Source organism: Triplophysa dalaica, chromosome 1 (genome assembly GCF_015846415.1).
Source record: "Triplophysa dalaica isolate WHDGS20190420 chromosome 1, ASM1584641v1, whole genome shotgun sequence".
In the NCBI taxonomy this organism is placed as follows: domain Eukaryota; kingdom Metazoa; phylum Chordata; class Actinopteri; order Cypriniformes; family Nemacheilidae; genus Triplophysa; species Triplophysa dalaica.
Genome location: NC_079542.1, coordinates 5,102,679 through 5,679,394, shown reverse-complemented (window position 1 = coordinate 5,679,394; position 576,716 = coordinate 5,102,679). Strand labels below are relative to the sequence as shown.

Here is a 576,716-nt window from a genome sequence, read left to right as displayed (position 1 = left end):
CACACCTGATTACATACAGAGCAACCCCAGAGGAAGAAATGTGCACCAGCAAAGAGGCCACAGGCGAGAAGAGTACTTTTCCACTCAGGCAGTTTCAGCTAGGTTGTTAAAGACCAAATTGCTACTAAGAATTAACATGAACATAGTTAATACATAAAGCCTTTCTTGTTCAGAATACATAACGTTTTTCATGCAATGTACATAAATATATATATTTTTTTTTCATGCCAACACTATTTCAAAACTATTATGTGAGGTGGCTTTATACCTGGATTTATATGATCTAATGCATAACTTTTGATACTGTCAACTTGCCTTTCACCCAAGTGATGTTAGGTTTAGGTAAGTTTTTATTTTACTTTTTATTCACTGCACAGTTTCAGACAAAATCATCAACTCAGAAAATAGTTATTGTTTCCTGTAAGATCAACCAACAGATTTACATTTATTCCTCACACCCTCAATTTCATCCCCACAGCATATATACAACATAAATCTACTCGACACTCCTAGCTGTGAAAATGTCTGAATCAAATATCAAATCCAAAGTCATCACCGAGAGACTTTTACCAATACGTCGCCTTGTAATTACAAGCTTCTATCTGAGTAGTTTTGAGATATGGATGTCTTTCAAATAGTAGAAATGATATGAGGAACAAATCTCTTTTATACGTGAAAAAGACAGACACTCTAAATCTATTCAAGCAACACAAACAATTTTCTTATAACATTTGTTGAAACATCAAATTAGTTTATAATAATGTGTAAAAAAGGTACATTTACATGGTTATCATGACACTTATTTCATATTTTAGGATGCTTTTTTCTTGTAAAAATTAAACTTAAAAGGCCGTGCTAACTGTTATATCGTTTTGTTTACTGAAGGATGGACGGATCATATTATCATTTTAAATGGATGAGTATGGCTGAAAAAACATAATAATGTTTATTTTTGTCATCAAGACTCTTGACGTGGTTGACTATTTGGTAATAACTGCATTCTGAGAGTCTATGTAAATACAGTCATTAAGAAGCAAGCGCTGCTGGCTAGTGTTGTGTCTATAAATATATACAAAATATCTCCTCAACAAAACCTAAAACAAAACAAAAACACCATTGTTTGAACTGCTCTCTTTAACAAGAGTAAAAAGTCAACCTTGAGGTTTCTTTAAACTTTGTTTTGTTTTGTTTTCCTCAGATATTCCACTGTCACTGAGGAGTCCGGTCACATGACCAAGAAAGCTGATCCTGATTGGTCCTCAGCATCAAATAATAATTTGATTTTGTACATAGAAGCTTCTTGTTTTCTTAAGAAAAGTCCCAAAATGCACTTCATTTAAAAAAACAAACATGGTATAATCTAAAAAGACTAGAAATATGTGAATAACTCAATTTTGACCAAAATGTCAGATAAAACCTTATAATGCCAAGGTGATAGGAAAACAAACGGGAAGAATTATTACTGCGTTTGGCAGACCACCAAATCATCTTAAATTCAAGCATCCCATAACAACTAAACGTGGAAATGTGTCGTAAAAATTCCTCACATATCTGTTATTTTTGTTTCTCTTCCAAAATGAATACAACAACTCTAAATCTCGGTCCTATTTGAAGCAGTAAAAGATGAATGTCGGCACACTCTCTCCTAGAGCCAGGAAAGAGGTTTTACTGCAAGCATCCTCATCTCTCTCCAGAGAACTGATAACCGGGACTTACTGTTGTGGAAAAATAAAGCCTTCTGCGGAACACGAGTAAATCAAAACTACTTCACGAAAACAAAATTCAAAGGGGGCAAGGATGGGGAAAGCATCTCAGATTCGCTTCACAGCGTATGTTAGATATGGATGTTTAGTGCGAACTGCCGTCTGTCCCTTGTTTCTTCTCTCAAGCTGAACATGTTGGTTAATCCAAGAAGGCAAAATTTGGCTGAAGCGCAGCTGTTGGCTCTTCCTTTGTGCATGTACGTCAGCGGCCCGTTCTGTGACTCTTTGCCCGTGTGGGATGGGTGGGTTTTAATCCCCAGGGAATTAGAAATATGAATCAACAAAGTTGTGGCATTGAGCCCCTTAAAGAACCAATGTCTGCAATGACCAAAACATCTCCACAGACGTCAAAACACACCATACATAAAGATAATTTATGGTTCGGTGAGACGACTCCAGTTTCACCTCTTGAAGTCATATGCTTTATCTAACTATATGCTGTTGAACAAATAAAACAATCCACCGCCAACACGGTTAAAATTAGTAAATTACAGCTTGAGGGAATGGAAAACCATGTTCTGTGTGTTTGAAGCCACTGGAATAGGGAGGGAGCGATCCTACTCTGAATCAAACCACACCCCGTAATACAAATTTGGTATGGAGTTAAACTTGTTAAATACATTAGTGATGTTTCGGGTTATGAGTTTTTAAAAGGAACCCAACCTTAAAGATGACAGTGCAGAAGGTCCATGGAGAGGAAGTCAACTCTGTTCCCTACAAGCTGGGAGAGAATCCTTTCCCAGAACCTTTCCGATCAAACGCAGAGGACATTGTATTACGCATGTGCCGTGGTTTCGCAAACATTTTTAGCTTATCAAAAATATAACAGAGCACATTAGCTCAACTGAGTGGCATTTGTGTTGGCAGGAGGGGCTACGTACGCTACACAGACCAGGTCACAAGAGCACAATCGGTGAAATGAGAACATTTGATGATAATTCTTGGAATATTATGTAGTCAAGATAAAGAGGTTATTTCTCATGAATCATTGAACAGTGATGCTATACACTAGGCATGAGAAATTAAAAATCTCAACACACAAATAATACTGCCTTACATACTATGTTTAGGATACGTAATATGATGTGCATTCTTTGAAGTTTGTAATATTCAGAGGATCATATTGTGGGAATAAAAGGCCTGACATCTTTCAAACAGCACCTAAGAACAAGCCACCAGACCATCACTGGTACAAAAACATCTCTTGTTGGATTAACCCTTTAAAAGCAGTGTGGGCTGTTTACGCTAAACCTGTGGTTAAATGATAAATGCAAATCTTGGGAAAATATGTCTTTCCAAAAGTAACCACAAACATTATAAGTAATTCACAGCTGAGACTGACCCAAAGTGATTCAAATCGCAGTCTGCATTTGGTCTTTAATAAACAATTCTGTCACCGTTGTCATTTCATAATACCACTTTTCCAGAACCTTCACTCTATGCTCCTTTCTGGAAGCTTCCAACTTCACCCGATCTCTTGAGAGCATCACAAAATTAAAGAAACAGTTGAATCTCTTTTCCGAGAATTTAACTAACAATGCTCTGAATATTGTGCCGATGTATCTCATCCCACATGACCTGGTTTTTACCAGAAAGAATGATTCACAAAGTTAATTTCCAGTAGCACGTTCTCAACCAGTACCTGACCTTTCCATCCATCCTCTCATTCGCCAGATCTCATCTATCCTCTTTAATCTTAATCGAGTGGTTTTTCCTAATGTTAGATCTGGTCTTTCTCACTTTCTCAATGCCAAATCATCAATCTTGTTTTTATATAAAGCCGCGGGAAAATAAGAGACCAAGTCAGAGACTCTTTTTCAGATTTTAGAATGGACTATGTGTGTTTAGGTAAAATGGTCATTTTCTTTCATCGTGTGAACGACTAATATTTCTCCCAAATTTCAAATGAAAATATTGTTTATATTTGCATTTATTTGCTGAAAAACGAAAACTGGAAAGACTGGTCAAATAACGGAAAAGATGCTCTGTGTTTCTTTAAACCTCAAATACTTCAAAGAAACATGTTCATATTCACTTTTTAGCAATGAAACAGTAATATTTGTACCTGTATTTTGGAAAAGATGACCTGAATTTTTATCTTTTACATTGCTGTTGGATGACTTTCACTGAGGTTTGATTTTATTGAAATTCAACAGACACTGGACTGGAATGACCACAATACATCTAAACGCTGATCTGGAATAAAAAATAATATATTCATATTTTCTGCGGGTGTATATTAAAAAACAAGACCTTTCAAGTTTGCACCTATTAAGCAGTTGGGTTTTTGTTTTAATCAAAAAAAACGTTGTATTTCGTTTTAATGGGTTATATCATTTTTACATTTTATGGTTTGTTTTCAACTCATGGTTTGGTAAAATATGCACAGAAACAAACATTGGGTCATAAATTAACCTACTCGTTTTTAGACTGTTTAGATTTTTGAAAATAAGCACAGGCTTGGCCATCAGATGCTCCTTATCTAAGAAGCTTCATGTAAACAGATGCAAGTCCTGCTATAACTCAACTCTTTCTCTCTCACACACATACAGTAAAGTCCAGCGGCTCTTGCTCTGGAGGATTTCTTAACAGTCCATAAATTAGGATTTCTAACTGTGACTGCGTTCTGTGATCTTATAGTGACTAAAGCTACAAACAGACTTGTTCTGCTTACATACACAGACATTCTAGCTGAGCACTGAGTTTGGCTAGATAGTTTCCATCGTGCAAAGCGGCGAGCTGATTAACAAAACACGTGAAACAAATGAAGCCCGTGAGTCATCCTAGACATTTTCCAAGTGTCAAGACAAAAAATTATACAATAATTGCATGTGTCTTTGGAAGTATCTGCATTCTTGTTTCTGCCCGTCATAGATAAAAGTAGAGCACTGCAGTTATAGTGAAAGAAAAGGGATCCGACACATATAATTCTATAAGGAATATGGGGATCTGCATTTACATTTATTCATCAAACAGACACTTCTATTCAAATGAGAGAGCATTTAACATTTTGTCAGTGAGCTCAATTTAAGCACAGTCTACACAGCAATGTTTACAAGTAGGACCAAAGTTAAAGCTGGGGAAAGATAAAAGGGTTCGGGAAGGGACCACGAGACGGCAATCGAACTCGGGTCGCCCGATGCGAATTTTCATTTCTTTATCACTTCATCTCTTTGAACAGAAATGGAAACACTTTTATCCAAAGCGACTTTTTTGCCAAGCGAGAGATGTTCTGATTCTGATTCTGGATTCCTGTAAAAAAACAGCCCCTTACCAAACCAAACCTATCCCTAAAATGAGAGAGAAATGATAGATGGATAGCAATGGTGTAGAAATGCCTAACCGTGCTTCTAAGTGTAAACACCACATTGGCTGTCAACTTCTAGGTACTGAATCTCTTAGTTAATTGAAATATTGTTGACACTACATGTCATCTTTCCCTTGGCAAAGTCCTTAAAGCCTTGATGCTGATTTCTATGGTGAAGTCATACTGGTATAAACTCAACCATCAAAGGATGTCAATGAACTTACGTCCTGCATATTAGCTGAACGGAACAGTCACAATCACATACGAAGCCTGGACTAGTCAGATTTGGTCCTGGAAGGTCAGATTTCACCAGATCTGATCTACACTAAAACAAGAACATGTAATCTCTCATGAGCGCGTGTCTTTTACAGGAAATCTTAAACCATTTCAGAACAGCTGTTCAGTAAACACAGGTCTGTGTGCGTAAGCAGTAAGTTGTAAAAATAAAAGAGCTTCTGGTCAGTGTTTAGTTACTGTTACATTACGGCTCTCATGTTTTTGCCAAGTGGTTGATATCCTTAGGACCACATCATGTTGACCCTGGGACAACATTTAAATCAACCGATCAGATTTCAGAAATAAGTTTACAGTTTATTTTAAGTTTAATTTTCCAACCAGGATTAGGTGCTTCTAGACAATTGTTTTTCACTTATCATTTCACTGTGATTTTAGGGGTAAGTCATGGTTGGGGTTTGGTGTGGGTTTAGGTTCTATTTATAAAAATGTTGTCCTTAGGTCTAGAAAATATGTTGACCTGAGGACATCCACCACTTGGCAAAGTCAGGTCGAGTGTGCAGTACACCTAAAGCGATCCTTCCGGTCCTGATCAGGAAAAATGATTAATGGACAGATTTGATATGCAAAGACATCAGTAGACATCAGTATTGGACACACGTTGAGCAAACATTGTGGGTTTGAGCATGAATATACATCTCAGTATGATCCATACTCAAAGACTGAGGATATGGTCTGGCAAGGAAACAAACATTCATTCCTTCTAAGAACAGTTTGGTTTGGATTTGGACAAGGTTCTTTAAAGTGTATCTTTCTTCCAACAAATGTCTTGATTTCAGGTGTTTGTATCTGTGCCAAGAATCCATTTCATAACATATTACATCATACCCCAGCGATCCTGACCTGCTGTCAACCTGAGATCTGTATAATACTATGTACATGTATAATATATAATATAATGTTTCTGTGGTGCATGAAGAGTTGACATGAGTGTTTGGGTGGTCTATGAGAGTTTTGATATTTTTGTTGATAAATTTCCCACTTCACGTGGTCATTTGGATTAATTGAAGAACGACATTGAAGATTTTCTTTTTATTAGGCAGTATAAAACTCATTGGCCCAAATAAATATATTTTTACATGAAGCGAAAGTCAGAAATCATTTTAAAATTATACATTTTTATATTCTTGTGCAAAAACAATTTTCTAGTTTAAAAAAGCAAGTACCGTTCACATTCATCCTTTAAAAACACTGACTTGAAACAAAAAGCAAAACAGAATATTTACAAATTCCATTTTCAAAAGGAGCACAAACATTTCCCTAAACACAATATTACTCAAATGTAATGCTGCAAAAGGACTGAGGTAACCAATTTAATGGATTATAAAAACAGGTCAAAAGGCAAAATGAAGAATAAAAGCAGCAAGATGGAGGCCTTCAAAAGGGTCACACAAAAACTACATTGTGCTAAATCCTAGTCTAAAAAAGTTTTTTTCTTTCTAGCAGGCCCTTATCTCGCCAATGAGTTTCTGTTCCTGCTTTTAGCTTAAGTACCTTTCTATTACTTTCCAGAATAAAAGTGGTTAAAACAAGAAAGGAAATGATACATAAATGGGGTTTCTATACAGCATTTAACCAAACAGGAACATGTTACACATTAAAAGACGGTTCATTTCAATTGGGCACATTTCGTGTCACATTCATAAATATTTGATTCTGTTCCACAGAATTTGTAGTTGCAAAAAAGGGGTTAAAAGGCATAAAATAAATAACTAAAAAATGTAGGTGTCGTAATGACAGATGAGTCTAAACTTGAACCCAGTCCCTCCAGAATCTGCCGGGACTGAACATTGTTGCAATGTTTTTGCACCTTAACTATAATGTCTGAGCATTGTTGAATTTGGACGGCTCACGTGCATTATAAAGGAAAGATCTCTTTACTTTGGAGGTCTGCCTCCTTCCCTTTTCCATTACTCTGCATAGAATCTGTCTGCCTGCTGCAGATTCAACATATCCCACCTACTTGCCACATCACATTCAACTACCACCTTTACGAAAAAAAGAACCAAAACATTAACATGAAAGCAAAGAGACATTAAACAAATCTATTTACAGATTAAACAGTGTTATCATTATCAATTCTTTGAATAGACATGAGAAATTTGCATTCATTTTATTATCAAATCTGAATAAGATATTATTTAAAATATAAACGGACTGAAACGATGATTAAACCAGCACCGCTGTTACATCATCTCTACCCCACTGCATCAAAAAATATTACACACAAACAGATCAAACTTTTGGAAACGCTCTGAATAGACCAATAGGAAGAAAGGAAATTTTAACTGGTCATTTGGTCATATGTACAGTAAGTGTCTCTTTATGAGAGGTTGCGTTCCGCATTGACACATTCTGCTTTTTGAGAGCCATCAGGAGTGCTTTTGCTTTTCCAGAAATGGATGAGAGACTCACTCTCTAACAGCGAAGACACGGAACGAACCACCTTCTGTATTGGTTTTACTAAAAAGACAGAGACAAAATAGATTATAATAATAATAAAATCAAAATTTAACAAAAAAAACATCAAAGAAAGAAACAATAGGAATTTGCAATGTGTCAGTGCAGCTAAAAGGCCTCTCTAACAGAAATACTTCTGCTGCTAAGTAAGCTTACAAGCCTTTGAATTATAATGATAAATACTACTTATTTATTAACTTATTTTATAATTGGGACCGTGGACCACAAAACGAGTCAACTTTTGAAATTGAGATTAATACATTATCTGAAAGCTGAATAGGTAAGCTTTCCATTGATGTATGGTTTGTTGGTATAGAACCAAGTTGGCCGAGATACAACTAATTAAAAATATGGAATCTGAGGATAAAAAAATATATATATATTAAAAAAATCGCCTTTAATGTTGTCCATCATAGGCGCCTTTCGGAGACTACTTTTTTTGCAATAACTTATTAAACTCCAAGTAAAGACTGTTAATTGTAAAATTTTAATGCTGTTGTGACTGGTTTAGAAAGGTAAAGTGTCGAATTATCTTGATAAATCAAAAAATGTGTAGAAACGCTCCAAACAACCTAAAACATTATTTTATTCAGAGCAGTTCTGGAAACAGACATTAAAACCAACTCATTATTTCATGTTTTCATTCCATTCGACTTATTCCTTCCACGATGTTTGACCACTTTTTTTGGCCTGGACGTTTTCTCTATTTATTCTGAATCAGACCGGCCTTCAGGTGGTGGTGTATGGGGACATATTGGAATAAAACTGCTTCCGTTGGCTTCAGTTGTGCCATAATTACCCTTGCATTGAACCGCTAAGTCAGTTACTCACAACTTTTCCATCCATTGGTAAAATAAAGCAAATCCTGTTAATACAGAAAAGTTAACACAACTAAACACCCCCATTCCCCCATTGTGTGACTAGCATGAGAAAATCTCTTTAAGCCCTTTGTTAATGACTTTTCTAAGATTCGCCCATTGAGCAGTCAAGGCCGGCAACTTGATAAAAGCCAGTGATCAATTTAGTTGAGGATGGTTTTTAATTCAAGCGTAAGATTTCATTACACTGGAGCGAATTTCGTCTATATAAGCAGTTTGCACGCAGCATTGAAGTGCTGGTCTAGAGTAAGCAAAGAGTCCCTGTGTGGTCCACCCTCAATGAGAAACCACACCATCACTCATCAACCGCTGACGTGCCACGGACAGATTTGGCTGTCGTAGAGTTCAATCATGGTCATTTTCGAATCTGGGTTATTGAAGGAAAGCTAAGGAAGGAAGAGCAAAGGTGAATCATAGAGATTGAGGACGTGTACCTCTCAGATTGTATGCCGTTCTTCATAGTCCCAGTGTAACTTTTCCTCTTATCCAGAGCCAGGACATCTACATAGCCCCCACTAGCTTTGATCACTCCGGCGTGGATAGCTGTTCGACAGATACTGGAACCCTGGACACCAGGAATCAAAAAGGTATTCTTTAGTCGACATTCTTCCCTTTAAGTTCTTAGAAAGAGGCATTCATGTGCACTTCTATTACATTGGCCTACATTCGACTGATCTTCATGCTAGAGGTTTTATTCGGTCATGTACCACCAAATGACACAGATATATAGATTGTGCATTTGGATGCAAAGCAAAACAAAACCCACCACAGATTTACAAAAACTGATGAATGTTCCTTTGAACAGAAGTATTGAGTGGTTACTAAGTAAAAAGTAGAGATACATAAAAGTAGAGATGCATCATAAGATCGACAAATAACCGGTATTTGTCGATAAAAGCACATCATCAGTTATAGGCCGATAGTTTAAATACAGCCCATTATCAGGGTCGATTTATCCTGTCAATCAAAAGAGGACAGGAAAATAAAATGACTTTGTGCTCTTTATATAAAAAATGTTAAAAAACATCACCAGTCTGATGTTCAATATTAATTCATTACATGAATTAATAACATTCAGAAAGTTACAAAATATGAATTTAATCTTTGGAATCGGTATCAGCAGATATCCCTCTGAATAACATAATGTAACAAATTATATGTAATGTTACAAAATCCCATCATGGCTTCATACCAACATCTTTTGCAACAGAAAGTTCTAGAATTTTCTGACAGTGACAATTGGAAATATTTTTTTAAATATGTGAAAAATGTTACAGTTTTTGTTTATCCGCCGTATGCCGATATATCGTAATCAATTATATAAGTTTAAAATTGACTTGAGCTAAATATACACTAAAACATTGATGCTACATGAAAATAAATATGACCACAATAATTAGCACCACAGAATTGTACAATCACTTTAAAAAGGTCGGGCGAAAGTAAAGCTTGTTACACTGTGTGATCGGTATCGGTGGAGAAATTTTGTATCGGTGCATCTCTATTTAAAAGTCAAGGTTTGTTTAAATCCCGAACTTAGAAACAACGTCTTAGCAAGCACCACTGATATATAAACAGTCTAAAGCAGCCCAGACAAATGACATCACTTCTTAGTCTGCAGTACACACAAGAGAAGGCCAAAGCTCAAGAGCTCCAGAAAAGGCACGTTGGCCTGAATTCTTTCTTCAGACGACCTTAGCGTTCATGACCATGTCATGGGCACACACGCACTTTCTATGCTTTTATTGCTGACAAGGGCTACATTTTTTGCTTCTCTTAGTACATAACACAATCCAAGTCTCCCTCCATCTCTAACTGGAGTCTTAACCCGGGTCCCCCCTGCGGTCCCTCACCTGGACCGACAGTAATGAAACCCCACAGCTCATAGCACACGCCTGGGTGCCGCTCATCCAGTTCCGTTATTATAAGCAAACCTTTAAACAAAGGCTACCTTTATAAATACTAAATATAAACCCCAGAATATTGAGAGTTAATAAGCGCTCTGATCTGAAGCCAGCTGTGCAGGTACTCAGTCGAAACAAGACAAGAGGACCAAAAGGCTACAAATTCAGACAACTGAATAATCGGCCCGTTCTGCACACACCTTTAGACATAAGATTCTCAGGTATTATTGCTGACAATAATCAACTGACTGTACATGAATCGTATGTGAACCAATTAGAATCAAGGCTATCTGAATTAAACTTCATCTCTCTTAACTGTTCCCTAAACAGTTAAGTAGTCTCTGAGGCCAACCCCTGACCTCAAGTATGCATGAGGCAATGCAATTGAACTCGACGTACACATCTGCTGTTCTGCGGTCAGTTTACACACTAGCAGAGAAATTAGTGTAGACAATGTCCATCTCCTCTACAACTTGCACAGACAAATCTCGCGGTTGACCCTTACCGCAAGAGCAACATGCTCACTTTAGCACTCGCAAGTGCTTGACTGCAATGGTCTGTTCTCCCTCATTTCCTGTCTCTCAGCTCTTGAAGTTGCTCACAGAGACTTAAATTCTGCAGTTCTTTCTCACAGTCCCATTGAAGCTAAGCAGGGTTGAGCTTGGACATTATCTGGATGGGAGAACTTTTCTTGCCCAGGGGTGTTCAACACTGTGTCTGGAAGTCCATCATCCCCAAACTTAATAAAACACACATTGATCAGCTAATTAGAGTATATGGCTTATACTCACATCAGCGTAGATGTTTGTGCCGACCACTGGAGCCCAGTATGAAGGTTCATTTATGCAGTTCGCAGGGCAGGAAACTCTGAAGAGAGGCAGAACTTTGTTAGTATGAAGACTTGGTTGAAGAAACTAAGTATTTAAAGGGATTGATTTGTACCTTGGACAATAGAAGGAGGACGTCTTGAAGGAACAAATCTCAGCCACTGTCGTGTAGCAGTCTATGGATTGCTCTAAGGAGGGCAAATAAACCATTGGTCAGCTTCTAAAGTGCTTGGTTGAATGACTCGTGTCCAGTGTATGAGTGGTGAAACATTTTCAAAATGATGCTGAATCATTATTTATCTAGACATTATTTTTTGAAAACTTTCATCAGGACAAGGGGTAGACTTCAAGAGTTTATGTGCAAAAACAAATAACTCCATATTTTTAGATTTTCAAAAATGATGTTTTTTATTAAGTTATCGTGTTTTTATTGTTATAGTCAGCTGTGTTTTTTGAGTTTTTATTGCTTAATCAAAACAACCGAACTGCAGTTTGATTGATATGACCTGGAATGCACAACAAGAATTTTTTACTTTTTCACAATCCGCAGTTATTTGTTTTTGCAAAGAAATTCTTAATTTGCATGTGATAAAGATCAACATAATCAAGACCAATATGTTTTATGATTTCGCTTACCTTCCACTTTGGACACCATGAATCCATTTCCAGGTTTATATTTACTAAACAAGCACACAGATAAGGGTGAACAACTGAAATGATAGACAGTCAGAACTACAATGATAATGGAATCACAATATTCAGCTGACCTCAGGGACTCAATGCCATTTTTGGTTGCTTTTACGAAGAATGGCATGTTATCTTTTCTTGTGGTGTCCACGAGGCCTCCATTATTGTCAATTACACCATGATGAATAGCAGCACGACAAATACTTGATTGCTACAAAAAAACGTCAGCGATTAACATACATTTATATAAGGAGGTTATGAAAGATTAGAATAGGTCTAAGGTGTATACGTACTACATCATAGTAAAGTGTGCCCCACACTTTTCCTCTGCTGTCCATGCAGTTGGCCGGGCAGTTGTACCTATAAAAGAAAAAATGATATGATGTAAATGTCTTTAAGTTATGTCTTCAAATCTTTAATGAAAACAACAAATTCCTTTTTTACTGACCTGTTACAGGTTGCTCCTTTACATTTGTCCCTCATTTTTGTCTCACACTTTATATTTTTCGCTGCAAGGACAGTAACAAGAAGTATTAATCTTTGAAATTTGATTGTTCTTTATTGGTAAGAAAATAATAAGAAATAATAATAACAAAATAAAAAACATTAAATTGAAAAATAAATGACAAAAAATATGTAGAATCGCCTAAAAGTGTTCTTGTAGCTCAATTGCCATTGCAAGGCTGTCGATTAATCATATCCAGAATAAAAGTTGTGTTTACATAATATATGTGTGTGTACCGTGCATAATCATTTTATATTTATGAACACCACAACATACATGTATATACATGTAGGAAATGTTAAAATGTATTTATTTATATTTACCAATAATTACAATTATATATTAACTTTTATTATTTTTATATTTGATATTTTTCTTAAGCATAATATGCATGTATCTGCATGTGTTTATGAATACAAAACTAATATGCACAGTATACACACCAATATTATGCAAACACAAACTTTTAATCTGGATGCGATTAATCGCGATTAATCGGTTGACAGCCCTAAAACACACATACTGTAATGAAATAATGTATATTTGATTGCTTTGTTACCAATTCAGTCATCTTTCTGCGTTCATCTAACGGACAATTATTTTCAATATAGTAGTGAAAATTATACATCCTATGAACATTGTGATCTGAATTGAAAGGTTGTCACTCACCTAGATAGGTGGTGCTTGTAGACTTGGGTGGGGAGAGTTTGGAGTTTACAGGTCTCTTAGGTTTGGATTGTTGTTCAATTTGAGGCTGTAGTGGCTCCTGGGGCTTCTCCACCTCATTCATATCTCGAGTCTCCTGACGTTCAGAGTCTCCTAAACATAAAACAAAACTTATGAATTAAACAAAGAATTTAATTAATTGTGTTGTTAAATTACCTTTATCAATCCTCACCCTTATAACAGAGATTGTTCCTGCAGACTCCTCCATAACTTGGTGGGCATTGAGAGCAAGGACGGCCATGTTGGTATGGGGCTTCCCCGATCCAATTTCCCCTAGAAGAGGGAACGGGTTCAACGTGACTTTGGAAATTACTGCAATGCTTCAAAATACTCTACTCTCCCATCACTCAAATGCTCTTCACACACTTTCAAGACTGATTTAAGTAAACAAGCCATGATTGCCAAATTAAATCATTCATCATCATCACAGCAAATTGTGTCCGTGCTTTCTTTTTCTAAATTGTTCGTTTAATTGTTCTAGTAAAACAAAACTTCAGAGCCTCAGTGTTTTGGGATACCGGCTTCAATTTCAAAATATTAAGTTCCACAGCAACTGGTTAAAATGGGATATTTCACCCGGAAAAAAAAAATCTTAAAGTTTCAGCATTTATTTACCCTCATCAAACCTGTATGGATTTCTTCTGAAGAAAAAAAAAATATTATGAATAATGTTGGTAACCAAATAACACGGGACACCCCTAGTGAAAAATAAATATACTAAAATGTATTTTAAATACAGTTATTTCATGGCTAAGTAAACTGCACATACATCTTATGTACTTAATGAAAATACACTGCGATTGTATTTGTGGTATACTAAATTGGTATACTTATAGTCTGCTACATTGGAACAACTAATTTTGTACTTAATATACTTTAATTGTCCAGAAACAGTGCTGAAGTTCAACTTAAGATAAATTTAAGTGTAATTGATTGTGCTTAAGTTGAACTATTGCAAGTATGCTTCAGGTACACTTCAAATATCTTGCAATGAAAGATTGATTTTTATAAAAAAATCATAAAAACTGAAGTTTTAATTTAAATAGAGGCTTAATATGAAGGAAAGTTTATTGTGTATAAATATTGCCCCAAATAAAGTTTTATTATAATTTTTTATCAGTAAGTCATGTCATTAAATCTGTTAACACATTTTAACATACTTAGTATGAAATAAATGCATTTGAAATGAATTGTTTTTTACTAGGGACCATTGATTTCCATTGTATAGACACAAAACATATCTAAAAAGATCTTATTTTGTTTTCCACATAATAAAGAGTCATAAACACGTATTGAACGACATGAGGCTGAATAAATGATTACAAATTTTTTTTTGTGAACTATACAGAATAGTCAACACAAAGAGTTAATTGTCTTACTTGGGTGAGTAGTTGCAAACAAGATAGATGGCATTTTCCCAGGTCTCCCCCCATACGTTCATACGTGGGCACATGTGTACAGCGCAGCCCACTCGATTGGTTGTGGCCCAGACCAGCTGGAAAAAAAATACATTCATTATTATTAATGAGGTGCATCACTAATATCATTGCACACACCCAACAAAACAAACTTCTATTTCTTTCGTATACATAAACACTTCAATCTCATTGCTGTAGGTGAAAGTCTAAGAGACTTTAATGCCCACTGACTGCCCTCTGAGGAGGAAGTGTTGCCCAACAGGAAGTGATCTTCACGCTGGGGCAGCGGCGGTAGATTTATGGGACCACGGGGGCAGTAAATAAAGACTGTTCTCTTTCATTCTGCCCCGTAGGGCGGAGGGAGAAGCACCTCAAGTGTGACCGGGGTAGTTTCCTGAAAAACGTGTGCGTTTCATCCACTCATATCCACACAAACAAAGTAATTCCTGCACGCAGTCGTTGCGAAACCTTCCCCCACAATTGGGTTCACCGGGTGCGACCGTCTGCGCGGGCCAAACCGTTTGACTGCGAAATGAAATGGAAGTGCTTATTCAGGCTTTTTTTTATACATACGGTGGGTTTGCATCCAGTCCTGTAGAGCGCAGGGCAGAGCCTCTATTTCCCTTCTGCGCTCAAATACTCTCTCAGGAATGTGCTTCCTGTGCCGAGGCAAAATGCCACAGGCAGTGTCGTCCACAGGACAGTGATTCAGCAAAGTAATCCGCTTCGATATATCTTACTCTCCCGGCAAACTGGACGCAACACTAGGGTTAAAATTCAAGTAGATCACCTGAGGGATCTTCGCAATGCACTTGAGTGAATCACCCTGGTGAAATAACCAGGGAATATTGGTGGCCCTGCACCTCTGAGTTCTGCGTGTTCAAAGGAATTTGGGTCAAACAGGAAAATGATCCAGGACTCTGGGAAGGGTTCCCGAAGACTGCGACCTGCATTCAAAAGGCCAGTGAGCAGGCCCAACGTGTGTTTTTACAAACTCATCTGAGCGATAAAACATAGGGAGGACGAGAGACCAGTGCTCAGCCTTTCTCTATATCTGTTAAGATTTTTCTCTCATACTTGTTTGTCTTCTGTTATTGTTTCTCTTTGACCGGTTGGTGTCCCTTTCTTACGCTTTTCTTTATCCATCTGTTTGATATGGCAACTATGATTGTTTTCATAGTTTCCACATTACTAGAAAAATGGGCAGAAGATGCCACTAAAACAGTGTCGGATAAAATCGTGGCCCGAAAAAGTATTTGGCCTCCTTAAGTATCTGAATAATTAATTTATAAATGTATTTCATTGCATTAGATAACAAAATACCAAATCAAAAGGTTATTTTAAAGGTACAGTGTATGACATTCAGCAGCATCTAGTGGTGAGTTGCAAATTTCAACCAACTGCTCTCTCCACCCCTCACTTTCGAAGCACTACGGAGGCTGAAACAGGACTAAGATCTTGTCACGTTTTCGATTACTTCGCTGAAGGAGATCACGTATTTACGAAACGCGCTCTCTAGAGCAGTTTGTCCGTAGACAGAAATAGCCCATTCTTCGGTAATAAAAACATTCATCATGAAAGGTCTTTATGCATCTCCAAAGACAAATTTATGTTTATTATATTGCATTTCTGTCAATAGATCTTCCAAAAAATTACACAATTGACCTCTTAACAAATGATGCTATGGAAATGTTCCACTAAATGTGTCATGATTCTGCCTCTCTTGGTCATGATTTCCTTAGTCTTGTGGCAGGATCAAGACAGACCCACGTGTTAAGTGTAGAGAGAGACATGGCATCCAAACCGAGTCCGAATTTTTTTATGATGGGCGAAAATATCGGAGGCAGTGTGTAGATGTGATTGACAAAATGTAAGGTCATATTTATTTTTTAACATGCAGAAATTTCGAATTCAATAGGCAATAGGCTATAATCCTAGTCCGGTCACAGTTTTGTGTCAAATTTTGTCTAGTTAAGTCTGTTTATTCGAGTTATACGAGTCAAGTTTATATTGTTCTACCCCCTCATAGGTTTTTGTTTCCCCCTGTGTTTTGTTTTATGTGAATAAAGTTTAAGTCTTGGGTTCCCCTTCCACGATCGTGACGAAACGAGAAAGTAATTAAGGACAGTAAATTCACAGTTGTTTCTACTGTTTTCGAAAGATGTACTTTTTAAGAGCTCCAAAAGTGGAAAATACATTTTAGGGCCCTGTGTATAAAACACGCATACATGCTCTGGTTGAGCCCGCATGCAATGCTAATGAACACCAGTGGTCAGGTCTGCATTCCACATGCTACATTTTAAGGGTGCTTTTTAAGGTGTACCCGCAGGTCACACGTGCTACTTGTTAAACACGGCTGGTACAGTAAGCTGACATGTGAACACCTTTGCACGCAATGTTTTTTCATGACAAAGTCAAGAATGGTGTACAATAAAGCATGATTTACTCCAACAGGGATAATCGTTCATAAATTGTCTGTACAACTGGAGTCTCTCACCCACCTGGGTGTAATGTGTGCACATGGGTCCAGTGCAGCGCTCGGGGCACCGGGGGTCGCACTCATGCTGGTAAGGGTATGTGTAGTCCTTCACTTCATCATACCAGGCCTGCACGTGGTAAGCAGGTGAGCGGTACCTATTAGAAACAGAATCATAAGATTTTGAGTATTAGTTCAAAAATTGTTTTCCTCAGTGTTTAGCAGATTATTTATGCACATACATTTTGGCAGATGTTTTCACACATTACAGTGTTTTTAAGATACATCTTTTAGCAAAATGTCTTAGTTAAGCGTTAAGGGTCCTCACAAAAATGTACATTCTCAATACATTCAAATATTGCATTAAAGCTGCAATACACAACATTTGCCTCTCTGTTTAAAACATAAAAGTTACTTTACATGTGCTGAAGTTCAAATGAACATTTTCCATTTTTGTTATTATAGATTCAGCATCGTGAATTGGGGTATGGTACCATTTTACTTGCAAACAAATGAGATATAGCATTTTTTGTTATGTTTCAAAACTGTAAATGTATTTTTTTTTTGGTTTTCCATAGGTATCAATGACTTTGGGAAACCTCTGTCTTTGTGTGGAAAATGTGTGTGTGGATTCAAAGTGTACCTGCCCCAGTGTACTGCCAGATTCTGCCCAATGGACATAAGAAGATCTTGGGGCCCATGTTCCCATTGGCACTGTTCCGCCCAATAAGTTGCTGACTTCTCCAATTCATCATCCCATACCTGGTCATACAAGCAAAAACATCAATATCACGCTCAGACCAACATCGCACTCCAGGTTTAACATTTTCAAACATTTGCGTTGATACTTTTACAAAATCTGGAAATGCTGATTGTAAATTCCAGAGTCATTCCTTAAGCCTTCCCCTTGCTCTCGGGTACTGGGAATGAGGCCCAATACAACTAAAACATTGGCTTCAGGCACGCACCTCAGAGCTTGGCTGGCATCCATTGTAAATCCCCGGCAATCAGGGTTAAATGAAACAAATTTCCCCAGCCTATTTCCCCACCTAACGGGAGGGAGAAGTCCATTCACACACTCATTCACTCCACAGAACACTAGTTTTCACCTCCATGGAGCTCTCAGTAAATTTCCAACTGCATGATGGGTACAAGCGCTTACACATACTACAACCTTGATTAATTTCTCAAACCTTTACTTGTTCATTGATGCCTGGCAAAGACTTCAGAAATTCTCAAAGGCACCAACTCAACAACATTAACCAGACTGCTCTATGTATCTTTCCAATATGTATCTTTCCTTTTCTCTGTGCATCTTTGAAAATGCAACGTGAAAAATCACGGTCTAAGCTGGAGACTCTTTAAGTCTTAATGGTCCAGCGTATGAAATTTACCAGCATCTAGCGGTGAGATTGTGAATTGCAACTAACGGCTCACTCCACCACTCCCTTTCAAAAGCACTACGGTGGCTGACACAGGACTAAGATGTCGTCACGTTTTCACTTTTTTGCGGAAAGAGATAAGGTATTTATGAAACGCGCTCTGCGCAGAAGTTTGTCCGTTTAAGGCTACTGTAGAAACAACATGGTGATCTCCATGTAAGGGGTCCCGCGGTGTATGTAAATAGAAATGACTCATTCTAAGGTAATAAAAACATAACGATACACAGCATCTTTAAAAGCAGCTTGACTATCAAGGACATTTATGCTCAAATATGTCTATACAAACAGTAAAACACTAATCTCTGACGCTGTTCTCTACCTGTATCAGCAGGCATCTAAGTGTCAGTAAAATTGTCTCCACATTAAACAGGCATCTCACTACGCTAGGTGCACGTCACGACTCTCCTCCCTCCCCCTCTCACACCCAATGAGTTCATCATTTCCAAACAGGACTACACTTGTAAAATAAACACATTTCTTTCCATAAAAGCAGTAAGAGATGGCAATTAAACAACATTAAGATATTTACTGCGGCAGAAAAACGATGATCGCAGCTAACACAAAATGCAATTTGTATAAATTAGTGTCATTAAGTTTGCAGATTAAAGCTCAGGTTTTGTGTGAGGTCGATGTAAAAGCATTGCTTGTTCGGAAGGCTAGACCCATAAATAAACACCTCTGTTCAACCAGATTTAAGACTTTTATGTACATTAGCAACTAGATTCAAGGGATATTTCACCCAAAGACTGAAATTCATCCATCGTTTAATCAACCTCACATTATTCAAAACTTTTATGACTATATCTTTCTGCTGCAGACAGATACCCCCCATTGACGTCCATTGTATGGATACCAAAACCACAGAGACATTTCTCAAAATATCTTCTATTGTGATCCACACAATACGGAGTCATATACAGGTTTTGAATGACATGAAGGTGAATCTTTGTATTGGGTACATATTTGTTCAACAAGTAGTAAGGTTTTTATAGGGGCAAAGAGAGTCAAAACGTGTTCTTACCATGTACTCCATGTTTGATGCAGTGGGGTACACTTCACCCCTCAGCTTATTGTGTAGCTGCAAAATCTCCTCGCGATCGGACCACGGGATGGCTCTGCGGATGCGTGAATGTGCATCTGCATTTGTGCCGTTGGACTCATCCTGGTAACGTTGCATTAATCGCCTCAGCTCCGGGGACTCGGGCAGGAAGAGAGAAGTTGCCAACCTGGCACTCAGGAATAGCAATGCAAGTGGAACGAATTTATGCATGGCAACAGCGATGAGGACAGGTTCAGAGACGGACTACAGTGGACAGCCTTGTGAGAGTGTGTCTTCAGGCCTCTGTTCTGAAAAATCTGGAAGGAAATATGGTTTCCATGAGCATAAGTGTTGGAAGAGTTGTATTAGCATATGCCGGATAGTAAACACATGTGTTTGTTGTCACAGAAATAAATACTTTGATTGCTTTGAAAAGACATTTAATTTGTAAGTATCAATGTTGACTTTACATACACCAAAAATAGCTCAACACAAACAGAAGGCAAGAAACAAAAATAGGAAAAGTCTTATGGAGACTAGTTTGGATGTTTTTAGTGTTCCTGAAGTCTAATGTCAGGGGTTCGAACTCATAAAGTATAGACTTAATAAACTGTAAGTCACTTTGGATGAAAGCATATAGAAAACGCAAAAATGTAATACAGTAGCTTCTTTATTAAAGGCACAGTTCACTCAAAAATGAAAGTTCTATCTTTGTTTGGCTGAACACAGAGAAAGATATTTGGATGAATGTTTGTAAATAAACAGTTCTTGTCCATCATTGACTACCATAGTAGGAAAATTGACAATGGTTGTCAAAAGTGCCCCAGAACGGGTTCCTTTCCTACATTCTTCAAAATATCTTCTTTTGTGTTCAACAGAACAAAGATATCATAAATTAATCTTTCAAATCTTTCTCTGTGTTCATCAGAACAAAGACATTTATACAGATTTGGAACAACTGGAAGGTAAGTAAACGAAGACAAAATTTACATTTTGGGGTAAACTGTTCCTTTAAATTGATTCATTTTTGGCATATCAAACCCATGTCTCTTCTCAACCCCAAGAGGAAAATAAAATATTTTGCATTCGCTTGCATGCATACATTTTTAAATTAAAGTATTGAGGTAAATATACCAAAAAATTATACATTGGTTTAATATCTCATTTCTTACAGTGCTCTACATCAAATATTTCATGTTTGTCACCAAAGACTCCATCATTACTGAGAAAATGAAAATATGTAGTTTATCAAAGCCTTTCCCGAAAAATCCCATCGAAATCTTCATATAAAACTCAACAAAAGGAGCATTAAGCCTGATCTGATCTTTTAGATGTCATAGTTGGATATCCAGCAGGCTTTTGTTCGATCCACACAGTGAATTTTGTTTATCAAACGTTTAATCGACTTATTATAGGATAAAAAAATAATTTATTGGTTACATGGAGAGAGGGGGCTGGAGATGCAGACTCTAAAGGAATAGTTCACCCTAAAATGAAAATTCTGTCATCATTTTCATTTCAAACCTGTATGACTTTCTTCCGCAGAACACAGAAAAAGAGAAGAAAGTTGGTAACCAAACATTGTTGCCAGACATTCACTTCTATTGTATCGACACAAAACCAATGCAAGTAAATGAGTGCAAGATAACATCATTCTTCAAAATATCTTCTTTTGTGTTCCGCAGAAAAAAGAAAGTCATACAGGTATGAAATAACAAGGTGAGTAAAGGAGGAAATTATTTTCATTTTGGGGTGAACTTTTAACAATTGAGTCCCAACTCAACTGAGACCATCTGAGAATTAAATACAAGAGCAAAATAATTTACTGTTGCTGTCATTTTATGATGCTGTCCAAGTATTTGTTTAGAGCCTACTACAGATTATATGGCAATGTCTCAAAGATGTGGAATGATATGGCTCAGAATAATCCTGCTATAAGGACATATAAGGACCTACAACACATGAAGTCTCTCTCTCTCTCTCTCTCTCTCTCTCTCTCTCTCTGTGGAGCTTTGACACCCAGTCTGAGTAAACACATGCATTGCTTTAGTTCTAGCTGCATCTCTCCTCATTCTTTCTTTCTGCTTCACATCTCATCCCTCTCCCGAATTCAATACTGTCATTCCAGGTAAAACAGCCAGGAAAATGCCAGCCGGGCACCTGGTCTACATAAGCATGAGCCAAAATGTTACCAGTAGATTAGTTAAATGGCAATGTTGCACACCGTATCTTTACCAGTGCAACACGCTGCAAGCAAAGCTGCGAATACTGTGTTTGTATGGCAGCTTGGCAGGTGAACGCATGTTGCATTGTAAAAAAATGCTAAATATTCCTCAGAAACTTCTGTCCAAAACCATCTCACAATGTGCATGCATTCCCACTTCATACGTCTTGCCAACATCACATGAAGCCCTCATCTAATAAAGACAGAACATCATATTGCACATTTACATTCATGCATTCGGCGCATGCTCTTATCCGAAGTGACTTGAAGTGCATATAATGTATACATTTTTTCTGTATGCCGCTCACTGCTGTAAATGGACTATAGCCCAAATAAAAAAACAGATGCATCCAACTTTAATTCATCTAAATGCAATGCATTCAAATAATATATTTGTAGATTAGGAAACTTTTTAATAAAGAGACTGGAACACAGTATAACCTTACCAAGATAGAGACGTCTTCTTTCAGAGGTGGCTAACTCCAGAGATTACAGGAGCTGCTGGATCTTCTCAGCTGGAATAGTTTCCTTCAAAGTCAAACAAGTGCGAATATTTGTGTCTGTTTGGCAGGGCTCCCGGACGAGCAGTGGAGACTCGGTTCGGACTGAGTGTGTGGAGTCAGCTCAGCTCATTTATAGAGGAGGAGATCTAGGTGAAGAGGAGGAGGACGGATGGATGTTACGTTGTTGAAACAGCTCGAGGCGCGCGCGCTGACGAATGATGTCAAAATGAAAACGCAAAGCACGTAAATCATCGCAATCCTCCGGTTACACAACGATGTGAGTGATGTTTGTGGATGAGTTATATAGTTGTGCAACGTATTTTAAGCCGTCAACGAATGAATTCAAATTAGTTTTAGTTTAATGTAGTTTTATAGGAGATTTTAATCTTTTACCACGTTGTCTATTTTAGAAGCGACGATTACAATGCGAATACTATAGTTTATAAGCACAAAGTTTATTCGCTTTTATATTGTTGAATCATATTTCATTTAAAAACATTTTTATATGTCATAAAACGATTCCAAGAGGCCAAACATACATATGTGACCGTCTTACATACATTAGTAGTACTACGCACTCAGCAAACACTTAATTGTGCGTTATGCAATTGTTTGTCGGAAGAATAATGTTTTATCAATATAACATTTTTTGTTGTTGCTGTGTTTTATGAAACTTAAGTAGTTATGTGAAACAACAGTTTCCTTAAAGCAATGTCCTGTAAAGCCAGGATTTTATTCAAGTCAAAGTTTATTAACAATATTTTTCGGGAGATGCCATGGTTAAACTTTGATAATGGTTACTAATGTATTCACATCAACCCTGTGAGATCATGATGATTTCAATCCTGTCACAAAACAATCTATTGAAACGCCTTGACTTAAAGCAATACAATGTGGGCACTTTCTGCAGGTGGAAAGATAAACAATCTTCCATTTTCTAAATGATTTTAACATAAAAGATGTACACATTGAATTCAGTCTTCAAGTTTCACCATTCGAGCCCATTTACATTCATTCTGATCATTCTTAATTTGCAGTAAACCAACCGTTGGTCCCAAATTAGTTGTCCCCTAAAAGTGATAGTTTAACCCAATCTGCAACACTCTTAACCGTTCAGTCATTACATTAAGACCACATTCAACTCAAGATTCTTGACTCTATTTGTACCCATTGGTTTACCTCAACCAATTCCCAAAAGTGTCGATAAAGGACACAAGTAGCTTAATTTTAGAATGACGGCACTTTGAAATGGCCTTGTTGTAGAGTTCAACAAGTAGATGTGACCATCAGCAAAGAAGTCTGGTGTGTTTGAAAAGGCTGAGCAAGACGGATTTCTTGATGTGCGCCAACCACTAAATATTTCACATCTTCAGTGCAGACAATATAGGGTTTAGATACTTTACACAAGGGTGTGCAATTTTGGTTCATAGGAACCAGAATAGGATTAGTAACTGTCTGGCGACTCTAAATCCAAAGCATAAAGTGCTGACAGGACAGTTAAGGAAGTCTTTTATTTAGCTGTTATCATTTTAATCTCAGATTTTATCCTAGCAAACCATGTTTTCTACACATTAAAAACTAATTTTGATATGATGTGCTGCATGAAAGATGTATAACACTAACAAGCATGGGATTGTGTAACATGCATAATCTGCTGATCCAACAGCTTCTAGCTGGTCTTCTAGCTTTCTAAACCAAACTTACGTACTTGAATCCCTCTTTTACATGAAAACCGAGCTGTGACACCCTGAAGTCCAAACACAACAGCAATGCAAAGCGATGACAAAGGAAGGTCCTATTCTAGAGATTTATAGCTTAGTTTGTGGCTCAGCCATTAGCTTATTAAACATCATGTTATTTTTTTATGAGAGAGGAGATATGGGGACCAGCGCATCCCTCCTTGCATCACCAGAGAAACCTTCAGTAAACTCAACAGTTTAAACACAGCGAGTGTTCTTTGGCTGGCTGTACTTCTTTTAAGAGTCAACAGAACACCCGAAGCGGTGTCCTTGGTGCTTGTTCATGGTGTTTGTACTGGCTTCTCGGGACCTTTGACTACATCACGATTTCGCTCCATTGGCTTTCAGAAATGGTACAAAAAATAATCACATGTAAACCATTGGTTTTCGATTACAATAAAACTTAATTCTGTAAATTATACGGGCAGAATTTTATAAAGTCAGATTGGTGAATGTGGTCAATGAGAGAAGAATTTGAACTGGGATCATGAGTGTGTTTCAGAATAGCACACTACCACACTATTTTATACCTCACTATTGCGTGTCTTTTTTAAATACTGTATCTGTATTTTTTCTTTATTTGTGGTATTACAAAATACTGTGGTGAACTCTGTATCCCAAAATGCAATGTGCTTACGTTTTGCCCGTGTGATGAATTAACAAGAAATAATTAAGACTCATTTTTACACAAACTTGGACTAATGCATCAACATAATTGTATTCCTGAGACAAAAACTAAACTCAAATAGTAACATCATGTGACAACATGTGAGACTACTGTTATTTATGTCTTGTAAATGCTGTACAGTATGTTGTGCTTACAATGCCATGGTCTTGGGTCAGATCCCAGGGGATTGCATATACTTAGAAACAAATGTATAGGATAATGCAATGTCAGTCGCTTTGATAAAAGCGTCTGGCAAAATGCATAAATGTAAATGAATGTAACATTTTTACCCAATATTTATACCTCTTGTATCCACTGGAGGGCACTAGCCCTGATTTCCACATAAGATTTTCAGCTTTGCATGAGGTCATGGTCCCAGAAACCTCTTTGTATGTCCCATATTGACTCGCACCAATAATCCATGATCTTTCTTTGAAAGCAAATAAAATGCCAAACAGAAAACCTGCATGACACAAATACCCTAAACCAACACTGATTCTGTCATGTAAGAAAGCAATTTCCAGTGTTTATTCCAGCACAGATCACAAAGCGTGACCTTGACTAAGTGATGCTTCAATCCAGATGGTGAGTGTGGGATAAAAGTGTACAGCGGTCACACACCGTCCTCATGAATAAAGTTAGTTGTTTATCATACTGACAGGGGTGACTATAGGACGGTTACAATGTGTATATGTTTTACTATAGTCACTCAAAGGTGCTGTGTAGAGACCCTCACACTGAGATGTGATCAATCATAGAAACATATTTTTTCCTTAAAAATTTTGACACAACATAATTTTCTATAATCATATTCGAACCCTGAAATATAATTTATATACTATACCACCTTTTTATACTGGATTCATGGTCCCTCAGAGATTACGTTTTTTGTAGCCCAACCCGGAAGTTAGCCTATACGAATTTCTCCCAGACTTATGGAAGAACGCAAATATTAAGATCTGTGATGAACAAATGTCCATGACGTTTGCACGTTTTGTCTATCAAAATAATCTTTACAAATTAATACATAACGCATTAACGCATAAACATAGCTGCTGAGTTAAGGCTGTGTCTTAAAAGCTATTCTCAAAGACTAGCAATTAGTTAGAACTAATAAATCTTCATATTTCAGTAAAACCAATAAATTTGGTGACTTAACGTTACTTGTAAGACTAGTCAGTTTATTCAACCGGCCCCTGAAGTAAAATGCTAACATAAACAGACTACACCACGGTCCATCGATATCAACGCCACCACCACCAACTTTTATAAACTTTTCTTAAAAAAGTATTCCCTGGTAAGTAATTACTCCCTAAATTAATCCACATCAAAGTTTTTAGAGATTTGTGTCCATGTTGCATCACTTGTGAGATCTTTAAACGTCCCCGCCAAAGTCGATTTAAGCAAGTTGTTCGCCATCGCCATTTTAGAGACACAGTAAAGGTTTAAAAAAATCACGGGTTACAGCTGGTGCGTTTTATTTCATAAATTAAAATGTTAAAATATTCAACGATTTTGTTAACAGTAGACCTTTTTTCAGGCGATTTACCAAATAACCATTGACTTTGGGGCAAAGGAACCGGAAGTGCCTAACCCTAACTCTGTTCCATCTTGAGTTGGCAAAAAGAAATACGTCATCTTTGAGGTACTCTATAAAGAACACCTAAAACAATTTTATTTAATTTTAAGTTAGCCATAACTAACAAAAGAAGAAACCATTAAAAGACTGAGTAACTAATGAACTACATTAAATACATAATGTTCAAGTCAACATCTTGGATGTTACAAAAGAGCTGTGCCAGGATCCACACTGTAACATGATCATTAGAAACAATCTGTCTGTTTTGAATATGTAGTTCCTATTGAGCTGACGCACATGTTTGACATTCTTGTGCAATCCAGACTTGCTTCATGCAGTTTGTTTGAATGAACCAGATTCAGTGCCAACCCTGAATGTGGGGAACTGCTCCATGTCAGGCAAATGCAAATTGTGGGATGGTCAGAGGCACCAAGACAATTTATTGTTGCAAGAAAATGTAAAAGGATCTCTCTGCTGTACTAAATGGCATTCTTTTGTTTAAAGGTTGTTCAAGATGCCAAGATAACCATGGAGTTATACTACATCATTATAAGATCATCAGAACCCAATGCATCACTGTGATGGTGAGGATTCAGGTTGCAATTCAGCAACATTTTTCAAAAAGTCCCTCATCATTTGAGATAAAACACTGGAAGACATTATATATGGACCATATAAATAAAGTCAATAGCCTATACTCAAGGTTCAATAGTGTAACTTGGCCCACAATATAAAATACAGCTATAGGAACCCTGATACACCAAAATACTCTCCATTCAAAATGCAATGTAATAGTTTAAATAAAACATATAAAAATGATTATTTTATAAACAATGGTTTCATAAAGGGCAGCTCTTGCTGATGAAGTGTTTATAAATGAGCAAAACTAGAAAAAGTGCTTTATAAATGTTTTCATGACTTTTAAGGCCTGCAGAAGACTTTAAAAATGTATATTCCCAGATTTTATGTTTTGAGAACCTTGGTGGTTTGGTAAACGATCTGTTCAGAACAAAAAACACGTTGAAATCAGTACACTATGACCTTAAAGGCACTTTGTTTGAAATATATTCTGGCTACAAAATACAAGCGTCTAACAATGGAAACCATTCACTCATTTTCTTTAAAACAAAAGAAGTTTGTTTAAACGTTTAGGTGATCTTAAAGTGATAGTTCACCCAAAAACGAAAATTTCCTCAACGTTTACTCACCCACTTGTCATTTCAAACCTTTACGAATTGCTTTCAATGTTGTTTTAGTTAACCTAAAATAAAACGTTCTGGTTCATTGACGTCAAATAAAATATTGAACTAAAAATTGTTGGAAAAACTTAAATGCTGCCTGAAAAATAAACTGTAGTTTAAAGCAGAAAAATCATAATAAACAAAAATAAAAAAATAATTAATCTTTTAGAGCAACATTAAAAATAAACCAATAACTAAAATTAACCCAAAATAAGTCTAAAAATAAAATCTAATTTAAAACTAATATCAAAACTATAATAACTGTTGCTTTCTTCTGCAGAACACAAAATAAGACATTTTGAAGAAAGTTAGTAACCGAACAGCATTGGACCCATTTACTTCTGTTGTCTGGACAATTTCTCAAAAAATCTTTTGTGTTTTGTCTTTCTTTTGCGCTTTGAACAAGCATGGGGGTTAATAAATGATTAAATATTTTTTCTATGGAAGTCTCTTTTCACAATGTAATTTCAGCACCCAAGGTTGCAGCCTTTACATCGGCTACTAAAATGTAAAATTCCACATATAAATCGAGTGACGCTTCACCCAAAATTCTGTCATCAGTTACTCAAGCTCTTGTTATTTTAAACCTGTATGACTTTCTTTTCTGTGCAGAACACAAAGGAAGATATTTTGAAGATCGTCCCTTCACTTCCATTGGTTTGGAGTTCATACAAGTGAATGGTCAGCACTGTTCGGTTACCAACTTTCTTCTCTGCACAAGAGAGTCATACAGGTTTGAAATTACAAGAGGGTAAGTAAATGATTCTGGTTGAACAATCCCTTTAAGTGGAACACAAAACCTGCGTTTCAATAAGCATGAGTGAGGGGGTTCCACTTTCTTAAATAATGACATAGCGCTCCTTTACAAAACAAACAAAAGGGCATGTAATCCAACAACTGAACACTGGACTAGCAGGCAGCCAACTCAAACCACAAGTCCATGCAGAATGGCCAAACTTCAGAATAAGAACTGTTTAAAAAATGTTTAATACAACACACAGCGCCTGTTAAACAAGAAAGCTGAAATTCTAACTCTTCTGGTTAAAATGCATGTTAATGGGATGCTGAGGATGTTTTTTTTTTGGCCGTGGTTACACTGCACATTCCTTAAGCGACGTGCCGTAGAAAGACTAAATTGTTTGACCGGCCTCAACTGAAACCCTTTAGACTTACCTGCTATACAAATAACTCCTTGCCACAATTTGTTTATTTTTTATTTGAACATTTGACAAAAAGTAGAAGGCTGAAAGCCGAGGATGAGACACAGCATATAGTTTGTATTTAGCTCAAATTCCCAATGCATCAATATATCGGCAGACATGAGGGTAAGAAAAGCACAAAATGAAAAGAGACAGACATAATTGTTAAGCTATACACCACGACTTTCCTTGACCGACATCAGTGAAGAGAGAAAAAAACTAAAGTCTTAAGGGTTGAATCAACACAAACACCTTCAGATCTCCACTTTGAAGACTGAACAGGATATGAAGAGTGCATCAAATGAACCCGAATACATCAAATCAATACATTTGAACCAACACTGAGGAATAGCGGAGATTTTCTAGCACTCCTCAATGAAAAGAGCATCTGAAACTGAAAATCAAGTCAAGTTCTTGGTGCATACTGTATGAAGCCATCGAGAGCTTGGGGGCTTAAAAACTAAAACAAATCTTGCATTTCGTCTTGTAGCAATGATGATGCAACATTGACTGTTGATGAGTTCTGTATCCTTTGCTTTCAATTGGGGGATGCGCTTTTAATGTCTCTCTGCAGATTAATAACCAAATCAAAGTTCATAAGGATATTGGGTCAAACACGACATGGCAATTGGCATTACACAACTGAAAAGAAAACTAAATCGACCTCTTGTACACATTTAATCTCACATTTAAATTTCTGCAAGAAACATGGAAAGCAAGACTTGATGGAGCTTGCTAGGAAAAAACAGGCTCATTGAAACAATTGTGGTCAGAGAAAGGACCATGTAAAGAGCTCAGCACAAAAAAATAGGGTTCCTGGAAGCTACATCACCTTCTATAACTTTATAACCTTCTATAACTTCTATAACTAAGTGTGTAATGTGAGTGTGTGTTATCCAATTAATTGTTTGTCACTTTTCGACGACACCCAAGTGATATACACTGTCAAAAAATCTTTGCTTACTTAAAACTCGAAGTCAATCAATTGCCATTTCAACTTTTTTTTCCATTACGTCAACTGATCAAAATAAGTTTGACAGTTTTTGTAAATGGTAAAACCTCAGTTTAAAGCTATATCGACTTTGAGATGACTGGTAGCTTTTAAGGCAGCAAAGATTTTTTTTTATAGTGTGGAAGGCATTGACTGAACAATTTCTCCAATGTAAAAATGGATTTATACATAAAATGTGTTAAGAGTAGCACACTCTTCTTAATGAAACATCAAGAGGATTTCTTTCAAAACATACTCCATGCAAAATGCTGTGTGGGCCTGGCCATGAACAAGAAGAGCAATCTGCTGCATTAGTTACAAAATAGATATAAATACTCTTCAGGTCAAATGGTACTTTATTGTGTGGAAATCCGAATTTAAATTACAAAAAAAGAACAAAAGGCTAAAAGAAATAAATATGGTCAAACGTAGCACTTCTATAACTTTATTCATTATTGTGCTTTAACCTTGGGTCACTTTACTTTCAAAAAATAACTTCAGATAGAACAAAAAATTAGGGGAATGAGAAATGAAAAAAAAATCAACTCCAAAAATCAACAAAATACAATCAGGTATAATATTGACGATGAGGATGATGCTTCTGAAACAGACGCATTCATGATTGGTTGTTTCTGCACATCTGTGATAGCATTTCAGGCTCTCCTAAGCAGAGGTGATTTCACCTCACGGTAACGCAGTTTTAACTGGAGTATAAGACATTCTCTGCCACTCATTCTGAGATGTCATCCTCAGAGCTGCACACAGAGCCTCAACAAGTACACTACAGGCTGACTGCTCAGAGCGGGCTAACACACAGAATGAGATGCAGATCGCATCGTGCACCTGTATCAAGACAGCTCCTTGGCAGGAGTGGCTTGTTTCTTGCTCCTCTACTGACATCAAAAAGCAGACGGCTGGTGAGTGTTATTCCTTTGATACAGAAGCGATCTAACAGAAAGCGTGACAGATGGCCAGAGGAGACATCAAGTAAACAGGGGTTAATGTTCATGGTGATATTCTAAACGACATTGATATCCTCACCAGCATAAAAGTGGATGCGTGTGTCAGAGAGTCCGATAAAAGCCTACATAACAAACGAAACGCCCCAACCGGGGAGCCGAACGAGTTGACCGCCGCCACGATTCGGATTGTTGCCTTTCCGTTAATACTTTTAAAACTTAAATATCTGCAAGGAACGTGCAGACGCACATCCGCGTTTTTATTAACCAGTTTAATTCGTTTGCGTGCACAAAGCTTTTAATCGTTTATATTCTAAAGCGCGTTAAAATTGTAAGATAGTCATTCTAATTCTACACCCAAAAATCACACAGGTTCTCTCAAACGAAGGCGATTTTTTTTGTTGTTTTTCCCATTTTGCTTTCGCCACTTTAGCACACCGCACATAGCGCCTTTTCTCTCGCCCGAAGGTCATGTTTCCTCGATCTTAAGGGATCTGATGGGATTGCGAAACACGGGGGAGAGAAGAGGAGGTAGAGGTGATCGAGTAGTGTCTTGCGTTAGGAGAAACATTGAGACATCTGTAGCTTGCTGGTGTGCTGGGCCTCTTATGCTGTCGTCAAGAATTAAACGGGCTCCACTTAACTGTCGCAAATTAGGCCGACGACTCCCCTCGCTAAAAGGCAAAACACTTCATTTTTTTCTATGCCATTTAAAAAAAAAGTAGATCAAAAGAAACAAAGAATGATGTTCTCCAGCAGTCCGTCCGTTTTCGACCTCAACCGGTCCCAGTTCTTTCGCTTAGCCAGTCAAACATGAGGCTGTGGACATTAGCAGTGATTCAGGTGCGTCTAAACTGGTTCCCTCCAATGCTAAATTGCGCCCCCCCAACCTCTTCGCACCCGTGCGGGGCCGCGCGTGCAAGGAAAACAAGTCTTTAGATACGTCTCTTGTGTTTACCTCTTCCCCAAACAAACAAACAAAAAGAATAAACAAAGAAGTCGGAAAAGCTGGCTCTCTGGAATAGCAGGATCGATGGAGGAAGGACAGTGGTGAAGTCGGGCAGTGTTCTTGGGGAGACACGTGGGTGTGAGTGTGTGTGTGTGTGTGTGTGATTGTATGTGTGTGTCTGCATGTAAAGTGTGTTTGAATGCACGTGTGTGTGCGCACATGTGTGCGTGTCGTGGGGGTGTGGTTTCTACAGCAGGTCCACGCGACGGTAGTACAGCAGGTAGGCAGTGCGCTCTGCAGTCTGCTTGACCACCTGGTGCTGATTGATGATCTTCACCGCCTGGTCATCAATGCGCAGCCAGCCGTTCAGACCGATGTGGAAGACATCTGTAGTGTAGTGGCCACCTGTAGCACTGTTGCCATGGTGATAGACGACTGCAGGAAGACACGAGAAGGAGCGTTCAAAGAGCGACAAACATATTTTAATACAGATTCATGACCATACATAACTCTTAATAGCAATTTCTTGGCTCGTTTCAGTAAAAACTACTGAACTACTGTCGTTTGCCACATTCTTTCCTCGTATCCTCTTGTTCATCAGAACAAAGAAATGTATACAGGTTTGTAACAACTTGAGGGCACATGATGACAATTTATATTTTTGGGTGGACTATCCCTTTAAACTACTAAAAGCCACACAAGGTATCAGAATCCTTTTTAATGAATTGTGAAAGCAGCAGGATACGAGACTGTATTGCACACATGCACAGCTCTGGAAGCTTACGTGTTTTTATTGTGTAAAATTGGGCATTTTCACTTCAGTCAGCACTTGGCTTCGACTTCTGCTCAATTCAGACCATCAGGGATGATGAAATATCTCGTGTGCCATATAACGGGCGATTAAATACAAAAATTTAGACCTTCACAGCAGCACTTCTATTTTCCTCTAATACCAGATGGTAAAACACGAGAGACTGCTCGGAAAAGGGACTTCTGGGAAATTCACTGGTGTAGCAACTGTTGCTAGGGGCTGCTGGATGGGCTACTTTTTGATGAGCAGGGAGACGTTTTCCCCAAGAAAGAAAAACAAACAAATGAAAGGCAGTCCTGAGGTGGGACAAAGGTGAATAGCAGGCGATCGCCCGTAAGGAAGACCATGTGTGTTTGAACAGGTCAGTGAGCCATGTGCATGTGTGTGTTGGGGGGTGAAGAGTCCTTGGGCCTTCCAAGGAGTAAAGCAGAAAGAATGTGCTGGAAAAATGAAGGTAAAGCTCCTGATGACAGCTTGCTGGAAGTCATCATAAAAGTATTTACACATCATCCTATCATATAAGTTCATATAAACATAATTACTACCGAACTGTGGATGAGGTCCAAATAACAATTTTCTGGGCAGGAAAGTGTTGCGCCATGCTTTGTAGCCCGCGGCTCCTCTTCAGAATCCTCAAGGCACATGTAGCAACAACCACACCCTTTAGCATCTCTCCCATAGAACATTTGTTAAAACTATGACTCAGTTACGCTGTGTTTTTCCTGCTTGTCTGAAAGCCAAGAAAACTTCAGATATTTGAATCCACGAGTATCGTGTTTTTAAAATACCTCTAAGCTCTACAGCATGTTTGCGTTGAATGAATACACAAATACATGCAAGTTTTGGATAACAAGCATCTGATAAATGCATCCATGGAAGTTAGCCAACAAACATTGATCAAAACACCTTTGCGTTTAGGAGGATCTTTGTATTTCTTTAAAAGAAAGTAACTTACCTGCAAAGAGCCTGTACGTTCTTTGGCCTTTCAAAGTTTTGCCCCGCACCACCGGCGACAAGAGGTCTGCAGAGAAACACCAAATCATAATGAACCGTGTACCAGATTTACAGGTGGCCAACAAAAACTATTAACATGATCTATTTGTTAATTTTGAGAACAGAGAACCAGCATTTAAAGACAAAAGAAACAATCTAAATTTAAGGAACATGTGGGTTCTTTGTTATTTACAGTTCCTAACCAGAGTATTTACACATCCTACTTTCATCCGCAGGAAACCATTTATACTTGAAAAGCCTTTGTGTTATTCCCTCATTACTGCTACTGTTTAATTTGGTCAGGAACATATTCTAGCCAGGAGGATCGAGTCTCTTCAAGGAGTTGATTTTAGAGCGATCGCAGGTTCTTGCTCACGGAATGATTTCTCATCCCATTTCAAGAGCAATGACTCGAATAATCCATTAAAACAAAGAGGTTTCAGAGGGAGAACAAGGTGAGAGATCACAACTTCTCAAACAGTCTGGGTCTGCAGTGCATGTGCGCTTGTGTGAGGCTGATAAAGATGTCAGCACGGACTCCAAAAGATTTGATGATGTATAAGGTGTTTTTGAAGAAAACCAGGGATCTTTTGAAAGCAACGGATATGAGCAGAATACACTCAGTGAAGTGTAGCAATACCTTTACTGATCTCCAAATCGACAGGGTAATCGATATTCTTGATCAGTTTCTGACATCCACCGGTCTTCTCAAAAACAAATCTCTTGAGGTGAAGAACCAGCACTGGAGGAAGCTCTTCAAGAGTCACTCTCCGGCTGATCTCGATCTGAAAACAGAAGACCAACAGACAAAAAATGTTAGCCTCTACACCAAATCAAAGTTATAATGATCAACTGAACAGTGGAACAGTTCACCAAAGCAAAATAAAAATTCGGCCTTTATTTACTTTATTTACTAAATATTATTTACAAAAATATTTGGAAGAACGCTTATAACCAAACTGTTCTTGCCCACCATTGACTGCCATACTAAGGGTATATACAGGAATCATGGAGCTAAATTGAATACTTTTTAAGAGTATTTTCATACATGTTTAGACCTCGTCGCCACTTCAAGTTTTATCCGGTTAAGTTAGCAACACTTAACTTGCATTTACTATATAGCGATTGTAAGATAGCACAACTAAACAAAGTCATAGTTTGTGATAACACCTTATTAATGCAACAATTCAGAAGGGTGGGAACGAAACAAGATAATTAATTGTGTGACTAACCATTTGGGGCTAGCACTTAGCATGTGGGACCAAACAGTGTTGATCCACATTGAGGCTACGCTAATCGACTACCGACACACAGAGCAGTGCGCCTTACGGTTGTTCATGGAAAGATGATACACAATTCCCCACAAAATGGAAAATGGCATTTAAGCCTTTTTAAAGGCCTTAATTTTCTGTAAATTGATTTATTTAACTTTTAATTGTTTTTCATCTTGTTGCGGCACTCGGAGTAAAGCTGTGGAATGGGCGTGGAGGATAAATATTTTTGGCTGGGTATTTCGTAACGTGGATCTACGACTTTGAGCAGTTTTTTAAAGCCCTCATTTTCCACAGTCTTTATGGGAATCATGTCTTTGGCCAGGTAAAATGCGACTGCGTCAGTGACATCTTTCCAGCGCTTGCTCGTTCTGTCATACGGATACAGAGTTCCTTTCTCAAATGGTTCTTTCGCTAAAGTCTGTGTTTAAGCCCTTTAGTTTCCGTATGCTTGGTTGTACCTGATTTACTCGCGTGGGATCCCTTTATAATTTGACTGTCGGCATACTCTTTCAGTCCCTTTTATTTTGAGGTGGTTAAAAAGGTTCGTTGTGTTGCCTTACGACGCTCGAATCTTATCATTGCCACATTTGCAAATAACTGTTGTTTGGGCCGTGTCAGTTGGGGAAAACCCAAACCATTTCATTATTACTGATGTAGAATTTTACTTTGTAATACTATTCACCCTGTAGTAGGAAAAATTACAACGATAGTCAAAATTGCCCCAGAACGGTTTGCTTTCCAACATTCTTCAAAATATCTTATTTTGTTTTCGACATTACAAAGACATGCATAAAGCAAAATTTCCTACCATTGAAATCCTTTCACAAAGAAATTTAGAACATCTTAAGGGAAAGTAAATTAAGACAACATTGACAACATTTTTGGATGAACTATTCCTTTGGGCAGATAATGCACCATGTTAAAGATTCAAACCTCCTGTTTGCTCTTAGTGGTGTAGCCCTGAACGGACTCTCGTGCCACCAGTATCTCCAGGGCTTCCTGGACTGTGCGGATCTTCTCTGATTGGATGTCCAGTTGCAGTGTGAAGAAGGGCTGCAGAGTTGCCGACTCTTTTGAGCTTTGCTGGTATACCACAGATCTAAACATAAAAATAAAAAACAAGAATCTGCTTTAAAACTGCCGACTGTTTTTAAGAGTGAATGTCATGTTACAGCAAGTTGCTGATGACCATTACAAACAAGGTGAGATGAGAGTTGTGAACATCAATGTGTTCTTTCTCAATAACAATTTTGGTTTATTTTTTATTTTAAAAAATGTGTCTAAAGAGCAAATTAAGGCTTTCTTAACCCCAGGGCTATGCTTTAGTTAAATTAGGATATTAACGTTGCTTTTATTAAAATGGCGTAGATAAAAACTGGTGTGCATCTTCAGACAAAACAGTGGCACTCATATATTTTAAGATATGTCGGGGTAATTTATTTCAAGTAAAGACAGCTCAAACTTTCATTTCAGTGTGGGACTAGCCTCGTCTGTGAAACCAAGCAAAAAAGTTTAAACCGAACCATAACCGTCCCAAACTGTAAATGCAAAACAAGTGCTTTGCTATTCAAATTAACCTCCATGTGACTTTGCCTCTTAAGCATTTTTCGCCCAAAACTTGGTTAAAAAGTGTGCCAAACCGTAGCCTCAAACACACAGAGTGAGAAAAGGCTTCATTTAAGTTTTGACGCGCCCACACTCTCGGGCGTCTGCTTTTCAGCAGCTACCTTATTTAGCTGGTTGGGTGATGACGGTGGTGGTGAGGAGCCACAGGGCTTGTTATTGTGCAGTGGAGAGTTTAAGTGAGACAGAGGGATTGTTTGTAATGGCTGTGGCCACACAGCTTGGAGGAGCATCAGGACAACATGACGGGTTGGAGATGGCACCACGCTCACCAAGTCCTTATGTCGCAGGGTGAGCCAATAAACAGGAGGCCAAACCCAATTCTGGTGCCACACTTTTCTTTCCCACAAGTATATTTTTCTTGCAAACGTGCTGAATATCTGTTCATCTCAGTGGTTGTGTGTGCCAAAGAGGTCAGGCCTACTCTCTATGACGGTACAGTAGTGGCTTTTAAAACTGTGCTAACTACGACATTTGGATTAATATCAAATGCTTTTTAAGCTATGGTGTCACCCAACCCACATCAGTCCCTCGACTAGCCTTTTTAAATAAGGTTCACAGACAGGTTCACAGACACCATGACCTAACATAACCATTTGAAATTGAATATTTTACACTAAGCTAATATTTTAGATAGCTACATTATATTTTACAAAATAAAAATACCAATTTAAATGTTTATATTACACTTTAAGAAGCACTGCTGCATCTGGAAGGACCTGACAACAAAATCCTGACGTAGGTCCATCAAGCCTACCTGATGAGGCCGCCGAATATGTCGGTGATGGGAGTGCGGATGAAGTCGGCCTGGCGGGTGATGGAGGTTTTGTTTTTGGGTCCCACCTGCTCCCACTCATCCTCGCTGCCATCTTCCTGCTTCTCAGCAGCGTCTTCCTCCACACCAGGCAGAGACTCGGGTCCGTTTGGCGTGGGAGCTTCTGCTCAGGTACATAGAGAATTTAAACCAAATGCATTGCAAACTCAGTCATCATAAATCCGCCTGAAATTGTGAATCTAAATGTCCATTCAGATTCCGGGAGAAGCAAATAAAGCTAAACGAATTCCCTACGAACCGTGTTTTCAAATCAACGACGAAACGAATGTTCGCTTTATTCTATTTGACGCCCGCACGGTAGATGGCGCTGATGGAGAATACATTTCACGCCTAAACATTAGGTAGCGTAGCAATAAAGGCTACTAGTACCGTTTGCTTTAGGTACTTGCTGAATGAGCAAGGGAAGAGAAAAAGAGGATATTGGAGAGTTTAATAGATTAATCCAAGAGTTAAAGCTGTACCACGATCGTTTTCGTCGTTACTAATTTGAAGCAACTGATTGTATTTGATGACTCTTACTGGTACGGCCAACATATTTGTAGTCTCCCATACTACAACATAGCATGTGAATTGTATTCATATGAAAGATTATATCCTATATAGTTAGTTCAGTGGCGATCCGTGACTCCTCTTCAGGAGAAGCAGTAATGCGAAGCTCGGCAAAACATGTATTTAGCCCATCATGTGCATCATGTTACAAAGCGTGCCTTCTGCAGACGCATCAAAAGGGTTTTTAATAAAAGAGACTCTTGCGTTTGCTAAATACTCGCTTAGTCTCATGTGTAATCCGAGTTAAGTGTTAACAGGGTGTCTTCTGAACACGAGCGTCTCATTTATCATAAACACTTAACGCTTCTACAACAGGCACGTATTTTGATATGATGCGTGATGCACATAGGTTGACGTGAAGCACTTAATACGTATTTTGAATTTCTGCTTCCCCTGAAGAGGCCACTGGTTTATATATATTGTTTATACTTATATATGTGAATGCCACCTCAAATTATGCCACAGAACTTATCTTTCCTGTTGTTTGTAGTCGCTGTGATGTCTGTCCTGACACCAACGATAGTAACAACTCGATATCCATTCTGTCAAAACTGCTTCTTGAGCCTTTAGCGCCCCAGCATGGCGGACAGTCCGTTTCTTTGCTTTGCGAATGGGGAAAGAATTGTCGCGCTAGACGGAAAAAACCTTGGCTTTTCAGCTGCGTAGATATTCGCAGTCTATATGAAAGGTTTCATAAGAATCTATTGTTTCCGACGAACAATCGCACCGAATATTCTCGGGCAATCTGAACGCGCCTTAAAGAGATGGATTTATGTTGCAAGAAGTGCAGAAATCAAAAAAGAACATACTCTCTTCCTCTGGAGAGATGAGCTTCTTCAGTGCCACCATTTCCTCATGCAGTCCGTTCAGAATGAAACCCAGGTACTCCTCTGCGTCCTCTTGCCGACCCTGAGAAACAAACCCTGAGTTAACCTCATATACTAACACTGCCGATGGCCTTCACAGAGCTAATATCTACAATTATAATTATCTAAAATAATGTTCAGGGTGATCCTAAACAGACCAGAAAAAGGCATCTTGGTAGATATGATATTACACACACATTCAATTAAACAACATTTTTAAGGTTGCGGACACTTCCGTGTCTGGAAGACCACCATGCATCCAGACTCGCCTCATTAGGAGCTCAAGAACGCTATAACTGAAGGCTTTATCTTTGTGTTTTGATCTCGTTCATCACAGGATTCGGACTCAGTGAGACGTTCAGTACCCAACATTAGTAAAAGTGCAGACAGATACAAACAGAGACAGAACAGGAAGTTCATGTCTTCAAGGTGTGCCAAGCATCAGACAGTCGATCATTGTGACTTCAATGCGACAGCCAAACATACCACTTTTCCACGAAAAACTGAAGTGGTGAATACTCAGGCAAAACATGCTGCCACAATCCAGAGTGGAGATCCACTTATAATTCCTTTATCGAAAACAGCTCAACCTTCATCCCGCTTACCTTCTCCGAAAGGCTTGATTTGATGAGGGTGAGGAGTTTGTAGATATATGTGGGTTCAAACGGAGTGCCCGGTCTAACGTCTTTCATTATCTTATCTCCAACAGCTATTGAAAAGAAGCACAGAAGAATACATTTATCTCTGTGGAATACATGATTTTGATTGGTCAATAACATATTAGCCTGCATCATCCCTTGTCCCTGGACCACAAAACCAGTCAAAGGGGTCAATTTTAAGAAACTGTGATGTATACATCATCTGAAAGCTGAATTAGCTTGGTATGGTTTGTTCAGATAGGACAACATTGGTTGGAGATAATATTCAAAAATCTGATATCTGACGGTTTAAAAAATGTTAATATTTAGAAAATCGCCTTTAAAGTTTTCCATCAGCAGGCCGTTGTTAAGAAGAACCAGGTTTGTTTTCACTCTCGATTGGTTTACCCAGGGCTTAATTTGTGCCTGCCCAAGCCGGATCCGGTTCCTCATTTGGCAGATCCCGCTTCTCAAGCCCTAATGGAAAATGTTCGTGCTGACCCGTTGCGTACATGTATTTAACTAAAAACTAACAGATAATAATTATGATGGCAATAACTATTTTATTTTGATAATGAGGGTCTTCAAGTTGCTGTGATGTTGGAATGCGAGTAGGTCATTCGATACTGCACACTTACACTAAAAACAGAACATTGTGCTTTTACAAAATAAAGAAAACTTACAGGATGCGCTCTGTCATGTCCTTTCCTATAATTTTTTATGTCAAACGCTGCGCCTCACAAACTAAATCAATTCTGCAGCATATTGTCCCCGTTTTTCCCTTTCATTTGTTAATCTGTTATGCTAATTGTCAAATATTCTGCGCGTTCCATGAGTACATAGCCGATTTAGGAAACATAAGGAACCCAGGATATAGAGAGATGTATGGCTTAAAACGTTGAAATAACCTTACACTACTAACATTTGTCGATAGAAACAAAATATTATAATTTCTTAAAAAAAACATGTTAAATGTAATGATTGGTGCTAAATAAAGAGACCGTAATCTCAATTAATTTGAAACCCAAGAAATTGTGCTTCTCCAAAAGCATGTAATTTAATTGTTTACAGTGTTATACATTAAAGCAAAATCGAAGGCTTCGTGTTATGTTCTCAGTGATTTTATTGTATATTCTCCAGTCTTTCGTTCTCGCTGTGAACGGATTTGAAATGATTCAGGGATGTCAAAAGTAATCCACAGATAAATGACGTTTCCTGAACTCCTTCGCGGTGAGTTTTGTTTTAAAGTGTCCTATATCAAATCGTTCGTCCGTGGGCTCAAGAAGTCAGTAAAAGCAACTCGTAGAAATGCTTTCACGTTGTGCGTAAACTTGTCAATGAAGATCTGGAATAAGCGCGTCCGTGGCAGCAGGAAAAATCAGTAACATTTGACCCACGCACTGACACGCAGTTATCTATCACACACACCCTGCAGGGGTTGTAGGCTGGCGTTTCTTCTCCTCTTTCCTCATGAAATAAAAGCTCAAAGAAACTCCAAATTTGCATGTCTCACCGCTCTCGCAAAAAAATATGCTTTTTTGTTCCAATAACATCAACAATTGCTATATTAACAAGAAAAGTTTTTTTTTTATCTGTGAATCGCCAAGAATCGCTAGAGGACTGAATCTCGATTCATATGTGAATCTATTTTTTCACCCAGCCCTAATCTATACCCAAGGTTCCTATACGCATACACGTCGCATGTTTTGCATTACATATTGAAGGGAATTTATTGTGATGGACACTTCAGATAGAGATATGAGTCTTGTTGGAAAAAGTTTTATTAAATGCTTAAGAACTGATGAAATAGGGTTAACGGATGATTATGCTTGCCTTATACGTTATACACGACATCTCCCACTTGCAAGTCCAACATGCCGGACTAATTTAAGTTTAACGTTGATCTTATGAATTCTACACAAATATTGAGGGCTGTGTTGTTGTTGTTTTTCATGAAAAAATATTCTCAACATATTCATTATGACATCAACTGTTTCCATCACCTTAACGCGTATTTGAACTACGGCAAACTCTAGATAGAATCTGCGTTTAGCAAGTTACATTTCTTTGAAAATACTAAGATTATTTTTGCATGTCCGTTAAACTTTACATGGATACAAAACTTCGGTGGATAATTCCCAGAGAGTGGGCAGCAGCGAGTGAAGCTTTTAAGGGATTTTTTTGGGCAATTTTGTTCTCGATTTTGCTGCATCCACTCACAAAATGATGTTTTGATGTAATTACGGTAGGAAATTGACAAAATATCTTCATGGAACATAATATCATAATACCCTGATTTTTAGCATGCAATAAAAATGGATCGTTTTAATATCCGTATTTTTGGCTATTGTAACAAATATACCCATCCCATGCTACTTATGAATGGTTTTGTGGTCCATGATCACGTTGTTACTGGAGACTTTACCTTGCTGTTTGTTCTTGGAAGGAACCGGCATATTGCTGAACTCATTTACAAGTCGAATACTACAAGAAAGAAAATAAAATGAGAACATTAGGGCACATCTTTCATTACATGCAGTAAACAATACACCACAGTAAACAAGAGTTTTAAATCCATTTTGACAGCATGCGTTTCATTGACTTGCACACGTCTTACAGAACAGGAACACACACAAACAATACAATTTTGATCAACAGAAATGTAAAACTTACAAGTTATCCATCATGGGTGTGGATGTACAGGGTCTCTGCACCTCACTGAAAAGTGGAATATACTTCATCAGATGATACATGGGTGGACATGCAATGAGGGCCTGCAGGGTCTGAAGCTCAGAGTTAAAGGACAAAAAAATAACAGACAAGAGGTGCTTGATCAACTCCGTAACGTTAAGCCAACTCAAATTATTGAAGAACTGAGGCCAGAAAAAAGGATACAGCATTGATATAGCACCAGTTTCCCTTGTTTATCAGTCCTCGTGGTTGCAAAGACACTGGCTTGTGTATCAACTTCACATTCTCGATTATTTCTGATGGAAGGGGAGAAAATACATCATGCTTGGGAAAGAATAAACATGATGTCTGAAACAAGTGAATACGGCTGACGTGTTGTCCATCACTTGCATTGTGCGTCATGTGACTGATGCACATGAAGCTTTTGGGGGCAAAACTAGGAGTTTCTGTGCCACGCCTAGGAAGGGAGACTGAAATAATGTCACAGCTCCCATGGTAACGTGGATTTCTCGGCGAGAAAATATTTTCTTCAAATTAAAAAAGGTTGGCTACTATATCTAAGAAGACTCTACGAGGTCAGAGAGAAGACTGAAAACATTCACCGTGCAAAAAACTAACAAGACTAACACGTGTACATTTAAACCAGGTCACGTCAAATTTATCATGTCACGCCTCCAAACAGCAGCAAAGAAAGGAATCCAACGCAAGGCCTCAACAAAATGCATAATAGCTCTCTGTAGAAAAATGCATCAGACTCAAACAAGGGCAGCCAACGGTCATGACAAGAGCAGAGATTCATCAACGTTTACAGTCTGTCCAACTCTCTTACATCACTGGAGATTAATAAATGACAAAGGAATGCTGATGGAAAGACACACACTTCCTCACAATCACAGTTTTACGGACACGTAATAAGAAACAGATTCACAAGATTACAAATCTTCTTCCCTTTAGCAGTCTTGAAGAGAACCACATATGAAGTGCACTCATATAAATGCCATCAATCAAGCCAACACTCTTCCGATTATGCAACAAAAAAAGACACATTTACTCAGGCGTAACATCTAGAAAGGATACCTTTGAGATAAATGTAATGTGCGGCATATCTGTTCAAAACCTCGGGAAAACATCTTTATGACAAGAGATTTGGAAATACCTGTCATCACCAATTACCCTTAAAAAAACCGTCTTGGACTACATAGTTCATATTTTAGGAAGAGAATTGAGAATCCTAGATCTAGATTTATTGTGGTGGGAGTCGCTGTGTTTCCATGGTCGGTGTACACCGGCTATCACAAGTGTAAAAACACAGTAATAAACAAGCATTCTCGGGCCCTTCTGGAATGGTACTAAAACACTTATGATGTGTTGTAAATAACGACAATATTAAAGTATTGATTCTTATGGGCAGTAATGCTAACATTTCATGTGTAAGCAAAAATACATGTCATCGTCATCATAAACTGTAGATACAGGATTAGGAAGTGTGGCCGTTACAATGATTGTGAGTAAAGTCCCAAAACACCAGGTATAAGTGTCCGTAATCTGCACACACATTAGGGCTGCTGACCAATGCCTGAAAATCACCACAATACGGTGGTACTGCTGCCATCTTGTGGACAGAAATGCAAACAACAGATTTAAAGCACACTTTAAAAGGTTAGTTCACCCAAAAGTGAAAATTCGGTCATCCTTCATTCACCTTCGAGTTGTTCCACATGTTTATAAATTGTTTTGTTCTCATGAACACAAAATAAGACATTTTGAAGAATGTAGCAAAGCAAACAGTTCTGGGGCACTTTTGACTACCATCGAAATTTTTTCTACTATGGTATGGCATTTTTTCAAATATCTTTCTCTGTGTTCGTCAGAACAAAGACATTTATGAACAACTCTATGGTTAGTAAATGGTGACCATTTTTATTCAGGGGTGAACGGTCCTTTTTACAAAATTGAGAATTATATTTCTAAGATTCAGACTAGTCCTAATTTTCTGTTCCATGCTCCCTTTGCCACAAAATGTATGTTTTATTGTTCTTATCACTCAACATCCCGCCCTAAGTTCCTGTTTTTGCATCGAGGCTGTTGTATAACACCCTTACTCAATTGTGGGAACACTCAAGTGGAAAAAAACGTTCGAAACAATAGGTATGTGCAATACATTCAATTTAATACACTACCTGCCAATTTTGGGGCCATAGGATCTTCAGACACAGGAACAGGACCCTCATGCACCTCCGTTGCCTTCTCAGGCAACTCGGAGGCAACGGGAGTGACTGTGACCACAGCGGGCACGCTCTTTACCTCAACGTAAGCCTGAGGACCTCCAGGAAGAGGCTTGGCATTGTGGAAGAGGCTGGCCCAGGATTTTGGAGGGTTGGGCACAGGCGCTGCGGGGGGAGCGGGCAAGACTACCTGCTGGACCTCAGAGTCTACGGGGAGAGGGGTGGCAGAAGAAGCCGACCGCACATCGCCCGTTTCAGACGAGTCTTGGAGTCTGTCTGCAGTTTCAGCAGGCGGGGTGGTCTCCGGCAGTCCGTTAGCTTCCCCCGAGCCCTCGGCCTCTCTTTCATCAGTAGTAGCAGAAATTGTGTTGACAGTGGATGTGGCCACAGCAGCAGAAGGGGGAACGGGAGAAGATGACGAGGGGCTGTGCCCTCCATTACCCAACAGTTCAGGACTCTCTAAAGCAGGGGGTTCTGCGTGTTGCTCTGCAGTCCTGGCAAAATGCGCCACCCCGCTGCTCTGAGAGGACGAAGATGAAGTAGACAAAGAAGCTCTGTCTGTCAAGTCCAATGTTGAATTCTCAGGGCTATCACAAGTCCTCTGATGGGTAAGTGGGGCGGTTTGGGGCGTTGATGGGGTGGATTTTACAGAAGCAGGGGGGAGGAGCTCAGCCTCAGCTAGCATCTCCCCAACCATGTCGTCCGGAGTGTTCGAAGTGTGTCCATTTACCAGACCCGAACCCCCAACTCCACCTGTGACCACTCCGGTGCTGTTGCTGCCGGACCCCTCCAAATAGTTGTAGTATCCCGGTGGCCGTTTTTTCTTTTTCTTTCGTTGGCCCAAGCCGCCCGAAACCCCGTCCATGTCTGAACAGGCTTGGTGACCGCCCAGCACTGAGATTTCGGAGTTGTCGCAGCAGAGGGAGTTCAATTCTTCACCATCTGGGTTGTCAGTGACCGGCGTGGCTGTGGGAAGGGCCTTCTGAGACGGTTGGCAGCCTAAGATGAACTCAGGTGCCTGAGGATTTAGAGTGCTGGACACGTTGTACAGTTGATCTTTCAAAGCCACTGGCTCCGCACTCATAACCTCGTCCACGCCAAACTCGATATGCTGGTAGTCCTCTCCTGCAGGCCAAAACATTACAGTTAGATTGACGTAAACAGTGGGCTTGGGTTCTTATAGAGTATATAGCAATTAAACAAACAGGTTCTCTTAAAGCGACAGTACACCAACAAATGAAATGTACTTTAATTTTTGCCTTGTTCATGTTTACAAGCCATAAGGTCTTAAAATTAAATATGCTATACTAAAATCAAGTCTTTAACTCTTTCCCCGAGTTATCTCGTCATCTAAAAATCAACGGTTCCCTTCCAAAGACGAGTTACGGCAATTGTTTATTTTTACTGTTGTACAGAAGGTGGCGCTGTTACACACCTTTAAAAAAAGTACAGAATCTCTGAATCTAGAACATATATTTTATGTTTTTTGGGTAAAAATTGTATCCGTTTTAATCATCGTTCCGAGTCTAATATGGGCGGAGTCTTTGACAATACATTTTTAATCATATCAGCTTTTTAATCAAAATGATGCATTTTTGAAGAAACTCCACATTTAAGAGGCGAAAAAGAAGATGTTTCAAACACACGAAGATACGGTTAAAAGCAGAGACTCTGTTCTGTCATTTGATATATTGATTATCCATATATTCATTACAGAAAATGTACTGTGAGCCATCAAATTTTTGTGAAAATGTTCAAAAACGCTGGCCGGCAATTTTCTTTTAAAGGCTGGCGGGGAAAGAGTTAAACATGCATTGGACACATTGGGCCTCATTCATGAAACGTTCTTAAATTCAGAGTAATTTGTGCGTGAAATAAACCTAGCCGAAAACTTTCCTCCGAATAAACAATGTTATGTTGTAATGTAATGTTAATGAATTCCCATCATTCGTAAGCGCATACACGCTCTTTCATGGAATTACAGCTACGCAAATTATGCATCTCGGAATGCTGGAATCCTCTGGACATCATTCTCTGCTTTGGCTACATTATATTGCATAAATGCATAAGATACTAATAGGCTATATGCTTACCAATAAATTTATCAGTTAAACTGTGTCCACCAACGCTTTTAGCCAGCTGAAATAATACCTGCTGCCCTTCTGAAAACGATCATCTGGTGGCGCTTGAGAGCGCTTTGGAGGCACCTCAAGTTATTCTGGAGATGTTTTAGTTGCTCCGATTTGAAATATCCGCAACAGTTATCCTACTTGTTACTAGTATCTTATTTTGAAGAATATTTCTTAATATGAGAAAATACAGTAATAATATTAACTTCTCCATTGTTGTGTATGATGGTTGGTCAACTGAGTGTTTGTCCCGCCTATTCTCCACTGTGATTGGATGGCTGTGTAAAAAAGGTGTACATTTCTTTCATACCAACTAAAATTGTGAAAACGTAAACATTTTAATGAATCCGAAAGTTTACGTTAGATTAACTTTACGAACGATGTACACAAAAAATTTGATCTGTTAATGTTTTATGAATGAGACCCATATAATCTGACTCGACAAACCGTGTCAGTATTTGTGGTATTGAACTATACAGACTTTAAGCAGTGAAGGACAGTTTAAAGTGAATGAAAACAGCGTTAGTGAATGTAAGTCACAATTACTCGAAATAAGACATTCATCCGAGTTTAAAAAGTGTCCAGAAATCAGCAAAAATCAAAGCAATCAGAAGTCATCACGGTAACACAAGCTCCCAAGCAATGGATAAATGAAGAGGTAAGACCACCTCCTCTGTTAGTATTCATTTTAAAGGACTTATTTAAGGAAAGCATGGAGGACAAACTCAGGTTGTGGACTATCAAGAGACCCTGCTTTTCAGCAAGGTTTTGTTTAGACGTCTCAAAAGACACTTCCTGGATTCACTCCACTCTGATGAGTTTTGTAAGAGAAGAATCGTAGAAAAAAGCCTCCTGCCAACTCTGTCAAGCACTGCAGGTAGATGCACATATGCGCCAGAGAGAAACCTGGCACCTAAACATGCAAAGCGCCACAGATTAAATGGGCAGGCAGGAATGAGAAGTAAGGGTTTAAGGTTGATAAAGGAGGTTTAAGGTTTAGAAAGTTGTCAGTGTTTAAGATCTATGTGTTGAGTTCTGCAACCAAAACAGAAGAATAAGGCGCAGTGTAGTGGACCGGACACTCACCGCAAACCTGCCGTCTCAATGATTCCGTTATGCAAGGCATAGCAGGAGTGTAGTAACCTCCTAAATAATTGATACAGATGAGGGTGAAGGTCACAAGTACCCGAGAGGACAATATGATACTGTCTCGGACCACATTATTAAGACTACAGAGATGGGTATGTAGTCTAAGGAAGTCTACAATCAACGCACTGGCAAATGAAGCCATTCTTTTACATTAAGCATTGTGATATAAATAGGACTTTTTGGAGTTTTCTGTTCCAGCTGTGATATGAAAGCATACATATATATACATTTATACAAAACCACTGTTTGAGTGAATGTTTGAGAGCTATTTTTATCTGTATTTCTGATTCGGTGTTTTTACCTTGCGATGTTGCTTTTATCTTACCTGAGGGATGACTGACGCAGGAGACTTTTTCATTGAAGGGGGGAAGCTGATAAGAAATGTGCACGAGAAAACTCAATCACATGAAGCCAAAAGAAATACAGATGAACGAGCAAAACCTTTTTTCCTTAATCTATTAATGTAAATCTGTTATCTATCCTAGGGACAGTTTTTGTAACATGTGCAGAGTTGAATTCCTACAGACAAAAAAACGATGTGTCCTTCATATTAAACACTGCTTGCTTAATAACTAAAGCATCGCAATTAAAAACAAACACATCGGCTTAGTTTTGTTTATGCAAAACATAATTTGCTTTTTTGATAAGAAACATGTCAGGAACCGTTTTTTTAAGATTCTCCCAGTAGCCCATGGCATGAGTGCAATCACGTCTACCAAAATATATATATATAATATTCAAATGTCAGACAGTGTAAAATTTAATAGGGTGTGACAGAGTTGTATGTAACGTTTTTTACCTCAACATAACAGCGGGGAGTCACAAAGAACTGATTGAACTCATCTGGGCTGAACTCCCCAAAGATGTACTGTGGAAAGAAAAAAGAATAAGAGAGAGATGCATTTCATTAGACTTGGTTTTTCGAAGCATTAGACTGACCGTGTCGGATACAAATGATAAATAGATGCCATGAGACACAGAACTGGGTTAACCTGTTTGGCATTCGATTGAGCCCCCCCCCCTGTAATTAATAAAACACAATGCAAGCTCTGTCCACGAGTGTAAATGAGGACGTGGCAGCCATCATGATTGCAACATCAGGACGGGTGAATGCAAAACGTTGGAAACTGAATAGTCATGCAGCATGGCAATATGGCTCCCTCATGCCCCACCTTACGCGGCAAAGCATGACCAAAGACAGACCCATCATGCACTCACTTTAGCCAATGTGTAACACACTGCCTGAGGGCAGTTACAGAGTGTACCGTGAAGGTTTTTATACTGAACATTGAAGATTGCTACAATAACTTACCCGTCAAGAGTTCATTTGATATATTTACATGTGATTTGTCACAAAACAGTTCAGAAAGTCTTTATGAGATCTATGGATCTTCAAGTGGAACAATGATCAAAGATCCTTTCCCACCCTAAAAACATTAAGCTGTATGCTCCTGCTGTAAAATTTGGTGAAATGTCAGAATTCTGTGGAAGTGAATAGGTCTGACAAACATGTCACATACTTGGTTCAATCTTTAGCAAGTCATTTAATCTTTTAATGTAAAGCCGTCACGCTTTCAGTTTGCTGTGTTTAACCGGCGAACGTGAAGGAAACTAAGACGCTTTGTAACACCAGCGCTTTTTGTAAACCACGTGGAGACACCCGATTGTATCTTGTACTTCTCTTTCCCCCAGAGACTTTTCTCTACCGCATATGTGAGATAACACGTGAGTAGGAAATATAGTACTACGAAGTATCGTTGCACCCCCAAATATACAAAGCATAAATCATGCTCTAGAATTTCAAAAACACATTTTTAAATCTTTTTAACCTTTATTGCAGTACAATGTACAAAACACATTGAAAAACCCAGTCTTTTTTTCTACTTTAATTAGTGATAAATAGTGATTTTATTGTAATCAAGGATTAAAATGTGAAAACAACAACATTTATTTATTAAATGTAGTGGAGTAAAAAAGTATGATACGCTTTATAATGTAAGAAAATACTAGCATTTATTATTTATTGGAAAGGATGCCAGAGGATTTAAAGGTAAAAAGTCTAATAGATGAATCGAAAAATGATTGTTAGATTAGTCGACAATAAAAATAATCGTTAGTTGCAGCCCTAGGTTCATGCGTAGCTTGTCCATGAAGCACGGCTCTGCGATCAGTAAGAAATGCTGCTCGATCTTAAAGCAGTATGTGTTTGTGTCACTTATAACATCACCCGTCAAACATCATCATTATAAATATACTTTATTATTATGAAAATACCCGAGAAGGCTTGAAAAACAGTGATAGAAAGATATCTATAGGGATTTCCTGAAACTACGTGTGCTATGGTACTTCTTCTGTGGGGCATAATTGAAGTTTCTGCATGATAGTACCGTCTGGGTTTCAGATGCAACTGCATTTAACTTTACTGACAAACTGCACATGATAATTCGCACTAATCATCATTATTTTCTATTTCTCGAGCAGCCCTAATATTCAAAATTAAGGAAATTTGGGGAGTGGGTATAAGGGGGATGTATTGTTATTTTCTTCAGGCTTTTGGCATGACACCAATGGAGCAGCAGCTAATCACATGTCACATGTTAATCACATGTTAACGGTGTTTGCAGATTTATACCGTTTTCCCGGTACATTAGGGCTTTGCAAATATATTGACACTTGTAGCTATCGCAATATTATTTTTTTCGATAGCGTATTGACAGTGAAACCTCTACTATCGATAATTTTTTTTAATCATTTACATATGGCCATAAGTAAGTGGAAGTGAGCATGCCGAAAAATATAAGAACGCTTCGAGCTTCCAAAGCTCATGTGTGAGTGTGCTTTGGCCTCAAAAAATAGTCAAGGAGTAACGAGTTATATAAAATAATGTTGTTTGTAAGCATAAGAATTTAAGTCACTTGGCTACTGCAGTGCATTAGATGACAAGTTTATTCGAAAAAGTCACAATGACATTTGTTGTGCTTTGTCAGATATGACACCGGCGCATTTACAGCACAGATGAACCAGGGGTTTAAACTACCGATGTTCATTGTTTTAACTGTAATGCACCACAAAAGCCATGTGACTTACGAGACCCACCTTATTCCCCTGTGCTACCCACTTGAGGAGGTTTGGGAAACCTTTAAGGTCCATACATAGCACATAATAGCCACTCTGCATAGGTAAGGGATGTTTTTAGACTTATCCTTACAGAAAACCCCAGGTGGTGCACTGCATGTTGTATTTCTAGCTCTACTTTTTACATTTTCTATTTAAAGTATTGCAATATATCGCAAATGTGTATCGTATCGAAGTACATAGCAATATATTGTATTATGACCCATTATCGTGATATGTATTGTATCGGGAGGCATTTGCCAATACATAGCCCTATGGTACATGGCGGTATTGTTTTTAACCACATTTTCTACTGATTGAGAGATGAAATAGTGTTGTTGATTGACTTAAAATGCCTTTTTATAGTGTCATGGTGACAGTATCCCCTATAATAACTGAAAAGTTTTGTCTTCTTTAACAACTGAATTGCATGCAAAGGTAAATTGCATATAGGGCTGCAACAACGAATCGATAAAATCGATAAAAATCGATTAGTAAAAAAGTTGTCAACGAATTTCATTATCGATTCGTTGTGTCGCGCGATGCGGAGACGTTTGGTTATTAAAAAAAAAGCTTTATTTGAGCGCGGAGCGAAGTAAACACACTCGGTCTCTCTCGCGCACTGATGCTAGCAGAGTTCGGCGCCTCATATACAGGGCGGAGCAAAAATAAAAAAACGAGCGGAGGAAAGATACATGACGGAGGCAGAGAAATCAGCGCGACCCAAGTCATCATAGGTGCGGGAGCATTTCACACTAAATAAACAGAAAAACTTTGTTAACTACAAAATATGCAAACGCGACATGGCGGGAGCAACGCGGCAATGATCCAGCACCTGAAACGCAAACATGTTTGAGTCTGTGATGAGGAGGAAGGGAGTTCAAAAGCAGGTTAAGTCATTACAGAATCCTACTTTTGTTCCGTTTCGAAGTGAAGAACGTAATGTCCCTGGTGCTGGTGTTTACTCGTTATCCAGCTTGACAAGCATCACAAGTTAGCATTAGCTGGTTAATAACAGTATAATCAGGGGTGGTGTAGTTACTTTGCACTTTGCATTGTTAGACTAAAGACACGTTTTTATTCACTCGCCTTTTTTGGACCATTCATTTATCAATCTGTTGTCATGTATTGCTACACTGCAAAACTTCCTTAGTAATTTTGTCTAATTTCCAGTCCAAATATCTAAAAAATCTTAAATCAAGATTACTAGACAAGAAAATTAATTGATGCTTAAAACTTCTGTTTGAAATTATATCTCATTAAGATTATTTTTGTACCCCATCGGCGGATAATTTTTCTTGCTTTAAGCAAACAATCACTTAATTTGAGGTGTTTTTTCAGAAAACAAGACACAATTTCTTATGCTTTTTCATGTGTCTAGTACATGTTTCTTGATATAAGATTTTTTTTTTAATTTGGACTGACAACAGGACAAAACTACTAAGTTAGAAAAGCAATTTTTGCAGTGTATATTCTGTGCTTTCTCCCATATAGGTTATTATTGACAAATATATTTGTGTGTGTTGTACTTTTTAATTTAATTTTAAAGTTATTTTATAGCTCTTGGTCATCTTAAGCTTTGTTAAAATGTGGTGTATAAATGAAGCTTGCACTTACTACAATGATGGTAGTAATTGAATGAATAAGCTTCAAGTGAATTTGAGAGAGAGAGTGTGTGTGTGTGTCAGTGTTTGTCAGTGTGTGCGTCTGCGAGTGTGTGCATCTGCGAGTGTCTGTCTGCAGTGTAGTGTAGTGTAGTGTAGAGAACAAGTTCTTACATTCAAACAAATCCTGTTAAGTTTTCTGATTTGTATTGTTCTTTAGTTTTTATAAATTATTTATTGTTCTGGCAGCTCAGGTGGCACTTTTATTTAAAAAAAGTCTATATATTTGGCAGATGTAAAGCATACATGTGTATGTTTTTTGTGTTAGTCCATTTTTATTTGATTTTATTATTTTTATAACAGCTCAGGGATGTTCAAGGAGCAACATGCTTGTGCACTTTCTAAAGATTTTAGTTCTGTTTTTGAATAAAGGGTTGGAAATGAATGCTTTTCTTGGTTTTTGTTTTTATCCGATTCATCGATTAATCGAAAAAATTATTTACAGATTAATCGATTATTAAAATAATCGTTAGTTGCAGCCCTAATTGCATACATAATATTTAAGCAGTTTAGTAGAGACCAGGGCTCAATACAAATACAAATTTGCAATACAAAAGTAATCCCCGCGGCTCCTGATGACATATTAACGTATTATGAGGGGAATTGATTGGTCTAGGGCTGGGCCGATAACAATATCATATCGAATCCCAATAGAATTTATTTCGATGATAAGCTATTAGCATTTTGACTCGATATGGATTAATCTTACAGTCAAACAGACAGCAGAAATAAATGCAACAACAGTCAGTCAGCGTACAGCTTTTAGCATGCTTGTCAAAGTAACAAAGTCCATTTCATACTGCACGTGCCAAAGATAACTCTACATGAAGAAGCAAAACACGATAAAGCAGAAACGAAAGTGAAACTAACCTCGAGTTGTTATCACGCGGTCTATCAAGCGTCTAATTTTAGCAACTGCCGGTTAAACATAACAAACTTGAGGCGCAATTGCAAGCGAATTACTTCAAAAATCAAGCACAACTATTTATATTCAACGTTAACATATCTGCTAACATGAGCTTGTGCATATGAAACAAACCAGCGCTGCCCTGTACAGTTTATTGATGTAATGAAATAAGTTTGTTTGCACATTAAAAGATTGAACCTTGTATGTAAGATGCTACTAGAGCAAGACATTATTGCAGCGTTATGTATATGCGCAGGTGCTGAGCCAGTAGCGTTCGAATGTACGCAGTAACGGAGCCCTTTCATTGGTTAAATGTATTAAATGAACACTCCCTTAAATTAACGAGTCAACGTCAACCGAGTCAAAATGAGACTGAATGAACTGGTACATCTGGTTTGTGGCCTAATATCCTCTTTGAGGCAACAGTACATGACTAATAAGGTTTAATTTAATTTTAACTGGTTTAAAATTTTTCATAGATTATTATAGATTAAAAATGCATTTTTTTAATGAATCAAAATAAAAATTGTTATCGATCAATACAGAAAAAAATTAGAGTTAAAATTTTAGCCATATCGCCCAGCCATAGATCGGTCTCTAAAATAATTATTAAATATCATCTGTAAACTACAGCTTCTGCGACCGAAACTTCGGACGAATGTCAATTGGACCCAAGTGTCTTACTCACTCACAAGCCTATACGTGACATTCAGAACACGATTCTGGTTGGCCCAATGACCAAAAAAGACGATGCGGTTTGCTGTTATCTTGATTCTGGTTGGCATAAGTGCCTTATTCTTGATTCAAAACAGCAAATTTTGCAGAGAAGCGACTAGTTTGCAGTCATGAATATATTGTGCCTTATCAATGTTTAGTTTTGCCAGCGCATCTCACTTTCTCTTCATTTAGCGGTTATATGTTTTCAGGTTCTACATAAATCGTTTTATGGCTAATCGTAAACAATGACTCCCTGCGTGAGTTTTTAATAAGACCGTATCATTAAGTACATTTCAGTGTGATTGTGAGTGTGCGTGATCGCTCTTCAGTGTTTCTAATGTTGGTGATCAGGGATCACATGCAAAATGACTCGGGCATGCAGCGGCGTAACTTTCATTTGGGGAAGGTCACTTGATTGTTGCGGTGCATTACAGTTTATTCATATGACATAAAAATGTCACTTGTTCGTTGGTGTATACGTTTTTGTGCTTTGACACTGGATGTGCAAGCAAGCCCCGCGAGCGTGGATGAACGCATTTCATTCTGTCCGCGTATCTGGAATCACGGCTCTCTGTCTTCAGCGAATATAACTAACGATTGTCAGCAAGAGGAGATGGTGCATCCAGCGTTTTCCAGGAGTTTTAGTTTTTTCCAAAAAGTTTCCAATTAAGCTTTTACGCGAATGTATTTTAATGCGCGAATGCGACACCTGGCTTCTTCAATGGGATTGTTCTGCCACATCGCGACACTTTCGGTGTGGACATATTTTCTAATTAAAATGGGTTCTAATTCTTTCTATTGTCTCTTCGCGCACCGCATTTGGTGTAGACACTATATCAGTTGTAATTGTGAATGATCCGTGGGGCTGTCAGTGATGGTAAACTGTATAGTTTACAGTACAACCTCATGCAGTAGATGACGTCCCTGGTCGCCCCTGCTACAGACGCCCCTGCTACTGTAAACCATCCTATTTATGTTTTCAATTAGCCTAATATCATACCCCATTCCATACTACATTGTCAGACCTTTAGCTATTTTGTGTAACCGATCATTATAACAGAGACATTATTAGACGGGAAAAAGTAAATAGATAAATGATTTAAAATGCATGATTGACGTTGTTGTGATTATAAGGGCCTATTTATAACATTACCATCTATCTACTGTATTTACTTAAAAGCAAACCAAATAAATGCATCATAAATAACAAATCTTTATACAGCAAATACCTAAACAATTGGGATCTTGTTAAACTAATTCTTAACCTGGTTTTAATGTCAAGCTGTCATGTTTGAATTAAAGTCCATAAACTGGTGTTTGAATTGGTGTTTTCACCTCATTTTGGCACAAGAAGTGGCAACTCTACGTGTTACAGAATTTGCTCAGTTGGATCTGAAAAGTGGAACAAAGAATTTCAGGTAATTCAAATAGAACCACAATTATAGGCTTAAATATAACTGCAAGCAGTAATCATCGGGTTCGAGCAGTCTAAGGGGACTAAGGTCGACTGCCTTCGCTGACTACGGTCAGGAATCGCACCATAACACATCCGCAACGGATGACACTTACCCATATCCAGAAAAATGAAAGAAATGGTCAGCAACGGTTAATACAGACCACGCATGCTTACACTCATATGCAGGTTTAAACAGATAAGGGACGAGTGAAATTAACCAATTCTCATGTCTCTACGATGTTCTGTTCCAGAGATATAGGTCTAGCTTAATGGTTGCTAAGTTAACCTGTTTAGTTGCTATGGATGTGGCATGGCACCTGCCATACATTATGATAGACGTGTATACATTTTTTTTAAGGCTTAAGGCCAGGAGCATCTTAAATAGATACATTGATTCACATTCATAATATTCTAGAATGCCATGGCATTTAAATTATGCTTAATTTTATACAAACACCTCACATAATACAATATACCCCATTTTGATGTTTGCTTTGAACTTCAGGAAGTCATGTTTACCATGTCTAAATGCCTAAATTTATTGAGCTGCTGCCATGTGACTGGCTGAGTAGCAATTTGGGTTTACATGCAATTAAACTGGTTTTATCTAATAAAGCTGTGTTATATATATATATCAACACTCATCTTAAAAGCAAGCAGACATGTGCTATATTTATAGATGTGTAAATATGGAGCAACGTTTAATGTGTAATACATTATATTTCTAACACTGTCTTCCTGTGAGACACATTTCATTACACACACATGCACACTCTCGATCACACAAGACACACAGAACTATACAGTGCATTCAAACTCATATGATACAGAGGGAAATGATATCCATAAACACACACGCACACTACACACCTTTATCCTGCACATATTTATCGTTCCTTTAGCAAAGCTACATGCATTGTGATCTGGTGACTCTATAAGAAAGCCATCGAAATGAATGTCTCTTCCTATGAGCATCACATTTTGCATGCTTGTTAAGTGTCATAATATGTATAATAGTACTAAATGGCAAGTAAGTTGGATTATTTATTAAGGAGTATCGACATATAACATACTCGTTTCACGCTAATATAATAAAGGACCCTGTTATGGTCACAAAACAAAAAAAAACTCAACATGATTTTGATGATTATTGACCTAGAGAGTCCAAAGAAATGAACTGAGGTGGAAATTTTGAAATTGCTTGAAAATCCTTGAACAAGTTTGAAAAAGTAGTTTTTTAAATCATCACCAATAACTCACAAACCATTTGATAGACATCAATGGTTCAAGAGGCAAAGTTGTTATGAATAAGGAGATCTATCGTTTGATATCAATAGTTTGTGTATTACTCAAATGTCACGTGACGAACAGTTGTCTAGGCCACCAAAAGACATGTGCATTTTGCCATTTTTATTATTATAGCGCCACCTAGTGTCCAAACGCCACGTTCTTTTTTATGTGACATCCTAGTGATGGTCTCCAGATATTTCCTGAGCCCCTTGCTGAAATGTTAAACCGTTGTTGATTTGAGGCCATTTAAATGTGATAGGCTCCGCCCATTTTTTTATTTTGGGGCCCCTAAGCGATCGTGAAAGGAAATTTCAACTTTTTTTGATAATTATTTACCTTCACACTCCACACAAGTCATCTACATTGGTTTGGGTCTGATCGGTCAAAAACTCAGGGACAAGTTTGCGAAGAAAGGTTTCTATCAATATCTGCGATAACTCACAAACCATTTGATCGACAGAAGTTGTTCTAGAGGCAAAGTTGTTTAGAATAAGGAGATCTATCATATAATACAAATAGTTTGGTTATATGTCAAGTGTCACATGATACACAAATGTTTAAGCACTACTAAAGCGTTACTTCGCCCCCCGGTGGCCAAATGAGTTCACATTTCTTACAGACCTTAAGGACCTTGAGATGAATAAGCCCAGCGAGTGTCGTTTTGATCGGCCTCCGTTTACCCGGTGTAATGAGTGCTCAAAATTCATTGGCCAATGGCGGCCATGTTTTTTGACATACGTCAATGTCCTTTTAGATATTCATGAAGCATGAGACAAAGACCCACCATACCAATTATCAAGTCATTCGGGCAAAGGGTTGCGTAGTTATAGCCATTTTCTAGCTCATTCAAATTATAGCGCCACCTAGTGGCCAAACGCCACATTTTTTTTATTATAACTCCGGACTGAGGGTCTACACATATGTTCCAAGCCCCATGAAGATATCTCAAACAGTTCACGAGTTATGGCCATTTTAGCTAAATATGCCACTTCCGGTTTGGACGTTTTAGCGCCACCTAGCGGCCGTGAGCAGAAAATTCAACTTTTTTTCGATAACTATTTACATTCACACTCCACAGAATTCATCAACGTTGGTTTGGTTTCGATAGGGCAAAAATCCAGGGACTAGTTCATTTTTTTTTTTTTTCATAAAATGCAAATTAGCGAAAAAATTTGCATACCGGAAATGAAATCGGAGATATACGTTTTTTAAGTTTTGAGCCAGTGATTACACTGATATAAGACACTTGGGTGTGCGACCAATGGTTTAGGAGTATAAGGCGCAAACGCGCTTTTCATCGTTGTAGCGCCACCTATGGGCCGATTTGGCTGGCTCCGTGTATCTGAGTAGCGACAAGGACTACTACCATCTGACCAAGTCTCAGCTCTGTCGGTCTTACGGTTTGGGCTGCAGCATCAGTTTTAGGGCAGAATAATAATAAGAATAAAACTAACAAATACAATAGGTTTCTAGCCCTTCGGGCTCGAACCCTAATAAAAGGCCTCAAGCTAGAGGTTCAATCTGGGCTGGTTTTATTTTCAACTTTTTGAGTGGTAGATCTGGCCTTTCAACAATTCTGAGGTCTGGGAACATGGGTTCAAAAATGTTGGTGACAACTGCTTTAGATGAAAACATACGCCCAAGGCATACAAACTACTTAAAACTAAAGCATGCAACATTGTGTGCCATTAGAGGCACCAAACTCCAAACCAATTGTTTTCAAACAGGTTTTTCTTGGTTAAGCCCAAATTGCTTGGTTGGCCAATTCAAGATGCTCAGAGCAATGTTTTGATAGTAACAGTTTACTTGTCATGAAAACAAATGGCTCAATCTCTTAAACCAGGATGTTTTTACAAAAAACTATTTACCTTCTTAACTTAGATGTTGCAACTTGCTGTAGGCTGAACCCTTAACTGTCCTTCGCTTAGTTAATACAGGTCATCTGGTCCTTTAATGGTCAGACTGTCCTGTAGATAACATGCTTCCCCTGCAGGCTATAATTATCTTAATCCTACAAGCACTAACTGTGTAACTCAAAGACTCTTGCACTAACTACTCACAACGACGTGTTACTTAGTAAAGCCCAAAGCATGCTTTGCTTTTGACATCCACGCGTTCGCAAGTAATTAAATGGCCATGCAAATCTTTATGGCAGCCTGAAAGTGACCGAGGTGAAACTCAAACGATGCTCTCTACACATGCACGTAATCCTCCCTTCATGTTCGACACTAGCAGGATGAAAAGGGAGACCATGAAAAAAAGAAACTGCAGTTCAAGCACATGTAACTGTTTGAAAACCACATTGCTGAAATGGCACCACAAACAGCAAGCAGTAATCCGATGGCCTCTGGATGGCTACTACAATCACAACAGAAAGCATTTTTCTTTGCCCCTTTTTCGACAGGCAGCACGCACGTACCACACTAAACTCTCCCTTACAGCTGATTTTGAATGGGGATTATCACAAATTAACTATTTGCATTACTTCAACATGTTCTGATAATAAAACATGCAAGTTTTACTGAAAAAGATCAAAGAGGAACTGCCTAACTGATGCGTATGAAGCAACCGATGGAAAATGTCATTGTCACCCATTCTATTGAAGTACAACATTTAGGTTCAAGAATAACAAATGAACCGAACCTAACCTATCTGGTAAACGCATAACCAGTGACCTTCTCAACATAAATGACACTTCTACTCTCAGCCAAATGCCTGTAGTTATGTGCGCTCCAAGCATCCAGACTTTTAAACCCTTTAGCAAATGTACAGTTATACAGTCACCGAGAAAGTCAATTTGTAAAGCAACAGGCCATGCATGAATCAATCATATATTACTTTTGTATACAAAGATGGAGCAAAATAAATCAATTCACAAAATAAAGGTCAATGCTTAAAGTTTTAATTCAGCGCTAAGAGAACCATTCAAAAGAGTTGCCATGGCCCCCCATGCCAAAGCACAGGCTACCAAGTATAAAACAGATGTCATCATACTTGGAGAGTGCCCATCAGCTGCCCGAGTCCCCTCCATTTATCTATATTAGGATACAACTGAGGGATATCCTCATAAGTCATCATAAACTGACACACGGAATTGCAATATTTTGAACCTTACTTTGACAGCTTCATTCATTCAGTATTCATCTCCTTCAATCCCATGTAAAGTATTCACTCCAACATTTTCATAGCACTGGTAACCATATGACCAAAAACTTAGAGATACAAGCATGATGCCAAAAGATTGATTAAATCAGAAGCTATTGTTCTTAAGTTGTGAGATTCCAACAGCATTGTGCATTTTTTCTCAACCATTTAACTTATTGTCATCAGTACTAGAAGTACTGTTAGCTGGCGGCATAATAAAATGGTGGCCTGTTGGAGAATCCCGCTGCTCTCAGGGGAAACAATAGTAATTCATGTTCACAATTTTGTGAACTTTGCCGTTTTCTGGTTTGGTTAACTGCTTCAGTTGCGGCACAACAGCCATAACTGTGTATAAAGAATAACCATAACATGTGAACAACAGTAACCATTTATTACAATTACACACAGCTGTTTAGAAAAAAAACCTCTGCGCTTACATAAGACTTAAAAAAGGACAAAGTTTAAAGAAAACTAAGCATATTCTTAGAGTTGTGTGACATACCCCGAACTATTTTGACAGGTAGCCTAAACAAAGCGAAAAATTATTACAACGTTTAAGCTTTGTAAATCTAGGCATCTTATTTTAACACAACAGTCGACCCTGTCAAAACATTTCATAATACTCGCCATTAGAAACCACACATTTGTACCACATGGCATTAAAGTGAAAGTAAACAGGTTTTGAAGACATCACTTAAAAAAGACCAGTTTGTTTCTGTAAATGCATTAGTATTGATGTTAATATGGCTACATTTTGCTACATTCAGCTCTTGGGGGTTAAATGTATCATTTATTTTATTCGGCTTAAAGTATCAGTCAAATAAATAAACATACTAGCAGCCTATACATTTTTCCCAATTTGTACTTAATCTTAGGGTTTTTTCTTCATGTATGTACATACTGCATGTCCAATGCCAATGAAGTGCTTGAAACTGACATTGCCATCCAGTATGTGGCTAACAGTGTGAGCTACAATGATGTAGCATCTTCACGAGAAGAGTTCACATGCTAGCACGTTTAAAGTTATAGCTAACTTTAAGCCTAAAAAACAGTCTGCGGCGAATGAAAACACGCGAGGGTAACGAAGTGTCGTTTTAAACGAACTAGCGTTATATGCTGAAAAACTTTAACGAAAGAGTTTGAATGAGAATCGCGACGGGAAGCGATACCGCCCCCCAAATCAACAGGCCTATTTCACTAACGTTGCATTAAGCAAACGCCACGATTCCGTTCAACTTATTTTAACTGCAGACACTTCACATACATACTTCAAACTCTATTACTACATTCGGTCGCGCGTGTCAGAAGTGTAAAATCCGATATAAATGTCATCAAAAGCGTCGCATGTTCTCACTGAGGTAAACATTAGCCTGCTAATATAACCGTTATTAAATGAGCACGCGCGTGGCCAGGCCGCTGCAGCAGCGCGAGCGGGTCACATACAAACTCTTGGCGGATAAATGCACACTCGCCCGCAAACCTTCACGCGCGGCCTGGTGACAGCTGAACGTGACTGTTGCAATGTGCTCGCGAGGCCTGCTCGAGCTAGCTGCGCGAACGTGAGAGGCTCGAATACGCGCGTGAGTGAGGCTGTGGGCCTGCAAGCATGCTGAGGATGATTCAATGAGCTTCACAATGACATATCGCGCATACCTTAGAGTCCCACGGAAAGCATCGCGTGGGGCGAACAGCCACTTTGTAATATGTTATTATCCTAAAGTGTATGATCTGTATTTGACACGAGCATGTGCAAAAGATCCAAAAAGTGTCCCCTACCTGATTACTCCGCGAAGCCATGCTCCCGGTGAGGCTTCTCCGCGATTACAAGATGAATGTTTTCACAGGGGGAAGGGGGGTGAGGTGAGTTTGTGGTACTTGGTTTTACCAGTAAACACCTAATGTGACATGTTTACCATGTTGCGATGGTTTGTCACACAGCTGTATTTCTCGAGTTCAGCGCCACTACTCCAGCATATCACGCTGTTTCACCCACCGTCGCCGCCATCTTTATCTCGCGCCTGTGTGTGGCGCTGCCTGCGACTGCGAGTGGCTCGAGAGCGCGCGGTGACGTCTGGCCAGGAGGGTGGGCGCGCGAAAATGACGCGCACGTTCAAATACATGAAGCAAAAAATGTGAATAATATTATTCTTAGTTTACACACTATGAAGGAGTTGTTTTGTATCAATCTTATTTTGGTAAACATTTTCCCTGAAGATTTAATTTCTGATGCTTTTTTAAAAGGAGGCCTGCTGTCGTTATCATTGTTTCTGAAAATATTGCACGACTAAGCGCTTTCACTTGTTCCTGATATATGTACTTCATTTATGTTATGTCTTACTATTAAGAATCTTGGAAAAATGTTAGCAAATGAGATTTCTGGGACATACAAAAAATTTGTATTGTTTCTATTTTGGTAATGGTGCCCAAAAAATCTCATGTTTTTCTAAAAATCTTTCTTTGTGATTAACAGAAAAAAGAAATATATGCTTGTTTTGGAACAACTAGAGGTCGACCGAATTTTCATTTTAGGGTGAAATATCCCTTTATATACCTTGGTCATATTTTATAAATACATTGATTTAGACGTTTTAATATTTACATTTAAATTGTAGATGGCTCCTGTTCTTAGACCTTTTTACAATGAAACGCTTTTAACTTCCATTTTTATGTAAATTTTAGGCGTGTTGCGGGGCTGCGCAGACTGATCGATACGTGACATCAAAGTACCGCGATACCCAGCGGTACTATGCCGTCATCAACCGATCAGTCTGCTCAGCGCCGCTTGAGATCGAGCACACCTCTTATGACGCTTTTGTAGGGCGGGGTCAAAGCCAGAAAGGTATTACAGGTGTACAACTCACAACAACTGACCGAAACTCTGATAAATCACCAATTCAGAGGCTGATTTCGTTCATTCTGAGTTGAAGGTAAGATACGGGCTAATGAATTGCTTTATTAATGAGTTGCAATTCGGATTTACATACCTTATCATTGTGTCATTTTTACTTTGATGAGATTCAGGAAATGTGACCGAGAGAAAGCTCCCGAATAAATGCACATAATATTGATTTGACCTGAACAGCATTACGTTTATCAAATACGCAAAACCACAAGAAGTTTTTAACTTGTTAAAGCTCAATCACATCAGTTTGGCTAACTGTAACGACCTGTGAACGGTCTCTTTAAATCACAGTTTCTCGTTCTTTATCAAAATGTTTGCATGCAGGACACAAAACTCGTCTCAAACTTACAATCTCAAACCAGAACCTTTTCAATAATTCAATTCGTGTAACCTTGTTTATTATGGCAAATTCTATATTTTATAAAGTGATATAAAACTGTCCCTTCGGGCACCTTCTAGTCCTAGGGGTCCCCAAGTTTGGGAACCACTGCTTTAGATGCATCAAGGCAATGAGATCTAAAGGTGATTGTTTAACTTAGACTGTTGAGAAACAATTGCTTTTTTAAACACAAAATAATATCCATGCACTATCTATATTGTCACACAATTAACCAAAAATACGTAAATTATCATTTTTCTTAGGCAATGCCGGAGTCAAAGCAGCATTACAACGAAAGGAACAGAGACTACTTGAGTCAAGAACGGAGAGCTGGAGAGAGGGGACGGGATCACAGACCGGATGCAAGATACAAAGAGGAAAGAACACCACATGATAGGGAGGGTAAATCACAGAGCCATAGAAGTAAACATGTAGATGCTTACACACACAGGGAGGACCCCCGTATACACAAGGACGACAGACATTATAATCAGGCAGCGTAAGTAATGGCACCTTCTAAAATGCTCAGTGAATTATAAGACATTCTTTGATATCCTGCTGTGTTTAAATGTTGATTTGTAGGCCCAGTACAACAACATCATACTATGATGACAGTGAACCACAACATAGAGATGCACTTTACAACTTAAGATACATCACCACAAGCAGAGGTAAATCTATTTAAGGATCCAACTAACCAAACCTTTGTCTAGTATTGTATCAAAGTTATATTTGACACTCTCTATGTTGATCTTCTGTAGGCATTTGTCAGGTGATGGAATTCTTCCTAAACTTGTTGATCGTCATCTGCTCTGGAGTTTCTCACAGCAATTCGGGTCAATACAAGGACATCGCCAGCTTGGGCGGTTTGTACCAGTATTACTACGGAGGAGCCAATGCGTTCACTGGTGACGACGCTAAGAAGGTACAGGATCTCGATAAACGGTTTTACCAGCTCAAGCTGCCGCCTTACGTCTTCAGCATGGCATGCGGCGGGGCATTAATGGTTTACGCCTGTGCCATGTTGGCTCTGGGAGTGTTTCGCATGCCGTACCGTTTCCCTCCTCTGTTGCTTGCCGAAGCACTGGTTGATGCGCTCATAGGTCTTGGTTTTATTCCCGCCGTGGCTTTCTACTTCATAAAGCTGCAGGAGATCTACAGCAACACCATCTGTAAAGAAAGGGAAGCGATGTATAACAGCAAAGGTCACAGGGGATTCGAGTGCAATCTGCATGGGGCAGACATAGCAGGGGGCTTGTTCGGTGTGCTAGGAATTATTATTTATCCCTTGAGTGCAGTGCTGGCCATCAGAGCATTCAGAAGAGTGTGGAAGATGAAGCAGAGACCGACAGAAGACGGAAACCTCTGAGAAGTTCAAATGTTGAGAGGAGAGATTTGATAAAACATGTTAATGTTTTAGTTACTGGTGTTACAATGTTAGAAATAGATTTGATTTACTGATGTATATTTTATAAACAATGACCAGAAGTTGGCACTCATTTTTAACATAACTGTCTTTTGCACATGTTTTTAATGCTTTTTTGTACAAATGTCTCACATACAGTATGAAGTTCTATTAATTGTTTCTATATGTATACTTCACAGTCATTTATCAATAAATAAAAACACAATTGTATTAAATACCACTATTATATGTTTAAGATTTAATGTATCAAGCAACGTTTTTTGTATTCTTAAATGTGGATCAATTGTTGTTTTTGATATCCTTTATTATACAGTATCTTGACATTGGAAAAAATAAGGACACACAAGCCTCGTAAAAATGGAAAAAAATGTAAGACATATCACAGTAAAAAATTTATTGCTACTTGGCTGAAAAGTTAATTAAAAATACAGCTTTCTGCTCGAAACTAAGCATACTGTAGCAGCATCTCAAATGAAAGAATGATTTACCACTCGCTCTAAAAATCCAAATAAGTACAGTCCTAGCTGGCAAACAGCAAGAGGCCTCACATGTTGTTTAACTAAATCAATGAACAATTCACCGCAATGAAAATAAACAGCAGTTTACTGCATGCTTAAATATAAACTTAAAAATAGAATATACAGTGCTTTAGATATGAAAACAATCTCATATAAACGAAAATGTACATTTTGTACAAATAATCACATTATATATTCTTTATATAATATATGTATTTATATGTATATATAGTCATTTATAGAGGGCATGCTTCTCACATTAAATACATATCTTTAAAGATAGTACTTAGATGGGTGACAGTTTACTATAGACCTTTAATCCTAGAGGACCTATGAATTTGCATGAAACAATGAAGTACAAAAATAAACCTCAGCTTCTTGGCATCGCGAGGACATATTAAAGCATCTCTTGAAAAAAAAAAGACAAATAATGACAAGATCAAGCTTTGGTCACATGTCAAACAACAGGAACATCATCTGAATCCATGTCTTTTCAAAACGAACCGTGAATATGTGCAAATGTCCATTAATACACCAGATTAAACAAAGTGTTTCTTCATTCTAACTAGTATTATCTTCTACAACACACAGGTCATGCACCACCAACCATTCTCTCACACACTGCACACATTTTCAGACTTAATGGTAAATGCTTTCAGTGTCACATACAGTAAAAGAAATCAAGATTGACACGGTGTGGAAAAAAAATACACATTTCTGCATACATTGTATACACCGTGAGACAAACAGTGGTTCGAAGGTGAGAGTGTGATGAAATCAGAAGTATGTAGTTTCCCAAACTCACAGGTTGAGACATTGCTATTAAGCTCAAACACAGCAATGTTTTTTTGTGGAATTAATAAATTAAAAAATTAAATAATAACACATATCACCATTAACTAACAACACTGAAAAATATGTATGATTATAAATTGTATTAAATTTCCGAGCAGGGTCATTTTAAAGGCAAAATATAACCTGCTAAACTGATTCTCTGTGGTGTTGCGCAACCACTTCTCCATCTAACAATCTATATATCCTCTATAATATAATAAATAATGAAATATTCCGTCAAAAATAACATCTAATGAGAGTGTGTCCATATAACTGTGCTTTTATTCCCCCTTAAGCATATTATTAAGTCCCATCATAGCAGGTGCTTTTGACAGATGAACGTAAACTCAATGGATTAATATCTCCAATATATTAATATATCCTGAATATATTGAAATGCACAGAAAATGTGTATTTCCAAGAACTTTTAGTTTAACCAAGTTTCGGTCAATTGATTAAGCAATACAACATAACGGTGGTCCAAATATGGCAATTAAACATTTCAACATGATGATAGTATAGACAGAATACCACACAATGACACTGTTCAACAACATAGTTTTGTTGTCCTCACACGCCAACACATATTTATGCCAATAGTTTTCCCATTATTTTCTCATATTTGATCTAGGATTTATTTTCAATAGATAATACCGATTAATCAAATTAAGTGATGCGACCATTTTACAACATCAAGTAATGCAGATGATGTCATAGGAATAAACAGGTCTAAGGTCCCTTTGGATTGTTAGTAAGGTGGCTTGATGACGGCTGTATAATCTAATTGTGCAAACATGTCAATTTATTTCTAATCAGAAAGCTAAAATTGTATTCAATAAAATGCTTTCGATAGGCTTCACTTAAAGTGAATAATGAAGAAAGTAGCCAATAAGTGTTCAGAATAAATCAAAACTCCTTCAATGCTGTTTAAAAGCATCTCAGGGCGAGACATCTACAAACTGGCTGATGAAATATGTTTATAGATTCTTTGAGCTTTCTATAAAATGATTAGACGGTTTAGAACCCTTTAAATTATTGCGCAATACTGTACTTAAGCATACATCTTTAAATGATTTCTTGGGATCTTTGCGATTTCCAGCAAAATATATTACACATATTTAAGAGCAAAATTGGAACTGCAACTCAATTAAAGTCAAAAGTGAATTATGCAGACCAGTTTTAAGGCAAATGCAGAAAAACCTACATGTCATACCAGATTCGTCTAACATAAAATAAAATGTACCTCATTTGAAATGCCACTTTTACATGTCGTTTGGCACAAGCACTACAGCTTCTGGTCAGCAGCTAATTGTAATATAACAGACAAACGTGTCTTTCCAAAGATTTCAAAATGCACAAGATGTTATATCGGTAAACTATTAATTCAAGAGTCTTCCAAGATAAAGATATTACTGTAAAAGCAGGGCTTCAAATTTTTATCATGCTGCTACTTTTCTCCTACACAAACACAGATCTGTTTGCACATTTGGCACAAATAGCATGCACATGACAGTGAAGAAAACAGTTGAATGCAAAAATAAATCTTTACCTATAATTTATAAGTAGATTTGATTAGAATTTCGAAATTTAAGTGTCAAAAACATTATTAATGTGGATGCTAATTCATTGTTTGTTTTGCGTACATCAACGTTTTAACGTCCATTGGAACTGTTTCTGGCTTCTTTATGCATGTAAAAATATGATATAAACATAATGAGTGTATGGATTAATCATGATGTGAAATATGTGCTGATGGCCTGAACATCATACATTGGCAAATGGAATAGTGGACTTTGTGTGGCAGCATTTTAAATCTAACAGAAAAAATCCTTCCTGTTTTTAATTCCAGTTTTAAATGAAAAGGTTAAATGTATTATTGAAAGGTCATTATTCACAATCTGCTAGCCTGCTTTATACACAGGGAGACCATTACAAAATGACTGTTGTTTCAAATAATCACCACTAGGTGTCCCCTCACGAGCATGGTGCTTTCCTGCACATATTCCCTTATGATTTGATTGTGGCAATGGCTGACTCCAATGACCCATTCATTCTTTAGATCCTCTTATTAAAATAAAACTTTATAAATACTTTTTCTTAAGCATACCACTTGCATTGCAAAATAAAGAACACTCTTCCACACTCGCAGCACAATACAACATAATATACCCTGTACATCTTCATACACTTTTTTTTCTCCATGAGATGAAAATAAACTCAAGCTCAATCACCTACAGCAAAACTAATATTGAGACATGTTCACGCCGTGATGCAATGGAGTTCTGTCATATTCATGGCACACTCAAAAGTACTTGAAACAACCCGAGACAGTTCAAATTAAGGTTTTGTGAGGTCTTTCTAGTCTTCTCACTATGAGTTTCTCTCTCTGACCTCCATCTTTTCTCTCGCAGGTTTTGAATGTTGGGTTCCTGTTGTCTCACGTCCCCATGGCTTTGTCGGGAGGCAAGTGAGAAGTTCAGAAGAGCAAACTCACAACTTCAAAAAAATTCCTGCATAACAGCGATCTGTTTGTCCTTCGGAGAACACTGCGCCCTCTCTAAAACCCATCTTTTAATCTTCAAGAGGCACTTTTCTCATCTTTTGGTCTCAGTTTAGCTGATAGCATTTAGCGCCAGAAGGCAAATGTGATGACCGAAACCGACCGAAGTCGACCTAAGCCTGTGACCGTCGCAATAAAGGGCAAATGTGTTAATGAGCTCATGTATGGTGACGTATAAGGTCCTCCGTGCAGAGGTTTTTGGTCAGAAACAGCCTGTGTATTTCAAGACTTCAATCTTCACGATTTCATCAGTCTTGAAACGTGTGCACTTTCTTCCTTTCTATGATCCGGACATGGCTTGCGCCACCACGGATCGGCCCAGGAATGCACATGCAGGGACCCACACGCGATGACGGCGCTAAATAAGAACTACAATATCTCCTTGGCAGGAAGAGCAAGAGCTTGCCTTTCGATGTGGCACTATGACACAGAGGTGCCGTCCTGCTACAGAGCTGTGTCATAGACATCCTGTTGCAGGACGGTGGTAGGGTGGTCCCAGCTAGGGTCTCTTGCCGACGGCGGTGACGAAGGAGGAGGTGGTCCTGGAACTACCGGACTATGGCCCTCTCAGCTGTTCTCGTACATCTTGTTCCAGACTGGGCGGTACGATCAACTGATCTTCTGGGTCTTGTTGAGCTGGGGCGGCAAAATACCCTGATTTCTTTTTGGGAGCCTCGAGTGCTACTTCAATGATATTGTGACTGTCCTCCAGAGCCACTACGGAGCCATTGGATAGCTTTTTTCCAAAAAGGCTGGAGGTGGAGGGAGACTTCTTCAGGTCTGTAATCTCCCTCCCACACACAGCCAGCAGGCATCCGTTGGTCGCGGAAACCACCACGCTATTTTGGCGGCGCACTCTGCTTTTGGGAAAGTCCGAGCCCCGCAGGTCATGGCGGCCATCGAGGTCCTTGGATCTTTCCGACGGTCCGGAGCGCAGCTGAAAAGCACAACAGTGAATATCAACCTCGACTTCTAGCTTGCTCCCGTTCGAGATAACGCCCTCCAAGGGAGCTTCGTCGTCGCTGTCGAGTCCGTTGTCGGAGTGATTGCTGGAGAAAGTGGCGCTGGATGGTTGGCGCTGAAAGAGAGCCGGATGAGCCCCAGGCCCCAAGCTCGTCACTGGAACTACGTTACACGACGTAGCAGCGGGGTGCAAACTGCAGCGGCGTTCTGGGCGAGCAGTCGGACCTGAAGATGGGTGCTCATCTGATGCCGTGGACCCAGCCTCGCTGCCTACTTCCGAGGCGGACATTTCGCTGTTGAACTCTGACACAATGCCGCTGCTCGACGACGGGGTGGCGGGGTCTCCGGGGGATACTGTGATCGGTAAAGGCGTAGGAGCCGGTGGTCCTCGAGCTTCCGCAGTCAAGAGGGGAGGCTCGCACGTACAGCTGTCTTCCCCGATGTGCAATGCCACCACGACAGCTCCGACATTGTCCCGGCAGCCGTAGCTCTGTGCCAGCGTGCAGAGCTTTTTGGCAGCGGCGCGTGGGTCTCTGACGGCTAACACGGTGCTTACCGCCTCCTGGTAGGAAACCTTCTGGAAGAGAGCTTTGTTTCCTAGGATGAGGAACTCGTCTTGGGAACACAGAGGCTCCGTGTGCACACAGGGTTTGGGAAGCACCCAAGGAAAAAGGTAGGAACAGCCAAGTAACCGTGAGCAGCACGTCACGCCGCTCACCTTGTTATCCTACAGATAAGAACATAAAGCTCATGAGCAAAGCTAACCAGTTTAAGGTGGGTTTTCCAGCAAAGCCAGAAATCAGATAAAGCATCAGATATTCAACATAATCGATACCTCGGTAATGATAGCTTTAGCCAGTTTGACACGCTCCATCTCCTCAGAACACTGTTCTAGGCTGAAAACCTTGGAGAGGGCGAGAGGTTGCCCATCTCTACAAAGCACAGCCTGGCACGTGCCCACGTTGGCCACGGTGAGGCTGAAGTAGCTCCCGGGTTCAGATGACTCATGATGGATGTAGCAGAGCAAAGCAGAGGCACCTAGTTTTTGACCTGCCATGCCAAGTTTTCTGCAGAAATAAGAAAAATGAACTTTTTATTTGTTTAGCTATCCGGGCACATGTGGAATTAGTTGCTCATAACACTACTGATATTTTAAATAATTTTGCATAAAGATCATTTTGCAACACTGCAACGTGTCCTTTTTTTCGATGTTCTACGTTGCAGATTCATATCATTTATGGTTTTAAAATATTAAATGTGCAGTGGTGGCCCCAGATGAAAAATCAATGTACTCCTGTTTTTTATATTGTCAGTTTAACAATTTAAAGGTGCAATGTGGAGACTTCAGAGGTTGCAAATTGCAAGTAACAGTTCACTCCATGGCTCACCCATCCCTTTTGAAGCAGGGGATAACGTATTTACGAAACGCTCTCTGTAGAACGATAGTCCCTTTAGAGCTACTCTGGAAACAACATGGCAAAATTAATCTAGGGGACCCGCGGCGTATGTAGATAAAAATAGCTCAACCTAAGGTAATTAAAACATAACGCTTCATTATGTGAGGTCTTTATACACCTCTGAAGACATAGTTATGTATTTTATATTGCATTTCTGTCATTATCCTCCTTAATATCACACACAGCACCTTTAAAGCATATTATGTTTTTGATCTTTTCCCATTAATCAACACTTAGTCTGATTTTGATTAAATCCAAAACACACCTATGAGACGTAAGAAAAGTGCTGCACATGTATACACTGTCCACGCTGGAGTGCTGTATCTCTTCTGATAACACATCTCCCATGGTGCACTGCAGTAGCCTGGAAACTTCCTCATTACGGTCACCATCAAAAATCCCATAAGCTGCCTCTGTACTATCCCCAAAGCGATCCACGGCCAGCACAGACACACATAACCTAATAAGCACATAAAGAAAGCAAATACCCGATCGCAATAGATGAATTACTGTAAAATGTTTGTTTTCTAGATTACATTACAAGCACATTCAAATGGTAATGGATACGCAAATACAAACTCTCTCTGACAAACACACAAAAAGTGATCCCCGCAGCGAAGGAAGGGCAATAAGAAAGGATTGGACATTTGAACCCAGCTGCTTTGAAACCGTGGAGGTAATGACCTTCACAGGGGGTGCCGGGCACACGAAGGTCACATTAAACATGTAGAAACGTGTTTAAGCCTATGGGAAGCATTCGGCATTTAAAAACAAGATCCTTGTTTATTCTTACCTCTAGCTAACTGCAGCATCTATATGAAAATTGTCATTTTAAACCTGTATGACCTTCTATCTTCTTAAGAACACAAAAGAAGATATGTTGAAGAAAGTTGATAACAAGCAACTGTGTGCACACAAAACTACGGAGACATTTCTTAAAATATCTTCTTTAGTGTTCCACAGAAGAAAGAATCGTATACAGGTTTACAATGTCATGACGGTGAAAAATTATAATATTATATCTAGCACACACTTATTCTTTCTGAATCCGTCACGTCTGCAGACATTACTCACTTGTTCCTTTGACCGCACATCTCAGCGTAGCCATGATCCCACAGGGTGGACGTGCCCTGCACGTCTCCCGCAGTCACAGCTGGTTTCTGGTCCAGCTTCAAAGTACTTATGTGACTGGAATAGAGAGGACAGACAGGTGGACAGAGAGAGAAAACCGACACAAAAAGCAGTTAACCATCTGGGTCTGTCTGTACACGAACAGCTTATTAATATTTATCAGTTGGATAATGAGAGGAGACAGGTCTGGGGTGTGGAGCGCTGTTTGTCGTGTCTCACCTGAAGAGGTTAAGTGTTCTGTGCTCAAGTATTAGACTGCTGTTGCCCGTGAGGTCCAGCTCCTGTAGTGTGGAGGGCAGAGAGTCCGGCAACAGGATTTCCGTCTGGTCATTACAGCTCACGTCTACTAGCTACACACACAGAAAAACCAATATTGCGGGTAAACATCCAATACTTTTAGACGATATACACTTACAGTTTAAAAAAGATAAAAATTTAAGGGGTGTCCTGAGATCTTACATCATTTAGATGTTTGTAACTCGCATTTTGTAGTGCAACACAATTTTCTTAATTACAAATTATAGCACAACAATTTGATTAAAAACATTTTGATTGAATAATGAGTATTGTGCGATGCGCATTGGACACGAGGAAACACTTCAGTGTCACATTGATTCACTTATTTCTAGTGATTTAGATACAAGTCAATTTTTTAGATGTATATTCTTTATATCACTTATGACCTAAGTTTCATTGTTGTCCTTCTGAAACTTAGGATGAACAAATTCGTTTTTCAAAACAAGGGGAAAAACACTTAAGTTTTTGATATGATTAAATACTGTGTGGTCAAAGTTGACAAGCACTCTTTAATACTTTTTATTGGTTAAATATTTCCAAAACCCGGTGACAAACATAAAGTGTGAATACTAAGAATGATTTAAATATTCAAGCATAAAAATATCCATAAAAGTATCAAACATAAAATACAAATATTCAGGGTCACTTGACTGAAATGAGTACGTAACGTAACATTCTTTTCATCTAAAGACGTATGCTGAAATGTTTGAAAATGCAGACAAAAACGTAATTAATTTCTTTCATTAGACAACGGTTTTTACATGCATGACCTGGACTGAATAATGAAAAGCACAAAACAGCCAATTAGAGCCGAGAATAGATGCTTTACAATCTCTTTAAAAATAATATTGTGGTGAGATACTAAAAAGCTGCTTGATAAAACACTATTTTAAATATTTTACATTACAAATTCATCTAAACTTTCCGTAAGCCATAAAATAATAGTTATATATTGATATTACTGCATACATCTGACAACTGTCGATTGTTTTTGCTCCCAGAAACTACGGTGCCTGACTCTAAACAACCCTGCAATGTTTGTGCTCACATGTGGTCATCCTACGACACACTAACCTTGATCTCGGGCAGGTTAAGGACCTCAGGGAACACACTGATATGGTTGGAGTGGGCGATGAGGGTGTGTAGTCTCTTGCAGCTGGACACAGTGGAGGGAATCGCTTTCAACTTATTCCCACTCAGATTCAATTCCTCCAGCGCCTCCAGTTTACTGAGTTTACTACAAACATTCACAAACATAACACGTCGACTTCTAATCCGAAATCTCCGAAATTGATCTAGTTCACATTTTTACAAAGGCGCTGTTGGTTACCTGGCAGGGAAGGACAACAGCTGGTTATAGGCCATATGCAGGACCCGCAGGTTCTGGTGGCCCACCAGTAGAGCGGCACAGTTTTCATTCAGGTTGTTTCTTGTGAGATAGAGCTCCTGCAGTGTGCTTAGGCTCTCTTCTGATTGGCTGCTTGGTGGGATTGTCTCCAGTTCATTGGCAGACACATTCAGATACTTTAAACTATTAGAGAAGAAAAGATAAAGGCAAGTTCATTTGAAGGCATTCAATTAAAAATCTATTCTGAACTCGCAGCCATGATGCTTGGATGTTGTGGCTGGGGCCAGGGAATTGCCATGTGGTTGCAATCCCCAAGTCATCCCGAAGCTCCATCCCCAAGTCAAAAGATTCAGGCTTCCTTCTGCAGTTAAAAATGTTTGCCAGTTTAATCATGTAAAATTGTGAATCTAATTGCTCAGTAAAAGCAACCTCGACCCAGCAAGCCGATTGATGCGAGGCATCATTCATGTCTGTTGCAAAACCGGTGCAGGATAAACTACATTCCAAAGTTCGATACTAAACACATTTGCTTGAATCACAAGCTCTCAGAATTGGCAACAGAAGTAAAGTTTATATAAACACACCGACGTCAGTGCAGCTATATATGTCAAGCAATCCTCTATAAATACAGCAGATCTTTAATAGAGTAATTGATCATTTTCAATACAGTTACTTATTTTCAATGAGTAAACAAAAAATCTGTTATATGAACAAACATCTTGAAAAAACATCTTTGAAAAACCAAAGTCTCAGAGCGGCTGTGCATCGTTTAGCATTAGAGATGCTTAATGGCTGACGAGTAAATGAAGCCACAGGAAATGAAAGTGCACCGGGCTGTTTCGTCTCACTGAGTCCTCATCCTACAATGTCCAGAACATGTATAACCATATCAGTCATGTAAAATCCACCAACAAGCACATGCTTTTATCATTTGTATCACCATAGACGTTGTTTATGTGTCAGAATTGGCTGTGCATTTTTAGTAGGCAAATATATTGTCATGTTAAAAAAGTGTTATGTGTAAGTTAAGCAAAAACCCATACAGACTAATGATCACTAAAGAGATTCCAGAGTGTTCCAGAAAGAGAGAGAGAGAGACAGAGGAGAGAGAGACAGAGAGAGAGAGAGAGAGAGAGAGAGTGAGAGAGAGACAGAGAGAGAGAGAGAGAGAGAGAGACAGAGAGAGAGAGACAGCTGCACCTGTCACAAGCAGAAAGTGCAAGAAAATGAGAAAAACAGAGAAAGGAAGAGAGAAAAAGAGAGAGAGAGAGAGAGAGAGAGAGAGAGAGAGAGAGAGAGGAAAAGTACAGCATAGCTCGGAGAGTAAGAGGAGCGGAGAGAGTACAGAAGGAGGCAGTGACCTACTTTAAGGCCTTGTAGAAGAAGCTCTCTGGCAGCTCTTTCAACTTGTTGTGTTGCAGGTCGAGTGTTTCCAGCGGGATGTGGTCGAGCAGGTCAGACAGTCTCTCCAACCTATTGTTGCCGGCCAGCAGTTTACGCAGACTAAGGCTGCTCAGGAGTCTGAGAGAATGGTAGGAACGTGAAAGAATGAGCTGCTGTCCACATAGTGAGCAAAACACATCAGCAAATAAACCATCAATGCCCAGCCGACCTTAAATGAACAGCCAATAAAATAAAATAAATCATAATTTATTCACCCTCATGTCATTCAAAACGTATATGTGACTCTTTTTTCTGTGGAACACAAAAGAAGATATTTTGAGGAATGTCTCAGCGGTTTGTGTCTATATAGTGGAAGGCAATGGGGGCTAGTGTAGTTTGGTTACCAAAATTCTTCAAAAGGTGTTCTTTTGCATTGTGCATAGGAATGCAAGTTATCCACAGATAAAATAATAGAATACAGGTTTGGAACAACATAAGGTTGAGAACATAAAACAGAACTTCTACTTTCGTGTAAACCGTTCCTCTAAAATACCAACACATCATTTTCATGCAAAGCAAAGAGTGCAACACTCGCAGTCCCGACTGTGGCACAAACTTCACGTCCCACATTATCTCATTTGCGCACGGCTTTTAGCTCTTTCAAATGCAAATGACTGAATGTAAATGTGGAATTAGCCCAAAATGTCGCCGCTTTCATCCGCGCGACTTTAACATCACTTTGCTTTGAGATGCCAGAGCGTCTCATCAAGCTTGTGCTGATGAATGCTGTTGTGCATCTATTCACGTCGCGCCGACCGACCAGACAGACGGTTCAACTGACATCATTCATATCAAATGGGCAATTTGTTGAATAAATAAGTAGAAAATGCTGACATTAAGATTTTCAAATAAAAAGCAGGAGTACAGGCTCTTTTCTCAGTCTCGGCGGGAGACGAAGGTGCAGTTTACACACACACACGCAGACTCTCGCACCTGGCTGGCAGCTCAGACAGAAGATTATGGGAGACATCCAACACCTCGATCTTCCTGCTGTCACACACCCAGTCTGGCAGGTATTCCAGGACATTCCTGCAGGATCATCCAGGAGAAATCGGAATTAACTCAAGCCCATTTACATGAGAGTATAAGCATTGAACATTGAGCGTGTGCAGGGTAGAGGACACGCTGAGCCTCTTACTGTATAAATGAGCTAACGAACATGTGGACGTATTTTTATTTACACTGTTACGGTCAGTGTTGGAAAATATGTAAAAGTCATAAAAAATATATTAAAAATACAAAAAAATGACAAAATTTCAACATTAATAAAATAATTATAACAAATTATAGGTTCGAGTAAGGCATGAAAATAAGAGGGGTATGGTACGAAATGGAGAAAACACTAAACTTGGTTAGCGTGTTTATTTAACAAAATGTTGGGGCCAAAAAAGGAAAACTGCAACATATCAGGGAATATGGGCTATAGAAAAATGCTTAGAAAAACAAAAATAATAGAAATAAAGCATAGACTGACTTCAATTTTATCAGTTATATCAGTTAATATTTTGTTGATCCTCTCTCCTATGTACCTACGCAAAATATACAAAATGTTTAATATATCTGTATAATGTATATATACGGTATCATCGGACACATGCACATGGCCCAAAGGTCTGTTTATTGATCGCTCTGTCTAGTGGCTGATAATACAACAATTTATATAATTTTTTATTTTATTCAGGCATGCGTTTGTAACGTTTGTTTATGTCGTTGCTTTGAAAACGTCTATTTGATTAAAGGCCAAAGGCTTCATTTTTTCTAAAGATGGACATTACTTTCGGCCATGGCTGTAGATTTTTAACATGTGAATTTTAAAAGGGGTCTAATACGAATATTATCGTTTGTTTTAGATGTAATGGAATGTGTTTACACAATTTAAGGAAAAAACTGTGCATGTTTGTATCTCCCTTTTTTCTCCGCCTCTCTGAAACGCACAGATTTTTTAAAAAGCTCATCGCTCTGAAAAGCGAGGTGTGCTATGATTGGCTAGTTAACCAGTGCGTAGTGATTGGTCAAATATTGCAAGCGTTTGATGGAAATGTTACGCCTCTTACCATATTTGGTACATCTGGTTCATAAGCAATTGTACTGACAGGTACGCCCACCTTTCTTGCGTATACATTTGGGCGGTCTTAGTCAAATCAAACCACGAACTGACTTAGATTTGTGGGGGTGTGGTTACACAAGGCGTTTCAGGCAGGTCTGGCTGAGCATTCGCCTTTTAGAAAGAATGCATATTTTTTCCGTCTCTAATACATGTCTGGGTAAATTATAACACTACAAAGACACAGAAACACACGTATTCGCACAATTTGACCCCTTTAAACACGTTTCTAACTTAATTTTAAAATAGACAAAATTTAGATTCAATCCAGTTTTTACACCATTTTCGAAAATACAGTATGTTGTGACCATAAGTAACTTTAATAATGTAATAAAATGTTGTTCCCTTGAAGATAGCACTGTAATAGTTAAAATAGGTCATAACTAAGTAGTATTTCATATTACATTGCTTTCTTCAAGGGAACAAAATTTTATTACATTATTAAAGTTACTTAGTAATCTACCAAACCCAACACTGGTTACAGTGGACTAGTACCAATGCCATTAACATTATCATCTTAAAATTGCCATTGCATTCACATTAAATATGTTATGATTGGGTATTATTTGGATGGTTTGCACAACATTATCACTGGAAATATGGTTATGAAACGGTTTTGTGCTCAGTGGGAGTAAACACGTTAATATTTCACTTACCTTGATAGGTCCATGTGTGTTAGCTGGTTGGGAACAGGGTAGATGTTCACTGTGCTCAGACCTGTGGAAGATAACACTGTGACTTCTGTTCATGAGTACTGATTCATTATCTGTGTACAGACACTCGTTTCACATTCCCTACACTAAATTGCAGAGAAAATATTTTTAGCGGTCTTAGTAGCGGAAGAATAATCAAATTTGCCAAAATATTTAATAAACACTTTAACGGCGGGGGAAGCGTCTTCTGCTGGCATGGATTTAGGTCTTCTAAAAACCAGATTTTTTTCCAATTCACAACTGACTCTTTGTGTCCTGTTTACAGTGTTTTCACTTACGGTTGTTACTGGCGTGGAGTGTGCGGAGCATGAAGCCGCTGAGCGTGAGGGATCCCAGCTGGTTTCGCTGACAGTACAGGGTCTCCAGACTACAGGTCGGGCTCAGGTCTAAAGAGGTCAGCTGGTTATCTCTCAGGTCTAACTGGGTGAGATGTTTCACAGGCTCCAGGGTTTCGCTTTTAACACAGCGGAGGCCATTTAACCTACAAGATAAAACAATTTTCATGTCAGCCATAACAAATACTAAAGAGCATCCAAAGTAAAAAAAAATGTCTATATTTAGTTGTCCTTATGTCGTTGAAAGCCCTGGTCTTCATTGTTCTTCCAAAATAGGGATTTAAAAAAAAGTGTTGTTTTGTGTTTTTCATTTACAATGGAATACGACAGCCACTTCAAAAAGATGCATGTCGTGCAATAGATATTATTTATCCCGAAAGCATACAAATGGTTTAAGGGGCTGTCAAACGATTAATCGGGATCAATCCCATTCCAGAATAAAAGTTTGTGTTCACATAATAAGTACTGTGCATATTTTATTTTGTGTTTATAAAACGTACACATTCATGGATATATTTAAGAAAAATATAAACATTCATACTATATATAATTTAAATTGTTGGTAAATAAAAATAAATACATGTAAATATTTCCTTAATATGTATCCCGTGTATGTGTTTATAAATACAAAATTAACATGCGCAGTACACAGACATATATTATGTTAACACAAACTTTTATTCTGGATGCGATTAATCGATCGACGGCACTAGTGTTTACGTTGATTTGTCTTCCTAAACAACCATTGGAAAAGTGCTCTCTGATATAATGACACTTATTGATAGGGATGCATGCAGTTTGTATTTATTAACATGATCAGAAGACTTGATGTGACTGTACATTATTTTCAACACCTGTCAAATTAGTTTGATTGATTTAGATCTAGGAATTACTTGTCCTCCTTTAAAAATGCTAACGACCCACAACTGGGAGCGAGATCAGATAATAGTCTATGAGTTCTGTATCGTGTATTGCATCCAGAGAGGGAAAGAGCAGTGACCTTCACAACAGTTCATCTATGTTCCACTACATCTCCATCTGTTCAACAAAGACTATTAAACTAACAGTTTCCTGTTATGAAAGATGACAGAGTTCACTAATGACCATCACTGCTAAATGACAAGGACAAGGGTTCTGTTGCTCTAAGCCCCCCGTGAACTTATATTCCCCTTCACATATGCCGCTTGCACTCGGTGTGCCGATGACATCTGCGAATATGAGGAATATAGTGTGTCAAGGGTGGAATTATCGAGCAAAAAACTCAGTGTTAGACCACCCCCATCCATCGGTATCTCCTTCACCCCGCCGACACTGCCAAGAAGCATTTCAGCCCCTGTGTAAGTTCCCACGACGGCTCAGCTCTGCCTTATAAACCCGGCTGGATTTCTAATCCTCGGCAGGTGCAGCCAGTAACCAGAAAATCCGAAAAAACCTCACAGTCACGGACTGTGAACGATCGTAAAAACCTTCTTTGCTGTGTTAGCCACACAATCATACCAAATGCGTTTAAAACGTCATTCAAAGTCTGTAGATGACTGTGGAACACAAAAGAAGATATTTTGAGAAATGTCTCTGTGGTTTTGTGTCCATAGAACAGAAGTCAGTGGGGGCCAATGTTGTTTGGTTACCCATGTATCTATGTAAAAAATATCTTCTTTTACAAGGTTTGGAATGACATGAGGATGAGTTCACAATGAAAGAATTTTCATTTTGGCTATCCAGTGCTGTAGTCAATGATGTGATTTGCTGATAGGTGATCTTATTACGTTACCATTGAATACTCATCTTGCATTATGCATAAAGTCGGAGCAGTTATAACGTAAAGGTGACAGATAGAAAGATAGAATTAGGACAAAAATGAGGTGGACGGGGTGATAGAGATGTTTCTACCAGCTCACCGTAAGTCAATACTCTTAATGTGAGTCATTCGTAGCAGGCCGGACAGGTCCAGAGTCTCCACCCTGTTCCCAGCCATGGATAGCTTGTCCAGCACAGAGAGCCGCTCCAGCACTGCGGGTATTTGAGGGAAATCATTGAAGGAAAGTCCCAAGCTGCTGAGCTGCACGAGACTGCCCAACTCCTCTGGTAGAGAATCCAAGCGATTTCCATCCAGTGACAGAGTCTGTAAGCTGAATAGACAACAGTCCTTCATTCACCGACATAAATGTGTGCAGGTCCGTCGTAAACATAATAATAATGACTTTGTTGCTAATGCTTTAAACTGTGTACGGTGTAAACGCAAATGAAATAAAACAAATGTGCAATATGACAATAACAAAATAACTTCCGCACAGTTTATATCTGTAATCTTATCTTGTTGGCATTAGCATTTCTACGAATGACTGAGTTTTGCTTGTTGGTGATATTTCACTCGATGAGCTCCGATGAGAATTCAATTTCACCACACAAATGACTTTACTGTTGTTATATATACCCGTCTGCGTCCATTTATATATGATGATCCATCAAGTACTGATAAATGAGTGTTCCCCTTAGGACGGAGAGAGAGAGAGACTGTTCCACACGACTCTAGACGGTTTCATCGGACGCATACACCTAGTCCAAAGTTAACTTACGGTTTGTGTTTGGTTATAATTAGGGCTGTCAAACGATTAATCACGATTAATCGCATCCAGAATAAAAGTTTGTGTTAACATAATATATCTATGTACTGTGCATATTCATTTTGTATTTATAAATACAAACACATGTATTTATTTATATTTACCAGTAAAAGAAAAAAACTTAAATATGTGCATGGACGTGTGTGTTAGTAAATACAAAATTATTATGCACAGTACATAGATATATATTATGTAAACACAAACTTTTATTCTGGATGCGATTAATCGCAATTAATCATTTGACAGCCCTAGTTATAATATAACAATTTATATTAATATTTGATTGCATATCAACTGTATTGAATTAAAACTATTCAACTTGATTCGTAGCGGAGGTCTACCGGAAGTTAAGTTCTGGCCACATGACGTTAAAGTTGTTGGTTTAATACAGTGGTTCTCAACCAGGGGGGCACAGAGGTACTGCAGATGGGGCGCGACGGTTCCCCGAAACACCAACCTTTGGAACTCGATCACGAATACACGGAGCAACGCAATTGCAAATTGACGGAGTTGTGTCTGAAGCGGCCGCGCAGACTCATTGTAGGTCCTTCACAGTGCAATTTTTAGGCAAACGTCCACTCAGGAAGCAGCAACATTACCTCTACATTACCTTAAGAATAGGGATAGATCATAGAAGTATTTTTGTCTTTCAGAATAACTGCAAGTCTCTTTCTCTCTCTTCTCTCTCTCTCTCTTGATGAGTTCAGAGTGAGCATGAAGGGAGTGGCGTGTAAATAAAGTACCTTTTCATATATTTCTTAACTTGGACGGCTGTTTGCATTAGTGCAATGGCCACATTTGTATTATAAGCTGCGAATAACATAACTAACATATTTTACACATTATCTCATCTATCTTCAATGTACAGTATGGGGGGACGCCAATTCTTTAATAAATAAATGCAAATAGAAGCAATATTTTTATCTGAAATTTGGTAGAAATATTGTTCACAGAATGAAACAAAAAACAATAATTTTACCTAAACACTCACCAATAAATAGTAAATTCAGAAGAAAAAAAGGTATTTGAAATGGTCTCTTTAATTTTTTCCGTGGCTGTATAATCCCCAATTTACCCTGTCCATCCCACTGCAGGTGCTCCCTGTGTGCTCGGACCTCACCAAATATAAACTGGGCTGAGAACACAAAAACTAGGTTGATTTCTATGCTTGATTTAATCTAGTGGCATAATATGCATGGCTGAACCTCATACATTTTTCTGGCTTCATTTTACTTCGCTTGACAGGCTATTTGTTGTCGCACTTAAAAGTAGCTGACTGTAATCACTACAAACCAGAGAATATATAACAATCGTTCAAACCTGAGGATTATTGCGATTATCACTCGGGATCACATTCATTATCAGGCACATTTCCCCAAATGACTTTCAAGGCACGTATCTGCTTAATAAGCTCATCAAAAAAGGTTGTCAGCGATGATCCATCAAAGCAAGGAATGCAGATATGTGACCCTGGACAACAAAACCAGTCTTATGGGTCAATTGTGCGAAATTGAGATGTTTAATCTGAAAGTTAAATAAATAAGATTTCTCTTGATGTATGAGTTGTTAGAATAGGACTATATCTGGCTGAGATACAACTGTTTAAAACTCAGGAATCTGAGAGTGAAAAAATCTAAAATCGCCTCTGAAGTTGTTTATCAGGGCCACCATAGCAGGCCATACACTCACAAAAATAAAGTTTTTATATATTTAAGGTAGGAAATTTACAAAATATCTTCATGGAACATGATCTTTACTTAATAGCCTAATGATTTTTGGCATAAACAAAAAATAGATAATTTTGAACCATACAATGTATGTTTGTCTATTACTAAAAACGTTCCTGTGCTACTTAAGACTGGTTTTGTTATCCAGGGTCACATATGAGATAAATGATCAAGATTATGTTCAGGAATATACAGACATAACGAAAATAACAAACAACAGTGTATTCATTAAGGTCTGTTCAAAACATCAGCTGTAGAAGTGTATGTATGTTTTGTGACAGTAGTGTTATGTAAGCTGACCTCTGGAGGTTGCCGATGCGGTCTGGTAGACAACTTATGCCGTTGCAGGATAGATAGAGTTCAGTCAGCGTCTGGATCTCACACACCGAATCCGGGAATGTGCCCAACCCATTGTGAGAAAGATTTAAGCTCCTCAATTGTGCAAATCTGCGGAAATATCAGCGCTCTTAATGGACAAGAAGATGTGACTCCATCTTGAGACATAAGAAACACTAATGCATAATGGATTTCTAGAGATGCACTGAGAGAATAAGCAAGTGTTTAGATGAAGACAGAAGGAAAGAAAGAAGAAGAAAGAAAGGAAGAAGAAGGAAGGAAGAAGGAAGAAAGAAGGATGGAGGGAAGGATAGCAAGACAGCAAGATGGAAAGAAACAAAGAAAGAAAGGAAGGAAGGAAGGAAGGATGGAAGAAAGGATGGAAAGAAATGAAGGAAAGAAATAAGAAAAAAGGAAGGAAGAAAGAAGAAGAAAGAAAGAAAGAAAGAAAGAAAGAAAGATAGAAAGAAAGAAAAGAAAAAAGATAGAAAGAAAAAAGATAGAAAGAAAGAAAGAAAGAAAGACGAAAGAAAGAAAATAAGAAAAAAAGGAAGAAAAAAGAAAGAAAGAAAGAAAGAAAGAAAGAAAGGGAAACAAGTAAAGAAGGAAGGAAGGAAAGCAAGATAGAAAGAAAGAAGGAAAGAAGTAAAGAAGGAAGGAAGGAAAGCATGATAGAAAGAAAGAAAGAAAGAAAGAAGGAAAGAGAAAAAGAAAGATAGCAAGATAGAAAGAAAGAAAGAAAGAAAGAAAGAAAGAAAGAAGGAAAGAAAGAAAGATAGATAGATGGATAGACAGATAGATAGATAGATAGGATATTGCTAATTTGGTTATCACAGACTGAAAATGACAAAACAATAATATTAAATATTTTTATGTATGTAAATTCATACGTTCATGTTTTAGGCAATTCAATTTTGCCGGAATTTTATACAAAACGACCGTAAAAATCGCATCAATGATTGTAACTGTCCCATGCTGTACCAACTTCTAAGTTTCTTTCACAAACTTGAATCAGACCGAGTCACACCGGACGACTGTGCTGATCTCTCACGCCTAATTTCCCACACTCCTGTTTCCGGTCACTGGCTCAATGGCTTTTGTATTCTCTGTACCACGGGTAAATAATGCTGTCAGACGAGGCTCTTTCTGCGTTACTGCCAAAGACCTCTCATCCAGCCCAGAGCAACATCCTGACACCAGAGCAAGACAAAACCCTCTGCAAACCACAACGCCGGTTTTGGTTTGCCAGTGAAGGATGTCGAGAGGAGAGAAAGTAATGACAGACTCATAGAGGTGGCTAACTGACTCATGACATATGTGAGATCTTGGTGAAGCCAGCTCATCTTGTGCACATATACACACACACTTGTGCATGCATCATACCACCACAATCAGCCCACACATCCTGCAGCGCCAATCACACGCACAGATACTAAATATATATCACATTAGAGGTAAGGTGGGAGGGGAAAGGGAAGGGCAGAATGAGAAAAGAGCAAACATAGGTGAAATGCCTTGGCAAAACTACAAACCATGTAGATATCTGTCAGAAAAGGATGTCTGATATGTTTCCCCCAAAATAGAAAATAAACAGATTTTATCTGCATGAGGTGCTTGGGTGATGTTGATGCACTATGGAAAGATACTGTGACTCATGACATCACAACAGTAAATGCAAGTAACACATATCTTTAATGCTTGTTAACAGATCATAGTGTCCAATAAATATGCTTAGTTCTAATAAAATAACGTAAAATGCTTCACTTTAATAATGCAAAATATAGGCCCGGTTTCATAGACAAGGCTTAGCCTAAACCAGGACTATGCCTTAGCTAATTTAGGCTATAAATTGCTTTGATTAAAATGCCTTAGAAGAAACCATTACCGATGTGCATCTTGTGACAAAAAAATGGCACTGACATATTTTAAGATATGTCAGGGCAAGTTATTTTCAGTTAAGCCAGCTCAAAATACATTTTAGTCTGGGACTAGTCTTAAGCCTTGTCTGTGAAACCGGGGCATAATGTCTCTAAAGCAAGAATCCTGCACGTGGGGTGAACCGCTAATATTTGATGTCACCGGTGGAATAATTATTCACGTGATGGTCAGGAAGAAAACAGGCGCGGGCGGAATGTCACATCCCGCATTTAATCGCACCATTGTGCTTCCAGTCTCTTACCTGCATTACAGTACATTCGGCTTTGATGGCAGCTTAGCTATTAGCGTCTTGCAGAGTTTCAGGAGAGACAAACAACAGTGATCCAATATTGTTAGCTAGTAGCTATTAGCTTTGTTTGTTAGATAGGCATGTGGTGTTTAATGCAATTAATTGCAGAAAAAATAATACAAAGTAGTAATTGGCGCACACAAAACTGTTAAAATATCCCGTGCAGGACTCCCGTGTTCTAAAGTTCCTCGAAAGGTGCAGTTTGTTTGTTGTATTGGCGTGATCTAAACGAAAAGAGGAAGTCAGGATGTGGTATATTAAGTGGCTCCTTCCCCTTTTAAAATAGCCTATTGTGTTTAGTTCACCTCAGCCTAAAACTTGACAAGAAGCGAAGTACAGAATCATATCATAAAAATCGTTGAACTGTATTGGCTGTATCGTTGAACATTTTGTAAAGCTTATTTCTTCCAAATGTGAATTCTGATGTTTTATAGATAACTTTAAAGGTGCTCTGTGTCATTTTGTGGATGATAAACGGACAGAAATGCAATATAATATACACAAGTACGTCTTCAGAGGTGCCCTACTGCCCTACTGAGTGTATTTCAAAATTACGTCATCTCCTTCAGCAAACAAGTGAAAATGTGATGACATTTTTGTCCTGCTAGAGCTGGTGTAGTGCTTTGGAAGGTAGGGGTGGAGTGAGCCATTGGTTGCAATTTACAATCTCACCACTAGGTGCCACTAAAATACCCACATTGCTCCATTAAGGCATTACACTTAAAGCGAAAAAATGTCTCTGTCTAAAATGTGTGGATGCGTAGCTTCCTAGGTTTTTTCATTTCTTCTCAGTATTATGAAACAAGAGCTGCAAAGTTTGTGGTGATAGATGTGTATAAGATGTGAAATCATGGTGTTCACCTGTTGAAGTTGACTAGTCCTCCAGGACCCTCCAGTCTCATGAAGTTGTGCCGTAGGTTGAGATGCGTGATGTCCTGGCAGTAGAAAAGATACTCGGGCACTTCCTCCAGACTATAGCAGGATAAATCTACCAGGCTTATTGTCTGAGACACCACCTGCACACAACGCAAACATGAACCTCAATAGCATCTTCACCTAAAGGATAATGTACATCTACCCGGAATAATAAAGAAAACAAGGATGAACCATGGGAGTCTGTGCATTTCAGTGATTTTAAACAATGTTTTGAATTGTGAAACATTATTAGATCCATGAATCTACACATTTGCCGAACAGGGTATATAATGTATACAGTACATGCTTCCAAAACATAAAGAAAGTAAATGAAGATACAGAACAGAAATTCAGTTTATGGAAACTTGGCACGTATATTTTACATGTATTTACAAGTGCTTTTCACAATTTTGCAATGTTGCAAAGCAGTTTACAGAACAAAAAACTGTAGAACAATGGTAAAGACATACGAAAAAAGAAAAGAAGTCAAAAATTTAAAATTATGATTACAGAATACATGGTATTATTTACATTTTCCATAAGATGCACATTAGCAATACTATATGTATAAATATTTATTATCTCTTACGATATTCTCTCTTTTCCCCAAGATGCACATCAGTGTTGCACATATTATTATTGTTTGTTCAATTGTAATAATTGTATAATTTAATAAATGTCTGTGGGATTGTCGAAATTAACCGAACGCTGAACCCCACCAAATGCACACAAACTATCTCTTTCTCATTTATCATGCCACCCCACACAGCCCGCTACCCCAGGATGACCCTCTCACACAATTGTTCGTAAGAGGTTTTGCATTATTCAGCAAGTTTCTGATGGTCAGACCTCATTAGTCTCCAGAGACGTGGTCAGTGTTTGGAGTAAGACGATTAAGACAAATGAGGACTAACAGAGCACATAGAGCAGGCATGAGAAAAACAAAACTATGAAAGCAAACATAAAACCTTAAGATGAAGGCAAATGTGCAGCTGTAAAAGCTGCACGCTACAGGTGGCGGATACCATGTGTCCCACCGTACCAAACATATTAACATTTCTTATCTCATCAAAAGAAAGTGAAAAGAATTGAAACCTGCTGATCTAATGATTGTGGGTTTCCTTATGAAATCTTAATGCAAGTCTAGATTAGATAAAGGACATTCACTCACTTTAGAAGCTTGCCGGTGCCAGCGCTGGTAGTCTGCCAGCGTGTCAAAGTTAACGTAGTAGGTCTGAGCCTGAGGTCCGGCCGAGCTGAACATCAGACAGTGTTGTCTCCTCTTTACCTCCTCCACCTGAGCACACAACGGAGGATATCAGCTATCAACTTTTGTCTTTCGTGTCACTAAATCCACTGTGATGGTACATCTGATATGTGCGACTGTCTGGATTATCTGAAAGTTTGCTGTCGATTACCACACGCAACCCTTTCAACAAGTCTGTAAGATTGTAAGAATCCTGAATCTTCTACTGCAGTATATCAAATGAAACACTTAAAATCTTTAAAAGATTTACTGTCACGTTGTGTTCAATATACAAAGATGGTCAAGATAGTCTTCCTCCCTATTCCCGTTCATTCACAGCTGTGTTGTTGCATCTGCTCTGTGTTATCCGTTCTCCTGCAGTGTGTGAGTCAGTGTCGGTGAACCCTCACCTTTCCTCCGACCAGGGGTAGGATGTGCATCTTGCCGGTCAGACTGTCCTTGACCGAGGCCACGATAAGGGAGGTGCCGCACAAGATGACCTGTCGCTCCGCCCACTTATGAAGCTGCGTCTTTCCCTTCCTCACGCTGAACACACCCTTCAGTAAAGTCCGTTCCTGCTGGTCTGCGTTCACCGGTTTCTCTGTGCAAACCACAAATATAAAAAAAGTGTGAACATTTGGGCATTGAGAAAATGTATTTCAGCACGTATGTTTAAACTTGATGCAGCCATTTACACGAACAGTTGACTGGACATTCAATTTATATGTTGCATTAGATCTTAGGCCCGATTCATTCATTATTTTGAATATATGCGCGCGGAAATAGTGGGTGACGTGGTCACATCACAGATGCAGTGTGACACGCGCTTTTTTTTTCCAGGCGCCTCGGCGCAATTTTTCAAGAGCGCACCACAGGTCATGTGGCAAAAACCAACCAGCCTATACAGGCTCAATGAAGAAGTAGACACAGATGATCACAGCATACCAAAATCTAGTAGCAGAGGTATTGCAAGGTGTTTTCATTGCATATAATCCATTTATCCTATGTTTATTCCTCCTCGTCTCAACGGCTATCGTGGCCCATGGTTGCTTAGCGACGACAGACGCCAGGACACGGCAAAATCCAGGCGCTTTGGGAAAAAAGGAGAACGCAGTGTAGCGCGCAGTTTTAGCCACGAAATGTGAAACAAGCCTTAAAGGAACAGTTCACCCAGAAATGAAATTCTCTCATCATTTACTAGAGTTATTCCAAATCTGTTTAAATATCTTTGTTCTGTTGAACACAAAAGAAGATATTTTGAAGAATGTAGGAAGATTGCAAACAATACTGGGGCACTTTTGGCAGTCAATTGTGGACAAAAACTGTTTGGTTATAAGCATTCTTCCAAATATCTTTCTCTGTGCTACTTTGAAAAAAAAGCTACATTATACAGATTTGTAACAACTCGAGGGTGAGTAAATGATTACAGAATGGTTATTTTGGGTTAACTGTCCCTTTAAAGGGATTATAATGAAACAATTATTATAAATGAAACAATTATAAAAATTCAGTGCATATTTAATTCATACAGTGATTTTTACCAAATACATTATGAATGGACCTTCAATGCCTGTAAATTTTGTTTCATTTGTTTATATTGTATTTGTTTTTATTTAAAAAAAAGAACAAAGTTCATAAAGGTTCATCAAGACCTTTATTGTCATGTGTACATTGAATTTTTATTTTTTACTCCTCTCAAGAAAGATGGGGTAGAAGCCAATGTAAAACATAAAATAATATATAATATATAAAAATATAAATGAACATACAATAAAGATAAAATCTGGAAAATTAACTAATTTAGTGAATGAGAAAACGTGTAAGCAACAAGTGAGAATAAGGAACAAAATAAATAAATAAGTCCAATAAGTTCTTGGCCATATCACCCAACACTACTTATTCCTAAATTGTCTTTCAATCTTCCTTCTTTTTTTGTTAGCATGTAGGACTAATATTTTATTTGTTAGTTTAGCTGTTCTGCTCAATATCTTGCAAAATATTCACACAAAAAAAAAACATATGGAAAAAATGTGATAAGATAGAGGTATCAGTCACATCTGTAGCATAAATGCAACCTCATCTTTAATATTTGGGTTAGGTGTTTGTTCAAATGCATAACCCCCAGCATGAGTGAAATTAACAGAGATATTTGAGGAATGAGATCTGTTAGATTACTGACAGACATTCTTCCAAATATCTTCCTTTAACACACACAAAACACAGCCTCATATGGGGGACGGTCTGTATACTGTATTACACACACATGTGCATCCACATCCATGAGCTAATGTAGTCCATATGTCGTGTGAATCACAGACCCTCAGTGGGATCTGGGAATCAGGTGAAGAGGTCTGCCAGTAAATGATGTCACATGTATTAGTCAGCGCGTAGTGACAAATACACATATACTCACCAAACCTAGGGCCCAGGTCAGGAAGGAGACAGAATGGCTTAACCAACTGTCTGCTTGCCGTCTCGCGTTACAGAATACACAAAATATACAACATGTAATAATCCCTTCTTACAAACAACATAAAATAGAGACTGTGTCTGTCCCCCGGATTAGCAAACATAAGATATTGCGTAAACCTCTTGAAAGTAATTTAATAAACGTTAAACAAATCAAACATGAACAAAATACAGATAATCAGCTGTTACGACTCGGATTGCTTAATATTAGATCTCTCTCAAATAAAGCACTTTTTGTTAACGATTTGATAACCGATCATAAAATAGACATGCTTTGTTTGACAGAAACATGGCTAAAGCCAGATGATTTTATTACTCTAAATGAATCCGTTCCCCATGATTATTACTATAAACACGAGCCTCGTCTAAAAGGTAGAGGGGGAGGTGTCGCTGCACTTTACAAGAATTCTTTTATTACCTCTCAGAAGTCTAATTTTAAGTACAGTTCTTTCGAAGTCATGGTACTTCACGTATCGACACCTAATACTAAGGACAAAACATTTTTAAAATTTATTCTAGCTATTGTATATAGGCCTCCAGGGCACCACACAGATTTTATTAAAGATTTTGGTGGGTTCTTATCAGAACTAGTACTGGCCGCAGATAGAGTCCTTGTCGTCGGTGACTTTAATATCCATGTAGACAATGATACAGATGCCTTGGGACTGGCTTTCAAAGACACTCTTAACTCCATGGGCGTTAGTCAACATGTGTCAGGACCCACTCACCTTCGTAATCATACTTTAGATTTAATACTTTCTTATGGTATAAATGTGGACGATGTTAAAATCGTTCAGCAGAGTGAAGATATTTCGGATCATTATCTGATATTATGTTTGCTTCAATGGCCTACGGCTGCAAATCAAACTCCTTGTTACAAATATGGTAGAACGATTACTTCAACTACCAAAGATGCGTTTCTCGATAATCTGCCTGAATTGTCTAAAATATCCAGCATGAGTAATAACGTTGACGATTTTGACACTACTATTGAAAATTTTAACTCTACTTTCTCGGAAATATTAGACACAGTTGCTCCTCTGCGTTTAAAGAAAATTAAAAATAGCAGCCCAACACCGTGGTATAATGAACACACTCAGACTCTAAAAAAAGCATCCCGTAAAATGGAGCGCAACTTTAAGAAAACGAATTTAGAGGTATTTCGTATAGCATGGAAGGATAGTACTCGAAATTACAGGAATGCAATAAAAACGTCTAGATCCGCCTACTTTTCAACACTAATAGAGGAAAACCATCACAACCCTAGGTTCTTATTTAACACCGTGGCTAAATTAACAAAAAATAAGTCGTCATCGACGTCAGATTCTGATTATCAGCATAACAGTGATGAATTTATGAACTACTTCACAAGTAAAATCCAAGATATAAGAGAAAAAATTATAACAATGCAACCTGTAGTGAAATCCGCTGAACAAACTAACTACAGCAACCCTAAGGAGAAATTGCAATTATTTTCTACAGTAGATCACGATGAACTGTCTAAAATCATTAAATCATCTAAATCATCAACATGCATGCTAGACCCTATACCTACAAAACTACTGAAAGAAATGCTCCCCGAAATTATAGATCCTCTTCTTAGTATTATTAACTCATCTCTGACATTAGGACATGTGCCTAAAGCATTTAAGGTGGCTGTTATAAGGCCTCTTTTAAAAAAACCCAAACTCGACCCTAAAGAACTAGGGAATTACAGGCCTATATCGAATTTACCTTTTATATCTAAAGTTCTGGAAAAAGTAGTTTCAACTCAATTATGCTCCTTCCTCCAAAGGAATGACATTAATGATGAATTCCAGTCTGGATTTCGAGCATGTCACAGTACAGAGACTGCTTTGATCAGAGTTACAAATGATCTGCTTTTAGCGTCTGACCGTGGCTGTATTTCGTTATTGGTGCTGCTAGACCTCAGTGCTGCATTTGACACCATTGACCACAGCATACTTCTACATAGACTCGAAAATTACGTCGGCATTAACGGAATAGCATTGAAATGGTTTAAGTCTTATTTATCCGACCGTTTTCAATTTGTAGCAATAAACAATGAGGTGTCCCGCAAATCACAAGTCCAGTACGGTGTACCACAGGGCTCAGTCTTGGGACCCCTGCTCTTCGCATTATACATGCTACCTCTAGGAGATATAATAAAGCGACACGGAATTAGCTTTCACTGTTATGCTGATGATACTCAACTTTATATTTCCTCGATGCCTCATGAAACCCAGCAGTTTCATCGAATAAAGGATTGCATAGTTGACTTAAAAATGTGGATGAGTAACAATTTTTTACTACTAAACTCGGACAAAACAGAAGTGTTACTTACTGGACCGAAAACTGCTATGCGTAACAACCAAGAATACTGCTTAACGATTGACGGATGCTCCATAAAATCCTCGTCATCAGCTAAGAATCTTGGCGTTGTATTTGACAGTACTCTCTCATTTGAAAGCCATGTCGCAAACACCTGTAAAATTGCATTTTTCCATCTTAAGAATATATCTAAATTACGTCATATGCTGTCACTGTCAGATGCAGAGAAATTAATTCATGCATTCATGACATCAAGACTAGATTACTGTAATGCACTTCTAGGTGGTTGCCCTGCGGGCCTATTACAAAAACTGCAACTGGTTCAAAACGCGGCAGCTCGAGTTCTTACACGTACAAAAAAGTATGAGCATATAACCCCGGTTCTGTCAACCTTGCACTGGTTACCTATAAAGCATCGCATTAACTTTAAGATCTTGCTTATTACCTATAAAGCCCTACATGGTCTAGCGCCGCAGTATTTGAATGAACTTCTATTGTATTACAGACCACCACGTACATTACGCTCTAAGGGGTCCTGTCAGTTGGTAATACCTAGAATTTCAAAATCAAGTGCAGGTGGTAGATCCTTTTCTTATCTAGCGCCTAAACTTTGGAATATTCTTCCCTGCACGGTCCGGGAGGCAGACACACTCTGTCAGTTTAAATCTAGACTAAAGACTCATCTTTTTAATCTTGCATACACTACACCTCCATAATATTAATCCTCAGAGGATTTAGGCTGCATTATTTAGATCAACCGGAACCAGGAACACATCCAACAACAAATGATGTACTTGTTGCATCAAAGAGTGCAGAACAGTACTCTACTCTCAGCCAGTCTTGTCTCTTTGTTCCAAGGTTACCGCAGGATGCAGTTCATGCCCAGACCTGATGGCAGAGCTGAGAATGGGAAGCGGTGACCTGACAAGTGCTAAGAGGATAGAGCTGGATAAAGGACGCGACAACTTTGTTTTTTTCTACAACATTTCAAATGCTATTAGATTGTTAATGATAATCTTTAATTTTTATATTTTTATTAAGCCTTGTTGTGCAAGCACTGATGAGCTTGTGCAGAGGCAGCAGCTTTTGCCAGAGGGGAACTGGAATCCCCTGGTTGGGCCTGGGTTCCCCTGAGGTTTTTTTTCTCGATGGGAGTTTTGGGTTCCTCACCACCGTTTGCATATTGTTTTGCACTATCTGCCTGGCCGGGGGGGCTGCTTTAGAATTCATACTTGTATTAAATGTGTCTCATGTACAGCTGCTTTGTAACAATGAAAATTGTAAAAAGCGCTATATAAATAAAGTTGAGTTGAGTTGAGTTGAGAGTTCAAACCTTTAAGCATGGAGTAGAAACAGAAAGCCAGGTCACACATACTGTACTGTACACAAACAGGTAGAAATATCAATAACCAAAAAAGCGCGCATTCACTAACTAACAGCACTAACGCTACCCTTTTACTTTGAATGGGTGACGTCAAACGTTGCAGAACTTAATTGTGGGTCCTTCCGCGTCACGTTAATGCCATAACTCATGGCAGAAGATGAACATTTCTCAACGTTTTATGGGCCAACACATTATTTGCCTTATGCAAATAACCTAGTGCAGGCTCTAGCCAATCGGGTTCACGCAATGACGATCGTGTCAGCCACACTTTATAAAATCCCTCCATCAAGATTCCATCCACCATTGACTACCACATTCGGATACATTTCTTTTTAAATTTCCTTTATTTGAACACAAAAGAAGATATTTTGAAGAATGTAGGAACGCAAACAGTTCTGGGGCACTTTTGACTTCCATTATAACTTTTCCTCCTATGGTAGTCAATGATGCCACAAGAACAGATGCTTGCAAGCACTCATCCAAATATCTTCATCAGAACAAAGACATTTGTACAGATTTGGAACAACTCGAGGGTTATAAAATGAAGACAGGATTTTATTTTTGGGTGAACTGTCCCTTTAAGTAGTTTGTTTCTCATATAGTCCTGAAACATCTGTTTTATAGGAACTTCTGCACTTTGGTAATGTGATAGGTCATCCAGGTATTTTAACGCATGTTGAAATATTCCCAACTACTGCAAACTGTTATAATAGTATTAGTGATAATGTGTGCATCGAGCAAATTTTAAGTATAAAACAGATTAATTTTTTAAACCCGATATGGTACAGACCTACTTTTACAAACAATGAAACAGCACAGAAAGGCACAGGTTCACAGCGAAGCAACACTCCCACAAGCACACATCTCTGAGGACTCTGCTAAAGTGCTCTCCTCCAGATGCAGCAGTCAGCCTGATGAATGAGTCAGGCTTTTGTCACATTAAACTTGCTTCGCTCAATCTAATTATGTAGCAAGTGCCGGGCGACTCTCCTCTTCGACACCTCTGAAGGGCACATCAAACAACCATACCCGCCTCTCGGCCATGGGCCACATGCTCTCAGGTTAGTTGCTGGTCCAAACTTTTCTTTCCCAACACCCTTCTGTGCCCTTAACTTTACAAGGAGCGGTTTTGAGGATGCGGAGAGACTGTCTCAGGAGAGGATGTGCTCGCTCAAGGCACTTTGTTGGAGAAATTCTGAGGCAAGCGGCCAGTACAACTGGATAGAATCTAGAAAGCTGCTTTGGAATATAAGACAGAGCTGACAGTCTGAGTGAGGAAGGATCAGTAGTCTGACCACTGAATACGTCCCAAGAGATGTGGAAGAGAATTTCATTGAAGTGTAAGTGTAGGCTTGTAGGGTGTGAGGTGAGGGATACCAAGACCTCCTCTCATCGAATCCAGAGCTAAAGCATCTGTGCAATGTATGGGGATTGGAAAAATAGAAAAAATCCAAACGCAATTTGATGACATCAACGGTGAGGACGTACATGATGTGTGGGGACGTAAATGATTTGGCGCCGCAGTCATGTCAGCACTGGTTTGGAATTACAAATGGAATATATGGGCAAATAACACATTTTTCACAGAAATCTCACGTGGAGGAGGAGTGTCCAGGGCTTGGTTTCCCGAAACCTAAGAAGATATCGCTACCACTCTTAAGGTATAGCTTAAGAACAATGTAGTGATACGGAGGTTTCGGGATAACCCAGCCCAAAGCATTCAATACGACGAACCCGATTCGGCACAAATAACAAAAATATAACAGAGGAAACATCTATGGTATCACTTTATCTGAAAAAAGGTTAATGTGATCATAGAGCTCATATTTCAGTTCTGTAAAGCTTGAAGTAGAGGTCTGCATTCCCGCGGCTATCCCGCGGGACCCGACCAGAGTTCTTGCAACGCGGGATACATTTCCAAATTAAATGCGGTAGCGGTCGGGAACTTGTGTTATTTGAACAGGAACGGGCGGTCTAAAAACATCCCGTTCCCGTCGTCCTTTCAGAACTACATGTCTTCACTCATTCTTATCAACCACAATTAGGGCCTACAGTCTGCACTTAGGACTATTGTGCACGCGCTGCAAACATGGACCGGTGCTTTCTGCGTTATGCATTTTTCGCAAGGTCCGTGCACGCAGCATTTATGCGCAGCGGATGCGCTGTCCTTGAAGGATGTTCAACATGGACTGGAAAACAGTCAGTTTACTGCTAAGAAACCCACGTCAGGCAAGTCTGATGTATGGGAGTCTTTTTCGTTGTTTATAGACGCAGATGGAAAAAAAATACCCTTTTTGCTTTGAATAAAAAGAACAAATTATTAACAAACATTTTTTTCTGCAACACGTGTTCCTTTTGTGTTGACGGCTAAGTGTTAAAAGCATCTTGACAAGACGAATACAAATAAATATGTTTCGTACAACCAACAGTTTTATTTGTTATTTCTCTCTTTCAGTGGTGGAAATTTAAATGTGATATTGTGGAAAAGATATTTAAATTTAGCGGGAACGGTCAGGTCGGGAAGAATTTTTTTCTAAGCGGATAGCGGGTAAACAAAGAGTAAATACATGGCGGGAGCGGGCGGGTGCGGAATATAACCTTGCGGGAGCGGGCGGGAACGGGACGAAAAAAACTGTCCCGCGCAGACCTCTAGCTTGAAGCCTCAGAAATTCAGAATATAAAAATACAAATAAGTTAATTTAGAAAATATTAACCTACTTTCTGCATCTTACTTCTTGCCTTAACCTAGGGCTGTGCAAATAATCGAAAATTAATCGTAATCATCAATTTTGGCCTTCAACAATTACAAAAACAAAATAATCGAGGTAAAACGATTACTGCGCCGCATTACATTTGGCGAGGATCCTCTCTATTCTTGTGGTATAAATCCACAGTGCACCCCTTTCCTCAACAGTGGTCAAGCCGTGCTGTTTCTTTACATTTATTATTCAGTTAAATTCACAGTTTAAAAGCCAAGTTAAACATTTTCTATGTTGTTTTAAAAGTTAGTGAGTAATCGTGTTGAATAATCGTGATCTCAATATTGGCCAAAATAATCGTGATAATAATTTATGTCATAATCGAGCATTTAGAGTTTGCTATAAAATGCAAGCAGCCCTTCTTTAAACATAAATTTGCATTCTACTTGCCTAAAATAAACGTACAATTATGATGGCGAGCCGTAAGTCATTTTATAGCAAACTCATGGAGATAAATATTAAATATCACATACAGGCTGAAAGTCACTAAAAATAAACCACCACAAAACATAGCACACATTATAACCAGTGCGAGCAAAGCCTGAGACGGAGTTCCAGGGTGACCACCCCAAAATAAGAGCCCCTCCCCTGCCCCCCCAAAAACAGTGCACAAATTAAACTTTACATTTGAATAGCATGTAATGAGAAAAGACAATGTTGCAGATTATGACTGGAATAAATACATACAGATTTTAAAATCTGTGTAGATTATGACTAAAGTAGTGGTGGGCCACACTCTTATCGAGCGAAAAAAAAAATGTCGCCGTTAATCTATTCTCAAAGTTGGGTTGGAAGCTGGGTCTATTCTACGCAAGCTATGATGACTTTCACCTTGATATTTTAGCGCAGATGTATACCAGCTTAACTGCACTGTACGGGGCGAGAACGAGATTTTTCAACTCGTGTGATTCGTGGAAGCAGAAGCCGCCTCATCATCTCATAACCAGGGCTTATTTCGCGCGATTCGCGCAGCAAGTAGGTCTATTGGCTCTTTGCATTAACATATAAATCACTCGCGCTTGACACGCCATTCGCGTTTGGTCTGAACACAACATAACGTTACTGTGAAATTACCGCATCAAACGTGACGTGCTAACATGGATGCAGCTATGAAGCCGCCGGGTTTGCTTCAGGGAATATTAATTTTTAAGAAGCTTCCCAATAGAAACATCGACAAGACTAAGGTTGTTTGCACCTTGTGCAATGCGGAATCGGTTTAAAAAAACACTTTCTCTCAACAGGTAGTGGTCTAGCTTTAGTTGAAACCAGTAACTTTGTATTGAGATCTAATGTATTATGGCTCCTGTATGACATATCGCTTGTTGCTCCCTCACTCTTTGTAAATCGCTTTGGATAAAAGCGTCTGCTAAATGACTAAATGTAAATGTACTGTAGGAGCTCTTCCAGTCTCAAGTACCACCTAAACGCAAATCATCCCTTAGCTAATGCGGAAGTAAACACAAGGTCATCTTATTGAACATAATTACATTTTCATCACCAATTATCATAGTAGAACAGCTTTCTCAAGCAGTTTGTGATGCATTTTGGAAAAAGGAGATGAGCCCCTGGTCTAATGCGCCACCTGGCTTGACAAACCCGTTCTCAAAGACTTACTTTTAGTCATTATTTGGGTAGCACACATATTCTGAATGCCTTTGACAGAATTCAAATGAGCCATTTTAATCTAGATTAAAAAAAATAATCTATGCCATCCACTAGACTAAAGTCAAACACCAACACATGTCTGGGTCAAACAAGGTTTTTTGCTTCATTCAGCCTGATGTCACATATTCGCACGACCGGTGAAATAATGTCTAAAAAGCACTTTGTAACAACAAACCAAGAATCCTGAATCTGTGCTAAAGGAACACAACAGATGTTGGGTGATAATGCACAGAGATGCATTAGGAGTCAACAAGGGGACGGAGATATGCTTTCAATGCAGTAAACAAGTCCAGACCTCAATTACACAGAGAAATCCTGCGTGATTGCTGAAGACCCATTTCTCTAAGAGCAGATGACAGCCGGCGTTTGTCTAAACGTCCTTCAATCAGGCTCTGGATAAGTGTTTGCCACTGCGCAGCGGCTGCCAAAACAAAGATGTGGAGCGTCCATCTTGAAAAAGCCTTCTGTAGATTCTCTTCATCTGGCCTCTATAATTTTCACAAAATAATATCTCATAATATACCGTCCAGCAGATCCCTGTGAAGTGGATTTCACGAGTTTGGACAAAATACATACATTTGCATATTGTCATCATACTGCAAACACCTCAAATGCAAAACTCAAGTGTCGTCTGTCTTTAAAACAGTTATTACAGTTTGGTTTCTTAGTTTTATTCTAGGTTTCATTCATATTTTAAATTAGCATTATTCTTTTTGATTTTTAGATTTTATCCTTATTAAGGTACATTTTTAGCAATGCTGTTATATGTTTTTCTCCTTATATTATTTATTTGTTAATTTTTTATGTTGCTATATAAGATCCATTGATTTTTATTTGTTTTACGGCCTTAAACATGTCCCTTTTTTGCATAGTTAAAGGAACAGTTGACATCACAATTCTGTCTTCATTTACTCACTCTCAAGTTGTAAAATTTTTTCAAATGTATTTGTTCTGATAAACACAGAATGATATTGGGAAGAATGCTTGTAACCAAACACTTCTTGGCCACCAATGACTACCATAGCAGGAAAAATTGCTTTATAAATTTCTTCAACACGATTCAGTCCTACTATGGTAGTCAATGGAGGCCAATAACAGTTTGGTTCCCGTTTGATTAAACTCGAGAGTGAGTAAATGATGAAAAGATTTTTAATTTTTGGTGAAATGTCCCTTCAGGTTTTTCCAATAATTTTTAGGCAAATGTGTTATTTGATTTCATTAAGCCGCAATGTTTACAAAGTTTAAATTTTAGTCAACTATAATAACCTTGCTTCAAAGACGATGCATGACAAATAATAATTTGTATTATAGTACACGAGCTAAGGCGAAAAGATTCAATGGGAAAAGAGTTTAACCAAAGAAAATTGGCAAATAAACCTCTCGTTCACATTCTGTTTACAAGATCGTGAACAAAAGCATTCTACTTGTTGTGGGATCAGCATGTACCGATTTCAAAGAGCTTTGCCTCCGTCAAAGAACAAAATCATGAAATGATTTGACTCCCGCAGAGTTTAGAAATAACATCACCCGTATGGAGCAAAGATGAATAAGTGCTTTTTCTTTTTAAACCATATGACATTGCACAGATTAAGTCGGCTTGCGGGAGAGGACCTGTAGGGGAAGAAACAAAAGTTCATTCAAAGCTCAGCAAAAAACAGCATGACATCCTGCTAATACTAAACATATTAAACATGGGCCGATATCAGTGACTGGAGTTTACCTTTGAGAAATTCTGCTGGTGGCATTTTTATTTTAGGGCAGTCTTTATGAAAGAGGAAAACAGACACTAAATCTGTTTGAGATGATAAGCACAGTTGGCCTGAATGTACTGTAGTAGACAAGCTCATAAAAATGGATAAAATGAAACATAAGGGCAAGAGCTTCATCTGTACAACTGAGAGAACTCCATATGTCCACTTTGGTTCTCATCACAGGGAAACATCTGTTTGTATCTTTTAAAGACATGACATCATTGTACGCCGTTACATCACACGAGCAGCTCAAAGGGTACATTATTTACACAATAAAGTCCGTTATTAAATAACTTCTACACAAATGTAACTAGATATGTTACTTTACACTGCTGCTTTAAATTTGCACAGATTTGGAAAGACATGAAGGTGAATAAAAGTTTTTTCTTGGCGTGTCCTATAGCTTTAAGAGTATAAATCCGTTTGAATTGACTGAAGACAGGTCTCTGCTCACAAGTTCTCATTCTACTTCCTAAGCATTAGCCCTGAAACGTTAAGGCTCCCAGCGAATCAATACCTCATTAGTGGTTAAATCCAGCACCATAGATGATTTATTTTTGTAAAGCCGCGGCGATGGCCTGCAATTCCTCCATCCAGAGGGATTTCGGTGCAAAAAGGACAGTTCCAAAGAAACACCCAACCACACCGCACGAAACCAGTCCAGAACTCACCCCAGGGCCAGCTTTTGCCTCATCGCGACTCTTAAAGGGAAAGTTCCCCCAAAAATTACAATTATGTCATCATATGGTCACCCTCATGCTGTTTTAACCCAGAATTACTTTCTAATCCACAACAACAACAACAAAAAATGGAGAAGTTAGGCAGAATGTTCCTGACTGACATTCACTGGAAGGGTAAGTTCATCTTTACCCTTCCAATGCAGGACGAATAAAGGAAATGGGTTGTACACGATATAAAGGTGAAGAAATGACAACAGAAAATTTTTGGGTGTGCTATCCCTTCAAGCATTTAGTAATGTTCACTCCCTAAGAGCGTTCTGTGGCCACAGCAGGATTTTTAGGGGGGAGGTTTGAGAAAATTAACTTGCGTGTTTTCATTGAAAATAAAATACTGTAATCTAATACCCTGCAAGTAAGCCCTTGTTTAGGTAAAGCAAACCCTATATGTAGAAGAACATGTTTTACTTTTAAAATGAGTAAGTCCAGTACAGCGCACAGTGTGAATGTTGACATCTAACACAAACCAGACAACTGATTTACTAACCCTTACAAGAAAAAAAATATCGGTGGTACCTGGGCTAAATTTGTGCTAGAACAAGTCAGTTCCATCACTGGACTGGAATTTTAGTAGATCAATAGAAAGTGGAAAGCGATACTTCACCCAAAAAAATAAAAATTCTGTCATTATGCATTTACACTCATGTCGATCACAACCTGTATATTGCTCTTTCCTATGAAGAACACAAAAGAAGCTATTTTGAGTTTCAGTCTCATTTGTATGCAAGTCAATAGGGGCCAGTGTTGTTTGGTTATCAGGTTTGAAATGACATTGAGATTTTTGGGTGAACTGTTCCTTTATTTTCCTCATATACAAACGCAATACGCCAAATTCAAATCAACCTTGTATTTCCACACTACTCCACGAAATGTCTCCGAAAAAACCATGTCGAGGAAACGGGGTATACCATGGTCCATCGTCAGTTTTGTCAATTACACTTCGCCACTAAGGTGTGAAAAACATGATCCAGAGCTGTGCAAAAAAAGGTTCATTCATCAAACACACCAGGCCTGTGTCCAGTTTAAAAGCACCGGAGCTGAACCTGAGCCTTGTGTTTGTCCTATAAATGAAGAAAAAGAGTGACTCAAAGTCCTAGAGCCTGACCAGCATCTAAACCATCACTCTGATGAGAACACTTACAAACTCTTTCCTACAAACAGCCAATGAGCCAACCAAACACCACTCCTGAACCCAAATATATTACAGAATGTGTGATATTTGTGACATTTGTCATTATTGGACAACAGGTTAACAGCACATCTGGCATTTTAGTACATGAATGTTAAAGTGATAGTTCACCCAAAAATAAAGCTTCTGTCGTCGTTTACTCACCATCTCTTATTTCAAGTACTTTTGCCTGTAGAAAACATAAGATATTTCGAAGAATGGTGGTTCCCTTTGTGACGATACAATAGATGTGAATGTTACCGCTATTGTTCAGTTACCAACATTCTTTGCAATATCTTCTTTTGTGGTCTGCAGGACAAAGAAAGTCATACAGGTTTGAAATGACAAAAGGGGAGAAAGGTGACAGAATTTTTATTTGTGGGTGAACTATCCCTTTAAAGTATATAAATAGGTGAAAATTCCCTAATATTCCCTGTTTTTTTCCATGAATGTGGGATAATTTCTTTCTTAATCATTGCTCACCATGCACTGTCACATTGCAGATGCATTAGTATAGCAGTGACTCAGGGTTACGGACGTCCTTATCACTTTATCATCTTCTTTATCAATACACACATCACACAAAACATTCAACTCCCATTGCCATTCACATCAGCATTTTCACTTCAGAAGATCAATAAATCGGATTTGTGTATGTATTAGTGATAATCACCCTGTATCCCATAATACAACATTATCTCAATAAAACACAATCTGCTTTATTGACAACCGAAACGATTACATAATGATTTGCTTTCCTGTGATACGGCATAATGGAGGGAGATGAACTTAACGGTGGCGGACGAACAGAACAGGTACATTAATGAGCCATTAAAACCAATTACAAAGCCCATTAAAAGGCATAGCTTAACCAAAAAATATTTACATGAATATTTACATTGTCACATACAATATTTTTTTTTAAGAGAAGCAACATAAGAGTAATAAAAAGAGTTCGCTCCAACCTATTTTCAATGACTTTTCTTGCACCACATACGCAGCCTGGCAATGTAAAACAATAACAATTGAAAAATCAATAGCTGGCATCAGTCGATCAATGCAACAATGTGACAAAGCATCGTTGCAAAACTACCACATCGATCGTCGTCCTCACCTCGGAGATGCAGGGACGGCTGTGCGAAGGTTTCAGGGCGCCTCACTTTATTCTACAACATCTCACCTGTCCCCTGAGTCACCGAGTACAAATGAGGAGGATACAGGTCGTTCGTTCAGTCTCGCCGGTTATATATCAGGCGGACGTGAGGGACTCTGTGTCACAGTTACGGCCCTGACAGGACCTGAGGATGAGAAATGGCGTGTCCCAGTTCCCCTGTGACCCTGACAGATGGGCGTTTACTCAATGCCCCGGACCAAGGGGAGCTGACTTCTACAATATTCTCCAGACTTCATATGACTACACTCTTTAAAAAAAAGTTCTTAACCATTTTGGTTCCACAAAGAACCATTCAAAATCAAAGGTTCTCTCAAACAATCTCTCGCCATTTTACGCACATGAATGTGTGGGAACACAAGATGCATTCTATCTAAAAGCGAATGCTCTCCCAGACCTGCCCGAAACGCCTCGTGTAACCACACCCCCACACATCTACGTCAGTTCATGGTATGATTTGACTAAGACCGCCCAAATGTATACGCAAGTAAGGCGGGCGTAACCGTCAGTAAAATTGCTTTGGAACCTGATGTACCAAATATGGTAAGAGGCGTAACATTTCCGTCACATGCTTGCAGCATTCCACCAATCACTACGCACTGGTTAACTGGCCAATCATAGCACACCTCGGAGCGATGAGATTTGTAAAAATCGGTGCGTTTCAGAGAGACTGGGCAAAGAGGAGATACAAACATGCACTGTCTGTGGAAAATACACAGTTTTTTAACCTTGAATCATGTATACACATTACATTACATTTAAAACAAACCATAACATTTGGTTTAGCCGTGTTAAATCACCCCTTTAACGATTAATTGTCTATCAAATAAGTGCGATTTTCTTACAACTATAATGATTTATTACAATTAATTTATTCAATTATTAAAAAGATACATTAAGAAATGCAAACATTCTGTAAATAACTTTTTACAATCCCCATAGAATGACCTAACAGAAATAACTGAGATATGAGGATGATGTTATCTTGCTGTGTTGATCCAGCAAATCATGTATAATTTTAATAAAACTCATAAACACAAAAAGTACAAATCTGATACAACTCAAATGATGAAGAAATGTAATTTTAACGTAACTGAGTGCAGACAGGGGGCAGTGGATGTAAAATGCTGTAGATTACCCTTGTTTTAAGGATTTACAATCATTGCGGTTATCTGAAATAAATGTGTGTGTGTAACTCCCACATCTCAAACAACCAAACACACCATCAAGAGAAGTTTGTACATGAAGGCCTGCTGGAACAAAAGCATAATTGGCATCCTCTGTGAGACTCGAGAGAAAAAGCTAGAATCAGATGCAATCCCCTCAACGCTGATGTTGACACACTGTTGCCTGACACTAGATAAAGCCATTATTTAGCCCCGTCTGTGAATAAAGAAAAGGGATGTATACGAAAAAGCACTAGCACTGAGTGGGCGGCAGCTTTGTGCCCTTACAGTAACAGCAGACTACACCCAGACGCTGTGAATAGCAGACAAAAATAGTCCACTAGCAACAGTCTCAAACAGATACGGAACAACACCGGCGATCCATGTGGACCTGCAGAATTCTGGAATTTGAACCAGGTCAGTAGAGTCAACAATGAGAACGAAGCCTGCAGAGAGAACACACTACAGCACACAGACGCCTGGACCGCTCCACAAACTCACCGCTGTAGAAGCGAATCATGCAGCTGAGGTCCGAGTTGGCCGCTTCTTGTTGGACCCGGAGCGGGTCATCGTAACCCATAGCAGTCAGGTAGTCATAGACCATCTGAAGAGGACGTTCAGAAGGGTCCAACCTCCTATAGAGAGAAAGAGAGGGAGATGTGATTTTTTTTTAAAAAACGATATACTAAACATAATAGTCATCTTTTATTTTAAGCAAAAATAAGCTGCATGTGCGCAGGTGAGCATCTCTGTCTGATTTATTCATTGACTAATATCGCAGGAAAGCTCATGTTTACGGTATATAATCTCGCATGGCATTATCACAGTTCATCGGTAGCCGTTACAATATCATATAGAACCACTTGAAAACACCAAATCAATTGAAACTTTACAAGGTCATTCGGTGTATTATTATAATTCAATACTGTATATCTAAGATATTTAACAGAATTACTAAACACTAGGGACGTTACAATATTATGGAGATCATGTTATCGCAATAGCAAAATTGTATCAATATTATCATGGTCACATGACTATATGAAACGATACAGTCAACACTGACATAGATACGACACTTATATTAATGCATTGAATCTTTAGAACCAAAGAGAAAAACCTTCATTGAACAACAATCTAAAGAGATTTATACATTTTCTCAATTCATCCGTCAACTTGTATCTTATTTTCATACCACTTTGTTTGTTGTACAGTACTGTATGTTGTTATTGTGATATTGTACATCTTTTTTCATCACTTTTTTGTGTGTAAAATGCTTCAGCAGTACAGTAAACTATCTTCAAATCGAAATCTGAAAAGTGGAAGAGAGAGATATATACCCATAAATAAGTTGTATACGTTGTTTATTTTATATGCTTTGTAGTTTCCACTGTACTGTTGTCTCCCTGGTGAATGAGACATGAGGGGATTGACATGAGGAGGTGTACGTTTTCAAAGCCAATCTGCTATTCCTAACCTCAAAGAAAATGCCAACTCTGGCTTTAAAAGATAAAAAAAATATTTTCATTTGTGAAGGTGTTCCACTAGGTTTGCTCCCATTCAGACAAAAGAGCAACAGTGAGATTAAGAGTTATAATTCATGCAAAAGGGCTTCTATAGGATTTAGGTTTAGTTCCACTATTGACTTTTTGGGTCATTTCCACAATGATAAATGGACGGCACCCACATCCCGTGTGCCAAGTGATGACACTACTTAAAACAATTTAACATTCAATTTATAATTGATAAAAAATGATCAGGCATAATATACAGTATATTCATATCAAGACACAATTCAAATCCTCATACACATGACCCTGTGCAAGTATCACACAGGTGTTTCGATTTAAGATCACACTCCTGACGTTCTCCAGCAGCAGTTCCTCCCCCAGCACTTGGTCTTCTTCCAAAAAGGCAGACAGATAATACATGGCCATCCGCTGGGATCACATCTACTCCAACTCAGGATCTCCACTGTCATTAACCATTATAAAAGAATGTAGGATCATAACGTCAGTCTCATAACGGCGGACAAAATTCCACTTAAACCAAGCAAATAATCAGTCTGCTGGACTGACATGACGGCATTCCCCGTTTTATTAAAACATCCCGACCTCATAATCATCCATCTCGCTCTCCACCGGCACATGTCTCCACCCGATTAAATGGTCATCTCATTCTAGTGTCCTAATCCTGTTAGCGGCTCCTCGTGGCTTTCTGGAGCAGGCCAGAGGCACGCTGTCAGCACAAGACCCCCCGACCGAAACACATACTACCACGCGGACCTGTCAGGTGACCTCATGTTTAACCCGGGCAAGGGTTTGAGGCCCTGCTTCTTGAAGGGAAATTCATCGAACCGAGCTCTGCTTTGCTCGTGCAGAGCTGACAAATGCTCTTCGGGGATATTAAGGTTTCTTGCTGTTTGGCCGAATTGAAATATACAGAAGGCAGTGGTCGACGGCACAGCCAATTCGCCAAAGCCAATTCAGCGTAGATCCCTGGCGTTGCCCCGGCTCAGGGCTGGACAACTTCCTGCAAAATAATGTGATTTCAGCCCAGTCATTCCCAGAAGGGCAGAGAGAGGGGAAACCATGACTTGCTTCTCTTTTATTGGAAGGCACACCTTCACAAACCACAGACACTGCAGGATGTGCACTAGAAAAAAAAACTTGTGCACAAACATACAGGAAAAAAAACACAAATTGAAGAGATTATTAAATAAAAAAATAACTCCGTCATAATTTATTCACCCTTATGTCATTCAAAACCTGTGACTCCTACCTCTGTGGAACATAAAGGAGATATTTTGAGAAATTACTTTTGTGTCCATACAACGGAGCAATGAGGGTTGTTTGTTTACCAACATTCTTTAACCTCTATCATGTTCTGCAGATGAGGATGAATAAATGATGAATATTTACCTTTTTGGGTGAACTATCCCTTTAAGGGCAGAAATCACCAGTATACTGTATTATCTGGTTTTATTAATTCTTGTGTCATTTGTAAACTTCGGACATGCATCATGCTTGTTTAGTAAACTATTTTTTACAAACATTTAGACATAAAAATTGGAAAAATCCTGTAGAGAAATCTAAGCTGTATCCAGAGACCAAAAGATTTTAGACCGACTGGGAAGAGGCAGTACATAACCACAGAACAACCACTCTGAATATACTAGAAACCTCCCAGGACACGAGAACAACTGCACAGCAACAAACCAACAATCACATAGAATACATTTGCAACACACTTAGAAATGCGCACACTACTATTGCAAGCAGATTGTAGCATTCTGGCAACCATCCACAACACTCTAGCACAGTGCAGAGCCATTGAGAGAGAGTTGAATCAACTCCATTGACTCCAATGGAACAGTTCTTTCACAACAATGGCAGTTCATGGAGGCTCTCAATAGTTCCCAGAAGTTACTAGTAACGCATAGTGATGGACAGATTAAGATGAACTTTTAACCCATTTAAAGACGCAAGTCATTTAATAATTAAAAAAATGAAAGAAATAAAGCATTTAAAGAAAAAACATAACTTCCTGGAACTATTTGAAGACTTCATGAATTGTCATGTGACGTGACATGCGGAAATGTTGAACTTCCGTTGTCGCGATTCTCTCTCTCAGCGGCTCTGGCAGTGTTTCTCCTCAAAAAGGGAGCGTCAACACACTTCCAAGAGGTCTCAAGATGACTTCAAATTATTTAAAATTTTATTAAAACCCTAAAGAATTAAAAAATTAAGAGGTTTCTTTATTATACCCTAAAAATTAAGGTCAAAAAGGTTGAGATTCACTGCTCAAGCATCATGGCTGTGATTTTAAAAGGGAAAAAAATCACTTGCATATTCTTCAGAAATGTCAAAATTCCTGTACACCACCAACACACACAAGAACTTTCAGCTTTACATCAAATCAAAGTCGGGAGTGGGTTCAATATCTCACATCCTCCAGAGATTTACTTTAACACACATGTTTTCATCCATATCTGCAGAGAGAAAAGCAACTAGTGATCAAAGGTTAGTGATGTGTTCTCACATCATACAAACCCTGAGAAATGAACTTCTCTTTGAAAAAACTTCTTTGCCAAAGGAGATAACGTATTTACGAAATGCGCTCTGTAGAAACAACATGGGGAATTCCCGCTGTTTATGTACATAGTAATAGCTAAGGTTATAAAAACATAAAGCTTCATTATGCAAGCCAGGTCTTTATACACTTCTGAATACATAGTTATGTACATTATATTGCATTTCTGTCTATAGATCCTCCAAAAATCACACACTGGACCTTTAACCAATTGAATAAGAATGTTGTGTCTAAATTTAACTAACTATTAGGGGTGTAACAAAACCCTCAGCTCCGATTAAACACCCGGTTCACAATACAAGAGAATTAACAATATTCTAAATCAAGTTTTAGAATTGACAACATGTAAAGTCCCCGTGACCCGGAAGTTGCGATCGTTTTTACTTCCGCAGTTTGACGCAGTTCCGAGTTAAATGGAAATTTGAATGTAAAAAAAGTCGCCGTGGCTTTCTCTGCGATCTCATTGAATGTATACGAACAGCCGTTGATTTTTTTAAAGGCATTGGCAGCAGACTGACTGTTAAAGGGGCGGGGTTGATGGATGCTCCACCCAAGCCGTCTAACGCACATCATCTAATATGGAAAGTCATTAGAGGACAGAAGTGCATTTTCAGATTTAAACTAACGATTACGAGGGCACAGATTTTTTAAATGAGAATGACCCACATTTGAGAAAGTATTTACAATAAACGCTGCAATATTTCATGAAAAAATAGGCTGTGTCATTTTTATTTTACTGGGACTTTAATTTTGATTTGAACATTGTAGTAAATTAAGAAAAACTGAATAGACCTTTTTACTAAATTTTAATGCAAATAAAATTAAGAAAGTTAAACCCTTAGCGAGAGCTCCTAAAATGGTGAAAACACGAAAAAAAAAAGTGTATATCCCAATGCTGGTCACATGTTTGATCAATCAATATGACAAAAAAAGGACATACCGTAAAAAAAAGCAATCGGAATTGTATATTGCTAAATCCCTTCTGATAATAAAGTAATGCAAGGCTAAATGTTATGCCCAAGCTAATGTTTATGTTATTCTGAGGTTTTGTGAACATTAACAATATCAAGAGTTGCAAATCAATTACAAAAACAAAACGCTCTCCTTTAACCTACAAGCATTTCAGCAGTAACCTTTAAACACTATAAAATACACATTCTCCTTCTGATAAACTTCTATGCATCTAGATTGTTCCCAAGTCTGACCCTTATAAAGCAAATTATCGACTCCCTGTCCAGCCAGAAAAATGACAGTTAGGTGAACACATCTACGTGTGCGTGTTACCTGATTAGATCACCGTGCAGCTGCAGATAGAGACCCTGTACATCTCTCTGAGCACAAAGCTCCTCTACAGTGGTGTTGGTGGAGCACAGCACCAGCTTCAGGTCCGGCAGGGCTGTGGAGGAGGTCTGGGGTCCCGACGGTGGGGGCTGGGGCTCCGAGGCCCCGTAGAGACACACGCAGCCTCGCTGAGCATCACCCTTCAGCCAGTCCCGCTCGCGAGAGCCAAACCTCGTCTTCCGGTTCACGCAGCCTCGACTGCCGTTCCGCTTCATGTTACGCTGAGGACGAGAATCTAGATTAGATGCTGCTTCATCACATGAAATAAATATACATCAGTCGTGTGCTGTAGCCAGATAAGAAATTATGACCTTCTAGAAGAAGGAAAAAAAAATGCATAATTGGCCGTAGGAAGTCATGCCTTGGTAACCACAAGTTGGTGACTGTCGGCCGCTCCACCCAGTAACACCAGGCGTTGTTTTGGGTTACAGTGAACTGCAGCAGCACAAATACTTGGATATATACGCCCTGGAAAGTAGTGTGAATCGGGCACACTTCTGTTCTAAGATGACACAAGGTCATGAGTCCTTAAGATTCCCTGCCCATCTACTGTAGGGCAACAATACACACAACTGTCCAGCTGGTTATATTGACTGTAACGTTATATACATTTTATCTATTTTTTACGTAACAATAAATAACACTTCTATGTTTTTACACTTTATTATTCTAGTTACATTACTCTTATAATGTTAAAGTCGACTTATACATATAAAAAATTTAAGCACATTTAACTAAGATGTGTTACATAAAACAAAACTACTAAATGCAGTAAAAAATATGTAGTTCATGCTAGCCATTGCATTAACTACCGTATACCATGGTCTGCTGTAATACTCGATTCTAATTGGCTGGAAGGTGTGCATTAAAACAGTTTAATTCACGGGTAGTTCCAGTCAGTTTGTCATTTCACCTGTCCGATCAAAAATTACTAGCTAGCCGTGCATTTAAGGATTTTAATGCACTTTCTTTGCGTCCACGTCGTGCATTAAAATCATTTTCACGCAAGGCTAGTCGTGGATTATCCCTTACTTAAAAAATCACTCAGCCAAAAATTCAAATAAAAAATATATATATATTTCGGAGAACATTGGTAACCAAACAACATCGGCCACAATTGACTACCACTGTATGACCACAAAACACTGAGACTCAAAATATCTTTTGTGATTTGCATAATACACTCGTACAGGTTTGAAATGACATGATTTTATATAAATTATAAAAAAACTTAACGCTTTAATGAATGAGACCTTGTTGAAAGCATTACCCAATAAATTGTGACTTCTAGTAAAAGAATAACGACGCTGTGATCGATTCCATCCGAAAAGTTAATCGTAACATCATCGCCGACTCATACATTACTAATCTCTGTCATCACATACTTCAAAGTTGAGAAATGTGATAACAAATCAAAAAATCGTTACTCCTCTATAACTTTCTATGTAACATGGCAATAACAATGATTATAAACATTAATCAGATCTAAAGATCATAGCTGACTCGCCATTAATTTAACTTTCCACATGCTCCACCAAACAGAGAGATGATAAGACATTTTTCCCAGATGTAGATTTACCTTAATAGTATTGACATTTTAACACTAATGAGTTTATCACACTGGATCTGAATGCTGAGAATACGCAAGTCTCAGATGTGGGTACGGATGAAATATCATAACAGTAAGATAATCTAATTTTAGGACGGAAACCCTTTGTAACCTCAGCAAGGTAACTCATCTAATGGGATGGGGGATCAATTGACATCTTATTTATTTCTCATTCTCAAGTGCAAGGCCTGAAGACACTGACAGGCAAATTTCCCGTAGGCGTATTATGTGAGGGTTTATTGTGAAGATAATATCCTGGGTTTCATCATCGCACACCGGTTACTGTAACCATTGTGATACAACTATCAGAGAAAGACATAAAAACACACCCTGAATATATTGAGAGGCAATATACTGATGACATACAACAGCAGAAATGGTTCCAAATACCATTTTGAACAAGCTTTACGATTAAAACCCATTACACACATTTATTTTTTTGCAGTGTATTTTGGATCTTATTCGAGTAAGATTTAACGGGTTCTCATCCATCAGATAACATCCCACCAACAGAACCCAATTACAGTCCCAATTAAAACCAATACAATTCCCATTACAACCACCCATTAGAACGTCTGCGATGGTTTCAATTGGTTTTCTTTCAGCAAGAACCACATTTCGGAGCATCATTCGGAGTCACTTCACTTCACACAAACACTCGTAAGAAGCCTCAAAATGTTGTCTACGAGGGGGTCTCGAGACACAAGCAGTGCATAAGAAACAGTGTTTTTACAAATAAGCGCTGATGCGGATTCACGCGTACTTTGGCCCTGATCCCCATCAGCAACGTTTCAAAAGCGGACACGCACCGTACCTTCAAAACGCGTATTCCCGTCCCCGGTGCGGGGGCTCGGACACATCCCGCTTCACGGAGCGCCGGGTTCCGCGTCGCTCCGCCGCCCGCCCGGCCGTCCTCCGCATCAGCCCCGTTTTGACGATCCGCGTCGGCACTCCGGAGCGACCGCGCCGTGTTTATCTCGTCCTTCATCGCGCCTACATCTGATGTCTTTCAGCAGAGAATTCTAGCAGCGCGATGGCAACGGGCGACCGTTAAATTCCAGTACAGGAGGCGGTGGAAAGAGCCCATCCTGATTTGATGAGACGCCATAATGTGAGCGCACGGCTGTCAAATAAACTCAATCAATAAACATTAGGGGAGGCGGGGCTAGTTATTATTCATCAAACGCCGCCCATTTATGCACTTCCGGTTCGTCATTTTTAACGAGCAGGTGCTTCAGTTATAGATGAGCACCAGCTGATCTTTTTTTTATTTAGAAAAAAACAACTTAAAAATGAAATTCGGTTTTATTACGTCATGTTTTTTTTACATTAGTTGTTTTACTTTAATTTCTCCTTTAATTGACCACTTTCTACGGTTCGACTTCGTATGAAGTTGTTAACTTTTTAAATATAAGATAACTAACAGCCTTTAGCTTTAAATGTATTCCTACTTGTTAACATATCGTTGTATACTTTGTTTATTGTTTTCCAACTTTGGCTAAAAACGTTGTCATTAAATAAATGTTGAATATAATGACTGCAATAAAGTGTAGGAGAAAACATGAATCAATAGTCATAGATCCTTCTAAGACAGTAACAAATAAATGAAATTTCCTTCATAGTGAAATAACAATGCATTTTAGATAAAGGCGTCTGCCTAAATGGAGGAATGTAAATGTCATCAGATTGGTATTTTGAAAAAAGGAAAACATGTTAGAGATTTAAAGCTGCACAATCTTATCAGAAATGGTTGATCTCTGTCACCCTCACTGGAGCGATTGTGAAAAATGTTTTTGTTAAACTTTAAACACACCATAAATGTTGTGGCACACTATAAATCAGTCATCACGTGTTGTTGTAGTCATCAAAACGTGACTATTTTATAAATGGCACGATGGCATAGTCTATTTAAAATGCTACTGATATTTCCTGATTGTAAAATGACTTTAAAAAGCCCTCACATTAATGAAGGCCTATTGTGTAGGGTATTGGGGCACAAACATTAACATGGTAACCAATATTTGTAAGGGATGGGCAATCTCACCGCAAATGTTAAATTGTATAGAGATGTGATAAAACATATTTGTACTATCAACATTTGTGCAATAACTGATGAAGATGAAAACAATGAATCACATACAGCAAAAATATATAAACACCCACATAGAAAAAAATGCTTTCTCTAATTGTTTACCAGCCTAAAAGAATATGAATATATTTCAGCCTACAATGGTCTAGCCATCAGGGAATAGTGTGTTCTTACATAATAAACCTAAACTGTGTTTCTGTTTGAGTGGGTTGTGTTTTGTGTGCTCTCTCTTTGGTTCCCATTACAAACACCTCTGCAGTTTCAAAGTCTCAACACGAGAGGGTGGTATAACATCACTGTATCCTCTGGATTGAAGGGATAGTCCACCAAAAAATGTCATCATTCACCTTCACGTATATGACTCTATTTTTGTGTAACCCATATGAAGGCATTTTGAAAAATAATTTTGTGTTAATACAATACAAGTCAATGGTGGACAGTGTTTGCCCAGATGGCAGAATCCGTCTGGTTTACGTCTATGTCACGTCTGCATTTACATCTGCAAGACATAGTTTACGTCTGGGAGACGTCTGTAATACGATCTGGAGATCTGCTGCGTAAAAACATCTTCGAAAGAGCAGCCTTACATCCATTCTAAATCATAAACATCTTACAGACATCTTCTAGATGTTAATATGACGTCTGACAGCAGACATCTCCGAGACGTATTGCAGATGCATGTGTGCTATCAGGGTGGTTTCCAACATTCTTCAAAATCTCTTTCGTCTTCTGCAGAAAGCCAGACAGGTTTCAAATGACACGAAGGTGAAATCAAAGTCGATATCTTTTTTGGGTGACTACGCCTTTAAACTGGATCGTAATGTGATCCCGAGATATTTGTATTACAAATTAAACACCGGTTAAGATAACATAGCAGAACAAACATCAAGTTTAACTTTTATTATTTGATCATTTCTCCAACCCAAAGACAATAGTACACAGCATAAATCTAAAATATCCCATGTTGACAAGGTATTTCTCATCCATCACGAATTCTACTCAGTCCAGCTCTCGCTCCTTGAGGACATGGTACTGTGATTAAGTTCAACATGTCAAACTCATCTGGGAAAAATCAGCAGTCCTCCCCAACTGCACAAGTTCAGATGGGGTCGAACAGCAAGTGTAAAATATCTGAAGGGAAGAACATGTATAGATACACTTCAAAAAACAACCGATACCTTGTACAGATTACAGATCATGATCCAAGCATTCGATACAGTATGGTCAAATAATTACATCCAAACTTGCTTAAACCCCCCGGACTGCCCTCCTGCACAGAAAAAAATCTGATTTTAAATTAATAATATTTGAAGAATCGACAGCATATTTCCAAATGTACAAAGGTTTGTGCATGTATCGCAAGGTGTACAGTGGAATATTAAGAATTTGAGCTTTGCTTGCATTACCTCAGGATGTTCACACAAAGAGTAGAAATGACAATATTTACATCGTTTGTTTAACATGCAGCTGAAAAAAAATATTGTTTGGTGTTCGGAATTTGAGGCGGCAACCCCACAACACCTTCAGCGCTTTTGCTCTCTTCGAGGTGCAAACATCATTGCCTGACAAAGAAGTTTACAAAGCAGCAGATTCAAAAAGATGTCTCTTAACTTTTCACCATTAACATTGTTGTTACCTCCAAAACATAGGATGCCATTTTAGGTACCACTTCCACATTCATCGGAGACTTTCAGTGACAAAATCTTGTTGCACAACCCAGAATAACACAATTCACCATAGCACATATCTTTACAGCATTATTGATCGTAAAGAGAAATGAGAAAATTGGATCTATGTTGAAGTTGTGTCAACCCCTTTGTGTATATCAATAGAAGTGAAAAATGGGAAAACTCAGAATACTTTAAAGTGTGTTTTGATTTGCAATTTAAGCTTTCCTGTATGAAAATGATGCATGAAAGTCAGTACATAGATTTCAGTTATGCTTGCAGAAAATGAGAAAAGCTGCAGGCCACCATATTAGAAGACATTACAAAGCTCTTTTGAAAGACTGACAGCTGTGTAAATCACATCTGCAATCCACCATCCATCAGCGCACAGCAAACATCATCTTCCATTCGAGATTCAATTATAGCCCCTAACTGAATGTCATAGGTCTTCAAATGGGACTTATTTTATTTGATCCTTTTGATGCGTTTTACAGTTATATACAATATACAGGCAGCACATAGTACATTTTCTTTCCAACAAACAATCAGACAGGTAAGTTGTTAAATTAGACTATGTTCTGAGGGAGATCTTTAAACCATACACTGTGCAGAAGTTTCGGATAATGGCATCTTAAAACGGGATGAAAAGAAGCAGGTGACGCATCTTAAAAGCCTTCAGTATGTACAGAAAAAGCTAAGGAAGCATCATCATTGCAACATGACGACAAAGCTAATAGAAAGAAATCAGTTTTCTCCATATACATAACATTGCTAAAAAATATTTCCCACGTCCAAAGAAAATCTCTTGATTTGGTCACCAGACTTCAGTGTGGCATAGCGAATGATTTCACACAAAGTGTTAAAATGAAGAGCAGCGAGAGAGCGATGGTGCGAGCCTACAGAAGCTAAGGTTTCCACTGAGGTGACACGAGAGCCTGTCAATGATTCGATGAAACGGTCATACAGAGGAAAAAATTGTGAGGTATATTCGGGTTAATGTTACTAACTGCCTTTGGAAGCTTCAAGAAGAGAGCCTGGGACCCACACTTACACAAAAACAAACACACATCAACAGTACGCACTTTTAAGACGCCCTTAAGTGAAATGACAGCAACGCAAAAAAGGTCCTCTACTCTTCAGAAGTCACGTTCTTCCTGTAAAACTGTTCGTCTCGCAGACATCTGAGGGTTTTCTCGAAACCGACTGACAAAAGGCACATTGCTTTAAATCAGGCAATAATTCTGTACTTCAAATCACTGCAGAAAAAAAACGAAGTCAAACAAAAGAAATCAATTCAGTGCATACAACTACATTCACGAAGGCCTTATTTTCATAGTCTATACAGCATCTACGCTGATGTAACCTCATTCCTGGCCTCTATTATTGCTAATTTAGTGAGAAATTCATTTTTATTTTAAATTACATTATTCGACTACAATTTTTAACAGGTTGCCATTCTTAAGGTTTAGTGTATGTTATTTTAATCTATATATTGTTAGATCTCCGTATTTAACAAACAAAAACAAAAAACACAGTTCTGTGGGTAGAGGCTAACAAAATAATGCCAAATTACGTTTTTGGGGGGAAAAAGTGTCCAGCTTAGATGATCCAAAACTGTAGATTTTTATACAGCTGAAAAGTGATCTAAACTAAACAAACAGTAACAAGCAACATCCTCTCTCAAGATTTCTCAGAGACTTCATATACTTCACCTCAAATGGAGGTGCTTCAAAAGAACATCGTCAATGACATTTTAAGCAGTCCTGCTTAAAAACAATCATTCCAAAAAAAAGCTAAGAGCTGCATTAACTTGCCTAATCGTGATGATTCATGTGATGAAGGTCAAGCACTTCCGGACAGATCTGGCAGGAATTGAACCGAATAATATATGAAATATGGTATAGCCACAACATGCCTTGCATCTGGAGCATTCATCTGATATACTTTATTACAGGACATTAGATCATTAAAGAGACAACCTTTTAGGAAAATTAAGAAATGCCATGTACAATGACAATTTAAGGCGCCGTCACAACCCATTTCACTCTTCATTCCGAAATGTTTAAGGTGCAAATGTTCAGACTTTGCCATTCATTCAGATTCAATAATTTTTTTTCTCTTAAAATACACCAAACCCATTAACAAGATTAAAAACATGAAAAAAAAAATCAAACAAAGGACAAATCAAACCACTGTTCATACCAAACAGCTTCTTTCTATAGTGGCCATGAGTGACGGTTTCCATGTGCGGACCCTCGGGTGGCAGGATGAGGTGACTGATCTGTGTGAGTGCACTATATTAAAAGTATGTGTGAGAGTGCACGATGCTTAAGTGCAAGTGTGAATATGGACATGTTGCACTAACCCCAGAGCAGAGAAAAAAACTAAATAAGTGTAAAGATATGTTTTCAAAGATTTGTGATTTTGCTTCATCATTGTCGCTGTAATCATCATCATCATCATCATCATAGTCTTCATACCAACACTTCTCGACCGTGTCAGGAAGGTTCCACTGCTTCCCATGCAACCCCAGGGCAGCAATCTGTGGTGATGTCACGGGGATCATTTGGGAATGGGGAGGGGCCATCTTTCCCATAGTTCCCTTGCTGGGGGTCTTTAAGATTGAAAAGGGAAGCAAATCACTGCCAGGACTGAGGGGGGAAATTGTTGACCTCTGACAGGTCTTGAACAGGAGAGCCTTTGTGGGTATAAGTCAGCTTGACCCGCATTCGCAACTGTTGCTGAAATAAAAGGAGGAAGTCAAGCGTGTGCAAAATTCACATATGCAATTCTATTAAACGGAAACGGTCACCAAAACTACTGAGAGGTGACCTTTATTCTCTTAATATTTATAAATAGCTAAAACTGATCATCTGTAGAAATTGCTTCTCAGCAGTCAACAACTTCAGAGCACAAGCAAAAATAATCAGCTTTCATTATATTTCCCTTAAAAGCTGTTTTTCCAAAATATAGTCTGCTTGAGATCTTAGAACAAAAGTTCTACTAAAAAAAGAAGAGGAGCATGGCCTGTGCCCATAGTAATGTCTTACCTTCTGTGGGTTGAGAATCCTGATGACCTGTGTGACACTTCCCTGGTTGAGTGCTGGAACTACATTACTGCTGGGGGAAAGAAGTTGCAGCTGGAATGTCTGAAAAATACAAAAATATTCTTATATTAGTTGGGTTTTAGTTGTATGGACAAGTGAAAGCATTACACGGTGTCCTCCCTTCCTAGAGAATACTCAAATCTTGCAAAACATTATCAAAATTATTACTTTTGCCCAAACCAGCTGTGCCGACAATATGTGTTAAGAGACAGAGGTTTCTATATAAGAACCTTTTTTTTTTAATGACATCACATCTGGTTAAGACACAGAGTTTAACTGATTGAGCCAAATATCTGCAAAAAAAATACAGATACTGGATCCATCTAGAATGTGAATAAATAACAAATAAAATGTCAGTTAAATTAAAAAACTAAAAAGTTACTGAAGGCACTGTTTTCCATTTTACAATATAAAAAAACAAGCACAACACAACACAAAAAAAATAAAACATCGATTTTTATTAAAGGGATAGTTCACCCCAAAATGAAAATTATGTCATCATTCACTTTCACTTATGTCATTTCACTCCTGTATAAATTACTTCGTTCTGATGAACACAGAGAAAGATATTTGGAAGAATGTCAGTAATTTTCAGTTCCAGGACATCATTGACTACCATAGTAGGAAGAATTAAATGTTAGTCAAAGGTTTACGAAAACTCATTTTTTCAAAATATCTCATTAGGTGTTAAATGGAAGAAAACAAAAAAAATCTATATTTCTTTTCCTACTATGGTAGTTGATGATGTCCCAGAACTAAAAATGTCTAACATTCTTCTAAATATCTTTCTCTGTGTTCATTGGAACAAAGAAATGTATACAGGTTTGAAACAACCTGAGGGTTAGTAGATGGATTAAAGTGAAAATAATACTTCTGATTGAAATTGCTTTACAGGCTTAGTCATATTCCTTTAACTATTTTTATTTAAATACTCGAGACCAATAGCGTATTAAGAGGTTTGTTTTGAAGTGCTTTAAAATTGCCAGACTGCGTATTTTTAATCTATGAAAAAATGATACTTACTTTGACAAATAATCAACCATCTACATAACTTCTGAGTGCATGTTTTTATTTACCTTAGAAAACCAAAACAATGTTTCCTGAAAGTCTACGGAGTCATTTGTTCTGCCTTTTTGGCTGTGAAACCATATTCCTGAAGCTTGGCTACACCTGACAAGGTAGCCTATCACTTTAACATTTCCATGGCGACACGGCACTGGTTATCATGTGACACATCACACAGCCACAGCAGCTGTATGACTGATGTTTTGCTTTACATAATTTTTCTACTTTTTTTAGTCAAAATATTCACAAACTTGTTAACGATGTCATGAAATATCTAATATTCGATGGTGAAATATGTGCATGTGAATCAGTTTTGTGTTTAAACACTTTTATAATGATCGCGCTAGTTGAGCTTTAAGCCGCCGTTGCCATGTTTGTTTCTGTCTGAGATCTGTCGGATCTACATCATGCGAATTCATTCACTTTTCTCATAATACATAACTGAAAGTGCCCGGTGAACTGTTAGAAGAATCACACTGGTGCGTCAAAGGGTTAAAATGATGAAAAGTGAATTTAAGACATTAAGGATAGGCAGGAACCCTGAAGTTGAAGGAAATCCGTCTTATCGATGGAGAACCTTAAACCATGTAACCAGTAAATGATGGCAGATTTTTTATTTGTACCTTTGGTACTGCAGCTTGGAACACAAAGTCTGTCATGTCAGCCTCAGTGGAGTTTGTGGCATGGATGGTGATAACTGCAACATTGGGATTGGGGTTTGACCTCTCAAACGTGAACTCTATTTTCAGGCCATTTTTGTTGTATGCCGTCATTGGTGGAATACCTGTGAAGGACAAACAAATATATCATCGGAACTGTCCCATTTAACGAAGCTCCTGAGGCAGCAACCATTAGAATGAAACGTATGAGCTCACCAGCTTCAATGTCATTAAAGAGGGGTTGCGAGTTAAGACCATCCAAAAGGAAAGGGGGCTGGGACACGGGCAAAGAGGGAGCAGGGGTGGGGATTGGAGCACCTACAGAATGAGAGGAAAATGAGGAAATTAATTAATTAATTTAGTTCACATAAATATGAGAAGACCCTCCATTACTCACAGTCATGTCATGACAGAGCAATGACTTTCTCTTTCCCAGCCAATACATAATTAAATGTTTACACTTCTTTATCCATACAATAAAGACGGGTTGCATAGATATAAGAAAACTGTTAGATCTGAAAAGTCCAATTACCTTTCAAATATGATCTAAAACATTTCCCACAAACCTCGTGTTCTGTTCAGCAGTATTAATTCTGTCCTGAATACTCCCCAATCTACTTGCCTACAGTCCTCAGCCAAGATGTGTGAAAACTTTAAAAAAAATTATTAATAAGATCGTGGACATTAGAGCAAATATCGCTCTTCTCTCTAACCATCCATTTGTCACTATGGTGTGTCCTGCTGTCTTTGATCAGTTTGAGCTTGTATCTATTGAATCCTTGCGAGAAATTGTTGATAGGATGAAACCATCTTTTTGTAGCCTGGATATCATTCCCCCTCAAATTTTAAAAAAGTCCTTTGGAACTATTGGGTCTAAAATTCAACCTATAGTAAATAGCAGTCTTGCTACAGGGGTGGTCCCCAAGTCATTTAAACATGCCACTGTGGAAACTGGTGATTAAAAAACATCATTTGGATTAATCCGTCCGTGCTAATTTTAGGCCCATCTCAAAACTCCCTTTTCTCTCCAAGATACTAAAGAAAGTTGTCTATAAACAACTATACTCATTTTTAAATTTACATGGTCCTCATGAGGTATTTCAATCTGGTTTTAAATCCCTTCACAGTACGGAGTTTTTAATGATTTACTACTTTCAAACGATTCAGGCAGCTTTGATGTACTTACGCTCCTAGATCTCACGGCTGCATTTGACACCATAGATCTTGACATTTTGGTCTCTGGGTTGGAACATTGTGTTGGCATAAAGGGCACTTTGTTGGAGTGGTTCCGCTCGTATCTGTTTGTGAAAAGTTTTTCTGTTCGTCTTGGGGATTTGAAGTCCTCTTCTGCGTGTCTCCCATGTGGGGTACCCCTGGGTTCAATTTTGGGGCCTATTCTATTTTCTTTATATTTACTTCCTCTAGGATCTATTCTGAGGAAGCATAATATTGGGTTCCATTGCTTTGCAGATGACACACAATTATATCTGCCAATGAAACTTACTAACTCAAAACCGCCACTCTTGTGCTGCCATGAGGAAATTAAAGCCTGGATGAATGTAAATTTTCAAAAAATTTATGAGGACAAGATGGAAGTTTTACTTTTTAACCAGGGGGCACCTGTGGGGCTCCTGTCATTGACCATTTGTGAAGCCTTCTGTAAAAATCTGAGTGTTGTAATGGATGATGATTTTAAAATGGACAAACAGACTAATTAGGTAATGCAATCTAGTTTTTTCAAGCTGAGGCAAATTGTCTAAGGTAAAATCTATTCTTTCTCTAAAAGATGTTGAAAGGATTATACACATTTTTGTCTCGTCTTGACTATTGCAATGGACTGTATGTAGGCATTAACCAGGCCTCCCTCACCAGATTACAGATGGTTCAGAATGTTGCAGCTTGTTTGCTAACGGGAACACGAAAGTGGGAAGATATTACTCCCATTTTGGCCTCTCTCCATTGGCTTCCTGTCAGGTTCAGAATTGATTTTTAGATTTCGACTCTAGTTTTTAAATTCTTAAATTGGCTAGCACCGTCATACCTGTCAGAATTAGTACAGCCATATACACCATCGAGGGGACTTAGATCCGCCGACCTTTCATTGTTAATTGTCACTCGTGATAGATTAAAGAATAGGGGTGACCGGGCTTTTGCAGTAGTGGGGCCTAAACTTTGGAATAATCTCCCAATACATGTGAGAAAGGCCCAAACACTCAATATTTTTAAATCCAGTTTAAAAACCTATTTTTAAAGCTTGGCGTGTAACTCTTTGTGAGAGCTACTATTTTATACTATACATATATTCTTTTTTTCTCTTCCCTTATGAACCTATTAACAGTTTGTCTTTTTGATTTTCTTATAATGTATTGTTTATGACAGTACAGCACTTTGGTAAAAACTTGTAGTTCTAAAAAGTGCTCTATAAATAAAGCTTGACTTGACTTATGTTTTTTGTGTTTGATACAAAATGAAGGCAAGTAAAAATGACAGAAAACCATGTTTGGGGGTCTTGTGACAAAACTTAAAAAAGTCTATCAGTGTTTAACAGGGTCGAATCTTGTACATAGCTACAGAGGTTTCGGAAAGAGTGCAGGCTGACCTGTCAGAGAGAGATCTCCCAGCAAGTCCAGCAATTCCCCTCCAGCTGACGCAGGCTTTGTGTTAACATTCGTCTGTATAACAGGTAACACATCATTCCCTCCGAGCAAGTCTAATAAATCATTTGCCTGCAACACAGTAAACATAAACAGGGCATTAGCATAAACGTAAAACCGCAGCTAAATATCCTCCTTATCTGCTCGACCATACACTAAACAATCTTTTATAACCATTTCATTCCTCCAGCAGCCTCACCTGATTGGCTGGCTGAATGATGTTGGGCAGATGTTTCGTGTCTGGTATAGACGGTTCCGTTTCGCCATTGGTCTGCACAATCTCTGCTGGGCCGTTAGCTGAGGTTTTCTCCATGATAGGCATTCGCTCTAGTAATGCAGGTCTTCGTGAGGGGAAAAAGTCAGTGAGAGGCCATAAAGGTAAAGGCTAAACTAGGCGTAGAGTTATGGTCCCAGAACTTACCTCATGTGGTCATATTTTTTGAAAAGTGCATTGTATTCCACAGCTCTCTGCTGCAGCTCCACGTCTATGCTGGTACCGTATATCGACACAACTTTTTTGATTCGACTGTAGGTTACGACGAAAGAAAATGGATAGATTACAAGCATGCCAGGACAGACTTCGTTCAGAATATTTTCAGAAAGTCAGAGCTGATATGCTTACTTCACACTGCTGAAACGGGTGGACAGCTTCATGATAGCAGTCAGAGAAAAACCTCTTGTGACAGGGGTGGACAAGTTAGAGACAAGAAGACCTTCTAAAACATCAAGGACCTCATCTTCTGTAACCTGCGAGGAAAAGAAATGAGCATGATGCCTTTATAATATGCGTGGGTGTTTTTGAAGGGCCTGCAGGTGCAATTACCTGAATAGGCTCCTCTTCTTCACACTGGCCTGAGACCAACAGGTCACCATATTCTCCTATGCACCAGGATGCCACCTGAACTAGAGGTTGCTTTAAGAAAAACAGTTCAATTAGATAAGTACAACCAAAAATGAAAATCAAGCACGAAATATTTTCACTTTTTTCGACACCGTTGAGTATAACTGTCATGAGGTAAGGATGACCAACAAAAATATGACATCACTGCAGCATTGAAATGACTCTAACCTGTGAGACGTCATCCAGCAGGGCTTTGTAGAGTCTCTGTACAGTGTAGGCATGCATCTCTACACTGTTTGTAATGAGTTGAATGAGGTTGGGCACAGAGTCGTCCCGGACATAACTCCCCGCCTACAAAAACAGATCAAAATGTCTTTCAGAAGGCCATCTTACATGACCAAATGATGCACATAACCCAAACATACATTATGACATTTAAAAAAACTGTAATCAGAGATAATCATCACGGTCATACGGTCATAGACGGTCTAGACAGGGCTGTACAATTGGACATATGTCGCACATGCTACAAAATAAGTGTATACATGCTGTACTAAGAATAAATTTAAAGGAGGCATCCTTTTGCTGTTATTAAGGCTTTGATTCTGTTTTTGTACATAAGCTTTGGCTTTTAGCAATTAACAGTAACAATGACTTCACTTCATCAGTTAAACACATGCAGATCGATTGAAGTGTAATGGAGGTCTATTAGTACATGAGCAAACGTCAATCTTTGTTAGAGATATATTTTATTCCTACTATGGCGAGGGAAATGACACCAGACCGATTGGGTCTGACCCGTTTATATCAATTAACACTTATAACGGAAGCATTAGTTTTGCCTTTTTATATTGGACCCGAGTTGGATAATAAAACAAGCAGATTGACCAGGAGACATTTGCAAGCAGGACTTCAAAGGACTTTCATAGAAGTGTTTAAGAGGTATGCGGACAAACACACAATATGAGTGTATTACGCAGAACAGTTTTCACAGCCTATGTTAAAGTCATGGAAGCTGTTATTTGACGGTTGGTTATCTTAGAATGTGTGTAGCAAAATTCTTATTACCAGCTGTAGGACTGCGATGACGTTGAAAGTAGTTTAGCGTGTAGCTCAGTCAAATGTTTACAATCTCTGATAACCAAACACTACTCCTGGGGCTCTTCCTCTTCTCTAAGGAATACCTTGCCCCTTTTTTGGCATATTCTTTTGGGGGGATGTTTTTCAAAAACTCTCAATAGCGACATCATTTACCCGAGAAGTAGAAGGCTGTAGTCTGATTCCAGGCGTGCTCTATAGACCTTGAAAAGCGAATTATGTTAAAGACAAAATCTCGCTTGACATTGAACTTTGAGCTTTATCATTTTGCTGATATTGTTTATGCTCTTTACAGTAACATTACACACAAAACTAAAGTTTGAGAATTGGCATCACGGGGACTGGACGCTTTAATCGCGTGCGATACAGATTGGCAGGTGCATTAGACGGAACAACTTGTTTTTGTGAAGTGCTTTTGTCGTTGTGCTTGTTAGTGTGTGAGGTTAACTAATGGGCGTAACACATTTTTCAGTTTTTATTTAGTTTTTGCAATTAAAATGTGATTTCTGGCTGCATAGAGTCCATTGATCTAGAGGCCCATGTTCTGTGCGATGTGAGAAAACATGGAAAGAATCATGAAATGGGAATTCTACTAACGTTATTTTAATATGTCCTCTGCTTATTCTGCGCGTCTTTGAGTGAATGAGTAGCACATTTTAACATGTTACAAGCGTGATACTCGTGGATTTGTCTGTATCTCACTATACAAGGCAGCGTTTACAAGGACATGAACATATGAACTTCAGATTAGGTTTGGGCGGATAGACGATGACATTGTCCATCCCGAATGGTTGACAGCCATCACAATGTTGGGCCGGCATCGTGATTCCTATTATGACACCATTGGTATAACTTAAATGTCATTTTTCAGTTACGGTCTATGTGACGACCTGCACTTGTGTATTTTTAAAGATGATAACAGCCATACTTGTCCTACAACTGTTTGGCCTGTGCTACAAAACTTTAAACCTCTGTAGCATCGGTGCTATGTGCAAAAAAAGTAAGTTAACATTTTGTTATAACATTAAAAAATGGTAGAACGCTACTTATAAATAACACTGCTGTGTGCGGCAATGTACAGCATCTGTTAAATTGAACTGTTATCTAATTTGCCGCTTGTCTCTGCTTTAAATCTCCCCAATTGGAAACTGCGTAGGGTTGTTCTGTGAAATCCAGAAGTCACGCATCCATGCATAGAGCCCACTGTGACTGTGAAATAGTTCAAGAAAAAAGGGAAGTTAAAGCTGAATGTTGTGAGACGATAAGATATTTACCGTTGTCAGAACCCTCATAATGGTGTCTATGTGCCATCTTTTGGAAGGGGCGTACCTGCAACAGATAAGAGGAGTCTGTTAAATCCACATGGCAAGATCAGCTCCCCATTGTACAAATGAACATACTAGATAGAAAGCATGAAAATCCAGAAAAATCCTCTTTATGGTGCTGTCAGATAAGAGGTATCAACAATACAGGCTCTGTCGATGGATCACTCATTTTATCATCAAACAGCATGTATTCACTTTACAGAAATTGTATTATAAAAAATAAATTCTAAATTACTCAACAATAAAAGTGCGATATATTCCGAGTGTTCAGGCTTTATTACAGTCTTAATACTTTTCAAGGCTTTACTCAACTAAACTTTTATTTATCTAGTGCTTTTTACCATTTTCATTTTTACAAAGCAGCTGCACGTGAAAACATGTTAACTATAAGCAAAACATTACATTTATAAAAATAGAAAATGCAATTGTATTAACACAGTTCAGTTATTTTTTTATATTAGTGAACTACTCTTGAGAGAAACCTTTAAAATTTTAAAAGCCAAAATAAAACTACAACAACATTTTTGTCCTTCCTCTCCCAAGATTTTCTCAAAAAGCTAATAAAAAAAAACACAGCGCCTTACTTCTCAGCAGCAAGGAAGATCCCTGACGCACAGTCGGCTTTGAAATCAGGGTCACAGGAGTCAGGAAATAAAGAAGCTCTTTCATCATGCCCCGGATGTTGTTGCCGTTGACCAGGGCAAAGCTCAGCTCCATTGCACGCCTGTGGAAAGACAGAGTATTGCATTAGTTTAGGAAACAGTACTTATCCCCTTATGCGCTCATTTATAAAATGAGATAAAAAAATCCATGCTGCTGGGTAATAAATCACCTTTTAATAGACACATCAAGGTCTTTCAAGCAGTCTACGATAGTGCTTCGATGTCTCTGCACAGCATTGTGGTCAGTCTGAACCGTCTTCAGTAGAGATGTCAATGCCACATATCTAAGGAGATAAGAGTATTCATGTCAAGGCTCCGTTATATTCACAATCAAGTCCACAGTGCTAAAAAAAATTCTTTTTAGTATGCTATTTCAGTCAATGTTAAAGCTGTGGTTCAGAGACAACGAGATCATCATTTGTCACTCAGTTGATGGATCACTCAAGGTCTTCATCATTGAACAGCAATAAACTGCCTTCTCACAGGCCTCTAAAATCAAGCACACTTTGGTCAACAGTGTCACAGAGAAAACAACATACCTGATGTTTTTGTCATTGTTGAGAAGAAAGCGTCCCAGGATATTAATGGCTAAAACCTAGATAATAACAACAACACATTTCACTAGGTTTGAATCCATTCAAAGAAGATTTTTACTTGTTTTACCGATCAGTCAAACACCACTATCATTCTGAGCGATACTCACCCTTAGTCCACTCTCTGATTTGATATCCATAATGGTAAGAACCGTTTCATAGAGGATAGCGTTGCCTACATTTTTACTCGTCTCTGTGTTTGTTGCAACCTATTAAATAGACAATTAGGAAAAAATTAACAAGATGGGTAAAATATGAAGGCATAATGCAAATCTGGTGCTAAAAGTATCCAATCATACTGCTTACCTGTGCAAGAATGTCATTCATAGCTTCACTAGAATCGTCATCACCCTTTCCCAGAATTCTCAGTAGCCTCAATATCCGCACCTTAAATATATCAAGAGATACAGTGTTGAGCTCACCCGATTGCTTTTGGATATCAATAATCTCATATGGAAAACAAATGGATTGACTCTTTAGGACCACTCTAAAAATCAATTGCTTGCATCCTACCAAACAAATGAAATGAATTAAACTATAAAACTCAACACTGGTTGCAGTGTTAAATATAGCACAACTGAGTCTTTACCTGCAGGAAAGGGTCACTGATGCCAGACACATCATGCTCAGGGGAGTAGCCTGACATGATCAGGTTCTTTAGGATTCGTACCAGCTGTGGAACCAGCTAGAAAAATACCAGAGGGGGGAAACAGACTGTCAGCAGGGTCACTGCAGGGATATTCTGAGTTTTTGCTCAGAGAGAAGGTTAAGCACCTTTCACAATACTTAGGCACCCTGAGTTGATCGTCTTCCAATAGATTTTCTGAATAGATTCATACTGATTCAGACAGCGAAATTTGCACTTATAGTCAACCTAAGTTACATACTTTACCAGCTTTTAACAATTCTCAATTTATTTTATAGCCCCCACTACAATGTACATATTGGAAAAACACAACCCAATAGTGACCACATGAAAGTGAATTATTAAAAATAATAAGTACACGCAGGACAAGTGAAAATGTATGTGAGGTCTACAAAATCCTGTATCCGGTAAAAAATACAATTCAATGACAATTTCAAAATAAATAGTACGTCAAAACCAAAAATTGGACTACATCTACAGAGACCACGGTGATGAGACTTTTGTCTGTATGAGCATGCACCAGCTATGAAACCAGAATGTCCTCTTACCTTCTCATTCTAACACAATGCAGGAATTGTAACAAAGACAAATGACAGAAAAAATATGAAGTAGATGTTAGGGGGAGTTGGAAAAAGAGTCAACTTTCAGAAAAGAGCTTAACATAATGCTACAGTTATGAGTATGAGAGGTGGGCGTGCTGGCACGGTAGATCAGGCTGGGGGAGGAAGGAGTAGAAGCAGATATACAGAGTGGAGAAACCTTTACTCATCTCCCTGTTAGATAAACACCTGAAGCTAAACGCAGGACAAGGATCCAGATTTCAGTAAGTACTAGATTCTCATTTCAGCTGTAATAAAAGCTATCAGTTCACAGATAAGAGAGTTTTTGACTCTGTGTGTTTGATGTGGTGCACAAACAGTTTCATGTGACTTCTGAAACTCGAGGCATGAATGGTTGCTGCCTACCTTTCTGAAGTGAGTAAGCATGTCTAGACTTCGCTCACACATTTCGGTGAGCAGAACGACGGACGTGTGGAGAACACCTGCAGAAAACACCAGAGAAAAAACACACATTTCATGTATCAGATCGAGCAAGCCGAAACAAATCTGTTGTGCTACGCAAATGAACAACTAATCGATAAAGGCTGTTTCAGGCAAATGCCTAAATATACAGTGCATAATTTCTACAAGTGAAACACAGAGAAATATGGAAAAGGTTAAAGGGCGGAGCTCTCACCGTGATTTTTCTCGCTCAGCAGGTTCTTTGTTGCCGGCAGAAACATCTCCATCAGCTCCGGGACCTTGCGGATGACATGGACAGCACACAGCGCTGCCTGAGGGGAAAATGCTTGTGTCAAAAACCATACCTTCAGTGCTCAATGTCCAACTGGACACCGGGCTCAGCTGTGAAGCAGCATGAAATACCTTTTTCCTTAGATAGGAGTTTGACGTTTTGAGGAGCTTCTCTACTTCTCCGGCCAAGTCACGGCACATTTCGGAAGAGCCCATGCAGCCCAGGGTGCACAAGGCCAGTCCCTGCACATACTGCGTGCTGTGGTTCAGATCACTGCAATATGCAATATGCAAAATGCTTTGAAGTAAACAAAGTGATCTCTCACGGTACAACGGAATCATTCATCGTAATGTTCAGTTTCTGGCTTATGAATTGTATTTAACCTAATGCGCGCGCTGCGCAGACCAATCCACTTATGATTTCATTGTCATACAATAGCGATATGAGAGAAAACGGCTCATTATGCTTTTAAATCACCCTTACCTACTTTACTATAATAAAGCCGATCGATACACACAGCTTTGCATTATGGTTGACAAACCTAATGTGTGGAGTAGATTTGGTCGAGGTAACGCACATTTTTTATGTGTGACAGCTGAATCTCAGGGAGGAATATAATCAGTCGCATATTTTACCGTCAAGCTTTGAGTTCCGTGATCCGGCACGGTTTGCACTCATACGGTCCCCTTTCCAAACCAAACTGCGCGTTAGCCCACCTTTTTAAACCAGGCCCGAGCCTGATGGGCACCAGTGAGCTTTTGTGACACAAATAAGTCCACAGACTAATTTCCGATTGTAGAACACTATCGAGATGTTTTGGCCTAAAGGGATACTTCACCCAAAATTAAAAATTCTGTCATCATTTTCTCACCTTGAGTTGTTCCAAATCTGTATAAATATCTTTGTTCTGATGAACACAGAGAAAGATATTTGGAAGAACACTGATCTATGTATATCCTCAATTTCTTGATCATGGATCGCTGCTTAAAATCTAGGTCCTGAAGCAACACCAGTTATGAACCACCAACTTAAGATACTGATAAAAACAGGTGGCATTATTTGAATAGGTCTGAAATAAGCTTGTATTCAAGGGACAATAGATGGAACACAAAAAGTTCACATTATCAACAGAAAACTGTCATTTTAAACCATAGACCACCAGACAGACAATTGTGGCTAAAAAAAACTTTGATAAATCCTCTGCTCACTTACTTCTTAATGCAGTTTGTCATTAATAGATGGACGTCCTGCCTTTCGTCCAGCAGCAGCATGGCTCCTAGGTATCCTATCCGCTTGTCTGTGAACTTCTGTGATGCAATCAATTTCAGGCACTCCAGCTGAAAGAAATGACATTTCGCCCATCAAACACAACAAAAAAGTCTGTCTCGAGTCGAGCCCTTCTGGCAGCCCATTAACAAACTCCACCCTGGAGCGCAGTTTTCTATTTAAAGTTTGATAACTCACCTGTCCAAAATGTGCGGGGTATCCCAACATGTGCATATAAAGCAGTTTGGCCACATTCCTACAGCGGTATGTGTTGTCCTCTTCTCTAAAGGATGACCTAATGGCAGCACACTCTTTCTGGATCATCTCACGTTCCTCTGCCTGGGTTCGAGCCGTCCGGATTGTCCGGATCAGCTCCCGCAGTCTGATCGGAGCTGGCATCCTCTGAAATAAATGCACGATGTCAGCCAACGTACTGTCACAGGAGTGCTAATAAATGTGCTACAAAGATAAATTAAGATTTATTTTAGGCTGACACTAGCCAAAGCACATAAGAGATTAATTAAAACAAGACACAAAATCATAGTTTAATGATGCACTTCACAAAGACAAGAGACGGAAATCATGAAGCAGTATAAAAGGCTTTTTAGAAAAACGGGCTTACAAATAATAGCATTCACAGAAATGTAAAAATACATTACTTTTTATAACTCTCCAGCTGCAACTATCTATGTGCATCAATTGAGAACAGCTTTAACGGATAGGCTACAAATCTAAATAAACTACTGCTATGTTAATGAGCGCAAAGTAGACAAATCACTCCAGTACTGCAAAATGAGTTTGAAGCACAACAGAAAACACCCCAGAGCCGTTGCGCCTAAAACGGTCTCATTTGCATCTAAAAATATTAATTTGCGAGTGATATTTACTCATTTTTATAGTGTTTTAACGCTCGTTATAAACAAGTAGACACACACAATGTGAGCCTGTTGGTAGTTTGCACTGTTTGCTGTGAAGGATTATAATGAGCCCGTATTTGTTATAAGACAGCAAGATTGAACGATAGGCGAATTCTCTTAAGTTTAAATTGAAGTTATCGTTACGTTGTGTTTTGAACATGCTGTAAAGTCTCATTAATACAAACTAAAATCAACATAATAACATCACAAGCCCTTTCGTAATAATCAAATAAAAGATAAAGCCTACTTTTGCTTACCGTATAATACATAGGGTTTTGACATGCACATTTTCTGTTGGTTCAAACGAGGTCAGAGGAATTTGGTCAGGTGTATTCAGAGTTGAATCAGTCTCAGCAATAATCAATAACACTTCTCTGACTCTTTTAAATAAGCAGAACTAGGCATGGGCCGAATTACAGTTTCAAGGTATACTGAGGTTTGAAAAAGTCAAGGTTTCAAAACCACCAAAAAATTCTGTGAAACCGTTTCTAAGGTATGAGTTGTGTTTACACAAAAATACACAATTAAGTCATGCAATGCAATGTTTGATGTTTAGGCCTAATACGTGGGCTATGACAAAAATATATATTTTTTGAAAGCGTATATTTTTAAGGCTTTATTTTTTCCATGTCATATGTGTTCTATGAATGCTGGTTAAAAATAAAATGTATTTGTGTCCAGTTGAAAAGTACACATTTTAATGTTGTATTTATAACATCGTAGAACCGTGACACTTTTGCTTAAGGTTATCATACCGTAAAAATTTCATACCGCCCCATGCCTAAGCAGAACCTAATCTGCCATTAAACGCATAGACGGGCACATTTGAAGACTATTTGAGAACATTGACACATATTTATATTTGGTACAAAATAAATTCAAACTATTCTGTGAAATTCTGCAGATTTTTCACAAATTTTAGGGTGGAATTAAAAAAAGTCCTGTTATGTTCCGTTTTACGTATGATCCTGCTTATGAGAGAAAACCACTTGGAAGAAAAACTTTATGAGAAAACCTATGAGAGGGCAGATTTACACACAACAGGATGACAAAGTATTTATGGCTCTTAAAAAAATTATTTGGCGCCTGCCTTTTCCCCCATGGCAGCCAATGGCTCCCTAACTGATTTTTTTGTCTGGAGCCCTGCAGAGTGTTCCCTTGATCTATCTTCTTGCAGAGCTATAAAAATCCCGAAGCGATTGCTAAACTTCTCATTACCCACACGCATGTGAAACAATCTTTTCCATGGAAACAACGAGTATGTAAAAATGTAGACCTCCAAATATACATAATCACCGCCACTGCCCAATGTCATTCATGCAGGTGGATTCACCTATGAAATTCCATTCCTTCAACAGAAGACAGCACTAGGGTTTCATTCCACTGGAAGCTGATTAAAAATTAAAGGTGGGCACACAAAGTGGTAAGATTACACGGCTGCTTATTTACGCTCAGCGGGATGGGCTTATGTCTACAACATTCGACAAGAACCCAACACTAATACAGACATGCATATGGATCAATACTAGGATGTGCTACTACAAAAACACAGTGCACTCTTTTTGGTTTTAAGGAATATTTACAGTCTATGGCTCGACATTAACGCTTGTCCGGGACAAGTGAATGTTTTGTATGGGCAAGTGAGAGAGAATTTTACTGCCCGACAAGACAATTAACTTGAAAAGAAAAAAACAACAGTGCAACGTACATGTAGAATAATAAGAATATGTGCATTACACCAAGCTGTGTGCATGTGTGAAGTGAATTTGTCGTGGTTGTGCTTGTTTGTGTTACAATAATCAATGGCGCACCACATTGAGTCCGTGTACATTAACTATGTACAGACGCGGAGTCCTGTTATTTAAATGTCATCTGGCTGTTCTGCATGTCTGAGTGAATTATGTGCACAGTTTAACATACAACACGATTGGTCGAGGATTTATCTGCACTTGCATATTTTTTTTAATGACGACATCACACTATTTATACTCTTGCTCCTACTGTTTGGCCTATGCCAGAGCCATTGATAGAGAGATGGAAGTCCAAAATGCTTGAGTGTCACGTGATTCATGGAGCCTTCAGATAGTTCAAGGAAGTTCAGTTTTCTCTTTAAATGTTTTATTTCTTTAATTTTTTTATTCATTAAATGGCTTTCGTCTTTATATTGGTTAGAAGTTTACCTCAGTTGGTCTGTTTAGTCACAGCTCCGTGTGTTACTAGCAAGTTCCACAAACTATTGAAACTGTGCAAAAAACTGTTCCATTGGAGTCAACGTAGAAGACGAGACTCTCTCTATCAATGGATCTGGCCTGTGCTACCAAACTGTAAACCTCTTTAGCACCAGCGCTATGTGCAAAATAAGTTAACTTACAGCCTTAATACTAATAATAATTACAGCTTGTCTTTGTTTTATAGCGGTCACAGAGAGTAGGCCTATTATCAATTCAGGCGGCCAAAGCTGAGACTAGTTAAAATGCTTAGAAGCAAACTTGACCAATCTAAATCCAAGACAATTATATTGAGAATTCAAATGAAATATAATTTTTATCTTTGGACAAGTAATGTTTGTACTTGGACAAGTGAATGACAAATGTACTAGTCCGAAGGACAACCAGATGACAATGCTTAATGTCAAGCCCTGTACTCATGCAATTTGTTGAGCAACATCCTTTTCTTGTCAAAGCTGCTTGACATCTGTCTACAAAAATTTAAAAAACTACTATATAAGAAATCCAACAGAATACAGTATCCAGATAGCTTGCATATAAAGAGCGCACAGAGAAGAGAAAGGAAATGGAAGACAGATTCACACCAGCCACACAAGCAGCACCTATCTGCAACTCAGAAACGCTGAGATTGAGTTTGATATTAGCAGTGAAGGAGTGAAACGGGATGGCTAATAAAGAAAGAAGGCTCATTTATCAAATACCTCTCTGGATTATGCTAGAAATGTGCAATTGGAGTCACAGGGAGAAGAAAGCTTTGTGAAAGACAGAGCCTTTATAGAAATAGTCATTCAACTGTCAATTTTGCCCACCTCCAAGGAGAGCTCCAGAAAAATGATAAATCTGACTTGAGCAAGTGTTATGAAACACTGGGTGAACGGACCAAAATATATGTTTGAGTCAGAAGTCAATAAATAACCTGTATATACAAAAAATAAATAACTCCAATCACAAAACCTCTTAATACTAATATCTAAAATACTGATGAATCAGACCTAGTGGTACTCAAAGTCTACTGTATTTAAGTGGCTGGCCCTACATTATGGAATACACTAGGGGTGTGCGATTTGGGGAAAATATTCATTGTGATTTTTTGGACAGACATTGTGATTGCAATTTGATTTGCGATTTAATGTTTCTAAATCAAGCTTCAACTCAATATTGTCAATAGTGTGAAGCACAATATGGTTATAGTTACCCTGCTAAAAGCAAATCAAAACCATTAGAAATATTGTTATTGTTGCCATTACAAAAAAAAATTCTGCAGTTTTGGGTATTATTGATATTGGAATAAATGATGTTCTGTAGATTGCCAACTGGCAGATTACACCACACAAATTGAATCCAAATCCGTCAAGTTTAAAGACACACAACGTTTGCGTTCACTTTCTATGTCCGTCTCCGTCTTGTAAACATTTGTCTTGGGAATATGCTGTACGCGGACTGGATGTGCCGACAACCGCTGACACTCCTGATGACGAAAATAGAGGGGAATAAGGAAGACGCCCCAACATCGTGATGCTGTTAGCCATCAGCGATAGACGATGTCAAATTAAATTAAAACAAATACAACCATTATAACCCTAAAATCCATAAAATGTTCTATTGTATAAGTGAATTATTAAAATGGTAAATGGGTAACACGGTTTGATTTATACATCTTTAAGTAGGCCTATTTGGGATTTTAAAAACGAGTTGAAAATTTGCTTTTCATGTTTCATTTTATCCGAGTGAAATAAGTAAGGCAGTTAGATAGAATTTACATTTGTTTGAAATCAAGGGCCAGGCGCGAGTTGACCCAGGGTGCGCGCGTGCGTCAAGCCTCGTCCATATTGCCAGATGCACTTGTGGAAACAGTGCGGAGACGCATCGCACGGAGCAGAGAGACGAGAGTATGACTGGCTGTTTATGCCCGTCAAGATTAAAAACGGCTCGTCCACGAGATGCACCGCACGGGGCGGAGACACACCCCAAAGACACGTGTTTGCGCCATATGACCCCCTTTAATAAAGTAAATAATATAATTCAATACAGTGTTTTTTAGGGGTGCTCTGATCAGGGTTTTTGGAGCCGATCACCGATCCTTGATCACTGAAAGCTGTATCGGCCGATTCCGATACCGATCACCAATTACAGGAGCTATTTGAAGCTTTCTCAGTACCAGAAGAGAAAGTCTCATGAATTAACAAATGAATATTAGTAAGTAACATATTTGGTAACACTTTCCTTGAAGCCTGTATGTATAATGCATTATAAAGAGTTATTTAAGGTTAAAATGCATTATTATTATTATTCACAATGTGTGTTGTAATGCATTATATGTAGTTGTAAAGAATTTAAAATGTGTTGTGTAACAATGAATTGCTTAATGTTATAATGTATTACTTATAATAACAATTATCTACAAGACATTACAATGCATTAAAATGTGCATTACAATGCTTTAAAACTAACTTTATAATGCATTAAACATACATGGTTCAAGGAAAGTGTTACCACATATTTTCATAAAACATAGAAGCCTGTGACACGAGTCCCAGAAAGCCCTTTTCGGTTGACGCGATCTCTGCAGCTGAGTGGTGCTCGAGCTGCTGAACTGCCCGCTCACTCTGCGCGAGGCTAACTTAGAAAACTTACGCACTCCTTTACGTGACTAACCCTCAAATGCCTAAAGAGTTTGCTGGTGTAAAAATGTTTTGGGCTCTTCCTACATCGTGGAATTCGCATATTTCACACGTTTCAGATTGATAATGCATTGTCTATTTCAGACACCTTGTAGAATTTCCAGACCGGTGAAGCCATTTTCATAGCGCGTAAAATAAATGTCTCGCCAATTTTGCGTTATCTGATCGGCTTTTCTGGATCGGCCTTTTAGAGACCGGCAATCATACTTCCCAAAGTGATTATCAGCCGATTATGATCTGCGACCGATCAATCGGAGCACCTTTAGTGTTTCTAATCTGGATGTTTACCAGACTTTTATTTTGATGGGTCGTCAAAAAGAGTGTGTGGTTGATCAAACCTATTCTCTAGCAGTGAAATGCTTATGAAGTAAACTCTCAGATCTAATCTGGAGATGGAGTTCATGTGTCCTCTTACAGTGAGACGCAGAGAAATGCAGGAGCATCACACGTTTGTAGTAATGCATTAAACAACTCATTCACAGTCATGCAAAACGAGCAGGGGAAACGTTTAAAGAGCTGGAAAGCACCTCCGCTTTTATTTCCGTTTCAACATTGAGGAAATCACAAGGCTCTAAATATGAACTCAGTGCAGCAGGAGAACAAATTTTAAACACAAAAACGGCGATGCACCATATATATACACCACACACCAACAAGCATCGAGGGAAACACATTTCAAACAAACTCCATGTCGGACATTTATTGCGCAATTTTCTCAATCAGGCTTGTAACATGGCAAACTTCATCCTTTGGACCATTTAAAGTTGCCTATTTTGGAGCATGGCAAACCACTCACTTTTATAACATTGAAGAGAAGAGCCAGGATATAAAAAAAAAGTAAAAATACCTTTCGTGTTGAATGAATGTACACCCGATTGGAACAACATTACAAAATGACAAAGTCTTTCAATGTTAGCTAATCTATATCTTAATTATATGAATGTGATACATTGTATATATATGACCGTTAGGGGTGTGACGATGAGACAATTATCCCACAAGACGAGACGGAGTTCACAAGGAGTTTAACTCATTCGCCGCCACTCTCTTTAAAGAAATTTGCCAGCCTAGGCCAGCGTATTTTAACATTTTCACCCAACTTTAATGGCTCACAGTAAATTTTCTGTAAAGAATATATGGACAAACAATATGTCAAATGAAAGAACAGAGTCTCAGCTTTCAAACAAAAGAAAATGTATCCTTCATTTGTTCGTTTTTTTATCACTCCGTAGATGTGGGTAGGTTTCTTCAAAAATTTATCACTTTGATTAAACAGCTGAGATAATTAACGTTTTTTGTCAAAGATTCCGCCCAGATTCCACTCAAAACAATCATTAAAAAACGCTAAAACCTATACGTTCTAGATTCTGGGATTCTGTTATTTTTCCCAAAGGTGTGTAATAGCGCCACCTGCTGTAAAACAGTACTAACACTGATTGACGTAAAAATTCATCTTTGACAGGGAACCGTTTTTTTTAAAAATGACGAGATAACTCGTCAATGGCGGTTATAAGAACTCCTCAATGATGAAATATATAGGGGAAAACATATTTTATTCACCTCAAGCACTAAATTACTAAAAATCTAGGCATTATATTATAAAATAAAAGGTAAATGGCGAAATAGAAGCTGCTGCTGATGCCTGTCATTTTCAATCCCTGAATGATGTCCGAATAGCCAAAGTTTGCTTGATGGATGCGTGATATCTAGTAGTGGTCGACCGATATGCGTTTTTCAGGGCCGATACCGATTAGTTCCATGTGAATTAGGCCGATAACCGATATTTTTACCGATATATATATATATACACATATATATATGGTGTAAAACGTAAATTTATATAAATATTAAGAACACAGGCTCTGAAACATTTTTTAATTCTGACTGAAAAATCTTAATCATAACACTTATATTAATAATAACAAAAGAAAGAAGGGAGCACCCAGCAGAAATCTGTGAGCATTTTGTAAACCACAAGCAACAAATAATTGAAGTAGGTCCCTAAAGTTTTAAATGATTATAGAATTTGTAACAATTAGTAGTCTCAATTCAGCAACACCAGGTTGTGGTGCAGGAAGCAGAGCTGCAGATCAACATTGCTTTATTTATTGCACCTCACTGTATTCTGCCTCTTTCTGTTTTGTTTGTCTTTTCTAATTTAAAGCTGCTTGGAAAGAAAAATGCATTGTAAAAACCACTAAATAAAAAAATTTGAATTGAATGGAATAAATGATATTTATTAATGGAAAAAAATATGTTCTGATGACTTAAACATTGCATAAATACTAGAACTATTCAATTAATCATTTTGCTCATCATTGGATTAACTAGTACAATTTGAATTTATATAATAAGTGTAAATAATTGAATTGCCTTCATAGCTTTATTGTGTATGTTTATGAAAAGACCGCAAATGTTTTCATGAAGCTATTAACATTAAAAGCATATTTTAGGTACACTTAGTTAGTAAATTAGCCTATTCCTTGAGTGTATTGTCAGCAAGATGGGCATTTAATAACACCCATGTGTGTCACTGAACATTTATGTGTATAAATACCTTGCGAAAAATAACTCGATCTAACATTTGTCGCGAGCAGCATGAGATGCAGAGTATGTGTGTGCGTGCGCGAGCATGAGAGCGCTCTGACTGAAGATCGACGATTTAAGTTCTTTATGCTTTAAAATGGCTTGTATTTTTGAAATGGCGTAACTTAAACTGACGTGCAAAACTCCAGCTCGATCAATTACAAGAAACGCGTGTGCAGTGTGCTGCTCGCTTGCAGAGCAAAATCATTGTTATGGAAGTGAATTAGAACCTACATTATAATAATTTGTAAATCCTGCGGAACCTTCAGGAAACCCACAAAGTTGATCCGAAATTCAGGCACTAATTATATTGAAGTGTTTTGCACCTTCAGTGTAGTGGATTGTGATTTATTCCAACGTCTGATGCTGCCTTACCTCAGAGAGCATGAACCCGAAGCAGTGCTTTCGGTGCGAGAGTGAAAATAACTTTCTGTTCCGCAGCCTCCCCCGTTGATTGGCCGGACTCGTGACTTAGTCTCAACAAATCAGAGGGGGCAGTGGGCGGGCATTACTCTACGCAACAAACTAGAGTGACGTGTTCCGACTGCTCTCACTAAACCCTTGGCTGCATCAGAGCCAAATAGCGCATTTCAAAATGAAATGACTTTATCGGCAAAACGAATTGAAAATGACAGATATCGATTATCGGCTAAATCCTTAATATCAACGTCGACAATCAGTCGACCACTAATATCTAGGGCCATATGATCTCTGTGATGTATTTGTAATCTTTGTTCGTTTTGCGTGTTTATGAGTGAAAGAGTGGCAGGGTTGCGCTTGTGGAGCTTTCAGCGACCGCGATTCACAATGAGGAAGCTTCCGTCAAACACCCCTTTGCGGCAACAGGTCCTTTACACTGTTTTTAATAATTTGGCCACAGTGTAGATTTACAGTAAAACTATAAAGAAAATTGTACCTGCTTAGAAAAAAGTACTTCAATTTATTAAGATCTAAACCAGAAAGGAAAAAAGAAATACGGTCTACTAGCCTAGTAACCATAGTGATGCATAGTAAATATGTTGAATTACATTATGATATGCTCCTATGCACATGCAAAGGAACACACACAAACGTTTTGTTATGTGGCATTTAGTTTGCTCAGAAGCATATGTAAACTGCAGTTCTAAAGCTCAGCTGTAATAAAGAAAACATCTCTTCACGTCATGCGTTTTTGCATCAAATTATAGAGCGTAGTATCGATAAAAGTATTGATAAGTACCGGTATCGATAGGCAGTGTTGCTTACAGAATCCGATAAAATCTTAACGTTACCCATCCCCACCTATGAATGTACTTAAAATAACGTAAAGTGAACTTGCAATTGCTATACTCTACTTGTGGTACAGTCCGCTATGAACCGCCGTAAACACTAGTGCTTAATGTGCAAGGTGCTGCAGAGTGATGCGAGTCAAGGTGGAAACCCATCCGTTTAGCGCGTGTTTACATAGAGAAACGGAGGGAAAGTAGCACAGCCGGATGGTAAAGCATGTTGTCTATAATGACAGATGTTCTGTAATTCATACTTTGTGCAGTTATTAGCGTGTTCTGTGCAGTAATGAAAACAGGTCGCACCACATGAAAAAATGTTCACTCGCACATATACTGCCAAATATATTTTGAGGTTGCACAGGTTAAATTTAGGGAACATGTGCGACTAAAATGGTTGCAATTTCGAGTCCAGAACTCCATCATCCCATTTGTGTGAGGATATAGAGTTCTCGCGAGAGGAGATCTCGTCACACCTCTAGTGAACATACTAAAATACGAGAGGACAAAGAAGGTGACTCATGCTGCAGACTGAGGACAGGGCATTCCTCAGATCAACATTACAGTACTTCCACCCCGCACAGGGATTAGCTCCTAAAAAGTTCTTCTCTTTTCAGAGAACAGGTGAAGAATGTGCAGGCACCCAGAAATTAAAGGTAAGGCATAAATACAACTAATAAATGCTACTATAAAGACAAAGCTCTACAAGAGGTTTACTGCACAAAGATGATGATGTTTTAGTTACAACAGGGATGCATCATGCACAGCACAGAGATGCAAAACAAAGTTAATTTTCCACCCTTTTCTCCATGCAGAGAGGAGATGCCTTTGGCTCACCATCACAGAGGAACACGGCACATTTAATCTGTTAGCTTGCAGCACATAATTAAGATGCTCAAACAAGAGAGGAACTACAGTAATTACTGCTGAGAAAAGACATTCTAAGCTTCTCTCTGCAAAACAACACAAGCAGGGATATAGAGAGCTCGGCTTCATGAATCGTTAAGTGTACACATAAGCAATGAAAGACTAACATAGAATGTCATTACCAAGTTATGCATTAACATGAAAAAAGCCATAAAGGGATCGTTCACCCAAAGATAAACATTCTGTCATCATTTACTCACCCTCATGTAATTTCATACCGGCATAAATAACCTTGCTCCAATGAACACAGAGAAAGATATTTGGAAGTATGTTAGTTATGTTTAGTTCCGGGACGTGCAGTGCAATGTGCAGTTCAATGTGTAGTGGACTATTTTTTCATAAATTCTTCGAAATATCTGATTTATGTGTTCAACAGAACAAAAAATATGGTAGTGGATGATGGCCAAATACTCAATATTGCTTACATTCTTCCAAATATCTTTCTCGGAGTTCAAAGGAACAAGGAAATGTATACAGGTTTTAAACAATCTGAGGGCAGATGACGACAGATTTTTCATTTTTGGATGACCTTTCCCTTCAAGGAACAAAATAAATGTTAAATGTTCACAGGTGCATAGACTGAAATTTATCTTTTGACATTTTTAAACAAGCACTTGAGTATAATAACAGAAAATACACACTTATAACACTAAATCAATTGACCTTGCATCACCTAACTAGCATATCAGTAGTGAGTGCTTTTAATTTCAATAGGCTCCACCAATATGTAACTATGTTAGTATAGTGTCAGATCCCTTCACACAATTCAGCATGTGCACCCGTTTATGCTGATTGAGGTCTTCTGCCAGTTTGATGAAAGCCAAGTGTTCTTCCTTTAAGGAAGGGATGCTTAATTTCTAAGTGCCTCTTTAGCTTACTTGGCAGGCACTTTATTAGCTGTAGCAAACTCTATACAGATGACACAAGGGCAAAGGGAAATTAACAGCCCCAGCTAATTTTGGGCGATGTCTGCCAAACTTTCATCGCACAAGTCCAGAGTCAGACAATGGGATGGACTGCAACATCGTTGTCTTCTTTAAACAAGCTGTGGCATAATAAAGTGAGGTCCACCCAAGTATGAGCTGAGCAGATATAAAATCAAACGCGTGTCATATGTGCACCGTGAGTTTTACACCCCTTTAGCCTTGTTCATATTTGTTTACAACGTAATTTGCACCCTCAGCATAGAGCAGCGGGAGTTGGTTTTGGAATCACGATGGCTGCTCAACATCATGATGTCCGTCAATCATCGTTGATAAACGAAGGCGTCTTGTATCGGCCCAAGTCTAGCCCAAGCCTATTGTTATTGAAAGCCTCTACATTTCTTGTTTTTAGTGGTCTAGGGTAGGGATCGCCCAATTATCGAACTTGTCCATTATCATCGTCGAAATTAAGCATTTTTTCAATTATTTTAAAACACGATTTGCCGAAAAAGTAATTTAATTTTGAAATGCGCTATTTGGCTCTGATCCGTGTAAGGATTTAGTGAGAGCCGTTTGAACACGGCCCTCTAGCTTTTTTCCTAGAGTAATGCCCGCCCATCAGATTTTTGGGAGTCACAAGTCCGGCCAATCAACGCGGGAGGCTGAAGGCACTGGAAGGATTGGATTTACTCGCACTGAAAGCATATGCTAGTTTGAGCTGCTACAGGGATCTCTCCACGTGCATATAGAGGTGGCATTTTTTTTATTACAGTGGTGGTGCTGAGATTGTGAATATATTGAAATAAATGAGGATAAATATCTGTTTGTTTCTAAGGGAGTACGTTTACTGTAGTATCTCGTCACGTCAGTGAAACAAGACACCAACAACGTAAAACACTGAAATAAACATCTGTCAATAATGCTAAGCTAAAGAATATAAAATTTAAATACTGAATCTAATAAAGTTTGTTGCATTGCCAAGATGTAATACTGATTCAAAAATCGACAGTTATCCTCAAATTTAGCTGATGTTGCAGAGATGCCATAACACTAAGCATTTTTATCAAACAAGCTGAACATTAAAAAAAACTGTTCATTAAATGAAAGAAAAAGCTAATCCAAACAGCAGATTAAAGAAATACATATAATAGCCATCATAGGAGTAGCAAGCAAATTCAAATTCTCACAGCAGACCCGTTCCTAACTAGTTTGCATAGCTTCCCGATGCTTTTGTTTGCAGCTCGTATATCACAAACACCAAATATGGTTCAGAAGCAGAGGGAAGATGAAAGATACACTTAGATATAATGTTGGGTTAGTTCAAAAAAGGGAGCTTGAGTTCCCATTACATCTCTTTCCACCGAGCTACTCTTCCCATTTTCAAAACAGAAACGATGTGAATTCCAAAAAAAAAGATTTTCCTCATCAAACAAGCTGCTGTATAATGGAGAGGCTCAGAGATGTTGTATTTTTGTGACTAACCTGGAAGTAACTGGTTCCCTCGACCGAAAGCCTATGCACTTCTCCAATAGACTTTTGGAAGATCGCAAAATATAAGCTCTGTGATTAACAAAGGTTTATGATGTTTAAACGTTTTGTCTATGAAGATAATATTTACAATTAACAAAAACAATTTTTACCTTTGAAGCCGAAATACAATCGTATTCGGCAAAAGTTAACACGATGCTATTAACAGACACTTATGGTCGCTCAATATCAACATCACCACTACCAAGCCTCCAACAACTCTTTCAAACTTTATTTAAACTGTGTTCCCTGGCAAGTAATTCCTCCACCAATTTAAAAAAAAAAAAAATACTTTGGAGCGATGGAACCGGAAGTCCTAAATGCTAACTCGCTTTCAGGTTTGCATACAAAAACATGTCATCTCTGAGCCTCTCCATTATGGTGAATCATGGCTGTGTGTCACCCTATATTCTACAGTAGATCAACAACCTCATCGTGACCGCTAGTGATTCAGCATTAATAACTGTGACCTCAGTAATGCCAAAGTAAAATGTATGAGGCACTTGCTTTTACAAGCATTAAAAAAAACCATGGTCATCATAACTCCCATCCATGACTTCTGACACCAAGTCAATAAATTATTGAAGATGTTATGATCAACCTTGATATAACAGTACATAACAGTACAATTTACAGTTCAATTCAGTGCTACTACAACAGGAGGATTAAGGTGACCCTGGGGGGGGGGGGGGGGAGTTCTACACATCAAGAGCAGCTAGGGCTTTGTCAAAATGACCTTGAATAAAGTATTCATGACCTTATGTCTAACTTCCAGGATAAAAAGAGCATTGTTTCACTTTGCAGCCATGGGTGGGTCTCCTGCCAAAATCATCGATATAACCGCAAAATTGGAAAGACAGGTAATGTAAGAATTCTATTGGACTGGGGAATATATTATTCTTATAACTGACAACTGAAGAGAAGAGTTTGCCGATACAGTCAACTTCATCACATGAAAAACTCCCTACAGCACATAAAAAGATTATATAGTACAGTAGCAGGTATAACCATTTTTAAGCATATGTCCTAATCAGGGAAAGAAACATCGCACATGTTACTAGGTCTGTATCCTAATCATACCACGATTACAATAGAAATATTTATTATCAACTTCCTTTAAAATATTATTTCTCCTAATACGTTTGTAATCCCAAGAGTAAATACAAGCATACAAAGCAAAATATTATTATATCCCCATATCTATTCTACACTCAGCTGGGTTTACCTTACACCTGCCTCCAGAGTCAGCCTTGGTCACAAGGAAGCTGCTCTTAGCAACCAATGAAATAGCACAGAAATGACACAACCCCCACAAGGAGATGACAAGGAAACCATGTTTCATTGAGAAGTGGTGGAGACACATTGATCAGTTAAGGAGAGAGATAAATGATGTTCATATTTTTCCCAAACAACTTGTCAGTTCCTCAAATATATAATCAAGTCAGCTCAGTTACAAGACACTTTGATTTTGTTTGTTTGTAAAGTGGGAATTTATCCACAAAACATATAAACTAAAACTAGACTTATGAAGAGAGAATGCAAATATGCTCCAGGAGCCATGCAAACTGCAGCAGGGGTTGGGAGTCCTGACTTGGTACATGCTAACACACTGTCACTTCCTTTATTTCTGTAACCTTACTCCATGATCACTAGGTTAAGATACCAACACCATTCACATTCACATTACAAATCAGATCACTGAAAAGACATAATGAATAGACGATGTTGGAGACATAAACTTGAAAGGAGCTCAAAAGTCAGGTGACTAAACCAGCCTCAAAACACAGCAAGTGACACATCGTTCACCTTACATTCTTGACTCCTAACTACCACCTAATATTTATCTATTTAACACTCCGAATGATTTATTTTCAACATTGAAAGATGCATCTACAATGATTTTTTTAATAGTCTGGCCCCAACCCTTGCGCTACAACCCGATATCGCTGTTAGGCTAACGTTAAAGAAGAAACAGTGATGTAAAGCTAACGTTACATCGGCCTTTGATAAAATGAAAACATTTTAGCACTTTTAACTGGTTACTAAGCACTTTCACTTACTTAAATTACCTCGATTCGAACCAGAAATGACGGCGAATGTAGTGCTGCGTGTATCCGTTGCTAATGACTGAAATCCAGTCAGGCCTCAAACGGAGCGTCGATCTGACGGAGGATTAAATGAGAACACATAAACCGCTCACAGCGTACGGCACACTAGCCGATACGTTCAGAAATGAGGCTATAACTAGTATTTCACAGCGGAGACACCCGGTAGCTTCATTTCGCCCGTGGAAGTACAATGCGAGGAAGAGTTTGACGCGCTACACAGCGAGCGGCGTCCGTTAGCGCTCGAGCTTGTGACAGCGTCCCGGTGCATGCGCGAGCTGTTTCAGCCAGTGAGGTCCACTTCCTATGAAGCCTAAAGTCAACCTCACAAAACACGGCAACTTGACAGCTCCAACCCCACTACTGGCGAATAAAGTATTTATGTTTATGGTTACATTAAAGTCTCACTCACCAGCCGTTATGATACCAGAAAACAAGTGCAATCTTCTCAATCGAGGGAAGGAGGAACGGAGCAGACATTCAAAATGGCGGCGGTACTAGCCTGAGCACTTCTACCGCAGGCGGAAGGTTACACTATATACTGACGCTCACAACTTCAAGGTGTAAAAAATGCGGATGTGAGAGTGTTTTATTCGATTTTCAGAAGATTCACAACTTCTGCAGTCATTTATTTCGCAAAAAGTCAGCATAATAAAACACAAAACTTAAAGTAAAAAGGACCACTTTTAAATAGAGAACGAGCGAGTACATGCAGTAACAACACAAATACAATTTGCTCTCAAAGCTGGGTCCTGAAAGTTACCTTTAAAATTCCTTTCAACATGAGATGTTTCGATTGATCTCGTATTATTGTTTAGTACAGAGCAAAGTTATAAAGCATATTTAAATCACGTCTAAAAAAATACAAAAAAAGTATTTAGTCTTAGAAGCGAAATCGTAGTGTTTTTAAACCTATTCACAAATAGTAATAACTTTTCAGGCATCATCCATTAGAGGATGTCTGCAGGTGAAACCTGGCAAGCTCTGGTAAAATTTTGCTGAGCTTATGATTATTGCCAATGTGTTTTTGCGTTAAAAGAAAGAATACAATATTATAAATGTGTGATTAATGAAGTTCAGGAATTCAACATGATGTGATTTTAGTAAACAGAATATGTAGCCACCCGACTTAAAACCCAAGGTGTGTTCACATGAAAACAAACAACACAGTGCTCATTCTTGCTTCGTATATAATGTAAACAAATATGAACTGGTTACAATATTTTGCCAGCAGAGCTCTGTAGCGGATATACTTTTATTTCAATGCTGAGCTACGTGTCAGTTTGGCGGATGACTTGCCCAGAGAGCTGTGATGCGGTCTCTGCACCTCACCTCGTGGCAGTCAGTGATGACGTCAGCGTGTCATTTTGTGGCACTTCCTTTGGGAGTCACTCAACTGGTTCTCGTTTGTAAGTCAGGGGTCGTTATATCGACCTGAGTGTGTTTTGTGGTTAAGTTTGGCTACTGAGGATTCCAAAAGGTGGATTAATGATTCTTTAGATGTTATTGGTAAATTATGTAAATTAGTGTCCCTCTGGAATACATCAAGGTTTATTGTTTATGCTTTGATGATACCACAGTGTAGAAACAAAAAGATAATCAAACTACATTCTTAGGCTATTTGAAATAAACGTTTATTAAAATTGTTGGGAGTATAATTTTATAATAAAGAGAACAATAGTTCTCACAGACAGATTTTATTTATCCTCAATATTGCTAATAATAATGTTATTATTAGTTGTTATCTTATAGAAGTTCACTTGTTAGTCATTGTCATCATAGTAGGTCTCTTTGTTAGAAGCCTTTGGGTAGCTGGGTCAAACAAATGGTGACAATGGATGCCAGTAAGCATATTGTCACACTTTGTAATGGAAACTTTCAACATCTTTGCTTGGTAAATGCTCACAAGGTGGCACTGGTATCTGGCACTGGAACATCTTTTACATTTTAGTTTAAAGCTGCACTGCACCACAGAGGTGGATAGAGTGCCAAACACCCAGTCATTGCACTCAATGTTTCAGTTGTTAGATTATTAACTGTACTATGAAGCCTAAAGCACACCTCTGCAATTTCTATCTATACTAACAAACAAAAAACAAGAAATACAAGAATTAATTTGGCTATTTAAATAGCAGTATGTCAAATGCCATAGTAATTTATTTATTGTTCTGCTTCTGTGTAGGCCAACCTATCTATTATATTACTATTGTACCGGAGTGAATTAGGAGATGCATGGTTATGTCTAAAAATAATCTTGAGTATGATGCTCTCATGGTGATCAATCTATTTCAATCCGGTCCATCTACCTTGTCTGACCTAGGATAAAAAGGAAGACAAGTCCATCTAAACATTTAAAAAAAACTAAACAACTACCAACCAGACAGATAATACAGATTATGCAGCCTACATAAAATCATTAAAAAATATATTACACGGCTTGGAATGCTTGATTCTGATTGGTCAGCTGCAACATTTGCAGGCTCGTTATTCCCAGATAACACCCTGTCAAAACTAATAAAACACGGTAACCTGGAGGCAGAAAATCATTTGGACAAATTAAATGTTTTTAAAAGACATATCTATAATTAATTTGTCAAAAAAACTGTCAAACAGATTTGCTGCATCTTGGTTACCGTGTGTTATTAGTTTTGACAGGTTGCTATCTGGGAATAACGAGCCTGCCACGACTGGCCAATCAGAACCAAGCATTCCAATGAGATGTGTAATAAATTGAGATAAAATACACTGTAGGACACTTAACAGGAGATGTGTACAAAAGGGGGCAGGGCGGGTGCATATCATAAAGGAAGATATCATTTATAAGTCAGGTGGTCAGGTCATGTGCTGTAGGGTTGTTGCTAGAAGAGATTCAGCTAAGGCCAGAAGGGATGCACAATCTCGGCGTTAAATTACAATAAATTACTTTTGCTAACGCCTATCTACCCCAACCCTAAACCTAACCTTACAATAATAAAAAATAGTATTGAACTGTTGTCTGCATGTTGTCATGCCCAGTGGAAGTAGCTGTATCCCTTCTGGCCAAAACTATACTGTAGTGGCATTCACAAGCTAGTGATGATCCGATAAACATTTTCAAACCTTTTACGTTATTCATTTGTTATTCATTTACTAAATGAATTGGTGTATTACTGGCAATATCTAATATGCTACATCTAAATTAAATATAATCTAGTACGGATGCGTTTAAATACACAGCGACAGCGTACATTAGGTTTAAAAACCATTGTATGCTAAAACGTCGTAGGCCACATATTTTGTATCTATAAATATTTTTTCAGAGATCGTAATGTTTTAATTAGATGTTTTTAATTCAGGTTTTTGAGTTTCTATGGTAATATTGCTGTACAAGTGCACATCACAAGTTAACATTAAGAATAGTATGCTTCTGACTTTCAAACACTCACCGCCTCGTTCGACCTCATGTGCCTCGCCATAGCAGGTATTCACATATCAGGAAACCAGCTTGATCTTATCTACATCCGTAACTGCACCACAGATAACATTAAAGTCACACCTCTTCACATTTCTGACCACTTCTTCATCACTTTCAACTTGCTCCTTCCTACATGCACTACACCTACACCACCGGCACTTTTCCATCCACATTCCCAGGTCACGCCCCTATTTAAGAAACCCACAGTGGACCCCTCTACCAGGGACGGTTAAAGACCTGTCTCTCTCCTCCCATTTATTGCAAAAACACTTAAAAGGGCAGTTTTCAACCAGGTTTTTTCCTATCTATCCCAGAATGAACTACCAGATGACAAGCAGTCTGTTGTCAAAACAAACAACTCCACTGAGACTGCCCTGCTATCATTCAGAGAAGCACTGTGGCTAGCCATGGCGAAATCTAAATCCTCGGTCCTGATTCTACAGTGTTCGACACTGTCAATCACCAGATACTGCAAGCAACCCTGTCATATCTAGGCATCTGTGGCACTCTTCTCCGCTGAAATCCTCAAATCCTACCTTTCCACCAGATCCTTTAGGGTGTCACAGAGGGGCTCGCTGACCACTTCTCACCACATGATCACTGGGGTCTCTCAGGAATCGCTGCTTGGGCCGCTGTTTTTTTCCATCTACACGACATCCTTGGGATCCATCATGGGGGCACACATCATCTCGTATCACTGTTATGCTGACGACACCCAGATCTACATCTCGTTTCACCCAGACAATACCACTGTAGCAGCTCGCATTACAGCCTGCCTAGAAGACATCTCAGCTTGGATAAAAGAGCATTACCTCCAGCCGAACACTGCCGAGACAAAACTATGTGTGTTTCCAGCACACCCCACGGTGTAATACGTTCTCACCATCCAACTTGGCAATACCACAACCACTCTTTCCAAAACAGCCAGGAACCTCATCATCACATTAGATGAACAGCTGTCCTTTAATGATTACATTGCAAAGACACGCGGCCATGCCGATATGCCTTATCCAACCTTAGAAAGGCTAGACCTTATCTCACTGAGCATGCGGCACAACTCCTTATCCATCCCCTGGAAATCTCAAGGTTGGACTAATGCAATGCTCTCCTTCCTGGTCTTCATGCAAAGGTATCAAACCACTCCATCTGGTTCAGAACGCAGCAGCACGCCTTGTCTTCCAATAGCCTAAAAGAGCTCATGTGGCACCCCTTTTCATCTCTCTCCACTGGCTACCGGTTGAAGCCGTATCAGATCTAAGTCACTAATGCATGTCTTAAAGACTATCACTGGATCTGCACCGGCATACTTTCACACCCTCCTACACCCCATCAAGAACCCTGCATTCAGCAAACCAGCAGCGTCTTGTATTGCCTTCTCATAAGGCCAGTAAATCGTTTTCCCGACCATTCTGCTTCACAACTCCTTCCTGGTGGAACATCCTTCCTAATTTTGTCAACCACCTCTCACAACATTCAAAAAAACGACTTAAAACCCATCTCTTCTGTAAATACTTGACAGAAAATTATCTTTCTCTCAACAGGTAGTGGTCTAGCTTTTGTATAAACTAGTAACTTTGTATTAGCACCTATTGTATCATTGACATATCGCTTATTGCTCCCCGAACTCTTTGTTATACACTACAAGACTTATAGTAGACTTAAACTAGACATCATACATTTGCAGACTTATTGAAAGTTTCAGAAAGAAACACACTAACTTATCAAATCTGCAGACTGTCAAAGACTTTTTACAACAAATCTAGCCTGAAAATCTGGGCAATATCTGAGCAAAAGTCTTATAGTGTATTTCAGACTCCTTGGATAAAAGCGTCAGCTAAATGACTAAATGTAAATGTAAATAAAGTGCGGAAGAAGTATAGAAATGAGAAGAGTTATTCTGCGATAGTTTATGTACATGTAAAGTACCAAACATCATTGAGATTCCGCCGTTAAATCGGCTTTTGAGCCGCCGAGCGCCCCCTGCAGGCACAAAAATGTTTCACACATTAGTAAAACAGTCTTTCTTTTCACTTCAATACATTCGCTTGAAATGAATGTCGGCAGCGTCTCTGCAGTGTCCGGCTTCTGTCGCAGGCTTTCACATCAACTCCTCACATCCTACTCCGATTCACATGTTTCGAAACACACATCTATCGACATGAACGCGATTTCATCGCGGTTTTCACCGACTGAGCCCAAGATGTCCGTTTACGCAATATTACTCCGTTCTTAAATGATGAGTCTAATGATCACAATTGCACTGGCCAATGTTTCAGCTCCTTCAGCTCTGCGCCTTTACAGCATTTTTGGTCACGGAATTGCACATTTCTCCGAAGAGGCTTTTATTCTTTTTTTCTCCGGATTAAAGGCATCTTCGCATCAGTCGGATCGTGGAAGAGATTCGACTCTTTTCATTCGGGAGTGGGGTTTAATATGTCAAGACGAAAACAGACCAACCCTTTCAAAGTGAATTGTAGGTATCTCAGGTATTGTAAACACTTTTAATTCATTCGTTCTCGTTAAATAGCCATTTACTAGACTTAAATGAGAGCATTGCGGTGTTGGTGTTTTGGAAGAAGTGTTACATCCGCATTTTACTGTACGATGGATGGAACAGCCAAAGGCCAGGCTTTCACAAACTATCCACATTATCTCATTTAAAGCTCCATGTAGATCTTCACATCATGACAAACCCATGAAATATGCGTGATGATTCACAAAACCTGATACACCCATGAAGCCCTGAAGAAGATGCGTTTGTTGCATTTCTGTTGATGTGATTAACGTTTATGAACTGATTCCAGAGCACTTTCCTGGAAAGCCCAAGTGTACAGAAGGAATATCTGTTAAACCTTACATAGCATTTTTTATAATACTGCATATAATGCTATATTGCACTTGGTTTGCAATAAATAGTCTCTCTGAAAATAGTGTAGGCCTGCCTTTATTTTAACTGGATTATTTTTAGGGAAATGCATTTGTATTTTGGGATGTTATTCCCAATATATCACTGACCATAACTGTATAGAAATATATAGAGAAATTAAGTGAATTTGTGTGCCAAGAATTTTTAATATCCCGTGACAACATGGAGTTTATGATCATAGTCGGCAACACCAGAAGGATAAACTTGTGCGTTTCTGTTAAAGATGAACCAGCTGTGTCTTGTGCCTATAAAATACTTTATTAAAAGCTTAAGAAAGTTGAATTGTACAAATTATAATTGAGAGAATATTTGTATATGGGAGTATTATTTTAATGATTGAGTAATCAGGGTAGACCTTAAAAACGACCAAGACAACATTAACATCACAGACAAAAAAATGAGAATGTCAGTACTTTATTAGATAATATCACACATTATATGTGAAACTGCAAAATCAATAACCAATTTTATCATTTAATGTAGTGAGAACACAGAATTCCTCTACTTTCCATTAACGTGACCCCTAATAGACATTAAGGTGGCACTGCCTTGCCTCTGCTATTTGCAGAATACTTGGAAAATTGTAATCGAGAATAAAAAGCAAATCTTGTTTGAATTGAGGAATCGTGACAGACATACGAATCATACAATAATGGCATTTAACTGCATAATGCGTTCTCTTATGGGAAACACAAGCAACGTCAAAGTATTGTATACAGTTTGAGTAAAACGGGCTGTCTTTATATGCTGTCTCTCCAAATGGGCTTCTTACCGTTTATGAGAAACCTGGAAATATCTGAACCCTTTTAAAATTGTGATTTCCAGGCCTGTTTTGGCATTTTTAGATAATTATTCGCTCTAAATTATCACATTTAATGGGCTTGAAAATGCTCCTTTTGTGCTCTAGATGATGTTTAGATCAACATGTTTATCCAGTTATCACAACGGATTGGACATGTCATTTAAATTTATTGAAGTTCTGAGAATCCTGTGGTTGTGGCCAGTTGTTTATATTGTCAACATTAGCTACTATTGAATTATAAATATATATAAACTTTACTGTTACTGTAATATTGCTCTTTTTTTATTGTATTATTGCTGTCACCTGACAGAAGACTAAAAAATTCTTCACAGGAAAGTTTTGTTGTTTGTTGCTATTGCAAAAGTATACACGAGTGACATATGACGTCATGGTCCCATCAGTTCAACAGCTGGTTAAAGTTTCGTCCTTACATCTTATATTTTGTTGAAACAGTTCATGTTATTCATCATTTTGGTTTAGTTGATCATTTTTACAGTATTGTTCTTTGGGTAAAAGGGCTTTTCCAGTTACTCGCTGGGAAAGTATATCTTGATCTTGTTCCCCTATCATGCCTGGACTACTCCTTTTCTCAAAGCGAGACCTGAAAGCCTAGTCTGGCTTTATCTGATCTGATTATTCCACCAGCCCGAGAAAACAAACAAGGCACTGAGGTGGGTTGGGTGAAGCCTAGTCCTATCCAACGTTTCCTGTGCTGTTTTTACCTTCTCCCCGTTTCAATGTTCTTTTATAGAGGCTTGGGCGGAGATTGTAAAGGTTGCGGGAGAAGGATGGCTCGATTTCAGGAGCACTTTCATTGTTTGCTCTTCGAGTTAAGTTTTGTCTGCCGTGTTCCCACCCCCCTCCAACCGACTTTACCCTTTCTCTCGTGTCTGTTGGCTGATGAGTTTGTCTCTTTGTCTGGATTCAGACAGACACTGCGTCACCTCCTGCCTACAGACACACGGACTCAGAGATAACATCACAGTGGCACAGACGAGGGGGGGTGGATAGACAGGAGAAGATGGAGGGAGGGTGGAGAGAGACAGATGTACAGACAGAACCGGCAATGGGGGATGGGGAACTCTCTTCCATCAATCACAGACTGACTGCTATAGAGCTGGCTGTTCCCTCTTTCCTCATCCAAATCTTCTGCATTTGTAGATGAATCCCAACACGTTTAGGGCGTCAATTTGAGACAAGTCCAACTCTTGATTCCCTCTGCAGGGAATGGGGGCTCTTGACAACCATTGGTGACTAGAGGTAAAATATTTGATCCTTTGGCTTTTTCCAAAGTGTAAACACCATGTGGTGCAGGCATTCCTAAAAGGTCTAAGATCAAAAAGGGATTGAAGCATCAAAACTACATGACATGGTCAAAACCGAGTTCTAATCCAGTTTGAACTTTGGCGGTTATTGTTTCACAACATCATATATTGCTTTTCTTGAGCGTCCTGTGCCTCAATTTGCTGTTGTAGTTGTGGGTTCAATCCCCAGGAAATGTGTACATAGAAACAATGTATACCTTGAATACACAGAAAGACGCTTTGCATAACAGTGCATCAATTTACTATGTTATCTAGTGACATATCTAGGGACCAGAATATCATAGAATCTCTAGGAGATCTCTAGTAAGCAACCAAATGGCAACACCCTAGCAACTACATGGCAACACTTTGGCAACCTCACAAAACATCCACAGCAGCGTGATGGCAAGCACCTCTCACATGTGCTTCAGAAAGTGATTGATGCGAGTGTTACTCATGACAGTTATATTACATTATAAGCTTCGCAGAGAGAGTTTGGTGGATGGCAGGAATGGAGTAATGGGATGCATGCTGAGAAGGAGGACAGAGTGAAGAGCAGATCTGCGTGGGTGTAGGGAGGACTCGTAGAGGAGAAGATTCTCACATTAGCAGCACGGACCCTCCGTGAAGGAGGCAGGCGGTTTCCTCTGGGATTGCGGTGTGTGTTGTTTGCGGTGTAATGTGGGGGTTGGTGTGAGGTGGAGTATGCATGGATGCATGTTTATGGCGTATGATGTTGCATTAATAAGAATGGTTTGATGTGATGTTTTTTGTGTGAACTTTTCATGAATCCATTAAAAAAAATATGTTTACTTATCCTCTAATCGGCTACTCAAAGGTTGGGTTTGATTCTCAGGGAACACATACTGATGAGATGTACAGCCGCGGAAAAAATCAAGAGACTGATCCAAATTTTCATTTTAATCAGCATTTTTAGGTGTATTGTGGCCATTCCAAGTCCTCTGTCAAAACTCAGGAGTGACATGAAGTCATCCAACAGCTATGTGAAAGACTGAATGCATGATGCTTGAAAACTGTGTAAAAATTGAGGTTATCACATTTTATTTTTACTTTTCCTAAATACATGTGTATTAAGAGTGTATTCTAGTCGAGTTGGATAAAAGCGTCCGCCAAATTTGTAAATCTAAATCGAATGACATGAGGGTGAGAAAATAATTTATTGAATGAATTATTTGGAGGATGGTTTCTTGATGTGGACTGAAAGAATTCACATTGTTCAGAACTATTGTGTTTGACCATGTCAACCTCTACCCCATGTTAAGGTGAAGCACCTTTAGTTTTTGTAACATGATCTAATACGCTTTGCTTTTTTGCATAAATAGAAATATCTAAATATACGTTTCCTGTTGAAAGTGATCACTAAAGCTGGACTACACTATGACTATAAATTCTACTCAATAAGGGTTAATGGTTGAACACAGCAAGTGTGACTTACATTGTCTTCCGATTGCAAAATGTAAAAATAATTATCTCTTTTCAGAAATTGTTTATTATAAAATTACACCATTTTCCAGACAGTGTTGTTTTACTTGCAGGGTCTTTTCCCACAACTGGGTTCTCTGGCCCTCAGCACGCCTTTGAGATGGATGCTAGAAATGACTTCATTGTGGATGGCGAATGCCATAGCAACAACTCGCAGGATCCTGAAGAGCAAGACAGCACAAGTGGTAAGAAACCCAGCTTAAAAAACAACTACACAGATTTACTCCAGATCGACTGCTATAAGAGTGCTGAGGTCACGGGTTCCATTCCCATGAAGAATACGCACTAAAAATGTTATGTCTAAAGGTACAGTTCACCCAAAAGTAAAAATTCGATCATCAGTTACTAACCCTTGACTTGTTTTACCAAAATTGTATAAATTTATTTGATCTTCATTCAAAAAGAAAGATTTGGATGAATGCTTGTAACCAAACAGTTCTTGGCCATCATTGATTACCATAGTAGGAAAAATGACAATGGTAGTCAAAAGTGCCCCAGAACTGTTTGCTTTCCTACATTCTTCAAAATATCTTTTACTGTGTTCATAAGATCAAAAATATTACACCCATTTAGAACAACTTGAGAGTAAGGACATTTTTTACTGCTGGAAGTCACTTTTGATAAAAGCTTCCGCTAAATGCAAAAATTCATATTATTGTTCATTGCTCATAAAATATCTTAAAGTTGGAAGATATCTGTGATTCTTCCATGCAGTATGACGAGTTGAAAGCAGAGAAATAAGGTGGACTTTGATGGAGCTTTCAATAATGTTTTTTTTTTCAATCTTCCAGACGATGGTGACAGTGATTTTGACAAAGACGATGACTCGAATGGCTCTGCGGATGACAGCATGACGAGTAATAAGAGCAGCCAGTGGTGCATACAGCAGGAGGATGTCAAAGAGGCGAGTATTATAGATCTATGTGGAAAGTATGAGCTTGTGATTACCTTAAGGTCTTTATTACTGCACGCTTGGCAGTGCTAGTTTTTTAACTGAACAGTGTCTTGCAAAATTATTGAGGTCATTTCCTCATTTTAATTAATTGTTGGTGGATGGAAAAACACAGAGATGCACAATTATTAAAAGACATTGTTTCAATTCAATTTTTCATTTGGATATTCATCGTTTTGTTTAAGCTATCGCTGCATTAACTTAAGATTTTTACCCTTCTTAAAGATGAATGAAACATCATTTATGAAACACATTGCAGAATGCAAGTACACAATTTAAAGCTTTACAAGGCACGGTACCTGATTTACCATCTTATTTATAATCTTCTAACGTTTTGTGCTGTAAAGATGATCTAAGAGCATTACTAATTCATTTTTCATCAGCAATTGTTGTCAGCTTTATGATGCTCCAGAGAACTAGGTGATAGATGTTTTTGTAAAGTGACTCTTAACTATATAGCAACCCAGTTGGAGTGAGTCATGAGAGCTTATGCATTCATACGTCTGCCATACAAACACACCACTGGTGCATCAGTCATCCACGGCTAGAGCTCTCAGATGCGTCACCTGTGATGATTTAAACACTAGATTAGTGTTAACCTAAAAACACTAAATCTGCTTTGTTTTTACCCATCCTCCTGTGATTCCAAATCTGTTTGACATTCATCTGTGGAATATAAAAGAAGACATTTTGAAAGAATTCTGCTATTTATTTATTTTCAAGACGCTACAATAAAAATAGACCATCCAATTTGTGTGCTATATTTAGGTCATACATGCTCAGTATGAGGAACAGACTGGATTTTAAGGCTGATAATCATTTCCTCTAGTGATTTATCACTGTGTCTTGATCATTGAGCAAAAACTCAAGCATTTTTTTGTATAGGAATATGAACATTCTCTCATAGTTGACTCGCATGCATGCCATCCCAAATGTACATCATAAAATATCTGTAACTTCATGTACACGTAAAGTTCCTGAAATATCATTTCATCAATCCCTCAAAAAAACTCCTATTTAATAATTCAAGTCTTCTCAAAACTAAAAAAACAACAACTTTGTATTAACCACAATACATAACACAATATACCTTTAATCTTAATATGTTAATGCTGCACATTTGAGTGGGGTGTCACAAAAAAAACCTACATTTAAATATAGTGACATGTCAATAACTTCAAATCTTGTGTGTGTTGAAACGTCATATGACAATAGTCAAAAGACATGTAAGAAGGAATACGATTTCAATCTGTCAATGGTCGCTATATTTGAATTTCCTTCACTTATGAGTCTCAATTTTGCTAAAAAAAAAGGTTTTCTTGTTTTATTTCAGAAGACATTCATTAGAGAATAGTACACTCAAAAATAACATTTTTAATTAACATTAAAGGAAACGTTCACCCAAAGATTGGCCCCCATTGACTATGGTCAAGTCAATGGGACCATTTTGGTTGAACTTTTCCCTTAATTGTAAGTGCACATAACATCACAACCAGTAAAGTTGTTTAAAATCCTATGTTTGTGTTCAGCAGAAAAAAGTCATACATGTGTGAAATGACATGAAGACGACAAAATAAATAAAATTCATTTTTATGTGGACCATTCTTTATCCAAAATGATATAAATTTGGGTCAATTAACCCTTCATATTTTCACACTGTAGGTTTTGATACTTTTGAGCTTGACCAACGTTTCATATTGTTTGTTGGTCTGTTGTGTCTATTAGGAGTGTGAGGAAGGCACAGACCAGGGGAGCAGTTATGTCTGTCCTCTTTGTCCCCTGGAGTTCAGTAGTCCAGAGCTGCTCATCTCACATGTCTACCAGGTGAGGACACTTACATTACCAATCTTTTTTTATTCACAGTCCATTCTGCATTTATACAATGTCGAGACTTGCGTCTCCGTAACTGTTTAGTCCGTAACCAACATATTATCATATTATCAATAAAAATCATTCACTCCCCCTCATGTCATTCAAAACCTTTTGAACATACTTTTGTGAGTCATATACAGGTTTTGAGCGATGTGAGGGTAATTTGTTAGGTGAATCATCCCTTTTAGGGCAAATACAAGTGTTAAAATGATGACTGAGCCAGAGATGCATACTTATGGTCAATGGGCCTCATGTATAACTTGGCATAGATTTCATCCTTAAAGTGTGTGTATGCAGTCTGTGCACATATTGATTTATACAAACTTTTTATAAATCTCACTATGAGGACGAAAAAAACAGGCAAGTCCTTCAAAATGTCCCTGTTTAATTTTGAAATGCATGAAGATCAAACAAAACCTGAACACAATAAAGCATTTGTAGTGGAAATTTTCTTTCAGTTTGAAGTAATGATGTGTAAAATCTCTTCATGTTTCATGTGAACAGCACACATCGGTGGGCGGCAGTAAGAGTTTCATCTGTCCTGTTTGTGGACGAGCTCTCAGCTCTCCGGGCTCTCTTGGTCGCCATCTTCTCATCCACTCAGAAGACCGCCTGTCCAACTGTGCAGTTTGTGGCGCCCGCTTCACGGACACCAACAACTTCAACAGGTCGGCTCATTACTCAAAACATATATTTATGTTTTCAAAGAATTGATGCTCTAAACTGATTTTGTTTGAATCTGTAGGGAAAAGTTGAAGGAGTTTCTCAACACAAGTAGTACGGAGATCAACAGCAACAGTGAGGCCTGCTTGGTGCCCAACTCTCTACCCAGAAGCCCCGTGACTACCCCCAGCACCAATCCTGGTCCCTCGTTGAACTCAATCCCAGACGGCCTCCTCTCATCTGCACCTCCTCTTCCTTCCCTGTCCGACAGCAGCCTTTCACCCGTCAGCCCCTCCAACACGGGACTGCCCCCTCTTCCGGACCTTCTAAACCCGATGCCTGTGTATCCCGCCGGGGTTCTGTTAGTCTGCAACAGCTGCATAGCCTACCAGCAACTTGTAGACGCCCAGTCGCCCACCATGCGGAAATGGGCGGTCCGTAGAAAGAACGAGCCTGTGCAAATGAGGCAACAGCGATTGGAACGTGAGCGCACGGCAAAAAAGAGCAAACGGGCATGCGAGAGCGCAGATGAGCGCGAGATGCGACGTTTGCGAGACCGCGAGGCGAAACGGATGCAGAGGATGCAGGAGACCGACGAACAGCGAGCCCGACGTCTACAGCGTGACCGGGAGGCCATGCGACTCAAACGGGCCAACGAGACGCCAGAGAAGAGGCAGGCGCGGTTGATACGCGAAAGGGAGGCTAAGAGGCTCAAGCGACGTCTTGAGAAGATCGACCCGTCGTTGAGAAACCAGATCGAACATGACCCGGCAGCAATGGCGGCTCTGACCGCCGATATGAATCTGTTTCAGTTTTCCTTCCCCATGTCTGTTTCCAATATGGATAATGGGTTGTTTATGAAACTTCCATAGTGAGCATTGCATCGGCATTCTTAAAGCTTTGAAGTTACTTGTCCGGTGTTCACACTGAAAGCGGTTTGCGGAAAAAAGGTTGTGAAGTCATATTGTTTTCAAAGGGTTGGCTACATAAAACCAAGGATTTGTTGGTGGTACCATGGCGGTGAAGCTCACTGCATCTTGATGGAGTTGTGTACTGAAGAACACCTAATAAGAACCAACAGTCCAACAAGTTGCTAACCTTCAGTCAGTGTGACTGCACCTTTATGGATTTTTGCAATGTAAAATTCACAAACATCCACAAAAGACTCTCAAAAAAAGTTTTAATGTCTGTAGGCATGTTTTGGAGATTTCTCTTCTCCATTTTTATGACTCCCTCTTGTATTTATCTTCAAGGCGGTTGGACGTTTCCACAATGTGCTCCTCTGGACGCTCATGGACCTCAGAGTGAGATCTACACTCCATATTCTATTCAAATCACCAGTCTGAAAAATTGGGAGTTTTCCCGTTCACCTCCCTAAACCTGAGATTGGGTTACTGGCTAGCTCATATTCACAGAACCAACTACCTCACCATGGGCTCTCTGCATGGCCTCAAACGTTGACTGGATGTCTCTTATGCCAATGCATACAATATTGACATTCTTTACAAGTTCTTCAACACTTTATTTTCATGCAATGGCACTTCAAACCCAAGACTTTCCCAAATGGTCCGAACACATGTCTAGTCAGCCAGCATTTAGACCGGCATTCCCTTACACCACCTTTTTGGTCACTATGCACTCTCTCTGAACCATTTTTCCAAACCTGCACTGGTGCAGATTGTCCCAGTAGACTACCACCTGACTTTTGGAGAAGATGACACTGAGGGTCTTTAGGGGTGACATTGCCCTTTTAAAAAGAAGACGTTCATTTGTTTCAAAGCACATTCAGACACGCTTCTCTATCTCCCCAAAGGCTTACTACCTTACACACGGGTTTGCGCTGGCACTCAGGGATGGTGAGGATCACCTGTATCTTCATGGCCTGAGAACATGAAACAGAAGACCTCCATAAATCATCTTTATGATCAGGACACACTGCCTCACCTTTAATGGTCACATTGGCTTGTTTCCTTCCTTTTGTACATTTTTCCACTCTTCAATCTCTTCAGCTGAGCCGAGACGTGAGTATGGATGTTACACGACTCCATTGTGTCTCAACTAACCAACCAATCTTCTCATCTGCTGCTGTTATTGTACTGTATGATGTTTATGTTACCTCTTTAAACCAGTGCGGTTGGGCGCTGGAACCGGGAATGCTTATGGCGACAATACAAAGTATTTAAAAATGCGCTCAAAATGTTGCCTTTGTCACTGGAAAGTTTTGCTATGGTTTTATATTTATATGCAGGTATGATTATGTTAGTGATGTTTCTGACATGTGCAATGATGTTATGGTTTAAAGGGATAGTTAACCCAAAAATTCAAACTCTGTCATTTACTCACCCTGGTTGTTTCAAACCTGTATAAATGTCTTGTTCTGATGAACATGGAGAAAGCTATTTGGAAGAATGTTAGCAATTTTCACTTCTGGTAGTCAATGATGTCCTAGAAGTGAAAATTGCTAACATTCTTCCAAATATCTTTCTCTGTGTTCATCAGAACAAAGACATTTATACAGGTTTGAAACAACCTGAGAGTGAGCAAATAATGACAGAATTAGCATTTTTGGGTGAAGTAACTCTTTAAGGAATGCACAACAGTGAAACAATCAGGAGAAAGTCATACAGGATTAATTCCCTCCTAAATAGAGTAATGATGGGAGATACATTCAAATTGATAAAACTTGTTTCACTTTAATTTAAAGGAATAGTTTATCCAAAAATTACAGATCTGTTGTTCTTTACTCACTGTAATGATGTCCCAAACTCATATGCTGTTATGTTTATTATATGAGATAATATACTATATATAGTACCACAATATATACCACATTATACCTTTAATAATAATATTAATATGTTAAAACTGCACATTTGATCGGGCTGTCAAACAATTAATTGTGATTAATCGCATCCAAAATAAAAGTTTGTGTTTACAATATGTACTGTGCATATCAATGTTGTATTCATAAACAGAAAAACATACATGTATATATATTTAAGAAATATTTCGATGTATTTATTTATGTATACGAGAATTGAAATATGTAACTGTTCATTTTTTTATGCATGTATACAAATACAAAATTAATATGCACAGTACGCAGACATATAATATGTAAATTCAAACTTTTATTCTGGATGCGATTAAACGCGATTAATCATTTGACAGCCACAATTTTGCACCTGTTTAACATTTTGCTTTAAAGAGACAGTTCACTCAAAAATGAAACTGTCATCCTTTACTCGTCCTCCTGTCATTCCACACCTTTAGGATTTTCTTTCTTCTGCAGAAACACAAAAGAAGATATTTTGAAGAATGTAAAGATTTTTTAAAGAACAGCAGTACCCATTGACTTGCATTGGTTTTGTGTCTATATAATAGAAGTGAATAAGTACCCCCAATTTTTCGATAGCCCACATTTTTCAAAATATCTTCTTTTTCATAAAGGCTTAAAATGGCAAGAGGGTGAGTAAATGATGAAGGAAGATTCATTTTTGTGTGAATTATTACTTTAAGCGCCACACTGGTTAAAAACTCTCTTTACCTCCCGAGTCCCTTCACTCATATTTTCAATGCGATTAATTGGTCAGAAAATACAAGTTCATTTGACTAATTTGTGGATATCACGATAATATTTTCCTAGAATTCTTTTGGCCGCATCAAGTGTTTAGTACAAATTTGATATTCTGTCTTCAGATGCCTTTAATAATCGCAGAGATTCTTTTTTCAGCATCTCATTCCACTAGCAGCCCGTTTTTGAGATGCTGTATCACATTAAAGTAATTTTAGAAACCCCTCGGTTTCATCTCTACTGATTATTGAATTTTTTTGTTTGACTACAGAAAACAGCTTATGACCTAGGAACTACACTAAGTTGAGTAAATATTGCCAGAACCGTATTTTTGGAGTGAATAGTACGGTTTAAAGCAACACAGAGCCAGTGTTCACACTCTTCAGGGAAGTTAATAACAAATAGCTTTCTTACAGACTGCACATAAAACTTGGGTAAGAAATAGATTTTCACAACTTAAGTTACATCACCTTGATGATTTTCTCAGTGTTTTATATTGGGGCACGCCGAGGGTCTGTAAAGTTATAATGGACCACTGTAAATCTGTAAGTACCTCTTGGAACAGGGTAGACTCTGTATGTATGACTTATATTTCATTCCAATACATTTTATTTATTATTCAAATTCTTCATTACAGTTACAGTGATTTTATTTAGCATCTTTAGACATACCTCAAGTAGTTCCTGCAACAATGTTATATATGAAGAGTGTCATTTTAAAATGAGATAACATTCAAGTTTTTTATTGTGTATTCCAATTGATATCAACCAAACTGCAGTTGGTTTGTTTTGATTTAAGTCATAATAAGTAAGGAAATACAGCTAACTAAGACACAAAAAACATTGGTAACATAATAAAAGAAATAATAATAAAAATTTTTTTACAGTTATCTCATTTTGGAAACAAACTCTTCAAACATATAGTGGACAGAAGTCCCGTGTTATGTGCTGTTGTAAAGTATTAATAATGAGGTCTTGAGTAAAAAATAGTTAATGTTCAACTCTCAAAGGTGTTACACATGCCACTATGCAACTGAGAGCTGTACTCAAGAACATTTGATACTTTGTATTATGACTATGCAGTTCATATGACCCTAAATGGACTCGAATGCTCACAAACCTCAGGCAATTTTTGACAGCCAAGCCATCGGTCGTTGACAACATAACGCTGACCATGGGATAAAAATCGTATTTTTCATTGATGTGGTCTGATTTGATATGTTGGTGTGTGCACAAATGTCATTTCTATGGCAGATTCCATCAAATTTATTAGAAAGCTTGTTCTCTAAAGTCCAGAATGAATTGCAGGCAGGATGCAATGTTTATTTTAAAGATGAAATACAAAAGAATATTTTCAAGTTTTTAGTAACCCTATTTAGTCTTGCCATTACTCCTAAACTAGTATATTCATTGATTTGAATTGCCATGTGACATGTTATGTACTAAAGAAGCGTTTTCCTTTTATACATGTTTTGTGCATATAGGTCAGTAAGCCGCCGGGCAACGGGACTTGCATGTTATAAACCACATGTTCTAGATGCATTTATGCGAGCCCGATAATTATTTGCCTATTTGTTACTCTACCTAGATATTTTCATGATGTTTACAATCTCAGAAAGGCTTAAATGAATGCAACTTAATAAGAATAGCACTGTCGTGATCTGGTCCTGTTGTGAAAGCCATGCTCTGTTATTGGGTTAACAGATTAAAGCTCATTATAAGCGCAGGAATAGTATGTGGAATAAACACTGACTTTACTGCTAAGAGTTTGCCTCTCCGTCTCTATTTTATCTATGAAAAATGTCTTCTATATAAAACAATAAAAAAAATCTGTCATTTATTGACCCTCAAGCTTATAAAACCTGTGTTTGACTCTTTCATCTGTGGAATACAAAAGATATTTTGAGAAATGTTTTTTGTGTAAATCCAACAGAAGTCAATGGGGAACAAAGTTGTTTGGTTACCAACATTCTTCAAAATGTCTTTTTGTCCTGAAATGTATGCCTTTTAGTGCATTCAAGATATACATTTTGTCAGTTCCCTGTAAATGGAACAGACAAAATGTATTGGTAAGGCTTCATAATTATGCAAAATGCAACAAAGCAATTTTCAATATAATGTTACATTGACAAAAAGGTTTTACATTTATTAGGCTGAGGAAATCTATTTTGTGACATTGTATAATGTAATGATTAAAATCTCTTATTAAACTCTGTAATTGATTTCTCATGGTCAGATGATCATGGTGTATGTTTTTTACTGACAGAATGAATTGCATTAAGAAAAACACAGACAACGTCAAGCCAGCATGTTAATATTATATAGATATAATATATATTATATTGTGTTTACTTAACAAACATGATAAATGCAATGTTTCCAAGAAGTTAGCTGTAACAATAAAAATACAATATCTTTGTGTCCTTACATAGAATTAAAACAAGAAAAAAAACGAAACAGGCCTAAGTAGTTCACAGAGAGGTACAAATATACAGTACAAATCTATTTTATTCAAAAAATGGGTACAAATAAAAAAGCAACAAAATATAGTTATTAATGCTTTGTAAAGTTCAGGTAGGTGTAGGGTAGTCTAAGGGAGCACTTTGGGTAGACAACTCTAAGGCTTTTGAGAAGAATTAATACATATTGGTACGGCCATACGATATTAAAACGTACTATACAAAGTTTATACAACCTGGATTATACTTGAGGATTGAATATTACACATACATCATTGCATATATTTTGCAGACTTTTATGCATTTGAGAAAGATGCCATCTCATTTAAAACTGGTCACACATCACATTAAAAGCAGTGTCACTTAGTGCCAAGAAGTACAATGTCAAATTCGAGTGTATATAATCGTTTCTATATAAATCAAAACATTGAAACCGTTAAAAACCTGATTTCAGCCCGTACGACTGACTCTGGCCTGCTATGCCACACGTTCTGTCTGGGTTTTACACTTATACAGAAATCATTACACCATTCATTGAGTGTATAAAGCCTTTTTTAAATTATGATATATATATCTGAAGCAATGATGCTATGTAACTCACTCAAAAACTGAGCATTGATCTTAACCCCATGCAACTTTCGCCCAGTCTCGCACTTCACAAACACGTCTGTTCAGAGTGAAATTCTCATTTTAGGTGCACTATGAACAGGGAGACTAAATGGACTTTCTAGAAACATTCCCAGGATTCAGCAGGACTCTCTGCCCAAACTATAACTACAGAGATGGAATGCTGTGTTAATAGGAAATTATCTTGTGATACCAACTGAAAATTTAGCTTCAGTTAATTTACTGACCATGCAGCATCCGCTATATTACCTTAATAGTGATGCTCAGAAAAATAAAAGTAAGTGAATCTCACAAAGAAAGTTTGGATCACGTTTCACTCCAAACTAAAAAAATCAAACGTTATTTATGTCTATTTTTAGCCATCTGATACCATTTTTTTTCTTTTTATTCTCACGTGTTTTATAAATTTGATGCTCTAAATTCATATTACTGCATGTAATAATGAATGCAATATATGCATATTCAAAATTAACATTACAATTTTTGCCCCACAATTTGTTTATTTATATAAATTGATATACTTTGGGATGAAATATGACCCATACAAGATTCTTGAGAGATTTTGGAGATTTACCCAATTATAATACCTGACACTTTCTCTAAAGAGAAACAGTACATGCATCTTCTTTCTAATCGCATGTATCATGCAAGTGAGGAGAAATTTCCTGGATTGGAATCAGGGATGTGTCAACAGTGCAAAGCAACTATTGTCATGGCTCTCTTCACTGACCAAAGCAAAATATAAATAAAACATTAAAGATTTTATAGCAAGCTTATATTGTGTCCAATGAGATACACATTATGAGCTAGTCCAAAAAAACATAATCTTACAATCCGTCAGTGCAACCCGACCCACATTAAAACCCTTACTGAGGAGTTGGCGGTCTTCCAAAAAACAACCACAACTGAAGGAGACCTTGTCTCCAGGTGAAACCTTGTGACGTTGTTGGTAGGAAAGGGGAGTCACAAGCATCATTCTATCGATGTGAACGATACTCATCTTAAGGCGTTACTGACAAGCTAATACTATACAAAAGTTAAAGATCTGTACAAACATACAAATTGTTTTGATTGTTTTACGTGATTTCGAATTTTTAAGTGACAACAAGAGCGTTTGCTGTTAACACTACAGGAGAGGGAAAATAAGTGCAGAACGTTGCGTTGCATATACGTCTATGATACGTGATTGGGTGAAGCTCAATAGAAGAACTCAGTGGACACAGGTTGTGTGGGTTAATTCGACGAACACAGCGAGAATGCTAAAAATTTAAAATGATGTTGCGCCACAAGCCGCATTGGAAAAACAAGAGGATTTGGCGAATGTGATGCTCTGTCATCCGAACTAAAAATGCTCCAACGCGCTCTTACTTTGGACAACAGATGTGGTGTCTCGTATGTGCTTTCGGAAGAATATTCAAAATAAACAAGCACCCTCAATGGGACGCAAAACACCTTCGCCAAAGGGGGCGCTGTGATTCATGCATAAAGTGAGGTAAGGACATGATTTGATTAATTTTCACATCCATACAGAGTACTGTCTATAGGAAACACAGAATAAAGCATGTGAGATATGACACGGGATGCAAAGTGAAAGATTGAACAAAGCGGCTGATGCTCGAATCACCCAGAAGAAAAAAGCGAAATAAGACCGACAGGGTGCATTTAAGACGTCGGGAAGGCACAGATGTAGCGTCGACTAATCTGTATACAGTGCACGGGACAAAGTCAACCTGCCTCTGTCACAAAGATCAAGGTTGACCCAAGACGGCTGGGTAAGGCAGTGCATTTGAAAAAGAATGAACAAGTGCACCGTTTCTGACAACAACATACAGCACCAAACAAGCAACGGTAAGCTTCAAGTTATGTGACATGGCTGCAAGATAATACGCGGATAACAAAGGTCGCCAAGCCTGTTGAAGAACATAAAGAATGATTCATGATATAGAAGTTTCTTGAAACTGAGTTCTGTGAACAGACCGCAGACAAACTGAACAAGGAGCAATGGAAAAACCAAATTCATCTTGCATCGATCACGCATAGGTGTCTGTCTGAGTCTCTACTGCATAGCTCACTTGAAATCTTTCAGGTATTTAAGGGGAAATATTGCTCATATTAAGTCGAATACTTTTACTTAAGAATGGCAATGGTTTTGTACTGCTTTTCACTTGTATAACATTTTGACATTTCAGCTCTCCTGTCTATGTGTGAGTAAAATACTACATAAGACGTAAGTGGACAGCACGGTCCACGGTGAACAGAACAACAAGGATTGGCCCAACGTGAAGGCTATAAAGAGCTCCAAAGTGCCACAGAAATGTTCAGGAAGAAAATGGAATGAATGTGAACTAGATCTAAGACCAAACTATAAACAGCATGAAAGTGGGAGCTCTTTATAGAAGGATTGGGATGTCTCCAAACAAAATACCATGACTTACCTCACAAAACCACATTACAGGTGTTCATCATATTCTTTGTAAATGCTAAGAACGTATGGATTTAAACCAAAGAAAGAGACAAAACCAAATACTGCTTTGGCTGGAACACGCATTGCGATTTTGTCATCAGTCTGAAGAGAACTTCATGTCAGAGGTCTGCAATAATTGAGGTCCATGCAGTTTGGAGTAAATTTAAAAACCAACTAGTCGAACACTAATGCTACATTTATTCAAATAGATATTATCTCTTACCCAAAAGAACCTTCTCTAAAAAAAATTAAAGTCGATCCTGCCAAACAACTGCCAATACACAAAAATGCAGGTGTACAGAATCCGTCCCAAAGAGGAAATAAAAACGTCAAATCAGACAAGTAGAAACACCGAGAAACTAAGATAAGGAACTCCTGTGATCTGCGATAGAAAAATTGGGAATGTCAGGCTCTTTTGGAATGCTGTTTGAAATAAAACATGGTTTTCCTAACATTTAATATTTGGTCTAATTGCACTTAAGTCGCGATTTCATCCATTTGAAGACGTTCAGTAACTGCGACAGACTTAAACTGCAGCATTTGTAAACAGTGTGAACCTTGCCTGTCAGTTTCTCTCGAGCCAAAAACCACAGAATACACAAACAAAAACTCACAACCATTACATTATTAAAGAATAAAAACACATCATAGTCGATTCCCGGTAACAGGTCAGTGTGAATGGTGAACGTATCTGTGCAATTCGAAACCTGCAGAAGTTTAAACAAACCACTCATGGGAAATATTGCAGAGGAGATCTAATGAAATACTGTACAATAATACACAAAATCACAGAAAGCAATGAAAAGACCTTATAAACTTCAGCACAGATTTGAAATGAATAAATTCTTTTGAAGAAGAGCTCATTTAAGACAAACGTACAGTATCTTAACCAGGCGTGATGTGAAAGTTTTCAATGTTAAAACTGAAAGTAAATATAGAGCGCTGCGTCAAAAAAAACTGCCAATCATATTCAATGTTTCATCTACTGTGAATATTTCACCATGTGTGAATTTCTTTTTTATGTAAGGGACCAAAATCCATATGTAAAGAATAAAAACAGATCCATAACTCTGAGCTACCGATCTTTGAGTCTTTAAGAAAAACGTGTGCTTTTATATTACTTATCTCTGAAGACACAACTGGTCACAAATAAAAATGTTTAACGTCATTTCGAAATCATCACATGCGTCCTGTGGTAACTGTTTGAATCACAAAGGAAAACTGCGTCATACAAAACCAAGAGAAGTGCAAGACAAGGTTAAAAACATCTCTACTTAACCACCCTGTACAGGATATAAAAAAAACATGAAAATGTGTAAAAACCCAGCCTTGTCTTCTGAAACTATTGCTTTGTTTGGTAACTGAGCCGGGTTCGTCAACACCCAACAGCAGTGCGTCTACACCGCTTCCAAAGGGACGACTTCATTTCAACCTGCACGCTTCCACTTCCACATGAACAGGCCATTCGCAAGGAGCTACAACCTGTTCGGCATTTGGTCTTAGCTTCGCGAGCAGGGGGGTTTGGGCGGGCGCCACATGTTATCTTCAGAAAATGCAGGAGATAAAAAGTTAATAATTAGAATGAAGGATGCTTCCAACCCGTGAGGTAATATCGACAGACTGTTTTCTAGGCTGGTAATGATCAATCCAACGGGTTAAAGCTGGAATGCAAAAAGAAATCCTTACAGACGAATAAAAAAGCGCGATGTTGTGCAGCGTGCACTTGTGACACGGGCGCTGGATTTCATCTGAAAATGAAGAAATTTTGGATACCGATTGTAAAAATAAGATTGTTGGATCGATTGATTGATGTGACGGCGGTGGTTAACTGTTCTCATACTCTAGAATGGAGTTCTCTGCAGAAGCACCCTGAGTAAAAGCAGGGACAGGGGGATAGTGTAGGAAAGTGACGACAAACACGCCTCTGGAAAGAGAGAGACGTGTTAAAATGCAATAAAACTGTTCACGTTTTAAGGTCTTAGCAAATAAAAGTCGGGCAGAGAATCTATGGAAATAGTCGATGTTAAAAGAAGCCTGCCATTTTTAACCAAAAAAAGATCCTCTGGGATTTGTTCCCGTTTGTTTTAAATATCTATTTATTACTGAGCAAAGGCTTGTCAAGATTCTATGGCTGTATCCCCTGGCCTTTCTTTAAAAAAATACAGAAGAACTGCCTGGCGTTAGTGACCGCTGCCAAACGTAATATTTCACCCACAGGAACGCGCAGACGACGTAGGCTTTGGTACGCGATTTACTGGATAAAGCTGCCCATGCAGATCATTGCAGATGCTGTGACTATGACCTGGCACACAACCATTCTCTGCTTAAGACCAGAAGCAAAGAAACACAGAAAAGGGGGCGGCAAAGGGAATATATTCCAATATGTGCAAAATCTCAAACATTCTGAGGCTACATTCTCTCCTCCACGCTGCCTATTTTGCATCCTTAGACCCGACGCCGACACGTCGCTCCCATACACAATCTCATGCTTTCGTGTTTGCTGCTATGGCTGTTGCTACTTCCCAGCGTTGGAGCGCCCTTCGATGGACAGTTTGACCTCCTGAGAGATAAAGGATGGGCGGGAGGAGCCAGAGGTGGCAGCTGAGGCTAGATTCCCCTCCTCGTTCTTCATGTTGTATCTTTGGATGCCGGGGGCAGACCAGCGCCTCTGGGACGCCCCTAAGGAAGAGGCCCCACCCTCAGTGTGCAAATAATAATTGCTCTGGCTTCGAGTGTGCTCCGCCGAAGTCCTGTTAGGTCTGGGCGGCACGTCGCCGTGTCTCGAAGCGCAGACGTGCATGGGCTCCTCCTTGTCTCTCTCCCTGTGGATGCGTTCCATCTTCAGTTGGCTTTGTGGCCGTGTGTGTTGGGGGGCAGGGGGACCCATTGGCTGAGGTGGGACCCCTGACGTGGAGTTGGCTTTGGTGGGAGTTCTGGCCTGCGCCTGCAGTTGCGGTTTCTGTTGCGACACCGTTTGCTGCTGCAGCGTGACGGACACGCAAACATCGCCCACTTGCAAATGGTGGCAGGTGAGACCGTACAGCTGTGCAGTCCGCTCGGGGCAACACGACGACCAGCCCTGTCCGAATACGAAAAAAGGATGTTCAGGGGGTACATCTATAGTCACTTTGCTCTGTTGTTCCCCTACATTAAATTGCAGGGCCACTAAACCAGGCCGCTGCTGACTGGAGCGGATGTCCACCACCATGCTCGAGTCGATCTTCAGCCCGCCGCTCATTTCCGCACTGCGCACAAAGTCCTGAGTCTGCAGATCTTCCACACGTTTCAACTCCCCCGTAGCCAGCTGGATGATGGCGCCCTTCATAAAGTGCGACGGCCCGTTGGGCGCGAGCACGGGTGCTTGAGGATGAGTTCCGGCAGGTGAGGCGGGAAGATGCTGTGAAGGCTCCGTCACCGCTGCTGTTTCCTCGGCGACTTTCGCATACGTTGCTGGAGAAGCGACAACAGCGGGGGCCGCCACGTCATTCGCTTGACTCGGGTAATGCTGCTGTTGGTATTGATGGTAGTCCAGGGGCACCAGAACAGGCTGCCCATTGGCCAAAATCACAGCGTGGTGTTGTTGAACAATCTGCGGCTGATGAGCTCTGGATTCAGCAGGATTTGATGCATATGCTGTTCTCGCTTCACTTTGAGTCTCTCTACCCCTCTGGGACAGGTTCAGGGGGACATGCGATGACTCCTTCCGACTCGTTCCGTGACATGGAGAGGACAGTCGTCCGACCACCTGCTGGACCTACAAGGAAAACCAAGTTGACGTGTCATTAGGTGTCTCGTGAGCTGTACCATAACAAGAAAGTTAAGCCACAGTAGACACTCCAGAGGGTAAATCAAAAAAATCAAATCAAAGCAGGAACCTGGTGGTTTCTCAATCCAAACACACCCGAACTACAGCTAATAAAGGAAGGAAGTGGTGTAAGTGATGCTGACGCAGAAGAATTGCCACAAAAAGGGCAAAACTCCGCAAATACTTTAATGATGAGGCAAACTGACAGGAATATTCAGCTGCTGTACGGAGTATCTAAAAAATTCAGTTAGCAGTGGCCTTAACTTTAAAAATGTACATCTTTGCTCTTTATTAAAAATATATTTTAGCTACATTTAAAAAACATGTATTCATGTTGAGCAGTTGTGCTTCAAATGTAAACTGACGCTCAACTTTGAGAACACTTTAAAGATGCTTGGCAAAAAAAATACAAACAGATGTGCAGAACTTATTGAGTCCCAGTAGAATGACTGCTTAAGTTAAAAAAAAGAATGAATGAATCGACAAAATATTAAAAACTGATAATACTGTGCACAACATATGTTTTCCAGAGTTTTGTTTTTCTATGCATGTTTTTTATAGTAGGCTAAAACGCATTCAATCTTATATTGTAACGTATGTCCTTTCACCAAATCATTTTGTCAGATAAATATTAATACATAAACCCATTTTAGTTTTCTTCATTTAGTACTATAGCACTAATGTTTTGGTGGTTTATTGGACGGAGGCATTAAACGCAAAACTGTATAAATATCTATGACCTCCGAACATCATTTCTGCCCCTTGAAACCTAGCAGGGAAAAGAATTTGCAAAAATGGTTGTGTAATATTGATCTCTATTTGAATGTATAGAGAAATATAAAAAAATACACCACTCAATAAGAGACCACTCAAAATTATTTTCACATTTTCCTGAATTGTTCTTCATAGGAATGTGTTTAGGTTAAAAAAAACATTCTTGTCTCACTATTTAAATTATTGACAACATTACAGCCAAATAAAAAAATATAAATTAAATGCATTGTTTGCAGACCACAAATACAGAAAAAAAACATAATGCTTTTACATGCATTTTGCATACATGCAAAGGACAGTTCACCCCCAAATAAAAACTCTGTCATTATTTACTCACCATCAAGTTGTTCCTGATCTGTTTATATTTCTTTGTTCTAATGATCACAGAGAAAGATATTTGGAAGAATGATTGTAACCAAACAGTTCTTGGCCACCATTGATAACCATAGTAGGAAAAATTACAATAGTAGTCAGAAGTGCTCCAAAACCATTTACATTCTTCAAAATATCTTCTTTTGTGTTCAGAAGAAGTAAGAAATTGACTAATAAAATGTTCCTACTATGGTAGTCAATAGTGGCTCAGAACTGTTTGATTTAGAAGCATCCTTAAGTATTTTCATGTCTTTCACGTTGGTGTTAGGTGACTTTAACTTCTGAGGTTTGCTTTCATTGATATTCAACAGACACTGAAATGAAATGGGTGCAATACATGCAGAAATGGTCATTAAAGACAAATTAAGAGTGGTCCCTTAATTTTTTGGCCTTGTGATTTACAAAAGGTAAAAAGTTACATTTAGGATTGTTTGCAGTGCATTTAATCTTAATCATAAATGAATGTCACATATTTAATTACCTGCATCTCATAATACAATTATTCGAAAAATGTTGCTTTAAAGTTTTAAATAGAGTGTCACAGCCAAATACTACCAAAACTTCACCATACTGAAAGGATTTCCTGACTTTCTTAAGCGGTCTCATGTTCTCCGAACCTGTTTACAAGTCTCACATTTCACTCTTCATTTATAAATACAGCCTGTATTTATCATTGATAATCAGATAACGTTCAGGACCACATAAACCCTACATTTTATACTGACTTTAAAAGCACATTATTCTTTGCTAACCTTTCATCAGATATATGGTTCGTTGTGTCTTATAATTTTTCTCTTGAGTCTGCAACCGTATCAGAACATAACAAATGATACAGTAATCCATACCTCAAGATCTATGTCCGGTGTGCTGCGCTGGCCTGGTGAGATCCTCCCCTCCTGTCTGCGGCTTTTCAAGGTCTTGTCCTGCGACTCAAGCGCAGGAGCTACGTGCAGCAGTCGTGCATTTCTGGCAAAATAAACTGCATCTTGATGGGTCTCTCGATGTTCTCGGTCACCTCCGTTCACCTCCCGTTCCTGCTCCAGTGGGCTGCTGTGCATATCTCTTTGAGGTTGAAGGCCCCTGACGGCAGGATGGTACAATACGTTCACTCCTCTAGGGCTGAGCTCGGCGGCCAGCATCCCTACAGTACCAAGCTGCGTTTGCGCAGCCGCCTGTTCAGAAGGGAGCATCAGAGGAACTCCGGCGGATACAGCCAGTTTGGTGTACGCGTGAGACGGTACCTGCTGCTGCGGTGAGGAGGAGACCACTCCTTCCTGAATAACCGACTGGTACGGTACGAGATGGGAAACAGAGTGGGGCTGTGGAATGGCAAACCCGTAGGGGACTGCCGCCGCGTATGGAGAACTGACAAACTGCAAAGACGAATGAGGGATCGGGTTGTAGCCAAGCGGAGGGTAAGAAACGCTAGGAACGGTGTAAGCAGGAGAAATGTGGCTGAGAACGGGGTGCAAGCTGGTTGGGGAATAGGTCCCGGTTGGAAGGGCTACTTTATAAAGCATATTGTACTGGTCCAAGGAAAGCCCCACGAGACCCTCAGAACCCTCCACTCCGTAATGCATGCTGGGCTGACCGCGCATCCACTCGCCACCCCCGCTCTGAGCTTCTCCGCTTGCTCCAGAACTTTGTGAAGATGGGCCCTCTTCTCCTCCACCGCCCCCCATGCCACTTCCTCCCGCCCCACTGTTGATGCTACTGCTGTTGTTGTTGGTGGTGGTTGTGGTGGAACTGTTGTTGACTGGGAGGTCCCGTTTCTTGGGAGGGAGGCACTCCTGGTTGCGCTCGTGGACAGGCTTCATGGCGATAGGTAATGGGCGTTGTTACTGAACAGGGAAAGGGACAAAGCCAGACAGCCGCAGAAATAGCACCACTGGAATGAGTTCTGAGAACCTCCCGCTGGCCTCTTCCATCACCTTACCTAAGATCAAAAGGAAATGGCATTTCACAGAGTTATACTAGCAGAATTATATCCAAAATAATTAGAGAAAAATAATAAGAGAGAGATACCTCTATATTGCATTATGCAATGCAGCATAAGATATAATACAGATGGAGATATCAATAAGCTTGCCGGTTGGCCTAAAAACACTGGCCAAAAATCTATGCACTTACAACTTTGTCACACAAAATACATATCATGTATTTTACAATAAACATTATAATCAATTCTTGAGCAAACCTGTGGAAAATGTGTTAATTTATTGAACACTACCCAAAACATATAAAATTATGGTCTTAATGTCTGTGTTGTACCACCACTACTTTATACTTAAAAAAAAATGTTTACGCAAATTACAAAATAAAAGTATCACGACCAACATCATTGAAGGGTTAAAAATCAGTCCATAAAGACAGTAAAAACAACAAAATTAAGACAAAAGGAGGAAACAGGAATTTTTCCAAAATAACTGTGTTGATCTGATATTAACCAAACACGGTTTATTTAGTAGCGGGAAAGAAAATAAAGGAGCAGACATCCCCTTTAAAATAGTAAACTTGACAGGGAAATTTCACAAAAAGAAAATTGCCGTCAATTTAATAGGCAAAAAAAGAGACACTTAGTACACTACAAGGCAAAACTACACCCCTTGACATTAAACGGCTTAACATTAAATTGATATAAACAGAAGAAAAATACACCACTTAGCACTAATGTGATTTACTTTATGACACAATATGATTCAAAAGCTCCGATGTTTCAAAACGTGTGAGTAATGACATTTCGCCAATGTGAAACGAGTAACGTTAGCTAAAGTAACTTTATGTGATGTTTCATTAACACTCTTAAAGCGTTAGCCGTGTGCTGCTATTAAACACTGTAAATTCATTAGCCTGAAACTGTGTTTAAGACATTTACAACTACATTGTGTAAAGCTGTTTGGTGCAGTTGTGTGGTTTTATTTAAATAAACTCGTACTCGTGTTTTAAAATAGATAAGGGGGAGTAAATCAAATGCTGCGATTTACGCCGGACATATTAACGCCGCCCGCCGCTAACGGGCTAATCGCCCCACCCGCACACTTAAACACCAGCTTATTCACGCGCACACACGACAAAAACACTCACCTCCGCATATCATCGTGTAGAGGATGTACAAAAAAACAGACTCTTGGTGGAGTTCGTGTGATTAATCGACGGTAAACTGAGGGCTGATGGTGATATCTGCCCATTCCAGAGGCCAGCAGACTGAAGCGCATCGGCGCTCGCTGATGACGTCTGTGAGTGAGACTCAACGCGCCGCTGCGCAGACTGATCAGCATACGACATCAAAGTACCGCGAGAGGGATTTGAAAGTAGTGCTATGTAATAGCTCTCGCGGTATTTTAAGTTTACATGTCGATTGGTCTGCGCAGCGCCAAGTGAAGTCGCACACCAATAATACTCTTTCTATTGCTGGTCAGTTTAATTTCTATGTTGTTTGTCTCCTATATTTTCAATTAAATGCTTTATAAAACATTACACTGTCTTTGAAGAAACAGCAAAAATCAAAGGTTTCGTTTCGGTTATGAGAAAACCTATTATTCTGTTTAAAATATGCAATTTATCCTATAGGGAAATTATTTTGAAATGCTTAGATTTCTTACTTTGATACACATATGTGTGCTGTTGGCATACAGTGCTATGTTGTAATACTAATAGCTTAAGAAAAAAGCGATGAAATAGGCCAAATCCTTTAATTTTCTGCTTTTAATAATTTTTTACTGATAATGCTTGGACCAACCCTTGTGGGATCATGACAGTGCAAAAAAAGAGAACACTGATGATTTTATAATTCTGAGATGTATTGCTTAACCAGTATGTTACACAAGGAAAACATAAAGAGTTTATTGATCTTTTTTAACACTACACAAATCTAGTTTGACTTCCGTTATAGTTTCTCGGCTACTCCAGGCTCTTGATGAATAATCTAATTTTACGTCACTTAAAAACGTCGGCAAAATTATCAAATGTTAATGTAGATATAAAACACGTGACAATTTCCAAATTGACATTTTAGAGATGAGTCCTGAGAGCTACCTTGCCATTAAAACCTTCATTTTTTAATATTTAACTGCTAGAAAATCTATTTTACATCTGACACACATTTTCTAAACGTCATATTGTATATTTCGTATTGTATTGGCTTCATTATAAGATGCTAGAACAAAATAAGCATTGCCGAAGTGACAATCCTACCCATAAACCCAGGCTGACTCCCAAGAATTGAACTTTATATTTAAAACAGCTATGAGCTCCCACGCCATGTATCGGAAGGGGGCAGTATTTCAACTTTTAACCTTGCGAACAGCTATTGGAAGGAAACAAAGAAGAACAGGAGCGTCGTTTGATTGGCCGCTTGTATTTGTGGGAAATTGAGTTTCTCTTAGGTCAGAGGCATGGAAAAGCTGCGTTTATAATATGATGCCTGTGTATCACCAAAACTTTGATTTGACACTTGTCTCTTCAAACGTTGACACGATTTAATCAAGCCGCGAGTTTTGTGAGGTACAGATTGTGGATGGCAAAATAAATTATTTATTTTAACGAGAAGCTATTTAGCTGTTAGCATCCACTGAAAAGCCATGCTGTTAAATATTGTACACGGAACAGAGTCTGGGGGCTTCATAGTTGTTGAAGGTAACCGTATACGTTTCTTAATATCAACTAATTTAATAAACTTAATAAAAACTGTCCATAACGGATGTTGATTCTTATAGATACTGTCAAATACTCCGGTCGGGAAATCTTGAAGTGTTTTATTAATGCTGCTTTAAAAAGGCAAGTCCTTATGTAAAACACTGCATTATGTTCGGTTGGTTTTCCTGAATATTTATCTATAGCATTTCCTTTCGTCATTTAAAGGGGCGAGGACGTGCATGTGTTGGGATTCGAGACCTCTGAGGCAGAATTGCGTGCTGGCTTAGACAGCAGCTGTGTGCAAAAGTGAGTAAATCTTGATTCTTCACCTTTTTTTCACTTGACCATTTTTCCACCGCAGAAAGGTCTTTAGTTGAAAACCACTGTCATGGTGAACTGTTTGCTGTCTCTTGCATATCTAATTCTTCTTATCTGTTTTTGTGTTCTAAGGATTCATTTCCATAAGGGTCATCCTGATCCCCTTGGCTGGACTTGCAAATCCTCAGTCACGGTTCACCAGTTCACTACTCGTGACATCACTCAGCTTGTCCAAAACGTACCCCATACCAAAGCGTCAGTGCTTATAGTTGACTCTCTCTCATTCGTTTTAAGGCATCATCAACCTGTTGTCATCTGTCAGAGACTTCAAGAGCTCAAGAAAGGTGAAAGGATGACCCCAGAAACTCTTTTATATTGGCGTACTTGGTCTCTTTTCACTAGTTGAGTTGTATTGTTGATCTTTATTCCTTTTCCATTGGCCACCAGTTGGAGTTGTAAAAACAATTGTTGGCCTCCTGCATTCAGATTTGCATTTGCAAGGCGTTGTAAAGAGTGTTTGCCACTTAGCCAATGCTGTTATCTCTGTGGCACCTGCAAACAATGAGCACTGTGGTATGGCTAAGACCACAAGACGAACAAAGTCAGGCAAACTTATGCAAGAGGTGAGACGCGAATCTACATAAATTATTTAAATGATTGTTCTATGAACTTCTTTGAAGAATTTGTTTGGTGTGTATAACTAGGAAGAGTACTTTGATGTGTCAGAAGATGCAGCCCTCTCTGTACAGACACGAACCCATCAACCTGGGCATGTACAGATAGAGCCAGACAAACCTAAGGTGAGCAAATTTTGCTTGAACTTTTGCCACAGTTTATATACAGTTGATCATAGTCGGTCTCTGGGTATATAAATATTGCCATATATGTTTATTTTTTATTTCTTCTGTTTCCATATTTAAATGATGTCAACTGCTTATGTGTGTCTGTGGTATGAGCAGGCTGACCCAACATCAAACTTGACCTTTAATCTTCGCCTGTCTAAAAAGGAAAAGGAAGCCAAGGAGAAAGTGGCACTGCCATTTGTATTTAGCCAGGAAAAGTAAGAGATTTCTAAAAAAAACATTGCAAATTTAAAGTTCGAAATGATGAATTGCTATTTGCTGAAATGCTCTTGATGTTTAAAATTTGTTTTGTTTTACTAACTCGCAGAAAGTCAGCTCTCCTGAGGCCGACCCCTGGCTCTGGAAGGATCACGTACGAGCCTGATGCTTATGATGACTTGGATGAGGAGGATCCAGATGATGATCTTGATGTGTAAATTAGGCCGGCTCAGATCCTTGTGTGACGGTGCCATATGTCAGCTAAATTTCATGGCACGCAGGACATTTCTTTAAATCATGATTTATTGTATATTTTAAAATGGTCATGATACCAGAATAGGATGACCATGTTTGTGATGAGGGGTATGAAATGATGAAGCATTGTTCTTAAGCATACAATGGTTTGGAGTTTTAACCCCAGTATCATATCTTTCATTAGAAATATTTCTATAGAGTTCTATAGAAATCCTAAGTTGTTTTCATGGTTATCTTCACTTAATTTAAAAAACTTGTAAAATGTTTCACCTTAAATAAAAAATATTTTTATAAGTAAAAAAACTGTGTGCCGTTATTTTAAAAGTAGTTATTTATTATTTTATGATCGATAACATGACGTGATTCACAAAGCTTCTGTGAAATAATGTAGTTATATGTTACAATTTATACTTTTAGTAACATAAAACATACCAACACAGCGGAAACAAACGTGTATAAGAATGAAACATATTTCTCCACGGCCACGTGAACACAAACTTTACTCCCCTCCCCGGAAGTGACGACACAGAAACGATGGCGGCTCGTACTGCTCTACCGTATTGGCTTTAAACTGTTGTGAGCGGTAAGAATTCGCACGCGTTTTCTTTCAGAAGCTTTTCTAAAGCGCCAGGAAAGCTCGCAGTGATCTTAATTTCGCAGGAGAGTGGCGGTCTCACTTATTTTGGCCATTGTGAGAGCGAATACATTTATCCGACACTCCAGCGGTAACGTTACATTTAACGTTAGCCAGTCGGATTGACCATCTTATTAGCCAACGATCGTTTGAAGGCTTAACCGACCTGGAAATCTCGAAGCACCTCTCTGAAGACGAAGTGATATTTTACACGCGCACTTTTTAATCTCTGCACTTTTAGACCCTCCTAGACGTTTATTTTTAACCGGTGTTCGGGACGCTCTCCGGCGTGTGAAGTTGTGAATGTTCGGCGGGATCTTGTTTCTACAGGTGTGTGTATAGTGCTCGTTGTTGTGTTGTTGTATAAAACACGCCCCACGGACTCTGGTGTGATGGTTGACATGCTAAAGACTCGCCAGTGTCTGCTCGGTGTACGCACTTTTCTCGGCGTCACTTCCAGAATATGGAGCTTCTTCTTATACATCCTCAGGAAACATATAAGAACGGTGAGTGTGACCTCAAAGTTTGGACTGCTTTACTTTTCGAAAGTGAAACTTTTGGATTGACATGCGCACTGAACTGTCATGCAGGTGTATGAAGGCGAGCAGACACGTGCCTATGCTGTCAAAACCAGGTCTTGTAATGATGACAGATTTTAGATGAGTTTTTAATAAATATCTGCAGATGTTTATAAGTCTGCATTATTTTTTATTCTGCGAAAACTAATTCACTGTAGATGTATGTCTGTCAAATATTTTGGTTGGTAATAATAGCATATATATATATATATATAGTAAAGTACAAAGACTCACTGATCACATGGCATATGTTACCCCTCGCAAACAAAGCAGGTTTAACTCTCAAGACCTGTCTTTTTGGGCTTTAAGATGTAATTTATTTCATATTAAAGCAATAATGTAATATACAAGTAGGATAACCCGGGAAGGTCGTTGTATTCCTCAACTAGCTAATGAAGGAGTCACATGCATCAGCTCAGTGCATGTAAACACTTGGCCTATGAAAACAGGCTATAATCCCCCTGTGCACAACAGGGTTTGGTAAACCAGTTGTATAATAATCTCTAAATTGGTCTATAGTATGCAATTATGAAAGTATTTCTTGAATGGGGTGTTGATTTAAGTGGCAAAGTAGTGAGCGCTTCATTTGACTTGCGGGTGGGTCTGGACCCAGTGTGAATGCATTCTTATGCCGTCCTTTTCAAAGTCACCCTGCAAGTTTTTCTGGGCTGTGCTCTTCTATGTTCCGCTGACACTTCTGGACAGCTGGTTGAACTAAAGATAGCTCAGAAGAGAGGGATTTGGAGAAAGAGAGGAAGAGTATCCATATTGTGAGTTTGTGGGCTAAGGCGGAGGGGTCTCAGACCGCTTAAGGGGAAGTGATATGAGTTTAAGCTCACTGTAATATCGGTCTGTGAGTTGGGTGTACACCTGCTTGTTTTCGTTAACTATTAACTGTTTTTGTGCAATGCTTCAGTTTCAGTTAGTTATATTGTGAGTAAAATCCTCAAAATGAAGCAATTGCCTGTTATCGAACCATGAACAAGTTGTTCTCAATCTTTCAGAACTGACTAGTGAACTACTTGTGTTGTCAGTAGTCGATTTTTAGCTACAGAATATTCACGTGTTATACAGCTTTTAGGTGATGTGTTCAATAACAAAGAATGTCTCAAAGAATGTGGCTTCTGAATAAGTCAGATTTATAAATGTAATGTGTAATAATAGTTCATGAGAAATAAGTCTGTATAATTTCGACTTCATAACGTAGACATATATTTGTTATATTCCTATTTTGTTAATGAATGGTTTATAAAATATTGTAAGAGTACGAGGTGGATATCCGCCACCAGTGTGGGCCAGATTAAAAGTAATACAGCAGTTGTGTGATTTTGCGATGTGTTTTCATAGTTAAATTAGTGGAATGTTCTTTTTGTTACAGATAAATGCTTATTGACTGTAAATTGCTGCTAATTATTATTTTTTCTGTATTTTCGGTTGATGTCTCTAACGTAGAGACACCCATGGTGGTCTAATATGCATTCTATTGTAGTATTAAAAACAATTTGAGAAAATCTCTTCTGTGATTGTTTTTTTATGTGCTAAAGTATTGTTTTACTTTCATTTCTCCTCATCTGTTCTTTTCTTTCCTTGTCCATAAAACGACACCATTTTTACATGTCTCTTAATCGTTTAAGGGCTTATTTGTGTTTCATGATTATTCGTTTACGAAAGGTGATGAGCATGTTGAATTGCGCAAAAGTGTATCCGTTTGAACCACCTGGTTAATATGATCTTGTGTTTAATTATCATGTATTTTGTTATATCTTCGAGCTAAAAAAAAACATTTAAGCAATATATAATATATAATATAAACACAAATGTAAATAAACTGCTGAAAATATGCTCAATATTAATGCTTCGTATTTAAATTCTATAAATTGAACCTATGGACAATATAAAGCACTGTCAATTTAAGAACAAAGCAAGGTCAATGTTAATGTTACATTAGCTGTAATTAACAACATGTTTAATTATACATTAAAGGCGGCTGAGACTGTTTTGCGGGCTGTGCGTGATATTCTGTCCTGTGGGCTCATGGGATATAGAAGCATCTCAAGTATCCGTCGTTGAGTGCTTCAGAATCTGGGCGTAACTATTAAGCCATCCGGGAATTTCTTGCCTACTCTTTTAGGAATACTGACGATTGGGACATACTACTCTGTTCAAGTTTTGTTTTCTCCTACTTCATAGTATGTAAGTATGCGTATACATGTTATCAGGCGCAACATTAGTACACGCATTAACAAAACTTGCGAGAAATAGTCCAACCCCCAGGTATTTCTCGCCTAATCTTTTACAAATACTGACGATTCGGACATACTATTCGTTCGCTTACTGCGTTTGCCTACTATGTAGTAAGAAAGTATGGCATTTCGGATGCAGCCAATGTCTTCGGGTATATATTGCACGTGTTGTGCAAATGGTGTACTAACTACTAAGGTGACTGTTTCTTGTTTTCTTTCCTTCCTGTTCTAGATAATCCAGTATCAAACTGTACGGTATGACGTTTTGCCATTGTCACCCATCTCCAGAAATAGACTAAGTGAGTATTTCTCGTTTTCTCATTAAATAAATTCTATTTATGTATCAAACAGCTATTTCCGTGCCCAAACTGAGCCCGGATTGTCGTTGACTGTTTAAGTGCTGTGCACTTGTGGCTTTTGTGGCTGTGAAGTGTTGGGTGTGTTTGTGTATTGCATGTGCAGATTTTGTCATGTGTTAATGCCTCTAATGTTTTGTTTTTCTTCAGACAACGTGAAGCGAAAGATCTTAGTTTTAGATCTTGACGAGACACTGATCCATTCTCATCACGATGGAGTTCTTAGACCAACAGTACGGCCCGGCACACCGCCAGATTTTATCCTCAAAGTAAGAAAATACATTTTTTAAATAGAGAGTGAAGTGAACATAATATGCATTATTTTAAATGCCATGTAAGACAATATCAGGAATGTATTGAATGGTGATTTTAAGCCTGGAAAGTCTGTAATATATGTATAAGGTGCTTACAATTCCTTTTGTCAGTATAAGTGGTTTTATAGAAGTTACATATTTGGATATTTTATGATAGTCAGGAAAAATCCTAAATGACAAACCCATAAAATAATGTTGAATTTACAAACTGTATATGTCAGAGATTAAATTGACCAAAAATGTTAATCTAAATCAGATTTTGGAGGTTAGCTCCCAGATTCTGAATACAGTCAATATTTCAACTTTCTATTATTTCACACACCCAGTGGCCTAAAGGATGGTTTTATAGATTGGTGCTTGAACAGAAATGGGAAATATAATGCAATATTGTGTAGTTTGCAATCTTGTCTTGTAATTCTGATGCGCTTTTGGAAAATTAGAAAATGTGTCCTTTTCTTTTTTTCAGGTGGTAATAGACAAACACCCTGTCAGATTTTTTGTACATAAAAGGCCGCATGTTGACTTTTTCTTGGAGGTGGTCAGTCAGTGGTATGAGTTAGTTGTGTTCACTGCTAGTATGGAGATCTATGGCTCTGCAGTAGCTGATAAACTGGACAACAACAAGGGAATCTTGAAAAGAAGATACTACAGACAGGTAACCATGTCTTCAGTCAAGTTATTCGTAAAAGCTTTTTGCCATTTGTAAAGTACAGAAACACAGACATCATTAAAGAATGCATTTTATAAAAAAATTCATTTGTGTCTTTCTTTTGCAGCACTGTACACTGGATTCAGGAAGTTATATTAAAGATCTGTCTGTTGTACACAATGACTTATCAAGTGTAGTTATTCTTGACAACTCGCCAGGTGCTTATCGAAGTCATCCAGGTAAGAAAATAACAATCCTACACTATAGTCTGTAGTGTTTGTCTGTGGTCTATCTAAGGATTAAGCTATGTACAAGCAGCGTGGCCCAGCTGGTCTCTCAGCATGATGTCTCTGAGCATTTTTTAAAGGAACATTTTTTTATAAAACATTATGATTTTGCTAAGTTTTGTAAAAGTAAGAATTTGGAATGTGTGTGTATATATATATATATATATATATATATATGTATATTTTTAAAGGAAACTTTGTGTTGTGGTTGGTTCATCAAGTATAGCATGGGATTTAAAAAAAAAAGATGTCTTGGTAATCATCAAAATGTTATAATTCACTCTGCCTGTAAAATAACTTTGGCTGGTGTCATTATATTTCTACCCTTCCCCAATAAGCACTTAAAGACCACATTTAAAATCAAGTGTCACTCTGTCTTTTCTGTAAATGCAAACATTGTTTCATCTGTACTATTTAATTGTTTTTTATGTTGAATTTTTCTTCTCTTTTGACCCACAGATAATGCAATACCTATAAAGTCATGGTTTAGTGACCCTAGCGACACAGCACTTCTTAACCTTCTTCCCATGCTAGATGCACTAAGGTAAAGATCAAGAAGTTACCAAACAAAGTTTTCATGGTATACACTCAAAGTTGCTGTATGTCATTATTTAGAGGATCTATGCACAGAAATGCAATATAATACACAAAACTATGTCTTCAGAGATGTATAAAGACCTAACATAATGAAGCGTAATGTTTTTATTACCTAAGAATGAGTTATTTCTATCTACACACCCTGCGGGTCCCCTTACAGTAGCCCTAAACAGACAAACTGCTCTACAGAGCGTGTTTTGTAAATAAGATATCTCCTTCGGCAAAAGAGCGAAAAATCTTAGCCCTATGTCAGCCGCCGTAGTGCTCCTCCAGGGGGGCATGTTGGTTGCAATTTTCATACACTGGACCTTTTAACTTGCAGCACCATTTTCATATGTTTCTCTCTTCAGATTCACCGCAGATGTTCGATCGGTCCTAAGCAGAAATCTCCACCAGCATCGACTTTGGTGATCAGCTGACTGAGGGATTTCTTAAGCTTTTTTTCATATAACTTTCTCTTCGAACGCTTCCGTATGTGAGATCTGCCTGTTCCGTCTCCTTCAAGACTGACTCATCACTTCTGAGAAAATCCCTTATTTAAGGGGTATCAGTAATGGGATGGTCTCTAAACCTGATTGGAGAGACAAACATTGAGGCATCGGGAAGTCATTTTTGGCTAGATTTCGAAATGGAGTTTCTCTGCCTTACCGACCTATGCTGATTTTGTGCGTGAGTTAACATTTGTGGAATGTGTGTAAGAGGATGCCTGCTGTTTTCCTCTTTAAATATTTCATGGAGTCGTTGGTTATCGAGGCAAGAAAAATCCATGTTCTCAAGACGGCTTCTTCAAGCCCAGCTTCAGACATCATACCTCACTTCTAAAGGTGGTTTAAAAAGAGTGGCTAATGAAGGCCACTCTGCACATCTAGTAGAGTTCACTGGAATCACTATCGATGAAAAGGATCCCGACAGCGGAGTAGATTTCAGGATTATTTTAATTGTATATGTTTTTGAGGTACAGTCTTGGAAGACATGGGTTTTAATGACTTGTGTGGTAGACCTATCCCTATTTGGATGTGGGGGGAAATTGTTGTAAACTTTTCTCCATGATCTGCTGCAAATTCTTGCGTTTTATTCCTCTTTTATTCTCGGCCCGTAAATGAACTAATCATGTTTATCAGGGAGGATAATGAGTGTTAAAAGCAAAATGAAAGATTTAAAGATATTCTGCTCAAATTCTTCTCTTACAGAATGTATATGGTTGATCTCTGAAGTTCTACCACGCGGAAGCCTTTTTACAAATGTTATTTTTTTCTTTTCTGAAAATGTAAGGATGATAAGACTTGAATTTATAAAACTTGTACGTGATTGTATTGAAAAGTTGACTGAGCAAACAAACACACTTTTTTTTACTTAAGGGATAGTTCATCCAAAAATGAATAGTCTGTCATCTTTTACTCACTCTTAGTTTGTTTCAAATCTGTATAAATTAATTTGTTCTGATGAACACAGAGAAAGATATTTGAAAGAATTATAGTAATTTTCTGTTCTGGGACATCATCCATTACCATAGTAGGAAAGAAATATTGTATTTTTTTGTTCAGTTGAACACAATGAGATATTTTGAAGAATTAAGGACAACAGATTTTTCCTCCACCTTTGACCACCATTTAATTCTTCCTACTATGGTAGTCAATGATGTCCCAGAACTAAAAATGACTAACATTCTTCCAGATATCTTTCTCTTGCGTTCATCATTTATACAGGTATGAAATTAAATGAGAGTGAGCAAATGATGAAAGAATTTTCATTTTTTTGAGGGACTTTCACTTTAAGGCCTTGTTGGTTTCTCTGTGCACTTGTCAGATAATGTCAGTACTATTCTCATACATTTAACACTTGTTAAGTCTCAAGGCAGCTTCCTGGGACACAAGTCCAGAGACCTGTGGACGTTACTAATAAAAACGTGTCACTCTCATAAACTGTGGGTTCATTTGTTATTTTTTATCTTTGTTGTGGTAAGAAAGTTGTTGCAAGTATTTTTTTCTGCATTATTTGCTGGTTGCCCAAAAAGAGAGGTTTCATTGTTATATAGTGACTAAATATTTTTTATAATAGTGACACATATTTGGTCATATATTTGGTAACTCTATAATCGCTGTCTATTAGGTGTCTAACTACTATGCCCTTACATTAAACCGTACTACAGTGTACATACTTGGTTATAAAAATTTGATTGTAATTACACTTTTGACCTTAAAGTGATAGATCACACCAAAATGAAAATTCTATCATCATTCAATCATGTCATTTCATACCTGTATAAATTACTTTGATATTTGGAAGAATGTTATTAATTGTCAATTCTGTGACATCATTGACTGCCATAGGAAAAATGAAATGGTAGTCAAAGGTGACCCAGAACTGTTTGTTTTCCTAAATTATCTCACTTTGTGTTCAACAGAACAAAAAAGATTCGATATTTGACTGAAAATGGCTAACATTCTTACAAATATCTTTCTTTGTGTTTAACAGAACAAAGATATTTATATATGTTTGAAACAACCTGAGGTTGAGTAAATGATGAAAGAAATTAAAATGTTGAGTGAAGTAACCCTTTAAACCCATCCAGAACAACATGTATTTGCACAGAAAGCACAATGCAGCAAATGGAATTTTCTATGTGAGTACCCGGTATTTAGACACCTAATATCCTGTTTAACCAAACGTTTAAATACCACATCACCGTTACGTCACCATAAACTTGCATTGACTTCTTAGGGGTCTCACTTTATCCGACCGGCTGTGTCTTATGTCAACAGCTCTGCCATATCAGAGACTGCCCTATAAAACACATGTGAACAGGAAACGGTTTCACGTCTCAATGGATTTCTACAGGCATGAAAACGTCATCGAATGATAGCTCTATTCACGTATTGTTAAATTGTTAAAACTCAATCTTGTTAAGAATTGAAATCGGTTTGTAAATATAACAGTTGCAGTGATTTTGTTCCAGAATGAAACGCAGCTCATCTTTCACTTGTATGTGATTAACGGACATTCTTGCCCTTTCCAATATGGCGGCACTGTTGCAACGATGCGGCTCTGTCACAAACCGGAAGTGTAAAAAAACGATCATATGACTAACCTGAGCTCTGCCCTGGCGTTTCTATGTATCACCGAAAAAATAGTCCCCGCTCACATGCACACCGCAGCTAGATACTGACAAATTCACGTGTCAACAACAAACAAGTAGTGTCATTTTCTAACGGGTTTTTTTATGTGTGGTTTCCAGCAATGTACATGTTTTGGTTTGATATTTATATATAAACACGTAACGTAAATAAAGTGCAACGGTATTAATGCGCCACGGAGGGGAAAAACACAGCTGCGTGTGGAGCACGCTAGATTACATCTCTGTGTTTGTACAGGACGTTTATATATCTATAATATTTCCTGGTTCTTTTAGCAACCATGAAGTTTCAATACAAAGAAGAGCATCCTTTTGAGAAGAGACGATCAGAGGGAGAGAAAATTAGGAAGAAGTATCCAGACAGGGTTCCCGTAAGTCGCTTTGTATCGCGTGCGATGTGTAAACATAGCGTTAAAACTCAACAACAAAACACACTAACGCTAACGCTACAACTTGAAACCGGTGATGTCTGCGTTTTTTTGTTAATTTGTGATAAAATAGATATTATATTTAATCTATTAACCTTAGTTACAGTAACAAAAACAGCTTTCGAATACGAGGTGCGAAACTGTCGAAGGCCTTGTTGATCTCTCTGGCTAAGAGATAAACATTAAACTATTTGTCATGTCATGTTAGTAATTTAATATTGAAGCGCACATATATCACTTATTTATATTTAATCTGCTTTGAAATAATATAACGGAAAATCAGGTAGGTGTGGTGTTTTTTATTATTGTCTCATCAGATTTGATCCAAAGTACCGTTATTTGTGACGTCTGTACTATTATTTTGGTATATATGGCGTCAAAATAGTTTGGAGTATGATATTGTGTTCATGGTGTATCTTAAAATAGCCAAGAATGTCATATACAGTCAACGTGTTTACGTTCCCAAAGGAAAACAACAAACCAGTGAAATAAAATGATAATATCTGCTTTGCAACTAATGTTAGCTTGATCTATTAACATAGAGTAGGAAATATATTAAAACCAAATTTGTAAACATGGCTTCACTTAAGTATAAAAATGGTATTTTGATCAAGCATTTACATAAATGTATTAATTTATGTCAGGACAAAACTGATTTGAAAATGTCATCTTTTTGACCAGTGGATTAATTGTTTTGTACCATTATCTTGTTCCTCATTTGCATCCTCATTATTAAAAATAGAACCGCTTTTCTCAGATCCTCTTTGCTCAGGGGTGAAAATCACCCATGAAATGTGTGAATTTTACCATGAGGGAAATCAACTGTATCAGTTTCATCTGTCACCACTGTACAGTACCATTCCTACTGTGAACAATAAGACCATATGTTCTTGTTTGTGTGTTAGGTCATTGTGGAAAAAGCCCCTAAAGCTAGAATAGGTGACCTAGACAAGAAGAAATACCTCGTCCCCTCTGACTTAACAGGTAAGTTCCTTTACAAGGATCCACAGAATTAGAATGTAAAATAAATGCTTTCCTGTAGCTCTGTGGTAAGTGCATGGCGTTAGCAACGCCAAGGTCATGGGTTCAATCCCAAGGATTGCACATACTCAAATGTGCAGAATCATGCAATGAAAGTCGCTTTGAATAAAAGTGCTGCCAAATGCATCAATTTAAATGTAAAATGCAATGTTACCGGAAAAAGTTTTGTAGTGAGCATTTTTATGTTAGCGCATTATAAGACATTTTTATTCATTTTGTATTTATGTTTGATATTTTAAGTGGGCCAGTTTTACTTTCTCATTCGAAAACGAATCCACCTAAGAGCCGAGGATGCGCTCTTCTTCTTCGTAAACAACGTCATTCCCCCAACCTCTGCCACAATGGGTCAGCTATACCAGGTATTTTGCTCGCTCTTTTATTTCGATGTTTTGTACATATATGTCATATAGTTAATCTTACATTTATTTCACACACAGGAACACCATGAAGAAGACTTCTTCCTTTACATCGCCTACAGTGATGAGAGCGTGTATGGAGAATAAAGCCAAAGGGAAATAAACTGCACTCCTTTCTTCCTTTTGAAACAATATATAGACATGTTGGCAGCCTAAAGTTTTCAGAACTGAAGTATCAGATGCAGTTCTGCTTTCATTGTATCGTACATCTATGTCTGGGATTCCATTTTGGTGTGTAATACAAATGATAAAAATATATTAGGTCATCACACAATGGTATCAGAATACATTGACAATTTAATTTAGCCATTAATAATGATAAATGCACGGTAGTTTCCCCATTTGAAAAATGTCCATTGGATATGCAGTGGTTTTCATGTATAATGCACAGACCATTCCGGGTAATCTTATTTCATATATTTCTGACTGTAAAATTATTTTTTGTTCATTCTTGAGGACTTGTAACTAGCATGTACAGTCAAATACTAGCTGGCCAGTCCGCTGAAAAATCAAGATGTGTGTTCTGTTTTCAACAAATTCTAATATGCTGTTACGTTGAATTAATTTTCTGATTGTATTTAGAGATTAGGTTGTTTGATTTTTGTTTAAGTTGTTGATCTCAAGTGCAAGTTTTATTTGCAGTTTTTTTTAAATCTTGTTATATCCTCCTTTGTTTCTGGTACCCTTGATGCAGATCATATAAACCAGACATACACCAACTTTGTCTGCTGTCGTTTTGCTTCAAACATCTCAGGTTGTTGTGCTCAATGTGATTGCCTTTAGTCTTATACACACATCTCTGTAACATGTCAATATTTAATATGTACAAATCAATTGTGTTTTGCATAAACGATATACATAATCGCAGGCTAATGGCATGTCAGGTGACGTGCTTGAACGGATTTTATTGGACAAATGTTAATTCTATCGCCAGTTCTTTCTAAATAACATGACGGGATGCATTTTAACAGAAACGAACAACGTAAGATATGATTAATAACGAGCATTTTATTAGATGTTTGGAAACAACACCAAGACATGGATATACTTTTATGCGTTGTTATCCCCAACATAGGTCAACACGACATCCGTTTTACCATCTGATTTCCCTTTGCGGCGAGTTTCAAAATAAAAGTCCTCGAACTTCCCAAGAACTGAGAAGGATTATGTTGGATACCATAGCAACGCGACGCTCTCCTCGATTGACAATATTATGAAGGAACTCGATGGAAATAGCACTTTGTGTTTTCTGTAACAAAAAAAACAAGATGTCCCACAAAGCTGTTAAAGTGATTGTTGAGCTCCACCTAAGAGCGGTGAGAATTAATAAAAAAATGTTCAAGATTATTAACCTAACTTATAACCGTCGAGAAGGCAGGCTATGTATTATTAATCGAAAGTGTGGCGTTTTGTCGCCCATAAAATGTCCTTGTCAGTCTATGTATTCTGACTGTATTTGTAGATAACCTGTCCAGGGGTCCATTTACCAGCCAAAGATGATGTTTACGTCACTGTTTGTCTAATGAATCAATACAGAAAATCTGCATGTCTTCCTGCAGTCTTTCCAATAATTATTCGTGAGAAAATTAGGTTTGAAAAGGTAAAGTCCTTATTTACTTTGTTCAAATATGCATACATTTTATTCCATGTAGTAAATGCTCTCACTTTTCTTGTTGTAGGTATGGAAGTGTGCAACTGATCCTGCAGCAATAGCTGAATTCCTACAATGCGAGTTACATCTCCTTCCTCTTCCTTTGCTTACCTTCTCCTTTTTAACCTTTTAGTTTAAAACGTTGTTTTTTCTCTTCTCCAGGCGAAACAGTGAAAGTTGAACTCATTCAATTGACGCCCCCATGTAAAAACTACTTCAATTCCATTCATTGTTAAGAGAAACTCATTGTTTATGTCTTCATTCAACCGACCACAGTTTTCTCAGTCTCACTCCCAAAATTCCCATTTTACAGTGGGAAGAAAACTGGCCAGTTTTGAAGAAGATGCCCGAAGTTTTCTGTTCCCAGAGCCGAAGCTGGTGCCGTCTTTCTCTGGAGTACAGAGGGAGGTATTGATGACACGGGATCCCACTTTTCCTGTAAGTCCATGTTTATTATTGAGCACACAAATGGAATTGATCAAGTTACACATTGCAAGTTTAGAAAAGCATTTAATGTGTGTCATATTCAACAATACTACGGTACCGTTTCAAAGACAAGGCTTAAGGCTAGTCCCAGACTAAAAATGAATGTGTGAGCTGTCTTAACTGAATATAACTTACACAGAAATATCTTAAAATATATCAGTGCCATTGTTTTGTGTCGAGATGCACACCAGTAATGTATTCTTGTAAAGCATTTTTATAAAAGCAACATAAATATCTAAATTCAACTAAGGTAAGTCCTGGTTTAAGCTAAGCTGTGTCTGTGAAACTGGGCCTACAATTCTTTATATTTATTCATCACAGGGTATCTCTCCAAGGTTAGAGTTCTCTACAAAGACCACGATCGGTGAAATAAACAACAGAGATGGATCACACAGTGTTCCTGCGGTAAAAATACAGATTTTTAACACAAAAATAAGTAATGAGGTTATAGGGTTAATACTTTGTAATATTAGTAGATTGTTTGATCAATCAATTTCGATTTATTTGTATAACAATTTTCATAATATACTGTACATAATTGCAGCATTGTTAAGATCAAGACCCCAAGTGTGCAAAGAAGGTTTGCTTGTTTGAATGTTTTTCTTTTTAGAAGGCAATGACAAGAAAAAGCACAAAGAAGGTCCGACAGGGTAATGCTGAATCCCAAATACATCCATCTACTGCTCCCAGAAGCCAAACAGGACTCCAGGACAGAGACCAGGTTAAGTTCCTGATGTATATTATAAACTTTATCAGTGTTCTGCTAAAGAATATTATTATAATAATAATAATAAGAGAATTATGGGAATTGAGTGTAAGTGGCAGTCACAAGTTAAAATGCTACAAGTTTTAAACAAGACAAAGTAATGCTAACCAGATAAATGTTTTTCAAATATTTTTTTAGGTCTTGAGAGGTCTCCAAGGGACCCTTTCAGGATTCAGTGAATTGTTAATGATTGTAATTATTGTGCCAAATGACAAATATTATGTTTGGGTTTTGGATAAAACAGTGGTAGCCAGCAGAGGGCACAAAAGCTCACTCAGCAGGATCTAAAGTACAAGACACATATACTGTGCAGGCTTATTTAATTTGTATGTCAGGCTAATGCTTTTCCCAATACATACAGATTCAAATTAGCATGAAATTAGCAGAAATGTGCCACCAAAAGACGAACCCTAACCCATTTATTTTTTTTTAAGATGTTTAGTTAAAAGAGAGATTAGAAACCTTAAGAAAAACTGGGGAAGCCCTTCTTTTTCTGACAACGCACACTAAAGATAAATGTTCATATGCCAAGCGTTATCCAGTTACATAATGTGTGTAATACCAGCCATATTAATAGTTTATTACATTATTTAATGTCTTTGAACAAAAATGATTATAGACGGTTTTAAAGCAACAACATAAAAAACACTACTGCGCATGCACACTTTTCTGGCCCAAACTTAACTTCTGGTACACATCCACAAAGAGTCCCTGTAGATTACTTCTGAAAACAAGCAAAAGAAATAAGTAAATTTCATTAGCTAGCAAGTTAAAAGTATGTCTATTATTATTTTGGGTGACCTGTGACCGTTACTTGGCCAAAATTAAATGCGGCAAAGTTACAGCACCCATTCAACAAATTGTTTATGTATTAAAATATATATAATATAAAATAAACAAATTGTTTATTTAATACAATGATTATACAATAACATATTAATATTAATTAATATTAATAACAATTAATTAAAATCTAAATTGTTGTATTATTAGCCAACCAGACCAATCAACAAACAGGAACAGAAGTTAACTTCGGGCCGGGAGCATGCGTCCGATGAAACCATCTTAATGGTAAAGATAATGAATCATTTGCAAAGGTACTGATTAAAGTATAGGCTTTGAAGTCCATACTAAAACACCTGGAGGAGACATACAGAGAGTGGCCAGTAAATCAATTATTCATTCATTAAATAAAATATTTAATATTTTAGTAAAACAATTATTAGATTGCTATATTTAGGCAGCGGAGCCATGATGCAAGGTTCAACTGTTCCTCATTCACGCTAACAAAATTGTACCAATTTTCCACAATTGTCAGCATAATTCTGTAGACTGGGTAAAATAACATTATGATATGTGGTGTCACAGGCCGCACAAAGATCTAACAGTACAAGCAGACAGATACAACAAAGGTCAGACGATAAAAGAGAGTCATTTGTAACTGAGACAAGCGCTGTCTTCAGTGCTTACTGAAACACTTTATGAATACCAATGTCTCTGCAGTAAACAGTGGTGTTAGGTGGATACTAAGATTGCTATCTAAAGCCAAGAGTATTTGATCTTTTCCAAAGTTTGAGAGAGTGATTCATGTGTCATCTCGGCGATTGTACTTCTCTTTATATTGGAATAAGTCAATCTAACATTAATCGTCTATGGATGGTTCAAAATGCAGCTGCCAGACTTTGGACTGGCACCCAGGAGCTAGCTCATATCACCCCTGTATATTGTGCTCTTTGCATTGGCTGCCTGTCCATTATTGAAATTATTTTAAAATATTACTTTTTGTTTTTAAAGCTCTGACTGGATCAGCTCCTAAATATCTCTGTGAACTCTTAATCTAAATACACCTGATAGATCTCTGAGGTCTTCTGAACAAAGATTGTTGATGGTCTAGGGAACCAGGTTAAAGTTGAGGGACTTTTCAGTTGTTGGGCCAAAACTGTGGAATAATCTTCCGGTTACCCTAAGATTCATTTCATCAGAATCTGAATTTAAATCTAAGCAAAGCCAAAGCCAATCTAAGCCTTATCATTTATTGGTGTTTGATTCATTCCTTTTTTCCCCCCAATGCATTACATATGTCTTTATACATATGTTTACTTTTTATGCTAATTTTGGTATGATATTGTACAGCCAGTGGTCAACTACTGTTGTTTTTATTGTGCTTTATAAGTACATTTAGTAGATTTTTCTGTCCTAGTGTGAAATCGTCTTCTGAGTTGCTGACACAGATGGTTGTATGTTTCTAACTTTCTCTACTGATACAACTGCAGGTTCAGATGAAGGATTCCCGGACAGGTGGAAATTTCTCTTTCTATCGTTCACCGACCTTTGATAGAAGATTAGGAAGTCTGTCACCTCATTATACTTCTCGATTGAAAGAAGCAGGTATAAACACTGTTCATTTTCAGTATTTGTTTCGGATTTGATATTGGCACTTTGACACATTTTTTCCAAAAGTCCAGTGATGTGTGACAGGTTATGTTTTGTATAACAAACAGAATGTCAAATGTTAACTATATTCCCTGCATGTATCTGTTATTTTTGCCTCCAGGAATCTGGAGGAAAAACTGTTCCAGTCCTATTGTAAGTTGTTTCTCCTGTCTACAGTTATCTATATATATATATATATATACACTAGACACATGAAATAATAAACCTAAACCAGACTCCATTGACTGATGTTAGAGTCATTGAATCTTCCCATAGTAACATGTTGTTATTTCAGGTCTCTGATGGGGACTCCTCAGATACAGATGATCTCCTCGACTACGCTGAGGAAGTGGGCCAGCGTCATTCCCTTAAGGAATATGAGGGCTCTTTCAGCCAAAGTCACCCTAGCACAGAAAGCCGGAGGCACAATGGGTGTGTGTTTGTGTGTGTATTCTCCAGGTAGATCTGCATGAATGGATAAGCACTTATCTATTGGCAAGAATAACATATACTCCATCCCATTTCCTTTTACTTATCCTTTGCTCTAAAAGATCTGTTTTGTAGAGGTTACATTTTAGTGTATTGCACAAGAATATGTGGTCCTGACCTCTGCGACACAGGCTACTAACACGTAACAGAAGTGACTGTTAAAGATACACATTGTGATTGTTAACAATCACAAAACCAAACTCCTTGCTTTTTAACTTTTTTCCCCATTATTATACATTCAGTATATGTGTTCATTTGGTGCTGCATCACAAAACTCCTCTCTCTCTCTCTCTCTCTCTCTCTCTCTTGTGGTGAGTTGTGGGTGTTTTCAATTTTCACCGGAATCCGTAGAACATATGGGAATTTAAGGATGCTCATTTCAACATAATACGATTTGGGATATACTTGTTTCTATTTTGAAAACTGTTTAGGATGGATTGTATGCAAATTGCCACGCAGAATTGCTCCTGGTTTGGGGATTGAAACAAACCATGTAATCTAAATATGAAAAAACACCATAGAGGCTTGGAGCTGGGCTTATTTTTTGAGTTTGGCCAGTTAGCAACGACTCAAAATGCCCTAGCAACCATCACTCAACATGCTTAAGTGCTCAAAGGACCGTAGTTATTCACTGCATAGCAACACCCAGGTATGCACATAAAACACATTTCATCGGAAAACATAATTTTTCACTACATCTATTCAATATGAATATAAAAATCTAGAGATAAACAGTGCAGTGATGTTCACTGTAGTGCTTATGATTATTAAAGCTTCTCATGTTTAAGTATGTTTTATTTATTTTCAGTATGTTTTATTTTCACAGATCTCTCTGGGCTCTTCTGATGCGTGGGAGGAGGTTCAAGAACGAGTTCAGAGCCTTTTAACATCTCCTAAAGCAGTTTACAGACTGGCCTGTGTGAGTGCCATTCAAATGCACGCACACACACACACACACCGCTGTGTTATTAACTGCAGTGAAATGTTGCGCTGATTGTGCCGTGAATTATTCCTCCTCCGTTTCTGTTGTGATGTCAGGGTGCCAGTGAGTCTGAGATAGATGAAGTGCTAATGCGGAGATCTATTGTGGCCCACTCATGTTCATTTTAACCACCAGTGTGAAGGATGAAGTATGTATATAATGCTTAACCACATACAACATTTAAACAATAACTATCAAAGAGTGCATCGATAAAGTTTTGGTATGGATTCCACTATTATACGTTTTTTATTTTTACTTTACAGTTATTGTTTTTATTGTGAACAGCCCTTTAGCCTTTATAACGCCACAAAAACTGTGTGCTCAACATATTGTGCTGACTACTTTTCTTGTTTTTCACAGGTTTTGCAGAACATCATTGCATCATTTTCCAATAAGTGTGTGTGCTTTTGTTTTTTAGTGTGTAGTATGAAATGAAGCATGTGTTCCTTGCGTTGGTACTCTTATTATAGCTCAGTGACATCAAAACAGACTTTGGTGACAATAAATGGTCAGATGATGTGTTTACTAAAAAAACAATCCTGTAGATGCTGAATCCTTTGTTCTCATTACAGGTTTAGGTGTTGTTGAGATATCTCTTTCTGTAAAATATCATGTATATTAAAGAAAAATAATATTTAAAAAATCTAAATCTTCATAGAAATGATTATTCCTTCCTCTTTGGTCTGTCCATTCATATGCAAATAGTGCTTTTATTAGCAATTGAAGTGCACCAAGTGCTTTGGTTGATCATCAGGTTCAAAAGATTTATTCTGTTTGTATCAGCGAGCCTCAGGTGTGAGGTATAAAATACTATTTATGTATTTTCCCCTTGGACTGCCTTTCCCGTTGAGGACTAAATGAAGTACATCCATCTTAATATCTGTAACAGGAAGTGATCTTAGGCATGGCTGTGTCCTGAACAATGTCACAAACGGTAATCCTACAATATTTTCCTGATTGTTATCTATCAGGCATAAAAACATTGGATTATGCTTTTGCAATAAGAAAGGGTGACCTGACACATGTGTAATAGCGTCTGATTTTGTTGCATAAACGTAGAAAAAAATCGTTCAATTTTGAGTGTTTTTCAGATGTTTATCTTTATTGTTTTGTGGATACACATACAGTACTTGTTGAATTTTACAGTATGAACTAATTTGACTGCTGTACTGTACAGTAATATATTAGTGTGCTTTATGGTGAAAATTCAGTTTCAGAACTCCAAACTCAGACCATTAATACTTAACATTGAAAGTGTTTTCTCATTTCTAATGTAAAACAGAATATAAATGAAATAAAAATGTAAAATATATATGTATATAAAACAGCCTCGATGGCATGAAATTGGCACTCAGTCGTAGACATCTGTATTCATAGTTTCATTAAAATTAAATAAAAAATATAAGAATCCGTGGCTTGCTGAAGAAACAATTAAGGCTTGCCACCTTCAATGTTATTTATGACGAAACAAATTGTTCATGTATTGAAAATGTGTACGGATTTAATTTTCACTCTAAGGCCATTTCTGTACTCCTTTTTGCATCATGCAGTATTTTCCTTCATTTTAAATGTTAGTTAAAAAACGTTTCCATCATATTGACACATTCAATTTGGCACTAATTGGAAATGAAAGACACGCATCAACATTTGGCTTTTGATAACAAGTGCAAATACAGAATTCAAGACTAAAATCACAAAAACAAATGGAATTAAAGCAACAGTCAGGCGTTTTGTGTTTGAAAAGCATTGTCTGATTAGGAGCATGCTTTTTGTTGCAATACACACTGTAGACTAATATCTTTCTTTCAAATCAAATCAATACACGTGCAATTTGCTTTTTGCACAAGATGGCGCTAGTGAGCATTTGGGACGACAGAGTCGGCAGATTAATTTCCGGTCATATAACACTGTATGGGAAACATAGGATGTTTGGCCGGCAAATCTGGGTGTTTTTTAGATAAAAAAGAAGAACGTAATATGTAAGCGATATGACAAATCCTCTTTACATCGCAGAGCCCTTCGTTAAGCCAAAACAACTCGATAGTGTTAAACGACTGGAAATTGGTGTCCGGACTTTTTCTTTGCAAAAGCTCACCGATGCCAAATTGTGCAACTAGCCCATATTGCACAGCCTACAAATGATATGTTAGAACTTCACTTACGGCTAAAAAGCAATTGGTTAGTACAAAAACCGCAAGTAACCAACTTTAGTTAATGAAGAAAAATGAAATATATTTGCATAATTCTTGGCAACATGAACTGCGGAAGCACATAGTTGTTCCTTGACATTTTTTTCTCGCTTCTCTATGAGTTTGAGGGCACGGTTATAGAACAAATGAAGGAAGCTGAACAGCCAGGTATTGCTAATGTCTGTACTCAGTCATGTCTCCTGTAATGAGTCTTTGCCATGGCACTGATTTTATGAATGGTTCCCACATCTCCGAACCCTCCGCTAGCTCTTACCTCTAAAACTGTGAGGTTTCAGTGAAGGAAATGGCGTCGCTTTTGTCAACGGTGAAGCCACCATTAACGTACGATTTCTTCTCGCACTCATCATCATCCAGCGTGGTCTCCAGTGCAAATGGGTTGACGGCATCCACGTCTGACATGAGGTCCATCCTCTCCAGTTCTCGCTTCGACAGCTTCTGGACTATTCCAGCGCCATATGCATCTCCAAGGACATTGATCATGGTACGGAAGCGATCACTGATTTAAAAAAACAATAAGGACGATACATCGATATCCAACTATTTCGTCAAACATGCAGAGCATGCAGTGGTTTGTATTATGTGCAGTCTACAGTAGATCCATGCACTGTTACTATCCAGTAAGAACTTTTTTTATGCACATAGTATTTTTATACTATGGTAACGTTTTAATGGTGTGTTTGTGAATGCCTCTTTATATTGTGTTATTTTAGAGTAAAGCAAGTATGTCTGTGTATATACAATAGTACATAACCTGTGGTAATCATACAAACACAAATTTCATAAAACTGAACATTAAGAAAGAAATGTGTTCCTAGAACTCTGGATAACGCTTCCTGAATGTTAAAACGTTATTACATCATAAGTGGAAGATTTGAAACATTCAGAACGTTATGCGGATGTTAGTAAAACTTATTAGAACATATTTGGGTTAGCTGAGTTGATCTTAAGTCATCACAGACCGCCTTGAACTGTACCAATATGGCGAACGACTAATAATAGCAACTCTTGAAAACAGTTGCTAATGAGGTATCTATGTATATATTTCTATGATGATGTCAGATAAAGATATTGGACATGAAAAGAGACATACTTACAGCAGCCAATCAACAGCAACGATGAGAGTGACATCACTAGCGGGAAGGCCCACCGCTGTGAGCACTATAACCATGGTTACCAGTCCAGCATTTGGAACTCCTGCTGCACCAATGCTGGCTACCGTTGACATGATGCTACGAACAGGCCATAGAATTATAATTTGGGTCTCCATCCCGTTTACAAAGCAACTTAATAAAAAAGCTCAAATTCCACTGACCTTATAGTGATAATCTGTCCAGCATCCAGGGCATAGTTATTCAACTGAGCTATGAATATTGAAGCAACAGCTTCGTAGAGTGCCGTCCCATCCATGTTGATGGTGGCACCGACTGGCAGGACGAAGCGGGTGATCCTCTTGTCAATCCTGTTGTTTTCCTCTGCGCATCGGAAGGTGACTGGCAAGGTGGCCGAACTTGTAGAATGAAATGTACAGAATCACATGAAAGCCCTCACAGTTCTTGAACCATTATGACACAAAGCAATTAGTTTCTTCCAAAAGATATAAAAGTCAGAAGTTATATTTTCAGGAGCATTACTGAGCACCCCTGCATAAACAGCTTAAAAATGCTGAGCACAACAAAACATTAATGACCTTTTCTCAGGAGTTTTCTAAGCGTTTTAGGAATTTATTAGCTATCATTAATCACATCTATTGCCTTTGCAGTGGTCCTAAAAAGTATTTGGGTATGCAAGTCTACTTAAAATATTTAAATAACTTTGAAAGTTCATAGAATTGTTTGAATATAACGTCGATGTCCTTCTGAAACCTCGGATGTCCAAATTTGCACGGTTAAAACGTTGTACTTTTTTAATGATTTAATACTGTGTTGGCAAGCACTTTTTAATACTTTTTATTTGTTAGATATTTGCAAAACTCATTATGTGACATAATGGGTGACTAACGGTGGGGGGGGGGGTAATTTCCACTGGGGACAGGGGGACATATTTCCTCACTTTTCGAAATTCAGTTCGTGTACCTCTCACTTTCAAAATAGTTTGTAATGATTTTTTTAACCAAATGCCGTCATCGCTACGGAGAAGTTCTAGATCCAAGCAGAACAGTGTAGAGAGGGTAAACCTGTGTCTATGCATTTGTCGTTGGCACACTAGATAAAAAAATCGTTTATTTACTCACCTCCAGGTCATCCGAGATGAAAGTGACATTTTTTCTTGAGTAGAAACATAAAGCAGATTGGTTGGTAAATCCGCAGCCCTCTCTGCTTCATATAATGGGAGTCTATGGGGTCCACCTGTCTAAGAGTTCCTAAAGCACATTATTCCAAAAAAGCGACTGTCGCTCAACACTCCCTTTCTGCAGGTGGCGCTAAATGCACCAGACGCTGGCATGCCATCCGCCACCAAATACTACAAGAAGTAGATCATGATCGGGAAGTGTGCAGAGGCTGCACAGTATGACTAACATTATTAATAATGACGTTCAGTTTTATGAAGATATCGAACGATTCGCTTCACAAGACGTCAACATGTCGCAAGGAGCCACTCTTTTGGAATTATGTGCTTTAGGAACTCTTAGACAGGTGGACCCCATAGACTCGCTTTATATGAAGCAAAGAGGGCTGCGGATTTACCAAACAATCTTTATTATGGTTCAAGACCAAGAAAAAAAGGGACCTACATCTTGGATGGCTTGGGGGTTAGTAAATCAACTGTTTTTGGGTGAACTATCCCTTTAAGCTGTTTCCCTATAATGGATTTTTATTGGAAAGAAACGCGTATTCGTGATTTATTACTTTTTTTCGTTGAATAAAGACTTGTTCTTTTAACAGCAGTTCGTTTATGGCAAGGCTTGACACAAACATGGGGTTCATGGTTTAGATACGTTAAACCTCGTCAAGCATTTTAGAAAAGTCATCCGGCTCGTCTCCTTTCGACCGCAGATTATAAGGTTTTTACAAGCCATGTTTCCTCCGTTTCTCTGTCAATCCTTGCATTTCCCCCCTTCATGAACATCAACTTTTGCTAAAAACACCTTTTGGTTTCATGGTTTAATCAATTTAAAGAATCAAAATCGACGCAAAACATAGGTATTTTGAATTTGTGATAGGATATATTTTCCCCCATTTTGTATCCCCCCACTTCTCAAACCAAAGTTACACCCTCGGTGACTTATGATTCACGCCAAATCATGAAATATGGAGATACAAGGTTTCAAAAGGACATAGATACTCACCTTGAAGAAATCATGAGTGCGGTGACCAGGGCCTGTGCCATTCCCAGAGCAAAGCTGAACGGATTCTTTCTCACGACCACAAAGTATATGAGAGGAAGAAATACGATGGAATGGATGGCTAGTCTGTGGAGATGCAGAAAAAAAATTGATTTGAAAACAAACAACATCTGCTTTTTTAAATAAACATATTCAACTTAAACTTTAATAGAAACAAAAGCTCCTGTGTTATTTCAAAGCATCCCAGAGTATTTTACCAAGGACATTTGGATTTATGTCCTCTTTCGTCTTCAAATAACCGTGTATGACTCAGCAATGTTCAACCCAAACCTGTCTTTTCTGGCTGTTGCAGATGGCATTTGTTTAACTGCAGCAATAGAATCTCCTGACTGATGCTCGGTTGGCTACATCACTCAAATTAGTGGAAATTTGGGAATTTATGGCATGTATTATGACCACATCTGCAGCTTGAGCAATTTTAAATGTCCTTGGACCTTATCTGTGCGCGGACAGAGCAGTTATTGAACAGAATGTGAACGGTAAACGGCCGGTCGTAAATCTGCTCCGCTGCTGATCAACAAGAGAACATTAAAGACTGCTCACCCGCTCAGAACCGTAACCATGTACATGAGCATCTTCTGAAGATATCCCAGTCTTCCACCTCGATGATCTTGGCAGCAATTAGGAACAAAATTCCAATAGGCATGTAACTGCAAAATAAAATGAGTGAAGATTCATGGAAATTATATTTCAGATAACCACACACCACCTAAAAGTAAAGCAACTTATTTAAACGCTATTATCTTCAACAAATTTCCTTTTTACATCATATTCTTTCACGGCCAAGTCCAACTTTTGTTGAATCTAAATATAATCCCAAATTTCCTTATTTTAAGGGATGAATATTTTCTATTTAGTTAGTTTATACTGTAAATATATTGATATATATCAAAATGTTTTTATTTTTAAATCAAATGAAATTTGATTCCAGTCATACCTTATGTAATATTGCATATTATGTTTCAACCCATATTTATAATCCTTTCATGCATGAATTTATGTTTTTTTTATTTGAATTCTAAAATGTACTTTGTATGCATATTTCCCAAAAGATTTTTATGTTTTGTTTTTATTTTTATATTGAATAGATATATAGCTCTTCACTGTAGTGAACTCTAAGGCCTTTTTATAAATGTGGAAAAGTGAGATTCTAAATAATAAATAAACAGTTGCGTTATATTGCTGTTTTTGAAACTCAATGTAAAATGAAAAGTCTAGACCTGCGATTCCCGTATAAATGTTTTACATCTCAAACAATAAAAACTGTGTATACCTTTCATCTCTGAGTTCATAAACATACTGTACACTAAAGTGCCACAAAGTATACTTAATGAAAACCGCATATATTGCACAATAATAAAGTATTACTATTTAAAAGCCATGTTCAAAATGTCCAAAATAACCCTAACTGGTTCATTTTTACTGTATTCTGGGTTGTTGCTTGGTCAAACAATGCACCTGCCTATGATATTGTGGTCTCATATAACTTAAACCGTGTCACTAACCACATGATAATTTGAACGAGTCTCATGGTGGCTTCATTCAGCGCATCAAAGAACTCGAGTAGGATGCGTCCCCTTTCACCCATCTTGCCAATGACCAGGCCGAAGGTCACGCAGAATACGATGAGACCAAGAACATTAATCCCGTCTGAATATGCTCCAACAATCTTGTAGTCCTTGGTCAAATTCTACAACATAAAGATGACACAAATCAATGCTATCAAACACAGATGAGCTCCTCAATTTTATAACAGATATTTATCATACTATTTCAATGAAGCAGTTTTTGCCCAAAATGATTGTTTCTCACCTGTGCAACATTTGAGATAATAGTTGTAAATGGTGGAAATGTTGTTGTAGTTGCGTTAACGTTCGGTTTTGGCAGTTCAATCTCTTTGCGTTGCGTCTTATACTAAAAAAAGACAGATAATGTTTATTTCGACAAATACTATATTTGCATTATTAATACAATGGCTTCATGGCTTTGTTTATGGCTCTTTTACCTGCTGAAAACAGGCCTGCACAAGGTTTTCTGGAAACATGTTCCTTTAACAAAAAGAGAAACACAAATCACTAAACAGTCATTGCTGATGTGCATGCAGATGTGTTATCTAATATCATATCACAGCATAGATCACGTCATCAAAAAGTATTCTGTCACTTAGACCAAGTGTAAAAATATCACTCCGTCTTCCACTCCCAATTGACAAAAACACTATTTTAAAATATGGTTTCTTCTACTTCTGAACAGTTTATATATTAGAATAGTTCAGATTTTACATTTTAAAATAATAACAATGATATAATAATTTATCAATTTTAAAATTTCATTAAGCTTGAAAAGTAATGCAACTATACTGATATTGCTCATCAAATGTCCATATATTGACAATTTTACCGAATAATGTCCAGCAGGGTGTCAATAGTGGTGACATTTGGAGTGTTTCCTGTTCTGTCAATATGATCAGCATTCTGAGAGACCCCGGGCTTAATAGTCGTCACAAGAAGGATTCCTTACGAGCACAAAAATTGTATAAGACGATCAGTTAAAGTATGGTTTTGCAACACAATATATGTCTTTAAGTTTATTGATTTAACATATATTAAATAAAGTGTATGTGCCTGCGACTGACCTAGACAGACGGCAATGATGGTAGTGGTGAGGTAATAAAGGACCGCGCGAAGACCGATCTTGCCTGATACTTCAGAGTCCAATGCTGCCACTCCTAGGCAATAAGATTGTAATTTTTATTACAATAAAATTGTAATAAATTTTATATTGTAATAATTCTCCCCATAGCAAACTCGACATTTATCAGCGTCACCAAAGTATGATAAACAAAGCCAAGTCATGTCGTAAAGTGGTTCAAGAAGTCATAATCGAATAAAACAGATGACACTAGTAAGATAACAGCTTTTACAGCCTCTGAATTCATCCTGACAGTAATAAATGGAGATATTGTGTTTTTCAGGAGACACAAAGGATGAGAAATACCTGTTATCATGCTGGAGACGATGAGAGGCAGGATGACAAGCTTTAGCATTCTCATCAGGATTTCTCCAGGGAAGCCAAAGTACTGCTTCCCAAGATGGGACACAGAGGAATAGTCCCGTACCACCACTCCAAGACCTATTCCTGTAACAGATTGATTGAAAGAAAGTTAAAGAACGTGTCAGACTGACTGTATTGGAGAAGCTCCCTAGTGAACCTAATCTATATGATGCTTTAAACATCTGTACACAAATCCTCATAACCACTAAAACATTCATTAAAGGGATAGTTTACCACCAAATTTAATTTCACTCACCCTCCTGTCATTCCAAACCTGTTAGACTTTCTCACTTCTGCAGAACACAAAAGAAGATATTTCGAAGATGGTTGGAAACCAGACTGCACTTGCCCCCATTGACTTTTGCTGAGTGGACCCAAAACCATTTCTCAAAATATCTTCTTTTAAAAAAAGAAAGTCATACAGATTTTGAACCACATGAGAATTAAACGATGACAGATTATTTATTCTTGGGTAATCTATCCCTTTAATTTGTTGTTATTTAGATAAAACTACGTGATTATTATTTTTGTATGTAAAAAGCTTTGATGTATATGCATTGCAATACAAGACATAATTCTGCTACATTTAGTATTATAGCATCGGGTGCGCAATATTTTCTGATCATTACAGGATCTGCTGAATAATAGAAATGCTGTCCTGTACTTTAGTCAAATTTATTACGTTCAATTTAATCCCTCTCCATTCTTATGATAGATTTGGATATAGTGAGATATTAAAAACTAAAAGCTTTCCAATAAACTTAATTAGGTCTGTAGGATTGCACTGCAGGTTCTCAGACTGTATTGATATCCATCTGCCTGTGCCAACTTCTCATCTGCGATCTAAGACAAAATTCTAAACTCTGCTTTTAACAGAGGTCCTGGGCTAATGTAGTTGTTATTTTGTCATCTATTGTTAAACTACATTTCGTGACGTATATCAGATATACTCATATACAATACATTCCAAATGAAGAAGAAGCCTTTAAGTAAGCGGTGTTGTTATTCTTTCTCTCCTGAGAGTAAATAGGAAAAAAGAGATTAGGTCTATATTAGGAGCAATAGTGAGATTTTATTGGAAATGCTATGTGCAAGATTTTAAAGTGCTTTAAACAATCCACAGGGGATTCACTTTGACGAAATAAATATCTGCTTTTCTTCTTAGAAATAATGCTCAGAATAATGTTTTTCAATCACCACAGTCTTCCATAGGTTGTGTATGGGTGTAGATGTCACCTAGACACCGAAGGCCATATACAGTATTACAGGTAAGAGTTCAAAACTTCAATTGCAAAATTCTTGTTTTCTTCAGCAGTAGTTGTGTATGCTGGCACACAGAAATACAACAAATAGCTCAATTTTGTGAATTCTCTCTTCAGAATGAAGTTTTGTTATACTAAAATAAACTAAATATAGCAAGAAATTCTGTAATTTACTTAAAACCTGTATATTTGTCTTATAACTGATATTTCTTGTAAATATGTTCTCATTTTTCTGTCTCATGAGTTTTTATAGTTTTCTTGTTGCCATTTGTTTGATAAATCTAACATATTATATGAATTTAATCAAAGATTCCTAAAATGAATGTTTGTGGCTTTTTAGCTCTAGTCTTTTTATGCTTCACAAAAGGTTAACATTTCTATAACACACAGTTTAATATAAATAAATTAACCATGTCCTACCATATCTTTATGGACAAAGTTCAATATTTTACAAATATAAATATATAGCATACAGTAACTTTTATTTCTCAATAAACCTTTAGTTGTTTTAAATAACCCCACCCTTAACCCCACTTAATTTTTTTCACATAATTATATTGTATATAAGTATGTAATATATCAGATATTTAAACTACAATTGTATGCGATTATGTCATTGTTTGCACTAGGAGGAATACAGAGATGTCACAGTCTGGTCACGTTTCTCTCTCAGTAGTAAAATATGTGGTGGTGGGACACACGCACACATGATCAAAGCTTTAATACATTTAATTCACACATGAACACACCTATCGAAATCTGCAGCAACCAATATAAGCAGTGTAATGTTGATACTGTCAAACGAGCTATTGACCGCATGTTCTGCACAGACATGCAATAGAAGTGAACGAATAAAGCAATCGCGCTCGAAATAAAACGAAGGTGTCGCAAGACTGCGCGACGGTGCACATGACCGTGAGATGTGATCACATGCATTATTATATATATTGATACATGCATTTAGATATGATCACGCACAATCCAAAGACATGCGTCGGTGCACTTAAGCGCAGATCTTACCCAGTATAACTGAAGTGATGGTCGCCAAGAGAAGCCAGTTCCTCTTCAGCACGCCTTTTACATCCTTGCCTCGCCTCTCTTTCTTCCCCAACAGATCCATGATGGCACACGGACTATATGGAAATGCGAAAGATCTAGACTCAAGATCTTCCTATCCTTTGATTTGACGCACAAAGGAAGGGTGACAAATATACTGTAAAGCAGCAGCAGCAGCAGGTTTGAAGTGAAGCTGTTTGGGAGGGGTGATGCCACACCACCTCTGATTTACCTTCGTTACGAATACGAATACAAATTTACTGACTGGGGTATAAAACAAATGGGATTTAGAAATGATGAAATGTCACCTGCATCCGATGCTGCTGACGTGTATTGTTCAATAATGTCATGGTTGTGTCGTTTTCACTGTTACATTACAACACTGTAATCGAATTCTAGTTAAACATTAGAAATCCTCCCATGCTTTATAGGTTAGATCAGATTAACATTTAACACCGAGATTAAAGCCAAAACACGTTCAGGAATTTGCGAGTGGATCATCTTTTAAGGAAAAAGACACAACTTGCTTATTTTGTTGTTGTATGATAGATAAATAAATAATAAGCGTTACAATTTGGACTGTTTTTTCTGCATTGGATTAAAAAATGCCAAACACATCATGGACATTATATTTTACGGTAGACTCACACCCTTTAACTAAAAATACAAATAACGGCACGCTTGTATTTCAAAGAGCTCACTGTTGCAGACCCCTGCCAAAATTTAATCTATTGCAATGCTGCCACCTTGTGGAGTGCTGTCGTACTGCTTGCATTACGTATCTGTGATCGCACAGACGTCTAATAATTTCTGGATGTTTGCTAATCGAATATTTATGCATTTAGTATTGATACACAGTATTGATTTAAATTCGATATATAATAAAAGACCTTAGTAAGTGACCGTATAAGTCAGTGACTGATCAGTTCGGACTTCTATTTCTTATCTACTCTTTATAAAACAAATCTTACTAAGCTAATTATATGAGACCAGTCTTCTTTCTTTGGATAAAAACGTCTGCTAAATGACTAAATGTAAATGTCAGGACAACAGACTGTTTTAAATGGTAAGGACACTGGGTACAGACAAAAGAAAACACTGTTAGTGTAAATGTTTCCTTAAAAATGTTATTTTAAAAGATGTCCAGCAGAGGGCGTAGTTGCAAGTTTTTATTTTTCCCAAATCACCATCACGCTCTTTTATTTAAAACTTCTCAAAACTACTATTCTTCCTAAAATATGTTAGCAACGACATTAATCTGCATAGCAACACCCAGAACAACCTAGCAACAACACGGCAACTAATATGCAACCACTCGGAAAATCAGAGCAATTACGCCCTAGCAACTTTTGAACGTGAATGAACGCGAAATCTCGCGCTTTTATTTAGAAATCTCTCGCGCTTATATCGTAATGTATATAAAAACAACTCGAGGCTTAGTGTGTCCAACATACATAAATTACATAAATATATATAAAATAAATGATCGCGTTAATGAGCGTCATCACCCTTCGGGTGGGATCAAAATCAAGTAGGCGTGGTTTTCCATACACGACAGCATTTGCAACCAATCAACGCTCAGAAAATGGCACCCTGCGCCGGTCACAAGCAATCAGTAGCTTGGTGGGCGGAGTCTCGGCGCGCTCTGGTCTTCGGCGCAGAGAATCGCAGCGCTCGCTAGGCAGGAGGAAGTGCACTAGAAGCGTAATCGCTTTATTTTGGCGTACACGAACATTCGTCACTTCGGATAAAACGCACGCAAGAACCGACAGCAGAACGTAGGGGTTTTCTCGGGCGCGTGCATCTCTCCAGAAGCATTTGACAGCATTTGGAGCTGTGGAGAAGCTGCTTCGCCGGAGTCGCGTGGGTTAAGGTGGGCCTTGCCCGGATATCTGTCCGACAAGCGAACCAAAACCGATCCGGTATCGTCAACGTTACCCAACTCAAGATAACCAGCTAGTAGTAGTCCTCCAAGCACCACATTTGGAGACCGTTTGGACTTGAGCGCACTCTATCCAAATGGGTAAGTTAGAAAAAGCCAAAGACGGTTTGCACACATTAAGGAGATGACAAACTCTCGATTTATTTAAAATGAAGTGCATACAACTAATAGGTTTTAAATGACTAAATGGCACATGCATGTGTGAGAAGTGGCTCATTGGCAGCAAATAATGCTTTTCTTAAGGATGGCAGAAGGAGGCTGAACTCGCCGGTGGTGTGTAACCAAGTATCCTACTCTTCACTATCTAGTACAGGCAGCATCTTTTTTTGGCACCATTTAGTCTTCATACGCGCGTGTCTGTGTGACTCGAAACACGCCAAAGGGATCCAAAATGCGTCTTACTGGGATATGAGACGCAGCCGGAGTGCGTTCACGTTCAAGGCGTCACGTTATGTGCTTTGGACACGAGCAGAGTGTCATCTTGAGTGCCCATCCTTTAGGCAGGCTGTGATGTAACGTTATGGATTATTCACAGATGCACTGTATGGACCGCATCATCACCCAGCATCCATCATTTTCGATCTGGGTCCTATTATATTTTCTAGCCTGGTGAGATTATGCCCATTTTCAATAGCGAGGCTGTTATAATGTAGATCGATAAATGTGTTAGTGGCTCATAGGCAGCAAGCGATGCTGAACCAGGACTCTGCTGCTGCTGGGATGGCAGAAGGCAGGTGAACTCGTACACCCAAACTACCTCGTAGAAATTATTTTTGGACACAAAAACTAGAGGATAAAAAATGGCACAGTTTGTGTTTCTCAGACATCCCTAGTCATTCATGGCAGTGTTGTGTGAACGACGTCGCCTGTGATGTAATAGTTGACACCAAAATGCCGCAAGTGAACTATTTAAGAGATTTGTAAATGGTATGCCTTTCTGTGCTGAACACCCCGTACATGACGTGTGACAAAATGATGATGTATATCAAAACTAAAGAGCATGCAAAAAGAAGTCTCATGTTAGCAGACACACAGTGATTGTTCTGATGGAAGGCAGGCTGATATATTTGTGTGTTGGTGGATGTTTATTTATAAATCTGAAAGCTCCCCATGTGTCCCTCTTAACTCGTGTAATCAAATCCATAACAAACTAGATAGATGTCTATGTCTGTCAATTTCGTATGCATGATGTTTGTTGTGCTCAATTTGATGATGAGCATCTATTAGTATCTCTGTAGTGTTGTAGGACAGTTTTTTTATAAATGCATTCTATATATATATATATATATATATATATATATATATATATATATATATATATATATATCATTAATAATATTTACGTAGGAAATTCGAGAGCTTATTTTCGAAATGCTATTGACATTTATTTGTCTTTTTAAAATTCTCTTTTTTAATCATTTTGTCCGGAATGGCTTCAAAATAGTTGAATCTAATTAGTAAACCTTACTTAAAAAAGCATGCGAACGGATAGCCTTAAAACAACTAAGTAAAGTGTAATGGTAGTTGTTGAGTTCAAGTAACTCATTTTTTTTACTTCAGATGTACTCTTGACCTAGTGTGGACTACTCTGAATGAATTATTACCAACTAAAGAATTTCCATTGGATTGACTGTGTTTAATCAAGTTGAGCTAACTCAAGGTGACATTTCCTACAACTTGGATTTTTTCAGTTGCATTTGCTTTAACCACAATCTGATTTACTTAATAAAACCACACAAACCGATTGCCTTAAAACAATCAAGTAACTGTGACCTCAGTAACTTAAGTTATTTGAATATCCATTATAAATCAAAAGTTCCAATAATCATGTGTATTATTACACATAAATTAGTGACAATGTCAATGACAATTTCGAACATTTTTATTTTGTTAAACATTGACAGCCAAATTGTTTGCTATTTTATAAAATTAAAAGTATAACTACAATATACATCCCTGACCTTTAGTTGTACAGCTGTTTTTAAATCATATCAATAAAACAGTATGACCAGTCTTGCTGACCAAACTTACAGACTAAACAACCAACACGTTTACAAGTAAACATCTCAATATGAAAGAGTAGATAACTATGGCACACATGTATTGTAAATAAACTGGCAGCATAGATGGCTTTCAACACTTTTAGCACTTCTGCATAAGTTACTTGAATCATAAACTAGCAGAACATGTAAGCCTCTCAGCACAAGGCTACGCATTGCTGTCACATCTGGTTTCTAGAAATAGAAAATGAACAGTAAACATCAATTTTATACAGTCAAAAATATACTTACTGGGCAAGTGATGTAATACAGAGTGTAATTGTTGTGCTGTTTGTGTGGACCACTGACGACTATTGTGCAGCAAACATTTCAGTATATACAACATGTTCCACCAATGTGGTTGCCCAAAAACTATTTGTTATCAACTCACTATAACAAATAAAAAAACCGAAAAGATGCAGTAAACTCACCCCTAAATTAACCAGCAGAAGAAACTCAGCCAATGTCTCTCCAACATTTCCTTTCTTTGACTTGAAGATTGTGACAAAACGTTGTGTCTAGCGGTCCAAGGCATCATAAAAGTCACGCTGCAGGTTTGTGGTGTATATCCTGTTAAACTCTGCTTACACCTACAACAAATGATAACCTTAATATGACCAACCAGACTTGTACAGGGTGTAGATTTTTGGAAAACCATTCACAAAGGGAAACAGATTTCACAACACTTAATATCAATGTGTTAACTTCCATATTTCACAATGGATGGCAGACCGATAGTAACTGGGAGGTTGGTTACTGTTGACTCTATTTGTTCACAGTAAATTGAGATGTACCGCCAATCTAATATGTAAAATAAGCTTCCTTTTTTAATTTAATCTTGAATTGGAAGCAGCAGTACATTTAGGTATTAAACATGAGCAAGTCATACGTTTATTCTATGCTGCTCTGAGTAGTATGTAAAAGCCTCCATGTTTAAGAGGTAGTGTCCTCTTTTGGTAGCGGAAAAAAAACAATTCTTACAACTCCAGTCCATCAGCAAAAAATATTTTAAGATTGTAAGATAGGGGAAGTCTCTCTAGTAAGTGCAAATAAAGTTCCTTGTGAACACTTTTAAAACACTGCTCTGCTCCTGGGTAAAACTGCTGAAATATCCTCACCTCAAGTGTAGGCTTGTGTCAAAAGCAGCATTTTGGAAATTTCTGGCAGGTGCCACAAGACAAATAATACTTCAGTTAAAAGTTAGTTCCTGTAGTGTTGTAGCAAATAGTTTACTAATACCTGCATGCTTTACCAATTTTACAATAAAACACTCAAACTTACTTTTATGAATGTATATGCTACAAATATCTACATTTTAAAGGTTTTAAACATAAGAAAAATCTGTATTACTTCAACAAAATGTTTGCTAACACAACAAAGAAGTAGCTGTTACTGCATTAGGAAGTGTTAATTTAATTGACCTCAACATAAAAAGGTGTAATGACTATATGACGATGACATTGAAGTCACAAATTTCAAGTGTCCTGATGGGATATTAAAGGGTTTGTTGAAATATGTACACATAACCCAATACTTGATAAAAGTACTAACGTGTGTGTCTTAGTATAGGGTTCATGTAATTTACATTACCTACGGATAAATCGTTTCTGTTTTAAAGAGTACCTAGCGTATGTTTTTTTAGGCCCTACTTTGGTTTATGGAGTGTCCAACAACAAGTTTATGTACGTACAATGTGTTTAAACACTATAATGTCGTAATAATAGGCAGTTATTCGTACCTTACTTCTTGGCTGACTCTCAAATGATTCGTTCCATGATTCATCCGTCTATTCCCCGCCTACCTGCTAACCTTGTGTCATGTGATTGGTCAGATGGTGTAGTCTGTTGTTATTGGTCAAACGCGTTCATCATTTGTCGCAAATGGAACCCCACTACCATCATTACAGGATTACGGTTTACATGTGGTTGGATGTCATGTGTATTATAGGTGTAGCTAGAGATTGCAGCTATTTTACCGTACCAATTTGAGCCCGAGTCTGACAAGGAAGCATCCACAACAAACTCCACCACGACTAGAGCAGGATGTTCGTCAGTGACAAGTGACAGCTCTTGTCGTAAAAACTCCCAGTGTGACAACATGCATGTTGTCCCTTTCCTTATCAATGAAATATATATATTTTTTTCTTAAAATACTTTTAATACGTTAGTAATAGTATTATTTTGTCTCAACTGTGCGTTGTCATGTTACATAGAGCATTTCAGAAAGTCGACGTTATGAAAAATGATAAATATAAAACCCAAATATATCAATATAGGTACACGTGCGGCAAATGTGTCAAAATGCAAAGTTAATAACCATATTAACAAACTGTAACACCCCAGAAATAACGGTACATGCTAATGTTAGCGTTACATGCATTAGCTTATCACAGACATAAGGTACAAAAATATTTCTTGAAGTTAAGACAAAAATGAAAAGTCACACTTACAGGTTGTGATTCGGTGGAGCTAACAGGTCCAAATAGAGTTGGTACTGCCCCCTCTTTCAAGGATAGTCGTTTCACATATCCTGCAGTGAACGCGGCAAGATTATTAAACCAATCTTCGGTGAAATGACACGCGCACAGTTAAACCCTGGGGACACCAGGCTGGGGTTATACTCCTTTGGTGTCGTTTGAAAAATGAATAGTAACCATTTTTCCCCACAGACGTTCTTCCTTTGGTAGTTGAAATAAAACCAACTTAGTTTCACACCGTAGAACACTGGCTATAGACATGATACACACGCATCACGAACGAGCGACAGTGTTTGGTGGAGGAGAAATACGTTTTCACGTCAGTCTCAGCAAAACGTAGGCGGCGACTATGTGTAGTGACGTAGATATGCGGGTGTACTAGTCCACGTCTCGTTTGTGTGATTCAGAGTCGACTCCCATTTTTACAAGCAAATAACTTTGTTATTTATTCACCGTCGGACTTACAACTTGGCATACAGCTTACTTTCAAACACGGCAACATAACAGACTTTTTTAAAACATATTTAACTCCATTCATGAGCATAAATGACAACAATTAAGGAACTTTCATGTTGTAAATGATCGGCATGCAACAAAAATATGTGTTTTCAGTGTCCGCACGTGGTAAATCAGAAAATAAGTACATCATTTCACATTTGTAAAATCTAAGTCAACGGGCTAATGTGGACTTGACAGAACATGTTTTTTAGTGCCTGTTAGCTAAGTCAAGTCACGTTTTTCTGAAATGAAAATAATAGTTCACAGACATTTCATAAGTTTCACTCACGGACAATTATAACTTGCTTGACAACTTACAGTTTTTTTCTTTAGAATTAATTAAAGGTCCCACGACAACTTCTGCTCTCCACTGCCTCTTGCTGGTGTAGTGAAGTAATTGCTTCGCTTGCCACTACTTGCTTGATTTAAGTAAAATATACTAAAGGCGAAAAGTTAGTGGTTTAATTTCCCCTGCAAGTAATTGTAACTTTATAAAAAGTAGATGTATACATTTTGACAACTGAGTAAAGATAACAAAACATGTGTATGTTAGGACAGCAATTAGATTTTATAGTGTACCTGCTTTTCAGAAATTAGTCTTCTTCTAATTTCTATATAGAAAATCAGATTTTTCAGTAAACCTGGTACTTAAATGCAGACTGACAACTTCATTTTATTTCTATCTAGATTGGAACAAATTTAATTTAATTCCTTTATTAAATGGTTTCAACTTAGCCATTTACAGTGAAACCTAATAAAACAGTGCATCAGATAAAGTGACAAACATGCTTTATTTGTAAAAGTTTTTGTGTTGATTTATTTGTTTTCCTGGAAAAAATCTAAAGATGGTTTGCTGGTCCCAGCTGATTCAAACTGGTCTTCCAGTCTGGTCAAGATGGTGTAATTTTGGTGTAGTTCTTGGGAAATTTGTCCTTTAACAATGGATTTGTGTTATCTTTTTAACTAAGCAGGAAGTGGATGAGTGGTTGAGCATTAACTCTGATCAATTGCTGCTGTTGACCTTCCTTTTAAGATGATTTGTAGGCATCTATTAATGGCACACCATCAAGACCTCACTTACTTTAGCCATCCTCATTGTGAAAAGTGGTTACCTTTCATACTAACAGACTTTTTGCTTTTATGATATTAGTTGGACCTTTGTACTTAGCTTAATAGCTTAAAATTGTGACATAACTAGAGCTGTAACAATTCCTACTTCTGATCTTTTTACTGTTATTAGTTACATAATCTGTATAATGCGTCTATCACTAAAATGACGGTGGCAATGCACCCTACAAATCTTTCTCATTTGTGTAGATAATAAATAATTGGAAGGATAAATGTGTGCATTGTTTGTCATTCATCAACAGATAACCTAAGTGAAGCACTGAAGAAGCTAAAGCTCTCGTCGTCAGACAGTGCTACAGACAATATCGAAGGCTGCTTGGACTGTCTGCTCAAAGCTTTGGCCCACAATAGTAAGTCAATTGTCCCTCTTCATTTTCTGATTAAATGAATAATTGAGAACGTAAGATAATAACTCTTTATGCCTCTTTTATTGTACTTTATATATTAAAAGAGCCATATGAAATTGATTAAAAAAGGCATCAACTTGTGTTTTGGGTGCAATACAATGTGTGTATAAAAATGACATTTTTAACATACTGTACATGTTGTAACTCCTCTATGCCCCGCCTTTCAAAACGTGATGTGTCAATTTTTACAAAACGTTATTGCTCTGGAACGCGCACTGTGCTCTGATTGGCCAGTTGAGCATTGCGTTTTGATAGGCTTAATACCTCAAGCCTGTGGCGTAAATGTTATGCCTCTTACCATAACTGCAAACTTCCAGGACGAGGCCGATTGTCAGTTCATCTCTCCACTCACTCTGACTGAGGGTTCACACCATACGCATTTGCGTGAATAAATCGTGCCATATGCGCGTAGTTGGACGCTTGAACATTTTGAGTTTACTTGCAAAATCACAGTCTCGTTGCGAAATGGCTGACATGGATTTTGTTGAGAGGTTAGCTGCGCTTTATGTGCTATTGAAAAGCTCAAAAGGCCTTTACTCCACTTCTGTGGCATCATGGGATAGAGTAGACCATCCCGGTATTTCTCGCCCACTATTTTGAATACTGGGGTTCTTGACATACTATTCGTGACTACATACTATATAATATGGAAGTAGGTGAAACCGTCTATTTAAAACCGTCTATACTGTAGTTTTAATTTCAGGATGCTCTTCCTCTCCGTTTTAATATAGAAAAACACATCACAGGGCATTCTTACATCCGATTGGTCAAACCACTGACCAGTTAATTTTCCCAAAAATGTCTAATAAATATGAATTATTTCTATCTGTATGAATAACATATACTCTCCACTCTGTGTACAGATGTTGAGACTAGTGGAAAGATCCAGGAGATGGGTGTTCTTTCAGTAATGCCCAGTCTGCTGTCTGCACAGAACTCCTCTACAGCTAAAGTAGCCAACATTATTGCAGAAATGGCCAAAAATGGTACGTACTTTTACCTAGCTACTGTACATATTTCTCACAGATACTGTCTTAAAGATCTTATTTCATCATTTTCATGACTTGTAATGTTATACCTGCTTAAACCTTTTGTTGCCTTCGTTTTAGTCTGTTATTTAATGGTCACATAATGAAATGTTGACCACGATAAGAATACATCACTGCCACATTTTGATGAACAGTATGCTAATCTTATATGAAATGTATAATACAAGCTTTATTTGATATAAGAATAGCATTCCTGGTAATAGAAACCTTACATTTGTGAATCTTTTATTCTTCCTCATGGTGCTGTATATTTGTTTCTGCTGTGTGCCGCTGTTTTTTCTACTCTGATTTTACTGACGCTGCAGTTAAAACCTGTGGCCATTCATGCGTATCATTACTGCTATTGACAGCGTGAAAGAGATGATAGCCTCACACATAAAGCAGAATCAGTCAACCTCAGAGCAGAGGAAAAACGGTATAAAATATGGAAGTTAACTTCGGTCCGGTGAAACAGTCTATCGTATAATATTATTAAATTCTAACTTGACTGCTTGATTATTACAAATGTGATTTAAATTTTAAGGTATATATTTAATTTTTTTTTTTGTGATTTTAATATTTGCAATTTTCAAACTATTTTATAATTGGTTGATTTTGAAGCTTTTGTTCTTCATTCATAGATAAGACATTTAAGGGATAGTTCACCCAAAAAATTATTTCAACCTGACCGATTTTGCCCCCTATTGACTACCATAGAAGAAAAAAAACCAATGGTAGTCAAATGTGCCCCAGGGCCAGAACTCTTTGCTGCCATAAATTCTTTAAAATGTCTTCTTATGTGTTCAACAGAAAAAGAAAAAAAACGATAAAGTAATTTTTCCTACTATGGGAGTCAATGGGGGGCAAAATCTGTTTGGTTATAAGCATTCTTCCAAATATCTTTCTCTGTGTTCATCAGAACAAAGACATTTATACAGATTTGTTTAACTTGAAGGTGAGTAAACGGTGACAGAATTTTCATTTTTGGGTGAAGTATCCCTTTAATAACAGTTCGGCTGGTTAAAGTTGACGTGGTTATAAACAATATATTTATCCAGCTTGCTTTATGGATGTAATTCTAACTAGAAACTCTGAGCTATTTATTTATCTGTGGATGGATATGTTTTATTTTTATTGAATAACAACAAATTGGTTATTACCTTTGTTCTGTATTCTCTAATCTTTTTTCTTAATACTTATAGACTAAATAGAATATTTTATTTTAATTATTATAATATATTACAATAAAAGTCTAGGTACCTTAACCTACCTTTATGTTACAATCCATAACTGTTTTTGTCAAAAATAAACAAAAATTAATTGATAACGATAATGGTTAATGAGCAAGTATATAAAAATCGAAACTTTATAGTCTGATACGAATTGCTTTTTTTAAATGGCGTTATAGAGGCAAAAATGAACATATTGCAGCTTTAGATCTAAATTCATTAGAACATGTATTTTTATTTATATGTAGTTGAAATGTAACAAATTGAAATTAACGAATTACTTTATATTCGTCTGTGGTATCGTCAAAGCTTATAGACTATAACAGCAATTTCTTCCTTCACCTGGATTTCTTTTCTACTACATCCAAATTTGTAATTACAGCTCGAGCACATAAACCGACATTTGTGCATAGTCAGTATTCTACCTCACGCTTTTACTCTGATTGTACAAGCTGCACTTTAGATGGATAGAGCTGCAGTTTGGAAGTGTACGGACAGGGGCGGACATAAAAAGGTTACAATAATGAATGGGCTTTTAGCGGTTTGCTAGTTAGCTAATGACAGTGGCCTGCTGGTGTGCCAGATCTCTGGCAGATCCTGTCGGCATCCCGCTATCAGCATTCCTCTCCAAACATCTGTGTTTCTTCCGAGCAGTCTGTGTTAGGATAGATACCTGAGGAGTTTAAGGACATACAGTACCATTCAAAAGTTTGGGGTCACTTGAGGATGAAATGTTTAAAATGGTATCTGTAGATAAAATTGTGCTGATAAATCCATTAGTTTCATCACAAAATTGTAAAGTTGTATTTTTATTTTTAGAAACGCATGACTGAATAATGAAGAAAAAGCAGCCAATAAGAGCACAGAATTGATGGGAATTTCAGTACTATTTAAAAAAGCTTCTCCGGTTGAGATGCTTCTTAAAATGCATCAGAAGATTTTGGGGAATTTGGGAAAGTTTGTTTTTGTTTTGAACTATTGAAGAAACATATTGACCCTTAAAGGTACATTTTACCCAAAAATTAACATTCTGTCATCATTTACTCCGCCTCAAATTGTTCCAAATCTTTATTTGCAATAATGTTGTAACCGAACAGTTCTGGCGCACCATTGACTACTATATTTTTGTAACGAAACTACTATGGTAGTCAATAGTGCCCCAGAATACATTCTTCAAAACCTCTTCTTTTGTGTTTAACAGAACACAGAAATGTATACAGATTTGAAACGGCTTGGTGGTGAGTAAATGATGACAGGATTTCCATTTTTGGGTTCACTGTCCCTTTAACTTTTGATTTAGAATAGGGGTTAGGGTAACCCTAATCATATCATTCTCCCGCCCTATGGTTATTGAGGTACTTAGATATGTGCCACACTCATTCACAATGGTGTTTACATGGTAAACTTCAAAACTTAACAGAATCAACTGAATTGTCTTTTTAGGTTTGTTATGTCTACTCATGTAAATGTGCTTCTCCGCAGAATTCATGAGAAGCCCGTGTGTTGAAGCCGGGCTCATTCCTCCGCTGGTTCAGCTGCTAAACTGTAAGGACCAGGAAATATTGCTCCAGACGGGCCGAGCCCTTGGCAACATCTGCTACGACAGCCGTAAGTGCCAATTATTGCTTTGTCAGCCATTCCAAGCTGGGTCCAAATACACAGAGATATTTAAACATCTTTTGGGTGATTTGAAGGGAAGCTGACATGTGACTGACATGAAATTGATAGCTTGTTTTAATATCCTGGCAAAACTCTTCCTGACTCTGTGCCCTGTGATATAAGATCAGTAACATAACTGTAGGAGGAATGCAGGAAACCTTTTGGAGGTATTGTTTCTTTAGTCTATATAGTGAATAGCAGAATTGAGGGAAACGGGCAGAAGTTCTTGTGTGGATAAGAAATGGTACGAATGCCGTTTCCAAGAGTTTGAGCAAGAGTCCATTTAGTAAAGGAAGATGAGGAATCGGCTGTTTTTTTTTGGCTCTGGAAAAGCAATGGATGGGGCCAAGACTTTATTCACATTGCAAATCAATAAAATTTTGTTTTGTCAGATATTTAGGGCTGTCATATTGTTAACAGTGAATTTGGCGTGTCCAGACAGTTGCATCTCAGTTGGGCGGTGGAAAGAGATTTTGCATTCATGGACAGTAAGAACACAGAGCAGATCCAGTGCTCTGTTTTATCAATATCTTCTGTGTAAACTTAGGCGGTCATGCGACAAACATTTGTATACATGCTTTTGGCAAATGGACACCGATGGGTTTCAAGATGATTGACAGGGCAGCTGAATGTGGTCTCATATGAAACGGAGATTCGGAGATGACAGGTGTGTTCAAACAGTCACACATTTCACTAAACAACTTTGTTGTCTTTGTAAACCCCGCAATGGAGGCAGGAATCAGTTTGTGTTATTAAAGACAAACATCATTAGGAAATATAATGACGATGTAATGTAATACCATGATAATACAGTATACCATGATGAAAGGACCAGCAATTATCGTAATATGAAAATTTGATACCGCCACATGATAACTGGACATCATCTAACCCAAAGATAAGTATTTTTTGCAGATCATTCACTATTGTATGTAGGTGCTTAATTGTAAGAAATAAAAGATAAAGTGTTTAAAGTGCCACAGAAAACAGAACAAAGTCTGATCCAAAGCAATCTCTCTGTTTAGTGAACTATAGTGGGTGGTTGTCCTAGACTATGCGTGGGCATGCATCAGCATAAACAAACCTTGAAGAATGTTCATACCAATTAAACTGACTCACAAATACTGTCAAGTGTTTACAGAGCTTACTGGAAACCCTGCCAAACAGAGATTTACATATCAATCTGTGGTATGAAGCATGAGGGATGAATTGGTTTGATGTAAAAGGCCAATGAAATGCATTGCTGCATTTCTTCTTGAAATAGCCTAAAGTGTTTAGTGTTTAGGAAACTAATGAAAAGTGCGGAGTGATGTCATAAAAAAATGATTCATCCATATTGTCGGAAGTAAGAGACTGTAAGTGCTAAGGACATACTGCTGTGGAAAAAAAGAAGAGACCATTTCAAAATTATTTCCAGTTTTATCTGAATTAACTATTTCTCTCAATGTGTTTAGAAATGGTTTAGTCCTAACAAAAAAGTGGTGTACTAGCCTACTATACAACCATAACCCCGACCTCAAATGGCCAAAAGACAGAGGTCAGTTTGTTTGTTTTTGTTAATTGCTTTAACATTTTTTCAGCATAATTCTTCACTTATGCTTTGAATATGAAGTTATAGAATTAGAAAAAAATACGTTGGTGGAAAATAGTGGAAAAAGAACAGGTGTTGACAATAAATACAATATTTTTTTTACAAAGGATCACATCTTTTTAACACATCACATATACAAGATTACGCAACAACATATGCAAGGTTTTACAGAATACAGATGACGTTGTCATCACTACGATCTCTGTGTCAATACTTGTTAATAATTTAAGGGAAAGATATTTATGTATGGATAAATGTTGCGGTTAAAAACAGACTAACATTATTTTGAATGTAGAATAAACGTAACGAGGATGTACAAAATGACTTTCAAGAGAACGAGGACATAAGGGTTCTGAATTGTGCGATTTTAAACAGTATGCCTATGGAAGTGTTTGTTTCAGTTAAAGAAAGCTAGTATTTAAGGACAAATATCAAAGATTTGCGTTGCACTGCAATATCATAAAGAGATAAATCAGAGCAAGAGAACCTGTGATTTCAGTGTCAATCTCTCTCGAGCCGGAGGCCCGGAACAGATGAGAGGAGTCACTGCCGGCGAGCGCCTTTTAAACCAGCTTTGACTAAAAGTGAGCAGTTTTACCTGCCGGCTTCAGCGGGACTCCGTCAGTCATTGACAGGATGAACTCCTCGCTGGCGTGTTGTCAACACTGAAGATGATGGCTTAATGTGGTTGTCGGAGGCGGGGCTGCAAGAGATATTGTGAATTTTCTTAAGTAATGGACCTATTGTATGAATGAATTGTGAACGCGATACAGTTAAAGGGAAAGAAACCACTTACGGAGCTTGGAGACGTTAAGCAGGAGAACAAGTGGGTATATATATCTTTAGAAGTTGTTGTACGTAAACAGCGCTGTGAAAAAAGTAAGCAAACGGCGTATGGCCTAGTTAAAATTATTGTTTTTGTCTCATTGTGTGAAGAACTAACAATATTTCCCTCGAATTTCAAAGAAAAATATTGTTTCTTTTGCATTTATTTGCAGAAAATAAAAACTGGATAAACAGGTCAGAATAACATAAAGATGCGCAAAGAAAACAAGTTCATATTCACTTTTAAGCAATGCAACAATAATATTTGTACATGTATTTAGATAAAAATATGTTTTATGTTTTTATCACAATGTTTTCATGCAGTCAGTATTTCACATTACTTTGTCATATCACTTTGTCACTCCCGAGGTTTGATTTTGTTGAAATTCAACATACACTGAAGGGGAATGGCCACAATACATCTAGAAATGCTGATTACATGAAAATTGTGAATGTTCTTTTAATATTTCTGCGGCTACGTGTATCTTTTTATATTGGAGATAACATTTTAATGTTTTGAAGCACACATATGTTTAGATATCTTTTAGGCATATTCGTACTTAATAAAGCCCCAAAAATTGGGATTTTAATGTAATAAAATGCTGTTTATAATATTTTTTATTTTTAATATTTATAATTTATAACCGTATAATAACTGGTCCTAATGTAATGGTATTAGTTGGAGTGGGTCTTTAGGATTTTGAATGTAATGAACAAATTTTGAGCTCAGTATAAAGTCTGTTGGTAAGTTTTTTTGGGGGCGTTTACATTTATAGGATTGTACAGTTGTGACAGACATGTAGCGATGAGGGTAGAGGGCAGGGGGATCGGGAAAGGATCTCGAGTCGGGATTCAAACTCAGGTCGCCAGCGTGCTATGCGCTACGTGTCAGTAGAACTGTCCACACAGTCACAGGCTCCGACGATGAGCAAGATTTAATGCTCAAAATAATGTATAATACATTTTTTGGTATTTTTTTTAAATATCATAAGCTTTGCATGCTGTTTTCTTTAGGGATTTGGTATAAATGTGTGGTTGTAGTTCTAGTTTTTTTTCCTTCTCTTTTGGCTACTGATGTAGTCTAACTATTAAAAGTAGTTAGACTTTTTTTGCATTTAAGACTAATTTTTATTTTGATTCATTGCTAAAAAGAGCAATTCTGATTTTTAATTAAATTTCCCATGAACTTGCATGTAAAATTAGAGATGCACATATAAAATATTTCTCCACCGATACCTATGCCGATAGTATGGTGGTTATATTAACTCGGATTAACTAAATTCTGTAGTTTAAATTAATATTTCCTAACTTTCATAACTATTAATATTATACATTTCTTAACAATCTCTATACACAAAAAACAAATTCATTGCATTGAAAGGATATATATCGTTTCTGATCATCAGTTGTTGGCCGATAGCCAATAGTCTGTACATTTTCTTTATTGACTGATAACAATTATTAGCCGATATATCGGTGCGTCTCTAGTAAAAAACGAAAAATTAAAGGGATTAAAATGAATACACGAAATACACGAAATAGTGTCAGACAATTTGTTGAAATGTGAATATAACTTCTGCGGGACTGTCAATGTGAAGTTTCAGTTTAGTTTTGAGTCTCATTTCAGTCGAATCAAACCCATTCATCTCTCATGATGTCCTAGAATAACATTGTTTATATCATATCTAAGTGCACATGTTAAGACCTTCCTCCTGGTAATATTGCTGCAGTCTGGATTAAGTATGCTGTGCTTCTACTGCACTTCTGGTCCCTGGATTCTCTTTTGCCTTCTGTCATGCATGCTCCTCATGGCACCTCGACAGCTGGAGAAAACCGCCAGCGGATTCAGCATCCGTGCAGCGGGATTTCCATCAGACCTCTTCTCATTTTTTTGCTCCTCTTTTATCTCCAAAACGTTATTTACCATTGTCTTGCACATGTAATTTTACGTTGCGTGAAGCAGCGGTTCTCAATCCTGGTCACGCGGACCCCCGCTCTGCATATTTTGTGTCTCGCTCTTGTTTAACACACCTGATTTAAACCGTAATCTCGAGATTTGCGTAGTCACGCCCTTTGGATGGAATTATGGCAGATTATCTAGTGATGTTTACTTCGCAGGGTTCTTACGGGGTTATCGAACAAAGCAGTAGGAGAAGCATACAAAATATGCAGAGCGGGGGTCCGCGAGGACCAAGACGCGTTCACAGATAAGCCGACCCATCCCGCGCTTAACCATCCCTTTTCTGTCATTCTGTTCCAGGTTGTTGTTTCTTTGTGTCATTTGTTGCTTTTTTATGTTTTTCTTTTTTGATGTGACCTCTTTGTTTTGCAGATGAGGGCAGAAGTGCGGTTGATGCAGCGGGCGGTGCTCAGATAGTTGCAGAGCACGTTAAAGCTCTGGCCGAAAGCACTGACCCGGCCGCCGGGAAGCTCTTGACTGTCTTTTGTGGCATGATGATGAACTATAGCAATGATAATGGTAAACAAGACCGCAATATATCTGAATGGTCCCTTATTGGTATAGTCAGAGATGTTCACTCAAACAATCGTTCAAATATATACGTGTAGAATGATGATGAGTGATGCCATAGAGGAACCATCTTTCTTTCTTTCTTTCTTTCATTCATTACAAAGAATCATTCCTTTTTTAACTCTTTATATTTCCTCCTATATATCATGTAAAATGTAAATATTTTTACTACAAAAAACATTTTTTACTTTATATATTTAAGCAACCTTTTTCCTCTACTCCACGTTCTTTATGGAATCATTCGTACAAAAATGATTCTTCTATGGCATCATAGATACATTTTTTAGAGTGTATACAGTATATAAGAAAACTTGCTAGTTAATTTATTTTATATTACCAATAGTATGTGTTTATTACTGTGTATAATAGACAGTTTCAGCAGCAACAACATAAGCAAACGTAATGTGACCCAAATTTAACTTTCAGAATTATTAGTTTTAATTTAATACAATTAATATACAATTAAATATTACCATTGACATAAAAAATTGTTATATTATAACGAAACACACACAAGTTTATTTTGGGCCAGGCATGTGCGTCTGATGCAACCGTCTATATCACTGTATGTTTTATGCACGTCTGATTTGTATTAAAGACCTCGTGGTTGAACATTAATGGTAATATCTGTAGGGGACCACTCTAAGAAATTTTAACTTCTCTTAAATATAATCAATGTCTTTAACTAAAGTGACATGATTGGTTTGTCAAATGGCCACATGTTGCGTTTTTCTTGGTGAATATTTATTTCAACCCGTGCCTGTCTTTCCTCTGATGCTAGCGATGGCGGTGATTCTTAGTTATGTTGTGCTACGTTGTGTTATTGCAAATATTAAGGATATAGTGTGTTTCTGCACCGTCAAATAAAATTTCAAAACAAATGATTATTTCCTAAACTGCTACCTTAAGTGTTGGCTCCATCTTGCAATATTTGTAACTGTTAAAATGATGATCATATTAAGACACTTAAAATGAAAATTTTGTTGATTCTCTTACAGATCTAGCTGTTTAAACTCTCACTTTTTGCTGTAGGCATTTAAAACCTATTCATTTTCACAAAGTATGCACAAAAGCGGGATCATGAAGAATGAGTATTTACATTGATGAAATTCCTGTTAGGATTTATGTCTCTTAAAAAGTTCTGCAGTGAACCATAGCCCCACCTGAATCATCCTAACATGCATAACTTAAAATAATCTCGCATTTTTGAGAGTATACCTTATTGTACCCATGATTTAATATGATACACACTTGACCTTTAAATCTGACTTTACAATACTGCTCTAAATAAGGATGCATATGTGAAAAACATATAAGACTCTTCTATACTTGTACAGTTTAAGTTTACGTATTACAGCACTGCTGTGCATTCTTTATATTTAATGCATGACACCCAGCGTACTTAAATCTTTGTTACTCGATGTTCCTCGACCAAATCCAGTTTCCTTTTGTCTCTGTTAGCCAGCAGGGCTTGAAATGAGAATTGCATTTTTTATCTATTACACATCGTGTCCAGAGGCAAACCAAGCAAAGTCATATCGGCCTTTTTCATTTTCTGCTGCCTGATGAAATAAATGACCAGGTAGGAAATAATAGACTGGAACAGCCAGCGGGACACACGCTCTTGCTTGCCTTTAGTCTGTTATACAATCTGGTTCTCTCTCACTTCTCTGTCTTTTGTCTGCAAGTGTTGTACCATGAAACCGATGCTAACTCATACTAAGTGTATTTGTTTTTCTCTCATAATCTCTACTAAGACACCATGATACCTGACATAAGTGTATTTGTTTTTTGTGCTTACGCCTTTTTTTTTTAGGTATTTTAGTATGTAAATCTCTTCTGGACGTCGATTTGATTTTAAACCCTGATACATGCAAAAAATAAGAAACATTTATTTATAGATATATTTATACAATAGGCATCTTGAACAAGGTTTACGGGGCAGTGCTTGATTGTGAATATAGTCATGGCTATTGACATATGTATATAATGTAAAGTCAGATGTGTTTACAGTCGTTCTATGTAATCCAATTTGGATAGACAGCTCATTGTTTGTCTTTTAGTGATTTAGCTGTCATTAGTTTTGATCGTTGCTGCTTGCCGAAAAGGGCTGGGTGACAGAAAGAAAAAATAGGCTACATTTGTTTATATAGAGGTTTGTATTTACTTTGCTTTTGTTGTGTGTTCTTTAATACATGGGACTGTCCAGTTCTGTAAATGCTTTTTCATGCGATACTTTCAACTTCTATTTGTTGCTGAGATATGACATTTGCACAGACCAACAAAGATCGGCAACAAAGCAATAAAGCAAAAAATCGTACAGGACATTTTATGTTTGGGATAGAATTTCGACTGTGTTTGTTAAATGTGATTAAACGCATGAATCTTTAATGATGTTTTTCGGAGCCAGTCTCAACATCATATGCCTTTGCTTTCTCTTCTTCTCCATGGTCATGGTTCCTCATTTCTTCTAATCTCTTTTTTTCGAATGAAAAAATGACAAATCTGACGTCTCATCTGCCCATCTTTTTTCTATGCTTGGGCTTACACACAGATGTACGCTGTCTGAGCTGAAGTCTCCTCTTTGCTTTGCTCAATTTACGGATCAACATCTGCTTTCTGACACGTCGAGGGTGGCAGATGTGCAGGTGCTGCCCACATCTCCGTTCATAACCTGCGTCGTCGTATATTAAACTCACATTTCTTTTAGGTGACTGCTTTAACCAGCCATTTTTAAGGTCAGATCTGTTTATGGAATATATGATCATTAAAAATATAGTCGGTAAGGGGTTTACTATACTTCGGTCCTCTGAGGTTTTGATTGATCTATTGCATTTTCAGGTCAAGTCCACGTTTTGTGCTGGTCTCAGCAAGGCACAAAAGTTAAATCCCAGAGCAGTTTATGTTGTGCTACATGCTAACTCTTTCAGCAGTTCTTATTAAACCGTCTGTATTGTCAGAGTATTAATGTTATTGCCTGAGAACGTTTTTTTTCTTCTTCTAGATTCTCTGCAGGCACAGCTGATCACTATGGGTGTGATCCCAACACTGGTCAAACTCCTGGGAGTTCATTCCCAAAACACGGCGCTTACAGAGATGTGTCTCATCGCCTTTGGGAACCTGGCAGAGCTTGGTGAGTGCTCTCGATAAAGCCAGCCAAACTCAAAGCCGTGTGCCTATATATCATTTTGCATTATGTTTTAAGTTTGATGAATGTGTAATACATCTCTGTTGACTGTTCTCTGATCAGAGTCAAGCAAGGAGCAGTTCGCCTCGACGAATATCGCAGAGGAGCTGGTTCGGCTGTTTCGTAAACAAGTTGAACATGACAAGAAGGAGATGATCTTTGAGGTTTTGGCTCCACTTGCTGAGAATGGTAAGTCTCATTTTGATGATAAAAAACCAATTGAGATCCATCCGTTTTTTATAAATTAAACAAGCTCTGGTTTTGCATCAGTTAAAGGTCCAGTGGATGACATTAAGCGAACTCTAGTGGAGAGGTTGCGTATTGCAACGAACAACTCCCCCCTCCCTTTTGAAACACTACGGTGGTTGACACAGACCACAGATGTCGTCATGTTTTCTCATGATTAGAGCAGTTTGTTTAATGTATGTCGATAGAAATAGCTCATTCTAAGGTAATAAAACAAAACGGTTCATTATGTAAGGTCTTTATATACGTTTGAGGACATAGCTATGTATATGATATTGCACTTTCTGTGAAAAAAACCTCCCTAATCTCACACATTGCATCTTTAAGTATCGTTTATGCTGCATGAGGTAAAGGGGTTGTATAGGCACTGTTTGAGGTTGGCTATCAACACTACAAAATGGCCGACTGCTGACCAGCTGACCCACTGACTGCATGACCGAGCAGCTTTGTTGAGACTATATCCCAGATGAAAATGTAGTAAAGAGAATGTAGAAAGAGATTCTCTGCCACCTGTTGAGACTGGAAAAAGAGACTTAATCAAATGAATTGCACGTGTTTCCTGCAGCCACTTGGGACTTTTCAGTCCAAATCTTCTGTTTAGATTTATGAATTGGTTTTTAGGGTCCAAGCACTGAAAGTATTGTTTTTATGAAGGATTATTATCACTATTAACATTGGAGGAGTTTTGGGCCTTACAAAACCTTAAAGGGGTCATATTACATGGCTAAAACGAATATTATCGCTTTTTTTTACACATAGTAATGCAATGTGTATACACGATATACATGCATGTTTGTATCTCCTCTTTACCCCGCCTCTCTGAAACACGCAGAATTTTTACAAAGCTCATCTCTTTGAAAAGCGAGGTGTGCTATGATTGGCCAGGTAATCAGTGCGTAGTGATTGGTGGAATACTGCAAGCATGTGACAGAAATGTAACGCCTCTTACCATATTTGGAACATCAGGTTCCAAAACAATTGTACTGTGAGATACGCACAGCTTACTTGCTTATGCATTTGGGTGGTCTTGTTCAAATTATACCACAAACTGACGTAGATTTGTGTAGGTGTGGTTACGTGAGGCGTTTCAGGAAGGTCTGGGTGAGCATTAACTTTTAAATAGAATGCATCTTTTGTTGCGACACTTAATTTTTTTTTAATTTTACGTGTCTAATACAAGCATGGGCAACTTATAACACACCAAAGACACGTATTCGCGCCATATGACCCCTTTAATATACGGGAATATACTGAAAAATATTATGCAATGTATTAAATAATAATAATACATATTTAAAAAAAAAATCATTTTATTGTAAAACCATAATATATTAACTATGTATTATGCTATATATTTTCAAGTATATATTTAAAACATTGGCAGTTAATGTATAGGAAAATTTGTCTTTGTATAAGTGGAGGCGCTAAACATGTTCCAAAATTTGAAAGTTGGCACACAAGTTGGCCGTTAGGCACAGGCAAAGTGTGAATATCTGGTGAATATACTGTACATGTATGAAACTTGTATCAAACATCAACAATATATTGTGTCAAACGACCCAAACAAATTTCGATTGACATTTATTTGCTTCACCCAATAGAAAGTCATCCCTTTCGGATTTTGTGAAAAGTGCGTGGGATAAACTTTTAAATACTCCTCCCAGGTCATCGATGGGATTGTGACCAAAGTTGGTCAACATGAGGACCACAGATTGAAGATTACAAATTGCAAACTGATAGTTTTGGTTTCTTGTTGTTCCCATGTTGTTATGCATACATTACATTTAGAATGAAATAGAGAAAACACAAAGTTCCTCATTTTCTGTGTTGATGATTTTGATCAAGCTGATCTTGATGTATGTTCATGTGATCTGATCACATTGATGTGATTATTCTGAGCCACAGTCATAGCGCCACCAAAAGGCAACAGGAAATGTCACTTACAACAGACCTTGCATGGGTGCATTTGCCCACCATGCGTCATAAAGCGATGGCACTATCATGTTTGGGCCTATCATCTCTGCTTGCAGCTATATCTATTTATTTTGTATTGTGAGAACATCAAAGCCAGTCAGGCTTTAAAGAGTGCCATCTCTAATAACAGGAACGCAGAATCTCTCTGGTTAGGCGATAGAAATGTCTCAATGTTCAGAGAACCGTTGCTCTCTGTTTGCTTGTGGGAGAGGAAGCTACAATTTAGCAGATGTGTGAGATTTCTCTGGTGCTTTTTCTCTGTGGTTAATAAGTGTTATCACTCATCTCATCTGCCTTTGGATCCACCATCTTTTCCTCAAAATAGAGCTCTGGGGGTCTGCTGACAGCTGTGGTCTGGACTGTAAAACTGCCAGCCGTGGTCAGCTGTCCTTTTTGTCTGAGCTTGTGTGACGGTTTAAGATGATTTTGAAGTGTGAGTGGGTGCTAAAAGAAGAGGGGGAGATGATAGGAGGCACAACCCGAATGATCTGTATGATCTGAGGAAATAAGATGTTTAATAAAAGATTGTTATATGCATGTATTTATACAATTCAAAAATACTTTTTCAAAATTTTTTTCATTGTGCTTAGGGTTAAAAATATATTTAAAAAAACGAAATTATTTAAATATTGCACATAGGCATATTGCGATGCAATTACTGATTTTATTACTTCAAAAAGTTACTGTTGTCAACTTTTAAGTTAGATGCTTACAGCAGAGAGATTGACACGCATGTATTCAGTTGTAATGCTTATTTTTCGAAAGCTAAACCATTACCTGTTGAGAGAAAGAGGTTGTTATTTTTTTATTTTATTTTTTCTGTCACATATTCACAGAAGAGATTTTAAGTGTTGTGAGAGATGTGGTTGATCGGACTGAGTTCGGAAGAATGTTCCACCAGGAAGGAGTTGTGAAGCAGAATGAGCGGGAAAGTGATTTACTTCCCCTATGAGAAGGCAATACAATACGGCGCTGGTTTGCTTGATGGGGTGTAGGAGTGTAAGAAGTGTGAAAGTATGCCTATGCAGGTCCAGTGATAGTCCTGTAAGCAAGTATTAATGACTTGAATCTGATATGGGCTTCAACCGGTAGCCAGTGGAGAGAGATGAAAGGGGGTGTCACATGAGCCCTTTTGGGCTATTGGAAGACGAGGCGTGCTGCTGCATGCTGATCCAGCTGAAGGGGTTTGATAGCCTTTGCAGGAAGACCAGTAAGGAATTTGTCCAACATTGAGATTTCCAGGGCCTGGACAAGGAGTTGTGTCGCATGCTCAGTGAGATATAGTCTAACCTTCTTCTGTTGAATAAGGCATATCGGCATGAACGTGTTGTCTTTGCAATGTGATCATTGAAGGACAGCTGTTCATCAAATATGACTCTGAGTTTCCTGGCTGTTTTGAAAGGAGTGATTGTGGTATTGCGTAGTTGGATGGTGAGATCGTGTTGCAGCAGGGGATGTGCCGGGATGCTCTTTCATCCCAGCTGAGATGTCTTCTAGGCAGGCTGTAATGCGAGCTACTACAGTGGTATCGTCTGGGTGAAAAGACATGAGGATCTGGGTGGCATCAGTATAACAGTGATACGAGAAGCTGTGTGCCCGTATGATGGATCCAAGGATCTCATGTAGATTGACAAAAGAAGCTGTCCAAGCACCGATCCCTGAGGGACCCCAGTGATCATGTGATGAGCAGAGGTCATTGAGCCCCTCCATGACACCCCGAAGGATCTGCAGGAGAAATAGGATTTTAACCAGCAGAGAGGAGTGCCTGAGATTCCTAGAGATGACAGGGTTGCTAGCACTATCTGGTGATTGACCGTGTCAAACACTGCAGATAGTTTTACCAGAATCAGGCCAGAAGACAATTAGAGGTTTTATTATTTTACATTTATATATTTAACAAACATTTTATCTAAGATGTCTTCTCTGAACACAGCATCTTATTTAAAGTACCAAAGGAAGAACTTAGGCAACAATGGTTACATTTTCAAATGACACCAAAGGAGTATAACCCCAGGGTTTTAATGTAAGCGTGTCATTTCACCGAAGATTGCTTCAATTAATCTTAATAAACAACAGTAAAATCCCGGCAGCTCCTGAACGGTCGACTGCCGGCCACACAAACATAATAAACAACAATATAAAATCTAGGCCTGGTCCTCTCTCGTCGTACACTCCAGTCGCTCGTCCTTTTATGCTTCCGATCTCCTCCAAAGAGATGCGATACACGTGCAACACAGCTGACAGTCATTATCATCACTCGCGTCATTCCCTCAGGGCTCTCCTCCCGTCTTGCTCGTTACAAACGTGTTTGACCAATCACAGCAGACTACACAATCTGACCAATCACAAGACACTAGGCTAGCGGATAGGAGGGGATTAGATGGATGAATCACGGAACGAATCATTTGAGAGTCAGTCAAGAAGTAAGGTAAGAATAATTATGTTAATTAATGTACAGAAACTTGTTGTAGGACACTCCATAAAGCAAAGTAGGACCTTAAAATCATATGCTACTTACTCTTTAATAAAACACAGTGTAATTTATTTAGTCTTTAAAATGAAATCAATTTATTTATTAATGTTTTGTTCCATTGGCAGATGGAACTCAAGGCAAAACGCATTTATATTGTATTTCTTATACAAGCTTTTTGTTAGGTGAAAAGGGAAATATGTTGTACGGTAATGTATAAATAAAGACCCTCTGAACACAAAGAATTAATGTCAGTTTTCATGAAAGTGAGAGAGATGAAGTGAGCGAGAGAGCAACGTGGGAGACGGAGGGCTGGGCCCATTGACAGTGTGCTGTTGAAGCTTCGCTCGGGTTGTTAGTATTCTCTGCACAGAGCCACTATCCCATCCTGCCAGTCTCCAAGACAACGGCCTACTTACAGCCACTACACAGCGCTAAGGGCGAAACCGCCAGAGTCACGTGCCCGCATGTGTGAGAAAGGCTGAGCTGTGCTGTACCTGAACAGTGCAAGGCTTTCAAAACAAGCCAAACACAGTGTGAGACTGCCATACTGTATGTCTGACCTCAGACATCCATCCGTGCTCAATATTTCCCTCTGGGTTGTTCACTAGCTCAATTTCTGTGATTGGTTAGTTTCAGGAATATATATATATTTCTTTTGGAAAGTGTGTCATGATGTACTGTTATATCTCTTTGTCAGATTTTTGGGTTATTAGGTTATTTATCCCATTTTACAATAAAAAAGGGAAGCATTCACCGCACATAAATCTTAGGGTTTCTTATAAATGTGGCTTTGGGTCTTAGAAATGAGCACAGGTACTGATTAAAGGTACTATGGGTACATTTTTGGAGGTTATATAGACAGAAATGCAATATAATATACATAACGCTTCATTATGGAAGGTCTTTACACACCTCTGAAGACAGATAGTAATGTTTTATATCTAAGGAAGGAGCTTAATCTATTTACATACGCCACGGGTCCCCTTACAGGGAAAAGTGACGACATCTTAGCCCTGTGTCAGCCACTGTACTGCTTCGAAGGGAATGGAGGTGTGGAGTGAGCCGTTGCCTGTAATTCGCACCCTCACCACTAGATGCTGCTAAATTTCATACACTTGAACTTTAAATCATCATTATATCTCTTCTCTATGGTTTTCCTATAAGATAGAAAGATAGTGTATATCTTAAATGCATAAATCTGGCAAAATAATTATCGATGCGTGTTAGATGTAACTAGTTTTTTCTGTCTCTGTGTTTTTCAGATGTGATCAAGCTTCAGCTGGTTGAAGCTGGTTTGGTGGAGTGTCTTCTGGAGGTGGTCGATCAGACCGTGGATGGTGACAGAGAGGAGGATGTTGCTCAGCTCAAGACATCTTCTGACCTCATGGTCCTTCTGCTGTTGGGAGGTACACGATTAGCTCTGTTATGAATAATTAAATGGTTTGGAGCAAGGTTTCACGGAAACTTAAAATAGCTACAATTGAATACATTTTTTTGCCTTAAATTTTTTACAATTGGCTGTACTGGTAATTCTGTAATCTACATTTTTTTTAATGTTTTTATATATTACTTCTGCTCATTAAAATAAGTTATGCAATTTGAACTCATTTTAATACATTTCAGCAAATCTCGACTGGTCAGAATTTAAAATAATTAAAATTGATTGACTTGTAAAGCAAAAATGATTGTTCTTAAAAATGTAAATAAGGATTTTTTTTACAGTGTGCATATAATATAGCTGGGATCATAGACTGTATATATTAAGAAGAAATAGAGCCTATATTAATAAATCATAAAGACGGAATGGAACTACTATTTCTGTAAAGATTCTCTCAGAATTTAATAGAATTTCCTCAGTGTCATGGCTATATAGTGATGCGTTTTTAAGAAATGGCTTTTCTGGTAGATGTACATTTATATCCATCAATATAAAGCACGAGTTAAATATTTTATGGAATACAAAGAACGAGATGTTCTCAGGCCTCGTGAGACCTTATCCAACCACACAAATATGAACAGATACCCCTTGAATTCATTAGAAATAGACTGTTTTTAAAAAAGCCCTAAATTTCTACTATCGTTACCATTGTTTTTCTCAGTTTACTGTACTGTAAGCTCAATGCATCTTAGACCGGTTTAAATTTCAAGGTGAAACTGGATTTACACAACAATTTTTTCTTCTTGTTGGATTACATTAAAAAGTAGCGTCAACTGGTTCCACACAAATGTGTTGAGTAGTTTCTACAATTAACAATTTATTGAATGAATAAAGAAATTCAGGTCGACAATTTTTTTTAAAGTATATCAAAACCATTTAGATCATACCAGTAATTCTAAGTTAATTAAACTCAATATTTATTCTTATCAATGGTTCGTTTGTTTTTATAACGTAAATAAAAAATAGACATAATTTAAGTCAAATCGAGCAAATCAGATGAGAGCCTCTCACAGCCCACTCAGTTTGTAGTACCACTCTTCTAAATACATTAAACTCTTCTAAATTTCAAAGATAAATGAACATTAAACACAAACTTTTTCTTTACAGAAAATCATAAAAACAATGTTTTCGCCTAAATGCAGTCTTACGCAAAGCATGCTGGGAACTGATCCTCCTCAACCAGTCCGTTGAATTAACTTGTTTATATGTGTATTACATTTTAAGTGTAGATGGCTAACGCTGGTTTATCACCGGCACATGCAAGTATACAGTAGTTATCGTTGAACGGTTCATCATGGGTCGAAACCACTTAAATTGATCATGCAGTTGAGCTCGTCAGTTTTTTTTCCCCATTTTAGTAGAGAGTTGTGTTTACAGTCTTGTTATCTGTTCTTCTGTAGATGAATCGATGCAGAAGCTGTTCGAGGGAGGAAAAGGCAGCGTCTTTCAAAGGGTTCTTTCATGGGTGCCCTCCAACAACCACCAGCTCCAGTTAGCTGGAGCCCTTGCCATCGCTAACTTTGCTCGCAATGGTAATTTAAAAACAGCTTCCAGTTGTTCTTAGGTCATGACATTTGTACAGTACATACGACAAAAAAAAATGAGAATTTGCATATATTTTGGGTAATAAATAAATGATAGGATTTTTGTTCTCATACTGTAAGTGTTGGTGACCTGGTGCTTAATAAAGTATTTTTTTGCAGGCATTTTATTTATTTTATTTTTATTAGCTTATATTTTATTTATTTTCGTGGAAATTTTTATCAATTTAGCTGTGTGCTTTTGTCTTTTTATTCTTTCTTTCTTTAATTTATTATTTCAGTTTAAGTTTTATTTCCAGTTATTAATATAAGTGTAAACTTATTTTAATTTATTGCTCAGGCATCATTTCTAATTTTCATTCAATATAAATGTTTCCAATTATATTCAGACGTACATTTGATAAGATTTTAATAAACAGACATGTTTTAATAGTTTTCATTTTAGTTAATGATAATAAATCCAGCTGAGATTTACACACGTTTTTGGCTTTGGTTACATGGAAAGTATCTTGTATTCTAACGTTTGTAATATAGTGAAATGCACATATTTCCCCCTTTACATAAATGTCCTGCTTTTTCTTTTCAGATGGAAACTGCATTCACATGGTAGACACCGGTATTGTACAGAAGCTTCTGGAACTGCTCGACAGACATGTGGATGAGGGAAACGTCACGGTCCAGCACGCAGCTCTCAGCGCTCTGAGAAATCTGGCTATCCCAGGTCCGTCTGAAATTTCACACAATCAATTTTGTTCAGTCTCTACAAGCTGTTAGGGATTTGAAAAAACATCTTTGAATGAAACAAATCTTCATATTCTCTCCAGTGGTCAACAAGTCGAAGATGCTCTCGGCCGGTGTGTCAGATGTTGTGCTGAAGTTTCTCAAGTCCGAAATGCCTCCAGTTCAGTTCAAGCTGCTGGGAACGTTACGGATGCTCATCGACACACAGAGTATTTATTCTCAACCCACGTTTCAGAAAACAAACTTTCCTTGTATGATTAATCCAGTTGTTGGGAAATGTGATGTTTGAGTCGCATACTAATAGTTTGTTAAATTTTGGACAATTTGAAAAAATGCTCTTAGTCTTTAAGCCCTATGAGACATTTACTACATTATCTTTATAGGTATTGTCGAGAGTGGGCCTTTAATGCGCTGCGAATAAATATGCCATGATTCATCTATGCTTTCAAGATGAAGTGTATGTTCAGACGTGTGTGTGTGTTGCAGCTGACGCGGCAGAACAGCTGGGGACGAACCCAAAGCTGGTGGAGCGTTTGGTGGAGTGGTGTGAAGCTAAAGACCACGCAGGTGTGATGGGAGAATCTAACCGGCTGTTGTCCGCCCTCATACGACACAGCAAGTCAAAGGTCAGAACACGTCTCTCTCACACACTCTGATACGATCATTATCTGTCAAATCTTTACGAAGATATCACCTTGATCTGGCATGTCGCGACTAAACAAGCAAGTCGCTTGGTATGTGTTTCTGTGCTGTCACCATGTTTGGCTACGCCCACAGGGAATCTCATTGGTTCAGTCTTGCCCCGCATGACTCGTTGATTTTATAAAATACGTGTTTCGCCGTTTGTCATCGGAGGCATTTAGTCTGTCACAAACTCACATTTCTGCAAGGTTCTGACTGCTTCTGTTTCCGAACAGGACGTGGTCCGAACAGTCACACAAGGCGGAGGTGTTAAGCATTTGGTAACCATGGCAACAAGCGAACACATGATCATGCAGAATGAAGCTCTGGTGGCCTTGGGAGTCATCGCAGCTCTTGACCTTGGTAAAACATGAAAGATGACTACGTTGTATAGATATTTTTTGAGGCGATGATTCATGCGTGTATTTGCATTCGATGCCTGGAATGCTTTTCTTATCGAAATGAATGACAAAATGTGGGCTGGTTTATCGGAGGTCATCCTTTTGAAATGTTCAGTGTCCGCAGCATTTTGGCGATGTTGATTGTCTGATACTTGAAGAATAAGTGTGTCCAAAAAGTTTGCTTAAAATGTGTAATACTGTTATCTGGACACCCTGGATGCATCCTTTTTAAACTAAAGATGTGCCGGTTGCTTGTTTTTTTAAACATTGTTTTGTAAATGCATAACAAGAGTCTATATTCATCTACAACTTTAAGCCTATAGTGAGACACACAAACCTAAGTCAGGCACTTCCACAATTCTCTGTGTTGTTTTTATGCTAACTTTGCCAGCTCAGTCATTCGTCCATCATTTTGATTTCAGACTGCGCAGAAAAGGATTTTGTTGGATTCAATGTGGTACAGGTTCTCCACAAACTGCTGACAGATGAGCGCAGCGCACCAGAGATCAAATACAACTCTATGATTCTCATCTGTTCTGTCATGGGATCAGGTGAGTCTCCGTAACATAACGCATTCAGAAGGAAAGACTTAATGAAGGTTAGAGGAATAACGCCCGGTTCACACCGCTGGCTTATGCAACGCACACTGCGCTACCTGGGTACCACAGTACAACGATGCAATTTTGCATTACGTTCTTTTAAATACATCAATGAGCAAAAATCTTACGGAACGTCATCAACAAGCTTATTTTATGTAGATTGTATCGCCTGTTTCATGCTTATTAAGATCCAAGTTATAAATAAAAAGCCATTATGCTTTGAATGATATGATTCCAGACACTGAAGGGTTTACTCATCATAGGAAAGAGTGATTGACTCTTGCGATCTCTTCTCTCCCACACATACGCAACATAAGCATAACTTTTTTGACATACTTGTATTATAAATCCTTTAAATGTGCTAATGTGGCTTTGGCCAAAAAACTCTTGACACAGGTTCTTTTGAAAGTCACGGCCGCTGTTCAAAACACATTCGACACCACTTACACGCTTTAAAGGTAAAAGTGTTACTTTTTCCTGTCAATCCATCTGCATTTTGACCGTAAAGAATGCACTGTTGCTTTAATTGAGTGTGAGGAGCGCACTACAAATAGACTCCGCGCCTATAGGATCGCTTAAAAGTAACACTTCTGCTGCCCGAGAACACGCTCTGCAGCGAAAAAAATACACACTGGTTACGCGTGCGGTGTGAAACGGGTGTAAGGCCCCCCGAAAACATGCCAAAAATATTGGGTGTAAAAAAGAATGAATATAATTTAAATAAAAATATGTAAAATCTCTAAACATTTATTACCAGTTTGAAAGGGTTTCTGGGTGTCTTTTGAAATAAAAATGACCACAAGATTTGCAAATCATATTCTGGGAAAAGCAAGATGATATAGTGTTTTTTACAAATATGTTATTTTTACATTATAGATATTTATAGATACAGACTCAATTTACAATAATTAATACAATTTAATAAATAATTTTTCTCCGAACTTATTTATACTGTAGGTATGATTTTAAGTCAAATTGAAATTTTTGTTTCATTCCGTGAACTACTAACAATATTTCGTTTATGTTTCAAATAAAAATATTGTTTTAATTTGCATTTATTTGCAGTAAACAAAAACGGGAGAAACAGGTCAAAATATTAAAAAAGATTCTCTGTATTTTTTAAGACCTCATGTATTTTAAAAGAAAAAAATATTTTTCTTTATGCGATAAGATGGATTTTTATCACAGTTTTCATGTGTCTTGTCACACTGTCAGTCTTACACATTGCTGTTGGATGACTTTGTCACTCCTGTGGTTGGATTTTGTTAAAATTCAACGGACACTTAACTGGAATGACCAAAATAGATCTAGAAATGCTGAGTTAACTAAAATTTGAAATAGATTTTTTGTGCTGCTGCATACATATATATAAGCCCCCCTGCAATACTGCTACAGCCCACTGGGGGAGCCACAACCCACAGATTATAAGCGCTGCTCTAAAGTGATGAAATGAACACATTTTCTATTTTTCTTCTCTCATCTCAGAACCTCTTCATAAAGAAGTGCAGGGCTTGGCCTTCATCGACGTGGTCTCCGGTCTACGCTCGCATGAGAACAAGACGGTGGCCCACCAGGCCTCACTCACAGAGCAGCGGCTAACAGCACAGAGCTAAAAGACTTTCACTCCATCTCCAGCCTGTCTGCCTGCCTCCCATCCGCACAAACACGCGTGCACACACATACCATCTCTCTTATTGTCATGTGCCAAGCTGTTGTCCACGCTGCATTCCCTGCTCCAGGCCCTCGCCTCCACCCTCGCTCCAAACAGACGCATTACCCAAGGGCGGCCGTACTTTAGAGACGACCTTCTGCAATAGATTCATACCTGAACAGAACATTTTTAAGACCATAGCTGTGATGAACAAAAACACGACGCTATAAATCAAGTAAAAAGTGAAATGTTGGCTGTGAAAATAGGGCAGTTGAGCTTGTAAGATCTTACATACCAACTAACTTGTGCATGTTTTTTTTAACTGTCCGGTTAATTGATGTATCTGTGTACCATTCAAGCCATGCCCATATGATAACCGACTCCGCCTCCTCGCTTTATAGTTTCCTTATACGTTTAAGAATAGAGATCAAAATGTGTTTGTACTGTATAAGAGACCTCTGGACCGAAGGGGATCCTTTCATATTTTGCCTCCAGGTCCTCATCGTGATTCATATCTATGGAGTCACTTTGCCTGAAAAGAGCTAATTCCATATCATTAGACTGTTGTATTTACAAAAATAGATCATAGGGATGTGTGAACTAGTAATGTGTACCAAGGACCAAGGCTTACGTGTTTGGCCTTGCGTCCTCAGAAGCAAGATTTTTATAACTTTTTCTCCTAAGTGAAGTCAATAGAAGTGACATTATTAAGACAGTTTAACTAACCTAAAACAAACATTCCTGATCGGGAAGTGACTAGCACGACTGCCAATACTGTATGTCTTTAGGTGGGCCGTCATGGATGGATGCTGGGGGGCTGGATACCACTTGGTGCCCCCTAAGGTCCTCTGTGGCCTTGCTGTTTTATTGGGTCTGGACAGAAGATAAAAAAAGATTTGGCTGGGTCCTGTTAACTTTAGCAATGTCTGGGTTTGCTAAACACAAGTGTGTTGCTGATGTGTAAGGGCTGGCACGGGTTTTTGTGTGTACATGTGTGTATCTGAGACTTTGTGGGAACTAAAATTCAGATACCGGCTGTTACTCTGAGCGGAGTATCTGAGTAATAATAGAATAGAATAAGAATCCACTCTTTGTGAATGTTTGACGCTGTGGTACAGCTTTCATTTTGCATGTCGATCTGCCTTCCCACTTTGTCCAGTATCTTAGAAACATGCATCTCCCTGCATGTCTGATACTGTGAACATCACTGTTATGTGCCCATTTTATGTCATTTAATACGTTCTTATTATATTTGTACCCTTGAGGAACCACATGGCAATCCAGTATATCTAAAGTAAACAACCTTACGAATATAAACTGACGTTATTGTTGTAAATGTCATTGACGAATTGTACATTTGAAAGATTTAAAGTTATTAAAACAATTGCTGGTGACAATTCTTTACTGCCTTGATTTGTCAACTTTATACCTTTGATGCATGCTTATTATTGTGGATGTTGTACAGGCGTGGAAAGAGAACGTTTCACATTTTTATTTAATCCGCATTTCTAGATGTCTTGTGGACAGTCCAGTGCAGTTTTTGAGTCTGTTGAATTTCAACAAACCTCAGGAGTGACGAAGTCATCCAACAGCCACGTGAAAGACCACAGCATGACAAGGCACGCAAAAATTGTGATAAAATTGAGGTTACCACATACAAAGAAAAAAACCGTTCCCAAATACATGTACAAATATTATTGTTGTATTGCATAAAAGTGAACACAAACTTGTTTTCTTTGCAGTATTTGAGGTCTTAAAAAATACAGCGCATCTTTTCTGTTATTTTGACCTGTTTATTCAGTTTTCATTTTATGCAAATAATGCAAATAGAAACAATATTTTCAGTTGGCATTTGGGACAAGTATTGTTAGTAGTTCACAGAATAAAACAAAAATGATAATTTTACCTAAACACACAACTAATCCGTAAATTCAGAGAAACAGAAAATTATTTAGAAAAGGTCTCTAAATGTTTTTCTGTTGCTATATATATTTTAGAGCTCATCATATGTTGAAAAACATTTAGCTATTTCTAACAACTGAAGCAGAATGAACTAACACTTTCTTAAATTGTATACTACAAACCTTTAGACTGAATAAAAACTGTGATGTCTTATTTAATATGTATCAGCAGGTGAATCAATAAAATAACTTGACAGAATATTGATTTGACCAAGTGGATTAAATCAGCAGTGGAAAGGTGATGCATTATGGGTAAGCCAAAATCTATCAATGTCAGGTCGGATGATGAAGTAGTCTAAACTAGAGCTGCCAGTCTTTTTTCTTATTTACATCTGAACTTATTGTAAAGCACCCTGTAACAAAAAAGATTGAGTCCCTTTATTATTATATTATACTAGTTGTGAACGAAGTGAAGGTTTATCACTGTTACAGTTAAAGCATAATTAAAAGGACACTTTTATGTACTAAAAAGCGGACTTGGCTTAGGTATACCTGAATTATACCTTATTTTTGTAAGGGTTAACTACTATAATATCGTTTAAAATGTAGTTCTTTAAGTGTGTACAAACTACAAAATAAAAGTTTTGTCTATTCTGAGAGCTCAATTGCTGTTCTATTCTGCATAGAGAATTTCCATTGACATCTGTAAATGCTTATAAGTTTACAGTAATTATATTGATTTCAATTAAAAATCTATTTATCCCTATAAACATTTAAAGGATTTTGAGGCTAACACACATCAGAAAATCTTTCTCACTTCAATGTTGAGAAATAATTCTTCTTGCTGGTGCAACAAGCAGATTCATTGCATGATGCCTAAATAACTGGCAAAACTGTCCATATTTAACACACCAGAAAGACACCTTTAGATTTATAAAACCTGTTTATTTGATCTTAAGACCAAATATTCACTCCCCACTTGTAAGCATTAATATAGGTTTAAGTTCTCAAAACATTTTCAAATGCACTGCATCAGAATGACCTTTCCAGAAAATAAAGACAAAGATAATGTTAAAAGCTGTTGTGTGATGTACAACTACATACAAGTGCCATTTAGTGCATTATCGAACGCTATACCATCCAGCTGTGATGGTATCGTAAAAGTGCTAAAATAACACTCTGATATTTGCAAGAAACTTTACATTACAATTAGTTCATCACATACAAATACTGTTATGGTGAATTTTAAGAAACAAGAAATTCTGGGTGAAAAACAAATGCAACATTTTTGAGGGCCTCTGACTACCATTTAACAGAAATGTAACTTATAAAATAAATGACTGACTATGCCGTTTGCCCTAATATAACCTTAAAACAGAATAAGTTTCGTCAAATCTATATGCTTATCCCAGTGCATTAACTGAAAAGAGCAAAATCTAATATGTTACTTGAGTGCAGGTTGGTATCTATCTAAACAAAAAAACAATATGAGGAGTTTACTTCCAAAATGAGATTTTTCAAAAAACATGTTTTTTATTATGTTATCATGTTTTATTGTGTATTATTGTGTTAGTTAGCTGTATTTTTTATGTTATTATGGCTTAAATCAAAACAAACCAACTGCAGTTTGATTGATATTAATTGGAATGAGTTTTGAACGTGAGTTATCTCATTTTGGAAACAAACTCTTCATATCATGAGATACATTTTGCCAACTGGACGGATCTCATAGACCCTCAGATACACTTACACACCTACACATTCGGATACACAGATACGTTCCCACAATTATAACACATATCGGCACATGAATCGCTCTAGAAAAAATATTTACAGATGGTGCAAATGAAATCCACGCCCACTCGTGATCCAGTGCACTTGGCATCTCGTGTTCCTCAGCTGCTACGTTAACCATGCTGGCATAGATCTGTTCACAGAGATAAAACGTCACAATGTCCAACTAAATCATTAGGCTTTCTGTTATATGAAACTGAGAAATCAATTAATAAATGTTATCTTATGGTATTATTACCTGTGAGTGACTGAATGACTAGCTGCCACTTCATGTGAACAAACTGCATTAGAGAAGAGATGGCGAATATAAATATAAAACAAAACTCAAACATCACATATTTTATGTAAGGCCATAATCAGAGTTCTGGGTTAAAAATACATATCAACAGCATCTGTGTCAAAATTGCATGTCACAGATGCTGTCGACAAAATTGAAGATGAACCCGGAATAAAAGTGTTTCTTAACCAAGAGGCCTAAACAATTTGCTCGAAATTATTTGTAAAAAAAAAACGATTTATCTAGATTAGAAAATTGTATTCATGTATACAGTACATATTGGGTACCTTCATATTTTAGTAAGGCAAAAAGGTTGAGAACCACTGCTTGTAAGACGTTAGCTTGCTGATCACAAGAGACATTTTTCTAACATTAGAAACACGGTTTAGAAACACTAATCTACAGTGTGGTTGTACTAGGGACGGGTGAACACAGCTGATGTGTGATTGAATGAAGGGTCGAGGGACCAGCTGGCATGTCAGGGTTATGATGAGGGATGCGGTGAATACCGCAGAGGCAGAATACACAAAACAGCACAGTCTGAGAACTAAACAGGGCTAGAAGTGTGAAAGAGCAAGAGGAAGGGTTGAGAAGACAATGCCATTCAGTATGACATCTCCGGTATGAAATTGTGAGGTTAAGCATCAAACAACTATACGACAAAAAATTTTCTTTATTAAGATCATAAAATATATATGAATTTATTCTCATTATTGGCTTGGGACATAAAGTATAAAGAATGTCCAGTCATATAAAGATCTATACTGATCAGCAGTCAATCACTAAATTGTCAAATTGTGCCAAATTAAAGGATGAGATTAACTCTCAGAAAACTATTATGTTATAATTGAAGCCAAGAGAAAACAACTTTTGACTAACAATTATATTATATATGAAGAGTTAATTTGCAAAACTGATAACTTTTACTATTTTCAAAAATCATGTTTTTGAGGATTTTTTATTAATTTATTTATTATTTAAACTTAAACCCCCCCCACTGGAGTTTGATAGATAGTACTTGGAATCCACAATAAAAAACATGATTTTTGAAACATTTTTCAAATTGAGTTATCTGTTATTGCTAATTTAGTTTTTGTATGATGATGATAGTATTAACTACACCTACTTATATTTAGGATATGATGTACGATACTATTCTACAATAATAATATAAAAATGTCTGTTTGTTGTTGATATAGTTTCAATTGTTTTGCATTACATTGAGTGTTTGGGGGACATTTATAATTTACAAAGTGTATAATTACATAATTAAATAGTCCCAAAATTTGCCGTCACATACTTTAAGACTTTTTAAAGCAAAAATATGTACCTTTCGCCTGAAAAAATAAATAAATTTCACGCTGTTGTACTGATTGCACTTGTCTACTATTATCTTTTTATACCACGGGGCTGTGAAACGCTTGATTCTGATTGGCTGATGAAGGTTCTACAGGTGTGAAGTATGTTTCGGTCAAACACACACCTATGAAGTAGTTCCAGATCTGTCGACCGTATTACAGTTCGATATCACTGCGCCGAGTTTAACCTTTATAACAGATTTATATGTAGCTACAGTCCACCACAAACAACATTGAAGATGATTTAAATTTCCAGAAATAACTTTTAATATTTATTATTAAAAGATGAAGTTGTTAATCAGAGGCACTGGCAGGCCATCCACTCCAAAAAAGAAAAGTTTTTATATATGTAAGGTAGTAAATTCACAAATATCTTCATAGAACATGATCTTTACTTAATATCCAAGTGATTTGGGGCATAAAAGAAAAATCTATAATTTTGACCCATATAATGTATTTTTGCTTTCACTAAAAATGTTCCCGTGCTGCTTAAGACTGGTTTTGTGATCCAGGGTCACAGATGTGCTTATGAGTGACTGATCTGATGAATTAGTAGTGAATTCCTCGAGGAGGAAGACATTGAGAGAACGTTCTCCTAACGGAGGAAAAACAGACTCGACTTTATCTATTCTAGAAGAAAACACAGAGACCAGAGAAAAACTAGCAGGCATACACTTTCACACCCACCGCGCCGGGCGAGCCCCTCCCTCAGGAGTACACTGAGGCTTTCTTGCTGGAGTGAGGTGGGGGGCGGCGGACGATGTAATAGGGGGGCGGCACCCTGATGAAAGCATGAGGGAGGAGAAGTGAAGTCGTGAGGTGAGCGGGTGTGGTTATGATCATAGAGGGGCGGAGCAGAGTGTCATGAGATATAAACCCTCAAAGATGTGAGGAACCAAAAAAAAACTGTTTTACATTAACTGGGATATATTAAACCATTGTGCTTAGCTGTAAAATAAAACAGTAAATACTGTAAAAAATGTAAAATTACAGAAAAATACCACAAATTTACAATAAAACCATGAAAAACATGTTTATTTTATTGTTACTTTACAGTATTTTTCTGGCGCCCGAGCTGCCAGACAAGTTCTGCTTTTTATTTTTTTTACAGTATTATTGTGGTTATTATTATATATTTATTATTATACAGAGCATTATGTTTGCAGTGCATTTGATGAAAGCTTGAATGCACCGAAAGTCACTTTGGACGAAAGCTTCCGCTAAAAGTAAAGGTAATAATATGTAATATATCTTCACTTTTTAGTTGCATAATACAATACTACTTTCTAGACCTTTTAAACCAATGCAAGAGAATGAACGACTTTGATAAGTCGGCCTGTTTCTGCTGCTTCCACAAGATGGCACTTCTCAAAAATTGAGAGAAACATACGCTGAGCAATATTGGGTATAATAATGCTCTAAATAACATTTTATTAATAAAGCAAATGAACCATTTTGAAAGCTGAAGCATTAATGCATGAGATGAAAAATCTAGTCAAATTTTTACATGGAGCGGTTGAGATCACACGTGTAGAGTGTTATTTTTATGGGATACCTCACACTTTATCATTTACTTTTATGTACAGTAATATGGCACCCCGAGGTTTCACTATAAGCCCAGTATAACAACATATTGACCATCACTTTGAGAATCTCTAACATGTGGTGTGAATGAAGATGTTAATAGCACACTGCAGTGTTATCAGTCAGCACTGAGGTGACATGGACAAACTGTGTGCAGTTACATCATGCGAACGTTCAGATAAAGAACGTGTGAATGCGTTTGTATTTTCTTACCAGCTGGCTCTCACGGCTTCGATATCGCTCACTAAATTCTGAGCAAGGCATATTCCAAATATCTGTGAACATGTATTATCATTTTTAATGAAGAGAAACAATAATTGATCAAATGAGCCATGATGAGTGATCAACAACAGATCAGAGTGAGCTTACCTGTAGCAGTGCTATACCTATAAAGATTCCAGCCACTACCGTCAGATTTTCATGTAACCATCTCTCAAACTGTGGTACACAGCCTTTGAGATGAATGAACATCTTTTGCTCGGCATCCTAGTGAAGGAACAAATGTAAAATCAGGACCATTTTCTTGTATATACACTTCTGGAAAAAATTAAGAGATTGTGTATTTAGTCCAAATGTTTATTTAATCCGCATTTCTACATGTATTGTGATCATTCCAGTCCAGTGTGTTAAATTCTGAAAAAAATATTAACCTCAGTAGTGACAAAGTCATCCAACAAAAATGTGAAAGACTGAGAGCATAAAAAAATGCATGAAATGTGGGATTATCAAATACGATTGTTTTGCAGGATTTTAAATTTGAAAACATTGCATCTTTTTATTGATTTATTTATTAAAATAATGCAAAACTATACAACAATTTTATTTGTTATTTGTTATTTTTAACAAATTAATTTAAATGGTAAAGCTAAGTGATAGATGCAAGTGTTGTACTGAACACTTGCAACACTAATGGCTGGAACACACTACAAGACTTTTAAATCTGAACAGATTTTGTTTTAAAGTAGAAATCATAAAATTGCAGACTTTTCGAAAGTCTCAGATAGAAACACAATAACTGATCAAATCTGCAGACTGTCACAGACTTTCTGCAACAAGTCCAGAACGAAAATCTGGACAAAATCTGAGCAAAAGTCTTGTAGTGTACTTTAGCCTTAAATAAGAAAAAAGGGATATTTGAATGAAGGACATAAGGACATCCTGTTGAAATTTTACTTTTGCCCTATTAAAATTATTACAGTAGAAAAAATAAGATGGATTTGCATTAAAACCCGCACCACCAGACTACATGACAGCTTCCTTCCCCAAGCAGTCAAGACTCTTACTGTGTATTCAGACCAAACGCGAATGAAGCGCGGGTGATTTACATGTTAAGTCAATGCAAAGACACGATAGACCAACTTGCGGCGCGAATGGCTCGAATTGTGAGAATGTTGCGAAACGTGCGAGAATTTGACGCCCGAATGAAGCGTGTGAACTCAAAATGTTCAAGTGTCCAACTACGCGCGAATAGTGCGATTCATTCACGCAAGTCCCGTTTGGTCTGAACTCACAGTAAAACTCTTGACTCCCACAATCTACTCATCAGGGCTCTTAACTAGTCAGACGAATGTATACACTGTCTTACTGTAATACACAATACGTACCAATCACTGTACACTACGCACATTGTGTCTACATTTGATGCTGTGTAGTTATATGTAAACTATGTGTCATTCGTTATAGTATGGCTAAACACTTACAGAAATGTTTACTGTGCAAATGTGTACGGCAAAATATCTATTGTAAAGTATTGTAATTCTTTGTTACTTGTAATCTACAATTGTGTCTCATAACTGTCATAGTGCCACGTTGGTAGGAGCTGCACCGACGTTTTTCCCCTACTGTTGCACTTGTGTATATGGTTGAGTGACAATAAAGGGATTCGATTTGATTTGTTACGCACCGATTTAGCTCGAACGTCATAACCACACTGTCTGTTGATAACATCCTCCTGTAAAAAAGGAAGATTTACTCAGATGATTAATAGAAAACAGTCACACATCGTAATAAAGGAAACATGTTAACTGCCAAGAAAAAGTTCCAGTGTGAACTAGAAATAGCTGTCAGAAATGGCAAAAACTAAATTAGAGTTGGTTCATTCCTAGAAGCAGACAGTTATAGACTTTTCTTCATGCTATAATGATAAATCACTTCATTCATAGAGGACAAGTCATTTTTATTTGTTATGAGTTAATAGCTCATAGAATGTTATTTTTACTCCGCGCACGTAGGCCAGATCCTGTTTAAAATTCTCCCTTCCGTTGTTTTACGTGTTGTTTCCTTAAAACAACGTTCCTCTCTTGCTTTCAGTGTCGCTCTTAAACATGACAATAGTGGCATGCAAATGATGTCAAGAAAAGAACTGCTCGAAATTTTGGCAGTATGTGGTGAGAGAGACGTAAATGGCAGCACATATTTTATCAACATGTCTTAGCTGTCTGAACTGGTAATACCAAGATATACCACCATATTCATGTACCATGTTCCACATTCACGTATTATAATGGTACATGTGGAAAAATATAGTATTGTTATGGTCAACAAACAGTATTTTACCGCTGGGTCTTTGGTGCAACATGAGAAGGGCACGCCGCATTTTTCTCGACTAGGGTTGGTGTCTGTGCAGTTAAAATACATGTTGAGGTTCCAGTCGTCTGCTCCAAATGCTCCACAGCATTCCCACTGCCAGAGAAAAAATAGAACCAGGACTGAATCGGCATTACATTGTTAAATTTGTAATTTGACAATAGTGATATGAATATAACAGACTGATTAAAACGGACAATTTTTTTCAGTTAGTTTAATCAGAATTTGCAATGATCCTATGTCTTCTATATATTTCATTATTTCTTTTTTGTCATTTTGTTCTGTATTAATATGCGTTTAAGTGCTTTGCAACAATGCAAATTTTTGAAAATAATGCAAAATTGTGAAAATAATGCAAATTGAACTGAATTTCCATATTGAAATTAGACTGAATTTCCACATTTCTATACTGTGTTCCTCATTACTGCCTGTACTTATACGTATTTACTGTGAAGCTGCTTTGCAATAATGCAAATTCGTGAAAAGCACCAAAGAAGTAAAACTATATTGAATTTGAATCATGAATTAAAAATAAACAAGATATTTGAAGTGTTTTCATATTTGTATATTAGTATTATTTATTTATTTTTATATATGTATTATATTAACTTGCATACAAAAGCTATAAATACATTGATATGTATTGTTAAACCTAAAATTAAATGTAAGTGCTGTAAAAGTATCGTTTGCAACAGTATGAAATACAGTTCTTAAAGTAAATTCGTAGAAAAAAAGCTACAGACTGTATACACATTAACATGGGCAACATTGGGGGGGGGGGCAATGCCCCTCCATGTCGTAATTTAATTATTGTAGACAAAGAGTTCCAGATGTGAAAATTGCTTCCTATGTTATTATGTGTGTATCTCCGCATTGATAAGGGGCAGAGAAAAAAACATGAACCCTCCAGCTCCCGCTATTAAATCAGCATTTGATATTTACATTAAGTATTTTGTTGTGTCTTTCCTATCCTGCAAGGTCAGCAGAGAAAAAAACATGACAGTGTCTGAATAACTCTGCAGATAATGGCTTCTTGCTTTTTCCTAATAATCACACATTTTTTTATGATTCAAATCAACACCTTATGAAACAGTTCAGGTTTGCCAACTTTACTAAAATAATTCTTTAAGATTAAAAACAGTGAAACTTAAATAGACAAAGATCTCATTAACCGCCTGGTGTGTGTTGATAGTGAATAAAAAGCTAATCATATAGAAATAGGCTGTGTTGCAATAAGAACTATAAGTTTCCTGTTCTGGTGTTTTCTGTGCACGTACTGTATACACACACTATAATTTCTCTAAACGCTTAGAGACAAATACATTATTAAAAAAATCTTAAAATGATTCTTACACCATGAAATGAAACCCTAGGCATGAAATACAAAATGTGACGCTCACATATTCCTGAGTGAAGTCGATGAGGTTCTGCAGATCAATGTCGTCCCTGTAGGCACGAATGTTGTTGTTGATGAAGAAGTTGAGCTGATCTTTAATCCAGTCTTTAAAGACAAAGGCCAAGACACCGGCAGTCAACTCCAGGAAGAAGATGATCCCTAAAAACACAGAAAACTGGGAGAGCGACAAACACCAATCATTTACGATCAGTAAATTATGAAAATGTTCATTTTAAGCTGTGATACTTCATACTGTATCAGTGCTCTGTTATGGTCTCAGTCCAGCATCATCTTTATCCTACTCCTGGATAAAAGTCTCACTCTTTAAATGTAGAACTTTAAAGCTTTAAACACGTACAAATTTGAGCAGTAAGGTGTTTTCCCTCAGGGCTCCAATACAGCCGGCAAAACCCAGGATGAACATCACACCTCCAACCACCAGAAACAACCACACTGGATCAAATCCACCCAGATCGGTGATGGAGGAGATGTTAGAGAGAACTCCCTGAGGACGAGAAAGAGAGTCAAGAGCAGCAGTTTCAATTGTAATTCCATTACACAAGGCACTAATCTGCAAATATTTTATAGTTTCCATTTACTGTAAAGAACTTTCAAGGTTTTCACTCACATATTAATAAGTGGACTGGAAATAAGGTTATACCTAATGTTTTCTCTCACCTTCTCACTCCATGCCCACAATCCAATTCCCAGGAATGCCACTCCCATCAACTGCAAAACAAGAGCAATGTTAATGAATAAACTGAAATAATGTTGATATACGCACATTCTTTAAAAAGGATTTTGTTTATTTGAGCCGACAAGTCTTGGTTATTGCTTTTTTAAGTCATGTTAGGAATACTGTACGCCAAGTTTACACGATGAAAAACGGAAACGTATTATTGAGTTTAAAAACATTTCACAGGCACATGACAGCGCTATCAAAACTGTCTGTATTAACACGGATCCAGGATAGCGGATAAAAACGATGTAGTATGCACTCCAGGCCCATGGATGGCGATGTTATTGTGTAAATAAAACATGGAATACTTGGGGCAACTTAACTTAAAAAGGTGCTGCAACGATGTTTCATGCATTCTGACTTCTTTACACTGTTAAACGTGCTGTCTTCGAATGATAACATGGTATTTGGAGCTGTCCCAGCTCTAAAAGATGCCGGACATGAACCGCATACGGTGAGTGAAACTGATTTCTGTGTTATGTTGACAATATGCTTTAGTTCAGCCTACCCCTCCCCCCCGCAGACGCCGTATGATTTCGGAAAAATCGTACAGCTGTATCTATCTTTTATAAATGTGATCAAACTAAATATTATTTGAAGATATAAAGTATGCAATATTACTCTATAAGGTACTCAAGATTAATATGAGATTGGAAGAAACGCATGTGTTAGGGCCGTTTAATGTCAGAGCGCGCGCAGGTTTTGCTGCGGTTTGGAGAGACATCTATTCATTTGCGCTCCTGTGCACATCGCCTGATCGCACATTTAGTTCAGCTGTACACATTTTAATATGGACAATGTCAACGTATAAGTTTTCCATCAACGACCAGGAAAAAGTAGCGTTTTATGGCAATCTGAATAGGAAAACCAAGGTAGGTTTGAACAGTTTGTTTACAAGTAAGTTGTAAGGGATCAACAAAGGATCCCCAAAGTACTAAAATTTATATTGTACTGCATATTACAAAACAAAACAATTCCATTATATATCCAAGAAGACAAAGGTTTTATCTCTGTTGAAACTCTTCTGGGTCTCTGGGTCAGTAAACAGGAATGCAATTCTTTATCCGAGTCTATCAACAGATAAACCAAGAATGCTATTTACATTTACTCCCTAGTATGACAGCTAAATAGTGAATATCAGAAAAAACATGGAAAGTAAGTCAGATTTACTAATCTTAACCAAACAGAAAGTCATCATTTTCAGAAGTCTCAAACTTTGTAATTAATAATAATTTCATCACTGTTTTGTGTCTCTTGTATTGCACTCTGACATAGTTTCTGACTTCCGCTCTTCCTCCCACGAGACTTATGTCCTCATTTACTGGAATGCCAAATTGACCTTAATGTTCAGACATACTTCAGAAAAAAAGTATTGTTTCTTTATAAATTCCGACACATACACAGACATATTAAGACCAGAAAAAATTAAGAGACCATTCCAAATGTTTGTTTAATCAGCATTTCTAGATTGGATTGTGGTCATTCCAGTCCAGTGTCTGTTGAATTTCAATAAAATCAAATTGTAGTGACAAAGTCATCCAACAGCAATGTGAAATACTGAAAAAATATATAGCATCTTTTTTGATATTTTGACCTGTTTCTCCAGTTACTATTTTCTGCAAATAAATGCAAATAGAAAAAAAATGTTATATGAAATTTGGTAGAAATATTGTAAGTAGTTTACAGAATGAAACAAAAATGATTATTTTACCTAAACACATACTTATAATAGTAAATAGTATAATAGTAAATAATAAAAAAAATGATTTTTTTAATGCCCTCTTAATTTTTACCACCGCTGTATATATTTTCAGTAATTCTTATTCATATTGAGCTCATCTTTCTCTCTGTACATGTACATACAGTACAGGGGTAGAAAAATGAACAATATTGAAAGTTTCATGTCTATGTATGCAAGGCGAAATGTGAAACTTCAGTAATTTCACAATTTATCAGTCAGAGCAGAGTGTGGATGTTAAATTTGCAGGGCAATGGCAGAGTTTAACACAAAATATTGCAATCCATACAACATAATGGTACAACATATTTCGCAGTTCAAAATAGGACAAATTATTTTACTTTCACATCTGTGACACAACATTCTTTGTGGTTTATCTACAGCCATTGTATAAAGAGTAATTTTGCAAACTGCCGAAGAATAAACAACATTCCAAGGCAAATGAAAGTGGAGTTGAGCAACCCCTTAATCTTGGATAGTGACCAACCTTGGGATATTATTTAGCCACTTTTGGGTGTTTTGGAGAAGCGAGTTAGCACACTGGCCGCTGTTCTACAACAAAACTCCCTTTGTCATCTTGTGTCTGTCATTTCGAAGATGAATTGATGCTATATTGGGACCAAATGGAACAACCCACTAATAATTATGGTGATGTAACCACTGCCTCTTAAAAAGCTCATCTGATGGAAATCTGACTTTTTTTACGCTTTTAAGGGTTATAATCGGGTCCCCGGTGCATCTTCTAACTCTGAAAACGTGAAAAAGAAGAACCCAGTAAGTTTGTTATGGTACACCTGTGAGAAATCGAGCCGTTCAGATTTCGCTCCTTTAGTGACATAGAGGGAGGGTCTTATTATAATATTACCGACCCTTAATTTACACATTTCCACCCACGGCCCTGCCGCCTTTGTTGCTTTCACAAGCAAAAGTGCTGTGAAAACGTTGTGTCTATAGCTTGTGAATGACAAGCAATAAAATCCACGTAATTCTTTTTAGATCTGCAGGTGCACATTCCGTAAATTTTAGGCAAGCAAAATGCGCTGTTTGCTGAGACTGATTTTTAAGTCTCAGGACGAATGATTTGAGACGTTTAAATCGAAACTAACTGTGAAGGAGTTCAGGAAATATAATTTAGCAAAGTGTGACACATTGGACAGAAGGGGGGTTGGGTGCGCTGTAACTCATTATCATTTAAAGAGACATACACCAAAAAGGGTTGCTATGAGCAGAGCTGTTTTTGACGAGGCAAAAAGTGTTTTGTTTACACAGCCAATGAGTGTTTTTATGCAAAATATGTTCCAGACATTTCATGACGACCCTAATAAATCACACCAACTTGTTGAAAGTGCTCACATAGAGTCCTTTAACACTTTCACCGCCATTGACGAGTTCTCTCGTCATTTAAAAAAAACGGTTCCCCGCCAAAGACGAGTTAGTACTGTTGTCCAGCAGGTGATGCTGTTACACACCTTTGGGAAAAGAAGGAATCTTTGACAAAAAATATAATTATCTCAGCTGTTTAATCAAAGTGATGCATTTTTGAAGAAACCTACCCACATCTACAAATGAAGATAGAGGAATACAGTTTCTTTTGTTTAAAAGCTGAGACTCTGTTCTTTCATTTGACATATTATTTGTACATATATTCTTTACAGAAAATGTACTGTGAGCCATTAAAATTCGCTGAAAATGTTAAAAAACGCTGGCGTAGGCTGGCAACTTTTTTTTAAAAGGCTGCCGGGGAATGAGTAAAAGAATCATGAACGAAATATCCAAAAATAATCAGCTGGTCATGTGTGTTTATCTCCAGTTCCCTTCAAAACGTATCGTTGAAGCTATATAAAACAGAAGTTACAAAAGGAACTAAACTAATTCATTCGCTATTGCTTTTTAATAAATACTGTGCGTTACAGAGGCCAAGGACCCTTTGTCAGATCACGCTGCATGTCTCAATCCAGCGTAGGCTTGGAAATCCTCCACAATTCAAAACAACATTGACAGCGCTTTACTCTAAATAAGCCCTTTTGTCTCTTATAATCCTCAATCTTTTCATTTGCAGTGCACACGATTACGTCTCACACAAGAGTTCTTGTGTGCATGGAATACTTGGGGCAACAGAACTGTGATTGTGGGTCCAGTGTCCCCCACATACTTCTCTTTACTAAAAAAAGTTCTTAGCAACTTCACAGTAAACACTTTTATTAAATGAATAGCGGTCGGAGGAGATATTCATGAAAATATAAAATCAATGCTGGTCTTGTGCTGGTCTAGCTGGTGGACGAGCATGAAACCTTAGCATCCCATGCTGGGGACCGACATCTAAATCACAAAATCTTTAAGATAATTTTTTTATTCAATTTCTAGCTTTATTTAAACTTAGGTCTGAATATATCCGAAAATATAAATAGACAACATTTTAAGTTAGATGTGTTCTTATGCATAATTCCTGACATCACCAGACAAGATGTATGGAGAAAAAAACTTGAACTTGAATCTCTTGAAGGTAAAGGAAATGACATAAGCTTTAGTGGAAAAACCCTGCATGGCCAGGAAAATGTCAAGCAGAAACAAAGAAGTGCCTTGACTTAAAGAACAAGCTAACAGAGCCTGAATCACTTTCAATTTGGAAATGTACACTTCGGAGTGTTCTGTTACAAACTGTACAGGAATCATTTGGAAATTTCCTTTTTAGTACTTTTACTTTTGTTTCGCTATCCAACCATTTTGCCTTAGAGACTAAGAAACGGGGACACTTCTGTACACGTCACAGTAGTTTTATTTGACAAAACTAACATTTTGTTGTACGTGTAAAGAAGTCTCCCCGTTTCTTAGTCTCTAAGGCAAAATGGTTGGATGCCGAAACAAAAGTCAACAGAAAGTTGGCCATAACCCTTACCAAACATGCCCAAACACATTAACAACCCGGATGTAAAGGAAACAGAAGTGAACACACCCAAAAACACATGATTACAAATAACCAATAAGAAAAGGAAAATGAATAAGTGCCACTACAACTTTGATTGCTGTGACATCATTTACAGGGGATCACTTACAGTCACAAAACCAGCCGTACAATGCTGATGTGAGTCGCAGCTATAATCCATACCCCTGTATTTCGTTTGCCCATGACAATATGTCATTTTGTGTCACCACATTTAGAGAATAGCATGATTGATTTGTTTTCCTATGCTTAGCTATCTTGAGTAAACTATATTAATCATGTTTTGTTTTTGTTAATTACTCATGTCATTAGTAAAAAGCTAGACGGTTCCAGAGCCATGTGTTACTTTAGGTAAAGGATTATTTACATGTGAATCAAAATGTGAATTTAATTGTTCTAACTGTCCGTTTTTTGGTCTTTCAGTTTTAATAAATGTAAATGTGTTGATTGATTTGTTATTTTTATTTCTCATAGTTTACAGTTATGCTTATCTAATTTTAACTACTATGACAGGGGCCCCTCACAAAGGTTTGCCTAGGGCCCCCACTCGTCTAGGATCGGCACTAGCAGTTCCTTATAAATGAACATTACACACAGTTGCAAGTTCACGACTCGAGCTGTGATGCTCTGTAGTGAACGACCAATAAAGCTACGCATTACGCATTACTTCACACTGTGAAATTAACGTTATTTAAAGATAAATATATATAATGATATGACATTTCATTGCGGGAAAATATGTGTCGAGCTCATAGCGCTGTTCGGAGGTCCAGATGCATTATTGCTCAATGCATTTACATTGAGAAAGCCGATTAGCTATCTGTAGAGCGCACTTGACCAGGCTGCTGTCATGAACATCCGAGATAAAAAAAAAACACGTTTTACGCGTTTTTACAGACCAATGTCAACACTCGTAAAATAAAACGACAATTATTTCATCGACAAAACCGTATTGCAAACTAAGGAACAAAGGATTTGAATGTAAGGCGCGGATTACGCCAGCAAAATGCCCTCTATCCACATCCAATAACTATTGCGAACAAAGACGTACGGCGCTCTTACCCAAAACAGAATGTTAAATCCAAATATAAAATATTTGATGCAGCAGCTGACTTCTTGGCCCTTGAAATGCTTTCCTGACATCATGTTTAGGACACAAATAAAACGCGAAGCAGGTTGATTATTCCGTTCTTAAAACATGGATGGCAAACTGTCCGGTGATGTTATTATCCACATAATGGCAACTTCACCAGCGCAACTAAATGCCGAAAAACGATACGCGGAGCCGTCTGTCACGTAAAATAGAGCTTCTGGATTTATCGCAAAGCTCGAAATAACGACCGCTTTGAGTTCACGTCGATTTTCTCTACGGTTGGCCAAAGATTACTAGTTTTAACAAGACGCCGCAGTACTATTGCTTTGATCGATAGTAATGTGCAACGCTTCACAGACGGAAGTCCAGGAAAAATAGCCAATCATCAATCGAGATGTAGTGACGTGAAAATGTACGCATGCGCGGTAGCTGGATCAAGCGGGAAAATGTGTTTATTTTTGTTAAATCTGATCTTAAGAAAAATGATTGATGCTATGGTAGATGTAAAGTTTACTGTTTGATCTGAAATATGTTGGTTTCTTGTGACTTAAGTAAGCGAGTTTAGAGATATCTGTCTTTCTCTGTTCAAGCAGATAGGACTTGGTCTCCCATGACTGAGAAAGCTGCCCAGAGGCGGTGCAAATATGGCCGCGTTGTGGGAAACTTCCAGAAAGGGACTTCGATTTGACATGGCTGCTTCTGATTGACAGCGACCGGGACCAATCAGCAGTTGCGCCCACACTGGCTTCACACCAAACACGAATGAAGCGAGTTACATACAAAGTCAACGCAAACACCAGTATTGACGCGAATGACGCGAATCGTCAAATCTCGTCTTCCGCGAAGGTTGAACATATTTGTCAGATCACGTCACTCACGCGAAAATAACGAACTTTAATAAGGAGCGTGAAACGCGATTGTTCGCGTTTGGTGGGGAGAAGATGCTGGACTCACACCAAACGCGAACAGTCGCTTTCCCCAACACCCCGCCTTTCACTTCCGGTCAGACACCACAGTTCTGCTTTATTAGATATATTTATCATTTTTTATATAGTCACAGTCTCTATGGGGGAGCGAGAATGATCTGCGCGGTGTTTCCAGAACACCGAAATAATGAGAGACTTAAAAAAAAAACGAACCAGAAAATAATTGATTTTTAAAACTTTGTTGGGTCTTTTATTATTTATCATGTGCATAAAGAATTACAGGATATACTTATTACATTTCTGTTAGTAAAACGTCTTATTTTTAAGATAGACATTGAATATATTTTTTTGTTCATAAAAAGGCAGTTTAAGGTCAGCATATGTTAAACTCACAATTTACAACAAACATTTGAAAATTGAAACATATTTACAATGGTGTTGAATAGACATTGACAACAAGTAATTCTTGCTATATTGTGACATCATGTGGCCAGAAGTGCACTTTCAGTCCAATGTTTTCTTCAGTTTTAAAAAATTCATTAGGCTACTAAAAAGAAATGAGAAGGCCTAAATCGAAAAAGATGTATAACAGTAAATTACATTTACATTTAGGCATTTGGCGGACGGTTTTATCCAAAGCGACTTACATTGCTTTATCCTATACATTTTACATAGGTATTTGCAATCCCCTGGGATCGAACCCTTAACGCAATGCTCTCACCACTGAGCTACAGTAAAGCTACATATAACAATAATTACATAATTAATACATTAATTATGTATTATTACAATAATATACATATACAGTATGTATATAATTCTATTTTCTTCTAATTGTATATGAATAATAATGAAGGTAATTTGAAGGCACCTCTGTTTTCAGGTATGGACATAACAACAGATTTAAAATCCACAAACTGAAGTATTTATAATATGCGTTTCCAGGAACTTTTATGGAGAGGTTGGCAGACACACACATCGGTCTGCTCTGATATCCTTTATCTCCTTTATAATAATGTCAGAATTGCCGATGCTGTACATGACGAGCAGAGAAGACAGCCCTTGAGGAATGCAGTTTGATCTGGGAAATATTTCAAGACAGAATTTCAAGGTCATCCAAAAGTGTGACTCACATTCATGAATACCTTAGATGGGAATAAAAGATGTTAATGTTAAATGTACCTTTGAAGTGAATCATTTTTGCTTTGTCTATGGAAACTAATGGACGGCGTTGACAACTCTTTCGAGCAGATACCGCTGAAAAGATTAAATAAGGGATAGAATATGTTTGTGTTATATACAATCATTAGGATGTGTGAAAAGTAAACAAACCCCACCTGCAGATACTGATGTTGAAATGTGATGGCTGTAGAATCCATCGACTCAGCTGACTCGAATGAAGGTTAATGTGATGTACATGCAGTTTGCAGGGAGAATGTGCAGCACGTCTGAAATTCCTCAACCGCATTCGCTCTTTGTTATATTCTGAGCTGCCAGTGCAGTCGTGCCTCTGTCTGGGTTCAGCGCCATCTCTCAACTCCATTGATTTGGCTCTGTAAACCACCAAGAGCGGCTGGTTGAGAGTGCTGCCATTCAGGCAATAGAGGCTCTGCGTGAGGGCCTCATGGAGAACCAAGCTGCCGCTCTCGTCCCCAAAGCGAAGCTGGAAGCCCAATGCGTCTGAACGGGTCAGGCGTCGGGTTATTGAAGGGGTCACATCAAAAACATCATAGCCGGATGGATGTAACTGGTTCAAGCTCAATAACCGCTCCACAAGAGGTCCACTAATGCTCAGATTTCCTGTTTCTGGAGAAATACTGTGAACTGTGACTGTCACACTGAGTGGCTTGGGATGAAGAGTTTTCCTCAGCAGAACCAGCTCGGCAACCTTCATGGATGGGCTGAGGTGAGACACGTTGAACCAGATCCAACCTGGAACACCGTGCTTTGAGTCTTGTCGGGAAGAAAATAACAGGTTTCAATGTACTAGGCTCCAAAAATCAGACCGCAATCAAATGAATTTTTCCATGCAAATATATTTGAATTCCTAGTCATGCAGTTAATTAAAAATTAAGGTTTTACAACCAGGTTAAGTGAAATATAAGCACATTTATAATATCTCAGAGAAAACGTTTTATTGATGTGCATTTGAGTTTTTGTTGAAGAAAAGGTTCACGATTTTACCTTCAATGCTCCTGAAACTCTGCACAAGAGTCCCATCAGCAGCGCTCATCTCTCTCACCTGTGTGTCCAGGGACTCGTACACCTGCTTCATATAGGGGTGTGGCTTTGCCTGTTGAAGTGTTGACAGTTTATTGATGTGCAACATCTCCAAAATGGCTTTGTTAAAGTCTCTGTGCTCCAGTTCCTCCCCTGGATCATCCACTGACAGGAAACCGTGAAGCCCACCTATTCCTAAAAGAGCAATTAGAAAGCATGAAAACCTCATTCTGAGAAAACTGAACTGCTGAGGAAGCTGTAAGACCCGAATCAACAAGATTAGCAAACAGGGAGGACAACAGAACCAAAGCTTTGTAAATAGTGGGCGTGGAGGATTCACAGCTCATGCAACCAACAGCCAAACAATGAAAAGCATTTGCAGCTTTTGGAATGTCACACTTCATTTGACAGGCATTGTGTCCTCAGTTTTCCTGGATGTAGTACTGAGTGAACATCATTATTCACATTCGCACAGTAACACTTTTCCACTTTCAGGCACATCTTTATGCATGACATTTTCTGGCACAAATGTCTAATGCTGTCATGAAACTTTATTTTTGCAATTCACAAGTGACCGATAGATGTCGCTGTAGTTTTACTTTACGATGGCCGAAACGTAACTTCAAAAACTAACTTGAGGTTGCAAGAATTTGCATTTAATGGTAATGCAAAATATTTTTGCAGGTTCACAAATGATCATTTTAATTTGATCGTAATGCATGTTTGTATCCACATTCCGAAGGCTTTTAAAATATAAAAACTGCTTTAAATAGCCTATAAAAAGCAAATGTGAAATGTTAATTTTGTTATGAAAAATAGTGGTTTATAATATTTCACCACGTTTACGCAAAACATATTAATGCAGCTTCTTAAGAAATGATTCAACTTTTAAATCCAGCCAGGCAAAGAAAAAGAAAAGTGTTTTTTATATGTATTATTTTGATCAGTACTTAATAATGATCAGTATATTAATATTACCCCCTAAACATTTTTGCATAATGTATTCAAGCTCCATAGTTATCCTGAAAGAAGGATCTACCTGACAGAGATCTCCTTGCCTCAAGGTAAATTCAAAGGTCATATGTTCTTTGTTAAAATGCTTTCAAATGAATGTCACCTGATCTTGGGGCTTTATTGACCTTCTTTGAAGAAAACGCATGAAAGAATAGTTGCGTATGTGTTATCAATACTCTCCCGTGTATCAGATTACCCAAATGCTGTGAACAATGCAAATCATCAATCAAGTTTTGATCATAGAAATGCTGACACTGTTAATAGTAAAAATTGTTCTGAGATCACCATGAGCTTTGCAAGGAATTAAGTGGCTTTCACAAAATTTGTATAATATGATATTTACGTCACAGATAAATAACAAGCAAACGGTTGAAGTGAGTGGCTTCAATGTGTTTGGCTTTGCTCATTTATGTACGATCCAATAATACAATGTGAGTTTACAAGTGCATTTGTTTTCCGACTTAGTTTTGGCCGTACACACTGACAAACACAGACACAAGAAACAGGTGAAGGTAAAATGTTAAACTGTAAGGGGCGGTTTCCCGGACAGGGTTTAAAACTAGTCCCAGACTAACTTAAATGTTGAAGGCGTCTTGATCAAAAACCACTTACACTGACATATCTTAAAAAGATCATTTCCATTGTTTTGTGTCGAGATGCACACCAGCAATGATTTTTGTTTGATATGTTTTTTCACTCTTTAATATCCCAATTTATCTAAGGCCTAGTCCTGATTTAAGATCATCTCTGTTCGGGAAACCACCCCTAAGTGTTTAAAGAATGATAGAAAAATAAAATCCTATTACGTTGAATTGATCATATGAACAGTGAGCACAGTCTCCTAACATTGGATGGAATAAGTAAACTTTGACCACATGCATTAATGAGTCTATGTTATGAGTTTTAGGAAGATTAGTTGAATTCTTATGTAGGCCTGATGAAAACTATGAGTCATGGCAACTTGACTGTTAGGAAAAAACTTTTCTTGACTTCACATAGACCTTCTCTTTTCACACTATATAGTAACAACCACAGATTATTGGTGTTGGGAAACTTTTAGAATTACAATTCACTCCTCATAGACTCAACCTGACAGCATACAATGCATTTGATGTAGATAAGGTGATACACAACTGAAGAGCAGATGCTGTACCGTACCATCCTAAAGTACTTATCTGTGTTGGGGGGGCCTGGTTGCACTTATAGCTTAAAACTGTGTTGTGTACCTAAATGATCCTGGAAGAGAAAACCATCTCTGTGTACACGTGCCCAATAAACAACTACACACTAGGAGTTTGGATGCAGCTGTGGCATGGATTAAGTGAAGTTATACATGCCTGTTTTTGTGATGTCTGTTTCTATTTGTAAAATGTTATTTAGGTCTTACTGCTGGAAACTATTCGGTTTACACAACGCTTTAGTTAGATCTTAAAGTCTTCATACTTATTTGGGCTATACCTACGCAATTTTTAACACTAGTTTTTATCGTTCTTATATAATACATTGGTGTCATGTGAATGTATCTGTCCTTAAAAAAATTGTGTAGGCAAAATTGTCACAATCATGTGGGTCTAACCGAGTATTCAATACTATCTTAACTGGGAATTTAGCGTTATTTATGCTTTAGAATTAAACCCATTAGATTTTCGTTTCCATATATTTTAGACAATTTCTTTGTACACCGATGATCCATGGATTATCCATTATACATGATTTGAGAAACTTTTAAGTAATCTGACCTATAGTTTACATTTGGTTTATTTATTATATCAATTATAATATTAATCCTATTATCTATTTTTTGCTATTTTTATGTACCCGGGGGGATGGGTGGGGTGTGTTGGGATGCTGACATCAGCTTTAGAATTTAAATAGTTTGTATTGATTAATATCACGATAATTTTTAAGTTATTTTAAGTTATTTTTATTATTACATAGGAATTTATATTCCGTTTAATATTTGACCTGTGTTTCTCTCTCCTATATCTTAAATGTGTGCTTCTCTGTGTAACCACACTGTGTGTGTGTCTGCGTTTGTTAGCACAAAACGCATGTTGCGTTTGTTTGTTAATTTTCTGTTCTGTGTGTGCGGAGTTGTGAGTCTCTGTTTTGCATGTGGGTGTTTATGAACCTGTGTGCGTGTCTGTTTTCTGTGTGTGTTCACCTTTTTTTGTGTTTACTTGCATATCTTTAATGTTATGCTTATAGTCAATATGATTCACGTGAAGCTGCTTTGTAACAATGAAAATTATTAAAAGAGCTCTATAAATAAAGTCAAACTTTCCCATTTGTTTACATAAAAAAGATGAATCTTTGCATCTTTTACATCTTTATCACACTGCACGTCAAAAAAACATCTTTTTTAATCTTACCAGATGGAACCAACATAAGAGTATTTCACCAAAATCCTGAAACGTTAAAAACAAATTGCCAAATATTTACAGACTCTTACAAAATGCTTTTACAGGTCCCTCTGAACAAACATGTTATTTAACAGCGGTGTCATCTCGACATCACTTTGACGGAAGACAATCTTTCATTATCTTTTGGTGTCGTCAGGGAGCTTTTCTTTCATCTCGCTCTGTTTGTGTTTGCTTCTCTCTTTTCCGTTGCCTCTGCATTTTTTTGCTCACTTTGTCAGGCGCCTCTTCATACCCCACCTCACTCCTCCCTAAACGTCTCCTGAGCAGGACAATCCCACCCCCTCCTCTGAGTGTGCACCCTCCTCCTCCGTCTCTCACTCATCTCTCTGCAGGACTTTGGACTGTGCTCAATTAAGCTGTTGGCGTGGAGAGAACTGGAGTGTTCTGGGATAGTGGAGCGCTAGGGAGGTCAGAGGAAAAACACAAAAAGTTGTGGAGTGGGAAGTGCATTTCAGGTAAGAATCTGTGTGATCAACTGCTTATGTGCTCTTTGTATGTGTATGTCCATGTGTAACCAGTGCCAAATGGTATACATTTACAGTATCACTCTATTATTGAATTAATGCATTTTTCAAAGAAAGCTTAATAACTAACAGTTAATATTTAAACAAACAAACAAATAAAACAGGTTAAAGATGAGCATATAAATGCAGTCGGTCTATAAACTATCATTTCATTATTCTGTGTATATTTGTACCAAATGTTTTAACCTTCACCCTGTGTTTGTATGTAAAAGAAGTTTGTTGATATCTTTTTTAAGAATATCACATTTTCTTTTTGTTATTCAGCCAATGTTTGTTTTTTTAATCAATACACCCTTACAATTTTGAAGGAAAGTATGTTTGCATTATCACAATTACAAGCACATAGAAATCATTTGGGTTTATGTTTGTCACTTACCTCTGAAAATCACACCTGTCATATTCGTTTCTGTGAAATTGTACACTAAATATAAATGTCTGAGGATGAAAAAAACACTTTGCATCATCTTTTTTGGGGTCCCAAATACCTGAACACTACGGGGTTAAATGACATAGGATACAATTAAATTTGCTGTACAACTCACTTCAAAATAAAATTCAAAGAAAAACTTAGAAAATTGGTTTAGTTGGATCTTAAAGCACATATAATGCTATATAATATACACCAAAAACTATTAAAATGGTGAAATTGCTTCAATTTTTTTGTAAGTTGATGTTATGTAAAAACACGTGTTACCATGACTTATCGATCAGTTAGACATTTTGTAGCCTTAGAATAATAAGCTTCAATCTGCATTCTGAGCCGATTTAAGATATTGAGCTTCAAAGTTTTCACATTCCATTTGAGAAAGTAAATAAAACCTTTTTGTTTTAAAAAAAAATGTACACAACTCAAAGAACAAAACATAACAATGTAAATAAGGGAATAACTCAATTTTGACAAAAATGTCAGATAGAACCTTAAAATTCCAAGGCGATTCAATAAATTGTGTTATTTTCAACCTTCCAAAGTTCTACTTTTCCCAACTTTACTACTTGTAAATTAGAGGCTCATGTTTGGGCGGGCTACCAAGAGGACGGTTCCACACGACTACTTTTGGAACATCTCTTAGAACCATTGATTTATCAAGGTCAAAGTGAACATCTCTCTCATCTTCTCAACCTTATAAATCATACTAGTGCACAACCTTCCTTTTCTTTTCCAAGCTTAGAAAAACAGAGACCCGATCTGATAACAAAACACTTTTTTTTCATCTGGTAGTCCTCAGCACTTGAGGAAGGCCATGCTGGTATGCTGCCAAATGGGGGCCAAAGCTGTTTAGAGAGCGAAGACGCCGCTGTGCCCCCCTCTCTTTTCCCCTCTGCTCATCTTTGCTTTGGAAATAGTTGGCTGCTTGTTACCCTGTCATTAGTGAGATGAGAAGCAGTGCACAGTGAGGAAAGGCAGTGGATTTCTACAGGCTCCAGCCAGGGTCTCTACTCATTCCCAGCTGTACAGAATGCCCTCATGTAAAGAGAGGAACGCTAGACTTTTTCCCATGTGACTTGGAAATTGTATGCTTCAGTGAGCGCAATGGAAGGAAATGATAGTGTGTATTGTCTCACCTTTTAAGTTGTTTTAATAACTTTGAGGGTTTCCTGTAGTGTTAACATACAATAAGGTTATAGATGTAAAATAATCTGGATTTGGGTACATTTTACGAGTTCATACTGAAATCTTCAATAATGTATAATTCTGGGTATTATTTAAGAATAAAACTTGAGAAATTTAAACTTTTTATTTGCTCTCCCTTTAATCTCATTGATTTCTTAGATAAATAATCAAGATATTAAAGAAATCTCACATGTGATTATGTATTTTTCTTTTGAGATCTCGGATATTGTTAAATTGTATATACAGTATATTAATGCATATTTAACTTTAAAATTGCATATTTAAGAATCCATTTGACATTTCTAAGTAAACTAATCTAAGAATAAACAACAGAATATTTATAAATGAACCAAAACAAAAAAACACTGTAACAAATGATCACTCATTGCTGGTTCATAACATCAAATGGATTAACAAATTGTCACCATCTTTCTGAAACCTGGATGTCCAAATTCATGTTTTTCCAGGAAATGGAAAAATCACTGTTTTTTTCCAATATTAAATACTGTGTTGTCAAAGTTGACAAGCACTTTTCAATACATTTTACTGGTTTGATATTTGCAAAACCCTGTGAGAAACAATAAGGTGACTTACAATAATAATTTGTATGCAAAAAATAAAAATCAACAAACTATGGAGAGAATAGGTTTCACAAAGAAAATGTTAATGTTTGTTCATTGTTAGCAAACATTTTTATCATGTTCACATGGCGTGAAAACCTTTCGCTGAGGAGAGATTTAAAACCAAACGTTCTGGTCTTTATTTTATATTCTTAATAAGGAAATGCACATTTTGTCACTGCTCATTTTATTCTCTCGCTCTTGAGTTTGTCACGTTTTGATGACAGGAAAACTGCCCCCACATGTTTGAAGAGAAGCAGAAAGAGTGCAGTAGGGTGCAGGCCACCCACCCGGCTTGCCTTGGGGTTTCCTGACTGGAGCCTCTTAATCACCTCTGTATCTACACAAAAACATTAGGATGGGAATCTTGGCTAAACTTGAAACTGATTTTCTCATCCCATTAGCTCTCATCACGATGAACAAAAAATGTTACTAAAATAATGTCCCGTCACTACAAATAAACCCCAGAGACCTCGCACTTTAAATCAGAGGGTTTTAATGGAGTCCTGATTGCTTGACTGATATGAATCCTTTGTCTTGTGGCCTGTGACTGCTGATGTGAAAATATCGCTGTGTTTATCTTGTGTTTTTGTATGGTCACAATTTCATTTTGGTAAACATAATGTAGAAGATACTTAAGAAGGTAAATTGCTAAATTGTATTTATTGAATTATCATAAGCCACTATATAAAAAATTTTACGATGTAAAATATTAGCGTTTTCCTTTGTGCCAGTGACCTTAGGTTTAGGGGTGGGCCTTCACTATTGCTTTTTCTTTTTCTCTGCAATCGTACGTTTTTGTATGATTCACAACGTATAAATTCGCCACCTCATAAAATAGTCATGAATTCCTGTGTGATCAGTTTGAGCGAGACTATACCGTACTGGTCCATTTTTGAAAATATTATGAAGCATCCCAGAGAAATGTTTTACTGCCCAGATGTTGTTCTTCAATAGCTCTAGTGGTATTGTTTCATGAATCATCTTAATCTCAGATATTCTCCTTAAAAAAGAAATGAAAACAGAAACAAATGGGTCAATTGTTTAAGTACATTAAAAGTATGGATGTGAAAAATAAATGTAGATTGTTGAGGTAAAATAATCTGGATTTGGGTAAATGTGATGAGAAACGTTTGAGCTCATATTGAGATCTTCAATAATCTTTGAATGCATATATGGCAAATCTGAGTTTAGTTTGTGACATTATTGAGATCTTTTCTGAAAATGAGTGAAAGTGAGATTTCTTAGTCTTTTTCTCAGGAGAAATGTCTGAAACACAGCTACCTTTGTTCTCCATTTAATCTCATTGTTTTTGAGACACTGAAGATGTGTTTTTACTTTCTTATGGGATGTTTGATTAAATATGAAGCATTATGAATACTGTGCAGATTTTGAGTTTTAAAAAAAGACGACTATTAAAAACCAAGGATTCAGAATATATTTAAACATCCCAAACATTTACATTAAACATTCTTCCACGTGTACATCTGCAGCTCCACATCTGAGCCCAACAGCTGTTCTGACATGCTGATATCATCATTATATTCAGATATTGACCCACATGGGAGTAAAAGTTATATATATCTTTCACCTATACACTGAACTTTAGAAATTCTCAAATCTGCACTTTGGCTGTAACTTATCCCAGTCAAGCCTCATTACACTTTTGTGTTTTCGTGAACCCGTGAACGATCCCTTCAACAATCTGTTGAACTTGCTTCAAACCTGCAGAGAACATCCCAAACAGGGGTGAAACATATAATCATAGACTGTAGAACATGTAGCATCATGCCCTGAGAACAATGTTGACAGTTTTTGAGATCACACTTCCAGCGGAAAGTTGGGAATGCAGTGATGTGGTTTTGATGGTGTGCAGAACACAATAGAGACCTCAAGCAGTCATTAATCAGATAGGTACTGTAGGTAGATCCTTAAAGAGATAGTTCACCCAAAAAGAAGAATTACTCGCCCTCATGTCAACAAACCTGTATGACTTTTTTCTGCAAAACGCACAAAAAGGAAATGTTGAAGAATGTTGCAAACAACACTGGAAACCATTGAGTTCAATTGTCTGGACACCAAACCAATGCGACATTTCTCAAAATAATAATATATACTGTAGATTACATTTAGGTGAACTATCTCTTTAAGAAAACCCTTGTCATTGTTCTCTGTCATTTTGGGAAAGCACGTTTAAATTCTTCTTCAAGATAACACAGTACTGATTTATACAGGTTGCAATACATTCACTGAACAGAAGTGTTGACTGTAAACAGCTTCTTAAGTTCTCAAGAGCATTGGAAAAAGTCAAACATTTACTCGACTTGTGCCCACGGACTGATGGAGTGTTTGGTCAGGGGTAAGTAAAATTGATGTGAAAAGTTCTCGGTGTTAATCTACACAGAGCTGAAGGAATTTGGCTTTTTTGGACAATAGCCTGAGAAGCGCATATAAAGTATACTGTAATATTGTTTATTATGGACATCTTGGGTCTGTAACTTACATGAGGTCTTAATGCATTGTTTTCTTCTCCTTACATCACAAGGATTGAGTTATGTGGTATCCTAACAGACACAATGCTGATGTAAAGCGACTAAATTCAATTTCCTTTTTCCTGGAGGACATATTGGGATGTTTTTTATAGATGTTTGCAATACAGAATCTGTTGGGTAGTTAAACTGTCTATTGTTTTTAAACCTTTTGTGATCTGATCCTCTCTGCATCTGGTATGTCTGACCACATTTTCTCATTTACGTCTCTTAGGCTAATGTGAGGGAGGCTATTCTGATGTCTCCAGCATTGTATAACTGCTATACAGTTCTGATCCAAGACACATCCGTTATCACAGCTTCTTGTGACACAGACCTGTAATTGTTTTCAGCATTTTTATAATCAATCCTGACAGTGAAGAGGCTAAGAAGCCAACTGTCTGAGAATGTGGTTTATATTTTTATGTATGAAGGATTATTTAAGTACGATTAAGATAAAGATGGTTTGTAAGACATGTGAAATATTCCCAGAGGAAAAGATACATGCAAGGTGGAAGTTGTGCTGAATGAACCCACGACACAACGGGTCGGCACAGTTTTTCCATGGGAAAGATGTTTTGCCACATCGTCAATATCTTATTAGTTATTTCAATAGAGATTTACACTGAGATGTGAAAATCATGAAAAAATACTGTATAGTATTGTATGCTATACTATTTACTATAGTAAACTGTAGTAAATTTTCGCTATATTTAATACTACTGAAGCAAGTATAGTAAGTAGCTCAATGTACATCTTTCTGTAGTTTGCCAATAACAAAGTACACTATAGTGTTACGATTAAGATAAAGATGGTTTGTAAGACATTCAACACAAACAAAAAGGTAAAATTCTGTCATCATTTATTCACCCTTTTGTTGTTTCAAACCTGTATGACTTTCTTTCTTCCACAGAATACAAAAAAAGATACTTTGAAGAATGTCCGGTTCCCAACTTTCTTCAAAATATCTACTTTTGTGTTCTGCAGATGAAAGAAGATCACACAGGTTTGAAATGACGAGAGGGTGAATAAATGATGACAGAATTTTTACTTTTGGGTGACAGCTGTGTGCTTTGGAAAGAAAAACATAATCCAAAACTGAAGGTTTCTTTAATGGAAGACTAAACATGGGTTTGGGAATCGGACAGAGAACATACTGTATCAAATGATTATAATATAACAAATATTAGTTTTCCATGAAAGTGCCCACATGGTCAAGAGATAAAGATGTTTCACTTCTTCATGATGATTCAAAGGTGACACGTTGAAACTCTTATAACAACCTCTTATTATCTCTTCTTTTCACATTTTAACTGCAAACGAGAAATAAAAATGCACATTAATAAAATATGAGACTAAATCAAATTCTGGAACAGTTCATCCACACGCAAGAGCCATTAAAGGAACTCTGCTTTTTAAATGCTTTGAAATCAATACAAAAACACATGTGAGTAGCAAGTAGACCATCACTTTTCTGTCTTAAAACCTGTCAACTATGCCCTGGTCGCGATCTTCTCTTTCATCATGTATGATCATTTATCTGATCATTCATTCAGTCATCTCTTATACGTTTTAAAATAGACTAATAAACAATTTTGATAAATCTGGTATCTATAAACCTTTTCTGCCTCATTTGATTGCGCAAGAATAAATATTTTAGTATTTTAGTAAGTAGTTGATGAGAAATAGTTTTTTTAGAAATGCCTGTGTGTTCTAGAGTTTGTTGAACAGACCATGTCAGTCCCTCCATGAAATTTCATGCCGCTTTAAGTTTAACTCTGACCGTCCTGCTTCTTAAGCTTTGAAAGGCTCTGAGGGCTGTTGTTATCCCTGAGGCTGTGGAACAATTTTGGAAAATTGGGTCTTTCAACAGATAAAGACAGCAGGAAGAAAAGGGCAGAGGCCTTTTAAAAGCAAACACATTAGTGGCTAAACAAAGATGGACTGATTCCAGATGTTTTGAAGTATAAATTTATGTGACGTTTTTATTTCCTTGCCTCAAGCAGATTTGTAAGGCAACTGTAGCAAAATAAATAAAAACGGATATAGATTTTGTTTCGATAAAATAAATCTGTTTAATATACAATACTTTTTTTATTTAATCAAAGACAAAGCTGAAACATATGTCTGGAAAATATTTTTGGAAGATGCTTGGTGCCTACGAGTTCATTATTGTGAATCATATAACTGCAGTCAATGACAGAAATGAATGAAAAGATTATCGGAGGCTGTGGATGAATGAAGCTGCAAGGTGGAAGCCATTTTTCACGCACTTCAGCTTTCTAGTGGGTCATATAGGTGCAGTTGGAAAAATGAACACTCATAGTGTTCAGTACTGACAGATGAGACAGCATTCATCTCCTAACTGCTCATTTCAGGGCCTGAAGATTGCATGGGGTCAAAGGTCACCCTGTCCTTTGACATCTCACCTCTGTGGAACTGTGATCGGAAGTAGTTTTGTTCCCGATCACTCCACAAAACACGTCAAAGAGAAGTGACCGAGAAATTATTTAGTTTTAAGTTTTAAATGAGCTGGCAAATGAAAAATGCAATTGCATATTTGGGGGTTGTTTATTTGACCAATATGCAGATAAAAAATAATTATTATTTATTTATTTAAATTAGTTTTCTATTATTATTATTATTATTATTATGAAAGTATTGTTAATTCTTAATTATTTATTAACTTGAATAAATTTGTCATTTATGTGTCCTTATTCATTTGGAATATAGCTGTGCAATAAGTATTGTCGTGTCAGGGTCCTGGCACCCTGTTCAGATTTATTTTGGATTTATTAACGGAACATGAACCTTTGCTTATTTTGCAATAATATTCCTTATCATTTCAGATATTACTTCAATCGTCTATCGTCCATGGATACTGCTGTTTCCCTGAGCTATGCTTACGACTTTCAGGAATCAGCATTAAGGAGGTGTGGAGATGACTTTGAATAACAACAGAGCAAACCCAAACAAGCTAAGCAGATTTATCCGCCCCCTTACATCCACTGCAACATCACAGGCCCCAGTCTACACAAGCTCAACAGAATGGCTCTAAAGAACAGGACTCTTTTGTCCTTTTTTTTTCTTGGACTTTTACACCAAATTCAGGGCTCTCTGGTGAAGACCAATCGGGGGCTTAAGGTGAAGATAGGCCAGTCTGTCTTTTTACAGGAGATAGAGCTACAGTTTAATATTCCAAGAGGAAAAGATACATGCAAGGTGGAAGTTGTGCTGAATGAACCCATTACACAACGGGTCGGCACACTTTATCCACTGGTAAGATGTTTTGCCACATTGTCAATATCTAAATAAACTTCCAATTGTATTGCCAGTCAGATCAACATATTAGTTATTTCAATAGAGATTTACACTGAGAGGATGTGAAAATCATAAAAAAATACTGTATTATTTACCATAGTAAACTGTTGTAAAATTCCTGGATGCTAGTGTTTGGAACCATGCCAAAGTTTAGAATTGAATTTAGAATTCATACTTGTATTAAATGTGTCTCATGTACAGCTGCTTTGTAACAATGAAAATTGTAAAAAGCGCTATATAAATAAAGTTGAGTTGAGTTGAGTTCAAAGTAAATATTAAAGTATACTTCAGTTTATAGTTAATACTACTGCAGCAAGTATAGTAAGTAGTTTAATGTACTACATTATCTACAGTTTACAATAATATACACATAAGTACACTATAGTATTTTCATGTAGGTAATACTGATGCTTGGCTTAACAAATCCACCAAATGTCTTCAGTTTTATCATTATCTGGCTTTTAGCTCTCGGTCACACAGGCACTGGTGTGCAGAAGAAAAAAGTTTTTTTTTTTACAAACTTGTGTTACTTTAAAGTCAGCAAGGCCTGTCATCAACACATTGTTCTGTCAAAATGATAACCTTTGACAGACCTGGGACATGCCTGCTAGTCATCAATCTGAGAACATGGCAAACATCTGTTTTTAGAGGTAACTGTGACCCTCATTAAAGAGCAGTGGAAGATGAAAGCTGTCAAACCTCACCGTGACACTACACTTTTCTTTGTCCTACTGTAGCAGTCAAGTGTGCATAATGCATAATTTCATTTACATACAGTAGTGGCCTAAAGTGAAGTACGCAATAGGACAACTTGCTGGATGTGATTATGGATAAGCCTTCACTGTAAACCCCCCCCATAATTTTACAGTAAAACTGTACATTTACAAGAAAACTAGGAAAACTCTTTATTCTATGTCCTTGTATCCTGTAATTTTACAGGGAAAAAAAAGATTATTTTACAGTATATTTCTGTCACTTCAGCTGACAGAAAAGGACAGTTTTTTTACAGATTCTTTTTCATTGTTGTATTCCCTTTTCTTTAATAACTACAATATACAGTTTCAGTAAAGTTTCTCATCTGATAGGTTTTTGACTGTCACTTTTTGGACGATGAAGTGAAATACACTCACAACGGATGTCCAATTTTAAAAGAGGATACTGTTAAACTTCGTCTATATAGGTATGTTTAGTTCATGCTATTTTATGCCAACTTTAATAGTTATTTTTCATTGTCAAGAATGTGTAAACAAATGTGAAATTATTTGTTGTTAGATTTACAGAGACAGAAACCTATACTGAGGTATTCAATCTACATATTGAAATCATGGAGCCTGACTGTAATGTTATTAAGTTTGGACCACAGAACCTCGAGGTACCGGAGTTCTACGGCCTCTCCAATGTTCTAGATGGTAACATAGTGTCTTTTCACTATGACCATCGTCATAGTATCGAATGCACAGTTCAGCTGACAACTCTGGAGACACATCTACCCGCTCACGGTCAACTTGTCACCGGCCAGCCTGAGATACCAGACGGACCAAGAGGAGATGAACCAGACAGCTTTGTTCCTTTACGAAGACAGCTGGGTAAAACTAACAAACTACACTGTAAAAAAAATAGGCCGACGGGGCACTAGTAATATGTTGTTAAAGAACGTAAAATGTTCTAATGTTTTAAAACACTAAAATGTTTTTTCTGTAATTTGGCTTTTTAAAAAATATGTGAAAACCCCCAAAATATACCATAAATTACAGTTTTTTACAGTTTAGTTCATGGAAACAAATGTTTAACCTACTCAACAGAGAAGGTTGTTGAGTAATATTTATGGGTTAAAAACAAAGCATCATTTTTAATGCTATCGAAATTACCCCAATAAAATATTTTTTAACTGCTCATAATTTGTCTTAGTAGTAGCCCAATAAAGAAAAAAATACTTAGAATAGAGTTAAGAAATAAAATATAATAAATAATTATAAAAATATAAAAAAGAGGAACTGAGCTTTAATGGATTTTTTTTATATATGTTTTTATGTATTTTTTTAAATAATATTTTGTATTTATTTGATTAAATATTTACATTTTTATATTTTACATTTTCTAATTTGTACTTAAATTGTTTACCCTGCAGACAATAAAGCCAGAGCTCATTGTAAAAGTGACGACTGTCTAAAGGGCATGAAACTGTTAAAAATCACTAAAGTACCCTGCGGTGATTTCCTAATGATGGGCATTCGATACCATCACATTGACCCGCCGTCTCCGGATATCGACTACATCGCTATTAGACTGGACCTTACAGACACTCGGAGCAGAAGCATAATCCAGGTTTAAATCCTAAATGAATGCTTTTCCCCATTAATGCAGATTAAACGTGTACATTTTGACAGCTGTTCCACTAATTTACCGTCCAGTCAGAGCACGCCTGGATCCCAGTGACCATTAAAGACGCTGTGACCAATCAGCCACCCAATCCTGCCTTTATGTCTATGTTCATCCTGGAGGTGGACCAGTTCATCCTGACTCCACTCTCCACGGCGACGCTGGATGCAGAGGATGATGAGACACCCAAACAGATGCTGGTGTTCAACATCACAAAGTCTCCTTCTCAGGGTTTCATTACTCATTTGTCCGACCACACTAAACCTATCTCCTCCTTCACCTGGATGGATCTCAATGACATGCTAATCGGCTACCAGCCACCAAACTCCAGCCACACTCAGCGCAGGAACTATGAGGTACATGCGAGGATCTAAACACAATCTATGCATGTTTTTTTTCTGCGGCAAGGTTAATGGGTCGTAGCCTTAACTACTTAAAACCTATTTTTGAACCATACAAACAGAATTATTATGCAGCACTTAAGGAGCGTTTAGGAATTAAACTTTTTTTCGTTCAATCTGTATTTTACTGTATTAAGAAAGAGGTAAAGTTTTGTTCATTTCTTCTAGGTAGAGTTCGAGGTGCATGATTTCTACTTTAAGAAAAGTCAGCCTGTGATGGTACACATCTCGATCAGGACAGCTGATACCAATGCACCTCGAGTGTCCTGGAACATGGGTAATGTAATAAGCATCAATATACATTCACACCATATTTATTCTGCTGCTATCATTACAACATTACATAAAATATTGAATCTTTTCACTATCAAACACCTGAAAAGTGATGACAAATATATCCTCTTTTAATTCAAAACAATTCCCAGAAAAATGTATAAAGACAACCATAATGATAAATATATTAAAATCCACATTTAAAAACACTAATATCGTTCGTTTTAAGTGATTATTTTCAGCTGATGAATGATAAACAGCCAAAAAGTGATCCATATCATGTAGAATTTCTTCAAATATATCCGTTTATCTATTGTAAACAGATATTTAGGGCTTCTAAAGCTTCAACAACATCCATATCTCTTTGATAAAAATAAATGAATTCAAATATAAAGCAACACCACAATTGAAGTGTCTCGTTTTTTGATTGACATGCAAACTAAGGGTATTTAAAAATACTCCAAACAATTCAATATACACTGTAAAAACACAACTTCTTTGTAGCTTTTTTGGTTGCACTGACTGACAAAAGTTGCGATAATTTTTACAATTTTGTCAAATCAAATAGATCGGACAAATCATTTTGTTTAACTGCCCTTAAGCAAAAGGGTAATAATATAAAATATTAAATAGTCCAAATGAACCATTTGATCAAGTTATATTTTTTAATTATTCACAATTTAGCTTGTTAAATAAGTATATAAATGAATTAAGTTAAATAAATAAATGCATGGGACTTCCTTTTAAATGAACAGGTCTGTTCAAATCGGTGACGAAAGCATCATCCAACAGAGTTTTTGTTACTTAGAACAGCCTGCAGTTTTAGGGATGTTTGGAAATTCCACTTATATTTTTTCCCTCATTAATCAGAGAATGATGTGAATGAATGTTTTAGATGTTTGGTTCCCTTCATTTATACATTTCTATGTCATATGAACAGGCCTCAGTCTACTGGAAGGTCAGTCTCGTCCCATCACATGGGATCAACTGCAGATTGTTGACAATGACAACCTGAAAGCAGTAAAAATCATCACCGTGGACGGCCTTCAACATGGAAGACTTTCCGTTCGAGGTTTACAAAAAATTCATCTCTGCTAATTTGTTTGTTTTATAACTATGCCCATCACTGAACTTTTAACAGCAATTCTGTGTTTAATATAGGTGGAAAAAGCTTTCTGTTCACTGTAAATGATGTAAAGGAAGGTGTGGTACGATACCACCACGATGACAGCGACACTACCAAAGATTACATAGTCTTCCGGATTACCGATGGCCTGCATCAAACTAGACACAAGTTTCCCATCAACATCCTGCCCAAAGATGACAGCCCACCCTTCTTCATTACCAATATGGTGCTGGAGCTTTCTGAAGGTCAGACGGCTCTTCTGAGAGGATCCATCCTGCAGGCCTGTGATATGGACTCCAGCGATGACTACATTATGTTCAAAGTCACCAGACCTCCCCAGGCAGGAGAAATCATGAAGATGCCCGGTCCTGGTATAACAGGTAAGACAGGGATACATTTTTAAAAATAGTTTAAATGAATCTATGCATGGTTGTTTCGACCCATTGTCGGGTCCTTTTGATGGTAATTTATTAACCAGCGGTTTGGTTTGTTCATATTTTACACAACCATGGATTGAAAGAACCCAGCATTTAAAGTTGAAACACATTTGAAAACACTCACAATGCTTCGTTTCACAGCAATGTTCTGGAGGCCATTCACAACGAGATTGTGTTCTTTGCACAGGTTACCCTGTGAGCCGTTTTCTTCAGAAGGACCTTTTCCATTCCATCATCTATTACCGCCACTCAGGCAATGAGATTTTTGAGGATTCTTTTGAGGTGGTGTTGTCCGATTTCCACGATCCTCCAAATCTTTCAGTTCCCCAGGTAATGTTCTGAACATTGATTTCATTAAGTGTTTGAAATACAGTATATACACAAACACAATGAATTTATGCTGGGTTGTTTATTACACATTTTTGGATTGTTTAAAGGGTTGATATGAAATATTAACATTTTCCAGTTTAATTTAAACCAATGGTTAACTTTGTTCCTTTTTACAAACCATGAGATAGAACATTAGAGTGCATTAGTAATCAAAAAAGATCATTCACGGAGATCCTTTCTCTACTGTGCTGTGATTTTACGAAGGATTTTTGTCTAATAAAAGAAACATTTGCAGGTGATTGTGATACAAATCCAACCCGTCCCTGATCAACCTCCACAAGAGGCAGCTGGTGTGATAAGACACTTGGTTGTCAACGAGACAGACGTCATCTACTTGACCAAACAGCAGCTGCATTTTATTGATCTGGAGTCGCCAGACAGTGAGCTCACATACACCGTCACAACCCCACCCTTCTACAGCTCCAGTTATGGGTACGAAATGAATCCGGCCATCACGATCTAATACAGAACATCATAAAGTCCACAAGAGACATTCATTAAAAAAAAAGAGGATTTTACCTGTCACATACAGTATGATGAGTCAAAAGCATTTGGGTTTAACATGTAAGATTTTTTCATAGGAAGCCAGATGCAGGAAGACTGTTTCTGGTTGACAGCATCCCAAAATTCCACAAAGACCATAATGCTCCAATGTTAAGACTTTTCACACAGGTAAAACAGTATTTACACATGTAAAGTAGTGACCAAAAGTGAGGTTTGATGGGAATATTAGAACAATGTTAGATCATGGAAATTTACTACAAAAAACCAGACATGGTGAACGTTGTTATTTGACAAAATTATTAGTCAAAATGGCAAACCACAGCGTATTCAGCTAAATAGATTTTATATACAAAAATGTAAAAAATAAGAAGGCATACATTGACTACAATATTATCAGTCATTTAATATTTCACTACAGCACTCATTTTGCTGGGTTTTGACTCAAAAGTACTTGCTTATGTGTTGTGTTATTCCAAAGCCTCCTTAAATTCTTAAAGCTCAGTTATAGCTCACACTTCATACACAACTACACATCACCCGTTCAAACACTTACATTTTTTATAATATATTTGAATAAGATTATTAATGTTTTTTTTTAAATCAGACATCTCTTTTGACCGCTACAGTGTATCGTTGGCTAAAGCGTTTTATGTATTTTAATAACAGATTCAAACAGTATACAGTACATGTTTTTCTTTTGAGGTGACCTACAGCTCTGACATCTTTCTTTATAGCATGCAGTCAACTACATGAAAGTAGCTTATATGCCCCCCATCCCGGACATTGGACCATACCGCCAGCACATCCAGTTTGTCCTCTCAGTGACCAATAAACAAGGCAGCACGACGACTGGAATCTGCTTCAACATAACAGTTCTACCAGTGGACAACCTGGCACCAGAGGTACATCTACCCAATCCAGCAAAAAACTACATTAAAGGGTTACTCCACCCAAAAAACGGGTTATTCATTTCTTTGTGTGGCTGAAAGTTATTTAGACGGATGTTAGTAAAGAGTTCTGGGGCACCGTTGACTACCATAGGAAAAATGATTGTAATCTTTTTTGGGTCTGTTGAACACAAATGAAGATATTTCGAAGAATTTAGGAAAGCAAACAATTTTTTTCTATTATGGTAGTCAATGGTGCCACAAATCTGTCAGTTGTTAACATTCTTCCAAATATCTTTCTTTCTATTCAACAGAACAAAGAAATGTATTTAGGTTTCGCACAACTTGAGGGTGAGAAAATCATAACCGTTTTTTCATTTTTAGGTGGACTATCCCTTTAATAGTTAAATGGGTTTGTTTAGTAAACTTTGTCATAGCTATATAAAACTTATTTTGCACCATTTTTGACATGAAAGTTGATTTACATGTATGCATTTAGCAGATGCTTCTGTCAAACATACATCGTATACACATTTTGCTCACTTCTTGCAATTCGAACAAATGACCTTTGTGTTGCTTACTCAGAAGAGGTGTGCTATTGTCTATATTAATGTGAATTTTATTTTGCATTGCAGGAAGTGACATATTTAGTATGAGGAAGTCATGTTTAAACAACTACCCAACAATTAAACAACATCTTTATTGTCCATCAATGTGCTTATCATTCAGAACACCTTGAACACGCCTTAAGCTTAAGAATGATTTATAATTGGAGCTGTCGGGTTTGATTTTGTGGGTTTGACGTCCTTTGACATCAACGCGCGTAAACAAAAGTGCGCTGTAACCTGCAATTTTGTGTTTCAAGAGATGGCAATATAGAGGCAAAAGTTACCGACATTTATATACATTAGCTTGTTGACATTTCACACATCATTATGATCTCACCTTGTTAAATAAGACCTAATTTCTTACAGACATGACACTTCGTTGATCATACATGATGTGAAGGTGTTTCTTGTCTCCTTTAGGTGCATGTGAAGCAGCTGACGGTGGATGAGGGAGGAGAGTGTTGGGTGACTGAAGATCACCTGCATCTAACTGATCAGGACTCACTTGAAGACTCTCTGCATGTTGAGATAAAGAGAAAACCTCAGCATGGAAATATTTTCCTTGATGGAAAACCTTTGAGTCCAGGCCAAATGTTCACAATAAGGGATCTGAAAAGCCTAAAAGTTAGGTCAGATGTTGTTCATCATATCCTTGATATTTAAGTACTATTATGGTTTAATATGTCAGATGCTAATGTCATGGTTCTTTGACACACAATGGTTTTAAAAGGAATAGTTCACCCAAAATCTTTAATTCTGTCATCATTTATTGACCCTTATGTCTTTCAAAACCTGAATATGACACAAAAGAAGATATTTTGAGAAACGTCTCAGGGTTTAATAGGGGTCAATGTTGTTTGTTTGCCAACATTCTTCAAAATATCTTCTTTGGTGTTATTCTTCGAAGGTGAAGAAATGTTATTTTGGGGTAAACTATCCATTTTATGTAACTTTAAAGAATAATGTGCATTTTAACACCAACCCGGTCCTGTTGAAGCTTTGCTATGGCAGATTTGTATTGCTCTGTGTAAACTTTTTTTCTCAACAGGTATCACCATGACAACTCTGAGACAGAGCAAGATGCTTTTCAATTCATCGCCACTGATGGCATCAATACTGCCGACTTTGTGCTACATGTCAAGGTATCTTTGATTTATCGTTGCAATGCTTTTGCATCACATTTGTTCATAAAAGACACAAATGAAAAAGTCTGACAAACTTACTTTCACAGGTGACACCGGTCAACGACGAGGTTCCAGTTCTAGTCCCAGGGTTAAAACCCGTTTTATCCTGCGCGGAGGGACAGGAAGTGGTCATCACTGTAGAGTACATCTGTGCCACAGATCCTGACAGTGACGATGGCACATTGATGTTAATGATCGCACGGCAACCATATTATGGGGTTGTTCAAAGGAATGGCATCGTTGTCGATCGCTTTAGACAAGCGGATATAACTGCTGGAGTAATTTCCTATAGGCACACAGGTGATATTTTTTTAACTCACATGCATCAATTTTGTATAAGTGATCTAGTAGTGCAAGCCATTTTTGGTCCCATTTTGAAGAATGTTTGTTGTTTGTTGTTTTTGAAATATAATTATAATTATAAGTTGCATAAACAAGTTTGTTAATTTTGTACTCAAGGACAAGAGATTGGGCTTCAGCCTCGCCACGACATCATTACATTTGTGATCTCTGATGGAGAGTCAGTTTCTTCATGTTGTGATGGCAGGAGACAAACACCTCGTCTACAAAACAGCCTGCCGCTTTATGATCTTAATATCACTGTTTATCCTGTGGACAACCAACCACCATCTATTGATGCTGGTAAAGGAAACACTTTTCCTTCTGACATGCTTTATTTCACTTAACAGTATTTATTCCATTAATATTTGATGTCAAAAATGTTTATGACATTTACATAACAAAATCTGCAAGAAAAATTACATGTTTAAACCCTAAATTTAACGTTAATGCTTACAGTTTTGTCCTTACTTATATCTGTGGTATTGACAACCTGACAAACTTAAAGATTTTTTTTTAAAGCTGACCATTTTTTGGTCTGTCTTATGTGTCTAAACAAAGATATTATCCTTTACTAAAACTTAAACTTAAAACATTTTTGTTAATTGAAATGCTGAATCAGCAATAAATTGCAAGCAATACAATTATTCCAAAATTAAGCAAAAATGGATTCACTGAAATTAAATTAAAGTAAATTAAAAAAAATCACAAATAATGCAATATAAATGAATATAAATATAATAACAATAATAATATAATAAACTGACAAAAGCACTTATCTAAATTGTTAAAATAAAACCTAAATGATTAAAACAATAATAACAATACAATAAATCTGAAAACAGATGTGTAATACCTCTGTTCCAAACACCTTCTCTATCTGTATATAATTGTAAAATATCAAATCAAAGTTTAACAGTTGTTATTTGTTTCCTGTGATAAATGTATCTTCTGTTCATACATCAGGAGAACTCTTTGTATTGGACGAGGGTGGGTTTGCTTCTATCACAGCGACCCATCTGATAGTTACAGACCAGGACACCCGTCCAGAAGATCTGGAGGTCATCCTTGTTTCTCCTCCAAAGTTTGGATACATAGAAAACATTCTTCCCAGCCCTGGCTTTGAAAAGAGTAACATGGGAATCAGTATTGGTCAGTGCAATCCTGTCTTGTGATTTCTGTGACATTTCATTAAAGTTGTTAAAGGGGCCAGGCTCTTGCTGTTCATGAGGCTTTGATTATGTTTTTTCGGTGTTTAACAATGGATGTTATCGGGCTGTTGTCGGTGCCCCTCTCAGATCATGTGTATTCATAAACTTTGGCTTTTAGCAATAAATAGTTACAATTGTGTCAACTTAACTTTATCAGTTAAAAATATGTGGACCAATCGAAGTGTAACGGAGGTCTGCTAGTGCATGTGCAAACGACAATCTTTGGTTGAGATTGCACTTTTTTCCCTACTATGGTGAGGGAAATGACACCAGACCGAATGGTGTCAAACTGGGTATATTAATTAACACTAATAACAAAAACGTTAGTTTTGCCTTTTTATATTGGACCCGAGTTGGATAATAAAACAAGCAGATTAACCAGGAAACATTTGCAAGCAGGACTTCAAAGAACGTTTCATAGAAGTGTTTTAGAGGTATGCGCACACATTTGAGCATTGTAATTTGACGGTTAGTAATAGAACTGTGATGAAAGTGAAAGTAGTTTAGCGCATAGCTCAGTCAAATGTTTACAATCTCTGATAACAGGACCCTACTCCAGCATCTCTTCCTCTTCTCTAAGGAAGACCTCGCCCCTTTTTGGCGTCTGACTCCAGCTGTTCTCTGTATTCCCTGAAAAGCGAATTCTGTTAAAGACAATATCTCGCTTGGCACTGAACTTTGAGCTTTATCATTTGGAAGAGATTGTTTATGCTCTTACAGCAACATCACACACTTACTAATGGTTGAAAAATGGGACCGTGGGGAATGGGGCCTTTAAATTACAATGAAGTTAAAGAATGCTTATGATATGAGGAATATTTAACATTTATTTATTTTCTTTTAGCTTCTTTTACTCATAGGGATGTGTTGAACGGACACATCAACTATGTCCAGTTCAGACACCAGAGGATGGAGCCCACCACTGACCAGTTCATGCTGCGTGTATCTGACGGAAAACAACAGTCGTCTCCAGTCCCATTTTACATCATCATCAGTCCAACCAATGATGAGATTCCAGACTTACTGGCTAGAAATATCACGGTCAGTCTAAGGAAAACGCTTGACACATGAATAGCTTAAGCAAGGAAAGATTTCATTTATTTAATAAGTAAACACATAGTGATTATTTTGATCTGGGTAACATTGCTGCTGTTATTTCAGGCGTGTGAGCATGACACATTTTCTCTTTAAGGTCAGAGAGGGAGACATGACAGTGTTGGACCCAACTGTAATCGACGCGGTGGATCTCGACATTCCGAGAGACCGCTTAACGTTCAGCGTTATTCAGCAGCCCCAACATGGATCCATCATGGGTGTGGCACACGGAAATGATGTGACGTTTCACAAGAGACTCAAGAACAAGCGTGGATCTGAGATACCAATAGAACACTTTACAATGGATGATCTCAGGAACGGTAATTCATCTTTTAACGATTTGCAAATATATATATATTTAACAAGTTGAGTTTCAAGCAAATTTGCTGCACAGCTTTTTTTGATATTTATGCTATTTTTGGGCTGCCTAACTCAATCTCAGTTATGTCACAAGTCAATTTCTCTCAATAAGGTTTCTCTGTTTTTTTTTCTCATTAAAAAAGAAAAATCAGTTGAACCAACATAAAACAAGTAGGCAACAAGCAAATAGCTGAGTTTATTAAAATAGGGACTCAGGTCCACACAAGGCAAAAGATTTTTATGTAATTTTTATCATATTATACACAGACCAAAACATTGGTTAAATTGTAATGTGACGCTGGATGAAAAAATGCCATAAGAACATTTCTGCAAATTTACTCACTACACCAAAGATGATATAACACTTTGTGATTATTTGTCACAGCAGTGTAATGTGTAAATAATTTCTTTACATTAGTGACATTTTCCAGCGATGTGATTATATATTGTAAATGAGATGCATACAGTATATCACATAATAAAGTTATTGTTTTACGCTCAGGTATGAGTGTGATGTACATGCACGATGACTCGGAGAGTCAGACGGATATATTCATCGTTCAGCTCTCTGATGGAAAACACCAGCTCCAGAGAAGCGTGCATGTGAAAGTGCTGCCGGTCAATGACGAGGAACCACATATTATACGGTAACATGTGATTAAAGAAAATGAATACTTCCTGTTATCCATTAATAAGTTGTATATTTCTTTTCTTTTTTAACATTCCTGACTCTTTTTTTAGGAACACTGGGATTCAGATTGAGGCTGGAGAGTCTAGACTTCTCTCCAGTGCTGTGCTCAATGCCCAAGATAAAGACACTCCCTCCTGTGACATCATCTACGTCTTTGAGACTGTACCCAATCATAGTGTCCTTCAGATTAAGGTCAGAGTTAAAAAATGTCTAGGAAGAAACAAAATTCAACAAATCGTTTATTTAATACAATTTTTATACAATACAATAATAATACAAATAACATAAATAAAATATTATAGTTAGACACTATAAACACATACCGGAAGTTGACTGCAGTCCCGGCACGCAGGTCCGATTAAACGGTCTATACGTGCAGTCCACAACAATAATTATTTGCATAGTAACTGATTTACTCATTTCTATCAGACTATACATTTACAATATATACTGTATACAGTTATTTAGGGTTCATCAAATGTAGAGAAATCATTATATTTTAAATGCATTAGACGCTACACTGTCCCTCCGATCGTAGTTGGCCAAATCAGGTCACACCTTCTAATGCCAAAAATGCCAATTCATTTTCCCTTCCTGACATACTTGTGGCCTTCTGTATCTTAGGTAGGCACAGACTGGGTGGCTCTATCTGCGGGAATGAATTGTTCTCAGGAGGTTTTGGACATGAACCTGTTGCGTTACCTTCACACTGGCCAACCCGGAGCTCGTACCACTGACTTCTTTGTCTTCCATCTGTTTGATGGCAAAAATCGCTCTCCTGCTCAGCACTTCCACATTACTGTCAAAGAACTAGAGAAAGGTGATTTGGGACTTCATTGTTTCCAGTTGAAACACACCATCTGAGCCAGCATGGCACTGTATATGATGCATGAAAATCCATGGACACAATTTTAAGTTTAAGTATTGAAACCCATTTTTTTATTTGCAAGTGACCTCAAAATAAGCAAAATATTTGTAGCCACATACTCATCTATCTGTGATTGCTTTCCAGGAGATCTAGTATTGTTTGTGAAGCCTGTGAAAACCAGTCGTGGGGAGCGTGTGGTCCTCACCACAGATGTGTTATTGGCTGTGGACGGTACTGATAAGCCAGAGGAACTTCTGTATGTCATCACTGTACCTCCAGCACATGGACACGTGGAGTACATCAAACACACGGGTGTGCAGGTTCGGTCTTTCAGTCAGATGGATGTAGCTGCAAACCTTGTGTGCTACGTACACAACAACAGAGCAGATTCACCCAAAGAGACACTGCGGTAAGCACTGATACATTATAAACCACTCCTGATGAAAAGGTCTTAATTATAATTTTGCATTAAACAGAAGCTTGATTTGAATTGTAAGCTATTATCGTTTCTTTTTTAATCACGTTTGCCTCTTTCACCCTCTTGTAATGTGAAAGAATGTCATCAGGCATTGTAATACATTAATGACAATCATCCTGTTCAGATGTCCACACTTAAATAATAATATCAGCATTAATTAAGTACAGTAAATACAACTTTAACATGTAAATACATCACAACTTCATATAAGGTAAACTAGAAAATCTTTCACTCTACAAAAGGTTCACTTGACCAAAATGTTTCACGTGATCTTTAAAATTATTTAATTTGAAGGCATTAATATCATTTTGCCAACATCTTAACGTATTTGATTAAAAACCTTTTTTAATGGATGACTTTGATGAAATAATGTATTGTATTTTTTTGTTGCAATATATGATCAAATGTAACACTTTTGGATTTCTTTGTCACAACGTAACTTCCAAAGTTATGCTTTTGTTATTCCATACACTGTAAAAAAAATCCTGCTGGGGTGCCAGAAATATACAGCTTTTTCTTGTTAAATTATGTGTTTTCTTGAAAATATTTTTTTCTGTAATTTGTCATTTTTGATAATATTACGTGAAAAATCTGTAAAAAAAAACTTAACTAAACTTAAAAGTAACTTCAACACTAATGTATTCTTTACAATTCCTTGCGACAAAAAATAATAATGATAATTGTATTTATGTAAAATATATATTATTTATTTTCATTTAGAATTTTTATTATTAACTTAATAAAACTTAAACAGTATTGATAACCAATATGAGGTTAACCACATATTGGTTATCAATACTGTATCTTAAAGATGTGTTATCTGTACTAATAATGTCCTCCTGGCTAAATTGCTTCCAGGTTTGTGGTCAGTAACGGCAAATCAACCCGCAATGGAACCTTGGAGATCTTTGTGGAACTGACTGATAAGATTCTGCCCAACCTTGTGCATAATGCCGGTCTGCAGGTTCCTCAAGGGTCCACCATAACTTTATCTCCTGATGTCCTGCTCCTGTCTGACTCCGACACCCCCGCCACCGCCCTGATCTACAAAGTGCTCCAACCTCCCCAGTATGGCCAGCTGCTCCTGAAGGGTCATCCACTGGTCACAGGCGGTAATTTCACCCAGAAGAACATTCAGGATTTGTGTGTCGCATACAGACACGCGGGTGGATCTTCTCAAATCGATCGCTTCGCATTCATAGCCTCTGATACCACAGATAGAGGCTTTCTGGTGGATGGAAAAGTGCAAACCGGGCCTTCTTTCTTCACACTACAAGTTAGTTGTTTTATTACTGATTTAGCATTTATGATTGTAGAAATTTGAATTATAATTATTTGTTTACATGTCCACCACAGATCGAAGCTCTAGACAGCTCCGCACCACAGATCGTAACGCTTCAAACTCTGTGGAAAGTAGAGTTGATGAAAGATGGACGTTATGGGATCTTTATATCATCTAGAGAACTCAAAGCTCACGCTACAAACTCGCCAGACTACCGTCTTATATACCACATCCTCAGAGCACCTTACCACGGGTACCTGGAAAATTCAACCAACGGTGAGACTCTAAAATGGGAGAAAACATTAGTAATTCAGTATTTGTATGGTATAATATATTTGTAAAATCCAATATGAACTACAGGTGAGTTTGTAAGGCAGCGTTTCTCTCAAAGGGACCTGAACAGAAGGAATATTCTCTACATTATAAACTCGGCTGTGGATGCTCTGACTGACAGTCTTGAGTTTTCTGTTTCTGATGCTTTGGGCAATACTGGACCCTCGTACAAGTACAGTACATCCTCACGTTATGAATAATTAATAAATAAAGAACAGTGTTTAACATCCTTTCCGTCTGCAGACTGGAGTTCAGCTGGGCCAGTGTGGAGCTGACCATGACCGATTATGTGATATGTGAGAGTCAGAGATCAGTTTCTCTTAACATTCAGAGGAGAGGAAATGTGCAGGACTCCTCTTTTGTAACTGTACAGGTATTGCCTATTCATTTACCTCATTCATTGACTTCCATTACTTTCTAAAAAAAAAATGTTTATTTTATAGTGTTTTTATTTCCCATAGGTAAAAGAACTTACAGCATCTGCTGGAAAAGATTTTATTCCTGCTTCCTCATCTTTAATCCAGTTCGACCCAGGTATGTTGAACATTTCTTAACTACTAGGTATTAAACTACTTGGAGGGATAGTTCACCAAAAAATAAAAATTCTGTCATTATTTTTTCACCCGTATGTCGTTAAAAACCTCTTTCTGATTCTTTCATCTGTGGAACACGAACAAAGATATTTAAAAAAAATGCCGTACAATGGATGTCAATGGGGGCCGATGTCGTTTGGTTACCAACATTCTTCAAAATATATTGCTTTGTGCTTTGCATTGCGTTTTTTATTTTTGGTTTAGCTGTTACTTTAAACAATTGAAGAAATAAATTGAGATGCTACAAATAACAAAGATTCAAATGTTTTTTTCCCAGGTGCGAGCAGTCGAGTATGGAGAACAGAGATAGTTCAGGACTCTTTAGAAGAGGCTGAGGAGAAATTCGAGGTTAATTTGGCACTCCCAGTGGGTGCGGTATTGAGAGGGAACACAAAAGCCACCATCCTCATAATGGACAAAAATGGTGAGACCATTGAACATTACAGGAATAAAGCTTCCTCTGAATACGTTTTTGTTGGCTATTTATAAACTATGACAGGTAATGATGTTAGAAATGTCCTGATTATTTGTTGTATGTTTGATCACATTCTGAAGGGCAATGCAGTGAAAACAATTTCAAAGTAAACACTGACCTGGAGGGTTCAGAGATGAAACCTGGGTCGCACCCTCAACACGGCTCAATCCATGTGGAGGTGTTGCCTTTGTCTCAGGGATATATCAGAGGTGATGGTGATTTAATCGTTCAGACTCCCGTCGCTACAAAGAAAAGACTCAGAGTCAATGGAAACGGCAAAATGGTATGTTCACAAAAAGTATAATTTTAATAGTAATAATAGATAGTCAGAATACTAATCTGAAACTATGATTCACAGGTTCAACCTTCAGAAATTATTCGCCAAGGATCTGATACCATTTTTAAAGTAAGATGACCATGAGAATAGACACATCATGTAGATGTAGCCATTGTAGCTTATGTACAAGCATCTTTTGGATATGAATTAAGAGACCATTTCAAAGAGCACTTTCAGTTTTTCTATATATTTACTGTTCATAGGTGTGTGTTTAGGTCAAGTGATCATTTTTTGTTTCATTCTGTGAACAACATTTCTCCCAAATTTCAAATAAAATATTGCTTCTATTTGCATTCATTTGCATTCAATGAAAACAGGTGAAAATAACTGAAAATATGTATTTTTACAGACCTCAAATACTGCAAAGAAAACAAGTTCATAATTAGGGCTGTATAAGTAGGGCTGTAAAACGATTAATCGTGATTAATCACTTCCAGAATGAAAGTATGTGTTAACATAATGTATGTCTGTGAACTTTGCATTTTAATTTTGTATTTAAAAAATAAAATATATATTTAAGAAAAAAAATCATTTGAATAAACATTTACATATCATTCAATTTATTGGCAAATATAAATAAATACATGTAAACATTTTCTAAATAAATACATGTTGTGTACATGTATCTGTTTATAAATACTTAATAAATATGTACAGTACACATATATTATGTGAACACAGACTTTTATTCTGGATGCGATTAATCGTGATCGTTGACAGCCCTACTTCTAAGTAATGCAACAGTAATATGTGTTTAGGAAAAACAGTTTTTTTAAAATGTAAAACCTGGATTTTTATGCCAGTTTTCATGCGTCTTGTCATCCTGTCAGTCTTTCACATTGCTGTTGGATGACTTTATGTCACTCCTGAGGTTTGATTTAGTTGAAATTCAATAGAAACGGAACTGGAATGGACACAATACATCTAGAAATGCTGATTTAATGAAAATCTGGAATGGTCTCTTAATTTATTCCACGGCTGTATATCCAAAACGTCTGAGACACATTCTAAATTAAAATGTGTGCATGTATCAATGTGTCAATTTAAAGTTGTTGTTTTAACATATCATGTGTAATTCCTTTGTTTTGAAATAATGTCATTATATTCTTACTTACAGTATCATGGGATCATGTCGCTGGCAGTCGAGGAAGACAACATAGCTTCCTTAACAGGTAGAAAGGCTCAGGTGAAGGTGACCAGCAGGGGGCAGCAGCGCTCTGTTCCAGTCAGAGAGGCAAAACTACAGACAGCTGCTCACACAAACACTCAAGATCTACAACATTTTAAAACACAAGTGAGAGTTTTGATCTAGTTGTCCTAGTGTTACAGTACCAAATGCTCTTGTGCATATGTGTATCGCTCTTATTTAAAAAACCTTTGCTGTTTGTCACATGATGTTACAGTAGATCAATTATATGGAAATTAAATCAATGCACATTTGTTTATACCTACAGAAGATCCCGTCTAAACCCTCTTCTAAACCCTGTAGCCCAGAACTTACTGGCTTTCTTCATTACGATGAGACCTCAGGTCAACTCTTACGCTGTAATGGTGACACCTGGAGGCCCTGGACACCTACAAATGAGGTCATTACCATCATCTAGGACATCATGCAGAGAATCAGTATCTTAAAGGAATAGTTCAACCAAAATATAACATAAATTCACCCTCATGTTGTTCAAAACCTGCATTTTCTTCTGTGGAACACAAAATAAGATATTTTCAGAAATGTCTCTAAAGCATCTAATTCATTTACTGCTGTTTATTATTATTATGAGAAGATTTTTACACTTTCATCTCTTCTGTGCATGTTTCCAGACTGTGAAAGCACAGAAATGCTCTCCGGGATGGACGTACCACAACAACTACTGTTACTTTCTCAGCACGGAACGCAAAGCCACATGGAGCGGCGCAGCACGGGCGTGCAGAGAAAGGTAAGACTAGACTAGTGCTAAAAAGGATCAACCTGCAGATTTACAGGGATGGTTCAACCCCAAATTTAAGTTCTGTCATCATTTATCCTCGAGTTGTTTCAAATCTGTAAACGTCTGAAAGATATTCGGAAGATTGCTTATAACCAAACAGTTCTTCTTGGTCACCAATGACGAATTTTCAGTTTTGGATGAACTGTTCCTTTAAGGCTTAAAGTATCTAATAAACAAAATGGGGGAAACTGCATAAAAGGTGTTGATACTAACTATACCTATTAATGACTAAAATGAAAACACATTCCATGTCTGACTTGCAACTAAATGTTTTTCCCAAAGCTTCAATGGAAACCTGGTCAGTATTTTGTCAAAAGCTGATATGGACTGGCTTTGGGACTTCGGCGTCAGAAAACCCTTTTGGATTGGTAATTTACATTGGCCTTAAAATTTGTAAGGGTTTAATATCCCATAATACTTCTAATTCAAACTAAACATGTTTTTCTCGTCATCCACAGGTCTAAATGACCGTGAAAGCAAAGGCAGGTGGGAGTGGGTCGGTGGAGAGCCTGTTACTTACACCAACTGGAGGAGGAACCCTCCAAAAAAGATGAAGGGAACAAGAAAGTGTGTACTTGTCTGGAGGAAAACAAAATGGCAGATGAGAGATTGCAAGAAAGGGAAAGGACATCGCTACGTGTGTAATGTTAAAACATGAGTCAATGCTAAGAACACAACCTGAGAGGATGAAACCGAAATCATATGACTACTAAAAGCACATATTAAAGGGATACTTCACCCAAAAACGAAAATTCTGTCTTCATTTACTCACCTTCAAGTCTGTAGAAATGTCTTTGTTCTGATGAACACAGAGAACGATATTTGGAAGAATGCTTATACCCAGACAGATCTTGCCCCCCATTGACTACCATAGAAGATAAAATACAATGGTAGTCAAAAGTGCCCTTGAACTGTTTGCTGTCCTACATTTTTCAAAATGTCTTCTCTTGTGTTCAACAGAACAAAATAAAATGATAAAGTATTTTTTCCTACTATGGTAGCCAATTGGGGACAGCAAAATCTGTCTTCCAAGTATCTTTCTCGAAGACAAGTAAATGACGACAGAATTTTCATTTTTGGGTGAAGTCTCCCTTTAATTGTCTTCCCAAAATATATGTTTATGAAATGTCATCTGCTGTAACTGTATTTAAAAATGGTTGCTTTTGATGACTACTTTGGCGAACACTGAGGGCTGCCATTTAATGTAAATATATTTTACCCATGAAATACTGTATGCATCTTTACTGTACATATGTTACTGTGTGTGATCTGTAAACTCTGAAATTATTAATGTTATGGAACTAAAATCACAATGTACAAGAAATTATTTTTTACAGTAACTACCTGTGTGACACATATGTATAATTTATCTTATGCATACATTATCTTGAAAAATGTGCTTTAGTTTCTTTACAATTACAGTGACTGTACAATATTATGCAATTTATAAATGATTTCCACGGACATCACACATAAATCTGTTAAAAGTAATTCTTACTTTGACTTTTTACATGATAGAGCCAATTCAGAACTTGTAATAAAGCATCTTAAATACTACCCCATCAAATGTTTATAATTTTTAACCTGTGTAAGTGTAAATTGAAATTAAATGTGGGAAGATAAAAAAGTAATATTAACAATTTAGAGAAAACCAGTCATAACCATGACAAACACGATGTAATGCTTAAATAAATCAGTTTATTAAAAGGTCTTAATCAACCCAAATGAACTACATTATACAAAAGAATTTAAAAGTTACCAGTTTACAGATAAAAACATCATCATCCCATCTTCACATACAAAATAAGGCACTGAATTTAGTGGCGTCCGCTCAACAATATACAAAACATCATTATACAAACCAAACACAAATATCAAATGTACAACTCGTTCTGTTCCAAATATGGAAAGAAAAAACAAAAGCACTTTGGTATGCCCAAATCATTTCAGAAATGAACATTTTCACACCATGTATGAATTCGTCTCAGTAATCGTATATTTAATTCTCCAGTGTCGACTATAAATCTCTGTGCACATTAGTCAAAATAAACAGAGCTGATCATAACGGTGCAAATATCCAAAGTGATCGGGAACTTCATAAAAAAATAAGATCTAAACCAACAAACCAAGGCCATGAAATATATTAAGATAGGCATAATGTCTCTTTTCAAAGGCAGTTCTTACTGAACATGAGTACGTGTAGCAGCTTCACTCTCTGAAAATACAATCAGACATATTACCAGTTCTGCCCCCCAAAACTCAAAAACAACCCATTTAACCATTCAAGACTAAACCAGAGCATCAAATAACTGCATGATGGGCGTTTTAAATTTCCAATGTACAGTTTAAACTTTCAGTGCTAGTTTTGTTAGTCTTTAGTCCTCCTACGTCAAAGATCTAAGTAGTCAAAGGAGTGTTTCGGGAAAAAGTTATAAAACGTCTCTTTCGGCTTGAAAATGTGACGTTACATACTCTCTCTCTTCAAATGCATAATTTTAAAATGTAGAAACAAGAAGGCAATTTAAAGTCTGTTGATCCATATGTCAAAGGCAGAGGGATGTCGTTTTTTTGCTTTCGTTACCACCGTGTATTTCACAGATGAGATGTGTCGTCATAGGTAGCCATGTTCATCCAAGCCTTTCGCAGAAACAAGGTTCCATTTTGCAGTGGATTTACTGGCAACATGAACTGAAACACAATACAAGTGCATGCGTGTAAAAATTTTTTTATAAATTTGCATTATTAAATTATAATAATATTCGATTGCATTGCAGTAATGTTGCGTTACTTGTAATCACAACAATAGATTGCAATATGGCCAGACACAAGATGATACACACATTGATTATGAATCACTATATTATGCTTTAAAAGTATGTACTGTTTTTGTTATGAGAGTATATGAGAGTTCAGAAGTATGCAAGAATAGACGGTTTTAAAGCAACAACATAAACAAGTGATAGTATGCATGCATGCTTTTGTGGCCCAAACTTCCGCTACACATCCGCAAAGAATAGAGATCCTGCAGATTATTTCTGATAACAAGCAATAGAAACCGATACTTTGCTAAACTTGCCTCTCCATTATTTAGAATTTAGACTGCAATACCAAGTTCAGCCGCTCGATGACAATGTCCGATACGGTTTATTTAAACGCGTGAAAGTTAACCATTTAACTAATTTATTTAATAAAATGAAACACAAAAAAATTCAACAAGTCGTTTATTTAATACAATGAATCTACAAAACAATTATAATACAAATTAAATCAAATGTAAATAGTTCTATTATAGCCACTAGCCAGACCGATAAACAAACAAAGCATTAAGTTAACTATATGGTTTATACACATTCGGTTTATTAATTCAGTTTAGTGTCTTTGAAGTTCTCAATAGTTAAATTTTGAACACGGTTTAGGATGAACAGTATGCAAACTGGGACACAGTGAATCTCTACATAACTACACACATTAGCAAAGTAAATAAAATTAAAATAAAACAATATAATTGTATAATATATATATAATAATAATAAAGATATAATACAATTTATTTTTAACAATTAAATTAAAAAAAGGTACTCTCTCTGAAGCACTATGAACAACAGCAAACATTAGGGATGCATGATAAATTATCGGCCATTTGGTTACCGATATGGCCGATCATTTATTGTGCATCCCTAATGTTTGCTCTTGTTTATAGTATAATAGAATTTAGGTGGATATATTGTATCTGATAAATCATTTCCTATAGTTAAACTTCTTCAGCTGCACGCTGCTCACAGTTAAAATACTTTACAGTACTATCTTTCTGGCATGATCATTCACATACTGCTATTATCAAATCATTGTTGATGTAGGTACAGTATTTATGAATGTGTAAATTATAGGTACTAAAGCATATGGTTTGAATCAGACTGCTGTCTGAATGCTTTCTGTCTTGAGACCTGTTAGACTTGTGTCTATTAAGAATTGTATTCTTGGTTGCTCTGGAAGAACATCTATAATTTGTTTATTGAATAACAAATATACCAGAAAAGTTTGAAGGTTAAAGAATCTTTAACTAGTGAATTATGGAAACTATTTAACTGGAAATAAAGGTTACCTTATTTTTGCAGTGAATGTTTTCAAATAAAAGCAGTTGTCCACTTTTGTTTCATTCTTAGGAAATGTTTTATTAATATTTAGATACTATATATATATATTGACCAATATATCGGTTATCGACTTCCAGTGTTAAAGAATTACAGGTTATCGGCCAAAACTGACATATCGGTGCATCCCTAGAACAAGTTTTGTTTTTGTAACATAAAATAGAATGTGAGTGTGTGCTTAGCAACTAAAACCAGTTTGTAGCTGCAAACCATTTGCTGACATTATAACCAGTATATCATTCACCTCTACAAGTGTATGTGTATCTGAGATTGATGTTACCTGGTACCGGTATCGCTCTGGAGTGCTGTGTTGTCAGTGTTTCAGAAGGAGCTGGTGAAACTCCCTCCCCATAATCACTCTCACCAGATGAGGTGTGATCTCTAGAGTCTGCCACCATGTAAAGAGCAGGTCTCTTTTTATGATACTTGGCACGGTACGTGTCTGTCATGCAACTATCCACAGAAAAATACGTGGTGGGAAAGACAGGAGAGCCCGACAGAGGAACGGCGGCAAACTTCTCTTCACCCTCACTAGCCGAGAGATCATTCCTCTCCTGATCAGACGAACCCGATTTGGAGCTTGTGTCTGATAAGGGCATGTTCGATTCGGATGAGTTTTCCAGCCACTTCTGCAGGCTGGTGTGGGACAGAGCCGATCCGTTCCGGGGAAGACGATGAGGGCTTGGCGGAGAGGGATCCTGCGGGAGGCGTCGGCGGTTCTCTGAAGTCAGAACGTTGGGTTTGGGAGGTAACGGTGGAGCTGTGGCGTGGGCCGATTTCCGAGTGGGAGCTTGAGGAGTTGTAACGGTGCGTGAGGAGGAATCTTCCTGCTCGGAAAAGGGGCCGGCGAGGTCGTCCGAGCTATTCCACTCGGACCTGCTGGTTTTGCTAAAATAAGGTGGAGCGGGGTTCCCGTTTAATACGTCTACTCGCTCTGTTGTGGTATTTTCAGTTCGTTCCTTAGAAGGGTTGTATCGGAGTGCTTGTCTTCTGCAGGAAGAAACAAATGTTGTAGATTTATCCAACAGAACTGCGGTCATAAAAACAAAGAAATGAAGTGTATTCTAATATGTCCTTTACTGAACTCAACAGTAGCATTTTGTTTTAGTAATTTGTATTCATTGTGTGCAAATATTTATTTGTCATTTTAAAACAAATTATATAAAGAATACATGTATAGCTAATATGTATGAAGTAATAAATGTACCACTTATTTATATACATTTTAAAATAATCATTATATATTTATATCGATACTAACATGACATAACACCCAAAAAAATAATATATACTGTTTATAGTAAGGCATAAACGGCAATTTAAGAATGTCATTTAATTACATCACAACATATCAAATCAAACTGTACAAATATTTATAAATTGCAAATGTATGGATATTAAAACATTTAAAATATTTAATACAAAATAAAGGGATTTTTAAATATGTATTCTGCTTTTCATAGCTGTTGGGAAAAAAACTCATATCTCCGTGTTTTATTATTATTATTTTTCTAAATCATTACTGTAACTTTTAATGTTTGCCTGTGAGTTCTGTCAAAATGCAGTCATTATTAAACCAATAAAAAAATAAATACAAAGTCTGTGTTTGACTGTCTCTGTTTTTCCCAATTCCTTTTTCTGAGATCTCAAAACAAAACCTTTTGTTATGGAATTTCAAAACATTTTGGGTCATTTAGATTTTCTCTGTGTTTGATATTGTGTTAAATAATAAAAGCAACATCATGTATCTACTTAAGTCTTTTAAGTGTGTTTTTAAAGGACCAGTAAGATCTACATCAACTTTTTTTGTGAACAGTTGTGATAGTTAATGTATCCATCAATCTGCGTGATATTTAAACATCTTACCGTGGACTGGTGGAGTGATCCAGAGGTCTCTTTTGATGGTCACCTAACCAGATAAAAATGTAAATGGTTATTTTCTAGTATAATAGAGTTATTAATACAATTACAATGTTGAAATGTTTCTGCACTAAAGGAACAGTGTTAAAAACATGGCCAGCTTTCCATGTTCACATTGAGCGAGACTGAATTCTGAATGATGTGTGCCGGCCAGATCAGTCCAGAAAATTCTGAGCGCAGACGTGTTATGTAACAGGGAAAGGGCTGGAGGATTGTCTGGATTCGGTGAAAAAATATCACAGCGGGGTGTCAGGCGGCAAATGCTCTGTGGGGGACTGTGAGTCTAAACCAGACAAACCCAAGCAGAGAGGCCCAGACTGGGCATCCGGCTCAAACCAGCCTCTGTGTCAACTCCCTATGGTTTGATCATAATGAGCCCTTTCCATGCCAAGTGGGCAGTAAGTCAGGAAAACATGGGTTTTAAGGGGAAGAGAGCAAAGTTTTAATAATTTGGATTTTGGTAAGTACAGCTGTATGCCAGAAACATGTTCACACACAACAAGAGATTTGTCAAGCTCGGTTCTGCAGCAACTGTTGTGAAAACACTTCAAACAACGTAATGCTGACTTTATTTTAATCACGACCGAAAACGTTTCTCAGGCAAGATTTACACAAAACAGCACAAATTCCAATAAAACCAAATTGATGCAAAACAAGGGTAAAAAAATCAAACCAATCGCTAATAACAGAATCTAAATGAGAGGATGAACATGTCTACAAACACTAGAGGGCACTACACTACATGCCCATGTCTAAAAATGGAGAAATTCACTTTCATTTAAGTACACAATAGTGGTTGAATAATTTCCCTGCAAGTAATAATAAATACTACAAAGTCTACAAACTGAACGTCATACATTTCAGTTACACTTAACAAAGCGGGCAACAGAATTATTTAGTCATGCACACAAATGTATAGGAGAAGCTTTTGATCTCTGCCACAGTGGTTCCTGATCTTAAGACCAATGCGAGTCTTTGTGTGTAGTATTTGCACACGTTGCTTTCCCTTCTGATTTTTTCCCAGCGCATTAACACTTAATCCCTGTTGCCAGCATTGCAATAATGAGAGGATTGGACTTCAGACTACAGTTTCTTTCCAGGCCTGTCATGTTAAAGCTGCTAAGCCCCATGTAAAGATCTCATTTGATGCCCAGAACTTGCAATCTTATCAGGCTGAAAACGCTTATCAGTAACACTATACAATAGCTTCAGTTTGTTGACATTAGAGATCTATCGTACATTAGTTGACATGAATTAAAAAATGAATGATACTTTTAGAGCAGAAATTACAGAAAACACATGTTTAAAATGAAAACATTAGTTATTGCATTAGTTATATGGACAACTGTATTTCAATCTCCTAATATTAACAAACATTATTCATTATTTTATGTCAATGAAGTGGACAGCTTTCGCGTGAATATCTCTGAAGAATACGAGAAAAAATATAATATTATAATACTTGTTTTACACTCCCTCACTTTTCATACATTGATCATTGCTCCTAACATCATACAAGTCACGAGTTGTTACGCCTGGATTTAACACAACTGACTCAAAAAAGAATATTAATGTTTATATGTAAACAATTATAATGGGTGACAAAACTACACAATTATCACATTCAATTTCATTGTTTTATGACATCAGCTGGTAAAGCACTGTGTTATTAACCTCCTCCCTTCCCTGGATCTCGGATTCATTCAATTATATAATAATACGATAACAATTCTATTATTAAATGTTTGCTAAAGCCCTAAACATGTGAGGAAACGAGCACATTTGTGCATACGCGAGTAGCATCAGAAGGAGTGCTGTCAAACTCTCTACCCATAATCCATCACTCTGATTCAGCATGAGACGGCTGCCAGCTCAAAATCAACTTCTTGAAATTTGAGCATTCTTAAAAGTAAGGTGAATCAGGCTTATTAAAAAGATGCACTGCAAGTGACTGCTTTATAAATATAACATGGCAGATGTTCATTCTTGTGTGTAATTTTAGTGAGTGTTTCATAACTCAAATGAATTGAAATATGATTCCATGTGGGTTAAAATATAAAAATATGTATATCACTGAACTGGATCTCTCGACCTGTCAAAAATACTTACTGATGTCTAAGAATAAATATTTTCCACAGTGCAATAAGATATGCCTTAAATGTAACACAGAGAACATCTCTTCACAGTGGTCATGCTTCATACAGCTGCAAACTCTTACAGCGAATACATTTTGATACTACTAATTCTTGAACAATAAAACTAATATCAAAACAATGTACTGCTCTCAAAATAACAAACACCACCATCCTGATTCAATTTGAAAGAGTTTGGTGGATTTAAGTTTTGAAGTAATATTTTATAAAAGGTGGTAACATGTTCAGACAGGCACTGATCTTTAAAGCATCTTGGCCTTTATAAACGCTTTAAGGACGCAGTGTGTAAGAATGGCAGGGGTCTGTATAACCAAGGAAACCAAACAACAGTCAGAAGTCTGTTTAGCGGAGACTGAACGCACAGCAGCTCTCGCTGACTCGACCTTTTCAAACATCTCACAGGACACAAAACACAGCCGGCACATTGAAAACTCCAAGCACAGGATGAACACCAACAAGAGAGTGAGGAGGAAATTAGACAGAACTGTGCACTTTTTATTACATAATGGCAATGTTCAACTGTAATGTCAAACCATTTTTTTTAGCTGTTCCTTCATCTACTGTTCTATCGTGTAAAGTCCAGCGTGTTTTATATTGGAAGCTCTATTGACAGAAATGCAATATAATACACATAACTATGTCTTCAAAGGTGTATAAATACCTCACATAATGAAGCGTTGTGTTTTTATTACCTTAAAATGAGCAATAATGCCATTTTTGCGTTATTTGTACAGTTAAGGTAGAGAGGCGATAGGAAGCGAAGCGTGAGAGAGGGAAGCATCGGCTTTGACAGAATAAGGTATTTCTATCAACAAACCGCGGCCCCCTTGCATGGAATTCGCCATGTTGTTTCTACAGTGGCCCTGAATGGACAAAATGCTCTACAGAGCGTGTTTTCGTAAATACATTGTCTCCTCCTGCAAATACGCGAAATCTGTATTCCACGTCACTCTCTGTAGTGCTTAAAAAGGGAGGGGTGGTGTGAGCCGTTGGTTGCAATTCACAACCTCACCGCTAGATGCCGCTAAAATCTCCACATTAAAACCTAACAAACTTTATTTTGTGAAATGTTTGCGTTCAATAAATAGTTGATGTAACGTATATGGTATTGTTAGTATATTGTTATTTTTGAGCATAAAGCTAATATAACTATTATTAATGAATTCTTATTATATTCACCACACCATTGTTTTCATGGCAAAAGAAACCTTCGAAGGAAAAAAAAACAATAATAACATCTAAGATTAATACAAGTTGAAAACTCTAAAATATCTTCTGGACGTACATTTAAAAAAGATCTTCTATTTTTCTATTAAAAAAACCTTGTCTTTTCAGAGTCATGAGCGTTTATCTATTATAATGTCATAAATACACTCACCTAAAGGTTTATTAGGAACACCATACTAATACTGTGTTTGACCCCCTTTCGCCTTCAGAACTGCCTTTATTCTATGTGGCATTGATTTAACAAGGTGCTGAAAGCATTCTTTAGAAATGTTGGCCCATATTGATAGGACAGCATCTTGCAGTTGATGGAGATTTGTGGGATGCACCAAGCTCCCGTTCCACCACATCCCAAAGATGCTCTATTGGGTTGAGATCTGGTGACTGTGGGGGCCATTTTAGTACAGTGAACTCATTGTCATGTTCAAGAAACCAATTTGAAATGATTCGAGCTTTGTGACATGGTGCATTATCCTGCTGGACGTAGCCATCAGAGGATGGGTACATGGTGGTCATAAAGGGATGGACATGGTCAGAAACAATGCTCAGGTAGGCCGTGGCATTTAAAAGATGCCCAATTGAAACTAAGGGGCCTAAAGTGTGCCAAGAAAACATCTCCCACACCATTACACCACCACCATAATTTCTTAAATGAGAAATTGAACAGGTGTTCCTAATAATCCTTTAGGTGAGTGTATATATACAGTATAGTGCATATGAATTTGCCTTAACTGTAAAAATACCTTAAGGGACAATTTAATAATTTAGATTTGTGTTTTTTTTCTTTTATCTTTCCCTCAATCTTATTTAAGCACTTTTCAAAAGAATTAAAGTTGGCCACTGTAATGAGGCCACTGCGTTATATGAGAGGCAATAAATAGCCAACGCCGCATTTGAACCAATGCCAAATTGACGCATTTGGAAAGGGCTGTCAATACAATATTGAAACTGCGACTGGATAAAAAAACAGGAATGAAGAGAAGCTTGAAATGTGGATTTATGTCTTTCCAACTCGAGATTGCAAAGTAAAAAAGCTTTAAAAAAACGTTATATACATCCCAAAAACCATAACCAGCTCATCCATCATTTAAATCCGCCACTCAAAAGAAGATGTTTTGGTCATTGCTCCCTACGGCCACAAACGCTCACGCCGATGTAAAAACAGAGGACACGTCCCTCAGAGCTGTCCTTTCTGCTTCACTTCTTGAGGCTGTAAAGTCCCCATAAAGCACTTTCAGCTGTGGTAAACTGACCCCTACCCGACCATCACAACACATACACAAACGCCTCTCAGCACTGACAAGCGGTACAAATGATTCGTCCTCAAGCGTGACCCCATTTGCACCCATCGCTTCAGCAGTTTATCTGTCTGATAACAGCCCATGACGGGGTGGCGCGGGCACACGTTGGCATAATATTTTGGCGAGTGTTCAAATGCCACCTCCCTGACAGCGTAGTTCAGTATTCTGTCTGACTGGGCACAGCAGGACAACTCTCACTTTTTCGCCTTTCATCATGTGAAATTAAAAGAATTGGATGTTTTGGTTTGGTAATTTACATTCAGTCAATATTTTATTCCTATTTAAAAATGGAACTTAATTTTTTTTATGAAATTCATTTTTACTGGTTGCTACTCTCTTATTTATTGCACGCACCAAATATTGTATAACTTCTGACCCAAAGCCTCCGTGGAAAGAGTACACACACTCCAACACTTTCAATCATATTTGATGCGTATAATCCATTTCCATCCAGCCAAAAGCTAAAAATGATTCTATTATTCTGAAGTGTAATTGATTACCGTAGAAGATGGACGAAGGTAAGATGTCTGCCTTTGAATCTTCATACCTCCGCTGGTATTCCCTAAAAAAATACAAAACATTGAACTGAAAAACAATACATTTTATTTCAAAGTGAAAATTTTAGATAATTCGTATCACTAAAGTATCACATGGCGAAAAATATAATTTTAATGATGTTGTATCGTTCAGCTCTGTAGACCACTTTGGAGGCAACACTGGTCCAGAAGAACTTCCCGTTTCAGTTTTTTTAAACACTGCACAAACGTTAGATCAAAACACAACCAACCCCCCGTTATAATCATATATAATCAAATCAAAATGTTAAACAGATTTCTTTAAGATTTAACTATATACAGCTGCGGAAAAAATAATAAAAGACCATTCCTTTTCACAGACTATTCATACTTTTCATGTGTCTTGTCATGCTGTCAGTCTTTCACATTGCTGTTGGATGACTTTGTCACTCCTGAGGTTTGATTTTGTTGTAATTCTACAGACACTGAACTGGAACAGCCACAAAACATCTAGAAATGCTGATTTAATGAACATTTGAAATGGTCCCAATTCTTCTATATCTAATCGGAAGTGCTGCTGGACCAGTGTTTATATCTTGTGAAGTTGTATAAAAAAGTTGATACTCATGTAAACTTCAACTAAGCACTATAAAATGTTCCAGCCCTTTAATACACATTCATTGTGTTCACATCTCATCCTTTGAAAAATGATTCAGAGACTGGTCTACAATAAACACCTCTACCTTACATAACTCCAACATAGTTTATTTTTTAAACAAAGCAACTTAATCATTTAATGGCAAGCATGACAAAACAATGAAAGTGAATAAAACAATTACAAACCTTTTAAGTATTTTAAACAAATCTGTTTAAGTTGACTGTTATCACCCTTATGACTTTATGATCTTTTTATTCTAATGTCATCAAAGGAGAGCTTATTCTACAGATATAATTCCTTTAAAGGTCCAATGTATGAAATTGAGCGGCATCTAAATTGCGGTTGTGAATTGCAACCACCCCTCCCTTTTGAAGCAATTCGGTGACTCACACAGAACTAAGATGTCATCACGTTTTCGCCTCTTTGTTGAAGGAGATAACGCATTTACGAAACGCGCTCTGTAGGGCAGTTTGTCCATTAAGCGCTACTGTAGAAACTACATGGCGAAATGCAAGGGGACCAGCTGCGTATGAAAATAGAAATAGCTCTACTATGGTAATAAAAATAACGCTTGGGGTGGGTGGAATAACCAAAAATGTATTCTATGGAATGAGCAATTTTTATTATAATACTTTTACTATAATACCTATTATAATTCTTTATCTTATACCTCATTTTTCTTCGATTGATTTAATTAATTTATTACAGTTAATTTAAAGTAAATGCAAACCATAGTTAAAATGTAGGCAAGTCATGAAAATTTACTAAAGATATCCAATTAAGTTCTAATAATTAGATGAATTATGATAAACTATAGCCAGAAGATAGAAAAACTATAAGAAACTACAGAATGAAAGAAGGTCAAAAGAATATTTGATTTGTTCATTTGTTATTGGTAGATTAATTCACATGTTTTTTATTCATCATAACGGCCAACTTGCAGAGCGCCGAGTTAACCACGCCTACTTGATAACATCCAGCGGAAAACAAGAAAGAGAAATATCTCCTACGGTTGACATTTTATTCCACGTTAACAGAATATTCTGTCATACTGCCCAGCCATACATAACGCTTCAATATGTAAGGTCTACGCACCTCTGAAGACATAGCTATGTATATTATGTGGCATTTCTGTCAAAATATCCTCCTAAAAATGACACACAGCACCTTTAAAGCAAGAAATCCTACTAACTTGGACACTATGGAGATAATACTGTTTATTAGGGATGTGTATATTGCTTTAGATTATTATCCCTTATTTGATGTTTTTGTCCGGTGGACCCGCAAAATTATTAGTTTTTTTAAACCAATACAGCCATACAACTGTACGCAAAAAAACTTGATATTACCTTTATCCCAATTTTTTAAGCAACATAGAAAACATATACAGTATGGTTAATACTTGCCATGCACCTCTGTTAAATCATATTTATTATAAAAGGTGCTGTTTGTTCTCTGCAAACACATAATAAAGAAAAATTCATGATATAGTGATAAAAATATATTTGACTAAGCTAATCCTATCAATTTTAATAAATAATTCAAAACATGTCCCACAGAGCCAAACACCACACTAGAGTTAAAATCATACAGATAATTTCATAAGAATTATATTTAGGTCACCTTCATTGTGACATTCATTTCTCAATGTGTCCTCGCTTTAATGCAAATGTTTTGAATTGCTTACCGTTCTGATACTGAGTGAATTTCTTTGCTGCCCAAATTCTCCACCACGGGAGAGTCCAGGTTAGCAGAGCTGTTGCTGAGACGATCGCTGCTTTCGTATCCAGACTCCGTGCGTTGCATCTTCCAGTTATCATTTCGAAAGGCGAGACTGTTGACCGTTCCCTTGACCCTTTCCTGTTCCGGAGGCGGCCGACCTTCCGACTCCAGCGAGCTCTTGCTGCCCATATCCTGCCTCTGCTCGTCCTCATAGATGGTCATTAAACTCTTGGGTTTGCGCTCCTCGCACCGGGCCCACGTCAACTCCCCGCTCTCCTGAATCGAGGTCTGTCTGGGAGTGTTGCGGTAGTTTTGATTACTGTCGCTTTTGACAACGCTATCGACATTGAGCGCCTCCCGCATGGGCCTCCATCGGCTGCGGGAACCTCCATAGGTGCGAGAGTCCTGACTGTTGTCCGTGTCGTAGCCGTTGTAGAGATCTATCTTTCGGGAGAGTCCGTCGCTGGGGGGATGGACCGGGACACGAGGGTGGGATTGGGAGCGTGGCCGACGGTCGGGCAGGCTGTTGTTAAAGGGGGAGCTCTCGGTCCTTGTTGGGCCCATGCCCTGACTGCTGTAGAGCCGAGACTGTAGATGCTTGAAACCGTTTTCTGGAGGGGACAATGAACGGGAATAGGGCTTCTCCTGAGGTAAATCTGAAACAAAAAGCACAGTTTGGTCTTTATGCATATGTTGTAGTACAGTATATAACAATGATTTATTCCCCAAATTTGATTTGTTTCATTATTTAGACAGGTGCCCACAACAGCCAACTCTTGGGATAATATGTATATTCGATGCAACCCGCGAGGAATCACAGAAATTTAATTTTAAGTCTTAAAAAACCTCAAGAGATTTGCGACCATTCAACTTAACAAAAATGATGGAAACGGTGGCCTTCAAACTTATTCAGGCCAAAGATTTTAACCTTGCACATAGTATGCCTTCATTGTTAACATATCGTATATTTTATTTTTTTCATCAACTTTAATATGGGAATTTTTCCTCTTTATTTTTGTAGCAATGTTCACAGTAGTTATTTGTTAACACTTTACAATACTGTCCCTTTCATTAACATCAAGCATATTTAACATGAACTAACAATGAGCAACATATTTTTAAAGCATTTATTATTTTTGGTTAATGTTAGTTAATACAACTACAATTGTTCCTTCATGTCATTTCATTGTCCATAAACAACTGTTATCAGATGGAATTGTTTTCTGTTCTTTTATTTGATTGGTTTATGTTGAAACTACCATTACCTAAGATTAATAAAGATGAATAAAGGCTGTTAAAAGTAGCATATGGGTAGTTGACAAATAAATCAAAAAAAGTCCTATGGTGTGACAGCAAAACAGTAGAAAAAATAATGAAGATAAACGTATTAATTCTAAATGTATTAATTTCTAAATCAATTTTTATAAATTTTTATATAAAAATGTATATTATAAATATACATTTTAATTATATAAAATAATATATCAATAACAGTTTGTTATCTACATTTTTGCTGTCACACCATAGGACGCACGATACGGTTTATTAGTCAACAACCCACATATAAGTAAACAATTATGTAGTCAACTAATGTTGACAAATGCAACCTTAATGTAAAGTATTAACACCTATAACAATAACTGGAGGACCCCCGAAGTACCAACAACAGACCCCCTGTTGAAGATCGTGGTAAACAGTCCATCCTCAATGTCATTGCTCATATACAAATGTCCCTTACATTAGTAGCCCGCTTGACCTTTCTTTCCATGGAAGTGAAAAGTGACTCTTTTTGGGCAGAACACTGATGATATTGGCTATGAGCTGGCATAGAAATTCTTCAGCAGCGTACTTCTCAAATTGTTGTGCCCCATTGCCAAGTTCCCTACGTCGCTATTCGGTATGAGCCTTAAAAACAGGATCTCATTAATGCGGCAACAAAAAAATTCACGTTGAAAATGCAAATGACCTTCTCAGATGAATTCTCAAACAGCCTACACAGTTAACTCTCAACTAGAGGAAGGCGCCGCGGTCAAAGATCTTCACGCTACAGGCTTAAAGAACCATTAGCAAGTCATTTAACATGTACCAGCTCACAAATGGTGAAGGAAAGTCAAGCAGCTTGCATTGCATATTATGATTTTAGTGCTTATGAGCAACTTAATCAGATGGTAACGGATGTCACATGACCTGTGTGGTGAGCCATTAGGATTGACCATACGCATCTGTACACATTTAACAAACCACCACATTAACACATAGATATATAAAAATGTTCAGTTTGATCTACTAACCTCTTTACATTTATTCATTTAGCACACTCTTTTTATGCCGAGAGAGCATCTTTTTGAGTCACATGGTAATATTATTGCATAACTCCATTTAAATACTATATACATATGTAACTATAACTGTATTACCCATTACGACCCATGACTTTGCATTGGTAGAGCTTGCTGAGACAGTCCCACTGATCAGTAGACTCACATCAGAGGTAATCTGCGTTTTTAACACTTCTCTCTGACCCCAGGTTACATAAGCACCAGCAGATCACACTGAGCCAGTTTATTCCACTCCAAAGCTCTGCTAAAAGCTCTGAGTGTCACCACCATAAATCTGCACTTGTCTAAAGACTGCAAAGACTTTAAAGGGGTATTACATAACACAAGAGAGTAAAAGTGACTATAGATATGCAAAGCACGTCTGCTTGGGTACACCGCACACCAAGACGTCACTAAAATAATATTTTTACATATTCATAACACATTATATGACAGATATTAAAAATAACTCGTGTGACACATAATTTTAATGACTCATCTAAATTACAATGATTTTCCAGACTTACCATTACTTAAATATTTCCAGGTTTTTCATAATCATTGGACTTCGAAGTCCATAACGCAGGGTGACTAACAGACCCGAAATGTAATGTGTAAAGTACCGGTCAAAAGTTTGGCAATGCGTGACTAAAATCAATGATAATCTCACAAATCTTGTAATCTCACGGTGTTTGATTAAAGGTTTAAAATTGATGTCAATGTATCAATTTCTTTCATTAGAAACCAATCGTTTTATTTAAAAATGGATTTTTGAAATGGATGACTCGGACTAAATAATGAAGAAAAGCAGCCAATAAAAGCCTTTATCAGATGGGAACCCATTCGATGGTCTTTAAAAAGCTTCCCAGGATTCCCAGGACCTTACGAAGCTGAATGATAAAATACAAAGAGAATGATTTTGCAAATTCTAGTGAAAGGGTGGCAACCTTGAAGATGCTATGAGATAAAATAGCGTTGATTTATTTTTAGAGGTCCACCGATATATCGGCCAATAGTTGGTATCGGACAATTAATGAAATTTTTCACACATCGGATATCAGCAGATAGTTTAAAAACAGCCGTATCGGAGACGATACATCCTGTCAATCAAAAGAGGACGGGGAAATGCAATAAATTTGAAGATGTTAAGAAACATCACCAGTTTCATAACATTCAGAAAGTTAAGAAATATCAATTCAGAATTTAGGTTTGCCGATTTAATACAGCCACGTTAGAATTGGTATCCGCATTTATCACTCGGAATAATCGGCTTGCGGTATCGGTTGAGAAATGTAGTATTCTACATCTCTATTTTTGATGCTTTTATAAGCAACAATTCCCACAGTTACAATTGTGCTACTCTATAGTTTCGATGAGTTTATTTATAATTTTTCCACCTTTTAGAATATAACTAAAGAAACATTTTTCCAATTTTTTTGACTGCTAGTGTAGGTAGTAGGAAAAAAGCACTTCTAGTTGAATACTCAAAAATCGTTACCCTTTTATTCATGATAGACTGTCAGTGTGAGTCTGTTCTCTTACCTTGCTGTCTCTGCGTTCTCTGTATTTCCGGTTTGCCCTGCGACCTGTCAGAATCCTTCTTGATAAGGTTGATGGTACGGCCTTCTTTCAACTCCCTCGAAATCTCTCTCAAGTGACTCTTAGGATCAAAGTTCATCTTCACTGTGAAAACAAACAGTAAATTGCACACATTTCACTTCTGTTTTTCATCAGAACTGTGGTCATTTTACAAACTATATTGTTTTATAAGCATCGCTGCCCTCTAAATGAGATTTTATGGTTATGGAGGTCCCACGGATGTTTTAAAACTATATAGCCTGAATTCATTATCCAAAACTATAAACGATCATACGTCACCGTCTGAACATAGCTGCTTTATTCTATACGGGAATTTTGAAATGTTAATGCGGCCATTAAAAAAAGGTGTCAAGTGTGTTTTATGGCTCTGCTGTAAAATCCATATGCGGCACCCTTCAAATAAAGCTTCATAGTACACTAGAAGTTAAGAATCATTGGGCACGGTGTGAGAAAGTGTGGCCTCTGCACTACTTAAATATACCCCTGAGGCTTCTGGGAAGGGCGGCCGCGCATAGGAACGATAACTGCTGTGCGTGTGTGCTTCAGATTTTTGCCGCGCTGAAGGAGAAAAGCAATGAAGTGTTACGTCAGAGAGAGTGAAAGAAAGAGAGTGGACAGTGAAAATGAAAGAGACCTTTCTTGCCCTAAACATGATGCAGTCTCATAACCAAGGTCGAACTGTGACTAGTGGGATACAAAGAGCCCATAAGAATTTTTTGTTTTTAAATCTATTTTCCAGAAAAACTAAAGCGCCCGACGGCAATATCCAGTCAGGGGTCCAGCATTCCTAACCACGGCCATACTCATAATATTCTTCTAGTGTGAGGGGTTACGAAACACAGCCCAAAAAAAGGAGAGGCAGATCGTGTTCACACAGCTGCAAAAACATCCCCATATCACTGTGATATTACATCTGACATTCAGTAAACATACTTTGAAGATCTCCTACTGAACATTATATAAAGTTGAATAATAAAAATATTACAGTGGCCTACAGTGCACAATATTAGGACACTTAAAGGGACAGTTCACCCAAAAAAATTTAAATTCTGTCATCATTTACTCTCCCTCCAAATCTGTATACATTACTTTGTTCTGATGAACACAGAGAAAGATATGTAGAAGAATGCCTGAGGCAAAAAGTTGACTATCATAGTTGGGGACATTGTTTTTTGGATATCAACATTCTTCAAAATATCTTCTTTTTTTCTTCTGCAGAACAAAGGGTCATCAAGGTTTTCCAAATATGACATGAGGATGAGTAAACGATGAAAGAATTGTAAGATTATTTACCATAAACGCTGCAATATTACATAAAAAAATAGGCAATGTCATTTTTTATTTTACCAGGACTTTAAGCTACACTGAATGAACATTATTGCATGAGATACTGGATCAAACAATGAAACCTCATTTGTGACCCTGGCCGACAAAACCAGTCTTAAAGGCACATTTTTCGTTTGTTAGGATAGGACAATTTATGGCGGAACAACAACTGTTTACAAAGCTGGAATCTGAGGGTGCAAAAAAGCAAAATATTGAGAAAATCGCCTTTGAAGTTCTTAATTGGAAGCAATGTAGCAGGCCACCCACTTACAAAAATAAGGTTTTATACATTTACGGTAGGAAATATATTAAATATCTTCATGGAACATAATCTTTACGTAATATCCTAATGATTTTGGGCATAAAAAACCCTGTAATTTTTACCCATACCCTGTATTTTGGCGAGTACTAAAAATATTCACGTGCTACTTAAGACTGGTTTTGTTGTCCACATTTATTTTGAGGCCGGAAATTACAAGCACAATCGGCAACCGAAACACCTCAACAAAAGAATTAAGCGTTTAAAATCTTAAAATGTCAAATATTAAGATGAAGTATTTAGAGCCAAGACTACTAAATCTGAAAATAAATCTGGCACCAGTTCTTTAAGCGGATAACAAAATTGCTCAGAAAATCAAGCATCATTTGCTTACACATGCAAATGGATTTGCTCTTGTGTTTCATGCAATAAACGTAATACTTTTCATGTGTGGCTAAAGTATGACAGATTTCACGGGCTACTGCATATCATTACAATATTATCAAAGCAGATATCATTTTATCCCCGAAATAAACGTAACTCAATGACAAACTAGCTCTAAATTAGCGTTGAACTCATTCAAAGATGCAGCCGTGGTCCTAAATTGCTGCAGACTATGATGAAAAAGTAATTCTGCAAGGCTTTATCAGCAATTTTCAGAGCCAAAAGAAATATTTCTATTGCCTGAGGACAGAAAGTCATTACCCAAGATGATCTAAGAGCTTTTAGTGGAAACTCTTTAGAGGAATTTGAACAATAAAAGAGGGATGCATCAAGCTCTTATGGCCTGCATTAAGAGTAGAATGTGGGCTTCTAGCGTAAAAGGTAATACGTCTGAATGAAGTCTTTCTCCGTGCAAACACACCGTGCATCTTTCTGATCTTCGGGGCATTAAAATACTCTGCGGGGGAACAGTGTTGCCTCCTGCAGAGAACGTTTTGTCCACTGCAATGTTCATGAAAAAAGGATGAGGTCTGACGCAGGTAAATCACGGTAATGGTATTCTTGTTAACTTTGTTGTTTCCGTTTTTAGCACACGCTCGAGTGGGAACATGTTCTAGAGGATGACCTATGATGAACTGTAACTAGGGCTGTTTAATTAATCAAATTAAAACCACAAAGCATGCAAAGAAAATGATGTCATAAATAACGGCGAAGCTCCATGAATTACAAGGGACTGGATGCATAACAATTTTACAGCATATCCTGTGTGGTCTGAATTGCACATCAGACCTCTCAAGCAGAAAATTATCCAAAAAGAACCAAATTCGAATGCATAGAGATCTTGCAATGCCACGTTAAACAGTGTTAGTTGTCATCTCTAAGTCATTGTGAGGTAAACAGTAGTACCATACACTTAAAGCTGTAGACAGTAGGTTTATATAATTTAGTTTGTGTAGGTTTGTGAGTGAATGTTTTACCTGGTCCTCTTCCAACGCTGGTCTGATTACTGCCACGACTGAACAGCGAGGGCGGCTGAGACTTTGGCTTCAGAGTACCATGATTCGTGAAGAACGCAGCCAGATTCTCCCGAGTCAACTCCAACTTCTTACTACCCAGTACAGGAGTACCTAAGAAAATGAGAATGAACAAAATGACAAGATTTTGAGAGTGAGAGAGAGAGAAAGAAAGAAATAATCCAAAGAAAGAATTGAAAGATCTGAAAAGAATTGAAAGAAAGTAGGGATGCACCCATATGTGAATTTTGGACGATAGCGATAACCGATACTTCTTTACATTGAACGCCGATAACCGATATATTGGCCGATATGGAGTATCTAAATATTAATATAAAATTCCCTAAGACTGAAACAAAAGGTAAAACTGGACCACTGCTTTTATTTGAAAACATTCACAACAAAACAAGGTCACCATTAGTTCCATTCCTTTTCCTTAAAATCATGTACCAAGCCTACTTAACGATTTTTTAAACCTTCAAACTTTTCTGGTATATTTTTTATTTAATAAACATACTAACCCAGAAAACTTTTCTTAATAGCCACATGTCTGACAATTCTCAACACAGAATGCATTCAGAGCAGTCTGGTTCAAACAATATTTTTTTATTATGCATTTGGCAGACGCTTTTATCCAAAGCGACTTACATTGCATTATCCTATACATTTTGTTTATAACCATGTGCTGGGATCGAACCCACGATCTTGCGTTGTAAACACAATGCTCTTACCACTGAGCAACATAAAAAGCTGTGCTTTTGCTTTCCTATGCTTTCGTTCCGATAATCTACATACTAACATCAACAATGTTTTGCTAATAGCAATAAGCGAATGATCACGACAGAAAGGCAGTACTGTGCTGTATTTTAACTATCAGCAGTGTGTAGCTGAAGAAATTTAACCAGACGAAATGTTTTATGGGCAATAATATACCGGCCTACATTTTATTATCGGCCGAAAACTATAACATTAAAAATGTCCATTTATCGGCCAGTGCCGATATGGCCAATTATTTATTGTGCATCCATTAAAGAAAGAATCGAAAAGTATATTGAAATGAAAGCAAAGTACTACTAGTTAAAAATCAGTGTAGAACTACATAATAAATAAAGTTATTGGAGGTTCAACTGCGAAGAGCTCAAGACCAAGTTGATTTTTTAAATCTTTAAGGTCAACAGTAGTTACACTAGTTGTAATACATCACAGACTGTTCTGACTCGATAAATAGCAAATAACGATCAATAGGTGTCAATCGATACTAACATTAGTCAGTTCTTATATATCAGTTGCACGACAAGATTATATCAATAAAATTGGGAAGACAAAAAAACACAGTACCATTCCTGCAATAACTTCAACATTTGCAATACTGCAGCAGATTGAGCCCCATTGATGTTAAAAAATATATTAAACCATGTGTCAAATGACACAGAAAACCGACTAAACACGTTGTTTGGATGCAGCATGTGCTGCATGTAGCTTTGTACCTGGTGCGTCTCCATTGACCGAGCTCTTGTTTTGGGTGGTGGTGGTGGTGCTGCTGGGCCGCTGGGCTTCATCTTTGGTCACAGCACTGCCGTCAGGGTTCGAGTAGAACAAAAGTAAGGGCTGGAAGTGACCTTTGATACATTTGGCGACCACATCTTTCCACCTGGTTCCAACCTATTACATAACGAATAGCAGCTATTAAGATAAAGCAAGTTTACAAATTAATGGTAAAACGTGAACAACTACACCAGGGTTTAACTTTGCATCTAAGGTGTTCCATTATAATTAAACGTGAAAGCTTGTATGCCTCAGGATGGTTCATGTAGGGATTAGTGCGCAGAACTGCTGTACGACATAAGGCTCGCCGGGCAAACAGATGGACCTTTACTTCTTAATTAATAGACGAGAGACAATAACACAAACACACACACACACAGAGAGAGTGAGAGAGCGAGAGAGACAGACAGAAAGTGGATTATTTCTTGAATATCAGTTTGAATATGAATAGTTATTCATTAAGACGAATACAACTTTATTGTATATATTTAAAGCATGAAAGTGTGCTGTAGGTTAGCAGCACATGCTGGATGTCTAGTGCACATATTGTGTTTGTGTGGGGGTGATCCATCTTGACGGAAGGCAACGGGCGCCACTAGCCCGGTGAGAACTGAAGTGCAGACGCAAGCACAAGCCCCAGACTACTGATAGATTGATGAAGAGATGAAAGCCACACAGCTCATCTCAGTACACACGCACGCACACACTTCACAGATGCAAAAACAGCCAGAAGTCTTAGATATAATACAGTTTAAACGATGGTTACAAGGGCTGTCACAATACATAGGCTTTGACAATAACCTTGATATAAATTACCATGACAACCAATATTGTGTTAATAGTATATATATATGATCATTTTCATTTTGCCTGAAGAGCCAAAATGGATTTTTTTAATATATTTGTAGCTTTCATGTTGATTTTAGTTAAATTGTTTGCAGTTTGGTAATGAGCATTTTTATAAGAATTTGCTATATAGGTATATTTTTATTTCAGGTTCGGTTTTAATTTATCTTCAGATAATACATTTTAGTGACCCAATTGCTGAGGCAACATTTCAATTATCATTTTGTTTAGTTTTTCGTGTACACAGATATTTTATTTATTTTAAAGTACCAGAAGTAAAATAGAAGAACAAGATATTTTTTTGTTTTTAATTACCAGGAATGTAAAATGTAAATATTACACGAAACACATATTGTTCTATCTGACTTTTCTGTTTTCAATTACCAGAAAGTCAAATAGAAGAATAAAATATCATACAAACATCATTAGGTCATTTCGTCCGAGAATCTAAAGAACTGACATTTATTAAATACTAAAAATATATCATTTTAAGACGTTAGGATTATTTGTTAATCGAGGCATTAATTTAAAGAAAGAACATTTTCTCCTTAATGCACCCTAATTTGACTCAAAATGCGTCTGAATTTCCGAGATTTTTTTATCAAATTTGTCAATGATATCTACATTGTCAAGCATTGACTCGGGAACACAAAGCTACGGGCTGATTTTCCGTGACTTTCTCACCTCTTTGACATTGGCATCATCAAAGAAAACCCACTTAGAGGATTTGGTGTGGTAGGCGAAGGCACAGTAATGTTTGCTGGAGTAACAGATCATGCCAACCAACAGCAGCTCGCTCTTCTTCGCACGCTCATCCGTGACACGGTAAAACAGCTGCAAAAACACACAAACAATCAAACCATAACACAAAGCATGCAGCATTTCTTAGGCAACTGATGCCCAGCGCTGTCATACGATGAATAAAATCATTGTGTCACGCAGCAGAGAAGCAAGAAGTAGGTGACACAGACTCCAGAAGTATGCAAGTTTCAACAAAAGCAGATATTGCGTAACCAACACTTGTTCCTCCACCCCTGGTTCCTGAATAGACGGAGGCCAGTGTAACAATGGATCCCGCGCAGGCGGGAAGCTATTTTCCTTTCCACCATCCCATGGAGAAGCAGGGAATGAATCAAAGGCATTGTACTTGTCCTGGGGGTTTCGACTGAGACTAGCTCAATGCTGGAGGGTGGTACTGGAAGTGGGCGTTAAGAATGAACGCTATTTTGCATGGCTTGTTTTGAGAAGGAAACAAGCACTTGAGATCTTGATCACTTGTAAGTTTTGATACCAAGACAACATAAGTAATCTGGTTCACATTAGAAGACAGTAGTGACCTAGAACACGCACACATCCACTTCGGCACATCGACGAAAAAGCAGCAGGTGGTAAATAAGTCCTAAACGCAGCTGTATACTCCCACACATGGGCCCGGTGATCAAAGAAGTGACCTTCCACCGCAGAGACTTCTGGTCGTCCGGCGTGGGCTGACCAACATCTGACACAGTTACAAAACGCCAGTTTTACGAAGAGGATAAACTCACGCTTTATCTTTCACATATGCTCTCAGACTCCGATATAAATCAGCCTCAATGACACAAGGGCCAGCTGGGTGGCTCCCAAAAAACAGCGACGTCAGGAGCTCTTTTTATAGCCGTTTAATCTGGATGGTGGGTTCCAAGGAGTTTTATATTTTACGTGATGTTAAGGGAATGAGATTTTTTTTATAGGAGGTCCCCATAAAAAATGTATATTCACTGACATATTCATGTAGATCAGCAGTTTCTTGTACATTCTCTGCACAACATAAGTAGTACTGTGGCATGTTTGTGGACATGCATCATTGCAATTTCAGTGTATTCTTTGAAGTACTTATTAAATTATGATACTCATTTAGTACCATGGTATATCTCTTAAAATCTGATTCCATAGCATTCCATTTCTGTTTCTTTGGTGTGTTATAAGTTGCCCATGCATGTATAAGACACGTAAAAACAAAAAAAATTAAATATCGGAACAATAGATGCATTCTATCTAAAAGCTAATGCTCACCCAGACCTGACAGAAATGTCTCGTGTAACCACACCCCCACAAATCTACGTCAGTTAGCGGTATGACTTGACTAAGGGTGCGATCACACAGAACACGCTTTTCATGTTCGAAAAAAGCAAGGCGCACCGGGCTGCTTTTTATTGACTTTCAGAGCAGCGCGCAGACCTTTTTTACGTTGCTAGGTAACCCGAAACAGCCACAACAAGTTCCTCCTCCATGTCTCCAGATGTTCCGAGCATCGGTAAACTTACGTTGCCACAAGGGACGCCCCGCCTCTCCACTCATTCGATTGGACAATGGAAAAAAGCACACATGACGTTTTTATCAACTTCAGAATGCTCCGTCTAAAACACAGGGCGCATCAGGCGGCAGAAACACGAGGCGCCCAGCACGCATAAGCAGTCCGCAAAACACTGCCTGCCAACTGAAAACAAATCAAAAGAGGCGCGTCTCACAGTTAAAGATGCATTCTATCTGATCAGGCCCTAAGACCCGCCAAATGTATATGCAAGTAAGGTGGGTGTACCTGTCAGAACAATTGCTTTGGAACCTGATGTTCCAAATATGGTAAGAGGCGTTACATTTCTGTCACACGCTTGCAGTATTCGACCAATCACGCACTGGATAACTGGCCAATCATAGCACACCTCGCTTTTCAGAGAGATGAGCTTTGTTAAAAATCCACACATTTCAGAGAGGCGGGGGAATGAGGAGATACAAACATGCACGGTTTGTCGAAAATACAGCGTTTTTTAATCTTAAATCGTGATTACACATTGCATTACATCTAAAACAAGAGATAATATAATTTTAGCTGTGTCATATGACCCATTTAACCATTAAAAAGGCCTTTAATCAAACCATCAAAACATGTTTATTTTAGGACTGACAAAGGTGTTCTTTACAGTCTCATGACCTCATGTACCGTAGTACTTTTGTTTTGAGGATGATCAAGGATAGGTCCTAGCATCTTGCTGAATAAAAAAAATAAACAGGTGGAGCAGAGAATTTGAGAATATTTATGGTTGCATTCTTACCCCTGAGAGGTTGAGGTGTGATCCAAGAGATCGGATGACATCTTCAGTGAGGTCAGACTGTTCAGAGTCCCACACCATCCCGATGGTCACAATTTCTGGAGAGTTCATCAATACGCGCCTGATCTTCATCTTCTGACCACAGTCGCTCTATTGATGGGGTGAAGATTAAAAAAGAAGATAGATAATTATGTACGTATTTTTTTAAGAAACATTTATGATTCTGCACTACTTCCTTATTTGTATGTAAGCTAACCACCCAGTAAACTCAAGTGTTTCATAAAACAGATAAAATAATTTTCATCAAATCAGATGTCCTCGGTTTTGTTAAAGCACATTTGGCGCTCTATCATCGCTATACAACAGCTGACATTCACTTGCTTTCCAAATCTGATTTTACAAACTTTATGACATTTTAATTATGTTGACAATGAAAGATAAAATGTAGCTTTTTAACGTTGACAAATTGACAATTTGTGTATAAGTATAACTAAGATTTTGTTAGTGAACAAACACCGTTCACCGCATTACTTAAGTGAGATGTATTGCTGCTTCTCACAGTTACTGTTCTACCATGCGACTTGCTACTGCCGGCTGTTTAAAAATGCAGAATGTGTTGATATGTGAGAGGAAAGAAACAGCCTCATGTTTCATCCGACTGCTTTTCATCACGTGAATGTGTTACGCTTATGACGTAAAAGATGATAAAACACTAGGTGTGAGCTTACATAACACCAACAACATTTTATTCATCGGCATGTGTTCAATGATCATCGTCATTGTAATGCATTGTAATCAATCAAAACTTCAGACAAACTTGACAAATTTTTTTCTCATGATATATTGTTTTAATCTAAATGTGTATATTTCAAAAAGTTTGAAATTACCGTAGCACACAAAACTATTATTGTGCTAACATATTAACTTCGTTCATTAGAAAACTAAATGTATTATTTAAAAAAATTTTTTTTAAATGGACCAAATCATAAATAAAAAGTACAGCATTGTAAGAAATTCTTTTAATCCTCTTTAAAAAGCTTCATAGGGTGAGACCTAAAGAAGCTGAATGTAAAAACGCCAGATGTACAATTTCTAATGGTTACAATTTTGAAGATGCTCAAATATATTAATTTATTTTGGATGTTTTTGTCCCTACATAATTTTAAGAGTTTGGTTCGAAAATCATGTTTTTTTATTGTGCATTCCAATTAATATCAATCACACTGCTGTTGTTTAGGACTTTTTTTGGTTTTGCTTAAAGCCATTATCACTAAAAAAATACAACTAACAAAATAAAACGCAATAAAATCATGATAACCTAATAAAAAACATGATTTTTTAACAATTTTAAAAACTGAGTTAAAAACTCTCGACAGTTACAACCATTATTTCATGGTTATGATGAGTTTAAAAAAAATCTAAATAAACTCAACTCCAAACTTTGGACTGGATGTGTAGTTTTGTATGGCGTCACAAAATAAACCAGATCTGCAAAGCATGACAAACACACGCAACGTGGATCTCCATGATTCACCTACCGGACAGTTTCGCAGATCTCCGACTGTGCTGGCGGCCTGCAGCAGCTCACCGAACGTGTCCGGACGCATCCGTTCATCTCGTCTATCATAAAATTGGTGGCTGTAAAGCAGAGAAGCAGGAAAAAGACTAATCAACGAAGGAAAAGTAAATGTTCGCGGTTTTGTAATATATAATAAAGAAAAGGATGTTTTTTGGACGAGATGTTTACCAGAGGGCCGTGGTGGACACATAGTGCACGAGCTCGGTGAAGGGTAGCGGGTCAGATGATGCACCACAGTTCCTACACACCGACTGCAAGCCAAACACACACTCGGTGATTCATTGCACACAAAGTGATTCATTGCAAGTCACTTCCTGCTATTACTGCTATAATACATGATGTACGGTCTTAATTACACAATGTGACGTAATTGATGTCTCAATCTATTTTTTACGCTCATACATCACTAAAGCTCTATGATGTACAACTTGTGGGAAATACCCATCGTTTCATTTTTTGGCAAGGCATAAATGAATCCTCCAACCTTTCAAAAATGACCCATGGAATTAACATGATATGTGTTAATTACATATCACGGTTATATTACCATCTTTTTTGTTTCTTGTGGAATGGAGATAGTCATCTCTTTATGCCACCGTGGTGTGTATATTCAGTTTTCAAGTTAAGTCTGATGGTACCAACATTTTAATACTACGGGCCCATGTATGCAAAGGAGGTGGTGGACATGTAAATTTCTCTGCATTAGTATTCCCTGCGTGTAATCCGCCCACTGTACTCCACTGATTGAAAGCCACCGGCGTAGGACAGTGATCAATTCTCTATTACTCACATGAGTTGCGTGTGCGTGCACGTGCGAGACGGATTATTAAAAAGGCTGACATACCTGTTCATAAAGCGTCATGGCAAACTTCTGATGAGTGATGCAGGACTTGGATGTGCAGGCGTCCGTCTCACTGTCAGGTGCGATGTGCAGGTGAATTCTTTCTAGGATGTTTTCCTGCGAAAAAAGGCAAACGTGTTTGCATGCGTCATGGGAGCAATCATTTAATTGCTGAACAAAAATACTAAGTATGCCTTAAATTTTTTCAAATGCTTGTGTGTCATTGGAGATTTACAGCGATTATTTACTGTAAGGAAACAATAAAAAAAAAAACAACACATGCCTTCAATTGCAAGCAATTTATTTTATTTCCAGTGAAATACTTCATCATTATGATATTTCATTTACTTTATATTATATTATTATGGTGAATTGCTCTGTTTTACTGTTGAAAGTCCCTTCGCATAAATGCGTCCGCGATATACCCGAATACAAAATGTTCATGTTGCTAAACATCATATGTTGAGTACAAAGTTTTTTTTTTAAAGAAGTTTGTGAAGAACATTCTTGTTTGGCATTTAGTCTCACTCGAATTATATACAGTAATGTATTATATTCCTTAAAAAAATCCTCTTTGTGATCAGAAAAAAAGTATATATAGGTCTTGAATACCGAGAGGGTCAATAAACAATGTTTCTTTTTTTTATTTTAGAGGAAACCATTGTTAAAAAACATTTATGTTACTATGCCGCAGTCAAACCCAGCAACAACAATTCCTCGACTCGCAGTACCCGAGAACCAGATTACATTTGTTTGGGCCGGTACAATGATACCTTTCACATTATGCGAACGCACGCTAAGCTTGAGTAATGTTCGCCAAGCCTATTATCTGCTTAAACATACCCTTTCAAACGCGAGAACCACCGGCTTATTCATTTACCCCGACAGAGCTGCCACCACCTGCCCTTTAGCCAGATTAATTTGATGTTTCTCCAGTAAAGATTAAGAATAAGGTTTGTTTTGTACAGTCTAGTCCTTCATCACAACAAAAGGGCAGCGTGGAGGAAAAAGACAAAAGCCATTATTGACTGGCTTTCCTTTGCACCTCAGGTTTGACAGAGAGCCTTCATTGACTGCGTTGTTTAGGGTGGTACTGTAAATGGATCTTTACTCAGGTAATGACTGACTCTCTATAGTCCTGCTGTGCTAAACAGAAAATGATTACAGGTCCCAGCACTAAGCAGGTTTACTGCAATTAGGCGGCCTGAGAGAAATCTCACACACGGCTGAGAGCCAACATGCTTACATCAGCCTTTCCAGCGAACCAAACGTTAGGATGCTGATGCAGCCTTGACTGTGTGAAGTGAACACTGTGCACACTCTACATACCAACTCTGTTTTGAAGGCTTCAAATGATGATAGGAATCTGTCTTTTTGTCCATTTGTATGTAAAGCAAAATAATCTGAAATGCACATATAAAAGGGATAGTTCATCCGAAAATCAAAATTCTGTCATCATTAACTCTCATAGCGTCTGAAACCTGTATGACGTTGTTTCTTCTGAGGAACACAAAAGAAGATATTTTGAGAAATGTGGTTTGTGTCCATTCTTCGGAAGTCAATGGGGGTCAATGTTGTTGGTTACCAACATCTTCAAAATATCTTCTTTTGTGTTCTGCAGAAGAAAGTCATACAGGTACACTAACTCAAACTAAACAGATTACCGAATTCAGATTTTTGGCTGAACTGTCCCTTTAAATCTTAAAGCATTCGGGCAGGATATTATTCATATATACATACAAATACAAAAAAAAAAACACTTGCGAAAGAGCATAATATAACATTATTGGTTGAGAATTAAACATGTTAGACTGCATTCTTTTTCTTAATTTTGGCAAAATGCAAGGGCCTCTACATGCATTTTACAAAGTAGTACACAGGTTTATGTCCAAAGATATGAGAAAAAAACTATTTTTGACCTTCAAAGCCGGTTTTTGGTCGTTATTATGTGTCATATCATCATTTTTTAAAATATCAATCTGGATGTATTATGTACATTGATAAATCTTATTTTTGGTCTCTTTTCCTGAAGGCATTTTAAACCGGATGCAATGAGACAGGTTTCTGCATGTGCCGTTCGGCATGTTTGGGAATCGATTACCACCCTAATAATGATCTATTTTCCATTGACCAGACATTTAGCGCACACAAAGACACTCACAAAGCACTCGGCAGCATCGTCCATGAAGCCCAGCTGAAATCTCTGCTCGTCCTTGAAGGTTTCAGCCAGAGCGTTTCGCAGGTTATCCGAAGGCAGTGCTCGCTCTCGACTCTGCTGGAACTGAGAGAAAATTCCCTGCAAAACAAACAAACAAGACTTTATGAATCTCTGCGCAAAACACATTTTTATGCATTGTTTTACAATTTGATTGGTCATCAATATACCTTCAAAGCGCAAAAGATGCAGGAGTCTCCTAAGCAGTAGTGATTTGGGACCTGGCGAAGACTCCGTCTGAAGATATCGAGATGCCATAGAACCTAATGAAAGGAATTATGGGAGATAATGAGTTGGATTTCTACGTATACTCAAGATCTGTGCCAAAACCTAGCAAGCTGACTGCAAAGACATCATAGCGAATTGAATTTCTCAAACTTAAGTTTGAATATCTGCCAGCCATCTGCCATGTTTTCTTTGCCATTTACGTCTCCCTGGGTCTGTTCCTAAAACTCTTAGAAGTTAAATATGACTCAGTGTCCTTGCTCGCCGGACTGAGCTTAAGGGAAATGACACTTGGTTGACAATTGATGGGGATAAGAGCTGTGTGTGTGTGTTTGGACCAGCAATTTGTCTTTCCCTTTGGCCCCAGACAACTTAGTCTAAGCATACCGTCAGCGTGACCTCACTCCACGGTGACGAGTCCAAGAACAAGATAACAGAGAGATGCACTTAATCATAATGTCGGCAAGCCCATTCAAGGGAAAGAGCTTCCAGGAACTGGCAGACAGGCTGGGAGCATGACAGCGTCCGCTCGGAGTGAGATCTGCGGGTGGATGGGTGGAGTGACATGGGTGCCGTAAACATTTGGTATGTGTAAGAACACCGTTTAGGGCGCTGTCTTGAGTAAGCACTGAGGAGGAGTTGACAGTCTGATGTGAAGATTGAGAGTGTGCCTTCTGTTATTGTAACAGATTTTGGTTAGTTAAAACTTAAACAGCTTGTATCATGAATGTAATTTCCCACATAAGCGTTAATGAGGATGTGTGATGTCATTATGTTCATGTCGGCACTTACAAAAATGTATTGTAACCTTCCCATAGTAAGTATTAATGTACCTGGCAATTTTACTACAGTTTTTACTACAGTTAATACTATAGTATACTTTAACACTTAATATGGTATCTAAGAACTATTTACTATAGTAAAAACTGTAATAAAATTCTTGTACTTTACATTTTAATACAGTAATAGTATAGTATAATATGGTAAGCTTCAAAAACACTAGAGTATCTAAGAATATTACTTCGGTTTTTACTATAGTAAATACTGTGATACAATTCCTGTACTGTTCATTTTACTACAGTAAATACTATAGTATACTTTAATATTTACTAAAGTTCAAAAACATATAATATATTTTACTACATTTTACTATGGTAAATCTAAAGTACTTGTCCAAAAAAGCATGGCATTACCATGACGGCACTGTATAATAATATATTTGTCACATTCCATTGAAGTAATTTTAAAACATAACACTGATAAATTCTGAATAGCAAAAAAAATAAAACTAAGTTTTAAGTTACTATGCCTGTAATATAGACATGGTTATGCAACTTTGGCTTAGGGTATATAAAGTACCTGAACTGCACTGTTGAGGAAGCAGCTGTTCTGGCCTGGCTCATTTAACAATCCCTTGGTAGGGGCCAGAGACATCATAGATCCGGGCTGGTAAGACCTGGCAAGATTGCCACCCGGTTTCTTGAAGAACTTGGCCCATGCCATTGAATTTTGGGGTGTCTGTCTTCCTGCAGATAAAGTTTCTTGTTAAAGCAGGCGGAGTTAAATTAAACCCTTGAGTAGAAAACCATGCGATGTGATTAAACAATGCAAAAGTGTTTTTTAACATCGAAGAGGCATCGAGTTAACTTGAGTATTTAAGATCTATTTTCAAAATCAATCGGTGAGTAATGCCACGAATAGAAGCTACTGACCGGTATGAAAGAGGTCTTGTGAAGTGTATGTCCCGGACAGGACGGTTTGATCATTCCCTGGGTGAGGCTGGGGAATTCAGAGGGTTGTTGTGGGGTATTGTGCCCGTAAGGCCTCTGGTGACCTGCAGCATAGTTATGAAGCACACGAGGCGTCAGCGAGAATCAGTCAACCTTCATCCATCTCTCAGACGCTGCTCACTGAGGACATCAGCCTTAGGTTTCAACAGAATTCAACCTGTGGACAGAAGGGATCTCATCTTTAAATCCATTAAGCATTTTACATTCTTTCAGCCTGAAATAGACTGAAATCTAAAAGATGACTATTGCTTCCTTCAATTCGAGCCACTAAACGAAAAAGCTCTGCAAGTGCAATGGGTATAATGACACTTCTATTTTTTGCACCTGATCTATAAAAAAAAGGCCAGTTGTGTCACCGCAGGAGGCGTCGCTATACTGAAAACTTTTCACAAGTCAGTAGGTCAGCTTGGAAAAGTTATTGTTTAACTTTTTGCAATGACTATACTTTGAACAACCTATTTATACTATCAGAGCCATTCGTTCATCCAATAGAAGCAAACTAACAACAATGTAACATTTAATGCATGACATATGCAATGGCTGTTGTAGCTTACGTTGATCAAAACATGTGAAACTTTGCAGTTCAATTTATTTTGCAAATGCAAGTACTCTGGTGATATTCAAAGATTCAGTGGTTTGGCAATGTATTGACATAAAAATAAAATTGGCTCGTAACCTGCAGCTCAGCATTTTTAAAATTTGGATATAAAAGGAAGCCGCTTGTTGAAAAGAGGTTGCCTTACCAAGCTTGTGAATGGACTACAAAAATACCAAATTGCCTTCGAGAGCCAGAGAAAACAACCACCTAACAACGAATTTAAACACCCTAACAAGTGCCTGACAACTACCCATAACACCTCAACATGACTGAGGTGAGTTTTACATTGATCAACACCACACTGACTGTTGCATATAAGGGCCGGGTGAGTTTTACATCATTAACACGGCCCGGACCTATTCAGTGGTGTGCACAAAATATTTAGTCCACGTAAGGAGAATCGCGGTTTGTACATGTAAATAGCTCTTTCTAAAGGAATAAAAACATAACGGTTCATTATGTAAATGTCTTAACACACCATTGAAGACGTTGTCATGTACTGTATATTACATAGCATTTCTGTCAAGAGATCCTCAAAAAAATATGTTACACACTGGACCTTAAACAAGAAGATAAACTTTACATACAAGGGGTTTCAATGGGACGATGTTGCAATAACATTCTTTTAATACCAAAATTAAAACAGAACACAGAGTACCAAGATTAGATGAAAAACTAACACACACACACAAACACAGACATACTTTCAGGATTATGGTTTGTTCTTGGCAGAGACCGTGGTGTGGAAGTCTGGTACGATCCATCGTTTTGGTTAAAATTGAGCCAAAAATAAAAGAAATATAAAGAAGGCAGAACATTATTTATTTTTGAGAGTTCTTGATCAGCTTCGATTCAGTCACATTATATTTAAATAATGAAAAATAGAAAAGCTACTGATACAATTTACATATAGATGAAATGCACCGCAAGTTTTTTTGAATAAAAGGATCTGCCAAAATGCATAAATGTAAACACTAGACATGCTAGTAAATGCATTAGAAGTTTAAAGCATTACACACTTAAATGGGTTATCGCCCAAGGAGACACTAGATGTGAAAAAAGTCTGAATGAATCAGGCCATTTTGCACAGACTTCACGTCTGCACACACATACATGCAACTGTAAACTCGTTCGACAGCATTTTATCCACATTGGTATTCCAACAATTGAGAAACCGCATTGTAGGGTGACCAAAGGAGCACAGTTTGACCAGTTACCCAACAGTTGTATTTTTTTGGTAGGGGTTTAACAAAAACAGTAAGTTACAAGGCAAAACTTGGCACTACTAAAAACTACTAAAAGCTCAGACACTGTGAACCATAGCAACAGCATTCCAGTGTGATCACTTAAGCCATACCGTTGCTAGGGACCTCTTGTCTTCAGGATTATGTCAGAGCCTGACCCTAGAGATGCACCTACACATTCGCATCTCACTTCCTTTCTGAAATCAATGCGCTTTGGGCAACCACAACTAAATTGGCAGAACATGATGTGCACACATGCTGAAAAATCTGTTTATAGTTTGTGTCAACATGTAAACGCAGTGGGAAAATAAATAAATATTCATTTCCCCATGAAATCAAAATGCTGAGGTGTGAACTAAATACAACGGGCTATTTCAAAAAGGGGAGTGGCCACTTAATATGGCAAGAACACCGTTTCTTTTGTTTTCATTTTGAAAAGAAGTTCACTGTCTTACATCCACACTGTCATGACTCACGACAAAGTCAGTTTACGGAAGTCGTGCCATTCGGCGGACATGTTTGCAACGCATATATACACGTCAAAGCAAGTCCACAATCCTATCTACTTGAAAGGGGAAAGGAAGATATTTCTACAATAAACAGCATATTTCCGATCAATAACTAAACATGACACGAGCTGTATCATAACTTTAGTTGCTAAGCTTGAATTGCGTGTAAAATCACGTTACTCAGTCACCTCATCTACTGCACCTGCACGAAGGCTGTCAAGCCCCGCCCCAGAGAATCACAAGTCTTTATTGATTGACAATGGACTCATTTTACTAGAAGGCGGGACTTTCTTTGCTAGAGCCGCCATATTGAGCGTTACATTCCTTGCCGTTCATTGTTACGGTAGTGGCGCATCTTGTTCATATTAATATCTATGCTCACGACCACTTCTGTTAGGAACTCAGATTTCAATCACCTTTAGCCAAGAGACATCATGTCCACATTTACCTCCAAAGTCATCTGCCGTCTTATCATCACTCTCTGTAACAGAAAGCACTGTGTCGCAGAGCGAATCGCAGCTCCCACAATCAGGTGATGATGTAGCTGGAATGGAGAGCGGAAAATGCTGACATTATGGGTGACGGTTTTTCTCTCGAGCTCATAAGCCTGCGGTCATGGTCATTTATCCCATGCATGACACAAACTTGGGCAGCACGAGCGAGGTTGAGGCAGCAGAAAGAGAGAAAGAGAATGCATGGCATAAATACGTGCCACACTGCCTGCTGGCTAAGTGATGTGTGTCTAAAAACAATCCATGCAATATACAACACAAATACAACATTTTCATTCATGTTCAAATATATTATGTAACAAACGTATATTAACAAAAAAAACTCAAAAAGCTGGTTAAAAGAACATGGCACTTGCTATTTTGACCAGTCGATTCTGAGCTGATGTAACTAAGGATATTCCCACCCACCATTGCTACAAAGACCTGTAACGTCTGAACTGTGGATAACATCATTTCTGGTCTTCTCATTACAGCTTTGTTCCACTTCCTAATTGTAATACCACTGCCTGACAGTAAAGTATAAACATTTCTTCATTTCATAAAATCTCTTAATATAGCCCAAAGATCAGAATCAAACAAATGTCTTCCTCTTTTACCCCACAGATGCTTAAACGTAGCTATTTTATACAGTCTTGAATTTATTATACACAGAATCAAATTAGGACCCTCCTTTACAATCTTTTATGAGATTATAACCCCTCATTTGCAATCTGAAGCTCAGGGTGTTGTAAAGATTTTAATCCAGGGCTTTGATTTACTAATATCTTCTCTATGCTAATGTTAAAGATCCCTCTGGACCCAATTGAGAAGAAATTTACTGGATAATGAAGTGCCTTCAGGTGTAAATTACTCTAAAGAACATTTTACTACATTATAACACTTGAAAATATAATGGAAAACTTTACTCTACGGCCTGACCACATCTGAACATCAACATCTTCTGTTGCCTTAAGTGTGTATCCTGATATGTATTTTTTTGACGCACCAAAGTAGCTATTTTCAGCATTTTCTTCAGAAAAGATGACATATCACAACCACAAGGCGGAGAGTTGTGATTCACAACCGGTGCTATTTAACCACTACAGTTTTGTAACACGACCCAGCTAAAACAACACATTCCCATCTTTGAGCAATGACAAAATTATCGTTGTACGAGTCATCATGCAATAACGTATTATGCAAACCAATGCACATGTCTACAGTTGACCAATCCTGTGATGCATCACATTGTGTATCGTAAAGCTGCCTGTAAGAGAAATTAAAATACACAACTTGTTTAAGAATCTGAGAAGAATTATGTATGAGAAAGAGTTACTCAGACTGACAGAAGGCTAATTAATCAAAAGTAAGTATTTAATTATGACCCAGCCCTAAAAGTAGGCAGATGTCATGTGCTAAGAACCGTCACGAGTCTGTGAAGAATAATATACTCTTTCTTCTGATAACACACCATAACAATTTTAAAATTAAGACTGGTTTATCTCTGGTGGGCCACAGTGACGAAGCGAAATGCGACACGCTCCTAAAATCCTGAAACAACACTGAGAGAGCGGCAGAATTCCCTGAGGATCTGAGAATGCTGTTTCGGCTTCATGCAACAATGCTGCGGCCGTTTCCTGTGTGTGCTTCCTGTTGGCCGTGCGTTGCGTTCCAGCGCACGGTCAGCAGCGCTCTGACACTGAACAGGTCACAAAATCACTCACGCACATTAAAACACAAACGGCAAAAATACAATTACATAATGAACGCTGACAAACCTCTTAAACAAAACAGGATTTATAAAGACATTACCTCCTCACTTTTTAAGTCTTTTATCAGTGACTGAAGTGGAATATCCTCCGTGAAGCGTACTCGACTTCCTAAACGTTTCCGTTCTGCCCTACAGCTTGCCAATAAATGTCAGAGCCACAATGCGGGCGACAACTCTCTTTCCTTTCATTTTCTCACTGAAAAATTGAGTTTGCTCCAAGAGTTTCTTCTGTGTCTTCATCCACTATTAGTGCAGTGCTTAGTCAGACGCTTCTGAAGACGATTCCTTGTAAACAATAACAAATGAAGCAGCTGGCTAATATGTTGAGAAAAGGTGTTTTTTGGATTCAGTGATATCAGCGACATCATCAACACATCTCTGACGGCTTTCAGTAACCATTCGTATATCAGGATCAACCCCCATACCTTGGTGTTTCTAGCTCCGTGCACAACACAGAATGAATGAATGAAATCATTATGACAACATCGGACCAATTACCACACAAGTGTGCATACTTCAACAAAAGACCATTTAAACCCTTAAAAAAAGAACACTTATGTTGTAACATCTGTAAGCATGATTCACAAATGACATCATTGCTATGCCTGAACGAAGAGTCATAGCCTTTCCTCTGATGCAAACACACTAGTAATGTGTGCTTCCCGCAGACACGAACATACACACCCTTAAACTATCTTCATGTTCATGTGTAAGGATGTGTTTCAACAAGGGCTACATGATGTAAAATCGTCCGAGTTTCCACGAACCTGATCTGCATAAGCAGCTTGCCACGAAACTCCTCCCTGAACCATTCCATTAATTTCCACAAGGAACACCTTGCGAATCGTGCAACAGGATATAGCGCTAAATGTGTATCTATATGGCCTAATCTGGGTCCGTATTTGGCAAATCTGAACTGAAGGTGGCGAGACAGAATTCTCCTGAGATGAACTGAGGACAGTGGAAGATGGCAAGTGGTGCAGTACGCTGTCTCTAATTTGCTGGTTTGGAGAGAATTGTACAACAGAGAAATCACATGTATGGTGAAAATAAAATAAATGTCATTTATTCTCACAATAAACAAGCATGGTTTGGTCACTACTGCAATTCATACTTGGAGTTGGGGTAAGGCAACGCAACACTCATATCTGTCATAGAAATACTCACCATATAAATATGCAAAGATAATGTAACATAATGTACTTAAGAGTCAATGAAAGCTGTGTGAAGTACAAATGAAAAGCCTTGTGCAGCAAAGCCCTATGAGGAATTTAATCAGATCTAATGTTTGTAGCCAAGAATAAACAAATGAATGACGTTTGCACCCTGACACACGTCTACTTCTGAAAAACAAACAGCAAAGATTTCATAAACAATTCTAAATTTGCTTAATTACTTTGATGTTTATAGATTTCAATTCAGTTTGGAGGCACAAAAAACTATTTAAGAAGAACTGGTTGTTTGTTGTATAATATTAAAGTATGCTAGGACAACTTTCTATAAGTGTAGTAACTATTGGTCTTTGTTCTCAACCTGTAAACCCATATTATGGTAAAATGATGGCTATTGTGGCAAAAAAATAATGTAAATTTGTGGTTACTATTAGTTTTCTACAAACACCATAATTGAACTACGGTTTCTGCAATAAAACCATGGTTACACTTTGTAAAGGAAAAAGTAAATAGGCATTATTATAACTATTAATATTATCATCCAAACTCAACAAATAACTTTTTTCTTACTTTTATATCATTACTACAATCGTTATATATTGAATGTTTTTTTCCATCTAAATATAAAAACCAAGATAATATACTAAGTGACGTAAACAAGTGATAGGAATGACGCATTTTATTGTTATAAATGTTAAAACCATAACCCCTCTCAGAAATTTAACCATGGTTTTACCACAGTAAAAGTGTAATAGTTCTTTAACCGACAAACTACAATCTGTATTACCGCAGTTTACATTTTGTATCAAGTGTTCGTAATGAACGTCATATATCATTTGTAAAAGTCAACATTTTAGCAAAACGATTTATTATGTAAAAGAAAACACTAACACCCAACAGTAGTGCTAAATAAAGACTAATTTTTGTCAGTCTTGCTACCTTCCTCGCCTGTCTGATATACCTGATCCAGGTGCATTTCCGCGCATGCGCGCTGACAACTGAAACATGGCGTAGGAAAGTTTGATCAAAACAAAATGTACAAACATGACAAGTGGCTCCTCTACTTACCCTACGACCAACGATCGCGAGCGGTGTTCCTCAAATTCTGTCAGTTTCCAGAGAAATTATTCAGCGACGATACGATATTCCCATTTCGCCGTCAAACTGCACGATCGTCTTAAAGCGGAAGCGACGGATATGTAGATTACAAACGTAACATTATAATCACCGGTTCGTATGACTTGATTTTATTTTCACCCTTCTCCTAGTTACTCCAAAACGCCACACTGTGGATTGAGAGATTGCCAGCAGCGGTCCCGTGTGTGTGTTACAGGCAGTAGTGAGCTCTGGAGTTGACTGACTGCAGGCACCTGAATTTCTGGCTTAGAGCTGGTTTCGGTGCTGAGGTCAAACCCCGCCCACTTCTGTTCCACACTACACTCCAGTATTTACTGCAGTCTGTCCCAACACTCATGCAGCACGGAGGAGGGAAGGGAGGAGTTACACGCTCCTCTGCTTTCTCACACTTTCTTCTGGTCTGTCCAAACACTGCAACTACTCATTTTATGGGTGGAGGTACACTTTCCACTTTCTTTATAGGTCTGTAAAGAAATGTTCGTAGTAGTGAAAAAAGTTTTTTTCAGAGAATTAAAAAGTAGGAAATAAATTGTTCCTCTTAACCGAAAGATTCTCTGAGGAACAAAAATGGTTCTTCAATGGCAGGCTTTTTTGCAACGGTGTGCACGGTGAATGGACTACCATACCACTACCATAAACATGTGGGAAATGTCATTGCAACATTTAGAATAGTTTTACTAGAAAGCTTCGTCACGTGTAGTCCACGCCATCTTGTGTATGTTTTTTTGTGTGTATTTTTCATCTTGTTTTTTTGTTTTGTGTTGTCTTTGTAAGTGCTGCTGAATCTGCGTCTGCTACAAAAAATCCAGAGAATCCTCAATTCCGATTTCTTATTTTAACTAAGCGTACTCCCCAAATTGTAACTTGGAGATCTGAGGTGTTCCTCTGTCATGCAAAAGTAATATCTTTTGGCAACTTTTAAATCTGCCATCATGCAGCGTATTGAGCCTGACCACTAAAGTTGGAAGAGATGTTTTGAGGAATTTATGAAAGCAAACTTTTCACAACACATTTTTCGTGATATGGTAGTCAATAGTACCCCAGAACTGTCAATTGCTACAACATTCTTCCAAATATCTTTCTTTGTGTTCAACCGAACAAAGAAATTCATATTTCATGACAAAACTTACATTTTTGGGTGAACATTCCCTTTAAGTCATTACGTAACAAAAGCTTTTTTTGTAGTTCTAGACAAAAATGCAAAATAACAAAATTGCTAAATTTATTACGTTATAGCTGGATTACACCTGCTGAATTAAACATGCAATATGGCAAAGACATTTATTTGTGTAAATTGTGTATCATTGCATAGTATAGTTTCACATACTTTTATTTTGAAATATGATGCAGTTTTATGATCCTGCTTTCCCCTCTTTCATATGTACAGCAGTTTTATGTTTGTGTATTATTTTGTATTGTCAGCTTTAGACGTTTCATGGTGTTTGTGAAAGCTGTAGTCTGGTGCATTGTGATGTAAGACCACTGTTATCTGGACACCATCTGTCCAATCCTGTTACATAAAAAGACGGGGAAATAATTTAACTCTATTTGAACCATTTAGTTTCATTCATTCTCATTGTAGGTGCATCTTCGTTATTGCTGTAAAATACCATTTTAAAAGGAGGATGATCTTTTACAAAGCATTACATGAAGGTATTGTCATTTGACAAGCCATTCTGACTGCTACCTCATTGAACTTTAGTCAAATTGGTCAATGGGACGGAGTGTGAAAGGAAATCAAAAAAGGAAAACATTATTTGAGTGTGCTATGAGGGGTCAGCGTGTATCGGAATGGGACACTCCTTTCCCTAGGAAGTACTTGAAAAGCCCATTCAAAAGACAATGCATTTTCCGTCTGCAAATCATTCCCTTGAGGAACACATAATGCTTCCTCCTCTCATACTCAAGGTCTTGAAATGACTTACAGTAACCAGTAATTCTACATGGACTGATGTCGGTTGCATGTTCTTGCTACTTTACTTCTTTTTGTCTATTCCCTATTGAAATCTTAAAATCAGTAGTGGGGTATCAAAAAAGCTTGAATTGCCAAGATGCAAAGGACTTTCTGAATTTAGCACACAATACAGGGAACCCTGACCTTGAAAAGAGTTTCACCATAGCAGTGAACCAAATCGTCCTTCATTAGTAGCAAACATAATTACAGTATAGACCCACGTGTATAATGATGATAATAAGGACAAGGACTACAGAAGTTCATTACTAACTAAATGGACCTCGCACTTTTGATTAAAAACATGGGTGCTGATTATAAATTGTTTTGGTATTTACTGTATTACCATACATTAAAGTGTAAATTAGCATGTCTGACGTCAGCATTAATTTCATTCCTTTCAATTTCCTATTTCCCTGCCAAGTGGACAGCCAGCCCAAGTATTACTGATCATTTTCGCAAAACCTTTATAGCCCTCTGAATATTTTATTTAATGAGTAAATGAAATATATTTAATGAGAGAACACAGCCTGTGCTTTTAACTCGTCCTTGAATGTGGTAGTTTTTCTGTGTTTCTGACTCTATCCAAATTTAAAACAACATTCAAAACATATCTAAAGCAGGTACTTGTTTTCGGGTCTGTAAATGCAATATTCTTTCAGGTGTATAACAGCACCCCCTACTGTAAAACAGAAAAAATATTGACAGCTGGAAAAAATAGTTATGTTATGAGGCCTTCCTGTATCTCAGTGGTTAGAGCATGGTGCTAGTAACGCCACGGTCATGGGTTCGATCCCAGGGATTGCACATACTCAGATACAATTGTATAGTAATGCAACGTAAGTCACTTTGGATAAAAGCATCTGCACGGATATAAATGTCATAATGTATTTAAAATCTGAGAGTCTAAAAACTAAAGGTCACAAAAAGTTGGGCTGGTGGATCTGCGCCCTCATTCACCCTGCTTGTGTTGAAACAGGGAATCTGATCTTTGATTTATGATCTTGGTTTGTAGTGAGTACAAGTACGATTGCCAAATGCTCCTCTAAAGCTTGCGTGGTGTTTATTAACAAGGAAATGTGGCGTGACCTGATTTTATCAAATGGGTGTTTATAAGACGGGGGTTAGTGAGAAAAGTGAGGTCTTAGTGACGTCAGCCAAAAAACAAGAACTGCTCAAGGCAACCAGTCCTGAAGATCTTTGAAACCATAATCAGATTTGTGTGCAGGAGGAACAAAGCCTAAGACAAAAAAAATACACAAGCAGATTTTATGTGGACCTGCCTTAGATAATGGTTCATATTTGATTTTTTCTCTTTAAATCATTTTAATAAACATACAAGTTTAAAGCAAGTACATAAGGAAGCCGTCTTTGTTCTGGATGTCACAATTTCCCACAAACTCACCACAGCTCTTATCTTGAGCAGCATTAACACATTTTGTGGATTTACTTCATGAACTGTGACTGTTTACTAGCTGGTGACTGTTGTTATGTGTTTTTTCTGGTGTTCACTGTAGCCATGGTAGCATTAGCCTTCGCCGAAGAGATCACATGCTTGTCTTGATATATTAGCAGTTAGGGCAGACAAACTGGCTCTAAATTACGATAAGAAACAATTTCTTCCATTGACACTTAGCTGGGGACACATTTTCAACACATTAGTGGAGAAACTTCATCAGCTACGCCAGCCTCGCTCAAACACAATCTTTCATGAAAGTTCCTGAATCAAGCAATGTGATACTTTGAGGAAGTGCATTACATGTATATGTTAATCTCCCATTGTTAGTATAATGTGTAGATTTATAGTGACACGTCTTCACATCCTTGTATCGACCACTGCAACCCCAAGTGTATAGATTAGACTCGAGTTACTTATGGTTAATTGGACCCCTGAGGATATCAGTTTCATGAAAACAATTTGAAGAACTGCTGCGCGGTTTTTATTTACCATCTAGCAGCCTCCAAGACAATGAGATTTAGGATAGTCTTTATTCTCAATATTATTTTCTTCATAACTTAATAAAATGTACCATAATGATTCAATGGGTGAGGTTACGGGTTTGCTAGGCTCGCATAGTCAGACGTTTAGAATGACGACAGAAGGTCTAGACTACATAGGCTAGCAGCTTTCATTGGCCAAGGACCACCCAAAAGAGACATTTTGTTCAGCGTCATGTTTAGAAGAGTGTGTAGAAATACTGTAGTATACTTTAATATTTACCATAGTAAACTGTAGTATACTGTAGTATGTTTCAGGATACTGACTGTAGTATACTACAGTATTCTGTAGTATTAACTACAGTAAATCAATAAACTATAGTAAATACAGTATCGTAGTATACCATAATATTATTTCTAAATGTTTCAAAAAAAAACAACATAGTATTTTGCTACAGTTTACAAAAGTAAATAATATAACATCCTTCTGAAACCTTGTATCTCCACATTTTATGATTTTTTTGCAATAGATCATTACTTTAGTCACATGTTTTGTTTGTCACTGGATTTAGGAAATATCTTAACCATAAAAAGTATTAAAAAGTGCTTGTCAACTTTGACAACACTATTTGATTATTTAAAAAGTACAGGGTTTTCCATTTCCTGAAAAACAGCAAATTTCTAAGGTTTCGGATGGAAGTAAAATACAGAAAAACAATCCTATAGAATTCTGTTGAAAATCCTTTAGCCCCATCAGATGACGACATCGGTGGTGTTTTCAATGTTGTGTGCCTTTTGCATCATGCTTGTTGGTCTTCAGATTGTGTCTATTTATATATCGTCAGCGTGCCAGAGATCAATGCTGACTCACAATGTCACAACGATGACATAAACAGTGGTCGCAGGTGCGCCCGCACGCATGGATTCCATTAATGCTCAACAAGAACCTTTACACCTTTCTACCACGTTCTCAGCGACCCGCTCTTGACCTTTAGATATTTTTTGTCGTATCCAATATTGGAACGACATGCACTGGTGCTCTCTCTCTGTTGTCTTCTGCCAATTTCTTGCGTTGTTTGATCACCTGCTGTGACTATTCAGAGTTCAGACCGCAGGCTGGTTTTAAGCAGCTATAAGTTTACGAGGTTAATTGTGTGTTAATTGCCAAAAAACAGCAACTGGCAGCATGTGACGATAGTTTGTTCATGTGAATATGTCAACTATTATACCGGATGTTATACCTCTATGCCGAGGATCACGTTTCTTTTCTGTGTAATAAAATCAAACCACACATAATCCTACTTCTATTTCTGCGGTATATATGAGTTTTATAATCTGCATAGTATGCAAAAGTTTTATATGCATGAACTATCCAAGTTGCAACATTTATCTTGATGTGTAGTATAGAGCAGCAGCACTTTATGCTAAAAACATAAAAATTGTTTGCTATCCGTAGATTGGAAATGTACCCTAATATCGTTTGGTCAGATATCAGCCCATTTGTCCATGACACCATACCAACATCAATGATTATTATTGATTTATTTTCGCCAAAAAAACACACCCATAGGGCAAACAAGTGCGTTCAAATGTTATTTTTCACACTCCAAAAGTTAAAAGACATTTAAGCCCAACCTTTGAAAAACAGCTTTTAAGAAACTTGAAGGTCCTGGAGGGCCAGTGTAGAAAATCTAAGATGCTCATCTTCATCTAGGAGCTTCTCAGGCAGTCCGACAGCAATTAAATAATCTCTGGTTAGGAATGTGTCCCCTGTCAACAGGACAGTCTTGGGACACTCATCAGCACTGCATTGGTATTTCCTGTTTTTTTTACATGTATTTGAGCTAAAGTGCATTATTTCATGACAACACTAAAACCCAAATTTTCAATTTATATTAAGTATAAAATTACTATATGAAATGTTATTAGATATGCTCAAAAAATGCTGTTCTATATGAAAATTAGGACTATTTTCACGGTGACATTATTTTTATAATTGGAATGCACAAAAAAACAGATTTGAGAAATTTTATTTTTTTGCGCAAATTCACTACATACATTATTTTAATTGACAAAATCAAAAAATATCATTCGTAATAACTTAATGCATCTCAATTATGATTTTCATTATATTTTCTTGATAAAAGGGAATATTACAAATACTTAAAGGAGCCAGTCTTTTCCTGTTTTTGAGGCTTTGATTATGTTTTTTGGGTGTTTAACAATGGATGTTCATGTTTCTAATAAAAAAAAGTTGTATATTGCACATATTTTAATTCTATTGTTCACCGCTGTCTCCCTGTCTCTCACAGAACGACTGGATTGTAACAAAAGACTTGCTTGAAAAGGCTTTTCCATAATAACTTGAGTGCAGTATCTTAATCTTGCATACAACAAAAACAGTCACAAAATAATTGTGAAGTAGCCTTCTTAATATATGTACGTGTGTGTGTTCTGACTTGTGATATAAGTAGCCAAAATGTTATTATATTCATTTTACATTTAAATCAATGCAAAAAATGTAATGGTCAAAAAATAGGCCTGATTTTAATATTATCATCACATATTTAAGATGCGGTTGGAGAAATGTTGGACCCTAATTATCAAAACTATAAGAAATAACTTAGATAATATTCTGCAGCAATGAACAGGAACATTTATTCATGTTCAACCTACAAATCTGTGCTGAGGTGCATGTGTTGACCATTCAGCCCCAAAGTGCTTTTTATGCCATCCAGTTGTATAATCTGAATCCGCGATCTACACAACAAATCCCAAAGGCATGCGACTGAAGATCAGCATCTTTTTTTCTGACTTAGCAGACTCGAGCTAATTGACTGGCTTTACTCCAGGAGCTGCTGCTTACAGACTGAGTTAGCCATAAGAACTATACTGAATGTATATAGAGCTTCAACTGTTCAGATTTATGATTTCAATAATAAAAATCTTCTACTGTACGCATTGGTCAATTGCTGAGAGACCAGAAGTAGCATAATAAATAAATAGTTGTGTAAACGGTTGGAAAACATATTGCTGACCTGTTCTTAGCAAACAATCCAAAAGTGACTTATACTACCAATTGTACCACACCGACCTTGAAAACCCTTGTTAAAGGATATAAAAATGATTTACTGTACACATAGAAAACTATACTAATTCAAAGCCATCTCATTTTTTCCGATTGCATTTTTTTATAATGAACATGTCTCAACGTGGGTTTCTGGACTGTCTGAATTACACGGCACACTGAAGTGTGACCAACATGTGCTGCGTGCATCAGTGACTGTCTGATGGAAAAGACACGTAGCTACCAAAAGTCAAAGGACTCATCACTCATCTCAGCTGTCAGGGAAACAGATTCAATTTTTCAGGCCTGGAAATTTTAACCTTGAGGATATGAGCAAACACGGCGACACAAGTATGCAGCACATCCATTTCATCAGGGGCGGACTGGGAGTAAAGAGTGGCCATGGACTTCTTCAGCAGTAGCGGCCCAAAAAAACCCAGCTCACAACATAACAAAACACAACAATGCACTGATGCACAGACCATTCTATATAGCACTATAATTCGTAAATGTAAATGTTTTTGAGACCTTTCATGCCACCTTGCAAAGTCAATAAAACAGAAAAGGCCAGTACAGTGTAAGCGACAAACAGAAATCAAAAAGACATAGAAGCCTGCCTAAACATGTACATTTTATATAATGTATTAAGGTAATGCTTTTAAACTGACCGTGACATGGTTTGACTAGACTTTGCTAAGAAATATGGTTTTACAACAGTTATAAAATCCAAAATAAACATTATACATGTGTTCAAATGTTCAAATATATACACACAGTCATATAACATGTATTATTTGATTTTACTTTAGCTCATGCATACTTCAAATACTTATTTTAATGCCAAAAAAGTTATTTGAAAGATTTGAAAGGAGAAACATAAGTTCATTTGACTTTAACTTTATTCAATAATTTAAATAAATGGGTTTATGTCACCAGCAATTTATACATGTATATGTACACTACATTTTAATAATCATATTTTGGCAAACAGATCACGGCCTTGGGGTGAATTCAATAAAAAATCAGATACGTAAAATCTCTTAAAATATTTGCAACGCATGCTTTACTCTAGAGTCGTACAGAGCCCTGAAGAGCATTTGGGAAAACATACTCTTTTTAAAGAATTTCCTTTTGGAAATAAAAAAGTATTTACCCATGTTTGAGTCTATTTTGTTTTTCTATATATCAATATCAATAATGCAACTTTCCCTGATAGTAAACATACGGAGAAAAGTGCAACCTGTATTCCAGTGACAATGAAGCTCACAAAAACAAAGGATAATACTCAGAGGTCATCAGACTCTGGGGCAAATGTGGAAGACATGGAGGATATGGGTTCCAGGTGAAGTCTCAAGGGTACGCTGTCATTAACCCAGCCTGATGCTGTTCTGTTGAAGGTGGGCCGTCTGATCACGGGGTCCGCTGCAGGTGTTATGGGTTTTGGAATGCCCAGATCCACATCAAGAGGTTTAACAGCAACTTTGGGTGCCTTGCCAAAGCCGCCGAATGGAATAGCAACCCTTGAATTTACAGAAACGAAAGTGACTAAACAATTAAAACAGTATTGTACTTATTGACATTTGACATTTTGTGGCCATTTTACAAACCTGTTGAAGCTCTTGAATTGAGGTATCTCATGCATGGGCTCGGGTTTGGGCACTTGTGGGACCAGTGTATCAGCAAGGGAGGGGTCGTTAATGAGCGCCTGCTCCCAGGGAGACTGGTAAGATTTGGGCATGGCTGTGCTGTTGAATTTCTCAGCTGGAACATCCTTCAAAGGACCACCATAACCTAGTGGAGGGAAAAAAACAAGGCGTTGAAGTCCATAAGATATTGTCAGCCTGCATGACTTTCTTTCTATTACAGAACACCAAGATATTTTGAAGAACGTTAGTAACCAAACAACATTGGACCCCATTGACTTTAATTGTATAGACACAAAACTCTTGAGACATTCCTCAAATATCTTCTTTTGTAAGCTACCGCGGTACTGATTTTGGGCCTTATCGTACATGCGGCGCAAGTGATTTTGCTGGTTTCGGCCCAACGCAGTTCTCATTTTCCCGTCCTACACCGCATTGTATAATAGCAAATGCATTTCCGGCCATTTGTGCGCCCATTGGCGTACTGATCTAAAAAAGAGTTGTGCTCAGGCGTGTTGTTGGCGTGTTGCTATTTTAAATAACTGAAAATAGACTGCGCCATAGACCAACTTAAACCTGGTCTAAAGTCGCAATATTTTATTTGTTATTTAAAGAGCGTGTTAGTAATATGCGACTATAGGCGGGTGCATACAATAATGCCAAATATTACAAATAAATGGATTACAATGTAAAAGATTATTATTGTGGACATAAAGATACAAATCTGGCTTGTCCTGTAGATGGGCTGCTTTAACCTCTCTGACGCGTTTTCTTTCTGGAGAAGTGTCTGCTATTCCGAATTCCGCCATTTAAATAATGAATCCGCCATGGCTCGAGCGCAACTGGCTCTTAAAGGGAGCGGGAGATGAGACTCTGATTGGTTTACTGCATGTTTTGCCCAAAAAACACCCATTACTCATAATGAGAAACGGGAAAACCCATTTAGACCGTGCAGCGGCGCCGTGCACTTAAGACCATGCGCTTAGATCGTTAAAATAGGGCCTTTACTAGTTTAAACACCGGTCTTTCCAAAGTGCGACAAAATGCTGCGGATGGAGGCAATATGAGTCTCCCTCAAACACTCTTCACTGCGGGGGCCAACAAGCTCAAAACAACAGTTACGTAATGTGGCCGTTTTTGTCACATATCACCCCCATGCAGTTTCCTTCCTGAAGAAAGAGACAGAAAAAGCATGTCTTTAAAGCTTAATCGTCAGACCAGTTGGACGAGTCTGAGAGAATCATTAACAGCAGGGGAAATGTTTTCGCTGGGTGGCCCTTGAGACGCCTTATGCTCACGGAGTGAGTGTGGTTGCCGGAGGAGGGCCTACGGGTTTATTGACTATCTGATGTATGGTCCATAAACTTCAAAGTGGTTCTTAGGCCTAGCAAGCTGAAAGCTGATTTGCCGGCTGCTACACAACTTCCTTGGAGTCAACAAACAGAAGAATGTTTTCACTTGTCATGGAATCAAACTGAATTTTTACAGAATGATAGAAATACTTGAATATAAGTAGGGTTATTTATAGTCTGTGTATACACTAAAGTGAATTAAAGTGAACTACAGAACAATTCTGTTTTAGCTGAACATTAAACTATTGCTAACCCTAAACATAATGTTGTCCTAAGGGAGATTTTTTAATTTGACCGTTGCTGAGCTCCGGTGGCATCATGGGATAGAAAGGTGTCCATCTGAAGCACTCTCAAAAATCCCAGTGGAAGCAGTAGAACATCCAAGTATTTCTCGACTACTGTTTTGTGCATACTGAGGATTCGTACATACTACTCATGACTCATAATCATTTTCGCCTACTATATAGTATATTATAAAAAGAGGTGATTCGGACGCACAGATTGTGTAACTTCTTGTCTTCATAAATGAATCCTCCATCTAAGCTACGAAAATAGCACTAAACACATTGTATATGTGTGCACATCTTTCAATCTAGAAGGGTTAGATCAGGTCATGGGAGTTAGGGGATAAGATTTGTTTAAGATGCTATCGTGGACTGCGCCGCTGCTTTAAAAGATACAGGAAATAATTATCAAGCTTCATGTGGGGACACTTCAGTCACTGGCTGTGTCCGAAATTGCCCCCATTCCCTCATTCACTATCCCCGACATTAGTTCACTAATGTAGTCCACTTAAAGAAGAGAATAAAATCGAGTGAGTGTATTCGGACACTCAGTGTGCACAGGAAGCGCTGCGGGCGCCATATTCTGCCGAGACGCAGTAATTTTAGTAAAACTATGTTAATTTAGCGCGTGCCTCACTATAGATGTCTTGCAGCTACCCATGGCCATTTCTCAATTCCGAGAACGCACTTGTGTTCTCGTGGTGACTGGTCTTGCGAGGCAGCCTCAGAAGAACGAACTTGGATGAACGTGCCACTAGGACTTCAAGCGGATTCCAATGGCGCGCAAGGCAAGGCTGCATTCGATGCATCCTTGATATCCGGGTTCTGTGTTCTTAAGTATTGGAAAGGACTTTAACGGTTATCTATGACGTAGAGCGAGAACACGAGGACCACTGAGGAACGCATATTGAGAAACGGCCCTTGAGTGTACAGTACATCGGTTGTACACTCAATATTACAATGCATCATGGGATTGAATTCGTACACCATTAAAAACTGATGTCCCCTCAAATAGTTCACTATATCAGGGTATAGGGGGCTATTTTGGGCACAGCCACTGATCACAGAGGGATTGACTGGCCAAGAGATGCAAATTGGTGCATGTAAATAAATTTCTATTTATTTAAAATGAAATGTGTTCAGCCTCACTTTTATATAAGCTATATATCTCAATAAATGTGTAATTTCGTAGTTTTAAAATATGTAGTCGATAACTTTAAAAATAGAAATGAATGCACATGTATAATCCATATTTAATGAATGCATATGCATAATGCACATTTAATGATGTAATATGCGTTTGTCATAACACATATCACATCAAATAGATATATGTACAACATTACAATCCTTAATTTACACTACATTAGTATTGAAATGTAAATACGTTCCACAGATCTTACCACATGCATTCACTGATTAACACTGAGACATGTGAGGCTGTGTAATTCTGTGTAAGTGTATCTGTTACAGTACATCTGTCCACACACACACTTACCTGGGGCGATATTCTCAGGGTTAGGAGCGGAGTTGACTGTTTTTGGTGGCTGGTCATTTCCGAGATCATTTACATTGCTTAAAATGTCTTGTCCGGGATAAATGGCATTGTTCTGGGAACAGATTTGGGTGTTTATTGCACAAAAGGAATCAATTTTACATTAATAGATCATTTGCCCTATTTACACATAGATCCTTCATGGGTGATCTGATACCAAGTGGTCAGGTGATTGTAACGTCTCCCATGACCAATCATGATCAGATTTCAAAGAAGAGGGTCTCTGATTTCTTGACAACATACATGGCTGCATCAGTGTGCTCATGCGTGTTTACAAAATTTGACTTGAATCACTGCGCCAATGTAATGTTTTTTGAGAATTATTTGAATACATTTAAACGTCTGATGTATTCTTTAATCAGAAATCAATCTTAGCCTAGATGTAAACAGAGCTACAGTTATTATCTTACACTGAACCTCTGTGCTAATAATCTACAAACATTTACACTGTGTAGTGTGTTGGCCTCATTCTGAATGCTTTCAAAGGTATATTTCTCCGAGCGTTTCTGCCGCATCTTAAAGAGACGGGAGCCCCTGTTTGATGCCAGGGAGAGTTCCTCCAACATGATTTCCTTTGGTGCGCTAACTTTCTTCCCCAGATCCATCTCTGGTTCTGTGAACGAGAATAAAGTTGTAAAAGAGTTGGTAAGTGCACTAGATGTGAAAAAAGAGGTAGACCAAAGTTTTATTTGCAAAGTTTCGTATACTTTAAAATAACACATTTAACAATGTTTACATCAAGAAAAACGTCTGTCCGCATTTACTATGGGAAACTGTTAGTACAAATATTATAGTAATAAGCATCTTTTAATATTAACTACATCTAGGATTAATTGATAATCTGTAGTGTTTACAGTAGTACACTTAAATAATGAAAACACAATTCATTGCATTTTACTCGTTTTTATTGAATTCACCTGTGCAATATGACCTTTTTTATTATTTCTTAAAGGTGTAATTTTTTTGGAAGATCTATTGACAGAAATGCAATAACATATACATAACTATGTCTTCAGAGGAAGCGTTGTGTTTGTATTACCTTAATATGAGCTATTTCTATCTATATACAACGCGGGTCCCCTTGCATGGAATTCACTGTGTTGTTTCTACAGTAGCCCTAAACGGACTAACTGCTCTACAGAGCGCATTTCATAAATATGGTATCTCCTTTGGCCAAGAAGCGAAAACGTGACCACATCTTTGTCCTGTGTCAGCCACCATAGTGCTTCAAAAGGGAGAGGTGGATTGAGCCATTGGTTGCAATTCGCAACCACACCACTAGATGCCACTTAATGTTCTGGATTACAGGAAGAGCAGTAAATATACAGTAGTAGTCAGCTGTTCTCGGCAATGACATAAAATGAGTTACTACTAGAGACCCTAATGCAAGCCACTCAGAAAGATCTTACAGACATATCAAAGGATGAAAATGTATCCCGCTGGTATTTTCTCACAGCTGTCGAGAACCGACTTGCATTCAGACACCAACCAATGAGTTTTCAGCTTCCTGAAATAGAACTTCAAACAGGCAACTACAAAAGGATTAGTCGGTAGTGCATAGCTACTGTATGGAGATGTATTTTTAGATGTACAGCCAGTGTGTGGTTAATTTATGAGTGTAAATCTGAATTCTACTGAAGTTAGGCTATTTATATATATTTTTATTTTTTAATAAAATGAACAAATTATAATTGAGTTTTATAATAAGAGCCTGTTGAAAATGAAGGTTTAAATCTAGCTCCAAGATTGCCCTTTCACCACTTTTGGCAAGTAAAATGATGCCCTCTTATTAGACCGGATAGATGTAATTTACAGATTATTCGCTCTTGTTTTCTGACGACCAGAATTAAAGGACAACAATAAATCATGGCTTGTACCATCAATGGCATGGATCTCTCTACAAATGGCAGCCGCCTGGATTTTCCGCTCCTGCGTTGACATCAGAGAATGTTGAGACATGCTGTCTGTGAAAAAACCAAGTTAGAGAATGCAGATTTTGCTCCTCACACTTTCACACCTGTTCAGAAACCAAACGGCACAGTTTCGACAAGACATTTACACAAGCGCAGAATCACATTCACAGTCCGGTGGGTGACATTTATTATACCTGCTGAAAAGCTGACACTAGCACATGCCTTTAAATAACCTCCGGCTATTAAAAGTGACGTCCGAGAGAAGGCAGCACTGCTCGAGCTATTCCACAGGGTCCTGTGAATCAATGTGCCTGATATAGACCTGAACGGACAAGACACCACAGCCAGGGGGAGTGATGTCACACCATGCAAATCTTAACCGGTGGAAAGGGAAAGGTGGTAGTCTGTGTTCACATATATTTCTGTTGTTTATTATATTGTCCAAGTAATGCCAAAAATGTCAGATGGAAGGCTTTTATAATGGGATGGCACATTTTTACAATACAAAACAAATTGTGGTGTTTCCACTGGGACTTTCATATTTAGCTTTGTATTTGCATGGTACTTAAATGTATGACGATGAATACACATAAAAATATATGATCATAAATACCATATTCGAAACTATAGTATTTTATTGTTAGTGAGGATAAAAACTGATTGAACTTGAACTTTTATTAATGTTTTACCACATATTCCACAAAAAAGTTAAACCAGGAATGCATTTAGATTTTTTCTTACAATAATAATAATGATATGTTACAAATGTATCATTTTTTACATTTATAGTTACATTTTTGTTCATATAAAATACTATCTTAAACCAATTTCATGCAAAACACTTAGAATATAAAACTAATTAAAATAATATAAAATAAAATAAATATTTTACACAGAATTGCTGTCATTATTATTGGGATTATACATTACTAAAATCATTGTATTTCATGATATGTAACATATTTAACTGTTCACACAATCCACATATCCCTGCTACAGAACCACTTCACAGAGTGTCCTTACCTGCGATGTGTCAGGTTGTGTCAGTATCCTTTCTGAGGTCAGTCTGGATAATGCTACCTGTGCTTGTTCTCTCCCTAACCAGGACTGAGGGTCTCTAGCCAAGCGGGGTGGTGTTAGAGGGAGGGCCAGCAGCTAGTCTTTCCGTTTTGACCAGCATACAGTTATAAATAGTGCTGAAAGCACACAAACACATACGTTAACACTTTTGAGTGTAACAGAGATAGTAGGTGTCTGTTCTAGAGATGACTTCACTGTGTTTGTACAGTTCATTCATTAGAGCGTCGTACTTGGGGTCCAAATCACCAAGGGTTTTTTGGGCAGCAAGGGGCAGGAGGTTTCTAATGAGAATTCTGCATGGGATCTGCTTCTTAGGAATTTTTAAAAGGGGAATGGGGGTTGAGGAAAATGTAATAATTGAAATAAAAATAGAAATGTAACCCTTACCCTTGCATTACCGCCAGCGTATATACATATTCATCATATTGCCTTCATATTCATATGAAGAGTTCATTTGCAAAAGTTCATTCAATTAAAAACTCTTCATGAACGACAGATATCACACATTTTGTGTGATTATATATCATATTTATTAACAGTTTTCACTCAGAAAAAAGGGTTTAGATTTAAAGGAAAATGTCACTGCATTTGGTAAAAACTAGTGGCAAGCAACTTTACTAAAAACCTTTTTTTCATTTTTATACTTTGAACTTTTACAATGCTATTTAAATTTCAAAATCTTATTTTTATTTTTCTGTCTATTTAATTGAGTAATTAAATAATTTTTACACATAAAAATAAAATATTTTAATTGTAAAATTTGATTTCTTTTAATTGTAAAATGTTATTATTATTATTATTTTTTAAATGCTTTTTGGAAGAATTTGCTAAATGTGTCATGGTCAAAATGACTAATACAGCATCATCATCATTATTAGTTTTGCAACTTTTTCTGTAATTTTGTTATTTAATGCATGGATACCTTATAAATGTATAGCCTATTGTAACAGATAACTATATGCATAAAGTTAAGTTACACTTTTCATTTGTGGTGCTTGTAAGTAAATGCTTATGGTTAAATGCAATACAGTGGAATTATCTACAAGATTTCTGTATGTAATGAGTTGCAAGATTAATTTCACAACCATTGTGATTCTGCCTTCAAATATGTTAGCAAGCTCAGTTGTATGACAACTACAAGCTGTAGGCCAAACCTCCAAACTTGTCATAGACTTTCACTTTAGGGCTGAAATTGTTGTGCTGATTTCTTGCAAGCTGTGCAGCATATTTTTCCTCTCCAAAACATATTTGATAATAGATATCGAAACCACTTTATGCTGAGATATTTTGACTTTATACTTTAATAGTAGTTAATCACAAAATCGTGTGTCATTCATATACATATAGAAGTGGAGCTATAGACAGAACATTTCAAAGTCACTTAAACTTTTCTCTCTTTCAGATGCACTCGACAGCTCAACTATCTTTATCTATAGTGCCCAGAAAAACATTTACAAATAAACAAAATTAATAAAGTTTAGCTTACTGAAAACTCTCGTGTGGAAACATTCTGTCACAGAAAAAGGAAATACAAATTTTGAGCACTCACATATCACAGACTACCGTTCCTATGATGAGCAATGTGAATTAAGAACATGCATCTTCATGAAGCATTGTCACATAAATGAACCGTGTAGCGCAAACAGTTTACAATCTATCAAAATCAAACATTTGGTTAGTAACTTCAATCACATTAAAACAACCTAAGAAATTGTCATTACTTCTTGACACATACTGCATATGGCAAATGTTTTTATTAAAAGAGTCCATTTGTGCATGAAGTCTTGAGCAGCACAGCATGTCCTAAATAAAGGGTCACAAGAGAGTGATTTTAATCCTTTAAAGTGAAGCTTATGTAACAAGCACTGTTTGCTCTTAAGTGATTTAACAATTTCTGATTCCTTTAGAGCTTTGTAGCGCACAAACACAGTAAAGTTAAGTTAATTAAATGATGAGTTGATCAAATTCTAAATAAGCTTGCGTCCATTTTTGCATCTATGTTGTTATTGGTTTAGCATGTACAGTATTTACAATCATGCCCAAAAATGTGGCCCAATTCACAATAAACACTCAGCACATAAAGTGCAACACACCTTAAAAGTCCTTTAAAGTTGCGATCATTTTTCTATCTGTATTTTGACGCATTTCAGAGTGAAGTTGAATTTCTATTGTGAAAAAACAGTGGGGGTGGCTTTCGTCTTTCTCTGTGATTTGATTGGATGTTTAAATACAGCTGTTGCAGTTAACCGATGCTCCGCCCAAGCAGTCTAACCTACGTCAATTAACTATACTATAGATTATAAGGGGACCACAAGTTTTAAAAAGAGAGAACATTGATAAACTTTAAACAATAAACACTGCTATATTTCATGAAAAAATAGGCATTGTAATTTTTTATTTCACTGGGACTTTACCATTACGCTTCTGACATTTTGTGACCATATCGCTCAAATAACTTCTTTCAACAACTTTCTATTTCACTTCTATGTTCGCCGTAGTTTTACTCGTTTTTATGTAGCCTAGCCTACAAGATCCCTCTCTTTTCATTTCACTTTCTTGGCCTCCAAAAAGGTTCCCTAACTTAAAGGGACAGTAAACCCAATTATTTGCTCACCTACATGTCATTACAAACCTAGAGGATATTGTTAATATCGTCGGTTGCCGAACAACACTGGCCCCAATTGACTTCCACTGTATGGATATATTAATACTGCTTATGAATAACATGAGGATGAATAAATGATCAGAGTTTTCATTTCTGGGTGAACTGTCCCTTTAATGCCTCCATGTGCTCCTATCTGTGTCATCATAGAGTCTCCTTCCATAAGCCCCCATTTCCTTTTGATCGCCCTGTTGGGGCCCGAGATTTTCCTCTGTCATCGATCGCTGCGACGGACACGGTCTAAACGGTGACCCATATGGGATGGGAACAGACGGTGCTGATGCTGTGCTCTTAGTTGGAGATAGAAAAGACAATGGTGATTGACTCAAACTATCTTTCTGGTACTTTGGCAGGGGCTCATACGCAACCTTCGCCTTCCACTCGGCGGGGGGGTCAGGTAAAATCTTACTCTGTGCCGCATAGCACAAGCTGGAGGCTAAAGACTGCTGAATGTCCAGGAACGCAAAGGCTTCGTCCACCAGGCCCAGTGGGTGGCGCGATGCAGCTTCCCAAGGGGTGGGAGATTTGCGACTTCTGTCAAGACGGGTGGTCTGCCCCATTGGAGGTACATGTCTTGGGGAGGGAGAAGATGAAACTGACCTTGGGCTCAGGCACGCTGCTGGAAGTCTAACAGGTGGTGACAAGGATGAGCTCCGAAGCCCCTGAAACAATCAAATAATTTAAGTTAAAATTTAGTGAGATTCATTCTAATTAGTTCAAAAAGATGAGACAGAAAGTTGACCACATATGTAAATGTGTGTCTAAGCCTAAATCGGTTGGGAATTGGCACATTTCCTTAATGAACTTGCATCTTCTTGATGGCGGAATATCTTAATCAAAATTCCATCTTTACCTTTTATTAGCAGCTCATAATTTGATAAAAGAGACCCTTCAAGATTTTCGTAGTACTGTGGTTCTGCCAGATCAGGATGGCACCGAACAAAGCTGAACAAGAGACTGCGCTGCCACCAACTGGTTGAGATGTGACATTGCAGTGCTCTTCAATTACTACATTTGATTTGATAAGTTAGATTTTAACAGCAATTTCAGTCAAATTTACGTTTTAGAAAAACAAATGTAATGATAATATAGAACAATTGATGCGTTTTTATGCGGCTAAAACTAAAATTCTACAAAAAATGTATTTGGACAAAAGGTAAAAGATATTCAAAAGAAAAAAAGTTGTACATAAAGCTTTTATAATTTTAATTGTTTCAATAGCATACACGTTTTATTAAAACATAAACGAACAAGTCTAAACTGATATCAAGGGACAGGTGCCACAAACCTCTCGTCACTTACGGATCATGGGACCGGAGATCACATTTCTCTAAATATAGTTGCTGGACCAGGCCTTGCAGGGCATTCATTTAAATCATTGCCATTTTTCTCCTGTTATAAACGTGTATTACTTAGCTCCTCAAAAGTATGATGCAACACAGGCCCATATTTAGATCGATACTCATCCTGCTGGCATGTCTGTGGGTTTATTTGTTTCAGACATCAAGTCTTATGTCAAGAAATAGAAGAGGACAGGATTTCATTTCATTATCGTAATAGAACATAATCATGTTCAAATATGTATATGCTAAACTTAGGAATCTAACCTTTGGAACAAAAGACTGTTGTATCTGCTCTTAGATGGCAAAACTGCTAATTTATTTAAGTACTGTTTATAAACTGACATGAAGTGTGGAAGCATAGAATGGTGAAGGTGCAAAAGTAATGCAAGGAAAGATGGAAGTGACAGAGGAACATGCAAAAGTAAAGAAAAGCAAACAAAACTTGAAGGACAGACATTTTAATGGCACTGTGGTATATCTTACAAATAGTGCACTTTGGAGAATAAAATCACACAAAAAATAAAAAGAAATAAAAAATAACCAGGAGACAGCAGTTAAAATCAAACTTAACAATTTGTTGAATATTTGTATTTGTTTTAAAAAAAATTTTTTTGACTTTATATCAGTTTTCGTTGATGTTCTTTATATTCTGCGAAACAAACAAATGTAAAACAAACAGAAAAAAGCTAAAGGTAAATAAGGCAAACAAAAATTTTTTTATCAACAGTCTATTTAACTTCATAAAATACAAATTAACATCTCTGTACCTGCTTTTGCATCTATATTAAATCTAGTAACTGAACAACTCTCAAACGGAGTTCATTAATTTCTTCTTTTTGGAAGAAAGTCTAAAACATTACCAAATGTTGATTTGAACTTCACTTCATGTTCAGCTAAATCTATTTTATATCCACTTGCTCTCCTTGGCACAGTCAAACGCTGTTATCCATTAGTTACCTGCACATTTTAACGATTCATAACCATCAATATTAATTTCTGTCTCTCCACTGAGGTAGTACATAATATCATCTTATACTTTCGTAAAAAATGATTTAGTCAATATAACAGAAACTGTTAATTCTTTTACAAGTCATTTTGATTATATAATATTATATATTTACTCAGTGGCCCTTATAACTGACCATTAATCCTATTTCTTTCATTCATGTTTTCTTCAATCTCCATCTCAATCAACACTGATTCCATTTGACCGTGTCTAAAACACATAACTACATATAACGCCGTAGTTCTTTTTAGCTGAATTAGAACAAGGGCATCTTACCTGTAGTATCACAGGTCTAAGGAAATAAATACATTCAGTAGAGCATTCTGCTATAAACACATATCAGGTCAAGGTCTCTGCCTTCTTTGGTACTACTTATCAAACAGATCTTGTGGTACTGTTTTGAAGCTTTATGTATCTACATACTGTACCATACCTTATCCTTGCTTCGTTAGTTTAAGGTAACAACACTTGAAAAACAAAATCATGACTATTTTTCAGCATTTTCAGCAGTGCCTGGCTTCCACACCTGGGCAGCACTCTTTTTGGCTGAAAATTTGGGCTTCGGAGCAACCGCAATACTGCCCCCTGTGACAGAATCAGCCCTTGCTGCTACTGGGAAGGTTGGTACAGTAGATGGTACAGTATAGGAACTGAGGGCTGGTTGGCAAGACAATGCAGGACCAGCTGGATATACTGGATTAGGGCCTGTCTGATAGGAAGGTGGGGAAGGCTGTTGGTAGGGAGACCTTGGAGCTTGCTGGTAAGGACTTAAGTGAGGCTGTTGGTATACTTGTTGGGGGTTGTATTCTTGTTGATATGGAACTTGATGCTGTTGTTGTTGATAATTATTAAGGACAGGCTGATATGTACTAGGAGGCACTTGGTGGTAATGGCCATCATGCATAGGAGGTGACTGATCAGCCGTCCCATAAGGTTGCTGGGCATGTTGTGGCATGAACCCATAAGGGGGAGGACCTTGATTATATGTAATTTGCTGGTTCTGATTAGGAGGACCTAATGCTTGGGCCTGAGACTCAGCTGCATTTTGAGCAGCAAGCTTTTCAGCTGCCTCCTTTTCTGCAGCAAGCTTCTCTGCTGCTGGACCGTAAGTAAAAAGAGAGGAAATCAGCTGATAGGGTTGATGCTTCATGACATCAATGGCATGAAGAGGTTTTGGGGCAGGTTTATCTTTCTCTTTGCTTTTGTTCTTGTTTTTTATCGAAGGGCTGGAGGAAGGAGGCTGCTTGATAGCGCCGGGAGGATATGATGGTGAATGAATCGGATTGTACGCCAACGGAGGGGGAGCTCGGCAATTGGGTGAATATTTCCACGAGTTTGACAAAGAAGCGGATGGTGAAGGTGGTCTTGCCTTATTTGACTGTACGGTGGTGGAATCCACAATGTACTTCTCCATTCTAGATTGCCTCTTGGCGAAAAGTTCAGCTCCTTTCCCCCGCAAGGCTGGCATCTCGAAAGCCGAACCAAAACCAGAGAGTGACATGATACTACTTGGTGGAGTAGGAGATGATACTTTCGCCCCACTTGTGTATGAGTTCATTCGGCGTGGAGGAGTGGGCTGGGTGTTCTGAGGTGAAATCCATGGCTTGATTGGTTGGGAAGGCAACTTCTGGGTTTCAGTTTGGGCCATATTTATTGAACTTTGCTGCTGTTGTGATGCCCAAGCATTAACAGCAGGTTGAGATTGAGATTGGGGTGGGGTCCACTGGCTCACAGGTGGCTGTGATGCCTGCTGCTGAGGTTTCTGTCCCCATGGATGTTGCCCCTGAGGCTGAGGTGATGGCTGTGTCTGACCCCAGGGTGGCTGAATTTGACTCTGCCCCGGTGTCCAAGTGCTCATTATCTGTTGCGGATGCTGTTGAGAAGCTGGTTCTTGTGTCCACTGTGGCTGTGGCTGGGACTGGGATGCCGTTGGATCCCAGTGATTTGTGGCATGCTGCATTAGTGCTGCGGGCTGGGTTGGTGCTTGATTCTGTTGAGACCATGGTGGTTGAACTGGACTTTGTGGTTGGGTCCATGCGTTTGCAGGTGGTTGTGTTGGCAATTGCGGTTTGGCTTGAGAGACCCAAGAATGTTGTTGTTGTTGCTGAGGGGCTGACGCCCAAGATGGCTGAGACTCTTGGATTTGCTGTTGTTGTGCCCAAGATGGCTGTACATGACCTTGATTTTGTTGCCAGACACTGAGAGAAGGATGTGCTGACTCATGTGCCTGGGACCATGGGGGTTGTGGTGTTGACTGATTTGGACCTGGAGCCCAAGAATTAATTTGAGACTGTGGCTGTGTTTGCGGTGGTGGCTGATGTTTGGTTTGGGGTGGAGTTTGAGTCTGTGTTACCCAAGAGGGCTGAGATTGTGGTGCAGCAGGTGCTTGCAATTGAACATCTGCAGAGCGTTGAGACTGTACCATCCATTGTGAGTGTGCATGAGACTGCTTTTGAGATTGGACTTGCAGTTGGACCTCATTTGTACCCCAGGCACTCGCAGGAGGTTGTTGATGAGCTTGGGTGAGAGCTGGATCCCATGATCTCACAGACATATCTGACTGCACAGGGGGTGGTGGGACATGATGAGAAGAACTATCTTGCTGGTGGCGTTGCTTCTCACTCCAAGTCTCTGTTTGCTGGGATGGTTCCATAGGAGATTCGGGTTGCTTCCATGCATTACCTGAAGCATGTTGTTTCATGACATGTGAATCCTCCTGGGACTCAGGAGCCAATTTAGAATCCTCTGACATTGTCGGGGCAGCCATTTCAGGGACAGGGGCAGGAGTAGCATCAGTCGCTGGAGCTTTGGCAGGTGCAGAGACAATATTTTCAGTATGCTGATCAGTACTTTCTGGCTGAGGAGACCATGGAGGACACGATGGGTTTATGTGAGGTTTAGGTGCAACTGCTGGTGGAGTTTTTTGTTTTACCTTTGGAGACTGAAGAAAGTTGCAAGCTTCCGCTCCTAAACTTAAATAATCTTCTTCTTCAAAACCTGCTTTTCGGTTACCCTTGTTAAGGAGATGCAACAGCTCGGGATTGGGTGAAACCTTGGGAGACTCTTTAAAAGTGAACATAGGCTTATTGGCAGTTCTCCTCCTTGTATCTTGCAAGATACCAGTCTTGATTGCAGGCACAGATATACGCTCATCACGGGATGCAATCTGTTCCCCTTGTCCCAATGTATACCCAGTTTGTTCTTGATTATCTGCACTTGTGGAGGGGGAAAACGGAGCCGCCACTCTATTTTGAACCGAAAATGGCTTGGCACTCCTGTTTTCCACAGATACCTGCATTTCGTTCATTTGCTGATCAAACATGCCGTTCATATGATGGGAATACTGTTGCACTTGCTGTTGCTGGAAGTGTTGTTGTTGATTATATGATTGCAACTGCTGAATCATTTTTTGTTGCTGGTAATCTTGCTGTTGTTGATACTGTTGCTGGTACTGCAGCTGCTGTTGATAGTCTTGATACTGCTGCGGCTGCTGTTGTGGCTGCTGTTGATAATATGGTTCTTGATATTGTTGGTATTGCTGCTCCTGCTGCTTTTGAGTTGACATGCTGTGATGCAGATTTACATCCATGTAATTCTGGGTCTCTTGTGCTTGCATGTATGTGTGCTCATCGGTGTGTTGATACATTTGATGGGGGTCTGACTCCTGCAGCCCGTCGACGGGGATACCTTTACGTCTTAATTCTTCATGCTCAGCTACTATCTCATCCATACGTTGTTTACGCTGAGCAAACATGAGGGCTCCTTTACCCTTTGTCTCAGGTAGCGCTTCCATGTCCTGCTGGCTGTCAAGTTGACGTTCTATCTCAAGTAATCCCGTGTCCCAGTCAAAATTCACAATCCTTTTCCGTCCCGAGGCATTGGTAAAGAAATCCTCATCAACTTCAGTTTCACCAGTGGCTAGAATGGTGATTTCAACCGCGTGCGCCTCCTTGTTGTCGTCGTCTTCACTGTCGTCCTCAAAATGTGGTTCGTCCTCACCAGTACCGTAGCTTACAAGTGTATACTTCTTGGCCCTTTGTCTATGCTTCTTGAACATCAACACCCCCTTATTGTTGAGGTTGGGGGCAGGAGCAGTTAGCAGGAGAGCGATACGTTTGCATTTAGACTTGGCCTCCTTCACCTGCTTATCTGAAAGACTTTCGCTACGCCGCAGCCCTAAAAATTGACAAAAAAGGGAGGGGGTTTAGGGTATAGGTCAAAAACGAAGGACACTGCTCAAGCCTGCTCCTTGTGGCCTAGCTGACAGTATATGATGCATAAAAATAGCATGGTTATGTGAGTAGCCAACAAATCATTTCATTTGAGACGTCATGCTATCTTAGTCTTAACTAATGTGATACCAGATACATAATTGTTTGTTAAAAAAAATGGCTAAGTATTTTCACTATAAAATGAGTCTGTAAAATTGTTCTGTAATGAAATTTTGTGCATGCTGTTGGATTTCCTTTAATAAAATACTAATTTATATTTACTACTAAAATTATGTTGCTGGTATAAAAATTAAATTAAATTTGTGGGTCTCCTGGCACACACAATTCACTATGACCTAATAAGTCAATTCCCCAAGCACGGTCACCAATTACCCAAATCTCTGATCCGTGTATAACATCCTCACATTACCATAAGTCTCTTGCAGCTGTGAATGTGTTTCTACTACACATTACACTAAGCCAATAGCAGACCTGGTGATAAAAAAAGTAAAAATAGCCCATGTCTAGGTTTGCTAGTGCCAGGGTGCTACTATAAGCCCATATGTGTAGTGTTAAACACTGTTAAAATACCCTTTCATGTCAGAAACAAAACCCTTGGTACCTAATGTTCCTTCTAGATGTCTTTGTTAATATCTTCAATATTTAAGTTTCTGATTCTCATTTTTCAGCCTCAGGGTGGAAATAGTGATTGACGAGTGCTTCCCCATTTCAGTGCTGCTAAGATAGTCAATTTTTAAGGATCGGGTAACGGCCCGGTGTCGCACATGCTGGTGTCTGTCAAATGGCACTTCTGCAAGCATCATTAGCATGCCCGTGTTTTATTCTTAACTTCACCAGTCATGTCACCCTTTAAGCCCCCGCCCGATTACAGCTACACAGCGAATCAATTCTTTATAAATCTTAAATAAAAAATATAATATATTTTATATACTACTGTATATATAATGACGTATGTATTATATATAAACCCTAACCATACATGACACACGCGCATATATAACTAATTACAAAAATAACAAACATATTCGCATTTAAAGTTTCACAACAGAATGGCAAACATTGAATAAATATTCAACAAAGCACTACAAAATTGTGTGGTCAGTCCTTTTTAAACAATAATGCTAGACCAGTGAAAAAACAGCAAAAATTTACTGCAGTAATATCTTTAACCCCAGTATTTAAAATAAGAAATCATGACAACTGCTGCAAACAGATATCCTACAACACTATAAGAAGCATCATCTTGAAAATTAGCTGTTACTTACTGGCGTGCCTCGCCCGGTGCTTGTTGGGCTGGTTGACCTCCCTCTCCGATTCGGAGTCCCAATCCTCTGAGGGAAGACCAAAGGACACAGAGGAGGAGGTGGGAACTTCTTCAGTGTGCCCTCCTTCTTCTCCAGGAGAATCCAACCGGTCACTGGCATTTGCCCCCTCCTTTTCAGAACCACACAACTGTTTTACTGTCACCTCCAATTGTTTCTGAAATGCTGGGGTTTTGCTAACCAACATGCCCCGTTGCCCGAGAGGCTGCCGGTCTTGTCGGGGTATATAAAGAGGGAATCCTGGAGTACAAGTAGTAAAGTTCTCATTTGTCTTTTTATGATATACGTCTCCCACAAATCCACTAGCACTGCCCAGCGAAGTACACTGTGGTTGTTCGAGGGTGGTCTTGGAGAGGGATAGTTGCAATTCGACCACAGATCCTGGGTTCACCTCTATCCTGGTGTTTCCTCCTCTCTGGGCATAGCTGTTTCTACCTTTACTCCTAGAAGAAGGTATTTGAACTTGAGTCCGGACCAGCCGAGTCCCTCCCTGACACTCGGCATCACTGTCTGTTTCCCCATAATATGCTTCGTCCTGGGATTCAAAGATGTACAGTTCCTGTGGGTCATGAGGCCTGGATGGGGATGGGATGCGTAAGGTGGTACTTACTAATTTAAGACTCTTTGAAGGTTGGCTACAGCATCTACAGGAAAGAGATCACAGTTAAAACATCCTGATGTTTTGATCTTAAAACAATTTGCATTTAGTCTCATTCAGAACTCAAGACATCCTCATCACAAGCACCCTAACTAAATAACCTAAAAACTGTTTTGTTTAAGGCTGAGAGGAGATGAATATTATAATGTAGACACAATGTAGCTCAGTGGTAAGAGCATAACGTTCTCAACACAAGGTTGTGGGTTTGATCCCAGGGGATTGCACATACCTACGTATAAATGTAAAGGGGAAATGCAATGCAAGTCACTTTGGATAAAAGCGTCTGCCAAATGCGAAATGTAAATAATAAAAGTGTATTCCCATGCATTTTTTTATTATAAGGGCAGTTTAAAGACATTACATTCTAAAAGTTTCAAGTCAAAGCAGTAACCAGAGCTCAGTATTTATCTAAGGCACATTTGTCCAAGCAATAGAGTACCTTTTGACAAGCAGCTGTAGACAGTCAGCTGAGGCCTCAATGAGATCAATAGCCTCTGACAGACTGAGGTTAGAGCAAGACTTGCCATTTACTGACAACAACTCATCATTCTCACACAATCCCACCAGAGCCGCACGGCTGTCCTCCTCTATCTATAGGAAAGATAACAAACACAGATTGATTTACAGTAACAGTCCATCTACATACAAAAAGATGATTATGGCAATTAACTGAAACACTTACATAGACTTTTGTGTGATTTGGGCTCTTTTCTTAATTAAACAAACAAATAGAAATCTGAGATGCAGGAGAATCAGGCAGTAGTTAAATAAATTATTTTCTTCTATTATTATATTATAAAATACAACTCAAATGATATATATATTATATTTAAACGAATCATTTAAAATTAAATAATTATAAAATAATCTTAAATTCATTTAAATTGTGAGCCATAGCTTTCCTGTGGTTTAGTGGTTATAGCATGGCACTAGCAATGCCAAGGCCATGGGTTCCATCCCATTGGATTGCACATAGCCAGAAACAAATGTGTAATACAATGCAATGTAAGTCGCTTTGGATAAAAAGCGTCTCATAAATGCAAGTCCATTATTTTCCTTAGAGACTGTGTATCTTAATTTAGACCAAGTGTCTCTACTTCACAAATCACAACAGCTGCATGTCCAATGACTACAGTGGTGTATGTCCCATTAGCCTGTCCTAAGCATTTCGACATAAGATTTAATATCGGTCCTTTGTGACTTTAAGTCTATCATAAATCAACTCTGCTAAAAGGTCAAATCCTCCGCAGAGCAATTGTCCCTCTAAAATTGTCACCATTAATGAGTGCAGGGTACAATAAAATACAGCACATGATAGCAAAACACCAAGCAACATAAATGCTCATAGTGAATTAATAATGGTTAAGGTGTGAACATGTTTTAAATCAGTTATAAATGCATAACAATGTATACCAAGATTCCCCACCACACCACACCCACCAATTCTTTTTATGGCCTATGCACAAATAACCATGTTAATCTTGTGGTAACCCTTTTACATTTGATTTGCCAACCGCTATTAAAATTCAATAGAAGAAGAGACATGTTAATCTGTTTTTTGACTGTGTATCAACATGGGATATATATTTGTTTCTACTAATATGAAACTGAATTATTCACATTGCTTTCACATACAGAAACAAAAAACAGAGACAAAAACGTGCTGTTACCTGAAATTACTTCCACAATATAGTCTGCAGAAATTGGATAAGATAAATGATTTCATCCCGAATATCGTAAATCTGTGTTTTTCTGTTGTTTTATTTTAATAACTGGACATAAAGATACTTTATTTAATGCAAACTCCCTGCACCACCAAGACGTGTTGCATATGTCACGTGATTATCAATAGCATCGTGTGACTTAAATAAACGACCATTACAATGTAAAAGTATGATAGATCAAATACTGTTGAAATAGAGATGTTTTTGGTTGTCAAATGGAGAGTAATAATTTGATAAAGAGTTAGTCTTGAAAAAACAAATTATATGCAAACTTGTCCGCTCATATCTTTTGGTTTTGTCACAAATTTTAGAAATCATAGAAATCATAATTGTTACTGCCCTGCATTTAATTTAAATCGTCAATAGAGGTCAGTGTCCATCTGAATAAAAAGACTGCAACTGCGCATTCTCCGATCAAAACAGTGGGAATTTAGTCCAGTGGGAATTTATATGCATTTATATACCCATTACAATGTATTAATAATAGAAAATACTCAGCAATAATGCTGTATTTCGAAAAAATACTGCATTTAAAAATAGGAAAGCCTTTTAAAGCCAGTGGTATTAGAGTTACTGCTCTGGTCTCCGTATATGGGCAGTACAGAAAAGTACAGTGCCTGACACTGCTAAAAAAAAAAGAGAGGGACTGGCTCTGCCGCCGGATTAGAACAATACTTCCTATCCAAAAAAGGAAGGAAAAACCTTCGGTGTCTGACATGTGCGATAGGACCATGAAGGTAATTTAAGTTTGATTTGATTTAAAGGGGCTGCAACAAACAGGAAATTTAACAATATTACAGAACTCAAGATAATCAAGACCTGAATAAAAATTATTTAACTGTTGATAAAATTGCAAACATAGCACCGGTACAGTTGCAATGCCACATACCATACCAAGAGTATAAAACATCTGCATGGATGAAGAGCTAACAACCTTTTTTATTACAGTAAAAATGTAACAGTAGTTCATGCCGTTTGAAAGGGTAACAAAGGGCTTGATACATTGTATCAATTTTTATTTTATCTAAAAGAAATATACGCTTTAAAAAATACACCACAAAATTCATAAACAATCTTTCTTTGATTTAACTTTGATTTGACTCTGATTGAACCACATGAGATATTTGTTACATTGACAGTATAATCAAACATTATCTGTCATACAAACTTTTATTTTATTATACAACTGTGAAAAAGAAACCACAATAATTTTGTTCTCATTCCCACACTGATTAAATACAATGTGCTGGAAAGCTCCCTACTGGAAAGTTCTCACATACCTCTCGGCTCTTTCTTCCACAGCTTACAGCAATTACCATTCTGAAACTCCAACAGACATTTCAGGTAAAATGAACCGTGGTGGTCCACTGATTGTCAGGTTCCCGTTGTTAAATCCACATTAACCGTGTGTGCATACATATACTTGTGCTGTAACGGTAAGATGGAGTTTGTTTGTGTAAATCCAGCGGTAATTTAGTAGATGATAAACACGAGAGCCAATGATGTTTCTGCACATTTATTATTTGTATGGTGTAAGGGTGAACTAAACATTTTTCTTATTTCAAAGAGGTGCATGATGGGAAAAAATGAGAATCACGGGCTAAATGGCTTTGGGTCAAGCACAATCCATCACTGCTGATTGCTGGAAACTTTCCATAGATCTAACTGGTTGTTGTACAAATATTTTTGTAGGTGCACTTTCAAACGGGGACGGTATAAATTTGTACTGAAAATGAACTCACAGTGGGCCCGCTTGGCCCACATTAAGCCCTCTTGTCTATGTCATAAATCATGACTTGATAGAACAAAGGAGCGGACGGTTTGTGAACTAAAGGTCTTTGCCATGTTAAGCCTGCAAAATAAATTTGGGCAATTACTGTAATAAATGTTATGTGTATATGAAGCTATAAACCAGAAGAGTGGCAAATTCGGAAAAATGACGGTGTGGTCACACTGCATAAGGTATACACACACAAATACAATTATGCCATTTTTCAATCCTCATGATCCAGATAGACACAAACACCATTCAGTATTTGAAAGCATTGGGAACACAATGAACAAATATCCATCAGCAACAGTATTTCACAGCTTCTTGTTACATACAATTTTAGACACGTTTCTGTGGTCAGTTTGCCTTTCAGCTCTTTAAAAATATCTTGAGTCAGGTAAAAGTTATATCTTCCAGATGACACAGACGAGTAGAGAGAGGTTCTGAGAAGGCAAGTATCTGTGATACCTTCAACTCAGGTTCTCTCATAACAGTGCAGGCAAACATTTGACCACTCGGCTAAAAGAATGATAAAAATCAGGACACATAGAAATCTAAGATAAATTCTTGGCTTATGGGACTTCAACTTCAGACATTTAACTTTAAAATGAATTTATCTCTAAAAAGGAAACTTTACTGTTACATAAAATTCTTTCATCATTTTCTCACCCTCATGTCATTCCAAACCTGACGTTCTTTCTTGTGCTGAACACAAAAGAAAGGGTTTTAAAGATCGTTGGTAACCAATCAACATTGATTCCTATTGACTTCCATTGTACGGACACAAAACCAGACATTTTTCAAAATATCTTCTTTTGTGTTCAACAGAAGAAAGAGTCATATGTAGTACATGTTTTGATTGACATGAGGGCTAGACTCTAAAATGTTCCCATTCTAGCCCATCCAAAAATATACTGCCGCACATTGAAGTTCCAAAACGTTGCCAGTTTCATGCTTTGAAAGGATCAGAATTTGAATGTGGACTTCATTAAGTCTCTTGTGAGTCTCTTTGTTAGTAATTCTGCCATTGTATTAAAATAATTTAAAACACAAAGGAGTTTAAAAATGTCAAGTGTTTTCTAACAACATTGTAACTTGTTTACAGTATCAATCAAAACTAAACCCTGACATACTGCTTTGATTCAAAGCCATGAATGAGCTAACATCAGAAGTATTTGTTTGAGTAGACTGCATAAATCCACTCCAAATTACTGTAATGGTGTCTTAAGTGGCCTTTATTTCAAAGGAATTGTTGTGACAGAGAAATAAGGTTTACTGACTGATTTATTTAACAGGGGGCGCCATTGGATAGCTGTCACTGTATACAACATATTTAATGGTTATGGGGACACTAGTTGTTGGCGGCCAGCGAGGCCTTAGCCTAGTCTGAGAGGCTTGGACACTGGTTCTGCTAGCCCAATGTATTAATGGCGCTGTGGGAACATTCTTGAAAAATGCATACATGCAGTAAAATTTGACTTTTTATTTAAACAACACAATGTACCTTTAAGAGGGTTTAACTCTGGGTTAATATCATTCTTAAATTCGTGCCAAAGCTTAAGTATGGAGTCTACGAAAACCTGTAATTGAGATCATATAAATGGCTATTATTGTTTTATTGAATTGAAAATATAACCATATTTGGTGCAAACATTTTATGCAACTTTTCGGCTGAGAAAGACACTTTCTTAACTGCCATAACGAGATCAAAATAATAACAATTCTGTCATCATTTAATCACCCTCACGTTGTTCAAAATCAGTATATGACTCTTTCTTCTGTGGAACACAAAAGAAGATATTTTCAGAAAATGCCTCGGGGGTTTTGTGTCCATTTTAGGTCGTTTGTCTTCTGCAGAATTTACTATTCACAAATATGACTTGCATATAAGATGGATATATTCTGTCACAAACTTTTTCATGTCTTAAAAAGTAAAACTGATTAACTCTTATCATCACCTCTGCTATGTACACAGTATGTGACACTTCAATAGTTAAAGCCCCTCAACACTAACAGTTTAGATTCTTGATAACTAAGCAATAACAGAAAGTCTGAACTTGGCCAGCAAACTTTGTTAGCTTTGCTGTGACCATATAAGGACCCTTGCTCAAGTCTGAGAGACAGGCAGAGCCTGCTCAGCCCAGATCCTCCTATAAAATCCACCTAAAGAAAAACAACTTGGCCAATAAACATTTATCAAATAAAACTGGCCAACCTAAACTCCGCTGGTGGCCACTTGAGGTTATCATCATAATCAACAAACAGTAACAGCCTCTTACAACATTGCGCATAACCCCCCCCAAAAAAACAGTTTGTGATCCTTGTTCTGTGGTCTTATATAACTTCATCATTAGTTGGAGACTAGATTTAGTCTAACCATAGGCAACTATCTGGATACCACAGATACTCAAATGTATCCCAAACCAATGAAACATCATCCAGGAACAAAACTTTATTATCATCCTAAACTAAAGGTATCATATGACTAACACCAATAAACTTTCTAGATTTTTAAACTAGTAAAAATAAAGTCATAGAAAAGGAAAAACAATGTCTGCCAACGATGTCCTATCAATTGAAGTCATTATACATTATGTACAGTGGTCCTCCGAGATTAATTGAAGTCTCACCTCGAACACCTGAAGAGGATGTTGCATTTCTTGTGCGCCCTGGCGCAGTCTGAAGCCCCATGGCGCGCCACCGCGCAGCGTTACGCACACATAATCTCCAGTGCCCATCCTCCTGCGCAGCTCTCCTCTAGACTGCGAGAGATGAACTTTCTCGCTCTCGATATCTGAAACTGACTTCGGTGGGTGTAAAACCACAATGTTGGAGTCCGGCCCTCTTTTGGCGTCATTTTTCAGAGACCTTCCCGAATAGCGTTAACCGCTGCGCTCTCAAGGGTTTAATAGTAAATGCGATTTTATTAGAAATCGTAAAAATTTATGTTCAGAATAAAACGACCACACATCGAGGTGGATTGAATTGTGAGACATACACTTACACGATTCTTAAAATGATAAATAGGTAAACCTATATTTAAAAGCATACGTGAGGTGTGGAAAAGTTTGAACATGATTATAAGCAACACATTAGCCTATTCATATTTTAGGGGCATATTGCTGACATTTTTTTAAACAATTAGGTAAACAATACAGGTGTTTTTTTCGGCGTGCCAGTATTTGAAAAAAAAAGAAAAATCGTCTGTATCATGAAAATCAGTTTTCAGTATGATGATAGTTCCAGACACAAAGTGGTATTATTTCTGACATGCAGTAAGACTTGCAGGCTTTGTGCCAAGGATTTCTTAATAGTTTAACTTTTTTTATGTAATGCTGTAAGAATTTAAGTTTTTAGTATTCATTAAATCTGATCTCTCACAGTGATCAAAATGCCCATTAGCAAAATCAGATTAAATCTAATTTGAAGCCAGAATATTTACCATAACTGTCACTGTTCATATCTGTTGGTGTAAGAAATGTGAAGAATTAATTTGCTCAGAGCATTTAATCTGGCATATCATAATTGATTTAAGTAAATAAAGCCTCCAGGAATAGATAAAAGAACTGTTTTATAGCAATTACAGATTATTTATTAATTTGACAATGATAAGGGCACCACAAAGCCAAAGATTAGAACATGTTTGTTAAACTTTATGGAGTCAGTATTCCAAGGATTACTCTTCAAAAGTAAATAACCAGGAACATACAAAACAGAAATTTTAAGGGCAAATATATCACAAATCTATTCTAATAGCTACATATAAAAATATCTAATCCCCAATAACCACATCATTATAGTTTCTCAATAAAAATAAGTACATTCATGTTTATTGTTTTATGTCCCAAAACATAAGTCAAATGGTCATCAGGGTATTTTTATTGTGTTATTGTGGCTAATCTTGAATGGTGTCGACGTTTTCTATTTGTCATTCTCTTTGAAGCTCTTATTCAGAATAGTGCAAGTTAATTTAAAGATGCTGTTCTCTTAAAGGCCAGAATGAACGGAATTGCGTTTGCTACGCACATCTGCATCCTTGCTGGCGTGTTGTTGTAAAGACTTCAGATTTTCACAAGACGGTGCAGTTGTTTGACTATCAGAGAGGACAAGTGCAACCCTTGTATTGACGCTTAAGCGAAGGAAGTCCCGCCTTCAAGTAAAATGAGCCAATCATTAAGACTAACGGTTCTCTGTGGGAGGGGCTATGTGCTGAGAGTTGTAAATTCTCCGCTGTGAGGCGCCTGCTAGCTTTCGCGCCTGCGCAGTTTTTAATGCTATCTGAAGTCAAGAAGCCGAATTTATGGTGCACTTGACTCCCGATGCAATTGTAAGTCGGATATATGTTTATTGTGATATATGTTTATCGAAGTAAGAGATTTTTTCTTCAAGTAGAAATGTCTTGCTCTCGTGTAGCTGAAATAGCTGGCCGGAGGAGATGCAAATGTGGCCGCCGAGTGGGAGACTTTACTTGAAAGGAAACCGGTTGTGATGTTGTGGCTAGAAGGGATACAGCTACGGACGGAAGTGATGCAACATCTCGCCCTAAAATTACAAACAATTACATTAGCTAATGCCTACACGTACCCCGACCCTAAACATAACCTTGCAATAATAAAAGAATTGTAATCAACTGATCTCAGCGTGACGAAATTTATGCAGTGTTGAAGGGCGCATGCTCAGTGGAGGTAGCTGTATACTTTTTAGCCAAACCGAGGGCGCCGCGCGCATGCGCAGACGCTGCTGCTTTGTGACGCGGCTACGCGCACAGACACCGGTGATGTGCTGGAGTTTGACGTGGCACTCTCGGCACGCAATTCAACAGCAGCAGTGGAAGGGACGCCCGGATCATCATTTTCTTTAAGGTACGCCTTTATTATTATCGTCATGTATTAATAAGAAAACAAACGACATGTTTGCAAAACTATATAACCTAATGCTGACTTTACTCTAGATGCGTTTTCATTATATCTTTTGTGAGAATGGAAAGTTTGCATAATGTGACAGTTTCCATCTGTAGCAGAAAACGTTACTTTGTATCAATCGATTGACACCACACGCGCGTCACTTATCTTTAAATCGATCTTGTGTATTGCATACGGCGGGGTGTTTCTGAATGGACTTTATTCAGTGAAGTCAGCTGTTGTGAATTCAGACATTAAAGGTCTCCGTCATACCGTTATTTGACGTGGCAGTTCAGGGCAGTGGCTGCCTGATACTGTATATACTGTCCAATGTACATCCACACTGAAACATTTCTGTTTCACCGAAGCATCTCTGTTTTAATTGATCTAAATGTTGTTTAAACATATTGACACATTGCAATGTATTCTATCAAAGGCCTTTCCTAGAGAAAAAGTCATGATGCCTCAAAACTTTTCAGGCCACTCTTCGTAAACATCATAGATGAGGACCAGTCCAGTGATTTAAAAGAAACAGTTGATGTTGAAAAACAACTAAAAGACGCTTATCAATAATGTATTAAAACAAGAGACATTGCTTAGAGTTTGTCTAAAATCAACAGATAAGAATCTTTGTGTAACACATGGAATTTGGCATAATCCCTGATAACACAATAATTAGTGTTGTGTTGAAATTTTGATATATAGGTATAATAAATACCATAAAACTATATTTATGAGAACATATATAATTATTTCAGTGACCAAGAACATTTGCAGACAAAGAGGCCTGACTGTTTTGGATTCATTTCTTCTTCTTCTTTGGTTAAATCTAATAGTGAGACCAGAATTGTTTTTTTCAAACTTTTATTCATGGCAGATTGCGTTATCATAAACGTCTCTTATCTCTAAAAAGTTTAGTGTCAAAGTTCCTGATCACACGTGTGTAGTGCTGAGCTAATGATATCAGGTAAACTTTACAGCAAACATTTCATTACCCCAAGCATTTTACATTTTTTCTCTGGCTTTAAGTCTCTCGTGCAAGAGTATTATGTTACTCCTGGGGTAAATGCGACAGGTACTTTTTAAATAGCTATATTACCAGGTTACTATTTTATGGTTTTAAGACTCTTTCAGATTAAAGCAATTTTTCATTTTCGGTTGGTTGTGATTGTTTTCATTTCACCAGTTCTAGGTCACCGTTTTTGTTCCTGATTGGAATGAAAGAATAACGGCATGATGAGTCAGCAGGGTTATGTTGCCACCCCTCCATACTCCCAGGCCCAGGCTGGAATGGGGGTATACAATACTGGTTTTGGAAACCCCCCACCTCAGTCCCATTATGGGGTCTATGGATCTCCACCACAAGCTTATTCTACTGCTCCTACAGGTAATATGCTTCTGTTTTACTTTTTCTTAGGTTTTAATGAGGAAAATAGGTATTATCTTGTCTTTATGTTATAGAAGGACCCTTTGTTTTATTCATATTTATATTCTTATCAGTTTCATTATTCTATATAAAACTTAGACCCAGTTTAAATGAATAGAGAGGAAATAAAAAAATCTTCTAATCTTCAATTTCTTAGTTGTTTCTGGTAGACAGAAATTTGAGAATGAAGAGCTAATAAAAACCTTTGCTCTTTTTAAGTAAGTTGAGTCAACCATTGAGATTTTCTTCTGAGAAACAGATCCCACTTTTATTTATTTATCTAGGTATACTGAAACCACCTGCTTCTCCTTCTGGAATGCCCCCACCACCAACCTCCGGCCAGTACGGAGCTCAAATTCAGCAGAATGGTGCCCACAGGTAAATCTTAGCTCTACTTTATGAAACATTTTGACATTTACATAATAATTACTTGCTAAACATCTTTCCCCCGTCAGTTATCAACATCCTCCTGTTGCCTCTGCTCCCTCCATGTCTCCTTACGGGCAGCCTCCTCAAGGGCAGCCTCCTCAAACTGCTTATCAAAGCATGGCACAGGCTCCACCCCCAACTCAACATATGACCAATCAAATGAGAGCTATGACACAAGCTCCTCCTCCAGCTCAACAGCTGACCAATCAAATGAGTGCCATGAATATTGCAGGATATGGTAAGATGCCATTTCATCATTGAATTTAAAAAAATAGCTTCTGCTGACCCATATGGTGCCCCATGCTCTTTAGGCCAAAGGCCCATGCACGCCCCCCAGTCCCCCTCAAGTGCAGCGGCACCCCAACCATTTCAAACACCTCCACCACCAGCGATGGGACATCCTCCACTGTCTCCACTAGGACAACAGCCACCCTCAATGGGATCACCTACACCAATGGGAATGGCTGGCCCACCTGGACCAGGTGTACCTCTGGGTGGAAGCGTCCACCACCAAGCACTTGGACCCCAAAGCTATCCACAGCAACCAGGTAAAATGAAGGGTTTTTACTTCAGTTGGGGCGGAAAGGGCACTATTCACCTTCAATTGAGTTTTTAGTTGTCAAACTCAAATAGACGTTATATGCACACAGGCCCATTTGGTGGACAAATGGCAGGACCGCAGATGTCAGGCCCCCAAACAGGTGCTTTCCCAGGAGGCTTCGCTGGAGGTCCAGCCCAAATGGCAGGCCCGCCACAAAAGAAGCTAGACCCTGATTCTATTCCAAGCACGGTAACAGCAGAAAATAGTTATATTGCGATGTTAGCATTTTTATTTATACACATTATAAAGTGCATTGATTTTTTTTGCAGACGCAAGTGAGTGAAGATGACCAGGCTAGAAGAGGAGGACAGGTGTATGCTACAAACATCAGAGGTCAGGTGCCTCCACTGGTCACCACAAATTTTACCGTACAGGATCAAGGTAACACAAAAACTGGCTTTGCATCTAACTCTTGTTATGATGAGATACATGAGATTTTAATAGAGGAAACTGTCTGCCTTGTTTAGGAAATGCCAGCCCAAGGTTCATGCGATGCACAACATATTCCTTCCCATGCACAGCTGATCTCGCAAAGCAGTGCAAAGTGCCTCTGGCTGCAGTTGTTAAACCGTTTGCCACTTTGCCCCAAAATGAGGTACAGTATGTGACATTTATCGAAGCTGTCTGTAGTATTCCTTTAAAGGAATAGGTCAGGAAATCAGGAATAGATTTCCTCACCCACCTCATGCCATCGTAGATGTATATGGCTTTTCTTTTCTTGAGCTGAACACAAAGTTTGACTCCAGTTGGGTAACAAATGTATTCTGTAATGTAGTTGTGGTTATTTTTAAAAAGCTATCGGTGTGTTCAACTGAAGAAAGTAAGTCGTATACATCTGAGGTGGCCGGAGGGTGAGTAAATTATGAAAGAAATTCCTATATGGGTGAACTGTTCCTTTAAGATTGAACAGGATTCCACAGTTGTCCATTATTTATAATGGAAAATACTGTTTTTGGAAATTGTTTAAAGTTAATTCATGAGCCCTTTATGTCCTCTCAGTTCTCGTTTGTTAGTTTAATGGTGGCTTTGATGCCTTCAAGACGTGTTTAACTCTGGAATCTTTCATTGTCTTACACACATCTTTATGGTCCAGGACCTTATTAGGAAATGTTAGTGTTAGTACTCTTATGAGAGACTAATTACTGTAAGTTCTGACTTCAAGTAAGATGTCATAGAAATAAATGTTTTGTACTTTCAAAAATCAGATTTTGAAGTTTTATTCTTTAAACTGCATTACTTGATATTACAGAATCTATAAGCCAAAACCACAGACATCAGAAATGAGTCCATCAATTCCCAATTCTTGAATATTTTGTACATTGTAAAATACAATTTACAATGATTACAGATTTCTTTAATGCGTTTTTTTATCTTCAGTATTATTTACTGTATATTCAGGCTGTGTCCTGCTCTCAAATATTTGTCATTCTCACTGTAATCTGCTTGTACTCTATAGACTCCTCTGTACATTGTAAATCATGGTGAGGTCGGACCAATCCGCTGCAATCGCTGTAAGGCCTATATGTGCCCTTACATGCAGTTTATTGATGGAGGACGACGGTACCAGTGTGCCTTCTGCAGCTGTGTTAATGAAGGTTGGTACTTTAGCTTCGTTTGATACCGCTGGGAACACACATTAACACAATAACATTTAAATACATTCGCATTGAACATAATTAAATTAAAACATAATTAAAATTTACCGTTTACCAAATGTTTCATGTAGCTCAAATAATTCATTATTGCAATACCAACAAACAGTAAAGCTCATGGGATTGAATCCCACACACTTTTTTTGGATAAAAGCATCTGCCAGGAAAATATAAAGTGATGTATAATATTAACAACACACTAACAATGTTGTTAAAAAAGAATAATCTGGAGAAAATTATGAATATTTCAAATGTGACTAAAACCGGCATGATTTTTTATCATCATCAGTTCCAGCGCAGTATTTTCAACATCTGGACCATATGGGGAGAAGAATGGATCTGTATGAGAGACCAGAACTGTCTTTGGGCTCTTATGAGTTCATTGCCACGCTGGATTATTGCAGGGTAACTAAAAAAAACATTTAAAACAGTTATACACAAGATCTAGACGCAAAGTTTTGTGGATTTGGGTGAATATATATACATGAAGAGTTTGGTTCTGAAATGAGATCATTCAAAAATCATGTTTTTTAGTGTGCATTCCAATTAATATCAATCAAAGTGCAGTTGTTTTGTTTTGATTTAAGCCATAATAACTAAAAACAATACGGTGACTAACACAAAACACATAAAAACATCATGGTTTTTCATTTGGGAACCAAACTCTTCATACATATATGTTGTTGTGCATTCCAAGTGATGTGTTTTGATTTAAGTAATGATAACAAAAATCCTAACATAATAAAACATATTAAAAACATGTTTACACATGATTTAGATTTTTTTTTTTAAGGGAGATATTTGTTTTGGCAAAGAACTCTTTATATTACACACATTTTAATTATGATCTACATGGTCAACAATCTGATTATATTACACCCATTAGGTTTACTATTAATATCGCATGTCTTTATCTAAATCTAAGCGTTTCCTCAAGGAATGTAATAGACTGTGTGTTGTCCTAATGGGGTCAGCATGCCCGATGAAACATCTGAAAAACGTTTCTTTCTTGGCAGTCGCATCGCATTTTATTTATTCAGGAATAGACAATAAACCTTGGGAATAATACACGGCATGCTGACAGTAATGAAACGGAAGTAAAAGAAAAACTTTGTATTGACATTCATACATTGTCTTTAACTTTTCTACTTTTCTAATCAGTTGAATGGAAATGAACAGGTCAACGTGTTCATATCTGTAATCTCATAGCTTACCTCCGCAAAGATTCATTTAATGTTGAGTAGTTTTAATTAATACAATTATATACAATGAAATATTAATATACATTAATAATAATTTAAATTAAATCTTGTAACCGAAAATCACTGTACTCTTTCTCATGCATACAGAGTGAGTTTTTTGAACAAAAAGTTGGTCTTAAAAGTATTTTTAATTTTGACAACATGCCAGTCAAACAACAAATCAGGAAGTAAAATATGCCATTAACGCCTGCAATGACACAGTGGTTGACACAAGACCAACATCTTTGACCAATCTGCAGTTGACTTCTTTGGTTTCATTATGACAAATACTTAAAAATAGTGAGCAACTAAACGGAGAAAAAAACCATCACACTTTGAAGTTTATGTATAATTCTTTGATGGTGTTTTCTGTCTTTAAGAACAATAAGCCTCCAAACCCTCCAGCCTACATCTTCATGATCGACGTCTCCTACACCAACATCAAGAGTGGACTTGTCCGACTAATATGCCAAGAGTTGAAGACGTTGCTTGACCGACTTCCCAAGTAAGTTAAAGGTGCTGTGTGTGTATTTTTTTGGAGGATCTATTGACAGAAATGCAATATAATATACATAGCTATGTCTTCAGAAATGTATAAAGACCTAACATAATGAAGCGTTACATTTATATTTTCTATCTACATACTAACGGTACTGTCTAGCGTGTTGACAAAATGTTTAAATGCTCTCCTACTTGTAAGTCGCTTTGGATAAAAGCGTCTGCCGAATGAATGTAAATGTAAACATACACCGCGAGTCCCCTCGCATGGAATTCGCAATGTTGTTTTCACAGTCTACAGTTTCCTAAATATGTTATCTTCTACGGCAAAGACGCGAAAACTTGACGACATCTTAGTTCTGTGTCAGCCAACGTAGTGCTTCAAAAGGGAGGGGGCGGAGTGAGTCGTTGCTTGCAATTCACAACCTCACCGCTAGACGTCGCTAAATTTCATACAATAGACTTTTAAGACGTAACTTCTGACTTAAAGACTGAAAGTTTTGACGGAATGTATATTTATAGGACTGTATGATGGTTTGGACCCCTAACTTCGTACGCTGACACCCCTCTCCAGGTGTTTGGCAGCTCAGAGGGTCTGTAGAGTCAACTTGAGGCCCCTCCGTTCAGGTTCAACACGTGTTTATCTCGGCTACTATTAGCCCCGAAATGTAAGAGAATCCGGCTGAAAATATCCACATTTTCCTGCCAAATATGGTAACAGGAGCAGGAGAGAATAAAATATGGAGAAACAAAAGAATTCCAGTATCTCATCATTAGAAAATGTGTGCTTGAAGGAAGTTGGACAGATTTTTGAGACGGCCGAGAGTGAAAGGGTTCACCGGCTCTGGTACTGCAACATGTCCAAGAATTTAAATATTTCTGTGTGCACATGGCTCCCATTATTCTGTTTGTATGGATGACTGCCAGCTGAAAGGTGAGCATTTGATTCACCGCTGGGGAACATGTATATATTTTTTCTACCTTCCTAACCGCCCTCCGTTAGATCCTAAGGGTATGTCCTTATTTGTTTGAGAGCTGACATCACTCTCCAAACAGCTCCAAATAAGCCTGCGGTATTCTATCTGATTTCTCTCCTGTGTTCCTGGCTTTGCTTGCAAGATCGCTCACAGTTAATGGAAACCACATTGGAGCAGACTTGTTAGGGCCTGAGAGGGTTTGTTCTGTGAGTAGAGAAGCCGTTTGGCATGGTTTTAATGACAAGGTTGGCATGAGAGTGATTCACGCCATCATAGTGTTTTCCAGTCTTGCGAATGTAGACGTAGAAAGCTACAAACTTCAGATACAGGCGTCCATTTGGAATGCTTTTATTCATTGGCCAGCTGTCAGCTACTACTGTACGTGGTGCTCTAGTGCATGGGTTTCACATTTTTATAATGCCATGGACCCCCAACCCCCAATTTCGTGAGAGATCTATACAACTGTGGTGATTTGATATAACTGTATAAAGACAACATATTATTCACGCAATTAAATGGTTGGCTGCACTTGGATGTGTATGACCAATAAGGTAAATGTTTTTAATTCAAATGACAGAAAAACTCACTAGAAAGAAACAAATATAAACAATTCTGTAAACGATGCATGTAGCAAAAAAAGAAGAGATAAACTTTTAGAAATGAAAAACAATCATGTTTAGTAGACATTTGCAATTTTTGCTTTGTCATTTTACTTTACTGAAATGTTCTGTAGACCCCTTGCAATTGTCTGGGGGTCCCCGGACCGCAGTTTTAAACCACTGCTCTGGCTCTGTACTGTATATGCATGTTGTTCCATCCATTTGAAAGTCAAAGAGTCAGAAGTTACAAAAGTTCGAGTGAAATGGACATTTTTTTAGCAGCTGCTTCTATTCAAAGCAGCTTACAAATGAGGAATGAAATTCTTCTCTTGATCTTTCAAACCTTTTGATCTGAATCTGTATACTTGCACTCTGAAAATCGATCGATTATTTATAGTTTGGTGCAAATATATTAGTTAAAATGGATAACTTTGAATAAAGTAGAAAAATCTCCCAATAGGAGTTAATTACGTTAAGTTAACGTTATTCTGAAATGTGGAAAAATACAAGGTATATGTAAGGATGAAGTATATGACCCCTTAACCCTAAAAATGTATATCACTTCATAAAATAATTGACATGTCATTTAAAGGAGAGTTCACCCAAGAATGAAAATTCTGTCATTATTAACTCAACCCCAAGTTGTTCCTAGCCTCTATAGATGTATTTTATATTCTGCTAACACCAAGGGAGATATTTGGAAGAATGTCAGTCACCAAACATATCTCTTTGGTTGTAAACATTCTTCCAAATATCTACCTTTGCGTTATGTTTCTTTAAAAAAAAATATATAAATGCAATTCAGACTTAAATGTTTCGTCTCTGTTTTCTAAAGAGAGGAGGGAGCAGATAGCTCAGTCATCAAAGTGGGCTTCGTCACATATAACAAGATTCTGCACTTCTACAATGTGAAGAGCGCTCTGGCACAACCACAGATGATGGTGGTCTCTGATGTGGCCGAGATGTTTGTACCACTGCTCGACGGATTCCTAGTCAACTTTCAGGAGTCCCGGGCTGTTATAAATAAGTAGGGGTTCAAGTAGCTTCATTACTTCAATCCTGACTTGTCTTTATATTACATTATTTCTATATACTTTTTATTAAGGTTGTTGACAATGTATTCAATTAAGTCCTTTATTGTTTACAACAGTCTTCTGGATCAAATCCCCGACATGTTCGCTGAGACCAATGAGAGCGAGACTGTTTTCGCACCCGTCATTCAAGCTGGTGTTGAGGCACTGAAGGTAAATAAAAGAATCTCAACGGCTGATTTATTTACTAAATAATGTCTTCATCTGCGTGGCATTTGCGTCAGTCCATCTGCTCAGTTACTTTTCCAATTTATTTGCTTTGTACGTAATTGAAAAAAAGTGCATTTCAGAAGTGGATGTCACCAGCAGGCTTTCTTTGATAAACATGTGGTTATTTCATACTGTTTAGCATCTTTTCAAGTTTTAATGACCAAACCTTAAAGGGACAGTTCACGCGAAACTTTTTTGTTAACATTTACTAATGCAATCTCATATCGTTCCAAATCTGAATTACCCTATTAGGTCTGTGTTATATTAAAGGTTTAGTTTACCTTAAAAAAAACTATTTTGTCTGTTAAGCAAAAGAAGATATTTTGAGAAATGTCACAGTGGTTCAAGTAAATGGTGGTTAATGTTATTTGGTTTCCAACATTTTTTTAAACACCAGCTTCTGTGATCTGAAGAAGAAAATAACTCCAGGTAGAATAAATGTGTGAAATATGAAAATGAAATATTTTTTGTTTTTGGTAAACTATCCCGAGAAGTCTTAATGTGTGTAGCACGAAATTCCAAATTCTACATTTTTCAGCAGGTATTTTTGGGATCTGAATCCCCTCATGTTATTTGTGGGTTTTTATTGGTCAGGCTGCTGAATGCAGTGGGAAACTCTTCATCTTCCACTCCTCCATCCCGACAGCAGAGGCTCCCGGAAAACTCAAGAACAGAGATGACAGAAAACTGGTTGGCACAGAAAAAGAGAAGGTGCGGTCTATCCATCCTTTATAAAATCTCATGCATTTACACATAAAAATCTAGCTTGGACTAAACTCATAATGATTGTTTTGGTGATGCTGATACAGCATATTAAAATAAGTTTCAATTAGTGAATGTATTTGGTTTTTGTGAACAAAAAACAGAACATATTATTCGACACGTACAAATTTTACTGTAAAAATGAACGTGCACAAACATTAATACACGCTGTCTGTAATAAAACGCTGTACTAAATCATAATCTTTATGTTTTTTTGTCAGACTCTGTTCCAGTCTCAGCGGGGTGTGTATGAACAGCTGGTTAAAGATTGTGTAGCACAGGGTTGTTGTGTCGACCTCTTCCTGTTTCCCAATCAGTATGTGGATATGGCCACCATGGGTGATGTGCCCTCACATACTGGGGGCTCGGTCTACAAGTACAGCAACTTCCAGGTACACGTGTTTGCACACAAGTGCAAACAATCTTGATTTCAACTTTTAATCAAATACATTTACCAAAAACATAAACGGGTTGGTGTTATAAATAATATTTATATAGAAATAGGCCTTTTGTGCACATAGAAAAAAGTCTTAGATCTTTGAGTTCAGCTCAGGAAAAATGGGCGCAAAAACAAGTGTTGCGTTTTTAATTATGGTCAGTGTATAAGCATGTCTGTAGTTTAATGAATTACTGCCCTCTTGTGGTCAAGCATTGTTTTTCCTTATCAGGTGGATGTTGATGGTCGGCATTTTCTTAATGATCTCAGGAGAGATGTGGAGAAGTCCATTGGATTTGACGCCATCATGCGTGTCCGGACTGGCACGGGTAATTTATTCTTTACGTTTCATATTTACCTGACATCTGCTTATTTGCATTCATATTCAACAACTGATCAAAATACATTTAAATCACATTTAAAAATGTATAAAACATAACAATAAAATATATTTAATATAAATTAAACAACCAACTTAAATATGTTTATAGATTCAATTGGCACATAAATATAAAGGTACATTTAGATATGTTTATGGAGCTTTCAATACCTTGAGGGTCCCGCAGGGGTTCTCAGACCCCATCGGCTAAGCTAAAAGCACCTAAACACAAAATAAACTCTGCCAGAAAAATAACATATGCGTCTGCTTATCTCATTTAAGGCTTCAGGGCCACAGATTTCTTTGGCACGGTCTACATGAACAACACCACCGATGTGGAAATGGCCGCGGTGGATTGTGACAACGCGGTGACTGTCGAGTTTAAGCACGACGACACGCTCAGCGAGGAGTCAGGGGCTGTTATACAGGTTTGTTTACGTATATGCTAATGAGCTTTGATAGATCTAAGAAGAAGAAGAGCGGTTCACTTGTTGACCCGAGGAACACAAATGTGTGTGTTTACGCCTCCCTGTGTCTTTTTCGCTCCGTTTCCCAGTGTGCACTGCTGTACACCACTGTCAGCGGACAGAGACGCCTGCGAATCCACAACCTCAGTCTGAACTGCACCTCACAGCTGTCTGAACTTTACAAAAGCTGCGAGACAGACGCCCTCATCAATTTCTTTGCCAAGTCAGGTAACTTCCTTCTGACTTTTTGCAACTTTGGCGGTGCGATCTTTCAAAAAGAACTGTATTGCCACATTGAAAAAAAATCTGAAATGAATGAGAAATTCGAAAAAGTTAAAGAGTTAATACCCCAGACGGTAATTATACTGAAAACCGAATTCAATGCAAATCTGTTATGTAAAGCTATTGAACCGAACTTTAAGGCACATCAGAGGTTCTGAAAATGACAGACAGATAGAGCAGATTAAGTACTAATCCAAATATAATACAATTTATTTCTGTCAGCTGGCACTTTTAATGGCAGTGCTATAAAAACGCCTCGTAATTTACATTTTTACATTTTAGTTATTTAGCAGATGCTTTAATAAATTTGGATACATTTAAATAGAAATCGATTTTCAGCTGAATATAGCTCACACAGCGCAGGTGTTTCTTAGTCTAAACACCCATTAGAGTGAACATTTCACACAGTTCTCAGCCTGCTTAAATAACGTTGAGCTAATGGACTGCCGTAATGGAGCAGTTGCAGAAGTCGATCTCTGTAAGCACTCAAAATCCACCTGCAAGATGAATAATTTCACTGTGCACATTATATTCAGCATTTATTATTTGTTATGATTGTGCCGTCACCTGATTTGCATAGTCAAAGGTGCAATCCATATCTTTTTTTGGTTCAAAATAAACTACGATCAGATATTGAGCAAGTATAAAAAATCAGTGTTCAAAACTTTCTCCCTACTTTACTCGGTAAGTTTATAGCTATAAGTTATTTCGATGTAATGATTTAAAGGAACTGTTCGCCTTCAAAATAAATATCTGTCATCATTTACTCTCCCTTTTGTCATTTTAAATCTGTGTGATTTTCTTTCTTCTGCAAAACACAAAAGAAGATATTTTGAAAAATGTCGGGAACCTAAAACCGTTCCCATTGACTTCTGTCGTTAGTACATTGGTTTTTTGTAACCAACATTCTTCACAATATCTTCTTTTGTGTTCTGCAGAAGAAAGAAAGTCATACAGGTTCGAAATGACTAGAGGGGGTTTAAATATTGACAGGATTTTCATTTTAAAGGTGAACTATCAATGATTTCATGGGATATGTCAGTTTTCCTTTGAACGCACATAATGATAACTATGTAAAGTTACCTACAGTTGTATTCTTCTAATAAAGATGTGATGAAGATAACAAGGATCCGGCTTGCACGTTTGATTTACTGTATTAAATCGGCTGCAAAAATGATGCAGATGGCACACGCACTTACTGCAAAACTATCAGCGATGCAGTGGAGTCATTTTAAACATCCTTTCCTTTAATATATGCATGTTTTAGTTGAACATGTTGGTTGATTTTCTCCTCCAGCCTATCAGGCCATGCTCAGCCAGCCAATGAAGACGGTGAGGGAAATCCTGGTCAACCAGACCGCTCACATGCTGGCCTGCTACCGAAAGAACTGTGCCAGTCCCTCTGCTGCCAGCCAGGTAACTCATAAACCTCACCATCCAATGGGAAGCGTTTTTTTTATTGACGAGATAACTCGTCAATGGCGGTGAAAGAGTTAAGGGCGTGTCCGAATCCACTTTTGCTAATTTAACGACGAAAAAAATGTTCCACGCGCATGGTCTAAAAGGGTTGTCCCTATTCTATATATTAGTCATGGGTGTGTTTGGCGCAAAACGTGCACTAAACCAATCAGAGTCTCATCTCCCAATCCCTTTAAGAGTGCTTGCACCCTGGCACATTCGCTATTTACACGGCGGAATTTGCAAGACAAAGAATACAACTTTTCAACAGGACAAGCCGGATTTAAATCTTTTTTTGAATCTATTTATCTTTATAATAATCTTTTACATTGTAATCCCTTTATGTGTAATATTTGGCATGTTTGTGTGGTGCTGCATGTCCCTCTGTGTGTAATAAGCAGAAGCTGTGCACCCGCCTCTAGGCGCATGTTACGTACCTGAAAAAAAACAATATTACCTCGTCTTCAGTCAATGACGCACTCTGTGCATTAAAAATGCGCTTGAACACATCTCGTTTTCAGACCAAAAAATGGACGCACAATTGGGCGCAAATATATTTGCTTTTTAAACAGTGTGGCGCAGGCCGTGAAAATGACTGCGTCAGGTTGAAACTACTGTTGGCATTGCGCCACATGTATCATAGGGCCCATTGCCATTGTTCTCGTTGTGCATTTGTGCAATGTCGTTCATTTTCCCCCTGTAGCTTATCCTGCCGGATGCGATGAAGGTGTTCCCCGTCTACATGAACAGTCTGTTGAAGACTCCATCTCTAGTAGGCAGTGGTGAGCTCTCCACAGACGACAGGGCCTTTTTCAGACTCATGGTTATGGCTATGGGAGTGGAGGAGACGCAGATCCTGCTGTACCCACGGCTCATCCCACTGGTGAGTGGCTCGCATAAAACAAATACTTCTGTCAAACACCGAACGCTGCAGTTTACACATCATCTCTGGCTCTTTCAGCACAATATGGATGTGAGCAGCGAGTCTATACCACAAGCGCTGCGCTGTTCTGAGGAGCGACTAAGTGAGACGGGCGTCTTCCTGCTGGAGAACGGCCTCTTCATGTTCCTCTGGTTGGGACAGGCGTGCCCACCCGACCTGATCCAAAATCTCTTCAATGTGCCATCTCTGGGCCATCTGACAACAGAAGGAGTATGAGGCTTTTGTTAAATACCACTTTTATGGACTAGTCGGGTTTCCATAAAAAGTCGCAAATTTATCATATGGGCAAATTCGGAACATCGCATAAAATATTTGCGAAAAAGTACCGTTTCCATCCAACTAGTCAACCGTCACTTCCTAGTAAACTGCAACTAAAAATCTGTATGAAAATTAAGAGAAGCCACTGCATGTAATGATTTTCATGTAGAATAATACTTGCTTAAGCAGACGATTACGAAACACAATAAATGCGGTGCTTTTGAGGATGTCTGCTGTTTGTAAAACACAGTCGTGACAGTTCTATGAGGCAATTACAGAAATACTTGACGACTTTACGGTCATTTAGGAATGAACATAACAACATTTCTGATGCTGTGTAACAAGATCATTACTCTGGTTAGTGAGACGTTTTGGAGGAATTTATTCGGCAAATGCTTTTCCATCTCCCATCATTCGCAGTAACCCTTTTTAACAAAAATGAAAAACCACCTCAAGTGAGCGTAAAAACTTTTTTGCGAATTTAAGGGTTTTTAATTTGAAATTTGCCGTTTCTGATGCGACTTAAAAATGCAAATAAAACCAGAGTGATGTAAACCCGCTAAGTGTGTGGGCTATTGGGCTTAAAGGAACAGTTCAACCAAAAATGAAAGTTCTGTCTTCATTTACTCACAGTCCAGTTGTTCCAAATCGGTAAATATTTCTTGGTGCTGTGAACACGGAGAAAGATAGAAGACCAAACAGATCTTGACTGCCATAAAAATTCCTTTATGAATTACTTTGTCTTGTCAAACAGAAAAGAAGATATTTGTATCTGTAATATAGGAAAGCAAACAGTTCTGGGGCACTATTGTCATATTCCTACTATGGTAGTTAATGGTGGCCAAGAACTGTTTGGTTACAAGCATTCTTCCAAATATCTTTCTCTGTCTACTTTTCATTTGGGGATGAACTGTCCCTTTAAGATCCTTCACCCCTTTTTCTTAGGAATCAAAATCAAACCCATTTTCTTGTCACATCACCACGTGTGCCGTGGTGTGTGAACATCTTGGGAGTGTGCCCTAGAATACAATTGACACATTTAACAAATAACATACACGTTTACAATACACGTTTAACACATACACATTTTGACATTTTACAAATAACAGTATACTTTCATATACAGTATATACACTTAAATAAAACAATAATATACAAAAAATCAACATAATCCACAATGCACAGATTTCTGGAGTTCTTTATTGTTTTCCTCAGCTTTGTACTTTGCCTTTCAAGCATCTGATAAATGACTAAATGTACATTTTAATGAATGATTGTTGCATTGCCCTTATTAACTCTTTGTTGTTTTATATCCGATAAGGCAAAAGGTAGGCTTTACATTTAAAAATCAGAATAGTAGAACGCATTATATTAAAAAAGAAAATGTAAAATTCACCTTTGGAGATCATTCCATACGTATAAATTGCATGACTGTACTCCAGGTTTGGCAGTAAACAACAACTCACGTTGCTTTAATCAAGCAAGCCTCTGTTTCATCAGTTGTTCTCTTAATGGGAATGAACACGAGAGCTGTGGTGATAACTCCTGATGTGTGATTGTCTTACAGCAGACATCATTACCTGCGCTGGATAATCCTCATTCCAGGAAACTTCATTCAATCATCTCCAGCATTTCACAGCAGAGAGCCAAATCCATGAAGGTACAGTTCATGCGTACTTATCTATCTTCTCTGTTGTTTTAAAAGGGGTCTGCTTGGTATTTTTCCAACCTTTGTGTGATGTTTCTGGTAGGGATGCACCAATAGGATCTTATATTGTCACTGAACAAATGCGCGTCTGATATTTATTTTACTATTGCGCTTGTAATGGATGCATTTCTCTGTGCGCAGCTGCTGATAGTGAAACAGAAAGACAGAGGAGAGACGTTGTTCCGCCAGCACCTGGTGGAGGACAAGGGTCTTCACGGAGGGGCGTCTTACATGGACTTCTTGTGTTTCGTCCACCGCGAGATCAGACAGCTACTTACTTAACCGGAGTAAGATAATGTTGTAACAGACAGCCTCCTTCATTTCTAACATGTAAAGCTGCCTATAATATATGACCAAAATCATTTCTGTAGTCGAGTGTGTATATGGACTTTATACTTACGTTTCGGGCGTCAGCAAATAGGTGCATTCACAATATATGAGAGATCGCTTCTCAGATTTTTCTCAAACGATTTCCCTGAATTCAAGATCTATGAAAGAGAAATATTTCACACAATCGACCTGAGCATGACTAAATCTGGCTTTGGGGAAAACGTCCTGTCCAGTATGTGTGCTGCGCCTATTAAATTATTACAGGACATGTTTGTGAACAAGACCGTACAATAATTGGTCTTTAGTTTTATTTGTATAACTTCAGGGATGGACATCACACAAAAATCGAAATGTAGTCATGCATAAAAATACGGCATATTGGTATTTAGTCAGTAGTGACTACAAACGTCCATTCGTATATTCATACAATAGTTAAAATCTATACATCAACATCTATGTTTTAATGTTATAAAGTCTTTGTTTAACTGTTGTACTTTATGTGAGTATGCGTATCACTCGTTTTACATATTGTTTGTTTATATGTTTCTGATACAGCAGGATATTTAAAGGGATTCTGTCAGTCTTATGATGGCAGTCATCAATCCTATAATAATGATCTTATAATCAAATTATTTTGCATCATTTATAAAAAGGCATTACGTGTCCTTTACGTGTCCTTACCTGAATAACTAATGTCGACTAAAGCTGGAACGGCCTTCTGTGTTTTCTTGTTGTTGTTTTTTGGGGAATTTCGGTCATTCATACAAATTTGCTCTTTGAAGCAAATCGAACGTGGCATTGATAATTTTAACCGTGCATCTCTGGACAAATACTGTGTATTTTCTTACAGTTTGAGATGAATCGTAAAGACTTCAGCCTTCAAATATTATCTCAGGTAACTAAGTCTTTGTACCTGCTCATCAGTTGCTTTGAATCCGAACAGAAATGAATACAGGTTTGGAAGTCAAGAACAGCCTGTTGTGTGCAATTCAGTTGAAAACCTTTATAAAGCTGTTTTTGAATAAAGATGCAGCCCTGTTGACCTTGCATAACATTGCATTTTTGTTTCGTTCTTTAAAACAATCTTCCTCTACCTTTAAAACAGTGAGACATGAAGAATACAATCAAACAATATACATTCTGATCACTTTATTGATTCTATTTTACAAAACTCGATCATCTATAGTTTCACATATAAGCATGAGATTTGCACACTGAGCACTAGATCTGCTCCAGTCATCTCTAGCCATCCGTGATGCCTTCACTCACTAAACATGCAGCTGTCGGCTTCCCACGTCGCTTACAAAGTGTCGCATCATTTAAATGGGAAATTTCTACGTCATAAAGAGGATTCGTGACACTCAAATGCAACAGCAAGGCTCGAGTGCAACAAACATGGCTTGGTTTTCAGAAACGGACCAACAATGTTGCAATTGCATTGAAAAGACAGAAACGTGAAAACTACAGGACATTCAGCGTTTGAGATAAGCCATGATTGACTCTTTAAGATATATTTGGGATGAGCGTTGACAAATCAAGGCACTGGATTTCTAAAAATTGTTTCCGTTTATAAGCTAATATGAGTCACACATGCAGGTTGCAAAACGAATAGAGTGATTTGACAGACATTCAAGTGTTTGTGGGAGCGTGTAATGATACACTAGCATATAACCATGAAGCCCATAGTCTCAGTTTAAATGAGCAACATATGGAAAATAACTTTTATTATAACTTTTTTTATTCATGTTTGCGAATAAATTATGGAAACTTCTATAATGGATAAAATCTTGCTTCAAATACAAATCCATATTAATTTCTATTCAATCCGACTTGCACATTTATACAGTTAAAATCTCTGTCATAAATCAATAATATATATTGTCTGACACATTATCTTTAGTTTAGCTATCTTCTTCAGAAGTTCCCTTTCCTATCTTTGAAAAAGATTTTTGCTTTTCACATTACAGTAAGTGAGAAAAAATTCTGAAGCTGAAGATTGGTGCAAGATATTAAAACAGTGCTGGAAAATGTAAATACTGAGTTTATGTTGGCGGTGTTCTTGTATGAATTCAATTTCTAATATTCAATAAAGTGTAAATTTATCTGATGTGATTGAGCAGATTTACCACTAGATGGTGACGATAGACACATGTAGAGTAGAATGTAGATGTGTTTAAGCATTGATTTCAATTTAGTTACTTATTTTTGTAACAGTGATGTTTAAAAAACAACACAATAAATTAAAAGCAAGTACATAACATGATGGGTTAATACATATCAATGATGGACACTGAAAGACAGCTATACGGCCTCATAGACGAGAGAGACTGACACAACATTCCTCTGACTTTAATATACGTTCTTTGCAGACACACAAATACTGAGGGTCACAGCAGAAAAATAAATAAATATGTATACTGCATGAGTGCTTGATATCCTAATAAATAAATATTCATTCTGTTGCTCTGAGAATGGTGATACAGTGCCAAAAAATGTAAAAATAATAGCAGGATATGTGACAATTCTTGCGAGGACTTGGAAATAAAGATACATAAAAGCAGCATTGTTGTTTGTGTGTTTTAATCCCTAAGACAAATACAATGTGTGCTTTGAAGTGCTACCTGTAGCTTTCAATATTTACTCTAGTAGGCAAATAAAAAATACATAAATATTTTTAGATAAATATTTTGCTCGTCATTGTGTTCATTTTACTTTTGATTTGTTTGGCGGGACTCACTCACTCAGTAAGAACATTCTGGAATGGTTCTGTAGACATGTAAAGGTTTTACACGTTTGTACTCTTTTAACAGAAAGAAGATTGAACTATTTCTCACTGTGCTTGTAAATGCAGGCATGTAAATGCTTCACAATGCTCGAGGGAATCTACTGCATGTTATATATTCGTGATGTATCTGTCTTGTGCCACAAGTTAAAAACAATAGTAACTTCAATCGAGTTGGGTGAACGCTTAACAATTGGGGAAACTCATCTTTCGAACAATGTGTATTCCTCTTACTTACATGTTACATGACCTCAGAATAGAAACCGGATTAAATGATACATTTCCAGAAATGTTGCAGGAATTGTGCACATTTCTGTGCTAAATAAAGTCTTTAATATTTTTACAAGTAACGGATATGACAAAAAATGTAAAAATAATTATTTCGTTGATTTTAAAAATGTTGTATGGATTTTAAGACCATCGATGTCATCAGGATTTTGTGGAGTATAAAGGTGATAATATGAGCTGGCCAGACAGAGTCTATATTCAGATGTTAAATGACATTCTCGAACAGCTGCATTGATCTCATGATGTTCTCATCCTGTAGGGAACAAACAAGCACAGGTAAGGCATTTCACGTGTGGAGACTAATGGAGTGTAGTTTGAAACACAGCGGGACAACACATTACGCAGCAGCGCCATTGAAGTTACATTATACAACGATGTTTTCTCTCTTTATAAACGCTCTGCTCATGGAAGGAGTGTTTATACCATGAAAGAAAGGAGAGTCTTACATTTTGGCAGCAGTCTATAAATTCATCTATAGTGACCACTCCATCTCTGTTTCTGTCCATTTTCTGTCAAAACATCAAGGGTCAAACGGTTATGTCATCAAGCGAATTGTCATTGAGGTTATTAATTCTTGCTTAAAATCTATTTAAGAAACAAAGACTGGTTCACTATATTTTGATATTTGACTAGAAAACATGTCTCTCCATTTTCAATGTGAATATCTGCATTAGTACTGCCCTTAGTATACTTCACATTCATCTTTTAAGCATATTTAAGTAAAGGTCAAGTATATTTTAAAGTATAATTGTAAGTGTACTGTTTCTACTTACTACTTGGGGCAACATCGGCCCACGTTTTAGTTGGTAAAACTGTACTTTTATGTATACTTTAAGCGTAACAGTAGTCAACTTTGAGTACACTAGTACAGACAAAGTATATTTCTCATTCTTATTTATATTGTAAAATAAGTATACTGCATTTTTGTAAAATAAAATATTTTGACATTTTTAGTTTTAAACAAGTGTACAAATACTGCACGTGAATAAACTTTTTCTGAGGGTGAATCTTTTATAAAAATATTCAATTGTTGAATATAAATAAATAATAATAAACTGAAATAAATAATACATTACATAAAATATTTCTTTAGGAATATAAGTAAATAAAAATAAATAGAAAATAATAAATGATATATAAAAATAAATAAAATAAAATTTGAATCTTTTTAAATGTAAAAAAAAAGACTCACCTGAAAAAATATCTCCACATGCTGTCGTGGAGTGTCCTCTTTAAGAATGGGATATGTGCACTTTCCCATCATGTCATAGATGGACTTAATGATGTCTAACATTTCCTGTGCAATCCCCCCAAAAAGACACAAATATTTTCATTAGCGATGCATTGTGATAATTGAAACAATATTCAATTATTAACGTTTTACCTCTTTTGTTATATATCCATCTTTATTAATATCATACAGGTTAAATGCCCAGTTAAGTTTCTCCTGGATCGTTCCTCGTAATAGAATGGAAAGACCCATAACAAAATCCTGTTATTCAACACAAGACAACAACATGAAAATATTAGCTGGAGGAAAACGAATATTGTTGGTTCATAACAACACGTAACATAAAAGCAATTTTGCAAAAATGATCTAGAGAAAAGCCTTGATGGTACAGTATATGAATTTTACAGCTAAGACGTGATTCATGATTCCTCTGCCAAGCAAACTGCCTTATTTTTTCAGATGATACGACACCTTGTGGTATTTTAATGGTGATATTATGGATATCACTAATTTAGTGTGTGCATTGCACATTTCTCTTATGTAAAAGGAAATAAACGTTTTTAATAACCTCATAACTAATTTACTTCATTTTTTCAAGCTGTAGCTCCCGCATGAGTGCTTAAGATTTTAATTAATATGATATGACAAAATAAAGATAAGCTGGAGCTAAACTGCTACAGGTCAAACTTTTAAGTTTTATTAAATACAAGACGAGGATTTCTCAGTTGCTTTAATATTGTATTGATGGAGACAAGCAATGTTTATTTATAGCTATGAATTAAATCCTTGTTTATCTCTATTTAGATATTATCTTTGAATAGGTAGTTGACATATTGATGAACTTTTGATTAATAGACTCAATTAGATTTCAGAGTTAAAGTTGTATATCAAAGAATGCATTTGAATTAAACGTTTTAGTAGTCACGACAGATCACTTTTTTGCTTTCATTAGTTTCATTTCATCTGCGGTGTGATCCGTTGATGTACAAATATTTTAAGGAGTCTCAGTAAATATGAGGTAATGCATATACAATAAATCCTTGGCAAAATTATGTTTGTTTAAAATAAGTCTAAATAACAACAATAAAAAAATGGAAACGGCACAACGAAACACAATAATAAAGATGTTACCATCTTTAAACACCTCGCTTTGGAATTATTACCTCAAAACTGACGGAGCCGTTGTGGTCTGTGTCGAATGCATTGAAGAGAAAATGTGCGTATGTTGATGCATCTGAGAAAGTAAACAGAAAACAGCCTTATCACTTATTATCAATCACAGCAAATGTCATTACCGCCATAACACAACACAGGGTTTGCATAAGCGTGCATTCCTAATATTATACAGAATAATCCGGTATGTTTGTGTGCGTATGTAAATGTGCTGAAAGTAAATAAAGCCATGAGAGAGATTTGTCATTAGTCATTAACCTGACAAAATAAGATGTATAAACCTGTTTACTTTCTAAATGTGGTTAAACTGCATGGTGCATGTACACAAACCATCTTCCGTAATGTGATGTGAAAAGCATTACGTTCAGATATCATTACTATGTAAAAGTGCAAATGTACAGAATACAATACATGCAAGTATAAATACACATACCCCCCTGTGGGAAGAACTGAGAGTAAATATCCTTAAACGTCTCTTCGTTGACCACACCGCTGGGACATTCCTGAAAACACAGATAAAGGCGTTTTGTGATGTAGATGTTACTGTTGGGTCATTTTAACAACAATTGTGTTCATGTAAATCCAGATAAGAGAAAATAACATAATGCACACAACACACACTGTCCATTCTACACTTAAATGTCCCAAATCTGAAATTGTGCAATGGTTCTACTGCACATGAAATCATACAAAGAGCTCCATTTCAACTGCAAAGTGGTCTTTCACTCTCAATAAATGTTCTTGGAGAGATTGTGAGGAACCAGGAAGCTGTCACGCTTGGCTTATGCTTGATGTGCTTTCTGTGGTTTATTAAAGACGGCTCTTCAGAGGTGATGCTTTCTAGACCTGAGAACCACGCCGATATCATAAGAGGTTTACGATATGTCTGGTTTGTTATTTTATCTTTCTCATATTTGTCAACATATAACAGGATGGTGGTTGACGCTATAGCAACCAGAACGTCGGCTTTGATTCAAAAGCCATTATCAGCGTAAGACAACCATTGAAAAATAAAATCATATTGTTCCCATCTCCCTTGACAACAAAAAAAGCATAAAAACCCAATCTCTTTGTCTTCAGGAAGACGCCAATATATCTCTAATTTGAAATGTTATATGTACCAAATAAGCAGTATCGGTTTAATTCATGTCCTTGTGCAAAATAATTGAAAGCTTTAATGCTTTTTAACTATATTGTGGAAGGAATTAAAGTACACTCTGCAATCTAAATTATGTTTAGATTTATAAAGAGTACTTGTCATATTCAGTTTGAAAAGATGAAAAAATCATCTTGTGTTCATTTGTACTGTATGTGACCCATGCACCCTATCATTTTGATACATTAAAGTACTGTGCTTCTGTAGATTTCTACTACGGAATATGGAAATGAAAATAACCTTTATGCATTTTGCCAGATACTTTTATCCAAAGTGACTTCCTGTATAGCAAGGTTATTTTAGTTTACTAAAATTAAAACTTTGAAAATGTTTCTGTTTGTTGAAATCAAATAAAATATTGGCCTAAAATTATTGGAAAAATTGTATGCCTAAACAAAATTGCTAAAAATGTTAATAAAATTAACTTAAAAGAAGAATTTTGAAATATTTAAGATATTAAAATATATAAATATGCATTTTAAAATAAAAACTATATATATATAATAACTCTAAGCACTTTTTTATCAGTATTTGTGTATAAACACACAACATCTGCGTTGAGATGCTCAAAAGGTTCTTCACAGCGATGCCATAGAAAAACTTTTTTTTGGTTCCACAAAGAACAGTTCTTTAAAGAACCATCTATTATCTGAAGAACCTTTTCTTACCACGAAGAACCTTTTATGAAACAGAAAGGTTACTCGGATGTTAAAGGTTCTTTATAGAATCATTTAGACAAAAATGTTCTTCTATGGCATTGTGAAGCACCTTTATTTTTTATAGTGAACCGATTGAGCTAAAGTGTAGGAATACTTAGGGGCGATTCACATTTAGCGTCTAAACCGCATGGAAAACGCGAGCCGCGCCGGTTTCTCTCGCTCAGAGTACCGCTTGTGCACCGCAGGTCATTTGAAAAGAGAAAGTGACACGGCTCGCGGTTTTAGATGGTAAATGTGAATCGGGCCTTTTGCATCTTTGCTTTCCTGCAAGGGTGACCACCTGCAGTATAGATGGCTTAGATTGTAAATGTCATAAGAATTAGCTTTAAAAAACGAAGGAACATCCTATAATTCACTGCTTAGAAGAATTTTAAAAGGCAATCTGGTGGAAGCGTGTCAGTTGAACCTCCGGATTTAGACTGTAATATGAGATTGTATCACTGGTACAAAGGATTGTTAGTTACTGAAGGTGATTTCTATTGCTGTACTGCTGATGCTCTGCCAATCGCTGCAATTATAAAATGTGCTTTTAAAGTGAAACTATTTCAGGCGAGTTAATTGCTTAAAATTGCTTATAGACACCTTCAATCCACAGGGAAGAGACTTCAGTTATATTCTACCAGAAGTGACTATTCTGAGAAAACTCCACTATCCACTTTATTTAGGTGTAGTTTCAGGAATAGGGAGGGGTTTGTATACAAAAACGGAATTTCGATTTATTTAAAACACAATAGATTGCTTTTCAGGGTACTTGCATGACTCGAGGTGACATCATTGATGTGTCACCATATTTTAATTCAGTGGTTTTAGGAGATGGTTTTGGTATCTCATAGCCACAGAAAATATTAAGAGACCATTCCATATTTCTAGATGTATCGTGGCTATTCCAGTCCAGTGTCTGTTGAATTTCAACAAACTCAAACCTCAGGAGTGACAAAGTCATGTAACAGCAATGTAAAAGACTGACAGCATGTCAAGACACAAGAAAACTGTGATAAAAATCAAGGTTATCACATTTTTATTGGACTTTTCCTAAATACATGTACAAATATTACTGTTGTAATAGCTAAAAGTGAATCTGAACTTATTATAAATACTGAAGCAGTATTTGAAGTCTGAAATAATTCATAGCATAGTTTCTCCAGTTTTCGTTTTCAGCAAATCAATGCTAATAGAAACAATGCTTTTATTTTAAATTTGGGAGAAATATTGTTAGCGGTTCACGGAATAAGACAAAAGATGATAATTTGACCTAAAGACTCACTTACTTATGAACAGTAAACTCAGAATAACTGAAAATAATTTTTGAAATGGTCTCTTATTTATTTCTGCAGATATATATTATAGTCACTTTGAATAAATGTTCATTTTAACGTACAAACTTAACCCATCGAAGTCCATCTGAAATTGTTTTTTATAAAGCGGGCATTTGTAACAATTCATAGCAAAGCTCTGAGGAAATTATATATATATATGAAATTATCAAACTTAAAAAAACTCTGGCATTCAGAGGCAGATAAAAAAAACTCATTACACTTTTCCCTTGGCTGTGTATTAAGTAAGAAGGACTAGTGCACTGAGAGGTGGTTTGCTGAGCTGGGAAAGAGTCGAGCCTAGAAGCAGAATTTGACAAGAACAGCACAGCACTGAGGGGGTTTGTTCTTAGATCACACATTCAAATATTCTTCCAAAAAAAGATTAAATAAAGTTTGCTGGCATACCAAAAGGATCCAAAAGTGTATGTGAATCAGATCTTTGATATATGAAGCCTATTATGAAGGCCTGACCTCAAAAGGAACTTCTCATTGTCCCTGTGTGAATTACACCTGCTGATGCCAACCTAGCGTATTATAACTATGTCGAGCTGACTTTAAATAACTGGGCGTGCGTTTAGGACCTACAAAAATCTATACAGGTGAGGCTATTTTATTATTTTGCTACATTTATCAAGTTGTCTGGAAAACAGTAAGATCCACTAAGGTATATGTGTGTGTTTTACCTCAATTGATGCCTTTTTACATTTTTAGTTCATTCCGGTTTTCCCATGAGACATACAGTACTGTACATACACTATAGGACATAAAGGGGCTTTGGAGGCCCAACTTATGTAATGTGTTTATATATACTGTATACTGTATACGGCTGACAATCGGTTACAAATGTAAAAATAACCTATCATGGATTGCAATATTTCACGGCAGTATTTACTAAAAAAAACCTTGAAGGAGAATTCAAAGACTTACAGTGTTTCTTCAACACTGTAGGCAAAAACGCTTTAGCAACCAATGTGCTGTGTTGCTTATTCTAACTGATACATTTTCAGATAAATCCATTCAGAAAATAGAAATGATCGTGTGGAAGAGAACCTCAATAAAAACTTAAGTATTTTCAACTCAAAACATTTAGTTGACACAATTAATATAGTTGACCCAACAACTTATTGAAGTCAACTTATTTCAGTATTTTCTACGATTTTTTGCGTGCTGTGACAACGTACATTTTTTATGACAAGGCATATGACAATCTAATCAAGTGGTGTTGCTTGGTGGTCATTGAAATTGGCATAATCCCGTAGCTTGACACACGGATCTTATCTAGATTGTGTGCTATTCTGCTGATGCTGAAAGAACATTATAAGATCGGGGAGTTTAATTACATTCTGATGTCTAGAAAGATTTGTGAAAGATGCTAAATTAAATATAAACTACAGCAGAGTTCAGACACACACAGACATCAAGAATCAGTGTATGAATCTCAATAACGGTGACAATCAACAGACTAATTCAGATAAACAGATCAACTGCAATGCATGCTGGGAATCATGAATGGGCTTTGTACTATGATTTTACCCAGCATGCTTTGCAGCATGACATTTTCTTTTGTTGATTTTCAGCATTGTTGAGACTTGTACACTGATTCTTGATGTATGTGTGTATCTAGGCTCTGCGGTACTTTAAGTTTTTATTTGTATCCTATTTTCATATTTTTTTGCAATAAAATAAAATAAAAACTCCCTGGTCATATAATGCTATTTTTATCAGTAGCACAGCACCGATCCAGATGAGCTCAGTGAATTGGCATTACCATAATGAATGTACTTTAAAAGCACACACTTAAAGTACATCTTACAAATGAAAACCAAGGGTGATGAGCCCAACTCAAGGAATCACTGATCACCATGATGTTGACTTTGTTACATGGTTTTTAAGTCCAAGTGACTTGAAATAAGTTGTTGGGTCAACTTATTGCGTCAATTGTGTTAACTAAACGTTTTGAGTTGAAAATAGTTCGAAAATGATGTATATACAACTTGACTGAGTCAAAGCAACAAGACAAATACAATTTTAAGTTGGGTGAACAAATCATTTTTTAAAGTGTAGAAACAACATGGAGAATTCCTAGTAAGGGGACCCGGGGTGTATAAAAATAGCTCATTCTAAGATAATAAAAACATTCATCATGTAAGTCTGTATACACCTCTGAAGATAACAGTTTTAATACTTCATCTAATCTTTAATAAAATATTTGCTCAAACTTTATTTTAAGGTCCAATTCTATGTATTAATAAACCATTAACTATGACATTTGCCTCTGTAAACTACTAATTTGTTGGTTATTAATAGTTAGTAAGGCAGTTGTTAGGTTTTGGTATTAGTCAGGATTAGGGAAGTAGAATATGGTGTTAAATATGTGCTTTATAAGTACTAATAAACAGCCAATATGCTAAAAATAGGTATCTAATAAGCAACTAGTTAATAGTGAGAATTGGTCCTTATACTAAAGTGTTACCAAATATTTAAATAAAGCGTGAACGCAATTTTGGGCATCACTTTTAGCCACTTCTGCATATACATTTCCTCCCTAGGCATAAATCAATATTTAAAAATGTTTACGCTTCCATAATCTGCCCGGCTAAAGAGCAATTATCCAGCATTCTTTATCCCTACATTTTTAAGAGATTTGAAAAGTACAACCAAAATAGTCCAAAAAGCATCCCATCGAAACATTTACTCCAATTACTGTACCTAAGAATGCCCCAACAGCAAGTTGTTTAGTCTAATGTAACATTTCACATCAAACGGCTGTCGCCATGAGTTGTGTTGTTACAGTGAACTCGGGTTAATTAAAAGGGATTGTTTTGCGATGCTGTCATCCGTCGTCTCTTGTGCACACAGCGTAAGAGAGACCTTGTGTAATTACCATCTTAAAGACACAGCGCTGATCAAAACGCAATCGCTTACTTCAACTACCAAAGTCTCCTCAACATTATCAAGACTCTGGGAGCTTCATTATCAGTGTTTAGACACACAGTCTGTGATTTAAAAGATGTTTTCAGCTTACTCGAGCATGGTATTCATTCTCTCGCACGCAGAGAACCAGGGAAAGGTTATTTGGCATGTTTGGGTTTGAGTTCACCAGTAATTTAAGCGAGTCATGGAAAACCAGCTGAAGTGAAAAATCTGAATCACATGCAACATTATTTTAGCATAACGTCAGCTGCAAATATTTTCTGGATCCAAGTTTATTTTGGTCATGAGCATTTGTACAGCATAATAAACTTAGGCAAGTTCCCATAAGAAGGTTGAGTGAAAGAATGTTTTTGGTCATATCATGGTAAAACTATTGTTTTTCCTGCATAGAGAAATTGGTGGCGGTCGCCTCCGTCAAATGTCGTGCCGCCTCAGGCTCTCGCCAAAATTGTTTGAACCAATTCATTTAGCTATTGAACTTTTCAGTCACTAGCGAATACAAGAGATCATTGAATCATTCAAAGTGAGCTACAGAGAATGCAAGATGTGAATGAGCTGAATGAGGTTTTTATGGTATCATTGAGTCCATGTACATGCACAGTCTTGCTCCGATTAATCCTAATAAACTGATAACAAGTTAGTGCATGTAAACACGTAAAAGGTTTTTCTTTTATCGGGAAAACGTCATAAACGTGTAAGCAAACCCGAGTTTAGTTTTTTGCAAATTACTCTGAATTCGCATTCCAATGTAAACGCCTTGACCGGTTTTCTCTCAGTTTTGTTTATGTGCGCATGTCTGACAGACTAACAGTAAAAGTCTGAAACGGAAGTAATAGTAAAATAATGTATAAAAGTCTTCTCTTGAATCATGCAAATGGTAAAATGACAAACTTATTGTTGCATATGCAGGACCTGAAAAGAGATATAAAAATACAGCTTCTGACCGATTTCCTGGGGCATTTTTATGTCTAGACGGCCTATCGATGGTGACGTCCCTGCACGCGAGAAACCTGACAAGTCTTAAACTTCCATGTAAACGCGTTTTTTCTACATCGCCTGCACACGTGAATACAGGTTTCTTTTATAAGCTGATTTATAATAGATACCCGTTTATTTTATGCATGTAAACGTACTTATTAAAGCAACACTATGTAGTTTTTCGACCTTAAAATAATGTCTCCAAAATGATTTCAGTGGTATAACAACTCTTAACCTGACGAATTCTACTGCCGCGAGAAAGCTCCTGATGGCTAAAACCCGCACAGGGCATCTTCATGTAAAGTTATCGTACGGCTTTGGTGCAAAAAGGTCTTCGAAACGAGTTGTTTGTTATATTTTCTAATGCTTTTGGTCAGTTTGTGCAATAAATACCTGTCACTGTACTTTATTCTGTTTGATATGTCTGAGAGGTGGTTAGGGTTAAGTTTAGAAAAAACAACGCCAAAGGGGTACCCTGCGCGTCCAAAAGTGATGCCTTAGGGCGCTGACCGAGCGTCAATATGTGACAAGTCGGGAGTGAGAACGGGTTGTCCATGCGTTTTGTTTTGAGTACTTTGTAGTTAGCGCTCTATGTGCCAAAAACATTTGCCGGCTCCGTTAGCTTAATAAACAAATTTGTGTATTGCGCTGTGTGAGCTTATACAGCGACGGTATTAAAGACACTGGTAACAGACAATTGCGCTTATCAACCACATGGGGGAACCGTAAGCCTATATTACAAAGTAACGCTTTAAGAGACGTTTGGGGATAGAATATACAGTACAATATAAAAATCATGATGTTTATGGAGTTTAGGAAATATAACATTTACATTTACATTTACATTTAGACATTTAGCAGACGCTTTTATCCAAAGCGACTTACAAAGAGTTTAGGAGCAATAAGCGATAGTTCATACAGGAGCCATAATACATTAGGTGCCAATACAAAGTTACTGGTTTCAACAAAAGCTAGACCACTACCTGTTGAGAGAAAGGGTTAGTGTATTTTTTTTTATTCATTTTTTTATAACGTTTGTACAGGATAAAAGTCATCAAGCTAATAAAAGTCCCCATAAAACATGCACGTGTGTTTTTCTTTGCGTGTGGTTTGAATTCTTCCTCCGAGCGTCTGATAATGAAGACTCATGTCCCACTCTCATGCTTTGTCACCTGACAATTTGGGTCGAGTTAATTTGGTGTTGTCTCATTACGTTTTGCAGCAGAGGTGACAGAAGACAAGTGTGCCGAAGGGCCACTCTAGAGACCTTTTGGTGACCTGATTATTGCAGTAAGCGTGATATCAGCTTTACTGCTGAGCTTGCCGTGGTCTACAGCAAACCTTCATACAAGCCGCTCACAACAAAATGTTAACATTCAAACACAATTCGATCCATAACTGTCAAAGAAATAGAAAGTCAAACTTAAACACTCAGTTTGAATATCAGCTTACGTTCTTGAAGCCCCGGTAGAGGATTTGAAGCTCTTTGCGAGAGAAGCGTGTCTGAGCCTCCAGCTGCTCCAGACCTTCTGGTCGATGCCGTACAGCAGACAGCTCCAGCTCATCCTCGACACTATCTGTAGAGAAACGGCACAACATCAACGTCATAAACCCCAGATCGGAGACGTCAGTACAAACATCCTCCGTTCTTTTTTTGATCAAATACTGGACATGACAATTACATTCAACACACTTTTTCTTCACAATTTAAAACTCATTTCAAACATCCACAGTAACTAAATTCAAAGCACTTTGGACAAACCCACTCTGTTCTAAAACTGCCCGGTTCAATAAATCTGATCTTCACAGACTTCTGGCACCTCGCGGTTTCAATCTCATTTGCTTTAAATCTACAAAAGCTTACAGCTCACATTTAAACCCCGGAAAAGACTATATTTCTGGAAGATACCTACTGAAATACATTTCGTTCATCAAGCAAAATGTACACATTATTTACAACCCCAAAGGCTAAATAATCTTTCACAATAATGACTAATCCTCACAGCCAATAAAATGATGGCAGGGACAGTCTCTAAGCATTAGTCAACGGAAGGTGACGTGTGCTATTGTGTGGCACAGCGATTACCGTGACACCTGAAGCGTGGAAGACTAATGGCTGACATGTGACCCTGTGATCCACAGACGTCTCATCAGCCAGTTGCCAGACACATCTGACATACACACAGACATCCAGAGTTTGCCTTTTCTCATCTTTGAACCAATTTATTAGACATTCAGTGTTCAAATCCAACAGAGCAATCGTAGCGTCATTACCAAGTTTTTAAAGGGATCGTCCTCCCAAAAAATAAAATTCTATCATGAATTAATCCTCCTCAAGTTGTTCCAAATCGGTATAAATTACTTTGTTCTGTTGAAAACAAAGAAAGTTATTTGGATAAATGTAAGCAACTGAGATTTCTGGGTCACCATTGACTACCATAGTAGGATGGGTACGTTTAAAAGAACAAAAAAATATATTTAGAAGAATTTAGGAAAACAAACAGTTGTGTGGCACCTCTCACTACCATTTTTTGACTACCCCAGAAATCTCAGTTGCTAACAGTCACCAAAATATCTTTCTTTGTGTTCGACAGAACAAAAATATCGTTTTGGAAGAACTTGTAATTCACGACAGAACTTTCTTTTGGGTGGAGTATCTCTTTAACAGCTGTACTTTATGTCAAACGAAAACGGCATGTTTTCATCAATAGCATTCTTGATTTTTTACATTTATGCATTTGGGAGACAGTTTTATCCATGTACATTTAAAGAGATAGATAACACAGAAAGAAAAAGTCCTTCAGCGTTTATTCATCCACATATCGTTAAAAATGGGTTTGACGTTCTTTACTCAGTCAAACACAAAAGAAGATCATTTGTGACCCTGGATCACAAAACCAGTCTTTGGTCAAACCAGGGTTTGTAAAATACAAAAATTAGATTTTTCTTTTAAGCCAAAAATCATTAGAATATTAAGTAAAGAACATGTTTCATGAAGATATTTTGTAAATTTCCTACCTTAAATATATAAAAACGTTATGTCCCTTAGTGGATGTCCTGCTACAGCACCCCTGATTAACAATTTCAAAGGCCATTTTCTCAATGTTTTAGTTTTTTTTGCTCCGTCAGATTCCAGAGTTTTAAACTGTTGTATCTCGAGATATTGTCTTATCCTAACAACTCGTACATCCTTAGCTTTCAGATGATGTAAAAATTCATGAGGGTGAGTTTAATTTTTTTGTGAAGTATCCCTTTAAAGGGATTCTTCACCCAAAAATGAAAATTCTCTCATCATTTGCTCACATTCGAGTTGTTCCTGTATAAACTCTGTATACATTTCATTGTTCTTCTGATGAGCAGAGAGAAAGATATTTGGAAGAATGCTTATATCCAAACAGATCTTGTCCCCCATTGACTTCCATAGTAGTACTCTGTTGAACACAAAAAACGACATTTTGAAGAATGTAGCACAGCAAACAGTTCTGGGGCACTTTTGACTACCGTTGGATTTTTTTCTACTATGGGACTCAATGGGGGGAGAAATCGTCTTGGTTATAAGCATTCTTCCAAATATCTTTCTCTGTGTTCATCAGAAGAACAAAGAAATGTATACAGATTTGGAACAACTCGAAGGTAAGGTAATGATGACCGAATTTTCATTTTTGGGTGAAGTATCCCTTTAAGGAATACATTTGCATACTAATGCAATGCAATTTTCTAAAGGGGCACCTATTACCATTATTAACAAATGTTCATTAGAAATGAAGAGAGCACAACATTTAGCAAAACAATTGCTGCGTATTGCTAGGCAACACAAAAGCTTAACGCTTTGGCTTCCTTTCAAAATAGCCTTGCAGAAAAAAAAGCCAAATATGAAACAATGTTATGTTCAAGTTAACAGAACTGTTGTTTAAAAGCAATAATCTGTATAAATTCTATTGTATAAATACAACCATTTTGTGGCACTATTGCACGTGTGATATAACTTACATATTTAATGTTGTGCAAAACCTCTCTTAATATAAAATACACCATTTTAGGGGCTATCTGATCAATTTATGCTTTTCCAAGCTGTTCAAAGAAGATAGACCACAGAGAACGGAGCCGAAGGCACTGGTAGCTGGAGTTATTCACATCTTCGGCAGCGTGTAGGCTTGAGAACAAATGGGTTTGGGTACATTGTAGAAGATGAAACGAATAAGAGATAAGAGGAAGAATAAGATTTAAAGAGGCAAAACGTGAAATTCTTAAGAGAAGTAAATGAGAACAAAATGACGGGATGAACACAGAGGGCTTGGAAAAAATATTTTCAATAGAGAAAAAGATAACAAAAGATTGGAGTGCTTTGAAAGAAGACTTGCTTTGAATACTGCTGGATGGCTTTTTTGCAGACGTGCACGGGAAGAACTTCTTGAGCCGTGCCGTAATGCCACGCCTACTGCCGTTCTGAAGGTAAGCATTACCTAGAAGATACAGTGTGAGTGTGACCACGGTAACCAGGCTGGACCAGAGCATCAGGTGGCTGGCATGCTGTCGTGAGGAGGCAGGGGTGTGTAGTTTCATGCAAGAGATTTATGTGCAGATCCAGGATCAGTTTTTTTTATTTTTGGTGAATTCTATAAGAATGATAAAGAATCTGATCCTACAACAGTACACAATAGATTTACAGATGGGTCTTAAAGGTGTCATATGGTGCGAATAGCAGAAAGAAAGTGTCAGGACAAAAAATGCATTCTATCTAAAAGCGAATGCTCACCCAGATCTGCCTGAAACGCCTCATGCTTTGTAAAAAATCTTTTTTACCTTAAATCGTGTATATACATTGCAATACATCTAAAACAAAGATAATATTCGTTTGAGCCATGTCAAATGACCCCTTAAGGGAATGTTCACCCAAAAATGAAAATTCTTGGACCCAATTAACTACCATGGTAGGAAAAATTGCTTTATAAATGTCCTGAACACAAAAGAAGATATTTTGAAGAATGTAGGAAAGCAACAGTTCTGAGGCACTTTTGACTACCATTGTAATTTTTTCTACTATGGTAATCAATGGTGGCTAAGAACTGTTTGTTTACAAGCATTCTTCCAAATATATATAACAAAGAAATACATACAGATTTGGAACAACTCCTGTCCCTTTAAGACCCATCATGGACAATACACAATATTATTTAACTACAGATAATAAGTTAGGCCATTCCCCTCACCAAACCCCTACATACTACAAAATGTAAATGCTAAATATTCTGCTTGACTACAGTGTGACAGCCAGTTTGTGTGTCTGTTTTCATTGTTTGTGATGGTGACCTTTTAGGTCCAAACAGCATTTATGAAATAAGGGTCCAGAAAATTACACTTCAAGGCTATCCTGTACCTTTCATCTTACTTGCACTCTTTGAAATGTATGAATTCTTAATGCACACCCTTGAACGTGAATTTCAATTTTTATAGAGGCCTTGAAGGAAGGAGTCTCAAACCCAGTTTAATTTAGTCGGGTGGAGTTCTCCATTGGGGGCCATTTAAAGAGATGCAACAGAAGCATTTCTATAACCATGAATTTAAACTACTGCATATATAAATAGTGACACAGTTAACATACAAAGTTCTTCGCATGTCCCACCTTTTTTGAGGGATGCAAGCCTGTTAACCAAGCTACAATTTTGTGTTTACATTCATGATTGAGCTTTTTTAAAGTGTATACAGTATAGTAGACTACAGTTTAACAATCCTTTATGAAAACCACAGGAAAGCAAAAGAGATAGTTCACCCAGTAATACAAATTTGCTCATTATTTATTCACTCCCACGTTGTTCAAAACCTGTATATGACTCTTTCCTCTCTGGAACACAAAATAAGATATTTTGAGAAATGTCTCAGTGGTTTTGTGTTCATGTAATTGAAGTCAATAGGGGTCAATGGTGTTCGGTTACTAACATTCTTCAAAATATCTTCTTTTGTGTTCTGCCGAAAAAAGAAAGCCACACAGGTTTATAAAGATATGAGGGCGAGTACATTTATTGTATTTTATCTTAGGATGTACCCTCTTTAAGGCCAAACCTTTATTTTAGAAGGTAAACAGTGATGTGTATTCATCTCAAGCACTCATTGATCAGGAACCGCATTCAGGATTTGAGTGTTGATTTTAATTAACGCTACTGATATAATGCGTTTGAGTGTTATGCATCAAGGCCTCATTTGGTGACCGTTACCGGCGTGACCTCAACATCTCTGAGAATCGTCGGCGAGCCTGATCCAGCCGCTAAAGCTCTTATTACTGAGCCATAAAGTTGGTGTAGGTGGAGAAAATCTGCCCATCCATCACAAACTCACCAACTACTTTGAACTCCGGAAAAGACAAAGTGATGGAATATATGTCTTACATTGAGCTTCTGCTCTTGCTTCTGGCAGATAGCGGCACCCCCTTGACAAGGAAATCATTTGAGATTGTATGAATCTGTATCTGGCAACACTGCAGGACAATGATTCACTATAATTTGTCAGAGAGGTAACAGTATATCAACAGTATATCACCTTGAGAGTCTGCCCGGCCTGGCACACTGCGATGTTCTGTAAACCGAAACAAGCAACAAAACAAAAGCATCTATCCGACCTATTCACTCACTTGCTACAGAACATACCGTGTCTGCCAGAAGAGCACACAGTTTATCACTTCTGCAATAGAGATTAAATTGAGATTTGTCTAATAGTGTCTAATACGCTGAATTAGACAAAAACTGCTTATATGCAAAGCGACCTGAGCTTCATGACCTCATTAAATGACAGAATGTACATTATTGGGTGAACTGTACCTTTGAGTCTTTTATATTGTTAGGCTGGTGTTTTAACAATGATCATCTCTCTTTAAACCTTTTCTGTTGAAAAAAACAGCATAAGCTGGTTAGGTAGGTTTTGAAGCATGGTAGCTAGTTTGTGCTGGTATAAACTGGTCATTTGCTGGTTTAAGCTGGTCATGAGCTGGTCCTTAACTGGTCATGTGCTGGTTTAAGCTGGTTCTGTGCTGGTTTAGGACCAGCTTAAGTCAGTTTAGGACCAGTTTAAACCAACACATGACCAGGTAAGGACAAGCACATGACCAGCTTAAACCAGCACAAACCAGCTAACATGCTTCAATACCCACCTAACCAGCATATGCTGTTTTTTTAAACAGGGTTAGAACTAAAGAGGCATTGTTTCATTATTTTCCTAAACTATATATTAAGAATTGTTTTCATTTCAACACCCTCTTTGCATATAAAATAATAAACTAATGTAATTTGTCCAATATAATGTTTATCTCTTATTTCCTTCTGATTAAAGCCTCTCATTTAAGCCTGCATTACTGTGACAGGAAGATTTTTTTTTCTGAAATGTGCTATGTAAACATTTGTGATGGCTTATATTGATCAGGGTGTTTTACAAACAATAATATATATTAAAATGTTTCCCTTTGAGTTTGTTTGAACACCGGTAGGCATCATTGACTTGAACGATGGCTGAAATATGACAATGTTGTGGATTTATGAATTTCAGAAGAAGCATTTTTGCAGCTTAGTTTCAGCAGATAGACATTGTAAGTGTTTTCAGGATGTAATAAGCAATTCAGGGAAAGTCCTCCTTATTCATAAAGCCTTGGGTTTTGTAAATTGTAGGATCACATGGTGTAAAGTTGAAACTATCACGTAAGCATGCCATGCATAAAATGAACATATTCCACACCCTGAAACAGAGTTCAAGCACTACAATACATCTTCGGTTAGAAAGAATCAGACAGGAACGATGTAAAAAGAATTAGACGTTTGTATTTATGAACATCTCATGCCTGAAATCATTCCATCAATACAAAAGCAGGGTCGAGACGGTCATGCTGCACCTTTGCCATTCTCGCAAAATTCTTGATAAGGTCATCAATCATGAGATTTATATCTGTCAAGTGTATCATGACCTCAATTCATTTCATAAGAGACTTTTTTTAAAGTCATTTATCAAGTAATTTATGTGTATATTATGTTACACTTATTGATTACATACGCTACTTCTAATAATACAAATAAATCTAGAAATCATCTTGCGACCCCGCCCTCGCGGCACTGCAAACCCATGGAGGGTCGTGACCCCTGCTTTGGAAACCCCTGATTTAAAGGACCATTGTGTAGTTTTTTGGTGGAAATATTGACAGAAAGGCAATATAATATACAAAACTATGTGTTGAGAGGTGTATAAAGACATTAAATAATAAAGCGTTTTTAGACCTTAGATGAACTATTTCTATCTACATACACCACAGGTCTGCCTGCATGGAATGTAGTTGACAAGAAATACGTTATTTAATTCAAGAAAGAAGCGAAAAAGTGACGACATCTTAATCCTCTTTCCGCCTCCTGAGTGGTTCGACGGGAGTGGTGGAGTGAACGGTTGGTAGCAATTCGCCGCCTCACCGCTAGATGGCACTAAACATTGCACACAGTGCCATTAAATACAAAAATAAAACCATTATACTTAAATCATATCTTATAGATAATTGCTATTTTAGATCAAAACACACATGTACTACACAGTACACATGATGCTGAGTGCATATGATTTGTTATCGGATTAAACCCCTTTTAAATATCGAGAACTTCTGCTTGCCATATGGTAGAAAATAAACATTCAGAAAATTGACTATTGGAAGGCTGTGGTGCCACAAAATAATTCTTCACTTTGCCAAACAAAAATTTTGGCCTACTTTTGATTTTCACATCTGAAAAGACCGATTACGTGGAGCTAAAACTCTACACCAACTTAGAACGTGTTTAAGAAATGCGTTGTGGAGATGCATTTTCATTACATTAGGTTTGCTTACTATTGGCACTACTACTTAGTGGTTTTCTAAGCAATTAGATTACAATGTGATAAATGAATGATGAATTACAAATGTGATGCGTTAAAAGAATCACATTGATTCAAAGAAAGGTAGGGAATATCATAGAGATGTGATTTTTGGGTTAGTGGGCTACCACCTAGCAATGCTCTAGAAAGCACCATCGACACCCTAGTAGAAACCATTCGACTGTACACTTCAACCACTCCGTGCATTTCGGAAACCACCATTACCAGGCTAGCCACAACACTCCACAAAAATTAAAATCCACTTGGTCTATCAAAAACTGAAACTATAGCTACCATCAGCCATACACTACAAAATATATAGCATTCAATGGAAAGAAGTCTTGAATTGTATCAGTTTGTTAAAATATATGATAGGCTATATTATGACGTCTGGATAATTTCATTCTTTTCCCTCAAAGTCCAGCCTGCTTTTACAGCTCATTTTATGTCTTCCTGCTTCCTGCTGGCATCCGTCACATTTCTCAGTGTTTCTTCACATCTAGAACGTATATGCACCTCAACCCGGACTAATAGTGAAATGATATGAGCCTGTCCACAGCTTTCTGTTCACGTCTGACGGCTCTTCTTCGAATCCCAATAACTCAAACCCGTACTATTTCAAAAGCTACTCGTGGCAACAAAAAAGCAGTCTTAAAAACAGGAAAAAAGAGACTACAAGCGCCCAAAGAGACTTCAAGTTAAATATGACAACAGAAACCAGAGCTACCATAAAATAACACACCCAAGGGGTCTATGAGACAATATTTAGAGCCTCTTTATTATGGACATCGACAAGGTCAATATGGTTAAAGCACTGCATGCTCACACATATTATATACAGTACAGGAGGAGACATAAGTGTCTTTCTGTCTCTGTATAGAGCCGTTTTATGATGGACATTGACAAGGTCGAAGGTGTAAAGGCAATGCATGCTTTTACATATACGGGACACATTACACAGTTATGTCTGGAACAAGTATTTTTATTATAAGGTTTGCTAAGCACAGAGGCATCTTCTGTATAACATGCTTTCTAAATCAAGTATGTACATTCAAGGGGTTTATACTGTATATCTATGTAAAGCATGTGAGTAAATAGTGGGAGAATTTACATCTTTAGGTGAACTTAATACCTTTAATGAAAAGAGAATTAGAAAGTTAAAAAGACATCTAAAAAAGGCTTCTGCGCGGCAATGAAGTGCTAAATCAGCACATCTGCTTTTAAAGCTCATATGTGACTTCCCCTCCAACCACCTCCACCTGCTCATCTTTATTGGGGAAATGGTAAAAACGGTGACCGGTAATTGACAGCCTGTGCAGATGTGTTGTAATGAACCACTCAGAACACTCACGCATCCGTTCCTGTTCCACAATAGACTTGAATGTGTTTCTGTACGTTTTACCAACACGATGACATCAGGCACCTTAGCAGGTAATGAGGCAGAAAATGACAGGACTCGGCTTTCAATTTCAGTTCACTCCACTGCAGCCGTAACCAGATGCATTTTATTTTTCAGAAATATGTTTAAAGGTAAAAATCATCTTTTATGGAGTACTATATTTGAAGGTGAATTTTAGACATTAAAATATGTTGTGCTATCTCAGTTTAATGGATAGAGACAATCAGAAGTTTGGCAAAACTACAATGTAAAAAAACTGTAAATGGAACAGATTTTCCACGTAAAATGTCAACATACTTTTATTTTACAGATTTCTTATGTATTTTATTAAATACGGTCAAAAAACAGGGGGAAATTGTTATTTTACAGTTTATTTCTGGTGCCACAGCTGCGGACAGCTGGCAGATAATTTCCATTTTTCAAACAAGATTTATTTCTTGACAAATTATTTTTGAAATACGGTTAAAAACTATAAAATTACAGAACAAGACAACACATTTACAAGAAAAACAATTTAATATATATCAGAATAGGAAAAACAATTTAATATATATCCTTATATCCTATAATTTTACAGAAAAAACAAATATTTCACGGTATATTTCAGTTTTTCCAGTTGTCAGTAAATTAAGAATTCAGGAAATCAGATTTTTTTTCAGAATCTTTGGCCCAGTGGCGAGGAACCCAAACTCCATCCATCCATCCATCCAGGTGATGAAATGGAGAAAAAACCTCTGGAGAAACCAGGCTCAGCCAGGAGGGCCAGGTCTCCTCTGACATATTACAGCTGCGCTCAGTAAAACTTTGAGTAAAAATGATCTAAAAGTTATGCTAAAATAATCAGAAAACAGAGAAGCTAAAATTCCAAATGACAGATTTAGCCGTAACCCAAATTTAACCATATTCATGACTCTTGCATTATGAGGTCAATGTTGACTTGATGAAGTACAGTACATACCGAACATCTAAAATATTTCAATCCGCTGCTGATTTATGGCATAAAAGATGTCTGTTATGGATCAGAAGAATGGATCTTGTTTTGCTATTTTTCCAAACCCATTTATACTTTTGTCAGATGAATCTTGTGTCTTTATTTCACTGAAACGCAGAGTGATATTGTGTGTAAATAGCTGTCCCGTTTCATCTGTGATGGCACCTGTTAATGTCAACATCTATATCAGAGGCGTTCTGTCTCTGTTACAGGTCACTGCTGTGAACAGCGTCTTTAGATGCTGATAAAATGAGGCATTTTTCAGCTAGATTCATCCTCTCCTCTACAACCCAAATCGAACTTGACATCACAATTCTCTTTCTCAACCCACATTGCTTTCTTTGCTTTGGGATGAATTTGTCCAAGACAACTGTTGACCTAAATCATGCTCTTTCACACTCTTTGTTTGTTTGTGTGTAGCTGGTCAACCGGTGTGAAATGTACCAGAATGGCAGCATCAGATCAACATTATACGCAGACTTTTTAGATTAAACGCAGGTTACATAAGCATTCAGACATCAAACACTATACAGATGGCCAATGCATACAAAGGACAAGTATATTCTCAACAATTGTCAGCCTTCGACACACACAAGAAAAAACATAAATCCTCCTTGAATGACTTGAATTATCATTCGCTCAAAAACAACCTGATAGACAGTCATTTTGTGTATTAAGGACCGAGGTTTGTATAAAAGGCCAAAACAAATGCTACTGTCATCTCAAGCTATTCTGTTTGAAGAGTTTGGTCGGGGATAAGTCCAAAGCAATTCTTTGTGATCATGTGCTCGAGAAAGTGTATTCTTATGGGCTATTTTGGTTCAGTGAGCTTTAAAGGCTCATGTTCAAAGCTATGCTAAAACACTGTAATACGGGCCATTGGAAAGTCCAACCGAAAGTGCAGAAGAACAGCATAACAAGGTCTCTTTTTGCCATTATTCAGTCTGTTTTTCCCCGAGAGCCGTCCGTGAGGCTTTCTCCAACCTAAGACTGATTGTCTTTAGGGAGAGAGTCAGGCTGAGAGGTCACAGAGTCAGTTTATGAAGGAGGCACATTTTACTACACATGACACTTTGCTGTGTGGATAAAAGCCAGTGATGTAAGATTTAATTACTGCATAAAATGTGACACGCTATTGAAAAAGATTATTCTGCTGATATAAATGAATAAATGTGCCAAAAGTTTACAGTGAAGTCTGATATATATGGTGTCCATATAAAGCTGCATAAAAATTAATTAAAAAAACATTGTTTAATATGGTCAATTCTTACCCGAGCTTATAATAATAATTTTCAATATCCTACATAAGGCATTAGGGACCCCTATAATAGGTCTAAATAGATTTAGGGGGTCCTTCAGATATATTTCTTGAAAAATATTAATAATGACAAATCAAAATTTTGTGTAGACAAGATACTGTTAATATTCTAAATGATTTACTTATAATAATCAAGTCTTTCACGTCTATTTTTAGGTAAACTGTTAAGTACCCCAAAATGGTGGAGACACCCGTATTACAAACCCAACCGTTGTAAAATGAACCTATGCTGGGTTGTTTTTACCCGTTGTTGGGTCAAATATATATAGATATGTATACAATTAACCTAACGGCAGTTTTTTTTCCTTTTAAATACAACACAGCATTTTTAAACTGTCTCATGGTAACCTGCATTTTTATGTTTCAAACAGAGGGGGCGATAAAGAGGCAAAAGTTACAGATCGCTGCTTTAAACATCATATTGGCATTATATTTCTGATTGACTACATTCCCTGCTCTATACATTTTTTTATCATCATGGTCCAAATATTACAGTTAATGTCTATAAATCATAAATACCTACAGTAACCGCCAAATATAAACCACATTTGATGGGATGCAGCTTGGTCAATCAGTTCTATTGCTCTATAATTTTGATGACATCACATTTTAAACTTCTCTGGTGCAATTAAATAACAAATATAGAGTCAGACGTGATGTTTTGTGACCCTGAATGAAAGTGCATTGATTTACTGGAGTGAATAATTAGCCTCGGTAACATTGGGTCCCCTGGTATCTCACGCTGACGCCATGTTTTCCCCATCCGGTTCTAAACAGCTGTGAAAATGCAATAATTAAAGAGATTGTTCTCCTGGCACCTCTTCAAATGTGACAATATGATTTATGTGCTCTTACTGTAAAAACCTGATAAGCAATTATGAAGGAAAAGGTTATTCTGTGTATATTCAGGGGGAATACAATGGCTGTGAAGAAGAGAGTCTACAGCGAGATGAACGAGGTGCACTTGAGCGTCAGTGATCTCTCTGTCTGCGAGCAGATACATAATCAACACATCTTTGAGCATCTGATAGACTCCTTGTACCTCATCCATCATCCACGAAGGAAAGTGTGGGGTTGGTGACATCCCTGTTAATGAAGCAGCAACAAACAAGCAAAGGTCAGCGTTTTCAAGACGCTCAGGAACCTGGAATTTACCAATGACGATAAGGAAGGCTTAAATTAGACTTGGCTTTTCTAAGCAACTTTAAATGGAAATTTAGTTACAGCCATACCAAACAAATAAACAAGGTTAACAACAAGGATCACGTCGTGGAAGATATCCTCCGACAACAAAACTCATGAATACTCCATGCTGCATGCATGCTATGAATAATCATACAGGATTAGTTTGGCATAATTTTTCCACATTTAGTTCTTTAATTAAACTCATGAAAACGCTGACTGAGCATACTTGTCGGGCATTGTTTTGTTGAAAAATTACAATGGAAAGAGCATGTGGCTGTAATCATCTTCTTGCACGAGCGTTATCTACAAAGCAGTGGAATGAAATGGGATTTTGGAGGAAGGAAAATAATTTGGGGAAACAGTTAATTACAAAGTTTTTCAGCAAAGCTTCTTATATCAGAAGGCATCAAGACAGGGTGTGAGCGTGTAAAATAAATGCCAACAAAAAAAATGTTTGCATGGGAAAAATTCATCCTTAATAATCTTGTTTACTAGTCATTCCTTCTCATAAAGCCCTGCTTTAAACCTTCCACAAGGACTTTGATAAGCTTACTGTAGTAAAATGATGACCTTATCAACAGCTTTGTCTATGTGTGCTACATTTTCGTGAAAAATATCACATGAACAAACTAATTATCCAACTTTGGGCAAGCTATGGAACCGACTAACATTGTTGTAATTGTTTTGAAAAGTATTTGATCATTTCTTTTAGTTTTCTACTTGCCCAATTCACAATTCTATTTTATACCCCTTCGCCCCTTGCCTGTTGAAACAGAGTGGCAAGCCCAAAGGCTAAAAACGTTCCCCTTAGAAATGGGACACTACTACTCCACTGCCATACTTCATTATAATACGTTGGCAATATTTATCAATTAAAGATCCAAGATGCCGCCGTCAGCTATATTCATATCTGTTTCAGGGATTACAGCCTAAAAAGTGACCGTGAAGTTTTTCCTTCGAAGCATCTTACCACCGGAGTGCCGGGGTGATTAACCCAGTGTTTGTGATCGCATTCCTTGGATTTCTCCCTCTGTCCGGTCACGGAATCGGCGGCCCAACAACCCGGTCTGATCGCCACAAAGTTCCCCCAGTTTGTGTTTCCATTCCGGAGGCGACCCTGGTTACAATGACTTTTTTGCAGTTGTATATGTTGCCTTCAGAACTGCCTTAATTCTACGTGGCATTGATTCAACAATGTGCTGAAAGCATTCTTTAGAAATGTTGGCCCATATTGATAGGATTGCATCTTGCAGTTGATGGAGATTTGTGGGATGCGCAAAGCTCCCGTTCCACCACATCCGAAAGATGCTCTATTGGGTTGAGATCTGGTGACTGTGGGGGTCATTTTAGTACAGTGAACTCAATGTCATGTTCAAGAAACCAATTTGAAATGAGTCGAGCTTTGTGACATGGTGCATTATCCTGCTGGAAGTAGCCATCAGAGGATGGGTACATGGTGGTCATAAAGGGATGGACATGGTCAGAAACAATGCTCAGGCAGGCCGTGGCATTTAAACGATGCCCAATTGGCACTAAGGGGCCTAAAGTGTGCCAAGAAAACATCCCCTACACCATAACACCACCACCATAATTGCATTAATGAGAAATTAAACAGGTGTTTCTAATAATCCTTTAGGTGAGTGTATGTCTGTGTACTGTGCATATTAATTTTGTATTTATAAACACATATTTAGGAAACATTTAGATGTATTTTTTTATATTTACAAATAATTTAAATTATATATAACAATTAATCACTTTTACATTTTTCAAACAAAGTGTCTTCACCGGATGGACACAGCACATGGCTTGTTCTAATGACATTGTCACATCGCGCCGCATCTAGTGTGGACAAAATGTAAAAATATAATTAATATAATTCTAATGCGTTCGCATCACACCACGTCAAGTGTAGACATGGTGCTAAATATATACATGTAGGCTATGTGCATGTGTTTACAAATACACAGTTAATATGAACAGTACACAGACATTTATTATGCATACACAAACTTTTATTCTGAAAGCAATATATCACGATTAATCATTTGACTATTGGTAAACTATTGGTAAAGCCAGATGTTGACATGCAGGACAAACAACAAGCAAACAAAGCAAAGAGAAAACTGCACAACAACAGACTGCACTTTAACTAGAGTGGCAATCTTGGTTTTGGTTGTTTTGATCCAAATCTCCAATAAAGTAATGAAAAGGAGAGTAAAATTTCAATTGGAAGATCATTGCAGTGGCAGTGCAAAGGTTTTAGGTTGAATCCAAGGGCGCAAAAATAATGATGAATAACTGCAAAGCTAGGGTGCACTGTAAAACATGTCACAAAAGTGTAAATGCAGAGAAACGACTAAAAGACCACTGCACCTTTTATATAACTTTTGCTGTATTTGTAAAAAAAACAAATTTCAGTCGAGGCCTGTCATGTTTTAGCTGAATTACTGTAGTTGAAATACTTAACCTCAAGTCATGTATTACTGAACCTCAACTTGTTCCAAACCTGTATACATTTTTTTTTTCAGTTAAACACAAAGAAAGATATTTAGAAAATTGTTAGCAACTGACAGTTCGAGGGCACCATTGACTAGAAAAATTAAAATGGTTGTCAAAGGTGCTCCACTACTGTTTGTTTTCCTTAATTCTTCAAAATATAAAATTTTGCGTTTAACAGAACATGAAAAAGACAATATTTTTTCCTGCTATGGTATTCAATGATGTCCCAATCCTGTCAGTAGACAACATTCTTCCAAATATCTTTCTTTGTGTTCAACCAAATAAAGAAATGTATACAGGTTTTGAAAAGCTTGTGCGTGAGTAATTCATGACAGAGTTTTTGGATGACAGAATTTAAACGTCTTACAAAGACATGTCAAAGACAAAGGCCACAAGTGTACCGTGGCTGTTATGGCAGAAATGTTCTCACTGCTAACGGTTGGCGCCACTGTTAATATGACATGAGCACTTAATGTGTCCCCAAGTCACACCTTTGCTCGCGCGCGCGTGTGCGTGCATGTGTGTACAGGTCAAGTGTGTGATATTGATCTTCACCGACACAATGATTAGGTGTGCAACCTTGTGTAGTTGGTCTTATTGAGAGCCATAGTGCTGAGCTCAACCTTAATGATCAAAAGACCTCTGATCCAGCGTTAGTGAGACTGGTGACAAATTCAGTGGTACATCATCTAACGTCGAAGACTGACAAAGTACTTGTGTATTATATAACGCAATTTACAAGCCACTAGTTTTATAAACAATAAGACAAACAGCGGTAATGAAATCCATTGTTCATCATACATCCTATTAGCTCAAATAGTTATAGTAAATGAACCGTTTAAAAGAAATCATAGAGTCGTTAAAAAATATCACCTGGAAAATGAAGCGTTCTGGAAGTAAACTGGGTTTGGAGTGCTTTGGATGGAGTGGAGCGTACAGCGGTGTATTTCACCGAGGGAGAGAAAAGATCTCCACCCACCCTTCTGATGTCTCAAGACACCACTAGTTATAGAACGGCGAGAGATTGTGCTGTGGAAGGGATCTCTGTGCAAGTGCGTATCAGTCGATTTTGGAAAATAAACTGGTCATCGCTATTGTTCATTTCAGATCATTATTGTAAGCAATGAGGCAAATTACCAAAAAGAACAAAAACATCCCTTTAATATCTCAATTTTTTCTATTAGGCATAAATAATATTATAATGAGAGAAAAATGGAAACCTACCCAAAATCAATATGATTAATTATTTCGATATGAACTCAAACGCTTATCATCATAGAAAAATGCAGATTATTTTATCCATGCAATACATTCATTTTACACCTCCGTACTCTTCACATATTTAACAATTGTCCTCAAATTGCTTTGTAAAAACAATTGCGACAAGATTCTGACACAAAAGTGGTGCACAACTGAGAACTCACTAAAAAGAAGTCATTTAAAGTAAAAAAATCAGCCCACATTTCTATCTAATATTTTTTAAATAAGAAATATAACATCGAACTGATTTAAGAAAAAAGCACAAAGCCCCTGACATACTCACATTTACATGCAAACACTATATTTCTCCTCCTTTCAGAAAGTAAATTGTGCTCTTCTCACCTCTCTTTACATGCACACACGTTAACTTACAACATCCAAACTCACACACAAGTATTAACAATTATTACACATGAATGAAAGCTTTTAGATCGAAGTCGCAGCCGGCAAAGACCTTACAATTTCACTCATTACCAATACTCATACTGTCCTTAAATAGCCTCTACTTCGAGCAAAACATCTCTAAACCATTCTCTTACCCTCCGAGAAGCTGATAAGCCCCAGCAGGTGAAGGAGTTTGAGCGAAGCGCACACAAGCAACACAATGCCGAGCGTCTGTAAACCCTCCGTTTCCCACATGGCGGTTAACGTGGTGCCCTGTTCCGACTCATGCCACCTGCCTGAGTCCCCCGACCCCGTGCCAGCCTCCGCGCTCCAGTTCCCTTCAGCCCAGGTCCCTGCCACCTCCGGCTTGCACCGGCCGGGCAGCCCCAGGCACCCACGTGGTGCTCCTCTCCACTCCTGCACTAAATCCAGACTGGGAGGCTGAGGACCGGGAATTGGGATCTGGGTCTCCCAAAACGACAAAGTTAGTGATAGTCCCAGAGTTACGACCGAAGAGCTCTGTCGGTTTGAAATGCGTACTGGAGTGAGAACGCGTCAAGATTCAAGACTCAATTTTGGTGTGGGGGGAGGGCCGAGAGAGAGAGAGAGAGAGACAGAGAAAAGAGAGAGAAAGAAAGAGAGAGAGAGAGAGAGAAAGAGGATTAATTATAAGAATGTATTTCTTCCTGTCCTTCCTTTTCACATAAGGTAAAAAAAATCTCACTTTATTCACAAAACTGTCCCTGTAGATTGTACTGAGCGTCATTATTCATAGATGTACAGCGATCCAACTGACCTACAATTTACTGTAGCACAAAGAGCTGTATAAAAAAGAGCAAAAATCAATGTGTAATGAAGTCATGCTTTAAATGATTTGCATTTATTTACACAATATCCACCGGAGGACAACCAAACACTGCTGCCGGAGGACGACTCAATAGTTCACGCTCCATCAAGTACACTCACTCAATAACACTAACCCTGCAAAAAATAAAAAGTAAAATACAGAAAAGATGTTTGAAGGCAAAAGAGCAAAGAAGCACATTTAAAGCCCCGGTTTAAAGTTTAGAAGGACTATGTTTGAGGTTTAACTGAATAAAAGTGATAGATGTGGATTTACTTAACTTTAAAGGTCCAGTGGATGAAATTTCGCGACATCTTGTGGTGAGATTGCAAATTGCAACCAAAGGCTCACTACCCCCTCACCCCTCCCTTTCGGAGCACTACGGTGTCTGATACAGAACTAAGACGTCGTCACGTTTTTGCTTCTTTGCTGAAGGAGATGACGTACACTATTTATGAAACACGCTCTGTAGAATCAACATGGTGAATTCCATGCAAGAGAACTCGCGGTGTATGTAGATAGAAATAGCTCATTATAAGTTAATAAAAGCATAACGCTTCATTATGTAAGGTCTTTATGAAGAAAAATCTCATAAATATAATCAGATCTCATACTGTAGAAAAAAAGTAACATTTTTCATGAAGCATGTATGTAAAATGTGTTATAAAAGCAGCTTTAAAGCATTGTAATTAATGCACCTTTTAATGTATTATAATGTCTTATAAATAATTGTTATTACAGTTAATAAGTTATAACACTTAGGAATTCATTGTTAAACTACCGATTTTAAATTGGTTATACTTCTTTACAACTATGTATAATCCATTAAAACACACATTATGAAAAATTATAATGCATTTTACCCTTAAGTAACTCTTTATAATGCATAATACATAGAGGCTTTAGGTCAAGTCTTACCAAAAAAATCACCTTTCCTGAAAACACATGACCACTGCCACCTGCTGGCCCATGAAACCAATGCATTGCTATTCAATGTATAGGTTTAAAATTAACATTAACAAGCAAAGAAATCTGTTGCATACACAATTTTAAGAAGTCGGAATGGCTTTTAACCATTTACATACACAGCAGTAATGAGATTTTTAGCTCCTGGATGAATTTCTAAGCCTCTTGGTAATTATGGTAATAGAAATTAAGCAAGTGGTCATACAAGAGTTTAAAATGAATATGCCTGAGCAGACATAACATATATTATATTGTAGTTAATAAGTTTCCATTATGGAGAAAATTGGCATAACTCTTACCGCCTAAAGGTTTTGCCCCCAAAAAATTAACTCTTCTTTTTCTATAAAATAATTTAGTCTTGAGTTATTACCGTCGTTCATGTAATTATTCCAATTATGCCTTGAGCCATTTTTAAAGTCTGTTCATTGCGTTTTTTTGTTTCATCTGCCTATTATAGCTTGGTTTTAATAAAACTCTGACATTAGCCTTTGGGAATTATCAGGAATATTTAGCTACTCTGCCAATAGGAAAATGAATAGTGTAAGAACTATTTGCATACAACAGGGCAAAGATCACTAGGGCTACATCACAAATTAAATATATAAATATCATTTTAAATTCCTGTTTTCTCTAGCATTGGTTTTGTATGAACTATATTCAAAGTACCTGTTGACAAGCACATTCAACTTAAAGCTGGTATATGAATTGTTATTTGTTTTGTGCAGTAATTGTGACCCTGTCTGTAAAATCCAAGCCAAAGTCTCATAATGAGATTAAAGGTGGATTGAAGTATGAGATCAATTATTCATTTCACTACGATTTTAATCTTTCACGTGGTCTTACTCAGTCGATATTAAATATTAAAGACGATTGTATTCACAGAATGTTCTTTACATTATGTACGATGATTTTACATAGAAACAATAAATCACGATACATAAAACTTTTGTGTCGTTTCTTACAACTGTACTCTTTTCATTTTGCTAAAAAAATATTTATTCTAATGGAAAGTTCCTTACCTCATATAATACAGTTTGACAACAATCCCCAGTGGATGGGCATTGAATATGTCTATTGAATAGTAAAGGTAAACATATTTTTTTTCTTTGGCAATAAAACATAGAACAGCCTTTTTTGCAGACTTCACCATACAGTATGTGCCTCTCCTCAAACTGACTTTATAAACCAGTAAATAAACCGACCAAATATTCACTAGAGTAAAATGTATGACAGCTACAGAGATTGTCATGATGTCTCTCACCTTCTGCTCTCTGTTGTCTTCCTGTTACATCTTTAAGGTGTGTTAAATGTCAGACGGTGTTGATGGGAAACCGAATGTGTGGTCGATTTCTTATCTCTGTGGAAGGATGTGTCTCAGATGTGAATGGTCTTTGTTCTTCGATTTGTGCTGGTTATGAAATCTATTTTGATGAGAGATTACGCAACTTCATTTTACAGGCGAAGCCTTCCTGTCCTGTGAGGAGTCTTATCAAGTCTGGCCTGTCTAGCAGAGGCCCTTGTTTGAGGAAAACGTGTGTCTTGCTTAAGCTTATAGTATAAAATGACACACTTTTTAACATTTTTTGATAATTAGTTAAATTAATTCTTATTCGGTTTTCTTAGTATCACGGAACTTTGTTTTACTTTCGACATTTTTGAAACCATCTGCAAGGCAACATTAACATAAATGGCTAAAAACCTCTGTTAAAGGCCAAAACGTTTCATTAATATTTGCAATAATACTACTTTTCTATACCGTTTGATGTGTTTTCTGGACAGCTGCTTTGCATCAATTTTGTGAAAAGAGCTGTATAGATATACGTCAGAATTGTATTGATGTTTTCGAGCTAGGGACGGTACTGAAAACTCGCAAAGAATCATTTTTTTCTAATAGCATTCAAAACAATGCACGCTATCATTATCATTAAGCACACTTTTAAAGGCTCACATGACAAATTTTTATCTTGTGGCCTTTGTAAAGCGAGGTTTCAGCTGATGCAAAATGATGTATAATTCTACAATAGCACAACAGACGTGTACTGTGTATGTCACAAGGGTGCCATTTTTTTACATGACAGGTCACTGGAGAGGCGTTTAGGTGATCAATGTGCTTTAAACAGTTGAATCGGGAATAATTTCAGGCTTTACAGCACAATCTGCTATACAACGCAAATCAATGCAACGTTCCAATATTTGAAAAGCAGTGAAGTCAAATCCCCAGAGCAGTACGTGTGAAATTTTTGTTATTTAAGCTCATGAAACAGAGCTGCCCTGAGTACTGCTGAATATATAACAAACACAGGTTAAAACAAGTTTTCCTCTTCACCCTCACAAACAAAAAATACAGATCACACAGCCTGCCCTCCAAAACACAACGTTTCTACACAATATTGTGCAAGCAGGAGAATTGGCATAAAGTGATGCCAGAGATAATATTTGATAGGAGGATGTGGACTTGACCTGGAACAGAAATGAGGTAACGCTGCGAGCATTTAGTCATAAGAGCCAACAATAAATATAGTACACAATGCACAAGTGTATACAAGCAAGATTAAGGGTGCGTTCACATTTCTAGTTCGGTTCTTTTGATTCTTTTGGTCCGGACCAAAAAGTAAAAAAGTTTTAGTCCTGGTTAGCTTGGCGTACAGACTGGCATTTTAACAGCGAACCTAAAGATAATGTACCTAACAGCTTACGTGTAACGTCGCAATCTGATTGGACGTTTTTATGATTTGCATAGCTTGTTATACATGCTCAGCGAATAGGAGAGTATTTTTAGCTAGCCGGTTACTCGCAAAGATCTCATGAAGTGTTTAAAGCAGTCAGAAAGGCGCCAGGAAGTCATCCGTTACATGCGCATGCACGTATCAAATAAACGTTCCTTTTATATTATCAAATCACTTGATTTTCGTGTCGTATATTGTTAACACTTCCTGTTTTTGGTTTGGTTCTATGCTTTTGGTCCGTGTTGCGTTCATATTTCAATCGAACTACGCCAGAGTTCGCTTCCCATCTTTTCAGGGGTGTCGGTGGCAGCGTTCACACTTATAAACCGCACTAACAGGCGTATCGCACCAGAGTTTGATTTATAAAACCAAACAAGGCATATATGAACACACCCTAATACACACATGCACATGTACCATGTGGATATCAGTTACCACCTTACAGTGTGTTGGACTTTGGTCATCGCAATATTATTCCATGGGTGAGAAGGGTGGACAAATGTCTGAAATGTAATTTGAAAAATTCATTTCAGCAAACGAGAATAATCCAGACTTAGTATTTTGCTCATTAATTCTTTCATAAGTGTTGTTTGTGGCATTTAAGATGCGTTTGAAGAAAATGACATATCATTTCATTGACTCCCTTAATGGTATATGGCAGCTTTTAAATGTCAAGAATATTTATCACCTATAAAACGTTGCTAAAAATAGTTTGCAGATTGAATGTAAATGAGACATAAAATTACTATAATGTACTATAATGGAATCTAAAGAGACATAGGCTAAATAGATTAAAGTTATGAACTAAAAAAAACAACCCAAAAATGAAAATCATTCTTACTCACCCTCAGATTGTTCCAAACCTTTATACATTTCTTTGTTCTGCTAAACACAAAGGAAGATATTTGAAAGAATGTCTCCTTTTGACTCCTATTGAAGTATTTATTAATGCTATGGCAGTTAATGTGAGATGACATCTGTTTGGTTACTGTCATTCTTCCAAATATCTTCCTTTGAGTTCAATAATGTCCAATTGATCTATTATAATTTATATTGATCAAAATGACAAACGGCATCACATTCCTTGATCCCTAGTGCTGCTATGGAAACATTTCCCAAAAAGCTTACAGGAGCTTATATTCAGACTTGACACTTTTGCTCCTTTAATGAAGTAAAAAGGGGAATTTGCTCAACATTTGCTCAACATGTGCAAACTAAACTTTCTTTTGTGAACAAATGAGATTTTAGTTCTCGCTTCAGTCACAGCACCCAAACCAACCTGGGCTGCAAAAATACACACCTGCGCCCACACACAAACACAAAATCCTTTCTCTCTAACACACACAAAAACTTTCTAACACACTCACACCCATGGTCTATTATTGTGATAAAATCTGTCTGAGCTGCATGATACAAATAAAACAGGATATAACAGCATATAACGTACCTAATATCCTAGTCTGAATGTTAAAACAACCATCCTTAAATACAAGGAGCAGTTCACTTCACAATTTGCCTTTCTTGAATTGTTTTTCAGCCATAGACACACTACTGACAACATGTAAATCTGCGTTGCCACCTAGTGGTTCCATCAGGTAACTACAAGAAAATATCCTGAAGCACTTTTCTTCGATATTGATATCCTTAAATTCTCTTTGTTTACAGTACAGATTTGAAAACGTATCATACGGGACACGCAACAGGAAAGCAGATGGCAAACAAGCAGAGATCTCGGGCGTGACAATAGACTGATTTGTGCCCATGTGTGTTTGGTTTCACACTGATTTACACATGAACCAACACCACCCTATTCTAAACCGCTCTGAACCAACCCTTCACTGCCATGAAGAGACATGTTTGATACTCAATAATAAAAATGTTTTGAGAAATTTGAAGCCATTTCCATTTGCATAAATCAGATTGAACAGTCACATCAGTGTATCTTTACTCTACATGATTATATGAATGTATACAATTACTAAAACCCACCAGTGTCTGCTTCCTCTACTTAAAAGCCTGGCAGTACAGTCATCTCTGCTCTCATCTCCTCTGATATCACATGTGTGACATGAGGTGGCACGCTGCTGTCAATCATTGTCAGTCAAACAGAGAGGAGGTGACTCGGGTGAAAGGAGCTATTTTGCAGCCGACTATAAAAAGCTTCTATTTTTAACTACATGTCAGTGAGGGCACAGGAAATACAACACTGGATTCTGATAAATCAAAGGTGTTTAAAACATTAGGATTTTTATAAAAACCTCAAGAGTGTCTATCTTAAAGACGAAGTGTGTATTTTTCAATGTTAAAATGGATTCTCCTATACCAGCTTAACAGGCAGAGACAGTATGCTGTTCTCTAAAAAATTACAATAAACCATGTGGCTCTGTTTGTTTGACCATTGTAATTTTTGACAAGTCTGACAGAACAACATTAGCTCAAACTTTTGGGTTCATGAGGGAGGAACTTTCTGTTTATAATCCGCTGGAGTTGTAGGGAAATCTTTTTGAAAGACCTACAAGACCCTAATTTTGTACATCTCAGATTTTAAAGGGATAGTTCACCCAAAACGAAAATTCTGTCATCACTTCATTTCAAACCTGTGTGACTTTCTTCTGCAAAACCCAAAAGAAGATATTTTGAAGAATGTTGGAAACCCAAAAAAGGCGGGACTCATTGACTTGCATTGGTTTTGTGTCCATACAATTGAAGTGAATGGGCACCTGTGTTGTTCGGTGACTAACATTGTTCAGAATACCTTCTTTTGTCTTCTCCAAAAGAAAATTGGATGAGTAATTTTTGGGTGAACTATCCCTTTAATTCCGAAACTAAACAAAAAATTACAACACTCTCAAACAGTAAACCAAGCATCAATTAAATAACAATTTGATTCCAATCACCAATTATTTATAGTACATGTCAAACATCCAAATAAAATGCTTTTAAGGTAAAAAAGGTCCTCAACTGTACCATCAGTCTGGCAAGTGGCTGATAACATAACTATTTATATTTAATTTAATGTATAATATTATTACCGTATATTACTATTGCATTGTATCATAATTGTATTAAATGAACAATTTATTTAATTGAATTGTTTATTAATTTGAATAAATAAACAATTGTTGAATGGGTGGTGTAACTTTGTCGATTTAATTTAGCCAATTAACAGTTCTTCTACTGTTAACCGTAAATAATCCTTGCTAGACATACTTTTAACTTGCACACTAAAGAAATTGACTGTGTACCTGAAGGAAAATGTGGGCCCAAATCGGGCGCATGCGCAGTAACGTTTTTTTTGTTATCGCTTTGAAACAAGTCTATATAATCTATAGTAATAGCAACAGCAAGATTATCCAAAAAAAGGCAGACCTTGCTTCATACACGAGTGTAGATGCATACAGCCTAGACGCCAGAGAAGAATTCACCACATACCTTAGTGCGTATGTCTTGTATTATTTTGTAGCAACCTTTAGTCTTTATTGATTTAGGTGATATTTAATTAGTGGTCAAATATCTCTCAAATGCAACAAGCAGCAGAGTTCGCTTTTCTACCCACTTTAAGAGCACTTAAGTAAAGCCAAGCATGTAATTTTGTAACACGACTTCTAATGTACTTGAAATATATTTAAAGTATAACGCTGGATGTACTGACAGGCCCATCTGATATACTTTGGGGCACCGTAATGTCAGATGTAAAACAACTAAAATGCACTTTGGTATGCAATTCTGGTACATAATCCAATAAGCATAAAATTGTATTATAATTTTAAAGCTTAACTTCAGTTCTACTTATTTTGCAGGAATATAGAGTTTAGTAAAATAATAATTATTAGAGCATATATATATATATATATATATATATATATATATATATATACCCAGCTTGTGTATTATTCCACCCACTTTCTATGTTGCCCAGCAACCACAAACAGCCCAAAGTACAGTTGTTTATGTTATCATATTACTGTAGTTTCTATTTCTGTATATCCTTTGAAACTGTATATGCACTTTTAAGAGAACTTATATTCACGTTTATTTATTTATTTTTATATAATTCAATTTAGTGACCAGAGTGATTTCGACTATTTTATGGAGCCAATTCTTTTTACATAATGACCACATTATTTTTTATTTTCATCAAGTCAGTCTCTGCCTGCATCTCAAAGACACAATCAAGTTTTAGGATCTACACACTTCAATATTGTCTTCTGTCTGCATTATGGATATTTACTTACAGCTCAATTAGTTTGAATAAGTCGTCTCTGTTGACTGCTGAGCTTCACTGAAATGTTTTTCGCAACCAAATAAACACAACAGATGTCAGTTTAGTGTCCTTAGAGTAAATAAGAATCAATTTACTGAGACATTACAAGCACCAAACAGATTACTGAACCATTTAGATTGTTTCAAATTATTCGTCATGTTACAGTAGCGGCATTAAAAGAATACACAAGTTTTATATTCTTTGTTCATTCATAAAGATCTATAACTTTATAACTGATAAAAAGATGACCAAGCAAAAGGCTTTTTTACACTTATTTATTTATTTTAGGAGTATTTAAGCACAAAGCATGCATTCTCCCTACATTTAAAAAAATCTTCGAGAACAAAGGTATAAAGAAATCCTCCGTCTCCTTACCATCATAGCTCGTCTCTAAAAGTCCAAACTGTTCCAGAACCTTAACAAACGCGACAACCACGACCAGGACGGCGATCATCTCCAGCCCCTCCAGGTTCATCATGCTGCCTGGGTCAGGTCATGTTCTGACCGCCGCGCCGGACAGAGAGCTCTGCCTCTAACAACATTCAAAGTGTCTGGATCTTCTTACACACAATAGATGAGACGAGAGCCGAGTGGGCGGAGAGCGAAATTAAAGAAGAAAAAAATCAGGGGAGAAGGAGGGACCGAAACGAAAATCAAAACATAATGGGATTTCTTTAAACTGGGGACAAAATATTAAGTGACAAACAAACATTGGGGCCAGAAAGAAAGCCTTTCCCAAAGCTCCAGATGTGAGCTGATCTGTTTGAAATGTCACAGTTATCTCACTCTCACAGACAGATGTTCTGCTGTAGATACCGTGACACCTGACGTCGAAGGCCCATTAAACACATCTTCAGACAAAAGCAGCATGTGTCCATCAGAGGCTTGAAACACCTCCAGGCAGTGGCACATGGACCACATGTTGTCAAGGAAACCTGTTTTCAACTCCAGTAAGGACCCGACAATGACTGTATTTCTGGAAAAAGCAAGATATTGTGTGCAAAGCTTTGTGTGTCATGTTTTGTTTTGTTTTCTTGGCGTTATCATTCAGCAAGATGATTAGTGAGGAGGTGACAAGAGTGAGATGATCACATGTCCACTATCACAATATTTCTGTTTTTCAGAGGAGGAGTTGTAGAGGCATTTCCTCGTCCACACGAAGCAGCGCTTCAGGAGACTAAGTGATTGCTGTAAAGGGGTAATTTTTCCTTTTACAATGGCTTTTATCACATTACGGTGGCCGATTGGATTAGAACAATAGGCCTTTTGATTTGTCTACTAATGAAGGTGTATTGTTTCGATTGAATTACAGGCTTGCCCCCTATCGCACCAAATTGCCAGAAACAGCAAGGTAACAGTGACAGCAAATTGTGATTTATTCAGCTATTTTTGGACAAGAAGTTCCTGGTGATTTTCGGTGATGTTAAAGCTGCAATCCGCAACTTGCGTTTGTTCAAATAAATCAAACAGCGATTAAGCAAGTACATAAAAATCATCTAACCTAATTCATCCTGTAGGATTAAGCATAAAACTATTTTTAATTTGAGCATTTACTTCATTTTGACATCATTTTACTTCACACATAAAGGCATGTAAAATATGTGTTGTATGTAAAAATATGTAAAAAAGCACGTAAAATAACCTACAATTTTATGTTTCAAACCTGGATTATGGATAGAAATTTTATGGATTCGCTCATTTATTGCGGGTAGAATAAAATCGAAAATATTGAATTTATACAATGCATATTGTAATACTGCAAATAAACAATTTGACAGCCTCTGGTTGATATTCCAACATGTAGGATAAGAAACTTCAGTTAAATTTCATGAATGTACAATACATTGAGAAATACTTCAACAATACAATGTATTATAATACCATCTACTCTATGTACCTCTATTTTTCATAATTATATTTCTTTACTATAGTAACGATTGCCTGAATGTATGTAGGCTACATTTGCTTTGCAACTATGTAAATGCTATGCGTTAGTGTTTTTACAGAGTTGTACAACTACAATTATTTGTATGTCGGCTTTCCTGTAGCTCAGTGATAAGAGCATTGCGTTAACAACGCAAGGTTGTGGGTTAGATCCCAGGGGATTGCAAATATCAATGTAAAATGTGTAGAATAAAGCGATGTACGTCGCTTTGGATAAAAGCGCCTGCCATATGCGTAAATGCAAATGTATGTGGTGTCCTCAAAACACAACCCCTCACGACCATTTTAAAGTCACCTCGACTTGTGGTTCACCTTCTGAAAAAAACACGAACCCAACCAAAGATCATAAACTTAATATTATAATTTAACCATAACATCTCCACATGACTTTCTTGCATGTGAGCCATTATATTAAACATGATTTTAATATATATTTCAAAATAATATAACAATATGTTACATTAAATATTTAGCATATAAAGTAATTAACTTGGCGGTCTTATTTAAGGAACAAAATCTACATGAAAAGGCTATAAAAAGTTTCTATTACACTTTCTTTTGGCTTTTACTAAAAATGTTCCTGTGCTACTTAAGACTGGTTTTGTGATCCAGGGTCACACATTTAAAGCATCTTCTCAATGGAAACGCAGGAAACAAAAGCATCAATAAATAAATACAAAGATAGAAACACACAATATGCCCAAGTGTGACTCTTCCATTCACACTCCCCTTTCACTTTACACAAGTCGAGAAAGACACACACACACATACACACACACACGTGTGTGAGTGATTTCTGTCAGCGAGCCACACAAAGGGACCCATCAGCGGTCTGAGCTATATTTAGAGAGATCTCAGCTTCTACAAATAAAAGGGTAACAGATAGATCCCTAATGACAGCCGCAGCGTGCACACTACATAGAGGTCATCGCTGTGATCACACCATGATTACATTTGCATCAGTTTCCTGAAAAAAAACAAGGTCGCGGACTGTTGTTTATTGAAAGAGAAGCATGCTAGAGTGAATAAATGTTGAATTTGGATGGTTTTAAGGATCCATATAAAACCTTAATTCAACATCACATATATTAATAATAATTTAGGTGTATTTCTGCTTTCACCTCAACATGAATTAACAACAAAAATGTTCTTCCATAATGTGAGGTTTTGAAATCAAATCAAAATGAGTAAAAATAAAGAGTGGCAAACAATATTGTCCATTGAGAAATGATTGCCAATCCAGAGACCACAATATTACATATATAATATTTCTAATATTACTACATTATGCAAAGTTAAACAGATCATTAGTTAGGAAGTAAGACATTTTTCTAGCTCTGACGTTTAACACTTCATGATTTGATTGATGTGCCTTCTTCATGGATTCATGGTTGATGTTAAGTCAACATTAATTTGTCAATAGCAAAACTACAAAACCGAGTCAAGCATCCCACACCGCAGACAGATTTAAAAACAGGATAACATTGAGATATGTGAGATCAAATTAATTCATTCTTTCTCCACCGTCCCTAATAGGTTTAATGTTGGACTGTTAACATCTGATATATGTGCCTGTAATCAGAAAGTCTTCTGGGTGTTGAAAGTAATGAATCTCTTCCATCATTGCGGATACCCGCAACTTATCTTTATTGTTGTTTATTGTTGCGATTTATTCGATTTTGGAACTCATTTGCAGAAAATCAATCACAATACAAAAGTTAACATGGTGTAACAAAAGAACTTTGTTTCCCTCCAGTGGCAAATACAGGTGATTGCAAGAACAGTGTTTTGTGTCAGCTGCATACATCTAAATAATTTAGCAACGGTTAATAAAGAAAATATATATAAAACGTTTTTAAAATTTGAATTATTTTAAGCTATAGTAATAGTGTGTAATTTAGAGAATGTCTGGATTCCTTATACTCACTTTTTTCCCATGATTATCTGATTTTGGCTGTAAATTTAGTGTCCTGTGTTCATCTAAAGAAGATGATTGACAGACATCGCATTTCTCACATAGGACCTCAACAATCTTCCTAAAAGGCATCAAGATAACGTTTAAAAGGATAGTACACAAAAAATTTAATGTATTCAACCTCATGTCATTCAACACCTGTAGAACACAAATGAAGATATTTTGAGAAATGTGCTTTTGTGTCCATACAATGGACAAATGGGCACCTGTGTTGTTTGGTTACCAACATTCTTCAAAATATCTTCTTTTGTGTACTGCACGAAAAAGTAATACAGGTTTGGAATAACATTGGGTTAAGTAAATGATTATATATTTTTTTGGAGTGAACTATCCCTTTAACATTCCTTAAGTCAAATCAACTAACTGTCTAATGAAATGAGTCGTAATTAAAGTAAGAATGGATTAAAAAAACTGTTCTTAATACACAAAAGCACTTTATAGATGAGAAATTGGCCACTAAAGACAGTCAACAGAGCGCTGCAAGCAGCATTAATAACATTCGGCTATGGATGCTGTGGGCAATGAGAGGTTCATATCAGCTCTACAGCTATAACATCATAACATGCACGACTTCACAAGGCCAGTTAAGACCCTGTCTATATTCACATGATGGAACACCTTAGTGGGGATAACAGCTGTTAATCCAAGGCCAAACATGTCATTTAAAGGCCTCTCACTGAATCATATAAAGCCCCGTGATTAATACAACAATTGAAAATCACACATAGAAGGATTGAATCAAAACAAGCTTTCCATTAAAGCACTCGATGGACTCTCATCTATGAGCACGTTGCAATTTAAATGCTAATCAGACTTTGCTTCTCTTAACCACAACATATACAGAACACGTTATCAACATCCAGTGCTCAACAATTTCATTAGACCACCACAAAATGGTTTGTGCAACAGCTGCCCTAAACTGACAGATGACCTACAAGAGCGGGGATGAGAGGTTTCTGTCGCGGCATTGGTCGGCGACCTCCTGGCATCAGATGTGGAAGACTCCCTGGAGCTCTTGGCTTGGGCCGGTCGAGCCCAGGACGAGGCTGATGCAGCTGTTTTGTGTCCAGTACGCTCCCTGCGTATCTACTTGGACCGCAAGCAGAGCTTCAGAAATTGCAGCTCTTTGTCTGTTTTGGACAGCAGAAGGGGAGAGCTGTCTCCAAACAGAGGTTGGCGCACTGGATCGTGGACGCTACGCCCAACACTTTTCCCAGGTTCTACAACCTTCGGGTAGAGCCGGTCTCGGCCTGAGTCTTGCACAATACCGGCAGGTAAGACCAGCAGCCGGCTGATCGTACGCCTAATAACCCCTCTTCAGGTGAGTCAGTGTGCTATTTCAGCTTCCCTACGTCCCCCACCGGGCGAAGTACAAGCATCCCATCCATCACTAAGCACCTCTCTGGTTTATGAGCCGGCCGGTGCGGCCCGTATTCCAAGCCCAGTATAGGTAGAGTTTCCCTCACGAGGCAAACCCCTATCGCTGAGCTAATTCTCCACGCCTTGTGACTCCCCCCTTGGATCGTCCCATCTGACGTATCCTCACTATTGGTTCCCCTGTTGGTGTACCTTTGACCTCACCTTGGTGGGCGCTTCTGCACCCGCTTCTACTCACATGAGATCTCCCCACCGGGTGAGACCGTGTAGCATATTATCTCCCTACGGCACATGTGGTTTCCGTAGCGACCCCACTCAGGCGAGGGGGTAGCGCTTCCCAGTGTTCCTTACGATCTCATCTCTAGAATAGTAAGGCCACGTTGGTAAGTGCCTCTCGTCGTTGACTCACTCGAACTGATGCCTTACTACACCACTGGAAGGTTTCGATTCGTGGTAACGCTCACTTGTGACTCGCCCAAGGCAATCAAGTTGTGACGCGGGTCATCATTTGCATTTGGAAAACAGGATTTTGGGAGACACACAAACTTGAATAAAAAAGGGTTTGAAGAACAAAATCATTGTGATTTGTCTGATGCACAAGTGCAATTTATTTACTAATCTCCGTATCATTCTATGTCTGCCATTTTTCTGTAGTTTTTTTGTCATTTTAGAAAGCCCTAGTGCACATTCACTTTTAAAGTGTAAAATTGAAAACGTTAGGCCTCTCAAACAGCAAATTTTCTATTAACGTGTTGCATGAAAATGTTTCAATTGGCAGAATTGAAGTTCTGTATTGTGTATTGATGTGTATTGGAGAGAAAGAGACTTTAAGTACAAGTCATATATTCACAACTTCTATATAAAGAGTTTATTTGCAAAAACAGAAAATAATTCATGTGTTTTATGTTAACATGTCTTTGTTGTGTTTTATTGTGTTAGTTAACGGTATTTTTGTTTCACTACAGTTTGATAGATATTACTTGGGAAGCACAATATAAAAACATAACTTTTGAATAATCAGTTGTTGTAAATAAACTCTTCATATTATAACTACAATTTCAAACTGTTGCATTTATAGCGCTACCAAGCTAGTATATCAAATATTTTCCACGATTTGTATTAGCAATACTAACTTAATATTACATTTTCCTGCAAATGGTTTCTTCATGACTGAATTGATGACAACTACAACACATTTTTATCATTTCAAAAACATTTATGTGTGTCTGAAATACCTCACTGCAATGTACTAAAACAGTTTATACTTATTTTGAGACTACTTTAGTCAACCAGCATGATTGGGATACATGGAGATGGGCCAAAAAGAAGAAAACTTTTGTATCAATAGCAAAATTATAATATAATATATAATAATTAGCTTAATCTTAAATATCCATTTACATGCTAACGGACGAAAAACAGTATTGTAGTGAACAATAAATTCTGGATTTTTTTAGGGCTTTCATCATAAAGGTTTTAAACATGTTAATTCAAGCCTCCATAAAATGTTTGGCGTGTCTAAGAAGAGTCACGTATAGAGCCACCGCCTGCTCCTCGCGACAGCTGCTCCCTATGCAGGGGTCTAGATTCGTCCTTGTTCTGTTTGCCCTGTTTATAAGTGTAAACACCAGAAGGGCAAGAACTGAAGTGAGTCCAGAAGTACGTTCACTTCCCTGCAGACATCCACAGACACAAAATCAATTAACAAACACACCGAGATGACAGCAAGCGTTCCCCGTCAGCATCCGATCCGTCTGCGACACAAAAACACAAACACTCCCCCGATCACAGATGAAGCACAAATTGGAGCGGAGACCAACTTTGTACTTATAAAATAATTGCTCAGGGACTTGGCGACTATAGGGCGTGAGTGTTTCCCCTTAGTGCACTTCAAACGTCTGAGCATATTTTTTCATAATGTACTGGGATGATGCGTCATGCTTATGTCGACGCGGCGCTGGTTAAACAGAAGCACTTGAAATGTTGCACAGGCGGGCCGGTTAATGAATGGCAAGCATGAGAGTGGGCGTAGAGTGGTTCTGTTCAGTGTTTCTGAAAGCAGGCGAGCTCTATCATCAAAGCCCCCTGGATTCACTCTTATAGAGGGACATCGAGTATCCGACATACAATCTTGTCCTGGCGTAAGTGGACGCACAAGTACACACTCATGGCACGCTCCTCTGTTCATTTGCTTGAGTCACACTGATAGAAGGGCACCCATGTACAAACACAACACTTGAAAGGCACTCTGGACATAACAATGGCCTGGTATATTAAAACTTGGCTCTGGAAAAGGTCGCAGAAGGCCACTGCCGTATAATTTCAAAAGGAAAACATAGAAATTGGACTGACCTGGACTATGAAGACAGTGAAGTGCTGGACAAGAAAACACAATAAAGGTCACAGAGAGAATATAACAGAAATCCGATGATTAACACTGTGTGAAATGTGTTTACTTTTAGATGTGTGTGTGTACACATTTTAAATGCATATACACTCTTAAAAATAAAGGTGCTTCGCGATGCCATTGAAGAAACTTTTTTGTCTAAAGTGGTCCATCAAGAACCTTTAACATCTCAAGAACCTTTCTGTCTTACAAAAGGTTCATTTCGAAGAAATAAAGTTCTACAGATTATAGAAAAGTATGAGATGGTACATTAAAGAACCTTTGACTTAATGATTATTTGTAGAACAAAACATTTTTTTTCTGTGGCACCGCAGTGAAAAATCTGTTGTTTACAGTATAGACATAACTTCCGCTTTGTGTTTAAATAAAATATTTTTTGAATTTGGTTATAAGCCAATTTTATTAAATAAACAGTTTTTTGAATGGGTCTTGTAGATTTGTCGCATTTAAAAAAAAAACGTATGGTACAATGACATCTAGAGGTCGAGTCTGGTCTCGTAGTCAAAATTCAAAATATTGGAGACACAAGTTTAGGCAAGTAACAGTACATGCATGTTATCTGAAATAATCTTCAGGCACTTTATTGTTTGCGAATGTGTACCGGAAGTTAAGTGCATCCCGCAGTAACGTTTGTTTATGTTGTTGCTTTGAAACTGCCTATATAATAAAGCTTAAAGAAAAAATTCTGAAAGAGAAGGAGGGAATGAAGAAAAATAATAAAATACGAAAGACCAAAAGACCAAAAGCACATTTGTTTTCAATATGTAGTACAACCTTATGATTCATGATCCAATTATTTGTACATAAATCATTATGTCGATCATTCCATTGCAGATTAAAATTGTTGTATTCAAATAGAAAAATATATTTTCACTGCAGCTCACAGAAATTTTAACTGTACGATGTTAAAAAAGGGTTAGTACTTTAAAAAATACCACAATATTATCATAGTACAATACAAATATATATATATATATATATAGATTAAGATAAATAAGATTTTTCTATTTTTTGTTAGTTAAAACAATACTAATACACCCATAAAAACCCACACCTGGGTTAAATAAATGTAGTCCAAACAGCTCTCAGTGTAGAATATCTGGGTTCCTCTAATTTCTGCTTACAATGCACAAAAGTGTCTTCTTTATGATCTATTGCCTGGGAGAAGGACCAAGGCTGCCCATTCATTTTATTCCAAACCTGTTCCTCAAACCATCCAAAAATATAGGTTGGGAATGAAACACTATATATAACTCTAAAGATATAGCCGTTACAAAGCACACTCACAACGTTTCAACCCTAATGTCCTGGAGAGAGGTAACAGAGTTATCACAGAAGTGGTCACTGATGGAGACTGCGAGTCGAATGAATGCTGACCCTACATTATATAAAAATTTAAATTATGATGTAAATTCTCTTGTTTTGTATCATCTCCATGATAATAAACACAATATTGTCCTAGTGACTGGAATAACTGGACAGGTCAGCCAACTTTAAAAGACCCAAAAATAAAACTGTCTGAAAATTTGTCACCCTTTTGTTCTCCTTAACACATTTGGTTTCTTCCAAACACAAGGTTATTTAACACAGTTTTAATCTCTATTCACTTTCATTCTTTTGTAAAATAAGGTGCAGCATTTTGCTAAATAATTTCTGTTGTGTTCCACAGAAGATAGAATGTACAAAATTATTAGTCTACTTTTATTTTTGGGTGAGTCTATAAGTCTTTAAATAGCCAGTCGACCTTTCCAAGCAAAACTCAAGCTATGCAGAAATAAAGCCATGCTGCTTTGCACTGTGGGGTATATAATTACAGTTCCTGTTTTGTCGGACATCCCGCAATAATCAGAACAGCGGTCCAAAAAAATGAACCCCCGTGTCAAAATGTGCAGTTGAACTGAAGCGGTTGGTTTTAGAAGAATGTATTCTCTGAAGTAAAACAGCAAAAACTATTTTACATAGTCAGCAGCATGTAAAGAATGAAATGTAAGGTTTGGCATGATTTTCATGATATTTACATTTATTACCTTGATTTTTGTTAACACAAATCTTAAATACTGACGTGCTTTTTATGTGAATGTATTACACTTACTGTGGTTACAGTAAACTCCATGTCTAAGTTGTATCAAGTCTGTAGCAGAAAATCTAGCATTTTACATACTAAACCATAAACTTTTACTCTCTAACTGCTACGAGAACCTTTAATACCAGTCCATAAAATGACAGTAAATAAAGTTATCAGGTCAGTATACATTTCAGGTACATATATGAGCAAAGACAGCAGCAGGGCAATTCGTTATGGACGTGACATTTTGAATTATGACCGTGAAATAAAAATGCTCAGAGAATGAATTTGATGAACCACCTGTTTATGTTTTACTGAACCCTTGATGATAGAGTCTAAACATCACAAAAAATGTTAGACCATGAAAAAATATATATTTAAAAAAAGGGAAATAAACATGCGTTATGGATGTGACAAAAAAGGATGCGGTTTTTAGGAGACGATAAACTTTGTAGGATTTCTGTCAATTAAAGTGCACAATCCTGAAGAAAAAATACCCAATGAATGGAGAAGGGATGCCTCTTTATAGAAGATAAAATAGTTACTTTATATTCATTTTCATGTGTCCATTTATGAGGAATATGTAGCGTTATGGATGTGACAATCCTGAAAATGGCGCTTACCTGACTATGAAAAATGATGCACTAAAAATAAAACAAAAGCTTTAAAAAATTCTTTGCTGTTACTATAGTCAAAACAGCTGGTAAAAACAAGTAAAAATTTTTTGTGGAAAGGTTGACAGTTTCACTGTATTGCCCAGCAATTTATTCCCTATATTCGCTCATCCTCCTTATTACATCTGTTTCAGGAATACAAATTTCAGAGTTTTGCAGCAATTAAAATAATAAAAATAAACTTTTTAGGTGGGGTATAGACCCAAAACAGGGTCGTCTGGACCACAGTAAGAAAATCCAAAACTTCACAGCATAAGTGAAAACGCAATGCTTTTTTCCCGACTGTGCGACATCAGATTTATGTGGATTATGTGGAAGGTGAATGAAATTTAATTTCACAGGCTGATGGCCTGGCAGATATTACATAAAGGGTTCCAATAAAAACCAGCACCGTATCACTAATGGTCCATTCACAGAGTTATTACTGGAAAGCGTTTGGCCTTATCCTATTATATATTGAATTTTGACAGTGCTTTCATACACATAAATAGAAATATAAAAAAAGTGTAGAAGAACCTGTAGATATAAAGAAGTCTGGACAATCGCACATAAAGCTTTCAGAAAACAATTAAGAATCAATGATCGATTATATATTTTGATCACTGCAATCTTCTATTCTCTCTCTCTCTCTCTCTCTCTCTCTCTCTCTCTCTCTATCTCTCTCTCTCTCTCTCTCTCAATAATTTTAACCTTTTTCTAAATACATATATAAATATTACTGTTGAATTGTTTAAAAGTGAATCTGAACTTGTTTGCTTTGCAGTATTTGACATCTGAAAAAAAAACAGAGCATTTTTTTTCTGTCATTATCTTCAAATAAATGCAAACAGAAACAATTTTTTATTTGAAATGTAGGAGAAATTTTGTTAGTAGTTCACAGAGGGAAACAAAAATGATCATTTCACCAGTGAGCCCGATAAACTGAAAATACAACAAGCTCTTTTCATCAAAAGAAATCTTGTGTACTTCTTCATGTAGACCATTTCTGAGAAACGCTCCCTTAAGAGTTCCTCAACCACACAAGAAAACAGCAGAACGCTTTAATATCATGAATCAGCAGCGGTCTGCCCATGTGCACTATTTCTCCAGAAAAGAAAACACAAAAAACATAAACAGTCTACTTATTTTAAACGCCAAGATGATGTTTTGTTAAATATGCAAATATTCAAAGTCTTTCACAGACTTTCTATGCAGACTCTACAGCAATTCTGACTCGCTATCATATAAAAATATCACCTACCCATTCTTCTCCTCCTCTGTTTAGTCTGCAAAGAAAATATGACCATCAAAGCGCCCATGTTGACCCCTCTCGCCCTCAGAAATCCCGCCGTGTAGCTTTTCTTCAGGCGGGCACCTCCACAGTTTTCCCGGAGCAACTGTGGCTTCAAGTCCCTTTTTATTCACTTGCAGGGACACGCGCTCGGTGAAGACCTCTCTCGGAGATCTCTATCAAACGTTGCTTCAGAGCTGCTCTACTTTGGCGCAATTGGACAGCAGTTTAATTGAGCTCTCTGTGCGCTCAGCATTGCGCAAGCCACTGCTGTGCCTCCACGCTTTCAACAGGAAATGAGTGAGAGAGGCGGTAGAGTGCGGAGGGGTGTGGGTGGATTTGAGCGCTGTTGCTGCCCGTCAGTGAGTCGACGCAAAACTAGTTGCGGCTGACTCTGAGTTACCAGTTATTAGCAGCCGTGCTGGGGGATTTTAATTCAAGTGCACCAATCATGGAGAGCGTGGTGAGTCGGCGCTCATTAAAATGATGGACAGTCGAACGCATAATAATATATACATATACATAAAACAATCATTTGGCACCCTTCATTTGAAATCCTTCTCGTGGGAGAAATTTCAAATGCTCTTCATCAAAGGAACAATGGAATGCATATTTATCAAGACCTTTTCTAAACATTGCGGCCCATAAACAGTTTGATTTTACTCCTAAAAGGTGTGTTGGCATGGTAATTGTTATCTTGCAATCGCGAGAGCAGTCATTTGAGATCGGTGTGCATCGGAGCGTCCACGCTTCCATGAATATGCAAAGACATGACGGTTTCTCTGAATTTACTACTGTGTGAAGATAAGAGATTCATGGAAACTCGAGAGGGGGTGGGAGAAACAGGCTGCCATGAAAATGCATCTGGTACATTATGTTGCGCAAAATAATATCTCCACTGTGCTACTTGCAAGTCTCTCCTCTTAAAGCTACTGATGATCAAAAGCAGGCAGAAATGAATGAGTGGGTGTGCAAATTGCCCGAGAGCTTTCATTATGAGCCACGAATCAAACTGTTCTCCAGGCAGTCTCGCATCTGACAGCTGAATTCATTTATGACAAGAAGGACATCTATGCATTCGAACTGTTGAAATGTTACACAATTTTTGTTACAGAAACATTTTAGAACAGTGGTTTCCAACCTTTTTAATTTGGAGACCCCTATGCAAGCCCTTCCTGATGTACAACAATATGTATTTAATAGCATTGATATTATTACAAATAATGCGGACTGTGTGTGTGTTTAGTAACGTGCATCTCGTAAAATTAGGACGAGAAAAGTGTGAGTCCTGAATTAAGGGAAAAAACATGAGCACCATCAGCAGCAAAACTCCGCTGCAGAATTACTGCAAGCAGTCTGTGATCATGGATGCCTTCATGAGTGACGTGGGGAAAAGCACGTATTCCACTTTTTCCTTATGTTTATAATAATATGAATGAACCGTCTTGTTATATCAAAACATTTTGGTCAGACTCAGCTCAGAAAGCACAGAGATGATAACAAACAAGCGGTGCTAATGCCAGCGGTCATGGATAGCATTAAACAAGCAATCATTATTGTAGTTCAAAATTTTATATTACGAGAGAGAGATAAACAACGCAAACGAGAAAAGTCGCTGTCATTCGACACCTGGAATTATGAATGGATTAAACATGTTCTTTCAATTGGCGAGAGAGAGTGCACTGCAATCTGTCACAGAAGCACTGAGGCTAGTCAGGGCGGAATCAACATCCTCTTTTCTGATTCTGCTAGACTTACTTGGAGCATTCGACACTGTCAGTTACCAGACACTGCTATCAACCCTGTCATCCCTAGAAATCTCAGGCATCCCTCTCCGCTTGTTCAAATCCTACCCCTCCGGCAGGTCCTTCAGGGTGTCATGGAGGGGCCCACTGTCCAATGCTAACCACATGATCACTGGGGTCCCTCAGGGATCGGTGCTTGGACCACTCCTTTTCTCCATCTATCTAACACCCCTCTTCATATCTCTCCACTGGCTACCGGTTGAAGCCGTATCAGATTACTAATGCTTGCGTACAGGACTATCACTGGATCTGCAACTGCATACTTTCGCACTCTTCTTCACACCTACAACCCATCAAGAACCCTGCGTTCAGCAAATGAGCGGTGTCTTGTATTGTCTTCTCATAAGGGCAGTAAATTGCTTTACAGCTCATTCTCATTCCTGGTGGAACATTCTTTCCAACTCAGTCCGATCAACCACATCTCTTATAACATTAAAAAAACTACTTAGAAACCCATCTCCGCTGTGAATACTTGACAGGCAAATGGAAAAAACAATAATAACCCTCTCTCTTTCTCTCAACAGGCTTTGTTCTGGCATTGGTGGAAACTAGTAACTTAGAATTAGCACCTATTGTATTATTGCTCCTGTATGACATATCGCTTATTGCTCCCCGAACTCTTTGTAAGTAGCTTTGGACAAAAGCGTCCGTTAAATGACTAAATGCAAATGTAAACATGAATGAAACAAAGGAGGACTGCATCACAGTCAGGGAGGCAAAAGAACTTAAAGTAGGTTAGGATTTAAAAATTTTACTTGTTTACAGACTAAATTTGCTGTGGAATATGAGCCGACCGGGTAGAATGGGGTCCAGCTGGGTTCGGGTTCAGATTTCATATAATAATCGGGTCAGTGTAAGGTTCAGGTATTAAATGTAGGCTTATTCTCGGTTCTGCACGGGTCAGGGCCCCTATAAAATTTTTAAGCCGGGTCCGGGCGGACCTGTGTAGCACATTCACAGGTCTCTTCGGGTTCTTTTTTTGGACCCATGGAGATCTCCGATATATAATTAAATATAATTATATATATTCTTAAATAAATAAATATTTATTTATATATATTTTAAGGAGAGCAGACTACAAATTATATATACAGTATATAATTAAAAGATTTTTTTTTTAAAGAATATATATATCATTATTTACATTATTATTAATGAAAACAAACAAATATGTGTATATATATATATATATATATATATATATATATATATATATATATATATAAATTGCTCATAATTGTTGAATATTAATTATTATTACTATTATTATTATTAATGATTTATAATTAATTGAATGTATTATATATTCTTTCTAAATCCATTAGTTTCAAGCTATTGATAATTGGGATTAATCTTCAATAATAACAACATTTACATATATTTTTTATATATGTCTCAACTTTTTCTGAGCCTCTGATGAACAATTACTGCTTTTGTGTTTCTTCAACATTTTTCTATAAAATGAAGTTGTAACATTGACCAGCACAGTGAGAGTGATAGACCAAGTAAGTAGATAAAAAAAAGGAGAGCAAACTCCAGGTGGTTTCAAACATAGCTTGCAAAATATGGCTGATTTCAACTTGTTTGCATGACAAATCCATCAGTGTCGACACTCACCAGTTGACCTCCCCTTGCTTTGTGAGGCAAGACCTCAGGTGATCATCAAAGGTCACAAAAGTGCAATAAAACTCCTCATAAAGCCTGACAAACTTCATCTAACGCACACAGAGATTGTACAGCTGTGATGCTGCTACTCCCACACATAGAGCACAAGCACAAAAGCTTCACCTGCAGCATCTAGAGAGGTCAAACAAAGCCTCGGTAAAGCCTCCGAACGCTGTTAGTCACACACGTGTACTTTGCACAGTGCGCTCATTTTCTTTCCCTCCCACCCACACTACAGTACATCTACGATCTCTGTGACCCTGTGCCAATTCACCATAAAAAAAACCATCATCAAAGGCCAGTTTCCACAGCATGTAAGCTTGTGGAAATGAACTTAAGATCCTCAACAAAAACACAATGAAGGCACATACAGAGGAAGAGAGCCACCGGAGTACCTCCAACAGAGACTCATCTCTAACCTTCTGCTTTCTTTGATCGCCCTTCATACACGTGTTTGAAAATAGTGAAGATTTAAGAAAGAATTGTGATACAGTGTCTACGGTGATACTGAAATTATCTTTCTGATAAAGGGTCTTTAAAACTTACAAGTAAAAATAATCAGAAAAGAATTAAAGAAATTAACTTCAATAACTCATCTTCAAAATGTTTGCATAGGGGTGGGCGGTATGACCTAAAACCTGTTTCAAGTTCTAAGTAATTTTATATCCCACAAGATATCCCACAGTTTAGTTATATCTGTATAAAGAGAAACCCAAACCATGTCAACGCCGCAGATGTCTCACCTCTTTTAAGAATAAGTTCATCCTCGGGTTTGGTTTGTCTGTTTATCTCTCATTCTAATGTGCAGGAGGTAGCCACGCCCACTTATTTGCAGACCTCAGACAAAGATCAGATAAATCTGCTGCAGTTGACATTCTTCAAACACCACTGTCACAAGAGTATAAACACACAGGTTTCTTCTGCAATGTTTTTCTGAATCTCAAATATCAAAAATTGAAATACGGGATAAAATGTGTTGAATAGAGTTCATATTATTTTATCTTTCTTTGGAAATGATGTCACTACTTTACTCCCAGGTGAGTCTATCTGCAGATTTTTTTCCATCAGCTGAATGTTTGCTGTGCTTGGAGATGATTTGTATGCCGTGTCTGTACGTGTGTGCAGCTGGGCTGTTCTTAGAGATTCAGCACCACGGACAGCAGCAAACGAACAGGCCGCTTGAGGTGAAAAACCAACAATCATCATGTTCAATCCTGAGAGCAGAGATAAAATCAGTCCCAGTGTACAGTATCATACTGGACACCACAAATGCCAATGCTGCCATGGTTATGTGTTGCGACGACAATGCCACGTTGCAAATAACTTGAATGCACTGTGAGTTGTTTGGATAAAATAGAACATGGCACCACAAAATCCATGAGCCGCGTTAAACCAATATTTAATAAAACTTGTATTTTCAAATAAAAAAGCGTTAAAGGAGCAATGTGGAGATTTTCACAGCATCTAGCGTTGCAACCAACGACTCACTCCACCTCTAAGATGTCGTCACGTTTCCACTTCTTTGCCGAAGGAGATAACATATTTATAAAACGCGCTCTGTAGAGTAGTTTGTTCGTTTAGGGCTACTGTAGAAACAACATGGAGAATTCCATGTAAGGGGACCCGCGGTGTGTGTAGATGGTAATTGCTAATTTTGATGAAATAAAAGCATAACGCTTCATTATGTAAGGTCTTTATTCACCTCTGAAGACATTGTTATGGAGCCTATATTGTAAACTGGATTGCTGTCAATAGATCCTCTGAAAAATGACACACTGGACCTTTAAAGATGCATTAAAAAGCCATAGGACGCCGTATCATATTTGCTAATTCCTATCGGTACCATAACATGTGCCATATCTCACAACTAAACAAACAGAGAAAAAAGCATCATCTCAGGATCTGTGAATAGTATTAAATTTAAAAGCTGATGTGTCTCATTTGTCAATGCTAATCATGCCTTTTAACACAGTTACATTCAGAGTCATCGCATGAAAAAACTATCCCAGCAAAACCACACAGGGGCAGTATGAGACCAGATTTTAAAGTCTGACAATAGCCTAACCTGTAACTCTGAAAAGATTATAATTTATTATTTTAAAATCATTCAATATCTGCCATATACCACATTCTTGATCAATAATAAAAGTTAGGCTTATATATCATCAGTGACATGTTTTCATAGATTAAGTTAACAACTATTTGTCTTTAGGACTTAAATAATATTACAAAATCCTGGGAAAGGACAAGATATCAGTACAGATTCATAATGTCACAAGTGAGTGTACTGTAAACTGTAAATCTAGTGTATTTTACACAAATACAAAACGAACAATAAATATAAACAACAAGAGTGATGATAATAATAATATTTCACAACTGGTTGCATAAATTTGTCCTCAACTTTGATTTAATAAATTACAAGACTGATGAACAAAAAATCTGTACTCACTTTAATCTAGCACACACAAACGTTAGTCTACTATTTGATATTAAAATCTGATATTTCCTCAAATAAAACATAAATGGGATCAGATGTGCCAAAAACATACTTTTGATACAATCATCTCGAAAACAAATTCAGAAATACAGTAACTCACGTACAGATATTGTTCAACATTCCTCTTTAGTACATATATGGCTCTCATCACCCTGACTACAGATGCAAACTTTAATTCAGACAACAGAGGGCGACATTGTAACGTTTAAAGATTTTAAAACGGGATTTCTACCTGTAAGACTGTGTGTAAAACTTAATCCAAATTCTCATTTTTAAAAGCATATGATCACTCTAAAAGGAAAATTTCACCCAAAAAGAAACAAATCGGTCATTTACTCACCCTCGAGTAGTTCCAAATCTGTATAAATGTCTTTGTTCTGATGAACACAGAAATATATTTGGAAGGATGCTTGTAACCATACAGTTCTTGGCCACCATTGTAGGAGAAATTACAATCTAGTCAAAAGTGCCCCAGAACTGTTTTGCTAATAAGATAAAAACCTCATAGTTCCCTGAAGCAGTAGCAAATAACAAGTCATTAAAAACCTTTAACAATGCAGTTTCTGTACTATGAAAAGATTTAAACCCGGACAGAAATATTTCATGAATACCATAACTACCAAAAATACTGTACAAATGACTCAAATTGTCCAAGCACAACCTTCTCCAGTAGTTTCTAAAGAAATGGAAGTTCCGAGATGGGCCTGAAATTGATGCATACTGATTAGATTGTTTGATTACTGGTTCCACCACTGCATGTTTAAAGTGGGCGTAACACACAGGGTTTCTGCAAATCTCATATTAATCTTGAGTACCTATATAGTAGTATTGTATACTTCGTATCTTCGAAGAGCATTTAGTTTGATCACATTTATAAACCATACTGTAGATACAGCTTTACGACTGTTTCCGAAAACATACGCCGCATGCGGGGGGGAGGGGTAGGCTGAACTAAAGCACATTGTCAACAAAACACAGACATCAGTTTCATTTACCCCATGCGGTTCATGTCCGGCATCTTTTAGCGCTGGGACGGCTACATATATCAGTCTCAAACGATCTCCAAATCCAGCGTTATATCCACCGTTTATATTACATTCATCACCCAAATGCAGTGAACAAACAAACACCTGAACTTCGCCAACGTAAGCGCTCTCTCTTTTTCCTGCACACAAGTAAAAGTGACGTCTGCACATGCCCCTTCTCCTGCTCTCCTGTGGGCGTGCAGCGTGCTTTCCGGGAGAATTGTCCAATAAAGGACTAAAAAAAATTGTTACAAAAAAGTTTTATATGTTCGAAAAAAACTTTCCAAAACGTGTACGATAGCTGGGGGAGTGTATTGAGCACATAAATATACGCCCATGTTTTTCGACAAGATGACCATGTTAAGCATGTGAAGACAGCACGTTTAACATTGTAAAGAAGTCAGAATATATGACACATCATTGCATGGCCACTTAAGGCAAACATACACTACAAGACTTTTGCTCAGATTTTCAGTCTGGACTTGTGGCAGAAAGTCTGTGCCGGTCTGCAGATTTGATCAGTTAGTTAGTGGGTTTCTATCTGAAACTTTCAAAAAGTCTGCAAGTGTATGATGTCTAGTTAAAAAAAATCTGTTCAGATTTTAAAAGTCTTGTAGTGTATTCCAGCCATTCGGTACAACTCCAGAGGCCAGGCTCCTATGAAAATTTCAAGAATTTCTGGCCCAATAGTTTCAAAAGATTCTTTAAAGAAACAGGAGAAACTAAATCCATGCCACCTGAGAATGATCTTATTTTAACCATAATCCCTCTCAATGAGGCCAGAGACGCCAGCTCAAACTGATTAAAAACAGCCAGCACTCTGTGGGACAGTAATTTTAGCTCTAACAGACTCAATCTTCTCAATAGAAAAGTCATTTAAACTAATTCTTCTTTAGAATGCTGAAAGAAATCTGCAATTTATCCTTCTTCCAACTTCTCCTGCACTCAAGCATGACAGCTGGAGTGGTGGTAGCATTCAGCCACGGCTGAGCCTTAGGTTTTTCTCAAACGGTCCTAAGAGGGGCTGCTGTATCCAAAATACTTTGGCAGCTTGAAAAGAACAATGCTGTTAAATAATCAGTGTTAAGACCATATGAGGACATTGAGTATTCCTCATCAGTGCCATTAAAGGCATTAGAAAACAACTGAGCAGTTTAAGGGTTTATCATAAGACAGCGATGGGTCAGAGCAGTCCTTTAGAAATGTGTCCGCAATTATGTGAGTGACTTGCCACAAACTGAGTTAAATAACAAGATTTATAAAGCTTAGGACAGCACACATGGATATTAAAATCTAAAAAAACTTGTATCTTAGTGAGGAGGCGGGGCTGACCCCGTTGCTATGTATGACACAGTCTTTTAAAGACTGTGATTGGTTAGTTGGCCAAGAAGGAAAAAAGGGCGCTGTTAAGTATGGGGTCATTAGTTTGCAGTTGCATAAATACGTTTTTCAGTTGTCTTGGAGAAGTTAGCATGTGTCTACTAGGATCTGTCATAAACATGAACCCTGCACAATCTTATGTATTGTGTCTTATTACTGTCATTCAATTTAATACGGCACTTTAACCATTTGCATTGCATCAAAGCAGCTGTACAAGAAAACCAAAACCAAGAACCAAAAGTTGTACACAAACAAAAAACACTTCAAAAATCAGAAAAACCTTTAAGTTAATATGGAAATTGTCATGCATTGCAACACGTTACTTCTCACATTTCGCGTTTCGTCCATTCTCTATGCTGCTAAAGAAACTCTTAAGTCTCTTAAAAGTCCTCCTCGCAACTCCTAAACTTTTTGACCTTAAAGGAACATTCCACTTTTTTTGGAAATATGCTCATTTTCCAACTCCTCAAGTTGAGTTTACCATTTTGGAATGTATTCTGCAGATCTCCGAGTCTGGCAATAACACTTATAGCATAGCTTAGCACAGATCATTGAATCCAATCAGACCAATAGCATCGCATTCAAAAATGACCAAATTTAAAACTTGACTCTTCTGTAGTTATATCGTGTACGCAGACAGGCGGAAAAATGAAAAGTTGCGATTTTCTAGGCCGATTTGATTAGGAACTGTACTCCATTTCCGGCGCAATAGTCTAGGAAGTTTGCTGCCGTAACATGGCCACAGCTGGACCAGCTATAATGTACCTCTACATCTGTAGATAAAGGGGAACAATATGTATTTTGGGGAAGTTTGGGGAATAAAGGGGTAAGAGTAAAGAAAGATCAACATTGATTTTGCAAATTTTACACATTAAGGGGCCCTATCGTTCACCCGGCACAATGCGGAGTGTGGTGAAGCGCAAGTGTTTTGCTAGTTTTAGGCCCACGCATTTCTAATTTTCCCATCCTGTGCCGCGTGGTTTAAATAACAAATGCATTTGTGCTCATTTGTGCTCCCACGGGCGTGATGATAAAAAAGAGGTGTTTTCAGGCGCATTGTTGTCGCATTGCTATTATGAGGAACAAAAATAAACTGCGCTATAGACCAACTCAAACCTTGTCTAAAGTCAATGCCGAAGAAAATGCGCCTCGGGGTGGGTCCAAAACATGCTTTCGCTTTACTTATTAAATAGAGGAAAGCGCAGCAGCACACAAACATGCGAAATATAAAAAATAAATGGATTACAATGTAAAGGATTATTATTGTGTACATAAAGATAAAATCCAGCTTGTCATGTAGATGATCTGCTCGCGCGCTTTAACCTCAAGCACGAGTGTCCAGTCTTTGCTCTTACGGAAATTGTAAATAGTGAATCTGCCATGGCACGAGCGCAACTGGCTCTTAAAGGATATGAGAGAAATGACTGATTGGTTTACTGCACGTTACGCTCGAAAAACACCCATTACTCATTACTCAACCCGTTTAGACTATGCTGAACAAAACTGAACATATCATTTCCCCTTATTTCATGTTTAATAAAATAAGAACCCCGTACCACAATATCTATTTATGGGTACATTGTGATTACAAAAATGTAGCGTATGTTCACACTAAGGTTCTTGTACAGCAAACTGCAGGTCATGCGCACCACGTTATATTAAAATAGTTAACCCTTAGTTTTAAAATAGGCTTCTTACAGTATAGCCTAAATATTGTTTTAAATTTCCTGACTTCTATATTCCCCAAACTTTGTATATTGTTCCCCTTTACCTACAAATATGTTCTCTGGAGATACATTATTGCTACAATTAGTTACGATGTAAATTCTGTTTAATTATGCGGTACATTGCGGGCCGTAATCTAATGCGTCAACTAAACTTAAAATGATAAAGATCGAACTGAATAGAACCGTAACCATCATTTTCTGATGAAAACAGTGATCCAAAAATGAGATGATTCATGATCTTTTCACCACAGTAAGCATCTAACTTCACTCTGTGAATCTTAAAATTGTTCAAAGTTTTGACTTCGTGACACTCAACTCCCACCCAACACACATTAGCATACGAGGCTTCAACAAAACAGAATTGGCAAAGGCAGGCCTGCCTTACAGGAGATGCTAGTGCGGGGCAGGCTCAAGCCTAGAAAAGACACCACTAACATTGGCACTTCGAGTCGGCGCTGCTTGTGTTTGCTGCCAACTGTTCTCAGCAGCAGCAGTGGTGGCAGCAGGTGCCCTGAGCAGACACGCTCTGTTATGCCACCCCACACACATGCCTCTTCTGTTATGACAATAATGACCTGCTGTTTCTAATTACTGCCAAATTAAGACACTGGCCTTCAAAGGACATCGAGGGACCTTACAGGTGCTTTAGGTAGCATCTTTTGCTGAGGTTCAAAACGGCTCATTATTACATTGCACGTAGTGAATAAGAGTAAATTTACGTGCATTCATTAGCCAGATCCAAATCGGCTTCCAGTGCAATGAATGTACCGTGTTTGACTCAATTGGAAACATGGAAATTTAACGTAGCATTGCAATATTTAACAGATTCACAACAGTTTATACAAAAAATCTGATATCGCGACGTCCCTAGATATGATACAATTCAAAGAACTCTGCATCATATCAGCGCTCAGTCTCACATCGCATCATACATTTGCACTTTTGTCTATTGTTTAGGGCAGCAGTTTTATGGCTTTCAAATGATTACCTGATGGTGTAGAAGAATGTTAAAGATACTTTAAATATCTTAAAGATTCCTCTAGTAAGCGAGTGCAAAAACAGACAGCAAACCCAGGATCACTTAGTGAATTTCACCCCAATTCCCTACAATGTGTAACAATAAAATTCCATGTTCCTAGTTAACTAACAAATAAATCAAATTCAAATTTTGATTCTGTTTGTATAAAGAACTGCCTGCTGTCCACGAAAGTCAGCGACTGCCCCCTGCATCTGACGCAGGACGGCTGGAGGTCTCGTGATGCAGGTGCACAGGAAGCTCTTCACAACATGCATTCAGACATCTGTCCCGCTATGCTAGAACATGAATAGCCTCTGCGCACAAGATTTCATGTGCTATAAATAATTGACATTCAAATACGCTTTCATTTGATTACTAAATATACTTCTGTTGACGACTGCTTCCTAAAGGGGTCATTTCATGCATTTTTGATCATTTTTTTAATTTCCCAAGATATCCACTGAACGTTTCCTACACTATATACGGTCATAAATTACTCTTACATTACAATTTGACTGACCCTTTTTATGACATAATGCCTAGTGAAGCTTCATGCATCATTAAAAGTTGTTACACTTAGTATTACAAAACAATCCTTCAAATTCAGGAAAAGTCAAATTGAAAATATGAGGGATATGGTTAAACATGTTTTTTTAAGACTGGGGCTAAGAACAGCACAGCAAAACAATTATTAGATGTCATCTGAAATAACAACATCTTCTGTATCCGGAACTATCTTACCTACTTCATCAGGACCAAGTGATCAAGCTACTAAACTTAAATATATAAATGAGCGATAATGTATTACGTATTACTCTGTCTGACATCATCAAGTTGCTTTTTTTTTTGGTTCCTTACTTTCTAGGCTGGAGAGGATGCTTCGAGTTGTGAATCCTGCAGCATGTTTTCATGCTACATTGAACTCAATTTGTCATGATATGACCTAGTCAAGCTCCTAAAACCACACCATTGAAAATACATGGAGTATGACAACGAGTTTAACACTGAAGGTTCTGCTATATTACGACAATAACTGTTGAAAGCTTGAGGGTCCACAGCGAACACCGAATGGATGTTTATGATTATGTCGCTCTCTTGGGCAAAAGCAACTAAAGGATCGACAGCAATAATATTCAATGAGTACATTTTGCACAATAAGCTTCACCCTATGCAATAAATGCAAATCTCTATTCCCATCTCTTCACGCAAAACATGTAACACCTTTCCGTCCAATTCTATGACATCACCCTGAACATTTCGCAATTCCCTTTCTCCCTTCTAATAAAACTATGGAATCAGACATTTTCTTCGAAAAACAGCGAACCTGCAAAAAGATTTCATCACATTTGATCTTATTTGAAAATCAAAACATCAATAGAACCAAACAAGTGTACTCCAGGATCAAGGCCCCAATATACGGTTTAATTTTGTTCACAATAAAAATACAATGCGTGCAACACAGATGCGATGGTGTATGTTTCTTTATTTTAATAACACATCGGCGACGGCTCCTGGTATACGTGTCCCAGTGACGCCGTTGACAGATCCTGCGTGTGTGTAATTCACCGAGCATGACGGTAAGTGGCTGTAAGCCCTTAAAGATTGTGAGCTGTCACAAGGCAGAGCTGTGATGATACATAGCATCTGCAGTGAGAGAGTCGCATGCATGTGTGCGCACGAGAGATTCTGGAGTGAATTCGTAAACAGTTGAGACACTCTTAAGCTTGATATTCCAAAGCTTCGTTTTCACTAACCGACCGCAATACAGGTTAACTAGAAGATGCATTGTTGATGCTAAACGTGAAATTACTTAAAATTAATCTCAAATATTGCTCCTAGACAACAGTGAGATTAAATGAAAAGTATTTGGAAGTTTGCTTGGGTCTCCAGTGTCTCAGATATTTCTTCTAAGATGTTTCCATTTCAGTTTGAGAAGTGATCTCAACAATGTTACAAAGTGAGCTAAGATTTAAAAAGTCTGCAATCAAAGGTCAATATTACATTTACATTTACATTTAGTCATTTGGCAGACGCTTTTATCCAAAGCGACTTATAGTGCATTTATTTCAGGGACGATCCCCCTGGAGCAACATGGAGTAAAGTGTCTTGCTCAAGGACACACTGGTGGTGGATGCTGGGATCGAACCAGCAACCTTTGATTTACCAGTTCAGTGGTTTAACCCACTAGACCACCATCTCCAATATTATTGAAGAATGGACAATTAACTCAATCGTTAACATTTAGTCATTTAGCAGACGCGTTTATCCAAAGCGACGTACAAAGTAGGTTAAAACAATAGAAGCAATTTGTTCAACAAAAGAACAATGCATAGGTGCAGTCTCGGACTCAGTCAGCCTATCACAGTATACGAAGCTAAGATATACGTTTGTTTTGGGGCAACGGGAATGGAAAGTAGAAAAGAAGTTGAAGACTGTCCTAATGGGTCAGATGTTATATCTGTAATTTCTCCTGGTAAATCTCTCATCCTCCACAATTTAGCAGTCTAAAAATCTGAGGATGGGGAATTGCGTCCCACAAACCTCATTGAGCAAATTGCGTTTGAGTCAAATCTGAGTCTATTTGCATAATTCTTTAAATGATTTAGGTGGTAAACATCGCAGACAGTGTGTGAAAATAAACCATGCTATCATCGGACACAACTCATTACCTCTGTGTGTGTTATATCTCTCGGATAATCAAGATCCGGTCGAAATATTTAAGGTCATTAGAGGCATTTATCACACAAGACGGATGGACACTAAAAGGCCTCAGTAAAAGGGTAACAACAGCCATCAGGCAGAAAGGTGTATTTCACAGGTTCATTTAGACCTCATAGGGACGGGTACAGTAACCGTTTTACCTATTTATAGCCCGTGTGCAATTCAAGCTCACTTGGGAAAGTCTTTCCTTTCAAGATGACTTACCGGCTGAAACCGATATCCCGTCATGTAGCTCAACCCTGTAACGCAGCACTTTGGTGAGCGTGCTTGCCACCTCCCGCAAAGCTCCTTTTCCACATCACCACCACAGCAAAGTAATGCCACCGCCGCGCTCAATGATTTATGTTCTGTCAATGTGTTGCTCTGTCTAATGCGTATTTGTGTGATTCTGTGAAACATGTAAATGTCAATTGCATGAACATAGAATGTATAAAACTACTGTATGAAAGCACAAATGCAAATACTGGTAAAGGACGAAATTCATTGGAAGTGGCAAAACGCATCAGCCAAATACATAAACGTAAAATATGATGTAGAAATGCTATTCAGACCTAGCAACAGTAACCAAGGAAGTAGAGCTTGCCGAAGTGTCAAATCGTGGACTGAAAGTGCTTTGTGTTATGTCTGGGATCAAAACCAGAATGTTAATTTCTCGAATTATTCAAAGCAGTTTTAACATTCTCTATGAAAGACTCAACACAACTCAGCGCGGTACACCAGTGCTAAAATTGTCTGAAGTTAAAAAAACAAGTGTTACATTTTCACTCATTTTACCCAGGTGTTGAAGAGACAGCTCATTTTTTTCTCCAGAAAGCATGATTTAAACTATGTCACAAAGTTCATAAGCAACATTCTCAAGAGTGTTATTTTAAAATTGTTAAGATTTAGACACTTGCTTGCAGAAGCAGTTGCATTGATGAAGCTACAGTATATGTTGTAAGAAAGAAAAGACACGGATGAGATCTCTTGAGAATATTTCGTCTAGACATCACAAAGTTAAAAAAGCAACATGTCTAGGTGTGTTATATTAATAGACACTTATTTGGAGGTAATTTGCATTACAATTATGCATTTGGCTGACACTTTCTGTGCATTTAATCTATACATTTTTGTATTTTTGTCAGTCCCTGCTGAAAAAAGTACCCTGCCCAAATGTAAAGGTTTTAATGGTTATAATGGGAGTTGTATTGGTTCTAATGGAAACTATTATGGTGTCTGCTGGTATAAGATGGATGCTATTGGTGGGTTGTTATCTGGCAGATCCTATTAGAATATAAAATATTAGAAGCACAACCACAATGACAATGACAAGGAATTCTGTAATGGTTTTATTGGGAAAAGCCAATGGTTCATAATGGTATTTTATGATGGTTTCTATTGGGTTTCTATTCTATTTTTGTCAGCAGGGGTATGTGTGTACCCTTGGGTTCAGCTTATTTAAACACATGAATCTGAATCCATTTGTTATATTGTAACATTGTACCATTCTGTTTGTTAAAAATATAAAATGAACATTACAGTGTCGGAGCCTGTGGCAGTGTAGACACTGTTCCAGACATGTAACTGCACTTTGGGTCACCCTAGATCAAGTCCAGGCTCGTGGTCCTTCCCCGATCCTGCCCTCTCTCCTCCCCATCACTTCCTGTCTGTCTATACTGTCCCTGTCCTATCAAACGTGACAAATATGAAAAAAGGATCATTACAATATAACAAAAACATATGGCAACAAGTGTGTTCTGATTTTCTTAACTATCAACATTTTTTCTTGTTCTTAACTCATTCTATTTGCTTATATTAAAACATCTTCAGGCACATTTATAACCCCAATGTCCTCTGATATACTCTTTGATTATTCCCCATTCTATTCATATTATTAATATATTCTGTTCCCTAATTATAAACAAACATCTACTGGACTCCCGTGGGCAAACCTTGGTCCGCTAAATTAATCATCCAGCACAGATCGTTGATGCAAGTCGTGTTCTGTGCTTTTTCTTTCGTAAGACCCATTCAAAAGATGACAGGGACAACAAAGTGTTTTCAGCCCTGACGGCACCAACAATACGCTCCGGCAGGACACCACCTTAATTTATTTACGAGCGCCTGTGATGGACGTGTTGACACGTTTTGATGATTAATGGCGCAAACAGATCTGAGAGGTGAAGAAAGTACTGCGTGGTATCTGTTCAACACAAAACCCAAACCCAGGGAATGTATGCAGTGCCCGTGCCAATGACAGACAGCAAAGTTGTGGACGACGTGTATGTATCTAAAGACATATGTGAATTATTCATGAGCTTAACCTGGCTGGCAGAAATGTAAACCTGAATTATGCATCAAGTTTATTAATATTGATATCAACCGATGCCGTGTTACATTTTAGCACCCAGAGAGGGTGAGTTCACTCAACGTTACACGTGTTGAAACTTGAATATTTTGGGGGGAAATGAGATGCTAATGTGAGATTCGGGTAGTACGCACATGACATCAAAGCCAACAGGTCAATACGTTCATCGCATATAAATCGATATACAATTATGCATATACAAATATGTTGAGTCAGATCTGTGGTCTTAAAGGTTTCATTTTTTAACCGTAACTTTACATAAAAGTCAACTTTTATTAGAAAACTCAAGAGTTTGGTTCCAAAATGAAATAATCATGTTTTTTTAAAGTTATGATGTATTTATTGTGTTTTATTGTGTCAGTTAGCTGTATTTTTTGTTATCATGGCTTAAATCAAAACAATCCAAGTGCAGTTTGATTTATATTAATTGGAATGCACCGTAAAAAAAACAGGATTTATTTTTTTTATAAACTGAGCTATTTCATTTTGTATCCAAACTCTTCTTCCAAATGCGTTACGATGCATAAATGTAGAAGATTCCCGTTTCCATAGTAACAGCGATTTTCCTGATCGGTCTATGTACTAGGTAGGTAGTGTAGTGTTTCAATGGGAATTCGATAATTCATTCTTGTCGGTTCAATAAAAATGAAGTTAAAACTCCTCCTGACTTGCTTCGGGATTAGGAATGGGATAATGAAATGACCTGTCCTACAAAATGTGGATCCAAAGGAAAAGCCTCTGAAGAATGAAAAATGTACCACTATGTAGTTCAGCTTAAGCTTGAGCTTTTTAAATCTGGATCCCTCTGGACCTCGAGTGATAGGAATTGTAATATATCTTGTTGCTGTTCAATGGAAGTCATACAGCCTGAGCCCTTGGGTGTCTGGAATGATGTGAAAACAAAGAGGTAGGGAAACACGTTGGGTGTTGAAAGGGTGATAAAGGGTGTTAAACTGCCAACTATTAGACCAAAATAAAGTACTTCACCGCCATGTTCCAACTGTTCAAGTAGACAAAACAGAAAAAGACATTGATGGTGCTGGTAGTGAAGCACAGTTCATTGATCATTTTCACAGTATACAGTATCTGTAGCTTCCCAAGAACACGAGTAAAAATATTATATAAATAAAAACAACTAAATATATTTACCGTGCAAGTACATGTGAGAGGTTGTATATCACTCCAACAAAAGATGTCAAATAGGGAAGGCATAATCAAACTCTAATCAGACTCTTTTTTTTGGCATCCCATGACCAGATCAACTTCAAACCCATAGAGTCCATTTACTGCTTCTGGGGTTTAAAAACCAGAAAAAATGATTAATGAAAAGCAACCACTTAGAATACCCTAACTAGTAATATATTGAAAACCACTCAAAACAATTTTAAATCCAACAGTTTGAAAATAATCATTGTCTGAGTAATTTTAACATGTAAATTCTGCATTGCAAAACTCAATCTATTCTAATTTTAAGGTTCTTATAACAGTTTTTTTGAACAAACTTCACGTTTTTTGCTTTCCATTTGACTTTGTAGATGAAAACTTTTTTTAATAAAAAAATCCCCAAATGTACCTAACATAATGAAAAAACTTAACATGGTGTTAAAATGTCACGAAATTATCTTACATTTTTGTCAAAAATGTGTTATTCACATATTCTTATTCTAAAGCGAAGATGTTTAAAAAAATCTAGTAATATTGATACAATTAATTTATAATTACCATGATTAGATTATATAACGATTGTGCATATAATGCATGACTTTCCAACTGAATATGATGATGGCTAATAGCACTATTCTGTCTTAAATTAATTATTGAATAAACAGTCGTTTAAATGTTAAGCAGTTGATAGTAAAATTGAAAAGCTGTCAAACCCCATTTATAATTCATAAGAAGCAAAAAATTACCTTTGTATGCAAACCTATTCAGCAGGTCAAAAGACGCACCTTATCTAAACACACCGAATAAAGTAACGAGGGCTGTAAATGTGTCAATTTGATGTGTTTAATTACATTGAATCAAATGAAATTATTTTGAAAGACATTGAAAAACAAAAGGCTTTACTCTGTATTTTCACACACACACATTAACAATATTTCAGATTAAACACAACAATATTTCTGTATGACGGCGCTAAATCTACCTTACACCAACCGACAAACTCAAACGTTAACTGATTAAGTCCCGACACACCATGTGTTTATTATACTAAATTATAAAAAAAGATAAGGCGTTTTCCATTTCATAAGTCAATTCACTTGGGGAAACGACAATCGCTACTTCCGTTTCATGCCGACTTATAATGCCAAAAAAGCTTATTTTTGTAATATCTCATTGTTTCCTCTGACACAATTCTTGATTTAAGGAGTTTGACAGTAAACACAGACCTATGTGTTATTGTGATTATTTGATAAATCATTATGCATAGAATGGAATTACATTACAAAAGAGCCATAATAATTACAACCATCTTCAGGTTTTGAACGTCCTCATAATCCTCTACTCTTTTCTTTTTAATGCTGTTGTAATGCTTATAAGTGCATTGGCCATCTGTTATGGAAACTGTCACAATGACTCATCACTGCTTTTCACTTCACATCATATGGTTCAATCGACCTCCTGAACACTAGACTGGCACCTTTACTGTCGGTTATAGAAGAAGTGGATTGATAGCAGGTCATCAGGTGAGAGCCCACAGAGAGCCATCCTTCTGTGTTCTTCAGAAACCCACAGACACCCATTGACTTAATATCAGACCCATAAAACGACTGCAGATTAAATACTCTAGTAGTAACCTAATTCATGCTTGTAAAATCAACGAAGCTGCTTATTTTAACCGGTCTAAAAACACAAACTTGTGCCGTACTTTCGCACAGAAATCTGTGTCTGCGCATGTCTGTGTGTTTTCTTTCAAAAACTGCGGCACGCAGCTGCGCAGTGCATACTCAGGTGCGCTAGGTGACGACACGTGACTAAGGTAGGCTATGAAAACATGAGAAAACTAAAGTACGTTTCTAAATAATAGCAAACATCTTATTCTGACTCGATCATTAATAGCCCCTGTAAATGGACATCAGAATCTGTTCGCGCAAAGCAGAGAAATGGAAGCAGAATGGAGAGATAATGATTTTGAGGGTGGTAAGACTTGATAAAGAAACTACTGTACATCCCCAGCCAGACAGGTCTCAGACATTAGAAGAAAATGTCTCAGGAAAATCTTTGTCAACTTTGTAAAACTGAATTGTTGCTTAGAAAATCACTCTCCCCTCTCCCACTCTCTCACTCTAAAAGATCCCTTAGGCCAAATTTAAACGGCCTGTATCGAGTGACCCAATTCTGATTTTTTTCTCCAATGTGTCACAGATCAGATATGACCCATGACTGTGTAAGCATGAAAAAAGCACATTGATTCCGATATTTTCAGATCGGTTTCAGGCCTCAATCATATGTGGAAATAAATCTGATATGAATCGGATATGTGCAATTATGTCTGCCATGTAAGCAGACAGATCGGATATTTACCCATCATGAGTTGTACAGAGCGAGAAGAATAGCGTTGTTTGCTTTATGATTTTTTCCTCAATAAAAATATAATAAACAACATGAACATTATGATGATACACAGACCTTAGTGTTTATATTGTCTTTGTAATATTAAATGCAGTGAGCTTTATTAAGCGTTTTTTCATTCGGTCTGCGTGAGCTTGTTCAAAAATCTAAATGGTAAAATATTTAGGACACAAATCCTAGGACACATTATGCGTTAATTTTCCAAGATCTCGGAAGGCTAATAAATAAGCGGCGGTGGCGAATGAAGTTTTGACTTTTTTTGGTCAGTACCTCTACCTCGGGTTGTTTCGTCATGTGCAGTGTAAACGCAGATATCGGATATGCGTCACTTTAAGAAGAAGATGTAAGCAGGTCGTCAAAAAATCGGATATAGTCACAAAAACTGAATTGAGTATCAAGAACTGCAGTGTAAATGCGGCCTTAGTAAGAGTGATCATTTGTCCACAAAGTCCATATGTGTACTGTTGTTCTGTCAACTGTGCTACATCTCTTCGTCCCTGGCCGAGCGCATTGATTACTTGTTATAAGAACACATAATTGTAGGTGACTCAGACTCTCAAATTGCCCAGAGGCTTCTTCAAGTACAATTTGTACCAGGGTCCCTCTGCCCGAGGCTTAAGCAGCCCAAAGGAAATGTGATCACTCAAGAGATGCCGAGAGCCGCCACACTGCTTGTTCTAAGCAAAGACACCATCCAAATCTGTTGATGAAAGCCTTTTTAAATGCGTGATGTCTTTGGGATAAAATGATGGAAATACAATCTCACTTACTGTAAAAGACATTTTTGATCGGATATAAATCTAAGTGGAGGACCTGCTCTGGTTACAAGACAGATCAGAGAACACTGTATAAATGTATAGACCAATTCCGGCGAGCAAAAAATATTACACTTTTTGAGAACTGAAGCACGATTATTAAAATATTTAACATTTTCTGCTGCCATTGTTCAGTTAAATATGCATGATTAGGGAGCCAATACTATAAAATGAAAAAAAAACATGCAAATGTACAGTTTCCATCATTCATATCTCAGTAGAACTAAAGGAGTTTACAGTTGTGTGTCTTTTATGTATAATTTGTATTAATGGTGTTTACGTTGCTGTTCATTTAATGTTTATTCTCTCATATTGGTATAAAACTGTATAAAACTGATAACTTTCCACAAAAAAAATCTAAGACGCGTTTAGCTGTATATGTAAAGTTTTCGTATCGTATGGGCGTTTCATCCAGGCGAATCGAGGCTATTTTTAAAACCGGGTCCCAGGGTGGATAAATCTGAAATCGCTACCCTTGCGTTATCGTGTGTACAGCCGATCCCTATATCTTCTGAATCTATGGGAAGGGGACACGACACAAAACAAAATGAAAGGGAAATAAATAAGATCCGATAGCAAAGCTCTGGCTTTGTGTGCATGTGGCCTTTCATATCTAATTATTTCTCCTAGATATCAATAAGATTAAAAGGAGAAAAAATTGAATCTGTCTCCTGAGAAAAAATAAATTCTCACAAATGAGGCGTACAAATGTCAAATCTGCAGTCAATATTATTCAAGATTTTATCAGAACCTGAAATATTTATCAAATCTTAAAATGTTAATCTTACATTTAAGCTCCATACTCCTAATGTATTTTAACAATCGTCTCATTTCTTTCCATTCATTATTGCTTTATTATTTACTAAAAATAAATATTTGAGACAAAGTTGATCCTTAAATAAAATACAACCGACAACTCCTTACAATCTCCTGAACTATGATAGAGAGGCCTATGAGCTATAAAAATATTCGGATAGCCTCGTTGGCAGTGCTCCAACATGTGCGCATGTTGCAGTCGTGGCGTAACTGCGCTTCGGGCGACCCGGGATCCATTCCAGTCTCGGGGTCCTTTACTGATCCCACCCCCTTCTCACTATCAACTCGCTTCCCGTCACTACCTCTTACTGTTCTGTTCAAATTAAGGCAAAAATAAATCTTAAAAATATATATATAAATATATTTTATTCCTCTGGATTATGAAACATAATACAAATACATAATTAGTTTTAACATATATACTTTTTACAGAATATTCAAGAGTGATTTCAGTCAAATTTCCACATTATAAATATACAGCTAGGGGAAATTCTTGTTGTTAGTATAACAGCCTCGTATCATTTCTTTAAATGTGTCTTTTCAGGACACACACAGCGTTCGGAAGTAAACAACAGAAATGAATCTGCATAGTCATGTAGTAAGCACTGATCTCATGCTACTTGAATCACTTGTCAGAATTGTCAGTTTGTTAATGCATTTCCTGCTGTTCTATACTTGAAGCGATTGAAAGATCTCTCAATACTGCTCCTCATGGGTAAATGGCTTACATGATTATTCCCATCATCCTTTCTCCTAATGCAATTTTTTGCCACTTGATGGTGTTTTTATAGCCATGCTGCGAGACACTGGCTGGCTTCTTAGATCACAAGCCCATTTCTCAATTCCAATAGCTCCCTAAATTAAGCATGAAGCGAGGACCTCCATCCACAAAGAACAAATCTTACAACCTCGTGGAGCAAAGCTTAGAAGAGTGTAAACTCGCAGCCACCTCACAGATACACATTTTTAACAAAAGACACCTCGACAAGGTCAGTAGCTTCATCAGCATGTAGAGGGAAAATTGACCCTTGGAAAGATGCGCTGAGAGGTTGACCACTCATTGAGGTGAACGTGAATATATGTAAAAACATTCTGAGTTAAATGAGAAAGATGAATGCGGAGACTTACGCAACAGCTTGATGGACAAATGTAAAGAGTGTTTGAGGCAAACTAAAGTGAAAGGTTATAAGCAAGTACATTTTACAGTGCGTATGTGATCATTGTGATCACTTGAAAGAACATCCACGGAGGTCAAAGCGAGTCATATTTTTAGCCATAACATTGACAAATCCGTGAAGGAAAATCCAATGTGGACCCACACTTCCGTGAACAGTAGGTTCGGCAAACTGTTATTTCTGAAATACTAATTTACTTTAATAGAAGATTCTCACCGTGTCTGTTCTTTTGTGTTACTGTTGTTTTGGCATGCAGAAATCTCACACAGGATATTATTTGGATAGCAATCAACACAGGATGAGCATGTATAGATGTATTTCTTGCAGCAAGACACTTGCTGTTTTGAATCTTTGTAACAAGCCGTGTCAGACAACTAAAAAAAGCCACGATTGACGGAAACCTTGATTAGGTCACAATTGTGCTTTGTTTCTTCACGGGGCATAGAAATACACGCTTATCATTACCACTGATAGAATAAAAGTGCAGTAATTGGAAAAGAAGCAGGGGGGTAGTGTGCGAATAGTAATGTAGACGCCGCCGAGCCCGTTGAGATGTATAGGGTAGTAAAAAGTCATTAAGACTGACAAAAGCCTTTCCGTAGTCCTCTCACAGCATGAGTTTTGTCTAAATAGATGAATTTTAGTCTGAGGAATTATTTCTACCATAATACTTTAGTAGGAGACAACTTTTGCAGTGGCCAAAACTGATGTCCGATGTATACTTCCCCCTTTATTGTGCTTTGAGTTTAAACTGAAGATAAACTTTGAGAAGAATTTATGGAGGTTTGGCAAAAAATAACACGCACAAAGCCTGTTAAATCAAGACACAGGTAAATGACTGCTGTAGTGAGGAGTCCATTTAAATAATGGATAAAATTGCAGTTAATGTACTATGCATTTATTAATTCTATGCATTTTTGATTGATATTATTTGGAAGGTGCAATAAAAAAACAATTTTGAAGTTTTTGCTAATGAACTCTTCATATGCAAAATGTGACATATCCCACCCGGACATCACTTCTGGCCATTACTGTATACATTGAGACATATATGTGAGCCTGGACCACAAAAGCGTAAATTTTTCGAAATTGAGATTTTTACATCATCTCAAGGCTGAAGAAATAATCGCCTTTGAAGTTATTCAACTGAGGCACTCTAGCAGGCCATCCACTCACAAAAAGTAAGTTTTTTATACATTTGAAGTAGAAAATGTATAAAGTGTCTTCATGGAACATGGTCTTTATTTCATATCCTTATGAAAAATCGAAGAAAAATCGGTAATTTTCCCCCTACAATGAATTTTTTTCCAATTACTAAAAATGTTCCTGATCTACTTAAGACTGGTTTTGTTGTCCAGGGTCACATCTAGGTTTTTGATAAATATACAAAGTGTGACATTCTTTTTTCAACATTTGTTTGGTGGCCTGACATGTCAACCTTTCACTCACCCTATAGTGCAAGTTTAGATGGTATAACCTTAAAGGAAAATTATTGGTAAACTTAAGAATTTTACTGATAAATCGATGTATGCAATTTTTTTCCCATGGCACAAAATGTCTATAGAGTATTAAAACAACCAGATCCTCACAAGGCTGGAACACCTTTCAAAAAAGTATTTATGTACAGTATGTGTGGGGTAAACCGTGAGAGCTTAAGATCCCAAACATATGTTATTTAGAATAAATGTATGTTATGAGTCCAAATTGTTAATGTAACTTTGTTGTAAATAGTTTAGTTGTGAATTTCAAATCACCATAACAGTGATTAGTCCTTCCTTTGGGTATCTCTGTTTAATTTGAATAAGCTTTCTGCACACAGATGCAAATTCACAGCAAATGAGCACATCTTGTTGCCATCAATCTAATAATTACTTTCTATTCACAACACTATAACCATATACCATATATTTGGAACATCTCGCATACACACACCTTTGTACCATTGCCGAATCCACAAGTGGGAGTTTATATTTGCCTTGAGGGACCTGCCGGCTACAAAGTTGCAATACGTTTACAGTTAATCTGTTGAATATACAAGCTTCCACTGTTATGCAAACACTACAATGTGATTGTGCGTCACAATACGGCACATGTTCATAGTGTACAGCTGTCATTTAATTATTATGAGTTATGGACCTATTGCGGTAAATTACTCTATAAGCACAGCAACCACAAGCCTCAAAGGTACACCAGATGCTTAGATCCTCGTCCTCCTGTGTTTTACTACGACTGCACGGCTATTCGAAGAGGATGGCATAAAAAAGATGGAGGAGAGAGATTTGGTTCCGACAATCTTACACTGCAATGCATCTGTCTTAAAGATCTATGGATGTAATTCTCATTATTAAGCAGTCAAGCAGCGCTGCGGATTCCTAGCTAGCATGTGCGGCTCTGGAAAGTCACCGTGGAGATATATCGGCCACAAAACACGGTGACCAAGGGTGGCACATCAATGTCAAAAATGTAATCAGCAATTCGTCCTCACGTAATGAGGTTTCACCCATCGATCTCCTAGCGTCGCTGTTTGTAATGTATCTATATCCTTGTTAAAATCAGCGTGAACATGGATGCGTGAGAAAACTCATCACCCGTGTGCCAGATTCATTGACTGTCAAAAACGGCTTGTCACGTGTAATCAAATAATCCAGCAGCTCTAAAAGAGACTTGTTATCGCCGCTTAACTTGACATATGCAGAAACAAAGGCTAACATGAAATAAGCCAAGATAATCGATACACTTGATAAGGAAATTAATTATGGATTCAATAAACCCTAAAATCAGCAGCATATGCAAAAGACAAACAACAGGCGAGAAATACATTAGTGTCGCGGTTCAGAGGTGATTCGTCACTTTAAGACCTGTGTAGGATCCGCACTGGTGCCATGCTTTAGTGTTTCATCGCTCTTTAGGAAGATAACTCTCCAGTCCACAGGCCTTGAGCTCATTAGTCTCTAATGCACATAGACTGTCTACATCCATTATCGGCATTACTTTGCATTTAAATTGAATCTGAAACACGCATTAGTTTTCGATCCAGTCGTCGTCTGACCAACTCTCTTCTTGACTATTACAGACGCCTGATGTCTTCAGTACTCGTGGTCTTACTGGACTCCTTTCCTGAAAACTATATTTGATTCAAAATATTTTAAGTATAAAATACAACCTTTTTGTGCTGAATCATCAAATGGTTCCATTCTTCCTGGGCTGCAACGCAATTGTGCATCAACTGCTGACCTGGGTGACGTACAGTTAGTGTTGTTTCTGGCGGCCTGTTTTAATTTAAGTTTTGCTCTATTCTTTGTGTCAAGCTGTCATTTTAGTTTGAATTAGTTTTAGTCACGTTCGTACACTTTCTAGTTAATCAAGTTTCAGTCGACCAAAAGTGTGAGCATTTTAGTCTTATTTTAGTCAGAATTATCCATGACTATGTCTTGTTTTAGTCGATGAAAACTGATGACATTTTAGTCTAGTTTTTATGATAATTGTATTTTAGTCTGTTTTTAGTGATATTTAAAACATAGAGATGTTTAAAGTTTGTTAGCACAGGCAAAACAGTAGAAGCACAAGTATAAATTGTAAGTAAATTGTCATTATTAAAAAAAAACGATGAAAGTGCAGTTCATCATGAAAAGGCAGGTAACTGACAAAAGACATTCATGTTGGATAAATACGCACCAATTGCGTATAAATAACACGCGCTGTGCATTACCGTATAATACGGACGCCAAATTGCGATTTTGCGAGTATAAATACGCCTTTTTTTGCGTGCATATGATACGCCAATTAGCGTGTTTGCATATTAAACAGCAATTTGTCTCATTACCCTGTCCCCTCAACCAAACCCTAAACCTAATGTTAGCGTCCGTGCATATTATAACCTCTACCCTACCCAAACCCTAAACCTAACATTATTATTTTAATTATTTCAGTGTTTACTCTTCATGTACGTTTTAAAATGTACATTGCAAACATTGGCGTATCATATGCACGCAAAATCACAATTTGGCGTACGTATTAGACGATAATGCAACAGCGTGTTTTTTATACGCAATTGGGTGCGATCAGGTTGATAGTTAACTGCAATAAAAATTCTTAGATACTATCGTGTTTTTGAAATTGACTATAGTACACAGTGTTTATCAATTTACTACAAGGGCACTACAATTTTCAATAGCCAATACTATGGTTCACTAAAGTATTTTTTGTCTGAATGTTCAATTTAAGGGGACATTTATTTTGATGGGTCTTTGGGAAGACAGTACATTTTTCTGTTAGTCGATAGCTTCACTCAAACAGTAAACGCACGTAAAATAAACTCTCCGAGTAACTCTGGAGATGAAGTGCATATTTTGTTAACCACATTTAGTCTCGTTTTTATTCGTCAACAATATTGCATTATACATTTAATTATAGTCATCGTCATATGACCAGGATTTACGTTGCGTCTCGTCTCGTTTTTTGTCATGTGATAAAGGTTCGTTGACGACCATATTTCGTCATGATTTTCGTTGACAAAAGCAACACTACGTACAGTCATCATTTTAAAAAGCTTTCTGCGGTTTCACTGAACTCATATTTCAAATTAGATGTTTCTAATACTAAAGCCTTGACATAAAAAGTAGCCAAAACATCAAACCAGCAGTCTGAGAAAAAATCGTGGTTTCCCTAAAGCTGTTAATTAAAGGTGCAATGTGGCAGATTAATGAAGATCTATTGATGGAAATGCAAAGTAAAATGCCTAACATAATATACATTCGGCCAAGAAGCAAAAACGTGACAACATCTTTGTCATGTGTCGGCCACCACAGTTCTTCAAATAGGGGGGGTGAGCGGTGAAGTGAGCCATTGGTTGCAATTCGCAACCTCGCAGCTAGATGTCGCTTAATTTCATACACTGGACCTTTGAAGTTTTTATGTGCTATGTATGTAAATTAAGTGTAGAAAATCTTAATCCAGACTTCTCCTGTATGTGAGAAATATATAGATTCTATAAAGAGAAAAAAATCTAACCAAAAATAAATAGAATTAGATATGTTTGTACATTTGCATTTTTAAAGAAAAAACAGTACATTTTCCCTCATTGGTTTTCCATCTAATCTCATTCATGACATCTTCAGAATGAAAAATGACATCAGTGTATTGCAGTTCAAGCTGCGAGCAATCTATAGGAGAATGGAAATGAGGGCAGTTACACAGACCACATGCTGTCTGAACACACTACGAGAGAGAGAAAACAGATGTTCAGCTATCACACAGTGGGAAAAGGTCAAGATCCTACAACTAAAAGAATTAACTTGAGATGAACCATCAATTAAGATATAATCACAGCAATAAATGTCTTGAATGTTATGAATCCCAAAGTCAAACAGTCCACCATAATTTCCTGCTTGGACAGAAAAAAGTTACTACTTCAACCACTAGGAAATGCAATATAATGCAATATAATATACATAACTATGTCTTCAGAGGTGTATAAAGAGATTACTCGATGAAGAGTTATGTTTTTATTACCTTAGTATGCATTATTTCTATTTACATACACCGCGGGGCACCTTGCATATAATTTGCCATGTTCTGTCAGCTGTTGTAGTGTAGGGGTGGAGTGAGCGGTTGGTTGCAATTCGCAACATTGCCGCTAGATTTCACTGACTGGTCCTTCAAGGGATTATCTGAATTTGTAAGAAGTATATGGAAAGCACAATGAATAATGTGTAAAAGGGATATAGATATGGTTTTGCACTATACCAGCTCTTTGAATAGTTGTTTACTCTGGGTTTATGTGTATTTAAAAACACATGCCCCCAACCAGCCGCAGAGGACACTGGGTGTCATTGGTTTGACATTGCGGGTTCGCGTTAAGCAACACTGACTAATGAAATTCAGTGAGTCGTGCCAAGGCTTAAATATGCATTTATGCAGGATGAATGTTAACATTTAAAACGGACCGATTTCTTTTAAAATATCTGGAAATTACAGAATTAAACTGAGTATACTTTTATAACAACATTAGAACCCTTCATCATAAATTTTGATGTTATACACTACAGTGTTTTGCACACAATCTTTGAAGAAAACAAAATCTATTATGTATCAATAGTGCTGTGTGCAGTGATGCAAGTTACTCTAATCTGACCATTTAACGAGGAATCTAACGCATTACAATTTCCAAACCAGTAATCAGATTAAAGTTACTTATCCAAGTCACTGTGGGTAACTATTTTTGTCATTTTCCTTACTAAATTTTTTGCTTTCTTCTTGCAGCTCAGGGAGTGAAGTCGCGTATGTAAGTCACGATTTCAGCATGAGGACAATTCACGTGTAATAGCCCCTACCACAGAGCGACACTAACGTTAACAACAATGGAGGGAGGAGAGAGATGCGCTACAAAACAATACGTCAAATTTAAAGAAACATTTGGACTTACTTAGCAAGTCCACCAGGTGATCCGAAGCAGAGTTTTAAAACATAAAACGAAGCACTGGTTAACTCGCCCACTCCACTGTTTCACTCATAACATGCGATTACAACATAAGATTAGGCCAAAATAACAAAAGTAGAAATGATATCAGCCTACATGGGGTGTTATACACTGGTTTTGTTTGTAAAACCACTGCTTGCTCCTCTAATGCTGTTAACAACAGGTTCAATGTTCATAAAACATGATAAAAAGAATTAAATAGTTACATTTATGATATAATAATGTAGATTATAAATAGTACGTAATTTTCCATTATTACAGTTGAATATGTCGGGTCAAGAAAGACTGTCTTTATTTTAAATTTTATAAAAACAAGTGTTTACGTTAAGTGAAGTCAATAAATTGTTTTTTTCAGGAAATTAAATTCAACTTAAAATGTCAGGAGATACATTGTTGACGTAACTGTTAAAAATACACTTCCAATAAAGTGAGTGTTGGCAAAACCGCTTGTCATTTTTATGTTAAGGCGTTGGTGGAGTTGTCGGCAGCTGCTGAATGTAACTGATAAAGTAACTTGAAATCTAACTTCGTTTACTTTTAAAATCAAGTAATCTGTAAAGTAACAGTTACTTTTTAAAGAAGTAATCAGTAATCAGATTACATTTTCAAAGTAACTGTAGCAACACTTGCTGTGTGTAATTTTTCGGGGTATCTATTGACAGAAATGCAATATAATACACTGTAGTGGAGTAGGCGGGGCGAGACCGTGGTTCGAGACAGATGAGTAATTGTAAATGAGCGGCAGCTGTGCGCGCACCGGCCTCGTGTCACGTAGGAGATCGGGAGCATATAAGAGAACGAGCAACCGGACCGTCGAGGAGAGAGGACCGGGCCCGAACATGTTTATGTTTGTATTTATGTTTTATTCGATGGCAGTCGTCCGTGAGGGGCTGCCTGCTGTCTTTTTACTTTGTTATTATTTTAATTAAATGTTTAAATGTTTGCCGGTTCCCGTCTCTTTCCTTCCTTTAATTGAACCTTTCTACATACACATAACTATGTCTTCAGAGGTGTATAAAGAACTTACATAATGAAGTGTAATGATTTAATTATCTTAGAATGAGCTATTTCTATATACACACAGCGGGTCCCCTTGCGTGAAATTCTCCATGTTGTTTCTACAGTAGCCCTAAACGGACAAACTGCTCTACAAAGCGCGTTTCGTAAATATGTTATCTCCTTCAGCAAAGAAATGAAAATGTGACGACATCTTAGTTCTGTGTCAGCCCTCGTTGTGCTTCAAAAAGCAGGGGGTGGAATGAGTCGTTGCTTGCAATTCACAACCTCAACACTAAATTTCATACACTGGACCTTTAAGTAACAGAGATACAGTGCAAAGATTTAATCAAGCTTTGCCAAAAGGCAATCCCAGAATGCATTGCGATAGTCTCTGCGAATAACATTTACAAGATTCAGCATTGGATATTTGGACTGGCAGATGCAAGGATGTAAAGAGAAGACACCTGAAAGATTTAAAGACTTGCTGAAAGCTGAAAGAGTAAATCCTGCAAAAGGTGGAGGCCTGACACAAGGACTAGGCAACTACAACACAGAGAACGAGCAAGTACGTAAAAGAACAAGCAAGTGTAAAAGCAATAAAAAATGGATGACCTTGAAGAGACAGGTGCACGTTGCAAACCATTGCAGTGTATGTGGCACGAAGGAGTAATAAAAAGAGTGAATGAAATATAAAACGCACAATTTATGAGGCGACCGAACGCAGCACCTTCACTGCTGACAGACCAGCGGCCTTGGAGTTTTCACAGGGCCATTATAGAAACAGACGAGATGTCTAAAGGTTAAGAGATGTTGTTCAATTTGGCCTTCTGACTCCGAACAACACAATTTCTTTACAAACGGGCGGTGAAACTGACTAATCTATTCACCACTTATGGTTTATTATATGAAGTCCGGAAAGTGGGAGCGCTTCTAAAAATACTCTCTCCATTTTGCGGACTGAAGAGATTCTCATTTACAAACATTAGTGCAAATGAGAAAACTGATTAGACTGGCCGAAGGGTCTGGAATGGGAGTGGCTGAAATGGGCTGACTGGAAGCTGCAGTCTGAAGCAAATGGCATGAGAAACAATAAAGCTGTGAGCTCCCAAAGGTCTGAGCAAAGGCTCACATGATTGCATTGTGGCCAAGGCTGCAAGAATTTCTGAGATAAGCCGGAGGTGCATGTACCATTCAATCTTAATGTTCTTTTTTTCCGGGAAAAAACCTTGAGGGTGGCTACAAACACTACTGAACGCTGTCTCCAATAACACAAATGCACAGAAAACAAATCTAATCTTTCTTCTTTAACATATAAATGAGATTAAACCTATTACATTCTGTTTAAGAATTTCGGTTTCCAAAATGCATTTTCGTAATTTGCATGGCTATTAGTATGCCTGTTACATACAGAAAAGTTTATTAAACGTATAGTTTAAGAATTTACAAGATGGTACAAACTTACATGTTAGGCATAATTTAAAAGACTCAATGTATATGATTAATACCATATTGTACAACATTTTAAAGGGGTCATATGGCGCTAATACATGTTTTTGGTGTTATAAGTTCCCCACGCATGTATTAGACACGTAAAATTGCCAAAATTAAGTGTCGGAAGAAAAGATTCTATCTAAAAGCGAATGCTCACCTAGACCTGCCTGAAACGCCTCGTGTAACCACACCCCCACATATCTACGCAAGTTCATGGTATGATTTGACTAAGACCGCCCAAATGTATTCGCGAGTAAGGTAACCTTAAATCGTGTATACACATTGCATTACATCTATAAAAAACGATAACATTCGTTTTAGCCCCGTCGTATCACCCCTTTAATCCACACGTCCAAGCACAAATAAAATGACTAAATAGGTTCTTGTTGACCGAGATAAAGCATCTTCTTCTTTACTCTCACCTTCTAAAATACCATTTGTTACCAGGAAGGCATCAAAAGATTAGTTGTGCAATTTAAATTGTGTGCGAAGAGCTTTAAAAAGATTCTTCAAAATGTTACTTTGCATTTAAAGAATGAGGTGGTTGTTGCATAGCAAAGCTCCACTACGATGGATTGAGTGAAGGAAGCTTAACAAGCCATTTTCTTTTCGGCACCTATGGGTTCACAGTATTCACACTGGGAGCGTGAGACAAAATAAATACATCTCGCTTACACAATATATGTAAATTAGGTTTTACATTTATTTTATAGTATAGTACCTTCTAATAGAGGTGTTTTATTAAAACAACATCAATCAGTAAATAAGCAAATAATAAATAACATCCTTTTTGTGGAAAACAACATGGCATATAAGCCAAGCATGAAACGAAAATATATTCACAACATATTGAAAATTCTCAAACTTTATTGCTAATGAGCTGATATATGTAACTTTTGCCTCTATATCTCCATCTCAGTTGGAAACGTTGACCAGCAGGTACATTTTTACACACACCTCTAAAGGGATAGTTCACCCAAAAATGAAAATTCACAAAGTAGATATTTTGAAGAATGTTGGTAACCAAACAACGGCAGCACCCATTGATTTGCATAGTTTTTTGTCTATACAATAGAAGTGACTGAGTACCGCCGTTGTTCGGTTACCAGCATGCTTCAAAATATCTTCCTTTGTGGTCTGCAAAAGAAAGAAAGTCATACAGGTTTGAAATAACAAGAGGATGACGAAAAGATGGTAGAATTATACATTTTGGGTGAACTATCCCTTCAAGTGAGTTTAAGTTATATGAGGTCAAACTGACATTCCTCTTCTACTTAAAAAACAACACATTTATGGTTTCTTTGTCATTGTTGATCAATTTTTGCCCTTTTTTAATCAAACAAAGTTATGGATAACTGATATAAAATGTATATTCCTATAGACAATTTTCCATATGTCATGTCATAAATTTGATAAAGAAAATTACTTCAAAAAAAGCTAGGGAAGGTTTTTTCACTCAGGAAATGTTAGTAAATTTATCAGAACTGTCCAAGTAAAGGCTAAACACTAGAATTAGTAGTTTTACCTATACTTTCCCAAGTACGGGTTCAAGTAAATTTTACTCATCCTTTGCTTGTAAATTGTATTTAAGTTATGCTTCTAAATATACTTAATATTTCTTAACAAGAGTCCTAGTTATCATTTCCTCAGTAATCTTTACTTTTTTAAAATACTACTTGAAATCATATATGATGTATTAATACTAGTGTGTTAAGTAGAATGTATCAAAAACACTGACAGCCATTTCACAAAAATACTTTTATACTTCTTTAAACAACTGAGAAACAAAATTAAACTGAGGTAAACAAATTCAATTCAGACCCATTAAACTATCTTCACGTTTGCTCTAGCATCAGTTAAAATACTGAGTCCAATATCCATGGAACAGATGTCATGGATGTTAATGCCAGAATTAGATTATTTGTCATTAATAATTCAAATGAATTTATTTATAATGCATTGAACATAGACCAATTTTTTTATTTCAGAACAAATTAGTTCAAGATCCGCCATTCTATCTATATCAACAACACCAGAGTTAGCTAAGGGTAACACGCACATACAGTAGACTACTGCAAGTTCATTAATATTGTACTGGTTATACACGGAGCATAAACTTGTTTTATCTTGATGAATATGCATTACATGGTAAAGTTATTTGTCTAAGTTACGTAATGTTAGACATACAAGACATTAACGGCAAAGCACTACTGTTAGCAATCTCAACGCTGTCAACATACTAATAGCTTTACTTACCAACACGTTAGTTCTGTTTTCCATATACATAACAAAAAAGAACCTTGTTTGGAAACGTTGTCCAGAAAAGAAAGAATTACAGAGACAATCCTCAATAACAAGAACTCAAAATCAAACAAACCAGCAATAAAAGTTTATTTAAAGCTGCACTATGCTGCAAACCTAACTAAATGAATTAATGAGAAAACATATAATGAATTACCATAGTTTAATACCCTCAGGCGCTGAGAAAGTGTTCCATTGGACAAGCTTTCCTCAGTCTATTATATGGCTGTGGGGATTATATTTGACTTACACAAATAACTACAAAGGAACCTCAAGTAACACAATGACTTACACGTGACATTTTCCTGTAGCTCAGTGGTAATAGCATTGCGTTAACAATATAGGATAATGCAATGTAAGTCGCTTTGGATAAAAGCGTCTGCCAAATGCATAAATTAGAAAGACAAAATACTACTTGCCTGTAAAACATACTCAAGTAATGTTTAAGGCTTCATTTACAAGTGCAAAAAAAACGTTTTTTACTGTGTGAGAGACGGGTTATGTAATGAGACAGAGAGCGTCCGTGCACATGTTCAGACTCGTCTCTTATGGCTGTGGACTCAAAGGGCAGTGAACTACGCCACAAGGTCTTCAGTTAAAGGTCAACCTGTAAGCGGCTGATGGCATTTAAAGTATAATACTAATGAGAGCTGGAGGCCATGCGATCCTGTTGCACCAAAGAAGGAAAATAGTGACTGAAATCATTACTGAAAAGTTCTTGTGGGGGCATACTTTGATAATGTGATAAAAGCTCGGAATTCAGTTTAACATGTTAATTTAGAGCGATTAATTACTAAAGAAATACCGGTTGAGGTGATAGGTCACCCAAAAACGAAAATGATGTCATAATTTAGTCACATCCTTCTCATTTCAAACCTGTATGACTTTCTTTTTCTGCAGAACACAAAAGATGTCTTCTATAATATTTTGTAATCGAACAATGCTTCCCATTCACTTCTCTTTTACATTGTGTGAAGTACGTTCCAATTTCAACAGGAAGCACGTTTAGGATGATTTCATGTTTTTGCAAGTCCACAGGAAATATTCTCACCAAACTACACTTAAAGATGCATGTTGGTCTGTATTTTGTCACTACTGCTCAAAATGGGTTGCCCATCCAAAAATTATAATAGTAAGTTAATAAAAAACGTAAAATTGTAAGTCGACATACCACGGCTGAAACTTTTTATTTATTGTCAACAACAAAGACGTATTAGCATAGCATTTCTGTATACAGTTTGCATAAAACAAAGTAAGGGCCACTCACAGGGGTGTAAGATAAACAAATCATAACCACAAAATTGCATTTGGCTAATATCCAAGGCCTGTGGAGCAATGCTTGAAAGACATTGACCGAGGAATATTATTTTCCATATTGTGGATGAGAAAAGGGTGTAATGAGAATATGATACAGAGTGACTGCCCTACTTCCTCTGCATGTCTGGGAGACAGACGTTCAGTGGTCGTGCTGTAGTACCTGACGTCCATATGAAGTGTCTGCTCAGTTTAAAAACAAAGACATGATTAACGTTTTATTTAAGTGTGTCGTGTGGTTTTGGTGATGGCAGTCCTGCTGAGAAGTGACGGCAAGCTAACCACAAACAATAAATAAAATCCTTAAGAGAACAATAAAAGAACCAAGCAAATATAAAACCCATGGTATTTAAGAGGTTTATTTACAGAATCAGATACAGTTTCGATTCAGTCATGATTTACTTACACTCATTCTATCCCAGGTTCAAATGTTACTAAATGGAGAATTTCACCTTTGTGAGGAGTCTTTAAAGTGATTGTTCACCCAAAAATTCTCATCATTTACCCGCCCTCTTGTTATTTCAAACCTTTATGACTTTCTTTCCTCCGCAGAACACAAATTAGAAGAAGATATTTTGAAGAAAGTTGGTAACCGAACAGCACTGGACCCTATTCACGTCTATTGTATAGACACAAAACTAATCCTAGTGAATAGGGTCCACATTTTTCAAAATATCTTCTTTTGTGTTCTGCGGAAGAAAGTCATACAGGTTTGAAATGACAAAATATTTTTTTATTTTTGGGTGAACTATGACTTTAAAGACTCCTCACAAAGATTAAATTGTCCATGTAGAAACATTTGAACCTGGATTACAATGAGAGTAAATAAAACCAACAATAAAATGTAAACAACGACAAAATGTTTATTTACGGATGCCAAATACCTTTAACTAAACCGTTTTGGGTCACCACTGACTCCCATAGTAGTCTTTTTCCTACTATGGGAGTCAATGGTGACCCAAAACAGCTTAGTTTCGAACTTTCATTAAAATATCTTCATTTGTGTTCAGCACAACAATAAATGTATACAGGTTTGTAACATCTGGAGGGTGACCAAATGATGACAATTTTTTTATATTGGGCTAAACTATTCCTTTAAAAGCGGGGTGTCCGATTTACGAATGAGGCTTGTTTAGACAAAGTCGGGCAGAGTACCAAAACAACCTTGTAGCCAACCAGCAGTTAGCTGCACAGTGCAAAGGACAGAAATGAGTCGAGCCGAGGGCTGATGAAAGCGAAAGATGGGGGTAGGGGTGTGTCTGTTTTGGTGATTTGAACATCAACAACGGCTATGATAAATTGGACATCCTGCCTTTAAGCGAAGAAGGATTTTATCTAATTTAATTGTGAAACTACTTCAACATTACTAATACTACAAGCTGTGAAGTACTGAACTATCTTAGCTGAGAGCATCATTAGGACACACACACGGCTGCTCAGCTGTAAGTCTGTCTATCAAACTGATGTGTTAGGACATACTTAAGACACAATGAGCTGGCATCTTGGATTAAATATTCAGTGTTTGGTCAAGGATTATATTAGCTTGCGCTATGCCATCTCAGAGGATAGGTGGAACATGACCTGGTAATAGCTGTCAGGAAACCAAAGAGAGGAAACCTAGACGACTTGTGTAGCAAAGAATGTCCAAATAAACACGTAAGACTGACACGACTACAGCCACAGCGTTTACATAGACTGATGACCCTACAGTACCCATCCACATTTTATGAACTTGAAAAGATAATGTTTCATTGATAATCTTTTAATAAATCACTGCCTTGATATAAATAATCACAGATAAAAATCAGTTTTGCACGTTTATGCATTGGTACTGTAGACGTTTAGAGCACTTGAGGTATGTTGAATATTTTATACATTGGTCATTTTCCAAGAAGAGCATACTTTTTAAATATACAGAAATAAACAGACGGACGGCTTGAATGACATGTAGGTGAGAGAATAATCATGATACTTTTATTTTAAAGTGAACTATTCCTTTAAAATTAGTTGTACCACATTTATGTTGCAGTATGTTCAAGATTTACATATCCACATTACACCCTTATGTCATTCCTGTATGACTTTCTTTATTTTGCAGAACACAAAAGAAGAACGTTGGTAACCAAACAACAATAGACCCCATTGACTTCAATTCTGTTGACCACTGAGACGTTTCTCAAAATATCTTCTTTTGTGCTCCACAGAAGTAGTCATATCCTGGTTTTCAACCACATAAAGGTGTGACAGAATCTTTCAGTTTTGGGTGAATTATCAACATAATATTTTAAAGGGGTCATATGGCGCGAATACGTGTTTTTCTGTGTCTTTGGTGTTTTATTAGTTGCCTATGCATGTATTGGACACATAAAATTGCAAAAATGTAAGTGTCGGAAAAAAAAGATGCATTCTATCTAATAGCGAATGCTCACCCAGACCTGTATGAAACGCCTCGTGTAACCACACCCACACAAATCTACATCAGTTCATGGTATGATTTGACTAAGACCGCCCAAATGTATACGCATGTAAGGTGGGCGTACCATTCAGTACAATTGCTTTGGAATCTGATGTTCCAAAAATGGTAAGAGGCGTTACATTTCCGTCACACGCTTGCAGTATTCGACCAATCACTACTCACTGGTTAACTAGCCAATCATAGCATGGCATTACATCTAAAACAAACAATATTATTCGTTTTAGCTTTGTCACATGACTCCTTAAATAAATGCTGTTAAAATATATTGCTCGTTGTAAGTTCATGTTAGCTAATGCATTAACTATTGCTTATGAATCAGACCTTATTGTAAAGCGTTCCCATATATCACATATTATATAACTAGCCAATATTTGGCATGTCTGCTGTATATTTATTTAAAAATGTGTACAGTACCTTGCTAAAGTCTGGTTCCTCTCAAGGTTTCTCCCTCCTCGCTTAAACATTTTATGGAGTGTGTTTTTTTCTTGCAACATTTCAAGCCTTTTAGTTTAGCACTGCTTCATTTCAAAAAGGAAAATCAGACATGATGAATACACATTCACACTGTTTTTCACATATTACTGAAAAGGGAGCTAAAAATGGTTTGGGCGTATACGATTTCCAGCAATAGCAGCCAATAATCAACACTCAAAGAGCGTTGAGGAGGAAAAGTGCGTGATGTCAACGGAGAGTCGAAGGATTTCGGCCTTCAGAGACCTCCACAAATTGCATTGACAAACCAAATCAAATCACCTGAAATCTATAGCCGTCTGCTGAGCTGCTTGCTAAAAATGTGTACCTGAGAGGTTTGCGTGAGAGATAAAACGCGATGAGCAGAGAAGAAAGTTCAGAAGATCCTTACAGGCAAGATTAGAAAAAATAAACGCCACTTTTGTCTCTTTTCCCCAAAGACAAAAGACAGACATTATTCCAGATCCTGTGCCAAGTATTTCAACCTGTCCCCCTAAAATGGATGATATATTACAGAGGAGGATGCGTGTGACAGCAGAAAGCAATACGCTGTAGGAAAACAAAAAAGGCAAATGTCATTGGGCTCAGTCGGAGAGCAAAAAGATAGATTTCAAGTGTTTAAGTGTTAAGAGCGAGATCTTGATATGACAAAAAGCTGCCGCGGTCCAAGGTTATGATTTATGGGTCTGCAGAAAGACGCAGAGCTAACGCTGCAGATTCTACGGGACATAAGAACATTACTAAACATAAGAACAGACACAAACCAGCCTTCCACAGAGGCATGAATGAGAGGGTTTCAAACAATAATCCAATACACTGTTAAAAGATTAGAAGAAATTTTCTTGACAATCCATATTGAATAAATAATACATACAGTATGGACATAAATAAAAACTAGAGTTGTCAATTGATGAATCGCGATTAATCGCATCCAGAATATACATTTGTGTTTATATAATATGTTTACAGTACATATTAATTTTGTATTTATAAACACATGCAGATAATTCAGATAAATAAAAATGTATAAACATATATATATATATATAATTTTAGTTATTGGAAAATATAAATAAATTAGTGGTGGGCCGTTAACGGCGTTAACGGTGTTAACGCAGTGAGACTCTTATCGCGCGATAAAAAAAATGTTGCCGTTAATCTATTCTCAAAGTTGTGTTGGGAGCTGGGTCTATACTACGCAAGCTATGATGACTTTCACCTTGATATTTTAGCGCGGATGTATACCAGCTTAACTGCACTGTACGGGGCGAGAACGAGATTTTTGAACTCACGTGATTCGCGTCATTCGCGGAAGCAGAAGTCGCCTCATCATCTCATAACCAGGACTTCATTCGCGTCATTAGCGCCGCCTCATCATCTCATAACCAGGACTTCATTCGCGTCATTAGCGCCGCCTCATCATCTCATAACCAGGGCTTCATTCGCGTTCTTAGCGCCGCCTCATCATCTCATAACCAGGGCTTCATTCGCGTTCTTAGCGCCGCCTCATCATCTCATAACCAGGGCTTCATTCGCGCGATTCGCGCAGCAAGTAGGTCTATTGCCTCTTTGCATTAACACATTAATCACTCGCGCTTAACGCGCCATTCGCGTTTGGTCTGAACACAATATAACGTTACTGTGAAATTACCGCATCAAACGTGACGTGCTAACATGGATGCAGCTTTGAAGCCGCCGGGTTTGCTTCAGCGAATATTCATTTTTAAGAAGCTTCCCAATGGAAACATCGACAAGACTAAGGTTGTTTGCACCTTGTGCAATGAGGAATTGGTTTAAAAAAAACACTTTCTCTTAACAGGTAGTGGTCTAGCTTTAGTTGAAACCAGAACTTTGTATTGAGATCTAATGTATTATGGCTCCTGTATGACATATCGCTTGTTGCTCCCTCACTCTTTGTAAATCGCTTTGGATAAAAGCGTCTGCTAAATGACTAAATGTAGATGTACTGTAGGAGCTCTTCCAGTCTCAAGTACCACCTAAACGGAAAGTTCATCTTATTGAACATAATTTAATTTTCATCACAAATTATCATAGTAGAACAGCTTTCTCAAGCAGTTTGTGATGCATTTGGAAACAGGAGATGAGCCTCTGGTCTAATGCGCCACCTGGCTTGAGAAACCCATTCTCAAAGACTTACTTTTAGTCATTATTTGGGTAGCACACATATTCTGAATGCCTTCGGCAGAATTCAAATGAGCCATTTTAATCTAGATTAATCTAGATTAAATCCAAGATTAATCTAGATTAATCTAGATTAAAAAAATTAATCTATGCCCACCACTAAAATAAATACATGTAAATTAGGGTTGGGCGATCTTCCCAAACTAGCATATCAAGATCTTCATAACAAAGAATCTGGATCCACGATCTGAATCGCACATTACGTTTTTTGCACATAGCACTTGTGCTACAGAGGCCAAACAGTTGTACAACGAGCACAAGTATAAAACGTCTGTTATCGTCTTTAAAAAACACAAATGCAAAGATCATCACATAAATAGACCAGTTAACAACCATGGACATTAATGTTTGTCCACATAAAAATACTCAACTATAGTATTTACTACGCCTATAGTAAACTGCAGAAAAAATCCTAGATAACCTTACTATAGTAATTATTAAAGTATACTACAGTTGATCAATTTACAACAAGAATACCACAATTTGCTATATCAAATACTATTTTTTCATTCGAGCATTTAGGTTAACCTGTGTTTTTTTTGATGGTTCGTCGTGAAGACAGTGTAAGTAGTTCAGTGACAATAGTTTCTTTTCAAACAGTTAAATGCACCTGAAATAAACTCTCAGGGCAACTCTCGACAGGACTTATGTGTTTATGTCCACATACAGTGAGACACAGACAAATCACTGAGCGTTAAACTGTGCAAACACATTAACTCATACACGCAGAATGGGCAGATGACAAAATTTAATAGCAGGATTTCGCATCCGCATCACAGAAACCACAGGGCTCTAGATATAGGCTAGAGTAATATGGTTATTCAAAATATGGTCTCTTATTTATCAAATATTAAAAAAATCACCCATCACTCAAGGCCGGATCATAGTCCATCAAGGTGTCCACAGAGGGTCCCAAGAGCCCCGGGCTTTGTGCGTGTTTAATATGCTGTGCAGAATCAATGACCTGGGAACCCCTCGAGTGTCAGATCCATTGGCCTGAGGCTTTAAAGGCCCCTGGCAGGCCTTGGGCCCGTGACATTGGCTTCTCTCATCCAGTCCATAATGTAGTCCAAGCATCAGTTGCTGTTAGGTACAAAAATAACGTGATTCCTCAGAGGACTCTCCGAGATTTTCTGCCGTAGTCAACATCAAATCCTGTTAGACTGAGGCGTCAGAATAGAAAGTGATCGATTACTGATCACTCGCCTATTGACATTTAGTGCCTATGCATCGCTCGCCAAGATAACAGTGGTTGCCTTCGCAAGAGCCAAAGCTAACTAAACACAAACAAATCCAAGTTTATACATACAGTATATAGTATTTTTCTTTTAACCTCACTTTACCCTCATTTAATCCCATTCCATTTTTATGTGCTAAACCATGAAACATCTTGTTGGGACTAGTAACAAAAGTCTAACATTAATTATTGGTAAAACATGTCATGAAGTAGATTAATGTTAATTTCGTTTTCTATTTCATTCAGCTTAACGTGTGAACAAAGAATAGGTGTATAAAGAGAAACAAGATCTCCGTTCTACTACCGGCTTCAGGCAAATGGTCTTATAGTGTCAGCTGAATCAATACAGAACCTTAACAAGGATTTCAAGCAAAGGCAGTACGTCTTAGACTCTGTAAAGCTGCCAGTCTGTCAGACTCTCAATATTAAAATACTTTTTCAGTGACTCGGCCTTCAGCAATACAAGTCATTTTGGGCTTCCTCCAAAAAGCGATCTGAAGAGTTTTTCCGGTGCGTTTAATTTATTATTGATATCTGCTGGTAATCATCACCAAACAGCAAAAATCAATACCGGGATGAATATAATTTGATGGATTTGGCCCTTAATTCAATTAAATTACTATTTGGCAGGGTTAAAGAGTTAAAGCTACTCAAACAATGATAGTCAACAATATCTGGCAACCAGACAACCTGGAAATTATATTGTTGTTCATAATGATTGGCAAGTTTAAATGTTACGCTCTAATTTATGAAACACACCGGAAGAAAATTCTGCAAATTGTTCAGACAAAGAAATTTCATTAAATCATAATATTTGCAAACATATCTTCCTACCCAGTCTAATGCAACGTTTCTTAATTTAATTTAGGTGCATAAGACATGTTTTAAGGACGCTAAGTCATTTTTTTCCTGGAATTGAAAAATTATATTAAAATATACATGTGTTATACATTTTAAGTGCAGCTAAGACAACACATTATGACAAGGGACACCTACCGTAAATAAACTGCTTGACTACCCAATAATAACACAAATAGCACAAACACACAATGTAAAAGGCAATGGGGCTCACATCACATGCAATATCCTCCAGCAACACATCCACCCAATGAAAATGAGTTTAATGATGAGTCTGTCTCTCTCTGTCAGTGCTTATGATCAAACACCATATCAAACCGCCTCCACAAATATACTCAAACTAACCCGCCCGCATTACTCAAGCCTTTTGCTGACGGTCTCTTTCTCTTTGAAAGAGGTGACACTCTCCCCCGTGACACACGGCATCAACAACACATACTGTACTAATGCATCATATTCATAAACATAAGAGCTGCAAAGCAACGCATGCCAGCCTTTGCCAATTCACACTCTTTGTTGTCAAACACACCCACACATTCAAACACACAAGCACACTGCAGAGATACAGTACAGAGCAGTTAACTGTATACACCTCATATAATCAATAAATGACCCAAAATAAACAGAACTGAACAGCGCACAGCAGAGTGAACTACAGTGAGATGCTTCAATGTTCAATCACATGTGAAACCCGTCAGTTTTTTACTCGATTGGCTACAGCAAAACTTATGATGAGAGCGAGATGATATATATATATATATAATATATCCTTAACCAGAAAACTGCAGTGCTGAGGAAAGTAAATCACGATCTGTGCTAAAAATATAAAACCTTTTGCAACAATTCCTAATTGTATGATGCTGGATACATTTTAAAAAGTGTGATACATTTAACACATTAAATAAGTTACATTTATTAAGTTTAATAAGATATATCCTACAATAAAAAAATCTTTAAGTTTGTAGCACATATACTGTATAATGTAAATATTAGCTTGATCTAATAAGACTTGCTCATGTGTGTGTTTTTCAAAGATGCACAGAAGATAGTAGAAAAACTAAACCATTTGTCAAGGTCAACCTGACCACTACATATATAGTGGTTTTGATATATTGCCCTTTTACCACAAAAAGCCCATAAATTGTGCACTACACGAATACTCAAATGTACGATTTTACATTATTTGTAGTCGTCTTGAGAAAACTACGGCACAACACCGAAACCAGACTCAAGGACAGAGTAACACAACTAAACATACTGCGATACACAGAGCCCGGCTGAAACAGCTGACACATAAATTTATTTTGGCAAATGATGGGGAAAATTTGTTTGCCTCGTACTAATTACCAGTAAAGACTGGGATTAATTGAGCAGATGAAAGGATTAGGAAAGAGAAGATAGATGACAAAGGTCAAAATCAGGTAAGAGACACCTTGACAGCCTCAACTTTTGCATAAATCAAGCTCGACATATGTTACTGTCATTGCAAAAGCAATCATGTGCCCGCAAGACACGGATGAAAATTGCAAAGACCAACCCTTGATCTGAATTTCAAAAAAACTTTGGATAACCGTCAAACTTTACCTGCGTGAAGTGTACCGGTGATGAATCTGAAGAGATACTGAGCAAACTTCAGAATCTCCCTCTTGCATCTCTTTCTACAGCTGCTCATGTTGCCGTTTCTCTCCTGTGGATTCTTTCCGCTCTTAAATCCTCCTTGGGTTCGATCGCAAAGACAAACTTCCTCCACGCTCCCAGACTCCTGGCTGAACCTGCTCTGCCTGCGAGTCTGCGAGCGCCGGCACATGCAGAGCAGCTCGAGGCTCCTCCGGCGGAGATCCTTTCTGCGCGAGGGGGTCACTCACTGCCGTCGGGTCATAAATATTTCCTCCAGTGTCCCTGAGGTGCTAAGCGCTCCCCTCTAAGCTGTCTTCTGTCTCACTTTTTGTGTCAGGCTCTAACGCACACTGACACACTGATAGTAGACCGGCTGCTCGTGTGTTTTAGCACCATCTGTGGCTGTTTCACCCTCCACGGTCGGCCGCTGCCGGGGAGGCGGGTCCAGGGTGGCCCCAGAGTGAGCGCTCAGTGGAGGGAGGAGGGGCGGGAGGAGAGGAGAAAAGGAGAGCGGACGGATCAGCGATGACAGGCGATTATGGGGCTGTCGTGCTGACAGTTACGACGCTTTAACACTTCTGAGAGTCTGTGTGACTGCTTCTCTAAGTGCCACGCGGTTGAGAGTGAAAGGTACAAAAAAGTGAGAGGAATAGAGAGAAAGCGAGGGAAGGCTGGGTTAAAGATAAGAGACACTATAGACACTGCCCGAGAGAAGGTGAATAGCACAGAGCAAAGATACGGAGAGGGGAGATAAAGGTGAAGAAGAAAGCACGTGAAAAGAGATCGACAGCCAAAGACAGAAGAGGAACGGACTGAATTAAGGCAATATAAAGAAGGAAAAGGAAGAGAGAGAGAGAGAGAGAGACTGAGGACGAGAGTTCACACATTTTTACTTTTGAAAAGGGAGAAAGCAAGCATGCTGTCCGTCTTTGTGATGTTTCGGGTATGTGGTCCTATTTTACGAAAGCCTATTAAAACCGTTCATTCAACTGACATCAAGAGTACATATCAGGGTCACATTTCACCCCAAGATCAATTGGAGAGATAAAGACAAATGGCTGCTGTCCTTCGGAAACCTTGTATCTCCAAATTTTTTGATTTTTGCTTTTTGTCATATATCATTATTATTAGTCGCCCTTAACTCTTTCACCGCCATTGACGAGTTATCTCGTCATTTTATAAAAAACGGTTCCCCGCCAAAGACGAGTCATTACGGCAATCAGTGTTTGTACTGTTTTACAGCAGGTGGCGCTATTACACACCTTTGGGGAAAAGTACAGAATCCCAGAACCTAGAACGTATATGTTTTAGCGGTTTTTAAACGTTAATTATCTCAGCTATTTAATCAAAGTGATACATTTTTGACGAAACCTACCCACATCTACGGAATGATAAAAAAACGAACAAATGAAGATAGAAGAATACGGTTTCTTTTATTCAAAAGCTGAGACTCTGTTCTTTCATTTGACATTGTTTGTCCATATATTCTTTACAGAAAATTTACTGTGAGCCATTAAAGTTGGGTGAAAATGTAAATACGCTGGCAACTTTTTTTTAAAAGGCTGGCTGTGAATGAGTTAAAGGGACAATTCGACCAAAAATAAAAATTCTGTCATCATTTACTCGCGCTCGAGTTGTTAAGAATCTGTATACATTTCTTAGTTCCATTGAAAATAGAGAAAGATATTTGGAAGAATGTCAGTAATCTCATACGACCGGAAATAAGCCAGCTCACACTCGCTGATCCGATAATTTATATGGTGGCTTCGTGCAACTAGCCCATAGCATAAGCGGAATTATACTTTTTAAACATGTCATCTTCTTGTTCTGTGTGTGTACGAGTGACTGAGCTGCACACTTTAACATGATACAAGCGTGACGCTCGTGGATTCGTCTGTATGAACACGTGAACTTCATCCACGAAGTTGTTCTGAGTTTATTTTACAAGCGTTTCACTGTTTGAGTAAAGCCACCGTCAAACACACTGAACCTCAAGCGTCTTTGCGACGACCCGCCAAAATAAAAGTCTGCTTGATTTGAACCAGAATAACTTGCAATTAATATTACTATAGTGTTTACTACAGTTTATATATTTAAGTACATTATAGTATGGTTAAACAATACCGTAGTACCCAAGAATTTCACTATAATTAAATAATCATTGTATTACAAATACTATAGTCTACTTCAGTTATTTATGGTCGAATGTTTTTACTATTGTAGAGCAAAACATTGAAAATACAAAACTCGGAACAATTAAAAAGGAAAAAAAGCTGTTAACAGACAGCCCTTTCATAATTACCTTACTGCATTTATTATTAAGTACAAGACCTGAACAAGCTATCTGTCAGACCCTCCTTTCTGATCCCTGATCAGACACTGTAATAAAAACTCATCTGTTGATCTTTCATGTTCAAATATATTCATTAACATTCCAGGTAGAGAGAAGCCATTGAAACGAAAGATGAAACGCCCTGCACTGAATCTGAAAGAACAGTTGAATCCCATCGGTCATCCCCGGAACAGACGGACCTATTTTAGGAAGAGCACTCAAAACGAAGAGCTTTTTTCCACGAGTGACATTCTCGCTCAGAAGATTTAGACCCCTCGCCGTCCCTGGCGCTCTCAAAAAGGAGCGCTGTTTCCGAAAAGAGGCGTGTTGTTCTGAAAGGAGCTGTGGGTTGTTGACATGAGAGAAAAATGCGTGTGAATGCAGAGGGAACAGATTTTCCATAGCGATTAAGCTACAGCGTAAGCACGCTGCCAGTGCGGTGTACATTTCCTAAAGCTGTTTCAGAGCTACACGTTTTCACATGACCTTATGGGTAGCCTACCAATGATTCATCAAACGTTTATTTGCTCTTGTTGCAAATGAAAACAGACATGTGGCATTTTAGTGACCAGCGTTACTAGGGGCTTCTAAGGGTTATAACAATAGAGACGTTTCATTAGACTGATGTGCCTGTGTTTTTAAAACCACAAGCTTTGATTTGATTTTACAGAATAAAATTTGGTCAATTTGGTGGATCCGGAAAAGGATTATAAAGCTAAAATTATTATTAATAAAATTATTATGGATTCAGACAAGCATAAAATAAGAGCTCTCTCTGCAAGCACAGTTCTGGAAGGAACTCGCATAAAAAAGTACATAATCAAATTAATAAATGAATCTAACAAAATACATAGTGATTGATACACAATCTTTGTTCAGTTTAAACAAACATGTTATAGAATATAATTTATTTTCAAGATCTGAGGTAAATACATGTTTGATGATTAATATTAATGAAGCACAGAACTTCCATCGAATAAGATCTCTGTGTGGGTGGAGCCATCAGGCTAGAACAAAACCTCAAATTAACATGTGAAAAAATACCTTTTATCATGTGTCACGGTGTCGCGTCTGGTTAGGACACCACAGGACAGATTTAAAAAACAGGGCAAAGAGTGCAATTTCACTGATGGGAGTGGAAGTTTCTGCATGTGATTTACTAACAAAGTGGACATAAAAATATACGTTCATTATGGGAATGAGATATTGCGACTAATGCAATCTACCAAGAGCAGCGCACATTAGCGCAGGGTTTAAGATATTTTTTTTTGGGCGTTAAATAAAGTACAAAGACCTGTACAATGACAAACACAAAGCTAAGTAAATCGTGTTGCGTGATTCATTTAAATACTCTCCTCCCATAAAGTTTGCGTCTGAAACTACAAATGCATATAAAGGTCAGTCGCAAATGTCCACACCTTTTCAGCGCAAATTTTCAAGTAAATACAGAAAGTGTATTTTTTACGGCAAAAGAAGCGTAAATCTGGCCCTAGGTGTTATACTCTTTGAAAGGAATAATTATGAAAAAGACCAACATCATAGCACGAGGCGACCCTTACTTAGTACCTTAAGTATTTAACTTCAAAACCTTTCTCACCCCTCACTTTCTATGTTCATATTATTTCTATGACCCCCCAAAAAAATCCTGCTACAGGAATCACCCAAAACCCCATAACAACGTACCAAATGTGCTAAAAAGCAGCTCCGAACACATGTTCTGCCAAAGGTAATGTGAATGCTTTGTAATGACTTACACAAGCCTTATAGAGTGTTACCAAAAATTTCTCAGTTCACCTTTATTTTTAGCCCGCATAAGGGGCGGAGCTGTCTAATTCAGACCAGACCTCCACAAATGTTCCTCATTACCAATTAGCAGCTGCTACACAACCCGCAGCAACGATCATTCTGCATTGAAGCCGAACACGTGCAGATACCGAAGATGTGCAGACACGCCTCGCAGAGAGCAGGAGTGATGGACTGAATGTGTTAGAAGAGCACGTCAGAGTGTGAAAACTCGCTTCCGCACTTCTGTGAATTCATCCCGCCACACATGCACCTGCACACAAAAAGCTCTCTCTCACTCCAGAAAAGGAACTGATGCTCTATACCAACTAAACTAAAATCCAATATTGCTACCAATTGACATTATTCACTAATATTTTTCATCTCATACAAACCGATTTAGAGGTTTACGAACAGCTAATAATATTTTTGCTTAGCAGGTGGCCAATACCTGGGGAAAGTTATTATTTCCATTTATCTCAAAGGCAGACAAACAAAAACAATTTGTGCGTCCGTTCAAGGGCAGGCAAGAGAAATGTGATTATTTTCACAATTACATGACACCCGTGAGTGAAGCAGAAATCACACGCTTCACCCTTAATGTCAACCATCACTTAAAACGGAATTTGAATCTAATTGATACCGACAACCTGAGGCATACATCACCTTAAAAGCTTCAGCCTTGCAACGCAACATATGGTGAAACGTATTTTCCACACGAGGGAATTCAAGAGATTTATACAGTAAAGGTCATGAGGTCCTGCTTTACGTTAAGGTAGATGGATGTGACAAGATGATGAGGACACAAGAGAGCCAAGAAAAAATATAGACATTGCAAAATGTATTCCTTTTAATTTATATTTCTTTATTATTTTAAATGTATCAGATGCTGGTAAATAAAGAAGACAAAAAAACATCCAGATCACCAGATCACAAGAAAACGTGTACTGTGATCTTGGCCAAATGCAATAGGAGTGCAGACAGAGATTTCATATTTCCTGCCTGTGACGTGTATTGCTACTATATCTCCAGACACAGACACAGGCTAATGGTATTCTCATCTCCTGCCTGTCCTTCAGTGTCCTTGCGAATGTTGTGCGGCCTGGTTTCAGTCTGGCCCTGTGCGAGGCACAGCAAAAAACAAGACTCACTGACTTATTATCACTGACTCACTGAAATATTAAAGATATGTCCCTGGTTACAAGCCACCAGCCCAGAGAGAGAGTATAACCCACAAGCAATGGGGAAATACAAAATACACATTGTTACAAGTATAAAAATTCTATAAAAAACATCAAATAAGAAAATTAGAAATGTTTACCCAATGATATGAGTCAAATACGCCATGTGACGAATGCTCTCCCGTAATAATACAGGTTAACTTAAAAGTTTGACTGCTGTACACCCTTCTGTCTGACTTCACTGGTTTCTATCCACGTTGAACTAATTGTGTTGAATTAGTTGTGGATATTTATTTGTCATTTAAGAAAAGTGTATTTGAAGCACAGGTTCGTTTTTCCATAAAATAAGCAAAACCATCTTACCTTCCTTTCCACTTTCCGCTTTTACACTTCTGTACTACTTCAGTACATTTCCAAAACCTAGAATTGTGGTTCCTTATTCGTAAGTCACTTTAAATAAACATGTCTAAAGCGTTTTTATTACGTTCTAGAAAGCAAGTTCATAAAATGTCTTTAATAAGTCGTAGCAGATGAGTTATTCCATAAAATAACCAAAACCATCTTCCCTCCCTCTCCACTTTTTTCTGCTTTTTCACATCTGTACTACTCCCACGTATTTCAAAAACTCGGAGTTGTGGTTTCTTATAAGTTACTTTTAATAAACGCACTTGCATCTAAATGTAAATGTAGTTGGTTGCAGGTGATGGAGGGCGGTGATATATCATTCTAGATAGCATGTTAGTGGACCATTGCCCCGGCGCATATGATCAAGCATCAACATATTTGGTCCATTTCCCACACTGTAAGTTTTAAATCGTTTTTTGTAAACCTTATATTGATGGATTTAAACTAAACAGACTTAATCATGATCTCACGTTATCTTAAATAAATAGAAAAGAAGAAAAAATTACAGCAGGGAAACAAGAGGCCCATTAAGAACCTATTTCAAAAGCTGAAGCACGTAACTTAAAATGGGAAAGATGACAAAGAAACTGTACCGCATCGTACCATGCCCTGTGATGTGACAGCAAAAAATTAGGTTATATTTAATGTTATATTATTACTATTTGTATTTAGAATTTAAAACAGCCTTAGAATATCTTCATTGTTAGTATTTTTCTACATTTGTTCTGTCATACCATAGGACACCAGTGGTTTATTTGTCAACTACCCACATGTCAGTTCATCAGCAAAAACGTGTTTGGTAAAATGTTGAATAATTTATTGACTGTATTGTTTTGAGAGACCTTAGCCTCCTAAAGTTGTATCCTACATTGTAAACCAGGGGAAACCTGACAGAGGCTTTGAACCAGTAATCCATGAGAGAATGTTTTACTGCCAAAGTTTTTGATAACATAGCCTTGCCTAGGGCACTTCAATAAATGTCAACATGGTTTGGCAAATTGTAGTGAGGACAGAGCATTGGTATACTGCAGGAGTAGCCCATAAAACATTGTCAAAAAACTAGATTTGATTGAACTGACCGCCAAAAGCTAAAGTCGCCCAAGTATGAGAGCAATATCCCACACTGTCAACAGTTACACACAAGGCAACAAACCTAGACTCCAGCTGCCGGCAATGGACATTTTATGGCTTTAAGTATTGATCTGCTGACACATTGATCGTCATTAGGAGTAAATGTGTCATCGCATATGCAAACTAAGTTTTGCCTGATTACATCACTAAGTCTTAACCTACAACATTGCAACAGTATTATTGCTCAACGACACTAACAAAAATGCTAATAATACCAAGGAAACCTGAAGAGAGGGCTATTCTTTCCTTTCCAATTAATCTCAATGGCAGCCAACGCAGCACATTGTGGATCTACGCAAGTTCAAATCCGCCATCTTCGCTCATGGGAACCACAACATTTCGTGAGCCAATCTCCAAGCAAAGGCTTACAGGGCCATCCTAACCAGCTAAACCTCAAATAATATGTTATGCTGTATCCAAGACATTCCCATACAAAAAGTAACCAAGGTTTTGCTACATTAACCATGCAGTTTAACCGTGCAAAACTGTGGTTATACAAATGGTAATCAATCTGCCAAAAATAAAACCAAGGATCATTTTTGTAAGGGTTAAACCAACCAACTCATCTGTATGTCCATTAGATTTAAATAATTCCGTGTCATCAAGATCAATTCAAGTCAAGATTATTTCAATTTGATATGCTGTAATGGACTGAACACTGTAGGCAAAAAGCACCATAAAATCCAACATGCCGAGAGAAATCATATTTTTTTAGTGTTCAATGGAACACGTGTCCGTCAATACACTGTTGTTTCAGAGAAGATCTTCTCCGGATGATCTGAGAGCTCCGTCTTAGATTTGCCAATAAGACCTCGGTTTGCACTGCTTCTATTGCATTTATGCCTTCTAGCACTTCTCAAATCATTTTCTTTAAGCATGCATACTCACACGCATTTCAAACCCACAACCGAACACCTCAAAGCTATATTATGACTGACAGTAACCAAAAATTGTTCAGACACAACGCTCCAAGTCTCTAAAGTGATTGTGGAATCTACAGCAGAAACTAACCAACCTCACAAACTATCCCAGCCTTCCTTCCCCTCGGATGAAACATCCTTACTGTATGGATCATTTGCAGTTTGCAAGGGACAAAGCATTTAAAGAAGTCAATAAATCTCGAACGCAGAGCCAAAGCAACCGCAGTGAAGATTGATGAAAGATATGAAGTCCATTTGAAAGTATATGGCACAATGGAGATTGGTTTCGGAAGGAGGTCCATTAGAAGAGCCTTTTAATGCTGTGGTGCCTCATAAACCTCAGAAATAATGCTGTTCGTTTCCTAGAATGATGAAGCTGATACGTTGGGAATTAGCCAGACGATTGAGCATTAGAGAATGATCGGACTACTCAAGCTCTCTCAGAGGTCCAAAACATAAATGATGCAAACGGCACATCCAAAACACGTCTACTGTACTGATCGATACAGTGGTTTTCTGTTACAAAGAATTATTGTACATGCTCTGACGGAAGCAAATATTTGCAACACCGTGTTTACATCAGAATTGATTATGAGTCACTTGAGCTTTCAAATTTACAACAGCAACAACTCAAAAATACCAGAACTTTGGCACTGCATCTGTTGGCACTCCGTACAGAATATTGATCAGGCAATGTCATGCTGTGTATTTTGTGAGAAGAACCGAAAGTTAGATTGTTATTTACTCATAACTTCCTATAGCATACACTTTTTAAACTAAAAATCATTATTAGGGTTGCAATGATACACTCAGCTCATGATTTAAAAAAATACACAATCCTGACTGTGTGGTACACTTTAAAGGGGTTATATGGCGCAAATACGTGTTTTTGGTGCGTTATTATTTGTGTTACAGTATGTCACACCCAGTGTTGGGTAAGTTACTCTGAAAAAGTAATTAATTACTAGTTACTCATTACATATTCAATAGTGTAATTAGATTACTGTCCAAATTACTCTGTCCAAAAAGTATTTAGTTACTCATTACTTATTACTTTCTATATCCTACATTAACCCTAGTTAAGTTATTCAAGGATAGACATGAAACGGCTTATTTAATTCATTCAAATAAATAATATTATTAACAAAAGTATTACAAATTTGAGAATTATACATTAAAGCACAGATTTTAAAATAAGACTTTGAATTTTGATGTCAATTACACTATTGCACACGCATATATTTCACAAAGTATTTAGTTTAATTACATCAAAAGTAACTGTAATTAAATTACAGAAAACATATGAGTAATCCCTTACTTTACTTTTTCAAGGGAAAAGTAATTAAATTACAGTAACTAATTACTTAGTAACTAGTTACACCCAACACTGCTCACACCATTGGACACATGTACGGTATATTTGTCAACTACTTACCTTAATAAAAATGATATAGGTCTTTCTGAAAAAAGATTTTTTTAAATAAAATCAAGGAATTAAGGCTAAAAGAGGACTTCTTAAAGCAGAAAAAGCACAAAAAACATAAATATATAAATATATTCTGACGCAGTTCACGAGTTAGCAGCTCAACAAAAAAGATTAAATAACTGCAATATATCATTACACCACTAATATAATGAACGGATATAGTAAAAACAGCAGATATCCTATTCAATATATGATTTAAAAATATATCAAATACTTTTGAAAATATTATGCAATAAGGTCTAAAACCGAGTAGTCATCATTTTAAGGACCCCACTAGAGCCTCATTTATAGATATGACAGAACAGTATTGACCATTGTAAATCCTTTATGCATTAAATGAATAATTCATAATATCCAAAAGACCCATGACTGGATCCCGTCTCAGACCCTCACAGCTAAGAAAAAAGTGCAATCAATAATGTAAAATGCCCTTTAAAAAGGTGACAGGTATCATGAAAACTCCCCACAGCGCAGACATGTTGAAGTTGCAGTTTTACAGGCTAGAAATACATCACATATTCTGGACCATATAAGGCACCAACGCATGGACACTAACTGTATATAATTCAAAAGGTTTGAGGCCGGCTATTACTTTGAGCTGTGATGTATCAGTATTCTGTGAAAGATCACAGTGCTTACAACGTGACAGTTCACTTCCAGTGACTAAATTCCTCCTACTTGAAACTTTTTTCAGAAAGAGCTGCATTGAAAAAATGATAATAATTTGTCCTGTGGCTTAAGAGGAAACGGCTGATGTGCAAATATTAGTTAATTTAAAAGATATCGCATTACCTAATCCAGCTCTTAACATTTGGACACTTTTTGTATTGTCCTTTAATAAGAGGCTTGTAACTGTGCACTGACCTCACTAAACTCATCTTTCCTATCATTTTATGTGACAGTTAAATATAATTCATCATAATTTCCCTAGAGGAAATCTGCATATCGGTACACTTCAAGACATAATGCCTGTTCTTTATCTTGTTCCACAAATCCAAGAACGTCCATTCGAGAAGGCCAGAGGGTTCTGAATAAACTACAGATAATAGAAGCTTACTCTAAACCTGCTTATAATTCTGTAATTAAAGCCTGTTATCTTATATGAGACACTTTACGTCACTTTAATGGTAGAATGGCTGTGAACGGTTGAGGCAAGAAATCAATCAGAGTTGTTAAACAGACATCCACTGAGTCAACAGTATATTAACCGTTCACAGTTTTAGCCAAACTTTAGGTTCACGGACACATACACGAGATTTAAAAGTCCATACAATACACATACAAATGTACGAGGCGAAATACTGGTTGTTACTGTTATTTTGGAGTGATACTGTAACGTTCACTCACACTTAGGTTGTTAACGAAACTAACTTTTTATAACTGAAAACGATCGTACATGCACATTTTCAAGACTCTCAAATGCATTTTCAGCAAACCAAGAGCCATTGAATATGAGAGTTACGACACTTACATAGACCTCCGTAGGAAGAAATTCATGCGGAAGTAACTTGCGTCATGGAGTGTCCGATAGTTCCAAACATTGCATTGACGCCCATTCATTTCAGTGTCTCCCAAACACTTTGGATATACAGTTGGTGAAATAACGGCAGGTTTTAACATTTTAACGAGATGGCAGTTGAAATAAATGTTAAAATTGAACACAAAAACTGAACTCAAAATGGTAATGAGTTTTTACGCAATGTGCTAATTTTACGCAAAATGAATGCAAATACAGTTGCTGTTGTCTGTCCTCCTCAAATCCATTTAAATAGGTTAACAGTATGGATTTGTTGGAACTATTGAGCGCTCCATGAACCACGTGACCACACGGCGGCGAGATCGAGTGTCGTAACTCTCGTATTCAACGGCTTTGGGAAAAACGTACACAAAACACCTGTCATGTAATACAACGCGAGCCTCGTGCGTGTGTTAAGCGTGTTTTCTTGTGGGGTTCTGTTCACTTAACGACGTGGGTTGGACGGCATCTTTCCTCCTTTAGTGACCATGGTTACGGTCCTTGCCATGCACAGTAATTGCGCAAACAGCGCTCTTTGCTGCGATGGGTCAACAGCGCCACTGTAACAACTCTGAGCTCACGCATGGAGAAATTTCAACAGCATTGCTCTTTTTATCCGTAAAAACCTTAGCTCGCTGGTTCAGTTGTGTATGTTTATTGTTCAATTTAACCCTTTATAAGTTACAATATGGTGGCGGCATATTCAGCAGCATGATGCCGCGTCCAAGACACAGCTGGAGATGGGAACATCCCAATGTCTTACCTCCGACCTCAATGCGTCCCAGTCAATCACGGGTCACGGCACAACAAAAGAGCAACAAAATTGAATTCATCATTTCAATTTGTTTATAAAACGTAGATTAGGGACTATTCATATAATTTCATGCTGAAATTATACTTTAAAGTTTGTTTTTACGTTTTTATAATAGATAGCTCATTGCTAGTCAGCTTAAGCATCACACCAAATGACGCATCTCCCTGAGGTCAGGTAGGTCGAGCTGCCCCCAATTATTTAGGGGTCTCATGCCCGACTTCGAGTGGAGTTCCAGACGTATACTTCCGGGTTTGAAGTGGGGAATATCCAAAATCCAAATTGTCTGGAACGCAGTATGAGCATGTCTGAGGGAAATTGATTTGCCAAAAGAATAGTTCAGAACATTTCATACACCGCAATAACAGGGTTTCAGGGGAAAATTATATATTTAATTTAGAGTCTTTTCATCAACAAATGATTTTAGACATAACCTTCAACAATGATCAGGCTACAGGATACTGCTACCATGCAACACCGTATTTCACTAACTTTACAAGGATGCATTTTTCATGTACTCTCTTTAAATGAGATATTCATGGTTTTAATATAGCTTGCATTTTTTTAGGCAACAGTCTCAGCCAAAACGCAACAGATGCCTATGTTTTTTTTTCATTCAAAAGAGCATTGAAGAATATCTCAGCTGAGCAAGACACCCTGAGGGACCATTTACTGCATTGGCCGTATTAAGCAGGTCACGAGGGACCCAAAAAAGCTTAACTCTTGGCCGTTTATCATATACAGTATACAACCAGAAGAGAAAGCACAAAATACAATCAGATTAGTGTTGGTAAGAGTTTTGTGAGCTGAGAGTGTGTGTTTGAGAGCGAGTGAAAGAGAGAGAAAGTTTGGTGATAGTGAAGTACTTAAGGCAACGCTGATGATTACTTCATAAATCACGCTTGATGTGGCAGCAGGGGACTCGGTGTCTTATCCCTGAAGGTAAAAGGAGTGCAAAAAGTGAAGCAAATATCCTACTTCTCTTACTTATCCCTGAGCTATGAGAGACATTAAATACAACTTCCCCCAAAGGATAAGTGGGTTCATTAATCTATCTGTTTCAAAGAAGCCATTCGCCATGGTGGTCCGTCAGAGGCGGGAAGGGAGACCGAGCCCATCAAAAATATTCAACAAGAAAGATATACATAGATAACATTAACTCTTATTTTATCCGTTTACTTAATAATGTGCTAACTCAGATGCAAGTCATTTAAATGATGACTTCATTTGGTCGTACAAGTCAAGAGAAGAAATTACATTTGAAATGGCGAAGGTAACATTTGAGGTCATGTTAGATGGAATAGGGCACGCTATTCATTCTTTTACTTTATTGATCAGATCATAGGTCCTCCTTGATATTGACAAGGGCTGCATTGGTGATCAGAATTATTATATCATAATAATGCCATAAATCTTCAAGACTACAGCATTTTATTTTTCAATGTCAGGGAGTGCGTGCATATAATATATTAGCATACATTTAGAATATGTTAATAAACTCAACAATATTTTGTTGAACAATACAGTAAAGCAGGGGTCTCATTTAACGGAAGGGCAGGATGGAAAGAAACGTGACAATGTGCGGGCCGAATCACCTTTTTTTTTAACCATAGTCCACCAAATTACAAATTAATTTGCAAAAAAACTAGAAAGACATACTGTTCTGTAAAAACGGTATTTAATAAATCCTCACTCACACTCTTATTGCTCTTTTAAAAATCACAATTTTGTTTTAGTAAAGGCAATCAAAACCCTTTCCTTTGAATATTAATATTTTTTGTCAGATACTTTTTATATTAGTAATGATAAAATAAGAAAATCATACAGACCCTATTGGTATACAGACGGTTACATTAAATATTAACCCTAAAAGCTATTCAATATAATTCACAAACTAGAAAACTGTCTTTAACATCCAGTCAACCTCCTGTCTATCCAGAGCGCCAATGGATCTAGTCCTGTCTGTCATTGGAACCAGTCCTCTCATCGAGTGCTATAGATAAAATAACGAATGACTTAACTTTGTCTTTCAGCTGACGGATCAGTTCTCCTGCAGGGTCCTCAATTCTTTCACCCACAGTATTTCTTGACATGCTAATACTGGCAAAAGCCTGTTTTATCTCAGGACACACATGCTCCGCTGCCTTTACAATACACTTCTTGACGAATTCTCCCTCTGAAAACCGCTTTGATGCTGCTGCGATTTCGTTGGCAATCTAATAGCTGGCCTTTACAGCTTCATCAGTCACTGTTCTTTATGTAAACATTGATTGCTTTTTTTCAAGGCAGCTAAATTATTGACTTTTTCTTTTCGGAGCTGTCCAGTGTATTTATCATATTTCTCTGCGTGTATCTCATACTGCCGTTTAATACTGACTCTTTCTGCACAGCCACGGCTTGAGAGCAGATTAAACATAACGGCCTGCTGTTGACCTCACAGAAGAAATCCTTCTCTTTCCATTTCTCCTGAAACATCCGCCCTTCCAGATCAATTTTCTTTTTTTTTACACTTTTTAAATTACGAATCCTTGTCCACTGTATGTATCGGAAATGAAGGCGTCGATTACAAATCCACATGTGTGTTAAGGGTTCCAGCAGAAGCCCAATTAAATGATCAATGATACAATAAAAAATGAATAAACCAAATATAATATGGCAGCGAAAACCTGGCCATGAACTTTATTTAATAAAAAGTAATAATAATAATGTATTTAATATTTCTATTACTTTTCAAATCATCTCATATGTTTGACATTCCCTGCAGTACAGAAGATTCAAGGGTAGGACCAAAATGCAGCTTTAATGACATACACCTAAAACAAACAACTGCATAACAGTTCAAAAGAGAATTTATGACTGTAAAATTTGTGAATATCTAGTTGATCTTAAACGTCTAATAACAGGACAAACAGACATGACAATGACAGCCTTCATGGGCAATGTTCATGCGTGAAATATCTAAAATATTTTCTCCAAACATTGAATGACAGTGTTCTACTTTTAAGATCTAAGGTTATAAAAAACGGACCGTGACATTACTAAGAATAATGTCTCGTTGTCATTCATTATACAGTGAATGAAGCCTATATTTTATAACAGGCAAGATCAATGAGTATGCACAGTTATGAGGTTATGAAAGGGGAAATTAGCAGGATATTTTTATACACCTGTAAATTGTAACATAGATAAACATTTTCATTTGTTAAATATTGGGTGAAACAAAAACAAGCCATACTACAATAGCATGTGTATTTGCTTCATTCAGACAGTAAGATGTACGAGCTTTTACAGAGATGCTTCAGTGTCAGGCCTTTTTCTCATCTTTGGCTAGTCATCTGAAATTAATGGTTGATTGACATATGAACCTGTACCTCAGAGAGATGTCTTCACCGGTCTCGTCATTTTGAAAAAACATCAATGTCATCATAAATACAAAAGCGGCTTTCAGTTTTTACAGAGGGGTTAGCAGAGAAATGCTCACGTATTCAAGTATATAAGTCATTTTGTATAAAGGTGTCTGCCAAATGAATGAATGTAAATATAAATGCGTAGAAGACTTTCCACCGCACGCTTTACTGGATAATGATGTGTGTTATATGTGACATTAAAGTTGCCACTAAAGAAATACTTGCAGATGAAAAACATTTTTCCTCGGAAAGATATAAATCTCCAGCAAAATAACTGTCAGTCTGCTTTAGATGAATCTTAAAGAGTTTTCACCTCAGACCCTTTCAGTTTATTAATGCGTAGGAAAATAAATCACTTAAAACACATTCTAATCTTAGTTTACTACTAAACGTTGGCACCATATATTACCCATCACAGCAATATTTGTCTATGAAGGGGATCTGGTTGTGATCAGTATATACAGGAGTAATCAACGCAGAACATTTCTAATAACAACATTCAAGTGGTTTGTGATAAAACAAACTTAATCACCCTGGTTTGACTTCAGCCTCGGGTATTACCCGGAAACAAAGAGCGGATTAAAGGATTAAAAGTTTCTACCATGATTATTTTGTTTGGTATCACATTTCTATCATATTAAAAACTGAACGTGGGTCAAACTCTATGGCCACAATTGGCTCCCATCTGCTCAAGTCAACAGGTTTGCAAAAATAACCGCTTGGAGAGATTAGGAGCCGCTCATCCCGAGGTCTTATTTACATAACACAGACAAATATGCAGATGTATTAAAAAGTGAGCAGATGTTACCTGTCAGGTCTTCAGAGGTCTTTTTTTCGTCAAGCAGGAAAAACGCTGTGAAGCTATCTATCCAAACATATAGTATGTATAACACAATGTTACAAATCTTTTTAAAAAGTTGTGTTTTGCTTTAGTTTAGGAGTTTAACACGCTGACTACAAAAATCACGGTCATTTTGGCTACTCACAAAAAAACCAGAAAAATATTTTCACACATTTATACATTTCGGTATTGTTACTCGTACGCAGAAATGACAAGGTACTGGCATAAACTGAGCTCAAAACAACAGTTTAACGTAACAGTTACTAAAAATGAGTCGTCCAAAACGTGGTCACCCATCATCGCTTCATCCAACTTCCATTGTGCTACAAAACTTTCTAGAATTTTCTAAAAGGTGAAATTTGGAAAATAATTTTTAAAATATGTGAAAATTTGTGCAGTTTTTTTAATGATATAAGCTTAAAATATACTTGAGCTAAATATACACAAAAACATTGATGCTACATGAAACAAAAATGACCATAATAATTAGCAACAAATAATTGTACAAGAACTATAAAAAGGTTGGGTGAAAAAACACATTTTATGTGTTATCTATAGTAAAAGATCGACTCCTGACACAGTTTTTCCATGGCCTGGTTTGTTTAGCTGAACTTTTGAAAAAGGTTTAGAGCTGTCAGTCGACCTACATTCTCTCAAACCAGACTCTAGCCTGAGCCTAAACACAAGACCCATCTTGCGTCTACAACCTAAACAATCAAGTGCACTGGGACTTCAGGGTTACCGATGTTTCCTGGAATGGTATCACATAAGACGCATTTTATTAACCTATCATAAGCTATCCACATTCTCACACATTCAATATTAATAAGTCACGTGACATTTAGAGCTCACCTGATTGGCTCAAAAAACTTTCACGATCACAGGCTGCTATAATCATGAAATAATACATAATGGTAACATTTGTCATTATCAATATTTGGCAAATTCTCACTGTTTTTTCAAATACTGAGATCATGATTACTTCACATGGTTAGTTACTCACTGACTTTTTAAAGAACATAAAAAACATCAGTTATCTTTTTACATTGAATTCCACTGAAAAGCGAATAAAAGAAATGTTAAAAATCTGCACCCCTATATCAAAACTGAATGATTTACCTAGATCATATTTTTAACTTTGGAAGTTAACTGCTCAACACTACACGACCATAAGTGTGAACCCACAAACATATTTGCAAACCACTGAGTATTTCATTGAGAAGAAATTAAATACTATCAAATAGCTTTCTTCAGGTATCTTAGACATCAATGTTTGAATAATTTTGCTTTGACTAACCAGATAAGATGTGGTAGGGATCTTATTGTTAAATAAAACGCAAACAAGAGTTGTTTACGAATGGAAAGCAACCAGGTTGCCTTTAAAAAAAACAGAGATGATATCTTCAGCTGAAAGCTTTATTCCATAGATGCCATGACACCCTTCTAGTCTTCTAGTAAAGTCTAAAATATAAGTGCAGACCTTGCATCTGAATCTTTACCTATAAAAATACTGAAGGTATTTTTCAGAAAGTAAAATAGTGAGAGGAAATTTTGATTACATATTGTGTCAAGCTTGGTAAACGATGGACTCTTTTGAATCTCTCAGCATGGCTCGGCGGGCTCGCTGTACAAACTGAGATGCACACCTTTCACCGTCTCTCCACTTTCTCACTGTCTCGCTTTGTGAACAGCTGCCTCTCGATATTCCTATTTCAGTGATTGCAGGCTAACATGTAATGTAATGCATTATTCAGAAGCGACACCCATAGCTTGAATGCATCAATCAAAAGTATGATGCAAACTGACTGGTTTCATTCCTAAGCTTAAAATTTGAGCAAACTTCTGTATTTTGTATTGAAACTTATGAGTTCTTTCGAAGCAATAGTTTCCAAAACAGTGAAAATTAATTATATACACACTCCTATCATTTCAAACCTATTAGACATTCTTTTCCCTCAGCCATGAGCCATTTTCGCCATAAATTGCCACCCAACTGTACCATCAAAGTAGGAAAATGGATAATTTTTTTTAATTTAGATTTATATATCATCTGAAAGCTAAATAAATAAGTGTTGAAGTATGGTTTGTTAGGATAGGACAATATTTGGCCAATATACAACTATTTAAAAATGAAATCGTCTTGGTTACGTATGTAACCTCAGTTCCCTGATGGAGGGAACGAGACGTTGTGTCGAGAACGACAGATGGGGTTCGCCCTTGAGAACCAATCAACTCTGACTACTATAGAAAAGGCCAATGAAATTTGGCGAATGCAATTTGCATGCGGGACTCCGCCCCCGGAAATCCGGTATAAAAGGAGGCCGGCGTGCAGCATTCACTTACCTTTGTTCTGAAGAGCCTGAGACCTCTCAAACTGCAGCAGAATCCGATACGTGTTCGTGGCATAAGGGACACAACGTCTCGTTCCCTCCATCAGGGAACTGAGGTTACATACGTAACCAAGACGTTCCCTTTCTGTCGGTCTCTCGACGTTGTGTCGAGAACGACAGATGGGGTTGCCTATGGAAAACGCCACAACGCTGTATCGCGTCACAATCTCTAGCGAAGCGACGGTAACAAGCCTGGGCGTGTCATCTCGAAGCTTTCGTGAGACTGTAACCTTCCAGTGTGGTGGTCGGGGGGTTCCAGAGCTTTCTTGGAGAAAGATGGGTACAGCCCTGACCGGTAACTTTCACGGACGGGGCCTTAGCTCTCTATAGGCGAGAGGCCGTCCGGATCAGTTTACACCGGGTAAGCGCGACTCTTAATCAGAGAAGCGCTACAGAGGCCACCTCCTACCCGTGGGGAGGAATATGGTGGATAAAAGTATGGTCTCGTCCTTGGAGGAGAACGCATGGAATGTGCGGACTGGGTAGTTAACCGCGAGGTGGAGGTCCACCTGGGGAAGTTCATGGGTTACCATGTGTGGGAACCATAGTCATGAGAGTATAGCAGACGGAACAACCCACGGTGGGGGTGTTGATGCGTCTGACAGCACCAGGCCGGTTAGAACTATCTGTGATAGGTCATATGGTATCCCGGCCTAAGGGAAAGGTTGCTCTGCCCAACCAATCCGCAGGGGGTGCTTTGCTTAGTGATGGATGGAATGCCTGTTCTTAACCAGAGTCTGGGTAAGAAGGGAGGCTGGTGAAGTACCGATTTCCTTAGCCATGTGATAGGGTAAGAAGAAAAGGTATATATAGCACACTGACCCAACCTGCTAGAGGGTGGGATGGTGCTTTCGCAGGCATACGCCCTCCCGGATGCCAGTCCTACATGTCGCCACGTAGGACGTGGGCTGACACCGGGTTTACGCGAAGATTGTAAAACCTTGCGAAGGTGGTGGGCGTAGCCCAACCCGCAGCTCTACAAATGTCTGCTAGAGACGCGCCTCTGGCCAATGCCCATGAGGAGGCCAGACCCCGTGTGGAGTGAGCCGTAACCGACAGTGGGCATGGGAGATTCTGTGATCGGTATGCCGTCGTAACGGCATCTACGATCCAGTGCGCTAATCTCTGCTTGGAGACAGCCTTCCCCTTCTGCTGTCCTCCAAAACAAACAAAGAGCTGGTCAGAGCTGCGGAAGCTCTGTGTGCGGTCTAAGTAGAGGCGCAGTGCGCGTACTGGACACAACACGGACCGGGTTGGGTCTTCCTCCCCGATGGGGAGCGCCTGCAAGTTCACCACTTGGTCCCGAAAGGGAGTAGTGGGAACTTTGGGCACGTATCCGAGCCTGGGTCTCAGGACAACGTGAGAGTTACCAGGCCCGAATTCAAGGCAATCCGGGGACACAGAGAATGCTTGGAGGTCCCCTACCCTCTTGAAGGAGGCGAGCGCCAACAGAAGGGCCGTCTTACTCGTCAGGTGAGGAAGATCGGAAGCTTCAAGGGGCTCGAAGGGAGGCCTGGATAGGCCCCCCAGGACCACGTTAAGGTCCCAAGAGGGTACGGAGCGGAGACGAGGCGGGTTCCGCCTTCTCGCGCCCCTTAGGAACCTGGTGATCAGGTCGTGTTGTCCTAGAGACCTTCCATCTACTGAGTCGTGATGAGAGGCAATTGCGGCTACATACACTTTCAGCGTGGAAGGGGAGATGTTAGTCTCCAATTTCTCTTGTAGGAAGGACAACACGATACCGATCGAGCATCTCTGTGGGTCTGCTCCTTGGGAGAGACACCAGGATGAGAAGAGGCGCCATTTGTAAGCGTATAACCGCCTAGTGGATGGCGCTCTGGCCTGTGCAATGGTTTCAGCCACAGCGGGGTGTAACCTGCTCAGGATCTCCTCGTCCCGTCCAGAGACCAGACATGGAGGTTCCAGAGGTCTGGTCTGGGATGCCATAACGTGCCCATCCCCTGAGAGAGCAGGTCCTCTGTCAGGGGAATGGGCCAGGGGGGAGCTGTTGTCAAGAGCATCAGCTCCGAGAACCAAGTGCGGTTGGGCCAGTACGGCGCAACCATTAACACTTGTTGCTCCTCTTCCCTGACCTTGCACAGTGTGTGTGCAAGGAGGCTCACTGGGGGGAAGGCGTACTTCCGCTTGTCCCGCGGCCAGCTGTGCGCAAGGGCATCCGTGCCGAGGGGGGCCTCGGTCAGGGCGTACCAAAGCGGACAATGGGTGTTGTCCCGGGAGGCAAAGAGGTCTATCTGTGCCTGGCCGAACTGTACCCAAGTGAGCTGAACTGCGCGGGGGTGGAGTCGCCACTCTCCGCAGGGCGTGTACTGGCGAGAGAGCGCGTCGGCTGTCTCGTTTAGTACGCCTGGGATGTGTGTGGCCCGCAGGGAGCGGATCACCTGCTGACTCCAGAGGAGGAGGCGTCGGGCAAGTTGTGTTAGCTGCCGAGAGCGTACGCCACCCTGGCGATTGATATACGCTACGGCTGCCGTACTGTCCAGGCGGACCAGTACGTGCTGGCCCTGCACCAGAGGCCGGAGCCTTCTCAGTGCAAGCAGCACCGCCCACAACTCTAGGCAATTGATATGCCAGCGCAGCCGGGGGCCCGTCCAGCGCCCCGCTACTGCGTGCCCGTTGCACACTGCACCCCAACCCTGCAGCGAGGCATCTGTTGTCACCACAACGTGCCTCGTAATCTGCCCGAGGGGAACTCCCGCTCGGAGAAAGGTCATGGAAGACCATGGGTTTAGAGTGCGTCGGCAGACAGGAGTTACCACCATACGCCTGTTGCCGGTGTGCCACGCCGTCCTCGGAACTCGACTCTGTAGCCAATGCTGAAGCGGTCGCATGTGCATCAATCCGAGGGGTATTACCCCCGCGGAAGACGCCATGTGTCCCAGGAGCCTCTGAAATTGTTTCAGGGGGACCGCCGACTGCCTGAAGTGTTCCAGGCAGTTCAACATTGACTGGGCGCGTGCTGCGGACAGCTGCGCCGTCATGGTGACAGAGTTGAGTTCCATACCGAGAAAGAGGATGCTCTGCACTGGGGAGAGTTTGCTCTTTTCTCGGTTGACCTGAAAGCCCAATCGATCTAGGTGCCGGAGCACCATGTCCCTCTGCGTACACAACAGATCTCGCGAGTGCGCCAAGATAAGCCAGTCGTCGAGATAGTTGAGTATTCGCACGCCCTTCTCCCGGAGAGGAGAAAGGGCGGCTTCCACGATCTTCGTAAAGACTCGTGGAGACAGGGACAGACCGAAGGGGAGGACTCTGTACTGATATGCCCGACCCTCGAAAGCGAACCGTAGGAACGGTCGGTGTCGAGGAAGAATCGAGACATGAAAGTAAGCGTCCTTCAGGTCGATTGCCACAAACCAATCCTGACACCTGATAGATGTCAGGATGCGCCTCTGGGTTAGCATCCTGAAAGGCAGCTTGTGAAGGTGCCTGTTCAGGGTACGTAAGTCCAGAATGGGACGCAACCCTCCGTCTTTCTTTGGAACGATGAAGTACGGGCTGTAAAACCCGCTGTACATCTCGGCTTGTGGGACGGACTCGATCGCCTGTTTCGCCAGGAGGGTGGAGACCTCTGCCCGAAGCACGGAGGCGTCTCTGCCTCTGAGAGAGGGGGAGATGATGCCCCGGAACTTGGGAGGGGCCCTGGCGAACTGGATCGAGTAGCCGAGACGGACCGTCCGCATTAGCCACCGAGACAGTGTGGGCAACTTTTGCCAAGCTCCCATGGACTGTGACAGGGGGACCAAGGGGACGGCCTGCTTCATCATTCCGACCGAGGGTGGTTCGTTGGCAGGCAGAGCCAATCGCATGTCGCGGAGGTTTCCCCGGAGGGATGGTTGACTCCGCCTTTTTGCCTGCCTGGCGGGACAACGGCACGCACTGTCGGTTTGAGAGTGGTGACAGTTGTCGCATGTGTACGGCCTCACACCTCGCCAGGGTGTGAGGTCGGTTCGCCGAGCACAGTCCGGTGGAGTGTGCGATCGGCTGGAATGAACGCCCGGGGAAAGCAACTCTCTTTGTGAGTAAGTGGGCGCCAGGCCCTGAAAAGGGCCTGGCTGTGGAGACGAGGCAGGGATCGTCCCATACCGACCGGTCAGAGATGGTACTGTGAGGGTCGGGCCAGATGTTGCTTCCTCCGGTGTCTTCTCGTCAGGGCCGCTTCTTCCTAGAAGGCTGTTGACGAGGAGGAGGTCTTCCCTTCGGGCTCTTTTTCCGGGGTGCAGCACGGGGGTGCACTTGAGCCGGTGCAGAGCTCGAAGGGGTCCGGGGCTGTCGGGGAGCAGGTGGTGCGCGGGAACTCGGAGGCCTGGGGGCGGCCGAGTCGCGACGCGGTAAGATATGGCTTATAGCCTCCGTCTGCTCCTTCACCGCCGAGAACTGCTGTGCGAAGCTCTCGACGGTGTCACCAAACAGCCCACCCTGCGAGATGGGTGCGTCGAGAAAGCGGACTTTCTCGGCGTCACTCATTCTCGCAAGGTTGAGCCAGAGGTGTCTCTCCTGGACCACCAGAGTGGACATCGTCCGACCCAGGGCCCGCGCCGTCACCTTAGTCGCCCGTAGAGCGAGGTCAGTGGCGGCACGGAGTTCCTGCATAACACCTGGGTCGGCCCTGCCCTCGTGGAGCTCTCTCAACGCCTTAGCCTGGTGGACCTGCAGGATGGCCATGGCGTGGAGAGAGGAGGCGGCCTGGCCCGCAGCACTGTAAGCCTTCGCCACCAGGGATGCCGAAGTCTTACAGGCTTTGGACGGAAGGCGAGGCCGGGTCCCCCAGGTGGCGGCCGTCTGCGGGCACAGGTGCACCGCAATCGCCCGTTCCACCTGGGGGACGTCGACGTAGCCCTTGGCCGCCCCACCATCGAGGGAGGTGAGGGAGGCGGAGCTGGACTGAGAGGAGCGAGCCGTGAGTGGGGCGCTCCATGTCCGACACAGCTCCTCATGCACCTCCGGGAAGAATGGAACCGGGGGTGGGCGTGGCTTGACACCACGATCCGACCCCAGAAACCATGTGTCCAACCGCGAGCGTTGGGGTAGAGGCAGTGCCGTACACTGCAACCCAATGCTCGCGGCAGCCCGGGTTAGCATGGCCGACATCTCAACGTCTGCTTCCTCCAGAGCTTGGCCCCCCGTAGGGGGAAGCTCGGATTCGTCATTGTCGGATGCCAGCAGATCTCCCTCCGATGCTGCGATAGACATCTCATCTTCGCCACGCCCCGTTTCCGAGTGCGTGGATGAGGATCCGGACGGTATGCCACCGCCGGTTGGGGAACGGTCAGAAGAGCGTGCTGGGGTGTGAACGGCCCGTGAGCGCTTGGCTGGCGGGTTGACGCTCACAGTAGCCCCCGAATCACTAACGCTGCTAACACGAGAGGACATCGGGGCCGTAGCCACAGATGCCACAACCCTGGTAGCAGACGAAATGTTGGCTGGTTCCCGGAGGAAGACAGCCAACCGTGACCGCAACTTCTGCATGACAATCTGCCCGCAGTGCGGGCAAGATGTGTCAACGAACGCTGCTTCAGCGTGCTGGACGCCCAGACACCTAACACAGCGATCGTGTCCATCCCCCTCCTCGATGAGGGTACCGCACCCAAGAGAACAGCGGGACATGCCGCGCTGTAGAGTGCCGAGTCCTGAAAAGGACTTTTTGGAAATAGCTCTGACACCACTGGAACCACCGAGACGCCCAGGGGAAGGTCGCTGCAGGAGGGACGATCCGCTGCAACACGTCGAAGATCCGGTAGTGAAGTTTGAAGAGGATTTGAGAATCCTGAGATGTAATCATGAGCGATGGCTCTGAAGAACAAAAGGTAAGTGAATGCTGCACGCCGGCCTCCTTTTATACCGGATTTCCGGGGGCGGAGTCCCGCATGCAAATTGCATTCGCCAAATTTCATTGGCCTTTTCTATAGTAGTCAGAGTTGATTGGTTCTCAAGGGCGAACCCCATCTGTCGTTCTCGACACAACGTCGAGAGACCGACAGAAAGGGAACTGAGGATACAAAAAAAATAGAGAGAAAATCGCCTTTAAAGTTGTGCATCAGAGACTATGTAGCGGGCCGTTGCTAAGAAGATACAGGTTTGTTTTAACGGTCTATATTGGCTTACCGCTCTACAAATGTTTTGGAGTGTAGATGAACCCAAAATCGGAAGCTTTACAAGATGCCAAACTTGAGTGGGGAGTTTCTTGGCGTGTTTCCGGACATTTTTTGCATCCACACACGAAAATAAATTTTGATAAATTTACTGTTGCAAACTTACAAAATATCTTCATGGAACATCATCTTTAGTTAATATCCACAAATTATTTTTGTCATAAAAGAAAAATCGATAACGGTGCTCCTTGTGACTGGTTTTGTGGTCCAGGGTCATAGTTACTTTTGTTTAATACATGGAAATAATTGGTGAGAATATCAGAGAGATCAGAATCTTGTTTTTTTAGCTCAGTTTTGGTGAAGTATTCCTTTAATACCCAGATGCATTACAAAATGCCTTGATTATTAAAGAAGTAGAGGCTTAAGATGAACATCTTGATCAAGACCTCACAATGGTCTAATCTTTGTTCATAAACACTGTTTATTCCACATCCTCCTTCCATTAGTGGCAATGTGTTGATGAGACAGTATCATCACAAGTAAACAAATGATTGTGATGCTTTATTATTCAGATCTGTCCTTTCTTAAATATGAGGTGCAATTAACAAACAGCTGAACTCTTCAACACAGACTTTCCTATGAAATTTAAAGGACATGTCATCCTACTTAAACTTACTACATTTAAAAGCTTTATATACAGTTGTGTTCAAAATTATTCAACCCCCACTGAAATTGATTGTTTTGGTCGGTTTGACATTGATTATGATCATTCAGACATCCTGCTTACAATTAAATCAAAGAGGCACGTGTAGGTCAGACAAATATAACATAACATTTATAATGAAATAACCACAAATGTCTTTTCTGAGCTCACATCATTATCAGTTTTATTCTACCCCCAAGTGACATTCAATCTTAGTACTTAGTACAACATCCTTTTACAGTTATAAGAGCTTTTAAACGTGAAGCATAGCTTGACACAAGTGTCTTGCAGCGATCTACGGGTATCTTCGCCCATTCATCATGGGCAAAAGCCTCCAGTTCAGTTACATTCTTAGGCTTGTGCACTGCAACTGCTTTCTTTAAGTCCCACCAGAGGTTCTCAATCGGATTTAAGTCTGGTGACTGCGATGGCCACTTCAAAATGTTCCAGCCTTTAATCTGCAACCATGCTCTAGTGGACTTGGAGGTATGCTTGGGATCATTGTCCTGTTTAAAGGTCCAACGTCTTCCAAGCCTCAGGTTTGTGACGGACTGGATCACATTGTCATCCAATATCTCCTGGTACTGAAGAGAATTCATGGTACCTTGCACACGCTGAAGCTTCCCAGTACCTGCAGAAGCAAAACAGCCCCAAAGCATGATTGACCCCCCGCCATGCTTCACAGTAGGCAAGGTGTTCTTTTCTTCATAGGCCCTCCTCCAAACATAGCGTTGACCCATGGGCCCAAACAGTTCAAATTTTGTTTCATCAGTCCACAGAACACTATCCCAAAACTTCTGTGGTTTGTCCACATGACTTTTTGCATACTGCAGTCGACTCTTCTTATTCTTTGGGGACAGCAAGGGGGTGCGCCTGGGAGTTCTGGCATGGAGGCCTTCATTACGCAGGGTGCGCCGTATTGTCTGAGCAGAAACTTCAGTACCCACATCTGACAAATCTTTTCTCAGTTCCTCAGCAGTCACACGGGGACTTTTCTCCACTCTACGCTTCAGGTAGCGCACAGCAGTCAAAGTCAGCATCTTCTTTCTGCCACGACCAGGTAGCGTTTCAACAGTGCCCTTTGCCTTGAATTTGCGAATGATGCTTCCTATGGTGTCTCTTGGTATGTTTAACATCTTTGCAATCTTCTTATAGCCATTGCCCTCCCTGTGAAGAGTAATCACCTGTTCTCTTGTCTTCCTGGACCATTCTCTTGACCTCAACATGTTTGTAACCACACCAGTAAATGTCTAGAAGGAGCTGAGTATCACAGTCATTTTAAAGCTGCCTAATTGCTGCTTATTAGGCTTTATTGCTGCTCCCTGATATCCACAGGTGTTTTCAATACCTGATTGAAAACACTTCATTGAACCTCTGTTCTTCAGAGTGGTAGTCTTTAAGGGGTTGAATAATTATGTCAATGAAGAATTCACAAAAGAAACATTTACTACTGTATTACAAAACTAATTGATGTCATTTTAGTTGCATATGGTTCTTTAAGAAGTCCTTGTAGGATTTCATTCTGAATACAATTACAAATGTACACTAAATTCCCTAAAACCATTTACAGCATTGGGGGTTGAATAATTTTGAACACAACTGTATATATACAAATATGATCAAATAACATTGAAATATCATAATAGATTTCCAAACATCCTCTTAACACATCAATCTTTTCAATCTTCATTAACATTGGTGTTGGAGTGATTTTACCATATTCAAACGTCATCTCATGCTATATTTCAAGGCTATAGGCTGTATAAACCTTACGCTTGCGTTCATGGCCCCTATTCTTAAAGCTTTTATGAATCCTCTATGAAAGCTCTAAAGAAAGCTTAAAAATGATTCAGGACCAAACTGAGAGAAACTCTGAGCAAGGAAAAGATGAAAAATGTGATCTTAGTGAGGAGGCCTGGCTGACCCTTTTGCTATGTATGACACAGTCTTTTAAATACTTTAAAGACCTTTAAAGACTCTTTTTAAAGACACCCTGAGCTGCCGGAAAAGATGCCGGCACTGGTGTTTAAAAAAGCCCTCAGGACATTGTTTAAAAACACTGTTTACTCCATAGGATTATAATGTAAAACAGACGCTAGCAGCTTCGAAAAAGAAGTCAAGTCTGAACACGGCCATAAGTCTCTTAAAAGTCCTCCTCGCTACTCCAAAAATTTTAAGATCCTTTATGAGTTACTTTTTCTTTGCTAGGATCATTTCTGTAATTCTAAGTGGAAACGGCCATACTTCTAAGAACTTTCTTAGAATATAGTTACTAGGAGCTACTCTTTGCGCTAAGATTGTTGATGAATACGGGCCCAGTGCATTAGCAGCAGGTTTCTCCCTGTGCAGCGTTTGTCCGACACTGATGCTGGTCCAGTAATTGAAGCATATGACAGGCCCAGGTGAGTAAAAGAAAAGCCACTTCTGATGCTGAAAGTCATCTCTGCCTTCAGGCGAAGGAACGAACAAGGGTTTACCATATACCATATCAATCATTCCTACTATTTATAGATTGTGGAGCCATCACTGGAATACAAAAACGGCTAAAGTAGGTTACCTGCAGAGAGCAGAGGTGCTATCTGGCATCACACTGAATGAGAAGTACGCCAGCGGTCAAAGTCTGTAGACGTTTTAATAAACATGCATGCTTGTTGATTGTGTTTTGTTTGAAAAGTTTTAAATAACAGGCCTTTATTTAAACAATCAAAGTCAATATTAATGTCATCTAGATTATTGGTTCTCGACTGTGACCGTGTTGTTGTAATTTATCTGGTCACACGTGCACACTCCTACGTTTTTGACTGACATGTTGTTTTGGATATCAGATGACATGAACAAAAAAGCCTGTCGGTCAACAGGCTACTGTGTCATCGGGCTCATTTCAAGTCTGCCCATTCAGGGCTAACGCTGGGCTAACAGGCACGTTCAAGTGCTAACGCTATCTATCATCTCCACTTCACCCCCCCAGAGAATGAACTCCCAGTATATGAGGCTATTCCAGCTAATGGAAAATTCATTAGCTAACTCTTTCAGCAAGAGAGCAGCTAATGTTCGCCAGGCTAAGTTTAAACGACGACGCCAATTACGGCGCGGCTAACACTGCTGATCTCTGCTGTGCTTTCCTCAGTTGTAATTATATCGAAATAATTGCGACCCGAGTTTTCTTCTAAGTAGAAAAGTATCCAACAGAGATGTTTAACAAGATGTGCTGGAAAGCAGTGCCCTGTGGTGTAATTGACGCAAACGATAAAAACAAAGAAGATAAACAATACATGCCATGTACATTATACATGCACAAACTCATTTGCTGTAGAGTCGGATGCACAACTGCATGTTTTTACATTTTAAGGAGATGGCGGACATATCTTCTAGATCTTATATTCATATTACTCCCCAGACAAAATGCTGCTATAAATGTAGTCAACGTAGAAATAAGCCTACACCATGTGCTAATATATTTAGCTAATTTGATGCGAATACGGTTGCTTTTGTCTGTCCCGCTAAAATCCATTGATGACAACACGGATTTGTTTGGAACTACGGAGTGCTTCAAGAATCACGTGAACACACAGAAGCGAGATCGAGTGTCGTAACTCTGTATTTCAAGGGCTCTAGACCAACATTTGAGAGAGGTGGCACTGATGCCATCAAGTTATTCAGTTGGTGGCACCAGCCCTTCATTAGGTAGCACCAGATTCATGGGGTGAGGTGAGAAATAATTAATCATTAAATTTTCATTCCAATGTGTTTATAACATTAATAAATCAATTAGAAATGAATACAAATCAGTGTATTTGATGAACATTATAAACAGATATCTTTATTATGCTGCTATTATGTTTCCAAACTGTTTGTTTGCGAAAAGGACTACCTTTACAAGGATTTTTGTTAATATGTGAATTTTGAGAATGCATAAGAATGCATGAAAGAGAACTCCGTTTAGTATTTTGTGCTTTGACTCCCTGAGCTCGTGCATATCTCAAAAAACCCACGAGACCTGAAGGCTTTTAGTGATTACTCTTCATGAAAGCTGCATTGATAAACGTTTAGTTTTTATCAGAAGCGACTCACAAATAAATAGGATTTAACGTGATGTATAACGTTAACATTTGTATGCTTTGCAGTATTGTTAGAGAGCTTTATATAGTGCTTAAAGTTTATACATATGTTTCCTGCATTAGCTTCACATGCATACTATACGCTCGACACATTTAGTTATCTCTGCTGTTTCTTCCTTAGCCTGGGAAATTCTTGTGTTCTTTCAGTTTCACTCGTTTGCCCTGTCGGTCCTTCCGCTTCATCATAGCATGTGCAGTGTTGCCAACTATGTTCAATGGAATGTAGCTAAAGCCTGCACGAAAAGTCGCTGTATGTCGTCAGATGACATTATTTGTGAGTCGCTACTGATAAAAGCCAAACGTGTATCAATGCAGCTTTCATGAAGAGTAATCACTAAAAGCCTTCAGGTCTCTTGGGTTGTTTGAGATATGCACGAGCTCAGGGAGTCAAAGCACAAAATACTAAACTGAGTTCTCACAGATTCTTACTCTGAAACGGACATATAAACACAAAATTACGTTAAATTCACACACTAACAAAAATCCTTGTAAAGGTAGTCCTTTACTCGAACAAACAGTTTGGAAGCATAACGTGTGTGTTACAGTATAGTGCGCTAGCTCTTAAAGGGGCAGCAGCATAATAAAGATATGTTCATTAAATATACTGATTTGTATTCATTTCTAGTTGATTTATTAATGTATTAAACACATTTGAATGAAGATTTAATGATATACTCATTTGTATATCAGTGATGTCCTCGCATAGTATCAGGCAAGCTAAGCGCTTCAGGTCTGCTTCATATCTCTACTCTCTGTCGTATATAGGATTATATTAAACAATACACCCAAATGCACAATAAATGGGTTCTTAATTACTTATTTTTCTGTTTCTTTTGGCAGACAACAAAAACTGGCAGTTGCACCGTTACGACGATCAAGAAAAACTTGTCGCCTTTGCAGTTAAAATGCGACCATTTGTTGCAGTCTAGAGCCCGGATTTCAACGGCTCTGCAGTTATAATGCTACTGTGACTCTTAAAGGGACAGTTCACCCAAAAATAAATAAATATTTATTCATCCTCCTCGCATTTTCTAAAAGCTGAATTACTTTCTTTTATATGTAGAACACAAAAGAAGAAATTTTGAGAAATGTATTAGTGATTTTGTGTCCATTCAATGAAAGTCAATGGGGTCCATTGATGTTTGGTTACCAACATTCTTCAAATGATCTTCTTTTGTGTTCTGCAACAGAAAGAAAGTCATATAGGATTGAAATGACATAAGGGTGAGTAAAATATTTTGTAAATTAATATGAAAAAATTAATTTAAAATTGATTCAAATAGTATGCCTTTTTACAAAATGTGTAAAATGTGTAATTTTTTTCACTTAAGAACAAGCATGATGAAAGTAAATTTGTTACCTGACTTAATACCCTTAATATTAAGGTAAAAGGTAATACCCTTAATACCCTTTAGGTAAAAGGCCCCTCGGATGTTATTCAGGCTACACTACAGCACTTTTCTAAACACCTGCAGTACCGTTTTAAATTGTTTTGCATAAGTGAAGAGGAATGGATTTGTTGTGATGGATGTGCAGAGTGGGTCCATGTTGAATGCATCTGTCACACACGAGAGATTCAATTGTGAAATACACTTCAACTTTAATTGTATGTGGGCTGTTCAGTTTCAACCGTTACAAAACACTCAGAATATTATCAAATGCATAAGTGATTCAGATGAACTGGAAATGGTATCACCTTTGGTTAAAATGAATGTGAGCTCAAGTTCTGTTCACACAAATTGCATCGCTCCATTATTGGATTGGAAATGGTTGCTCCTGACGGGACACATTCATCTCAACACTCATTCCAACCATAAAGGGATACTTGTTAAAAAAGACTGATGTCCTCCTTATATTGTACATCTTAATGGAGAATACACAAGAAAGATACAGCGCTGGCCCAGATCTATTACAATGATTGTTAAATTTACATGTCCCGTGCGAGCGAAGCCTTCCAGTAAACCACGTACCCATGATTTACAAAATACACTCCAACAATTCATATAACCATCATTCAATTTTCACTGTGATGGGATGTAATGAGAAATCTGCCAAAATCAAAATAGATTCAGGAAAAAATTGTACCACAAATCTCGAAAATGAAACTCGTATGTAGCCAATCGTGCTTGTTCCCAATCTGTTTGACACAAGCTGTGTGATGGGTGTTAGCCTTTCAGATGAACCAGCTCTCTATTCTATCCCAGATCCTGTTGTTAAACCGTTTCCCATCAATAAATCACATTAAGTGAGTTCTGCCGTCAATAAAACATTAAGGCGAAAGGTCGCCAGCTCCTGTTTGCTTGTACAAATATATTCACGCTGACAAAAAGAACATTTTGTTTCTTCTCATTTATGAGCGCATGTAAAAGTTAATGCTGTCCCCTGATATGCTCTGCTTTAGAAAACAATGATTTTATAGATCACACAAACAAGACGGCTATGAACTCTTCATACTGCATATTAGTTTCTTTTGTTGCTTTGGAAGCAAACAACGCTAGCAGATGCTTTCAGATGAGACGGATGTTTGTATTAGAGACATTATTAAACATTTTCTCTACGCCTAAATGAAACGGCAAAGCACAATATTTGGCGGCTCAATATGTTTTTTTTTAATTCTAATTGCATTCCAATTAATTGAGAGTTTTAGAGTGTTAAGTGACACAAGTTAGCTTCACTGATGTCAGATTATATTGATGATTTTTTATGATGATGATTTTTTAAGTAATGTACAGTACCATTTTCATCATCGTCAAATAAACCTTTACAATAAGTATTGCACATAAAGTAGTGGCCAAAAGAGATGTGTGTTTATTTCAACATAATGATTACTAAAGATCTTTTATGCATGTTGCACACATTTTAATGCATACTCGAATAAAACCCATCTTCCCTGATGCAATGTAGTTTGCTCTTTTACCAATTGTAGCGAGGAAGGCGTGACGGGAGCTGCGGGGCGGGGTAGGTGGCGTGAGTGATAGTGGAAAACAGCTGTGCGCGCACCGGTCCCGCATCTCCCACGGAGGAGTTCGGGAGTATAGAAGGACGAATCATCAGGACTGCCGGCGAGTGAGGACCGGGCCCGGACATGTCTAGTTTGTATTTATGTTCTTGTGACCAACAGTCGACCGTGAGGTGGCTGCCGGCATTTTACATCCGTGTTTTTGTTTGTTTATTTTATTAAAACTTTATTTTAATGTTCGCCGCTTCCCGCCTCCTTCCTTTTATTACACCAATCATTTTTAGTCAGTTTAATTTTTATTATGTACCATAATCTGAATATTTAGATTTGTACTCAAACCTATAGGGTCATAAAAAGCAAATATTGTTCAAATATCCCCTTTGGACCTCATTTTTGGTACCAATGTGGCCATCAAGTGTCTTAAAGGGATAGTTCACCCAAAAGTGAAAATTCTGTCATCACCCTCGGGTTGATCCAGACCTGTATACATTTCTTTGTTCTGCTGAACACAAAGTAATATATTTTGAAGAATTTCAGTAACAAACAGATCTAAACCCCCATCGACTTCTACAGTATTTATTTTCCCAACTGAGTAAGTAAATGGGGGATGAGATCTGTTTGGTTTCTGACATTCTTCCAAATATCTTCCGTTTTTGTTCATAAGAAGAAATAAAGGTATACAGATTTGGAACAACCTGAGGGTGAATAAACGATGACAGAATTTTCATTTTTGGGTGAGCTATCCTTTAAAGACATTCTGTCCTTATACTGTGGCTTATCTACGCAATTTTATTTTTTCTTGTTTTTTCATCTGGCAACTTGACACTAAGAGCTGCATTATATTGTATTAATACACCACCTCACCTGAAACTACCAAATACAGATCCACTTCATCTTCGTCTGTAAGGTCTAATGACAGTGGCCTGTCAATGATACAGTATCTCCATATTCATAGCGTCATCATTTATTCATTCTTTGCTGCTGAGCTTAATCTGTACACAGAGGCCATTTATCATCACCATAAACAGCTCTGAGCACATCTAACACATTTTCATTGTATTCAAGCAATGGCTGGATCATATCATGTTCAAAACATTAAGTATGTTGCAATATTACACCAAGATCTTTACACTGAATTAATATTTAAAATACCCTTTACTTACACCACATGTGGATTTGTATTACAAATTAATCCTCACATAGTAATCTACTTCTTTCTAATATGATACTTTTATGAAGTGCAATGGTTTTGTATTTCTGCATCATGATGTTTTAATGGTAGGCCTATATGGAAACACAAATCCATTATAAAAAAAGTGCAATTATGCCTCTCGCACTTTAGGATGATGCATGAATACTATTATGTGAATTATATTTATTTACTGGTTAACCTACTTAAATGATAATCTATAATAAGCAAAACTATGAAGTTCAGTTGATGGTTTTATTGCCTCCTACTGGATGAAAGAAGTATAATAATACAAGGATGCTTAAAACTAAATTTCAAAAGATCTTTACACATCGCACACTTTTTAAAATATTACATTACAAGTTTGGAACAACATGATGGCGAGTTTACGATTACAGAATTGTCTTTTTGAGTAACAAATAAGATATTGTAATTCTTTCACACTACATATATAAAAACCTTTCAAAAGTTTAAGGTCACTTTCTCACTTGTTAACATTTATCCACATTTTAGATCAATGTCTTGAAATAATATAAATGTAACTAAGAATTATGTTGTGACCTAAACAATTTTCAAACAATATTCAAAGAGTTTCTTATTCTGGGCTCTGTGGGTCTTTTCTTCATTATTCAGTCCAAGTCGTGCATTACAAAAACATTTTGATAAATATAATTTTAGCCTCATAATGAAATAAACACACTAATGTTTGCATTATATTTTTTCGACGTAAATAATTTAGTCGATTTAAGGACACACCTTCAGAAGGTTTACAGTCAGTGCAGTCTACTCATACAGAGACTTTGTCAAGATAAAACATATGGATATAGTTCCCTCTAGTGGTCAAAGTGGTACATGAATAGGAGACCACCCGTAATTTAAAAACTTCTTTAAAAACTTTACTCCCAAATGAAAATATGTATTTTCCAGAAAATAAGAAAGAAGATGCAATGTTTGCAGATCTTGAATACTGCAAGTTCAAATTCATATTTAAAAAACAAAATCCTTATGTTCTTACATGTATTTTAGGATCAGTTCAATAATGAATATATGATGGAATAAGCCTGGTTTTTACCACAGTTTTTCTGTGTCGTGTCATCCTGTCAGTTTTTCACATTGCTGTTGACATTTTTTCTTTTTTATTCAACAGACATTGACTGAAAAGGCCTCAATAAATCTAGAAATGCTGATTAAAGACTTAACTGGAATGGTTCCACGGCTGTATCTTCATGTTTTATCTTACAATGTTCCTTAAGAAACATTTAATGTCACTGACATCTCTTTTAAAAAAACATTTCACAAAGCATTTTATATAACAATCTTATTTTATGGTATCAGCTCATTACTGGTTGTCAATCTCTTCCGTTGACATTTACATTTCACCTGACAAACACATTGAATACAAGCATCTCCGAGTCTGCTTATTTCCAGGTATACATCACTTTTAAAGAGTTACTATTACAATGTCCTTAAAATTTCATGCAAAATTTAATTCAGTGTGTAATGTCGCTGTGTGTGAATGAGAGCAGTCTAACAAGTTGTAAAGCCGAAAGTGAACGAATAACAAATTGAAAAAAAGATTTGACTCTGAATCACACAAATGAGTCATCTGTCATTCTAGTTTCAGTTCTGGGTCAGATTTGCGTCACTCGGTGTGATGCCTGTCTACGTTCCATCCATTTGCGAAACAGCAGACTAGACCATCTGACCAATCAGATCAGAGTAGACTGATAGAAAGGAGGGGATTAGACAGATGAATCGCTGAATGAACCCTTTAAGAGTGAGTGAAGAAGTAAGATGATAATAATGGCCTATTATTAGAACATGTGTTTTTCACCTTGTATGTATGTAAACGTGTTGTTTGACACTCCATAAACCAAAGTAGGACCATAAATAAAATCACAAAATATTTACTCTAAGTCTGCACCAGACTACATTACCTTTTGATACCGGCTACTTGAATTAATGACATACTATTCATGAATGAAATAATAGGTTAATGGCTTCCCCTCAACCCATTACAAACGTCCATTAGTATGAATAGAGAGCAAGTGTCCAGCTGCACTACGGCTGCCTTTATTTCAGCATCAAATGAGGTAGCGTCATAAAAGCACTGGTGCAATATTGCAGATATATAATATCCTGAAGACAAGTTTAATACCACCTTTAGTAATGCAGCTTCCTGCTATTAACAAGGTTTCACTTAAATCCATCTGGAAGGTTATGCTTTTGAATGCGATTATATAGTCAAAGCAGATTACGCTGCTCTGAGACAGGCCAGCGTTGAGCCGGCCAAATAAACCCATTGAGCTTTTCTATTCAGCGGGGCTGGACACAGACGGCAACACCTGACAGTGAAGGGCCCAGCTGTTTCCTGAACATATGTGAATACAGCACAGAGCATCTCCCATTATGCACGTCTTCTGAATAGAGACACAAATATATACACGCATAAAAGATTTAAATTACCACCCCAATGTTTCAGTTCATTCCTTTATCAGTCTGAAAAAAATAAAGGTGCTTAAAAGGTTCTTTACAGGAATGCCGTAGAAGATACATTTCTGGTTCCACAAAGAACCATTCAGTCAAAGGTTCTGTAAAGAACCATCTCTTACTTTCTCACTTTTATAATCTGAATCCTTTTTTAAAACACAATGGTTCTTGGTGAATGGTTCGAATGTTAAAGGCTCTTGATGGAACCATGTAGACAAAAAAGGTTCTGCTATGTCATGGTGAAGAGCCTTCATTTTTATGAGTGTTGACCCAGCACTGGGTTGAAAATAACTCTGCATTTCAACACACAAGAAAGAATCTCTTAATCATCTCAAATCTGTGCTCAGATTTACCAAGATATTAAAGTCTTCCATCCTAAATCAGAGATTTAACATGATCTGAGCTATGCTATCCGCATTAATTCTCTGTACTTATACTGTCACGTTTATATGATCCGATTCTTATTTATCCTAAGGAATTTTAGGAAAAAATGTTTGCGACCACGTATGTACTTACAGCTGACGAATATTTTTTTAACTAAACCATTTTTAGTTTTTCTGAATTTACCATTTATAGGTATGTGTTTAGGTAAAACGTTTTCATTCTGTGAACTACTGACAATGTCCCAAATTTAAAAAAAATATATTGTTTCTATTTGCATTTATTTGCAGAAAATGAAAACAGGAGAAACAGGTCAAAATAACAAAAAACATGCTCTGTATTTTTTCAGACCTCAATTGCAAAGAAAACAAGTTCATGTTCACTCTTAAGAAATACAACAGTAATACTGTACGTGTATTTAGGAAAAGTTTAGGAAAAAATGTTTTTTATGGGATAACCTTGATTTGTATCACAGTTTTTGTGTGTCTTGTCATGCTGTCAGTCTTTCACATTGCTAAGATGACTTTACGTCACTCCTGAGGTTTGATTTGTTTAAATTCAACAGACACTTTGATGGCCACAATGCATCTAGAAATGCTGATCGAATGAAAATTTGGAATGCTCTGGCATGCTTTTTCCACGGCTGTTAATGAGTCTTCTGAGCTATTCATTTACTTCTGCAAAACAAATAGTAGCTTGTTACAATACCCACAAGTCCTGTCTTTAATCCTTTAACAAAATTACAAGTACATTGACGACTCTAAACCTGATCAATATCCGTTTCACAATAATGCAATGACTTATTACAGCTGTCACTCCACAAGACACCATAAACTCTGATGAACTTGAAACACTGAATGCAACATCAATCCAGCACAGTGTCGTAAAATGATCAATATCACATCAGCATTACCACTCTGAGGTCACTATCCATGTATATTACACCTCAAGATGTCAAGTATACTGAATCCAAAGAGCAGAGCATGAAAGAATGTTCAAAAGCAGACGATCTCAAACTGTCTTTAAGATGAACCACATTAAAGGAAAACTGATGACAAAAAACTCAAACACGAGTCAATCTTTAGTAGTAGTATGAAATCTAAAGAACAGAAATAGCTCCAAGTGTCACTTTCTAAAAACAAGATCACCTGTGATTGCTTTGCCAGCGTACAATAAAATCACACATTCGCCTCATCCTCATTTGTAGAATTATTGATAGACAACAATTTTGTTTCATTCTTTGAACTACTAACAATATTTCTCAAGCAAACAGGTTCATATTCACTTTTAAGCAATACAACAGAAATGATTGTTGAACTTTAAATACATGTACAAATATTAATTTGTGATGATCTGGATTTTTATCACAGTTTTCATGCATCTTGTCATGCTGTCAGTGTTTCACATTGCTGTTGGATGACTTTGTCAATTCTGACGTTTGGTTTTATTAAAATTCAACAGACACTGAACTGGAACGACCACAATACATCTAGAAATGATGATTTAAATGAATATTTGGAATTGTCTTTCCATTTCGTAATCATCCTTTGACATCTTCAAACTGTTCAAGAAACTGTTGACCCAAATATAAAAACATAGGTCAAATGGACCCCATTCAAGACTTGTATAATGCTTTTGGGTCCTTTTCTGAGAATAGAAAGGACCCACATAATAAAACATCTCCCAATGTGCTTCATACGAGAAAGAAAGTCTAACAGGTTCGGAACCACACGCATGAGTTAACAATGACAGATTTTACATTTCCGGGTATACTATTACATTAATACTTAGACTCCCACAAAAAAGGGGCTTTAAAATAATTCCCACGTGTTTACCTATTCTGCTCGGGGAAGCCCAGGAGATGATCCGTCTGACCAGACAGCAGTTGAGCAGCACTTTCCTGGAAAGGCCGTGGTCCCTGTGCAAGTGATCTTCCTTCCAATGAGTCTCCTTGACCGGTGTGGACATGGTCACGCTAATCCCGAACCTGGTGTTAAAATGATGCCACTTTACTGTCAATCTTACCCTGTTTTTACTTTCCCAGAACGCATTGCACGCCGAGTCAGGAATAATGTAGACATACTTCTCCCTTAATGTTATATAATGTACAGTAACTGATCAAAAGTTTTTTTAATGTAGTCAGTTTCTCAAAGATCGAACGCCATTGCAATCTAAGCTCATCCCTAACATATCAAATTAAGAAGCTAATGTTGTTTTTCATACAGAGTTCTGAGGGTTCGAATGACACCTCATAGTACATTGAACTACAGAAACTAGTGAACAACGAAGGATTTGTCCAACGCACAAAACTAAAGCAAAATGCCATATTACAGGAACTACTTTCGTAAGAAGAAAAAAAGCGACAGACTTTTGAACTCTCACTTCCAAGTATCCTTACCTCGTGAGCTTAAGAGAGATGCTGAACCTTCCCCCGTTCCACGGCAACACAAAGATGCTCAGGTTTCACACTACCCAAAGCTTTCTCTTATTTCGAGTGAGGAAAGAAAGGAGGGGACGATGAGAGATACGCCCGGTGATCAGACAGTCTGCTGGTGGGCTCTTCCCCTTTATCCGCCCCTCTCTCACTAAGGGACAAGGCTAGCAAGGCATCATCAGCATCTGCACCTGAGAGCGGCCAATCAGAGAGCAGCGCCTATCATTCATGTTAATGATGGACATATCGGTCGCTCAAAGGACCGGAGGTTGTACTAACTGAAGTGTGCTTTTCCATCATCCCTGTCCAGAAACACAAAAATATTCTCGATACTCACACAGTCTTGTCCTTCACACGTGTGCACGCGACAGCGTTGGATCACAGATCCCCCCGCTGCTCTGTTGCCATATTTAGCATCATTCAGACCCCCCTACACTCCCATAAAATCACTCAGCATGCTGCACTTACACGAATCAACAGGGCCGACTTTACCGAGAGCGCACGCTGTACGCACCTGATTCAGTCAGGAGGATGGATTGAATTTCAGCTTTTATAAAATAACGATTGCATTTACAAGCAGGGCAATTTACCATTTAGGTCAACCTTTTGGTTTAAAGGGACAGTTTGCTTATACAGTATGTAAAACTAGCACAACTGGTGGAGTGTTACGCATGCAAGGTTGTGGGTTCGAATTCCAGGAAACACAAATATGCGTGAAGTCCCTTTGGATAAAAAGTCAAATGCGTCCATTCGAAAATGACTTTGTGTTCATTTCGAACCAGCTTGAAAGTTCGTCCTCTGAGCAACATGACCCGAACTCTCACAACGAGCTTCTCACATTCACAGGTGCATTAGAAAGATTGATCTATTAGCCTACGGAGAGAAATCCGGCAAGACAAAGCATTCAGAGCTTTGGAGCATCACAACAGCATTATCTTTTTCTCGCTGTGCCGTTTCTATTTCGGCTCGTGTGAATGCTGAATAATCACACAGATTACTAACAACAAATACATAATGAGAACACAATTCAGACAGACGGGAAGTCTGCATTTCTGAAATACTGCATGGAAAATACACCATTTATGACATTTCGAGATTGACGGAAAAATTAAAATGCATGGAACGGATGCAGCACTTTAGATAGAAACCTATATTGAATTCAAGATGAAATAAACCCTTTTCATGAGAGATCAATAGAGAGCACACAACCATATATGTGCAGTTACAAACCAAGAAAAACTGGAGTGAATTTCTAGTCTTTTCTATAAATGCATTTTAAAAGTGAGTTCAAGCAAGCACATAAAATCATCGTTTTTCTTCTTCTTTTTTTTAAAACAAAGTATTTAAACGATTACTGGTTTATATAAGGGGCAATTTAAGTTCTTGGAATGTGGAAACATTAGTATGAAATACACCCTGCAGTTTTTTCAATCAGGATGTGGGTCATTTATCAACGTTTTTTTGCGACTACACAAAACCATATTGAAGTTTGTGTCGGAACACGTATATACGGTACGTGTAGGGTATACTGTATACGTACATTTACACATACATATATGTATATGTTTGATAAACAAAATAATTTTCTACGTCTCTGTAATGATTATTCATCTAGTATGTGTCATTTTTGACATTTACTGTTTTACAAGAAACACGCATACTGTACAGCCAAAGAAAAAATTAAGAGACCATTTCAAAATTATTTTTCAATTATTATCAGAATTTCCTATTAAAAAGTGTTTCTGTGGGTAAAGTGATCAGGTCTGTTTCACTCTGTGAACTACTAACAATATTTCTCACATATTTCAAATAAAATATAGTTTTTATTTGAATTTATTGGAAGAAAATGAAAACTACAATATATATTTAGGAAAAGTTTAAAATATTTTTTATTTGATAACCTTGATTTTTATCACAGTTTTCTAGTCATGCTGTCAGCGTTTCAAATTGCTGTTGGATGACTTTTTCACCTCTGGGGTTTGGTTTTATTGACACTGGAATGGCCTTCATTTATTCTGTGGCTATATATATATATATATAATATAAAACATACACTATCGTTCAAAAGTGTAGGGTCGCTTCAGATAGAATAAAGAATAGATAAAATAAAGGCGTGAAATGGGAGGATTGTGGGGGAAGAAGAATTTCAAGGGGGGGTTTCACTTAAAAATGCACAGGATGGATGGATGGAACTAAAGAGAGAACTTTTGTCCTGCAAAGCTGCAAAAAAGTATTTAGCTGAATCTGTGGTATTGTTGAGTAAAATGTTATACGCAGTGCTATGTGAATGAGTCTGAGGTCCTACTCTCTATTGTTCAGGACAGGAGCACATGAATGTCTGACAGGTGCTGTATAAACCTACTGTAAGACCTCAGCAGTGTCAGCTGACTGCATCCACAGAGACCATTCTTAAGTAACCTAACCTTATAAAACAGCAGTAGGCTACATAGTGCATAGACTCACGGGCATATGCAGTCAAATCATCTCTGGACTTTACTCAGTAAAGTCATTCTGTTAAAGCCAAACGCCTTAATGTGCCGCTAAAGCTTCATCTGGTTTGTTTGTAATTAAGTTCACGGCTTTGTACTTTCATGGTCGAATAGACAGAGGGAGATTAACTTTGTGTAAATGATCTGATACAGTGCACGAAGTGGGCCGGTACTAACCGGTAAAGAGCAATTCTGTGTCATGAACCGGGAATGCGTGTCCTGTGCTTTTGAAAATAAAGGTGAGTTGTATCCACAAAACCTTTCTGTGTATTGTATTGGTAAAAGTTCAGATTATAGACCACTGTGGAAAACGCGAACAACGCTGGTCCAGAAGAACTTTCTTGTTCATCTTCCTGAGCAAACGTTTGAAAAAAATAGACCGTTTACATCCGAAACCAAAATGTTAAACAAATATCCATAAGATTTAATTATTCATGTAAGATTAAATAACAAACAAAAAACCAGAAGTGCTTCTGGACCAGTGTTTACATCTTGTGAAGTGGTCTAAGTGGTATTGAGATAAGAAAGAAGGGGCTCTGACTGGACGGTTCATTGGGCAACCAATTGTTCTTTTAAAGACATCTCTAAGAACTCTTTTTGGCACATTAATTTTTAGGAGTGTGCTGGCAGCTCTTGTTATGCCTGTGAAATTGTAGCCTATTCTGGCCATGAACTGGCTATTCAGATAAAAGGGGGCCATCTGACATATTAAAACACAAATTTAATTGTTTGAACATTCAATTCGATGTACAGACCATTTTCTCTTTGGCATTAGGGTTGTCAGTAAATGAATTTATCTCATTATTTACATTTACATTATATTTACATTTATGCATTTGGCAGACGCTTTTATCCAAAGCGACTTACATTGCATTGTCCTATACATTTTTTTCTAAATACGTGCAATCCCCTGGGATTGAACCCACAACCTTGCGTTATTATGCTCTTAACACTAAGCTACAGGAAAGCTAAAACATTTGAAAACATTATATTAATAATAATGGTTAAAATAGGAGAAAGAAGATATATTAGGTACATTATTATTATATTGATAAATAATATTTTAAAATAGGTTTACACTACAATATTTGTAGATGTGTAATGGCACAAGCAAACGCTGGCAGACATGTAGTTTTGTAGTTCAGCCACTAGATGTCACTATTGTAAACCACTATAATCTGAGCCTTCGTGTATATACACCTCTCTGACACCCAACTTCTGCTTCAGATTGTGATACTTCTGATAAAAGTATCAGCCTCTAAATTAAATCTTTATGGGACTTCTTTATTTCCTCTTGTGTGCCAAAAAGCTGTCCTTATAATGTAATGTATAAAAAAACATACATGATCATTTAAATAAAAGACCATCAATTGTTTATAATAAATCTTCTTTTGTGTTCATTTACTTTGAGAAAATATGATGCTACTGTTTATATTATATTGAAAAAGCATATTTTCTGGTGGTTTAAACACTTTGTTACTCTGCTGTGCCGTCTCATTACTCATTTACAATGAAACCACTTCATTCACCACTCATGCTATTTACATAAACAATAATCTTGTGGATTGTTGCCAGACAGAAAAAAAATACACATAAAAATCAATCATGCTCTAATATATGCAGAAGATAAGAGAGTTGCATCAGAATTTGATGTGCGACTGCCCTGTTTACAGGCCTGTCTTTAGATTCTGTCATAGCTTAGATCACTTAAGATGAATTAAATTATCTTGGTGTGATGGTGAAGACAAGATATGAATGTATGAAAACTTGTAGGAAATGGGCATCCCGTGATCAGTAAGGATCAATAATACTGAGCATTGGGGTCAACGGGCCATTAAAGCAGGAGCGCAGACTTTTTTCTTGGAGGTGGGGGTTAGTTTCGCAATATACAATTTATACAAAATACACAATATATTTGATCACAATATGCATTACTATATACTAATTATTAAAATCAGGCATACATATAAGAAGGCTTATGTAATTCCCAAAACTTTGCGGCCGTTGGTCTTTTTATTTTATTTTTAATTCTTAATGTATTAGCCTATATATAGCACAGAAACCGCACAACAATCCTTTACAATTTCTAAAAATGCTGTCAATCATATTCATCGAGATCTCTAGCACCCAGAATCAGGCGTAATTATAATTTACGCAAGGAATACAAAAGCTCCGACATGGAGTTGATAAATATAGTGGAAAGATATAGAGAGAGAGAAAATGACCCCTCAAAAAAGTAGAAGCTTCGTCTTCCCGAATGCGTAAAAATGTAAAAGACCATGACCATAAACAAACTTAATATAAATTATTGTACATAATTAATTCACGAAACTTACCATATCCATTGCAAGAATTAAACACATTTGTCATCAATCATTTTTACTCAAATAAAAATATCTGAGGGACCCCCTTAGTCTATTTTTTACTTCGGAGGATCCCTAATGCCTTATGGGGGTCCCTGATCCCCCCAGTCCCCCTTCCATTCCAGCAATGGTACATTAGCCAGTGACCCGCCCCCTTTTAGCTGCCTCAATTGTGCCAGTTGCAGCGGTAACCATAGTGATTAAATGCCATCGTCTATATGACTGAAAAAAATGGACTGAGAGACGTTTTTTGGCAAGTTTCTTATGCCTGTTGACTTTTCCCAGATGTGGCAGTTTAGTTTTATTAATTGTTTGTAAAGCTAGTCTCGCACTTACCAAACAGTAAAACGTGGAGAGCAATAAGGTGAGAGGATAGAGGCAAATTATTAAATGTTTAAATATACAAGACAAATAACAGTTTGATCATGGATTGCTAGTGTTGATCAGGTAGGCCTTTGTTCATTGTTGTTTATCCATGATTTTAAATAAGAATCCTCCAATGGCTTTGTAGTGCAAACCATTATCCCAAATTAAGCCAAGTAAGTTCTTGAGCACTAGTTAAAATCCAAATTACGCAAAAAAACAAACTGATTCATTTGCTGAGAGCTTCCCCCCCAGTTAACAAAAATCAAATCTGCGTCCCTGCATTAAAGTGTAGCTGCACGTTTTTGGAGCATTTTAATTTGCTTCAATGCCTTTATAGTTAGACCTCACGTGATTTTTTGAGATGCACGGTGATAATAAAAGAAAATCAAAGTAGCGATACGAAAGTCCTTTTATTCAGTATGTGAATGCTGAAGAAAGCGCCCTTGTCAAAGCTTCACTAGCACGCGACACACCTGAGTAAGCAAAGAGACCGTGAATCTGTGGCATAAACAAGCCTGGGGGGTGAATCTAAACATGAAAGCGTGTCCATTTTCCTTTTGGCCCCAAGCGGTCATAAACGAACGCCTTCTGTTCGGTCTTCCCAGTGAGTTTATTTCTGACTCGAGCTCGCGCCTGGCCTCGATCCGACGGCAGGCGGGCATCCTGGCAGCTGCTTAGCGCTCAAGCTCCCGACGGGAAAAACACAAATTGGCTTCGCGGCAAACAAAACCTGGTGGATAAAGCTCAAGAGACCGCTGGGAAGTGCTCGTGGCAATGAATCCATGACTTTCCAAGGATTTTGAAGAAGATGAATATATTCATGCTTGAAACCTCAATGTTGAGAATTTTAAGATTTTGAGGAATTCCTTATTTTTTCTCGCGAGATTTGATGGGAGTTGTCAGTTGTGTTTCATTATAATATATCAACGTTGTCTCAGATGTTTCTCCCGAAGTTGCTTGGGTAAAAAGAAATCTATACAATTCAGACAATTGAGGACAAAGCTATAAAATTAATGCGTTGCTTCAATATTCTGTTTTTTAACAAATTAGTTGATAAATCCCGGCAAAAGGCTGGGCTGTTAGTTCCAATAGAATCCACCACATACCTATATCATACCTACACCACATACCTACATACCTATAGACAGTTTTCATTAAAACCAGTGCAATTCACATTATAACCCTTACAGTAGATCCATCACATTATATTATGTTTTGGGCAGGGTTCTATTGTTTTATGGTTGTTTTTCTTTGCAATTACAGTGTGTGCACACTTTCTGAAATCTCTTTTAAAAGACAGGTGGAGACAGGTGAGATTTGTGGGTCTTTTTCTCAGGATAAATACCTGAGACACAGGGGCAAATGTTTCCAATTGCTCTCTATTCCATCACGCAGTCCTGGAGAAATTTCCTGTAGGATAGCTTTCCTGTAGCTCAGTGGTAAGAGCTAACAACGCAAGGTTGTGGGTTCGATCCCAGGGGATTGCAAATACCTATGTAATATGTATAGGATAAAGCATTGCAAGTCGCTTTGAATAAAAGCGTCTGCCAAATGCCTAAAATGTAAAATGTAAATTATATATGCAGTTAAGTTATAATAACGTGCATACAAAAGCTTCTTTTTTTCTAACCTATAATCCACATTAAGTTAAATGAGAAATAAAGATAACAATGGAGTTGTACACACCTATCTTCTACTGCAGTGGCACTCAGCAGGACTCCAAACATCGATCTGGATTTCAGACATATCGCAGCCAACTTCTAAAGCAGAACTCCACCATATGACAGATTCAGAGTAAAGTCTATTCATCATCACTACAGATTACTGCACTGGAGAAGAGCCAGCCGGCAGAGTATGATCCCTATGTAGTCATCATCTCATCATCTCATCTCAAAACTTTGTGCTGCTCTTTTCTAATAACAACAGAATGGAGGTAACAAGTATAAATTATTGTCCTCTGTAAAAACACAACCAAAGAAGAAAAGAAAACAATCAGCCAACTAAAGTACTCATTTAAAACCATTGTAAATCATATCTGAAGTCATGCCTAGACAGCATACTTGTCAAATTGCTTACTCAATAATGCATTAAAATGTTTATTAAAAATCATCTTTTCATTGTTTTGTATAATATATTATTATTAAGCACATTTCAAGGCACTCTGGGTGGGATTACTCTATATAGTAAAGTTAACAATTATTTGCTGAATTATTACAGCTGTCCAAAACTACAATATGCATGAACCCAATTAGTAGTTTTCATTGCAAAACAGATAGCGAGAACTTGTAAGTAATTTTTCATGTTGGCAATTTCTTTTTTTAAATAATGACTTGTAAAAACAAAAAATCTTCAAGACTTTTAAAAGATTACAAAGTTCACCTGGCAAACTCGTAGTGCCACCCACTGTTTCTACAACACAAAACTGCAGAGACGTAAAAAATTAGGACATAAGGAGAAGGATTAAAAAAAAGAGGATAAAAATAACGTTGAACAAAAAGCATCTTTAAAAGACGAAACCTGCTACAACTGCCAGGAATCAACTTGTGCAGTTATGCAGATCGTCGCTGTCCTGTTGAAGCCTCGTATGTCCAAGTTTTTCAGGAAATGGAAAAAAACTTTTCAATACTGTGCTGTCAAAGTTGACAAGCACTATTTAACACATTTTATTGGTTGGATATTTGCAAAACCCAGTGATAAACATAAAGGCTGACTAATAATAATGATTTATGCCAAATAAAAATTAAGAAAAATGGATCCACAAGGTTTCAGGAGGACTGCAGTGATATGTAAGAGAACATAAAAACCGCAATGACTCGAGGACATTAGGTTAAGAGACCTTTGGCTCTTCCACATTACCGGTGGTTAAAAATATCATTAGTGATGTTATAGTAAACACATTTATGGAGCACGCATGTATGTGGAAAAGGCTACTGGACCTTCAGAAAAAAAAATCACGCTCAAGTTTTTTAAGCAACAGCATTTGGAAATTGTGCTCATTATACTTCATCTAACTTTTAAGGATTTTAAATATTCAACACTTCTTCACGCTGCAAAAATCGCACTCTTCTATATGTAAATGCGTACTAAAAGGTTAGCAGTCAGCAAAGCAGCAGCGATCCATTTTCTCATGAGTGGCCAGAGTTTCCAAAGCGTGGGTTTGAGAATTAAGTAAATCGCAAAGTAAAACTGTCACCCACATAATGCTGGCACGCTCCCCGCTGCTTATCTGTCACAATCTGTTTGTTCCCTCTCATGACCAACGAGAAAACTTTCTCATGGTCTGTTCTTTACAAACATCTCATTTTTTTAACGGATTAATTCACATTAATAAAGACTGTCATTATTTACCTACTTTCTTGTCGTGCCACATCTCTATGCAACAATTGTTAACACTTTAAAAGGAAGTCAAATACATAAGTTAATGCGTTAGGTAACATAAACTAATACAGATTTGGATTTTAAATGCATTAGTAATATAGAAATTTGCATTGACTAAGTTTAATGCTGTTGTAGAAGAAGTATTTTTCATTGTTAGTTTATGTTTAACTAACTAATGTTAACAAATGCATCCTTACTGTTTAATGTTACACAATAATCGAGCTGTGGAATGCAAAATGAAAAATGTTAGCCTGTTTGATTCCGTCTTCTGAAGCCATAAAATACACCTTGTATACAAGAACATTTTTCAAACAGGCTTGCACAAAATGAGGGTCAGTAAAGCTGTAAAAAATATCTTTCAAGTTCCTAAAGAGTCATTCCTTTAGTTTAAATGAAAAGTCTCTCATCATTTACTCACCCTCTTGATATTTCAAACCTCTATGACTTTCTTTCTTCCGCAGAAGACAAAAGAAGATATTTTGAAGAATGCTGTTAACAGCCCCCCATTCACTTGCATTGGTTCCAATAGAAGTGAATGGGGGGCTGTGCGGTTCTGTTACCAACATTTTTCAAGATTTCTTTTTTCGTGTTCTGCAGAAGAAAGCACGTCATGCAGGTTTGAAATGACAAGAGGGCGTGTAAACGATGAGAGAATTTTCATTTTGAAGGTGAACTACTCTAATGCTTGCATCAGCAATTTCAGCATCCCTTTTCGCAATATAAATCTGCAATGACCGTACAATTTTCAGTTCTAGAAGTTTAAATGGCATTATCCTTGAAAGCAGAACATTGCTCTAACAGTGATAAACCCATCTGAATGCAGGATTAGGAAGTGTGAATGTTAAGATTCATATACGAGAGCACAGGGCATTTATGTAATTACAAATTCAAGCTTGTAAGACTTTTGCCATCATCGCCTTGTAGAGAATGCAAATGATTCACATAAACCTCGGCTATAACATTTGAGGGTCTATACCAATTCCGCCCCATGAATCATTTATTTGCAGATAAGATATGTTTATGTAGTGTGGGGACTCATTCCATTTTTGTTTCCTTCAATTTAAACAAGCTTTAGGTAATTAATCAATTTATAGAGAACAACATGGACACTTAGCAGGGAATAAAACTGACTAATGCACAACAAACCATTAGTGCACATTAAAGTCCTGTTATTGCACGGAAAAGCATCACTTTGCATCTCAACAACTGTTTTGTTCATTATTACTGCGAAGGCAACCGTTACCCTTGCAAGATTATTATCTTCAATGCTATCTACAATAATGACAACTTGAAAATTTCTCCAGTGATGAACAAAACATGTACTGGAGGTTAACCTTTCATCAGCAGGATCATTTCATTCATACACGCAGCAAACATTTTAAGGGATAGGTCACCCCAAAATGACAAATTCTGTCATCCTTTGATTTACTTGCCCTCTTGTCGTTTTGAACTGTATGACTTTCTTTATTCTGCAAAACACAAAGAAGATATTTTGAAATATGGTGGTCAAAGAAAACCCATTGTCCCCATTGACTTCTATTGGAGACAAAACCAATGCGAGTCAATGGAGACCAACGTTTATCCCAACGTTTAACCAACATCTTTCAAAATATATTATTTTCTGTTCTGCAAAAAAGAAGGAATCCATACAGGTTTGAAATGACAAGAGGGTGAGTAAATTATGACAGAATTATGATTTTGGGGCAAACTACCCCTTTAAAGAGAGAAGCAAACCTAGATTGCCGTCAGTTATATTTTAATTTGTGATATTCACTGACAACAATTAAATCCAACCCTCATGTACAGGCATGTATTTGAGTCAGCTGTAGACCTCTATTACTTTAAATGAGGGGTTTGAGTGTAGGTGTTTTGATATGTCTTAGGTATTTCTATAAGGATAAAGTCTCCATCCTATTGCGCAATAACATTCTACTTCTCCTGGACTCATCTGTATAATAAAATATCACAGATCATAACCTTGATTAATATTTCATTATACAGACTAGTTGTCACTCAGGGATGTTGCCGTACGGGCTTCGACAGCATTGTTGTGTGAAGTTTGTTTTCTGACAATACACAACAAGTATCTACAATGACGCACAGTGAGTTTCTGATAAAGACATTTGACTTTTTGCAAAATGCAATGAAGCTACACTTGAAATTTAGCTTATAATGTGATAAAAAGTCCACAACACGTTTTTTGAAAAAGTTTGAACAGACAATTTGTTCTGTTAGAAACCTTCCCATTTACTGAGGTGAAAAGTCTTTGTTTATTTGTAATAACATAAATATTTCATAGGCCTACTAGATTCTATGAATCATAATAAACTCAAAATGTACTTTACAAAATGCATCATACCCTTTAATACTTGAATTATAAAAGCTTAAGGTAAAGGTGGTGGCGTAGACCTTTTCTGAATAGAGGTCAAGATGTCTGCAGTCATTTCTCCAAGCAGGGATGCCACTCGTGCATTTTATTCAAATAAAACTAGGCGCATTCATAACACAATAAAGCTAAACGGAGACTTTACGAACTCTTTTCAAAAGTGGGATGTATACTTATATATTTAACAATACCATTCCTTTTGCAAGATTATGGAATAAAACACAAACACTGGTCGAAGTAAGTTGAAGTCAAACGGATCTGGTTTTTGGTAAAACTCAAATTCAAAGAACGGCAAAAGTACAAACACGACCTTCAGATTGAGATGATCAGAGAAACATCGGGTAAACTCACATGCAAGACATAACCACGAATTTACATGCATGAGAAAATGTCAAGGTGCGCACTGAACTTCACCAAATCCAACGCAAACGAGAACGCATGCACCTTTGATCCTACCACTCGACGAGCTCGATGTGTCCACTCGGGCAGAGTTGCTGTCCAGTTTCTTCTCCATCGTGACAGTGATCTTCCTTGTGTAGGACAGCTGTTGTAAAGTGGATTCTGACTGTTGCGCTTCTGCGCTCCTCAGCTTCACCTGCTGCTGCCTGATGCAGGCGCGGACGCGCGTGGGCGTTTCGGCGCGCTCCCGCGCCTCAATGCTGGCTTCAAGCGCCAGGTTACCAAAACGTAGTCCAATACAATAAGGCGAAAAAAGTATTTGGAAACTTTAGCCACATGTGTGCATGCATGAATGCCATCGGATAACTAAAATAAAGACTTCCTTTCGAGAAGGCTGCACTGTTCAACATTTAAATAAATAGGTTAGTATACAGTACATTTATTGTTAAACTTAATCAAACATGTGCATGGTTAATGTGATCGACTACATTTAGTATTTGCTATGTAACACTTATAATGTAGTATTAGTAATGGTATTGAATTGTTAAGCCGTATAGTCATGTACATTTACTTCCTTCAACTTTATATGGAATGCTTAAAACACTTTATGAATTTGACCACAATTTACTACAAGTGCACTGCAGTGATTTTTCACTGTAATTCAATTATTTTCATCTAGAAAAATTATTCCAACAATTCCATAAAAACAACACTGAATATAGGATCTAGATTTTGGTGAGCTCTCATTCGAATTTTGTTAAAATTCATATAAAAATGTGTACATCTTGTAATGTACAGTACATGTCTTGTTTAGGTTAAAGAGTTTACAGGTCTTCATTTCTATTGTCTATACGGTTAATGTCGACACAATTTTGAGAGTTATGAATGACTCAATTACAGTACGAGTAATGTGAAACAAGATTATTTCTTAGAGGGAGTTAATTAAATTGAAATACATTGCTGACAATGCAATCATTTAAAGCAGCCAACACTGGACTACAGCCATGTTTGTGTGATCTTGAAGGGGAAATGACATCATACATCAAATGAACACGATCATGGGACCAAGGGCAAAAATATAGCTTTCCTGTAGCTCAGTGGTAAGAGCGTTTTGGGTTCGATCCCTGGGGATTGCAAATACCTATGTATAAATATATAGGATAACGCAATGTAAGTTGCTTTGGATAAAAGCGTCTGCTTAATGCATATAGCAAATCATATTACAATACATTTCGTTTTTTCTAACAAAATCTCTGGCATCATTTGTTGCAGATGCAATCTTTGATCATTTAATGCAATAGAATTCAGTGAGAGACACTTGTACACTACATTCTTTTCTTTGACGTACAGTAAAGCATCTCTTTTCAGTTTGAGACTTTCTCCTCAGACCTGACAGTGTTGACAATGTGCATGGTGCCGCCACAGTAGAGCTTGATATCTTATTTCATAGAGAACCGGGCAGGGTGTATAAAAAGACTGCTGAGAATTCAACAGATGAATTTGCATTTCTTTTCTGTATGTTGCCTGTCAGCTTTTTTGATTGCAGATGACGGACTCATATTTACTCAGAATATAGTTACTCTAATTATGTCACATATGTGTGGATGTTGTGCTTCAACATTCACGCAACAGCTTCTAACTATAGTTTTACATTGCAAATTGTACACAACAAAGTCAATATAAAAGAGCTTTTAGTTAAACAGCGCAGCACCATCACAGCTTCCAGGCAGATTCTTGTAACGATAATTAAGATCATAAATTCCCACAGGCATTCAGCATGAAACATCCATTTGGCAGATGCTGTTATCTAAAGCAACATGAATTACATTCATTTATCTGTCTGTTATTCCCTAGGAATCAAACCCACAGCCTCTGCTTTCTAATGCAACCATCTACACAGGAACATAACAAACGCTGTTAATACCGAAGTTTGGTGAAAGACTTGATGAACACGTAGGAGGAAACAACGCACAAGTGAAATTTAAGGAGCCATAAGCAAACTTTAGCAAGCTTCCAGAGAAAGATTTGCTTCCATTTGCCGCTCCAACCCACATTTCACTACAGTGGGTGAGACACTGTATAGCCGGGAGACTAAGATAATGTGTGAGCTATGAAGTGTGATGAGCTTATATAACTTAGAGGTTCACTTTTGTCCCCGTCGAAAAGAAGCGCAAGCAGAATGTGAGTTAGTGACATTGAGAAAACTCACGACAATATGAATGTTGTGAAAGGGATTATGAGAGGCTTAACATCCTTCTATTATTAGCTTATTTGTGTTTGCTCATCTCGCTGGGCTTGTCACTATATCTATGGCAACAAAAATAATATTTAAACCTGAAAACAAAAAAGGCAATAAAGAAAAGAACGCAGATGATTTTACACATTTGCCATTTTACACATTTTTACCAACACTTTATTAAAGGGACAGTTCATCCAAAGATGAAAATACTGTCATTATTTATTCACACTCAAGTTGTTGCAAATCTGTTTGAATTGTATTGTTCTGCTGAACACAAAGAATGATATTCTGTCTGCACGTTTTGGTATTATTACGAATTGTTCTGGTATATTGTAATTTTTAAAATAATAATACACTTTAATTTTATCATAAATACTTTATAGATTCTGACAATCCAATTGCAATAATACCATGTATCTTTATCCATCCATCCATTTTCTACCGCTTATCCGAACTACCTCGGGTCACGGGGAGCCTGCGCCTATCTCAGGAGTCATCGGGCATCAAGGCAGGATACACCCTGGATGGAGTGCCAACCCATCGCAGGGCACACACACTCACTCATTCCATGTATCTTTATACCGTATATAATCTTTTATTTTTCCCCTATTATTTTTTATGTTGATGTATGTAAAGCTGCTTTGCAACAATGAAAATTGTAAAAAGCGCTTTATAAATAAAACAATAAATAAAAATATTTGTATACCAAACTGTTTTGGAGAACTATTGACTATTATAGTAGGAAAGTCACTAGAAAAACTACTATTGTAGTCAATGATGCCCAACAACAAAATTCTTTAAACATCCTGTGTAGTTTTTCACTTTTTGACAATAGTGAAAGCTACATCAAATCATCCAACAAAGATCAGTTATGGCAATTTACCCACAATCCTCTGCCAGAACATCTAGGAGATTTATAGTCATAAAGGCCAACAAGAGGTGCATCAGTCAACCCCAACAAAACCTTTTGGTGACGCCTTTCTGTGTGGAGTTTGCATGAGAATTACTAACCTGATAGATGGTCTTTTTTGGAAATGACCAAGTGCGTTGACCACATTGAGCTTTTGAGCCTCGTGTGGGTTAAAATGGAAATATATTTTGAGAAATCTCTCCGTGGTAAAAGTCAATGTTGGTCAATATTGTTTGGTTACCAACGTTCTTCGAAATATCTTATTTTGTGTTCTGCAGAAGAAAGAAAGCCATGCGGGTTTGGAATGATATACATGATAACAAACGAATTATCTTTTTTAGGGTGAACCATCCCTTTAAATCTTATTCTACCTCCAACTGTCTCTTAGAGGAAAAACCCAGTCAGTAAATTACCTAATAAAAATGATAACAACCGTCTGACAGGATAACTTCAACCACTCCTCTTACTCATCACCAACTACAAAATAATGCCAAAACAGCCATCTGTGCAGTTTGAGATGCAAAACTCAAAAAAACCAACAAGACGTTTTCGTCTTGAACTTGTCTGATATATTATCTTCTGTATGTAATGGATCAAAAACAACGCACATAAAAATAACTTTAAAGGTCATTTTAACGGTCATAGGTGATACGATCACAGCACGGTCCATTTAATTCCCAAAGAAACAAACTAGACTAGACAGCACAATAGCTAGAGGGCTGTGTCATGTTACCGATAAGAAACATCAGGAGTTGGGTTGCCATATATTAATATATACAGCTTTCCTTATCGCAGATCAGATGCATCTGTCTAACCTCAATCACTCTGTCATAAGACAAATGATCACATGTGGTACGAGTTCCCCAAATCAATTCCAACCGGTATGTATATGTCTGTACACCTGCGATCTCAATCCTTTTCCACAATGCTCAAGTTATATCTTCTTGAATCAAGACCTCTATAATAACAGTCACAGTTTCCTGGAATTATCGTCCTTGACCTCTGGACCACCATGAAGCGGGTTATGGTGTTTTGATTGAGGAGTTGTGTGAGAAAACATGGTATCACTACCCTCATCATTTATTTATTTCAAATCCATTAATTTCCCATATCTAATGCATGATCCAGATCCAAGATCACTGCTTCGTTACGGTTTAATAAGGAGCAATGAGATTGACAGCGCAAATGTGTAGTTCCGTTTCATCCCGTGATCTTAAACTGTGTCACGATATCACCGCAAATATGATTCCAAGCATATTCAAGGCAAGGCTGATTATATAGAATATATATATATATTATAGATTTCTCTTTTATGACTGATTGGTAAACTGAAGGTAAGACATTTAGGCACAGATGGTGTAACTTCACGGAAGATATCAATCTTTAGGTCTGAAGGGGGTCTCAAAGCCGCTGCCAGATGCTTTTGAAAAAGGCACACTTGCCAAAACTCAAAACACCACTCTTATATTTGCTATGATATGTGATGCATTTGTACTAGAACAGCTTTGCCAGCAAGTTTAATGAGTTTATATACACCATTTAATACACACACAAACAAATGACCAAAATTGGTAAAAAAAAAGTAACCATCCTTTGCCTATAGATTACAGATCTACACATGGCCATTTTCTAAACCCACTTAAAAGTGACCGTTCACCTAGAAACAAAAACTCTTTCATTGTCCTCTTGCCTTCATGTCATTTCAAACCTGTTTTACTCTATATGCTCTGCAAAACGTAAAAAGTTATTTTGAAGAATGCTGGTAACCCAACAACAATTGACTTTGATTGAATGGACACAAAACCACTGAGACACTGAGTAATATTCAGGTTTTGAATGACATGATGGGATTTTTTTCAGTTTTAGGGACTAGGCAAAACAATACAGGTCTTGTAACATTTACTAGTGTTAAGGTCCAGTGTGAAGTTTAGCGGCATCTAGTGGTGAGGTTGCGAATTGCAACCAACGGCTCACTCAACCCCTCCCCCTAAAAATTCGAAGCACTACGGTGCCTGATACGGAAAAAGATGTCATCACGTTTTGCTTCTTTGACAAAAGGAGATCATGTATTTACGAAACATGCTTTGTAGAGCAGCTTGTCCTTTTAGACAACATGACTTGGGGTACCCTGCGGCATATGTAGATAGAAATAGCTCATTCGAAGTTAATGAAAACATATAGTTTCTCTATGTAAGGTCTTTATACACCGCTGAAGACATAGTTATGAATATTATAATTCATTGCTCTCAATAGATACTCCAAACAAATTCACATCGGACTTCACAACGACAATTAAGAAATAAAACACTGATGAATTTCAGAGGGTATCAGAGGGACGATACAAAAGAAATCCCCTTTAGCCTAGTAAAAAGCACCCTTGTAAGACTGTTATTATATCCATTATTAATAGTCATGTGTGACAAAGTCTTCCGTACAAAGCCTTATTTCATTTTGTCACATTCAGCTGGGCCTGGCATACATCTCTGTCAACGAGGAAAATGCTTTTAATATATCATTAGTGGGGTGAAAATGAAGAAGATCTTGTCTCCTGTTCTTTGGCTCGGTCCTCCACGAGCACTCGCGGCAGGTGATTTTAATGGATAGGATGCCTTTCAAGAATCTCCAAATCAATTATAATCACACGACCTTCACAAATGAATTACAAAATGCTCTTGATTTTTCATCTTTAAAACTGAATAGATAACATAAAACCCTGTCCTTTGATGACGGCTCCTGTGGATGTGGATTTCTGGGTCATGAAATGGGCATGATACCCAAAAAAGTCCATCTGGACAGACTGAGCGGACACCAATTGTAGGTCCACAACTCGATACGGGAATGAGGTCAACAACCGCAGACTAAAAGCAAACAAGAATGTGTTTTTGGTGTGTTCATTTGGGCTCTTAAAAGGATACTTCACCCCAAAATAATCGAAATTAATTTATTCACTTTCTTTCATTCACAGCACACAAGAAGATATGTTAAGAAATGTCTAGGTGTTCGGTCAGCATTTTTCAAAATATCTTTTGTGTTCTTCAGAAGAAAGAAAGTCATACAGGATAGTCACGACACAAGGTGAATAGATGATAAATGAACTTTCATTTTTGGATGTGACTGGCTCTCCTACCAAAACGGAATACGAGTCCTGCATCTCGTGAAAAACTGTCACCATCAGCCCATTGTTAAAGCAATAATCTCAATTTCTCTTGAATTGCAAACGACTGATATCTGGCCCAATTTAACACAGAAAAGCCCTCGGGGACTTCATTAGCACCAATAAACTCACAACGTTTTGGTTGTTAAAAGGAAACGCTGAAAGTAGCATAATCTATTCTTATTTGCACGTGTTGCAAATTCCCTCACGCAAAGAGAAACACACACTGTCCTGTGTCGCCCTGCTGTACAGCTCGACAGACATAGACAAGAAGAGGAGAGGAAAGGTGAGCAATTATATTCCCGTCATTACTAATGATGACAGGCAGGGCGACCTGAGAGTCAGCCATCCATCACAGCGTGGGTGAACGCTCGGGAGACAGCGGCCCGCAATTTCTTGACACTGCCCATCGAACTGGTTCCGCCACAGATAGATGTCAAGACCTGTACCTCAATTAGAGCCAGAAGTCTCGATGACACGGTGCAATGTGCTCCCAATTATTCGAAGCCGCAAAGCATGGAGGAAGTTCTCACAGGAGGGTTTGAACTCACCTCTGAACTCACATACGAGATGAAGTGGGCTGTGAAAGGGATTTTTTTATTAGTTGAAAGCTGCAATTGAACACAGTCGTCCTTATTATGTGAAAACACATTAGATAAACCCAGTATATATTTCAAGGGTGGCGGCACATCACGCATCTTCACCAGTGTGAGAATGAAGTACAAAACAGGCTTAAATGATACAAAAATAGACCATTTGTAGAAGATCGTGATTCACAGCCAAGTGGAAAACTATATGTATTTTCTCAGATATAAAGGCAAAATTCTCCTTAAAAACTATTTTTACAAACTGTACCGTTTAAAACAATAAAATTCACAGTTACAGGAATAAAAGTCGGAATCTCGCTACACAGTAGTTTCATGTTTCCACAAGCCAGTCTTAACATTCGCCGGAGTCTCCACGTTCAGTCTCTCTGAATCTTTGGCAGCTCCGTTTTGGCACGCTAAATTCAACCCGTAAGACTTTGGCTGGACCTCCAGTTCAATAGGGAGGGGCTGTTTTGGACAGTCTTTAGTTTGGCCGGTGACATCCGTCCCTGATCCCGTCCCCGACCCCTTCATGCTGCCGCTGAGCCCGTGGCCAAAACTTTTACTTAAACCGTTTTCCAGGCGCACATGTCCACCTTTGGCCCCTCCCTTGTCGAGGTGCCGCGATCGGCGGGGTAAACTGGTGCTGGCGTCGCTGCTGTCCTGTTGTAACTGGCTCTGCTGACGCTCACGGTACGCTAGGTACGCCGCGCGCCGAGTGTTGCGCGCCTGCACGCTGTCGTGATGGTGCTGGCGCTTGTGGGGGGCGCTTTGCACGCTGCCCTCGACGCTGGTGGGGACGTCAAAAGAGTACTCTCGCAAAACGGTGAGCCTGCTCGAGCGGTGTCCCCGTGACCTGTTTTTATGATGTCGCCCGGGGTGGCCATTAAGATTGCCTGTTCCCGGTAGGTTGTTGTTGACGGAGCTGGGGCGGTACTGGACTTCAAGAGGTGCGATGTGCATTTTTATCTCATTGTCTACTGATGGTTCGGTCAGGCTGTTGTCCAGTAAGGGGGGGACATTGGGTGTCGCAGGGTCCGCTTTGCACTGAGCAGCTTCTACCTGCAGATTGGTCAGTTTACAGCCCTGGGTGGAGTTACGCACACTTGGCACGCTCTTATTGGTGCAGGAAGATTCGGCACTGCTGGCCGCGCATTTTGCTGCCTCTCCATTTCCTCGGGCGGATGACGTGGATCCGCTGGACCCCGGAATTGGCACGAGCAGAGAGTCGACCTCTACATCAAAGTTACGTCGCCCCAGGCAACAGGCCCGTGACCAATGCTGACGCATGTCTTGTCGATTCACGCAGTGGTGGGCCACTAGAAACGCACCAAGCCCGAGAGCGGCAGCTCCGAACAGGCAGGCGAACACCAGGTCGGCCGGATATTCCTGGGACACGGCGAGGGCGCCGAACACCCACAGCACCGCATAAAGCAAAAGAGCCCCAGCCACACCGAGGAGCTGAGCAGCAAAAGTAAGTTCGTTCACCAGAGCCGACATCAGCATCTGCTGCGTGACAGCCACAGATGAGGACTCCAGGTGGCCGGGCGTAACTTCGGTGGCTTCTGTGACAGAGAGACGCTGCTGCTCTTCTGACGGCTCTTTGAGTTCGAAGCGGCGCTCAGGGTGTCGACGGAGCTGAATGAGAATGCTGAGGAAGTACATGCAGTCCACGAAAACGATAAAAGCTGCCGGTCCGTAAAAAGCGCCGAGACTTGGTTCCCATGCCATCCAACAACTGAAACCACAAAACACATGTAAATAATTGTACATTATTCAATAAAATCTGCAATTGTTTCAACTTTATTACTTTATATACATTTGTAACATTATACTTTATTTGTTAACCTTTGATGATCATTATATTTCAGCATACAAGGAATGCAAATGTTTTTTTTTTATAAACTAAGACATTAATTGGCAAAGAACATCGAAACATAATGGTACATTTCTATCTTATATGGTATATAATTTATATTGATTAATAAGATTTACAATTTATAAGTTGGGAATGATTACATTACATAGTAACCTGCAATTTCATATTTCAAACAGAGATGACGCTAGAGAGGCAAAATTTCCACTTTAAACAATTGGATTTAAGTTATAAATAAATAACCCATAAAATTAGAGATGTACAGATACTAAATATCTATAGTTTCTAACTTTCTGAATGTTATGAATTCATGTAATGACTAAAAATATTGAACATCAAACTGGTGATGTTTCTTAACATTTTCTATATACAGAGCAAAAATTCATTGCATTTTCATCTCCTCTTTTGATTGACAGGACATAGCAGCCCTAATCATTGGTTGTTTTTAAACCATCAGCCGATAGTGTGACCTATACTGATCATTGTCACGTCTAAACGACCTGATCCTTTATATAAAAATCTGTTCTTTGTTGAAATCACACAGAACAGATGAAAACAATGTACTTAATTGATCTCAAACATAATAAATAACTTCTCCTAAACACCCACTGTAAATCCATCTGATATATTATTTAAAGCAAGAATTATGTATCAGTCAATGTTTACACTGGTGGTATTAACGGGCTTCACATTATAGCAAGTAATAAAGCAGCAATGTGAGAATTGTTTCTGTGGCGTTTGGCGGAGCGTCTTCTGTTTCGTCACGGTAGCGTGAGATTAATTAAACCCCAAAGATCTCAGATGGTTTGGACTTCTTAAATTAAACTGTGCTGTTACAATCCAAACAGCTGCCACAAGTGAGAGAGGCTAGCAGACACAAGGTAGAGAGACATCTACCAAAAATAGATCATAATTAGGTTCACACAACTTCAGAGCGCCTGAACACTTCTCCTCCATAAAGTATTATTCTGCACTTTGCAGTGCGTGGGCATTAAGCTCCGTCAATAGCAAAAAGCAATTTCTCGCAGTGGAGAAAGACGATGAGATGACAGAACTGTTCACGGGGGATTTAGAAAGTGCCCTGAGGCTGATACAGGCTGTACATTTCGTGAGCCGCTCGACATGTGCACAGTGCTGGTAATAGAAATGCAGTTGGTACACCCTTACATTTCAACTCATGTGACTTAAAATCAATTTTATGCCATATTTTACATTCGACAGATGTCGTTTCCAAAGCAACTAACAGTGTATTTAAGCATTTGAACTTTGTATGCGACTTGCACGAGTCAGATTTGTTATTTTTTCTACAAACTAAAAATGAAATGTCTCAGCACTTCCACATAATGTGTTAATTTCATATTTTAAATACTGTCCACATATTTGGTGCAACATGCTGTATGTTTGGTTGATTTGCCTGTAATGAATCACTTGTTTTCTTCACACTTTTAAGTCGCTTTGGATAAAACCATCTGCTAAAAGCCCACACGAAAATGTATCCTTTAAAAAAAAAGATTTGACTTTATTTTCAAAAGCCATGTATTGTTCTCTTCATGTCAAGAGCCAGATTTAGTTATAAAAAATAATAAACAAGATTTTTTTATTTTATTGAAGCTTATCTTCATTTTGTAAGGCTAAGTTTGCATTTTACCACATCAACAAAAGTATCAACAGCAAATGTGGACAAGATGAAAACTTTGGAGGATTTTCATAAAGTTTGATTCGTTACGATTTCGAAAGACTTTTTACTTACTATGGTGCGTTGGCTTGACTGCCGTAGTTTTTAATGTTAGCCGCAGCTGTTATGCCACAGACAATGATCGGTATCCCTCCACCTATTAGATAGAATCTGTAAAAGAAAAAAAAACACTTTCAGCAGAGAAAATGTGACTCTGCCTGTCAAAATCCAGCCTAAGTAATTACGATATAATCTTGATTTCCTTAATATTGACTGAGTAGTTGAAATTATTGCCTGAAATCAAACCGAGGAGCATCTTATATTTAGATTGTGAGGCCTGGATTTCACAGACAGGCTCACAGATAACAGCACGTAATATTTACATGGCACAATTGTTATTAAACCATGATTTATAAACACAAAAAATGAGTTAGTTTTCTGTGGCATCATTACTGATATCTAGTGGAGAGAAGGTGAACTACATTCATATGGTCAGAAGAATCCCACGTGCATATTTAACCTCAGTCTTGTTTTACCCCAAAACTTAAAACTGGGATAAATTACAAGCACATCTATAGCACTAACCATCAGGCCTTGGCTTGTGATTTATTCATCGCATTAAACTTTGTCTTTAAAGGGATAGTTCACCCAAAAAGGAGAATTCTGTAAACATTACTCGCCCTCAGATTTTTCCAAACCTGTAAAAATTGTGTTGTTCTGCTGAACAAACTGTAAGGTATTTGCAAGAATGTTAGTTACCAGAACGATCTCATCCCCCATAGACTCCCATAGTATACTTTGGAAGTTAATGGGGATGAGATCAGTTCTGTTACTGACATTCTTCCAAATATCTTCCTTTGTGTTCATCAGAACAAAGAAATGTATACAGGTTTGGAACAACCTGGAGTGAATAAATGATGATAGAAATTTCATTTTTTGAAGATATCATCACGTACCTTAGCATTGGTCTGGGTGGAGGTGGAGGTTCGTCCAGGTCCTCGTAACGTTTGGCCTTTCTCGTCACCTGCTTGTAGATGTTGCGTGCTGTTACACCCGACCACAAAGCCGTAGCCAGCGTAGAGTAATGCAGCACTATCCCCACCTTAAGAACATCACAAGAAGTTAAGAAAACAGACCACATCTCAGACATCTCAGAAACCAAACATTCTCAAAAGGGTTTATGGTTACTGCATTCTTCATATCGAATTTCTGCTTGCTTTATGTAATGATGTCAAATAAACTATGCAAGCAGTATATTGATGAAAAAACAGGTGACACGTACCGCTTGGCAAACACTGGCGTTGTACGTTTGGTTGATGCCGCCCACAAACACAGCACAGGTGAGGAGAATATGCAAGCACAGGTTAACCAGCATGTGCCAACACTTTTTACTGATCCTCACAGACCTGCGAAAAACATCAAAACATGAGCACCCATGAACTCATAAGTGAAAAATTTATCATTTTTATATGACAAATGGCTCGACCAAAAATTTAGGTTCTGAAGGTTCTCGTAACAAATCATTTTCTTCTATTTAAAAATTATTTCATTTTTCTGAATATGGTATTTATTATCATTATTTACAGGTATGTGTTTGGATAAAATGATACATTTCTACTAGCAATACTTTTTAACCAAATTTCTAATAAAAATATTGTTTTTATTTGCAGATAAACATGTGAAAATAACAGAAAAGATGACAAGTTCAAGTTCTTATTCACTTTTAAGCAACACAACAGTTATATTCATATGTGCTTTTTTCATGTGTCTTTTCATGCTGTCAGTCTTTCACATTACTGTTGGATGACTTCATGTCACTTCTGAGGTTTATTGAGATTAAACAGACACTGGACAGGAATGACCACATTGCATCTAGAAATGCTGATAAAATGAACATTTGGAATGGTCACTTTATTTTGCACATGTATATAGAGGCAAAGTTTCAGGTCTTACTTGTGATGGTAGATGTAACTGACTATGACAGACAGCAGGCAGACAACCAGCACGACGGCTGTGGCGTAGATAACCGGGTGAAGGGGGTTAAAGCTGTACGCGTCGTACCCGGTCCTGTTAAGATCCTGTATAACACAAGTACATCAAAAGATTGCATCTGCACATGCATTTCAACACCCCGTCATTTGGGTTCATCCTTTTGTTCTGGAAAGTGCACAACGAGTGTCAAGGACGGATGAGAAGATCCAATTACAAACAGGTTTAATGCCAACGGCTCATGGTTTATGTCAAACACGGAGGAAAATTACATTTCAAATCAACCCGCCGCAAAAAAATGAAGGTTTAAAAGCTGCCCTGAAATCCTAAATAATTACATGACAAGAGGATGAGGATGGGAACATCGGAATCCAGTAATAATTCGGCACATCCTTATTGTTACTTCTGGCTGTAAGCTTAGCAAAGTGACATTATTCAACCCACACAGTACTTCTCTTTCACACATACATCTAGTTGCACTCAGAAAGCATTTTTATACCTAAGTATTGTCTATATTATTAGACAGAAAATGTATAAGCATGCATATTTGTAACTAATCATACGATCAAGTAACTTTCCCTGAAACCAAAAATATGTCCTTTCCTAAAACACAAAAGCAATGTGACCATGGCAAATGCACGGAAGGAAGATATTTCAGAGATTTAAAATACAAAAGCGGATATTAAAATACAGAGGTGATGCTTTTGCTCAAACAAAAGAGAAAAGTTTGGATCCTTGATATTTGCTTAGTTTGGGTTCTTTAAATTCTGTTCATTGGTTCTATTAGGATGGCCCAAATACATTTTTTGAAATGATACCATGTATTGTATTCATCTCTGTATGTATTCTATAAATAATTTAGTTTTTATATATCTTATTTTATGTAAAGCTGCATTGAAACAATGCAACATTGTAAAAAAGCACTGTATAAATAAACTTTAATTGAATTGGCTTCTAAAATAGGCTTAAGACTACCTTGGACACAGACTGACAAACTTGACTATAAAACAGATTGCTTATGATTGTAAATCAACTGATCATATATGTTATATATAAATGAATCCTAACTCACTCTTATGTTGCTTGAAACCTGTAAAATGTTTTCTTTTTTAGAAAAAGTGATGGGAAGCGGTTTCTCAATTAAAGGCGATACAATTATCATGTACTATTATACTATTCGCTGGACAATCAATTTAACAACATCTTACCATCAGTAAAGCGTAGTTATTCAATGAATCGCAGGACATTGTGGTGAAGTTGTCATCCTGATGGGTGATTCGACAGCCGTCGCTCTGCCAGCCACCCTGTCCTCCCAGAAGACTAAAGTTCCAGCAGGCGGGAACGGCATCTGATCCGTGCAAGAAGCGTCTCATGGTCGTGTTCACCGGACTCAGCAGGTTCCTCAGTGAGAAGCCCTCTGAAGAACATGAGAATGTGCGATTCGATAAATTCATGTTATAAAACACAAACACAACATAACCAAATACTGTATGTGAAAGATTTCTCCCTCAACTAACTCCTTTTTAAATGACGGCGCTTTAGTTTTTACGAAATAAAAGAGTTTGCCATTTCGTGTTGTATAAAGTTAAAGGACCAGACCGGCTTAAAGAACCATGGAAATTTAGCGGCATCTAGTGGTCTTGTTTCGAATTGCAACCAAGGGCTCCCTCCACCCCCTCCCTTTCGAAGCACTACAGCGGATGACACAGAACTAACATGTCGAAGGAAATACGATGCTGAGTGAGGTAATGATTTTAGGAAACACAAAGCAGTTTGTCCGTTTAGGGCTACTGTAGAAACAACATGGCGAATTGCATGTAAGGGGACCCGCAGGGTGTGTAGATAGAAATAGCTCATTCTTAGGTAATAAAAACATTATGCTTCATTATGTTAGGTCTTTATACACCTCTGAAGACATAGTTATGTATTTTATATTATTTTTATTATATTGCATTTCTGTCAATAGATCCTCCAAAAAATTACACACTGGCCCTTTAAGAACAACATATACAGACTACTGCCCCCAGCTGGTTTATGAGAGTAACTTTCATTCATGCAGGCAAAAATGTATAAGGTAGGCCTTCAACTAGTAGTCTCTGTCAGACTTCTATTTGAACATTCATTTGTCCGATTAGTACTATTAAAACTTTATAATTAATTTACAATGCTAATTGAGAAAAAATCCAGAAGCGTCATCTTACCGATCTCCGTGAGAATCACGGGGGTGACGACACTTCTCCTCTTGCTGCCGTCAATCAGGAGGGTGGAGTTTCCAATGGGCGGGAACAGTTTTCCATTGCGAAAGGCCAGTAGGTGGAGCTTATAAACGGCCTCCTCTGCCTGACCCGAGCGTCCCAGCGACGAGAAGAGAGACGGAGGAAGCTGCAGCGACGCCTCCAAGATGGTGTTCTGCAGATATGCAATAACGTCGCTGTCATAACATGATGGATATATTTTCTCCTTCACAAGATTACCGCATTATTGGAGTTCTGCGTTTGAGGAATCGCTCATCTCATGTTCTGTGACAAATCAACTGCAAAACTGCGCGGTACAGCATCACTTGAAAATCACACCAGAAGTTGACGCACAGGAAGTACCCAGGGGGTTCACCTGACGTTTAATGACTTACTTTGAGAGCGAGCGCTGATAGGTTGGTGGTGACGTTGCATTTGAAGCTGAGCTGACGGTCTGGGTTGATGTCGGGGTCCCTGGGGGCGAAGTGGGCCATGACCGCACGGTCCAGCGTGACCTTCTGGAACAGCGTGCATGTCATTCCGTTGAAGCTGCTGGCTTTGATGGCATGAGCCTCCAATGCAATATTATGAGAGTTCTGTTGAAAGGAGACAAATACATGAAGAATGGTTTCCAAAAACATGTAACATTATTCTATAATGCAAATATAAAAACACAATGTAATAATAATAATTAAAGCTGCAATTCTCAGTGATGCCTTTCAATCGCTACCTTACAACTCACAAGGGTCGAAGTCAAAAGAGGTCAAACTAACATTTTTCATGAATCGTTCTGGAGAGCTCAACTTTATACAATTATAATAAATTATTATTAAAAGCTCACCATTTCAAATTAAAAGAAAATAAATTCTGCATGAATTTTTTATGTACATGCTTAAGTGTTTCGTAGTTTTAAGAAAAAAAGTAATGGATTACAGCCTCAACGTGTTTTAGTTTCACCTAAAGTCCCAGTGAAATCAAAAATGACAATTCTTATTTTTCATGAAATATTGCAGCATTTACAGTTAATAAATAATCAATGTGGGTAATTTTCTTTTTTTAATTCATCTACCCTCATAATCTGCAGTTAAAATATGAAAATGCACATTCGCCCTGAAATGACTATCCATCTAAAATGATGTAAATTAGTCGGCTTGGGCGGAGTATCCGTTAACTCCTCCCCTTCAATTGTCAGTCTTCAAGATCACTGCAACAGCTGTTTTTTCACATCCAATCAATACGCAGTGAAAAACGTAAGCCACACCCACTCATATTCTCATTTGATATTCCTTTTCACTTGGATAAGTGTCAGAATATGCTCTTAAACTTTTCGGGGCCGCTCAATGTCCCCTTTAGGGAATCCTTACAAACCATCATAATGTTTGACTGAAGATATGATTTTGGTACTCACAGTAGAATAAGCCAAAGCCCCGTTACTGAGCCTGAGAACAGGTATTCTCTGAAGACACTCGACGATACGAGAACAAGCTCTGGCCTCCTTCTGTGCCATCCATAACACCCGCTCATCAGCCAGCATCAAATTACTGGAGATATCCACCATCACATCTCCCAGCTGAAGGAGGAAAATGCAGTTAGAGACAATGCATGCGCACCCACCCGAAGAACATTGGCAATCCTCAGGGCGCACATTAGATCCACAATCAGACCACATACACACAGAAATTTGTGTTACACTCCCACCCCAGACGGGAAACCTTTTCACTTGGTTTCACACACAGACACACAAGAATGTAAACAGTCATATCGAATGAAAGAAATCTTGTGACCTAATCTCAAAATGAACTAAGAGGGCATTGAGTAAAAAGGATTTTGCATTTCTACACTTGAAGAACACAGTGCATATGCTGTGCATGGAATAAAAACAACCGTGAGGATTCTGGAACACTAAACAGCAGTTCTTTGTTACCTCTGCCATGAACGAGCACGACAAAATTCCTACATAACCATTGCAATGCACTGTAAAGTCAAAGTAACATTTTAGGTCAACTTTTCTCATGGCTATTCCTTAGAAAAGGAACAGTCTTTAATAGTAGAAATGTAGCAAACATGTTTTTTTTACTGATTATTGTAGTTTAAATACAAATACTCCTGTTAAACTGGATTCTGTGGTGAAACCATAGTAAATGTGTGGTTACTTTAGTTTTATTACAAATAAAAACAAAAACTACCTGAATTAAATATAACGGTATCCAATAGTAAACTGTAGTAAATTGTAATATAATACATTAGTGTACAGTCTAGTAATTATACTATAGCATAGCATACTATAATAACTATAGTATGCTGCAGTATTTTGTAGTAAAAACCATAGTAAATGGCTAAACTAGTAAATACTGTAGTATATTGTAATATAATATAATATTGTACTATAACATAGCATCATATAGTATTCTTTAGTAGAAAACATAGTAAATGGTTAAAATGTGGTAAATAGTGTAGTACACGATAGTAAACTGTAGTGCATCATAATATACTAAAATTGTACTAAAACCACAGAATACTATATTATACTAGAGTATTCTGCATTAATAACTATAGTAAATTGATCAACTGAAGTAAATACTGTAGTATGCAACAGTAAACTATAGCATATTGCAATATTGTACAGTACTCCATAGCAAAAATCATAGTAAAGGGATAAACTGTGGTAAATAATGTAGTACACGATAGTAAACTATAGTGAATCATAATATACTATAATTACTAAAACCCCAGAATACTTTATTATACTATGGTATTTTGCAGTAATAACTATGGTAAATGGATATACTGAGTAAATACTGAAGTAAATTAAAGTATTTACTTTAGTAAGGTGAATTTCCATCTGGGTGGAGCCAAAACAGGATGAAAACAGCAGACTAACACCCAAAAAACTGGCAACATCTTAAACATCTCAACAAACAGATTGCGATCTCTCTGAACACAGTTAAACTAGTGTAATTATGCTTATTTTCCATAAAAAAGTTGTGATGTCCAGCAAGTGGAGCATCACCTCACTTGGGCCTCAAAATGTACAAACATTTTTTCATTTTGCAGCCTGAGCACAGAAATTTAATAACGTTCCGGCAATATTCTAGATGTTGAATGATGCGCAGGTGTTACATGATAACACTTCCCCCTCAACACCATGAGCGAGGAAACCTGACTCTGAAAAACAGACGTGACGTTCCTCTGTGGCCCTGTGTCCAAATCCCTCCATTCTGATGTTATCTTCTCCTCTTTCTTTCCTGATTTTCTAACAGATTTGACTGTAAATTTGTTCATCATACAGACACAAAGTGAGCGGGGTACAGAGACGCCGGTTTAGAAGTTCTGATTGGAGACATTTTGTGATTTCTTTTGCACTGTGACTGTGTTAGTGAGATGTTTATTTGACATTGTCACTGTTGTTTGTGGGAAAGCTTTCAGGTAGAGAATCGCTTTTGAGAGCCGAGATAAAGCCTTTGATTCAAAGAACAAGTATTCAATGATTTTTTTGTCCTTTTAATAAAAACGGTTTCTTTTTTCTGGTGGTCTATCAAAACGGTTTGTTAGTGCAATTCTTAATTCGAAAGAGAGAAATTCTTATGTGATAAAGAAAGCCAAAATATTAAATATAAGAATTTTGGGTATATCTAAGTGGTCTTAAAAATCTCTTATTTGTTTCTGGGCATCTTAACTGATGGTTAAGTTTCACTATCTATTTTTGATTTAAAGGGGTCATATATACACACATCTTGATTTAATGCATTGTTATTAAAATGAAAACAATATAATCCCAACATGATGTCATATTTGATTTACCTCTTTGTATTTCTCTGCAAACCTGCCGATCTTCTCGATCATTTCTGCTACGAAGATCACATCCATCTTGTCTGAGAAGTTAGGCGCCTCTGCGGTGTAAACCAACAGCTGCTGTGCAATCTGAACCGCATTGGTCAGATTCAAAGGCATCTGTACGCAGAGAAAACCCAAACATGTCTCATTATAAACCAACAGAAACCTGAATACATTACTTTATTAACCTGGTTGAAAAATGACAAATGGGTTAACAAATTGCAAAGTAGCGACAGTAAACTAAACAAGCGACCCGCTACCTGGTTGATGATGTAAAGCACACGTGTGACATCTTTGGTATATTCACAGCGTGAATAGTCCTCCTCCGCCCACTGCCCGCCCCGGTCACAACGCCTCCACGCCCGCCGCTCCTCCGCCGAGCTGCCTGAATAGATGCCCGTACCGGTCACCTGACGTTTACAGGGAAGGTACGCAGTGATGCCGGCCAGTGTACGAGGCCACCTGACAAACAAAAAAACGTTAGGGCAATTCCAGCATTATGGATGTGACATTTGCAGTCAAAACATGGAAAGTAATCTCTCAATATATTGAGCCATACATTATCTAATATACATTAGAAAAATATCAGCATATTCATTTTTTTATTATTTAAGATGAGAGAACTGTACACTTACATGAATGAGACTAAATTAAATGCATTGAAATACACAAACCAAAAGCAATAATACCCAACAAAGGATGACTCTTCGTGAAACGTAAAATAAAATAGTTATTGAGTTGAGTTTTTTTATATATTCAAAAAATGTCTACAATTGTACAAAATAAGCCAGCTAGACATGATGCCCTACGAATTATCTCCATCACCTGATCTTTCACCACTAGAGTGCGGTGAAGAGCTAAAATAACAAAGCAAATATTTATTTTGATATTGACTGCATGAATTTATATTCTCTCTAATACATAATTCACAGGCGTATGCTGTTCACATTCATTTATATATTATAAGATCAATATACAGTTGATATAACAATATATGTATTATATTATATAAATAAATATAATGCGAGTTGATATACAATCAGACAATATCATATCATATGCCAAATAGGAAAACAATCTAAAACCAATAATAGTTCAAAAATGATCTTAGTCTTAAAGCGATAGTTCACCCAAAAACAATATCCTCTCATCGCTTGCACATCCTCATGTCATTCCCAAACCTGTATGACATTCTTTCTTCTGCATAACACAGATGAAGATATAAAAAAACGCTGGTAACCAAACAATACCGGATCTTATTGACTCAATTGTACAGACACAAAACCATCGAGACATTCTTCAAAACATCTTCCTTTCAGCTCCACAAAAGAAAGAGTCATCTACAGGTTTTGAATGACATGAGTGTGAATAAATGACAAAATTGTCATTTTTGAGCGAACTGCACCAAACTTGAAACAAATAAATGCTGAGAGTGTATAAATCTGATTTTGTGTTCCCTAGAATCACCTGTAATCGCCCTTGTTGTTTGACACCCGGTCCGGCAGGCAGTACTTAGCAGAACTCTCCAAAACTACAATGTGGACCGTCCTAGTGTTGTTTCCTCGACTGGTGCGCACTCGACACTCCCAGTTCCCAGTGAATCCCGGCTGGATGTTGGAGATGGTCAGAGCGCTGTGCCAAGACAAATACAATTTATTATTCACTCTGACATGTGCATTTATTCAATGAGCGAAGATGTTTATAGACAGCGACAAATGAGATGAATACACAGAGAAGCGATAAAACAATACAAGTAGCATTAGCACACTAGCGTTTTGAAAACCTTGATTTTTAGTTGCTGTCATTTCGTCTCCCACATATCCTCATTAAAATCCGGGAGTTTCCCACACAATGTTGTAAATCATTCATCCATATTTCTGGCATACACAACCTCACGCTCCAAGGCAAACATCGTTCAAGGTAAGTGACTGATGTATTTCTAGTGTGCAGTATTGGGTTTAATCCCCGGTTTCCATTACCTGGCTATCAGCGAGCAGTTCTGCACCATGCTTTTCTCTATGTAGATGCCCTGCGTGGCATCAGGTTCCACCATCTTCCCATCCTGATACCACAAAACCTGCATGTCCTCGTCCACGAAAGAGGCCGTGCAATGAAACGGCAGGCTGTCCCCCTGAAAGACGATCTGGTGTTGGGACGGCGTCATCTGGAACGAGGGGAGCTCGAGGGGCGTGTCTGAACAGGAGTTTGAGACAACAGAACCGTGAGACGAGAGAAAGAAACACGAAAGTTACAAGAACATCGCATCAAGTTCATGGAAAAAGACTGCGGTGAGCCACGGATGACTGCTATGCGCAGAAGATATTCACAAGGGATCTGAGAACACTTTCTCTGGTAAGAAAGTCAGGTCCAATATTAACAATGTGATGCTGCGGAGCTTTTGTTGCTTGGATCGCTTTCAGTCTATGTAAGAGCAACGGTCTCTCAAAAATCACTGATGTCTTGTTAGAAGCAAAATGAGTTATTATTGTGTGATAAAAGATCTGTTTGACCTCACAAAACAGATATATAGCTGTGCAACATGTTTTATATCACGGACTGACTGCTAAGACGTAGCGACACTTTAGACTTCATATTACACAACATCAATAAATATTTTTAAAATGATTAATCGATGTGTAGAATAGTACTTGATGAAAGTGTCACCAAAAACTGTTTATTTTGTTTTTGTATGTTTCTTATTGTTAACTGCTATCCATTTATATATTGTTTACTTTTTTATGGTTCTGTCTTAATATTGCTGGGTGTGTTTTTGTTTATTCCAAAAAAGAAAGAAAAAACTTACTAAAACCAATAACAGGGACATTGAGTCATCTTGACCTTGCCAATAATTTACTAAAAAAAAGGGATAGTGCACCCCAAAATGTTCGATGCCATACAGGAGCTTTCCGGGCCTCGTACACGTCATGGTAATTCTCACTGTCAAGATCCAGAAAAGTACTGAATTCAAATAGAGCATCTGATCATGGTGGTTCAACTGAATTTTTATAAAGCGACGAGAATACTGTATGTGCGCAAAAGAAAAACATATTCATCTCTCCCCTGTCAGTCTCTGACACGTGTTCACATGACCACCACGAGCCATGTGCATCCAGGCTTTGCCCCAACATATGCGCATGCAGCGTTCTAGTCTTTAACCCAGATGTGCATGCGGCATGGTGACCTCGTGGTGCATGCATGAGGGTAGACACATGCGCCATGCAGCGTTCAGCGCACAACCCGGATGCGCAAGCGTAATGTTGCTCTGATCAACGCCGTCGTAGACTGACAGGGAAGAGAAGAATATATTGATTAAAGTTGTTATTTTGTTTTCTTTTCGCGCATTTAAAAGTACTCTCGTCACTTCATTAAAATCAACAATGTCTTTAGTACTTTTCTGGAGCTTGACAGTGAGATGATGTCTATGAGGAGGCCTAGAAAGCTCATGGAGGTCATTTAAAATATCTTTAATTCGATTTTTGAACTATTCCTTTCATATAAATATCAGTGATATAAAAAATAAATAAACAAATATGAAAAACTAACGTACTTAAGCACTTTGTTGGCATAATGGAGCTAGGAGAGAGCTAGGAGGCCACGTGTGTGTTTTCTTACCACAGTTGAGTGTTTCAGGTCTGAGGTTGGGTATAAGTTGACCCTGTAGAGAACGAGGGAACGAGCAGCGGGTTTCCTTCACCCCCACCCCTTTCTCTTTGATCCAGACCACCAGCCATTGCAGGTTACAGTCACACAGGAGATAAGGGCTATCAAACTCCCTAAAACATATACAGTACGTTACAGAATAAATGAAAAACAGCAACCACATCAAAGCTTCTTTATTGATAAGATCAGGAGAACATTCCTTTCTGTAAAGAGATGCGAGGTCAGGGGATGTAATACATTAGAGAGGGGGTAAACTCTAGACCTTCTCTTACATCTGTCGTGTTTGAAGACAATGTTATGATGTCATATGTTTCAGTTACTAAATTGAGAGACCAGGGCTAGCTATCACGCTTTTTACTGCTGTGAATATTTTGAATATATTGAATCCACGTCATTTCATGTGCAAACATTTATCTTAAAATATTGACGACAAAACAGTTAAATGGGGACCCTGTCATTGAATAGAATATTACAGGCGTTTCAGCAAAAATATATATATGGCAATACAATTATGTTATTTAAAAAAGCTTCATGCACGATCAGCCAAAATACTTCACTAATAAGAAAAAAATCGGCACACTGCCACTGCTTCTCTCAATATTGTTTATTAAAAAATGTTTCAACCACCAAAGTGTATTTTTGTTAAAACAATAATGAAACTCAAACATGTAAAATACTACAAAATCAAACCACTGTTATGGACAAAAAATATGAAACTGTGCAATTATATATAGTTAAGAATAGTTCTTAAGATATGTGACAACTAGCCCCAGTCTCACCTATCTTAGAATCTTAGATCTTAGAATGCTATACGTTTCATCGGGACATTGAAGTTTTGATTGCAATACCACTTACAGTATTTTCAGAGAGCCAAGGCTATCAAAGATCCCTTGTGAGAGCGACGAAAACTTGTTCTCTGAAAGATTTCTGTAACAAAAGGGATGAATCATCAGGATGAACCATAGACAAGATTTCACATAGACAGTGAGGTTAACATACATGTGATAAAGATATTGTATAAGACGTGTCCTGAACATTGTGGTTTGGTTTGAGAATTGTTTTAACAGTGAAGAAACACATTTCTATAATATTCTGCAGCATAAATATCTTCACTGATGTGTTATATCTGATGTGAAACTTCATGAATGATTGCTTTAATTCAAATAGAATCTATTACCATATGCAACTAAAATCCCCATGAGAAATAGTTTGTGTTTTTAATTTTCCCTTTATACCCTTGACATCACTTTTATTTGGGGTGAAATCTCTCCTAATTGTTGTTATAATTGAAATGACTGGATGAGGTATAATCTCCACCTTTACCTGGTGAAGACGACATTCATTAATCTAATCTGCAGCTGTTCATGAACCCATGGGAAGTCAACGATAACATGCTCATCCAACAACACCTGTTATGAGTTTTAGCATTCTGTGAAGGGTTTTAGGGCTAATGAATGCGCGCCAATTAACTTTCTGTCCTTTAAACAAGAATCTAATGAAAATAATGGGAGTAAATATGATTTCTTTATTTACAACGAGTAAAAACATCAAAAATCACAATTCGACCCCAATACATCAACTTCTGCTGCAACTGCCAATAGCAAACAGAGAAATATCTCGTGCCAGAGAAACATTTCTTGCCAGTTCCGTAAACTCTATTTGGCTAAATATTTTGTTTACAAAATGTTTTTATTCAATTCAAGTTTATTTATATAGTGCTTTTCACAATGTGCATTGTTCCAAAGCAGCTTTACAGAGGCAAACGGGAAAAACAGAAAAGGTAAAACACAGCACAGTGCATGGTGTTTATAGAACAAGCAAGATCATTCTAATGAATAATATCGAATTAATAAATAAATAAATGCAGTTTGCCGGAGAGCAAGCCAACACTGCCCTGCTGTGGAGAACAATCTCTCTCTCTACACAGGGGCTTGTCCACACCGGGACGAGACGCGTTTATCGTCGGTGTTTAATGCCTCGTGACTGACGTGCAAACCTGCAGGTGTAAAAGCATCATTTAAAAATAACGCCTCAGGCTCGTCTTTTTTACGCGCCGTGCTATAAAATGACTGGGCAATGAGATTGGTGATTTTGTTCACGTACTTGGAGCTGCTGAAGTTTCAGTAAAACACAACTTGGTGGCACTCAAGCACCAATCGGTCTTACCGAGCAAACATTAACGAAGTTAAATACTTCTTCTGCTTGACAAGCAAATGTCAGAAGCATAAAGTTGCGCCACCTTGTGTTTTTTCATTACGCGCCATCTATGTCAGGAAGCGAATTTACACGTTCACTCTGCATATCGCCAGTGAAAATCGCTTGGGTTAGAATGCCGAAAAACGTCACGAAAACAACTGGTGATAAGCATGTGCGATTTTGGTCCCGTTGTGTACAAGCTTTAAGACTCAATCTCTTTCCCTGTTAAATTGTACCTGTCACAAAAATACAAAGACCGATATTGTGATTCACAAATTATGTTTGTGGCTTAATACAAAATTGATTCAACATGTGTTATTAAAGTCCTGTAAAAGTTTCCGCTGTTAAAGACACACAAGCAATTCTAGATGTTTTCTTTACCCGAATCCGTTTGTACTTCTTGGATCAAAGTTTGAATTATAGTTTATAAACCATCATATATTACAAAAATTAACAGCCAACTGGCATTATTCACCAAGGCCAGTCTTTACTCACATTCTATGCTTGGCGAGTGTTCATTTTGGACCCTGGAAATACTTAATTTTAACTACGTTGAACCATAATGAAGCCATCAATTTATAGAAGAAATTAAAACAAGACTTACAGTTTAATGAGGTTGGAGAGACCTTTAAAAACGTCCACATGCAGGCAGCCAATCAGGTTTTTCGACAGGTCTCTGTGAAGTATGAAGGATAAGGGAACATGTCATGTTTAAACTGGTTCACATACAGGTATCATACAAGTCAGTTGCCTTGGTTTGTTATTCTTAAATGGGTGATTCTGACAAAATCTTGGTTTCAAGATGTCAAACATGATTAACTTAAAAACACTCAAACAGACGTTCATTTTTTATTCATTAAAAACACATGACATGTTTAAAAGCATTCATTTCCAAAATATTACTGATAGTTTAACTCAATTTTAAAAACTTTTTTTTTTACAAAAAAGACCTAATAAATCGTTACCATAACCATTTAAAATGATTAATCCCATAGCATGTTTTGCTAAACAACATGGTTTTTAATCAATCATACATAAGAAAACATTAATGAATTATATTTTAAAAGTAAAGTTTTCATGTAACTTTTTTTAATGCAGAAATCTATCTGCATTGCTAATACGAATGAAAAGGTCAAGAAAAATATTCAACTTTTAATTAACTAGAAAAATATAAATGAATCTGTTAACCCATTTAAAAGATAGTGGTAGATGTGTTTCTTCAAATAAACTTAAATTATGGTCTGTATTTTAATATTTTATATTAACTGTACTAAATGAAATTAACACTGTTTAACAGTTACCGATTTTAGGTGGTGGGTTCGATTCCCAGGAAATGTACTGACAAAAAATATATTTTTTTTTATTTAAAGACCAGATGTTTAATAATTGGCTAAAATCAGAATAATGTTTGATATATATATCTGAACAGAAACCTTTTCAATACAAAAGTATTTCAACCGTACTTTTCATCTTTGCAAAAACTACTTTACGAAGCACAGAGTGAAATAACAGGAACTGTAGTAAGATAAACTCACTATAAAGATGGAAAGTATGTTCATAGCAAGAAAGAATAAAACACTTAGAAATAAATATTAACACTTCTAAATGAAAACGCAATAACTGTTCAGTAGACTTTTAAGTTTTTGCTTTGTCTTTTTGTTTCTCTGAGATTTTCCTGGGGACCCCCTTGAATCTTCTGGAGGCCCCTCGAGTTTGAAAACACCTTCTCTAGATAATGTTCAAGGAATGCATTTGCAGATAACATTCTCTAAAGGTTCAGGACAATCTGACACTTTCTCTTCCACATCAAAATGATTGGAAAAAAGTAACCTTGGTAATAAAAAGGAAATATTTATCATGTGCACAGTCTGTAAAGGTGGCATGACAGCAAATCCTTTTCCAAGAAAGCTGCATACTTTTCTATCTTTTTGGCCCAAACACAGTTTATATTGGCATGCAGCGAGTCAAAATAAACAACTGTGCCAGAATGTGAATAGAGAATATATACAACCAAAAACTCACCACATACATACTCAACATACTTCACACTACATAAAATACTGAACAAACTCTACACCCTTATTTCTTCTCCCAAAGTCTCTCGCTTTCAACAGTTTGCGCACACCAGCATGCACACACAAAACCACTGACATGTGTTACAGTAGATAGCATCAGGCATGCTGTTTGGAGTACTGTCTGGAAATCGTCCATTTGGAGTGAGAGACCGCAGAAAGATGGAGTCTTATTTGTGCGGTTGAGGTAAAACGGTTGAGGTTTTTCTTCCCTACATCAGACAACATCCCAGAGGCAATGACGTTTGCCGAACGATGAACTGAACACAACATGAATCTGAATGATACTTACAATCTTTTGAGGGCAAACAGTCCATAAAACGCTCCTGGTGCAATATGTGTGATTATGTTGTTCTTTATGTCCCTGTAAAGAGAAACAGTTTTAGACAGCGAACATAAAAAAGCACATGAAAATTTTAGTTCATTTCAAAGGCACAATTCGGACATGAACTAAACAGTCGTCCCAACCCTATAATAACAGGTTATTCAAAACTCAGAAAACATGCCAGTGGGTACAACACGAAAACCTTTTGATGCTTCGACGAGCTGTAGCTAACCGCCGTGCAAGCACAGACTGCTTAATAAATCGTTTGTTTAGCAGTGTAACGTAACATTCAACATCAAACACTTTCATTGATTTAAACGATTCAATTAAGGTAATGCCCTTAATGTAAAAAAACACTGAAACACCCCCAGAATGCAACACAAAAGCTGGACTCCAGCGCCTGGCGAGTTAAAAGAGAATTGTCAGTGATACCCGGGGCCCACACCTGCGCCGGTCGACCGGCCCTGTTCAAAACACTCATCAGAGAGTTCCAGTGTCAAAGGCTTGTGAACCCTGAAAGCTTCTTTGATGTCGTGCCATTTGCGGTTTGAGGGTGGAATAGTGTAGCACAGAATACACAATATGGGGACTGGAAAAAGTAGACTATTGACAGGATTTATTATAAGATTGTTTGGAAACACAACTTAAATATATATTGATAAAATGTTACAAATAAAAAAAAAATAGAATATTTGTTAAAATGTTTGTATTTCTAGTTCACCTGCACAACATTTGACACGTATGCACAGTTTCACAGACAAGGCTCAAAGGAACAGTTCAACCAAAAATGAAAGCTCACACTCAATAAGTTCCAAACCTGTATAAATGTGTATGTTCAGTTGAACACAAAGAACGATATTTTGAAGAATGTTATCAATATTTTGGTCCTGGGGCACCATTGACTACATTAATAATAATTCTGTAACTTTTTCTTCTGTCGAACAACCAATGTTTATTTTTTATAAAAATGACCTAAAATACATAATTGAGCAAAGGCACAGTACTTGCTCAAACTAAGCCTCAGATGTGGGGAAATTAAACATTTTAATATTCTGAAAAATAAAGAATTTTTAAGAATGATAAATGTTACCACCTTTTTTAAAATGCATAGAAAGATAAAAACATTTCAAAATCATAAAACTTTAATCACCTCAATGTTTTTTTCTTAACTCATTCGCCGCCAGCCTTTTAAAAAAAAGTTCCCAACCTACGCCAGTGTTTTTTAACATTTTCACCCAACTTTAATGGCTCACAGTAAATTTTCTGTAAAGAATATATGGAAAAACAATATGTCAAATGAAAGAACATAGTCTCAGCTTTTAAACAAAAGAAACCATATCCTTCATTTGTTCGTTTTTTTATCACTCCGTAGATGTGGGTAGGTTTCTTCAAAAATGCATCACTTTGATTAAACAGCTGAGATAATTAACGTTTTTTTGTCACAGATTCCGCCCAGATTACACTCAGAACAATCATTAAAAACCGCTAAAACATATGTTCTAGGTTCTGGGATTCTGTACTTTTTCCCAGTGGTGTGTAATAGCGCCACCTGCTGTAAAACAGTACAAACACTGATTGCCGTAATAACTCGTCTTTGGCGGGGAACCACTTTTTTTAAATGACGAGATAACTTTTCAACGGCGGTGAAAGAGTTAATAGCAACTAGACATCAAAGGATATAAAAGGTTTAATGAAATGGTATTAGACTTTTTTGCATTTAGACGATTTCACAGAATGCACGCAACTCACCCGAAGTTAACTTCAGTCTATGTTTTATAATAATATATTACAACTTTTTGCCTTTAATTTGAAAGCACAGTGGAGAACAGACAGGTAAGCATCAGATGGAGACAGTGGAGTGGGACCAGAAAAAGACGCTCGAGACGGGAATCGAAATCGGGCCGCAAATGCATTGCACTATATGTCGGCGCACTAACCACATGGCTATTGGCGCTGATAACATTTACATATTAATTTATGTTAGTATTTTCTTGTATATTATTTGTATTAAATTACACTGAAACCACTTATTGATTCTTTGCGGATGTCTAATGGAAGTTAAAGGGATAGTTCGACCAAAATTGAAATTTCTGTCATCACTTACTCACCCTCAGATTGTTCCAAGCTGTATACATTTCTTTGTACTGCTAAATACAAGGAGGATATTGGAAAAATGTCAGTTACCAAACAAATCTTATCCCCCATTGACCATAGTATTGATTTGACAAACTATGGCAGTAAATGGCGATGAAATCTGTTTGGTTACTGACATTCTTTCAAATATCTTCCTTTGTGTTCCGCAGAACACAGAAATTAGTACAGATTAATGATGACAGAATTTTCAAGTTTGGGTTTTTTATGCCGTTGCCACTGAAACCGTGTATACAAGTCTTCATTAGAAAATATTCTTAAATGAACACTGACATGATTTTTGTCATGCAAAGAAATGACTATTCAAGAAATATTCCATTAGAGCATTGCATTGGCACAAAGGTTGTGGGTTCAAATCCCAGGTAACCCACTGACATAAAACTACATCATGAATGCACTGTAAATCACATCGGATAAACGCCTGCCAAATGCATAAATGTAAATGTTATTAATTTGCTTTGACTAGCAGATTGTAAAGGTTCTCCATACTGTGAGAAAATATTCTTTTCAAAAATAGTGGCAGCGTTGAATTTCTTTAGCACACAATGAGCAGTTCTCTGAAGTGGAAAGGCAAACACAAGTCCCAGGAGCTCCGCTCACAACCCTCTTTACACAAGGGCGGGGGGGAGAGCGTGCAAAAGAACGTTAATTTAAACTCTTGTCCACACCTTCTCAGAATCCATCAAGACAGACCTTGACATTCTGAAAACGTTCGTGAAGACACATTTCAACCTGAATATCATCACCTTAAACAATATTTCTGTATTAACTGCAACAATAAAGAAACCCTTCATACGGCGAAGCAAAGCTTTTAGCTTCTCTCCCATCATCAAGAGCGTTTCCACGGCCATTCATACGCACGGACACAGTGACAAAGCGTCACAATGCGCAGTATAATGTGTGAATCAGACTGCTGACACGCTTGGCTTCAGCTCGATCATTACAATGACAATAGCTCTGAGAAACGGAAGAGAAAGGCACACGGGGAGCTCCATCGGCTTCAGCCGAAGACCCCGATCGCACCGCCATCCTGCCAAAGTCAAAGATGAATTCTTTAGACTTCCAAAGCATGAGAAGATCAAAGATGTTTATACTTGTACACGTTGTGAAGAAACAGTCTTAGCTTTTCATCCCTTGAACTAAATAATTTTCTCAACTTTAAAAGAGCAGACCATTCATACATATTGTAAACTGAACAAATCCATCTACATCACAGTGAACCAAGGTGAAGCTTTGCACCTGGTAGAAATGAATTTAAGGTTTCACCACAATCAAAACTGGCCATCTGTTCCTTTGTGAGCCATATGTGATTTCTAGATTTTACTGAGAGGTGACTGGGACATTAAAATGAGGGTCCATGGGGTTTGTGAAAGTGACGTAAAGGTAAGAATATATGCATTTATAAGTAAGGTATAAAATTGTCCGAATGTCCAGTCTCTTACTGTGAGGACCAAGCACAATTTAGATCATTACCTCATATACTTAGAAATGCAAAATACTCAATTTATTAACTGGCCGTTGACTGTTTAGCATGGCATAAAATACTATAACTTTTTATATTGATCAAATGGAATGTTTTTAATGAGACCTGATATGATGTGATCATGGAAAATACACCATTGGAAACACTGGAACATTATGTGTTATTCCAGCTCTGGGGAAACAGAAAACTGTACATGAACTACTTCCAAATATGAAACTATTGCCAAGCACGACAATACGCATGGGACTAAATTCTTACAGAAAATCCTTCTAGGACAAGCGTAAACGGTTCATGCGAACAAAATGAAGATTTCGTCTTTATTTGTTCAAACCACCATTCGCTTTCATTGTCCTTCGTAACCAAGAATTCTGTTAAAGTTTTGGGTTTTTAGGTGGAATTGTTCTACGTTGCTTTACTTTGCTTTATTGTATATTAATTGAAGTAAATTAAATTAAGATTGATTCTTTGAGGAGGTCTACCGGATGCTATGAAAGCTTGCTTTTTATAAAAAAGAAAGCGCATACATAAAGAGAAACGCCAAATACAGCATTTCAACATACAGTGTCTAAATTGGGCACGGCTGGTGGGCACTCTTAAAAAATCTGACCGGCACGTTCACACCGAGTGACACTGTATTCCCAACGGAAGCAGTAAACTGATGCCAAGATCAGCCAATTGTGCTGGCTGAAGGCTATAATTAACTTTCACTTAAGCGGCCCCTCACTATGACCTCCTTCTGACAGCCGATGGTCCTTCACTGGTGCCACAACTGACATTACATCAACGTTTCCTTACAACTTGGCAACACTATGTTTTCAAAGTTAACAAAAGTGTTAGTCATTAAGAAAGGAATAAAGGTACAATGTGAACTTACAGTCTTTCCAGTGTTGTCAAACCGATGAAAGAGCCATTGAGAAGTTCCTGGATTTTATTGTTGCTTAAAATCCTGTGAAGCAAAAAGAAGCTTATATTAAAAACGAGGTGGTTACACATACACAACACCGTGCAATTCCATTACGCATTTGTGTGTCACTACATTCATATGGTGCGAAAGCAAACATGCTCAAATCAGGTTTCTCATCAGTGTCATTCTCATATCCCTGGGCTTGTTTTTATTAAGCACGTTCATACCAGATGACTTAAAATACATTGCACAAAGTATATCACTGTCGGTGGTATTACAAATAGCAGGGCAGACAGCTGAGACCTCATGAAACATACAGCGCGCTGTGGGACAGATCATCCTCTACTACAGGCGTCTTCAACTACTTTTCTTCGAGGGCCAGATTCCAAAAGTATAAATAGGATGCGGGCCAGTTTTTTTACCATACTTATTACTTCTATTATTTTGTGTTTCGGTTACGCATTTTGTTACTTTTATGCAACTTTTTTTTGTTGATGTTACTTATAGGTCATATTTTAAAACAAGCACACAACTATTGCATCCAGTATTTTTGCCTTTTCGTGATATTTAATTAAAGGGATATTATCTTTTTAGTTGTATTTGATATTCCTTAATGTGTTAGTTTACCCTAAATGAAATGGCTGTTACTCACCCCCAGTACATCCAAAATGTGGGTGGCATTGTTTTGTCAAGAAGTAGGGCTCTACTCAATTTTCCCACTGGTCGCACTGGTGCAACCCACTTTCTCAGTTGGATGTACCAACTTACAATTTGGTCGCACCCTTTTTCAGTAATCATAAAGACCTTGCATAATGACCTCAGTTGATGAATCGTTCTGTTATTTGTCACTCTGTCTTTTAAAACATTCGTCTTAGACTCTGCTAAAGACCTCTTCATATTTACGCTATAACACTTGCGTATCCAATTAATCCAAAATAAATGCAAAGAAACTTTGTACTTTTTATTTTATATAGTTGTACTTATTTTGTTTTATATTCAAGTTATATATTGGCTATGAATTGATCTGACTAATATAACTTGTCACTCTTCACAATCCTCCTTTATTGCCCTCTTTGCAAAAAGATGTAATTTTACGACTGGTCTTCTTTTTTTTGCCACATAAAATGAAATCAAATTAGCTAGCTCAAAACTCAAAAGTAACTAGGAATTAAATGATTATATATGTACTTTACTACGCATTGTCCTAAATAAATTTTAAATGGTTCATCTACTAACCACACTACAGTTAAATGGTCTAAGGACGCTTGTGTTCTGAGGTGTTTTGAGTGACTGATATGATGAGTTCAGTCAGTGAGTCTCGTGAGTTCAGTGTTTGAAGAAAGAGATGTTTCAACAAAATTAATCGGTTCAAATGAGTCAATATGTCGCAAATCGGACATTAGCGGACATTTGACGCGCTGTTTGTTTTTCACAGCTGTTAGGACATCGCAAAAGGTAGAAGTTAACAAGTGTATGTCAGCTGCATGTGCAGAACACTTGTCAGGGAAGAAAAGCCAACATGTTTTATTTTTAGTACATTCACACCCAGCTGAAATTCAGGTAAAAATATTATCCGAATGCGCCACGTGAAACATGGATTATGTCTTCCGACCTTGCTTTTGATTAAAGTGTGAGGGAGAGAGTTCAGAAATTGACGTGCTTCATTGACGTGTGAGAGCGTTTTAAAGCATATGGAGCACTCTGTCCAGCGATGCTTTTATGCTGTTCGGTCCGCGCAACACCGAATGAATTCAAACACACACTTTGGAGACAGCAGGAGTGCACGAGCTCTCATTCCTGCACTATTTTCTTGCACATCATTCACTACTCATAAATCAAATTAAATGTTCAAATGAATCTGTGGCGGGGCAAAGAAAAATGTTTACGCACCCTGTGAAATCTCACACGTTATTAAAAAGACTGCTAGCATTTGTGGGTACTTTGGTTGCAGTCTAGAGCCCTGAGAAGATATGAAGATATTTGGTTGAATTAATGAAAATCAGATTAATAAAGGCTAAAACATTCAGCACAAAAGTAGTCCCTGCCAGTGATGTTAAATAAGCGTTTATAAAAAGCAAATTTGTGCATCTTCGGATGAATTCCAATCGCATTAATGCTTCCTACGCACTAAAAAGGGCTCAGATCCTTTGTAGTGCGAGTTCTGGAGGGAGACGAATAGCTGTTTTTCGTAAATATAGGCATTTTCCATTCATATTGAATGGAGTGGTAAAACGACAACACATTTGCCCCTTATCTGAGACATCCGTTCACATGGTGTACCCTTCCTGCGGTTACTTTCGAGGGCACACAGACTTATCGCATACTCAAACCGATTGCCTGAGTCTGTGGATTGTCAGTTATCACAAGTCCTTGGACAGAACCATCCAATCACTTTATAAGACGTCAGTATTTCGTTGTGAGCCGCAGTAATTACTTTTGTATTGAATGAAGCACCATTTTTGACTTTCAAAGCTGTGTGTTTCTTTAAGCACACCATTCTTAAAGTCTCTCCGCTTATTTGAAATGTTAAGGCGGTCGAGGGAAAGATAATTGGCGGGTCGCATTTGGGCTGCCAGTTGACTATCCCTGCTCTGCTACAACAACAGTTCCTATATGAATTACATTTCTCACATTATCTCATTAGTTCGGGTATGTCACCTGACATGTTCCCATACAAAATGTATAATTCATTTGAAACCAAAATAAATGGTTATCGCAAACCTATTTTAAACACAGAAACCATGGTTAAACACCATAGATGCTATAGTAAACTAGGGTTTTGCTTATGGAAATCCATGCACCAAAAAACTTACTTCACTTTTACCTCAGATATGATATTTTGTCACGAGACATTCAAGAACCAATGAGATTTGAGGATTCGATTTTACAAAATAAGGTCAGGATTGTGTGCAAGCAGCAAAGCTCAGTCCCGATTGGCTGAGATGATTATCAACGGAGCGGAACCCTGCTGGCTGCTGGAGCACATACCAGATAATTTGTGTTGATATAAACTGTTGTGGCATAACACACAGCCTCTTCCACCTTACAGATGATATAAAACAGAGCAAACAGCTGTAACAAATCAATAAAGAATCGCATTTATTTAACTTGGCTTTCACACATGTCTCCTTTCCAGAGCCTGCTTACTGCGAAAATCAAACTCTATGTGCTGTATCTTTTCAAGAACTCCAAAAAATAGGTTTTATGTTTCGTTTGACATGGAGCACACTGCCAAATAGGGTTTGTTTTTGTTTTCTACAGCCTAAAAATAAGGGTCAAAACATCCGCACATCTCCTTGGTTTTGTCTAAGTAAATAGTCATGTTCATTCCAGACAAAACACCACGACTGTTTGTGGACAGTTTCACCGGATGCTGGCTCTCTGGAAGATTGTTGTTATCACTGGCTGTTGAGGGGTGATTTTATTACAAGCTTGGCCTGCCGAGACAGCCCCCATATTTTCCTGACTTTGAGAACACAAACATATCCTAAGCTTTCTTTCTCACTTTAACAGATTGTAGATTTTCAAACTCCAGATGGTCCGAGCATCGAGGAAGAGGTATATCAGATCTGTCACAGCACTGAGGAGACGTTTACGTTTACAGAGCCTTCTATAGTCAACGGCAAATCAAATTCACCCTCTTCATCTCATAAACCGCATTCCTCTCTTATTGGGTATTTTTCGTCTCTAAATTACTCTAAAGAAAACAAAATGCTAGTCATTGTAGTTTTTCATCAAAATGTAATAAGTCACTTGATCCCTGAAACAGCTTTCTAGTTCAGATGATGTCAACAATTGTAATTTCATCCAAAAGGTGGCCGAAATTTCGTTTTGAATAGGTGCAGACTGCGGACCTTCACAATTGAAGGAAACCTCCAGTAAGGAAAAGCCACTGTTCACAATGAGTGACCGATGGATAAAATCAAGTCCTGCTGTACATTTGGTCTCCACAAGCATCCTGTTTATCTCGTAAAGATATCGGAAGTAAAATTCAGGATCATTTTACCAAACAGGAAAAAAACTAAAATTAACCACGCTTTAAATATAGCAACCATAGCTTTTTTACTGGAAGTAAAGTACCATAGTAATCACAAATTTCTTAAGGTCTCACCACAATACCCATACTTTAACCACAGAATTTGTAATAAAACTGCAGTAACAGTTGGTCATCAATCGGCCAAAAAACCTGGTTAGTACGCTTTTACTACAATAAAACCCTGGTAAATATTAGCAAGACTTTAGTAGGGACCAATACAGCTTATAGAAATCGGTCACTGTTATCACAGGGTTAAACCTCACTAAGTACACATGACGTGATAAGTGAAATTGTAACAAAGAAATAAACATTACGTTGATGAATCTTAAGGCAACAAAATGTATTTACACTTCCAGATTACAATACACACCTTTAAATTTAAATAAATGAATCCGCTAAAGTTCGACTTATAAAATATGTGCAATACTATGCAGTGACTTAAACAAGGCTTTTATTTGAACTGGGAAATAAATAATATCGCATTGTCTCTCACGGTTCTCTCAGATCACATTAATCCATTTGCATTACGGTGCTTGTTTACATTTTCCTTCTGGGCGACTTTAATGACGATGTTCTAGAAAAAAATGGCTGAGAACAAATATTCTGTTTATAGGCAAAACATTCACACACTGCCTCGTGACTCTGAACAGTGCAAGATAAAGTTAAGAATGACATTCATGAGCACAGCGATCTCTCTTTCCTCTCTCTAGTGACTGGAATGTCTATTTCCCATTATAATAACTGACACACATCTTCTACAAATGTAAGTTTAACAACTTCTTAAAGGTTTTCTTCTGAACTTACATTAATTGTTTTTCTGTAAAAGGAAGTAGGCGCTTCTTGGGCAGGACATGTATACAGTGTCACACCAAATGATTGGCCATTAACTGATCTCAGACCTGTGATAAACAACTTTGAATCGTATATTAGTGCAAAGGACGTTAGTCTGACAGTAAACATTCAAATGAGTGTCTGGCACCCTTAGGTCTCCACTGCTGGAGACGGATGCAAGATACAATCTTATCTTAAATTCTTCTAGAACCCAATACCCAAAATGAAGTGAAGTTGTGGGTATACCAGATTTGATTTGATTTTTATAGTATTAATAAACAAATGTACTGTTTTAAAGTTATCAGTAACTTTTTTGGTTATAAATGAACAAAAATCATTATTGGAGTAAGTACATGAACCATTGGTAAAACTGAATCATACCTTACCACAATTCGCAATGGTAAGCGTCATCATTTATAATAAAGCTTAAATTATTTAATTACTATAAGAGGTATGAGTTATCATTTTAAATGTTTTTGAAACGCATGGATAAATGTACCGATTCTAGCCTGCAAATTTGATAAGTTAGTGTGTTTCTATTTGAAACTTTCGAGTTAGTCTGCAAGTGTATGATATCTAATGTTAAAAGTCTTGTATTAATTCATAAAATATAAAAAATGTACATAAATGTACAGTCACTCAAAATATAATCTCTAATCGCAACATATGCATTCATAAAGAAAACTAATAAAAAACCTTGCAAATGAAAATGTATAAATGAATTCCCCAATGTTACCTTCATTTCAGCCTTTCATTATGTCCGCTATGAAAGGTAAATGTTATCAAGAAGCTATTTAGGAATATTTAGCAGCAATCCTGTGCTAAATCACTAAAGTTACCAGGTGTGCTTTGGTAAGAACTGCTTCGGCTTTATCCAGGTGTAGCTTTCAACAGTTCCCTAAGAATCATAAGCTCTGTAACGGGGCTCACATGAAAAGACAGCTGCACATTATACACAAACACACTTTCCTAATACAATAGATAGAGAGATAAACAAGATCTCATGTACTAAGAAACAATGCCTAGCTTACTTAAGACATTTAGAGGATACAGACGTATTGACGGAAATAAATCCCATTTCAGGCATAACGGCAATTTGAATGTTTTAACAAAAAGCTAAATTATTAAAAAAGAAACTAATATGCACTGCAGGAGTAGCACCAAGATCAGTTTACATTTCTACCCCCGCAGGAAATGTTTATTTACTCACAATGGGGGTCTGATAGGTTGTAATTTGAGGAGATCTCTTATATGTGATGTGTTGAGCGTAAGAGATGGGATACAATTTAATCTATTATTTTCAAAAGAAACCGTTTCATTACCAGTCATTTAACAAGGCGTTTAATGGGGGACTCAAATTTAAACACTGGTAAAATTAACCAGAATCAACATGCGTGTGGTAAAGGGTTTCCAGCAACAGGTTGCGGGAGGTGATTGGTTTTCGGAGGTCAAAGAAGGTCACAAAAAGCAGTAAGTCTCCAGCCATGGACAAGCACAGCCTGGCAATGCCACATTCAGTCACAATATGTCAAGCCCTCCTTAGAAAAAAATCATGCAACGACACAAAGATTCAAAGCCCATAAATACTCCAACCAAAGCAAATCTTTAAATATCCATGTGTAACCGAGACACGTACATGTTCAGCTGCGTATTGTAATGTTAAGACTTCCGGAGTCGGATAACTTGACACCGCTGAATTTTAATTACACTTCCGACTCAAGGGTAACAAAGCTTCACAGCAGTATGATGTTGAGAAATTTCAAGTTTAATAGTGTGCAAATCATAAAGCGTTTTAAAACAACTGCACTAAATCTGTCAGCACTGTACACTATTGCTTTGATTATTTCCCCACGGGTCAAAGTCTTTGCTTTTAACCTTTCCTCCCTTTCAGTGCATTCTCTGCACTCTGCACATGCACGTGAAGAAAAACCAAAGTAGCATTCAGGCATTCGGATATGCCTGAGGTCCATCTCTGAAAGACACCATCACGTGGCCTGCTTTTCATTTAGAACCAAACAAGGCCAACCAACAGCCACACATCAAGTACAAAGGGAAGCAAACTCACTCCAAACAAAAAAATGACAAACCTCAACAGACTGCAAAGTGCATATACAGTATAAGGAAAGATGTGCAAGTCCCATTACATTTATATACATCCAGAAATTATCTTGTATTTAACAAAAAAAAAACACCTTGAATGATTACCTGACATTCAATATGGAAGAAAAAAAAAGACAAATCGTATCTTAAGAAGCTTGTTTGATAGTTGAATGAGACATTTTTTAATTGCTCTGATATAGGTCAGGTTGAGCTATGCCCAAACACCAACTCATACTTTAACATTATTAATGCGAGAAATATTAAGGCACAGATGTGTCAGATATCTGACCAAAGGAGATATGCAGAACTGTTGTCGCTACTTTAGACTGGTTTAAATTCATCTTAGATCTAGGAGTAGGACATATTAATAACAATGCGTTGATGGCTAAATGTATCCGAGGTAAACCGAATTAAGAAACAAGAGTTACAGTGCACTACCAAAGCGACACTATTAAACATACCTGGATAGAGTTCAGCTATACATTCATAAACATCATTTAACAACCAACAATTTATACCAGATTAGATGAATAGATGAGTACAGGCCGTAAACCGATACCTGCTGAAAGAAACAACCTCAGAACTTCTAATGGGTATAATGGTTAGGCGATAACGGGAATTGTTCTGGTTTAAATGGAAACTTTGCGTCTCTGTGGGTCTCTACTGGTAATGTATTTGTGGTATTTGGCAGATGGGAACAAGTACCAGTAGAACACCGAACACACCTGAATGAGGCCCCAAATACTACACGCAGGAAGTTTGTAGCGGTTTCAATGGTAAAGCTGATGGTTTATGATGGTGTTTGTAATGGAAACCATTACCATTTGCTATGACGTTTTTTAGCAGGGATTTTAGAAAGAAAAGCATTAGAGGTTCTGATAGATTTGTTTATGAGGGCATTATAGAGATTGTAAATGACAGTGCATAGTAGTTGTGTGTTGACTTACAGAGAGACTGTCCTGTTGGGAAATGATTCAGGAGAGGGCACCTGATGGAGCTCCATGTTACTGCAGACCACCTTCCTGTCCAGCGTAGCGCCGGAGCTTTTGCCTGCGTTTTTGGGGCGCTCGTCGTACGATTTACATTCAGATGCTCCCAAAGAGTTCACGCCTCCGAGCAGCACGAAAGCCAAGAAAAGGACGCAGGCGGCACACACCGACATCACGCCTTTCTGGGTTGAAATTCACACGCAAGAAGACGGGAACCGATTTGCATATAAATAGCCCTGAACGCCTCACGTCGTCGTCTTTATCTAAACACGGCCTCGCGACAAAAATTCGCCATGAAAGTCACACGGCACAACTCTTCTTCTAAGTCATGGTCACAATACCGACTCGACCCAACATTAACAATGAGTCCTGCTGCAGTTTATCATGGCTGGCTGTATGCCGTCCACATTAAACAGACGAGGTCGAATACGCTCCTTTGTTTTCCAAGAGCTCCATTTCTTTCGCGGCTTTTCAACATGCGTCGAGCGCACGGCAAGTTTTTTAAGCGTTTCGCGGGAATCGGCGCCAGTGATACAATGTTGCACAAACTCGTTACATTTTCTTTGTTACCAGTCGGCGTGTAGATCTCGCCTGTCCACTCGAGACAGCTGCAGCCATCCCGACGTTACAGTCTCACAAACTCCTGGAAATCCTATCAACACAACTTTTCAGCGCGCGTTTGACTTGCTACAGTGAGCTCCGGAGGAAAGCACAAAGGTTTCGATATGTTTGTTAATAAAAACGAGTCTCTAAACAGATCGTTATGATGTATCTGCATGCCAGATTTGAGAAACTGAAGGCAAAGTTGCTGTTAAAACTTGTGGTTGCTCCTAATGCGCTTTAATGCAGCCACGGTTCGCGGCGGTGAACGCGCTATTCGAATAATACAGGCTGAAAGATTGTAATCCATAGGCAAAAAGTGCGGTCCTGGAAGTCGGTTATACGAGAAATCCGCAAATGTATTCAGTCCATTGAGGAGTGTTGTGTGTTCCCTGCGCCCGAGGCTCCAGGTTCCATTTCCTCCCGTGACGTCATCGCTGGTTGGTCTGAACGCCAGTGCCTGCCGCTCCAGGGAATTCCAGTCCATGAAATGATACCGGCAGCTGCTCTTGTCTTCGATGAGTTTGAGTTTCACTTCAACGTTAGTACCGGATGCCCTGTTTTTTAATGAAATTATCCTTTGTCGTGCGCTTTTGTAAATGCAGGAAATATATCTAAATTTACACTTATTCTTGCAGTTGCCTATTCTTGGCATTTTCATTTTTTCAGGAGAGAAAATCCTGGCTGGCTCTTGTCTTAGTTGAAATGATGTTAGTTAAGTGAACTAAAACAAACTGGGGTAAATTGTCACCAAATGATGTATAAAAAGACAGGTTTATCACATCCAGGCATATGATGGTTTCAAAGGAATGATCTCACCATGAAAACCTTCAGACTCATTTTAAAAGAGAGTCCTATGGGACATCATTAAGGTGGCCTTATTTTTCTTCTTATTGTTTTACAATCCTGACCGTTATTAATGTTCTTGGTTGAGTGTAAAATAGCATTATAGTAACGTCAAGTCAATAAAAAAGGCAGTTAATAAGTCACCTTTTGGCACGAAAACACTTTAACACATTTTCTAATGTTATTAAACATCTTGAAGTAACCCTTCAACATTTTCTGATTCACATATCCTGACTTTAACAGGTTTTCTATTATATACGTACGGAAGTTCTTTTAACTGCACGTGCATTTGTGGCATTGCATGACTATTAAGGGAGTTTCAAAACAACATATTGGAAAATAGTAAAACTTTTGTCAGCTTTTAGTGAACTTTTTAAAAAGTCTATCGCACAGACCCATTTCTTTATTTCTACATTAAAAGCTTCCTTTAGGTTCATGGCTCCAATAACAAAACTGTATAACAATATGGAGCACAATAGATCCTTAAGCCATTGTGTAGGGTACTGATTTGTTTTTGTGGCCCTCACAAAAGGGAATCTTCAAACAGCACTACAAACAAGTTTAGACTGGTTGGCAGTAGTAAAAAAGGTATAGAGGGGCCCCCTTCAAAGAACAATAGGCTACGTCACGTGTCGTGAAGTTTAGTGGAGATGTTTTTGATTTATAAAGGAACATCAGGCTTTTTTCGGACTGATGCAAGTCAAAGCTTGATTTTTATTTTTTCTCATGCATATTCACAATTTGAGCCTTACAAAAAACGAGTTTACATTGATTTACCTAAAAATCTGATTTGTAACACATCTTCCTCATTAAAAAAAGAGCAAAATGTCACCAATGAATACGAAACTCTGTCACCATGTGCAAAATTATCAGATTTTCTGTAAACTCCCTTAAATATCCTCCTCAAATAGTAAAAGTTACGCCCAGGTGGCGAGTCTGCTCATTGCTGTCAAGCTTGCGCGATGACGTCACACGCAGGACCTGCCTTGGCGTACAATTCGGACTTTGATGCGGTGCTATTCGAAAGTAAAAGCAAGCAGAAGAGAACATAAATTATTCGCAAACTTAACTAGTTCGTGAATGCTGTGAAGCTTTTCTTCCGTGCTTTAAAACATGTGTAATATAGATGTGAGCGCATTTCCACGCGACTTTGCGTGGGGAGCTGCGACAGCTGCTTATCAGATTGAAGGTAAATTACAGTAACATTAACGCAAGAGATTAAGATAAATATGCTTTAATGTAGCGTTTCAGACGTCACATTTACGTTTAGTGCAAATAATAGGAGTAAAACAGATCTTACACCAAGTAGGCCTACCGTGAATTTTACTATAGGCTAATGCGTATTGCAAGTTTGTACATAAATATGTGATTAATATTCATTGCACTTTGAACCATATTATAGTGTTGCATCACTGTGCCATGGTTTAGTTCCACCACTATAACCAGTGATTAACTATGAATAGCAATCAATCTGCCTATAAAACATGGTTACCATACTTTTACTATAATAAAACCATTGTTAGTTCTTTAAGATTTTAGTTACTGTTGTCACTTAAAGGGATAATTCAACCAAAAATGAAAATTGAATTTTTTTACTCGCCTTCGAGTTGTTACAAATGTGTTTCTTTGTTCGGATGATCACAGAGAAAGATATTTGGAAGAATGCTTATAACCCAACAGATCTCAACAACCGTTGACTACCATAGTAGGGGAAAAACAATGGTAGTCAAAAGGGACCCAGAACTGTTTGCTGTCCAACATTCTTCAAAATGTCTTCTTTTGTGTTTAACACAACAACAAAAAATGATAAAGTAATTCTTTCTTCTATGGGAGTTGATATATATATATATATATATATAATTATTATAAGCGTTCTTCCAAATGTCTTCTCTTTGTTCCTCAGAACAAGGACATTTATACATATTTGGAGTAACTGGAATGATGACAGAATTTTAATCTTTGGGTGAAGAATCACTTTAAATTCCCAATTTACTTTCCTAACCGATCTTGCAGGTGGTTGGAATATGGAAGGTAAAGGGGCGAGCATATGGGACACGTTCTGTCATGCTAAAGGAAAAGTGTTTGAAGACCAGACTGGAGATGTAGCCTGCAACAGCTATCAGCTCTTGGAAGAGGACCTGAAATGTATCCAACGGCTTGGACTTTCCCATCATCGCCTGTCCATGTCCTGGTCACGGCTTCTTCCTGACGGAACCACAAATCACGTGAATCTGAAAGGTACGAGATTCAAAAAGGTCTAGTAGTTGGAAAGCCTCCAGTACTTTCATTGGCAAAGATAAGAAATTAATGAATCATAAGAAATGTGTAGTTAGTAAATAAAAAATGAAAAACCTGCTTTTCTTAAAATGACGCTCCGAATAGAAATAAAACATTTCGGCTCGACTTAGTGTCACAAAATATATTGTCAGACTCGATTAAGGGAAATATACAAACACTTGATGTAAAGCTGTGAACCCCCTCAGAACAAGTATCTTATGTGCCACATAAATGACTAATAAAAAGATTTACGTAAAGCTTTATTAACTTTATTACAGAGGTATGAAAAGTGATACAGAAAATCATATTGTCGTAAGATTAAAAAAAAAGTACTGTGGAATTGAAGCAGTTATTCAGCTTTAACAATTTTTTTTATTTTAAAGTTTTGCTTAATTAATATTACATATGGGAATTTATAGTCCGTTTTATATATGAACTTTTTCTTTCTCCCTTGTCTTAAATGTAAGCTTTAAATGTTTTGTTATAGTCAATAGTTTTATGTAAAGCTGCTTTGTAGCAATGAAAATTGTAAAAAGCGCGATATAAATAAAGTTGACTTGACTTGAGTCTGAGTAAACATACTTGGCACACTCTTTTGACCTCTGTTAATTGAAATATAAAATTATATTTTCTAAAAACACATCCCTACAGTATGTATCTTTCGTTCCTTTTTCTACTTTCAGGTGTGGAATATTACAACAAAGTGATCGATGACTTGATTGCTTGTAATGTAACCCCCATGGTCACGCTGTACCACTTCGACTTACCTCAGGCCCTACAGGACTATGGTGGATGGAAATCGACAGAGATCGCAGACATCTTTGAAAGTTATGCCAAGTTTTGCTTTCAGACTTTCGGTGACAGAGTGAATCTTTGGACCACTTTGAATGAGCCCTATATTTGTGCCAAGCTAGGCCATGAGGATGGCATCTTTGCTCCTGGGATCAAAGAGCCAGGAACGTCTACCTACTTGGCTGGCCATAACATGCTGCGTGCCCACACCAAGGCCTGGCATTGCTATAACTCGCATTTCAGACATTTACAAGGAGGGAAAGTATCCCTCAACCTAAACACCGATTGGGCAGAACCGTTGGACCCTGGCTGTCTTCAAGATGTCGCAGCCACGGAGCGATACATGGCATTCTCTTTGGGATGGTTTGCTTGTCCTGTGTTTTGCACAGGGGATTACCCAGAATCTATGAGGGCCAGGATTGAAGCGGGGAGCTTGGAATTTGGATACGGCCCACGGCTACCTCGCTTCTCTAAAGATGAGCCGTCCCCTCTGGGCACAGCGGATTTCTTCGCACTGAACTACTACACAAGTCGAAAAGTGAAAGATCTGAAGGGTGCTTGTAAGAGCGGCGAGCTCAGTTTTATTAGAGACCAAGGTGCAGAAGCGGTTATAGATCCCTCGTGGCCCATAAGTGGGGTCTATTGGTTGGCTGTTGTGCCTGATGGATTGCGAAAGCTGTTAAAACATATAAATGTAAGTACTTCGGTTTCGAAGTATTGACACTATGCATTTTTTTTGTTAAAACATGCTGTTGCCAACCTTACCAACATGTTTACATTTGCTTATTCTTTAGGACACTTACACCAGTCTGCCCATCTATATCACAGAAAATGGCTTTTTCGCAGATAGGGCCGGTTCAAATGGAAGATGATGACCGGTGCAATTTCTATCAGAAGACACTGCAAGAAGTAGGAAAAGGTAACACAGTTTGTGTAGGGTTCATAGGTAGCATGGTATGTTTATTTTGCAGCTTTGATGTAGAAATAGAAGTACATATAGTATGGTATTAAAATAATAGCAAGGAGCTCCAGTCTAAGTTTTTTGTGCCTGTTTTCCAGCTATCAGTCAAGATGGAGTGAATGTAAAGGGATATTTTGCCTGGTCTCTACTGGATAACTTTGAGTGGGCAGATGGCTTCAGTGTGCGCTTTGGTCTGTTTCACGTGGATTTCTCCACACCTGAACTGAAGCGCACAATATACCGCTCTGGTAGAGAGTATGCTGCTGTGATATCCAAACATCGCACCCAGACCATATCCCAGTCATGGACCAAATAATAATAATGGTTTTATCACCTGTCGATGTTGTCATTGTTAGACAATCGTATTGATGTGAAAGCCAAATCACTGCATTCTTAAATATTCAGTCATTTACTTCAGTGTTTTTTTCATAAGGATGTTTCATTATGATTTGTAGTTGTATTGTAAAAAGGAGAAACGTTTAAGGATATAAATTCAGATTTTGCATTTGCTCAGCAGATCAATAAAAATGGAAACAAAAATACAATAGTTGTAGATGGACTTCTTTTCCATGTCAAAGAATATAAAGCATTATTGCTGAGATTTACATAGACCCGTTTACAGGGGATACTTAAACAAAAGGCAGAAATTTAAATCTTTTCCAAGTCTCAATGTATTTTGTTGGTCTATACTGTCCCCGTGTGGCCAAAAACTGTATTACTGGACCAGAATGTTTATAATGTCTTGTACACGTTTAGGAAATGTAAAACTGCAAAGAATTGCAAAACATGACTCATACAGTGTATCTAGGCTTTACAGCACCTTATTTTTAAATGCAAATGAAAATGTGGATGTAAATATATTACAATCTTACATCAGCCAATGTTATATTCATTCAGAATTACACTTTAAGGCACATGTAAGCTCTATTGAGATTGAGGTTAGCTGAACCTAATTGAAGCCATGAGAGGAAATGAATGAAGATATGAGTGTGCGTTTCACTGTCATTTTCACCTGCTCGTGTTCTACCACTAAAGTTCAAAACCACATAAATCATTATTGGCCTCTCTTTATTCATAAAGGGAAATATAAGGCCACAAATCTTTCAAAAGAGACACTTTAGAGGAGAAGGGGGCTCGTAATCTTGTTAAAAGTGTTCTGGATGTAGTATTGAAACATTAACGTTTCATCTTGTGGATTTTTCAAAGGGCATATGAGTGGTGTTTTCAGTTTTAATTGTTCAATTGTTCAGAACATGATTTATTAAGGAGCACGGGAAGCCCAACCGCATGTTCCAGTCAGTTTGAAAATAAATGATGTTACGCAGAAAGTTGCTTCTGACAGTGAATTAGTCTCATTTATATTAACATCCCGTCACATTCAATGATGGACAATTGTACTGATGACAAATTAATAGAGGCAGATTTTCAAAATTCACTTGTTACATTTTGACAGACCTTATGAAATATTCAGCAGCAAGGGAACTCATTAGCCTAATATAAATTAACTGAATAATTTAGCTGCTAATTAACTATTTCCAAATGAATTATATTCAAAAGTCAGAACTTTGTCCTATAGTCGAGCATCCTGCAGTTCTCATTGTCTGTGGAAGTATGTGATGATTGATATGGCTCCTGTATTAGGGGAAGAAGCCCAGCAGGGTATAAAAAGAGATATCTGAGAGATAAAGGCTTAATGTATAGAATTTCTCCTTAATGTAAAAATGTGTAATTTGGCATTCAGAAATTGATTTGAGCACTTAAACAGTACATTGATGCTATTGTATTTGCTTTTAAATTGCTATTTTAATAGATAGCCGGATAATAATACATACGGTCTTGGAAAAAATTAAGAGGCCATTCCAATTTTTTATTTAATTATTTCTAATTTCGGCCATTCCAGTCCAGTGTCTTTTGAATTTCAAGACAAACAAACCTCAGGAGTGACATAAAGTCATCCAACAGCAATTTGAAATGACTGACAGCAGAGATGAAAACTTCAAGATTTAAAAATCAAGATTTATATTCTTTTCCTAAATACACATACAAATGTTACTGTTGTATTGCATCCAAGTAAATATAAACTTGTTTTCTTTGCGGTATTTGAATTGTTAAAAATTTTTTTTTGTTATTTTGACCGGTTTCTATAGTTTTCACAAAAAAGACTAATTTTTATTAGACTAAACACATACCTATAAATAGTAAATAAAAAAAGGTATGTGAATTTTTTCCTCAGCTGTATATTTTAGCAAGTCTGAAAAATCTCCAAAAGGTTTTGATATCACCAAAAAAGGGCTCATTTGAATAGACCTTCTAATGAACTTCTGTAATGTGTAGTTATGTCGAGACCATGAAATAGTCATAAATGATTTTGAATCGTAACAAGCACTCTGGCAGCATCCTTTAGCAAACCTTATCAAGTGTGCACAGTCGGTGGATTAACCAGGTTAATAGGGTCATGAATTCACAGGTTTCTATACAAAACGAACAAAGAGCTTTTGTTGGTTCTGAAATGTCTGTTGATGAATATGAATTTAGAACATTTCAAAGAAATATTCAGGCATATGTTGTTTATTTCTGGCTCCTTACACTGTTTTGCATTTTATTGTATCTGCTATGCACCACCTGGATCCCCAATATATGCTGCATGGATTAATAATATTAATAGTATTTAAAAAAATAAGAAAGGGATAATCCACAGCTAGCCGTGCGTTAAAGGGTTTTAATGCCAGACGTGGAGGCCAAGAACCACCCGATGCTTATACCATGGTTATTTGCCAAGTAAATCTTTTATTGATGTTTACAGTGAAATTTTAGATATAACAGGGGAAAATTACTGTGACTTTGCCCATTCAATTTCAAATGTAATCCAACTTCCTGTAGCTCAGTGGTAAGAGCATTGCGTTAATTTCGATCCCAGAGGATTGCACATACTTAGAACCTGGCCTCAAAACCTGGGTAGAAATAGCCTATAACTTATTGATTTTGATGTTTCTGGATGTAAAAAACACGCAAACGTCATTAGTAGACCTCATATAACAGTATAAAACAATAAACAAGCCCAGTTCATGAGACCTTTAAATAAAGATATGTGGCAGGCACGTGCAAATAGGGAGCGACGTAGTCGCAATACACATGCGGTGAAACGCTCTGGTGAATCCGGAGCATAACCCTCCGCTAAAACCTTCGAAATTGCCGTATGAATTACTTCAGTATTCTGAGGAAAATTGAGGGCAAGCACACAGCATATAAAGATATGTTCAAGAATAAATAAAGGATAAGGCTGTATAAGAGATAGCAAAGAAAGTAACTTGTCTTCTGCCGCGCGACATTCAATCAAGTGACTGCGGCCTATTTGGGCTGAAGTGAATGGGAACACTAATGGCACAATAACAAGGGATTTGCCACTTCTGCTGGCAAGATGACTGTACTTTCAGCAGCCGCTTCAGCGTGGCGTGTACATTTTCAGTTCCATTTAGTCCTGAATAATAGCCATTTACTGAGAACTGTCATCAACTAAGTGGCTGAAAAAGGTCTCCCTGGGGCCCAAATAATGATAGGATTATATTCTCAATTGATATGGCTGAGTCTTTGTTTATACATGATCTCTTTTTTTTAACACTAAACCACCCCATCAGTTTTAAACAAAAAGGCCGCAAAGATTATTGCACCAACCAATAGTTTTCATAGAACAATCCTCAAAAGTCTCAATTCATGGACTTGGCTGATCCCACTTTGGAATTTGATTAATATTGGCCCCATTCTAACTTTTCTTACTTATTTTTTTCTCTCTGAGCACTCAAATTCTCTCATTCACCCTCTTAGATTATACTTATTCTAATGTCCCATCACGGCAGACGTCTCACACTTTGTCTACTCGCTTTAACTCTATTGGCATGCAGGTCTGTACAGGTAAGCGACAGTCATCCATACGGCTGACACATGGAGCTATCAGCTCAGACAGTGACTGATGGCAGTAAGTTGGACACCGGGACTGATGTCATGCCGGAAGAGGTTGTCCTACGGCCTCCCTCCATGGCAGATAAGAAATGGATACCGCACCGGTTTGGGAACTCTGTGGTAGATGGGAGACTGTGTGGCTAAACTTTAAAAATAGATATTGGTTAGAGTGTGAATTACAGCATCTCGTCTTCAAAAGTGATGAATCTGTGGACGGGACACTGATGGAGCCGTTGAGAACGCCAGCTGCTGCTGTTTGGTACGTTGGCAAGGACAACATGTGGCGTCTGACAGGATGGCTGATGAGTCGATGAGTTTTTGTTAAATATATTGTTAATCTTTTTTACCTTTAAATGATTTGGTGTTTCTCTGTTGGCATCATCATCACACATCTTTTGCTATGTGCACTGCGCTGAATTTAGTTTTTAAGGTTTTAAAGTTTTTGTTACCTTTTTAAAAGGTGCAGTTTCTGCCTTTTTATCCCTAAATTATCCCTCTTTGATCAAAATGGAAAGTCACTTTTGAAAGATCATTTTATGTTTTCAGTAGATATTAAAGGCATAGTTGACCCAAAAATAATTTTCTCACTCTCTTTACATTTCAAACCTGTATGACTTTCCTTCTCCTGCAGAACACAAAAATAGATATTTTGAAGAATGTTGGTTACGAAAACCATTGGTCCCCATTGACTACCATTGATTTTGTGCCTATACAAAAAGAAGTCAGTTGGGACCAAAATTCTATTATATTTGTTTTTTGTATTATTATTTTTGCTGTAACCAGTGACCATTTCTTCCATTCATCTGGCATTTGCCACTCACACTTATTCAAAGAAACTTAGTTCACTTTTATCAAAAAAAAATTATGATATGCATTCCCTGGGAATTAAACCCTTGACCTTGGAGTTGCAAGCAACATGATGTACCCGTTTGGCATTCTTGGTCATGGATAAAAAACAGTCACGCTGTCAATATTTAAATAGATATAAGCACATCAAAGGGCATTTTAGGAGTCAATTAAAGGGACAGTTCACCAAAAAAAAACCTGACAGTAGGTTTAAGAGCTGTAAATGAACCTATATGGGTTTCTGTAGTTCTTCTAGACTCTAGAGCACTGCATTTGGTTTTGACCCCAGGAAACACACATACTGATCTGTCATTTTTATTAAAAGCATTTGTCAAATGCATAAATGTGGGTGATGCACTAAATATATATGAGATATGTTGCTCTCCCATCCTAGTTATGTGTGCAAAATAAGCATGATGCTTAGCGTATCTTACTGTATATATGACCGTACTCTGTTGAGTCACCTCTATAGGGGGGGTGCAAAAGGTAAGGAGATACCCCAGAGACAGTGTGTAATCATCATTCTGTCCTCGTCCTTCACATTCACTTTTGCCTTTGGCTGGAAGCCTCCACTTTATAATCCATCAACGCTCACCCGCCAGCCACGTGACACGTCCCACACACTGGTCATGTAAACGTTAATATGTCAGTGTTTTATATTATTCATGTGTATTTTACTTTTGTGTACATTTTGAAAGGTTAAACCCACCCCTATTGCCGGCCACACAGTATATGTAACAACCAGTCACAAGGGTGAGGATCTCCAAAATCATTGCACATGGAAGCTGTCTTCTGTTATAAACGTGTTGGGAGGGGCCACGGATGCAGCGCAGGACATGGTGATAAATTTACTTTATTGAAACCAATGAAAGCTCCAGAGCTGAATATTTGTGGACCCTCCATGTTATCCAAATTAACTTCCCTACTTCCAAATCTTCAACGCCAACCCCTCCACCCTGCCTGGGACACCCCAGCCTTTCCTTTTAATGTAATGAAAGACCTCACGTGTAGGTATGCTTGAAAATGATTGATGCCATTTGAAAGATGTGGAAAGATGTGGGGCGGGGGACACCTGCAGTGGGGACGCTTTAAGGACAGCGATTCCAAATCGAGAGCAACCCCATTTTATTTTACGGGCCTCTTGAAAGCATCATGGATTTCCGGCGTTGTGAGAGGGGAGGAGCTTGTGAGCGTGTCCGAGCTTTTGAATTACGAGAGGGGTTGCTGTTGTATTGTTTGATGGTGTGAACCCAACGTTGCTCTTTCATAACTCATGAGATTTTATGGAGTTCTCAGTTGAGTTTTATCAACTTAGTCTCAGACGTTTCTTCTTAAATTGCTTAGGAGAAATAAAAAGAGAAACAAATGAGACAAATAAACAAAGAATATTGAGGTGTAAATGAATGTAAAGGTAAAGTAATCTGGATTTGTCTTGATTTGATGAGAAATGTTTGAGTCCATATTGTAATCTTCAATAATATTGACTTGACCTTGTAGACTTGGCATATCTGAGACATTGTTGAGATCTCTTCTGAAACTCTAATGACAGAGACATTTCTGAGATTTGTGAGTTTTTCTCAGACGAAATACATGAGACACAGTAGACGTAAGCAAAAGTTTCCACAACTGTGTCTCTCCATTTAATCTCATTGATGTCTCGGAGAAATAATTGAGAGAGAGAGATCTAACCAGTAAATCTTCTTACATTAAAGTCTTCTTACATTCAAGTCTGGGTAAAGAATTGTTTCTAAACACAATATAGATGTTAGAAATGTATTGCTGAAACACATTACAAAGACTGTGGAGTTAAACAGTTTTTCACCAATTCTCTTTTCAGGATATTTTGGGCGGGGCTAAAATGGGGGATCTAAGACGCAATGAAGCGTCCGTGCATGCATGGCCCCTCCCCTATCACTAGAGCTCCTAGCATCAGGTGTCTCCTCAATCACAAGCTCAGGGTTATAAGCT

At 37.7% G+C, this 576,716-nt stretch overlaps 23 protein-coding genes across 47 annotated transcripts; 10 read left to right on the top strand and 13 right to left on the bottom strand.

Moving 5' to 3' along the window:
- Nucleotides 1-6,381: 6,381 nt before the first annotated feature.
- On the bottom strand, nucleotides 6,382-22,573 carry crispld2 (cysteine-rich secretory protein LCCL domain containing 2). Its single transcript, XM_056757639.1, has 15 exons — nucleotides 22,397-22,573; nucleotides 19,709-20,043; nucleotides 17,889-18,007; nucleotides 17,271-17,403; nucleotides 14,731-14,846; nucleotides 13,524-13,624; nucleotides 13,295-13,444; nucleotides 12,569-12,629; nucleotides 12,414-12,480; nucleotides 12,201-12,331; nucleotides 12,070-12,113; nucleotides 11,549-11,621; nucleotides 11,398-11,473; nucleotides 9,137-9,267; nucleotides 6,382-7,827 (listed from the first exon to the last, which is right to left on the bottom strand). The coding sequence occupies exons 2-15, from the start codon at nucleotides 19,955-19,957 to the stop codon at nucleotides 7,776-7,778; spliced, it is 1,503 nt and encodes a 500-aa protein (XP_056613617.1). The 5' UTR covers nucleotides 19,958-20,043; nucleotides 22,397-22,573; the 3' UTR covers nucleotides 6,382-7,775.
- A 6,302-nt stretch (nucleotides 22,574-28,875) lies between these two features.
- Nucleotides 28,876-61,898, bottom strand: usp10 (ubiquitin specific peptidase 10). Of its 2 annotated transcripts, XM_056746014.1 has the most exons (15): nucleotides 61,629-61,898; nucleotides 48,360-48,428; nucleotides 47,886-47,931; nucleotides 47,498-47,557; nucleotides 44,238-45,407; nucleotides 42,262-42,353; nucleotides 42,040-42,149; nucleotides 41,792-41,850; nucleotides 39,334-39,437; nucleotides 38,672-38,771; nucleotides 37,236-37,416; nucleotides 35,789-35,954; nucleotides 34,222-34,366; nucleotides 33,544-33,609; nucleotides 28,876-32,212 (listed from the first exon to the last, which is right to left on the bottom strand). In XM_056746014.1, the coding sequence occupies exons 1-15, from the start codon at nucleotides 61,647-61,649 to the stop codon at nucleotides 32,025-32,027; spliced, it is 2,577 nt and encodes an 858-aa protein (XP_056601992.1). In that variant the 5' UTR covers nucleotides 61,650-61,898; the 3' UTR covers nucleotides 28,876-32,024. The 2 variants fall into 2 exon arrangements, with proteins under 2 accessions (XP_056601992.1, XP_056602001.1); XM_056746023.1 differs by lacking the exon at nucleotides 47,498-47,557.
- Nucleotides 61,899-62,636: 738 nt separating this feature from the next.
- Nucleotides 62,637-64,782, top strand: marveld3 (MARVEL domain containing 3). 2 transcript variants are annotated; one of them, XM_056747422.1, is made up of 5 exons: nucleotides 62,637-62,779; nucleotides 63,397-63,511; nucleotides 63,586-63,632; nucleotides 63,716-63,804; nucleotides 63,895-64,782. In XM_056747422.1, the coding sequence occupies exons 2-5, from the start codon at nucleotides 63,494-63,496 to the stop codon at nucleotides 64,500-64,502; spliced, it is 762 nt and encodes a 253-aa protein (XP_056603400.1). In that variant the 5' UTR covers nucleotides 62,637-62,779; nucleotides 63,397-63,493; the 3' UTR covers nucleotides 64,503-64,782. The 2 variants fall into 2 exon arrangements, with proteins under 2 accessions (XP_056603400.1, XP_056603398.1); XM_056747420.1 differs by having other exon boundaries at nucleotides 62,645-62,779; nucleotides 63,397-63,632.
- Nucleotides 64,783-64,852: 70 nt separating this feature from the next.
- On the bottom strand, nucleotides 64,853-112,095 carry phlpp2 (PH domain and leucine rich repeat protein phosphatase 2). Its single transcript, XM_056747406.1, is given in 20 exon segments — nucleotides 64,853-69,035; nucleotides 69,037-70,161; nucleotides 70,270-70,501; nucleotides 71,157-71,351; nucleotides 71,966-72,079; nucleotides 72,242-72,372; nucleotides 73,394-73,556; nucleotides 73,650-73,850; nucleotides 75,033-75,188; nucleotides 76,044-76,139; nucleotides 77,871-77,931; nucleotides 78,206-78,408; nucleotides 80,161-80,391; nucleotides 82,914-83,060; nucleotides 86,038-86,192; nucleotides 87,263-87,388; nucleotides 87,748-87,938; nucleotides 104,440-104,573; nucleotides 109,315-109,592; nucleotides 111,795-112,095. Coding segments are annotated over 20 exon segments (4,233 nt in total). The 5' UTR covers nucleotides 111,969-112,095; the 3' UTR covers nucleotides 64,853-68,915.
- A 1,859-nt stretch (nucleotides 112,096-113,954) lies between these two features.
- ap1g1 (adaptor related protein complex 1 subunit gamma 1) lies at nucleotides 113,955-145,671 on the bottom strand. The gene is given in 24 exon segments (XM_056747363.1): nucleotides 113,955-117,477; nucleotides 117,787-117,885; nucleotides 119,532-119,692; nucleotides 119,784-119,885; nucleotides 122,167-122,293; nucleotides 122,421-122,562; nucleotides 122,643-122,747; nucleotides 122,844-122,968; nucleotides 123,045-123,134; nucleotides 123,291-123,413; nucleotides 125,435-125,489; nucleotides 126,070-126,130; nucleotides 126,133-126,209; nucleotides 126,318-126,431; nucleotides 126,687-126,742; nucleotides 126,851-126,949; nucleotides 127,047-127,127; nucleotides 127,330-127,425; nucleotides 128,352-128,428; nucleotides 128,623-128,719; nucleotides 128,811-128,952; nucleotides 129,892-130,016; nucleotides 130,144-130,347; nucleotides 145,517-145,671. Coding segments are annotated over 23 exon segments (2,457 nt in total). The 5' UTR covers nucleotides 130,345-130,347; nucleotides 145,517-145,671; the 3' UTR covers nucleotides 113,955-117,375.
- A 4,957-nt stretch (nucleotides 145,672-150,628) lies between these two features.
- Nucleotides 150,629-160,919, top strand: znf821 (zinc finger protein 821). 3 transcript variants are annotated; one of them, XM_056749530.1, is made up of 6 exons: nucleotides 150,629-151,031; nucleotides 155,147-155,278; nucleotides 155,885-155,997; nucleotides 157,771-157,869; nucleotides 158,422-158,585; nucleotides 158,663-160,919. In XM_056749530.1, exons 1-6 carry the CDS (start codon nucleotides 150,992-150,994, stop codon nucleotides 159,450-159,452), a joined length of 1,338 nt encoding a protein of 445 aa, XP_056605508.1. In that variant the 5' UTR covers nucleotides 150,629-150,991; the 3' UTR covers nucleotides 159,453-160,919. The 3 variants fall into 3 exon arrangements, with proteins under 3 accessions (XP_056605508.1, XP_056605515.1, XP_056605523.1); XM_056749537.1 differs by having other exon boundaries at nucleotides 150,629-151,044; XM_056749545.1 differs by lacking the exon at nucleotides 150,629-151,031 and adding an exon at nucleotides 154,465-154,640.
- A 3,474-nt stretch (nucleotides 160,920-164,393) lies between these two features.
- atxn1l (ataxin 1-like) lies at nucleotides 164,394-175,874 on the bottom strand. The gene is made up of 3 exons (XM_056743880.1): nucleotides 175,739-175,874; nucleotides 173,500-174,590; nucleotides 164,394-171,457 (listed from the first exon to the last, which is right to left on the bottom strand). Exons 2-3 carry the CDS (start codon nucleotides 174,469-174,471, stop codon nucleotides 170,219-170,221), a joined length of 2,211 nt encoding a protein of 736 aa, XP_056599858.1. The 5' UTR covers nucleotides 174,472-174,590; nucleotides 175,739-175,874; the 3' UTR covers nucleotides 164,394-170,218.
- A 1,158-nt stretch (nucleotides 175,875-177,032) lies between these two features.
- elp5 (elongator acetyltransferase complex subunit 5) lies at nucleotides 177,033-179,206 on the top strand. The gene is made up of 8 exons (XM_056751180.1): nucleotides 177,033-177,289; nucleotides 177,370-177,430; nucleotides 177,515-177,595; nucleotides 177,740-177,951; nucleotides 178,055-178,230; nucleotides 178,312-178,407; nucleotides 178,567-178,667; nucleotides 178,778-179,206. The coding sequence occupies exons 1-8, from the start codon at nucleotides 177,235-177,237 to the stop codon at nucleotides 178,884-178,886; spliced, it is 891 nt and encodes a 296-aa protein (XP_056607158.1). The 5' UTR covers nucleotides 177,033-177,234; the 3' UTR covers nucleotides 178,887-179,206.
- Nucleotides 179,207-179,462: 256 nt separating this feature from the next.
- On the top strand, nucleotides 179,463-186,503 carry ctdnep1b (CTD nuclear envelope phosphatase 1b). The gene is made up of 7 exons (XM_056748863.1): nucleotides 179,463-180,063; nucleotides 182,611-182,677; nucleotides 182,885-183,003; nucleotides 183,515-183,703; nucleotides 183,825-183,936; nucleotides 184,444-184,528; nucleotides 184,932-186,503. The coding sequence occupies exons 1-7, from the start codon at nucleotides 179,950-179,952 to the stop codon at nucleotides 184,990-184,992; spliced, it is 747 nt and encodes a 248-aa protein (XP_056604841.1). The 5' UTR covers nucleotides 179,463-179,949; the 3' UTR covers nucleotides 184,993-186,503.
- Nucleotides 186,504-187,867: 1,364 nt separating this feature from the next.
- Nucleotides 187,868-190,318, top strand: gabarapb (GABA(A) receptor-associated protein b). The gene is made up of 4 exons (XM_056757047.1): nucleotides 187,868-188,085; nucleotides 189,048-189,126; nucleotides 189,424-189,542; nucleotides 189,621-190,318. The coding sequence occupies exons 1-4, from the start codon at nucleotides 187,996-187,998 to the stop codon at nucleotides 189,684-189,686; spliced, it is 354 nt and encodes a 117-aa protein (XP_056613025.1). The 5' UTR covers nucleotides 187,868-187,995; the 3' UTR covers nucleotides 189,687-190,318.
- A 445-nt stretch (nucleotides 190,319-190,763) lies between these two features.
- Nucleotides 190,764-196,935, top strand: spata6l (spermatogenesis associated 6-like). Of its 5 annotated transcripts, none has more exons than XR_008906979.1 (13): nucleotides 190,764-190,915; nucleotides 191,062-191,199; nucleotides 191,279-191,327; nucleotides 191,413-191,454; nucleotides 191,564-191,688; nucleotides 192,058-192,141; nucleotides 192,347-192,457; nucleotides 194,776-194,890; nucleotides 195,057-195,088; nucleotides 195,231-195,394; nucleotides 195,856-196,343; nucleotides 196,463-196,554; nucleotides 196,767-196,935. XR_008906979.1 is itself a non-coding variant. In XM_056750728.1 (13 exons), exons 1-12 carry the CDS (start codon nucleotides 190,826-190,828, stop codon nucleotides 196,532-196,534), a joined length of 1,092 nt encoding a protein of 363 aa, XP_056606706.1. In that variant the 5' UTR covers nucleotides 190,764-190,825; the 3' UTR covers nucleotides 196,535-196,554; nucleotides 196,767-196,935. The 5 variants fall into 5 exon arrangements, 1 of the variants encoding a protein (XP_056606706.1); XR_008906978.1 differs by having other exon boundaries at nucleotides 191,413-191,481; nucleotides 192,350-192,457; XR_008906980.1 differs by having other exon boundaries at nucleotides 191,413-191,481; nucleotides 195,231-195,367.
- Nucleotides 196,936-197,487: 552 nt separating this feature from the next.
- Nucleotides 197,488-207,687, bottom strand: slc1a1 (solute carrier family 1 member 1). Its single transcript, XM_056755272.1, is given in 13 exon segments — nucleotides 197,488-199,112; nucleotides 199,711-199,845; nucleotides 199,929-200,123; nucleotides 201,903-202,025; nucleotides 202,503-202,530; nucleotides 202,533-202,609; nucleotides 203,465-203,649; nucleotides 203,772-203,873; nucleotides 203,965-204,007; nucleotides 204,360-204,474; nucleotides 204,595-204,687; nucleotides 204,957-205,097; nucleotides 207,296-207,687. Coding segments are annotated over 13 exon segments (1,578 nt in total). The 5' UTR covers nucleotides 207,396-207,687; the 3' UTR covers nucleotides 197,488-198,871.
- A 1,302-nt stretch (nucleotides 207,688-208,989) lies between these two features.
- rap1gds1 (RAP1, GTP-GDP dissociation stimulator 1) lies at nucleotides 208,990-241,014 on the top strand. 2 transcript variants are annotated; one of them, XM_056759836.1, is made up of 15 exons: nucleotides 208,990-209,354; nucleotides 215,657-215,764; nucleotides 216,685-216,807; nucleotides 219,561-219,686; nucleotides 224,486-224,632; nucleotides 227,688-227,816; nucleotides 227,934-228,059; nucleotides 233,826-233,969; nucleotides 235,402-235,533; nucleotides 236,129-236,263; nucleotides 236,367-236,492; nucleotides 236,770-236,909; nucleotides 237,201-237,327; nucleotides 237,788-237,916; nucleotides 239,450-241,014. In XM_056759836.1, the coding sequence occupies exons 1-15, from the start codon at nucleotides 209,351-209,353 to the stop codon at nucleotides 239,575-239,577; spliced, it is 1,824 nt and encodes a 607-aa protein (XP_056615814.1). In that variant the 5' UTR covers nucleotides 208,990-209,350; the 3' UTR covers nucleotides 239,578-241,014. The 2 variants fall into 2 exon arrangements, with proteins under 2 accessions (XP_056615814.1, XP_056615876.1); XM_056759898.1 differs by lacking the exon at nucleotides 224,486-224,632.
- Nucleotides 241,015-242,440: 1,426 nt separating this feature from the next.
- Nucleotides 242,441-257,613, bottom strand: tspan5a (tetraspanin 5a). 2 transcript variants are annotated; one of them, XM_056759982.1, is made up of 11 exons: nucleotides 256,992-257,613; nucleotides 251,190-251,240; nucleotides 250,870-251,016; nucleotides 250,516-250,686; nucleotides 249,086-249,211; nucleotides 248,433-248,480; nucleotides 246,899-247,015; nucleotides 246,743-246,804; nucleotides 245,633-245,726; nucleotides 243,549-243,591; nucleotides 242,441-243,443 (listed from the first exon to the last, which is right to left on the bottom strand). In XM_056759982.1, exons 1-9 carry the CDS (start codon nucleotides 257,073-257,075, stop codon nucleotides 245,654-245,656), a joined length of 879 nt encoding a protein of 292 aa, XP_056615960.1. In that variant the 5' UTR covers nucleotides 257,076-257,613; the 3' UTR covers nucleotides 242,441-243,443; nucleotides 243,549-243,591; nucleotides 245,633-245,653. The 2 variants fall into 2 exon arrangements, with proteins under 2 accessions (XP_056615960.1, XP_056615961.1); XM_056759983.1 differs by lacking the exon at nucleotides 245,633-245,726 and having other exon boundaries at nucleotides 256,992-257,590.
- A 563-nt stretch (nucleotides 257,614-258,176) lies between these two features.
- Nucleotides 258,177-260,380, bottom strand: LOC130430803 (growth/differentiation factor 6-A). The gene is made up of 4 exons (XM_056759981.1): nucleotides 260,133-260,380; nucleotides 259,286-259,901; nucleotides 259,131-259,205; nucleotides 258,177-259,029 (listed from the first exon to the last, which is right to left on the bottom strand). The coding sequence occupies exons 1-4, from the start codon at nucleotides 260,275-260,277 to the stop codon at nucleotides 258,900-258,902; spliced, it is 966 nt and encodes a 321-aa protein (XP_056615959.1). The 5' UTR covers nucleotides 260,278-260,380; the 3' UTR covers nucleotides 258,177-258,899.
- A 3,554-nt stretch (nucleotides 260,381-263,934) lies between these two features.
- On the top strand, nucleotides 263,935-291,893 carry frem1a (Fras1 related extracellular matrix 1a). Its single transcript, XM_056749490.1, has 37 exons — nucleotides 263,935-264,060; nucleotides 271,739-272,168; nucleotides 273,296-273,390; nucleotides 273,483-273,796; nucleotides 274,339-274,535; nucleotides 274,622-274,945; nucleotides 275,159-275,267; nucleotides 276,204-276,335; nucleotides 276,425-276,769; nucleotides 277,014-277,156; nucleotides 277,452-277,648; nucleotides 277,798-277,888; nucleotides 278,455-278,622; nucleotides 279,636-279,844; nucleotides 280,264-280,357; nucleotides 280,447-280,699; nucleotides 280,859-281,041; nucleotides 281,705-281,890; nucleotides 282,794-282,990; nucleotides 283,142-283,364; nucleotides 283,907-284,051; nucleotides 284,146-284,287; nucleotides 284,720-284,915; nucleotides 285,108-285,372; nucleotides 286,300-286,717; nucleotides 286,798-286,999; nucleotides 287,084-287,228; nucleotides 287,300-287,429; nucleotides 287,518-287,590; nucleotides 287,927-288,073; nucleotides 288,205-288,407; nucleotides 288,483-288,530; nucleotides 289,579-289,755; nucleotides 289,916-290,047; nucleotides 290,280-290,395; nucleotides 290,729-290,814; nucleotides 290,905-291,893. Exons 2-37 carry the CDS (start codon nucleotides 271,938-271,940, stop codon nucleotides 291,102-291,104), a joined length of 6,516 nt encoding a protein of 2,171 aa, XP_056605468.1. The 5' UTR covers nucleotides 263,935-264,060; nucleotides 271,739-271,937; the 3' UTR covers nucleotides 291,105-291,893.
- Nucleotides 291,894-292,124: 231 nt separating this feature from the next.
- Nucleotides 292,125-330,376, bottom strand: LOC130419576 (inactive ubiquitin carboxyl-terminal hydrolase 53). 4 transcript variants are annotated; one of them, XM_056746418.1, is made up of 18 exons: nucleotides 330,030-330,376; nucleotides 323,099-323,333; nucleotides 322,746-322,912; nucleotides 321,332-321,424; nucleotides 321,108-321,242; nucleotides 318,950-319,063; nucleotides 318,274-318,356; nucleotides 318,065-318,164; nucleotides 316,530-316,676; nucleotides 314,125-314,274; nucleotides 312,537-312,711; nucleotides 311,014-311,163; nucleotides 307,951-308,091; nucleotides 304,056-304,746; nucleotides 301,696-301,757; nucleotides 296,464-296,506; nucleotides 294,878-295,587; nucleotides 292,125-293,134 (listed from the first exon to the last, which is right to left on the bottom strand). In XM_056746418.1, the coding sequence occupies exons 3-18, from the start codon at nucleotides 322,887-322,889 to the stop codon at nucleotides 293,058-293,060; spliced, it is 3,015 nt and encodes a 1,004-aa protein (XP_056602396.1). In that variant the 5' UTR covers nucleotides 322,890-322,912; nucleotides 323,099-323,333; nucleotides 330,030-330,376; the 3' UTR covers nucleotides 292,125-293,057. The 4 variants fall into 4 exon arrangements, with proteins under 4 accessions (XP_056602396.1, XP_056602404.1, XP_056602422.1 ...); XM_056746426.1 differs by lacking the exons at nucleotides 323,099-323,333; nucleotides 330,030-330,376 and having other exon boundaries at nucleotides 321,332-322,060; nucleotides 322,746-322,886; XM_056746444.1 differs by lacking the exons at nucleotides 323,099-323,333; nucleotides 330,030-330,376 and having other exon boundaries at nucleotides 321,774-322,882.
- Nucleotides 330,377-337,965: 7,589 nt separating this feature from the next.
- Nucleotides 337,966-345,040, bottom strand: myoz2a (myozenin 2a). 5 transcript variants are annotated; one of them, XM_056752121.1, is made up of 6 exons: nucleotides 344,825-345,040; nucleotides 343,766-343,852; nucleotides 342,335-342,501; nucleotides 341,832-341,943; nucleotides 338,662-338,845; nucleotides 337,966-338,574 (listed from the first exon to the last, which is right to left on the bottom strand). In XM_056752121.1, the coding sequence occupies exons 2-6, from the start codon at nucleotides 343,845-343,847 to the stop codon at nucleotides 338,340-338,342; spliced, it is 780 nt and encodes a 259-aa protein (XP_056608099.1). In that variant the 5' UTR covers nucleotides 343,848-343,852; nucleotides 344,825-345,040; the 3' UTR covers nucleotides 337,966-338,339. The 5 variants fall into 5 exon arrangements, with proteins under 5 accessions (XP_056608099.1, XP_056608113.1, XP_056608107.1 ...); XM_056752135.1 differs by having other exon boundaries at nucleotides 343,766-343,848; XM_056752129.1 differs by lacking the exon at nucleotides 344,825-345,040 and adding an exon at nucleotides 343,996-344,075.
- A 1,124-nt stretch (nucleotides 345,041-346,164) lies between these two features.
- LOC130424371 (synaptopodin-2-like) lies at nucleotides 346,165-362,362 on the bottom strand. 2 transcript variants are annotated; one of them, XM_056749982.1, is made up of 5 exons: nucleotides 362,230-362,362; nucleotides 356,544-356,695; nucleotides 355,390-356,090; nucleotides 351,262-354,068; nucleotides 346,165-348,205 (listed from the first exon to the last, which is right to left on the bottom strand). In XM_056749982.1, exons 1-5 carry the CDS (start codon nucleotides 362,335-362,337, stop codon nucleotides 347,657-347,659), a joined length of 4,317 nt encoding a protein of 1,438 aa, XP_056605960.1. In that variant the 5' UTR covers nucleotides 362,338-362,362; the 3' UTR covers nucleotides 346,165-347,656. The 2 variants fall into 2 exon arrangements, with proteins under 2 accessions (XP_056605960.1, XP_056605951.1); XM_056749973.1 differs by lacking the exon at nucleotides 346,165-348,205 and having other exon boundaries at nucleotides 348,235-354,068.
- Nucleotides 362,363-364,303: 1,941 nt separating this feature from the next.
- Nucleotides 364,304-381,299, top strand: sec24d (SEC24 homolog D, COPII coat complex component). The gene is made up of 23 exons (XM_056761016.1): nucleotides 364,304-364,461; nucleotides 365,687-365,887; nucleotides 366,211-366,304; nucleotides 366,382-366,593; nucleotides 366,667-366,903; nucleotides 367,006-367,145; nucleotides 367,226-367,337; nucleotides 367,424-367,551; nucleotides 368,413-368,551; nucleotides 368,898-369,013; nucleotides 370,230-370,354; nucleotides 372,759-372,950; nucleotides 373,074-373,167; nucleotides 373,819-373,935; nucleotides 374,208-374,378; nucleotides 374,655-374,751; nucleotides 375,084-375,229; nucleotides 375,358-375,496; nucleotides 376,848-376,966; nucleotides 377,712-377,891; nucleotides 377,970-378,161; nucleotides 379,777-379,869; nucleotides 380,059-381,299. Exons 2-23 carry the CDS (start codon nucleotides 365,734-365,736, stop codon nucleotides 380,197-380,199), a joined length of 3,138 nt encoding a protein of 1,045 aa, XP_056616994.1. The 5' UTR covers nucleotides 364,304-364,461; nucleotides 365,687-365,733; the 3' UTR covers nucleotides 380,200-381,299.
- Nucleotides 381,300-381,381: 82 nt separating this feature from the next.
- kcnip4a (potassium voltage-gated channel interacting protein 4a) lies at nucleotides 381,382-525,441 on the bottom strand. Of its 7 annotated transcripts, none has more exons than XM_056761313.1 (8): nucleotides 525,270-525,441; nucleotides 394,277-394,401; nucleotides 386,155-386,224; nucleotides 385,712-385,782; nucleotides 384,702-384,809; nucleotides 384,510-384,614; nucleotides 383,764-383,826; nucleotides 381,382-383,570 (listed from the first exon to the last, which is right to left on the bottom strand). In XM_056761313.1, exons 1-8 carry the CDS (start codon nucleotides 525,337-525,339, stop codon nucleotides 383,523-383,525), a joined length of 660 nt encoding a protein of 219 aa, XP_056617291.1. In that variant the 5' UTR covers nucleotides 525,340-525,441; the 3' UTR covers nucleotides 381,382-383,522. The 7 variants fall into 7 exon arrangements, with proteins under 7 accessions (XP_056617291.1, XP_056617440.1, XP_056617155.1 ...); XM_056761462.1 differs by having other exon boundaries at nucleotides 525,282-525,441; XM_056761177.1 differs by lacking the exon at nucleotides 525,270-525,441 and adding an exon at nucleotides 513,245-513,392.
- Nucleotides 525,442-532,105: 6,664 nt separating this feature from the next.
- On the bottom strand, nucleotides 532,106-565,478 carry LOC130428839 (adhesion G protein-coupled receptor A3). The gene is made up of 19 exons (XM_056757120.1): nucleotides 564,428-565,478; nucleotides 556,484-556,555; nucleotides 551,943-552,014; nucleotides 550,183-550,254; nucleotides 548,238-548,309; nucleotides 547,335-547,495; nucleotides 545,702-545,915; nucleotides 545,190-545,354; nucleotides 543,983-544,184; nucleotides 543,690-543,839; nucleotides 541,297-541,458; nucleotides 540,284-540,484; nucleotides 539,856-540,063; nucleotides 538,863-539,071; nucleotides 537,619-537,743; nucleotides 536,948-537,071; nucleotides 536,622-536,767; nucleotides 535,741-535,836; nucleotides 532,106-533,852 (listed from the first exon to the last, which is right to left on the bottom strand). The coding sequence occupies exons 1-19, from the start codon at nucleotides 564,640-564,642 to the stop codon at nucleotides 532,433-532,435; spliced, it is 4,086 nt and encodes a 1,361-aa protein (XP_056613098.1). The 5' UTR covers nucleotides 564,643-565,478; the 3' UTR covers nucleotides 532,106-532,432.
- Nucleotides 565,479-566,906: 1,428 nt separating this feature from the next.
- LOC130425508 (cytosolic beta-glucosidase) lies at nucleotides 566,907-570,448 on the top strand. The gene is given in 6 exon segments (XM_056751702.1): nucleotides 566,907-567,104; nucleotides 567,929-568,153; nucleotides 568,876-569,678; nucleotides 569,779-569,820; nucleotides 569,822-569,903; nucleotides 570,044-570,448. Coding segments are annotated over 6 exon segments (1,446 nt in total). The 5' UTR covers nucleotides 566,907-567,028; the 3' UTR covers nucleotides 570,262-570,448.
- Nucleotides 570,449-576,716: the final 6,268 nt, after the last annotated feature.

What these genes read in the sequence shown, in the direction of transcription:
- kcnip4a (XM_056761124.1), bottom strand. Translation starts at nt 475,447, where the DNA reads ATGTGCCGGCGCTCGCAGACTCGCAGGCAGAGCAGGTTCAGCCAGGAG. An exon ending in ATGGATATATAACAAAAGAG is followed by an intron (nt 384,615 to 384,701) that starts GTAAAACGTTAA and finishes GGGATTGCACAG; the next exon opens with GAAATGTTAGACATCATTAA. An exon ending in ATGTGGAGATATTTTTTCAG is followed by an intron (nt 383,827 to 384,509) that starts GTGAGTCTTTTT and finishes ATGTTTTGACAG; the next exon opens with AAAATGGACAGAAACAGAGA.
- LOC130428839 (XM_056757120.1), bottom strand. Translation starts at nt 564,642, where the DNA reads ATGTCGGTGTGTGCCGCCTGCGTCCTTTTCTTGGCTTTCGTGCTGCTC. An exon ending in TTGACAACACTGGAAAGACT is followed by an intron (nt 552,015 to 556,483) that starts GTAAGTTCACAT and finishes TTCTCTTTACAG; the next exon opens with GGACATAAAGAACAACATAA. An exon ending in ACGCCAGTGTTTGCCAAGCG is followed by an intron (nt 536,768 to 536,947) that starts GTACGTGTCACC and finishes GATGTTCTTAAG; the next exon opens with GTGGGGATAGTGCTGCATTA.
- rap1gds1 (XM_056759836.1), top strand. An exon ending in CAACATCTGCTACGACAGCC is followed by an intron (nt 219,687 to 224,485) that starts GTAAGTGCCAAT and finishes TTTGTTTTGCAG; the next exon opens with ATGAGGGCAGAAGTGCGGTT. An exon ending in GATGCTCATCGACACACAGA is followed by an intron (nt 236,493 to 236,769) that starts GTATTTATTCTC and finishes TGTGTGTTGCAG; the next exon opens with CTGACGCGGCAGAACAGCTG.
- marveld3 (XM_056747420.1), top strand. Translation starts at nt 63,400, where the DNA reads ATGCCGGAGTCAAAGCAGCATTACAACGAAAGGAACAGAGACTACTTG. An exon ending in AGACATTATAATCAGGCAGC is followed by an intron (nt 63,633 to 63,715) that starts GTAAGTAATGGC and finishes GTTGATTTGTAG; the next exon opens with GCCCAGTACAACAACATCAT. An exon ending in ATACATCACCACAAGCAGAG is followed by an intron (nt 63,805 to 63,894) that starts GTAAATCTATTT and finishes GATCTTCTGTAG; the next exon opens with GCATTTGTCAGGTGATGGAA.
- spata6l (XM_056750728.1), top strand. Translation starts at nt 190,826, where the DNA reads ATGGAAATAGCACTTTGTGTTTTCTGTAACAAAAAAAACAAGATGTCC. An exon ending in AAAACTGTTCCAGTCCTATT is followed by an intron (nt 195,089 to 195,230) that starts GTAAGTTGTTTC and finishes TTGTTATTTCAG; the next exon opens with GTCTCTGATGGGGACTCCTC. An exon ending in GCCGGAGGCACAATGGGTGT is followed by an intron (nt 195,372 to 196,250) that starts GTGTTTGTGTGT and finishes TTATTTTCACAG; the next exon opens with ATCTCTCTGGGCTCTTCTGA.
- sec24d (XM_056761016.1), top strand. Translation starts at nt 365,734, where the DNA reads ATGATGAGTCAGCAGGGTTATGTTGCCACCCCTCCATACTCCCAGGCC. An exon ending in TTGCTTGACCGACTTCCCAA is followed by an intron (nt 370,355 to 372,758) that starts GTAAGTTAAAGG and finishes TGTTTTCTAAAG; the next exon opens with AGAGGAGGGAGCAGATAGCT. An exon ending in GCGTGTCCGGACTGGCACGG is followed by an intron (nt 374,752 to 375,083) that starts GTAATTTATTCT and finishes ATCTCATTTAAG; the next exon opens with GCTTCAGGGCCACAGATTTC.
- frem1a (XM_056749490.1), top strand. Translation starts at nt 271,938, where the DNA reads ATGGCTCTAAAGAACAGGACTCTTTTGTCCTTTTTTTTTCTTGGACTT. An exon ending in TCGGCACACTTTATCCACTG is followed by an intron (nt 272,169 to 273,295) that starts GTAAGATGTTTT and finishes CTCATCTGATAG; the next exon opens with GTTTTTGACTGTCACTTTTT. An exon ending in TGGACAACCTGGCACCAGAG is followed by an intron (nt 278,623 to 279,635) that starts GTACATCTACCC and finishes TGTCTCCTTTAG; the next exon opens with GTGCATGTGAAGCAGCTGAC.
- myoz2a (XM_056752112.1), bottom strand. Translation starts at nt 342,610, where the DNA reads ATGTGTTATTTTAAAGTATACGAAACTTTGCAAATAAAACTTTGGTCT. An exon ending in AGGCCAACACACTACACAGT is followed by an intron (nt 341,944 to 342,334) that starts GTAAATGTTTGT and finishes ATCTGTTCCCAG; the next exon opens with AACAATGCCATTTATCCCGG. An exon ending in CAATTCAAGAGCTTCAACAG is followed by an intron (nt 338,575 to 338,661) that starts GTTTGTAAAATG and finishes TGTAAATTCAAG; the next exon opens with GGTTGCTATTCCATTCGGCG.
- LOC130419576 (XM_056746418.1), bottom strand. Translation starts at nt 322,889, where the DNA reads ATGGCATGGGCCAAGTTCTTCAAGAAACCGGGTGGCAATCTTGCCAGG. An exon ending in GCATCTTTTGCGCTTTGAAG is followed by an intron (nt 321,243 to 321,331) that starts GTATATTGATGA and finishes TTTGTTTTGCAG; the next exon opens with GGAATTTTCTCTCAGTTCCA. An exon ending in GATCACTCCACCAGTCCACG is followed by an intron (nt 295,588 to 296,463) that starts GTAAGATGTTTA and finishes TTCTTCCTGCAG; the next exon opens with AAGACAAGCACTCCGATACA.
- LOC130424371 (XM_056749973.1), bottom strand. Translation starts at nt 362,337, where the DNA reads ATGGGCACTGGAGATTATGTGTGCGTAACGCTGCGCGGTGGCGCGCCA. An exon ending in ATCCTCTTCAGGTGTTCGAG is followed by an intron (nt 356,696 to 362,229) that starts GTGAGACTTCAA and finishes TCTTTCCTATAG; the next exon opens with ATAGAGGAGGACAGCCGTGC. An exon ending in GCACCGGGCGAGGCACGCCA is followed by an intron (nt 354,069 to 355,389) that starts GTAAGTAACAGC and finishes GTCAATTTTTAG; the next exon opens with GGCTGCGGCGTAGCGAAAGT.
- elp5 (XM_056751180.1), top strand. Translation starts at nt 177,235, where the DNA reads ATGCTGTTAAATATTGTACACGGAACAGAGTCTGGGGGCTTCATAGTT. An exon ending in ATTAATGCTGCTTTAAAAAG is followed by an intron (nt 177,431 to 177,514) that starts GCAAGTCCTTAT and finishes CGTCATTTAAAG; the next exon opens with GGGCGAGGACGTGCATGTGT. An exon ending in ACTTCAAGAGCTCAAGAAAG is followed by an intron (nt 177,952 to 178,054) that starts GTGAAAGGATGA and finishes ATTGGCCACCAG; the next exon opens with TTGGAGTTGTAAAAACAATT.
- LOC130430803 (XM_056759981.1), bottom strand. Translation starts at nt 260,277, where the DNA reads ATGTTGCACATCAATAAACTGTCAACACTTCAACAGGCAAAGCCACAC. An exon ending in GAGTTTCAGGAGCATTGAAG is followed by an intron (nt 259,902 to 260,132) that starts GTAAAATCGTGA and finishes CTTCCCGACAAG; the next exon opens with ACTCAAAGCACGGTGTTCCA. An exon ending in TTCAACATCAGTATCTGCAG is followed by an intron (nt 259,206 to 259,285) that starts GTGGGGTTTGTT and finishes TAATCTTTTCAG; the next exon opens with CGGTATCTGCTCGAAAGAGT.
- ctdnep1b (XM_056748863.1), top strand. Translation starts at nt 179,950, where the DNA reads ATGGTTGACATGCTAAAGACTCGCCAGTGTCTGCTCGGTGTACGCACT. An exon ending in TCAGGAAACATATAAGAACG is followed by an intron (nt 180,064 to 182,610) that starts GTGAGTGTGACC and finishes TTCCTGTTCTAG; the next exon opens with ATAATCCAGTATCAAACTGT. An exon ending in AAAGAAGATACTACAGACAG is followed by an intron (nt 183,704 to 183,824) that starts GTAACCATGTCT and finishes TTTCTTTTGCAG; the next exon opens with CACTGTACACTGGATTCAGG.
- gabarapb (XM_056757047.1), top strand. Translation starts at nt 187,996, where the DNA reads ATGAAGTTTCAATACAAAGAAGAGCATCCTTTTGAGAAGAGACGATCA. An exon ending in AGTATCCAGACAGGGTTCCC is followed by an intron (nt 188,086 to 189,047) that starts GTAAGTCGCTTT and finishes TTTGTGTGTTAG; the next exon opens with GTCATTGTGGAAAAAGCCCC. An exon ending in CAATGGGTCAGCTATACCAG is followed by an intron (nt 189,543 to 189,620) that starts GTATTTTGCTCG and finishes TTTCACACACAG; the next exon opens with GAACACCATGAAGAAGACTT.
- atxn1l (XM_056743880.1), bottom strand. Translation starts at nt 174,471, where the DNA reads ATGAAGCCTGTCCACGAGCGCAACCAGGAGTGCCTCCCTCCCAAGAAA. An exon ending in CACCGGACATAGATCTTGAG is followed by an intron (nt 171,458 to 173,499) that starts GTATGGATTACT and finishes TTTTCCTTGTAG; the next exon opens with GTCCAGCAGGTGGTCGGACG.
- tspan5a (XM_056759982.1), bottom strand. Translation starts at nt 257,075, where the DNA reads ATGATGTCAGGAAAGCATTTCAAGGGCCAAGAAGTCAGCTGCTGCATC. An exon ending in ACACCTTACTGCTCAAATTT is followed by an intron (nt 250,687 to 250,869) that starts GTACGTGTTTAA and finishes TCGCTCTCCCAG; the next exon opens with TTTTCTGTGTTTTTAGGGAT. An exon ending in TCGACTTCACTCAGGAATAT is followed by an intron (nt 249,212 to 250,515) that starts GTGAGCGTCACA and finishes TTTCTCTGGCAG; the next exon opens with TGGGAATGCTGTGGAGCATT.
- znf821 (XM_056749530.1), top strand. Translation starts at nt 150,992, where the DNA reads ATGTCAAGACGAAAACAGACCAACCCTTTCAAAGTGAATT. An exon ending in AGAGCAAGACAGCACAAGTG is followed by an intron (nt 155,279 to 155,884) that starts GTAAGAAACCCA and finishes TCAATCTTCCAG; the next exon opens with ACGATGGTGACAGTGATTTT. An exon ending in TCATCTCACATGTCTACCAG is followed by an intron (nt 157,870 to 158,421) that starts GTGAGGACACTT and finishes TCATGTGAACAG; the next exon opens with CACACATCGGTGGGCGGCAG.
- crispld2 (XM_056757639.1), bottom strand. Translation starts at nt 19,957, where the DNA reads ATGCATAAATTCGTTCCACTTGCATTGCTATTCCTGAGTGCCAGGTTG. An exon ending in GCACACTTTACTATGATGTA is followed by an intron (nt 12,332 to 12,413) that starts GTACGTATACAC and finishes GTTTTTTTGTAG; the next exon opens with CAATCAAGTATTTGTCGTGC. An exon ending in TCCTCCTTCTATTGTCCAAG is followed by an intron (nt 11,474 to 11,548) that starts GTACAAATCAAT and finishes GCCTCTCTTCAG; the next exon opens with AGTTTCCTGCCCTGCGAACT.
- usp10 (XM_056746014.1), bottom strand. Translation starts at nt 61,649, where the DNA reads ATGGCTTCGCGGAGTAATCAG. An exon ending in ACTGGTGCTATATCAATGCT is followed by an intron (nt 42,150 to 42,261) that starts GTATCCTTTTTT and finishes TCTGAGCTTCAG; the next exon opens with ACCCTGCAGGCCCTCATTGC. An exon ending in CATCTCTCCAGAGGAAGAGA is followed by an intron (nt 37,417 to 38,671) that starts GTATGTTCTTTT and finishes GTACCTGAGCAG; the next exon opens with AAGCTCCCACGCCAAACGGA.